General features: G+C 43.8%; 2 protein-coding genes, 2 long non-coding RNA genes and 1 other non-coding gene across 7 annotated transcripts; 3 read left to right on the forward strand and 2 right to left on the reverse strand.

Moving 5' to 3' along the window:
- The first annotated feature begins 37,104 nt into the window (after positions 1–37,104).
- TAX1BP1 (Tax1 binding protein 1) lies at positions 37,105–126,412 on the forward strand. 2 transcript variants are annotated; one of them, XM_006929273.5, is made up of 18 exons: positions 37,105–37,244; positions 44,863–45,031; positions 59,799–59,901; positions 64,769–64,956; positions 68,300–68,458; positions 77,002–77,150; positions 77,243–77,333; positions 81,375–81,560; positions 85,838–86,062; positions 86,596–86,742; positions 88,358–88,472; positions 89,714–89,817; positions 92,650–92,775; positions 96,694–96,765; positions 113,919–114,102; positions 114,711–114,859; positions 124,586–124,668; positions 125,291–126,412. In XM_006929273.5, exons 2-18 carry the CDS (start codon positions 44,870–44,872, stop codon positions 125,490–125,492), a joined length of 2,445 nt encoding a protein of 814 aa, XP_006929335.1. In that variant the 5' UTR covers positions 37,105–37,244; positions 44,863–44,869; the 3' UTR covers positions 125,493–126,412. The 2 variants fall into 2 exon arrangements, with proteins under 2 accessions (XP_006929335.1, XP_006929336.1); XM_006929274.5 differs by having other exon boundaries at positions 113,919–114,072.
- LOC111559659 lies at positions 101,119–101,226 on the reverse strand. Its single transcript, XR_002740784.2, has one exon. It is a non-coding gene; the product is annotated as a small nucleolar RNA U13 (small nucleolar RNA).
- Positions 126,413–126,946: 534 nt separating the features above from the next.
- JAZF1 (JAZF zinc finger 1) lies at positions 126,947–478,561 on the reverse strand. Of its 2 annotated transcripts, none has more exons than XM_011280443.4 (5): positions 478,268–478,561; positions 280,373–280,445; positions 178,729–178,925; positions 137,369–137,538; positions 126,947–129,333 (listed from the first exon to the last, which is right to left on the reverse strand). In XM_011280443.4, exons 1-5 carry the CDS (start codon positions 478,380–478,382, stop codon positions 129,157–129,159), a joined length of 732 nt encoding a protein of 243 aa, XP_011278745.1. In that variant the 5' UTR covers positions 478,383–478,561; the 3' UTR covers positions 126,947–129,156. The 2 variants fall into 2 exon arrangements, with proteins under 2 accessions (XP_011278745.1, XP_019681184.1); XM_019825625.3 differs by lacking the exon at positions 478,268–478,561 and adding an exon at positions 291,785–292,032.
- Positions 294,733–302,482, forward strand: LOC123383917. Its single transcript, XR_006594309.1, has 3 exons — positions 294,733–294,941; positions 296,833–296,936; positions 301,606–302,482. It is a non-coding gene; the product is annotated as an uncharacterized LOC123383917 (long non-coding RNA).
- Positions 478,562–521,093: 42,532 nt separating the features above from the next.
- On the forward strand, positions 521,094–527,220 carry LOC109497791. The gene is made up of 2 exons (XR_002740531.2): positions 521,094–521,645; positions 525,821–527,220. It is a non-coding gene; the product is annotated as an uncharacterized LOC109497791 (long non-coding RNA).
- The last annotated feature ends 49,496 nt before the right edge of the window (positions 527,221–576,716 follow it).

A 576,716-nucleotide genomic window follows, 5' to 3' on the forward strand; every position in this document is an offset into this window, starting at 1 on the left:
AATCTAGTTTCTTTGATGCTATAGAAAAACAGTCTTCGACCAAAGGTATACAATGCCGTTTATTGAACTTTAAGTAAAATCTGAATGGAACAATGGTCTGTGAAACAATGGCTTATCCTTCATGACAAAATTCACCCACCGCAACACAAAGTCAATTTTGATATTTCTTTGTCTTTGATACTTCTGTACATATAAGGCAGAATGCCCGTGGACATAAAAAATGTTTCTCAGAAAAGATGTATTTTTTTTTTAATTTTTTTTTTTTCAACGTTTATTTATTTTTGGGACAGAGAGAGACAGAGCATGAACGGGGGAGGGGCAGAGAGAGAGGGAGACACAGAATCGGAAACAGCCTCCAGGCTCTGAGCCATCAGCCCAGAGCCCGACGCCGGGCTCGAACTCCCGGACCGCGAGATCGTGACCTGGCTGAAGTCGGACGCTTAACCGACTGCGCCACCCAGGCGCCCCTGTATTTTTTTTTTTTATCATTGTGGGTAAAATAGCTCGTGGAATGTAAAATGGAAAAGATGAGAATCATAGCTACCAAGAGCTACAGATAGTGATAGAAATTCAAAAAGAAAAACCAAAATTGATGTCCGTATTTTGTTCACATGACTCATTCTCATATAATCACAAATTATAATAAAAATATCAGTCTTTAAACCTGGAGTTTTGTGGTCACCTTAGGAATGTTAGCAAAAGAAATCTTTGCATCTATTTTCAGCTAGGAAATTTGGCAAAACCTACTGTCTCCCATAAGCATCACAATTATTTGCTTAGTCAGAAGAATAAAATATGGAAAGGATATTGAATGTGTTTGGGAATTGGCTTCAGAGTCAGAGCTCTCTCTCCTGAGGTCATCGCTGAAGTCACGTGGCAAAAGTCACGGTAATCTACCGACTGAGCCACCTAGGTGCCCTGCAGTAGATATTATTGACAGCACGTGAATCTCCCTGTGAGCTTGGAAAATTTGAGTTAACCCCCCAGCAGCGTATGGGGTTATATCACTAAGGAGTAGGCTCAACTGTTGGCCGCAGAGACCCAAGTATAGTGGTTTAAACATATTGTCTATTGGCTCTTTTAAAATACATCCAAACGGTACAAACTCCCATGACGATAAAAATAGAGTTGAAGGGGCGCCTGGGTGGCTCAGTCGGTTGGGCGGTCGACTTCGGCTCAGGTCATGATCTCGCAGTCCGTGAGTTCGAGCCCCACGTCGGGCTCTGTGCTGACAGCTCAGAGCCTGGAGCCTGTTTCGGATTCTGTGTCGCCCTCTCTCTGACCCTCTCCTGTTCATGCTCTGTCTCTCCCTGTCTCAAAAATAAATAAAACGTTAAAAAAAAAAAATAGAGTTGAAGCAAAGATAGCTTTTCCTCTAGGGAGAAAAAGCATAAAATGTGTAGACCCAAACCTGTATTTGGTTCTACCTCTGGTACTTACTAGCTACACTGCTTCAGGCAAGCTGCTCTCTGAGCCCTAATTTTCTCTTGAATAAATGGGAAGAAAAAAATGTGCCCGGCAAAATTATTGTGCCGATTAAATGAGATAATAAGTGGGAGCTTTTTAATAACATATCTGCTGGAAAATGATTTTTTAAAAATATTTACTTATATTAGAGAGAGAGACAGACAGGGTGCAAGTGGGGGAGGGGTAGAGAGAGGGAGGCAGCATCCTAAGCAGGCATCAAGCCCCAAGCTATCAGCACAGAGCCCTACGCGGAGCTTGAACCCACAAGCCATGAGATCATGACTTGAACTGAAGTTGGATGCTTAACCAAGTGAGACACCCAGGTGCCCCTGGAAGATGATTTAAAAGAAGAGTCCACCAGGGGCATCCAGCTGGCTCAGCTGGAGGGGCATGGGACTCTCGATCTCAAGGTCATGAGTTCAAGCTCCACATTGGATGTAGAGGTTACTAAAAAAAGTAAATAAACTTAAAAAAAAATAAAAATAGGGGCGCCTGGGTGGCTCAGTCAGTTCGCTTCTGACTTTGGCTTAGGTCATGATCTCACAGTCTGTGAGTTCGAGCCCCACGTCGGGCTCTGTGCTGACAGCTCAGAGCCTGGAGCCTGTTTCAGATTCTGTGTCTCCCTCTCTCTGCCCCTCCCCTGCTCATGCTCTGTCTCTCTCTGTCTCAAAAATAAATTAAAAAACATTAAAAAAATTAAAAAAATAAAAATAAAAATAAAAAAATAAAAGAGGAGTCCACTGAAAAATAGAAAATAAAATAAGTAAAGTAAGAAAAATAAAAAATAAAAAAATAAAAAAATAAAAAATTTTAAATAATAAAATAAAATAAAATAAAATAAAATAAAATAAAATAAAATAAAATAAAACAAAACAAAATAAAATAGTCCAGGACTGAAGCTGCACTTAGAAGAACTTCTAGGGGCGCCTGGGTGGCGCAGTCGGTTAAGCGTCCGACTTCAGCCAGGTCACGATCTTGCGGTCCGGGAGTTCGAGCCCCGCGTCGGGCTCTGGGCTGATGGCTCAGAGCCTGGAGGCTGTTTCCGATTCTGTGTCTCCCTCTCTCTCTGCCCCTCCCCCGTTCATGCTCTGTCTCTCTCTGTCCCAAAAAATAAATAAACGTTGAAAAAAAAAATTAAAAAAAAAAAAAAAGAAGAGCTTCTAAGGATCAGCACTTCATGTTGAAAGCAAAACTAATTGGTTCTATGATCTCAAAATTATCTGCAATGGGCTGTTGACTAGTCAGCACCAGGTGCTCTTGTTTCTTTCTGGGAGGCCCAGAACTTTTTCTGCCAGAGTGATCAAGTTCTCTGTGACGGTTAATTTTATGTCACCTTGGCTGGGCTATGGTGCTCAGATATGTGATCAAACATTCTAGATGTTTCTGTGAGGGTGTTTGGGATGAGATTAGCATTTAAACTGGTATATTTTGCATGAGAGATTGCCTTCCATTATGTGGGTGGGCCTCATTTAATTAGTTAAAGGCCTGAAGAGAACAAAAGACTAACCTCCTCCAGGCAAGAGGCAATTCTGGCAGCAGAGGGACTTTGGATCTGAACTACAACATCAAGCCTTTCCTGGGCAATCAGTCCAACGATCTTTGGACTTGAATTGCAGATTTTGAACTTGCCAGTCTCCATAATTACTTGAGCCAATTTCTTAAGATAAAGCCCTTTCTCTCTCTGTTGTGTGTGTGTGTGTGTGTGTACTAAACTTTTTCCAGCAGTCTCAAAATTTTGTTTTCTGTGGTGCCTGGGTGACTCAGTCAGTTAAGCATTCGACTTCAGCTCAGGTCATGATCTCATGGTTCACGAGTTCGAGCCCCACATCAGGCTCTGAGCTGAACCCTCAGAGCCTGGAGCCTGCTTTGGATTCTGTGTCTCCCTCTCTCTGCCCCTCTCCCACTTGTACTCTCTCTCTCTCTCTCTCTCAAAAAATAAACTTAAAAAAAAAATGACCCCTCTTGAGATGTGTCATTAAAACATCACTGTATTTGAACATCCAGATGGCCAACTGACACATGAAAAAAAATGCTCAACATCAATCATCATCAGGGAAACACAAATCAAAACCACAATGAGATACCACCTTATACCTGTCAGAATGGCTAACATGAACAACTCAGGCAACAACAGATGTTGGCGAGGATGCGGAGAAAGAGAATCTCTTTTGCACTGCTGGTGGGAATGCAAGCTGGTGCAGCCACTCTGGAAAACGGTATGGAGGTTCCTCAAAAAAATAAAAATAGACCTACCCTACGACCCAGCAATTGCACTACTAGGCATTTACCCACGGGATACAGGTGTGCTGTTTCGAAGGGACCCATGCACCCCCATGTTTATAGCAGCACTATCAACAATAGCCAAAGTATGGAAAGAGCCTAAATGTCCATCGATGGATAAATGGATAAAGAAAATGTGATACACACACACACACACACACACACACACACACAGTGGAGTATTATTCGGCAATCAAAAAGAATAAAATCTTGCTATTTGGATGGAACTGGAGGGTATTATGCTAAATGAAATTAGTCAGAGAAAGACAAAAATCATATGACTTCACTCATATGAGGACTTTAAGAGACAAAACAGATGAACATAAGGGAAGAGAAGCAAAAACAATATAAAAACAGGGAGGAGGACAAAACAGAAGAGACTCTTAAATATGGAGAGCAAACAGGGTTACTGGAGGGGTTGTGGGAGGGGGGATGGGCTAAATGGGTAAGGGGTATTAAGGAATCTACTCCTGAAATCATTGTTGCACTATATGCTAACTAACTTGGATGTAAACTAAAAAAATAAATTAAATGAACATTTTTAAAGAAGAAAAAAAAATCACTGTATTTGATATCACAAGATAATGACCCAATACCAAGAATATCGGTTATAATGAGCCTCTGTTAGGATGGTTAAATGGGGAAAGAATGAACTTTTAGCTGGGTATAACTGTGCCTTGCCTATTACAGCCTTGTTTAGGACAGACAATGCCTTCACACATAAAGTAGGGGTAATATAAGTAAGTATTATATACTATATGTTTTATTCATACTACTTTTCAATATTAAGCTGGTGATTTCCTGGAATGCTTATGAATGTGCATATTAATTGCATTTCTAAAAGTTTTCTGCAGATTTTAAAACACAATTTATTAGCAAATATAGTCCACAGCCACAAATAGTAACTACTTCCAACTGTGAATGTGTCAATTCATCATTCCTTGACACTTTTTCATCACACATTTTAGAATGGCATTCTCAGTGTTTGGTTGGAAAAACTTCATGTTGGTGCTAAAATAAAATTATTGAGCATGAATGTGATTTTCCTATTATAAAATATAAAATTATACATGTAATGATGACTCACTTATACAGGCAAACTAGAGTTTTATGTAGAAGAGAAAGAAGTGATATCTTCATTTATTATTTCTCTACTGTGAAATATGTATTTTGTGACTATATGCAGGCCTTTAGATTATAAAGTAATAATTAATTTCCCACTAACTATAATAGATGTCTTTTGTGCATTTAGGTGTTTTTGATCACTTAAAGCTTACCGCTTTATTTTTTACTTTTGCATTCTAAACAGCTGAAATATTTTTTTTTATTAACTGAAATGGTTTTATGAATTGTCTCGTTAATCTTCATAATACTACCCAGAGCAAAATTGGGAATCAGTCATAGTTTGGGGGGAACACAATGTTAATGTAACATGTATTTATATTTATTAATATAAGTATATATGTTATATGTAAAATACACATCTACTCTGAGTATGCTTAATTCTTCACATTTTTACTTAAACACAGGATAAGTAACAGAGCCAAGTAAATGAATGTCTTTTATTCATTTTTATGCCATTGGTAACTCACATGCAAAACTTAGTGTTTATGAAGCTCTAAAGACCCTGATGATTAAATTTATATAAAACATACACAAAATAGGACTATATTTTCCCTATGTATATAAATGCATAGAAAAATCTGGAAGGATACATGCTTACCTGATAACAATGAACACCTCCGGGGAAGTAGGGCTGGCATCAGGATGGAGGTAATGTTCTAAGAGGATTTTAGCTTTATCTATAGTGTATATATAATTTACGATTTTAATAATTAAAAGATTTTTTTTAATGAAAATTTTTAATGTGATTGATTGCTAGCAGTTTATTTGTCATGCCCATTACCCGAGTCCCTATAATCCTAGTCACTAGATGACCCTGGCCATCTAGTGCATGGATATGTAGACTCTTTTCATCACAAAGGAATAGGCATTGTAGAGATTTGTTCTACACGAGGCTCCTACATACATAGATGTTAGCTGAGAAAGAATAATTAACACATCTCTCTCTCTCTCTCTCTCTCTCTCTCTCTCTCTCAAGGCTCTGTTTGCAGGTTTGTTGAGAATAATCATGGTTTAAATAACAGTTATGTATTCAATGTCTATTCTTTTTTTTTAAATTTTTTTTTTAATGCTTATTTATTGTTGAGAGAGAGAGACAGAGTGCGAGTGGGGGAAGGGCAAAGAGAGAGGGAGACACAGAATCTGAAGCAGGCTCCAAGCTCTGAGCTGCCAGCACAGAGCCTGACGTGGGGCTTGAACCCACAAACAGTGAGATCATGATCTGAGCCAAAGTCGGATGCTTAACCGACTGAGCCACCCGGGGGCCGCTATTCAATGTCTCTTCTGTGCCAGGACCAGGGTAGACACTGGACATCCAAAGAGGCATAAAAGTGATCGTGCCCCTAAGGACAGGTGGAGAGACTGGGGAGACATACATAAAAGAATACAAATACAGTACATATGGTGAAAGAAAAGCCAATGAACGTCTGAGCCCAGTGAATGGGGAACACACGGGATGGGGTAACAAATGGTGCTGAGGACTGAGGTGAAGAAGGAATTGGGAAAGAGTTGTAGTGATAGTTAGATGGATTCTTGAAACATAAGAAGGCGTGTGGTAGGCAAACAAGAAGAAAATTGGCACGACCAGGAAAAGAATTGTTAAACTCCCTAATCAAAGATCACTAGGGGAACCTGCTGATCGTCCAACACTGGGTCTACACATAGTGAGCAAGTCACAGTACCACCATTAGGGCATCTCAAAAGGTAGGAGTTAAGGAAGGTTGCTTACTTAGAAGTTGCCACTTTTCATCAGATGGGTCTTACTTAGGTGGCAGCTGGTAAGTGTGGTCTGGGCAGAATTTGGTGAGAATTTGTAAATGAGGTGAGCTGTTGAAAGAGCCAGTGGTCTCACTGATAGAGTACATGAGCCGAATTCATCGTTGATCTCTGGTCTCACTTAGAAGATGTGAATCAGAAGGAGCTGGGGTTCAGTCGGTTCCATCTTAGAGAGTGTGCGCGGCATGTTTAGCATATACGGGTTAGCACAGTAGAGTTTTGTGATCGCGATGCATTTTTCAAGTCACATTTCGGTGTCATCTTAGGACCTATTCAGGCAAACGTACAGGACGTGAAAGGCCATGGCCTGATTACAAATGTCGCATGAAAGTAATTACTGAGACTGGGTGTCAGCCTCAGGGCCAAACAGTGATAAACGTTTTCTGTTCCTCATTATCTAGCAAGTCCCTGGGTCTTTCCTGGTAGCGGGTCAGCCATGGTTTCGTGTGTGGCAGGAGGGCAAGAACGGGTCTGTGAGCATTCTGATATCAGAGACAGAGAGATGTGTCCGGACAGGTTGCCCAAAGGAGGAAGGCCTGGGATGAGGATCTTAAGCCAATAAAAGAGAGAATAAGGAATAAAGCTTAAGGTGAACAAGTGGGATTCTCGGCGATGTGGTTACATATAACACCAGAGAGGGGCGCCTGGGTGGCGCAGTCGGTTGAGCGTCCGACTTCAGCCAGGTCACGATCTCGCGGTCCGTGAGTTCGAGCCCCGCGTCGGGCTCTGGGCTGATGGCTCGGAGCCTGGAGCCTGCTTCCGATTCTGTGTCTCCCTCTCTCTCTGCCCCTCCCCCGTTCATGCTCTGTCTCTCTCTGTCCCAAAAATAAATAAAAACGTTGAAAAAAAAAACAAAAACAAAAACAAAACAAGACACCAGAGACCAAGAAGACAGTCAAAAATCCACACACCGGATAAGAACTAGATGGTCTTCCAAATCTAAAACTTAATGTACCAAAATCATAAAGAAAGGGGGGAAAAAGCATAAAGGTGGAAAAGGGCAAGGTAGAACAATCGGACATAAGGATAGGGAGGTGGTCATAAAATATACAACATTTTATCAAGGGCGACTTGATACTCACTGATTGCAACATCCCCCGATGGGTGGTCATCTGCCCCCTCTATGAACTACTTGGAAAGAGGCCATATACTTGTGTGTGCGTGTGGACAGTTTTAATCATTATCTGAGCTGAAACTGCATCATCTGTAATTTCTGCTCTTTATTTCTGCCTCGGCCACTGTACAGCATATATCTTGTCTTCCACCCAAGAGGCCTGCACGTTTTTATGGGGCGCCTGGGTGGCGCAGTCGGTTAAGCGTCCGACTTCAGCTCAGGTCACGATCTCGCGGTCCGTGAGTTCGAGCCCCGCGTCGGGCTCTGGGCTGATGGCTCAGAGCCTGGAGCCTGTTTCCGATTCTGTGTCTCCCTCTCTCTCTGCCCCTCCCCCGTTCATGCTCTGTCTCTCTCTGTCCCAAAAATAAATAAACGTTGAAAAAAAAATTAAAAAAAAAAAAACTTAAAAAAAGAAGAAGAAGAAGCTAAGCTTCTCCTATGTGTGGATTGATGAGTTTTATATGATTTATTCCCATAAACCTATAATATGGTTTGTTCACATCGATAGGGCAACCTGTTGGATATATCCAGGTATGAAAAAATGAACTTTACCTACCCATGAGGGTAGGAGGAATGTAAAAAAGAATGGGGAGATGGAAACATAATACACAGGGAGAAGAAGGAAGACAATACGAGGTGGTTTTGAAACCATCCAGCTTTGTCTTCCTGTACTGAATAATGATGATAATAACAAACACTTTTTATTTTTATTATTTATTTATTTTCAATTTTTTTTTAACATTTATTTATTTTGAGACACAGACACAGAGTGTGAGAGGGGGTGGGGCAGAGAGAGAGGGAGACCAAATCTGAGGCAGGCTCCAGGCTCGAGCTGTCAGCACAGAGCCTGATGCGGGGCTCGAACTCACGAACCGCGAGATCATGACCTGAGCTGAGGTCGGCAGCTTAATGGACTGAGCCACCCAGGCTTCCCATGTATTTTTTATTTTTTAAATGTTTATGTATTTGTTTTTGAGAGAGAGAGGGCACAAGCAGGGGAAGGGCAGAGAGAGAGAAGGAGACATCGAATCCGAAACAGGCTCCAGGCTCTGAGCGGTCAACCCAACACAGGGCTTGAACCCACAAACTGTGAAACCATGACCTGAGCCAGAGTCAGATGTTTAACCCACTGAGCCCCCCAGGCATTCCAGCAAACGTTTTTTTAAATTGAATTAGAGCTGACATACCATGTTACAGTTTCAGGTGGCCCATTTAGGTCCACAAGTCTATACAACATGCTACGCTCACCGCAGATGTAGCCATCATCTGTCACCGTACGACACTACTACAATATCATTCACTGTATTCTCTCTGTTGGCAAATACTTTTTGAGTACTTACCACATGCAAGCATTTACATGAGCACTTTGCAACTCTACCCAGTCCGTGCCATATAGATAGACAAAATTGGGTTGGAAGAGGTACAACGTTCTCCCAAAGCCAGTCATGCCTGTCCGACTCAAAAGCTTAGAAAGTGTGACATTTCTTAATCTATGTACGTATCACCCATGGTTCCGCCACGGGTCTTTCACACCCTCCTCCAAGAAGGCATTGGAAATAAAGGTGTGGAGAGAAGGTCTGTGGAAGATAGGATACAGAGTTTCTCTGGACAGGACTCTGAGAGAGGGTGTGGGACAGGGCAGTTGAGAGCTTGGCACAGTTTGGCTCCTGTAGGGTTGGAAATATGTACTCTGTTAGCTTGACTCTAACTATGAACTTTGTGTTTTCCTTGCTTGTGTTTCTTTGTCTTCAGTTTCCTTTGGAAAATTCCAGCCTGCTTTGCTGGGCTGACAGAAAACAACGTGCTTTTTGTTCATGCTTGAGCCAGAGAGTCAGGAACAACAATTTCTCTGTCACGGTTGGAGGAAAGGTTGGAATAGGATGGAAGGTGGTAGGGGGTTAACCATGGACATCAAAGGGAGAGAAGCCCAAAAGGGAGACCCACATGCACAGACACTCCTGGCTCCTTTTCTCCTCCGGTATTGTGCCAAAGGGGAAGGCATCGCAAAGGGGCAAATACCATGTTGCTTAATTTGTGCTGTGCTCCCTCTTGACTGTAGATTCTCTCCGTCAAACAGGCATCCGGTGGAGCGTATGTAGAGGTTCTTTGGGGCACCGTATAGGAGGGGTCTCCACTGTTTCTCTGATTTGGGATAAACCAGCCTGATGCATTTTCAAGCCCATCAACCCCTTCTTCTCTCCGCCATATAACCCTTCTGACCCCCTTGACGCTGCTCTTGCCCCACAGGCAGTTTCTCTTGAGTGGGGTACCCGTGAGATAGCTCCAACCTGCCTATCTTTGTGATTGCACACTTGACCAGAGAAATTCCCACGTCCTTGCCATACCTGTTGAGAATCTGACTAATTAAAACAACAACAAATGCACTTTAATGGACGCATTGTGTTTTACTAGCTAAGCCTACAATAGCGCCCTCTCCGAGGGCATTCTTTAGCATTCTTCAGCCATTCTTTAGCAAAGGGGCAGGCCGCTCTTCGCTCTTCGAATGTCCCTTCTCTCCTCCTTGTCATCACTCTCCAATTCTTTTTCCCCCTGCTCAGACAGGCATAGAGGGTAGGTACGCAATTCCGGGGCATGATCCTGACTTCAGCCGGAAAATGGCTCACTTCTTCCAGGCACTCCCCAAATTTATGAACCTACCAGTGGTCCTCTTAGTGTCCCCTTCACTTGGTCCGGGTGGAGGGTGGGAAAGGAAGAAGCAGGGGGAAAAAGCAAGGTGGAAGGAGGGAACTCATAATCCTAGTATATCTCCTAGAATTTTGGTTTTCGTGTATAAACTGCTGGGTGTTTGGGGTGCTAGCTGGCATAGCAAAAGCTTTGCTTTCAGCAAGTTCCGAGGGCACACATCTGAAGGCTTTCTTCAGAACTGAAGGTAGGAAGTGCAATCGCCGCTTGTCCTCGGTTCTGGCACCTGATGTTCTCACCTTTGGGGCAATCAGAAGCAACGAGAAAAATCTTACTCAGCAATCAGAGGTGACAGGAAGAATCTTCTTCAACATTCCAGTATGCGTTACAGCAACAGTAAAGATGCAGAGATGTGCTTATCTCAGTCGTAGAGCTGATGGACCGTGGAGTAGTAAAAGCAATGACAACTCCAGCCCACAGTAGCTGTTAAACCAGTGGGAGCCATTACCGTTTGACGATCTCTAATTTAAAACCCGTAGGGCCAGCTACGTTCTAGAATTCAGACGTTTGGGGATTTTAAAACGGTAATTGTATAGATTGTGTGGCTATTCCCTCCCGAGGGGTCTGGAGCAAAACCCTCTCATCAAATACATTAATATCTCTGCAACGAAACGTAGAAATCATCACAAGAACTGGGTAAATAAAGACTTTAAATAGCCTGATGTCAGTTCAAGCCACGATGCGCCCTTAAATGAGTTCAGACCAGCACACGGTTTTGGCATCTACCGAGTTTCGAACAAGTTGTCAGCTTCCAGAGTTCCTTAGATTTCAGTTTTAGATAAAGGACTGTGGGTTTGAATTAATCATACCAGGTCATTGTTCCGGGAACTGGAAAGCAACAAGCCAAACCACCGGACTATAGCTTATCCTCGCTGCTGATTCCCAACAATGCTTCATTAATCTGGCCCTTCACAAAATAAACTGTGTTCACTTGACCCATTCATATTTTACTGAGCTAGCCTAAAACAATGCCCTTTCTAAGTGCAGCAGCTGCTCTGCCATTCTGGCGCAAGTATTTGCTGTCTGGTAGACATGCCTCTCGGATGACTGTCATGGTGCAGAGATTCAGCAAAATGGTGCCTTGCTGGTTAACATTCATACAACTCTGAAACATGCCTAATTATTACCAGGGAGTGTCAGGCACAAGGCTGAGTTCGTTGGGAATTTGGCCAACCTTAAAGAGGATAGAGCACACCTCTTAGTTACCAGTCCCTTTAAAGGGTTACGTTCTGGCTACTGCCCGTTGATAATAAATGCCCCGGACCTTGGCCAAGCTCCAGGCAATCAAGGATGCCTTCTGCTTTTGAATGGCCACATTTTTTTTTTCTTTTTAAGTTCTAAAAAAGGTAGAGTAAAAACTATTCATCCACAGAGTCCCCGGACTACTTGAATTTATTGTTACCATGAGATATTTACTACCAATTAATTGACTCATTTAAAATAATACACCGTAGAAAGCTTCATGTGATGCTAAAAATATTTTTAGTATTAACTTATTAGAGCAATAAGAGCGATATTTTTAGCACAATTTAAAAAGTGCCCTAGGGCTTTGGAATTGAAAGAGTATGTTCATAATTTCCACGGGGTTGGCACGAAATATAATTTTCAAGAAATGCATGGGATGATAAACGCTCAATTCAGAATACTAGTTCTCTCTGCAGGGAGGGGAACGCAATCTCTGAGGAACGTATAGGGGCTGACAATTGCACCGATAAAATTCTATTCTTTAAACTGGATTAAGGGTACATGGGTATTTATAATTCTTTACGGTTTTTCAATGTCTAAAATATTTCATGATAAATATTTGTATGATTTGCATGAACTCATCCAGGCTAGGGCAAGAGAAGCACAAAATAGACTTCCTGTGTCAAATATCTCGATACTGATGAACGATTTGCGGTTCAGCCGTCCTTCCAAGGATTTGCTTAGTGTGCCCTACAATGTTTGTTTCATTTTGGTTTTTGTCCTTCAATGTTTCTTGATCACTGAGTGCCCTCCAGGCTCTGAATTCTTTGTAGGGGTTACTTGGGAGACAAAGGGAAGCATCTGTGGAAAAGAATTATGTTTGGAATGTGAAGTGTGACATTTTATCCCGAGGGAGATTGAAAGGACAGTAGAAACTCCTGGTCTGCTCCCAAGCCCGCTGCTATCACATTTCTGCCCCCATCACACTTCTCCCCCCAACAGTCTGCTCTTGCGCCGGCTCCTCCTAGCCTTACCTTTGTGTGCTGCAGAAGTTGGTCATTCGCCATGCTCTCTGCCACTGAAAATGAGGCACCATTATTACAGGGGAGTGGCCTTTCCCAGAATCCCAGGCTTTTTTCCATAAACATTTGTATGCAAAGGAGCCAGAGTCCCATCCGTCAGCTTCACCAGATGTGGGGAATCTGATCATTGGTCTACTTTGTCTGCAGAAAAATCTTCTTGAAAGCAAATGTTAAGCAAACATTATGAAAATGCTTATTTAACACTGTTTATATAAACTTTAGTATATTAAACAGTTTCTCGTATTAACATTTTGCTCGCCTTTTAGATATTATCCCAGTAATTATGTGACATTCTGTTGTGAGGGTAGTGCAGATAAGAAACCTCTTGGATGTCATGTACACACATGTTATGTATGTTTGCAGTGTGATTGTTCTTAGAATCTTGGGGACGTATATTTATTTCTCTAAAGTAAAATTTGCTACATTTGAAATCCTCAAATAAACTTACGATTTCCAAAATTTGTTATTTCATAAAGAGGACAACTAGGTTGTGTTGGTGATGTTTATCCTCTGCCTATGGGCTGGTATTTGGGGGAATGGACAGCTCTAAGGCCTTCTGGCTCAGTAGCTGTCTCTGCTATGAATCCACCCCAAAAGAGGTGTTGGGAATAATAGCAGGACCCGAAACAAGGAAAAAGAGGAAGTCAAAGTCTGGTAAGAGTATCTAGAAATCTCTGTTGTCACATTAAACAGGGTAAAGGAGGGGCACCTGGGTGACTCAGTCAGTTAAGCATCTGACTTCAGCTTAGGTCATGATCTCACGGTTGGAGCATCGCATCAGGCTCTGTACTGATGGCTCATGGAACCTGGAGCCTGCTTTGGATTCTGTCTCCCTCTCTCTCTGCCCCAACCCCCCATCCCAACTTGTGCTCTGTCTGTCTTTCTTTCAAAAAAAATAGACACTAAAAAGAGGTGGCTGGGTGGCTCAGTTAGTAAAGCGTCTGACTTCAGCTCAGGTCACGATCTCACCGCTCATGAGTTCGAGTGCTGCATCCTGCATCGGGCTCTGTGCTGACAGCTCGGAGCCTGGAGCCTACTTTGGATTCTGTGTCTCCCTCTCTCTGCCCCTTCCCCAGCTCACACTCTGTCTCTGTCTCTCTCTCTCTCTCTCAAAAATAAACATTTTAAAAAATAGACATTTAAAAAAATATTAAACAGGTTAAAGGAAAGAGAACTAGGGTCATGGGTCCTACAAGGCTCTGGCTTTGGTGAATAAAACCAGGACCCTGGTTTTCTTGGTTCCATGGGCCAAGGCCTGGTCAGTTTTTGCTAATCTACAAAAGTGGGGAGGAGAAGGACCAATCTGTAGCTGTGGAACCCAGAGTAAATTCACTTCTGTTGGAAAAGCAATCCAAAACTATGTTCTTTGAAGGATAGGGTGGTTACATTATCCCAGGAAAAGGAGACCTTAGTGTTCAATTCTGAAATATCATAATGGTTCATGTTTCTAAGGGTTAAATTAACCAGAGTACATTTGCTTAGAGGCAATGGCTTTGAAAGGAGCTGAAACCTATATAGCACCTTAGCATTTACAACTTTCTCCCATCCTTAAGTGTATGAGAGAACTCTGGGCAGAGAATTAATCTGGGTAGGTAAAGGTACTCAATACAGAAGTTCTGATCTGGCTTTGATGGGGACTGTAAGCTGAATAACATATACGTTCATTTATTTAATTAATATTATTTGAGTTTCCCTCATGTGCCAGGCACTGTGGAAGGCATGGAAACCGTTGCAATAAATGAAACAAAGTCCCTATCCTAATGCAGCTTACATTTTTACAAATGAAAATATGGCATATTGTAGCAAGTGAGAAGTGATAAAAAGAAAAACCAAAGCAGGATAAAGAGCTAGAAAAGTAAATCAGGGGAAGAGGGATCTGTTTTGCCTAAGGTAGTAAGAGAAAACCCCTCTAAGGTGGTGACAGTTGAGCAGAGGCTAGAATAAATCAAGGAAGTATGCTATGTGGCTGTCTGAGGGAATTAACATTCCAGGCAGAGGTAACAGCACATGCGAAGCATATTCTGAAGCAGAAGTATATGGACGTATATTACTTTCTGTCATAGAAAATTTTAAACATATGCAAAAGGAGAGAGAATTGTCCAATGAACTCCAAGTATCCATTACTCTGCTTCCAACCAATTGACCAGACTCCGCCCCCGCCCCCGCCCCCATATTGGGTTATTTGAAAGCAAATTCAAGCCATCATATAAATACTGAGTATGTATTTCCAGCGTAAGAACACTCTTCTTTGACATGCCACAATACCACAATCATACGTAAAAATTTATCAATAATTCATTAATATCGTCTAATATTCTCTAGTATTCAACCATTTCCAGATTGGTTCATATATATATTTTTCTAGTTGGCTTGTTAAAATCAATTAAAAAGAATTTTTTTTTTAATAAATTTTTTTTTCAACGTTTTTATTTATTTTTGGGACAGAGAGAGACAGAGCATGAACGGGGGAGGGGCAGAGAGAGAGGGAGACACAGACTCGGAAACAGGCTCCAGGCTCCGAGCCATCAGCCCAGAGCCTGACGCGGGGCTCGAACTCCCGGACCGCGAGATCGTGACCTGGCTGAAGTCGGACGCTTAACCGATGCGCCACCCAGGCGCCCCTAAAATCAATTTTTAAATAAAGTTATCAGAGGTGTCGGAGAAACAGCAAAGAAGATTGTGTGGCTGGAAAAAACAGAATTCAATACCTCACAAAGGGCGACAAAAGCAGAGTCAGAATCAAAACATCAGTTCAAGTAAGTGAGAGAAGGCGATCAGTGGTCAAGCAGATAAAAGGAGCAGGCTTTTATTTCTATTTAGGAGGAGTGTCGCCCTGTGGGCCTACCTCCAGGACACTAGGGGATGAGATTGCCCCACCCTTGAGGTCCTTAAATTCCTTGCCCTGAGAACCTTTTCAAAGTGGCCAAACAGGAGACAATGCCCTTTCTGTTCAGCACTAAACTTAATTCTCACAATAACCGTGCAAGATAATAACTGTTATTTATAAGAAATGAAACTAGGGGAACCTGGGTGGCTCAGTTGGTTGAGCTTCTGACTTCGGCCGAGGTCATGATCTCGTGGTTTCAGAGTTCGAGCCTCGCATCAGGCTTTCTGCTGTCAGCACAGAGCCCGATTTGGATCCTCTGTCTCCCTCTCTCTCTGCCCCCTCCCCCGCTCACTCTGTCTCTCCCAAAAAAGAAATAAACATTAAAAAAAAAAAAAAGAAAAAGAAAAAGAGGGGCGCCTGGATGGCTCAGTCAGTTGAGCATCCGACTTCGGCTGAGGCCATGATATCGCCGTTTGTGGGTTGGAGCCCCACAACGGGCTCCATGCTGACAGCTCAGAGGCTGGAGCTGGCTTTGGATTCTGTGTCTCCCTCTCTCTCTCTGCCCCTTCCTCACTTGTGTTCTGTCTCTCTCTCTCTCTCTCTCTCTCAAAAATAATTATTTTTTTAAAAGTGAAACTGAGGCTCAGAGAGGTCAAGAGAATGGACTTGAGTGCTGGCCTCTGTGGCCCCAAAGCTGATCTTAACTTTCCGATATTACGTCAAATGTTCATCTGTTTGTCTGTTTCCTCCCTGATGAGAATGTAAGCTCAAAGAGGCAAGGACCTTGTCTGCCACTGATTGTCATTTTCCTGGGCCCAGGAAAGTGTCTGGCACGCAGGTGAGACTAAAAATGTTAATTCAATGGATGATGTATATGTTACATAACCGTGAGTCTCACAGGGGTCAATTCTGCAAATTTCAGTGTCTTCATGGTTCAACATGAAACTTTCCATCCTTCTCTACCTCCTTCAATGCCTTCTGGGCCCACAGCTCTGGGATGGCCTGGAATGTTGTCAGGGTTGCACAAGGCGAAGAGAGCTCAGGATTGCTCCCACGTGAGATACTATTTTTACCTCCTAGGTCTCGATAACATCAAGCATTGATGAGACTGTGGGTTAACAGGAATTCTTGCATTCCACTGGTGGGAGTGTGATAGAATTACTTTGAAAATCGTGGGCACCAACTTGCGAAATAGGGTCTCATTCCTAGAGACCCCTTGAGAGACAGAGAACCAGCAGGGGAGGGGCAGAGAGAGGGGGGACAGATCTGAAGCAGGCTCCTCGCTGACAGCAGGAAGTCCGATGGGGGGCTCAAACCCACGAACCGTGAGATCGTGACCTGAGCCGAAGTCGGACGTTTAACCGACTGAGCCACCCAGGCACCCCGGTATCATTTTTATAAAGCATAAAACAAGGAAAATGAAGCAATACAAAGTTGAAAGGTCTATACATATGTGCCAAATCCTTTTTTTTTTTTTTTAAGTAGGAAATATAAACACAGTTCAAGATTGTGGTTACTTCTAAAGAGGAGGCAGAAGAATGAGGCAGGTAGAGGCAAAAAACTGATAACGTTCTAGTTCTCCTTTTTTTTTTTTTAAATTTTTTTTTCAACGTTTTTTATTTATTTTTGGGACAGAGAGAGACAGAGCATGAACGGGGGAGGGGCAGAGAGGGAGGGAGACACAGAATCGGAAACAGGCTCCAGGCTCTGAGCCATCAGCCCAGAGCCCGACGCGGGGCTCGAACCCACGGACCGCGAGATGGTGACCTGGCTGAAGTCGGACGCCCAACAGACTGTGCCACCCAGGCGCCCCCGTTCTAGTTCTCCTTAATTTTGTGTGGTGTATTCATGCTTTACTATGATGCTTCAAGGCTCAGATATAAATTACGTGGCTTCCATTGTATGTATCAGATGTCAAGTAATTAAATAAACAAGCCAGTTCAGGATGGAGCTGTGTCTTAGGGCTCGTGTCTGTCATCTGCACAGCCGTCTGCTGGATGCTGGCAGGAGTGTACCTCTGGCATCTGGAAGCTGTTGTTTACTGCATCATGGGTGCCAAGAGGTGAGCTGAATCCCTTAAGTGAGAAATGACACTCACTCAAACTTGGAACTCCCAAGTACATATCCAGTAATTACACACCAGAGAGCAGACTTCATTCAAGGAGAGCATTATTTATTTGTATGTAAGCATTCCCTTACTGTTCGACAATGTAGCGATCCTGCCAAGAGATACCAGGGATCGGAATGTACTCTTTTTTTTTTTTGTACGTTGATTCATTTATTTTGGGAGACAGAGAGAGTGCAAGTGGGGGAACAGCAGAGAGGGAGAGAGAGAGAAAATCCCAAGCAGGCTCCGCACAGTCAGCGTGGAGCCCGATGTGGGGCTCGAACTCACACGCCGTAAGATCATGACCTGAGCTGAAGTCGGACTCTTAACTGAATGAGCCACCCAGGCGCCCCTGGAATGGATTCTTTAATAAACATTTTCCTTCATGTCATTGTGCTGCATAAAGCTGGAAAGATCACGCCTTAGATTCATGTAGCCTCTCCCACATAGACAGGGAGGCACACGAATTCTCAACTACACATGAAGTATCATTATAGGAAAGTCACAGATTTCATCACTCTTTCTAGTCATTTTAGGAGTCTTGCAATCTGTAAATGGGGTAACTTCATTAATTCTAATTAAAGGTCAGAAATGAAAATCAAAAACGCGCAGAGAGGCTTTTCCTTAATGAGGAATTTTAACAACATGTGACCTTAGCTGTGTGACAAAGACCATATTTGTATTGCAGTCTAAGGTGTGGGACTATTTTGGAGAGTATTAAAAGTGCTCTGAAAAGGACATTTCTTCATTATTTTTAATAAGTTTTAAGTAGATAGGAGAAATGGGTGAACTGTTTTGTTTTTTTTGTTTTTTAGTTTAAGCAAACTGAATTTAAAGAGTCTGTTAACTGGGGCGCCTGGGCGGCCCAGTCAGTTAAGTGTCCAACTTCGGCTCAGGTCATGATATCATGGTGGTTCATGAGTTCAAGCCCCGTATCGGGCTCTGTGCTGACAGCACAGAGTCTGGAGCCTGCTTCAGATTCTGTCTCTCTCTCTCTCTCTGCCCCTCCCCTGCTTGCTCTCTCTCTCTCTCTCTCTCTCAAAAATAAATAAATGTAAACAAGTAAAACTAAACTAAAAATAAACAAAAAGTAAAATAAACTAAAAAAATTTACAAAGTCTGTAAGTATGCTTACTCTCCTTATAATGAAAAATGAAGATTTATAAGTCACCCTGAAGATATGATCAATGTAAATAAGCTCATAATTTAGACACTTCTATTTCTTTGTTTATGTTTTCACTTGTGTGTCTTTATCACATGGGCAGATAATTGCTAAATCTTGACCTTAATTTTTTCAGATTAGACACAGTGTCCATCACTGATTCAGGCTACAAGGCAGTTTTCTTACAAACTTAATAACAGCTTTTAACAAAACAAATGAAGGAGTTTCGTGTGTGTATTACATATATCACATATGCCTACGCATATAAAAATGAAAAAATACATATTATTTAATTTTTTAAAATGTTTATTGTATTTTTGAGACAGAGACAGACAGAGCATGAACGGGGGAGGAGCAGAGAGAGAGGGAGACACAGAATCCGAAGCAGGCTCCAGGCTCTGAGCTGCCAGCACAGAGCCCAACGGCGGGGCTTGAACCACAAACCGTGAGATCATGACCTGAGCCAGAAGTCAGACGCTCAACCTACTGAGTCACCCAGGCGTCCCCATGAAACTATATTTTAAAAAATACTCTAGAACATTTTTACTGAATGTGAGGCATACACTTTGGGCCTTTCAGTATAGATGAGAATTTGAAGATAGAGGAAAGAGCATGTTAGGTGGAATGTACAGGGGGGAACACATGAAACATATTCCAGAAAGTGTGGGTCCAGTCTGAGTTTGCAAGAAGAAGTGGTAAGGGTTGAGAATGGAAAGTTAGATTGGAATCAGGCAGTGACATCCTTGATTGCTGTGCTGAGATGTTCTATATAGGATTCACAAAGTCCCAGAAGATAAATTATTAGATGTCTGTCACTCAGCCTCATTCAACTCTTCCGTTCCGTGATGTAGACCTGAGCCACCGAAATGACTAACTTATATTCCCCGTGTCTGTCCATTCCTTGAGCTGGTTAAAGGCGAGAACAACAAATTGCGTGTGGTTGGAGCAACACGGAGAGCTTGTATCATTGAGTTCAGGGACCTTGTCTTATTCATTCAGTCTTGCACGAAGGTTGGCATGTGATTAGTGCTTAATAACTGTTCTGATAGTTATCTCGTCGATCACTTGGTAGAAATCATTAAAAGAAAAACCAGAGCCCATATATTTCCCTTTTTTTAATTACATTTTTTAAATTACAAAAGGACACTGAGTAGACATAACCAAATACAATGTATTGTACTGGTTTGAAAAAAAAAAATAGGCGCAGAAGGGCATTTCTGAGACATTTGGGAGATTTGAATACAGTCCAGATATATGAAGATATAATGGACTCATTACTCATTTTCTTAGGTGCCTGAAACTAACTTTCAAATGTTCAGCAAAGAATAGACACACATATACACACACACAGGTAAAGAAAATTCGTGAGACCATCATGAATTGTTGAATCTGGTTGGAGGGTATGCAAACACTTATCTTTACTATTCTTTTAATTTTTCTGTATGTTTGAAATTGTTCCTAAGTAAAAAGTTAGGAAAATTGTTAATTTCAAAAGTATACTCCATCAGTCGGGGTTCTTGGCTCCTAGAAGGAAACTAACTCTGGCTAATTTAGGGAAAGGTTTTTATTTAAAAGACAGCGAGTAGCTCACAGATCCTTTGGGAAGGCTTGAAAGTCGTAGGCCGGCTTGCCCTGTGAAGACCTCCTCATCCTGCCCCTGCCAACCTCACAGCTGGTTCTGCTAACGCTCTGATGCTACAATTACTGCCACTCTTCCTCTGGAAATAGAATGTCGCTGCCACCAAGCTGCTGCCTCTCCTGGGCCCGAATGGATTCTGGAAGTATCTGGCTGGTGTAGCGCGTGCCCTGACCGCAAGGAAGCCGGGGAAAGCATGTAGCTTGCATTTCAGTTTCTAGAGTGGATGCTTGGCCTACTTCATAAGGTGGGGGATTCTCCAGAAAGAGCAGGTGGTTCAGATGTGGATGGGCCAAGGACAATCACAAAAGTCAACTGTTTCTGCAACTGATAAAGAAGTCTAGAGGCCCAGTCGGTTAAGCGTCAGACTTCAGCTCAGGTCATGATCTCAACGGTTCATGGGTTCAAGCCCTGAGTCGGGCTCTGTGCTGACAGCTCAGAGCCTGGAAACTGCTTGGGATTCTGTGTCTCCCCCTCTCTCTGCCCCTCTGCCACTCATGCTCTGTCTCTCTCTCTCTCTCTCTCAAAAATAAATAAACATTAAAAGAATTAAAAAAAAAAAAGAAGTCTATACTATTAAAAGTGAAAGTTATACTACTCAGAGGAAGTCACAACAATTTGATATGCAGGCATATATGTATGTATGTATCTATCTGAAGTATTGATAACATATATAGATTTTTAACATAAACAATAATAATGGTAGTAGCTAACATTTACAGAACAATTGCTGAGCACCAGATACCATTTTAATGTACACATAAATGAATTAACTAATTTAATGCTCATAACGACTCTATCAGATAGATAAAAATAAAACTCAAATTCCAAAGGTTAAGTAAATATTCAAATTATCAATGTTCCCAGAGCTAATACGTGATGAAGCCAGGTTTATGAATCCAAATAGAGCCTATGCTCTTTAAATATGGCCTCTCTAGGGGTGCCTGGGTGGCTCAGTCAGTTGAGCGTCCGACCTCGGCTCAGGTCATGATCTCACGGTTTGTGAGTTCGAGCCCCGCATCGGGCTCTGGGCTGATGGCTCGGAGCCTGGAGCCTGCTTCCGATTCTGTGTCCCTCTCTCTCTGCCCTTTCCCCGTTCATGCTCTGTCTCTCTCTGTCTCAAAAATAAATAAACGTTAAAAAAAATTTTAAAAAACAAAACAAAACAAAAAAAAGAAGTCTAGAGGGGCACCTGGGTGGCCCAGTCGGTTAAGCGTCAGACTTCAGCTCAGGTCATGATCTCAACGGTTCATGGGTTCAAGCCCTGAGTCAGGCTCTGTGCTGACAGCTCAGGGCCTGGAGCCTGCTTGGGATTCTGTGTCTCCCTCTCTCTCTGCTCCTCCCCTGGTCACACTCTGTCTCTCTCTCAAAATAAATAAAGACTTACCTTTACATTTATTTATTTTTGAGAAACAGAGTGAGACAAAGCACTCTGTCTTTGGGGAGGGGCAGAGAGAGGACACACAGAATCTGAAGCAGGCTCCAGGCTCTGAGCAAGCGGTCAGCACAGAGCCTGATGCGGGGCTCGAACCCACAGACTGTGAGATCATGACCTGAACCGAAGTTGGACGCTCAACCGACTGAGCCACCCAGGTGCCCCCCCAAAATTTTTTTAAATATGGCCCCTCTGAAACCTACTGTTGTAGTGTTTTTTTGATTCATATATCAATATATCATTGCTTGTCTACTTCATTCTTTTATTTTTATTTATTTTTAATTTTTTTAATGTTTATTTATTTCTGAGACAGGGACAGAGCATGAGTGGGGGAGGGGTAGAGAGAGAGGAAGACACAGAATCCGAAGCAGGCTCCAGGCTCTGAGCTATCAGCACAGACCCCGAAGCGGGGCTCAAACTCACGAACCGCAAGATCATGACCTGAGCCGAAGTCAGACACTCAACCGACTGAGCCACCCAGGCGCCCCTCTACTTCATTCTTTTAAAGGCTGCATAATGTGGGCATATCAAAATGGATGTAAGTATTCCTTTATTGATCAACATTTAGGTTGTCCTGATTTTTCCCTATTCAAACAACATTTCAGTAAATGTTTTTGTGCACATTATCTTTGCGCTTATGTGTAAGTATTTCCAAGAATCCTAGAAATGCATTGCTGGGTCAAATCGTACAAGCATCTAAAATTCTATAGATACTGTCAAATTGTCTTCCTAAAAATTTTGTACTAATGTACATCCCACCTCTCTAACATGAGTATCTCTTTCTCTTATCAGTCTCTACATTCGTGACTATTTAACGGCAAAAAGTATTTTATTGAGATTTTAATTTCTATTTCCCTGGCCATTAGTAAAGCTCGGTATCTTTTCATGTGTTCATCAGCCATATTTATATTTATCTGGGTTGCCTGTTTATATCTTTTAACTCATTTTCTCCATTGGTTAGTCTTTTCTTGATTTCATATAAAAATCCTTTGACGTGTATGCTACCAACGATCAGACCTTTGTCTAAACTAAGACCCTAGGAACGTAGAGAGCAGTGGAAATGCCCGTGTGTGTGTGTGTGTGTGTGCGTGCACGTGCACGCACACGAGCGTGCATACCTCTCTGTGATTAAAAAAATCAATCTAGGGTATAATCTGAGCAAGGCCTGTAGTCTAGGTAATAGTATCAAGCCAATGTCAATTCCTTTCCTCTAATATTGTGCTATCTAGTAAATTAAATATTCCCATTGGGGAAAGCTGAGTGTTTTAGTCTGCTGTAATAAATTAATGCAAACTGGGTGACTTAAAACAACAGAAATTTTGGGGGTGCCTGGGTGGCTCAGTACGTTCAAGCGTCAGACTTTGGCTCAGGTCATGATCTCACAGTTCATAAGTTCAAGCCTGGCATCAGTTTGGATCCTCTGTTGCCCCCCTCTCTGTCTTCTTCCACTTGTGCACTCAAGCACGCACACGCTCCCTCTATCCCTCTCAAACTCGAAAATGAATAAACATTTAAAAAAAAAAGCCACAGAAATTTATTCTCACATTTCTGGAGGCTAACATGAAATCAAGGTGTTGGTAGGGCTGCTCTCTCTGAAGACTGTAGAGGAGGATGTTTCTTAGCCTCTTCCCAGCTTCCGGGACTTGCCAATAATTCTCTTTCCTGGGCTTGTACAGATATGTTCTAAAGTCTGCCTTTGTTATTCTGTGTCTGTGTTCAAATCTCCCTCTTTTTCTAAGGACACCAATTAGTGGATTAGGGCCCACCCTAATCCAGTATGACTTCATTTTAACCTGATTATACCTAATAAGACCCCATTTTCAAATAAGGTTGCATTCATTGGTACCCCGGATCCTAGGATTTGAACTCATATTTGGTGAGGGGCACAATTCAACCCACAACACTGGGCGAACTACTGGGTCTCTGTACCACTGTTTGCAACTTCCTCTAAGTCTATAATTAATTTAAAATAAAAAGTAAAAAAAAAAAAATATGTCAATCATATCTCAGTAACAAAACAAAACAAAAAAACCAAACAAAGCCCTCTCTGGAAAAACAAAACAAAATTATTAACAATTACAAATAAAACAAATTATTAATAATTACTTTTTTAGAAGATTTTATTTAACACATCAAGACTTCTTGCTTTCCTTGGAATTACTGTGTGTGATTTTCATAATTTATTTGATTATAATTATGTAATTTTGTAATTCATTAAAAATTTTTACAAGATGTTTTATTATTTATTTTTGAGAAAGAGAGACAGAGTGCGAGCAGGGGAGGGGCAGAGAGAGAGGCAGACACAGAATTTGAATTTGAGCTGTCAGTACAGAGCCTGATGTGGGGCTTGAACTCACGAATCATGAGATCATGACCTGAGCCAAAGTCGGACACTCAACTGACTGAGCCACCCAGGCGCCCCTAAACATTTTTTTAATGTTTATTTTTTATTTTTGAGAGAGAGAGAGAGAGCATGCATGTGAGCAGGGGAGGGGGAGAGAGCGAGGGGGACAGAGGTATCCAAAGCGGGCTCTGCACTGTCAGCAGCTAGTCTGAGGCTGGGCTTGAATTCATGAACTGTAAGATCATGACCTCAGCAAAAGTTGAACACTCAATCGACTAAGCTACCCAGGCGCCCCTTAAAATTAAAAAAAAAAAAAAATTAAAACCTGAGAGTAAAAGCACCGTCCTGCCCTTAAAGTGCTTCGAACTTAGAGCTTAGCCTTTTAGAAAGATAACTTCAGTAGTGGTGCACCTGGCCGGCTCAGTCAGTTAAGCGACTTGGCTCTTGATTTCGGCTCAGCTCATGATCTCATGGTCATGAGATCAAGCCCCGCACGGGGCTCCTCGCTGACAGCAGGAGCCTGCTTGGGATTCTCACTCTCCTCTCTCTCTGCCCCTCCCCCATGTACACGCATGGGCTCTCTCTCTTAAAATAATTAAATAAACATTAAAAAAAAAAAAAAAAAAGAAAGATAGCTTCAATAGCCCTGCAATGGGATGGTGAAGGAATGATTGAAGCTAGAAGCTGAAAGACTGAATAAGAGATGCACAAATTTATCAAGATGAGAAGAGCTGGGGCACTGGTGGGGATGCAAGGAGGGGATGAATGTGAGAAACACTCAGAAAGTAACATGCACACGATTTGGTGACTGATTGGATACAGTGGAGGAAGTGAGACAGAGCAGGTGAGGAAAACTCTCAGATTCTTGGCTGGAAAGACTGGGTAACTGGTGATGCCATTCACGGCAGCGATGTGCTAATGAGTCTCCGTTTGCCCCACCAGCGCCCTTCTCCACTCTTTACCCCACTGCTTTGTGGCCCAGGGAGCTGACCTCTGTGGACATGGTCACCTGTGCTCCTTTGACCTTTGGTTTCAGGTTGGGTTTGGCCAATGGGTATCAGTAAGAGATCATGAAGACAGACATAGTGGTCATGGGTGTGGCTACAGCTTCTGTCTGGAAGCCCTTTCTCCACCTGCAGGTAACATCTCCTTCCCCAGCACCTTTAGGCCTGATGGGGGATAATAAGTGCCCAACTCTTGATTTCGGCTCAGGTCATGATCCCAGTGTCGTGGGATTGAGCCCTGCATTGGGGTCTGGGCTGACAGCACAGAACCCACACGGGATTCTCTCTCCTTCTCTCTCTCTGTCCCTCCTCCACTCTCTCTGTCTCTCACTCTAATAAATAAAATAAAATAATGAACATGTAGAGTATGAATATTAGTCTATGGCTCAAGTCTGTCAAAAAAGCTAAAAATTCATTGATCTAGTCCACCATTTCAATTTCTATTTTGGGTTCCTCAAGCCCAGTTTTGTTAGGATTTTGGAATATTACTCAGTACTAAGATGGGGCAGGGATATTTGGAGACCCGGCAAGGTTAGACAGGTTGGGTGGTTTTGTCCACTGACAGGTACCCTTTTACTTTTCCCCAGACCCAGGGAAATCCATTTCCAGAGTTGGGGAAGAGGATGCTGTCTGTTCTCACTCCACGTTTATTCCCCAATCCTTGCCTTCTTTTCAAGCTATTTTCTCTATATCCTAAATCCTCTCCCTGTTTTGGGGTTTGAGATCTTGGAAACAAATGCCAGAAAGATTTTCCTTCTATATCTCTCCCCCGTGGCAACAAACCTATGGGTTTGATAGTGGGCAACATTTGGGAAGGTGGCAAGATATAGAAGGGGGAGACAACAAAAAAAAAAAGAAGAAGGTTAATATTTCAAATATATTTTGTCATATAGATTGCTATTTTTAAAAAAATTTTTAATGTTTATTTTTGAGAGAGACAGAGCATGAGTGGGGAGGGGCAGAGAGAGAGAGAGAGAGAGAGAGAGAGAGGGAGAGAGAGAGGGAGACACAGAATCTGAAGCAGGCTCCAGGCTCTGAGCTGTCAGCACAGGGCCCGACATGGAGCTCGAACTCACAAAGATCGTGACTTGAGCAGAAGTCAGATGCTTAGCGAACTGAGCCACCTAGGTGCCCTAGATCGCTATTTAAAGAACTTAAGTTGGGAAGGGAAGAAGAAAAATAGCATGATAGTTGGATATGGGATTTAAAAAAAAGTTCTTCTGGAATGACAGCAATTGTGATTTTAAAAAGCACAAGAAGGGTCCCTTCTCTACGGAGATTTCCCAATGGCTGTATGGAAATCTACAATGACAGTTTCATTTGTTTAAGCTCACAAGTCTTTTTTTTTTTTTCTTTTTTTAAATGTTTATTTATTTTTGACAGAAAGGGCATGAGCTGGGAGGAGCAGAGTTAGAAGGGGACAGAAGATCTGAAGGGGGCTCTGCACTGACCGCAGCGAGCCTGATGCACGGCTCAAATTCACGGACTGTGAGTTCATGACCTGAGTCACCCGGGCGCCCCATGCTCGAGTCTTATTTTGAGATCCCCATACTTGCATTAAGTCCCTCATAGTCACAGAGATTAATATTGAACTTAAGCTTCTTTTCTTTCCCTGTACAAGACTGCTTGATGCCTGAGGGTTAGGGGTTGTTGAGCCTGGGAAAGAGTTCCTGACGAGGAGGAAGAAGTGTAGAGAAGGAAGGATTCTAGAAGGGGAATTTTATCTACTCTCAGCTTCTTAGAACTTGCTGGATTATATACTAACCAAACTCAAAAGTCAATTTTCACAATTAGCCAATAAAGTGTACTACAAATCACTTTCTAAACATGCTCCGCATAGGTACTTAGTAATAATTTCATTTTTCCCTTTGTCCTCATGGCAGGATCAGCATAGCCGTGGCCTCATCTGGGAATAAAGGCATTTCTTTCATCAAGGAAAACCAATGCTAAATGGCAATAAATCATTGTTCATTGAATTCTACAACCTAAACTATATGTTACAGAAGAAATTCTAGCCCCTATGCATCATAATTAACATCAAATAGTAGTACAAGATTGCAGCACAACAAAGAGCTACATGGCAATAACCCTAGCTGGTCAGAAATAAATTAACTCACTGAGCAATTACTTAAGGGGAAGAAGGAAAAATAATCAAGACAGTTTCTACCTATGAAGCTAAAGTAATGGGCATAGTGGTTATATCAGTCTGGGTCCACTCAATAGAGGGAAACTACACAGTGATTTGAACAGGGAAACTTAAATAGAAAGAATTCTTGGGGGTGCCTGGGTGGCTCAGTCGGTTAAGCGTCCAACTCTGATCTAGGTCACGATCTTGTGGTTTGTGAGTTTGAGCCCGGTGTTGGACTCTGTCCTGACAGCTCAGAGTCTGGATCCTGCTTTGGGTTCTGTGTCTCCCTCTCTCTCTGCCCCTCCCCTGCTCACATTCTGTCTGTCTGTCTCAAAAACATAAACATTAAAAAAAAAAAAAGAATTCTTAACTCTAACAAGGGATTGAATTAACCAGGCGAATAAGGTGTAAAGGGAACTCAAAGGATCATAAGAAAAAATATAAAAGGAACAGACACTATCCCCATGGCTGAGACACATGCCCAAGCAAGAGCACCTCTGGGGCCAAGATCAGGAGATCTCATGGAGAGGGCATGGATATGAGTCATTGAAGGAAGAAGTTTCACAAAGAAGTACCTGTATTACTGAGCTAGTGGAACTTGCTGGAAACTCACTCTCTGGAACTAGCCAGAAATCCACCTTTTGGAACCTGCTGGACAGCCACTATGTAGAACTTGCTGGAAATCTGCCCTCTAGGGTTGTAGAGAAAAATGTTCATGAAGTATTTCAGGACAGGAATGAGGAACCAGAATTCTTGTCTACTGCAATGTCTCTCCAGCACTTTCTACTGACAAAGCTTTGTATTAAGCCAGCTGGCAAAGAAAAAAAAAAAAAATTAAAGGACTTAGGTGCACTTTCACAAAGCAGGGAAAAAGGGTGAATGTAAAATGGACAAGCAACAAACTGGTAATTGACATGGCAATAACCCACAAACTCTTCCCCCCCCACTCCTAATTTTAAGCCCATCAAAAATGTTTTGTTCTATGAGTAGGATGGGTATCAATCAGGGGAATGACCAAATTCTCCAATACAGATAAAATTTAAATTCCTTTTCATGGATCTCTTGAGTTCCTGGCAAATCATGAGATGTGGTCAGAAACCAGGTTAGCACCCGTGGGACGTGAATGGATATTAAGATAGATTTCCCTGTCTAGAGCACATTATGTACATTCTGGTATTAATGTAACCTGTTTTGATGTGATGGGGGCAGCATGCAGGATGAAGGGGGGTAAGAAAGAGTGGGGAATGGTGAGGAGGAATATTGACAATTCTTTTCAAAAGTGAGAAGTTTGGTTGTGAAGGTGAAGGCAAGAGGCAATAGCAGTTGAAGGAAAATAAGGAGGAAATTTGTTTTTTAAGATTTAATTTTATTTCATTTAAGATTTTATTCAAATAATGTCTACACCCAACATGGAGCCTGAACTCACCATCCCAAGACTAAGAGTTGCACGCTCCGTTGACCAAGCCAGCCAGGCTCCCCTGGAATCAGGAAATATTTAAAAAATTAAATAGAAGAGGCCTGCCTGGGTGGCTCAGTTGGTTAAGTGCCAGACTTCGGCTCAGGTCATGACCTCACGGTTCGCGGGTTCGACCCCGCGATGGGCTCTGTGCTGATAGCTAGAGCCTGGAGCCTGCTTCAGATTCTTTGTCTCCTTCTCTCTCTCTGCCCCTTCTTGGCTCACACTCTGTCTCTCTCTCTCTCTCTCTCTCTCAAAAATAAATAAACATTAAAAAAAATTAAATAGAAGAGACAATGGGAAGGACCTCGTGGAGACAGAGGGCTTGAATATAAGAGAGAAAATACAGAGTTCCTGAGAAGGCGGGAGGAGATGAAATCTGAAATAAAAACATATTTCAACCTAAAATTTTGATTCAGCTTTTGTTAAAATTTAAAAGTTCAGGAGATTATATTAATAACATTTTGTTCTTTTACTTTTTTGAAAAAAGGTTTATTTACTTATTTTGAGAGAGAGAGAGAGAGAGAGAGAGAAAGAATCCCAAGCAGGATCCACACTGTCAATGCAGAGCTGGATGCGGGGCTCGAACCCATGAACCCTGAGATCATGACCAAGCTGAAGTCGGGAGCTTACCAACTGAGCCACCCAGGTGCCCCAACATTTTCTTAAAATAACTTTTATTTGTTTTGTTTGGGCGCCTGGCTGGCTCAGTTAGTAGAGCATGTGATTCGATCTCGGGGTCGTGAGTTCCAGCCCCACATTAGGGGTTAGAGATTACCTTTAAAAAAGTACCTTTATTAACTTTCATTACCACTGATATGCAAGCGAGCCCAAAAAATAAAGGTGTGTAATTTAAAACACTGAGAGGAAAGAATCTTCTTGACATAGTATCTTTTTTTTTTTAATTTTTTTTCAACATTTATTTATTTTTGGGACAGAGAGAGACAGAGCATGAACGGGGGAGGGGCAGAGAGAGAGGGAGACACAGAATCGGAAACAGGCTCCAGGCTCTGAGCCGTCAGCCCAGAGCCTGACGCGGGGTTCGAACTCACGGACCGCGAGATCGTGACCTGGCTGAAGTCGGACGCTTAACCGACTGCGCCACCCAGGCGCCCCTTGACATAGTATCTTAAGAATTCAAAGAATTCTCCTCTCAGTAAGGAAGAGAGAATATTTACTTCCAGTGACCTCCAGTTTCGTAAGGATCAGAGAGCACTGTTAGGAACTGGGTGGGGCAAATGTCTCACTCAAGTATAAATCTCTACAGGCTCTGTTTCTTTTCTTTTCTGTTCTTTTCTTTTTAAGGTTTATTTATTTATTTTGAGAGAGAGAGAGAGAGAGAGAGAGAGGAAGAGCTTGTGTGCATGCATGCGCACACTTGACCAAAGGAGGGTTAGAGAGAGGGAGAGAGAGAGAATCCCAAGTGGGCCCCAAGCTCAGCACACAGCTGGATGCGGGGCTCCATCCCATAATGGCGAGATCATGAGTTGAGCTGATTTCAAGAGTCAGATGCTTCACTGACTGAGCCACCCAGGCTCCCCAGGCTGTGTTTATTAATGTCATGAATTACATAGTTTCTCTGTTTATAGTGCAAGAAACTTCCGAAGACACTCATTTTATTCCTTTAACTTGTTAATTTTTAATGTTTTTATGATAAATGCTTTTCTTTTATTAGTTGAAAGACAATTTGTATGTTCTACATCGTATATAATTTTATTTGAAACTTTAATAAAGTTATCTTTAAGTGTTGCTTAGGCTACATAGAAACTCTAAAGACTCTATATTTCTTTTTTTTCTTATTTTTTTAATCTTTATTTATTTTGAGAGGAAGAGAGAGACAGAGTGGGGGTGAGGTGTGACAGACAGTGAGGGAGACACAGAATCCAAAGCAGGCTCCAGGCTCTGAGCTGTCAGCACAGAACCTGACACGGGGCTCAAACCTATGACCGTGAGATCGTGACCTGAGCCGAAGTTGGACTCTTAATTGACTGAGCCACCCAGGTGCCCCAAGACTATATATTTCTAGAAAATAAATTCTAAGTATAATCAGTTACAAAATAATTGTCAAGAAAGTTTGAGAATGAAAATGCTATAAAGGATACAATGCTGTACCTAAAGACTGCTAAGGTGGTTGTAGGTGCCTAGTTTAATTTTTAAAGTTTTTTTTTTTTAATTATGTATGTATGTGTGTGTGTACATATTTGTTGAAGTATAGTTGACATACAATGTTACATTAATTTCAGGGGTACAACATAGTGATTTAGCAAGCTTATAGGGGCGTCTGGGTGGCTCAGTCGGTTAAGCATCTGACTTCAGCTCAGGTCACGATCTCGCGGTCCGTGGGTTCGAGCCCTGTGTCGGGCTCTGGGCTGATGGCTCAGAGCTTGGAGCCTGCTTCCGATTCTGTGTCTCCCTCTCTCTCTGTCCCTCCCCCCATTCATTCTCTATCTCTGTCTCAAAAATAAATAAACGTTAAAAAAAAAAAACAAGCTTATAGATCATACTATGCTCACAAGCATAGCTACTATCTGTTACCATACAATACTATTATATTACCATTGACTGTATTCCCTATGCTATACCTTTCATCCGGGTAACTTATTCATTCCATAACTGTATCTCCCACTTCCTTTCACCCATTTTGTTTATCCTCCCACCCCAAACTCCTCCGGCAACCATCAGTTGGTTCTCTGTATTTATGTATTTCTTTTTGTTCATTTATTCATTTTTGTTGTTGTTTATTTTTTTAGCATTAATTCATTTTTGAGAGAGAGAGAGAGACAGTAGGGGAGGGGCAGAGAGAGGGGGAGACATATGATCCAAAGTGGGCACTGAGCTGATAGCAGCAAGCTCGATGTGGGGCTTGAACTCACGAATCGTGAGATCATGACCTGAGCCAAAGTGGGATGCTCAACTGACTGAGCCACCCAGTGCCCCAAACTGTTGTTTTTTAGATTCCTTCTATAGTGACATCATATATTACTTGTTTTTACTCTGACTTATTTCACCTGGCATAATATCCTCTAGGTCCATGCATGTTGTCGCAAGTGGCAAGATCTCATCCTTTTCGATGGTTGAATAGTATTCCACTGTGTGTATACGTCACATCTTCCTTATCCATTCATGTATCAGTTGATACCTGGGTCCCAAAACATTCAATTTTAAGACCGAAGTTTCTGCTTAGTACTCTCAGACATAACTTTTGTGGTAAAGCCTATGATGATCTATAAACACATTTGTTATGGGAAATTGCACTTCATTTGTAAGATAGAAAATCAAAATATTGGATAGGATATTGAACATATGTTAACAAAATGAGAATCCATGGACTTGGAGTTGGATAAGAAGGGAAGTATTAAAAGGAGAAAGCTGAATGGATTAGAGATCTCGATGAGCTTGAGAAAGAGAGTGGGCATATTTGAATAAGCAAGTTAGAAGAATAAAAGGTTGGGGCGTTGGGGTGGCTCAGTCAGTTAAGCATCTGACTCTTGATTGCAGCTCAGGTCTTGATCTCAGGGTCCTGAGTTCAAGCCCTCAAGGTTGTTGTCAAAGAGCAAGATGCTTAATTTTGAAGGTTAAGGAGTTACAGGTGGGGACAAGGTTCAAGGTATGAGCATGGAAATAGGTATCTGGAGTGGGGTGGAGGTTATTGGAGATGAGGGGGTTCAAGAAATTAAAAGCCCAGGGGCGCCTGGGTGGCTCAGTCGGTTAAGCATCCTACTTTGGCTCAGGTCATGATCTCGCGGTTTGTGAGATCGAGCCCCGCGTCGGGCTCTGCGTTGACCGCTCAGAGCCTGGAGCCTGCCTCGGATTCTGTGTCTCCTTCGCTCTCTGCCCCTCCCCCACTTGTGCTCTGTCTCTCTCTGCCTCTCAAAAAGAAATAAATGTAAAAAAAAAAAATTAAAAAAGAAAGAAGAAATTAAAAGCCCAGACTGTTGGCCTTCTAATTTTGATCTCATCCAAGGAGACACCAAACGGAGAGGAAGACTGCACGAGGTGATATTCTTCACTGAATGAGGAAGAGTGACTTGGAGATCAGCAGATGACAGCAACAAGGACAGAAGAGAGGATAATAGCTCATTGGCATGCACCCCAAAGGAGCAAAGTTTTTTTTATAAACAATTGGGAGAGTAGCAGAGGAGAGGCAATGTGGATAAGGAATAAGTACATCAAGACCATCTCGTAACAGAGTAAGAGAAGATAACCCTATTTACAGTGTTGGAATCATCTCTTTCTCTATCCAGAACCCACCATTATTCAAATCCTATCTTAAAAAGCCCTCTTTTTAAAACAAAGGTTTACAGATGTATTGATTAAAAACATAATGTTTATTTCATTTTGAGAGAGACAGAGACAGAATGCGAGTGGGTTAGGGGCAGGGAGAGGGAGACACAGAATCTGAAGCAGGCTTCAGGCTCTGAGCTGTCAGCACAGAGCTCGACGCGGGGCTTGAACTCACGAGCTGTGAGATCATGACATGAGCCGAAGTTGGATGCTCAACCGACTGAGCCACGCAGGCACCCCAAACAGTTGTATTGATTTTTAAGGAAAGAATCATTTCTAGCAAAGGGAATCTTTAATATAAACTCTGAGGAAAATCACCGTTCCGAAAGATGAAAAGGATTTGTTTTGCCTGGCTTTCAAAACTCGTAATATTTCTATAACATGTCTATTGGAAGTTAGTTTGTGCCCTTTTAATTATTCTTTCCAATAAGCCCTTTGTCTGCCTTCTCAGATCCTGTTCATCTTTCAAGGCCTAGTTCAGTTTAACAGAGTCTTGCTAATTCAAAATTAAGTATTTTGTATCGTGCCTTCTTTCTCCTTGACTTCTCAAGGTCCATTTCTTACCATGCTTTATTCTGTCTTCCCAGAGCACCTGGCATAACCCAGCTCACATTCTATATGACCAAAAAGCATTTATCAAGAAACAGCATAACAAAAAAGAAAGAAAGAAAGAAAAAGAAAAAAGAAAGAAAGAAAGAAAGAAAGAAAGAAAGAAAGAAAGAAAGAAAGAAAAAAGAAAAGAAAAGAAACAGCATGGTACAGGGGAAAATGGATGAACTTTGAGAGTTACAGATTTGAGTGCAAGTCTGGTTTGCCCTTTTCATTATCATGGGCAAGCTATTTAACTTTTCCGGAGCTACATTTCCCTGCATATTGGGGTGATACCGTATAGGATTGCTGTGACGAGTGGAGGCAACCGAAATATCCGGCAGAGTGGCTGGTCAGCACTGTGTACTAAACAGATGGCGATTGTTTTTTGTTAACGATCTTCTCCCTGCCTGACTCCTGTGCCCAAGCTCTTACATTCTGACTTGGTCTTCTTCCTTCCATGCCTTCATCAAAATGCTTTACCAGCGGTCTACCTCCTCCAAGAAAAGTATACCGCTCACGCAAGACTACACTGAGTTCTCTCATCTCTGAGTATCTTTTATACCTGTTTTATTGTCGTATTTTAGACTCACCCACATTTTCATAGATTCCTTTATTTCCTTCCCTTTGTTATCATGAATCCTTCTAACAGAGGAACGGTGTCTTTTAGATATTTGCTCAATCTAAACACGGGACAGATGGTAGGGGATAGATTAGGAGCACCATCTAGAAACTACTTGAAATTATAATTGCTCCAGAAATATTATGAGATCCTAAGGGGTTTACTTTCCAATAATTCTTGGAACAGGTCTACAATCCCTTATTCACTGTTTTGAAGGTAAAATGTTCTCTTCACGTTTTGTGGCAAAACCTGTCTTGACCTGAACTCACCTGAATGCATCACAGCAGAGTGGCAAAGCTTGATCTGAAAAACCTGATCTGAATTGAAGACTGTGTGCTTTATCCTACTTTGTAGTGTGGTAGTCATAATTTTTCCTCAAAAAATGGTAACTTGATTACGATGTGCTGTTGCAGACCTCGTGCAATGTCACGGAACATAAAGCAAGTACATTTTTCGGAAGTCTAAAAAATTTCTGAATTCTGAAACCCACCTGGCCCAAAGGCTTCACGTGTGGATCCATATCCCTTCTGGCCCAGGTACACCGCTGTATCTACAACAGGCTAATTTTTAACAATTCAATTAAATACCGAAAGGATATATATTTAGCTTACTGGGAGAAACGTGGTCTAAAAATTCAAGGGGCCATGATTAACTGGATTAAAGCAAGTTACAGTTCCTAAGCAAATACCTTCATGGGGAAAATAAGGTCTAAAAATTCAAGAAATTATCAAAAATAACAAAATAAAGTAAAAAGAGTTGCATAAAAATGCTTTCCAATGATGGCTTTTCTTAAGCACACTGTTTTTCTGATTTCATTAACTGAAAATTGGTGACAATTAGAAATCTATTACATATAAACAAGTAATGTGGTTAAAAAAGAGTGACACCTCTGAAAAACTGTGCTTATAAAATCTACTACTATCTTTACATTTCTTTAAAAAGATTTCTTTAAAAAAATTTTTTTTAATGTTTATTTATCATTGAGAGGCAGAGCATGAGAGGGGCAGAGAGAGGGGGAGACACAGAATCTGAAGCAGGCTCTAGGATCCAGCTGTCAGCACAGAGCCTGACGTGGAGCTTGAACTCACCAACCGAGAGATCGTGACCTGAGCCGAAGTCAGATGCTTAACTGACTGAGCCACCCAGGCGCCCCCCCAAAATTTTCTTTAGTGTTTATTTTTTAGTGAGGAAGAGAGACAGAGCTTGAGAGGGCGAGGGGCAGAGAGAGACGGAGGCAGGGAATCAGAAGCAGGCTCCAGGCTCCCAGCTGTCAGCACAGAGGCCGACGTGGGCTCGAACCCACCAACCTTGAGATCATGACCTGAGCCTAAGTAGGAAGCTCAACAGACTGAGCCACCCAGGCGCCCCTATTATACTTTCATTTCTTAAGGGATGCAGTTATTTCCACTACTAGAAGACTGCTACTGGTAACACTAGTGATCAGTGATATTATCCCACCAATATCATCATCTGTAAAATAAGGAGGTTGGTACTAAATGACCTATAAAGTTCTTCTGAAATTCTACCATCAAGTATGATATACAACAGAACCAAGTTCAAAGGTTTTTATAGGAAGCAATTGAGCAAACACTGAGAACCTGTATTATTGAAGGTATTGTAATCTTTTTAAAATTTTTAATGTTTATTTTTGAGAGACAGAGTGCGAGTGGAGGAGGGGTAGAGAGAGAGGGAGACACAGAATCCAAAGCAGGCTCCAGGCTCTGAGCTGTTGGCACAGAGCAGGAGGCCGGGCCTTGAGATCATGACCTGAGCCCAAGTCAGACACTCAACTGACTGAGCCACCGAGGTGCCCCTGAAGGTATTGTAATCTTAAGTATGCGGAAGAAAAAAAATGAAAGACTATGACAAGATTCTGTATGTTCTGTATTTAGAGCATTTAATGTGAGGTAATTATCCTTTCTTTATTGGAGATATTGACGATTTTAAAAGGGTTTTATAGCAACAAAGGAATATGATGAAATAGAACAGAAACACTTGCTTCCGTGAGGTTTGGATTCAAACTGAATGCCTGCTATAGGAAGGTAAGAGACATCACAGTCAAAAGTGATTTTAGAAAATATAACTGAACAGAAAACACAGGACAAAATTTACACACACACACACACACACAAAATAACACAGATAATAAAAGCAAAACAACACAGATAATAAAAGCAGGTAACCACTCATAGAAGTGCGGGCAGAAAGAGACCACTGCTGGGACAAAAGGAAATAGAATCCTAGAGCATTGGAAGTGTATCGCGTCTAGAACCGAGGTCTTCCAATGAACAAAATCTCAGTCAAGCAAGCACAGGACTGGACCAGGAGTTGGGCTAGAGCCTTCGAGTTAGGGGTTGCAGTCCGAGCCCTGTGGTCCGCTCCTTCACTTCTCTCGTTTCCCTACTTTGTCATCTATAAAATAAACGGATTCATTTAGACAGGATTTTTAAGAGCCGGGCAAAGCCATGGTAATAGTCCCTGTAACTCTGGACTACCCTTTCAACCTAACTGGTAAGTTACCTAACTTTCCGGTCAAAGTAATAATTAAATGAAAAACGCAAATCCAAACGGACCCTGTTTGACTAGGTCTGCGAGCCATTCCTGTGAGGCCGAAGAAAGAGGAGGAGTAGCCGAGCCGGGGTAAAAGGCCGGTCTGGAGTTTGGATCCGCCCGCAGAGCTGGTGAAAGGTCACGTTTGCAGAGACCTCTTTTCAGCTGAATGGCCCGGCCCACCAAGCGCGGCGGTGGCGGAAGGGGCGGGCCCACAGCCGGAAGTGACGTACCGCCGGCTTTTTGGCACTGAGGGGAGGTGTAGCCGGTCGGGGGAGAGAGGTAGTGGTGGCGGAAGAGGTTCGGCGGCTGATGGCGGCACCGGCTCGGAAGCCTCTCTAACTCTCCCTCTGTCTTGGGGCTCCTCGCAGGGTAAGTGCCTTCCCCGACCGGCTCCAGCGACTTGTGCGGGGCCCCAGCTGGAGCTCTTTGGGGGCTCGCGGTACGCTCCTCAGCTCTTAAGAGTCTAGGGGCCTGGCCAGTCTCGGGAATGATCGCGGTGGTGACGATGCAGCCAAATGACGATGCTTTCCTTCCCCAGGACAAACTTTTCCTTCTGGACTACGGTTGTAACGGGGGTGTGGGCAACTTCGGTTAGCAGTGGGGCTGGGAAAAACGACGGGTGGCCGCCCCACACGGCGGGGAGGCCCCGGGATAGGCCTTCGCGATTTGGGGGGAGCCCTGGGGGACGTGGGCACTGTGGCGGGGGCGAGTGACACGGGGGACCCCCGAAGAAGAACCTGTCTTGCCCGAGGCCCATTCTAGGGTGTGCTCTGAGGGCAGTATGTGTGCTGCCGGCGTAGGCGAGCTTGGGAAAACAGGTCGAGTCCGAGGCTCGGGTTTGCTCGGGTGGGGTGAAACCCAGGTGTTTTGGTTTGTGTCGCCGTTGGAGAAAGAGGCGGAGACTCACTGCGCCGCCTCCGTTTGCGGGCGGGGGGCGGAGTTAGCTGTTGGGGCGGATCGCAGCCTTCACCTGGGCTACAGGTCTGGTAAACGTTTCTTTCGTCTGTTTATGGGTGGCTCCTACGCTTAACGTTCCGAGGGATCTCAAAAAAAAAAAAAAAAAAAGTCTTAAGAGGGCCACACGTCTTCTTTTGCTTAGGCAACTTTTCTTGATTTCACAACTCTCCCTTTCCTCCACCCAACACCCTGCAGGCTCGCAAGTTGTGGTCTGGTCCCGACCGGTCTCCTTGCCTGGGGCAATCTTTGTTTGAATTGGGTGTGGGTGGGGTTTTGTGCGTGCGTGTGTGTGTGTGTGGGTCTGTGTGTGTCTGTGTCTGTGACTGTTGATACATTTAGTTCCCTTTTTAATAATAGGTTTATTTGAAAACACGGTGGCATTTGACTTTCTCTATAATAGGTTTTAAGGCTTCAAACGTTGCTTAGGACAAGGATTTACGACAAGGATTTAGACGGGAAATCTTACTCAAGTCTGCGTTATACTCATTGTAAAAGTTCTACGAACAGCGCGAACTGTGGCACTAATTACGATTTTCGGGCTCCGTTCCAAATCATTTAAAGAGATGAGTTCAGTAACATGTTAATCTAAAAGTGGGACGATTGCCCCTCAAAGTCCCATGCAGGTAGAGAGAAGGGCCTGAGGTCAGGCCTTTGTTTTGTTCTTAAACTTGGTTTCTGGAAGTATTGATTGCGTTAGAAATGACTTATTAAGTCTTTTCAATTTATTTTTTACATTTTTTATTGTTTACAGTTAATGCTGTAGCCATTTTAATGTTAAATATGAAACATTCTAACGATGCTCATGTACTTTGGGGGAATACATATGTGAGGTTTATTGGATTTTAGTTTTTTGGATTTTGGATATTACTAAGTAAAATTTTGGCTCTATACTCTTCTGGCTTTTAAAGTTTATTTTGGCTCAAATCCTTACAGAAAGATAAAAATTCTCTTTATATGGGCCAAGATCATAGCTTTTTATTCTCTCTCTCTCTCTCTCTCTCTCTCTCTCTCTCTCTTTTAAATAAAGTTTATTTTGAGGGGCGCCTGGGTGGCTCAGTCGGTTAGCCATCAGACTTCAGCTCAGGTCATGATCTCACAGTTCGTGGGTTCCAGCCCCTCATTGGCCTTTCTGCTCTCACTGCAGAACCAGCTTCTCCCACCCACCCCCCTCAAAAATAAAAATAAAATCTTTAAGTAAGTTTATTTTGCGAGAACGTGAGCAGGGGGAGGGGCGCAGGAGCGAGAGAACACCACGCAGACCGGTGCTGACAGTGCAGAGCTGTTCGCGGGACTGGAACTCACCAATCGTGAGATCGGGACCTGAGCGACATCAAGAGTTGGACGCTTAACTGACTGAGCCACTCAGGTGCCCCAAGATAGAGGTTTTTAGAAACCACCTTTAAAAACAATCTACGGAGTAAATAAAAGTGGTATGAGTGACACCTGGGCAGAGTGTAGTGGCACTCAGCTGTAAAGAATTCTAGAGATAGGGATGCTGGTTGTAAGAGTGCAAATTCACAGATTGTTGGCTTTGCTTCTGCCTTCCAGAAAGATTTCAGATAACATTTTTCTGCTCTATAAACCAGCTGATAATCTTTGAGCTAAAGTATGAATAATTGGAAACTATTAGAATGTTAAACAGTTTTTCCTTCAGATATTTGTGTATCCTATGGGACTGAAGTTTGGAGATAATTTTAAAAGTCCATATATTTTTAACTGAAGATTTTAAAGACTTTTTTTTTTTTTTTGCTGAGTTTGTCATTCACTATGTTCTATTGCAGGTCATACATGGAGTTTTTATTACTGATCTTTACTTACAAACATACGCAAAAGGAGAACAAACGGTGGAAGGAACGACCATTTTGCTAAACTTGTTTTATCTGCTCCAAAACATTTTTCCCCCTGGAGTTTTAAAAGCAAATAAATCCTGGACATCAGGATATTTCACTTATAATTAGTTTAGTGTCTTTAACTTGATAAGGACTTTGGGAAAAAAAAACCCCACAATTACCACAATCATATCACACAGAACAAAATTCAGAGTATATTTTCTAGTTCGCTTGGCTGAGGCTTACATTTTGGACTAGTCCAGCAAAATAAAATAAGTAGCAGAAGCCACTGGAAAAATACTACCACAAAAGACAGATTTGTTTTGGGCTTGAAAAAGTTCCAGCAGGAATAAATACAACATTGAAGTGCTTCCACCTCTTCCCTACCCGCCCCCCCATTTATTTTAGCTGCTTAACTGAGTGCCCACTGCACGTTATTTGTCTATTCCTTAGATATTGATGAATCCCCAGAATAACACAATTGGATTTTAGACCAAAGACTTAATAGTATAAAGTTTACAGCATAATTCATACAAAGCGACTCTAGAGATGTTGGGGAATATAGTAGGAAACATGGAAGAGGTCACTGCAGGCAGCAAGTGTATGCATTTCAGACTTGGTTTCCCAGCTGAATGTGTTTGGTTCTTTAATTCTTGAGTCGAAAATTTTTGCTTACCTTCATTTGCATCTTAGCGTACCCACGTTTCTGGAGATGTACTTTAGAGAATGGGAAGTAAAATTTGGTCTAGTCCCGCTGCTTCCATTTCCCTTTGTGTGTAGGGGGGGCTATATTTCCTCTCCAGCTGAGGTGCAGTTTGTTCTTTTCCTCAGGATGTTAGTGAAGCTACACTTCCCAAGCATTACCACAAGGTGATGCAGTGACTTTGCACATTAACCTCTCCACTGGGCTTTGTGTCTCTGCGTGTTTGTGTGTGTGTGTGAGTGTGTGAGAGCGGGTGTGCATGGATATTGTATAAATCTGCCTGTGAATCATCTTGATACATTGACATTCTCAGTGAATTTCAGCATTTTTTAAAGCTTGCCCATCTTTTCATTTCTTTATCTGAGTAAGGAGTGAAACAGGACTTCTATGGGAAATTTTTATTTTACTATTTGAAATGGATTAATTCATGTGGTAATTACATTCAGATTACATTTACCCTTGTTAAGTTTTTATGACTAGGAAATATATTGGAATTTAATTTTTAAAGTTTGAAAAACTAGTAATGAGAGTGGAATGACTTGTAAAACATTTCTGTAGTTATAATTGCATTGAAATTTTTAAAAAGGGAGGAAGGGGTGTTGGAGAGAGATTAAGGTTATTAGGATCACAAATTACCTTAAGATTTATAATCATGAATATATTTAAAGTCTGATTTAGGGTTTTCTGTTAAAAACTTGAATTTTGGGGGGAAGGTTTAAAAATGCAATTTTATGTTAATATGTTTATTTAAAACAGTGAAAACAATGCATTTATCTATACTAGTAAAATATCAATTAAAAGTTGTCTTCACACAGATTCCTCTCGAGTAAAGACTGTTGTGTGTACTTTTTAAGTCCTTTTTGATCAATTTATAAGCATATAAACAAACATACATAAATATATAGATCTGTACCTTCTTGCTATTTTTCATCTTTTCAGTGAAGTAAAAGTGTAAGATTGATTATGGATTTTTAAATTTTTTTTTAACGTTTATTTATTTTTGAGACAGAGAGAGACAGAGCATGAACGGGGAGGGTCAGAGAGAGAGGGAGACACAGAATGGGAAGCAGGCTCCAGGCTCTGAGCCATCAGCCCAGAGCCCGATGCGGGGCTCGAACTCACGGACCGTGAGATCGTGACCTGAGCCGAAGTCGGATGCTCAACCGACGGAGCCACCCAGGCGCCCCGATGATTATGGATTTTTAAGACACTATTGTAGTTGAGGTTAAACAAAAGTTTAAACTTCACTGCCTTGTTTTATAACATAATCACAGCTTTGTTAATTCAGTTTACTTTAGGAAACATGTTAAATTTTAAGAAAAATTTCATTCTTAAACTGCTTTTAATTAAAAACATGGCAACTCATTCTAATCTAGCCTTATTTTCTCCTTAATAAATACCCTCCTCAGAGAAACCGAAATATTCATTTTCTTTGTAGAAAAATATTACTGATTCACTTGTCTCAGTTTTGGTAGGTGAGTCTGCTAGAGGTTGGTTTCATTGATTTAGCTATAGCTTCTCTTACTGATATAACCAGTACTGAACAATATTTCAAAACTGGAATTGATGGGTTATTTTTTCCTTCTTTATGAAGCCATTAACTTGAAAAGAGATTATCATCAGTGACTTTATTAGCACCATGACATCCCCCTGAGCCCAAATTAGGTCAGACAATTCAAAGCAGCAAAGTAAATAACACTTCATTTATTTTATGCAGAGTTCCCAATATTTGTAAGTAAGTGCTACCTTTTTTCATTTTACTGAAGGCTTTGGCATACCAGCTGGGGAATACTAGTTAAGTCCTTCTGTGAAATAGGGCTGCTGGTCATAAAGCCTTTTTGTTAGTGCAGAGATCTTACCTAGAAGGATTGCTACTGAATGCGCTCTCCTTACCTTGGAATCCTGGCAGAGCTCACAGCTAGCTAACAGTCAACCAGACTGGTATTCTAGCAGTGGCCTCTAGGTTCACCATTGACATTCTCTTTATGAGATGTCCAGTATATTGTTTCAGTAAAGCAGTACTTGAATAGAAGTTGAGCAGACACAAGAAGAAAAGTGCATATTTTCTGAAGTGTTTATTATTTTGAAACTTCAAAAATTTGCTGGTATTTCAAATAGGTCAGCAAAAGAAACATATTGTAAAAGCATGTTGTCTGAGATCTTCTTAGCAATAAAGACTTTTTTAACCTTTATTTTTGAGAGACAGAGACAGAGCATGAGCATGGGAGGGACAGAGAGCGGGAGACATAGAATCCAAAGCAGGCTCCAGGCTCCGAGCTGTCAGCACAGAGCCCAACATGGGGCTCGAACTCACAAACCATGACTTGAGCTCAAGTCAGATGCTTACCGACTGAGCCACCCAGGCGCCCCAAGACTTTTTTAATAGTTAAAATATGAGTATAGACTAACTGCTGTGTTTGCCCTATAGAGACTTTATTGATTTGTGAAGTAAATGAGATTAATTTGGTTGGCAAAAATCATGCCTCTTTTTTCCCCATCACGGAGATTTCTGTTGTGATGACTAAGAAGCAAGTACCATAGGGATGTTGTCTAGTTTATGTGTACTGTAGAATCAATAATAATTGTACTGAGTCTGTGACACACGTGTAGATGGCTTTTACGAGTAAATTCTCAGTTGTATCCTTTTTCTCAAAAAGTCGAGTACAAAATATGGAAAATATTTGTGTCTTGCAGATTTTTATAGTTCATTTTCACCATCTCTCTTGTGCTTGGTGTTCACTAAGCAGTGAACATTCACTGAATCTGTAATAGATTTTCAACAGCTGTGTATTTCATTGGCACTATACGTTAAACAACAACAACAACAACAACTTAGTTTTTGAGAGAGAGGGCGCAGTTGAGCAAGGGGCAGAGAGAGAATCCTATGAGGAGCTGAGAGAGAGGGAGGAAGGGGTGGGACTGAGAGAAAGTGGGGTTAGTGTTTTACTCAAAGTGGAGTTCGAGCTCACCCAATGTGGAACTTGAACTCCTGAACTGTGAGATCATGATCTGAGCTGAAGCCAGATACTTGATGACTGAGCCACCTGGGTGCCCATAAAAAATAACTTATTTTTAAATCAGTAAATCTATGGAAAGAGCACATGAACACTGGAAGCCAAGGTAGGATTATTAAACCCAGAATGAAAGGGTATAAAATCAGTATAGGCTGAAAGGAACAGATAAGCTGAGTTGTGTCAAGTAGACCAGCTGAGATTTTATGTGATTTGAGATATCTGAACAAGCATGTACCAGAAGTCCTGAGTGAAGACAGGCTAGGTCTGGGCATTTGTGGAAATGAGTGAGAGGTGGTAATGAATACTTAAGATTACTTGGGGAGGGGTGCCTTGGTGGCTTAGTTGGTACAGCATGAGACTCTTGATCTCCCCAGATCCTGCTTTCAGAAAGTCATTGTCATCTTTTCATTTTCTTTAAGTTTTTTATTTATTATTTTTTATTATATTTTATTATATTTTATAATATTTATATTTTATGTTTATGATATTTTATATTTTTATAATTTTATTTTATATAATAATTTTATATTATTATATTTATAATTATAAATTTTATAATTATATTTTTATATTTATTATAATTTTTATAATTATTTTTTATAATTTTTTATAAAATAAAATTTTTTATAATTTTTTATTATTTTTTTATATATTGTTCTTTGAGAGAGCGTGTATGGGTGGGGGCAGAGAGAGAGGGGGACAGAGTATCCAAAGCAGACTGTGCTGACAGCAGGGAGCCTGATGTTGGGCTCCCAGCTCATGAACTGTGAGATCATGACCTGAGCTGAAGTCGGCTGCTTAGCTGACTGAGCCACCAGACACCCCTAAAGATTTTATTTTTAAGTAACTTCTGTAACCATTGTGGGTCTCTAACTCACAACCTTGAGATCAGGAGTCACATGCTCTACGTACCAACTGAGCCAGCCAGATGCCACCCAACCCCCCTTTTTGGAGAGCCCCTAATGATTTTAATATGTAGCTCAGGTTGAGAATGTTGGTCTAAGGGATCACGAACATGGGTCAGGAATGCAGACAGAGAGGTTAACATCAATTAATAGGAGCCTAAGACCTAGAGGACGATGGGTCAGATTGAGGAAGAAAATTACTAAGTTCCAGGGTTCAGCAGAGAAACACTTGTGGTTCATTTGCTTTTGCTTGCAAACGAAACAGTGGGCTAGGCTTTCCAAGAGAGTTGAGAGTTTTTGATTTTGGTTTTAACGTTTTTTTAATTCTTATGTAACTTCCTGAGTCATTTTATAACTTGTTATTTCCTGGTTGTGTTTTTATATTTAAGCACATTTAAAAAAATTTAACCACATTTTTAAAGACGAGTTCTAAGTATATATCTTGTCAATAATTATGGCATGCAAATTTTCATGTAATTTGCATTCAATGTTATGCATTTTCTGAAGGTGTAAGGTTTTTTTTTTGTTTTTTTGTTTTTTAGTTGGTTTCATTCAACTTACATGATTTACTTGTTACAGATTCACAATGACATCCTTTCAAGAAGTCCCCTTGCAGACTTCCAACTTTGCCCATGTCATCTTTCAAAATGTGGCCAAGAGTTATCTTCCTAATGCACACCTGGAATGTCATTACACCTTAACTCCATATATCCATCCACATCCAAAAGATTGGGTTGGTATATTCAAGGTAAGAACTTGCTGTGTATTTCTTCCACTTAGGTATTCTGTTTTCTATTTAAGCAGGTTGATATGTAGCTTATATAAGCCTCGTCTTAACTCTGCATTGAGGGCCTTTCTTACAATTGTAAACTTAAACGTTTTGTAAACATGAAATATTTAACAGTACAGAGTAGTATACAACAAATACTGGGAACTTGAATTTGCCAGACTCACCTCTCTTTGATCAAAAGGTTCAGTGTCACTCCAGGTCTTGTGAAAACTTTGAATCCTTTTTTTTTTTCTTCTGTTTTCTCCATTCCTTACCTGAAAAAAGATCTTTTCCTTTGAGTTGTTATATTATATACTGTCTCTTCCAGTCATTTGTAATTAGTGTTAATTATACAATTCTATAGCCATGTTACTCTACTATTCTACTTAAATATTGCTCATATTGTCTTATGGTTTTATAAGAGTTTTCTGTTTTACATGACTAAATAGTAAACTCTGTAATGGCAGGTATCCTAGTCCTTAAATTTTGCCATTTTTTATAATATTTGTGAATTACATTGAGGTGATCATTATGGTGGTGCTTTACTGTGCTACAGATTTTCTGGCAATTTCAACTGTTTACAATGTAGTAGAGAACTAAAACAAGAGAATCTCTTTGGGGTGCCTGGCTGGCTTAGTTGGAAGAGCATGTGACTCTTGATCTTGGAGTCGAGTTCAAGCCCCACTTTGAATGTAGAGATTACTTAAATAAAATTTTAAGTCATTTGAATATTCAAAATGTCATAAATGTCAACAGTAAAACTTTTCTTCTGGGTTCCTCTAGATTCTCCCTCAGAATAAATTTATTTTAGATCTGATTTTAATGGTTCTGAAATTTTGATTGGTGTGTATAAGTTAAGCAGCAAACTAGAAGAGTTGCTGCTAGAATTAGGGACATTGAGGGTATCTAGAAGTGAAAAATGGCTGTACAGAGTGAGGAGGGCAGAAAAACTATTGAACAAGGGGCACCTGGGTAGCTAGTTGGTTAAGCGACTTTGAGCCCTGCATCGGGCTCTGTGCTGACAGCTTGGAGCCTGGAGCCTGCTAGTGATTCTGTGTCTCCCTTTCTCTCTCTCTACCTGTCTCCTGCTCATACTCTGTCTCTCTCTCTCTCTCTCTCTCTCTCCCCCCCTCTCTCAAAAATATTATTTTGTTGAATTTTAAAGTTTGGCATGCAATGACATTTCCTTTTATTATTTTATTAGTGTGCGCGTAGGGGAGAGGGAGAGAGAGAATCTTTTATTATTTTTTAAATAATTTATTAATTTTTTAAATTTACATCAAGTTAGCATACAGTGCAACAATGATTTCAGGAATAGATTCCTTAATGCCCCTTACCCATTTAGTCCATTCCCCCCCCCCCCCCCCAACCCCTCCAGGAACCTTGTGTTTGTTCTCTATATTTAAGAATCTTTTATGTTTTGTCCCCCTCCCTGTTTTTATATTATTTTTGCTTCCCTTCCCTTATGTTCATCTGTTTTGTATCTTAAAGTCCTCATATGAGTGAAGTCATATATTTGTCTTTCTCTGACTAATTCGCTTAGCATAACATCCTCTAGTTCCATCCATGTAGTTGCATATGGCAAGATTTCATTCTTTTTGATTGCCAAGTAATACTCCATTTGTGTGTAGACACACACACACCCCACCTCTTCTTTATCCATTCATCCATCAATGGGCATTTGGGCTCTTTCCATACTTTGGCTATTGTCGATAGTGCTGCTATAAACATGGGGGTGCAAGTGCCCCTTCAAAACAGCATCCCTGTATCCCTTGGATAAATGCCTAGCAGTGCAGTTGCTGGGTCATAAGGTAGTTCTATTTTTAATGTTTTGAGCAGCCTCCATACTGTTTCCCAGAGTGGCTGTGCCAGCTTGCATTCCCACCAGCAGTGCAAAAGAGATCCTCTTTCTCCATGTCCTCACTAACATCTGTCGTTGCCTGAGTTGTTAATGTTAGCCATTCTGACAGCTGTGAGGGTGGTATCTCATTGTGGTTTTGATTTGTATTTCCCTGATGATGAGTGATGTGGAGCATTTTTTCATGTGATGGTTGGCCATCTGGATGTCTTCTTTGGAGAAGCATCTGTTCATGTCTTTTGCCCATTTCTTCACTGGATTATTTGTTTTTTGGGTGTTGAGCTTGATAAGTTCTTTATAGATTTTGGATACTAACCCTTTATCTGATATGTCATTTGCAAATATCTTCTCCCATTCTGTCACTTGCCTTTTAGTTTTGCCGATTGTTTCCTTTGCTGTGCAGAAGCTTTTTATTTTGATGAGGTCCCAGTAGTTCATTTTTGGTTTTGTTTCCCTTGCCTCCAGAGACGTGTTGAGTAAGAAGTTGCTGCAGCCAAGGTCAAAGAGGTTTTTGCCTGCTTTCTCCTCAAGGATTTTGATGGCTTCCTGTCTTACATTGAGAACTTTCATCCATTTTGAGTTTATTTTTGTGTCTGATGTAAGAAAGGGGTCGAGGTTCATTCTTCTGCATGTCGCTGTCCAGTTTTCCCAGCACCACTTGCTGAAGAGACTGTCTTTATTCCATTGAATATTCTTTCCTGCTTTGTCAAAGATTAGTTGGCTAGAGGGAGAGAGAATCTTAAGCAGGCTCCGCATTTGGTGTGGAGCCCGCAGGGCTTGATCGGTGACCTTGGGATAATGACCTGAGCTGAAATCAAGAGTTGGATGCTCAGCTGACTGAGCGACCCAGTTGCCCCTTCAGTTTCATTTTGAATCCCTCCTTCCTTGATTTTGCCTGATAGAGGAATCATTTACTATTTTTTTGTTTTGTTTAAGTCAAATTCCAAAATGGAGACACATTCATTGTAAGCATTTTATGAAATCAGTACCTGTTTTGATTTTATGTGAGCTAAGAGTATCAAGTTAAACTGAGTGAGAATTGGTGTTTTGTGCAAGAATGGGTCAGGGAAGAATACAGTAGGGAAATAAGATTAAAGGAAGGGAGGGGCGCCTGGGTGGCTCAGTTGGTTGGGCCTCCACCTTGGGCTCTGGTCTTGATCTTGCAGTCCTCTAGTTCAAGCCCCGCCCTGTGTCGAGCTCTGTGCTCACAGCTCAGAGCCTGGAGCCTGCTTCAGATTCTGTGTCCCTGCTCTCTCTCTCTGCCCCTCTCCCACTTGTGCTCTGTCTCACTATGTCTCTCAAAAATAAATGTTAAAAAAATTAAAAAATTTTAATGTTTTATTTATTTTTAAGACAGCATGAGTGGGGATGGGGCAGAGAGAGGGGGAGACACAGAATCCAAAGCAGGCTCCAGGCTCTGAGCTGTCAGCACAGAGCTCAACTCGGGGCTTGAACTCACCAACCGTGAGATCATGACCTGAGCTGAAGTCAGATGTTCAACTGACTGAGCCACCCGGGCGCCCCTAAAAAAATTTTTTTAAAGGAAGGGAGGGGCATTTCTGACAGGAAAGTAGTATAACCAAAGGCATTAAGTTGAGAATGTTATGAGTACAGGTTAGTTTGACTGGAACATACGTTTCATTTAGGGAAGTGGAGAGAGATAAGTGTGGAATTAAGCTTTAGTCTGTTAATGGAGGACCTTCAGTGTTAGTCTAAACTGTTTGTAGGTTTGTTACGGGTAGTAGTATGTCTTTGTATATGTAGGTATTTAGGCTGGTGTATGATAAATTGTATTTCAAGAAGATGAATCTTTCCCTTTTTTTCCTTCAGACTGCTTATTCTGATTTTTAATTTTAAAAATTTTTAGTTAATGGCCTGTTGCCTAAGCCACAAGCTTATGACTTTCCCTTCAAATTTAGTCAAACACCAGTTCCATCCATTTTACTGCCTATTTATTTCTTTATTTGTAATATCACTGCCGTAGACTTATGCCTCCTTATCTCTTTACAGGACTATTGCAATTGGTTACTTGTTTTCTCTGCTTTCATTCTTGCCCCCCCCCCCCATCTATTCGTCAAACTACTCTATAAAAACTATAATATAAAATGAAAATCTGAGCATATCTTCCTTTGGTTTTAAACTCTTAAGTGGTTCTTTATCATCTATGGAATAATGCCAACATTAAATAACTTTACCACTGTGCCCTATAAGGCTTTGATTGAAAACTTTATTTTTTTGTCATTGCCTGCTTTATATTTTTTGCTTTGGTAATGCTAAACTATCTCTTGTGTACTCCAGGGACTATAACTTTTCTTTAAGAAATAAATATATAGGGGCGCCTGGGTGGCGCAGTCGGTTAAGCGGCCGACTTCGGCCAGGTCACGATCTCGCGGTCCGTGGGTTCGAGCCCCGCGTCGGGCTCTGGGCTGATGGCTCAGAGCCTGGAGCCTGTTTCCGATTCTGTGTCTCCCTCTCTCTCTGCCCCTCCCCCGTTCATGCTCTGTCTCTCTCTGTCCCAAAAATAAATGTTGAAAAAAAAATTAAAAAAAAAAAAGAAAGAAATATATAAATGAATACAATTGTGTAGAATGCCCTTGGATTATAGAATTCCCTAGATAATACTTTAAAACTCCATAATAATTTCAGGCATATAGTAAAAATTTCAGAATCTGTGGGAAGACTCAAGAAATCATGTTTAATAAGGTGGAATTGCCATGTTTATTGCATGTTTTAAACACTTTATGCATACTGCAAATTGCCCTCTAGGATGATTTTGATAGATATGATATTGACAGGCAAGCAGGGAGAAAGTGCCCCGATGGTAGCTCTAAGGGAGAAGGAATGAAAGAAAGGTGTGTGCGGTATGTTTTGAGAAAGTGTTAAGGAATTTGATTTGCCTGGGACAGGTAACAGTTTTAGAAGATAAATGGGGGGGGGACATCTGGGTGGCTCAGTTAAATGTCCAACTCTTGATTTTAGCTCAGGTCATGATCTCACAGTTTGAGATTGAATCCTGCTTCGGTCTCTGTACTGACAGCTTGGAGCCTGCTTGGGATTCTTTTTCTTTCCCTCTGCCCCTCTCCCCTGCTTGTGCTTGCGTGCATGCTCTCTCTCAAAATAAATAAACATTAAAAAAAGATGAATGGTTGGTTTGGATTACATTATGGATTTAATATCTGGCTGAGGAATAAAGTAAAAAGAGTAATAAAGTTTAGAGGTGAATTTTTATTTTGGAGGGTTGAGTGAGATTAATTGGAATTAGAAGAAAATGGAGGCAGGGAAAATGTTTAGACTATCCTAATTTCCTAGGTGGGATAATGAAGGCCGACGGTAGAAAAGGGAGTCAGTTGTAGGTAATAATCCCTAAGTAGAATCCATGGGGGGTTGTCAGCAATTAATTGAATGAATTTGGAGTGGAACTCATTCACGGCTTCGGTATATTCAGTAAGGAGGAACAAGGTTATGTGTTAAATAAGAGTTGAGGGGACTTGAGTATGCAGAAGATTTGGTTCTGCTACTGTGGAAGAATGTCATAGGGAATTGGAGATTGCTGAGCATCAGTTTTAGGATTTTATCCAGAAAGGTTTAGCACCCAGAATTAGGAGTGAAGAATTCCAAGGTGGTAATCATTGAGATTGCGATTTGGAGAGGTAAAGGTGGGGGAGAGAATGGGAAGGGAATTCAAGAAGACAAAGGATACTAGGGTGGATTTAGGTGCTTTGTTGATATGATTAACTGATTATGAAGTTGGGTAGGGAAATGAATGAAGCTAGTCAAGGGATGTAGACTGGGTTGGAGATTTTTATTTTTTTCCTTGTAGTTTCCCTCTCCTCTGTATGGACTGTTTTTGATTATAACTAAAATAAACACGTAACATTGGTTTATTTATACTTTGCAAAGATTTTTCATCAGAACATTATAGTTCCCATTTTACAGATAATGGAATGGAGGTCCAGAGAGAAGTGACTTACAGTTATTCATTAAACTTTGGAGCTGAATCTTGAACCTCATGTAAATTGGCATTCAAGAATTGTTCTCTTGGGGCACCTGGGTGGCTCATTTGGTTAAGCAGCTGACTCTTGGTTTCAGCTCAGGTCATGATCTCATAGTTTCATGAGTTCGGCCTTGTATTGGGCTCTGGGCTGACAGTGTGGAGCCTGTTTGGGATTCTCCCTCACCCCCTCCCACTCTCTTAAAATAATAAACTTAAAAAAAAAATGTTCTCTGGTAGTTTGAGAGATCTGGTTATCTAAAATTAGCAACAGAGTTCCTAGTAAGTTCAGTATGCATTTTATGAGTGATAGAGTTGAAGTAAAAATACAGGAAAAGATTTAGAATTATACCTCATGCTGTATTTTTATTGTAAATGCAACATTAATTGCAGTAAAATATATGTCACATTATGAGTTTTATTTTTGTTTTATTTATGTTTGTGTTTATTATTTGTTTTAATTTTTAAATTTATTTTCGAGCATGTGAGTGGGGGAGATGGGGGCAGGGGGGTGGGGAGAGAATCTTAAACAGGCTCCATGCTCAGTGGGGAGCCCAATATGGGGCTCGATCCATGACCCTGGAGTTGTGACCTGAGCCAGAATCAAGAGTTGGATGCTCAACCGACTGAGCTACCCAGGTGCCCCTAGTTGTTATGAATTTGATTTGGTTTTAGTTGTACAAATATATAAGGACAAGGAATTTACACTTAGATTTATGCTTAGTACAAATTAAATTACCTTATAATTAAAATAATTTTTAATAAACTAAAGGTCCATGAGACTTTTGTTTTTTTTTTTTAAGACTTGAGAAGGAGACTTAACAGTTCTCATGTTTCAGATACTTTTCTAGGTGAGGAAATTGGGAGTGCAGTGATCGTTGTTTCCAAAGTCTTTTTAGGCAGACCATGCTTCCCAGTAAGATACTGTTTTCACGCATCACACCGCCAACCAGGTTAAAAAAAAAACCTTAATTTCCTGGCGTGGACAATGAACCTGAGCAGTGAGTTTATGCATGAATATCTTGTTTCAAGCTTTTGTTTGTTTTTCCTTGTTTCTCCTTTCCTTCTCATATTTGCTTTTCATATTCTCTTCTTTTTGCTTTTTCTGCTTTTCTGCCTTGGTCTCCCTTGAACCTTGTCTCATTTTGTTTTTAAAAAGTATTCTCCTAAAAATAAAATAATTGTAAAATAATCATAATGTTAGAAAACTTGGAATAAAGTATTAAAAATTAAGATGATCAGCAGTCTTCTTGCCCAACTATGTTCCTGTCTAATAACAGTGGCTAATACTAGTAACGTTTAAGTATTTCCTTCCAATCTTTTTTTAATTAAAGGAAGACTTTCACTTTTTCTATTGTATATATTTTGAAAGTAGTTTGAATAATATTGCATGCCCTTTTTTATGCCCTGAATTTTTTCACTTAGGATTATAATCACTTCTTTACAAAATTTTTTGAAAGATTTTTAAAGATTTTAATCTATATCCAGCATGGGGTTCAAACCCACAGTCCTGAGTGAAGAGTTGCATACTCCACCAACCACACCAGACAGGCACCCTGATAGTCCCTTTCTTTATCTTTTTCTTCTTGGTTTTTTAATTTTTAAAATGTTTTTATTTATTTTTGGGAGACAGAGTGTAAGCAGGAGAGGGGCAGAGAGAGAGGGAGACACAGAATCTGAAGCAGATTCTAGGTTCCGAGCCGTCAGCACAGAGCCTGATGCGGGGCTCAAACTCACAAATCCTAAGATCATGACCTGAGCTGAACCAACTGAGCCACCCGGGTGCCCCTGTCACTTTCTTAATATAAGTAGCTTTGTAACGTTTTGTCTTATGGAGGGATGTTTATACTGGTTGATACTTCTATTTTACAATCAGCATTACTTTCTCCTCATGTATATTTAGGCATTTTTGGAGTTCTTTTTCTTTTAAAAAGGGAGGATCTTTATTATAAGTGATTTTGGGAAACTGCAGAATATACAAAAGAAAGAAAATGCATGCCCTTATCCATTGTACCCTCACCTTCCCCAGAAATACCTGTTGTTAAGTTTGGTGTATATTTTTCTAGCTTTTAAACATCCATAGGCTCATTTTATACTATTTTGTAGATTATATATTTATCCATATATAACAAATTTATTTTCAGTGCCTTTCTTACTCCCAGCTCTTAAGTCTGTCTTCCTTTACCTCTCCCCTAAAATCAGTCCCTCTGAGTCTGTTTCTCACTTTACAAGTGCTCTTTGTATGCTGTCCCTAATGTTTGTCTTTTGTTCTGTTAAGGTTTCTCCAGAATTTATTAATATCTTAGTTTTACTAGGTAATCTTGATGTCCTTCTGATCTTTACGTTCCGTCTCAGAATTTCCTTTATTGTCCGTGCTTCTCATCCAACATATTTTTCTGAAATGTTAATCCTATTTAAAGGGAAAACATGGGCACCTGGGTGACTCAGTCGGTTAAGTGCCCACTCTTGGTTTCGGCTCAAGTCATGATCTCACGGTTTCTTGAGTTCGAGCCCTGCATCCGGCTTGGTGCTGACAGTGCAGAGCTTGCTTGGGATTCTCTCCCTCTTTCTCTGCCCCTCCCCTGCTTGCTCTGTCTCTCTCTCAAAATAAATAAATCAGTTTAAATAAAGAATAAAGGGAAAACATTTGTGGTTTTTTTTTCCTTCCATGTTATCCTTGTTTCTTTTCCTTTTTATGCTTTTTTGCTGTTGCATTTGTAGAAGAATTATGCCCAGTACTTTGGTAATTCCTCAAACTAAACTATGTGCAATAACGGTTGCTTTGGTTCCTTCCTTAGTATAGATATGCCCTCTTAACTTGATTCAAGTGCAACTCTTAGAAGCAAAGTGTTTTGACAGTCATGGGAACTTTGTTCCTTTGTTCTAAGTTGTTGTTATTGTCATTTCTCATTGTTTTAAAATTGCTGTTATCAATTCTAAATGTATTTTCTTTCCATTTGCCGTTACTAGACTAAAAGGCAAATTCCCTTGCATTTTAAGGGATTGAAATCTGTAGTCTGAGTTGTTAAATCTGAATTCCAATCATGTTTTAACCACGTGACCAGGAAAATAAAAACAAGCTGTGACTTGGACACTGTTGTCTGACTTTTTGAATTAGATATTTACTGTTCTTATGCACTTGTGCATAATTTCCAGAGGTGTACTGTGTTTTTTCCATTATGACCTGCTCTGCTGTATTTTCACATGAGTTTAGGTGCAAGCCATGCCTATCCTAAAGGAGCCTGTACTTTGTATCTTTCCAGATAGAGAGACTTTTACATTTATTTATTTATTATTAAAAAAAATTTGTTTTTAACTTTTACTTATTTTTGAGAGACAGAGAGAGACAGAACAAGTAGGGGCAGAGCAGAGAGAAAGGGAGACACAGCATCCGAAGCAGGCTCCAGGCTCTTAGCTGTCAGCACAGAGCCCGACGCGGGGCTTGAACCCACAAACCACGAGATCACGACCTGAGCTGAGGTCAGTTGCTTAACCGACTGAGCCACCCAGGCGCCCCTACATTTATTTTTTTATGTATGCCTGACATGGCTCTTCCAGAGTGACCTAAGATCCATTGTTCAGTGTTTCTTACTCAAAAGGAGTTTAAAGCACAGTTTTATACTTTATACTCTGGGTTGCATCTTGACCGTCTCCTCAGTGGTCTCAGCAGGGGATACCTGTGATATCTCGTAGCACTGTCAACTACTTCTCTTGAGAAGAGTTGCCCAGACATAGAGGCAGTAAAGGAAAGCAAAATGTTAGATAGACTTTCTAAGTTACCAGTGTAGGCAACCAATAAGGAATAGCCTAAGCTATTGTGATTCACTTGGAGAAAACACAGCAAAGACCAAACCACTCAACATCTCTTTTGTTACACATATTTTTCTTATATGATAATGGATCTCATTTCTTCCATTTTGTTTTTCTTAGCTACAAGCAGAGCTTTCGCTCTTTGCTGTTTCTCTTTTGTCAACTCCACTTCTTTTAAGAATTATGTAGTTACCGACTCAGTGTTGAAAGTGGTGGAATTTCAGAAGGTTTGAAAGTATTACATATCTTGCCAGGAAAGGAGTGAGTAGTGTCCTGGTGGTTAAGAGTTTAAACTTTACGTTCAAATCCTAACTCTGCTATTTCCTAGCCTTTTACTAGTTTCTTAATTTGTAAGATGATAATACTTACTACAAAACAAACATTCAGTAAGTCTCTGTTAACTGCTATTCCCAGTGCCACTTGAATCAGATACCTGTAATTGTGATGTTTGCAGTTTTGTGTGTCAGTCATTCAGAAGTTAAATGGCACCCTCAGTTTTTCCTTCTCTTGACTACCTGGTCCAGGTAGAGCCTGTTCACTTAGGGAGATTCCTTCCTCCCTCCCTCCCTCCCTCCCTCCCTCCCTCCCTCCCTCCCTCCCTTCCATCCATCCATCCATCCATCCATCCATCCATCCATCCATCCAAGATGTTGCTCTAGATAAGTGTTTCTTTCAAGATCAGTAAATGGACAGAGACAAAGAATACAAGCTTTGATTTGTACCAGGTGTATCTGTTGGGGGAAGAACTTCAGATGGGCTCTTTTTTAGGAGATGGTGAAGCATTGGGGGATCTAAAGTGAGGGGAGAGAGCATCATAAAATCAAGATCACTGTCCCTAAGAGGCTCTGTGTCCTTGGGTATTAATGAATGGTAACATTTAATGAATACCAGTGTGCTCAGCTCTGTGCTGATTGCTTTATGGGAATTATTTAATACACAGCCCTTTGAGATTGTTACCATCATCTCCATTTTAAAGAGGAGGGAACAGAATAACTTGTCTGAAGTCATATAGCTAGTAAGTGCTCTTTCTGGCAGTCTGACCTTAACTTCCTGTGGTCTTAGTCACTGTAATATACTGTGCTTGCAAAAGCTACTGTTTATGGAGTGCTTACCGTGGGTCAGGCACTCTGTTGGGTGTTGCTTTTATGTTCATCATCTAATCTCATTCTTCTAACAGTTCTGAGAGAAAAAATAGCAGCCTTTAAGTAAAGTAGATCATCATGGATTACTCAAGCTTCTCATCTATAGAGACGAGTAGCATCTTTCAAATGTTTTCAAATGGTTTTCTTGACTGTGACATACAGAAAGAAAGAAATGTGATTTGACCTAGCAAAGACTTGTATGCAAATACACCGGAAATAAATTTTCAGGAAGTGTAATTTAGCCTTCATGCACTCATACTTCTAATTCTGTATAATTAAAAAATAAATAGGGCTGTGAACCACTAAATTGATACTACCACTTCTTACTGGATTGTGACCTACAGTTTGAAAACATTCCTTGAGAGTCTAAAGATTGCTAATATTCTTCTAGTTTCAGTGTTCTGTAATCTATAATCCTAGGTTTATCAGAATTATAGAACATATGTATAATCTAACCCTGTGGATGAGGCATAATTTCTTCTATTACCTGCAAATAGATATCTAGTATAGGCATAGCTTGGTTGGGTTCCAGGTCACTACAGTGAAGTAAGTCATGATTTTCTTTGGTTTCCCAGCGCATATAAAGTTATGTTTACACTGTATTGTAGTCTGTTAAGTGCGTAATAGCATTATGTCTAAAAAAAAATGATGTATATCTTAACTAAAAAATACTTTATGCTAAAATGTTAACTATCATCTGAGCTTTCAGTGATTTATAATATTTTTGCTGGTTATGCCTTGATGATTCATGGCTGTTGACTGGTCAGGGTGATGGTTGCTGAAGGTTGGGGTGGCTGTGGCAATTTCTTAAAGTAAGACAACAAAAGGGGCACGTGGATGGCTCAGTTGGTGGAGCATGTGACTCTTGATCTTGGGGTTGTGAGTTTGAGCCCCATACTGGGAAGTGGAGTTTGCTTAAAAAAAAAAAAAAAAAAAAACAACACCAAAAAAAAAACAGTGAAGTTGGTCACATGCATTGACTCTTCCTTTCACAGTTTTTGTGTAGCATGCAGCGAATGCTGTTTGGTAGCATTTTACCCACAGTAGGATGTTTTTCCAGAACTGGAGTCAATCCTCTCAAACCCTACTGCTGTTTTATAAACTAAGTTCCTATAATATTCTAAATCCTTTGTTGTCATTTCAACAGTCTGCACCATCTCAAGAACACATTCTTTGCTCCTCCATAAGACGCAAATCCTCATCCACTCAAGTTTTATCATGAGATTGCAGCAATTCAGTCACATCTTCAGGCTTTACATCTAGTTTTCCTGTTTCCGCCACATCTGTAGTTACTGTTTCCACTGAAGTCTTGAACCCTCCAAGTCAGCCGTGAGGGTTGGAATCAGCTTCTTCAAGCTCCTGTTGATGTTTTGAGCTGTTCCCATGAATAACGTTTTAGAATCGTGAATTCTTTCTAGAAGGTTTTCCAGATCCATCAGAGGAATCGCTATGGCAGCTATAGCCTTACAGAATGTATTTCTTGAGTAATAAGACTTGAAAGTTGAAGTTCCTCTTGATCCATGGGCTGTAGAATGGATGTTGTGTTAGCAAGCATGAAAACATTAACCTTGTATATCTTCATCAGAGCTCTTGAGTGAACAGCTGCTTTGTGAATGAGCAGGATTTTGAAAGGAATCTTTTTTTCTGAGCAGTAGGTCTCAATAGTGGGCTTAAAATTATTTAGTAAACCATGTTACGGACAGATGTGCCATCGTACAGGCTTTGCTCCATTTATAAAGCATAAGCAGAGTAGATTTAGCATAATTCTAGAAATTTTGAGACGGTAAATGAGAATTGGCTTCAACTTAAAATTACCAGCTGCATCGGCCCTCAACAAGAAAGTTGGCCTGTCCTTTGAAGCTTTGAAGCCGGGCATTGACTTTTCTCTCTAGCTCTGAAGCCCTAGATGGCTCCTTTCAATATAAAGGCTGTTTCATCTACATTGAAAATCTGTTGTTTAGTGTAGCCACCTTCATTAAATATCTTAGCTATGTCTTCTGGATAACTTATTTTAGCTTCTACATTAACATTTGCTGCTTTGCTTTGTGCTTTATATTATGGAGACATTTCTTTCCTTAAATCTCCTGACCCAACTTTTGCTAGTTTTTTTCTGCACTTTCCTTACTTCTCTCAGCCTTAATGGAATTGAAGATAGGATAGGGCCTTGCTCTAGATTAGGGTTTGGCTTGAGATAGTGCTGTGGTGGTGTTTGATCTTCTATCCAGACCACTAAAACTTTCTCCATATGAGCAATTAGGCTGTTTGGCTTTCTTACCATTCATGTGTTCACTGGAGTAGTACTTTTTTTTTTTTTTTTTTTAACATTCATTTTTGAGAGAGAGAGAGAGACAGAGCATGAGTGGGGGAGGGGCAGAGAGAGAGGGAGACAGAATCCAAAGCAGGCTTCAGGCTCCGAGCTGTCAGCACAGGACCTCACGGGGGCTCAGACTCAAGGAGTGGGAGATGATGACCTGAGCTGAAGTCGGATGTTCAACTGACTGAGCCACCCAGGTGCCCCTGGAGTAGTAGTTTTATGTCCTTCAAGAACTTTCCTTTGCATTCCCTTTTTTTTTTTTTTTTTAATGTTTTATTTTTGAGAGAGAGCAAGCATGAGCAGGGGAGGGGCAGAGAGAGAGGGAGGGAGACAGAGGGTCGAAGTGGGCTCTGTACTGATAGCAGTGAGCCCGATGCAGGGCTTGAACTCACGAACCCTCAGATCACGACTGCGTTGGACTCTCAACGCATTGAGCCACCCAGCCACTTCTCCTTTGCATTCCTAATTGGGCTGTTTGGTGCAAGACACGTAGCTTTTGGCTTGTCTTGGCTTTTGACATACTTCCTTGCTAAGCTGAATCACTTCTTTGATTTTAAGAGTGAGATGTGCAACTTTTCCTTTCACTTGAACATTTAAAGGCCACTGTAGGTTTATTAAATGGCCTGATTTCAGTATCGTGTCTCAGGGAATAGGGAAGTCTGAGGAGAGGGAGAGAGTAATGGGCCAGTTGGTGGAGCAGTCAGAACATACATATTAAGTTCATTATCTTATATGGGTGTGGTTCATGACACTCCAAAATAATAACATTGAAGACCACTGCTTACAGATCACCATAATAAATACAATAGTAATGAAAAAGTTTGAAATATTGTGAGAATTACCAAAAAATGTGATAGTTATGAAGCGGCAAATGCTGTTGGAAAGATGGTGCTGATAGACTTGTTTGATTCAGTTATCCCAAACCTTCACTTTGTAAAAACAACAGCTACAACAAAAAAACCCAAATGTAGTATTTGTGAAGCACAGTAGAATGAATTATGTGTGTACTTGTTTTAAACATCTCTAATACTCAGTATTTAACACTGTACAGTTTGTCTAGAAAATATAGACTGATATATGTAACATAGACATTTTGTAAGTTGATGTTTTAGATATAGGTGGGACATAGGTTTTCTATATGTGTATATTAATGTCTGGGCAATACATGCCTTTTTACAGAATTTACCAATTGGCTGCAGGTAAGACTTGATATGAGAGATTAGTGAAGTTTTAGTTACCACGTTAATGGGGAGAAGGAAATCTAAACACACTGAAATTTGAGATCTAAAATAGTAAGTTTTAAAAACTTAGCGTATAGTGCAGTTATAAAGAGAAATATGAGTTGTTATATTTGATCATGTGCATACTAAGATTTTCCTTGAGAAACTGGGTATCAAATTGTATTTTTAATACATAATAGAAACTGGACTGTTCCATTTATATAGATCTTTATAACACTATGTTATAGCTTAATAAAAATCATAAAAATTTGACAGGCTTGTTAAAATACCCAATAATTTGTAAACACAGCAACCCATGTTTTAATTTTAGGATGCAGTAAAAGACAATATGCTATATCACTCTAGTATTAAACTACTTATAATCTCTGTGTTCTTATTATTTTCCTTTAGGTTGGATGGAGTACTGCTCGTGATTATTACACATTTTTATGGTCTCCTATGCCTGAACATTACATAGAAGGATCAACAGTTAATTGTGTATTAGCATTTCAAGGTAAGAACCGAAAACTGCAGAACTTGATGAAATTAAATGTTTTAATTTAATTTTTATGCCATTAAAAATGTTGTTCTCCATTGTAATGGTCTACTTAGGCATGTCCAACATACCAAAGTTGAATTAATTAGTGTCTTTGTTTAGCAAAAGTCATAAGAATATAAATATAAGTGTAGGATACATATTTTATCTAGGCATTTAAAAGGATTTTTATTTTTGCTTGGGGCACCTGGGTGGCTCAATCGGTTAAGTGTCAGACTTCGGCTCAGGTCTTGATCTTGTAGTTTGTACTGCACATTGGGCTCGCTGCTGTCAGTGCAGAGCCTGCTTCGGATCCTGTGTGCCCCTCTCTCTGCCGCTCCTGCTTGTGCTCTCTCAAATATAAACATTTTTTTTTTAAAGTTTTTTTGCTTATTTTTCATTGAAGAGTGAGTTTCTTTCCAGAGCCCAATGTGGGGCTTGATCTCACAAACTGAGATCATGACCTGAGCCGAAAACAAGAGTTGAATGCTCAATGTTCAGTCATTTTTAATGTGATTAATTTTCTTCAGTTAACTTAATGAATTTGTTACAGTGACTAATGATTTCACTGGTGGTTTACCATGAAGTTAAAAAGCAGTAAATAAAGAGAAAAGTATCCAGTTAGTTAAGAGCATTTTCATGGGAGCTAAGCATAAATGCAGTTGTTTTCCAAGCTTTTAAAAATTCACCAGGTGAGATATTACTTTGAAATTCAGAAATAAAAGCTTCTGCCTGCCTAAAACTCGTTTGTTATATAAAGTCAAGATAGTCATGAAAAACTTAGTCATAGAGTATTAGAGCTAGAAGAGATTTTAAGCACAATCCAAAATGACCTTGCTCATTTTGTGAATGAGTCATGAGAATCTTGAAATGCAAAACTCAAAAACAACTAACACAAATATATAAATGTAATTCTTTGCCCAAATGAACTCTTGTTGTAATTCAACTGATTGCTTTCCTATTTTCTTTTCAATGTTATTAACCTAATGAGAGATTTTTCTAGATAGCTTTAAATTGCAGCTCTGAATAACTACATCTGGTATCTCAAACAACATTTGAACCATTTCTTAGTGGATTACTTTTGTGTGATTTATCAGACCTTGAGTATCTAGTTTGTAGAATTTTTAAGTTTATTTATTTATTTTGAGAGAGACAGACACAGCATGGGTGGTGGAGAGGGAGAGAAAACTTTGAACAGGTCCATGCCTTTTTTTTTTTATGTTTATTTTGAGAGAGAGAGAGAGACCGCATGTGCACGCACATGTGCACAAGTGGGGGAAGGGGCAAAGACAGGGAGAGAGAGAATTCCAAGCAGGCTCCATGTTGTCAGCAGAGAGCCTGATGTGGGGCTTGATCATTCGAACCATGAGATCATGACCTGAGCCAAAACCGAGAGTCGGACGCCTAACCGACTGAGCCATCTAGGTGCCTCTAGTTGATAGAATTTCTAATGTGATGATACTAGAGCCGATTAGTCAGACTATATATATTTTTTCTGTTTAAACTTTTTATGTAAGTCTCTTGGCCATTTGCAAAGTTACTCAGCCATGGCTTAATAAATTTGGTTGTATATACTAGGAGGGTGGGGTTTTTAAAAGCTTTTAAAAATATATTGGTAGAGCTACCCTTATTTTTAAACTATATATTTTGAAATAATTTTGGATGTAAAGTTGCAAAAATAGTACACAGAATTTCTGTATACCCATTGTCCAGCTTCCGTTAATGTTAACATCTTACATAGTACATTTATTTAAAAAATTAGGAATTTAACATTGGTACACTGCTGGTGACTGAAGTATAAACCTTATTTAAATTTTATTGTTTCTAGTAGTGTTCTTTTTTCTGTTCCTGGATCTGATCCAAAATTCCACATTACATTTAATTGTCCTATCTTCTTATCTCCTCCAATCTGTGACAGTTCCTCATTCTGTCCTCTTTCATGACTTTTACAATCTTATTTTTTATTTTATTAAAACTTTTTTTTTTAAGAAAAAAAAATTTTTTTAAACGTTTATTTTTGAGACAGAGAGACAGAGCATGAATGGGGGAGGGTCAGAGAGAGGGAGACACAAAATCTGAAACAGGCTCCAGGCTCTGAGCTGTCAGCACAGAGCCCGATGCGGGGTTTGAACTCACGGACGGCGAGATCACGACCTGAGCCGAAGTCGGACACTTAACCGACTGAGCCACCCAGGTGCCCCACATTTTTTAAGTTTTTTAAAATTTGAGATAGTGTGCACAAGTGGGGGAGGGGAGAGAGAGAATCCCAAGTAAGCTCCGCACTGTCAGTCTAATGTGGAGCTGGAATTCATGAACCGTGAGATCCTGACCTGAGCTAAAATCAGGAGTAGGACACTGAACTGACTGAGCCACTCAGGCACTTCTGTGTGGTGGTGTTTTTTCATGATTAGATTAAGGGTATACATTTTTAGGAAGAATATCGTACAAGTGCTGTTTTATAGTCATTCTTCAGTGCGTTGTATCAGGGAGTACTTGATGTTCCTCTCTCATTCCTGGTGATGTTAATCTTTTTTTTTAATTTAAAAAAAGAATTTTTGGGGCGCCTGGGTGGCGCAGTCGGTTAAGCAGCCGACTTCAGCCAGGTCACGATCTCGCGGTCCATGAGTTCGAGCCCCGCGTCAGGCTCTGGGCTGATGGCTCAGAGCCTGGAGCCTGTTTCCTATTCTGTGTCTCCCTCTCTCTCTGCCCATCCCCCGTTCATGCTCTGTCTCTCTCTGTCCCAAAAATAAATAAACGTTGAAAAAAAAATTAAAAAAAAAAATAAAAATAAAAAAAGAATTTTTTTTTAAAAACGTTTATTCATTTTAGAGAGAGAGAGGGAGACTCAGAATCTGAAGCAGGCTCCAGGCTCTGAGCTGTCAGCGCACAGCCTGATGCAGGGCTCAAACTCACGAGCCTTGAGATCATGAGCTGAAGTTGGATGATTAACTGACTGAGCCACCCAGGTGGCCCTGGTGTTGTTAATCTTGATCACTTGGTATCTGCTGGGTTTCTCTACTGTAAAGTTAGTATTTTTCCTTTTGTAATTAATGAATACTATGGGGGAGTTAGTTTGAGACTAAGGAAATACCTTGTTTTTCCTCAAATTTTCACCCTCTAATTTTAGTATCAGTAAGATCTTGTCTGTAACAATTAAAAAAAAAATTTTTTTTCATGTGTGTTTATGTTTTTGAGAGAGAGAGAGTGAGAGTGAGTGTGTTCAAGCAGGGGAGGGGCAGAGAGAGAATTTTCAAGCAGACTCTGCGCTGTCAGCTGAGACAGCCAGATGCAGGGCTCGAACCCACAAACCGTGAGACCACGACATGAGCTGGAACCAAGAGTCTGGCACTTAACCAACTGAGCCACCCAGGAGTCCCTAGCTTGCAACAATTTTTATTGTTGTGTTTCACTAATGGTGCTTTTCTATGCTCATTCCTTGGACATTTACTAGTTGGAATTACTATGTTGAGTAGTTGTCTCTTTCCCCATAAGCTCATAGGTGTTTATTTTTTTCTATGGAATAAAATCTAATACTATCCTTTTTTGTTGTGCAAATTATTCTAGCTTTCTTTGGCCATTGGGAGCTCCATCAGGTGGGCTCCTGTGTTTTTTGACATTCCCTCCACCCCCTGCCACTTTGAATTCTTTTTTGGGAACTTCTTTCTTGCAAGCACCACAAGTTGTCCCAGGCTTTTCTTGTATTTTCTCTGATCCTCTCTCTTTTTGCTTAGGAAGAAAGTTAAATATTTTTTTTTTTTTTTAACTTTTTTAACGTTTATTTATTTTTGGGACAGAGAGAGACAGAGCATGAACGGGGGAGGGCCAGAGAGAGAGGGAGACACAGAATCGGAAACAGGCTCCAGGCTCTGAGCCATCAGCCCAGAGCCTGACGCGGGGCTCGAACTCACGGACCGCGAGATCGTGACCTGGCTGAAGTCGGACGCTTAACCGACTGCGCCACCCAGGCGCCCCGAAAGTTAAATATTTTTTAAAGAAGGAAATCAAGTGAAGTAGATATAATAATGAGGTTGAAAATTTCAAGTTATGAAAGACTAGATGTAGTGATTACAAATTTCTGGGTAGTTATGAATATTCAAGATAAGGTGAATGTATTGATCTTTGTGTAGTCATTTCACCACCACTGAATGCTTCCTTCTTATAAAGTCATTGTGGGGATGCTAGAATTTTTATATATATTATATATTTGCCCTCAGTATTTCTGAGTTTTTGATAGGATATAAAGCAAGGTAATTGAAAGTACTATGGAGTGTGGTAGGTATGTATGTATGTATTTTAACTGTAAAAAATACTGGGAGCTTTGGAGAAGAAGAGGTGAAGTTTAATTTTGAGCAGGGATAATCCAGCAAATCTTAAAAGGGGGTAACAGTTGAGACGAAGGAAGAAGGAACAAATATCAAACATATTCATCAGATAATGGGCTAGATGGTGTAAATATGTTATAGATTGTAATTCTGAGGTAGATGGCTTCATAGCTGTTTTACAGATAAGAAACTGGGACTCAGGGAGGTTGAGTTACAATGGCTAGTAGTACAGCTGAATAAAGCTGTGTGATTCCAAAGGTTATTTTTTATTCTGCAAAAGTGGACTTCATCTTCCTTTCTTTTATACAATTCATGTACAGCACATTCCTTCCGTTCAGTATCTTTCTTTTCATGGAATGAATGTCAAATTTGAGGGAAGATTTCTTTATATGATATATTCCCACCCGCAACCTAAACAGGGTCAGGAATGAGCAGAGATGGCCAGGTGTGTTAAATGGGGGGAAAAAAACCCATTAATTTCATAATAGGAAAGTTAATCAATTTTTTTATTAATTTTCTTTTAGGATATTACCTTCCAAATGATGATGGAGAATTTTATCAGTTCTGTTATGTTACCCATAAGGGTGAAATTCGTGGAGCAAGTACACCTTTCCAGTTTCGGGCTTCTTCTCCAGTTGAAGAGTTACTTACTATGGAAGATGAAGGAAATTCTGACATGTTGGTGGTGACCACAAAAGCTGGTCTTCTTGAGGTTAGTACCAACAGTGAGCTAGTGATTTATAGATAATTTAAGAACAGGGCTCATGTTGGCATTTAAAGAATTTAAAAGAATAACCTGAAAATCAAATGGTTTTTAACTAAAATAATAAACTTAGAGTGTTGTTTTTGGAATACTTTAAAAATCTTCCTGTCAGCTATTGATTTCACTGTGGAAGGGTGAATCAGGGAATATCCCTGTCTCTTAGTTTAGGTTGAGCATTTTTAGAATGATTTCCGTGTTTATTTTATCAAGTAAGTAGCCTGGATTAACCATAATTTAAAGAGAGAAGGTGAAAGCCTTCTTACATTCTTTTAATTGACTATTTGGGAGTCATCGCATTGGCTCTAATAGAAATTTACTGTGCAGATGGTCTAATGTCTTATGTCTTAAATTTTAGTAATTATTGAAGGAGAAAATGGAACAACATTCTTATTTTAAGATATTTTTCAGTATCTTTAAAATCTAAGAAACTAGAATGTTACATTTGAATTTCTGAAAAACGGCTTATTTAGTTGGTTCGCTATGTATTTTTAGTTAATTTACATTCATGTTTAATCCGGCAGGTCATTGCTTTTTCTTTATAGTCAGGTGGATTTTTAAAGTTTATTTATTTATTTTGAGAGAGAGAGAAAGACCACATGAGGGAGGGGGAAGAAAGAGAATCTGAAGCAGGCTCTGAACTGTCAGCGCAGAGTCTGACATGGGGCTCGAACCCACAAATTGTGAGATCATGAGCTGAACTGAAACCAAGAGTCAGACACTTAACCAACTGAGCCACCCGAGTGCCCCAGATGGATATTTTTTATATGTAAATAATTTATGCCTTTGATTTTATTTTATTGATTTTATATCCTTATCTTCAAAAATTGAGGCTAGAGAAAAAACACAACAGGTCATAGATACAATACTTTCATTAGGTAGTCAAACTGAAGGAACCATTTTTTATTTTGAATTCTTCATATCTTCCCTTTCCCTTCCAGAAATTCCTTTCTTATCTTAAATAAAGAAATGTAACTTTTATAGGGTGACTGAAACATTTTGTGGTGACAGCCGCCTGATGATCAAGGTTTTTAGCCTGGTATTTGCTAGTCAAAGATGCTGAAACAAGCCCAGCTCTTAAAAAGAATGCAGCTAGTGTTTATATTGCAGCTTTTTGAATACTTGTTAGACCACCCTGATTTCAGGACGTCCAGCAGAAAAACAGACATTCAGGCATCGGTGTCTCTCTTATGTTCCTTCTCTAAGTTAATTGGGATGTCGCACAATTTATTCCACTTCTTCCTACTCATAAGGGGTACTTGATAAAGAAAATTGAAATTTCTGTCTCTTAAATGCTGACATAAAATATTTTTATATCTGACCCAATTTTTTTGATAAATATTTTGAATTTCCACATTCATCAAAATCTTTAATGGTTTTATCTAAAACTACACAAAAATAGTACAAATATGAGATATTATTTGTGGCACTGTTGACATTGAAGGGTTATGTCTTGTGTTAATTTAACAGGTGAACCTTGATTGAATTTTCGATTTTTTAAAAAATAGGTCAGTTATCTACCATTATTCCCAAAATATCTATCTATTGGATGTTATAAAATTATTAATTTTCTTATTTATGATAGTGGTAGTTGAAAAGGAGACTGTCTTTAGGAGATGCTTGCTCTGAGTACTTAGGGGTGAAATGTCTGCAATTTCAAATGGTTGTAACAAAAAACAAAAACATAAGCAAGTGATAAAGGGAGATGGAGTTAAACATGGTGAAATATTAATAATCAGTGAATTTAGGTGATGGGTGTCAGTTATAAAATTTTCACTATTTTGTGTGCTTGGAAGATTTCAGATACAAAATTGGAGGCAGGAATTAGACTTGTATACATTTTTGTCTAATTTGAATTCCTTTTTAAAATTTCTATTTAACATTCAGTAAACTCTTCAAAATGTATATGCCAGTTAAGTGTATCACTGGGAAAATTGGTTCTTTCATAACGTTTCTGTTGCACCATGTCAAGATATGTTTTCACTTTTAAGCTGCCAGAAAATTTAGAGCCAAAAATTGGTTTTCAGAATATAAGGTATAAAGGAAGTTTAGTGAATAAATAAACTTTTCTTTTTTGAGGGCATTTGATTGCTGTTATTTTCATTTGGTCTGATGGAAGAGGTAGAAGGGTCATTCTAAAAATTTGCTGCTCTTCCAACTTTCATAAGACCCATTTTAGAGTTTAATCAGTTTGATTCCATGACCCTGGAGAAACAATTTAGTGTACCAGGAGAAAACTTTATTTTAGCTAAATGTATGATGCCTCCTTTGCAAAATTTTCCCTCTGAGTCTTCATTATTCCCATTTGAATCAAAGACTGTTTATTTTAAGAGAAAAGTTAACTATTTTTTTTTTACTATTTTATATTTTAGGTCCTTTAATTAGTAATTTTAGAATATTGGAGGTTTTGCTGAATTGAGTTACTGTTAGTGTGCCCCCCAAAATCAATTATGTAATTTATTGTTACAATCTGCATTTTTGTCCTAAAATTTGCAGTTTTTTAAAGTTTGTTTTAATTTAGCTAAATAGAGCAGCTGTTATTCCTTAGTACCAAAAGTTTTAAGAGTAATGCCATGGGTGATGGTCTTCTATAACACACAAGGGAGTTCTTAGTACATTCAAAGATCTCTCCTAGCTTTACATTTAAGAAGAGTTATGAAATAGATACATGATTTCACTCATGTAGAATTTGAGAAACTCAACAGATGAACATAGAGGAAGGGAAGGAAAAATAAGATAAAAACAGAGGGAGGTAAACCATAAAGAGACACTTAAATGCAGAGAACAAACTGAGGGTTGCTGGTTAGGGGGGTGGGTGGGTTAAATGGGTGATGGGCATTAAGGAGGGCACCTTTTGGGGGATGAGTACTGTGTGTCATATATAAGAGATGAATCACTGGGTTCTACTAAAGCTAAGACTGTACTGTATGTTAACTAACTTGAATTTAAATTAAAAAAAAGTGGTATACATTTTCTTCTTGATAAATACTCAAGAAAAACCCAGAATTAAGTCACTTAGAAAACTTAATATGCCCTATTTTTGGTACTAATTTGAAAATTGATTAGCAGGCAACTTCATAATAAAGTTTATTGATTTTATACCTTTTAATGTTTCCTTTTTTGCCCAAAGAAGGATTAAATTTGATTTATGAGTTTTTATTTACATGTATGATTCATGAAGTAAATCGTATGTAAAAGTTCTTTTTGTGCATTTCTTTACTATTTTTTTGAGATGGAAAACAACTAATCACATTTTAGGATTATAAGAAATCAATATGAGTTTTTTGTTTTATAGTTGAAAATTGAGAAAACCATGAAAGAAAAAGAAGAACTATTAAAGTTAATTGCTGTCCTGGAAAAAGATACAACACAACTTCGAGAACAAGTTGGAAGAATGGAAAGAGAGCTTAACCATGAGAAAGAGAGATGTGACCAGCTGCAAGCAGAGCATAAGGTTAGTTGTGTTTTATGTCACTATTTGGAGTTGATAGTATATTGCTTGAAACTCCACTTTTTCAAGAACTTAAACCAGTTAAAGTGAATAAAAACTACCTGTTTAAAAAAAAACAACAGCATTTAGATACATACTTAGAGGAGAATAGGTCTGTTCCTGTCAGTTTTCTTCCACAGCTTCTTTTATGTTATAAATGTTTAAAATACTTTTAGCTTTTTTTGGTACCAGACTTGATGAGGTGGTTCCTGACAACTGTTTTTTTGTTTTTTTGTTTTGTAAGTTTATTCATTTATTATTTCTGAGAGAGCACACAAGCAGGGAAGGGACAGAGAGAGAGAAGGAGACACAGAATCTGAAGCAGGCTCCGGGATTTGAACTGTCAGCACAGAGTGCCCATGTGGGGCTCAAACTCATGAACTTGAGATCATGACCTGAGCTGCAGTTGGTTACCGACTGAGCGACCCAGGCACCCCACTCTGTTTTCTGTTTTGTTTTTTAATGTTTGTTTATTTTGACAGAGAAAGAGAGCATGTGAGTAGGGAGAGGGGGAGAGAGAATCCCCAGGCTCAGTGTAGAACTTGACGTGGGGTTCAGTCCCACCTGCACGAGGTTGCAACCTGAACTGAGATCAAGAGTTGGATGCTTAACCAACTGAGCCACCCAGGTGCCCCAACTGACAACTGTTTCTATATGATTTATATCTAATTGTAAAATAACTGATCAGTATTGGGGGGGGGGGGGGGACGGTTGGAAATATAATTAGGAGTGATAAATGCTGATTAAGGGGAGAATAGAACAAAATAGTTAAAGTTAGTTTTCCAAAAAGTGGAATTCAATGAAATGTAGTATTAGGCAAAATTTTGAAATCTTTGATGTGAGCAATGCTATAAATTATCCTAAAAAAAAAAACCCACATAATTGGCACAATTTCTTGAGGTAAGAAAAAGAAGTCTAAGTATAAAACAGTGTAGTTTCATTAGAGATGCAAATGGATGTAATTTAGGGTGGCTCAGTTGTGCTCAGCTGAGCATCTGACTCTTGATTTCAGCTCAGGTCACGATCTCAAGGTTCGTGAGTTTGAGCCTCACATCGGGCTCTGTGCTGACAGTGTGGATCCTGCTTGGAATTCTCTCTCTCCCCTCTCTGCTCACTCTTTGTCTTTCTGTCTCTCAAAATAAACATTAAAAAAAAAATGATATAACTTAATAGTTGAAAATAAAAAGCAATCACCTGGTCATTGACCTGTTATTTTCATAAGAAAAGTAATTGGTTAGTTTTTCAAACACAGATTGCGATGATACATATCACAGTCTCACAACTAGTTGGATATTCTTATGTCTTTTGACATGATTGACCCTAAAGATGGGATGTGTTCCATTCTCTTGTCCAACAAGGCCTAGAGCAGTTAATTATTACTTGAACCAACAGTACGATGATTTTCAATAATTTTTATACTCCAGTAGAGTAGTTGTAAATTGCACACCTGAACAGAGATGATACAAAATAGGGCTTAAATTCTGAAAAACTTTCTCTTGACTTGTAGTTGTTTGAAGAGTATTCTTTTGAGTTAGAGGGTGACCTATCAAACAATGTGTACAATTCTAACTCTTCCTTTAGACATCTGTAATGTCTCTTATTACCATTTGCCTTTTTAGTTTAAAATAAGCAGTTATTCCCCCAATTTTACTATTAGTGTCTTGCACTAAAAGCAGGTATACTGAATTAAAATATGATAAGATACCAAATGTGCCTACCTTGATTGTTTGGACATTTCAGCTAAATTATGTATCCAGTTATTTTAACTCCCTGGCTGTTTTGTATAGTTCTTATTCTTTTCTCTCTATTCTTTACATGTTTATTTCGTTTGTGCCTGGGTTTGTCGGTTTTCCAAATTGGAATGCCAATCTTTTTTTCTTTCACTCAATTACAACAAATTAGAAGGGTGGAAGTGAGATAGAAGATGATATTCATGAAAATGGCCCATCACAGCATGTATTTGGCCCATAAGATCAAAAATGCCCTGAAATGTGGCCTTTGAGGTTTCAAATCTGATCAACTTGAAATCCAAGGGAAGAATGGATGATTGGAAGAATAGGAATGGTGGAATGGTAGGCTTTCAATTGTGTGAGATTACTCGTGTGCATCAGGTCGTGCCTCTGGTTCAGTCGAGTATTAGCTGAGAGTTAATGCTGTCCACATGACGAGGGTTAAGCGCTACAGATAAGACTATTATAAGAGAGCTTATTCTGACATACTTAGATTGAGAAAGTGGTAGATTGAGGGCAGGGGATTAATGAAGCAAAATAAAATTTGTAGGAGATTGTGGCTCTTGTATCCAGAAGAGGTCTTTAGAAGTTTTTATGGCAACTCATAAGTCTTGATGATGGACACTAATCTTGGAGGGGACTTCTTCCCTGCTACTATTCTTGTGTTGGTATTGTACTCTGGGAAGATGAAACAGGTAGAAGTGATATATATTTTTTTAATGGTATTCTATACTATGAAAATGGTAATTAAAAAAAGGACCTAGAACGGTGTTTGTTACATAATAGATTCTCACTACATGTAGCTATTATTTTACTAGTTTTCATAGTGATGATCTAGAGAAAGAACCAAAATGTGAATAAAATCTAAATATGAAATCCACGCCATTTTCCTCAGATTCTAGAAATGATACTTATATAATGTTGAAAAAAATTTCTTAGTCATATGTTGGCAATTGCCTGTTTATTTCTGGGGATGAAATAATGGGCTTGCAGGGAAAAATAGTTCCTTTTCTTTTCTAATCACGGGGTTTTTTAATGAATTTTTTTTTTTCCACCTCTGGAATCAGTCTTCCTCTAATCAGGCAGGCCTGCTGGGCAGCTAGAAGTCGCTTACCTTAGTTGGGTGGCTTATAAAATCCATGACATTTCTTGGCACTTGTTTTAAATCTCTTTTGTGGTGTGAATTCTAAAAAACAATTTTGATGCTTGTTAAGAATTGTCTTCTAAATGTTTTCTCTTTGAGGTCCTGGGTGTATGTACTGCTGAATATCTGAAGGGCTATTATGATGTATCATCTACAATTTCACTTAAAATTTTAGAATGGACAGTATGGAACAGAATGATCTGTAGCACCCTTCAGTTTCTTCGTGATAGAAGAAATTGTGTTTTCATTGTTTTATAAAATAAGATTAGCTTATTAGCCATTCAATACCTGACATACTGAGTTAAATGTTTATAAAATAAAAACTTTCATCTTTTACAAATATTGACTTTTTTCATTGTAAAATGCCAATAGAAACACTCCTATTTTGTAAATTAAAAGAATTGGATGTGTTAAGGTTATCAAAAACAGATTGGCTTAAATGTTATGTTTAATTATGTTTTAGATTATTTTGTGTAATTGGCTGCTTAAAGGAATAAATTAGGATTACAAAGTAGATTAAAACTGAAACCAGCTAACATCTATAAATAATTATAAAATACATATTATATTTCACTTGTATTTTAATGTGATCTGTATATGTTCTGTCACTCATGGGTACCCTAGATTTAAAAAGTAATTATTTTCATAATTAAGGATAATTTTTACATTCATTTCTAATTCACCTCTAAGTGTAGATTTTTCTCTCCTATAATAGGCTGATTAATAAAAATAAGTCATTATACTTAATGCAAGCCAGGTGCAGTTCCTAGTGTTTACTTATGTTAACTCATTTAATCCTATAAGGTGGGCATTGTTACGTAGGAATTTTACAAAGATAGCACAGAGGTGTTACTTAACCTGCCTAAGATTGAACAGTTTGTAAAGTGGTAGAGGCAGGCTATGTGTCTCCTTCTAGTACTCTTTTTTTTTTTTTTTTTTCAACGTTTATTTATTTTTGGGACAGAGAGAGACAGAGCATGAACGGGGGAGGGTCAGAGAGAGAGGGAGACACAGAATCGGAAACAGGCTCCAGGCTCTGAGCTGTCAGCACAGAGCCCGACGCGGGGTTCGAACTCGCAGACCGCGAGATCACTACCTGAGCCGGAGTTGGATGCTCAACCGACTGAGCCCTGGGAGTCGCTTTCATTTTGATAATTTGATTTGTTGTGCAGAAGCCTTTTAGTTTGCTGTAGTCCACTTCTTTATTTTTCACTTTTGGTGTCAAATTCAGACAATTCTAAGACCAGTGTCAAGGAGCTTCTTTCTCGGAGTTTCATGGTTTCAGGTCTTAAGTCTTTGAGTTGATTTGTTGTATGTGGTGTAAGGTAGTAGTTCAGTTTCATTCTTTGGCATGTAGCTGTCCACTTTTCCCAACACCATTTAGAGAAGAGATTGTTTTTTCCCCATTGTATATTCTTGGCTCCTTTTCCGTGAATTAATTGACCATATATGCATTGGTTTATTTCTCTTTTCTTTATTCTGTTCCGTTGATCTGTGTGTAAATATGTTACATATCCATGTGTAACAAGCATTATAATGGAATACACAGAAATCATTCAGTTTCATTAAAAGTGTAAGTAAAATTATACTGTCCTATTTTTTTTTCATATTCCCTTATTAATAAATACACATGAAATCTAATTAAAAATTATTTGTCTGTGGATGGGGTGCCTGTTTGGCTCAGTCAGTTGAGTGTCTGACTTCAGCTTAGGTTATGATCTTGCGTTTGTGGGTTTAAGCCCTGCATTGGGCTCTGTGCTGACAGCCCAGAACCTGGGGCCTGCTTCAGATTCTGTGTGTCCCTCTCTCTCTGCCGCTCCCCTGCTCATGCTCTGTCCCTCTTTGTCTCTCAAAAAATAAAATAAAATGTTAAAAAAATTAAAAATTACTTGTCTGTGGAATGTATACGTGTTCAGGAAATAACTTAAACAATAAATTTATTTGTAGGCTAGCTTCCCTTTTAGCTCTGACCAAAAAATTTAATCCTTTGAATCTGGTATTATAAAGGTAGAATATAAGTGTATTTGCTCTTAGCAGATTTTCGACAGAAGTAGTCTTCTTGGAAAAGAAGAATAGTTATTCTTGATGCAGATTTTTTTAAGTGAATTTGTTGTTGCTCCTCAAATAAAGTATAAGTTTTTCTCAAGATAAATTTGTTACCGAAGAGATTATATGAATTTTTAACTTTTAAAGATATTTTAATTCAGAGATCTAAAATAAACTGAAGGGCGCCTAGGTGGCTCAGTCGGTTGGGCATTGACTCTTGATTTTGGCTCAGGTCATGATCCCAGGGTCATGGGATTGAGCCCTCTGTTGGGCTCTGAGCTCAGCATGGAGCCTGCTTAAGATTCTCTCTCTCCTCTGCCCTTCTCCCCTGATAGCACTCTCTCTAAAACAAAAATACAAAATAAACTGAAATAAACATGCTAAAATAACTTATTTCAGATTAGTTTACAAAAACAAATAACCCAACTGTAACCTGAACAGGTTGTATTTATGGGGGCAGTGTTAATGAAAGAGGAATTGCCTAATTATTATTTATTTTGTCTTTTATCCTGTCATTTTAATGCCGTGAAGATGTTATTGAACATTGTTAATTATATCTTTGGTATGTTTCTAGAAACCAGAGAAGATGCACTTATATTCTATGTAGATAACTGTATATAGCTCAGTGTTTTAGTTGATTTCAGGAAGCAGAGTGTTTGAGAAAAGCCAGATTAAGTCAGATGAGTAAGGTTCATTTTAAAATCTAACAATTTCCATAAAAAACATAATCCTTTAAAATGTTTATTTTTGAGAGACATAAACGGGGGAAGGGCAGGAGAGAGAAAGAGAAAAGAGAATCCAAAGCAGGCTGCCTGCTGTCCTTGCAGAGCCTGATGTGGGGCTCAAACTTATGAACCTTGAGATCAACACCTGAGCTGAAGTCAGATGCTTAACCAACTGAGCCACCCAAGGGCCCCAATAACATAATCCATTTGCCAATAATTTGCTGTTTAGAGCATTCAGGTACTAATTTACTAAATTTTACCACTGTATACATTTGAATCCAGAATACTTTTTCGAAATAGTTGTCCATGATAATATTTATTTATTTTGAGGGAGGAAGAAAGGCAGAGAGGGAGCGAGAATCCCAAGCAGGCCCCAAGCTCAGTCTGGAGCCCTATGTTGGACTCGATCCCATGATGGTGAGATCATGACCCGAGCCAAAATTAAGAGTCGGTTGCTCAACCCACTGAGCTACCCAGGCACCCCAGTTGTCCTAATATTATATCTGTTTTTTTTCAGATTGTATTCATTTGAAATCAGAATTTGGTGTTTTTTTAAACATGAGAATAAGTATGTTCTGTTACTTCAGATTTTTTTAGTGTGTGCTTAGCCACCCAAGTGGCTGGCTTACTTATCTATTTATTTTTATCTGGTTCCTATTTGAGAGTTGACTTGAAGGAATTGCTAATAGTGGCTCGTGGTAGCAGGGATTCTTTCATCTCAGAGGAGGGGATGAAGTCGGCTACATGAATTTGAAATGTCCAAATCCCTTAATCTCCTTTTGTCTCCATTGTTGTAATTGTTCTTATCTTGGTACACAGTGTAGCAGACTTAATCTGTTTAAGTTTTACTTTAATATTAGAATTATGTTTTGGGGCATGATTTGCAAATATTGACTGAATATTTATCTTAAATTTCAAGTGCTTTTCAAAGATTGTGTTCTAAATTCTTTTTTAAAAAGTTGGTTTTTGAAAGAAAGCAGGAGTTTTAGTTTGTGTGTACTACTACAGACTTTAATGTCATTTTCATGCTAAGAAGGACCTAGCCATATTGAGATGCTATATGCTTCACTCAGACATGGGAACTAGAGGCCTGAAAAAGAATCTCAAGCATTTTCATGCCATTAGAAAATCGGTATGGATGCTGAGAAGCTATTAGGTGCTTTAATGGGTACTGGAGAAAGATGTTAAGACTCTTCAAGTTACATTAGAATTAATTTGTGACTCACTGTAGAGTTAACTTAGCTCATAGGTAAAGCAGTTAGTTAATATTTTGCATTTAGTTGCTTATGAATCTTCTGATTCTTGGCCCATACATTTTTTAGAATGCTGTTTACCTGATACAGAACTTCATTAGTTACAGATTCAGAAACTAGTTTTTGCTTCTAGGCAATCTAATCTTTGTTTTAGGAAGAAATACCTAGATTAAATCTGTAAGTTATTTACTGTGCAAAAAGAGCATTTGGTAAAACCAGCAATACAAAATTAAAAAAAAGAAAACAAAACACAGCTATTAGAAACCTCTCTGGCTATCTTTATAAATGAGCAAGACAAATAAATGAAAAATGTGTCAGATTTTGCAAGAATCCTTGGATATTGACAGCAGTTTACAGCAGAGGGAATAAATATTATTTGCTTTCTGTGGTCATTGGAATCAGACAAGCATTTAGTTTTTTTGTATGACAGTCTTTAGTTAATGTTGCAGATTCAGTAAACAAACATTTGCTTTGAGCAAAAATAAAACCAAGAGAGTGTATCTGACCATTATTGTGATGAGCTTTTTAATGAAGATGCAACATAGCAATTTTCATATTCTTAAGTAATCTCTACACCCAGTATGGGGCTGGAGCAATTTTTATATTTTAGTGATATATTTAAAGTGGTATTTCCCTTATAAGTAAGAAATTTGGCTGACTTTATGAAAAAGTTGCTTGTAAATACTGTATAACATTTGTTACATTTAAATTGTAAGACTGGTGCTTTCCTTTAGCTTCTGCTGTTGCCTAGATGGGTGGTACTTTTATATGTGGAAAGTTTTAAAAGTATTTTTTAACAAAACCAGTTTGTTTTAATTTATCAGTTCTTTGAGGTATAGTTTTCCATAACAGTACTTTCATATGCACTGATACATTTGATTCTCATGATTTTATAAAGTGAGGGAGAAGAGGCTTTGTTATCTTCATTTTACAGACATAAATTGGGCTTAGCGAGGAGCTTGACCAAGTTCTTATAAGTTAAATGTCTTGATGTGTTAAAATTTTTTTAAACTTTTAAATTATTTGTCCAAAGTGGAATATTCTATTTTAAATAGAAGTAATTTTTTTTTTTTTTTTTTTAACTGCATTTACTACTTTTGTATTTCAGTTTCTTTGAGTATTTGTTCAGGCCTCTGAGCCACAGTGGCAGGATCATTAGGAACCTTGCTTTCGACATGTATCTTAACTTAGTGCTTTGGTATAATTATCAGTGGCACTTAGCGATCTGTGCTGTAATAAGTTGTTAACCTTGGTAGTATCATTTGAAACCTGATTTGTCACTGGAGTAGCATTGAAAAACAGGATGTCAAAAATGAAAGTGACCAGTTTAAAATGTTTTCTCTCATTTTTTGTTGCCTGCCCTCTGGTGGAGAAGTTTGTGAAATCAACAATTGGTTGAGAAGTCTGGAAAGGAAATTAATAATTGTTTCATTTGGTATATATAAAGTTGAATGTATATTTCAGTTTCAGGTTTAGTTTTTAATCTAGTTTATAAACTTTAGAGGGGACAAATGTGGGATTAACAATTTAAGAATACATAGATTTCTTAAAGATTTGCAAATTTGTCATAGAAATTACGTTTCCCAAAATACTCCTTGTTGTTTCTAAGGGTCTTGTTGAAGCATCACAAAGTTTAAGAACGGAAAATGAAGAGTTTAAGAAGAGATACAACGATGCTACGTCCAAAGCTCTCCAGCTTGAGGAAGATATTGTGTCAGTGACACATAAAGCAATTGAAAAAGAAACTGAATTAGACAGGTATTTCTGATGGTTTTAAAAAATAACTTTATGTTCCAAAAATGTTTCAAAGAAGGTTTTTTTGGGTCTGTATTAATGTTACTTTAATTCAGTTTAAAGGATAAACTCAGGAAGACACAGTGTGAAAGAGAACAACTGGAATGTCAATTGAAGACCGAAAAGGATGAGAAGGAACTTTATAAGGTAGTTTATTCTTTCCATTTCTATTCGTTATCTCTTGCTGTGTAACAAGTGATCCCAAAACTTAGTGGTTAGGGATTTGGGAGCAGCTTAGCTACGTGGTTCTGGCTCAGGGTCTCCTGGTCAGTTGCAGGTAGGATGTTGGTAAGGGCTGCAGTCAGCTTAAAGGCTTGATTGGAACCAGAGGATCTGTCAGGGTGGCTCATGCAAATGACTTTTGGCAGGATGTCCTTCAATTTCTTGTTGCGTGGCCTCCTCAGTGGCTGCTTGAATGTTTTCACAACATGGCAGTCCGTTTCCCTTGGAGTGAGCTATCCAAGAGAGAGCAAGGAGGAGGTCCCAGTGCACTTTGTGACCTAGCCAGCGAAGTTGTATGCTGGTGCTTCTACTTTGTCTTATTCATTAAAGACAAGTCACTTGGTACAGTCAACACTTAAGGAGAAGGGAATTGAGTTCCACTTCTTGCAGAGAGGAAGTATCAAAGGATTTGGGGACCTTTTAAGACTACCCCATGGTGTATAGTCCCTAAAAGTTTTCAGGGAATTTGCTGGTATTTTAGTTGCTTAGCAGGTAATACATGATAAGTCAAAGAGATTTAATACTATAACAAGATACTTATTTATTAGAATTTATAAAACCTAATTGTTTTCCCCTTTAAGAACATATAAATCTTAGAACATTAATTTATTTCTGTGATGATCATTATGTTTCAGAGTTTGACTTTTAGAATAATCTTCAGAGAATGTCATTTTAAAAAATAATCTTTCTGGGGTGCCTGAGTGGCTCAGTTAAGTGTCCGACTTCCACTCAGTCATGATCGTGTGGTCTGTGAGTTTGAGCCCCACATCAGGCTCTGTGATGACAGCTTGGAGCCTGAAACCTGTTTTGTATTCTGTGTCTCCCTCTCTCTGCCCCTCCCCCGCTCATGATCTGTCAGTCTCCATCTCAAAAATAAATAAACGTTAAAAAATAATTTAAGAAATCTGACAGATCATTACCTTTTGAAATTGTTCTTCATTTTAAAATGATTCTGAAATAGAATGGTTAGCCTAAATATCAATAATGTTGTGGATATAAATTGAGACATGTTTATCTTAAGTGTTCTTATCTTAGCAGTTTTTTTTTTTTTTTAATGTTTGTTTATTTTTGAGAGAGAGACAGAATGCGACTGGTTTAGGGGTAGAGAGAGAGGGAGACACAGAAGAACAAGCAGACTTCAGGCTCTGAGCTGTCAGCCCAGAGCCCGACGGAGGGCTCGAACTCACGAGCCTCGAGATCATGACCTTAGCTGAAGTCAGACGCTCAACCAACTGAGCCACCCAGGTGCTCAGTAGTTCTTGAAGGCAGTTCCAGATGAGGAATTTCAAGAACTTTTTGAGTTAAGTCAGTATTATTTGGAGAGATTCAGTCTCTTGATTAGATTAGAAAAGGACTCGCTTATGTATTGTATATATTTGATTAGAGAAAAACCTACACCTGTGCGTATATATATTTAGTATTTGAGACCTACAGTTTGCACGTAGAAACTGGAATATGATTTGTATTGCCAGTGGTTTTTTCCTTTTTATTTGTGGTGGTAGTGGTGGTTTGTTGTTGGGTTTTTTTTGTTTGTTTCGTTTTGTTTTTTTAGGAAGATAAAAATAAAAAAAAATATTGAATCCACCATGCAGCTTAGAGCAGAGAGCATGGATGGGGACGTTTTACATGCCATGGATTATACTCATTTTATTTCTTGAATAGCTTATCCCCAGAGCGTGTGTGTGTGCATGTGTGTCACTCTCAAAACAGGAAGAAAAATAGTGATTCACTTGTAGGTGGTTTTATGATTTGACCCTTTATAAGAATATATATCTCAAAGTAATGTTTGATTTTTGAACAAGATTTTGTGAAAAAGGGAAATAATACAGATACCTAGAGAAATTGATGTAGTTGGGTTACTGTTGACGTAGTGTTTTTGCAAACACTCTCCAAAAATGCAGCTTAAACTTTTAAAGTTATAAAGCATTTTTTTAACAAAGTGAAAATCTGGCATCTCATAATTTTTTACTCAATGTTACTGTGAATTTCACTGAGAGGATTTCAGGTTTTTTGCCAGGAAAAGACCTGAGCATTATTCCTCTGTGGATAAAGTGCTTTCCGTGTCGTTTTCTTGTTAGCACAGTGGGAGATAATAAGAGAAATACAATGTCTATGTCTTCAGTCACTTCAATTCAGTAATAAAATGAATTCTGAAGGCAGACTAGTTAGTATTGGGAAGGGTTTGGGAAGATCCTAAGTAAACCAGTGATGGTGGAGAGGTGTAGTGAATGATAATAACAAGGACAAGTTATTGGAAAGAGAAAAGACCTATCCTTAAAATGGTCATTTTTCACACTGCCTTTCTTTTCTTTCTGTTATTAGAATAGGACTTGTGGTGTTTGTAGAGGATTGGTAAGCACATTTTAGGGCAAATCCAAAATTTATTTTTCCTTTACAGCTCTAAATTGTTTCTCCCTTAGGTCTTGTGCTTTTTTTCACTTTCTGTGTCTGTTTTACACCTGAATGACAAGTCCTTTGCTAAAAGACTTCATATCTGGAAGGAAGAGAAAGAATGAGGTGTCTTGGGGATTTATTCTTTTATAGTGTGATAATATCTCCAGTTTTCTGTAAGCATTATCAGTAGGGATCAAAGTGACATTGAACTCTTCATTTGAATACACTCTGCCCCAACCTCCCAGCATTCCAAACAGTATTTCATTTGTGTGTTTCCCCAAAACTGGAAGTAAAACTCTTCCTTAGAGACTTTTGTTTTGTGGTTTTTCTTTTTTTATGGAAAGGAGTCTCCACTTAGTGTGATAAGACATCGTGTTCTACTTTTAACCTCAGAAACATGCTTTCCTTTCCATATTGTTTATAAAAATAACCAGAGAGATTACTTTTGTCTCTCTCCTCAGCCCCCATTAGATCATATGACCCATCCCTGTCCTATCAGAATTTAGAGGAATTGATAAAACACTTGAGCTGGTAATTACGAAAATTAGATAGTGTTTCTAAAGTGATGCTGCAAAGGTCTTGGCTGGTGACACCTTCAGAGAATCTGGAATTCTTTGCTATTTTTATTATTATTATTTTTAACATTTATTTACTTTGAGAGAGAGCAGTGGGGAGGGGCAGAGAGAGACAGAACATCCCAAGCAGGCTCTGTGCTGTCAGCACAGAACCCGATGTGGAGCTTGGTCCCATGAACTGTGAGCGAGATCATGACCTGAGCCAAAACCAAGAGTTGGACACTCAACTGACTGAGCCACCCAGAGACTCCTGGAGTTTTTTTCCATCCTTGTGAGCAGCAATTAGTGTTTCATTAGTCACACATTTAGAGTCAAGTGTGAAAAGTATGTCAATTCATTTCTCTCTGGCACTCTTAACCAAAGCAAGATACTCTTTATAGTGAAAACTAGATATCTATACTCTTTATAATTTCAGTTATGGAATTTGACTTGTGCATCTGTTAATGGGCAAACTGCTGCCAAAGTTCCTGGGAAAATTAATATAGTTGAGTTAATGAATCAAATATATTTTTAGCACACAGGAAGTAAATGACAGTACTTCTCACCAGCCAGAAATTGAATTGCTTAAGATGTTGTTCTTGAATGTACCCCTTTAGTTTTCCAGAATCTCGCCATACCTTTGTATCTGACTATATAACAATAATTTGTTCCCCCAACAGCAACCAAATTGATTTGCATTTTTAAAGAGAACTTAAAAATCTTAAAAGAAAAAAAAAAAGCATTAATCGAAGGAGAAAACTTCAGAGATGAGGTAATATTGTTAGACCTTAGATATAATCTCTATGGAAAATTTACAACAACAAAAAAGCTTAGAAAGGTTATGTTCTGTTCCCACATATTAGCTAGTTATTTGGTACAACTTGGGTCTCCTGACTCCCGGTCTAGTAGGTCTTCCCATCACTTGATTATAATTGGGCTAAACAGTGGTATTTTGAAATTTGAGTAATTTAGGTTATGGAGTTAGGATATTCTTGACATTTTCAAGCACTGTTAACAGGTACATTTGAAGAATACCGAAATAGAAAATACCAAGCTTGTGTCAGAGGTCCAGACTCTAAAGAATTTAGATGGGAATAAAGAAAGCATGATTACTCATTTTAAAGAAGAGATTGGCAGGCTGCAGTTCTGTTTGGCTGAAAAGGAAAATCTGCAAAGGACATTCTTGCTTACAACTTCAAGTAAGGTAAGTATTTTTGTGATACATGTTTGAAGATTGTAAAACCTGTGTCTATTAAATGCATGCAATATTCTTTGTTTTTTATTTTTAATCTTCCCTTTTCCCAACCTTTTCTTTTGAAAAAGTTCAGTTTTACAGAGAAGTTGGAAGAACAACAGAACAACGAAAACATGTATCCTCAAATATTTTGCCATCTTTATCTCCCCATTTGTATGACGTTTTTTTTCTCTGAGTCATTTGAAGTCAGTTGCAGGCATTATGATATCACACCCTAGATATTTTAGCATGTCTTCCCTATCTACAGTTGTGGTTCATTATTCTGTATAACCATAAAACCATGATCATAGCTAAGAAATTTAACGTTGATAATACTCATTCATAATACAGTTTTAGTATAATCAAATTATCCCAAGTATATATTTTTTATAAAGCGTTTAAGTTTATTTAAAACTTGTAACAGAGACACAGAGAGCATGAGTAGGGGAGAGGCAGAGAGAGGAGGACAGGGAGAGAGGAGAGAGAGAATCCCAAGCAGGTTCTGCACTGTCAGCACAGAGCCTGACATAGGGCTAGAACTCAAGAAACCACGAGATCATGATCTGAGCCAAAACTGAGAGTCAGATGCTTAACTGACTGAGCCACCCAGGGGCCGCCACCCCCTCCCCCCCCCCCCCCCGCCACTATATATTTATATATAACCTTTACAATTTCTTGACCTGGTGGTAAAGATCCACACATTCATTTGATTATTGTTGTGTTTTTGCTCTAATCTAGAATAGGGTCCCTATACACCTTTTATGATACTGATATTTTTGAAGAATTCAGGCTTGTCTGAGAAGATGGTTTGTAATCTAGATTTATTTATTGTTTCCTCAAAGCTAGATTTAGGTCATACATTTTTGGCAAGAAAAAGCCTAAAAGATGATGTCTTGTACATTATTTTGCATCAATACCAAATGTCACATAATGTTGATGTAACATTAATCATTTGTTTAAAGTTGTGTCTACCTGAATTCATTATATGGGTGCTTTCCCCTTCTTTGTGATTATTGAGTAATATGTAGGGTACTACTTTGAGATTATGGTAACATCCTGTAATGCCAATAGCTTTTCACCCAGTATTTTTGATCCCTTAATAATCCTCACCGGCATCAGTTATTATTAAATTAATGATTACAAAATGGTCACTTAAAAATTTTTCTTTTACACTTATTAGTAGGTATTCTTTCTTAGTTTTTTTTTTTTAATGTTTATTTTTGAGAGAGAGAGTAAGCAGAGCTGGGGAGGGGCAGAGAGAAAGGGACACGCAGAATCGGAAGCAGGCTCCAAGCCCCATGCTGTCAGCACAGAGCTCGACATGGGCCTCGAACTCAACAGACCATGAGATCATGACCTGAGCTGAAGTCGGATGCCTAACTGACAGAGCCACCCAGGCGCCCCTATTCTTTAAATCTTTTACACTTGATCTTAGCCAAAAGGCCGAGAAGCGATTTATTCTTTAAATCTTTTGATTGAGTCTTGTGTTTGGGATATGTTAAATAGTTGCATCATTCAAAAGTGAAAATAATTACAAAAATATTTACTGTCTCTTCCCTAAAAAAACCTTTTTTTTTTTTTTACATATACACATATGTAAAGATTTCCCATTAGTTTTTAGTTTATCCTTCTCTTTTTGCAAAAATAAGCATGTGCATACATACACACTTTTAAAAATAGGTGCCATGCTATATACATACTTTTTTTGCACCTTTTTTTGTCATTTAAAATATGTAGTTTAATGGTTTTCAGTGTATTCACAGAGTTATACAACTAATACTGCAGTAAATTTAGGAATATTTTTATTACCCCCCAAAGAAACTGTACCCATTAGCAGTTACTCCATATTCTCATTTGCTTCTCCCCTCCTCCCAGTCCTAATTAATCATTGATTTACTTTTTTTTTTTTTTTTGGATATATAAAGAGCTTTATATTTATTTCTCATGAACCATGAGAACATGACCTGAGCCGAAGTTGGCCGCTTAACCGAATGAGCCACCCAGGCACCCCTAAAATTTACATTTTATAAAAAATTAGAATATTTATAACAGTGTTCCAAAACCTCTTAAAAAAATTTTTTTATGGAAAATCTGGACATCTTGTATGAGTACGCATATAGATCTTTCTCATTCACTATAACAGCTGTATAGTATCCCTCGTTTAATAGCTGTGTATGTAATTGTTTTTTAGTTGTGTACAGTCCTTAGCTTTTATAAGCATGCCGCTTATGCAGACATCATCCTTGTACAAATATCTAGGCACGTGTATATATCAAAAAAAAATTAGTTATTTTCAAATTGCTTTTCAAAAAATTAATACCCCAGCATTTGTATTTACTAGTGTTTGTGATGGTAGCACAGACTTCCATCGTGTGAAGGATATATAATAGAATTTATAATAAATTCTCATATTAGATATTCTCAGTTTTAAATAATTTTTTCATTATTTTAATATTGTACTGAATCCCTGTAAAGCTAAATTTAATGTCCATACCTTTTATTAATTTTCTTGGAAACTCATAAAAATAAAATTGCTAGATCAAAACCTGTGTGCTTTTTCAAGGTGTTGATGAATGTTATAAAAATCTGGTGAAAAACTTTACACCAGCTACATGTACATAAGCCTAACCGTTCATGAATTTGCTAATTTCCCTAAAGTCATCTGAATATTGGAGTATTCCTGTTTTTTAATCTTTGTTAATTGAAAGAAATTGATGTTTGTTTTAACTTCATTTGATTGTTGATGAGTGGAGTATTTTTTTTTTTTTTTTTGTATGCATAATGGCCATTTCTGTCTTTTAAAAAAAACTTCACGGTAGGGGTGCCTGGATGGCTTAGTTAGGTGTCTGACTTCAGCTCAGGTCATTGTCTTCATGGTCATGTGTTCGAGCCCTGCATCGGGCCCTGTGCTCCCAGCTCAGAGCCTGGAGCCTGCTTCCCATTCTGTGTCTCCCTCTCTCTCTGCCCCTCTCCTGCTCATGCTCTGTCTCTCAAAAATAAACAATTTTTAAAAATTTCATGGTTATGCCTTTCTCCAGTTTTTTGGGTTTTTTTGTGGTTAGTTTTTTGATTTGAAAAAATGCTGATTAGAAAATAATTTTATATTCCAAACATTTTCTTCTACTAGTTTTATTGTTGCTCTTTTGCTGATGATATTTACATAGTTAGATCTGTTAATGTTGTATCTACAAATATTTTCTTCACCTCAGTGTACGTAATCCTTTATATTTCCTTCTAAGGAGCTAACAGTTTTTTAAAAATGTTTGTTTATTTTGAGAGAGAGAGAGAGAGAGTGCGCGCATGTGAGTGTGGTAGGGGTAGAGTGAGAGGGAGACAGGATCTGAGGTGGGCTCTGTGCTGACAGCAGAGACCCTGATGCAGGGCTCGAACTCACTAACTGTGAGATCATGACCTGAACCGAAGTTGAATGGTTAATGAACTGAGCCACCCATGCGCCCCAGGAGCTAACAATTTAAAAACCAAGAATGGATTGCACTTTTTCTCAGTTCATATTATTTGTAGTACAAAGATAAAAAATAGGAAACTAGATGTGCTGGGCTCATAATATTAAAGGAAATAATTTTACTATGGCAATTTAAACTTTTTCTCTTTTTTTTTTTTTCTTAACAGTAATTTTAACTTTTTAAGATACTTTTAGGTTAGGTAAGAGGGGCTGATTACTTTTTTATCTTCCCATTGTCTCAACTTTGATATTTGTGTATCAAATGTTTTATTTTTAGAACTAAGTTTTAAATCTGCCCTGTGGTTTCATAACGATATGGTATATGAATATTATATCGGATATGTTTTCGGGTAGTTAATAGGAAACTTAACCAAAATTTTTGTAATTACAGAGAAGTTTTTGAAAATTTTTTTATTGGTAATCATAAAAAGTGAGAGTCAGTAAGTAGTTCTAGCTGTTAGAGATTTTGGGGGACAGGAACTTTCATTCAAATTTCTTTTTAACCAGGGATTTAAATATTGGGCATGTTGCTTGACTTATCAACTTAAGTTTACATGTGTTTAATGTGATAGAGATACTGAGTGCATTGGATTATTATCTGGGGATTCTAACACAAAGTCCTATCATAAGTTTTTTTTAATAGACTTCTGTATTTTATTTTAAGTCATGAGTAGAAAACCAGTGTTTAAAACTTTGATCTGTTGAAATATGAGTAAAACTTGTTTCTGCTACTGTTTTTACTTTAATGGTTTCGTTGCTAACGTATTTATCTGCTTTTCTTCAGGAAGATACTTTTCTTTTAAAGGAGCAACTTCGTAAAGCAGAGGAACAGGTTCAGGCGACTCGGCAGGAAATTGTCTTTCTGGCTAAAGAACTTAGTGATGCTGTAAACGTGAGAGATAAAACAATGGCAGATCTGCATACTGCACGCTTGGAAAATGAGAAAGTAAAAAAGCAGTTAGCTGATGCAGTGGCAGAACTTAAACTAAATGCTGTGAAAAAAGACCAGGTAAAGTGGGCTAATTTTGAATTTTCATTTTGATCAAAAGCTCACTAGAACTTACAAAATAGATTGGGTTATGTCAGAATAAGGTCAGATTCCTGATCACAGAAATTTAAATTTCCATTCATTTTGTTTAGTCATTGTAACTTCTTGGGTTGAAATTAATGTAAACTTTAAGAAAAACTTAAGTAGGCAAATGCTTAATGGTTAGTAAGAACTGCTCTGTTATTAAACTTTCTTATGTCAGGTATATATTGCTTTGTTTGGAATTTTTTTATTTATTAGCTTCATAAAGTGGTATTATGGTTATTTAACAGGGTAATACTTATTCCTCAGGAGGGGGGTTGTTCTTCTTTAGTGTTTTAATGAACCTTAGTCCTAAGAATATAAAGCTAGATTTATTAGGAGCTAATGTGGCTCTGTTGCCCAAACTCCAAAACAAATAAAAACTAGAAGCCAGAAAGAAAAAAGTGAAAAGGAAGTTGGGATTTACTATTACATGTGAGATAGGAGATTTTTATCTTTTATTTTTCTCATAGGAAAAGTCTGATACACTAGAACACGAACTGAGAAGAGAAGTTGAAGATTTGAAACTTCGTCTTCAAATGGCAGCAGATCATTATAAAGAAAAATTCAAGGAATGCCAAAGGCTCCAAAAACAAATAAACAAACTTTCAGACCAATCAGTAAGGACAATTGAATTCTTACCGAATAGTTCCTTTATCAGTATTTTTGTTTACAAATCAAATTTATAGTAGTCTAAAGTTTTATTTATTTAACTAATCTCTACACCCCACACGGGGCTCAAACTCAACAACCTCAACGTCAAGAGTTGTGTACTCTTCTGACTGACCCAGCCTGGCACCCCCAAATTTATAATACTCTAAATATCAACCTTTTGGATATAATTTTATCTCTGCATGAAGTGAAGTGATTGGCCTAATGTTTGTAATGATATATGTTGGTTTAAATTTGAAATTTTTATGTGCTGGAAACCCAAGAAAGGAAGCAAGGGGGGCGCCTGGGTGGCGCAGTCGGTTAAGCGTCCGACTTCAGCCAGGTCACGATCTCACGGTCCGTGAGTTCGAGCCCCGCGTCGGGCTCTGGGCTGATGGCTCAGAGCCTGGAGCCTGTTTCCGATTCTGTGTCTCCCTCTCTCTCTGCCCCTCCCCCGTTCATGCTCTGTCTCTCTCTGTCCCAAAAATAAATAAAAACGTTGAAAAAAAAATTAAAAAAAAAAAAAGGAAGCAAGGGCAGCAGCAGGGGAAAACAGGGAGGGAAGGCCCTCTTTTTTGACCGTTTCCCTCTAAGTTCTTGTTAAATGTCTTCACTTAAAAACTCTGTACATATTGAATCCCTCCTGTGACTGATGCCTGTCCTCAGTGGGGTTCACTGTTGGTTATCCTCAGAGTCAAAGATGGTTTCTCGTTGTCATTATTGGGTTCTTCCATCCTACTCATAGCCACTAGATTAGGAAGAGTCAATGTAGCTAATTATTTTGTATTCCATCTGAGAGGGTAAGCAGATTTAATGAAAACAAAGAAATTGTTTCTGTTTTGGTGTGTGATTTATTTATTTGAGAGGGCATGCTGCATGTGCCATTGGTGGGGATGGAGGAGAGAGAGAGACTATCTCAAGCAGGTGCCACGCTTCGTGCAGAGCCTGCTGTGGGGCTCAATCCCATGACCTTGGGATCATGACCCAAGGCTAATTTAAGAGTTGGATGCTTAACTGAGCCATCCAGGTGCCCCTTGGTGTGTGTTTTAATGTGGGTCCTTAAATTGTACTTAAATATAAGGTTTGCTATGTAATGGAATGCTGGAAGTAAAGAAACACATTTCAAACCTGCGGTTGAAAATGATACCAAGTTTTCTCTGCAAACAAAATTTGCTATAAAGACTTTTATTTGTATACTGTATTGATACAGATGATATTTACACAGAAATGCATGTGGTAAGCTAGGAATGCTTTTGTGAAAAAATATACTTTAAGTATGACCCACATGTACGGGTTTTGGTTGAGGCCTGTAAGTATATTATGACTTTGTAGTAGATGACTTATAAGATTTCTGTGATTGGCTTGCTTTGGTAGTAGTTTGATCATTTGGCAAGGAAAACCAAAATAAAGTTTTTGTCTGTTGTAACTTTTAGGTCAGTTAGTAAAGTGATGGGTGTTACCTTTAGTCTTTGCTGGTCTTTAAGAAACAATAGCAGCTTTGTAGACTTCTCAGAATTTCTTTATGTGACAATTACTGAAGGAAGGAAATATAACTCATATAACAGTTTGTTACATTTTGAATAGGCCAATAGCACCAGTGTCTTAAAGAAAATCGGAAATCAGCAAAAAGTGAATGATGCTTCAATAAACACAGACCCAGCTACTACTGCCTCTAATGTAGATGTAAAGCCTTCTACAGGTAAAAATCTTTTAGCCATTTTGTGTAGTGTCCTGCCTTGATGAGTATTGATACTTATTTATACTGCCTTATTCCAAGTGTGAGTCTTAGGGAGCTTCTGAAAATTCTTATGAGAGGATTAAGGCAAAGATAAAGTAAGGGGCTTAATAGTAAGAAAGTCTTACATGTGAAATACATAAAATGAGTGTGAACTAGTATTTATCTTCATGAGAATATTCATAAGTATTAAATGAGCTGGAGTTTGTAAGCTTAAATGGTTATAGCAGTTAGGCTATAGGATAGAAGCCAATAATTGAATTTTTAATTAATATTCCACTAAATCTGTGGAATCTCGAGGCATTTATGGTGATTCAGTTGTATAGTTCTGTTGCAGGGGGTGGGGTGGGGATTAATCTCCTGTTCTATTTATGTTTCTCTCTTTTTTTTTTTTTTCTTTTATTTAATTTTTTTGACCCGGGTACTATGTGGTTAGTATACCTATTGGTGGGCAAGTTAAATTTTTATTAGTTTATTAACTTCTAGAATAGATTAGGAAGATCTGGTGAATGTATGAACATGACAGTTTGAATTAAATCTAGGTTTGCACTTGTCCTAATTTCTTTTTTTTCACTTTATGTTAAAGATTGACAATAATGGAAGTCAGCACTCAAGTATCTAAAAATACATTTCCTAATGTAGTGTTTGGGGTAATTGCTGTTTTAGACTTTTTAAATGTATTGTAAATTTCCCATGCTATTAAATATTTAATCAGGTTCAGCCACTATATAACAGGATCCTGACATCCATTTATTTACACTTTTTGTAGTATGTAGAGTGGTGTTGTGTAAGTTACTTAATACTCACTGAATAGTAATGAAGGACTAGAAAAATAATTTAAAGTGTTTTCTCAGAGTATGGCTTTCTGTTTATCCTGTGTATTCAGTTACATGAAGAGAACAAGCATGCCATTTAAGAACTATTTTTAGCTGATTAAAAAAATCACTTTTCATTACTGAATGTGATCTTGTTTCTGGCCAGACTGACATTTAAAAAAATCTCATGTAGAGTTTATACTGTCTTTATTTAGTGTATGATTAGATGTTTTTAAATAGATATTTCCCTCCTTCATTGTTCCATTTATTGTATCTCACAGTATACTGACCTTAAAGTTATTTTGAACAGGAAGATAATATGGGGGCAAAATAATTTTTAATATTATTTTCTGTCTTGATAATTGATAATATTATTTTCTTGTCTAATAGCTGAGACAGATTCTGACATTGTAACAAAGGGACAAGTCTGTGAAATGACCAAAGAAATTGCTGACAAAACAGAAAAATACAATAAATGTAAACAGCTCTTGCAGGTAAGCTGGCTCTCTTGTGTGAGATTTATCAGATATAATGGCTTAGCTTACCTATATTTATATTTATATTTATATTTATTTATAAATCTTGGGGTTTCTTTTTCGTATCTGTATACTGGTATTGAGTTTCACTTTTGAGATGATGAGAGGGGTTGTTCTGTGTACCTGCACACATAGGCCTGTATGTAAAATTATCCTAACATCATTAGTGTCCTTTCTTGATAATGGGCAAGTGATTAATTGAGGCTGGATAGAACTTGATAAAGGGAAGTGCTCTTTTTATATTCCCTGTATTAATAGCAAAGAATTTTACCACATCTTAAATTGACCAGAATTATAAGGTGGGAAAAGAGAATGTTAACCAAATGAGCTATTGCTTTTATGGTGTTACTTATTGTGACTATTTTAAAACTGTATTCTTCATACATTTCAGTTTTACAACTGTCTTGGTAGCATTCACTCCCAGAGTATTTCAAGGACAGAGGGAAAATGCTTCTCATTTATACCTGATTTGGAGAAGGGAGACAAAGGCGTTTTGTGTTTGTGATTTTTTAATTTTTTGTGAGTGTGTGTATTTTTCTGTGCATGTAGAGAAGAAAGAGATATTTAGAACTATAGAATAATGTTCATACATTAGTTCAATGTTACTGTAGTAATTAAAATATTTTGTTACTGCCTTCTAAATAGTACTTAATCTTTTAAACTTTGAAAGTTTTTGTTCCTTTCTTCTGTAGAAGGATCGATGAGAATAGTTTTACCCTTGAGTTAAAGTAGTTGTTTATGAGGGACTAAACTTTTTTCATCAAGTCTGAAACAATTCAGGATGCCTGTTTTTTCAAATGTTATCATACAGTATTACTGAAAGGATGATAGAATGTTCCTAAGCCAAAAACTTCCTCAAGGTACATATTTTTCCCAAGTTGTGTTGAGGTGCAGTAAACTGCATATATTTGTTGAAATCCAATGAACTGCTTATATTCGTTTAAAAAAAATGTTTTTTAATGTTTATTTTTGAGAGAGACAGAGCTCAAGTGGGGGAGGGGCAGAGAGAGAGAGGGAAACACAGAGTCCCAAGCAGGCTCCAGGCTCTGAGCTGTTAGCACAGAGCCCGATGCGGGCTCAAAGCCACAAACCCTGAGATCATGACCTGAGCTGAAGTTGGACACTTAATCAACTGAGCCACCCAGGCGCCTTGAGCTGTGTAAAATCTGCAGTTTGATCAGTTTTGCCATACATACAGTTGTGAAAATATTATAGTGCCAAGATAACATTTCTATTACTTGCCAAAGTTTTTATGTACCCATTTGGTATACGTGCTGCTGAAATGAGCAGTTCTGTTTGGAACTCATTCCTCCCTCTATTGCCATCCCCAGGAAACTGTTGGCTTGCTTTCTGCCACTGTAGCCTACCTTTTATACAGTTTGTATAAATGCGGTCATATGGTATATACTCTTTTTTTTTTTTCCTGTCCTCTTTCAGCATAATTATTTTGAAATTTATCCATGTTGTTGCTTTTATTGGTAGTTCATTTTCCTTTTTATTGGGAGAGTTCAGATCTTTGCTGTTTTAAACATTGAGTTCATTTTATTACTGAATTGTAAGCTTTATTGTGGGTAGAAGTCTTTTGAAACATGTTTGGGAAATATTTTCTCCCAGTCTGTAACTTGCCTTTTCATTTCCTTAACGGTGTTTTTAGAAAAACTTTTGATTAAGTACAGATTTATCAATTTGCTCTTTAATGTTTTGTGCTTTTTATGTTCTTTTTTTTAAGTTTATTTATTTTGAGAGATAGCAAGCGGGGAAGGGGCAGAAAGAGGCAGACAGAATCTCAAGTAGACTCTGTGCTGTCAGTGCAGGGCCTGATGGGGCTTGAACTCAAGAGCCGTGAGATCATGAGCTGAACAGAAATCAAGAGTCAGATGCTCAACTGACTGAGCCACCCACGCACCCCTCTGCTTTTTATGTTCTAAGAAACACACACCTATAATCCAACTTGTAAAGATTTTTTCTTCCATAAGTTTTATAGTCCTGGGTTTCACTAAATTTAGGCCTGTTAACAATTTTAAGTTTATTTTTGTGTGTGGTGTGAGGTATGGTAATGGATAGCAAGTTGATCTAGGATTAATTGCTAAAATGTTGCTTAGAGCATATTTTTAAACTTTTACCTTGAATATAAGACATTCAAAATGAAATTGCCAATTTATCCTTTTGTCATGGTTTGTAACTCCTTTCTTTTAATATTCTTGGTTGTAGAGAAGAGCATTGTATAAGAAGTCAACCTAGATAATATCTTGGTTAGGAAATCCCAGAGTTTTGTTTGTCTACATCTGGAAGCAGCGTCATTATAATCATACGATTCTTTTTTCTTTTTTCTTACCTCTCTTTGCAAAAGTTGTATATGCTTATTGTGAAATCTTAGGCATTATAGAAATAAAGAGTAAAAATGGTAAAAGGTACCATCATGATCCTGATTCCAAGTGATGAGAGCTATTCATATTTTGTTTATATTTTTCTACACATGATATAGAGTCATATAAGATTGTGCTAACTTTTAAAACAAAAATAAGATTATACTGTATATTTTGTTTTTGCAACTTGCTATTTTAATTAATGTATCTTGTTCCTTGTTAATGTGTAGATCTACTTTGTTCTGTTAAATATATACTATTTCATTGTATGGACTTAAAATGATTTTTCCCATTGTCTACTGACATTATTACACTTTTTCTATTGTTAGTGTTAAAATGAAACAGTACATATCTAAATATGTTCATAAAGGCAATGGCTGTATCTGTGTTTTTAAAAGTCTTTGGTAATTCTAATTTCATTTAGGATGAGAAAACAAAATGCAATAAATATGCCGATGAACTTGCAAAAATGGAACTGAAATGGAAAGAACAAGTGGAGATTGCTGAAAATATAAAACTAGCACTAGCTGAAGTAGAGGACAATTACAAAGTAAGTCAGTATTTGTATAACGTGAGGCAGGTGCACCTGGTACTTTTGCAGATGTGTTAGCTATAATTTTTATCAATCTGATGTGCAGTTTTAACATAGATAATTGGGATAGTATTTTTGTGTATAAGTAAAAATGTACTACATGTTTAGTGGAGTATAGTTAATTAACTATGAACTGAAAAAATAAATACCCATACATATTACCATTGTGGCTTTAATTCTGTTCATTTTGATGGCTAATTAAAATGATATCTTTTAATTTTGCTTCATTTCTAAGATGAAAAGTGATCATTTCATTATCATATTTGTTCATTAATAAGTTTTTTAATGTTTGTTTATTTTTGAGAGAGACACAGAGTGCAAGTGGGGGAAGGGCAGAGAAAGAGGGGGAGACACAGAATCCAAAGCAGGCTTCAGGGTCTGAGCTGTCAGCACAGAGCCCGACGTGGGTTTCTAACCCACAGACTGCAAGATCATGACCTGAGCCGATGCTTAACTGACTGAGTCACCCAGGCACCCCCCTATTTATTCATTTAGAAACAAACATGAGTGTATGTGAAATTATTTTAGGGCCTCAGGGCTCCTGGGTGGCTCAGTTTGTTGAGTGTCTGACTCTTGGTTTCAGCTTAGGTCATGATCTCATTGTATGTGGATTCGAGCCCTGCATTGGGCTCCACGCTGACGGTGTGAGGCCTGTATGGGATTCTCATTCTGTCTCTGTATCCCTCTCAATCTCTCTCAAATATATTGAAAAAAATAATTTTAGGGCCTTGACATTTTTGTGGGGGTATAATAATATGATTAGTAATTTTAAAATTTATATGAGTGTTATTAAATGAATCACCAAAATGTGTTACCTGTGATCCTAAAAAGTACTGCAGAGTGATGTAATCTTTTTTTAATTATGTCATTAGGAGGCCACATGTTTATTATTATTTTTCTTAAGTTTATTTTGAGAGAGAGCGAGCATGTGCACAGAAGAGAGGGCAGAGGGAGAGGAGAGAGAGAATTCCAAACAGGCTCCGAACTGTCAGTGCAGAGCCTGACCTGGGGCTTGATCACATGAACTGAGAGATCACGACCTGAGCGATCACGACCTGAGCCGAAATCAAGAGTCAGATGTTTGACTGAGGAGTCACCCAGGCACCCCAGTGATACAATCTTTTTTTTTTTTTTTTTAATTTTTTTTTAATGTTTTATTTATTTTTGAGACAGAGACAGCATGAACGGGGGAGGGGCAGAGAGAGAGGGAGACACAGAATCAGAAGCAGGCTCCAGGCTCTGAGCCATCAGCCCAGAGCCCGACGCGGGGCTCGAACTCACGGACCGCGAGATCGTGACCTGGCTGAAATCGGACGCTTAACCGACTGAGCCACCCAGGCGCCCCCCCCAGTGATACAATCTTAATTAAAATTGTTTTTGCCAGTGTGATAATAGGCAACAAACAAGCTTAAATAGTAAATTATATTTGTAAGAGTGTTAGAGAAAAAAAATAGCAGGCTGTTTAGCTAATTAATAAGTAGGAAGATATTTTTATTCTAAGGAATAAAGTATAATCTTACATATTTTGGTATCTGTATGTACATGTAATTTGCATATTTTGTGTGACTAAAGATCAGGAAGTTTTGAATGATTTAACTTTGCTATAGTGTAGCTAATTCTACTTACAATTTTTAAATGCTCTTAAAGACACCAAAGATTAGGTTTCTCCCTGGGGGCTGGAGAGGGTGCACATTATATACCAAGGTAATTTTACTGGTGGTCTTTTCTTCGATCTTGATCTGTTGTCAGAATGAAATTTTCAGACTTTTAATCAATGAGATTATTGTTTCTGGAATCGCTGTGGATATTGTTTTCAATGACTGGCAACTTTCCTTATTATAAAGTGTGAATACTGAATTTATGTGAACTTTATCTTTGCATATTGACTAGAAAAAAACTCATTTAGTAAAATTAACGCCTACTATATAGAGCACTGTGTTAGCTTTTATCTGGGTGATCACACAGGTATGGCACAATGCTATCTATGCTTAAGGAGTTTACAGTCTACTAGAGATTGCTAGTGGTATCATGGTGATACTCACAACTCCTTGATATTCGTGACCCAGCTAATCATCTGTCAGATTCATGGGAAGTTAAATAATGTTTTTAGTTCATTAATGATCAAAGTGAGCATCAAAATTAATGTTCTAGATTATGCTGCTGGTAAAGGTGCTTGGCTTTTTGTTTGATGCCCTTTGACTTCTTTTGTACTGTTGAGATAGTACTCACTAAACAGATACTCGTTGGACAAAGCAAAATGGGATGAAGTTCTACGTGAATGATAAGTCTAAGAAGTACCTTAGAGCTGTTTTCAGGGGAATATTTAGGAGTTAAACATGGAGAAAACAGACCCTTGAAAGAGAAAACTGGAGGGGAGGAGAAGCAGGGCTCGGGAAAGAAAGAAGCGGCATTCTAAGCAGATAGAAAAGCATTAATATACAGGTTTGGGGGTGAAAAGTGCAGAGCATAGTCTGGAGATTATGAGCAATCTTGAGTAATAAGACTTCAATGTCTGTAATGGAGTAGATTGGACTTGATAGATTGAAGCCACGTTTTGGGGGGCCTAAAATGGAATTTTAGTGCTATTTGTTGTTAAGAATTTTCTAGGAGTAAAGAAAGGGACCCAACTATAGTGGGTCTTTGTGAAGTAATTTGGTAACACTGAGGGGATTTATAGGTGGAAAGAGTTTTTGAAGGTGAGAAAATCCGATAGAAATATTCTTAGAGAATTACTTGATAAAGGCCACCCCTTTGGGGACCGTCCTTGATCACTTACTCTTGAATAGGACGTGAGTCTGTCAAGGAAATCTTTGAAAGGCATCCTCAGGGAAAAATTATTTGAAGGATAGTTTTGTGTTTGTACCCATAATGCTTATAATGCAAATGGGCGGTGGTTAAATGAATGAATGACTTAGACTGACGATGTTGGGAAGAGGAGTAGGAAGTGTAACATAGCTTCCTAGCTTCAGTCACACTGGGCTCTGAGATTGGTAATATCTGTTAGCAAAAGTTAGAAAAGTAGGTTTGGGACCCTTTGCCCTCAAAATGCAGAAAGACAATAATGAAAACATGTCATCCGTCAATTGAAAAGACAGATTTGAGGGTGCCTACGGTAGTTCAGTCAGTTAAGTGTCTGACTCTTGATTTTGGCTCAGGTCGTGATCTCACAGCCCACATCGGACTCTGTGCTGACAGTGCAGAGTCTGCTTTGGATTCTCTCTCCTTCCCTCTCTGCTTCCCCACCACCACTTGAATGTGACCCTCCTTCTCTCTCCCGCTCTCCTCCCCACCCACCCCCTCCTGCCCCAAAATAAGTCAATAAACTTAAAAAGAGAGGCACCTGGGTCACTCAGTCAGTTAAACATGCAGCTTCGGCTCAGTCATGATCTTGTGGTTCACCATTTTGGGCCCTGTGTTGGGCTCTATGTTGACAGCTCAGATTCTGTGTCTCCCCCTCTGTTTGCCCCTCCCCTGCTTGCTCTCTCTCTCTCTCTGTCTCTCTCTCTCAAAAGTAAATAAACACTTAAAAAAGAAAAGTACTGTATCTATAAAAAAGATTTGGAACTTGGGGAAGAAAGAGGTGCGCCACATTAGTTAATAGTTGTGATTTTTCCCGTGGGGATCATAGTTGAAGGCATAGAAAAAAGGAAGTTTTCAGGGGGAATATAGAGAGAAGAAGCCAAGGAAGAAACTTCGAGAACACTCAAATTTAAACAAATTTTGGGGGGGGATAATATCCAGAGATGTCAAAGAATAAGACCCAAGGAAATACATGGGTTATGGTAATAGTAAGTATTTTGATAGAATGGTATAAACTAGCTCTTGATGTGTAGGGAGAGAGTGGATAATGAAAAAAATGATGATTTCTTTTTTCAGCTTCAGTTGGCAGAGAAAGACAAAGAAATAAATGGACTGACGACACATTTGGAAAAACTCTCCGGGGAGAAGGTATCGAACGGTGTACTTTAACATCTTTCATGAGACAGTGAATGATACTACAGCTTTATGAAGACACACATTTTATAATCACGTGAGGGTGGCTAAAAAAAGTAAAATTAAGGGCACCTGGGTGGCTCAGTGGGTTGAGCGTTCGACTCTTGATTTTGGGTGGGTCATGATGCTAGGGTCATGGGCTCGAGCCCTGCTGAGCTCCTCGCTGAGCATGGAGCATGCTTAGGATCCTCTCTGTCCCTCTGCCCCTCTCCTCTGCTTCTGCGTGCGTGCGCGCTCACGCTCTCTCTTTCTCTGTCAAAAAAAAAAAAATTAAAGTTAGGATAAAGAAAAGACTGAAGCAGATCTTAGTATGCTTAGGTGCAGAATCTTTTTAGTTAAATAATATTTTTAAAATACTTTATGAGGAAAAGGCTGAAGTGTTTAAGTTTAGCTTGCTCTTTGTTACATATATTGTATTTAATAATAGAGAAATTTTAGGATGTTTAAATTTAGAAAGTAAAAAATTCAAAAGTATACATGATACTGTCTTTATCTGGTTTTCTTTTGTGAAGGAAACATTTTAGAAGTTATTTAATGATTTATAGTGTAACTTACCAGTGAAACAGAATGTACATTTATAATGTAAAAAATGCTACAGTGCAGCATTTCACAAAGTATTGTTTGAGGTCTTTTGGGGGGCCCCATCCCCTTTTAGAGGTCTACAAAGTTACAAGCTATTTTCATAATACTAGAGTGTTATTTGCCACCCCCGCCCCCCCCCCCCCCCCCCCCCCCGCCGTGTTACATTTAAACATACTGGTATGACAGCAGTGGTGTTAAAACTGCTGGTGTGTTAGTTTTTGAATCAAGGCAGTTGCACCAAACTCCGTTAGTGTAGTTACCATACATGGGAGGACCCTGCCACCCCACCTTTCCTGTGCCTGTTATCTCTGCCCCGCAGCAGCATCTGGGCAATGCCAGTGGCTGCTGGTTTCTCCTGGGGCCAAAACAGATTTCCCAGCTGCCGGCAGCCCAAAAGTCTGGAGAAAATTTGCTTGCCATTCTTGCTGTTGGGCAGCTCTCCAGTCCAGCGGAAGGGCTACGTGTCATGAGGGAAGCCAGGCTGTGAAGAGCCGGGTTGCTTCTGTGGCACGGGCAGAGCTTTAGAAAGATGGTCCTCGAAGCGCACCTGGTAATTGTTGCATGATGAAAGGTAATTGTTGCATGATGATCCTGCCCTGCTGCCCCCAAAATAAAAATGGACTCGTGTTGGTCCCTCCCCCCAACCACACACACTTGGGCACTAAGGGAGGCCGGTCGGTTGTCCCCCTCCCCTCCTTTTGCCGGGACTTGGCAACCCCAGAGAGGAGCCGCTGTGCCCTGAGTCCCAAGAGGGTCTCTGAGGGCTCCCTGCCTTGCAGCCTCCAGCAGGGGCGCCTTTGTAGTATGAGGGCGCTGGGGCTCGCGTGGGAGGCCATGTGGCGCGGCCATTCCCACGGGAATGGCACTAGCCACAGACTTGGCACCTCTGCTCTGGATCCTGGGTTAAACTTGAAGTTGTGTTTTAGCTGGCGTGTCTTGGCTCGTGGTCCGTGTGAGTCGGCTCTGTCAAGTCGCCATAATAAAGCTTTGTAAGGTGGCAAAAAACATGTTAACCGTTCATCTTAACCATTGCAGTAAAGGTTAAAACCAAAAAGCCTGATGATGAAACAGTAAAATAATAATCTTTTATTTTCAAAACGTTTTTTTAATCTTTGTTTTTGAGAGAGACACACACAGTGTGACCAGAGGAAGGGTAGAGAGAGCAGGAGACACAGAATCCGAAGCAGGCTCCAGGCTCTGAGCTGTCAGCACAGAGCCCGATGCGAGGCTCGAACTCATGAACTGCAAGATCATGACCTGAGCTGAAGTCAGATGCTCAACCGACTCGGCCATCCAGGTGCCCTGAAACAGTAAAATAGTAATCTTAATCGAAGCTTGATCTCAGGGTGCATGTCTTTTTAATATTCTATGTGATGAAATGGGAAGTACCCCCAAAGTGCTTCTGCCTGAAGTATGATGGTTATCTTAAAGTGAAGTACTTGTGCAGTTGTTTGGGTTGTGAGCTGAACTGGCTGCTTTTTTCCTAGCATATCATTTCTGTATTAAAGAATGACTAATAAGGGTACCTGGGTGCCTCAGTTGGTTGTCTGACTCTTGATTTTGGCTCAGGTCATGATCCCAGGGTCATGGGAATGAGCCCTGTATCAGCTTTCATGCTGAGCGTGGAGCCTGCTTAAGATATCCCCACCCTCTCCCTCTCCCCGCGCCCACTCCTCGTCCCTCTCCCCCTCCTCGTCCCTCTCCCCCCTCCTCGTCCCTCTCCCCCCTCCTCGTCCCTCTCCCCCCTCCTCGTCCCTCTCCCCCCTCCTCGTCCCTCTCCCCCCTCCTCGTCCCTCTCCCCCCTCCTCGTCCCTCTCCCCCCTCCTCGTCCCTCTCCCCCCTCCTCGTCCCTCTCCCCCCTCCTCGTCCCTCTCCCCCCTCCTCGTCCCTCTCCCCTGCTTATGCGCTCTCGTGTACTCTAAAATATAAAAAAAAAAAAAAATGACTAGTAGACAAAATATATAGTTATTTTAAAGGTAAGGTATTTGGTAGGTGTTTTCTTGAAAAGTGACCTTTAAGGAAAAAACAAATGATAGTATTTATTGCCAGTGATAAAGTTCAGGCTTTTAAGCAAAAACTAGCACTTTGGGTAACTTGTATCCGCTACCGTGAGCTTGATAATTCCCAGTGCTTACACACTTTTCTGATGAGATGGGCAGTAATATTAAGACTGATTTTTAAAAAGTGTTTAGTTAAATTGGCCAGCATTTGGAAGATCTACATGACTTAGTGAACCAATCAAGTTTCCCAAATGACCAATGATGATACTACAAAATCACCCATGATAAGGAGGCCATTCAGATCTTACAGTTGAGTGGTGTTGCTGTGTGACAGTTGCAGAATTCTGACTTATCTTTTTTTTGTTGTTTTTAAAGTTTATTTATTTATTTAGAGAGAGAGTGTGTGTATGTGTAAGTGGGAGGAGGGGCAGAGGGAGAGAGAGAATCCCAAGCAGGTTCTGTACTGTCCGCACAGAGCCCAGCACGTGGCTTGATCCCATGAACTCTGAGATCATGACCTGAGTTAAAATCAAGAGTTGGATGCATAGCCAACTGAGCCACCCAGGCTCCCTGAATTCTGATTTTTCAAATCCATCATTTTCTGTTTGTCCCTTAGCATTCTATAAGGAAGAAGAAGAACCTTCGGGGTGTCACAGAGCTTCCCTACCCTCTCCAGGCATGGCACTGTCTTAGCACATTGGTGTGTTCACCAATTGGAATTGTTTAAGAATTTTAAATATGGGGTTTGAATATAATAGCATGGTTAATTAAATCATTGGTCAGGTGATTTAACTCAGTCTCCATCTTCCCTCCTATCCCTGATGTAGAGGAGGGCTGTTAGTAAAATTTCCAACTCTCTGTAGTCACGTGCTTGGTCCTTCTGGTGGAACTGAGGGCTTCCCAGGAGTCACCTTGTTAGCATAAATTATATTAGTCTAAAGGGACTTACTATGAATGACAGAAGACATTGTTGCTATTCAGGAAATTCTAAGAGTTTTAGGAGATCTTTGCTAGGAACCAGGGACAAAGGCCAAGTACATTTTTGTATCTGTGTGTGTGTATGAATATATTTTTAATTTATATTTAGGTGTCGGTGTCTATCTTCCTGACAGTCATGAGTATGAACTCTTTAGTCAGTGGATTGGAATTTGTTGCTCTTTGGTTTTGTTTTTAAATATTTGTGAATTTTGAGGTGAGTGTGCAGAGGAAGAGGGAGAGACAACCTCGGACAGGCACCACACTCAGTGTGGAGCCCAGTGTGAGTTGAGATCATGACCTGAGCTGAAATCAAGAGTCGGATGCTTAATGGACTGAGCCACCCTGGCACCCCTAGAACTTTTTTTTTTTTAATGTTTATTTTTGAGAGAGACAGAGTGTGAGTAGGGGAGGGGCAGAGAGAGAGAGAGAGCGAAACATAGAATCTGAAGCAGGCTCCAGGCTCCAAGCTGTCAACACAGAACCCGACGCAGGACTTGAACTCACAAACCACGAGATCATGACCTGAGCCGAAGTCGGAAGCTTAACCGACTGAGCTACCCAGGGGCCCCGGGGACCCCTAGAATTTATTACTGTTCTTAATTTGATGTTTCTACAGTTCTAGATTTGGTCAGTGGAAGCACTTTGAAACTGGTTTCCTGATATTCACCTGTATCAAAAGGGTGTTGTTGATTTTTTGAGTACTTAATATCTTTCCAGCATTGCAAGATATTCTGGCTTATCTTGTACACTTCTTCCTCCTGCCTTGCGGAGGTTGTAACAAGGTTTGAGGGAAGCACATGTCATACAACAATGGGAACAAACACCCAGTCATCACGCTTTTGAACTACAAAAGGATCTCATCGTGTACCCTTCTTAACTCATCTTTGGTTTGTCCGTTGTTGTGTTTGTTCTTTTTTAAAGTTTAATTTATTTGTTTTGAGAGAGACAGAGATAGCATGAGTGGGGAGGGGCAGTAAGAGGGAGAGAGAGAATCCCAAGCAGGCTCCATGCTGCCAGTGCAGAGCCCGACATGGGGCTCAAACCCACGAAACTGTGAGATGATCACCTGAGCTGAAATCAAGAGTTGGACACTTAACTGACCCACCCAGTCACCCCTGGAATTGTCCTTTTTTTTTTTTTTTTTTTTTTTTTTTTGTAATAAGAACAGAGTTTTTGGCTTATTATTAGAGACGGTATTTAGAAACCAAAATATGGGCCCTCGGTGTGTCCATGATTCCTGGTGCTCATTGCCTCTAGATCTTTTCAGTGGACAGAACTAAGAAATGTTATTTTAGATATCATGAATTCTGGTCCAACTCCACACAGTTCTTCTCCTTCCTCATTTCCTATTTGTATGTCCCGTCTACCGTGAGAATTCTGGTGTCCAACAATACCGACACTTGTATGCATTTGCCAAACCCAATAATCCACAAATATTACTATGAGACAGAAACTATTATGTAAGAATAGAATTTGAGGGGCATCTGGTGGCTCAGTTAGTTAAGCATCCAACTCTTTTTTGACTCAGGTCATGATCTCAACAGTTTTGGGAGTTCAAGCCCCACATTGGGCTCTGCACTGACAGTGTGGAGCTTGCTTGGGCCTCTCTCTGCCCTTACCCTGCTCGAGAGTGCTCTCTCTCTCCTCCTCCCGCAAAATAAATAAACCTAGGAAAAAAAAAAAAGAATTTGAGATTGAAGTTGTTTTTCCTGCCTCTTACACTTTAGAGTATTATGTTGAAATAGTTTTTTCTTCTTCCTCCTCTCTCCCCTTCCTCTTTGCTTTTAGTGTGTGGGAACACAAAATAAAAAGTGGGTTATAAAGATTCCTGCAAAGGGACACCTGGGTGACTTAGCGTTGGCTCCTGATTTGGGCTCAGGTCATGATCTCACTGTTTGTGGGAGGGAGCATGGAGCCTGCTTGGGATTCTCTCTACTCTCTGCCCCTCCCCCATTTCCATGTGCTAGTGCTTGCTTTCTCTAAAAAAAAAATAAAGATTGCTACAAGTAAACAATTAAAGATAATTAAAACAATAGCACAAATGAAGAATGAGAAAATGATTTTTTTTTAATTTCCGGTATGAGTTTTGGTCAAGCGTATTGCAAAGTTAAAACAATGATGCTCTAATCATGGGGCACCTGGGTGGCTCAGTCAGTTGAGTGTCTGACTCTTGATTTCTGCTCTGGTCATGATCCTAGGGTTGTGGAATTGAGCCCCGGGTCCAGCTCCTTACTGAGTGTGGAGTCTGCCTGGGGTTCGTTCTCTCTCCCCTCTCCCTCCACCCCCCTCTCCCTTTCTCCCTTCCCCTTTCTCCCCCCTCCCTCCCCTCTCCCCCCTCCCTCCCCTCTCCCCCCTCTCTCCCTTCCTCTCTCCCTTCCTCTCTCTCTCCCTCTCTCTCTCCCTCTCTCTCTCCCTCTCTCTCTCCCTCTCTCTCTCCCTCTCTCTCTCCCTCTCTCTCTCCCTCTCTCTCTCCCTCTCTCTCTCCCTCTCTCTCTCCCTCTCTCTCTCCCTCTCTCTCTCCCTCTCTCTCTCCCTCTCTCTCTCCCTCTCTCTCTCCCTCTCTCTCTCCCTCTCTGTCTCTCTCTCCGTCTCTCTCTCTGTCTCTCTCTCCGTCTCTCTCTCTTCTTCCCTTTTCCCTCCTCTCCCCCCTCCCCCTCCCCCCCTCCCCCTCTCTCCCCCCCTCTCCCCCCTCTCCCCCCTCTCTCCTCCCCCTCTCCCCCCTCCCTCCCCCACCTCTCCTTCTACTCCTCCCCCTGCTCACTCTCTTTCTGTAAGATAAAAAATCAGTGATGCTGTAATCAGAGCTGACAAGAAGTTGGGAAGAGATGTATATATATTACAAATGCTTCAGACAACTTTGAGGTACGGATTTACTTTCAGTATTGTGAATAAGAAACCCAGCTCTAAGTGTGTATTGTGCTTAGAGATATTTGCTAATGCTAGAGAGAAGCAGTCAAGATACTTTGTATATTTTACAAGTATAAAAAGACGTTTTTATATGAAATATTTATATATATGATACATATATAAAATTGTTTAGAATTTATATAATGGTTATATTACCTACCTTACAATTAATATTTCTACATTAAAATGTGTTTGAGGGGCACCTGGGTGGCTCAGTCGGTTAAGCATCCGACTTCAGCTCAGGTCGTGATCTCAACGGTCCGTAAGTTTGAACCCCGCATCGGGCTCTGTGCTGAGAGCTCAGAGCCTGGAGCCTGTTTCAGATTCTGTATCTCCCTCTCTCTGCCCCTTCCCCGCTCATGCCGTCTCTCTCTGTCTCTCAAAAATGAATAAATGTTAAAAAAAATTTAAATAAATAAATAAAATGTGTTTGAAGTTTTATATAGGATATAGTCCTGAATGATTATAACTGCTTATATGTTTTATTGTGATATAAATGGCTGAAATCACATAAAATAGCATTGTAACTGTAATATACTGCGCTAACAAATTTTCCCCAAACTTAATGGCTCAAAGCATTTGTTATTTCACAGCTTCTGTGAGTGAGGAGTTCGGGTGTGACTTAACTGCGTCTTCTGGCTTTAGACGTCTCACAAGCCTGCAGTTAGGTTGTCAGAGGGCTCAGTCATCTCATGGACTAGATTTGTTTCCAGTCCCACTCAGGTGATGTCAGGATTCAGTTCCTTGGTGGTTATTAGTCCAACGGACAGACACACTTCCTCTGCTGCCATCTTCCATGCGGTCACTCCTCTCCTGTACTCTTGACTCAGGTGAAAGGTTACTCAAAACACAGGGTAACCTTTAAAAGTGTAAAGCTGATCACTTCCTTACTAAAGCTCCTTAATGGGCCTGTTGTGCACTTAAGATTAAACCTTAACATGTGATATTTTGTATGGCTGGCCTCCATTTCTCTCTCTGTTCCCATCTTAAGCCACAATGTCCTGTTCCACTATCCTTCATTGCAGAGTCTCTCTCAGTAGTTCTCAAACTTGAGCTTGTGTCAGAATCCCCCGTAGTGCCTGTTAAACCCTAGATTCCTGGGTTCCATTCCCAAAGTTTCTAATTCAGTAGGTTTGTAGTGGGGCTTGAGATTTGTGTTTCTAAGTTCCTGGTGCTGCCGCTCTGGGCACCACACTTTGAGAACTGTTCTAGTCACTCAGTCTGTACAATTCACCAATTGCCTTGTTTCCTCAGGGCCCACATTCATGTCCTTTGTCAGGAATATTCTTGCCTACAATTCCTTATTATTTTGTTAGACTTTTTTTTTTTTTTTTTTTTTTAAGTTTAAACCTAAGAGGGGCCCTTGGGTGGCTCAGTCAGTTAAGCATCCAGCTTCAGCTCCGGTCATGATCTCATGGTTTGGTTTGCGAGTTCAAGCCCTGCATTGGGCTTCGTGCTGAGAGTGTGGATCCTGCTTGGGGTCCTGGCTCTTTCCTCTCTCTCTCTGTTCCTCCCCCACTCACACTTTCTCTCTCAGGATAAATAAGTAAACTTTTTTAAAAAAAAGAGTTTAGGGGTGCCTGGGTGGCTCAGTCGATTAAGCATCCAGTTTTGGCTCAGGTCATGATCTCATGGTTCATGGGTTCGAGCCCTGCATTGAGCTCCACACTGACAGTATGGAGCCTGCTTGGGATTCTCATTCATTCTCTCTCCCTCCCTCCCCCACTTGCACTTTCTCACTCTCTCAAAAATAAATACAAAAAAAAAAAATTTTTTTTAATATATGAGAATAGAGAGAATAATAGAATGAACTGTTGTACTCCTCACCCAACATCAGTAATTGTTATTTTATGGCTGTCTTATCTATGCAACCATAATTACCTTCCTTCTTCCCCAGTGATTTTTTTTCAACTATATTCCAGAATTCATATTACTTCCCTCTAAATATTTAAATATTCTTTTCTTGATTCATCCTTCAAGTCCCAGATTAACTGACTCTTCCTCAGTGAGGACTTCTTTGACCTCCCACTCTGAAGTACATACCTTTATTGAATTCACACCTGGGACCTTTACTTTTATTTCATAGCATTTAACATAATTTGTAATATTTATTTCTGCCTCTGCTTAATTGTAAGATACATGAAGATAGGAACTGTCCATTTTATTCACCATTTGTAGCTCCTAGTACAGTGCCTGATACTTGAAGTTAAGTATTAGTTGAATTAATAAATTAATGGGGCAAACATAATTTATAGCTTTTGCTTATAAAAACATTTGGTGAAAGAAATGTACTGGAATCAGCAATTTTATTGTCAGTAAGTACCCTGCCCTGTCAGGGTGCAATAGAAGTAGGACAGTTTGGGGGCGCCTGGGTGGCTCAGTCGGTTAAGCGGCCAGCTTCGGCTCAGGTCATGATCTCGCGGTCCGTGAGTTTGAGCCCCGCATCGGGCTCTGTGCTGACAGCTCAGAGCCTGGAGCCTGTTTCAGATTCTGTGTCTCCCTCCCTCTGACCCTTCCCTGTTCATGCTCTGTCTCTCCCTGTCTCAAAAATAAATAAAAACGTTAAAAAAAAAAAAAAGAAGTAGGACAGTTTGTTTTCTGCTTCTGGTCTCCCTGAGTTACTCCTGATTTTCTTGCTGGTGACATTATAGTTTTATGTTACTTAAAAAGTCTGTATTTATGAGAATTTCTGTTTCCTATTTTAACAGCTTATTTAATGTTTATCTCCCCAGTGTTACCTCAGAACCATCAGAACCCCTACCCTAGTAGGGTACAAGGTTAGGACTAAGTCCCTTTTGTGTATCACTAAAACCTAGATCCACACATAGTACCTAGAATGAACCAAGTGATTGTTGAGTGGATAAATGAAAAGTACTTACCACCATCTATTTATTTTACATATTTTGTGTATTGTAGTTCTTCTTTGCCCTAGAGTATAAACTCCATATGAGCGGGAATTTTTGTCTGTTTTGGTTATTCCAGAATCCCTAGTGCCTACCACATAGTACTCCCTAAATATTTATTGAACATGTGTGTGAATAAAAGAACTAACAGTATGAAGTAATAGCTCTCTTAAGATTAAAAACCCTACCAATTTAGGGATTCCTGACTGGCTCAATCGCTAGGGCATGTGACTCTTGATCTCAGGGTCGTGAGTTCAAGCCCCACACTGGGTGTGGAGTCTACTATAAACAAATAAACACATCAATCAATCAATCAATGCCTACCAGTTTAACTTCATTTAGGAACTTAATAGCTTAAAATATCCTTTCATGTCATTCAAAAACTAATAAAATTATCATTTTCATATTTTCATACTATTTCAAATATTCTGCATAAACGCCTTAGTAGAAACATAAAGGGGGAGAGTAAAGAAAATAATAAGCAAAAGCAAAATGGCAAATAATGATTTAAAAGAAAGATTGTGGGAAATACAAATAAAAATTTTTTAAATGAAAAACCATTTCAGAAAATTAACATCATATACCTGACTATTTATTTTTTTCTGAATCATTTTGTGTTTCCAGACAGTTTGCTTCCTACCTGACAATGGAAGAGTAGCATATATACTTAAAATTAACGGGAGATAGCTGTAATGAAATGTTATAATAATAGCACGATTAAATAATCATGACCCCACACCACTGGTCCTAGAAAAGTCGTAGACTACCATGTTTCCCTTTTTAGCTATAACTTAGCGGCTCTCTAGGAGTGATAAAAGGAGCTTATGAGAATTATATAATACCTTGAACAACTTGTTCAGAGTTGTAATTCCGAACATTTAATGTCTTTCCTCCTCTACTTTGATTGGGTCGAGGGTGGCATATAAGGGAAATATATTACTCCTCCTGTTTAACAGTTGGGAGTACCAGAGACCTCCTTAATTCGTTGGGTAATTTGTAAAACCAAGGCTACTGTGAGCCATTTTGGGGCCTTGAAGAAGAAAAAAAGATGTAGGCATTCTAGCAGAGGCAAACCAGCTAACCACACTTTTGTGCCTTAGAACTATAAAAGAGGATTCCTAACAAAATCTATTAGTTAAATTGTGGGGGCTTTTATTTTAGGAGGATTCTAAGTCAGCCATTAACAGTTTTGCCGAGGTGACATAGCTGTATCCTGTCATGCATGTCTTTGAAGGTAGAGGAGGTCTTGGAGGAGTTCTGAGTTCTTGGCCATTTTTCTCTTTTTTTGTACTTCTTTATTTTTGAGGGAGAGGGAGAGAGAGGGGGAGAAGGGGAGTGGGAGAGAGGGAGAGAGAGAGAGAATTCCAAACGGGCTCCGCACTGTCAACACAGCCCGACATGGGTCTCAAACTTCCGAACCGTGACAGCATGACCTGAGCTGAAACCGAAAGACACTTAACCAACTGAGCCACCCAGGTGCCCCTTGACCATTTTTGTTCTAAGGGCCTTTTGATATAGTCTGGTGAAGTCTGTTTTCAGAAATAGTTTTAAGTGATTAAAGCAAAATATACAGAATCACAAAGGAATCAAATTCTAAGAAAGTTATCAAAATTTTCAGTTTATGATCTATGTGACAGGTAGTATATGTGCTTATTTTAAAATGTTAAGATTTAGCATGTCTAGTAATTACTAATTTCAAAGTAGTGAAATATAAAGGCTGTTTTGAGATGGCTGCAGTGACTGTAATATGAAGTGAACATATCTTTGATTCTGTAGGTGACAAAGGTATTGGAACCGTTCGCTACTGTGGTTTTTTGGTCTTCATAATCGAAGAAAATGCTAAATTTCAGTTAGAAGTTAGTGAAAAGATACACATTTATTTTCCCCATAAATTGATTTATCTCCTGAATTCTAAACATGGACCCTTTGGGGGGTGTTGTAAATGCAAATTTAAGAATCTTCTCTAAGTCAAGAGTTCAGTCTTCCAATTTACCAAACAGCCTACCTATAACTGTCTTGTTCATGTCCCTGTGTTCTCTTCACCCCACCTCCAGTTTCCCTCATGAGGAATCAAAGCTACTTGTTACTGGACCTTTTCTTACCCTGCATCCTATTTGCAGGGGATTTATTGCATCTCTGATGGTAGAGGAGAGGGGTATTAACTTAAGAGTGAACTCTTTATTGTGTTGGAATCTCTGAAGTTGCTTGACTATACCAATGAATGCATAAATCTCTTGTTGAAACCCTTGACTCCATATAATTTGCTTAAACTTTTGTAGCAGTTGACCCTGTCTAAACCTTTTACTCTTTCCTGTCCTTTTCCTCATTTCTTGAATCCTTTTGGAAATATTTTTTGGGGGTGCCTGGGTGGCTCAGTCGGTTAAGCATCTGACTCTTTATTTCAGCCATGGTCGTGCTTTCATTGTTTGTGAGTTAGAGCCCTGCGTCAGGTTCTGCACTGACAGCTCACAGCCTTGAATCTCAGTCCCTCCCTCCTTCTCCCCCACGTCTCCCCCCTCCACCCCTCTCTCCCCCCTCCCCCTTCCCCCTTCCCCCCTCCCCCTTCCCCTTCCCCCTTCCTCCCTCCCCCTTCCCCCTTCCCCCCTCCCCCTTCCCCCTCCCCCTCCCCTTCCCCCCCTCTCCCCTCCCCCTTCCCCCCTCTCCCCTCCCCCTTCCCCCCTCCCCCCACCCCAGCTCTCTGCTCTCCACAGCTTGGTGTGCTCGCCTTCACACGCACGCATAGGTGCGTTCTCTCTCTCTATCTCAAAAAATAAAAACAAAAAATTTTTTTTTTTAATTTACTCTCACTTTTTCTCTACTCACATTGCACTTTCACAATACTGAATTACGGTGGCAGCGTTTCTGGGGTTTTTTGATTCATGGCAGGAGATGAGGGAACCTTTATTGAGGTCCTGCTGTGTTCTAAACACTCTACTCATTTCTCAGTAGTCCTCCTAGGGCTGGAAAAGATAGATTCTTCAGGGTTATTAGTGCTGGAGAAGTCTGGCTCCAGTCTGCCTTATGATTTGTTTCTAATTTCTGCTCATTTATTTCTAATTTCAAGTATGCCCAGAATAGCTTTGCTAGAATAACCTTAGTAAGGACCATTTTACCATGTTATTACTGTTCAAGAACAGTTAGACCCATTGTAATAAACTGTATGACAAAGATTTGGCACATCTGGCCTTCACTTGACTTTTTAGCTACATATTTCTTGCTCTTAACATGCAACCTGTGCTCTAGCCACATCATTCACTTAACCAATCCTGCAATATGCTTATTATTTCATGTATCTTCTATACTTAAAAAAAAATTTTTTTTTTAACATTTATTTATTATTGAGAGACCGAGCATGAGCTGAGCATGGGAAGAGCAGAGAGGAGTAAACACAGAATCCAAAGCAGGCTCCAGGCTCTGAGCTATGAGCACCGAGCCTGACACGGGGCTTGAACTCATGAACTGCGAGATCATGACCTGAGCCGAAGTCAGACGCTCAGTCGACTGAGCCACCCAGGCACCCCTATGCTCTTTTCACAGGCTTAGGAGAACTTGTAATTGCTGTATCTCTTCTCATCTCTTCTCTGCTGTATCTCCTAAATTGACTTGAATTTTTCATGTTTACCAGTTTTTCTTTCTATGATAGTGACTTTAAGAGTCTTACCTGTTTTCTCATAGATGACATTCAGCAAAACCAGCTGAGTTTTGCTTTACAGATAAACTTTTCCACTCTTATATTCTATGTTAAAATTTCTGGTTGATTTTTTAAATGACTCTATTGATGTACAGTTTAATGAAACCCACCTATTTTAAGTGTAACTTGATGAATTCTGGTAAATATATATATAGTCTTGCAATTACCACTGTATTCAAACTATAGAATGTTTCCTTTACTGTACAGACTTCCTTCATGCTCATTTTTAGTCAGCTCCTTCAGTTCCCCAGTCCCAGACTGTCACTGATCTGTCTTCTGCTACTGTATAGTTTTACCTTTTCTAGCATTTCATGTAAATGCAATCATGCAGAATTTATCCATTCACTAGTTGGACATTAATCCTTTCACCAGCTGATGGACATATGGATTATTTCTAATGTTTTGCTGTGAATAATGGTGCTGTGAACATTCTCCTCTCTCTGTGGGCATGTGTTTTCATTTTTCTTGGGTAGATGCCTACAAATGAATTGCTCTCTTGTATGATGGATTTGTTTTTAAGAAACAGCCAAACTGTGGGGCGCCTGGGTGGCTCAGTCAGTTGAATGTCTGACTTCGGCCCAAGTCATGATCCCGTGCTTCATGGGCTCAGGCCCGTGTCAGGCTCTGTGCTGATAGCTCTGAGCCTGGAGTCTGCTTCGGAGTCTGTGTCTCCCTCTCTCTCTACCCCTCCCCTCTTGCCCTCTGTCTGTCTCCCTGTCTCCCCAGAATAAATAAACATTAAAAAAATTTTTTTTAAGAAACAGCCAAATTGTTTTTCAGAGTGGCTGTACCATTTTGCATTCCCACTGGCAGTGTGTGAGCATTTCAATTGCTCTGTAGGCTCTTAGTACTTGGTATTATCAGATTTTAATTTTAGTCTTTCTGGTGGGTATGTAGTATTAACTCATTATGGTTTAAGTTTTAATTTCCTTGATGATTAGTGGTGATGGGTATCTTTTCATGTGCTTATAGGCTATTCATATATACTTTTTTTTTTTTTTTTTTTTTTTGAGCAAGAGCATGAGCGGGGAAGGGGCAGAGAGAAGAGGGTGGGGGGTGGGGGACAGAGGATCAAAGTGGGCTCTGTGCTGATAGCAAAGAGCCCAATGCAGGACTTGAACTCTCAAACCATGAGATCATGACCTGGGCCAGAGCCAGACGCTTAACCAACTGAGTCACCCAGGCGTCTCTTGATTCTTTTGCAAAGTGTTCAAATCTTTTACCTATTTTTTTTTTTATTGAGTTATTGTTATTGGTTGTATTTAGTTTTAAGAGTTCTTTATGTATTGTATGTACAATTCCTTTGTCATATATTTTGGAAATATTTTCTCCCAATATGTAGCTTTCTTTTTCACTTTTTTTTTTTTTTAATTTTTTTTTTTTCAACGTTTATTTATTTTTGGGACAGAGAGAGACAGAGCATGAACGGGCGAGGGGCAGAGAGAGAGGGAGACACAGAATCGGAAACAGGCTCCAGGCTCTGAGCCATCAGCCCAGAGCCCGACGCGGGGCTCGAACTCACGGACCGCGAGATCGTGACCTGGCTGAAGTCGGACGCTTAACTGACTGCGCCACCCAGGCGCCCCTCTTTTTCACTTTTAAAAATACTATCCTTGAGGGGCTTCTCAGTGGCTCAGTCAGTTAGGTGTCAGACTTTGGCTCAAGTCATGATCTCATGGTCTGTGAGTTGGAGCCCTGCATCAGGATCTCTGCTGTTAGCAGAGCCTACTTCAGATCTGGGGTACCTTGCCCTGCCCCCATCTGCCCCTCCCCCCCGCCCATTAAGCATTTAAGAAAAATATGTATCTTTGAAGAGCTAAATCTTCTAATTTTGAAAATAGTTTAATTTAGCAGTATTCTTCTTAATGGTTCATGCTATTTGTGTCCTAACACATTTTTGCCTCATTCAAGGTTACAAAGAATTTTCTTTTATTTTCTTCTACTAGATTTATAGCATTAGCTCTTATGTTTAGATTTATGATCTATTTAAAGTTAATTGTTTTGTATGGTATGGTATATAATCAGGATTTGTCCATTCCAGTTCTTTTAAGCTTATGCTTAAAAAAGCCCATCCCTGTCCTTCATTGAATTACTTCTGCATCTTTGTTGAAATTGAATGGACTATGAATATGGGTATTTTGGGGGCTCTGTCCTTTATTGATTTATATCAGGGGTCAGCAAACTAACATCTACAAGCCAAATACGGCCCATGGCCTATTTTATAAATAAAATTTTATTAGCATATGGCCATGCCCATTCACTTAGGTATTACCTCTAGCTGCAACAGTAAAGACATATTTGAGTAGTTGTGACAGACTGTTTCTTACAAAGCTGAAAATGTCTATCAGGCCCTTTATGGGAAAAATTTGCCAGCCCCTAATCTGTATGTTTAGTCATATGCCAACATTGTAGTCTCCTGATTTTATAGCTTCTTATATCATAAATCTTGAAATCAGGTATAAGTCTTTGTTTTTTTTTTTTTAATGGGCTATTTTAGCACCTTTGTATTTCAGCCTTTATTTTCGAATCAGCTTGTCAATTTATACAGAAGCCTGCTGGGATTTTGTTGGGATTGTATTGAATGTATAGATCAATTTGGGAGGAGTTAATAGCATAAAAATGCTGTTTTCCAGTCCATGAATGTGGTATATTTCTTTCTGTTGAGGCTTTCTTTAGTATCTCTCAGTAAGTTTGTGGTTTTTAGTGTATAGGCCTTGCACATTTTTTAATTAATTTATATCGGAATATTTTAATATTATCTATTGATGCTACTATAAATGGTATCTTTAAAAACTTCATTTTTCAATTGTGTGTTGCTTATATATAGAAATACAGTTGATTTTATGTATTGACCTTGTATACTGCAATCTTGCTAAACCCACTCATTCTCCTAGTTTTAGTAGATTCCTTAGGATTTTCTACATATGTAATCATATCTCCTATGAATAAAGGTGATTTTACTTCTTCCATTCCAGTCTGCTTTAATCTTAATCTTGCCTTAATCCACTGTTTAGTATCTCTAGTATGATGTGGAGTAGAAGTGGTAAGAGCAGGTGGAATTATTTAGTTTTTCACCATTAAGGTTCACTGTAGGCACTTTGTTGTTGTTCAGTCTGGCTATTTGAAATGTCTTTTTTCATATTAAGGAAGTTCCTCTTTATTTCTGGTTTGCTGAGATTTAAAAAATATATATGTGAGACTGTTGAGTTTTGTAAAATGTTTTTTTTACATCTATTGAAATGATCATACGGGTTTTTTTTTCCATTAGTCTGTGAACATAGTGATTTACATTGACTTTTGGATGTTAAGCAAACTTTGTTTTCTTGTGATAAAACCCACTTGGTCATGTTATTTTTAAATATCATATTTGATTTTTTTTTGTTTTGAGAAAGTTGTGCACGCACACGAGCAGGGGAGGGACAGAGGGGGAGAGAAAGAGAATCTTAATCTCGAGCCTGATGTGGGGCTTGATCTCATGACTATGAGATGATGACCTAAGCTGAAATCAAGAGTCAGATGTTTAATCAACTGAGCCACCCAGGCACCCCATGTTTGATATTTTAATGAAGATTTTTGCATCAGTATTTATGAGGGATGGGGTCTGCAGTTTTCCTTAATGTCATTGTTTGGCTTTGCTATTAGAATAGTGCTGACCTTATAAAGTAAGTTCAGAAGTGTTTTTTGAAAGAAGTTATATGGGTTTGGTATTTTTAAAAAATAAGTTTCTTAAATGTTTGATAGAGTTTACTAGAGAAGCAGCCTGGTTTGTTTTTTGTTTTCTGACTTTTATTGACAGCTCACTTGTAAGAGCTGCCCAGTTTCCTCTTAGCTCAATAAAAAGGAGTATCATCGTGGCACAAATCTGAAAATACATTGGGCTTTTTTATTCTGCCTTCTGATGTTGGAAGGGACAATTATGCGTAGTTGAGAGCCACCTGTATTCTTTGAATATAATAGGGAAATAATTTTATTTTATTTTGACCAAATGTTTAATGCTGCCCCTAAAATATTTCATTGCTTATTCACCTTTGGTTTTGTTAATTTTAGGAACTTAAAATGAGTCTAGAAAATCAAGCAGAAAGGAAAACAGAAGGTCCGAATTCCCAGAGTCCTCGGAAGATCTCACAGCGTCTCAGTACGTGCTCAGAGCAGAATGGTCATGTTGCTGCAGTGCCAAATCTACAGCCAGTTCTGCAATATGGTAATCCTTATGCAACACAGGAAACCAGAGGTTATTGAAATATTTTTGGCTTTGGGTTAACTGAATATGAAGGTTTTTGGTTTGCATCTTCCTGAGATTAGAGAACTATTAGTACAGTTAACTGTAATAGAAATCTTATTTATTTATTTATTTATTTATTTATTTATTTATTTATTTATTTATTTATCTGTTTATTCATTTTAAAGCTATCTCTAGACCGAGATTCTTTTAAAGTTTATTTATTTTTGAGACAGAGCACCAGCAGGGGAGGGACAGAGAGAGAAGGAGACACAGAGTATGAAGCAGGCTCTAGGCTCTGAGCTGTCAGCACAGAGTCCAACGTGGGGCTGGAACTCAGGAACCACAAGATCATGACCTGAGCCACCCAGGCGCCCCAGAAACATTATCTTATAACCAGTAGTTTTAATGTTTAGGGTTCATCTAGGAGTGCTGCAGCGTGAATGAGTAGTCTTTTTGCTTATTACATGTAGTTCTTATTTTAAAAAATCACTTGGGTTAAAAGACATCATTTTTGTGATGCCCTAAAATGGTTCTTATATCCTGTTCATCATAGCTATACACAAAGATTCTCATTTTAGTACCAAGTTTCATTCTACTCTTCCAAAATTTTATTTCAGATGGAGCAGATGGTGCTTTTTACCCCGATGAAATCCAAAGGCCACCTGTAAGAGTACCTTCTTGGGGAGTGGAAGATAATGTTGTCTGCAGCCAGCCTGCTCGAAACCTTAGTCGGCCGGATGGTTTAGAAGACCCTGAGGATAGTAAAGTAAATTGAATTTCCATTTTCTGAGCCGGTCCCTTTTATTTTTTGTTTCCTGTAGAGAGGTTTGTGGAAGAAGGGAGTGTGTGTGCTTGTGTATACATGTGATTGCTTACTTAATTTTTGGAAAAATCTGCTTTTATTTAAATTTGAAAAATCAACCATCAATATGCGTCAGACTTACACTTTAGGATTTATACTCAAGTAAAAGATTAAGTTCAGAGAATGGCCTCAGAATATCATAGCTATCAGTTTAATCTTTAAAAAATGTTTTTGAGATATAATTGACATATAACATTAGTTCAAGTATACAACATTCCATATTTATATATATTGCTAAATGATCACTACAACAAGTCTAGTTAACTTTCATTATCACACATAGTTACAAATTGTTTTCCCTTTTGTGATGAAAACCTTTAAGATGTGCTCTCGGCGGCTTTCAGATGTATGATACATTATTATTAGCTATAATCACAGATAGGTTAATCTTAATTATCACTTACTAAGTAATTTATTCTTTTGAATGTAGATGTACTAGGTTGGAAGAAGCAGTGTTAATGACAATATTATGCTTCAGTATGTGTCCTTTAATTTTAACATTTATGCCCCATTTTAAATTTTAAGATGGACTATATATAGCTAGAAAAAGAGCAATCTTTATATATATATATAAAATATTTAAAATATTTTAAATATATATTATATTATATATATTATATATAATATATAATATATATAATATATAATATATATATTAAATATAAAAATATATATTAAAATATTTAAAATATTTTAATATATATTTAAAATATATATATATATAATTATATCACAATTTTCTTCTTCTGAGAAATAATCCTTTTAGACATCATCAGTTTAATTTTTTAGCAACCCAATACTGATTATTGAATTAGTTTGTGTAGCATGTCATTTTTACTTGTACTTCATTGAAGAGATTTCTTCACTATTTAATAATAAATTCTTTTCCTCATAGCAGCTCTTTTTGGACTTCCTGTGCATTAAGATGAATTTAAAAGAAATGCTTTATTGTGCTCTTTGCAAGTACAGCAGTATCATGACCTGTTTCTCATTTAATCTAGTTTGCTGCATTTAATTGCTATTAACCTTTGCAGAAACTGATCAGTGTTCAGACAGGCATGATTTTAGCCCTAGTGCTCAACACCCATAATGGAGAAAAATGTATTTCTCCCGCCTGCCTTTTGGCCTTCTATGTCCATTACTGGGAATAATTAGGAAAACTGTCAGAACTTTTGTAGCCTATTTAAGGTCTAGAGTATAATCTTACTGCTTTTTCACACCTTTACTTCACATTTTGCATATTTAATCTGATCATTCTTGGCACAGATGTTACATGTGACAAGCCCTTCTCTTCCATAGTCATCTGCTTCAGTTTAATTAGGAGAATGTTCTTTCTGATCTGTGTGCTTTGCCCTCCTGCAAACCCATGAGAAGCAGTGTTAGAGTCTTGTGCTCATTTGCTGACATGCTTAGATTTGGTAATGAGATGGAAGGACTCTTAATAGGCAACACCTTGGGTAATTGTATTTTGCAATCAGAAGATTTTTCACTTCAGACAGAAACTAATTTTTATGTACATTTAGACTTTTCAAAAAATCTTGTCATTACAACAATCACTTGCAAGTAAAGTATTTTAATGAATAATTTTTAGAATATAGAAAGCAGATTTGAGTTGACCTATTCCTTTTCTGTGGTTCCCTGCCCGGGGAGTAATTAACAACCACAGGACCCTGGAGTCAGGGTTGAGGTTGCCTGTTCTCCAGCCTACCTCAGTCATAAACTTGCCATATCTCCTCCTCCCTTCTGTACCAGAAACTGGTCAGCTATAAGATCAAAAGCCTTTTGTGACTCCCTTTTCCCAAATAATTGTAGTAGCAATAGCTATAGCATCATAATTATAATGGTGCTTGGCTGTTTAAATATATCAACTCATTTATTCTTCATAAGCAGTCCTGTGAGGTAGGAACTATTATGATCTTTTCTTTTATAATGGAGGAAACCGAAAGAATAACAGGCTTGCTTCATCACACAGCTGGTTAAGGGTACAGTCAGATGAGGATTTGAACCTCATCAGTTTGGCTATAAGAGCTATGGTCCTAATCACCTATCAAATAGACTAAACCAGAGGTTCATGGCATAACACCATATAGGCGAAAAGAAATACTGAACAATTTCCTAATGAATGTAGTCACCATTTGAAAAAAATAACATTCTGAATTGAAAGAAAAACTCATATATATTTTTTAAGCTTATTTATTTCTTTTGAGAGGGTGGGGGAGAGAGAGAGTCCTTCTATGAGCATGGAGCCTGATGCAGGGCTCTGTCTCACAAGTGTGAGATCATGACCTGAACTAAAATCAGGAGTCAGATGCTTAACCGACTGAACCACCCAGGCTCCCCGAAAAATGCATATTTTTATTTCACTTTTAAATATGCACAGTTATTAATGGGATATGTGTGGTTGTTGACCACTGTACAACTGCTTAAACCTCAGAGTCAGATTGGACAAGCCACCTTCATTTCCTCATTCACATTGATTTTCACAAAGCACATGCTTTGTTTCATCAACTGCCAAAAACCCACCTTCTTCTCAAAGATAAGGTGTCACTGAAAGGAATGTAGCACTATCTAATGTTGAAATCGTGGGCTATCTTGAACTAGTTGTTCATGTAGTATCTGACAATTAACTTAGAAAATTAAAAATCTCCCATAGTACTCTGTGAATTTGATGTGGTGCCTTAGCAATAGAGGAACCATGTAAGCCCTTGCTACTAAGAAATACAGTATGTGGACCAACAGTATTGATATCTCCTGGGAGTTTGGTAGAGATGCAGAATCTCCAGCTTCACTCTGTACCTAGTGAGACTCAGACTGGATTTAACAAAAATCCTTTCATGATCATATGCTCAGTAGAGTTTGAGTTGCATTGGTCTAAACATCCTAAGCCCATCATTCAAGACAGGAATACATTTTCTTCCTTTAACACACATCCTACTTTTCAGTTGTTTTCATGCCTTTGTTCACTAAACTCCTTGGACTGCCTTTATTCCTTTTCCTTCCCTCTCTCTCTGAAAGACTAAAGCCCACACATTCTATTGATGTGTGGTTTGTTTGCAGCTTTTCATAAGATTCCTTCACTGTGAATCCTTGAACTGAAGACAATTTTGTTGGTGAACATATTTTTCCTGATGAGTGATTCTAAACAAGGGTCTGTGACTGAAATTATTAAAACTACATTGTGAAAGAATCAGGGCCTCTTTCCTGTCTGTCATGGTGCATTTGAGTTCTGGGTTGGTATTTGTCTTTTTTGGGTAAATACCTAATGTGTGATTACTGGATCATAGGGTGTTTCTATTTTTAATTTTTTGAGGAACCCCCATATTGTTTTCCACAGTTAGCTGCATCAATTTGTATGCCTACCAACAGTGCATGAGGATTCCTTTTTCTCCACATCCTCACCAACACTAGTTGTTTCTTGTGTTTTTGATTTTAGCCATTCTGACAGGTGTGGAAGTGATAGCTAGTTATGTTTCTGATTTGCATTTCCCTGATGATGAGTGATGCTGAGCATCTTTTCATGTGTCTGTTGGCTACCTGAATGTGTTCTTTGGAGAAATGTTTGTCCGTGTCTTCTCATTTAAAAAAAAAAAAAATTTTTTTTTTTTTAATGTTTTTTTTTTGGGGGGTTGGGGAGAGAGAGTCAGAGGCAGGGCACGAGCAGGGGATGGCAGAGAGAGATGGAGACATAGAATCGGAAGCAGGCTCCAGGTTCCGAGCTGTCAGCACAGAGCCTGACATAGGGCCCGAATTCACAAACCGTGAGATCATGACCCAAGCCAAAGTCGGATGCCCAGCCAACTGAGCCACCCAGGCGCCCCTCTTCTGCTTGTTTTTTACTTGGATTATTTGTTTTTGGGGTTGTATCAGTTCTTTATATATTTTGGATACTACCCTTCTATCAGACATGTCATTTGCAAATCTCTCAGTAGGTTGCCTTTTAGTTTTGTTTTTTTTTTTTTAGAGTGCGAGCAGGGGAGAGAGGCAAAGGGAGAGAGAATCTTTTTTTAAGTCTACTAGAAATTTTTTTATGTTTGTTTATTTTTGTAGAGAGAGAGCAACAGAACATAAGCAGGGGAGGGCAGAGAGAGAGAGGGAGACATAGAATCCAAAGCAGGATCCAGGCTCTGAGCTGTCAGCACAGAGCCCAACGCAGGGCTTGAACTCCCAAACCGTGAGACCATGACCTGAGCCAAAGTTGGACGCTTAACCGACTGAGCCATCCAGGCACCCCTATTGGTAGTTTTTTGATTACCGATTTAGTTTTATAGCTGGTTATCAGTCTGTTCAAAGTTTCTATTTTTTCTCATTTTAGTTTGGGTAGGTTATGTGTTTCTAGGAATTTATCCCTTTCTTCTAGGTTGTCCAATTTGTTGGCATGGAGTTTTTCATAATATTCTCTTAGAATTGCTTGTATTTCTGTGACGTTGGTTGTTTCTCCTCTTTCATTTGTGATTTTGAGGTTTGTTTTTTTTTGAGTCTGGCTAGAGGTTTATCAATTTTGTGGTTTTTAAAAATTTTTTTTTAATGTTTTTATTTATTTTTGAGACAGACAAAGACAGAGAGTGAGTGGGTTAGGGGCAGAGAGGGAGGGAGACACAGAAGCAGAAGCAGGCTCCAGGCTCTGAGCTGACAGCACAGGGCTCGAACTCATGAGCTGTGAGATCATGACCTGAGCCAAAGTCGGACGCTCAACCGACTGAGCCACCCAGGTGCCCCTATTTTATGTTCTTTTGAGAACCAGCTCCTGGTTTCATTGATCTGTTCCATTTTTTTTTTTTTTTTCGTTTCTGTATCATTTATTTCTCTCTAATCTTTATTATTTTCTTCCTTCTGCTGGTTTCAGGTTTTTGTTTTTCTAGCTTATTTAGGTGTAAGGTTAGGTTGAGATTTTTCTTGCTTCTTGAGGCAGACCCGTTATAAACTTCCTTGTTAGGACCACTTTTGCTGCATCCCCAAGATTTTGGACTGCTCTCTGGTCATTTTCATTTGTTCCCATGGAATTTTTAACTTCTTTCATTTCTTGGTTGGCCCCCCTTCATTGTTAGGAGCAGGTTATTTAACCTCTATGTATTCTCTTTCCTGATCTTTTCTTGTGTATTGTAGTCAGAAAGGATGCCTGGTGTGATTTCGATCTTTTTTAATTTGTTGAGACCAATGTTTTGTGATCTAATATGTGGTCTGCTCTGGAGAATGTTCCGTGTGCACTTGAAAAGAGTGTATGTTCTGCTGTTTCAGGATGGAATGTTCTGAATATTTAAATATTTATGTTTATATATGTTAAATCTATCTGGTCCAGTGTGGCATTCAAAGCCACTGTTAATTTTCTGTTTGGATAATCTGTCCATTGAGGTAAGTGAGGTGTTAAGGTCTTCTACTGTTATTCCATTACTGATTAGTTAGTTCCTTTATGTTTGTTATGAACAGTTTTATGTATTTGGGTGCTCCTATATTGGGCGCATTTTTATGTCTTCTCGTTGGATTGTTGTCTCTATGAATTTGACTATTGATCCCTCATATAAGTAGAATCATGTAGAATTTGGTTTTTTTATTACTGGCTTTTTCACTTAGCATAATATCTTCAAGATCTATCCATTTTGTGATGTGTCAGAATTTCCTTTTTGAGGCTAAATAATATTCCATTTTGTTTATCCATTTATCCATTGATAAGACATTTGGGTTGTTGTCACTTTTTGGCTAATGTAAATAATGTTGCCATGACCATAGGTGTACAAATCTGAGTTCCTCCTTCCAGTTCTTGTACATGCATACCCAGAAATGGAATTGCTGTATCAAAGGATAATTTTATTTTTGTAATCATTTTGCATTTGAATTTTGAATTTAGTATGATTAATCTTATTTTATTATGATTGTCCTCTTTTATTGTCCAAGAGATTAACCCCTCTTAATACTATTTCAGACATTCAAGCTGGTTATGTACTTTAATAAGAAAACAAAGAATTATACTGTTTTTATTTTATTCTATGTTTTGAGTTACTTTTTATGTTTTAGTAATCTGTACATCCAACACAGGGCTCGAACTCATGACCCCACAATCAAGAATTGTATGCCAATCGAGCCAGCTAGGTGCCCCAAGAATTTTTTTTATTATTTATTGTTGTTTTTAATGTATGTTTATTTTGAGAGAGAGCATGGGGAAGGGGCAGAGAGAGAATCCCAAGCAGACTCCTTGCTCTGCAGAGCCTGGCATGGGGCTCGATCTCATAATTGTGAGATCATGACCTCAGCTGAAATCAAGAGTTGTGTGCTTAGCCAACTGAGCTACCCAGGTGTCCCCACTAAGAATTTTTTTATAGGCTAGATTTTGAGTTGGGAATCTCATGAGAAGATTTTGAGTTTCATATGGAGCTTCAGTTTACTGTAGCTTGTTTGCTTTGTTTTGTTACAGAGATAATATTGTCATGGTGAGTCTAAAGGCAGATGAACAATGTAAAGTGGTTTAGATGTTTCTGGAGATTAAAATGCTGTGAAAAATGTTAGTTTTTAATTATTTGCAATTTTTCATAAATATCTCAGTTTGGTATTCCCAATAAAATTTGCTTACGAGATTATTTTGGCAGTTTAGCTAACAGACTAGGTGCCGGTATTTTAATGCCTATTCACAAATTGTTTTTGCATTGACAACTTTCAGTACTAAACTGTTGATTATTTTAGCAGCTTGGGGAAGGAATGTTTCTCAAATACGTGATTCTCTGCCTTCCTAAAGAATACCTAATCTAACCTTGATGATTGAAGTTTATTAATTGAAACATCAACATTAAACAGTGTGTTCATGTTCTGTTACCAAAGCTGTGTGATCCACTGCTGAAATGTTACTGGATGTTTTGAGCTGTCTGCTTTTCTTTTTACTGGTAGCCATTTTGTTGTTGTTGACAGTGGGCCTGCCTGAATAGCCTTACTTCCCAAACTAACTTGTTATATTTAATCTAGTATGGTTTTGGAAACTAATTAACCAGGCTTGATGAGTAAAATAGAATAAATGCATTTGTGAGTGAAAATGTCATTTTCCATGTCAGGATCATAAGACTTGGTATGAATTGGCTACTCAGAGAACTTACAACCTATTTTCTGGTTTTGAATTACTGAGTGGGTGATTTTTCTTAGTTCATGAGCTCTTATGTCTCATTATAACATCAGAATTCTACTCTTGAATCCCTTTCCCCTTTTATTAGGTAATAGGTGGTTAGAAGATACAGAATAATAGGGTTATCATTGCCAAATTACATATGGCTTTAGAAAGTATAAAGGTAAGGAAAAAAAGGTATGCGTTGCTTCGTACCCTTCTACCTGATGTTTAACGTGTCAGATTAGGTTGGTCTAAGTCTAGCACTTGAGCAACAGACTGTTGTTAGCTGGTTCATGGGAGCAGTAAATTGGTATAGGCTCTAAGTTATTCCAAAACAGGGAAAAAAGGTTATGAGATTTTTGGTTCCGTTATATTTTTGATCCTTAGAAAGTTGAGTTTTATTATAAGTATCTGTCATCAAGAATTTTGATAGTGGAGCTTCAAGACCTTTCCTTTTTTCTTTTCCATTATTTTCTTAGATAGTATTTGAAAATATGAGGTTTTATGCTTTTTTCCAAGATAATTGGGAAAATTGTGTTCATTATCATTTTATATGTACTTCTTTAAGCAGATTCATTGTTCAAATATTGCTGCTAGAAGCCCTAAATCTGGCAGCTAATGTGGCACAGAATTAAAATTTATTGTCCTAAATACTAGGGTTAGCAGATTCAACTACTGTATCATTTTACTGTACCTACAGATTTAAAAGCTGTCTAGATTTTAGTTACTTGAAGACTTAATATTCTTGAAGTATATTCCCCAGTTTCTCAGTCCCTCATTAGGTTATATCTATTTTGTTTTTGTGCAGTGAGCAGTTTCCTCTTGACTGTGACCACCAGGGGATTGAAAAGCATGTGCAGACTCATTATGATCAGAATGTTTTAAATTTTGACTCCTTTTTATTGTGAGTTAGTAATACAGTTTAGCAGTTAAAGAAAAAATCACCTCAAATAGGCCACTATGGAGACCACAAAGTATCACTTCCATGCACCCTCTACCACACTTTTCTGACCAAGAGCTACTTTGAGTTTGGGTCAAGGTCGATCTTCAGCTTATCAGTAAATGTAACCTCTTTTAATCTTCCTGAAGATTAAAACTTGTTTTTCTGTGTTGGTATCTATTTCCTAGTTTGAAAACTTTATGAATAAAGGAAACAGGGATTATCTTAATGTTACCACACTGAAAAAATATGTACATAGTGTAGTATTCAACAGGGAATCATATGTAAACAAAAATATTTTCTCATGTGATGAATATGAGGAAAAAAAAAAAAAAGATCTCCCTTACCCTTTCTTGGACTGTTTAGGAAGCAATAACCAGAGTAATAGCCAGGTAACCTCTCCTACCTCCCACTTCTGATAAAGGAACTCAGTTTGTCTTTTGTTTCCTTAGAATTTCACACTGTATACACTTTGTTGGTACCTTTTCCCATGACAGACTTGATTGCTTAGCCCATTTGTAGGGGCTCTGGAACAAGCATAACTACCCAGCAATATAAGGACTTTCATCAGTGCCTGGTATACCTGTTTATGTATTGTTCATGACATGAGAGCAGTCAACAGCTGCTCAGAGGAAGAAGGCACATGGGCACTTTATGGCGATGTGGTTGGCTTTTGATGTGACGTGAGTCTATATTTGGCTGTTGATGTAGCTCATGCAGATCTCTAAAAAGTGACCACAGGGATGTGGGCATGGAAATCCAAGCCAGCATTTGCTTTGATTCAAACTCAGATTTATAGGTTTTTAGCAATTTTCCTTGGCAATCTGTCAGACACTTAATACTGAATTTCCTTCTTTCACAACAGAGTGATGAGGCCTGTAGTTTGGTACATTCTTTCTTTATCATAGTTTTCCAGTTTGATTTGCCTGTGTGTGTGCCCCCAAGAACATACACTTGCAAAGTCGTATTTTACTAGTTTTCCTTGATAATTTCTGTGTATCATGTGATGGGATGTAGGTTACAAATTCATTGAATAATAGGAAACAATGCAATCTTAAAATTTTTATGAAAGTGGTGATCTAGTCTAGTGTATGGAACAATAAAAAGTCAAAAAGTTACCTACACGTAATAGGTTTAAACAAGTTTATGGATCCGTACTTTATATACAGGTGTGGTACATTCTTCCACTAAATACTGCTTCTATTTCAAGAAGACTTAGTCCATACTGAATGCTTTTAATGTTTATTTATGGGGGGGGGGGGCGGGCACGGGCGAGGGGCAGAGAGAGAGGGAGACACAGAATCTGAACGGGCTCCAAGCTGTCAGCACAGAGCCTGACGCAGGGCTCGAACCCACAAACTGTGAGATCATGACCTAAGTTGTGAGATCATGACCTAAGCTGAAGTTGGATGCTTAACCGACTGAGCTACCCAGGCGCCCCATGGTGAATGCTTTTAAAATCGACTTTTAAACCTTTATGTGAAAACTAATTGGTAATGGAAGTAAAATTTTAAAAAGTATAATCTTGATTCCTTTGTACTGTGTTTGAATTAAAGAACATTCAGTTTCTCTCTTCTCAAAAGTTGCAAAATTATGTTTTGCCTAGGAAGATGAACATGTGCCGACTGCTCCCGATCCTCCAAGTGAGCACTTACGTGGGCATGGAACAGGCTTCTGCTTTGATTCCAGGTAATTTTTCTTTTCCTTTTGTAGAGCTTGGATTATGTAGATGAGTGGTTCTCAAAGTATGGTCCCTAGAAACTTGTTAGAAATGTATATGATCGGGGCTGTACCTGGACCTTCTCAACCCAAAACTCTTGGTGTGGGTCCCAGGAGTATGTGTTTTAACATGCCTTCCTGGTGATTCGGATGCATGCAATCCTTTAAGAAGCAGTGCTCATGAATACTCGTAGTGGTCAAACTGAATGAATACTGTAGGCACATTATAAGTTCTGTTAATCTTTATAGTTTTACAAAAGGCATTTTCTGTTAAAAATTGAGGAATTTTTACTAAGCTTTCACTAAGCTTCATTTTACATAATGTGATTGCATTTTGGGGCTTTTAATGGAAAAGTTTTTGTCAGTCTAATTGTAAAACTCCATTGAGAGGCTTTAACAGTGGTTTATTACATAATTGTCAATAGCAAGCGTTTAGAAGCAGAGCTTTCTGGAGTAAGTGAAGACTTGCAAGGTAAGTTTAGTGTGAAATAGCGGCTTACATAGATAAATATAACATCTATCCTGAAGAATTGCTGTTCAGAAATTTTACTTTTTGGAAATAGTAATTCTTTCATTTTTCTGTTTCTTCAAGCTTTGATGTTCACAAGAAGTGTCCCCTCTGTGAATTAATGTTCCCTCCCAACTATGATCAGAGCAAATTTGAAGAACATGTTGAAAGTCACTGGAAGGTGTGCCCAATGTGCAGCGAGCAGTTCCCTCCTGACTATGACCAGCAGGGCTTTGAAAGGCACGTGCAGACCCATTTTGATCAGAATGTTTTAAATTTTGACTAGTTACTTTTTATTATGAGTTAGCAATATAGTTTAACAATTTAAAAAATCACCTCCAGTAGACCACTATGGAGACCACAAGGTATCCCTTCCACGTACCCTCTACCACACTTTTCTGAACAAGCGCTGCTTTGGAGTTTTGTGTTACTAGGGTCAATCTTCAGCTTATCAATAAATATAATTGTAACCCCTGTTAATCTTACAGCTTAAGAAAACTTTTTCCGTGTTTGTATCTTTATTTATTCCCCAGTTTGCGGAACTATATGAATAAAGGAAATGGATTGTTTTAATGTTACCACACTGAATATATATGTGGAGTGTGTGACTTAGCATAATATTTACAAGTTTCTGTTGACCTTGTTGATTGAGCATGACTACTAAATATTATGTAATAAAAATAATTTATCATAAGTGTGGCAAAATAATTATTTGAATACAGAAACTTCCATAATTTAACCCATGAAAGGATTTTTTTTAACTTTCTTTAAAAATGGAGCTGCATGTAGAATCAGCTCACATGCTTGCAGTATAGCAAATCCTTTTTGATATTTGAAATGTTTGCTTTAGGAATAGAAGGCATATTTTGCTAATTTTATGACCAAAACATTTTAGAATGATTTGAGTGATTATTTTTAAGCCATCTTGAAGTTGTATTTCTGTCTAATGGGAAAATGGAACAAATACACCAGTGCAGTTGTTTCATAACAGCTGTTTCATAGAAAGGATCAACTAAACAGTGGTGTTTGTGGCATAAAATCACAGAAAGTGTATCCGTAACTTTTCCACATTTTCCTGATGGAGGAGAATTTTGAAAGAAGATTCTCAGTAAGTGATTGAAAATGTGATGTATAAATGCAAATCAATGTGTTCATTGTGTCTCTATGTAGTATTCTCATTAACATTAAAGAGGACACATTTTTGGAGATGTGTAATTTCATTGTCAAATTTATTTACGATAGCTTTTAAGTGTAAACATCATTAACATCTTTTTTTTTTTGGTCTGGGCTGTTAAGTTTCCAAACAGTGTTTCTCTTAAAATATGAATGGTAAGAATTTACTGTGATTTTGCTTCTTTTGTAGTTATCAAAATGTTTAAGCTTAAGCAAGGTAGCTGGGATGTTAGTTAACCTTATAATCCGCGTGGTGGCATTTCGGTGTGCTGTGTGTGAACTGCATTCACATCGTGTTGCTTGTGTTGGTTTCTGAAAGCCGAAGTTGTATTGTTGGAATCCTTGAAAAAGAATTGTGAGTGCAGGGCAAGACGGGCTGTGGCAGACTAGAAGGCAGCAGTAGCCGAGACGCCCCCGGCTCACCTTCCCGGGAGGCGGACGTGCGGGCAAAACACGTTCAGTGGGGGTAGTCTCACGCTGCGTCCGTTCGTTACGGAGCAAGCCAACCTACGAGTATCCTCCCCGTGTTAGGGTGGTAACGGACACTACTGAAAATACAGAGCCCTGTTTGTTTTGGGTCAGAGGCAGTTTATTTTAAATGATTTCATTTACATTTATAAGCAGCTTTTCTTGACAGCAATTTTGATTAAGTTGCCTTCAGTTCTAAAACAAACCTCTGTTGCTTTCAAACTTAATGTGCTCTGTCCCCAACAAAACATATGAAAATATAATTTAAAGCACAGTTTTCACAGACACAGTACGATACATTCACTATACACGGTATAACAAAATATTCCCATCCTTACCTGTTTAGTAATACTGTCACAAGGAATAAGTAAATAGAAATTGAATTTGTTTTATAGTTGAAAGAAATTTAACATGCACAATGACTATTTTATGACTGTTTAGCTGTTGAACTACTGATCCAGCCTACATTTCTTGCACTAGAAGGAGCAAAGCTAAATAATGATTGCTGGCCTAAAAAAATTTTGGTCAATTATAGGTAGATATGAAGTATCCAAGCAGGGCCTTCTTATGCACCAACTAGTTGCTTCTCATTGTCTGGATCACCCTTTTTCAACCTAGAACACTGTATATTCAGGACCAAGACCACTCTTCAGAGATCTGAGGAAATTTTTCGAGGGCAGTGTCTTTAGAAATACTTTAAAATCCCTCATTATGAGGGATCGACAACTGAAGAATATAGAAGCTTACCCATCTGGCCAGTCATCCTTTCAGACTGTGAAGAATTGAGGAGGGACACCTGCTTCCCAGCTGTAAGACTTTCGTCAAATGGGAACACGGAAAGTTATTTTGTAAGCAGTTCGAGTTTGCTTTTCACCAGTTTTGTGGGCAGTTAGCCATCTCAGAGCAATTTTTATTGCATAATGAGGCAGTTGGTAAACTCTTGCATGTTTAAGGAATAGCACTTGGGAGAAAAGAACACTCAAGGCATGATGGTATTGTTGGTGAGAAAAACTTCAGGAATGGTCCAGACGTAGGTCACTCTAATGGGTCATATTAGTCACTCTCTGACCACCTGCCACAAGAAGCACTTAATTGTCAATAAGGCTCAATTTCGTGTTTCGGCAAAATGTTTTATAAAGCTAAACAGACGTTGCCAATGGGAATACAGACCTCTACAATGTGATGGGAAAAGTGCCTTCAAAAAAAAATGTCTAAAAACACAATGAGCGTGAAGAAGAGGCAGTTGGGGGGTGGCGTGGGGGGATCTTAACAAAAATGTTCTCTTTGAAACGTGCTTGTAATTTTCTTATTTGCAACCCATAGGTTTGTTAGGGCAGTGGTTGCAAGAATTGGCAACACATAAAACATTAAATCTGTTGGCAATAGAGAACTACAAAGTGCTTTAAAACTTCACCTAAAGATGAAGATAGAACTAAATTTCACACACACAAAATTTGCACTTAAGTATTTCAAAGTGTTTTCTAACAGATTTCAGGGAAAAGTATTTCACTAGACTGGTATCTTGGTCCACAAATATCAACAGGCATAAACTGAATCCCTTGCACCCAGCAGGCACTCCATGAATGTGTGTGAAATTAATGAGTGAACTGAATAGACTATTTTGTACAAAAATGCCATTTATAACACAAATGATTGGTAAGTCAGATGGCAAGATTTTCAGCTTTTTAAGGGGCAGAAGGATTTGCAAGATAATATAAAACACAGAAAGCACACCTTTTACGTATGTTATTTAAATATGAAAATACTTTTAGCATATTATGTTAAACATTCTTATTTATATTTCCATTACCTAAAGTCTTTCTACTCACAAATACTAACTCCATTATGTAAGGCATGGTAACCAGTTTGATAATGAAGGTATTATTTTGGTTTTGAACATAGTGAGTTGATGTGTTGAAAAACTTCAATCACATTACAATCTTGGGGGAAAAAAAAAATCTCAGTGCCAGCCCCTCCTCCCCCCAGTTGATATCACTGCAATACAACCTAATAATATGCAACATGCCCTCAATCTTATTTTCTGTTGGGGGAAATGTGCTGAAGACCTAGAGCTTTTTCTGTTTAGCACCTTATATCAAAGTAATGAAAATGGGTATGATGATGACATGTGCAAATGTACAAAATCATTAACTCTACAAAGATACATCATTCCAAAATTACAGAAAAGTTTTAAAGCATGCATTTAATTCTTTAAAGGGTTGCTGAATGCTTCCCCTGCAAAAAGGTGGCTGTTTTCAAAATCAGCAACTGCTGGTGAGGGTTTCTTGGCACAGTTGGGGACCAGCATGTTATTGCTGCATCTTCCTGATAATCTCAGCCGACACCGGGGGGTGGAAATTGATTGTGTGGTGCCGCAGGCCCTGAGCTGTCTTGTAACTCTTACCGCAACGACATTTGAATGGTTTGCGGACGCGGATCTGTGTTCTGTGACCATTCTTAGCGTGGTACTTGATGCCATTCACATTCTGTGGAGAAGACAAAACGTCACCGATTAGATGCAACCAAGATGTCAGACTGGGGAAAACCTCGGTGTGGGTCTGGATTACGATGGACGTCTCCTGGATGGCAGGTGTGTACAGGGTAGGCTTTGCCTGAGCTCTAGTGCCAGCAGCCTGATGTGATCGTGGGCCGTGCAGAGTGGGTCATTTACTCTGACAAATTGGACATAGACTATGTATTCGAGACTGTAGAAGGAAGCACAGTGAGTTCCTCTGCCTAGAACTTTACTTCCTTTCTGGATCATTTTTTCCATTTGGAAGAGCATTAACAACAAACAGTCATCTAAACATAGCCTCAGGATGACCAAAAAACTGTCTTTCGAAAGAAGACACAGGGCAGTAGAGTTCAAGATCTATATAAATCCCTGATGCGGAAACTCACCTCAGTGTTTTGCTTCCAGACGGCTGGAATAGCCTACCTTACCTGGAATTTTCGTCCGTTTTCTACTTGGCATTAAGGCAGGGTCTCTGCCACAAATCTTGCCCCAAATCATGCCGTGACACAGTTGTGTGTGTTAAATAAGCACCCGTGGACAGACTGAACATTTATGTGCTGCATTCCAAACATAGGTTATGGAAGTCTCAACAATGTAAGAGTTCCAAAGTTCAAGCTGGCGTGCACATTCTGGATTTCTACTAAGACTCCATGCTTTGAATCACTCCACGGACTTAATTTACTATTGCTCAATCCCAATTAAATGGTGAGAAAACGGGCATTGAGTGATGAAAGATTTAAGTAAAAATAAATGGCCTAAAAAAATTAGATGATTAGGTGAGATTAGAGCATAGGTTCTCAACACCCAGGTCTGCCACTGCCAGATTTGGGAGTAAGGGAGGACACAAGAGCGAGCTTGAAACAAAGACGGGAGAACAGGTCGTCAGAAGAGTGGGCCGTTTCCTAAAGTATTACATGAATCTGATTCCACTGAGCCTAGTCCTAAACCCAACTCGGATTCCAACGTAGCAGTCTTGAACTTTACTCATAAGATGCCCTTCCTGAGCTCCCAGGTACAGGGACGGCCTGCTGTTCCATGGGCATGTAGGACAGTGCCTGGCCCGTAGTAGATGCTCCATAAGCATCTGTGAGTGGCGAATTTGTTAGAGCGTGGTTCACTATTCTGGAATAAGTTGAGTTGCCATTAAAATGGGTTCAGTGATTATTACTATTTACATTCCCCTCTTAGAGATCCATAATACACATTATCCTGCTTGACTTAGTTGAACCCAGGGGTGCCAAACAGCAATCAGTTGGCTGTGTTCCGAGCCTGACTGACGGTTGTCCGTGGAGTCAAAGCACAAGGACAAACACCCTTTGCCCTGGACACCGGGTTCTGGGGCGTCTGCACCTTTGTTTCTGTCCATCCCGCATCAATCCCTCCATGCGGGACAAGGGAACCCCTCCCTGTTCTAGAGGCATGTTGGGGAGAACCTGCTGCTGCAGCAGGGACAGAGGGAGAGCAGTGACAGTGGCAGAATCAGGCCCATTAAGATGATGGGTAGACTGCCCCTGCCGGCCTCCTGCTATTCCAGCCACCCCAGCACAAGCCGACGGATGCGAGTAGAGCCAGCTGCGTATCCCAGCCCGAGCTGGCATCTTTCCACCACCGCATGGGGCACCCAGGTAAGAACCACCTAGCTGGTGCCAGGCAACCCACAGAACCACGAAGGACAACAGTTTTAAGGTACTTAGAAATAAGTTTTTACAAACATTAGAAAAGCACCACTGGCTAAGTAACAATACGGTAGGAAGTTTCCTGGCTCGCAAAGACTAGAAATTTGCATCCGTCCCTCGCTGACATCCCATTTACTAAAAGCTCAACAGATACATTCACTGAGCACCTAGTAGGGTCCTTTTCCGTAGATGGAAGGGTGACTCAAACATTTCATGTCCTCGTTTCCACAGGGAACTTGTAAAATGGATCATCAAAAATCAAGAAAATAGAGGAAACCAAAACTAACTACCTTTGACTAGCAAGCAAAACAGCATGGCGACTCCCAGCAGGAACAGGGCTTAGATACTCTCATCCAGGCCTGAGTTTTTACAACTAATTAGGTGAGAAGTCTCAAACCCGAAATTGCTAAAGCCGCAAGAAGCCAGTCCAACATGACCGGATCCAGAGTTCGGCAGGAGAAGGACAAGGCCAAGGTGGAGGGGATTTCAGCAGGTCTGTGGTCTGTTCCCCGCTTGAATGTAAACATGGTGGTGTGAGTCTGGCCGTGAGACTGTGAGGAAAATACCGCTAACTCCATACATTTGCTTTATTACTTTGGAAAAATGAGTAAGCCACTTGCACATTTGGAAACACGTGGCTCTTCCAGGGTTGGCCAAAGGACCTAAAAAACCTACCTTACCCGTCTCTCTGTCGCCGTGATTTCAAATGTTCACAAGTGTCAGTGGGATGCCCTGTCACACGTTAGTGCAAGCTCTAATGAGATTCAAGATTTGCCCCATCTGTTCATTCACAGATAGCAATGGGAACTTTCACTTTTCTAACACTTGAGGTTAAAAAAGATTCACGGACATTTATATATAATTGCAGAGAGTCTAAAAGAAGTTTGGTCTTTCAGAAATATTAATAACTAAACTAGGTGATGGCAGGCGACTTGAAAATGAAATGCTTAAATCCTCTGGTCTCGGGAAAGAGGAAAGGGAGTTGATCTTTGAATTTTTTTTTTTTTTTTTTACATTTATTTATGTTTGAGAGACAGAGCGTGAGTAAGGGAGAGGCAGAGACAGAATCTGAAACAGGCTCCAGGCTCTGAGCTGTCAGCACAGAGCCCGACGCGGGGCTCGAACCCACAAACCGTGAGATCATGACTTGAGCCGAAGTCGGATGCTTAACCAACTGAGCCACCCAGGTGCTCCGGGAGTTCATCTTTAAAAAGGGAAAGAAGAAAAAGGGGGGGGGGGGGAGGAAGGTCAGTAACATGAAGAGCTTCTCATGCTGAGTATTTGAGGTGTCCTGTCTTATCCAGTACTCCTGTTTTAGATGAAATGGACACTGAGAAGGTGAGTGAAGCAGGTAAATGATAGGCTTGGGATGGGAACCCAGGGATGCCGGATTCCAGAGTAGTCCACATTTCTCCCAGAATTCCACATACCTGAAGTGCTAGGTACTTACTATGTAGTACAACCAGCTGGTGGTCTTTGAAAAATCGTACAAGTTGGGAAGGATTGGGACACTCCATCTGGAGAAAACGGTCAGTCAACTATGGTGGTCTGACACAGGGCTGGCATGTGCCGGAAGGCAGGGAGGAGGCAGCAAGGGGGCACAGGCAGGCAAGGGTGGCATCAGCTCATTTCCATGCCAGGTTCTACCATCAGGAGCTACCTGCCCTGATGAGGGAATAGAACCAGTCAACGCACAACGAACAATCCAGACGCTCTTCTCCAAATTCCAGTCCAGATCCAATCATGACACCTAAAGTCTGGACGCCAAGCTGGGCCACTGTGTCCTCGACAGTAATTTGATTTTTACAGTCCGTACTCAGACCCGAATAAATACAGTATGTGACATGTGCCCTTGATATAAAAACTAACTTTCAGTTCCCCGCAGGCCTTGATGCTCTACATAAAGGAGAGGATGAAATCACTTGGGGATTTGATAAGGAAGAGAAATTAAACGAGCTGGGGTTGGAGGGGGTGGTGATGTTAGAGCGGAAAGTAAAGCCACCTGTAGCAGTGTGGTGACACCAACCAGCCTGAGAGCTGAAATGGAAGTCACTCCCCCACTGGACACCCCATGGCCGCACATACAACGTCCAGGATGAGTCAGGTGGGAGTCACATCTTTAAAGTCCCGTTATTAAAGCAATGTGTGTCGAGGGTAGGTAATTGTACAAATGTAGAAAGTGCAAAGGAACATAAAAAAACAGGTTAATCACTATTGAACATCTGAGCTACCTCCTCCGTCCAGCATTTTCCCCATGAGAGATCTATCATAGGAGATTGGAGTCTCCCACCATTATGTATTTTTTTTTGAAAGAAGGATTTTGAGGGCGTCATTTTATTCCACTGCCCTACTGTTAGAAATTTAGTGTTTCCTAAATTTGTGCTGTCATAGTGTGATGAACATCCTTGTATATCAATTTCTGCATCCCTGACGATGTGCTTGGGATGCATTTCTAGGAGACTATGGAGCTAAGAATATGGACTTTTTTTTTCTTTCTTTCTTTTTGAAGTTCTGATTATTTACTGCCAAGTTGCTTTCTGGAAAGGTTGCCTGTTATACCCCCACCAGGGCTTCTGATGGGACAGTTAGGAGAGGCAAGGAGATTTAGATCCGCGGAGGGAGAGAAGGGCTGATGTGGCCTTCCCGGAAAACCTCGAGCTCACACCTGCCTGGCTGCGTATCTGGACATTAGAGGCCGCCTTCACGCTTTCTTCACGATGCTGAAACCACCAAAGCTCTCCATGTAGCAGAGGGACCCTTCCAGAGAAAGTGCAGGGGACAGCTTGTCCTGTTGCCTATTTCTTAAAAATACCCTTAATTCTAACAACTCTAATATTTAAACTTATCAAAGGCAAAAAAAACCCTCAAAGCACCACAGCCCATCTTTTAAAGCCATTCCCAGTTACAAGCTTGGGGAGTCCTCTCTCTCTTGTCTGCAGTCAGAAGAAGAGTGTGGGTTGCACCAAGGTGGATGGGATCAGTTATTCCAGGCCTGAAACGTGTCTGGGACAAATCCAAAATCACGTTACTGCTCTGGGGTCCTGGTGGTTGGCTGGGGGCGGGGGGGGGTGGGGTGGGGTGGGGAGAGGGGCATTGTCTTCTTCCCCATACATTTTGCCTCTGCTCCTTTATCCTCAGAGTATCTACTTGTCCAAGCCCTGTGACCGATGCTGAAGGGTCTATGAGCTGTGTGGACCCTTGGGGTGAAAAGCTAGTAAGTGCTCTCTCCAGTGGTATGAACAGAGCGAGCGGAAAGGTCAGGGGATCGAACCTCAGTTGGGGAATCAGCGCCGGGAAACTTGGTACGGCCTCCCCCAGAGCAGGTGGCAGTTGAGCCGTGCCTTGACAAGTGAGGGGAATTCAAATGAGAAGTGCTGATGGAGAGAGGAGGGAAAGGGAGCACCCCAGGCAAAGGGATTCATCCGGGAAACAACATGGAGACTCGGCTGTCCTGCCGGGGCCCCTCTCCCTTGCCCAACTCAGCATGAAGTCTAGAAAGTTAGGAACGTCACCTCTCTGTTCTGCAAATGCCGGGAGGTGGCGAGAAGCACTGACCTGGGGTCGGTGCCCAAGCGGCTAACGGGTCAGAGACTCCCTGCCAACAGCGGACGCGTCTGAAGAGAGCCCTGGGAATGAACAACAAGATGGCACCACTTCTGGATTCTGCCTGACGCCACAGCACAGCCGCTCATTAAACCTTCCTCAAGCCAATACCCAGTCCGACCGTCGCGCAGAAAATAAGAGGCAGGAATTACACCAGAGCTCACCACTGCCCTGCGGCCAGTAACTTCCCAGCAGAAAGAGTCAAACCGAAGCTTGAAAGGAGTATGACCACGCTTCCTCAAGCACTCGGTTAGAAGTAGTTACGTGTTTGTTCTTGGCCCACGTAGCATTACTTGGCATTCTGGCCCAGAAAAGGAAACTCACACTTCCCTCATGGAAATCAGGACCGCTAATTGCCACCCGGGGTCATCTGTCAGCTGGAGGTACCGAGTCAGGCAGCCTCCGCAGCCCAAGCTTCACTCAATTTTCTTTTGGCCTTACGTGCAGAAAGAACACTCAAGTCCCCAACCACCCAGATGCAGACAACTACAGGAGGAATTGCTGGAAACCCCAGAGAAAAATTACAGCCAAAGAATAATGGTAGGAAAACAAGTGAGGTGGGGAGGTGGGGGGGGGGTGCTGTGGAGAAGGAATGAAGGGGGCAGGGAAGCCTGGAGAGAGGGGCATCTGGAAAGCAGGCAGGAATCAATGAGCGAATTCTCGGTCTAGCTTTGTCCACTTTGAAATAAATAGAGGGGCGCCTGGGTGGCGCAGTCGGTTAAGCGTCCGACTTCGGCTCAGGTCACGATCTCGCGGTCCATGAGTTCGAGCCCCGCGTCGGGCTCTGGGCTGATGGCTCGGAGCCTGGAGCCTGTTTCCGATTCTGTGTCTCCCTCTCTCTCTGCCCCTCCCCCGTTCATGCTCTGTCTCTCTCTGTCCCAAAAATAAATAAACGTTGAAAAAAAAAATTAAAAAAAAAAAAGAAATAGAGAAGGAAAACTTTCTGCCATGCAAGAGCTACCCTCTGGAAAAATGGGCCTGTCTGACAATCCCTTGGCTTTCTGGCCTCCCGAGGTAACAGCCTCCTTGCCTTTCCTACTCTGCCTTCCATGCCTCTGACGTAGAAAAAGTGTGTCCGGGGGCGCCTGGATGGCTCAGTCGGTTAAGCGCCCGACTTCGGCTCAGGTCATGATCTCGCGGTCCCTGAGTTCGAGCCCCGCGTCGGGCTCTGTGCTGACAGCTCAGAGCCTGGAGCCGGTTTCAGATTCTGTCTCCCTCTCTCTCTCTCTCTGACCCTGCCCCGTTCATGCTCTGTCTCAAAAATAAATAAACGTTAAAAAAAAAAAAGAAAGAAAATGTGCGTCTGTAACTCTGAGTCATGTTCTCACCCCAACAGCTCCCCTGTCCTGATGGGATTCTCACACCTCCACCCTGGCGTTTTCATTTTACACGAAGCATATCTGGACTTTTCCATGATAAAATGCTAACAGTATAAAATAGGTGAAACCTTGGCCACGTAGTCTTGTGATTCATTTGTGTTGCATGCTTCTATATAGTGGCTGGCACAAAAAATACTGAAGCCGTTTTCTTTTTTAGTGTTCAGGGACATATTTAAGAGCAATGTGAGAACTGCTTATGCTGTTGCACATCTTTTAAGCCTTTTTATTAAAACAAAGGTCAACGTGCTGAGCTATGGGTAAATTCGCATATCATCAAATGTACCCAGTATGTTTCTGATTTTTATATTTCTGTCTCACAGCTGGATTTTAAAGAGTTGCTGACACTTGGCAGAAGTGTTGCAATTTTTTTTTAAGTGTTTGTTTATTTAGTTTTGAGGGGGAGAGGGGCAGAGAGAGGGAGACAGAATCCCAAGCAGGCTCCACACGGTCAGCACAGAACCCGATGTGGGGCTCGCGCTCATGACCCGTGAGATCGTGACCTGAGCTGAAGTCAGACACTTAACCGACGGAGCCACCCAGGCGCCCCGAAAAGTAAAAGACTTTTTAATCAAGTATATGTCATCAGCTAAGAATGCATAGATTTTAATATTTATATAATAAATATTCTTCCTTCCTAAAAAAAAAAAAAATTTGTTTTTTAAGGCGCCCTCTGGACTGACACCTGAATGTTGTGGGTGTTCCTCATTGTTTTGTCCCTTTGAGTTTACTTAACAGAAGATCTAGTGCCCCGGGCTGTTCATGACTCCCAGCCAGGCTCTCGGAGACACGGGTTCCACATCATCTATATAGAGAGGGCACTGAGGTGGGCCATTGGTGAGAAAGATTTCAAAGCCCCCTTTTCTGCCTTTCCTGCCAGTGGTGGGGGCTGGTGGGGGGGGGAGGGGGCAAGAGCTCCCTCCCCGAAAGCTAAATACCCTAGCACATCCACTACTTTTAAGACGTCAAGGCCGCCTTCTGTGAGCCACCTGCACAGCCAACCACTGAGGCAGGTGCTTGGCAAACAGGTGACACACTTGATATTCTGACTGACAGGACATGAGTTTCAAGACCACCGGGAACACGATCCTCCTACCAAAAACACCCCCTCTTTCGACCTGCAGCTCCCGCGCAGATGAGCAGAGGGGAAACCCCACCGAACTGCCAGGGACCAGGGGCCCGCGTGTGCCCAGGCACATGTCTCCGGGAGGACCGGGCACTCAGCCGGCACGGGAGAGGGGGGCATCTCTGCCCGGGCTGCACGCTCGCTTCGGAAGGAGGAGCTGCTACCCGACGTGGGGCTTGTTTTTCCACGCAGTCATGCCCGGTGGGGTGGTGGTACCGCGTTTACCTTGTATCTCTTTTTACATCCAGGAACCGGGCAGGCAAAAGGCTTCTCTTCCCCTCCGTTCATGCACATCGAGCTGAGGATGGCTTCGGAGCTTATGGCGCTCTCCGTGGTCCAGGACTCATCGCTGTCCGACTCCTCGTAGTCGACCTCCTCCTCGTCGTACTCGCTGCCTGCAGGGTCAGACAAGCGCAAGAGCCGTCAGCAGCGGTCCTAGGGCTCCCTCCAGTTTGCTCCTGCCACCCGCAGGGCAGGGAGGAACGGGTGACCACAGGGGGGCCATTCCTCCTGCCCTGGGAGAACATACCAGGCACAAAGGGACTGCCCTGGGGGCAGAGAGACCTGCGTTTCCACTAAGAGACCAGATTAAGAGCTGCCCAACGACTCCTGGCGGGCAATTAGCTGAGCAAGAACTTGACCCGGACGTCCTGGCAGGCCAGTCCGTGACTCCAAAGGTGCCGGGAAGGCTGTGAGGCCCAAGCCGAAGACACCCAGCCACGGCAGACACCCCTGCCCGAACACGTACACACCGGCTACGTCTGACGTTCCAATGCACAGAAGTCTGTCCCCAGAAGTTCACGCGTATTAGCCTCGTAAATGCAAACACCTGCGGGAGGGGGTTACACTTGACACTGAATAGCTAGCTACACTTCAGTGGGACTTAATTTCAGATCTTTTCCTTTACAGCTCGAGCTGAGAGGACTACGAGGAAATCTGGACCTAAAAGGGGGTTACCAGAAGCTAGGGAGCGGGGGGCTGGGGGGACCCAGAAACACCTGAAGCTCCAAACCCAACTCATGTCCGAGTACAAGTTGCAGCTCATGGAGGACCAAACACCTCCCTACCACACCTGTCCCCAGGGTCCTGTCTACACCTGTCTTTTCACGGCATTCCCTGCGAGGGCGGGCTCACCCATCCCAGTCAGACTGCTCGGATGGGAGGAGGGGACTCCCTTGTGCTCCTGACGTTAAGAGCTCTGTTCGGAATTGAATCAAAAATGTGCTTCCCAGACTTCTGTTCAGGACGGTGGGGACGGAGAACGACTTCAACAAGCAGCCGTTTTTTGCTCTTTTTTTAATGAGGCCCAAAGCCATTTATGTCGAGCTTTTGCACAATACAACCCCGAAGGACATAATTCTAAAGATCATAAACAGTGTAAAATAATATGTTGACAAGTCTTAATGCATTTACAAGCCCCGTGGAATAAATAGGAATTATAGCACAACATTAATAAGAATTATATGGTAGCAATTACAGTTGTGAAATTCATCCCCCAGGTGTGAGGCTAAATTGCACCAGGGGCCTGCCTGGGTGCTCCGTGGTCCGTCTCTGCCACATCAATTATTTCAACACCAAATATTGGCATTTTTATTGGGTTTCATTTTAATAGGCATTAATAAGATTGTTTGAAGAGCCAATTGGGCCAGGCACAAGGACGCCGGCCTCTGAAGCTAACACTTAAAAGGACCCACGAAGGAAGGAAGGGACTTCAGGTTGATGGCGCGCCTCTTGTGTTTCAGGCACGGTCGATGCATTATCTCATTCAACCCTGGAGACGACTGTGCTTTCGAAACAGGAGGAAACCGAGTCCAGTGAGGTTCAAGAGCTTACGCGCTTTCAATGAGCTATTAAGGGACACTGCTTTTTCCCCCCACCGTGCCTCCCGGCCTCCACTGCCAGCTGCACTCCCTTTCGCTGGTTCTTTATCATCTATCACTCTGGAGTCCAGAGCAGTCTGTTTTGAGGCCTATTTAGAAACTCGGCTGGCACAGAAAAATCAATTTGGCAAAAGGTTTGGCATTCAACTTTCAACTGGGTTGAAATAACTCTGGGTTTCGGTAACCCTGCTGTATTGGGCCGTAGCCCCCAGGAATAAGAGACCCGTTTGGAAATGCTTCTACGCGACAACACAGGGGTATATACTCCGCCGTGTTTCGGAGTCTGTGAGCAACTTCTGAAATCTGTTTTTAAGTAGGGCATTGTTTAGGACATTTTACTCTTAAACAAATGCCACATGCTGGTGTCCTTTAAATTGCTTGTTAGAAAACTATAAATGCTATTTCACAAAGCTCCTCCAGCAGGCCTTCGGAAAGTTCGAATGACTAATTTACCCATCTAATTGGGCTAATTTGTTAACCTGAATACCAAGAACCATGCGACATTTACAACTTGGGGGGGGGGAACCTCAGACCAACTGAGGGCTTAATGAAGCCCAGCAGAAGAGAAAACTTCAAGACTCCACTGGATCAAAGGGAGCCAGCCCCTGAGGGGTGGAGGCTGGGGACACAGTCGCCTGGAAACCACGCGGCATCCTGCAGGTAGGGGGACCACACAGTTCATCATCCGAGCTGGGGCGCCTGTGAGGGGAAACGCCAGCCCCGGATGACAGGCGTGAAGGATCACTGTGCCTGGCTAACTGCCCGCCTCCCCCCCCCGACCTGGCAAGGCACCAGTTCACCACAGGGACCGCTGGGGCGCTCTGCGAAATTAACCGGCTCCCTTGGTAGGGGATCAAGAAGCACCTGTTTACACTGAATTCTCTCCTATAGCAGACATCAGTGCACGTCTTGGCTGGGCATGTCAGCTGAGTGACAAGCTACTGGCATCCGCTTTCTCTTCTGTGAAAGGGACACAAATCTCTTTCCTGCAGTTTAAGGATTAGAATTAACGCCTACTTGGGGCGCCTGGGTGGCGCAGTCGGTTAAGCGTCCGACTTCAGCCAGGTCACGATCTCGCAGTCCGGGGGTTCGAGCCCCGCGTCAGGCTCTGGGCTGATGGCTCGGAGCCTGGAGCCTGTTTCCGATTCTGTGTCTCCCTCTCTCTCTGCCCCTCCCCCGTTCATGCTCTGCTCTCTCTGTCCCAAAAATAAATAAAAACGTTGAAAAAAAAATTAAAAAAAAAAAAAGAATGCCTACAGAACGTCTGCACATAGTAAGTGTTCAAAAACGTGGAAGACAACGTAACATCACTTTTGTGATAACGTTACATGAACACGTTGCATATGATACGTTTAGAAAGGCCTGTTGTGAAATCAAGCAAAAACTAAGATAATTCTGAAAGACATGGGAATCTCCACAAGAAAGACAAGCGCATTGTGTGGACTTCTCAGTGTGGGCAGAGCTAAGCACCTCCCCATCTACAGGGAGGTCTGTGAGCCCAGGTCTGGGGGCTTGTGTGAGCCCTGGTCGGCCACTGACAAGCTGTGTGGCCCCGGGCAAGTGACGTCACCTCTCTGATCTTTTAGACTCCTCACCTGTAAAATGGGTTAATGCTACTAACCAGCCCTTAAGGCTGCGTGAAGCATAGCTGAGTTCCTGTTTTTCAAAACAATATACTGATGGGGCGCCTGGGTGGCTCAGTCAGTCAGTTCAGCGGCCGACTTCGGCTCAGGTCACGATCTCACAGTTTGTGAGTTCAAGCCCCGCATCGGGCTCCGAGCTGACAGCTCAGAGCCATGAGCCTGTTTTGGATTCTGTTTCCCTCGCTCTCTCTGGCCCTCCCCCACCCATGCGCTCGCGTGCTCTCTCTCTCTCAAAAATAAGTAAATGTTAAAAAAGAGTCGTTTTTTTAAAAATTTAAAACAATACACGGAGAACAATGCCTGGCACAGGATAAACATTAAAGGAGTATTTGGTACATTAACAAGTAAAACATTATAAAAACAGGTTCCTCATTTCGCCCACCGTTCCCTTGCTCTTGAGGGTACAGATGTGTGTGTGTGTGTCGGGGAGGGGGGCTCTGTTGCTTATCTTAACTGTACCCGAAATGCCACCCTGTCGTCCAACAGAGCTGTGAGCAGCTGGAAGGCGAGGCCTGGTCCTCAGCTGCTGGCCGTCTTTCACTCTGCAGCCAGGGGACCTGCGGCAGGTGGGGACAGGCGCGCTCTGCTCCCAGGCCACACGCACGCACGTGCCAGCACCCGCCTGGTGCTGACATCTGGAAGACGTGCCGGCAGGGCCCGGGGTGTCCTGCAGAAAACATCTGCAAACTGCCACCGCCCTTCGTCTGCTCTCGAACATCTTTGCGCCCTAGGAAGAGCGAACCCGAAACTAAAGTTACCTCCGGAGTTACGAAAACATTTGGGCCAAGCGCCTCTCTTTTGTGCTGTGTTCATTTCCTCGCGTCTTTGCATGGAGAGAAAATAAGCCCCGGGGCGGTTCATTTGTCATGTGTGCTGCGTCTGCGATTTTCAAAACGAACTTCGTGAGTTCCTGGTAGCTTCCAGACCGTTGCCGGAGTTGCCCCGCCCGTTATGGGAAGTGGGGCGTGGCAAAGCTGGTTCTCCCAGCAGGGGCCGCCCGGCAATTTGGTCCTACATCCGATCAATTAAACCTTGTTGAGTATGAGCATGTGCGAATGTATTGACTGGAAAAGGCATGTGTGCACGAACACGTTACTGTACAAAACATACGCAAATCAAAGGATGAGGATAAAAGAAGAAGTAAATGTATCGTAATAGAGGGGCGCCTGGGCGGCTCAGTCGGTTAGGCGTCCGACTTCGGCTCAGGTCAGGGTCTCACGGTCCGTGGGTTCGATCCCCGCGTCGGGCTCTGTGCTGACAGCTCGGAGCCTGGAGCCTGCTTTGGACTCTGTGTGTGTCCCTCTGTCCCTCCTCCGCTCATGCCGTCTCAATCAATGAGTCAATCAATCAAGTTCTGCTGGGGGACACTGGGTCATGGAATCAGAATCCTGGAACTTACGGGCCACTGCACCCCGCACTCAGCTGGCCCACGGCGGTCTGTGCGGAGGGCTTGCCTTCTCAGCGCTACCTGGCCCAGGATCGTAAGCGGCAAAAGGTTATGGTTATCCCTTTCGTCTTCATCCTCCTTTCTTCTCCCCACTCTCGCTCTCTCCTTTCTACAGGGCAGCCCCAGATCCTCGCGAGGGCCCGTTGAAAGGGGCGAGGTGCTCAGACACAAAACAGGAGAACCCCGGCCACGAACTGGACAGCCCCTCCTCAACTTCATGCTTAGAGGGCCCCAAGGAAGCCTTTCTGACAAAACAGAGCGAAAGCTCACGGACCCTAATTAAGAAGAACAGGTGACAGCTGCCAGCGGGTTTGACGGATCCCAGTCGTGGCGCCCCCGTGCCCTGGGTTGTGCTACCTGGGAAGCAGCGCAGGAGAACCCTCTCGGAGACATTTCCCCTGCATTTTGACACAAACATCGGTTGGCCTGATCAGGTGTCCAAACGTGACGAACCCGTTGTTCCCTGTTAGAAGAGAGTACACCCTCCCAGATCTGCGTCTCAAAAGGGAGCCCAAGAACGAAAGACGGGCTGCTGAGCACTCTGGCGGACGCTAGCCCGGCCACCTCTCTGTTACGATGGTCACTGCCTTTGCAGGTCCTCTGGCTACAACACTCCATGGCGCGGAGGGCCTGTCCTAACACGGCCTGTTCATTTCAGTCCACCGGTGGGCCGCAAGGGAAGACTTTCGGGAGGCATTTATGACACAGTAACAATGCCTGCTTTCTGTTGGCCTCCTTTTGCTTTCAGCCATTTGCTCCCCAAATTCTGGCGCTTCCCCCCCCCCCCCCACCCCATGCCTAAACCTCCCTGTGTTTACTTGGACTTCTTAATGAGAATCGCAGCCAAGAACGAGCAGGTTTTGTTTTACACACGTCGTTCTGGAGCCAGAAGGAGTGGGGAGCTGCTCCTGCCGCTTAGGGTTTGGGTGCCTCCTGTGTGCCTGGTGCTTGTCCCGTAACCAACCTTCTATTGCCCCAATTTAACAGAGGGGAGAGCGGGGGGGGGGGTTCAGGAAGTGACAGATGGTCACCTGGCCAGAAACAGACTGGACGGGTGCGAGGGTACTTGGTCCCAAACCCCGTGCTCCTTTCTTTTCAAATAATTGAACATCCCCTGCGTGACGGATCAAGACGTGACACACAAAACAAGGCCCTGGAGAGACCGGAGAGGAAGGAAAGGGGACGCATCGTCGTGTGGAGTCACAGCCGCTCGTGGGGTGCACACGGGAGTGTGTGGGAAGCGCTGGGCTCGAACACCAAGTGGTTTCAACCCTGCCCTCCCAGGGTGGTCACAGTCGAGTCTTCCAAAGAGGAGCTACATGAGCTGGTTTTTCAGAGTCTCCTTTGTCTTAGATACCATGACTTTTAAAATGCCACCGGTCAATGTGAGAGTTTCTCCAAGAAAATGTCATTTCACCGCGCCCTGCCCACATAAACACTGGCTGCCCGTGGTCTGCCTCGGGCTGACTTTTCTATCGCCACCATCCACGCTGCACAATCCCCACGCGGGGCCTGCGGTGGGCAGGACAGCAGCCAAGAGAGGCCACCCCGAGCGCCCCATTTTGGCATCTCAGTTTGGGGAGGAGCACAACCTAGCAGAGAGGGTTTCGTGATAAGGCCATTACCATTCTGCAGGATTGCCAGAAAGATCCTACCGGTGGTTGGCAAAGGAAGTAAAAACCAGAGCCTGTCTCATGCATCACATGAGAAAGCGAGGTGGTCCAGAGCCTCTGCACGCACACACACACACACACACACACACACACACACACACACACACACAGATTCACCCACCTGGACCCACATCACTGCCCAGGAGCCCTGCTGAGTGCCTCTGGCAAGCTCACTGTCACTCGCCCCAGGAGCCACTTCAAATCTTGTCTACTCCCCTCCAACCTCTGCCCATCTGTCCTTTGCTTACCCCTTTAGCCTGTGCGCATGGCCTGCTCTCCATTGGAGCACCTACAGTGTTCTCATTCCTTGTATTCATAAACATAAAACACTGACACACACAGACAGATGAAAACAAGTCAACCTTTTCCAGAAACCCAGCATACCCCATTTTCCCTATAATGCAGATCATTAATATTCATGCACAAGTGCTAACTGCAGTGACAGCAAATTAAAACTCTCCTGGGGTGTCAAATTCTGGCAAATACATTAGCAAAGAGTCGCCTGCCTTATAGATTTATCATTATAAATTAGCTTTAATTGGTACTGACCCAATTTATAGAAGCTACAGCAACAATCGTCTAAATGAATTGGCAGCATAATGATGACCATGGAAGACACGCTAATGGCTGGGGACTATGTGCCGAGCCTCGAAAGTTCTTGACCTCCTTGCTCCTGGCCTCAGTTTATTCCTGGATGTCATTCTCCCCCAACTGCAACTTAACTATGCAAATGGTCCTGGCTCTCTAAGCCAGAAGCAACCTTTCCCTCATAGGACTCAACACTTTCTAACTTACTTGGAGGTGCCTGGCCATTATCTTTGATAATGTGCCCAGTGCTGTGCTTGCACTTAAGGAGCCAAAGACATGAGCTTGTTGGATGAATTAATGAGGGAATATACTTCTCCGGCTCTAGTAGAAGGGGACCCCATATTACACAGCTCTTGACCTCCTACAGTCTTAAAAAAAGAGGGGCGCCTGGGTGGCGCAGTCGGTTAAGCGTCCGACTTCAGCCAGGTCACGATCTCGCGGTCCGTGAGTTCGAGCCCTGCGTCGGGCTCTGGGCTGATGGCTCGGAGCCTGGATCCTGTTTCCAATTCTGTGTCTCCCTCTCTCTCTGCCCCTCGCCCATTCATGCTCTGTCTCTGTCCCAAAATAAATAAAAAACGTTGAAAAAAAAAATTTAAAAAAAAAAAAGAAAAAAAAAAAAAGAAAAAGTGAGGGGCGCCTGGGTGGCTCAGTTAAACATCCGACGTCGGCTCAGGTCATGATCTCAAGACTCATGAGTTCGAGCCCTGCATCAGGCTCTGTGCTGACAGCTCGGAGCCGGGAACCTGGAGCCTGTTTCAGATTCTGTGTCTCTCTCTCTCTCTCTCTCTGCCCCTCCTCCGCTCACATTCTGTCTCTCTCTCTCTCCTTCAAAAATAAAAAAACATTAAACAAATTGTTTTTTAAAGTGAATATATTATCTTACTTGCCTTTTAAAACCCTCTAATGACTTCCCATATCAAGAAGCAACCCGATGCCTCATCATGACCTTATTCCATGTCATAGCTGCTTGGAACTTTATTATCCGAAGGACTTCTTCTCCCACCCTGGAGGGGTCCCCTTGCCAACTGAGGGCTCCAGCTGGGCATACTTCTCTGGGTCCCCAATCTCCCAGCTCTTCATGCTGGCTGGAGGAGAAAGAAACTGCCCCCCAAAACAAAATACCGTTTCCTCCTTTATTGTCCCCAGCTCCTGGCTATTTTTCAGGACAAATGGGCACCGAGAAATGACATCTCATACATGTGAAACTAACGTAACGTTGTGTGCCAACCATAAGAAAAACTGGCTATGTCTCTTCAGTACAGCCCAGATTTCAGCAATACCCACCCCCTGCCTTTCTGCATCCCATTAGGAATTCCACTCTTTTACCTTTGGGGGAGAGTAAAAGGACTTATTTTCCCTTAGCCTTCAAGTGGTTGCTCAAGAGTCATAGAGATTTAACCTAAAAGTCTTCTGTGACAATTGGCTGCTCTGGAGACCTACCCCCGATGCAGAGTCGGAGTGTTTTAAAAATGTGGACTGTGACCCCAAAGCGGGTCATACAATCAATTTGGTGGGGCATTAAAAAAATAAAGACAGAATGGAATAGAAGGTGTCAGAGTCTAAGAAGTCTTCATAAAACTTGTCTTAGGTGTGCATCTCAATTTAAAATACAGTTCTTAACTATGTGTCACGCTAAAACAAGCTTAAGGCTATTTTTGACCATTAGCATCTCAGTTTATAGTACTTCCAACTACAAGAACCATTTCATCCAGATTAGAAAACCACCAAACAGTTTTTTTTTTTTTCCAACGTTTATTTATTTTTGGGACAGAGAGAGACAGAGCATGAACGGGGGAGGGGCAGAGAGAGAGGGAGACACAGAATCGGAAACAGGCTCCAGGCTCTGAGCCATCAGCCCAGAGCCTGACGTGGGGCTCGAACCCACGGACCGCGAGATCGTGACCTGGCTGAAGTCGGACGCTTAACCGACTGCGCCACCCAGGCGCCCCTCCACCAAACAGTTTTAACCAACATTTAAGCAGGATGTAAAACAGGCTAAAAGAGAAGAGAAAGGTCATTCATTTTTGGCGACCGTCACCAAGGTATTGCGTCAGCTGGCAGGAACCTACAATCTACCTGAGAACGTGGGCTGTTGGCAAGCCAACCTCAGGACCATCTGGAGGGCACAAATAGACGGGGGGCCAACAGGTGAAATAGGAAAGTGACAGGTGTATACAATGGGCACCAAAGTATGAAGACAGTTCGTCACAAAACGAAAAAGATTGTGGTACCCTTTATGACTGCGTCCCACCATGATCTTGGTCAGTGCTCTCAGGGACAATCTCTGTTTTCAGAGTAGGTGCATCCGCTTCTAAAGAATGCCACAAGTCATTCACAGACCTTGTGCTGAACTAAGAAGGGTCACCCACGGTACCCTGGACTCTGCCCGGTCTGTCATCAAGTTGCCGAACAGAATGGGTTCTCAGAGTTTCAAATCAGCCAAGCTAAGTAGGGCAGGTAGCAAGCACAGGCCTGTGAGTGGTGAGTGGGCCTTCTGGAGCCAATGCTTTGGGCCAGACCCAGAGAATCACAACTGCCCTGAACCAGGAAGGAGCTGGAGCCAAACTCAGGAAGGAGAGACCTAAGTGTGTCCAAGGGCAGTGGGGAGATCCGCCTTCCCCGTCACCCTGATCGGCTCACTGGGAAATCACCGTCACAGGGGAAGTTCTCCTTATTCCCTGCAGCATCCCCAGCACCGAGCACAGCGCCTGGCCTCAGGGCGCCTTAGCTCGTCTTTGTAAAATGAACGAAATCCACAGGAGAGACCCCTGCACCGGAAGAACATTTGCTGTGTGCATAATGTGCACATCTTGTACTTCGTGATTATGCTTCTTTAAAACACAACGCCATCTGTGCATGACGTAACGAAGGGACGCGTGATGACGACATCAGGGATGACCTTGGATCTGGGGATCTGCGAGACGCACATCCTCCAGTTAACCCTGATGAGCACGGCTGCAAGACCACACCCAACCCTGTGCAGAGGCTGTGTGGGAAGGCAGGTGGCTCAGGGGCTTGGGAGCAGACTGCCCGCATTAGGATTCTGGCTCTGCCGTCGCTAGCCTTATTTCACCTCTCTCTACCTCCTTTCTGTTATCGGTGAAACTGAAACAACACTAGGGTTGACCTCACACAGCTACCGGGAAGACTGTACGGTTCAGCGTGGATAAGGTGATCAATTTCTGGCACATAGTCGTGTATATATTAGCACTAGCTGGAATTATTATTTCAATCAGTAATTAAAATTGTCTAGACTTGGGCGCCTGGGTGGCTCAGGCGGTGAAGCGTCTGGCTTCGGCTCAGGTCATGATCTCACGGTCTGTGGGTTCAAGCCCCGCGTCGGGCTCGGGGCTGACAGCTTGGAACCCGGAGCCTGCTTTGGATTCTGTGTCTACCTTCTCTTTGCCCCTCCCCCACTCATGCTTGTTCATACTCTCTCTCTCAAAAATAAACAAACTTTAAAAAAGTCTCAGTTTGAAAGAAATGACATAGGCTAGACAAAGCCTAACAAGAAATCACCTGGTTACAGTCATCTGCCTAAAACGCACAAAAATACCTGTACTTTGCATTTCCAATACAACGGATCGAGGTACTGATGTCTAATGCTGTCGGGGGGGGAAAAATAAAACGCTGATTTGGGATAAGACCGCTGCACTGACTTTTGTTAACTGGTTCACCGTACTGGGAGACCGGGGGATGAAAAGGACAAAGGCTCTCTGCCCTCGAGGCGTGCAGTGAGGATGCGGGCACCCCGGTAGTCTGTCCTCACACCTCAGACTCCTCCGCTGGGGAAATGACCTGCTTCTAAAAACATGAAATCTGGGGGTCCCTGGGTGGCGCAGCTGGTTAAGAGTCTGACTCCGGCTCAGGCCGTGCTCTCCTGGTTTGTGCGTTCGAGCCCTGCGTCAGGCTCTCTGCCGGCAGACGCACTGAGCCTGCTTTAGCTACTCTGTCTCCCTCCCCCCCCTTCTCCCTTTCTCTCTCTCAAAAATAAAAAAAAACATTAAAAAAATTATTAAAAACATAAAAACAAGAACTCTGCAAACAGTAGGGGCGGGAGGATCTCTTGAAGTCAGCACAGCCTCTCCGTGCAGTACAGGCACCTGCGACAGCTGACGATCGGTGTGGGGTCTTGCCTTCGAACTCCGAAATAGGTGTGCTGTGTTCACAGAGCGCACACCTACAGACGGCGTGAGTGTTTTTGTGCCGAGCGAGGGCTCGAAGAAGAGGGCTGGGAAGGAGGGGATGACGGATACTGAGGAGAAGCCTGCAATCACTGAGCTGAGAAATAATTAGGGTCCGCCCGCAGGAACCAGTTTCCACTGCACCGGAGTAACGGTCCCTTTCCAGACACAGCCGATGACAGGGAAACGCACCACAGCAGAAAATAAGTTATTCCTCTGGGGAATAATGTCATGGGAGTCACTGAAAGTTCACACAAATCTCCGCGATCTCCCATAAAAGCTCAGTTTCACACTTCGTCCCATGTGGAAACTACAGCCTGTGCCGCGTGAAAAACGAGTTTTATGAGAGTACTTCTGATTTTTAAGAAGGCTATTTGGCTTCGTAACAAGGCAGCTTCCTGAAAGCACCAGTGATGTCGTTTTTTTTTTTACATACTGCCCCTATCAGGCCGGCTTCAGACTCATCAGGGCCGCGTTACAATCCGGCGGAACGTTACGCGTGGGACAAACCTTGACAACAGCGATCGGGAGGGAGAAACTGCAGGGGCAAGAACTTCCCAGCCAAAGAGGTCGTTTTGGACATGTTATAAAAGCGAGTCAGACTTTTTCCACTCCGGACATGATAATAAAGGCTCCGGTGAGAAGCAGACAACGTGGCCTTGTCTGCTCCTAGCTCCGCCCATAGCTCCACCCACTCCCTACGAGCTGATTTACCAGGCTTTTCTTACGCCCGGGGGCGGGGCGCCATGGAGTGACTCCCCCTCCCCCCCATGGCACTTTGCTTTTTATTTCTATTTCTTTGGCAATATCTCACAGGGTCACAAGAGGACACCGTGGAGCCTGACAGCGTGCGTCCCGGCGCTGGCTCCTTCAGTGACTCACTAGGTGACCTTGGGCCATTCACTCAGGTCGTCCTGGGCACAGCACCCAGGGCCGAGGGCTAAATGAGTTAATACACACATAGGTGCTTCAACCGGTACCCGCCATTTAGCAACAACTATCTGCTGTTGGCGTTTTCACGGGCTGAGCAGACAGGTGACTTCACAAACTGAAACGTCCATCAGGCCAATGGACGATGCTCCGCTGCTTTTGAAGATCTTGGGTCACGGACAGACCCCAGGAGCCGCAGAAGTCAACAAAGCTGCCCACTGGCACGCGCATGGCCGTGGCTGGCTCCTGCCCCCTTGCTCAGCTCCCTGGGCTGGCTCCCGTGCTCTCGCCTCTCGCCCTTGGCTTGCTCTGGCCTGCTTGGGTTTGACCTACGCGGGGACGTGCTTCAGCAACCCTGCACCTGGCCACCACACCTCCAGATTCATCCACGCCGAGCGCGGTTCATGGTCAGCCCCATTGGGGTTTCTCTAGCCTTCCACCCTGGACAAGCTTGTGGAATGGGTTGCTCCGGCCTGACTCCCTCGACTCCCCTGACATATGATGTGTGTTGTGTAACAAAGACACGATGCTACTTCCTCAGAGGATGACGACCTTCTTCTCTACGGTGGACACAGCTGATTTGAGAAATGGCTTTGAGCTTTCCCTGTTGCCGAGACATAGAAGCATCAATTCTGGCCACGGGAGGTGGCCCGGTGGTAAGAGCGAGGCCCCGGGACTCGGACTGCCAGAATTCACGTCCTGTGTGCGGGATCTTGGGCGACTTACCTCCTTTCGGGCCCGAGTTACCTCACTGAAAAATGAGAACCGCATGGGGCGCCTGGGGGGCTCAGTCGGTGAAGCGTCCGACTTCGGCTCAGGTCACGATCTCGCGGTCCGTGAGTTCGAGCCCCCGCGTCGGGCTCTGTGCTGACAGCTCGGAGCCTGGAGCCTGCTGCGGATTCCGTGTCTCCCTCTCTCCCTGCCCCTCCCTCATTCACGCCATGTCTGTCTCAGAAATAAATAAATATTTAAAAAAAAAAAAAAAAAGGACTACAGCAGTGTCTATGTGCCCACTGGTAAGAACTGGGCCAGGTCACAGGACAGGCTTCCCACAGGGCCCGGCAGAGAACAGGGTGGATGGTCACACGCACTGGCAGCACGAGGTCTTTCTTCCTTGCCCAGAACAGAGGTGGGTGGACTCTTTTCCCTTCCTCCATCTTTGTCCCCTCTTCCACTACAGGGTCTCTCTGGACACAAGCATCATTAGACTGCAAATCCTGACTCGCAGGCTGCCTCTCCTCAGCGTGTTTACGGCAAGTCACGTCTAACAGAACGACGCCATATAAACGCCACGGGGCGAAAAACAAGAGGCGTCCCCCTGGTTTAGTAACAAGACTAAAGGTTTATGATTAGCTATCTATTGAAGGCTGGGAACAGGAATAGTCCTGGCCCCAATAAACCACATCTATCGGTCCCCAGGCAAGCAGCAACAGACATAAGGAGAGACCTGTCGTCCCGCCCAAACCCTCACACGGAAACGTGACGGGTGATGTATTTACAAGCCGGACTCCGAAATCACCAGGTGCTTCAGTTCTGTTCTGCCTGAACTGCCCGTGGCCAGTCGGATGGGAATCTGTCTGACAACGGATGAAGATGAAGCTGTTATTTCGGAGACTTTAGACATCTGTGTCCTGATGGCACCAACACGGAGGAGCAGACGCCGTGGCATCGGCTTGGCTTCTCCCATTCTTCGCGCCCGGCCTCCCCCGCTTCCGAGATACGTTATCAAACCGAAGCAGGGGCTTCTATTTGGGTCACTTCCTGGTGTGCTAATCCCCCGAGAGCGCTGACGGGCTGCTTTCTGGCCCCTTTTCCAGAATCCTATCCAGGAGAGGGCAGGCCAGGAAGATGCCCCCCCCCCCGCCATCTTTGACATGCGGTAGGAAGTAGGTTTTGCCCATAAAAAGCAAAAACAGAAACACAGTGACAAAAGACCAAGGTCCTTTTGCCCATTTTTTTCTCTTTTAGAGCTGGGAAATGGCATTTCTAGCAAGATCTGACCCTCTGGGCAAGATAAAGGAGAAATGGTGAATTTCTGGGTCTCCTCTTCCGAGAGCCTCCACTAACGGGCCCCACCTCGCTAATCTCATTTAAAAAAGCACCCCTTGGGGCGCCTGGGTGGCGCAGTCGGTTAAGCGTCCGGCTTCAGCCAGGTCACGATCTCGCGGTCCGTGAGTTCGAGACCCGCGTCGGGCTCTGGGCTGATGGCTCGGAGCCTGGAGCCTGTTTCGGATTCTGTGTCTCCCTCTCTCTCTGCCCCTCCCCCGTTCATGCTCTGTCTCTCTCTGTCCCAAAAATAAATAAACGTTGAAAAAAAAAAATTTTTAAATGCCCAAGCTGGACCTTTAGAGAATGTCATCACTGAGTCACCAAACGATAACATTTCAAGCCTGGAAAGGACCGCCGATATTCTGCGCCGACCTCCCCTCCGACAGAGGAGTACCTGCATCGATGCCCGGGGAGGTGACCTGTCCCCGGGCACATACTCAGCGCGAGTCCCGACGGGGGCCAAAGTCTGCCACCCAGGTCTGAGTCTCCTGTCTGGTCAGCGGCTTTCATGGGCCGAGGAAGTGGGAACCCCAGCCCTTGCAAGCCAGGTGATCGAGACCTCCCTCACCTCACAGATCCTGAGCCATAAAAGCTGTTCAAAGCGTATGACCAGAAATGGGCTCGGGACACACACTCCGTCTTCTGATACCACGTCTACCCAAACAGGTCGCCTATCTACTTTTCAGAAGGTGATGCTGAAAGAATTAAGTTCTTTTCAAAACTACCGGCCGTTAACAGTGCTTCTTAGGGTAGCTCTGACGGAGTCCAGGCGCTCCCCAGCCATGATCTGCACACACAGAGGCAGCTTCGTGGCTATACAAGGGATAAGAGGTTTAAACCCTTCTCTTAAACGGTTACTCTAATATCAAGGTAGAAGTTCGGTCCTGAGGGGAAAATGAAGGTGAGAATTCTTCTAAGTTCTCGCATCACTGAGTCACTTCACGGCCCCGTCCTCCTCCTCCACGGTGTTTGATTTGTGGCCAGCGCTAAATCCAAATGGCCCGTTTTTCAAATCAGCCCTGGCCCAGAGACATAAAGGCCGACCTTGAAGAAGCAAACCCAGTCCTGCGTGCCAGAGGGGTTGTGGTATTTGTAATTCGACTATTACAACCCTTAGCCTACCTCCCGTTTTCCAGCGGGGGCCTCCTGCTTCCTCCCGGGCATTGTTTTGCTCCGTAAGGAGAATGCACTTGATCCAAAGACAAACCCAACGACCCTTGGCAAGGCCTGTAAGTTCTACGTCATCCACAGATTTCCTCAGGGGCGAATCTGTGTGTCACAGACCAACAAGGGATGTGTTTTCCAGTTGTCTCAATGAGGATGAATGGACAGATATTCAGCAAACCTCTGGGGAGACGCAAGGAAACCTCTGGAATGGGCATTATCATCGGAGCCCATGCCACCGGCACGGGTGGCATTTGTAAATCTCGGGCTCTTTCAGGGGCACAGTTTTCAAGTTTCGGCCGTCCACGAGACACGCTTTGTAGGCCTGCGGTCTTCTGGAAAGTCAATGCTCAGCAAGCCAAACCCCAAATGTAAATGATGTGACGGTCTCAATCTTTTGGAAGCGGGTTCTACCTGAGCTGACTATCAAACAGTGATCCCGTGACACGCACACACGCAGGTCACGGGATCAAAGACGGGGACAAAAGTCGACTGGTGCTATCACATGCGCCTTGTCCCGCAATCCTCCAGAAAATCCAGTTGAACTACTTCGAAGGGGCGAAGGCAACTTGTTGTGATGTCATCACGCGAGGTGCCGTTGAGGCTTTATAGCTCGAGTGCCCGTAGTCTCTGGCAGTTGTTCTGCATTCTTACATAAATGCGTCCCCCAGCACCCCCAAACTCCACTCTCCACAGAAACGGGCTTTTCTTTTTTTTTTTTTCCAACGTTTATTTATTTTTGGGACAGAGAGAGAGCATGAACGGGCGAGGGGCAGAGAGAGAGGGAGACACAGAATCGGAAACAGGCTCCAGGCTCCGAGCCATCAGCCCAGAGCCCGACGCGGGCCTCGAACTCACGGAGCGCGAGATCGTGACCCGGCTGAAGCCGGACGCTTAACCGACTGCGCCACCCAGGCGCCCCAGAAACGGGCTTTTCAATAACGAACAGCCGGCTCTGTTCCACAGAGCACAGGAAAAACATGATAAACCCAAGTCGCACGGCCTTGGCTGTAAACATATTCTTACCCAAGATTTCTGTATAAACAAAACACGAGCTATTAACCACTTGCAGAACAACCACCAAAAAATGCGCCGGGTTTCCTGCAATTAAGCTGCAATGTTTTACAGTGTCATTTTATTTAGAACTGGAAAAGAGTAAATAAATAAATATATAAAAAGTCCAGCAGACCCCTCCCGCCAAAGGCTTATTCTGCAAATTAACTCTGCAGTAATAAAACGTGTGCCAGCTGGAATCCTTCCCCGGTGCTCTGTGGCACAGACAGCCAAAGCAGGTATACGGCTGAGAAAAAACAAAGTAGGGCATTTTCCACCTTCAGCCAGGGATGTTAATTGAACTTTGGCAAATGTTTAAAGATTTCTCTCTCCATGTACAAGAAAGAATTAAAAACAGTTGAGCTGGGGAAAATGAACATCTGTTACTGCCTTACGCTCACAACCACAATGAAAAACAGTCATAATTAAAGCGATTTTGCTTCCCTGCTCGTTAGATCTGTAATCTTGGGTTAAAAATATAAATGCAGAGGCTCCTAATTGTCTTTGGGGCTTTCTTCTCATGGCTGCTTGTAAAAAAGGTAGTTTACGCTGGGCTGCATTTTTTCCCGTCGGAAGAACAATACCAGGAAACAGATCTGCGTGGAAAGATAGGGGATGACAACAGGCAGCACCTACGCAATCGAGGCTCGTTTTATGAAGCTATGAAACAGTAGTCAAGAAGTGTTTTATATTTGGGAGTTAAATACACTTTACAGCTGTGTAAAAAACCAGAGCCATTTTGGACTGAACATAAACATTCCAATGTCTACGAGGTTTACCTCTTTCTGTTGAGCAAGCCGGGCAGGCTTCTATCAACTTGGAGGGATTTGTGTGTTACACACGACGGCGCCGAAAAGCCTTCCACACCAAGTCATTTCCCCTTCGACACGCAGGCGTTTCATCAAGAAAATCAAATGTGCTTCCATACGTGCGCCATGGCTACTGAAATAACCTCCTAACTGAGACGCCAGCGGCCTCTGGTCTCGCGCCCTCCAACCCGTCCTCCTTCCTCTGCCAGATGAACATTCTCGGAAATCACTGCGATCGCGAAGATCATTCTTCTCTGATTGCGTTTCTTGCCTCTCGTATGAAAAATGTCTCCCCGCTGCCAACTCTATTAAACACGAATTCCCCAGCCTAGCGTTTGAGGCTGTTATATCTGTGTGTACGCTTTGTGAACCCGGTACGGCCACCAAACTGGTGCATCAACGGTGACAGGTCCCCACACCGTCTCCATGCTATCTGGGCACGGTTTGGGGGCTTGGAGTCCACAACACCCACTCCATCATACATATAACCCTTACCTGTCCACATCCTTGAAGGCCTATCCCAAACGCTACTGTTCCCCAGGTAACCACATGGTAACTGAATTGTTCCCAAGTGGAAGTGACTGCCCCTTTCTTTGACGACACTTAATTTTAGGCTCTTAGGTTCCGGGTCTTAGAGGAGCTTGATTCGTACACTTGCCTTCCTCCGCAACTAGATTCTCCTCTCCCAGAGGCTAGTGATTCTTTTATTCACCTTTCATCCCCTCCCTGCGGCATGCGGCACTGGGTCTTTCAGGCAGAGCCATCAGACCCAGTTCTTTGGGTGTCGATCTTCTAGAGAGCTGGTGGAACATTTTTTGGCTCTTGTCTGATGCGCTGCTGCGAAGGTAGATGCAGATACTTTGGTCCACTGTTGTGTGAACTAGAAACAATCATACTCACTTTCACCAACGCAAGGCGTGATTTGGTCACACAGATTGGCCAGGCGTGGATTCTAACTGGAGTGGCAGTCTTCATTAGTCCCTTTTCTTGGTCAGGCCAAGAGGGGAATTCATTGTTAGCCATCGATTAACATTGCTTTGGAAGGATCTCAAAACACAGCGTGAATGAGCTTTTCTCAAGTTCGGCACACCTTGCCTGCTTAAAGGTCTAGGGCCCCTGCCGGAGGAGGCTGGCCCCACCTTGGAATGTGTCCATAAGCTCCAGCCAGTTGTGGCCCCATTCCCACCCCACGGAACCCACTCGGGTAAAGGTGATGGGAAAATCTCCAGGGCGAGAAGACCAGAGGGCGGAAAACTGGCATACTCTTAGCAGAACATGGGGCTTTGTCTGAGGTTTTGGAAAATAAGGCGAGATGGTTTTCTTTCGAAGCGGTATTGGTTCAGCACGCTTCTCCGTTCCCTGGCCGCCCCCCTCAGGAACTAAAACCAGAAGTGCCGAGGGAGCGATGATGTTATTCCTGGCCTCCACAAGAACAGGAAGCGCCATAAATCTCTCAAGAAAGCTGAGGCTCATGGGATTTCCAGAACCAATCCACCGATTTACGAGGATCGGAGCATTCGGACAGACATCCGAGCCTTAGGTCCTTATGAAAAGCATCGGCATGTGGGAACATTCCTGTCACTTAGGAAAAGGCTATTCTTTCAAGGTTCCCCACTTACTAGAATACGCCTGACATCCAGGGAAAAACATCAAAGAAGCATAGGCCAGTCAGCAAACCTTTAATTTGAGAATGACTTCTCTGGGAAAATTGCAACAATAAAAAGGAGAGACGGCGCGGCGCGGCATGACACGGGTTTTGCATCTGGGTGGGAATATCGCTCAAAGAGTCCCCAAGTTATCAAGACTGGCCTTCGCAAATATGAAACGGCAGTGGTTCGCACACAACGTCCGTGGCCTGACGCTGGGCTGGCGGGGCGAGGGTCACCTGGGAACTGCCGAGAGCTCCCGATTCCTGGCTCTGCCCTTCAAATCTGACTAAACCTAGAGTGGATTCCGGGGAATCCGTATTCGTAAGATGCTCGCGGGTCACTGGCAAAAATTTGGGAACTACTGAAATACAGTGTATCGTGATAGAGGTAGTCGATGATTTAAGATCATGCCTTGCTTCTAAAAGAGGGCCCCGGACTGTATATTGCCCCTGCAAACCTGTTCGTGCCCCGCCATACCCAAGAAATGGCGCCATCACCCACTCAGCTGCTCTGGCGAAGAATTCAGGACTCACTCCTGCCTTTCCCTGTCCATCCACTCCTGTAACTCCCATAAGGCTCCACCTCCACGCACTCCAAGCCCCTCCACACCTCCACCCTATGCTCTGGTCCTGTCACTGCCACCTCTCCCGGAAGGCTGCGGTCGATACCCACCACCCTTCAGCCATTCTTAGCCCTGTCCCCCTGAATCAGCAGGATCATCTTTTAAAAAACATAAAGCGAGCCATGACATTCCTGTTTAAAACTCTCCAGCGGCTTCCTACCATACTGTGAAAACAAGGCAAACTCTGGCCAACTGGGCATTCCTCCCCCTCGGTACCCATCTGAACCAGCCAGCTCACCCATCCTCTTTCTTTTTCATCTCAGATGTATTTTTAAGTTTTTAATTATTATTACTTTTTAAATTTACATTGAAGTTAGTTGGCATATAGTGCAATAATGACTTCAGAAGTAGAATCCAGTGATTCGTTCCCTAGATATAACACCCTGTGCCCATCCCAACAAGTGTCCTCCTTAATGCCCCTTGCCCATTGAGCCCAACCCCCCCATCCACAACCCCTCCAGCAACCCTCAGTTTGTTCTCTGTATTTAAGAGTCTCTTATGTTTCAGAGGACCTGGGTGGCTTAGTTGGTTAAGCATCCGAATGCGGCTCAGATCATGACCTCATGGTTCATGGGTTCGAGCCCCGCGTCAGGCTCTGTGCTGACAGCTCTGAGCCTGGAGCCTGTTTCAGATCTGTGTATCCCTCTCTCTCTCTGCCCCTCCCCTGCTCCCACTCTATCTCTCGCCCTCTAAAATAAAGAAACATAAAAAAAATTTTTTTAAATAAAAAAGTCTCTTGGGGCGCCTGGGTGGCTTAGTTGGTTAAGCGTCCGACTTCAGCTCAGGTCATGATCTCATGGTCCGTGGGTTTGAGCCCCGCGTTGGGCTCTGTGCTGACAGCTCAGAGCCTGGAGCCTGCTTCAGATTCTGCGTCTCCCTCTCTCTCTGACCCTCCCCTGTTCATGCTCTGTCTCTCTCTGTCTCAAAAATAAATAAACATTAAAAAAATTTTAACAACAACAAAAAAGTCTTATGTTTTGCCCCCCTCCCTGTTTTGATATTATTTTTCCTTCTCTTCCCTTATGTTCATCTGTTTTGTATCTTAAATTCCACATCTGAGTGAATTCATATGATATTTGTCTTTCTCTAATTTTGCTTAGCATAATACACTCTAGTTCCATCCACGTAGTTGCAAATGGCAAGATTTCATTCTTTTTAATCGCCGAGTAATGCTCCATTGTAAAAAGATACCACATCTTCCTTACCCATTCTTCAGTCAATGGACATTTGGGCTCTTTCCATACTTTGGCTACTGTCGATAGTGTTGCTATAAACATTGGGGTGCATGTGCCCCTTCATAAGAGCACACCTGTATCCTTTGAATAAATACCAAGTAATGCAATTGCCGGGTCGGAAGGTAGTTCTATTTTTTATTTTTTGGAGGAACCTCCATACCGTTTTCCAGAGTGGCTGCCCCAGTTTGCACTCCCACCGGCAGTGCAAAGGGTTCCTCTTTCTCTGCATCTTCGCCAACATAAGATGAACTGCTTCTTAAAATTCAGAGTCAGTGTCGTCGCCACCAAGAAGTTCCCCATGACTCTTCACTTCAAGGCTGGGCTAGGTGTCCCTTCCTTATAGGTACAAGCCAAGTTTGCCTCCATCAAAGGAACTTAGCATCCTGTGTGGGTCTCATCATCTCTCTCTTCCCCACTTGCCTCCGGGCTACTTGAGGATGTGGCTTATGGGTTTTATCTTGGCGCATACGCTTGGCACACGGTAGACGCTCATGTTTTTTTTCTGTGTATTAACAAGAATAATTCTCCCAATGATTCCTGGGAAATAGTTATTCTAGAGGAAGGGCATGTACTGAATATTTCTGAAGGGCACACAGATGCATCACATCTCCTATTTCACATCTCCATGAGTCACAGAGGAGAGGAACCAGAAGGCTGCTTTGGGGAGAGGCACACCTGGGTTAAGATCCAGGTGCCTACGCGTACTAAAATCCACCCTTGGGCAAGTTACTTAACATCTCCGACTTTCAGTTTCCATCCAAATAGAAAATGAGGATGTGAAAAAACATGCTTAGCAAAGGGCACAGCACATTCTAGGTGTCCCCACACAGCGACTAATGTTGTTAGTTTTAGTCCTCCAGGTGGGCATACCACAGGCTAACTTTTTTTTTTTTTAATTTTTTTTTTCAACGTTTATTTATTTTTGGGACAGAGAGAGACAGAGCATGAACGGGGGAGGGGCAGAGAGAGAGGGAGACACAGAATCGGAAACAGGCTCCAGGCTCTGAGCCATCAGCCCAGAGCCCGACGCGGGGCTCGAACTCCCGGACCGCGAGATCGTGACCTGGCCGAAGTCGGACGCTTAACCGACTGTGCCACCCAGGCGCCCCACCACAGGCTAACTTGAATGTCCTTTACCAAGCCGCGGTTGGGGTCAGAGGGTCTTCCTTCAACTTGCTTTCATAACTATTTTGTTCCAGAAGTCAGATCTCCTGATTTGTCTTCCTCCTTAGGTGATCTCTGTTTTAACATCATTTCTGGGGTGCCTGGCTGGCCTCGTCAGTAGAGCATGCAACTCTTGACTTCGGGGTCGTGACTTTGAGCCCCACGTTGGGTGTAGAGTTTACTTACACACACGCACGCGTGCGCGCACACACACACACACACACACACACACACACACACACACACCAAAAAAAGACCCACATCATCATTTCTGAAAAGAAAAGTCTACCGGCAGTAGAATTCAGTCATCTGATTCCACTCTACGCAGAAGAGAATCTGCCAGGGGACACCTTACCCCTTGTGCCCTTCTCCCTCCGGCGTGCACATTCCTGCCGTCCAGTGTCACGAACGCTATTGTCATTACACCCGCCCAGACCTTGCTAAGTACCTAAAGTGGAAGGAACACTGGGTTAGGAGTCTGAACTCTTTTTCTCTCTCTCTGGCTAAGTCTTGCCAGCCCGGTTTCTTAAAATGCCAAGCAGTAAGCGGCTTTTATCTCACTAATGAATCATTAGCTGTGGCAAGCAAGAAAGTAAAAGGCACAGCTCGATCATTCTCAAAAAGAAACCGTAATAATAAAATCCCAGGTAGCGTAACCAGGGTTAAAACGGGAGGGGATGGCAAGGCCGTGTAGATGCCAATCAAGCAGAAATCGCAAGCTGGGTGTCTTTCCTTGGTTGACGGGGGTCAGTGGGAGAGTTTCCATTACTCTTTCGGGAGAGAGGTGCGTGCACTGGTGTGGACGGCTGGTCTCCACAATGGATGCTCTATGTTTGGAAGCCCTGAGAGACTGGAGGCAGTCTTTCCCACTGCTGCTTTGTAGCTTGGAAATCCCAGCTAGTGATGACTTTATGGGTTTGTACGGTCTAGACAAGCGGGTTACTCTTTGGTGAAACTGCTCCTCGGGGAGGTTACCGTAAAAATTCCCATACTACTAATTACCATTCCGAAGGGCAGGCTACCGAGAGGGCGCTGGGCTTTGGCAGAGGCTGAGGTTGGAAAGCCAGTACTCCCAAGCTTTATCACCGACTACGTTTATTTTCTCCCCTGTCAAAACAAGGACAGGAAAGGGGGACGAGAGCCCCAGCGAGACAAATCAACTCTAGGTAACCAGGAAGACAAAAAAAAAAAAAAAAAAAAAACCCAAAGCAAAGCAAAGCAAACCAAAACCCCACAAAACAAAAACAAACGAAGGCTGCCCATAGCTGTGCCTGAGGAAGCAGAGCTTTCTTGGAGAAACAGGGGGATGCTGACCCTCTCTCTGCTTTCTATTTTCTCCGTAAGTTATTTCAGCTTTTCTCTGCATCTGTAGATCTTTGGAAGAGAGTGTGTAAAGACACAGTGTTGTGAACTGCGTATGGGTGTAAAATGCTTCCCGAAATATCAGAGCCGTGGTGCGAAAACCCCGAGGGACTCACAGCTATTTTTTTTTCCCCGAGGACTGAGCCAAGACACCTGTCTAGTAAGCCTCGGACTCTGGGTAACGGACTCTTTGGGAGGAAACACGGGCTCCTGTGATGGGGAATCAAGGCCTGGGCTCCCAGGTGTCACCGCCAAATGCAAACAAGTTCTGGTAGGTCATTTTCTCCGGAAGCCCTTCCAGACCACGCCTGCCCCACACAGGGGCCCTCTCTGCCCTCTGCGCCCCTCCCTGCTCTCTTATGACTTTGCACGGATACAGTTTTCTCACCAGTATCTTATTTGTTGTGACAGTTTCTTCTCTTTCCCACTGAGTTGCTTAGGGTATAGACTGCACCTTTTTCTTTTCTTTTCTTTTTTTTTAAATTATTTTTTCCACGTTTTTATTTTATTTTTGGGACAGAGAGAGACAGAGCATGAACGGGGGAGGGGCAGAGAGAGAGGGAGACACAGAATCGGAAACAGGCTCCAGGCTCCGAGCCATCAGCCCAGAGCCCGACGCGGGGCTCGAACTCACGGGCCGCGAGATCGTGACCTGAGCTGAAGTCGGACACTTAACCGACTGCGCCACCCAGGCGCCCCAAGACTGCACCTTTTTCTATGAGTGTTTCATTCTGATGAACCCAATGATGGTCTTACGTGCTAAGGGCTCAGCTAAGTGCGTGCTAAGTGGATCACTGATAAAACAAAGGAGAAATCTCTGCCCGTCCTCCCCCGCCCCCCAAAGGCAAATAGAGTGGGGCACCTGCGTGGCTCAGTCAGTTGAGCATCTGACTTGGGCTCAGGTCATGATCTCACGGTTCACGAGTTTGAGCCTGGAGTCGGGCTCACTGCGGCCATCACAGAGCCAGCTCCGGATCCTCTGTCTCCCTCCCTCCCTCTCTCTTCTGCCCCTCCCTTGCTCACACACACACACACACACACACACACACACACACACACACACTCTCTCTCTCTCTCTCTCTCTCTCTCTCTCTCTCAAAAATAAACATTAAAAAAAAAAGGTAAATAGAGAAAAAGCATTTTTCTTCCTCTTGGTGGTTAAGCTCTAGTAAAAAACCTTGTGTTTGTTCTGGGGATGGGAGTCTAGGCATGCTCTGAGGTCTGCAGGCCCAGAAGGAATTGCACGGCCACGGTCTGATGAGGTCTTGGGGATGGAGAACTCCAAATCTAACACAACTGGCTATGAAAGCCCACTCAGTATTTTGTAGTGGCTGGAGTGTGATGGAGAGGGAAAGCACCAGAGTGGGAACGGTGGCCTCTGTTTTGGCCCAGTGTGGCTACGTGACCTTGAGTCTGACACTACACTTGCATGAGCCTGCATCACATGGCCATTCAAATTTTCTGACCGTGATTCAGTAAGAAATAACATTTTATGTCACAACGCACAAAACAACACACACGAGCATGAAACTAAGTTTCCCCAGACAATGCTTACAGTTACTGAGTGTGAATTACCCTATTTTCTATTTCTTTTTTTGTTGGTTTTTGCTTTCAATGCTGGCGACAACTTACAATTACGGAACAGCCAAAATGATTGCTACTACATCTGATGCTATTTTATGCCGTGTGGTCTTTCCTCTTTTGCTTTTTCCTCTGTCGTGGGGAGGAGTTTGGAGCAGTAACATACCTCCTAATTTCAGGGGTGTTAAGGAACCACGACTTCCATAATAAGGCACCACCCACCTGCCACTCTCTTCCAAAAACTCTCTCCATGGGGCGAAGGAGGGAACGGGCTGCTCTAGCGTCTCTGACCATCATGTTATTTTACTTTGCTTATTTTTAAAGGTTTATTTTTTGAGGCACCTGGGTGGGTGGCTTTGTCGGTTGGGCGCCCGACTTCGGCTCAGGTCATGATCTCATGGTTTGAGCCCCCCATCGGGCTCTGTGCTGACAGCTCAGAGCCTGGAGCCTGCTTCAGATTCTGCGTGTCTCTCTCTCTCTCTCTCTCTCTCTCTCTCTCTCTCTCTCTCTCTCTCTCAAAAATAAACATTTTTTAAAAAGTTTACTTTTTTAAAGTAATCTCCACCCCTGACGTGGGGCTCGACTTCACAACCCTGAGACCAAGAGTCGCGTGATCCTCTAACAGAGCCAGCCAGGCGGCCCTCCGACCATCATTTCAAAGGGACTAAGTAGTGTAACTGGGCCCCTCCCACCCAAGCCGTAGAATCTCCGTCCTTTCTCGGCAACAAGCATCAAAATGGTTTGAGGCCTCCCCAGTTTTAAAACATTTATTTTTACCAATTCATCTTCGTTAGTCTCCCATTCCTCTGAATATTCCAAACACGTTTGTACTTGAACGAGAAAGACCACGGAAGATGAAGGTGTCACGGCTAATATATTGCTTGCTGTCACTGAATAAGTTGAGGCCATTCCGAGTACTTCAGAGACAAGCACTCTGAGTTGTTTTCTTCCCGATCATATTGCCACTGACCTCGATCCCCTTGGGCCAAGCCAGAGGATAAAGGCAAATCTTTGAGAACCCACTTCGCCCCTGGGTGTTTGCCAGAACTTCACCATCTCTTTCTCGAGAGGTTTCAAGGGACCATACTACACGCTGTTTGACATTCAGCTAGCATCAATCAAGGGCACGGTTCGTGGTCCCAGGTGCAGCCAAGTGAACCGACCCACGTGGCGATCAAGTCCAAGACCTCAGTAACACCATGCTGTGGTCACTGGAGCTGACTTCAAGCCACAGAATTCCAGATGAGCCCAGGGGAAGACGGTTTACTACGAGAGTGTGAAGAATCAGTAGGCAGAGCTGATTCTGTTTCGTAACTTTCTCTGTCAATGAGAAGAACCAACGACAACTATTAATCGGGCACCTGAGTAACTATATGGTTTATTACGTTAATAAATTCAGGCCACTCAGAACACTTTCTAGACATGACCTTGACGCATCACTCTGAAGGAGCCATAAACTGCCATCTTCTGGAAGACGACAAAAGAGGCAAAACGTTCTGAGAAAACACCCGTTCGCTTTTCAGTCCTGTCATCTTTCCAAAATATACAATTATATAATAGAAAATACAGACAAAGTGAAGAGAAATTCTGGGAGGCTGTGAGATGCTATTTTTAAGAGGCACCACTACCGTGAACATGAAGCTCCTTTCAAGTTTATATATAGCATAATTCATTTTCCAGTTTGGCCTCCTTGCTGGATAGAACTAAAGGGACGATGCTCCTCAGTCTGCCACATCGATAGCTTTAGCTCAAGGGCTCCCACGTGGCAAAGGACAAACTTTCTAGGCCTGGCAAACCTTCCTCTTCTGATGATGCCGGGAAACAGTTCTTTGCTGGGAAGCAGAAAAGGGGGGGGGGGGGGGAAGGAATCCTTTTTTGGAATGTGTGTTACTGATTCCTTTTTGGAAACACGGCCCTATGGATTATTTACAAATACGTTAACTGGGTTTATTTAACTTTTAATTTGCTCCATACTCGCCCAAGTGTCACGTATTAATTACCAATGGCGTCCGTATGCTTCCGTAATGCACACTTCCTACGTAGCTATCCCAGAACCTCTGGTTTATTTATTTATTTTTTTTCAACGTTTATTTATTTTGGGGACAGAGAGAGACAGAGCATGAACAGGGGAGGGGCAGAGAGAGAGGGAGACACAGAATCAGAAACAGGCTCCAGGCTCTGAGCCATCAACCCAGAGCCTGACGCGGGGCTCGAACTCACGGACCGCGAGACCGTGACCTGGCTGAAGTCGGACGCTTAACCGACTGCGCCACCCAGGCGCCCCTCTGGTTTATTTTTGAAATGATTTTTAAAATCCCAATTTTTGTATCTGCAGTTACTTCATAATTTTATGGTTTTAGTTTCCCAAAGGGGCTTATTCCTCTCCCAGGGGGGAAAAAACAACAAAAAAACAAAACCCCAAGCCCACAAACCCTTCTGGGCTGAGGTGGCATCGTCCACAGGTCGTGCAAGGAACCCATCTAGCTTGTCACAACCAACTCCAGGCCCCTTGGGCAGTTCACGCACAACGGAGGTGCAACATTTTCGTTTTACGCTTTTAACAGTTAATGATTTGTCAGGTTTTGTTAGTCTCGAGAAAATAATTTCTTTTAGGTGCAACGTAGCATATTCTAAATCACACACGCGTATATTACTGAAGCCAAGTGACTTTACTCGAACAATGTTTTCAAAGACTATTTCTTGGTAATGGCAGTGAAATACTGTTCACGGCACCTGCGTGTTCTAGCAGAATGAACTTGATCGAGTTGAATTTTCGGGAGACTTTTCAACACAATAATGGTCTAGAGCTTTATTTTAGAGAGTAGCCACCCCCGGCGGTGGTGAGGGGGCCTGTTGAAGACACAGGGTCATAACTGTGTCCCCAAACCATCATCCAAAGTTGCGCGACTGACAGCGGTCTTTGTCATTGTTAGTGCACCCGAGGTTAGCCTAAATAACACCACACGGTTCTGCCTGGTGGCCCGAAACTAGCCAACAGCAGCCAGTGGAAAAGCATGTTGCGCTCCTTTCCACCGCTGAGTTTAAGAGTCAATGCAGGGGCGCCTGGGTGGCTCAGTCGGTTGAGCGTCTGACTTCAGCTCAGGTCACGATCTCACGGTTCGTGAGTTCGAGCCCCGCGTCGGGCTCTGTGCTGACGGCTCAGAGCCTGGAGCCTGTTTCCGATTCTGTGTCTCCCTCTCTCTCTGCCCCTCCCCCGTTCATGCTCTGTCTCTGTCTCAAAAGTAAACAAACAGTAAAAAAAAAAAAAAAAATTAAAAAAAAAAAAAGAGTCAATGCGACGGCTTTCCAGTCAAGCTTCGTGACCGAAATTTTAACTACGCAGTTACATAGCCTGTGACGTATCTCACACAGAAAACGCCTTTTTCGCTATTTGCTACGAGGGAAATCTGCTTCACACGTGTTTTTAAAAAGATTATTTGGTATTCCTTGTTATTCTGGTAAGTCTGAAAAAAAAAAATGTATCAATTTAGAAACTAAAAACTGCCCCCAGACCCAGGTTGTAAAGAGACATCTTAGCTAGTAGACAATGGCAGGCACTGTCTAGCTACTTTATCTATTTTAGTCAAAGTTATTCGACAGGAGGAAAAGCGAGTTCTTTCAGAGCGACTTGCTCTCGGGCCTGGCACCATCTGGAACACCTTGGCTGTCCTTTTTTGCCGTTAGGGAAAAAAAAAAGTAATAATAATAATAATAATAATTGGGTACCTGCATAGAGACATAGCACGTCATGGCATTGTTAAATCTCAGTTTCCTACACAGCTGTCCCCCAACCAACTTGACTTTCTCGGGGGTCGTTTTGTTTTGTTTTAAAATTTTTTTTTTCAACGTTTATTTATTTTTGGGACAGAGAGAGACAGAGCATGAACGGGGGAGGGGCAGAGAGAGAGGGAGACACAGAATCGGAAGCAGGTTCCAGGCTCTGAGCCATCAGCCCAGAGCCCGACGCGGGGCTCGAACTCACGGACCGCGAGATCATGACCTGGCTGAAGCCGGACGCTTAACCGACTGCGCCACCCAGGCGCCCCTGTTTTGTTTTTTTTAAGAGTATGAAACACATCTGCGACCTGATAAGATCAAGCCCACTCGTGGCTGCTCTGATGGATATAAATTAACACCAGCCACCAGGCTCCCGAGGAGGAACTAAGTTAACTCTGGTGGCAAGGTGCTAGAAACCTCTCCATCCTCGGCACCGGAGAGGCTCCAGCCGCCTGATGTTTCTCCCTTCCTGTCAAATACCACTCCCTTCTGAGTGCATTTCCAAGACGTGCGCAGAGAGATACTGTACCTCGGTTGTCCTTTTAGCAGGAACACGTTAGTTTAAAGCGTTCCCATTCTCCTGCCGAGTCTGTCTGTAATGCTGTGCCGTTGGATGTGCCTGGGGATCATTTTAGCCTGAAAAACTGGAGCCACATGGAAAAGACATTCAAACAAGTTTGCTGCCGTGATACCCACGAAGATGAAAGGGCCTCTCTGATTTTCATATGCTGTGTTTCAGATGGGAGGGAAAAGCAAACGGTTCTTTGGAAACGCAGGCATTTGGCCGGGCGACAAAATTCATCAGGTGTTAAATCCCCATCACCTTCGCGGTAGAGGCGCACCTCGTGTCTGTTTGTTTATTCGTGTTTCCAGTGGAATCTGCACCGTTTTCCCGGCTTACAATACGTTGCTCTCTTTAGCATTCGTATTTCGGTTCTGGTACTTGCTTCCAAAGGAAAATTACTGAGACGTGTGCACTGATGGGTGTTGGCACACAAGTGAGCTCTGGATCTTGGCTTGAAGAGACTGCATTCTTTCTGGGGGGCTAAGGGGGAGGGGGTGTGGGCAGCAGAGTCGTAATGTGTGCCCTTTAAGACAACTTTATCTTGTGATCTTTCCCGATATTTTTTTGGCCGGCGCAGAGACCCCTGCTGGGACAAAGAAAAAGCAACACTGACAGGGAGCCAAAGCCTCGCCGCGAACGGTTTCTAGCACGAGGTGAAACAGGGCTGTCAAGACTTTTAGGATGTCTTGTGGGAATTCTTAACAGTGGACATATTATTTTTATTGGGTTTGATTAAACAACGCAGTTCATAGCAGAGATGACATTGAGATGTAGAACTAAGCGGGCAGGGTTCGGCAGGGCATTGCTAGAATGGCAGGCCTTAAAAATGGCTTCTTTAGCGAGCGTGAGTTACAGGTACCTTCTGTCGCCGCGAATAGCACATCTGAAGGTAAGCAAGCTGCCATTAAGCCGCTGCCCATGATGGAAACCGGGTCTCTTTAGAGGCAAAGATTGTTTTATTTGACCGAGCTATTGATTTCCTCACGGTGCCTCAGAAAGTTGAGGATAAGGGATTCCACTTACTGTCCATCTTCAACGGAGAGGAAATTCCAGAGATTTTCGTACTCAAAGGACCACATGTATTTACTTCCCTTGTTCTTCAACGGATTGTTTACAGCAGAGGAAACCACTCTTTGCTCGCTCAAGGAGGGGGTGGAAATTGTGGGGTCTTGCCTCCTCACTTCTGCCCAGGCCCCAAGTCCTCTAACGGAGGCAAACACCCGGTGCAATGCACAGATCTCGAGCGTGTAACTGGTAAGTGGGATAAACGTACGCCTCTGTGTAACCAACATCTCAATCAAGACACGGAATAGGTCTTGATTCTAGAAAGTTCCAGAGGTCCAGAAAGTTCTCTTGTGCGTACACCCCTCTCTCCACTCTCCTGGGGTCAAATACTGTTCTGATTTCTGTCACCGCAAACCGGTTTGCTTGTGATTGAATTTCCCGTGTACGTCTTCGTGTCTGCCTCCTCGCAGCCGGTGTCATGGTTTTGAGATTCACCCCCGTTTTTTGGCGAAACATTACTTTGTTCCTTTATATGGCTAAGTGGTATTCTACTGTATGGACAGATCACAATTTGTTCATCCATTTACCTATAAGTGAATTAAAAGTTTGGGGCTACCGTGAATAAAGCCGCTCTGTACATCCTTGTACTTGTCTTTGGTGGACATGTTTCCATTCCCCTTGGGCAAATTCCTAGAGTGGGATTGCCCGGCCAACACCGTTTTGGTTCTGAAGCCCGGAAGAAGCCCTGTGATCTCTGCAGGTCTGGCCCTCCTCAGCCGGTGGAGAGGCAGTGACATCTGACGCTCTCTCCCCTCAGAGCAGCTTCGAGGATGTTCTCTGCCCTTCATGGGAATGAGGGCAGGGAGTTTCCAACATGCTCTTGTCAAAATTCACGTGGTCCTAAAGGCTTTGGGATGACCATTATGTGGCCCTATGACCTAGACATATCTTATCAGTGAAATGTTTAGACCTTCCACATCTTAAAAGGCACTGAAAATGGAAAAGAACCTCAAAGAAGGTGGAGCCGAGGGATGCCCGTTGCCTCTGGCTGCAACGGTGGTTGGGCCTATGCGGGCATATCGGGCATATCGTTCAACAAGAAAGGGCACAGAGCTCAATAATGAATGTGTGCATCTGTTAGAAACATCCAATATTCCATTTTTTTAGTGCTTTGAATTTCCACAATTAAAAGGGTTATTATTACTTCACTTACTAAAATAACAAAACAAGGGGTGCCTGGGGGGCTTAGTTGGTTAAGCATCTGACTTCGGCTCAGGTCATGATCTCATGGTTTGTGGGTTCGAGCCCCACATTGAGCTCTGTGCCGACAGCTCGGAGCCGGGAGCCTGCTTCGGATTCTGCGTCTCCCTCTCTCTCTCTCTGCCCCTCCCCTGCTTGCGCTCTCGCTCTCTCTCTCTCAAAAATAAATATTAAAATAAAAAAAAAAATAAATAAGATATGAAAATCTGTAAACCTGCTAACTCTTTGCTCCTGCCATCCTTGGTCATAAGATGGTTGATCTCAAATGCTCCTGTGTTAATACCATATCGGGTCATTTTTGTCTCCAGATAGGACCCCCGCGCCCCTTCCTTGAGAAAACGCGCCCATGCCCAGAGCAGGTCATTAGCAAATACCACCTGTAATGCACATTCCTGGAACCAGCCTTTTCTGAGGTTAGTGCAGACCAAAAATAAACACACACAGGCAGTCCTGGCCGGGGCCGGCGAAATACCGTCTGCCCGAGAAGGCAGGGTTCAGTTAAGAGCAGAGAGTGTCTTCTTTGTTTTGAACATGCCATGCAGCCACTTCGAGGAGCCCTCACCCACCTGCCAGCGTCCGCCATTCCCACCATAGACAGCCAACAGTTCCTGAACACATTGGGCTTGTTTACCGGGGCAGAGCGTCTTGCTGCCGAGGAGGGCACTTCCAAAGCCGATGTCCTTTCTAAACCGGTGGCTTAAGTAGAGTGTTCACACAAGTGGTTCTCTCCGTCCCTGTCTCTGTGTCATTAATCTTCCCAGTGAGGTGGGCATTGCCTCCAACGTGCAGACCCGGAAATGGAGAAGCGGGAAAGTTTGAGGCCAATTCTGTCTCGAGCAGCAGAACTAAAATCTGAATTTCAGGTCCGCCTGACGGCCTGAGGCTCTCACCCCTTTCTTTACTTCCACGCTCCCTGAGGTTTCAAAAGCGACCCGGAGAACCCCCGATACACTATGATGTGTTTTGTCAACATACCCAAGTCTGATTACGAATTCCCCAAGCTGACATTCCAGAATGATCATGGAGTATAAAACTGTCTGCCCCAAATCGCTTTCCCCGCTGATCTCACCTTATTCCAGCTCCTTCGGACTTTACATTTGACTTACATTATCTACGACATTTTGTGGGTGTGACCACACAGCTCAGAACTGTGCTAAAACGGCACAGAGGGACTGACGCCATGTTTCTCTCTTGTCTTGGTCACTCCTGAGAATTTAGGGCATCTGCGATTAAGTCATGTTCATTATGTGTCCATCCTGGCTTCTGCTAAAAGATGGAAGTTCTAATCCACTAGGGCTATGGCTTATGCTTCTCTGTATCCACAATGCCTGGCACAGCACTTATAAAAAACCAGATACTTAGTAAATTATGTCAAATGAAAAGATGCCCAATCCACGGGGTGCCTGGGTGGCTCAGTTGGTTAGGCGTCTGACTTCGGCTGAGGTCATGACCTCGTGGTTCGTGAGTTTGAGCCCCACTTTGGGCTCTCTGACAGCGTGAAGCCCGCTTCCGATCCTCTGTCCTGCTCTCTCTCTCCCCCACTTGCTTTCTGTCTCAAAACTAAACATTAAAGAAAAAAAAAATAAAAGAAAGAAAAGATGCCCAATCCTAGTGCCATGGAAAACAGTGGCTATGCCATTTGGGAACCACTTGAACTTGGGCAAGTTTTCATTGAAGTGAGGCTCAATTTCTTTTGTCCTTAAATTGGGGTGGATTTGTCCTTATTCCTTTAAGGAATAATTCCTTTATTCCTTATAAGGAATTTGTCCTTAAATTGGGGTGAATTTCTTTTGTCCTTAAATTGGCCCTTAATCATGGTGAATATGAATGCTTTTGTGCACCATAAAATGCTATAAAGATATAACCCATTATTATTATTACAGATCACCATTGATTTGATGGTTTTCTTCCAGTCAAGAAAGAGTTTTGTTTAGGAACGTTTCTTATTGAGCTGTGGAGTTCTAGAAGAATAATGAAATACTTCTTCATTGTTGCCATCCTTACTCTGCCAACACTTTGAAGGGCAAGAGGAGATTCAAAACAAGGGAAGGGAAGCAGAATTAGCGTAAGATTGGGCCATGACCCTCAGGAAGCAGGATAAAGGTTTTACAAGTCAATCAGAAAAGAAGATGAAAGAACAATTAGACCAAAGTAGTATATAAACAAACAAGCAAAGCAGCCATGGGCCAGGAAAGGGTGTGTTAGTGACCCTGAACATAATGCAAGCCAGATAATACAGCAACATCTTGTCATCCTCCAGCAACAAGACAGCACTTGTATATGAAAGGGAAATGTAAATCAAGGCCATTTTCTTTCTTTCTTTTTTTAAAAATTTTTTTAAGGTTCATTTATTTTGGAAGGAGAGAGAGAGAGAGAGAGACAGCGTGTGGGTGGGGGAGGGGCAGAGAGACAGAGGCAGACACAGAATCTGAAGCAGGCCCCGGACTCTGAGCTGTCAGCACAGAGCCTGATGTGAGGCTCGAACGCATGAACCGTGAGATCATGACCCGAGCTGAAGTCAGAGGCTTAACCGACTGAGCCACCCGGGTGCCCCAAGGCCATTTTCTTAATAGGAAGATTTGGGGGAATGTTTCTTAGGCACTGTCTAGATATTCAACTCTTTAGGGCAGAGCCTGTCCATGAGAAAAAGCCCCTCATGTGGCTTCAGGAATCCATAAATAGGCCACGAAGTTCAGTCATGCTGAAATCTTTCGCGTTGCTTTTCTCATTTTCCACTATTAAGCAGAATAGATTTCTTTCATCCTCTTCCTTGGATGGGCAGGGGGAGGTATGTTAGTTTAGACCTCACCTTAGTCATCTCAGAGGTTTTCTGTCTCTCTTAAGCCTACTTCAGTTTATTTTGTCTTCCCAAAACGGCAGGCGTGGGGAGAGTTACCTCGAAGCCATTTATTTTATTTTTTTCACGATTTTATTTATTTATTTTTTTTTTAATTTTTTTTTCAACGTTTATTTATTTTTGGGACACAGAGAGACAGAGCATGAACGAGGGAGGGTCAGAGAGAGAGGGAGACACAGAATCGGAAACAGGCTCCAGGCTCCGAGCCATCAGCCCAGAGCCCGACGCGGGGCTCGAACTCCCGGACCGCGAGATCGTGACCTGGCTGAAGTCGGACGCTTAACCGACTGCGCCACCCAGGCGCCCCGCAAGATTTTATTTTTAAGGAATCTCCACACCCGACATGAGGCTCGAACTTACAACCCAGAGACCAAGAATCCCATGCTCCACTGACTGAACAGCCAGGCGCCCCCACCTCAGCTCCACTGAAGTAGTTTCTAAATGTCAAGCAAAATTTTATTAGTTGTACAAGTCTATGTTGTGATTCCCATCCTTAGAGAAAAATTAGTACTTTCTTAAAAGATCTGCTGTGTATCAGTAACTCCTGGAAGTTTAAAAATCTTATAGTTTGAATAACTTATTGCAAAAGCCACAAAGGAATGTTAAGGATCTACTGTAAGGCCATACAGCAGGAGACACAGGAATATAAAGTGAAATAACACAACATAAAAACTCAAGTTAGGCATTAATACACATAATCTGTGACTTCACAGTCATTTTCGGGAGCCTAAAGAAGAAAACAAAAAAAATGGGTTTAATTTCCACGGGCGCCTTTCACTGGTTTAATATTTGCATTCTGGCTCCCCTTTCCTGAGTGGGCCAAAATATATATACAAATATTTTCCAGGAGAGACTATGCAATGCTATTATAACCAGAAATCCAGCCAACTCTTTCTGTGGCTTCTCCCTCCATTAAGACATAAGCGAGCATCTGTTCAGTCCCATTGGACCCATCTCTGGAGTTCTATCAAGTAGACTACAGTAACCTTTCTCCAGGCAAGGTGGAAATATGTTAACCCAAGCGAGAAAAACACGCGGCTGACAACTAGACAGATCACATTTGAAAAAGTAGTTTCCCTGGGAATGCAGGCTGGTGCAGCTACTGTGGAAGACAGTACGGAGGTTCCTCAAAAAACTAAAAATAGAACTACCCTACGACCCAGTAATTGCACTACTAGGTATTTATCCAAGGGATACAGGTGTGCTGTTTCGAAGGGACACATGCACCCCCATATTTATAGCAGTACTATCAACAATGGCCAAAGTAGGGAAAGAGCCCGAATGTCCATCGATGGATGAATGGATAAAGAAGTGTGATACACACACACTAGAGTATTACTCGGCAATCGAAAAGAATGAAATCTTTCCATTTGCAACTACGTGGATGGAACTGGAGGGTATTATGCTAAGTGAAATGAGTCAGTCAGAGAAAGACAAAAATCATATGACTTCACTCATATGAGGACTTTAAGAGACAAAACAAATGAACATAAGGGAAGGGAAACAAAAATAATATAAAACCAGGGAGGGGGACAAAACATAAGAGACTCTTAAATATGGAGAACAGACAGAGGGTTGCTGGAGGCGTTGTGGGAGGGGGGATGGGCTAAATGGGGAAGGGGCATTGAGGAATCTACTCCCGAAATCATTGTTGCACTATATGCTAACAAATTTGGATGTAAATTTTAAAAAATAAAAAGTAAAACAAGTTAAAAAAAAAAAGTAGTTTCCCAACTTGGGCTATAGGTTAGAATTATCTAGTTTGGGAGAGCTTTTAAAAATGCCCAGTGTCTGAGCTGCACCCACCAACTGATTCAGAGTTTCAGGGATGGAGCCCAGGCAAAAAGTGGTTTAAAAATCCTTGAGGATGGGGCACTCCGCTGGCTCAGTGGGTAGAATAATGTGACCCTTGATCTTGGGGTAGTGAGTTTGAGCCCCATGTGTAGTGTAGAATTTAAGATTAAAATAATAATAATAATAATAATAATAATAATAATAATAAGTAAAAATCTTCCAAGTGATTTTGATTTCAGCCTGATGGAGAATCACTGTTTTAAGAGATTCAGTGGGAGGGGTGCCTGGGTGGCTCAATCGGTCATGATCTCACGGTTCATGAGTTCAAGCCCCATGCCGGGTTCTGTGCTGACAGCTCAGAGCCTGGAGTCTGCTTCAGATTCTGTGTCTCCCTCTCTCTCTGCCCCTTACCTGCTCATGATCTGTCTCTCTCTCTCAAAAATAAATACACATTAAAAAAAAAAAAAACAAACAATTTCAATTTAAAAAAAAAGGAGATTCAGTGGGTAAATATGGGGGTGCTGGGGAGGGGAGAAATTACTTTCTTAACGAATCTATAGACACTGATAACCAATACAATCTGCAAAAGCCAACCCAGGCCTTTTCTACGGGATGATCTCACTCCTTCTCCCAGAAAAGATAATTAAATTAATTTGAAGAAAAGAAAATTCACTAAACTCTTTTGTAGGGGGGAAGGAGCCCTCAGTAATTCTGTCCAGATCTTCCGGTTATATGCACTGAATAGTTGTTTTAGTTATAAAAGTAAAACGGACTCAACTTAGTAAATAGGAAAAAAAAAAAAAAAAAGAAGAAAGAAGAAAATACCACCCATTTTCCTGTCATATTAAGGTAACCACAGTTAAGTTTTTTTTTGGAGTAAAAAAATAAAATTGGGACCATGCACATATGGTTTTGTAATCCAATAATGTGAAAACCTTTCCTTGTCATTACACAGTCCCCCACAACACTGCTGTGAATGACTGCCGAGCAGTCCCATTGTTTGAAACGGCCATTATTTATTGGTGACTGATGTTTGCTTTAGGTTTATTCACGGACACAATTAGGACCATGATCCCTCCGACACGAAGTATGATTAGCCTGATAACTACCGAAAGGATAAACCATTGGTATAACATGTAAACAGGTGGTGGGTGGGGTGGGAGGGTCTTGATAGGTAGCATTTGCCGATTTGATCGGTGTAAATACTCCCACCATGGCCAATTTCAAGATCGTCCTTCTACCAACTGGTTTGCCCCCTGAACATGGAACAATTGGCTCTCTGGAATCAGCTCCAACTCATCCTTCAAGAAAACCCTGGCTAAACTAAACTGGCCAGTTCTCCAGTTGTGACATGTTGTTTGAATGGTACAGTGGAAGTTCTGTGGATGAAGGTGAGCTGTTATTACAGTTATCTTAACACTCTGTTGTATTTTGGTTTTGAAGCTGTCAGGTTGGTAACTGGGGCAGCTAGATGGCTGAAGGTCTAATAAGAGTTCTCTAAAAGGTCTTAATATGGAAAGTGCTGGTACACTGGAAAGACCACCTTTTTTTTGAATAGACAGACATGGGGCTTTGCGAAGTTAACCTTATCATGCGTCTATGTGTTTAATCTGTATATGGGAATGATAATGTTGTCTCAATAGAGGTGGTGTTGGGATTCAAAACCTCATTCATAGGGCTGCCTGAGTGGCTCAGTCGGTTAAGCATCTGACTTCGGCTCAGGTCATGATTTCACTGTTCGTGGGTTTAAGCCCGCATCCGGCTCTGTGCTGATGGCTCCCTCTCTCTCTGCCCCTCCCCCACTCGTGCTCTGTCCCTCTCAGAAATAAACAGTAAAAAAACAACCTCATGCATAAAGTATATAGTAAGCATATAATACAGTCAACACTCTATAAATGTTAGTTGCCTTTCCCCCTTAGTGATCATACTCTAGATGTTCTTCTATGACAGTATGAATTCTGTTGACACTTTATTTGCAGGGAATTTAATTAAGTTGATCTTTAAATTATATATCTTTATGATTTAAACCAGAGATTGGCAAACTATGACCCGTGGGCCAAATCTGTTTTTTTTTAATAAAGAAGGTTTTACAGAAACGTTCGGTTTTAAAGGAACACACCATGTCCATTCATTTATGGAGTTCTCTAGCTCAATGGCAGAACTGAGTAACTGAAACAGAGACCCCGTGGCCTACAAAGCAGGAAATATTTACTATCTGGTCCTTTACAGAAAAGGTTTGCTACACCCGTGATTTAAACCATTCTAACCTTTCCTTAACTGAATACTTTCTTTTTCATAATATGCATCTATATTTAAAGAAAACAAAACAGAGAGAAAATGAAAAAGATGAGGAAAGAAAATTTTCCTAGGATTTAGAAACTGCAAAATAAATATTAGGTCCAAGAGCACCGGAGAAATACTTGAAACTGTAGGATGAAGCTCAGCTCTAATTCAGTCAAGACGGTATAGTTAAAAGAATATTTTATAAGTGAGATTTTTCTACAAGGGGATTATTACTCCTGGACCTGGAATACACCTTGAATGTATATGGAACTTGGAAGAGTGAATTTAGGAGGCAGAAACTTGGAATATTATTTATAACTTGGCCATGAAAGTGAACGAAACCACATTAGTCAGGCAATACAAGCTGATCTCTCTAACTACAGGTAAAATAACATTTCAAACGTTGAAAAATGTACACATTGAAAACTGTACAGGGTAGGGGTTTAAGCAACCATTTCCCCTAATTTTTGATGTTTACACGGAATGTTCTTCAAGCAGCAAATAAGTTACCAGTGATTGTGACAGACTGAACATGACACATCTTTACCACGACATAAATTAATTCTCTCAGTGGGAAATTGTTAAAATAGGCAAGCTGTCAGAAAGATTTCTTTATGTCTGAAGGAAAGGAAATGATTCCATTTCTTCCAAACATTCTTACATGAACAATAATAAACTCTCACTTTTAAACTGCCTATGTTCATGGGGTCCTATGGCACTGGTTACTAATTGGGGCAGTCATGGTTATCTGCTGTTGGCCACGAATCAGTCCACATGAAGTCAGGTATAAAACACTCTCCGGTATAAAACTGCCCCCATAATTCATGTTATAAATGAATAAATATCCATCGAAACACCCAAAAAAGAGGATCGCAGAATTACACTACGCTCTCATAGCATTTCTTAGATTTACACAAAGATCCTGGCAAGTAAATCTTCACAGAATAAAATATGGTGGCTTATCTAAAGAAGGGAAATGGGGTGGCTTATTAAAGAAATGGGCAAGTACCCAACACATAGGAGTGACCCTGATTCTGTTCCTGAAGCAACGAGTTGAAAACTCCAGACCACAGAGATGACCATTTCTTGGATGCCGGGTGTATACGTAGGCTCTCACGTTTAACACACACATACCTATATAATGGGTATTATTAGTGATCTGTAAAGGGAGACGTACAGGTGGGAACTCTGATGGGTCCGCCTCAAATGCCCTAACTTCGAAATGCTTAATCCTGACAGGACACAGGGTATCTGTTAGCCATGAGCCCCCCAAAACTACCCTTACAAAGGAGGTCCCATGACCAGAGTCAACTAAGTTTGGGAAACTTACTAAATCTTTCCTTGGAGAAGAACAATATATATTAAAGCCCCACATTAAAGAAATCAGTCTGGGGGCGCCTGGGTGGCAGTCGGTTAAGCGTCCAGCTTCAGCCAGGTCACGATCTCGCGGTCCGGGAGTTCGAGCCCCGCGTCAGGCTCTGGGCTGATGGCTCGGAGCCTGAAGCCTGTTTCTGATTCTGTGTCTCCCTCTCTCTCTGCCCCTCCCCCGTTCATGTTCTGTCTCTCTCTGTCCCAAAAATAAATAAAAACGTTGAAAAAAAAATTCTAAAAAAAAAAAAAAAAAAAGAAATCAGTCTGCTTTGGCTTAACCCATCAACTTCCCCTATTTTGTTAGGAAATGCCTTTCCTCCCGCTACTATTTCGTGAAAGTCAATATTCTGAAACACACTTTGAGAAATACCACTGTAGTCCCCTCCCTTGCTGGGAGATGGCCGAAAGAGAAATCCACAAACTGTGAGAGAAAATAAACATTTTTACCCACAGTCAAGGGGGCGATGCTACAGAGATGACGGTGTGATTCCAGGTGGCTTCTCTTTGCTCTTAGGATCAACCCATGGTGCCCTGGCTCCTGTCCAAAGCCCCGGCCTCATCCCACACTGGTCAGCGGGCCTATTTCAGTACCTGGGACCTGCCAGGCTCCTCCTCATAGAACTTCTGTAGAAGGTTGTTCCCTGGCTGGACGTTCCACTTGAGTCCTATTTATCTTTCAGGGGAAGCGTTTTCTCCATTTCTGTCTGGGTGCCCTCCTATCACTGAGTTCTATATAGCACTTGTCATGGTTACAATGTTCCATTTATTTAACGCCTGCCTAAGCTCCCACTGTGGAGAAGGAGGAGGGAAATATATCGCAGGGCGATCCCAGGACGCCCTCTGGTCTGCCCCGCCTCCAGGCAGAAGGGCAGTCTGGGAAAGAAGTTAAAGTCAGGGAAGACACACTCAGAAGCCCGGTGGTCACGGGTCCAAATTCCATCCTGCGATTTAGCTTTATTCACTAATGAAGTGGATTTTGATCTCTCCTTGGGCTCCTGTTCTACTTTTCCAGTTGCTTCTACATTTGGGAGGGGAAGACAAGAGTGTGCTTCCTCACCGCCTACAACGCCCACATCTCCCACTAGGGCCCAACTGCCTTCAGGACGCGGACGAGGTCTCCTTTGGCTCGCTAATTATAGCTCGGTGTCTGGCAGGTAGAAGGCACTCTGATTGGTTTTGTTTTTTTTTTACATTTATTATGGAAAATGTTTAAAATAAGCAAGCATAGGGAAAATCGTATAACGAACCCCTGGGTAGTCATCAGCCGATGCCAACAGTAATCAACGTATGGCCATCTTGTCTCATTTACTCTTCCACCCGACCGAAGCCAATCCAAGACACTGTGTCAGCTCATACGTCGCAAATGGTAAAGGCTTGAAAACATATCTACAGAACCATTATCACCTACATACTCCCGGTAATTCATAAATATTTCTTCAGCGATAAACAGACGACTAAATCAACAAACTCCACAGAGACCAGTAAAGGGTCAAAGACGGGGGTGGCTCTGAATCATCATCTGTCCCCGGCCCCCTCCTGCCCCCCAGCACATCAGACCTCAACGCGCACACACACACTCCACACGCTCTTCCCCAGTAACTCCAACCCCGCCCCCAAGATGGCAGGGCCAAGCCACTCACCCGTTGGGGTGCTGCTGCGGAACGAAGAGGAGGGGGTGATGGGCGGGGTCACAGGAGGGGTAAGGCTTCCACTGCTGTGGCGTGGTGGAGTGGACACATTCCCTCGAGACACCGAGCTGGACAAGGTCAGCGAGAGCTTCGGCTGAATCTTCTTCTTCAGGGACTCCTGCTCTCGGCGGGCAGCATCTGTCATGAATCTGAAGCAACAACGGAGGGTGAGCAGCCAGGACCATTTATGGAGCATGAAGAAGGAGGACGGTTACCCGGAGTTGGACAGATGCCCCACCCTGGGAAAGGGGCCCGTTCATAGGTCTCGAATCTCAGAGACTCACGACAGATTCCCTTCTCCTACACGACGGAATGATCTCTAGCTCAGCGTCTTCAGGTTCCTCACAGGGGGGGCCCCATTTCTTCCTGAGGCAAACCCTCCTTGTGGGAAACGTGTACACACAGACTATGTCTGTACTCAGGGCAGTGCCTTTGGTGACAAGACTTCCTCTCTCTTGGAAGGTCCTCTCTTGTCTTTCAACTCATAGAAAGCCCACCCATTCTCACAGTTCCCCAACCTTCCCAGGGGGAAAGAGCTTCCTTCATCTGTAGATTGGTAGAATTTACTGTTCATGGCACTTCACTGCCACCTCCCATCTATGACCCCCTGAAAATGGATTCTTTTTTTCTTTTTTTTTTTGGTCTTACTCCAGTTCCTCATACTGTTATTTGGGGTTTGGAAATTGTCTTGGCAGACGGAAGGTCTTGTCTCCCCAACCGTTAGCTGAAAGGGAAGGACACCCGTCCCCACGGATCGCTGCCAGCACACCACCAAGTCAATCTCAGGCAACAGAGTGAGTAAATCTGCCCAAAGCAGATTCACGAAGAAGGGAAGAGAGCAGTGCGAGGAGGAAGATCACGGCTGAAGACCTGTTTATATTGTGATTTTATTACTCATAAAGGGAAAGGTGACTTTTCCTGATCATTTCACCTTGGAAACGTCAAAGTTATCCCTTCAACCCCTCTCTTACGTTAGTAATATTCAAACTTCGTTCTTTTCTCACGGTATAACATTTCATAAGTTCATGTAATACGAGATTCAAAACAATCTACGAAATGGTATCTGTCGCTTAAAGGGCAAACTATTTTTTGGATTATACATTTTTTTTTTAAGTATAGGCTCCATGCCCAATGTGGGTCTTGAACTCATGACCCTGAGATTAAGAGTTGCATACTCTACTGACTGAGCCAGCCAGGTGCCAGCAAACTTTTTTTTTTTGTATTACCCGCAGGTGGGGCTTTGTCAACTGCATTTTTTAAAATCGTGGCAGAGGGGCGCCTGGGTGGCTCAGTCGGTTAAGTGGCCGACTTCAGCTCACGTCATGATCTCGCAGACCGTGAGTTGGAGCCCCGCGTCGGGCTCTGTGCTGACAGCTCAGAGCCTGGAGCCTGTTTCAGATTCTGTGTCTCCCTCTTTCTGACCCTCCCTCGTTCATGCTCTGTCTCTCTCTGTCTCAAAAATAAACGTTAAAAAATTAAAAAATAAAATAAAATAAAATAGAATAAAATAGAATAAAATAAAATAAAATTATGGCAGAAAGCCTAGTGCATAGAACACATGAAAGCTTTTAGGCAATAAAATAGGCACCTATGCCCACTGCCTTGGCCAAGAGGACCTAACCATGCCTCTCAAGTCCTCCCTGTACCCCACCCCCATCATTACGTTCCATTTTAATACAATTCATCATTAATTAATTCCATCGCACTTAAACACAGTGTTAATTACCCAACACATTTCACATTCTGTCTACAAAATTTCTTAGTATCTGCCTTCATTACACTAGGGAGTTTTGGAAGGCAACAGATAGTCCCCATGCCTGGTTAAAAAGCTTTAAACACTCAATGAAACAATATTACAGTATTGTTACAACATCTTACAATGTCCACTTTTGTACTTGGAACATGCACGGCTCATTTCTTGAACGGCCTCTGCAATACAATAAAGATATATACTAAACCAGATATTTATGACGATCTGAAGGGTAATAAAGCTAAATGCTTTGCCTTGAGCTCTTTGGTTTTGTGCTACAAGATGGCAGTGGTTTAAAAAGAAATGAAGGACAATGCAAAACAGAATTGTTTGTGCCTGGTATCCAGTACTCATTTACTTTCAGATGCCAAAGTTGGCTCTATTGTTCTTAAAACTGCTTCCCCACCCCCCTCAGAAACCTCTAGTCAAAATACGGACTCTCAAAATATGGCAACTACTCAAAACAAGGAGAAAGAACAAGTGCTTTCCTCTATTATTCTAAGTAGAATTACTAAGTGGCACAGCACCAAGCTTCTCGAATGGGGGTTCACAGTATGCCCGGGAGCGGGCACAACCACGGGACGGACATGCTGCTTCCTCTAGAAAGACCAACTGTTCTCCATGTAGGGATTTCAGGTCAGTTTTTTAAATGGTACAAAGAAAAGAGACTTTTTGAAGTAGACTCTATGGAGAGACTCTATGGAGTAGAAGGTAAAATGTACATCTTGCACCTTAGTTAGGAGCATGGGACTTGGAGCCAGGCTGCATGTGTTACTTTCTTTTTTTTTTTTTTTAATTTTTTTTTTAAGGTTTTATTTATTTTTGAGACAGAGAGAGACAGAGCATGAATGGGGGAGGGTCAGAAAGAGGGAGACACAGAATCCGAAACAGGCTCCAGGCTCCGAGCTGTCAGCACAGAGCCCGACGCGGGGCTCGAACTCACGGACCGTGAGATCATGACCTGAGCCGAAGTCGGCCACTTAACCGACTGAGCCACCCAGGCGCCCCTGCATGTGTTACTTTCTATGTGACTTGAGGCGAGGTTGATAAACCTCTCTCAACCTCAGCTTTATTCTCCGTAAAATGGGACTAAGGACCATCGGCAGAGGGTTAAGACACATCTCTTCCTTTTCTGCAGGAGACTCTGATCTTTGGTTAGCTCAGATGGTAGGCCAACTATGCTAGTAGGCAAGCACTCCCCGTGATCACACTGACCCCCGACTGGTAAATCGCTTCTCGACTGGGAGGAGTGAGAAACCATTTACACATTCGTGACAGGAAGCCCCAGCTCGGGCTTCCTGCGTGCGGTGATCTTGTATCTAGACCATTCCGGCGGGGAACTGAGGCGTATGCCCGTGGAGGGTTATGGGACTTTTGGCTCCTCTTCTGCCAGGGCAGCCCCCACCCTTGCCCGCGGGGCATCCTGACTCCCTGCCTCTGTACAGACCGGCTTCCGGTCGTCTGGAGAGTCTGAGCGTCCATCACGGGAGAAAATCACCCACTAGCGGACAGGATAGCGCTGACTTTAGGAGTGCCTGTCATACAGGAAGTGGCTCAAAACACAGAAGCTACTGTGATACGGTTTTAGCTACACATTCGGTCTATCTGACCTAACTCCCAGGTTTCTTGCGGATGCGTTGCACGTTCGTAGGTCTGAGCTTTTTGTGTTTGTGCCTGACGTATGGAACGCGGGCTGTGGCTGGGCTGATGGGGTATCAGCCCAGGGAGTGCACATACGGCGTTAGATGGAAACTCTTGTCAAAAGAGGGAGGGAGAGAGGAAGGGAGGGAGGCGACGGGCTTCTCGGTGTCTTCTCTCACCCCAGTTAAATAGTATCAATAGCTCATGCTTTTTATTGTACAATATTCTCCTACAGCTCAGGCATGAAACAACAACCATAAAAAACCACAACAAGGTGCACACATACCCCCCCCCCCCCACCTTCACCCCCACGTGAGTTTGGTCAGCTATGGACAGCAATCTATTTTCGGCTTATACCTGCTAAGTGCTTTCTGGAAGTGAGAACGAGACATCATGTTAAAAGCATTAAACATGAAACCCATAAAGCACTTCTGCCAACCTTCTTCTCCCTCCCTCCTTGGATTGGTGGTTGTGAACTTGCTTGCAGCTATACTCATAAATCCTGGCAACCCTGCCATATTAAGATACACAGCTGCAGGGTTTATTCCCGGTGACGACACACACGCGCACACGGGTGTACAAACGCCTTGGGAGCACTGGTTACGACTCACCAGTTTCTCACTGGCAATACTGCACTGCTCCTCTCTCTTATCAACCGCGACATCACCTATTTTTTGAGACCTATGAAACCCTAAGGTGTTAAAGCAACGTTCCACCAAGATGGCCGCTTGTCAAAAGATGGGCAGATTCCCAACGGCAAGGAATCACTCAGGGAGACGAGTTCATAAAGAACCTGATACGGCAGAGGAAGGCCGTGAATACAGTCAGGGGCTAAAGACGCATTGGCTTTGACCAGAAAGCCAGACAAATCCACTCCCCACCTTTGAAGGCAGCTGCACTCTGACCAGTGTCCTTGAAGGATCACAGCCCAGACCTTTCTGTGGGCCGTCTTAGAAATGTCCCCCTGTATTCCCATTGCTGACAGGGATTTCCAACTTGGGAAGTCATACCACCCTGTGGTCTGGTGAGTTTTTCTCAATGGGTTTTGACGTGCTGGGTTTTTCACCTTTTCTGAAGCCTTCAGTAATAGCTGCCAACATGGGCGTCTTCGAGCTGGAAGAAACCTAGAAAAGACAGATCGCCTAGTCTAACCCCCTCATTTTTCACATTAACTGGGAACGGAGGTGTCGCGGCCTGTTTAAGGTCACTTTGCTGGCGAGGGGCAGAGAGCTGGCAGCAGAGAAATTCAGCCTCAGCGCTGAATCAAATGCTCCTACTCTGCCAGGCTGCTATGGGCGTATCAAAGAACCCTGAGCTTTCTGGTTTTTGCTTCAGAGCCTCGGTCTTCAAAGTTGCAAGGGCTTATGGAACCAGAGCTTGGGGCTTGGGGAAATGCAGAGGGAATCCCTCTGGGGGGTTCCATGTTGGAAGTGAGGTGGCTGGGAGAACAGAAGGCTTCACCCCTCCATGTCAGCCACGTTCTGCTGTGTGGGGCTCCTTGGCTCCTGGGGGCCCCGGATTTGTAACCTCACCAAGCTGTGATGTGGGGAAGCTGGCCGTGTCCACCTCCTTGAATTCTTTCTGCTTTGCAATGGGAACTGTTCTAATCTTGTAGAAGTTGTGTGCTATTGTGGGCTCATACAGCTCATCAGCTCGTGAGAGCTGATCACTAAACGTTCAGGGATTCTTGTGAGCCAGCTGTGAAACATACCCATTATTACAAATTAAATTATACGAGCTTATAATTAAACAAGTATATTTTTAAAAGGTAATACACAAAGCCTATCAGTTCTTAATTATTTTATTCCGTCTTACTATTATCTATGTCGTTGGGGTCATTTACATTAATATCCTGTCTGCTATAATTTCCTTCTAATGATAATGCTGCTCCCATACACCTCTTCCCAACTCTGTTCAATGACATCATGTTGGTAGCTTGAAACTGTCCACACTGGGAGTATTTACACCATGGAAATTGGCAAATATTACCAATCAGGGATTTTTTCCTCTCTAAGAGTCAGTTATTAAAAATCTGTCAGAGGGGCACCTGGGTGGCTCAGTCAGTTAAGCATCCAACTCTTGATTTCGCCTCAGGTCATGATCTCACGATTTGTAAGTTTGAGCCCCCCATTGGGCTCTGCGCTGACAGTGCGTAGCCTGCTTGGGATTCTCTTTCTCCCCCCTTCTCTCAAAATAAATAAATAAACTTAAAAAAAAAAAACTTATCAGGGGGCGCCTGGGTGGCTCAGTCGGCTGGACATCCGACTTCGGCTCAGGTCATGATCTCATGGTTCGTGAGTTCGAGCCCCGTGTCGGGCTCTGTGCTGACAGCTCGGAGCCTGGAGCCTGCTTCAGATTCTGTGTCTCCCCCTCTCTGCTCCTCCCCTGCTGGTGCTCTGTCTCTCCCTCAAAATAAATAAAGAAAAAATAAACTTATCAGAATACCTTGTAATTATTTATTTTCTTTTTAGTGTAGAAAAGAGCATTTGAACTAGGCTCCTTGCCTACTCACTAATGGAGCCAATCACAGAAGGGATGAGGAATATACATAAGAAAGGCTTCCTTTCCTCTCAAAAATTATAAGAATACATCTCGTTAAAATACACTTATGTAGGGGCGCCTGGGTGGTGCAGTCGGTTAAGCGTCCGACTTCAGCCAGGTCACGATCTCGCGGTCCGGGAGTTTGAGCCCCGCGTCGGGCTCTGGGCTGATGGCTCGGAGCCTGGAGCCTGTTTCCGATTCTGTGTCTCCCTCTCTCTCTGCCCCTCCCCCGTTCATGCTCTGTCTCTCTCTGTCCCAAAAATAAATAAACGTTGAAAAAAAAAATTAAAAAAAAATACACTTATGTAAACATTTTTATGGATTTGTGACATTTTTTTCCAATTGTGGAATATACACACACACAAATGGGTGCACATAATCCACACGCGCAGTTTAAAGAGTAATAATAAAATGATAGTCTACAGGTTCGCCACTCAGCTTCTTACCAGAACTTCTGAAGTTTCCGTACACAAGTAAGGTTGATTTTTGAGGGTATTCTCCTCCAAGTATTGCCTTTCTACACATAGAGAAAACGGGATATTTCTCCAAGAAAAAACACGGTCACCTGAGAGTTCATTCACTGTTGACTAACAGCCTGGAAATCTGTGGTCAGCCAGAGCCGTGTTTTCATTTTGAAACCGAAACTGCCGTAAGATTAATTTTAACTTTCCTACAAATCAGAAATGCCTAAGTTACTTTAATTTAATACGGTCATTTGTAGTAATATTTGTTATTGCTTGGGGAAGTACATATTCCTTAAGTAAATTTTCAAGACTCCATTATAAATCTTTTAAACCCTTTGACCACAATGTTCATTCAGTCTGACATGTTAAATGTGGAAACATGAATATAACACCACAGGGGGAAAAATGTCAAACTGTTAGTCCAGGGAGACCAGTTTCAACCACAAACTCAGGAAATTTACAGATTTCACTGGAACCTGGACAGAAACCCCACTGCCACCCACTCTAGGGCCAAACACCTGAGCCTAAGTGTCCTGCTGGGGAAAAAAACCACATGGCTTTTCCCGGCTCTGGAGAACCCAGGGATGGAAATGACCACTCGAAACTGGAGGCTCTCTCGGAAAAACTTGAAAAGAATCCAAACTACGAGATGCGTGGTGTGGTTTGGCTGTTATTATAAGACTCTGGAGAGGGCTTGTGGTCCAGAGGCCTGAGTCGTGCGTCAGGAGGCTTGTGCTGGGGCGAAGAAGCGGGTGGCCTCCGGAAGTCCCAATGCTCTCCGCTCTGGCCCTGGGTTTGTCTACTTGTTAAAATTGCAGCGTTCTGGTGTTATGGGTATATGTAATATATCACCCCTAAGTTCCTTCCCAGCTCCAACAGTCAATGATTTTAGCAATAGCGCTGTGCAGTGTTTTCCAAACGTTTTTACCACAGCCCGATACGAGACAGATCTCCTATTGGGAGCCCGTACACATACGTATAATTAGGCCTGCAATTGGCAATTTTGAAATATGCAAAGCTCTGAAAACTGGGAAATTTGTTTTTACAAGTTTGGCAGCGAAATTAATTGGGAGACAAACCCTGAATCGAACTGCTTAAAAGCTACTACACTATTGATGGTATTTAGTGTGAATATTCATACGCCTCCCTACGCGAATGTTAATGTATTTATTTGATTTACAAGGGCTGCCTCGGACTTTTCAGGGAGTGTTATGTAATATGCAGTACTTGCTCTGTATTACCTTTCTGAAATTAGAAAAACTACAAAACATATCTGGACACACAAAGAAGTTTTATGTAATCCGTCTGAAACAAAAATGTCATGAAACAACCCTTACTCTGTGTAAGATCCCCTGATATTTTTCTATTCTATTTCATTTTAACAAAATCTCCTGGTCATGACCACAACACTGATTTCTCGACCCACAAACGGGTCACGGCCCCCAACTTTGAAAATATTAGTGTGGCAGTTAAGAGGGTGGTGGGCTTTGGAGGTAGACCATTGAGATTCTAATCTCTGCCCTATGCTCTCCTGCTGTGTGACCCTGGGCAAGTTACCTCTCTGTGCTCCGAGTTCTCTCATCTGTGAATAGTGACATCTAATAACAAGGCCTATTTTACAGCGTTGTGAAGACGAAGTGAGTTCATACACCTGACGCACTTGTGACAGGGCCTGGCACCTTGACCTTGCTACATTTCAGGGTCCTGGCACACAGTGGATATGAACACGATTTGTTCTGGAAATTCTAATTCATAAACCTTTCCTCTCTGCCACTTAGGCCGGCAACTGGTCACTTCTGGGCCGAATTACTGAATAAAAGGATAAGTAGTGCCATCATTAATTCTGCTGCTTCTGAAACCAAAGAGCCACGCTTATGCTTACGGACGGTGCACATGTTTATTACGCTAGTGTTGCAATCACAGGTATATTTGAGAAGGTAGTTACCGTGGCTGGAATACAAACAGAAAGTCCTTCTCCTGAGGGACAACAGGCTTTGGGGGGGGGGGGGGACGGGAGCTATCTGTAAACCCATACGCTTCCTCTTTACTTTTCTGCCTTGATTTCTTAAGAAGAAATGAACTGCAGAAGGCCTTTCCAGCCGGGCAAGCAACAGACCATCCGCAGAGCCGACACAAAGACGTCTCTCTCTCTCTCTTTTTTTTTTTCAAAGTTTATTAATTTATTTTGAGAGAGAGAGAGAGAGTACAAGCAGGGAGGGCCAGAGAGAGAGAGAGAGAGAGAGAGAGAGAGAGAGAGAGAGAGAGAGAGAGGCTCTGCACTGACAGCGTGGAGCCCGGCGTGAGGCTCGAACTCACCAACCATGAGAGCATAACTTGAGCCAAAACCAAGAATCAGACGCTTAACTGAGTCACCAGGTGCCCCAGAAAGACATCTTCCTATGGAGCTCAAGCCTGCCCTCGCCTTGGGAGATCCATAAAGTTGCACTGGTCCACAACCACAGCCTCTGTACAAGGCGCCACATCCAGCTACCTCATTGGAAGTCCCAAGCTTTGTTCGGCTGTTTCAATGGCCCCTTGGGCATGGCCATTTTTCAGTGAAAACAAATTTCTGAAACCCAGAAAGCCTTTGAAGAAAGCTGCTGGGAGCTGGCAGACAGACCACGAGATCCCAAGCACTCCCAAATCTGGCTCCAGACAATGGGATTTCTGACCTGACGAGGACCCAATCCATCTTTCCAGGGGAGAATCCAACTTGTACATTACCAATCCAACTTGTACATGACTTTTCTTTCCTCTGATTACTGACTGCTACATGCGCTCCAGGACAAAGACGGACAGAGAGCCAGTAAGGAAGGCCGTGGGAAATGACCATGGGAATAATGGGTACATTTCAGCCTGCGATCATGTGTGGCCCACATGTCAGAAGATATGGCAGCCGCCCTAGGTCTCCAAGTAACAATGGCTTTCGGAATACACATCTGCTAATAAATTCACGAGGCAGGTCTTCACATTTTCGCAGCAACTTAAAGCCGCAGTGCGGCTGAAGGAGTTCTTGCTCGACACAGCTGGCCAGTGAAACATAACCTGGAAGCAACAAGTGGAGTAATCCCTTGTCCACTTGGCCCCTTTACGAACGGAGGGGTCTTCTCTGGTGATCACTGAGAACTTAACTAAATGTGGTTCCTTTCAGGAGACAGAAGTCGACCGAATTTAGACTCCCAAGTAATGCTAATTTCAGAAAGTTTCTAATAATGTTTCGAATTAGTAAGCGTTTCACTTCTCATCCCAGAGCCACTTGTGAGTTCATCATCTGAAGCCGATGGGGTGGATTTTGAAGCTTCATTAAAATTTCTGCAATGTCACCAGAATTCTGAGCCTCTTTTAACATGCTGCTATTAAAAATGTAGTGCTAAATAATAAAACTAAAAGCAGCACCAGGAAAAAAAACCCATACCATCAGATCAGATCAGGTTAGCACTTAACTTGTGAGGCTTTTCTTGTGTGTGATTTTCATCTGATATTCACATGGGGGTGGGAGTACTTTGTGAAGTACATAGCCAATGAATCAGATTTTGTTCTTGGGGACCAAACCAAGCTGACAGATTTATTGCATTAGGTAAGACTTTTCTCTCTATTTTTCCTTTTACTTTATATCTGACACATATAGGATATAATTCCCGGACTTTGAGGAGCTCTGGTCTAATCTGCACGAGATAAATTAACATTGAAGGCAAGCCAATTTCCTATCAGATCTCGTAGCTCATTTTTCTTGTAAACTTTCACTTTATTTTGGGGGACAGTGAGAGGAAAAGAGAGAGGGGAGTAAGGCAAAAAATAAAAAAGAGGTGATTAAAAAAAAAAATCTACTCCTGTGATACCTGGCTGGCTCAGTGGGAAAAGCATGGGGCTCCTGATCTCGGCATCATGAGTTTGAACCCCCTATTGGGTGTAGACATTACTTACTCAAAAATAAATACGTTAAAAAAATCTATTCTCTTGACATCATATTTTATTTATTTTTATGTATGTATCTATTTAAAACAGTTTTTTTTTAATGTTTACTTATTTCTGAGACAGAGAGAGACAAAGCATGAGTGGGGGAGGGTCAGAGAGAGAGAGGGAGACACAGAATGTGAAGCAAGCTCCGGGCTCTGAGCCGTCAGCACAGAGCCCGACGCGGGGCTCGAACTCACAAACCGTGAGATCATGACCTGAGCCAAAGTCGGTCGCTCAACCGACTGAGCCACCCAGGCGCCCCTGTATGTATGTATTTTTAAAGGCAGCTACAGTTAATTTACTTCTCTATGGCATCTAGCCCGGATATTATAAGCCTTTAAAAAATATTTAATAACTGACACTGGTCTGCCAATTTCTATATTGCCAAGTGGTGTGCCTTATCTAACTACCATCTACCGTCTTCGGCCTCTTGTTGAAAAAAGAAAAGGTCATTTTAACATAAAGTAGAAGGAGGACATAATCTTCAAATAAAATCATCCTTTCTTGAGAATTTTTTTTTAATGTTTATTTAATTCTGAGAGAGACGGAGCACAAGCAGGGGAGGGTCCAGAGAGAGCAGGAGACACAGAATCCGAAGCAGGCTCCAGGCTCTGAGCTGTCAGCACAGAGCCTATGCGGGGCTCGAACTCACGAACACGAGACCATGACCTGAGCTGAAGTCGGATACTTAACTGACGGAGCCACCCAGGTGTCCCTAGAAAGACTGTTTTTTTATTCTGAGATTATGATAACAATAGCACGCAGGAAAAAATGTGCCTAAAATCTTTTGACATGCGGACAACATATATTTTTATCATTATTTTCTAATCATATCATCTGTACACTAGAATGTATTGTTTATATTATTCATAATTCTTCTCTAGATGCAAGTTAATAATAACATCCAATTTTATCTTCTGTCACTGCCATTGCTAAAAATTCCACTTCAAGGAATGTGGACAAAATGAAACTCTTACATCTGGGGGGAATCATATGCAACCTGCTGAGCAAAATGAAAGACGCCAAAGAGAAAAGACCCAAACCCAGTAGTTTCTCCAAGGGCTGGGAGAAAGGCGAGAAGAGCGGGTGTCCTCCTTTGTCAGGGCACACAGAGGGGCCGTGGGGGTGTTGGAGGCTCCCTGCTCCCTGGCCCCGCTCCCCCTTGGCATGTTGAAGACTAGAAACATCCTCATGAACAGCATCATTCAAAGGCTAGCAGCTGTTCTGTGAATAGCACTTAGGAGTTACTTTTTTTTTTTTTTCTTTTTTCGCCAATAATCTCTTCTGGAATCTTAGCACTCAAATGAAATTCATGTACCGAAGGTGAATAACGGGCCTAACGCACAAAATCCCATTCCTGCGTACCATTACTCTGTACCTTCCCGATAAATATTGGGTATTTTCTCACAAGGAAGGAGTAATAAAGTCCATCTATCTTAACGAAAGCTCTGGTTCTTGGTTCCAGCAACCACTATTTTAAGCCACAGGTCAGCATAAATTATCAGTGAAGCAATTAGTTTTGATTTACCTTAGCCTGAATAGAGTAAACCATGGTCTTTTTCATCGCCAAGGCCAAGAATAAAAACCACTTCTGAAAGCGACATCCACAAATCTTTGGTTTGGAGGCCAACTGGAATATCCCTCGCCTGGCAGCATTTCTCTCACCCTTCCATTTCTCTTTTGCGTTCGCGGAGCTGGGAATAACTATGGCTGTTTCTTACACATGGTTTTCATTGCTAATTTCACATCTGTGTCAAAACCAATGAGCAAAACGAAGAAGCTGCATTTTATGAGCTTTGGTGGCACAAAACTACAAATAGCTTTGGAGGGTTTTGTTTTGTTTCTGGTAGTAACTGAAATGAGTTATTTGAGGTTTCCACGTCAACGGCTAATGAGAGGATACATAATTCTCTCCATGAGCAGGGAGAAGTTTCAAACCTAAAGAACAAAACTGGATTTAGGGTCTCTGGAGTCATAGTTCTAGTATCACGAACAGTTGTGAACACGGCCTAGTGGTTGAAAGTCTAGTCTCTGGAGGCAAACTCCTAATCTGATTTACTAGGTATTCGAACTGGAGCAAAGTACTTACCCTCTCTAGTCTGGGGATCGTGATTTATACAACAGAGGTAACCCTAACACATACCCTATGGGGACTACTGTCGAGATCTCATTAGATATATGCATGGAAAACATAATACTCAAGAGGCCACTCAGAGTCTTGGTTTGTCCTTGGGTGTTGGTCCCAAGCGCTGGACTCTCACCCAGAAATTATGAGAAACTGTTTCTAAATGTAACACTCCTTTGACTGGATGATCCCTGCATCAGAGGACATTTTGCAGGGGGGAGCTATGCAGTCCACAGATGGGCTTAGATAGATACGTTAAGTCTGGGATCAAAAGTCTCCATTTCTTCTTTTCTTTCTTAAAATTTTTAAAAAATGTTCGTATTTATTTTTGAGACAGAGAGAAACAGAGCATGCGAGGGGGGAGGGGCAGAGAGAGAGGAGACACAGAATCCGAAGCAGGCTCCAGGCTCTGAGCTGTCAGCACAGCCCCAGACGTGGGGCTCGAACCCACGAACCATGAGATCATGGCCTGAGCCGAAGTCGGACGCTGAACCGAGTGAGCCACCCAGGCGCCCCAAAAGTCTCCGTTTCTAAGGAGAAGTACTTCTCTGATGCTGCCATGACCTTCCGCTTGGGTGAGCTCTTCTAAGCAGGTGACAGTCAACGTTTAGCTGAGAACAAGGGACTCCAGCACCAAAGGATGGTGGACTGAGAAAGGGGAGATATGAGAAGACTCTCAATGTCAGAGGAGATCTCAAATGGGCAGGATTTGTTTATGCCAGGGATGGCACGTACCAGGCCACTGGTGCCATCTATAACCAACTCTGCCCATGAGAGTCACCGCTAATTGATCAGAGCCCTCTTCCTTGTGCTGTTTTTGCATTCCACCTTAGAAACGTCTTCATTGGGGTGCCTGGGTGGCGCAGTCGGTTAAGCGCCCGACTTCAGCCAGGTCACGATCTCGCGGTCCGTGAGTTCGAGCCCCACATCAGGCTCTGGGCTGATGGCTCGGAGCCTGGAGCCTGTTTCCGATTCTGTGTCTCCCTCTCTCTCTGCCCCTCCCCCGTTCATGCTCTCTCTCTGTCCCAAAAATAAATAAACGTTGAAAAAAAAAATTTAAAAAAAATAAAAAAAAAAGAAACGTCTTCATTACCAGGCCTGACGTGGTCACTAGCCACCGATGAAGGAAATGCATAAAATGAAGGTCTGTGCCATATCTGACTTCTACGTTTTCCCCTATATACACTGATATTGATAGGGAAAAATCTGCTGTAAGATGGCCGACAGGACTGATAGGGAAATTCCAGTCCCCGCCCCAAGACTCACCTTCTGGGTTCTTCTTCCTACCCAGCTTGCTGTGCACAAGAAATTACTACTAATGGGGAATGCGGAAGTAACAGACTATAAATTGTTCCTTCTGCTTGGGCTCCGGACTCAGGCCTTTGGAGAGTGATCTCCTCTGAGCCCAGCGTATGAAATAAAATTCCTGCCTTCCAAGATCTCTGAGTGCCGCTTGGTTCTTGCACCGGGTGATCCAGACCAGGTTCCATAACACTATTTCCACTAATCGCCCAGCCTAGGCATATCCTAATTCATTTGGACCACCCTGTCTCCTGTCTCAGGGAATCAGGGAGCAAAGACGGCAAGCGACAGACATATCTAAGAGAGGGGTGCCTGGCTGGCTACATGTGACTCCTGATCTTGGGGTGATAAGTCTGAGTCCCACATTGGGTGTAGAGATTACTTCAATAAATAAAACCTAAAAAAAATTATCTGAGAGAGAAAGCCACGTGCAAGACAAGAGCTGTCTCCAAAGTAAGGCACGCATGTTAAGCATACAGTCGGATAACTGCATATATTCGTGAATATAATCATAAGGCCAACTGCTCACTGAAATTTATTTTTGTATATTTGTGACTCACTTATACACAGAGTAGCAGTCAGTAGAGTAGCATTGTTTAGAAACGGTAGAGTCAGGGGCGCCTGGGTGGCTCAGTCGGTTAAGCGTCCGACTTCAGCTCAGGTCACGATCTCGCGGTCCGTGAGTTCGAGCCCCGCGTCGGACTCTGGGCTGATGGCTCGGAGCCTGGAGCCTGTTTCCGATTCTGTGTCTCCCTCTCTCTCTGCCCCTCCCCCGTTCATGCTCTGTCTCTCTCTGTCTCAAAAATAAATAAAACGTTTAAAAAAAATTAGAAAAAAAAAAGCATTAATCCATTTAGGCAGTGAAATAATTTGGGAGGCAAAGTCACTTCTACACATGGGCTGTCCTTTACAAAGTACTCACCTGTGGGTGTCACAAGCTTACAGACCTCAAGTTTTGTGGGCCTTGGGGACTGATTTTTTTTTTTCAAAGTGATTTTTTTCTTTTTGTGGCAAGAGCTCAGTTAAGCTGCTTCTGTACTAGTATTCGATCTTCCCTGTTTTCCAGGAGGCTGGCATCTGATAAATGTGTTTACGTATTTGGTTCTTCAGAAAAACACTCACATCAGGGGACTGAATTATTTTTAAAAAAATCAAAGACAGGAACTCCCACGTCTTCCTGCTTAATCAAATCCAATCAATGAGTTCGTGGATGCTAAAGATACTCGGTAAACTGTAAGCTGTATGTAAACACTGGGGGAAGAGAAGATGGGTCGACTGACGATAGTGGGAATTTATACTTTTTATTAGAGATCATTTCAAAAGCACTCATTAATACTATCTTGCCTTCTTGTTTAAGCTTTCTCCCGCCTACTCCCTTTTCAGACCAATGATTATTGATCATTCTTCTCTATACCATTCTGTGCTCGCATAATCTCTTGAGAAATACATAGGGACAAAAAAATGGAAGAAGAGAGAGAAGGGGAAAAAAAGGGAAAACAAGAAAATTTTCAACATAGTCCCTGGGAAATACCTACTGAAGATGTAAAAATCGAATGAGATGGTTAGCACAGCACAATTGCAGGGTCTCTCTCTCTCTCTCTCTCTCACCCCCGCACCCCCCCCCCCCCCCCAAGCCATTTTGCTTGCAAAGTTAGAGCGTGGTTATATTATACCCAGTACATACTACTGAATGACATAATGGAAGTTTACTCATTTGGAAGCTCTGAGCCAATGGTTCCCAACTCTTTCAGCTATGGGGACCCCATCATATAGTGTCAGTGTGCCGCTTTGACTATCATAATGGTATTTCTAGTGTCCCTTAAATTGTGTGTGTGTGTGTGGCGGGGGGGGGGGGGGGGGAGAGAATAATACAAAACTACTATTCAGTATTGCTTTGAAATGAATTTGTATTTTACAAGATCCCCTAGGCACCTTTCCTCCGCAAGTTCCACCCCAAATGGGGAATTTACAGGTTATTCTGGGGGAAAAAATTCAGGTGTGTTTGTGCGTGTGTTTAAAATTTTCAAGAATGTCACTGTATTTAACTGCTAATGAAGTGTTTCTTGGAGGGGGGCCCCCAGCCCTTCTGGTGATTTACAATGAACGGCCTTCATTTGCATGCCAAAAGCATGCACTAATCCTTAGCATCGACCGGGACGGTTCCCAGAAATACCTACGCGTGCCCCCACAATCCTGTTTATCCTGCTGGTTTATTTCCCAAACCTTTTCTTACAAAGACTACAGGCCCCATTTCAAGCAGGCCAACCTGATTATCCCAAATCCCTAATTAGTGTAATTAAAGCTTTAATGGATTGCAGCCAGGATATAAACCATGCAAACCCCTTTCTTAAACTTGTTGAGTGTGCAAGGCTGGTCCAAGCCAGAGGGCTTCCTGTTGAGGCCCTGAAGGCCCTGGACGCCCCTGCACCCAACACCCAGGCCATTTCTGATGCCCAGGGAGCCTCTTCACCGGGTTCCCCCAAATAACCAAGCTGCTCCCGCACGGCGTCTACTGAAGAAACGGGCATTTTCATTAAGGAGACACCTCTCCACCCTCCCACTGATACTAGCCTCACGGGGATTTTTCCCCTGTCGCAATGCCCTGGAAAGCAAAGCTAATCAAAATAATTCCAAGCAACCTAGGAGAATCCTGTTAGTTCCTGCAGAGGACTCTTGTATTAACTCTTCTTCACAGAATCACAGAATCGCTCAGAACTTTTCCAATAACCAAGGCCTGCAGCTTAAACCTATACTTTTTTTTTTTTTTAAGGTGTTCCCTACAACGTGTAAACCGACCCATCCTTAAAATGGCTCTGGTGAGTGTTCACATTCTCTAAGCTCCAGATGGATGTTTGCAAATTAATATTAGAGAGGGGAAAGGAGAGAAGGATCTATGATTCAAAATAAAAGCCTTTTCAGTGTATACTATGCTATATGCCTTGTAATAGCATCTAGTTATTGTAGAACCCTCATTACAAACTTATCAGGGGTTATTATCAGTCCTCTTTCTTTCTTTCTTTCTTTCTTTCTTTCTTTCTTTCTTTCTTTCTTTCTCTTTCTCTTTCTCTTTCTCTTTCTCTTTCCCTTCCTTCCTTCCTTCCTTCCTTCCTTCCTTCCTTCCACTCTCACTCTCTCTTTCCTTCTTTCTTTAAGTAACCTCTATGCCCAACGTGGGGCTTGAACTCACAACACCAAGACCAAGAGTCACATGCTCTACTGACTGAGCCGGTCAGGCACCCATATCGGTCCCATTTTACAGATGATAAAGTTGAGCCTCAGAGACATTAGGTTGTTTGCCAAGGACCCACAGCTAATAAAATGCTATAGGAAAGATATAAACAAAAATGCTAACGATATGATGTCCAATCCAACAGCCAACAGTCAAACGGGGCTACTGAACACTTGAAATGTGGTTAGTGAAATTGAGCAACTGTTATTTCCAATTTTATTTGATTTTGACTGATTTAAATTTAAATAGCTACATGTGATTAGCGGCTACCATATTGAGTAGCAGAGAAAGCACATTCTCATCATCAAAGACAGTTTTACTGGGCAGTGTTGCTATAGAGGATAGGGTTCCGAATATGAAATGGTGGCGGGACACCCAAGGGGTGTAAGCAAATAGCTCAGCAACTGACATCAGGCGTCATCCATTTCCTTCCAGAGAAGGAAAGCAGGAGCGCGTGTAAGGGAGAAGAGGGACCAGGGTCGAGAAGAGAGTATGGGGGGAAATGCCCACAATTTTAGAGAGTAGGGGGAAGAGGAGCTCCCAGAGTTACTGAGGGAAAGAATTCTTACACTTTTTTCAGGCTTAATAATTAATTTCCCCTCTTACATTTTTAACATTTTTTTTTTGTTTGTTTTGTTTTTTTAATTTATTTTTGGGACAGAGAGAGACAGAGCATGAACGGGGGAGGGGCAGAGAGAGAGGGAGACACAGACTCGGAAACAGGCTCCAGGCTCTGAGCCATCAGCCCAGAGCCTGATGCGGGGCTCGAACTCACGGACCACGAGATCGTGACCTGGCTGAAGTCGGACGCCCAACCGACTGCGCCACCCAGGCGCCCCTCCTCTTACATTTTTAGATGGGGGACAAATATATTAAGGCTGAAGATCTGCATTTTTTTAATGAAAAGACACATTGGCTTATTCGTTCTATTGTTCTGTGCAAAAATGTCCTCTCTTTGAAAGGCATGGTATTTATACCTTCCAGCTCAGAGCGGGGAACACTATGTGCAGTGAAACATTAGGGCAGGACACTGCCTCACGTGGCTTTGACGCAATGTGCAGGAAGTGGTTCAAATGCAATTGCAAAACGTACACGAACCTCCTTAAATCGGGAGATCCCCAAAACCTGCTGAAATAAGAACTCTGACGCAGGTCCCTGCTGTGAAGGGTACTTTTACGATGATTTTTGCCTCCCTCCCCTCCTTTCAGTTGCCTGGGGGATTCTTCATGAAGTTATCTGATCCTGTATTTCTTACTGCCTAACCAAAGTCACTCAGAGAAAAAGCCTAATCCTCTTCCTTATAGGGCTTGAAAAGACGGCTCAGGAAGCCTTTGCGGTGAGGAATGTTAGTTTGGTGAGATCTGAGACGAGACAAACTGTTTTCCCTTGGAGAGGATGAGAAAAATCTTGGGCCAGTTTACTCCATACTTTTCATCCTACAGAATAGTAGAGACTGGAACTTCAAAAGGGGGTTTCTCACCCACCCCGGGGAATAGAGCTGGGTGACACAGAGTGGGGGCGGGGGGGGGGATAGTGAGAAAGGCATTAGCAAGGTGATAAATGAGCCTGCTCACATTTAGGTTACAGTTAAAACAAAAACCTTGAAATTTCGAGTTCTGAAAAGCCCATTAAAACCTCTCCAACTTTTTGCCTATATAATTTACAACAGGGCTTTGGTGACTACTCACAGTGCAAGTGGCCCTACAATGCACAATGCAGAATCTGGAGAGAGGAATTCTGGGAGTTAAAATGCGTGAAGTGTGCAAACAGAAGGCCAGCTCTGCCTATTAATACGGGGGGGGGGGGGGGGAAGACTGGAGGATGCCAACATTAAACTCCCCTTCTCCCCTCCTCACTCCTGACTGTAGCAGATAGTATTTGCAGTCATGGTGCTGAATTTACATACAGCCGGCTCTTGGCCCATTTGTGCAATTAACCACATTTTCTCTGTGCTGGCATCACTCCCTGGGAGAACATGAGGAATTTGCAGGGAGGCATTATATCTTTCCGGATACCTGGGAGCCATTTAGTGGGTAATTCACTGAATGGAACCCCAGTGCCTTTGAAAGAGTTAACTCACCTCCTGAGGGTCCCCGAGAATGCGCTTCATCATGCCTAATGGGACCAAAGGGAGGTCATTACAGAATAGTTTATGTGATTTTTGTTTTTAAGTAACCAAATTGACTTTCTCTGATCTCTCTTTATGTTACATTTTCCACCACAACATTGCAACGCATTATTAAGGCAAAGAAAAAACCAAAAACGAGAAGGAGGCCCCACTGTTTGGGCAAGTAGGATGGGTGAGAAGAAGGTGTTTTTTCCTAAGGACAGGCAGAGTAGAGACAGCAGGTGGAGACTTCCCTTGTGAAGAGAGCCTGGGGCGGAGGGGGGGGCACTGCGGATGCTTGGGGCGTGGTCAGCGCTCTTAACTGCAGGCAAGATCTGTGTCCAGCTCTACTGCGTGCTAATTATATGCCTGTGATCAAAATTTTAAGTTGCTCTCGGCCTCAGTTTTCTTATCTGTAAAATGGGAGTTTTGCCTACTCATTTATTTCCACCAGTACTGGAAGAATGAAAGATGGCTTTCCAGGATACATGAAGTACAATAAAAAAGAATGAATGGTAAGGGCAGAAGAAATAAGGCAAAACAAGGCCGGGGACATAGCACAGAGGCAGGAATGGGGCTGAAACAAACTGGAGAGTTACGCAGCTACCGCGTGGACTGAATGAATGTTCCTGAAAATCCCCGCAAATGGGAAAGTTCTGGACAAACGCAAGGGGTTGCTCCCCACATTCCCATCCACTGAGCACAGGACTACACGTGCCGGGATCCATTTAACAAGCACCTATGGAGGTAACTGGGCTGAGGGAGACACCGAGGGGAGGGAGCCGGGTCCCTGCTCCCCGAGGCTGTCCCCTCTCTGGTAGGAGGAGTCTGAGGGGAGCACAGATGATCTGAAAGCGGCCTGTGGGGAGAATGTCAGCAACGGGGGGGAGAGCGCTGTGTATGGCTGGGCTGGGGTCCCGCAGGGAGAGTAAGAACTGTGTGTGCACGTCACCCCAACCCCTGTTGTCTCTCCTGTAGGAATTCTGTGTACCTTTTCTTTCCAGACTGCATTTCTGGCTCTCACGTGGTCAGGACTGCCAGAAAGCAGCCCTCACATCCCTTGCTAACACATGGGAAATCCTGCTGGTCAACCGAAGAGAAGAGGGGCGTGTGGCCAACGTTGACCTCGCCATTCTTACCCAGTCCCCCAGACAGACTAGACGATATTAGCTGTATCTGCACACGGGGTTCTTTTAGTGCCTTCTGCGTCTGTCGAACCATGACCCCACCTCATGCTCAACGTTCCTGTAGAAAACAAGCCTCGAAATTTCCCAAGACCTGCACCGGGCTCCTCTGTCTTTTAGAATCTCCCCCTCCGGTGTGCTAATGGAACCCGTTTTATTTGTAGTAGTAACCAGAGCACCGTTTACTTTAAGTGAAGAATTTTAGCTGGTGAAGAAATGAGCCCCAGCTCTTAAGCAAGGATTAGACTTCGCCTCGGTAACCAATAAGACGCCAACCGGCAGCCATTTTTAGCTACAAATTACCGTTAAGAGTTTACTATCAGGATGATCCCTTCAAGCAGGCCCTATTAAAAAAATAATCACCATCTGCTAGACTCCCTTCTTTTTTATTAAACTGGTCATTAATTACTGGTAACAACTAATTTCGCCTAGATTTTATTGAGTAATTATAAAATAAACTGGGGAGGATATCAACCTTCCCGCCTTGCTGAGGGCAGGGATTCTTTATAATGCTACATTTCAAAAGGGGGTTGTAATAAACCACCAAATTCCATTTAATATGGTAATTATAATTCTCAAAATTCATCCTTCCCGTGGTTAACGAGTGCCTTCTTTCAGCTTAGCTCAGCCTGACTTCAGCGTGGGTCATTAAATAGCAAACTAGTTTTCACCCACTGGTAACAATAGATCTTTCATGGGTTACTGCCTAATTAATTGAGGTGCAAAATTCGATCACTACAACTTCTTAAAAATTTCATATTCCGGGTATCATGTAACAATACAACATTATCGTAGAGTAATTAAAACCGGAGTTTCAACGTTTTGATTAGAACAGGTTGACCATCTTGGATAAGGTAAAGTGCAACGTTTCACTCATGTTTTTCAACTACAACATTCAGGTTAAAACATTTGAAACAAGCCATTAATTTAATAACATGCTCATCCAAAACAAATCATAACTCATTTCTTTTTACTGCAAAAGTAATTGAGTAATGAATAATGAAAACCATCCCACTGAAAAGGGCAGTAAATATGTTGACTTTATTATTAATACTCAATTTTGGTTAATAAGGCAGCTATTAAATCTGAAACATGATGGACTTGATTTATTGACTTTTTCAAGATAACAGTGAAATATTATCTAGTAAATTCCGGGGTTCTTGCAAGAGAAGATGTGGTCATGAAACAGACTGGAATTTAACTGAAATTTCAGTTCACATTTAGAACTCTTTGACCTCAAACCTCTTTTCCCCATACTTCACATGCTCCTTCAAAGAGTTTCAAGTGTGTGTGTGTGTGTGTGTGTGTGTGTGTGTGTGTGTGTGTGCGCGCGCTCCTGAGTGAGAGTGAGCGAGCACGAGACTGGTGGGCCAGGGGAGGGACTGAAGAGCCTTCCATACCAATCTGCACCCTCCCGAGCTGGAATTCTCTGGTGAATCAGTACTGCGTTGGTCATTTTGAAAGGAGTTCATAAAACCTACCAAGACGGCATTAGTTACACCTAAAAGGTCTCAACAGCGTGTAGGTGATGACTCAGGGAAAAGGAAAAAGAATTCACTAAATGTAAAGGGGACTAATGGAGTTTTTTCCCCTCACTCCAGTAAATTGAATTATAGTTGATTCTTCACTTATTCACAGTAGGTATGTTCTGTAAAGTTACTGCAAACACTGAGTGAGTGAATACTGGAGCCCCGTGTCACAGCTTTTGATTCTTTGATTCAGGTTTACAAAGACATTTTAGCTAGGAGGAGAATCCACAAATAACGAATCTGCCAATGATGAGGACTGACGGCACCTTATACCGCAGGCTTATACTATTCATTCAACCCTACATCATATATCCTCATCCACTGTAATTCTCTCTCACGTGTAAGACTACTCTGCCTTATGACAGGCCCTTCATTCAACGGTACGAGCCAGAACACACACTTTATCCAGGAAAGCCTGAAAATTTTAATAAAGCCTGAAAAAGCCACAGCTCACAAACTGGCGGTGTATGCAATGCTGACCCAAGATGTAAAAATGAGATTTGATAGGACAATCCAGGCGTCCGGGTCCCTTAAGAAAATGAGTAGCTCTAGGGGCGCCTGGACGGCTCAGTCGGTTAAGTGGCCGACTTTGGCTCAGGTCATGGTCTCGTGGTTGGTGAGTTCGAGCCCCGCGTTGAGCTCTGTGCTCGGCATGGAGCCTGCTTGGGATTCTGTGTCTCCCTCTCTCTGCCCCTCTCTCGCCCATATGCGCTCTTTCTGTCTTTCTCCTTAAAGATAAACACATAAACTCGAAAATAAATAAAATAAGCCAACAGGAATCTAGCTGGCAAGGGACAATAAAAATCAAATTCTTCCATGAGGGAGTTGCTCATGTGCCTAAGCGTGTTGGGGGCAGGTGGTAAGAGCTACGATATTAGATGGTATTTGTGGGATATGTTGGCTGTGAGGAGGCCACTTTAATTACTTGCATAGGGTTTTTCTTGTGTGGTTAAGTTGGACATAGAGGCCTCTTGCTTTGATATATGCCTTCTTTTCAGACACGCTAAGATCCTGTGATGGGTTTTGGAAGGACTTAAATAGTCCTTCTGGGCTCATCTGCCTCTCATGACTCGTACAGATCTCCCTGCAAAGGGGCCACTGTATGAGCTGATGACTGTCCTCGTTCTAGGTTTCACAGTTGAGTTGGCTGACCTATCCTTCAGCCTGTTCTAAGGAGGCCCTGCCTATGCAGTGGTGGCAGCAGTCACCTGTCCACCAAGGCTCCAAAACTGAGACAGTGGGGGGCCCAGCCAACACATTTGAACTTGTTAAATATCCTTTTTTGAACCTCTCCCTAACACCCAGCTGACTGTGTAGAGTGCAAACGGGGAGAACTTTAATATATGAAATGTACATAGCTGAAGAACCCATGAGCTAACAGGGCTACTTGTACTTGGGCAGCCAAAGGGGGTCTTGTTGTAGAACGGACTAGCAGGGGTCGGACGTTGATTCAGGTGTCTCTGGTTCCCAAAGAAGACGATGCCTCCTGAGAATGGTGGCAAAGCAAGGACGACACTGGGGGGGGGGGGGGGTGGAGGGGCGGGGAATACAGCAGAACATGTGTTCCACAGAGATGATGTTTCCTGCTGCAAGGAACCTCATCGATGCACAAAACTGTTGGAACAGGGTGGTTCCAGGGTGGCTAATTAATGCAGTAGCACCCAGGAGTCAGGTTCCGTCCATCTTTTTTTTTTTTTTTTTTTTAACGTTTTTTTATTTTTGAGACAGTGAGAGACAGAGCATGAACAGGGGAGGGTCAGAGAGAAGGAGACACAGAATCTGAAACAGGCTCCAGGCTCTGAGCTGTCAGCACAGAGCCCGACGCGGGGCTCGAACTCACGGACTGTGAGATCATGACCTGAGCCGAAGTCGGCCGCTTAACCGACTGAGCCACCCAGGCGCCCCTCCGTCCATCTTTTTATCATCCCTAGCATGTTCGTTGCTCATCTGGTTGCAAGAAGGGTGCATCCTCACCCCGTATCACATATTTTCATGGAGATGCATTCTTTTTAAAAATAATGAGGACCTTTTCCAGAGCGCCTTCCTTCACCTTCCAATCTAGTGCACATCCCATCATGTTTCATTGGCTAGAGCTGCACCACAACATCAACTGTGTATCTGTCAGTGGCAAGGAAAATAAGTTGCCATCATTAGTGTAGAGCAAAGTTTCTGATTCGGGTCTGAGGAGGAACCAAAGCATTCACACCTCTTACAAGTTTCCAGGTGGGGCTAATCTTGTTGGCTTGAGAACCACGAAGCTTAGACTTTTCAAGATTTTACCACCTGACCAAACTTCGGGCTCTTCGAGCAAATAAGGAGAGGGATAGTTTGGGGGTGGGAACCAACAGCGGGGGAGCTCCACATGCTCTTTATGAATCATATGATGTCTGTTGCAACACTGGTGAGGGTACGTGCAAGCCGGCAGCTTGAAGAAGCCCAGCGGCTTGTAGTCCCAGTTTTCTAGACGGGAGCTAAGACCACACAAGCTTAACATCCACAGAAGGTAAACTAGAGCTTATCAAGTTCGCAGTCATCTTGCTTAAGAGTTTTAATCACTAGATACACCAAGCGCTACTTTCTTTCTAAAGATTACACAGGAAGATGTGGCAGTTACTGATGTCATTCTCGAAGTGTCTCTGGCTCTCTGGTTTCTGGGCACAGGACAGGGCATGGTCATGTGACTGGATGTAGCCAGTGAAATATGCATGGCAACGATGGTTCACACGGAGGAGACTTCTCGCTGGGGTCATTACAGCACACGGGTCAAGGTTTATCAGACTAGGTTACTGAGTAAGATGAACAGAGCATTCCTACTGAGCCACACCGGACATACACAGTGGGCAAAAAATAAACTCTGTTAAGTCCTTGAGTTTTGGAGATTATGTGTTACAACAGTACAATCAAGCCCATCCCGGGGCGCCCGGGTAGCTCAGTCGGTTGAGTGCCCGACTTCGGCTCAGGTCATGATCTCACGGTTCACAGATTTGAGCCCCGCGTCGGGCTCTGTGCTGACAGCTCAAAGCCTGGAGCCTGCTTTGGATTCTGTGTCTCCCTCTCTCTCTCTCTCTGCCCCTCCCCTGCATGTGTTCTCTCTCTCTCTCTCTCTCTCTCAAAAATAAACTTAAAAAAAAAAAAAGCCCATCCTATCTAATAGAAAGTATATAAAATGTTAACGCTGTATTTATTTTTATCCTTTGAGCTCAAACAACCCCCCCCTTTAAAAAACCCTAATTATCCTTGAAGCCCTCGCTCAAGTTACATCTCATATTTCATCATCACTCAGGCCAACATTTATCTCATGTGGACACCAATTCTACAAGAAAATCACAAGGTTCAGCGGCTGGTTATTTTCTTTTTTTTTTTTCAACTTTTTTTTTTTTTAATTTATTTTTGGGACAGAGAGAGACAGAGCATGAATGGGGGAGGGGCAGAGAGAGAGGGAGACACAGAATCGGAAACAGGCTCCAGGCTCTGAGCCATCAGCCCAGAGCCCGACGCGGGGCTCGAACTCACGGACCGCGAGATCGTGACCTGGCTGAAGTCGGACGCTTAACCGACTGCGCCACCCAGGCGCCCTGCGGCTGGTTATTTTCTAGTTGCTCGTGTACAGCAAAGCCACTTCACTGATTAGACTGGAGACGTTTGAAGGCAGGGATCATGTCACAGACATTGTTGTATCCTCTTGAGCAGAGGAGGGAAATTAACAGCTTACAGACAGACTCGAGCTGAAGAGTGGAGCTGTCAATAGTTTAGAGTATTTGAACCATTCCATTCATTATTTCACACAATCAGGCCGTTTTTGAGCATGTCTGGCTTGTACAGTTATGTTGAACATTTGCGAGCAGGGTTGCAAGCAGTCACTTCATTAACTGCTGCAATTTTTACCACCTACGGAAATCTCCATTTCTCTGACTCTATGCATTGACTAATATTGACTATATACTAACTAATTTGACTATATATTGGCCTGTTCACTGTATCTTTCCCAAATGAACTAAGGGGCGGAAGAGAAAACAGCGGTGCCTGTAAAAAGCCTTACCTTTTAAAAAAATTTTTTTTTCAACGTTTTTTATTTATTTTTGGGACAGAGAGAGACAGAGCATGAATGGGGGAGGGGCAGAGAGAGAGGGAGACACACAGAATCGGAAACAGGCTCCAGGCTCCGAGCCATCAGCCCAGAGCCCGACGCGGGGCTCGAACTCACGGACCCGGAGATCGTGACCTGGCTGAAGTCGGACGCTTAACCGACTGCGCCACCCAGGCGCCCCCAGGATGCGATCTTAAATTATACTTTGCAGAATTACAACGTGTGTGCTCTCAGCAGAGAGAAATATTTTGGACCTCTCCAAGTTGTGAGTAGGATCCAAAAAGGGGAAATTGGGGGTGAGAAACCAATATAAAGATCGTAAGTCAATCATGTAAAAACCTGTGATGAGAGTTTAAAAAAAAAAAAAATCTATCATTTAAGTTTTCAAAGGTAAATAGATTCAGTAGGTCTGGGGCAGCACCTAAGAATGTGCATTTCTTCTTTTTTTTGGTCAATGTTTATTTATTTTGAGAGAGAGAAGAGAAAGAGAGAGAGAGAGATTGAACAGGGGAGGGGCTGAGAGAATCCCAAGCAGGCTCTGAGCTAACAGCAGGGAGCCGGATGTGGGACTCAAACTCACAACTGTGAGATCATGACCTGAGCTGAAACCAAGAGTCGGTTCTTAACTGGCTGAGCCACCCAGGTGCCCCAGAATGTGCATTTCTAACACATTCCCAGCTGATGCTGATGCTGTTGGTTTGAGAACCACCGGGCTCAGACTACTCAAGATGCAAACATGTCAATAATGCACCAAAGCAGCATATTTTGTTGTCAAAAACGTAACCCGCCAGTGCTGGATAGGGCAAGCGTGAGGATACATTCTATGATAACAGGGCAACAACATAAAAATAACTAAAATAAGGCCACAATTGCTAGAAGGCCTACAATAGGTTTGGGTGAAGTCTGAGAAGAGAGGAGTGCCTTGAGGTTACAAAAGGCAGGAGCGGGCTCAGTTTTGTGCTATTTGGTTACAGGAGCCACTCACGAAGAATGTGGCTTCCAGAGAGCTGAGAACATTCAGCCCAATTTTACCTCTGCCTTTAAAGAAATCATTAAAACTAGCTGATCCATTCAAGAAACACAAATTGGGAATAGGCTCTCATTCTAAACACCACTAAAGACAATGTGTGTAGAGGAAAAAATCACTCCTTGTTCCCAATAGTTGAGTTTACTGCGGGCTAGTAATTGCTTATGCCTTAGTTAGAATCCTCCTTGATTGCCACCCTTCAAAGCCAACCAAATGGAGGTCTTGAAGGCAGCATAAATAACTTAAGGGAAGTATCTCTGGTATTTGAAGAACCAAAAGCCTGTGGCCCTAAGACTAGACCAGGGCCATGTCATTCTTGTAAATGACATCCAAAAGTAAAGGTGTTAGCGTAATGTTTTGTACACCGAGTCCTTAGCGTTTGCAAAACTTCAGCCTCATTTGGCAACTGCTGCCTCTTGGGAAGCAAAATTACTTCCATCATTAAAACTTCATCAAGTAATAATTTTATTACAGTTGTTAACATAAATAACTGCAGTAAAGGAGTACAGAGTGATCGATTGGTTCTTGATAGCTCAAGGGAGTCATTATTTAGCTCCGATACAGACAATCGGGGCAATATTTATTTGAATCGCAGCCTCCGTATCGACTATCCACTTGGGCGTGTTTTCATTGGTTTTAGGTTTAGCACATTCCATAACTGAGCTCTCTAAGCAGGTCTGCTTCAAAAATAAGGTCTCACATAACAGCTGAGGCTAAATGATGATGTGTCATATGGCATGTTAAATATTTCTCTGATTTCCTCTGCTTCCCTTCCTGACACCGGGGGGGGGGGTGTGGGGGGGGTGTGGGGGGGAAACTGTTCTAATAAAATGTAAAATGAAATTCTGCTAAGATGTGAAAAAAGGAGGGAATGTGTGCATAAATACGAAGCCCCGTCCCTCCCCCCCCCCCCCCCCCCCCCCCCCCCCCGCAGTCAGGAGGAAGTGTCTTCAGCCTGTCTGATCTGCTTCGGTAGCACAGGACAAATTTTTCATTAGATTAATGTCCCCCCCCCCCCCTCACGGTTCTACACTAACAGAATAAGATACAGCCTGCTAAGATAGATTCCCATAATATAATGATTGAAGGGAAAATATATGGTGTAATACAGAGAGGTCTAAATACCTGTAAGTGGAAAAAAGCATAAATGACTGTTTTAATTAATTTCCTAATGTAAAACACAGCTGCAGTAATGTTGGCAAGTCTCACCCGCCTGTTTTAAATTTGTGACATGAAATCGTGCCACTTAATTAAGTCTTAATGCACAAAAATATATTTTATTTACTTTTTATGGAATATCAGCATTTAAAGCTTTCTATTTATGTGTGTAAACGCTTTATAAATTACTTGAAATACTGAAGAGAAGAAAAAAAAAAAAGAAAGAACCAACCTCACTACCACTAATCGGCAGTTACAAGGTACCAGTTTTGGTTTCCATAATGAAATGCCTTTTCGCTGGACGCCTGCTGCTACGTGAACTAGCTCTAGGCTATTAAAGTAATGAGTCCGGACAGAGTCCTCCGATCTCCTGCTTGGTACAAAACTCAAGGAAAAGGCCTTTGCCCACAATTCCTAGTCTGTTTACCAGACTGCAACCAGACTGACTGCAGGGACACTATAAAGCCTCTGGGCTTCCCCTGCCCCCTTCCAGCAAGTCCGCCTTTTTTGCTTTATCCAAGCGTGGGCTATGAAAACATGGTATTAGAGAGCCCTCTGCAGGCCAGAAGTTTTGCAGGCGCTTCCCAGCACAACTTAGACTTGCAAAGAAAAAGGGAATCACAGTCGTCAAAACTGCGTACTTCAGCTCTCAACAGAAAGATGTTTGTCCTAACAGCAGAGGGACATGGGCTCTTCCAAAAGACTCCCTTAACACATATCACTTTTGTCAACTCATGCTGCCTCTCACAGAAAGTTTCTGTAAGCCCCTGGGACCTCTTCCTCAAAACACACTGCAGAATATGAGGGACAATATCAATAATACTGCCACAGTAGTTCTTAAGATTATCCCTGAAGGATATGGGGCTCTGAGGAGTTCATGTAAAAAAAAAAAAAAAAGCAATTTCTAGCACATCTGGGCTTTAGGGGCTAAGGATACAGGGAAGAAGAAACTAGAAGTTAGTTAGTTATGTGGCTAAGCACCATGATTCCCTCAGCCAAGTTTTCCTTCTAGTGAATGAAGTGTATGCCTAGCAAAATCCAGTGAACTTCTCAAGTGTTTTAGGGAACTTAGTGTAAATTTTTACAGGGCATTTTATATTGTGTTTTAAACTTTTTGGATAGAGCAAATGTAAATCATTACTGAAAGAAATCCACACGTAAAGATAAATACGAGAAAGTGTACCGAAGGCAGAACAAAAATTAAAAAAAGCTCTCATTTTCATTTAGACGGTACCTTGCAAACCACATTTTATGTTGGTTATAAAATACTCTGAAAGTCAGCAAAATAACCAACAACTTTTAGTAGGAAATTTTTTTCATAATATTTTCAAGTCAGCAGAAGTACTAACAACTTTTAATAGTGGGTGATTTTTTTTTTTCATAATAGTCAAGAGAGTATTAATTTAAAAGAGGAAGTGTTTGACCACAATATCTCTCTTTATTGAGTCTATTCTGTGCCATGTAACTCCTACAGCTCCTGGGGCACCGAGAGATACAGCCTTCTAATAATTCTCAAAGGGGCTGGGGCTGGCTTCTCAAAGTTCCTCTCTCTGGCAGGACAACAGTATGGTCTGTAGTCATGTGCAAGCCAGGGTAAGTGGAATAAATGGGAAGTCATGTGATGATCGAAAAGAACCTTATATTGTACATGTTAAAACTTCCTCAGTACGTTTACTCAGTTAACAGGATCCTTTTGAAAGACCCGTAGGCAGTCGAGAGGCGGCAGTGGTCTCGGGCAAGGACCGAGGCCGTAATTGTTTGCACTAAATCTCTAGAGGAGTCTCACGGTTTCCCTGGGGACGCTGGTGACAGTCTAACTAGCCAACCGCACATTCTCGGGTGGCTTGGCATATCTGACTGCTACTTTTCCCAAGGACACGCATTCGGTGGTGGAGGTTTTTCTCGTCTCCTCCGCTCTGGGGTGTAGACGAGACCAGCATGTTCCTCGGGTAATGTCAGCAGACGTCTGGGTTCCAGTAAAATGACTCCTCCAAACGAGAACCCCCAAATTAAAATGCTGAGTTTCCAGCTCTGTTGAAGTCAGAAACAAGTGCTCTCAGCGTGAACTGTCAACAGCCAAAGTTAAAATAGGGCAGCTGCTAGTTCCTGAGGAATCGTCTCCACACACCCCATCCCAACCTCGCAGAGTTGAATGCCAGTTACTCTATCAGGCCTGGAATCCGGCTGCTGCCGGGCTCAGCCTCCTCCACCGGGGGCTTATCTCCCACCGGGAGGCTGTGGCCGACTTGACTGAACCGCTCGCTTCTCAGCAGATGTTGCATTGCCAGCAAGGGGAGCGCGACCGGCCCTGGCGCCGCGGACATTTACAGTCATGCCTCCCGCCCCTGCTCCCCACACCCCCCCCCCCCCCCACCGAGCCCCGTCCCACCAAGGCCTGGCCTGTGAGCAGACTTGGCCCACGGGGAGAGGACAGGTGATGAGGATTAAGCCGAGCGTATTTGCATATCCTCAGCAAAGGGAAGGAAATTAACACCACAGTGACATGATTTAGTGGCTGAACTTAAACCCGGAAAAAGCCCTAGACCAATTTCTGAACACCAGGAGACTGGGGGAAAGAGATATAAGATGCAAGACATCTGGCAGGGATGGGCCAGTCCAGGGGTCATGGAAGAAACAGAAATCCATCAGTTCGGGTCCAAAGTGTTGTTCAAAATCCAGCCACAAATTAGGAGCGGGCTTTTATTCCTGGACACGAGAAACGCCTCCTTCACCTCACTCTTGCCAGAGGGTGTGTGTGTGTGGGTGTGTGTGTGCTGTTCCGGGCCATCGCTATCTGTGCAGGTGGCTCTCACAGCCTTGAGGGGTTCCTCAGTCACACGGCCTGTCATTTGCTTGCAGCCAAATTCACAAACAGTCTGACAATTAGGTATTTCGGAAACTGAACATTTTTTTGGACTTTTCACTAACGAAGACACTTCTTAAATCTCTCACAAAAGTCGGGTGAAGGAAAAAAGAATGAATTAGCACCTGTGAAGTATATATTTTCATCTTTCTAAAGTCCTTTTCTTTTCGCAAAGCCAGGAAGAGGGGCGATTTTTTTTTTTTTTTTTAAATAAGTGTTCGGACAACTGTGCCCTCCGATAATGGAAGAAGGCAAGAAGGCAGCTAATATTTCAGTTTGCGGGCATATTAAAGCACCTAGCAAACCAGATGCCATTAAAAGTATCTTCTTATTTTTACGAAGCCAGTAAGGTACTGTGTGCGTTGTCTCGACAAATTCGCGGAAGCGGCTTCCATTTGTTTTTTGCTCAGCTAGTGAGTTCAGCTCTAAGGAAGCACAAACCTAGAAGCGCTTAGGGCACATCACACTACCCACCATGAACACAATACTTTACCAAGGTGATGTGCCTAACTCTACAGCGGTCAGACTATTTTAAGGCAAACGCCGGAACACATATAAAAAGATGGGGCTCTCCTCTTCCACGCAAGCTGTCTTAAGCGGCCGTAGGCATGTATCCCACGATGCCGCCATTTCATTACTCAAAAAATATTTTAGACCTCCTCTTGAAAACAGCTTCGGAAAATGCCTGGAATTTTGTGCAATAGCACCGAGGGCGGTGAACTCTTTATCTCTGTGGAGCCAAAGGCCATTTGTAATCAAGTTTGGAGAATAAAGCCGGCTGGGTCAGCCCCCAAGTCCACTAAAGAGTAAAACGCGCACAGCACAACTCACCCAAAGCAAACAAGGTGTGGCCAGATAGGAGTCTAAACTTCTTCTGCGGATTGCAAGCTGCCTCTGAAGGCCATGTCAAAAGGAGGGCTGCGGGCGCCCGGGTGGCTCAGTCGGTTAAGTGTCAGACTTCGGCTCAGGTCATGATCTCACGGTTCGTGAGTTCGAGCCCCACATCACGCTTTGTACTGACGGTGCGGGGTCTGCCTGGGATTCTCTCTCTCCCTCTGTCGGCCCTCCCCCACTTGCTCTCTCTCCCTTTCTCTCTGAAAATAAAGTTAAAAAAAAAAAAGCTGCGAGCATGTTTCATGTTTTGAGAAATGGGACCTTCACTGAAATACACCTACAAACATGTCCCCGTATGAGCTTTAAAGGACAATACTCATTTGGATGGATCATTCTGGTGCATGTGTGTGGTAGAAAGTAAGCAAAAGGCCCATCACCCGAGTCCTTTAAAATCACTGTAGCCGGGGCACCTGGGTGGCGCAGTCGGTTAAGCGTCCAACTTCAGCCACGTCACAATCTCGCAGTCCGTGAGTTCGAGCCCCGCGTCGGGCTCTGGGCTGATGGCTCAGAGCCTGAAGCCTGCTTCCGATTCTGTGTCTCCCTCTCTCTCTGCCCCTCCCCCGTTCATGCTCTGTCTCTCTCTGTCCCAAAAATAAATAAACGTTGAAAAAAAATTTTTTTAAATCACTGTAGCCTATCCTAGATCTAGGAACCTCTACCGAGGTCAGCTAGCTATAGAGCATCTTTCTTTCGGGTAGACACTTGACTCTTTGTAACTTAATACGTGTGTTCACACATACATACACACATGAGATGTCAGTTTAGTTATGAGGAAAGGTATACGAGAAACTTTGGGAACCTCACCACGACCAGCCTGGACAGTTCCCTGAGGTATATATGGAACTGCATGCTGGGGAGGAAGTGGACCACCGTGCATGTCCCCCAAAAGGAGAGAGAAGTCACCACTAGGGCAGACAGAGTATGGACAGCTGGCCCAGACTCAAGATGGAGAGTAGGGATGCTCTGGAAACAGCCCGTGACTGTTACAAGCACCTCTGTATCTAGCTTCCACGAAGCACCACTTAACTTTGAGGGGAACAAAGGCTACACATCAGGATTATGAAACAGAGGTACGGCTGTAGTCTTGCGTGAGGCTCTCTACCTTGGCATGACCCACGACTGGACCTGAAAGCTAGCCCTAACAGGAAAAGATCTGCCCTTGGAATAGGTGGGATGCATCTTCTGTGGCACCACGGTCAGGAAAGATGGCAGGACAGAACTGCTGAGAACTTGGCTTTCACCTTCCCCTTGGCCTCCTCTTTGGACGGAACAACCACTGGGTTCTTGGAAAATCTGTGTATGTGAAGAAAATCTCAGACTTTCTGTTAATAGAACACGTGGGTGCTCTACCAACTGAATGGAAAAACTGACGTGTAGCCCCCTCTCAGCACCGCAGCGTCACTATTTTGTTATCTTTTGTTCGCGACCTCGTACATTTTAGGCATTCCACAAATATTTGTCAGTAGAGACGAAGATCTTAGGATTCTCACAACAAAGTGATATAGATCGGAAAAGCGTCACAAGACCCAGCTTACAGACAAGGAAACTGAGGCACAGAATGGCTAACAAAAGTTAGCCTGAACAAGAAAGTTCAAGGATCGCTCAGGCTGCTGTTTTTCTCAGTCATTCCATACTGGAGACTGGGGATTCGGCAGAGCCCAGGGTTCGTGGCAGGAGGCGACAAAGAGGTAAGTTTCTCGAAAGAGGGCAGACATCGGCAGCATTCATATCGACGGAACAGCAGCCTTGCCCTCTTCCTGAGGGCATCAGACCACACCCTGTGGGTTGTGGGGGAACAAGAGGTCTCCCGGGGAGATTTTCATTTTGTAATGGACATACGTCTTCCTTTCATCTCCATGGTGTTGCCAGGGTCAAAGAACTGAGTGGAGGGGCGCCTGGGTGGCTCAGTCGGTTAAGCTTCTGATGTGGACTCAGGTCCTGATCTCAGTTTGTGAGTTCGAGCCCCATGTCGGGCTCTATGCTGACAGCGCGGAGCCTGGAGCCAGCTTCGAGTTCTGTGTCTCCCTCTCTCTCTCTGCCCCTCCCCTGCTCACACTCTGTCTCTCTCTCTCTCTCAAAAAATAAACATTAAAAAAAAAAAAAAGAATCGAATGGATTTTTCCACAAACTGATTCGGGGAACCCCCAAGGGCTCCTAGTAGTTGAGGGAGGCAGGACAAAGGGAATGACTAGGAGTGTGACCCTGACATGTGCTGTTCCCCCAATACCTAAAAGAGTAGGGGTCTGTGATGAGTGGCGGGGACTGCACCGGGAGACCAGAGGCTGCTTCCTCTCCTTGGGAGGGTAAGGTTCCCAGAGGCAGCACTTGAAAATTCCCTTGGGGAATCCCTACCCCTGCGCCCTCCCCCGAGCCTCTACTTACAGTATTTACTATGGAAACGAACGATGAAGCGCTCACCGCCACGAGGGTCCTTTTAGAGGCATGTTAAACGGAGCGTGGGCTCCAGAACCACTCTGCTGTGTTTGGAATCCCAGCTTAACCGTCTACTCTGTGTGACCACGGGCAAATCCCTCGACATCTCTGTGCCTAAGTGTCTTCATTTGTGAAATGGGGGCAATGGTACCTTCCTTGTTGGATTATTGTAAGTTGACACAACAGAGGTAAAGTGCTTAGATCAGTGTCTGTCATATACAGACACAATATCCACATACGTATGCGCTCAACAAACGTACTACAGCATTCTAACTATCATACGACCACACCCCTCCTTTTACAAGTATTGAAATTTTACCACCTTTTTTCTTTCTTTCCCCAGCTGTAAGCCTGCCAAGGGCAGGGACCATGGGGTCTACTACATAGTCATCAATCCTGATTTCTTGTTGAAATAAGACCCTCAAAAGAGTATCTGCATTAAAAAAAAAAAAAAAAAAAAAAAAAGAACTATGGAGAAAGGTTACAAAAAGGAGCAATTCATAATGCTTGATTTGGGAACACTATTTGCGTAAGGGATACTCAGCGCCCTCTAAATCATTCCAAAGGCTAATTAGTATTCTACAAGACAGTCAGACCCAATTCTGGAAGAGTTTCTTCCCTGGAATCAGTGTTCAGGGACCCTACAGTGAAAGCTTCTCATGTGGCAGGTTATTGATAAAGTGAAATAATAATTGAATCTACAAGGCCCTTGTGCGACATGCCGTCATATAACTTTGTGTCAACATGTTTTCATGTTATCTGAATAGTTCGTTTGTATTTGTTTAATCATATATTTACTGAAAAGCAACACAGACTTGTACCAAATTGTGCCAAATGGTATGTGATTGCTATACTTAAAGTGTTCAGGTTATTTTGAACAGAGGGATTTATTTTCTTCTTGTAGCTCTTGGAAGTCTGGACCTATCTGGTTTCAGTTAGGCCAGAGTCTCTGGCCAGCATTTTCTGGTACATTTGAAACTGTTGAACAATGAAAAGTAAAAACATGTAATTGCCAGCACAGCTTAAGCCTAATGCAGATATAAACACAGTTAAGAGCACTTTATTTAGGTTCTGCTTTATTATTCTTAACTTTCATAGTAATTTTCAATCACAATGCATTAACAAATTTTTATTAGGTTTCCCAATGGAAAGCCAGTTGCAGGCAAGGCCTTTTATGACTCTCCCTAAAAAACTTTGCAGTTGATTTTAGATTTACCTTCTAACGCAGAAGAAAACAATTGTTAAAATCGTGCCTTTGTTAACTTTTAATTCAGCGTGCTCTAAAGTACACTAATTCGTTCCTTTGCTAATGTCCTCCCCTGCATTGTGCAACTAGCCTCCTCAATCATCTTTGAGTTACAGCCTTTCAAACAGAGCACGGGGCAGTTAGCAACAGGAGGGCAGGGGCAGTGTTGACCTGAAGGTTCTAAATCTGGAACCTTCTGGAAGGGTGGGGGCTGCTCAAGGTCGGATTTAAACTGGCAGCTCAGTTTCCTTGCCACTCAAAGTATTCTAAGCACCTTCTCCCTCTGGACTCTTCTTCAAGACTTACAAATAAAACAGTCTTCTACGAGCCGACTCCTTTATAGGAGCTGCTACGTTCTGTTTTATGATTTACTGAGTGGTTAAAGTATTTCTCTGTGATTTAGGGTAGGGTGGCTCCAGCGGACAGCCAGGCATTGCCTGGTGGCCTGTGGGATGGCCCGCATCTTGTGTGCAGTGGCCAGCAGGGGGACGGGGACGTGCCAGCCACCCTGAAAACTCGGGTGGCCGGCAGGCCCGGGAGGCCTCTAGCAGCCATGTGGAGGAGATCCAGGCCCGTAGCAGGAAGCGAGGGTCATTCTGGAATCTTCAACGAAAACACTCACTACAGGGCGCACTACAGAAGAACCACTTTCACTAACTAGTACGTTAACCACAAAGAAGTCCCTTAGCTTGCCAGTTTCCAACACCAGCTTATTGAGTACACACAAAGGTTTGTAGGTAGGGGAGTACAGCGTTTGAGGGTTTAGGCGTGAGCTGTGTGACCTTGGGCAAAGGATTTAACCTCTTGAATCTTAGTTTCTCAAAATGAGGTTTGTCATACTTGCATACCAGAGGGATGCTGTAAGGACCAAATGTGACCGGGCATATAAAGCTGTTAGCAAAATACACAGTCAACCCAGATATTCAGTAAATGGCAGCATTATTTTTTCCCAGAAAGGATAACAGCGATTTTTTTTTTTGGATAATAGCGATTTTTAAAAATTCATATAGCATATACGGAAAAAATTCTGAAAGACTTACAGCAAAATGTCAACAATGGTTATCTCTGGGTGGTGAGATTATAGGAATTGTTCCTTCTTTGTGTTTTTTTCCTGTAGTTTCTGCATTTTCTATTACTGTTACTACTCTTATACCTATTACCTTTTGAGTGTGAAGTTACTATAATTAAACTGTGCCTTACATGAAAAGAACAAAGAAATGGCTATGAGGAACAAGATGAGAAAATGTTACTGTAATCCTGACCTTTGCCCTCCTGAGTAGCCTCTGGATCATTCCAACTTTATCCTCCAATTTCCCCAGAAAGAACACATCACAAGTGGTCACACTGATGTTAATGAAATAAGGCACATTTGTAGTGACAGAAAAGGGTCAATATGAATCTATATTCATATTGTAATATGTGTGTGTGTATGTGTACATATGTCTGTGTGTGTGTGTGTATATGTGTGTGTGTATATATACATTCACTTTTTGATAACGGTTTTGAGATATATTTAAGGAAAAAGAAAATGTCAAATTTATCTTCATGGCAAAAAAACCATGATTTAATAGTATTCCAGATACTATTTTTTGTAAGAACCCCAAAATATAGATCTTTATCACCAAGAAAATATTCATATGATTTCTATTCTATATTTATTTTAAGGAAAATGTTTATCCCTTACCACTGTAATACAAATATTCTGCCTAATATTCTACCATAAATTGAAAGCAAATTATAAAACAAAAAAAAAGAAAAGAAAATGCTAACTGTCGAGAAAAACACATGCTAAATCTGAACATTCAAAACCAGGGCAATGGTCACACATCCAACGCCAGCATCTCAGAATCTTCAAATATATATGAATAGGAACTTGAAGTTGTCCTATCACTCTGCTCTGAGGAAAGGAAGGTGTTAACAATCACCTCTTTACAGAATGTGAAACCAGACCTGATGACATTAAATGACTTTGGCTACTGACCCTCGGGTAAGTTTGTGGTAAAGGAGAATTTCTCAGGAGAGTACTAGTCTTCTGGAAGGCCATCTGCAATGAGATTAGATGTCGGGCATGGGCTGGCAGACATTTTTTTTTTTTTTTTTGCATTTATTTTGAGAAAGAATGTGCATGCACGAGCGGGAGAGGGGCAGAGGGAGAGGGGGAGAGAGAGGATCCCAAGCAAGCTCCACAATGCCAGCACAGAGCCCGATGTGGGGCTCGAACTTACGAACTGAAGCAGGAGATCATGGCCTGAGCCAAAACCAAGAGTCAGAGGCCCAACCGACTGAGCCACCCAGGAGCCCAGCAAACTTCTTCTATAAAGGGCCAGACGGTAGGTATTTTAGGCTTTGGGGGCCAAATGGTCTCTGTAACTAGGTAACTCCTCTGTGATAGTGTGACAGCAGCCATAGGGAATTTCTAAATGAATGGGTGTGGCTGTATTCCAATAAAACTTGATGTCTAAAAGGCAAGGGAGGGCCACGTTTGGCTTCAAAATGTGCTGGCCCCGGGTGTACGGGAACAAAACAAATTATAAAACCATTTTTTAAAGTTTATTTTGAGAAAGAGAGGGAGAGGGACAGGGGCAGAGGGAGAACAAGAGAACCCCAAGCAGGGTCCATGCTGCCAGCGCGGGGACCGACTTGGGGCTCGAACTCACAAACCGTGAGATCGTGATCTGAGCCCAAACCAAGAGTCGGACGCTTAATCTACTGAGCCACCCAGGCGCCCCATAAAACCATTCTTTAAAGGCTTTTTCCTTAAGAAGAAAAACATCATTATCACAGTATAAGAAAAAACTCTGCTTTGGGGGCGCCTGGGTGGCGCAGTCGGTTAAGCGTCCGACTTCAGCCAGGTCACGATCTCGCGGTCTGTGAGTTCGAGCCCCGCGTCAGGCTCTGGGCTGATGGCTCAGAGCCTGGAGCCTGTTTCCGATTCTGTGTCTCCCTCTCTCTCTGCCCCTCCCCCGTTCATGCTCTGTCTCTCTCTGTCCCAAAAATAAATACACATTGAAAAAAAAATTTTTTTTAAAAAACTCTGCTTTGGGGTGAGACAGGTCTGAGGTAGCCTTGGGCAGTATATGTACCGTTCACACATGAGGGTGAGACTCAGCAGTTTGGGTGGCTTGCCTAGATGTGCTCGGGAAGAATTCTCCCTGAGTCATCACAGGCTGAGTCCTGAGCAGAAACTCCTTTGATGAAATAAAAGCACGGGCTGTTGAGATTTTTTAAAAAGGAGGTAAGGGAGTGATGAGTCTAGGGAAGAGGGGGCAAGGACAGAGGAGAGTTACATGGGTACGGAGAATGAGAAAGGAAAAGAAAAAGAAACCCAAGGGTTTGGAAGGCCATTTGGGGTTGGAGGGGACAAGGCAGTTAGTTACCTAAGGCATTTCCCCCAAGTGTTCTCAAATGCTACCCTGGATCACATGATGCACAGGGTGTGCCGGCCCACGGGTAACTCGAATGCTGTTTGAAGTTCAATGGGCAATCACGGTAGAGAAAACCCCAGTGTTGGCTAGGCCACGTCATAATGTAGTACTTTCTGATGACTACTGCTACGTAGAATCACAGACCCCATCACCTATAATGCAGTTGCAGATGGGAGAGAGGGCACGTGTTGTGCCCTTACTCATCTCTGAAAATCAGCCTGAAACACTAAAGGAAACTTAATTCCCAGGATAAAATCTAGGCTTTTTTTTTTTTTTTTTAGAAAGAGACTTTAAAAATGAAAGTTTTGGTCACACATGGTGTATCCAAATCATCTTAATATGTATCCACTTGCTGCAAACTCCTTGGACGTTTAATACTAACCTACATGACACGTTTTTTACTCTCCTTTATGCTGCTGTTTGCTTTTCCTGTAGGCTTCACGTCCAACATGGGCCTTGAACTCACGACCCTGAGATCGAGAGTAGCACGCTTCACCAACTGAGCCAGCCAGGTGCCTCTATGCTGACGATCTTTTTGATATGTTCGGTATCAACATGAACGGGCTAAGCCAGATGTGTGCAAATCTGCTCTGTAAGACCTGGTAACGACGGCTGTCATTCACTGAGCATGTTACCAGGCAGGCCGGGAGGCACTTCATGAATGTTACCAGGGTGGACACTCTCAACAATCTTATGATACAGATATTATTATTTCCATCTTCCGATGAAGCAAAGTGGGCTGGGGGATGTCAAGACGTCCACAGTGGCCCAGGTCCTATATATAAGTGATCTGGGGTTCAAACTGGGGCCTGACTCCACAATTCAGTAAGCCATACTTCCTCCTCTTCCAAGTGTGAAAAATTCTAAAGTGAGTGAATACCAACCAAAGAAAGAAGCCATAGACCTCCAATTCTGATTCAGTAGAGTTTTTTGTTTGTTAAGTTCATAACACTTTGCCCTTCACACACAAAAACCTTCAAAAAGCTCCCACACCTATTCCGGTGTAAGAATCAATGAACACGGTGGGGGCCTCTGAACTCTCTGGAAAGAAATGCCTTTATTCACTTAGCATTGGGGGAGGATTCAAAAAGTTCCCTGGATGGTCTCTTATTCTTTGCAGCTCAGAGGACTTCTCCGGGGACAGACTTTTTTAAATTTTATTTTTTAATGTTTAGATTTGTATCTTTGTTCGGTCCTTTCCTCTTTTCCCCTCTTGCCTCCCAGGTTGGACTATTCAGACTCTCTCTCCTTTTTCCTTTCCTTAATACTCCTAGAACATAAGGAGTATTTCTATTTACTTCCCTCTCTTCTCTAATTAAAATATTCCTAGACCATAATATTCAACACAATCACCTACTTATCTTCACGTTCCCATTTACTCATTACCATGGAATTGTTTTCTTCATTTGTGTATCACACACGTACAAAATTCCAGCTGCATCATGGCTAGATGAGCTTTTGCGGGCTAACCTGGGGCCCTGGTCACCGTGCCGAATACTTTTTCTACGGAAGGTGTCTTTTTTATTTTTTGGCAGTTGATTTATAAATGGACGTTTGCAATCCAACCCCACTGGTCAGGTAGGGGCTGCCTGTAAACCGGAAGGGCATGAGGTAGAAGGCGCCATTTTTAATTTTTTTTTTTTTCAACGTTTATTTATTTTGGGGACAGGGAGAGACAGAGCATGAACGGGGGAGGGGCAGAGCGAGAGGGAGACACAGAATCCGAAGCAGGCTCCAGGCTCTGAGCCATCAGCCCAGAGCCTGACGCGGGGCTCGAACTCACGGACCGCGAGATCGTGACCTGGCCGAAGTCGGACGCTTAACCGACTGCGCCACCCAGGCGCCCCTAGAAGGCGCTATTTTTGATTGGTTTAGCATTCTGAGGCTACACTACTCAACCACTCCCCGCACAGTCACGCCATGATCAGTCCCAGTATTGGTCCCACGTGCTGACAAAGAGCTCCTCCCCGGCTTTTGTGCCACAGGGCCAGTCAGTGGATTCACAGGCAAAGAAACAAGTCCAAGGCGCCGTGTGGGCCAAGAGAAGTCCACACTTCCATTTTAACTTGGTAGAAAGCAGGAATGCAGAAGCAGAACAGAGACCTAATAATCACCGTTAATAAAATACTGTCTCCATCCTCAAAACTCTACCTTCTTTCTTTCCCATCACACCTGACTGGGCGGGGGCAGCTGTCTCTAAAAGCTTCTGCTACTATTCCAAAGAAGAGCCATAGTTTGAAGAAGACATAAAGCGAAAAACTCCATCACACAAACTCCTGAGTAAAATGCCCAAAGAAAAATCCACACCACCTTTTCTGGTCTGGTCTTGGCCACAGCTTCTGTTCCAGGAGCTGTGAATACGATTCCATGCCACAAACACTGAATGAGTGCCTACTTGGGGCTGGCTCTGGGGTCATCACAGGTTAGAATATTAAAGCAAATTTGGGCCTGTCACCTCAAGGAATTTACCGTGCGACTGGGGAAATGCATACAAAACTCAATATAACTCAAGGCGTACGTAAACATCGCAGGGCGACTAAATGCTCTCTTCCAACCCTTCCACTTTGGAAATTTCACTGTTTGTTTTCAGTAAACATATTCAAATTCAACGATATTCAAATTCAAACATATTCAAATTCAGTAAACATATTCAAATTTACACGTGGCTCAAGACGTTCCTGGTAAAAGTAGGCCAGCGAGGATCAAATACCTTTTTGACGCTCTAAAGGCGGTGGTTGGGGGTTTAAAAAAGACAGCACGCACTCCATAGTGAAATGGACAAGAGATGTAGCATAGGGGGTTGGAGTTCAGACCGAGAAGGCACCAATGACAATCATTAGCTGACTGATACCCACCAGGCAGATATTTTCCCAAAATAATATTCCAAGCACTGAGAAGGTAAGAAGCAACAGAAATATAAGCTCCAGGAAACAAGCAGCGCTGCCTCCATAGCAGGAAACAACACACAGTAAAATCTCTTCTGGACGCCCCTTTGGGCTTCTCTAGTTCACAAAATAACACATGAATATTACATTTTGTGTTAGGAAGAGGTACGAAGAGAAACAGGTAGTCTGGCTACAGACTTCTCTTCCTTAGATTTTAGAAGCTCTGATCTCTGAGTCACATTTACGACAATAGAGTTGTTCTAGCAAGCCACATTTGGCTGAACATTCTTAATGGCCGTGGTGCTTACGGATACACTGTATTTTTTGCACACTTGCGGACAAGATGTTGGCTTCATTTTACAGCCGACATCTTGTCCACATCAGGGGAGCTTTCTCACACAGACACGCATACCATGGGGGCTACCTGCTGAGTTCTGGCAGGCTTGGCAGCCTGCAGAACATAATGGGAAGGCAGTTGGAATGGAAAAAAAAAAAAAAAAAAAAAACCTTCCTGGGAATTTTTTAAGTGGTTTAAAAAAAAAAAAAAAAAAAAAGAGGCATACCGTGTCCGAATGTCCCACACCGTGAGCTGGCCCAGGAAAGATAACCCAGGAAATGAGATGGAAAAACTGTGCACAGGTTCCCTGACAGACGAGGCATTTTTGCAAACCTCTTTAGGAAGCCACGCCCTTGAAAGTTTCGCTTTTTTAATTAGCCACATGGAAGTTGAAAGAGCTGGAAATCATCATTAAGGCCACATGGAGATCTTAACCAGTTGCACGCCCCGGTCCTCAGAGGCCGGTAGGCTCATTTGAGAGTTCAGGCACATGTTCAAAGGAACCAAGCTGGAGAAGAGTCTTCCCTGGGGAATGTTTCCAAGAGTTGCAGCGAGATAAGGAGTACCAGGGAAATGGCATCTGAATGCGGCGTTTTCGTTGTCGACTTTGGTGTAATGCTTTTCCTCTAGTAAATTACGTGGCTTAGCAAAGCAGAATGCACATCATTTTCAAAGTCAGAAAGAGAAGACAAAAGAGGAAATGTAACAGCACCACCTAAAGGGCATTTCACAGCAACAGGAATGAAACAAAGGTTAAAAAGCAGTAAGGCCTTTTCATTTTGCCTCGAGGCAGAGGGTGCAAGATTGCCGGGAGAAATGTGGTTTGACGGACCGGGCACTGTGGGACAGTCTCTGGAGTGGTGATATTCTGGTCCTACATCCTGTCTGAAAAACTGGACAAAAATCAACCCAATCCACAGAACAGATCCTTCTGTAAAGTTCAAACTCGGCTGAATGAACTCAAATCGTTCACAGACCTAAATGTGGGAGCTCAAACTATAAAACCCCTAGAAGAAAACACAGGAGTAAATCCTCCTGACCTTCGGTTAGACAACGGTTCCTAAGACGGGGCACCAAAAGCACGAGGAACAACATTTAAAACAGTTAACTGGACTTCATTAAAACAAAAACTTCTGTGTTGCAAACAACGCCATCAGAAAAGACACTCACAGAATACGAGGGGAAATAGTTGCAAATCACGTATCTGATAAGGGATTTGTATCCAAAATATAAAAACAACTCTTATGGCTCAATGATACAAAGATAACCCGGGCGCTTGGGTGGCTTAGTCTGTCTAGCATTCGACTTCGGCTCAGGTCATGATCTTGTGGTCCCTGAGTTGGAGCCCTCTATCTGGCTCTGTGCTGACAGCTCAGAGCCTGGAACCTGCTTCAGATTTGATGTCTCCCTCTCTCTCTCAAAAATAAATAAACATTAATATATATATAATTTTCATATGCTTATTGGCTATTTGTATATCTTCGGTGGACACATGTCTATTCAAATCCTTGCTCATTGGACTGAGCCCCATTTTTACAGCCCAACTTTTTTTTTTTTTTTTTTTTCAACGTTAATTTATTTTTGGGACAGAGAGAGACAGAGCATGAACGGGGGAGGGGCAGAGAGAGAGGGAGACACAGAATCGGAAAACAGGCTCCAGGCTCCGAGCCATCAGCCCAGAGCCTGAAGCGGGGCTCGAACTCCCGGACCGGGAGATCGTGACCTGGCTGAAGTCGGACGCTTAACCGACTGCGCCACCCAGGCGCCCCTCGGCCCAACTTTTAAAACGAGCAAGGATTTGAATAGACAGGTCTCCAGCGAAGATATACAAACAGCCAGTAAGCATATGAAAATAATGTTCATCATTAGTCATTAGGGAAATGCACAAGTAAACCACAATGAGATTCATTTCACACCCACTAAGATGGTTATAGTCAGACCGACAGGAAATAGTAAGTGTCAGAGAGGATGTAGAGAAATTGGAATCCTCCTACATCGCTGGTGGGAATACAAAAATGGTGGAGCTGTTCTGGAAAATAGCTCAGGAGATCCTCAAAATGGAACTGTGTCTCAACTGATAAACAAAATAGGGTCTATCCATACACGGAAATGTTATTTGGCAATAAAAACAAAGTACTGATGCATGCTGTGACATGAGTAAATCCTGAAAACATTATGCTAAATGAAAGCAGCTGAGACACAAAAGGTCACATACTGTGTTACTCCATTTGTGGACAATATCCAGAACAGACAATTCTAGAAGTAGATCAGTACTAGCCTTGGGCTGGGAAAGTGGGGGGAATGAAGTGAAACTAAAGTGCATGTGGTTCCTTGTAAGGGTGATGACAACAGTTTACAATTAGGTTGTGGCAACGATCACACCACTCTGAACGCACTAAAGCCATTTAAGCGTATACTTTTTTTTTTTTTTTTAATTCTTTTTAGAGAGAGAGTGTGAGAGAGCATGCACAAGCAGGGGAGGAGGGAGTAGGAGAGGCAGAGAGAGAATCTTAAGCAGGCTCCGTGCTCAGCACAGAGCCCAATGGGGGACTTGATCTCCCAATCCTGGGATCAGGACTGAGCCGAAATCGAGTCAGATGCTCAGCCAACCAAGCCACCCAGGCGCCCCGAGTGTATACTTTAAATAGGTGAAAAGCAGGGTACGTGAGCTGTATCTCAATGAAGCTGTTCGAAAAGATTCAAAGAGTTTTCAACTGCTACCCAACAGCAAAACTGAAGGTATTATTTATTTATTAAACAAACAAATAAATAAAATCGTCATGGCCTTTGTGAACCTGCCCTTTCTAAGCCCCGACCACTACTTTCTAGAGGAAACCATTATAACTGGGCAAGGTCACACAGCTGTTCGCAGAAGTGGGATCAGAACCCGGACTGCCCAAGGTCCACGCGGGCCAGGTACTAGGGTGAGGGAAGACGGTCTAGAACACGACTTTGAAGGAGGTATCTCTCTCAGTGCCCTGCTTGCCTGGCCAGGCCTTGGTTCTACCCACACTCTTTCCACATTGCCCCCCTGGGAAGTTCAAAGCAAGACCATCCGTAAACAGGAATACTCGTGTTAACGCTTCCATGGTCATTCCTCATTTGTTTTTCCCTACAAATGTCCACAAAGAAAATAAAAGGTTTTTCTTTCCTCTTACTTTAGGGAAAAGAGAGATGACCCAAAGAATGAGAGGGTAGGCAGGGCTTGGAAGGAAAACCAAGTGAGAGAAAATACATGCTTGCCAAGAGGGCATGTTTTCGCTGGTGACCAGAAGAACAACGTGGCCTATTTTAACTATTTCACTTAGCACGGTCTTCCTTTGGAAGCTCCACCAGTGTTTCGCCAACCCTCTCGCTCATCTGTGTCACCGTGCTTCTTTTCCATTGGTTGAACTTTTTTGTGAGTGCCATCAATAAAGATTTCCATTACGGAAAATAACAGCCTATCAGTGGCCCTAGTCTGTTACGGTAAAAACGCTGAATTATTGCTACTGAGCAATCCTTTATTTTTTATTTGCACATTCATGCATCCTCTCTAAGGTGAGCTCAGCACATACCGTTTGCATGTCGCTTGGTTTGTATCCGATGCACAAAGTCAGGTACAAAGTGTGCTTGAAAGAGTAGGTAGGCTTTCGGCTTTATTTTGCCCATTTGTTTACTTCTACTGTGACTGATAACAGATGATGGCAGTAAAGATTAAAACGCTCTCCCACGTCTATCCTGATTACCTATCCTGCCTGTCGATGGCATAAAATGGCTCATAAGGCCAGCCTTTCTATTTACATGTCCTGATTTATTTGCTGTTGTCAAAGATTCCCCATTTATTACCCCCTCCAGAAGGAACTGCATGCTTTAAACATTCTCATACCACTTCCTGCTTTAATCATAGCCAAATATTTGACATCACGGACATGCTTGGTGACTCCAAGTTTCAGGATCCCATTACACAGCAAGTTAAATAGGGGCCCGGGCTTTAATGTTTTAACGTTTAGTTTTGCTCTATTTGTTTCTCCAGACAAGCAGCTTCCTAATTCCTAAATCCTCCCGTGAGGCTTTGCCAACAACGCGAGGCTGCCTTCGTGTACTTCTATGACTTCTGTGACTCAGTGTCTTGCCAGCTACTTCCTGGGGACGGCTCTTAGCGACCCATGAGACTTGGCCATTAGAAAGAAAGCTCTGGTACTCAAGCCATTTACTCCACAGGGAAGCAGTTAAGCTTAATGGTTAACAAGGACTCCGGAAGAGTAACTCACAGACAAAGTTTGAAATCCCAGGCTAGCACTTACTAGCTCTGTGCACATCACTTACCCTCGCTCTGCCTTGACTTGCCTTTACTGAGAAACAGGAACCAACACAATACTCCACGGGGCTGCTGTAAGGATTAAATGAGGTGCATAGCAGCTACTCAGTAAAGGCAGTGGCTAGTTTTTGTTGTTGAACTTTGCCTTCTGGATGCTTCTATGATGTATTCTTACCCTGGTTTGCTCAGAGGTAACCAAAATATGCTCTCTCTCTTCCCAAAGCACATCTACTACGTGGAAAATAAATTGTTGACGCGAAAACACTCAAAAATCAGTGAATAGATTTACTGCTTACAAATCAAAAAAAAAAATTAAGCAATCCGTGTTCTCTCTTGTTTTTATGGATATATAACAATGGAATCAATATGCTATGAAAAAGCTTTATATCCCGTTAGGAAATCTCATTTACCTGGCTGAATAGGGCTGTCCGTTAACACTGGCTTTTTTATCTCTTTGTTTCTTTGGAATTCGAAAGCAGCACATCTTACCATAAACATCCAAATGTTACAGAATTACCTACAACGTAAAAAGGGAGTTTTCACAGTCCCATCCCAACCACTGTCAGTGGCTGGGGAATGGCGGTGGCATTTTCCAGTGTATTCTCTTTCCCAACTTTTAAAATATATATATACAAAAGATTGGAGCACTTTGCATATTTCTTTTTCTTTTTAAACATAGCAATGTCTGTTGGACATCTTTTTAGGTCATTATATGTGACTCTACCTCATGGTTTTATTTTTTTACTCTTATTTTTTTTTAACGTTTATTTTTGGAGACAGGGAGAGACAGAGCATGAACAGGGGAGCGTCAGAGAGAGGGAGACACAGAATCCGAAGCAGGCTCCAGGCTCTGAGCTCTCGGCCCAGAGCCCGACGCGGGGCTAGAACTCACGGACCGTGAGATCATGACCTGAGCCGAAGTTGGCCGTCTAACCGACTGAGCCACCCAGGCGCCCCCACCTCATGGTTTTAAATAGGATGAATACACTCAGTTTACTGAACCAATCTCAAACTGAAGAGCATTTTGGTTATCTTCAGGGTTTTTTTCTATCACAAACACTTTCCCAGCCAAATTCTTTAAGAATAAAAAAATTTTTAACTTTTTTTATTTAATTTTGAGAGAGAGACAGACAGACAGATAGAGTGTGAGCAGGGGAGGGGCAGAGGGAAACGGAAACAGAATCCGTAGCAGCCTCCAGGCTCTGAGCTGTCAGCACAGAGCCCAGGGCAGGGCTCGAACTCAGGAACCGCGAGATCATGAGCTGAGCCGAAGTCAGCAGCTTAACTGACTGAGCTGTGTAGGCGCCCCCTTCACATAGCCTGACCTCTAGACGTAGGCACTCGGCTTGTCTTGTTCTTCCCTTTTCAACATTAACTTTTCCCTGAAATAAAAACACCCCCCCCCCAACCCCCCACCACCAAAGCATCTGTGTTTGTGGTCAGATCCTCTGGAAACCTGTTGCTGTGTCCTGGCCCTGGCATCTGTCGAGCAGTTCTTTGCCCTGTGGCAATTTCCATGGAGTTCCAGAGCATATTAATCATAGCTTCGCCCCTCAAGGGTGCTACAGCCTCTGGCAAGTTACTGATTATCGCTGTGCCTCAAGCACCTCATCTGTGAAATGGGGATAATGCAGATATAAGGACTGAACAAATTATCCCCGTGCAAAGTGCTTTGATGAGGTGTGGCACCAAGTGGTCAATAAAGAGTAGCTAATGTTGTTAAGAGTTATGTGGTTGCCTTTAAGGATTCTTTTTGAAAGACCTGAAGATTCTCTGATTTCTGCCCCCATGTGGAGAGTGCTTCCTCACGCCGGTTTCCGGAAGGGCATTCTGCCTCTTTCTCCCCCATCACTGTTTAGCCAGAACCCAGACGCTTGGGCCACGTCTCTAAAATACCCCTGCTGTTTAAGGGCCAAGGAGCAGCTGGCTATGCAGTGTGGTTCGAGGAGCACAGAGCAGACCTTTCCGCTCCAAAACACAACAACAAAATGTTACAGTTAGAGATGCATCATTTGGGACCTTGGGAGCTCTTTGGTTATCAGAAATTCACTGCTTCGAGTATCAAGATTCTGGGAAGAAGACTGTTACCAGCTCACAGCTTAGCAAAGAGGAATTGACAGGGAGCTAAGTCAAAACAGGTAGAAATAATGGCTTGAGGTGGGGAAGGACTGAGACCCAGGGTGAGAAATAGTCTCGAAGGGGAAGCGGATGGAAGGAAAGCCTCGCCTTCCAGCCTGTAGGTCAGAGGCCTGCCTCCGCTCCCAGCACTCGCCCAGCAGCAAGCCAGGCTTGTGGGACTCTGGATCTGGAGCGAAGGGGATGAGCGTGGGTGGCCCTATGCCCTGGCCGGCCAGCCGGCGACCCGCGGCCGCGGTCCTATTTCCTCCTTCACATCCCTCTTACGGCAATTTCAGCAGTTGGGCGGGTTTCGGCCAGAAATCACGGTGGCCTTTTAGAAGTGGGATGGTCCTGCGTGTAAGGCCACAGGCTAAAGGTCACTTTGCCGTCAGCAACCCTAACGTGTCGTTTTCTTACATTTGGCACTCAGCGTAGGAGCCCGGTTTTACAGTTATTGGCCTGACTCCCAACTTCATGAGAAAGTCTCCGGGGTTCAGATCTGCTTTCGTCCCCGGCTTCCCATCAACCAGGCTGACGCACGGTCGATTCAGATGCAGAAGCCGGAGTCAGGGGTTCTGCTTTCCTATTTGTCTGTAACTAGCCCGGTCTTTTTTTTTTTAATTTTACCATTTTATTATTTTTTTAATTTACATTCAAGTTGTTGGCACATGGTGCAACAATGATTTCAGGAGTAGACTCCTTAGTGCCCCTTCCCCATTTAGCCCATCCCCCCTCCCACAACCCCTCCAGGAACCCTCTGTCTGTTCTCCATATTTAAGAGTCTCTTCTGTTTTTATATTATTTTTGCTTCCCTTCCCTTATGTTCATCTGTTTTGTCTCTTAAAGTCCTCATATGAGTGAAGTCATATACTTGTCTTTCTCTGACTCATTTCGCTTAGCATAATGCCCTCCAGTTCCATCCACATCGTTGCAAATGGCAAGATTTCATTCTTTTTGATTGCCGACTAATACTCTAGTGTGTGTGTATCACACTTCTTTATCCATTCATCCATCGATGGACATTCGGGCTCTTTCCCTACTTTGGCCATTGTCGATAGTGCTGTTATAAACATTGGGGTGCATGTGCCCCTTCGAAACAGCACACCTGTATCCCTTGGATAAATACCTAGTAGTGCAATTGCTGGGTCGTAGGGTAGTTCTATTTTTAGTTTTTTGAGGCACCTCCATACTGTTTTCCAGAGTGACTGCCCCAGCTTGCATTCCCACCGGCAGTGCCAAAGAGATCCTCTTTCTCCGCATCCTCGCCAACATCTGTCGTTGCCTGAGTTGTTCATGTTAGCCATTCTGACAGGTGTGAGGTGGTATCTCATGGTGGTTTTGATGTGTGTTTCCCTGACGATGAGTGATGTGGAGCATTTTTTCATGTGTCGGTTGGCCATCTGGATGTCTTCCCCGTCATTTTTTTTAAGTTTATTTATTTTGAGAGACAGCGTGTGTGTATGCGTGCACACACACATACACACACACGGAAGGAGGAAGGGGCAGAAAGAGAGGGAGGGAGAGAATCCCAAGCAGGCTCCATGCTATCATCACAGAGCCCGACGCGGGGCTCAATCCCACGAACCACGAGATCATGACCTGAGCTGAAATCAAGAGTCGGACACTTAAGCGACCAAACCACCCAGGCACCCCTAAACCCATCACTTTCCAGCTAAGGTTGAAAGCCTGTTCTCTGGCTGCCATGGCCAACGAGGAAGGCTCTGAGGGCAAAGGCAGGCAGCGGACAGACTGGCGATGTGGATGGGGACCTCCAGGGCGATGGCAGCGAGCTGGCCACCATCTCCTGGGAAGAAAGCCAATTGTTGCCAGCTGTCCTCTGTCCTCCTCATTCCTGCTCACCACCCAACACTGTACCAGACCTGAAGGAACCACCATTGGAAATCAACCCCGGCACCACAAAGTCCTCTTCAGTTTATTTCTGGTAAGTTCCCTGGAAGGGCTGGTGAGAAAGGCAAGACCCTTCTGCTGTGGCCACCAAACACTTCCAACCTCTCACACGGCTCTCTCCTTTTTCTCCCCTTGGGATCAGTCTCCTGCTGACAGCTCGTGACCTCGGGAGATCTACAACTCCCTCCGCTTGGTCCCCTCGTGCCCTCGGGTATCCTTTCTGTGCCCTAGACCCACCTCAGAGTCCTTGCCTCGGTCTAATTCATTGTCTTTCTATAGCTTGCATTTCCAACACACAGCACACGCTCCCCCAGAAGCCCTGTCTCAGAGTTCACCTCCAGTCTTTCTACAGAGAAAGACCACAAGCACAGCTAGGCTTTCACCAAAAGCTCTCTGAAGATGACGGTGATTTGGCTGGAAACCCTCAAGTCCGATAACGGCACCAAGATACCAGCGATGGTCCACGCCAGCCACTGACCCTTGGTCCCTGTAGGGGCAGGCCCCAGTAGAGGCCGCGTGGATCTTGGGACTTCAGCGGGGTTTTTCCACCAATGCAGCAGCCCTTGAAATTAATTTTCTATTAAAATCTAAGCCTCTCAGTCTGATAAACAAACTGCACATTCGCTGTGGATTCTGTATCTGACCTTTTACACTGGTTTTGTCAACAAAATTTACTGTATTCATAAATACTAATGTTCTCATTTGGTTCCCTATCTTTAGTATACTGTAAATTATCAGCAAGTACATAAATGTCTTGGCCTGGTAATATAGTGGCCTGAAATGACTTCCTTTTTCCTTTAAAGATGTTGCATGTTTTAATGGTAGGTGTTTCTAATTAACTTGAAGTGCCATAAACTGCCCACGTACGAACCAGAGACAAGTGAGTTGCATTAAATTAAAAGTGCAAGATCTGACTAATGTTAACAAATTAGGCATGCCTTCAAGACGCACAATTTCTCTGTTTGCAGTTGTCATCTTATTAATGCAGAGGTAGCAAGGCTCCCGGAGCAGCCGTGCCAAATGAACCTTTCGAAATTAATACTTTCGGCAATCGGTTAGGAATAAGATTTCAAGCTTTAAAAAGATTCCCACTCAGGCATCTCAGTGTCTCTTCTTCCTCCATAAATGAGCTCGATTTGGGGATCTGATCTTTTTGCCAATATCAGTCCAAATTAGCACTGTAAATATTGAAATCAAGTGTTACTACTTGGCCTAATTTTCTTTCAGCTTGCAGTTAATCTTTATTCAGCCCTAATGAGTATTTATTGTATGACCCTGACAGCTTGCTACCGCTGTGATAAATTATCTGACTCAAGTCCGATTAAAAATGCAACCCTGAGTGCTAATTATCTCAACAGACCTGCTTAATAATAGCATTTCGTGTCAATTACGGAATCTCAGCATGGGTGTCAATACAACAAATGCACAGGCCTACCTTAGATGCTGACTTCCCATAATGCCCTTTTACTTGCCATATGTAAATCAGGGCGCTTCTGTACCTGCGGTGACCTTTTATTAGCAAACTGTCAAAATGATAAAACTAGCCACAGCAAAACCCCCACCACCATACAATTAGGGGCTACAGCTTAGGACAACAGGAGGTCAATCAGACATAGCTAATTATGATGCGTCTTACTTATGGCCTGTCCAGCAGGAAGAATGAGCCGTTTTTGAAGTTTATGCCAGCTTAAGCATGGCCCACAGGAGGGAAGCGACTGGAAAGCGGCAACTTGGGAGGTGGAGGCACAAAACTGCACACTCCTACGACTCTTCAGGGCATCTGGCATCAGACGGGAGGTCACTTTCAGCTCGGTCGCTTGCTTACCGTCACTTGTTATAAATCGCTTTGACTGAAAAATGGAGCCAACACCATCCACCCCATTGCCTGGGGTCTGGGGTGAGGATTAAGGGGTAACACGTGTAGAAACACTGAGCATGGCCATCGCACAGCAGGTGGTGAACACCCATTCGCTGTCTCTGTGTTCCCGTTCCCGTGATCGAGATAGGATCAGCCACAAGTATCATTTATGAAGTGCTCGCTCCGTGCTCGGCACAAGGTCTCACGTGTATCCTGTCACTCAATCTTCCTCCTTTACGACAGTCAGGATGTAAGAGAATAGCTGAGCTGAAAGTTACCTCTACAGACCATTTACTATAGTCTTAGACACAGATGCCCTCAACTATTCAAGATCAAGGATGAGGCTCTTTGGAAAGATCATCTGGGGCGAGCACTGCACGGCCTGCCTCGGCCACAGCGAAAGGAGCCGCATTTTACTGAAATGGGCATTCGTTCCAGGTCCTGCGTCGTGGGGAGCGCTTTCCTTTGTCGAAGCCACACTGTATCCCTCTCATCATCTTCCCTTTGGAGACCAGGGAATAGGAGAGGCTAAAGGACTTGCGTAACAGCCCGCAACGGGTAGGCTTCAGAGCCCAGGCCCGAGTGAGCCAAAGGCAAGGCTCCCACTGGCCTAAGTAGGTGGGATCTCGCGGTGTATGTTATTTACTGGGACAAATGCTTTCAGTAGAAAGGTTGGGAGAAGTTGACATTGGCCTGAGAATATCGCCCGACCCTGTTATGGGGCATTTTAATCACAAGGAGCAATAAATAATACATGGCTTTCTGCTGTGACCAACCCACAAAGCAGCAGGGCGGGCCCAAGCCCCAACACGTGCCTCTATCTTTTCACGGGGGCTTTTCTGGGGGGTGAGGCAAGAGGGGGCTAGTTCATCACGTGGCCTGAAGCATTTTCAGCCTTAGGTGGTCATTTCGGGGCACAAACCTCCTCTCCCCTGGCTTTTGCGACTCCAGGGAGATTTGCTTTTTCAAGTGGACATCTCACCACTGTTCGATTCTGCCACACGGCCACCTTCTTGCCTCACCTGCCTGCCCTCCCTGAGCCAGCCGGACAAGAACCCAGAGCACCGTAGCGGTTCGGAGCGTAACTTGAGGCAACCTCCTCAAAAATAGTTCCGAATTTTCCCAGACCAGAAGGACACCATCCCAAGAAGGGACCCCTAGGAAAACACAGATGTTTCCATTCTCTACATCTGGGCCATGTGGTCTGCGCGGAAGGGACAGAGCCCTCGTCCTGTGCAGCGAGGGGGCCAAATGGTGTTTCCCCAGTGGCCACACCCAAGATGGCTTGCGAGCTGGATTCGAGGCTGTGGGAAACAACGCGGGGGAGAGGAAGGCAGGGTAGACGCCTCCACCACCAGCAGGAGGCCGCGCGGCCGGCTGGCTAATGAGACCCAGATGAAGGTCTCCTGCGATAGATCCGGGGAGATGCAAGAAAGGAATGCGGTCATTTCCTTCTGAAATAATGTGTTCTCTCTTCCCCCGACACCTTGGGCCTGCTTCATTACTTCCTTCACATGCAATCTCAAATTAGGGAGCCAGGCTTTCCCCTCCGTATGATGCCAAGTTAGTGCCACGAGGGTGTAAATCAAGTGTTTCATAAACACTGTGTGGGCTGATTTTCTTTCCAGTGGTGTTCCAGTCCTCCCTCTGTGGGCGCCTTCATCGCTTCCCCCTCAAGCAGGTGTGCCTGCATTTTGCTTTGATGAGTGCTGCTGTTATTTGGGGCGAGCTACACAGCCTCTTCTCCAGGGTGTTAGCACGGACTCCGTCCACAGAGACACCTGGTGGCCCAGCCTTCCGTATCCTGAGGCCTCTCCGCACCTTACCCTGTCAAGGGAAACTCGGATGTGGGCTGGGAATGACACCTCGCGGGCTGAAGTCTGCGCCCCGATTTTCACACTTCCTCTGATTCCTATGACACGAGGCAACGCTGATGTGGAAATCACTTTGTACCCCATCCCTCCTTGGCGTGTCCTTAAACATTCGTTCAAATTCCACATAAGGTTTTGCAAAAACTATGGAGACATATCCTCTACAGGCAAGTTTAGCATGAAAGTTACTGCCCCGCTGGGCAGGGCGCAATTGATACCATTTAACTCTCTCTCAACACTACGAAGGGAGCTAAATCTTTCCAAACACTTTAGTAATAAGGAATGTAATATATATATGTGTCTGGTGTGCTATTAGAGTCCTACTCATAGCCTCTGTATTCCAAATCGTTCTCTGCGTGAATCCAGCTCGATAGGAAGGGTGGCTCATAGGTGGGGGGAAGAGTGCATTAGGTTTTAATAGGCCTTTGCTTGCCTGCAGACCGATCCCTTAATTTTCTGAGCATCTTACCATTCGCCATTTGGTTTCCGATTTTGAAAAATATGCCTGTCGACATACATCTACTGAAAAAAAAAAAAAATTAAGTAATCTGAAATACAAACTGGGACCTGAGGGGTCGACTATAATTTGTTTTGTATGTGGATGCCAGATTTAAGCAGCTATTATCAAATTTTTCATTTTATAATGTTGACCACATCTTAAAAATTAATTACGCCTGCTATTTATTTCACAGTCCTGGTCTCAGGCCAACATAACAGCTTCTTGAACTCGCCTTAAACATATGGATGCGGGATTTCATTTATTGTTTTTGGTAAAGTCACGTTTTCCCAAAAAAAAAAATCACGCAGGGGTCACATGAGAATCTTGGGTGCTGCCATTTGCCCGAAGCTGTTTCCATTAGCAACAATATTCATAAAAACACATGTCAGCAGTTAGCGCTCCAGCAGTCTGAGTAAAGACAGCCCTAGGGAGCTTCATTTCTATTTTGGGGCCTCACTGTCCTTCCAAGGGCAGAAAAAGCTTTTGGATCATTCCGCTCTGCAGGACACCCCTTGCCTAGCTTCCAGTTCTCGAAACCACACCCTTTTTGGAATCCTATCATCAGCCATGATGGGACTCTTGACACATGTTAGAATTCAAGAAATAATCTTTGACACCGCCCCACTATGCCCTGGCATCTTAAAACTATCACAACATGTACAAGAAAACAGTCCTTCCACCTCGGAGCTTTGGGGAAGTGTTCGAAAATCCACTTTGGTGCTTTCGGGGTACTGAGCTGGTGGAGGTGGGGGGAGCGGGGGGAAGAAGCCTTTGAAAAATCTTCCAAGGCCAGAGTTTAAACTCACCGCTACTTACTGGACACCCTTCTAACCAAAATAAAACAAGAAGGCATTGTTTCAAACAGAATTATATGTGTAGGTATCGGCTTTATAAAAAACGATGACAGGACTAGTGCATAAAATATCCAGTGAGGACCAGTATGGGGAGCCATACCCAGCGCTAACTTTCTGGACTGTGACGAGCCGTCCTGATAATCCGCATGGAGCTTCCGTGTGGCATCTTCCAACCTCTGACCTTGAGGTCGACCAGCAGGGCCCTCCGTACCTCCTCTCTCAGTCCCAGGGTTCGCGGGTCCCTACAAGTCAGACCTTCCCAGCAACCCCCTCCCCCCCCCACCAGGCCTGATTACACCTGTCAGATTTTTATGGTTATTTGATTCCCTCCAGACCAGTAACCAACACACATCAGGGGTCTGGTTCATCGTGGTACCCTTGCCAAGGGATCTCAGGGTCGGCAGCATCAGCACGGCCTGCCCGTCTGGCCGAAATGGACTCTACCCAAGAGTTATATAATTTGTACGTGGCACTGGTCTGGAACTGACTGTTCTTGGAAACAACTAATTTCTCAGAGCTCACAAGTGATCTACGAGTCTGGGATAGTCCTCAGAATGTCCACAACTGTAGCCACTTGCCACAATCTCACTGGTGGAGTGCTTACTCTACTTGGGTAACCAGGAGATAGGACTAAAGTCTGCGGTAAATTTATTTAGTCTGGAAGGGAAATCAAGGGTTCTAGTTCCCACACACACCAAATAGGGATAAATATTTTTGAAGAATTACAGAATTATATAGAATAAAGACTCTCTAATATGCAATTCGGAAGGCACTTTGGGATCGGGCAAGGCCTCACGTTCAGCACAGCCAACAGGGACTGGGGATGAAGCAGCCTCTGTGTTACTGGACATCCTACTGAGAAGAGAGTCAAAGAGTCTCCATGGTCCCCCTAACAACCAACCAAGTCTCCTTGAGAATGTGGAGTACTCCGTGCTCGCAGGGCTGTGAGCGTCTTCCAAAAGACAACTGGGAAGATCAGAATACAAATGCCCGGGTGGCACATCACTCCTCCTAGACCAGAATCTCTAGAGGCTGGAGCCAGGAATTTGTGTCTTTAAGATCTCCTTAGGTGACTTGGGGGGAAGGGCCATAAATGGGAGCGATTTGTTCTAGGCCACCGGGTGGCTTCAGTTTTGCTGCCGTTTAACTTCTATCACATAGATTTATCTGTGAATCCAAAGGCAAAGAAGGGTTTCGTTGACTTGTCTCATGGGTGGTGCCCTTAGTAAACTATCTTGGTCTACTCCTTACTCCAGTAAGCAGGGGCAGATTATGACTACCGACGAGCGTCACTGCCCTAAGAAGCGTGTGTTTAGGCTCTCTCTGGTCCTGAGAGATTTTTTAAAAGGCTTTCTTTCCTCCCCACTCTCCCAGTTCAGTACCTCAAAAGTACCAATTTGGATGGAGTCTAAGGTCTTGTGATAGTTTTAAGATGTGATAGTTTCAAGATAGTGGGAGTTATCAAAGATGAGTTCTTGAATTCCAACATGTATTGAGCCCAATCATAGCTGATGACAGGATTCCCAAAAGGGTGTGGTTTCGAGAGCTAGAAATTAGGCAGGGGGTTTCCTGCAGAGTGAAAGGATCCAAAATCCTTTTCTGCCCCTTAGAAGGGCAGTGAGACCCCAAGGCAGAAATGAAGCTGCCAACAAATGCCACTGTCCTAAGAGGGAAAAAAAGAATTCAAAGCGTTCTGGGTAGCCATGCTATCTCATGCCCACTGCGTTTCATCTGAAATGGTTCTGTATTTTTTGCTTTCAGTAAAACTTGCCTGAAGTCTGGGTCCTTTTAGAGTAGGATCACAAAACAATTTGTTCTCCTCTCTGAGGTGAAAAGAAAAGCCTCATGTCTGTTCCACGTGTCACGTTACCTCATAAAGCAAGTGATATTTGGCATTTTGATTACCTTCAGAGAGTCTACGCTTTGCTTGCGTTCTAGTAGGGCCGATTATTTAATCACTAAGCCTGAAGACGTTCATATCATCCTATGTTTGCAAAAGAGTTTTAAGTGCTTTCAAGTGCTTCCATGATTTAAAAAAAAAAAAAAAGTCTTGTCTTCTTTGTCTTCTGTTGACAAGTCAATTTCTTTTTTTTTTTTTAATTTTTTTTTTCAACGTTTATTTATTTTTGGGACAGAGAGAGACAGAGCATGAACGGGGGAGGGGCAGAGAGAGAGGGAGACACAGAATCGGAAACAGGCTCCAGGCTCTGAGCCATCATTAGCCCAGAGCCCGACGCGGGGCTCGAACTCCCGGACTGCGAGATCGTGGCCTGGCTGAAGTCCGGCGCTTAACCGACTGCGCCACCCAGGCACCCCCGACAAGTCAATTTCATTTGATCATTGGATGTACTTCCGCTAACGGATTTAGAACCATTACGTCATAGCAGCCATCCATAAAGAACAATCTAATAGGAACAATTAGTTTACTAAGAATCCACCACTCTTCTCTTTTTGGCATTTGTGGCTCATAGAAGCTTCTGCTTCTTTCAAATGAATCTGCCTTAATAGGGCATTTATTTCTGGACATTTCACACAACTTAGACAAGTCCACATTTCTTAATTTCTTCTTTTTGATCCATGGTGATCTGCAAACCAACGCCAAAACTACAGAATTCGAAATGTAGCAAGTTTACTATCCCCCCCCCCCTTTCTATTTGGTTATTTACATCCATAGTGACATAAGGTAAGAAACTTCCATCGCCAGCCACTCCTCACTGGGGATCAAAGCCCTGGAACGCTTGATGAAAATTTATCAGGCCTCTGCCCACGGATTCCCACCTGGATGCTGACCGTGCCCGCCGCCAATGCTGCCTCGAGATGACAGTGGTGACTAACACCCGGCCCTGCCTGCCCCCTCCAGGCCGGGCATCCGCTTGCCCTCCGATCTCTCTTTCCTCACTTTACCGAGGGCTTTGGTCAACTTGTAGCAGAAGCTGCCAAGGAGGCCCAAAAGCCTGAGAGGATGCTGGGGGCCAGGGGGCCGGGTACGAGAGGCCGGCGCGCCGATCACCGTGCCCTGCGCCGATCAGCCGGTTGGTCGGTGACAGGCAGCTCACGGATGTGGGGGCACCGGTGGCTGAATGGACCCAGGGAGGCTGGGCAAAGATAGAAACTGCATGAGGTGCTCCAGCTTATCGCCACAAAGGTGGTCAAATAAAAACTACCTGCCAGTACTTGGTAAACTTTGTATGGAAGGCGGTGGTTTTATTTTTTGCCCCTCACACGAGTCTCATCTAATCAAACAAATCTGGTGATAAGTATTACAGACCTGAGGGTCCTACCTAATGAAGTAGTCTTCATTTTCTACCTTAATTTCCCCCACCACATTGCAATGCCTACGGAAAGAGAACCCAAGCAGAAACCTTAGTAATCGTCTCTCATTACGTCGACGGGGGATGACTTGGCCTTTGTACATCCGTGCCCTTTCAAGGGGTTGGAACAATCCCGACGGCCCCGTATTCTGGAGATCAACATCAGGCACGTAGGAATGTTTTTGGCCAAGGTGTGATGAACTGGAGCACAGCTATGGTCTGTACAAACCGATCATCTCCAAGGGCTTGTGGACAGTTCTGCAACTTGCAAGGTGTGGAAGAATCCAGCTCAGCTTTACCCATCGGTTCTCGCGACAGTAACGTTCACCGCACTGGAGTCCCTCCTGAGAGAAAGCTACATCCCATCTGCTTGGTGATTCAAAAAATGGAGACTACAGGATTTAAAGCCGGTGGTGGAGCTTTGGGGCTCTATTTTGGAAGTTTTCTCCCCTAGACCCGCCTCACAATTGTGCCGGTGATCAAGACAACTTGGCAGTTAGATCACTAACTACTATCTGCCCTTAGAAGACACCCGGTTTCTGAACACCTAGAAGGCCAGGACATATGCTAAAATGGGGACCCACAGATTTACAAGCCGGGACTCAGCGGGCCCTGTTGTCAGCTGCATACATATCCCATAAAAGCCGCTCCCTCCACCAGTTACATGCTTCGCCTCACTACCCAGATTGTTAGTGACTCTGCTTTTTGGGGGGAATCCTCCGATTCAACAGTCATTCGGAAAAATTCTGTAGGACAATACAGCTCCTTATCAGGACTCCAGGAGGCCCAGAAGAGTTGGGGGGAAAAGGAAGCCTTTGTGGTAAAAGGCAACTCTCAACAGAAGTACCCTGGTTGATGGTGCCGACCCTTGGGTACCACCTGACTCCCACGACCCTCTCTGTAGTTGGGCCCCCCCCCAACACTGCAGTTTTCTCCTTTTCCTCTTTTGTGGCTGAGGTTCCCACAATGGCAGCTTTCAGGCTGCAGGTGTCATCTCAGAATCCAAACTGCCTGCAGGGAAGAGCTGCCATGCTCAGGGCATGAAGAGCACCTTTGCCACATGGGTCCTGACCCATTCGATGGGCTCTGTGGCCATTTAAATTTTGCCCTCCTGGCCAACGCCAGTCTTCAAGAAGCTCTATCTCACAGCTTTGCCAGCTTCATAGGACGTATATCAGGAGCTTCAAGTTTCACCTTTAGATTTAGGCAAAACTACCCCCCATCGCCTCCTACCTCCAACTTAGAAACTTCCTACGATTTCTAACTACAGGTGTCCCTTCCATTTACTAGACACTCTGCATCAGACCCACTGGGGGTTTCCTTGCTCTTCATGACACCCTTGACGTAACCTCACCCCACACCCCCCACTACACCTGTTAGACACAGGTATCCTTTTGAGTTTCACAGGCATCTGTTAACATTTCTGAGGTTCAAGTTTTTGTAGTGTCATCATGAACACAGTAAATAAAATTACACACACGAAACTGTTTTGTAATCTACAAAGTACCGTAGAAGTGATTACTTGGTCGCCCAGATCTCAGTGTAAGACTTCTCTTTACTTTGCAATGTTGTTGAGTCTATATACTCTGAAGTCATAGTAGGACACCTGGGTACCACCCTAGATGGGGGTTAGTGAATCATTTGAGGGTCTAAATATGCAAAGCTGCTTTAACTTCAAGATGGTCTAGTGTTTTTTGGTTTTTGTGAAAGAGAGAGAGAGAGAGAGAGAGAGAGAGAGAGAGACAGGAAATCCTATGAGGGATGGGGGAAGGGGGCAGAGATGCAGAGAGAGAGAGGGAGAGAAGCAGGGCTCACCAGAAGTGGGGCTCTAATTCATGAACCATCAGATCATGGCCTGAGCCGAAGTCAGGTGCTTATCCGACTGAGCCGCCCAGGCGCCCAAGATGGTCCAGTGTTCTTAGGCATGCTTAGAGCATCTGCTTGGACTCTGTCCCTACCAAGAAGGGCTAGGATTGTCCAGTGACCCTCCTCTAAGTGTGATGAAAATATATCTACGGAAGACAATCCATGAATGGCTAACTATCATGACCATGGGACCGCTGAGTAATTCTTAGATAGGCATACATTGTACTAAAAATAAATCGGCTTTTCATAATGTCAACCTACAGTAATTAAAAACCATAGATCAAACCTTGAGCGGGACTTAGGAAATCATTTTAACTTTGAACAAAACTTAGTTAACAAAACTTGAACTCTGTATTGTCCTACTCAGTAGGACTATGTGCATTGAGCTAGATATTTTATTTAATCCAATACCTAGCCTATGATGTGCCACACAGAACTACACTAAGCAGTTGTCTCAGTACCCATACATTAATGGTTATTCCAAGGCCTGACATAGGACACGATATTACAAATCAGTCCAATAAGTTTCTATTAAAAAGGCACTGATCTCGGTTGGGCGTCCGACTTCGGCTCAGGTCACGATCTCACACTCCGTGAGTTCGAGCCCCGCGTCGGGCTCTGGGCCGATGGCTCAGAGCCTGGAGCCTGCTTCCGGTTCTGTGTCTCCCTCTCTCTCTGCCCCTCCCCCGTTCATGCTCTCTCTCTGTCTCAGGGATAAATAAACGTTAAAAAAAAAATTAAAAAAAAAAAAGGCACTGATGGCTCAAATGATCTGAATTTCAATCATAAAAAAGACATTCCCATTGCACACAAGAGGACTTATCCCTTAATTTTCTGCAAATGCAAAATAAGGCTGTTACATTCTCCTTTTAAAATGGCATTTAAATAAATGGTTGTACGTGTTCCATAATCTTGCCCTTATTTTTATGATTGTAAACCACTTACACTGGGCTTAATTACTTCTATTTATTTACCCATCTTACTCAGGAAGTTTGGCTCAGTGCCTGTCATAGAGTAAAGGCTCAAGAAACAGTTATTATTAGTATGATGTCCATACCCTCTCCTTCAGTATGGTTTTTCATTTGAATCTGGGTTTGATAACTTCTTTAGGAATAATATTGTAACTCACCCTTTGATAGCTTAAAATGGTCTTTACCCTGAATTCCTGGATATGTTAATTCCGCTAAGCTAAAAGAATACCACCACGAGCCTGACAGGCCTCTGACTATTTAACAATGCAATATTTGCCAGGTTCTAAAGGCATCTGCAACCACAGCAGATGCAAATATGAAGTGAAAGCATGCATTTGAGATGTTAAAGCAAAAGCCGCATGCTTACTTTTCTGATTCTCGTCATCTTTCCCAGGCAACCACACTTGGCTTTGTAGCTATGGGAATCTGAAGGTGCCTATTCCTACATAACGAATTAGGTCACTCAGCAAACATCCAAATTCGGATACTCGAGTTTCTCAGTAAATGCTTTTAGAATGAAAAACTGGTTAATGATAAGGCAAGCGGTGTGGGTGCTCCCAGGAGCTGCATTATCAGCAATTCAATTCAACATAACCTCGGATTTGTATTCAGTTCCTGGGGCATAAAAAAAAAAAACAAAAAAAACAGCTCCTGCCTTCAAAGGGCCCGTAATCTAGCAGGCAAGGCAGGTACACAGATAAACACAACCACGTCTACACAGAGGAGTAATTAACTGTAAGGGACAGGAGGAGTCAGGGAAGTCCTTTTGGAGAAGTTGGGTTTTGAGGAAACAGTTGGAGCTTATTAGATAGAAAACAGGATTAGGACATTGATCCTGGCACCCAGTGAAACGGTTCCTATGCCTCACCTGGGTCACCAATCCAAACAGGGGCCCTTTGCCAATGCAGACACAGCCCATGAGCACAAAATTACAGTCTAATCCACCGATTCTCTGTTTACATTCTTTCATGGGTCTCGTAAGTAATACCAACAGCTGAAATACGGATCTGGCTAAAAGAAACCAAATCCCTTTAGGCCTTCCCAAAGTGCCTGAGCTTTAGCTGGGAGTGGACTTGTCTCTCTCGACTATGAATCACCGAGGAAAAGGGACTGAAGCAAACCGTAAGCAGCCACAGGGCTGGGAGACCGAAACAAGCATGTTCCCCTTTCATTAAAATCAGATGTCATCGACTTTAGTCTGTTTTCTTCTCTGCCTGAGAACAGACGCAGAAATGCATTTAAAACATGTTCAAAACATGTTCAGGAAAAAATACATTAAGATAGTTTTATTCTTATGAGAGTACAAACATGGAAGGGATTTGAAGGCACCTGCTATCAATATTCAATATGAAAAGTCTTACCTATTTGATCCCTTAAATGTTACCAAATGGAACCACAGCCTGATCAACAAAGAGCTTCATATATTAAACAAAATCATCTTTACTAGAGAAAAAAGGGGGCAGGGTTTTGTTTTTTTTTTTCCTGCTCTAAAGGCAGTAGCATGGGATATTAGTTACAGTATTAGCACAATCCTGAGCTTACTTTGTTTTAAGAGCATGGAACAGATATTTGATGATGCCTTAGTTCTACTAAACTCACGTTTTTCCAGCTGGCAAACATAATATGAAAAGTTAAGTCACGTAAGGCTATGTGGCCCCGTGTCCGAAAAATACTCTCCACTTTCTCAATTTTTCAAGCCCCTCTAATCCAATGTGCAGGTGGATAAATTTTAAGCTTGAACTACATTTTGAGATGTGGGCCCTGTGTTAACTTCAGCCAAGAAGTAAAAACTGTCCAAACCCAATTCTGGCATTCATCTGGAAGGTAACGTTTGAGATTAAAATTTACGTGCATAAAAAGGATTTACAGACTTAATGCTGAATCTAAAATGGGCTGTTTTAGTTACCAAGGCAAATGACAAATCCAGTCCTTGGACATCGCACTTAGCCGAAGTGCCTGCAGTTTATTACAGGCTCAGCTTTGAGAGGGAGAGGCTGTGGCTGGGGTGTGTGAGCTCAGAACTGACCTAATCAGAACGATCTAGAGCCTCAGAATCGCTAAACAGAGCTCCAGTCCGGTGGCAACACGTATACACTCACATTCTTTTGTTGGGGGAAGGAATAAAAAAAAAAAAAAAAAAGATCAATGTAACTTGAACAAAAGTGGAAAACAAAGACTGAGAATGAGGTGTGAACCCCTTTCAGATCAGACCAAAGATCTGGAAAAAAAAACGTATCTGTCATAAGTTCGGGGCTGAGTCTAAGAGGAGGTAATGATCACTGTTGCTTCAACGGCCCCGGGAAAAGATGGACTCCTTATCCTTGACAACCATAACGCAGCTGGCTCCTCACTGAACATTTGACCAAAGGAGCCACAGCAACAATATTACCACCACCCAAGCATGGCGACAAAGGTAGTAGACCCTGGGGCTGGGTGCTGTGATCTCCGACTCCTGCCCCCTACTGGAGCCCTGCCAGGCCCCTCTCCACAAGTGGGCCTGCTCATCCCTCGGCAGGACCCTTCCGGGCAGGCTGTCCAGGCTCCGGCAACAACGTGTCTTCCGATACTTCTAACTGCAGGCATTCCAGAGGCTTCGGACAGACATCCTTCGGCCCTGCGGCAGGCAGGTAGCCCACCTCGTTATAGCTCTTGGAGGCACACACACCGGTTCATAGGTGCCAAAGTATTTCTTTTCCCTGCTTCCCTTCACTGAAAGTTCTCCACCTACCCTGCCCAGCCTGGCTTGGAGGCGGGTGAGCTCCCCATGATTATACACAATGTTGACCAAGATGGCCCTCGAGAAGCTCAGTGCCTGTGGCTACCTGTAGAGGGATGCTAACCATGGAACAGGACATGGTGGGAGGTGAGTATGACCACTGAGTCTTGGGACACTGAGGTGGTGGCTTTGGCGGGACCTTCCTGTCCACCTGCACTATCAGTCCTGTTCTCCACTCCCTAAAGAAGACGCCCAGCCTCGCACACTGGCGGTTTTTCACTATGATTGGTCAGCCCATATATGGAGGCCAAATTCAGCAACTCAAAGAGAGGTGGCTTAGGGCATCCACCTGTCATAAGTGAAAGTGATTACTGTGTGAAAATCAAAGGCACCAAAGTTGAGGGCCATGTGGAGGATAAGGCAGGCTTGGCTCAATCTCTGAGTAAGATCACTCTCTGAGCACCACACTTAACTTTTCAGGCTCTTGTGGGACTCTCTTAATGGACTTCTCCTAACTTCATGACAATTAAGGAGGCTGGCCAATAAATTCCTGTGGTTTGGCCTACCTATACTTCTCAAAATATATATTAGTCTTTTACATATTCAATGTCGGTTGCCGCCAGATTTGTGAAGTAATAGAAAAAAGTGGTAATAAGTGAAACATCCTTTGTAATTCCTGTGAAAATCAGGCCAACATGCATTCCCTGAATTCAGTGTGTTTTTAGAAAAAGAGGTGTAATTTATATCATTTCATTTATAACGGTGCTAAGTTAAGGCTCTTGGCTGCTTTTGACAGAGATCTTTCCAATCGGACTGCAATGATTTGTTTCCCTGAAACGCTTTCAAGTACGCAAAGACTTTTAATTAGCTTTCTAGAGTGTTTTCCTGACGGACATCACCTCCCCAAAGCCCTATAAGTTTCCTGGCTTCTAAAAAAAAAACAAGAAGTTGACTCATGTTCTTCGAGTTTCAGGCTTTCTGTGGGTCAAGAACAAATTGTATCGTGACACTGGGTGCAAATGCCAGGAGTTCACGTGGACAGGAGTTCCTCTCCACCCGCTCACCCAACCCCCACGCCCACTCAGCGACTTGTCCACACTTTTTACATACTACAACTGATTCCGAGGGTGTCACTAAAAGGCATGTTTCTACACACACACACAAATGTCAGCTAGCAGTGGTAGTAAGATAGAAGGCCACAGGCCACTTGACTTCATGCAGCACTTCCTAAAGGGTTTCTATAGTCAAATACAGGTGGGAACCCCGAGGCTAAACAAAGTTAATCAGATAGCTTAGTGAAAATAAAAATTCTCAGAGGCTTTAATTTGCACCGTGAATCTTTCAAACTTGCACCACGCACACGTATCTCCGACGCACAGCATCCCCGAAACTTAAGTTGGCTATAGAATCCCTCTGAAGAGCGTCTCGTGGGATGTTGTGAGGAATTCACTTTGGGACACGTGGACTTCATTTACCGAAGTCATAGAGCACAGGAGGAAATGAAGAGATGAACTTCTGTTTGGATGGGGGTGGGGGGCTGTCACATAGAGGAAGTAGTGGGATGGCCAGCAAAGTCCTTGAGGAGGGCACAGGAGATCTTAATGATTGAGGATCAGGACCCTTTATTCAGCGCTGAGAGCTTCAATGATGAAGCAGAGTATAAAGTGATACATGGGCTAACACCTATTTAATTTGGATCCACCCTCTACCCTTCCTTCATGTTCCCACAAGAGCAGATGATCAGCTAGTTATATAAAACAAAGGGTCTTCTGACTCAATTACTCTCACTGATTTTACCACGTGCCCAAAGACCCCTATAAAGGTCAAGCTCTTTGGGTTTCCGACTGAGGCATTCAAGAAATATTTTAACACGGGAATGCTATCAGGGAGGGTAATGTATTGGGCTGTGATTAGCCAATGCCCTTGAACCTTATAAGCAGAGGTCTTTATGCCCTAATGGCCCTCTACTTGGAATGGTCAGTTATGGACCTCATTCTCTACCCTCAACCAAGCCTCTCAAAGCTCCTGAGGGGGGACGATGTTTTTCCTCACAAAAATGCTAAAGACTGCTTTCCAGAGGAGGGGGCCTTGTGTGGAAAGGCGCACGTCCAGGCAACACTAGGAAAGTTATGCTAAGGAGAATGGGTGAAAAATGCAGTCATGCCGAACTTCACCCACCCCACCATTTTGCTTAAGGCTAGGCCTGACTGTTGGTGACACCTGCCTCCATGACACAGGGCCAGTGTGGGGACAACATCTGCAAATTGTAGATTCCACCACTTGGGGGCCTGGAGACCAGAGGGGCAGTGAACTCTGTTGGGGTTCTGTTGCTATTTCTGAAGTAGGAGTCCATGTATTCGAGATCCCACAGAGTCAAAGCCGCACAAGAATCATGGCAAATTTTTAATTTTTGATCTGACATACGGATCTCCCTTGGTTCTCTCCTGGGTAAGTGAACAGTATTTCAATCCTCAAAGCACACCGCCTGTGACCTTCAAGGACACCAGCTTACCCTCGATAACACTTGGCCACCTCCATTCGAGAAATTTCTAGCTTTGGTTTTCTAAATAGTAGGCCTCATCTGGCATTGTAGAAGGGGTTTTCAGTGATTTATAACATAAACCGATTTTGTGCTTTTTATTTTCTAGGAGATGGTGACACGAGGGATCACGTTCAAGGTGGGCTCAGAGAGAGTGACATCTTGGGCTGGTTTGCCTTACAAAGATATTCCTGCAGGATTTCGAATTCTGCAGCAGGCGTGAAGTATTATAAATTTCCAGAACTTCAGATATAAAGGCATAAAAAAAAATGAATAAAAATGGACTCAAAAATAAATCCAAATGGGGCACTTCAGGTCATCTGGAGAACTATATTTTCCTCCTTTGCCCCAGCTCCATTGTTGCAACATTCTATCATCTGGAAGATCCTATTTTAAGACACTACCTTAACAAATGCCCCTGCTCTCCACTCAAGACTAGTGCAATATTCCAGTAAGATTAATGAATTCACAGGCTCTTTCTAAGGATTTAATGGCTTCTTAATAGAATAGGGTGCACACACAGCCAGACTACTATGACAAACCATAAAAGGTTCTTAGTAAGAAACCTCAATTAGTTAATTAAAATTTGCTAATTGAAAATTCCAAGAATAGCATGTAAAATACCACAGACCTCTAGGTACAGTAATAAAACACGAATCTAACAAGCCCCCCCCAGACAAGTCCTACAGATCTACGCAGGAGGAGAACTCGGTCAGTGAAATAAGGAATGAGGGGACAGGTCATCCCACCGAAACCTTGCGAGTAGTCGCGTATTTCAGGAATGAGAATTGCAAATTATTATTTACCACAAAGAGAGCAGGTACCAGGAAGGGGGGGGGGGCATCTTTATTAATGTACTCGTACGTTCCTTCCTCCTCCCCCTCCTTTACAGACTCATCTCCCGGCGGTGGCAGGAAGCCATATTTAAGAGATTTGTGGGGTTTTACCCATTTTGTATATTTTAGCATCTTGTCTTGCTCCTAAAGGATGCACTTCATATCCAGGGTGCTTCTACAGGAAAACGCTCAAAATAAACATCACTAAGGTGACTAAGGCATTGTTTCTATTAAAGAGCAGTTCAAATGTGGAAGGGAAGGGACGGCAAGTAGATATACACCATTTTTTTTTCAAATGCCACGCAACCAGCTCCAAGCCCAGGGGAAAGAAGAGTGACAACAGAGCTGTAAGAACCCCCGTCGGCCGGCCAACCCAGCCTGTGTGGTAAGGCACATGGCTGCCGTCCCAACAATCTGCAAGCCAGACTTCCCCGCTCATCTGAAGGGTCCCGGACGCGGTGCAAAATGGCTCCAGGGAAACCTGAGGCCCAGCCCACGTTCTCCAACTCATTCTTGTTACAAACCAGGGGGTCCCGTTCCACGTGACTCGTCTTTACTCATCATAACGCATCAACGAGCAAAGCGAGGTCAAGTGTTTTACCTCTGAATCCAGTCTTGGAATTTGGTTTTGCGGTCTGGCCTGCACCAGACCTGCCCTGCCGTGTCCCAGTCAGGTCTCCTTCCGAAGGACTTTGGGAGCAGAGAATGGAGGTTTATGGGAGATGGGCGGTGGGGTAGGGACAATCGGGGAAAGAGCTGGGATGAGACCTGGTCATAGAAATCAGCACACTACTAATAGGAGTGACGGTGGTTGTTACCAGGAGTAGAGGAGTCATGGGAAGGTTAGCACAGCACTGGTGGTGGCAGAGTCATGACTGTAGCACCAACGTCGAAAACGCCAGCAACCACTTGGGGAAGTGCCCACGGAGTGTGCAAGACTGTTTAGACTGTTTCATTCATTTTTCTTTATTACGCTCCCTTTACTGATGAAAAAGTTGTGGCCCTGAGGTTAGGTAATCTCACCGCCACACAGGGAGTAAACAACAGACATAAGCTTTTATTTTTAAAACTTCTTTTGAGAGAGAGAGAGAGAGAGAGAGAGAGAGCGCGAGCACTCGCAAGCGGAGGGGAGGGGCAGAGAGGGAGAGAGAAAGAGAATCCCAAGCAGGCTCTGTCATGAACCGTGAGGTCATGACCCGAGCCGAAATCGAGAGTCAGGCGCTCACTGGACTGAGCCACCCAGGCGCCCCTAAACATTTTAATTAGAATGTTCCCGATGCCTTCTAGTCTTCCTCGGCATCCTCTGGACAAATCTCAGGAAACACCTCTAAGCCATTCATTTTTCCTTTCCTTTGGCATGGGATGCCACTCTTTTTTCCTCTGGCTAGCCAACTCCTATTTATACCGCAAAGCCTAATCACCTTCCTCCTCCTCCATGAAGCTTCTCTGATTACTTCCATTTCCCCTCAAGTCATCGCACTGACCTTTGAGCTACTAACCCAGCCCAATACCCTGCGACACAGTGTGCATTGTTATTTAAGTTTTCAGGTACGTCCCCTTACTTGGGTGGAGGGGCCACATTTTATATTTGTCTCTCCTAAAGTACCTGGAACTTGTAAGCATGCATTATCTTTATTTCACCGATGATAGTCCCAATCAGTGCAACAGGGTAAGGAGAGCCCAAAGTAGGGCTGGGGCGAAATACCGATGACTTTAGCCAGCATAAAAATGCATTTAAATTCCCCCAATTCTTCTCTTCGGACAAGGTATACATCTGTGAGTAACCTTCTAACAGAAAAAGGTAAGTTTCAGGACACGCTATCTTCCCAGTTCATTAGACCGGTCTCTCGCCAAACAGACTTTCACTGGAAAATTTTATACAGGTGACAAGTCAAGGGTCTCGTTTAAACCAGACGACTGAATGTACCCAAGGATTCCAGGAGTGAGAATTTACTTGTCTGGAAGAAAAGCCTCTTGTTTCTAAGCGCTAGTTTATAGTGTGTGTGTGTGTGTGTGTGTGTGTGTTTAAACGTTTGAAAGACAGAGAGATCGTGTACAAGTGGGGAAGGGAGGAACAGAGTGAGAGGGAGAGAGAGAATCCCAGGCAGGCCTGACGGGGACGGGGACGCAGACGGGGACGGGGGGAGGGGGGGGGTCTAACTTCACAAACTGTGAGATCAGGACCTGAACTGATTATCAAGAGCCATTAACTGGCGGAGCCACCCAGGTGCTCTGTGAGGTGCTTGTTTTCAACTTGCATTTCTTTCTTCCTGTCCCTTCCTGGGACAAGCATGGCACTTGTCCTGCAGAGGACGTTTCTTCTGGTTACTTCCGTTGTGGGCTCACTTTTGGCAAATTAACCTGGCACCAGGAACGTGGAAGAGACACGGCGTAAAAACGTGTCGAGCATCTAACAATTTCGGGTTCTCTTGGCTGGTCTGTTCTCCGATGCACAAGGACGTCGTGCTGCGGTCTGAGGTGGACCCTCAGCCCTGCTTGCGGGTGACATTGGTGGGGTCGGCGCGTGCGCAGTGAGAACTGGAGAAGTCGGGGAGAGCGCGAAGCTGTGGAAGGACAACCTCTGGAGGGACAAAGTTCCCAGGAGGCAGTGCCTGCGCCTCTCCAACTTAAACCGGTCCTGCTGCTTGGGGCCTGGCCACAAAGCCCGCTGCGAGGGGAGCAAACCACAAGGAAGGAAGGAAGAACCACAAGGAAAGGAAGAAACCACAAGGGAGGAGTTACAGGGGAGCCCCCAAAGACGGGCAGAATGGATGGCACACAGAGCTAAGGACGAGAAGTCACACGGAAGCAGGACGGACCACAGATAACGCAAGAAACACTGGGGCTCTAAAAAGGAACGTGTGCGGGGCGCCTGGGTGGCTCCGTTGGTTAAGCCTCCGACTCTTGATTTGGGTTCTGCTCATGGTCTTGAGTTTTGTGAGTTCAAGCCCCACATCCTGCTTGGGGTTCTCCTTCCCTCCCCCTCTCTCTCTCTCTGCCCCTTCCTCATGCTCTCTCCCTCTCTCAAAATACATTAAAAAAAAAAAATTAAAAGGGAACGCGTGTGAGAAGGCAATGGAGCAGCCAATTGGGTAAATAAAGGCTCACTGAAATGGAAACCCGGCAAGTGAAGATGTACTGCTTAAACTTTCTTACTGTGAGAAACTCAGAGGACGAGAAAAGCCGTCAGCCACCTACTGCCTACTGTGTACCAGGCACTGTTCTAAGTGCTTTACGTGTATTACCTCACCCTTTGTACCTTTCACAACATATACCAGTGGGGAAACGGAAGCAGAGGCAGGCCAAGCAACTTGCCCAAGGCTACAGTTTACCAAGGGGAGAGAGGAGATTTATTGGGAGTGGTTTTCTGTTTGTCACCGCACACGTGCCTGGGAACACTGGGGAAGAGCTTAGGGCATTTAGTTTTCAGAAAATATCCTCCCTAAAGAAAGCTGACAGCGAGGGCCACCGATGGCAGGAAAGAGGAGGCTCGCCTGAATTTGTTCTTGGGTCAATTCAAGAATGGAATGCTGGCTTAGATCGGCTCTAGGATACAGACCCGTCCACCAGACATTTCATATCCAACCAGGAAACGTCATCATTAAAAGACTTTCAGGAGAGGGGAACCTGGGTGGCTCGGGCGGTTAAGCGTCTGACTTCGGCTCAGGTCATGATCTCACAGTTTGTGAGTTCAAGCCCCACGTCGGGCTCTGGGCTGACCACTCAGAGCCTGGAGTCTGCTTTGGATTCTGTCTCTCTCTCTCTCTCTCTGCCCCTCCCCTGCTTGTCTTTTTTTCTCTATGTCAAAAATAAACACACACACTAAAAAAAAAGTAATAATTTCAAACCTTGCTTCTTACACATCAATTTTTGGTTGATATGAATTCCTAACAGTCTTTAAAATTCACCGCAAGATGGGTATTTTCACCGAACTTCTTGAGAATTTACCATATGTAAGACTGGTTACACTGAAAAGGAAATGCACGTAGACAAGAAGTAACAAATAACTTCTCTTCAAACTTTTCTGATTGTAGATGTGCTTAACTTTGTTGGCCTTATGTTAGAAAAGAGTCAGGATGATCATTATAACCTTATAACTGTTTGGGAAAATGACGGTGAGGTTCACGGTCTGAAGCGTTGGGAAAGCCAAGCTCACAGTGCCTACCCAGCGCTTATGAAAAGTTTATCTGACTTGCTCTAACGATTGGGTGATTCACTGTCTTCTCCAATCCCCGAGAGTCCAGATTTGCTTTTCTAAAAACAGAAGGCTTTCACGCTAATCCTGGACTCTCCCAGAGACCAGGGGCACCGAAAGGATCAGAAATGGTTCCACGAGTTATATGTGGAATCCCATCCTGAACGCAGAACTAACAAATCCATGGAAGAAAGGCAGAAAGGCTTTGCCAGGCCATAAATTAATTACCTTTAATGGCCAGGCTTAGGGTAAAAGCAAATAGACATACAAGCACTTCCCTATCTGTTGCTTTCATTTTGGTATTTAGCACTAGAGTTAAAATCACTTTTAATCAGCAAGAAAGGCAGTTGTTTTTAAAACGGTAACATGCTGAAGAGAGAATTTCCCCTGATAGCGAAGGGCGTTTGAACTTTGGCCCTGGTTGTAGAGCGATCCTATGTGTGCCTGTCTGGGATAAACTGCAAATCTTTTTTTTGTCTCCTTTAAATCAACAGGCTAAAAGTTCTCCAAAGGTTAACATAAATGATTCCACCCGCCATCGTTTCTTTTAAAACATCACTGTACAGGGTTAACGTTTACCTTTAATTTAATAAAGGAAGCAAACTGAGCACAGCAGGCTTTCACAATCAGGGAATTTAAATTTCAGAGTATATGGCGCTTTGAAGTGGGATTCTTTAGGACTGATTTTCTATAAATCAAGATGAACACAAATAATACGACAAGATTTTCTGGGGAATATATTCTCGTACGTACTACGTACACTTTGGCATAGAGCATTCTGCAAACCCATTTCCTAATTGTGAAGTCAATGAGATTTTAGGAGTCCAAAAATAATCGTCTTCCATGATCACAGCTCAATTAACTCTAAATTCGAAACAGTGTGGCTTTTGGGCTACACTTCCACCTGTTAAGAGGATCAGGGCTAATTTTTGGAAGAGAAAAGAAAACTGACTGTTTCATTTCAAATTCTGTCCCTGTTCTGTAGTTATTCATATTGAATTAAAATGGTGGCACAGGAGTGGTTGTGAATCCTGGGGTCTTGGGCAGTGTGCCATAAATCGCACCGGTCAGAACATACAGGTCAATGTTTGTAAATGACTCCATTTTAAACAAACTAAGGTGGACTCATGCTCAACTGTAGGTGAGCAGTATTTTCTCTTATCCTCACACAACTTCTTATGATGGACAATGATGCAACATACGAACCGGTTACTTGTGGACCTGTAGTATACTGATGGCGATTGTGAATTTCTTTAGCACTTTACTCATACTCTTCCTCCTCCTCACGTTTTGGGATTTAGGAGAAATCGGTCTTCCCTCAGGAATGTGTAATGAACATCAGCATCCAATATGCACATGGTGACACAAATTGGAGACTCACTGGTAAACAGCATCCACTTCTGAGCAAAGGTGCTATGAAAATAATCTCACAGGAAAAAACTAAAAAAAAAAAAAAACTAAAAATAATTTTAAAAAATCAAAGGAAAAAACCACGGGCACATTAAATTGAAGCAAGCAGCAGTGAATCTAGAATAATTAAAGTTTATAAGCAGCCATTGTGACAAAATGGGAGTCCACATCTCCGTGACCTCTATCTTATGGGAGGAATATTATGTGGTCATTTTAAAAAACAGTAATTTCGAAGATGTGGCAATATGGAAAAGCCTCATGACATGACACAGGTAAATATATATCCCAGGTATAACCTGATACAAATATCTATAAAATTAGATTAAGGCTCAAAATTAAAATACACGTAAAATATTGTGCTAAAATGGTACAATATAAATGATCCACTCTCAGTCCACTATCTTTAAAGCAGACTTTAGGATTTCTTTAATTAAAAAAACAAAACAACTTTTTTTGCGGGGCTTCCTGGCTGGCTCAATCAGTAGAGAATGCAAGCAACCCTTTGATCTTGGGTTTGTGAGTTTGAGTCCTACACTGGGTGCAGAGATTACTTAAATAAATAAACTTAAAAAAATATTTTGTGGTCCACACAGTATGAAGGGTTTTGGTTTATCTGTTTAATTCAAAGGAGTCAAGCAGGAGATGACTAAGGGAACTAGGGGAAAAAGGTACCAACCTATTCTGGTTGTGAATCTTTTTTTTTTTTTTTTTTTCGGTGGTTGCGAATCTTCGTGTTGGCTGGTTGGGTCACCTCAGGTGCCAATGGTGATAACTTACGGACCTGTTAGTCCTTAAAATAGTAGCTAAAATGCTCAAGCTAATTTCAAGCAAAATCACAGAGAGACAAAGAGAGAGAGAGAGAGAGAGAGAGAGAGACGCTAGAGACATTCCCAGTATATCTTGTGGTCTGGAATTTATCGTGGTATCTGTGACTGAGTGCACGAGTATGTTTGCATGTGTTTCTTTTTTCTAACATTATCAGCATGAGAACGACTAGAAACGTGCTGTAGATTTTTCAGAAGTCAAGACAGCTGTGACAGCTACAGGGTTTCATTTATAGACACTGACACTGCACATTTCAGTACATATCAGACTCAAAGGTTAAAATATGTACATATTGTTCTTCAGCATGAAATCTACACAAAGATCATATCTAGACAGTACCAAAATGTTGCATTTCTTATTTTCTTCAAGTCATTGTACACCCATAACTTTGTTCCATATATATATTTATACAACACAAATAAGCCAACAAAAAGTCAGGTATCTAATGAAAAATGCAGCCATTCCATATGCGAAATCTAAGAAAACGTAGATCTGAATATGTTCGTTGTTATAGTCAGATTGTCTCACACAGCACAAGTAAATTTTCCTTATGGCTAATATTTAACACACAACCATGCCCATCACTCAAGTCTTCTGACATCTCAAAATTACTATTTGAGATGAGTAAGGGCCATGGATCACGACATCCTTAAATTTCTCCAAATTTGACTACACGATGAAGACTGGCGAATGTCTCCCTGTTGAAAAAATTTATATTTCTATGTGATACATCTTTTTGGGGGTTATTTCAGTATATTCAGTTGAGCGCTGATTAACCCTTCTTGATCTTTAGTCCTGACAAGAAATGAAAGATGCTGTGTTTTATAAATCTTTAGATTTACCAAAATCTAATGTGCTCAAGACTAATGAAAAACGAAAGAGAAAAACAAAGCCAAAAATCATAAATCCTTCCCAACTAGAAGGCATTCCTCCTTTATCCCTAAAAGAAATTCATTCCCGCACATCTTGTTTGAATTTAACTTCTGAAGTTTGTCTCGTCCCATCCCTAGAACAAGTCAGGCAGCAGGGGATAAAGATAGGACTACATGAAATAAAAACACATGACCGATGCGGCCACTGCACACACGAAAACAGGAGGAGACAGAAAAATACTATCGAGTGATGTGTCGCTTGGATACATATATTTCTGTATTTTGTCACGAGTGTTCGATCGGAAAGCTACCGCAAGTATCTGGATTCTCCTTCCCCTGCTATTACAAAACATGGAAATGTAATCAGAAAAAAGCTAATGCTTTAGGAGCGGCACAATGGCATCACTTTTCAGTTCTAGAAGATTTGCTAAAAGAAGCAGTAGTCAACACATTAACACTATACAATACATTCGGCAACTCGACACGGGAAGGTGAGACTCCCGCTAACACAAGGCCAGGTTCTTCCGAGAAGGTGCCTTGCACAGATGCGGGGTTGGAGTTTAACTTGGGGAGAGCGCTGTTTTTCTTTTGTCCCCACCCGCTCTTTCTTAACCCCGGCCTTACATGATTTATAGTATTTTTATTGCAAATGCAGTAATGAAACCTCACTTTGTGCAGATTGAAGCGGGGACGAGGGAATTGCAGTGGTTTGGCGAGGAACGGAGGTGGAGAGTGAGACGCAAAATTCTATTCCTGTCACAAGTGAGAAAAACATAGTTCAAGGCTGACCCTGGACACAGTCATGTACATGGGCGGTGGGGGAGGAGGGACGGCGGGGGGGGGGGGGGCAGGGGGCGGGGCGCTGGAAGGCAAAGGACACCGATGGTGCTAGTGTGTGGAATGCGGCCGTGCCTGTAATGAGATGAAGCTCACACACTGCGTTATGCCTCTTCTGAGCCTCTGTAAACACAGAGACAGAGATGGAAGACAACACAGTCCGCCACAGTCATCACTGGTGGCCCAATGTCTCTGGTGGGAGAGGCAGGTTTACTTCCATGCTTTTTTATTAGTTGAACCTTTTGGATAAACAAAATTCTTCGGAAACTCTCAAGGGATAATCCCGTGTGACCTGCCCGTGGTACCCTGCTTAGAAAGTTCTTTCCAGTTCTTAATTCCTTTAGAGGTCTGGGATTCTGATCTGGTAACTTGCAAAGAAGCAGTGCAAGCGGTAAAGATGAGGCGGTGGCCTAACCTCCCAGCTGCTGAAGTTCAGACCAGAAAAAAAAAAAAAAAAAAAAAAAAAAAAAAAAAAAGGAGAGAGATCGAAAACTGAAGGGACATCCAGGTTGCCTGCAAGATGGTGTGGAACTCATAGGCCTAAGGAACTGGGCCAGTCAGGGTCAATCTCTAAAAGCCAAGGGATCTGAAAAGGTCCAATTACCATTTCCTATTAGAGTCTCTCACCATAGGCTTCTGGAGGAGGGGAGAGACATGGAAGCTGGAGGGAGTGGCCATCGAAAAAGAGATGGGAACAGAGATCAGCCAACACACGTTCTCTTTTTCTGCCCTCTTCCATCCACTTCCCTCCTGGTGTAGGGTCTTTGGGATTTTCACAGACGGATCGCAAACGGGGAAAAGGAAGGAACAGATCTGAGGGCAAGATGATCTTTGATTCCTTGGCAATCACACGAATGTTTATCTAGTCATTCCGTTTCAAACAAGGGATTCTCTAATTTTACATGAATGATTTGATCATTGTTCTGCAGGGACGCAGGCATGCGTTTTGGCTTCTATCTGGATCTCCTATTCACTACCCCTTTGAAAGGAAATCCAGAAGACAGCTCAGAAATTATAGCCCTCCTTCAGGTGATGAAAAGACCTAGCCCTGTTCTAGGTCATGGCCCTGTGTGCATGAAAACCCTGAGACCGATCGCTCCAGTCATTCACAGACACCACGTACTGACATTTTCCTTAATATTCAACTGGCAGAGTTTTAAAAAATGGTCATTCTTCACGCCGGCAAGGAAACAGCAAAACAGTAGTTTCATTCACCACTGGTAAGAATAAAAAGGACTGCCATCCTTTACGGAAATAATGTGATAATCTCTATCAGTGGTGAAGTGTCCACACTCTTGAATCTCCATTCTAGAAACTTGTCAGAGGGAATACCGGCAACCTTTGTAACAGTGAAAAATAGAAAACGGTCCAATGGCTGTTGGGAAATGGTGAAGTAAGTTCCAAGTATTAATGCTGCCAAATGATTATTTAAAAAAATATTCAGAGGCGAAAAATGCTCACAATAATAGTTAAGAAAAGGAGATGACAAGATTCTACGTATGGTAGGACTCTGAAAAAACAGGGCACAAGGAAATAAATAGCACAAGGAAAAAAAAAAAAGAAGAACATAGCCCCAAATGTTAACCATTATTAACTCTGGATGGAAAAATTTAAGTACTTTCACCATTTTTATTTTACTAAATTTCCACACTGACGAGATGTTACTTTCCTTTTTTTTTTTTTAACTATGAAATTTATTGTCAAATTGGTTTCTGTACAACACCCAGTGCTCATCCCAAAAGGTGCCCATCTCAGTGCCCATCACCCACCCTCCCCTCCCCCTCAACCCCCATCCACCCTCAGTTTGTTCTCAGTTTTTAAGAGTCTTTTATGCTTTGGCTCCCTCCCTCTCTCACCTCTTTTTTTTCTTCCCCTCTCCCATGGGTTTCTGTTAAGTTTCTCAGGATCCACATAAGAGTGAAAACATATGGTATCCGTCTTTCTCTGCATGGCTTATTTCACTTAGCATCACACTCTCCAGTTCCATCCACGTTGCTACAAAGGGCCAGATTTCATTCTTTCTCATTGCCACGTAGTATTCCATTGTGTATATAAACCACATCTTCTTTATCCATGCATCAGTTGATGGACATTCAGGCTCTTTCCATAATTTGGCTATAGTTGAAAGTGCTGCTATAAACATTGGGGTACAAGTGCCCCTACGCATCAGTACTCCTGTATCCCTTGGGTAAATTCCTAGCAGTGCTATTGCTGGGTCATAGGGTAGATGTATTTTTAATTTTTTGAGGAACCTCCACCCTGTTTTCCAGAGGGGCTGCGTCAGTTGGCATTCCCACCAAGAGTGCAAGAGGATTCCCGTTTCTCCACATCCTCCCCAGCATCTATAGTCTCCTGATTTGTTCATTTTATTCACTCTGACTGGCATGAGGTGATACCTGAGTGTGGTTTTGATTTGTATTTCCCTGATGAGGAGCAAAGCTGAGCATCTTTTCACGTGCCTGTTGGCCATCTGGATGTCTTCTTTAGAGAAGTGTCTATTCATGGATAAAGAAATTGTGGTTTATATACACAATGGAGTACTATGTGGCAACGAGAAAGAATGAAATCTGGCCCTTTGTAGCAACGTGGATGGAACTGGAGAGTGTGATGCTAAGTGAAATAAGCCATACAGAGAAAGACGGATACCATATGTTTTCACTCTTATGTGGATCCTGAGAAACTTAACAGAAACCCATGGGGGAGGGGAAGGAAAAAAAAAAGAGGTTAGAGTGGGAGAGAGCCAAAGCATAAGAGAGTCTTAAAAACTGAGAACTGAGGGTTGATGGGGGGTGGGAGGGAGGGGAAGGTGGGTGATGGGGATTGAAGAGGGCATCTTTTGGGATGAGCACGGGCTGTTGTATGGAAACCAATTTGACAATAAATTTCATATATTAAAAAAATTTTTTTAAAAAGGATAAAAAATAGAGAAGTGTCTATTCATGTTTTCTGCCCATTTCTTCACTGGATTATTTGTTTTTCGGGTGTGGAGTTTAGAACAAGCAATCCTAAAATTCGTATGGAACCACAAAAGGCCCCGAATAGCCAAAGTAATTTTGAAGAAGAAGACCAAAGCAGGAGGCGTCACAATCCCAGACTTTAGCCTCTACTACAAAGCTGTCATCATCAAGACAGCATGGTATTGGCACAAAAACAGACACATAGACCAATGGAATAGAATAGAAACCCCAGAATTAGACCGACAAAAGTATGGCTAACTGATCTTTGACAAAGCAGGAAAGAATATCCAATGGAAAAAAGACAGTCTCTTTAACAAATGGTGCTGGGAGAACTGCACAGCAACATGCAGAAGACTGAAACTAGACCACTTTCTTACACCATTCACAAAAGCAAGCTCAAAATGGATAAAGGACCTGAATGTGAGGCAGGAAACCATCAAAACCCTAGAGGAGAAAGCAGGAAAAGACCTCTGCGACCTTAGCCGCAGCAATTTCTTACTTGACACATCCCCAAAGGCAAGGGAATTAAAAGCTAAAATGAACTATTGGGACCTCGTGAAGATAAAAAGCTTCTGCACTGCAAAGGAAACAATCAACAAAACTAAAAGGCAGCCAACGGAATGGGAAAAGATATTTGCAAATGACATATCGGACAAAGGGCTAGTATCCAAAATCTATAAAGAGCTCACCAAACTCCACACCTGAGATGTTACTTTTCTAAAGAGAAAAATATGTTAATGAGATAGTGAATCAAATGGATGAAAATTACAAACAGTGGAATGTGCTTTTTGGTTATTACATTTCTCAAGTTGGGAAAGATTCAAAGGAATCCTAGGGGTGCCTGGCTGGTTCAGTCAGTAGAGCATGGGACTCTTGATCCTGGGGTCATGAATTCCAGCCCCATGTTGAGTGTACAGATTACTTAAAAAAAGAAATAAAATCCTAGGGGTGCGTGAGTGGCCCAGCTGGTGAAGCATCGACTCTTGATTTTGACTGGGGTCATGATCTCATGGTTTGTGAGATCGAGACCCACAGTGGGGACTCTTGGAATTCTCTCTCTCCCTCCCACTGCCCCTCCCCTGCTCTCACATGTGTGCACTATTTTGAAAGAGCAAGCATGGACATGCATGTAGGGGAGGGGCAGAGGGAGAGGGAGAACCCAAACAGGATCCATGCTGTCAGCACAGAGCCCCACGTGGGGCTCGAACCCATGAACCTTGAGATCATGACCTAGGCTGAAATCAAGAGTCAGAGGCTTAACCCAATGAGCCACCGAGGCACCCCAATGAGTAAACTTAAAAAAAAAAATCTGAATTCCCACTGTGGGTAAGGAAGGGCAAAATAAACGCCTATACATCCTACACTGAAACATGTTTCTGGATGATACTTTGGTGAAATATGTTAAGAGTTCAGTTGTGCACATCTTTAGACTCTGCAACTCCCTGGGTGGCTCAGTCAGTTAACCGACCGACTTTGGCTCAGGTCATGATCTCACACAGTGGGTTCGAGCCCTGTGTCAGGCTCTGTGCTGACAGCTCAGAGCCTGGAGCCTCCTTTGGATTCTGTGTCTCCCTCTCTCTCTGCTCCTCCCCAGCTCACGTGCTGTCACTCTCTCTCAAAAAATAAACATTAAAAACAATTAAAAAACCCTAAATGTTCATCAAGAAAAAGATGATTAAATTTATAGTAAACCTACATATGCAGGCTAATATGTACCCATTATAAAGATAATATAGCCATATTTATTAATGCATAAATAGTTCCACAATGAAATTTGTTAAAAAGGGGAATTATAAAAATGGAATATAGGGTATGGCCCATTTATGGATTATATATTCTGTTTTTTTCTGTATGAACACATTTTACTATGAAACTATTTATGTTAACAAATATATATATTCTATATAGAGAGAATAAAACACAAAATCTTGGAAGACTATAGGCCAAAATGTTAAGTGTATTTCCTCCTGTGCATGGTGGTAGGAGGACAGGTGATTTTTGTTTCTTTTATAAATTATATATACATCATTTCCAAGTGGGGGCACCTGGGTGGCTCAGTCAGTTGAACGTCTGACTTTGGCTCAGGTCATGATCTTGCGGCTCGTGAGTTCGAGCCCCGCGTTGGGCTCTGTGCCGACAGCTCAGAGCCTGGAGCCTGCTTCAGATTCTTTCTCTCTGCCCTCCCTCAACTCACACTCACTCACACACACACACACACACACACACACACACACACACACACACGCACTCTCTCTCTCAAAATATAAACATCAAAACAATAATAAAGATTTCAAAGTGGTCTAAAGAACACTGAACCAAAAGCTTGTAACCTCACCCCTAGTTTAAGAATTAAAATGATATGGGGCGCCTGGGTGGCGCAGTCGGTTAAGCGTCCGACTTCAGCCAGGTCACGATCTCGCGGTCCGTGAGTTCGAGCCCTGCGTCAGGCTCTGGGCTGATGGCTCGGAGCCTGGAGCCTGTTTCCGATTCTGTGTCTCCCTCTCTCTCTGCCCCTCCCCCGTTCATGCTCTGTCTCTCTCTGTCCCAAAAATAAATAAAAAACGTTGAAAAAAAATTAAAAAAAAAAAAAAGAATTAAAATGATAGTAACACAGGTAAAGCCCTGTCTCCTTCCCATGGTACCTCTGTCCCCAGGGCTAACTACGATCCTAGGTTTTGCATTTCCTCACTCCATGCACTTCTTTCCATTTTCATAACATCTGTACGTATACCTAGGTCCAATGCTTTTGTTCTCAAAAAAATAAAGCTGTTCTCACTTTTTTTTTTAATTTTTTTTTCAACGTTTATTTATTTTTGGGACAGAGAGAGACAGAGCATGAACGGGGCAGGGGCAGAGAGAGAGGGAGACACAGAATCAGAAACAGGCTCCAGGCTCTGAGCCATCAGCCCAGAGCCTGACGCGGGGCTCGAACTCACGGACCGCAAGATCGTGACCTGGCTGAAGTCGGACGCTTAACCGACTGCGCCACCCAGGCGCCCCTATAATTTTTTAAACATGTGGATAAACACTTAGAAAAGCATTGTATCTGTTGATGAAATCGAAGCCTTATTTCTTTGTTTTTTCTCATTATTTTAGCATTTCTATAGAGAAAAAATAAAGAGGTATGATGGATTGAAAATGAATTGCTCAAAATACCACTATTCAACCACCAGAATACTAAACTGAAGTGACTGACAAAGTATTGGTGAGTTTGCAAAAACAACTAGAAGTCTCCTACCTTGCCTACAGGAGAATGGCGTGGTTCAACCACTTTCAAAAACTGGCTGTTTTTAACAGCTAAATACATGCACTACCACGCTTCAGCAATTCTAATAACATACCTAAGAAAACTGAATGCTACACCCACGAAAAGACTGGTTCAAGAATGTTCATGAGCTCTGGGGCGCCTGGGTGGCACAGTCGGTTAAGCGTCTGACTTCAGCCAGGTCACGATCTCTCGGTCCGTGAGTTCGAGCCCCGCATCGGGCTCTGGGCTGATGGCTCGGAGCCTGGAGGCTGTTTCCGATTCTGTGTCTCCCTCTCTCTCTGCCCCTCCCCCGTTCATGCTCTGTCTCTCTCTGTCCCAAAAATAAATAAACATTGAAAAAAAAATTAAAAAAAAAAAAAAAGAATGTTCATGAGCTCTACTTAAAATAGCCAAAGACCATCAAGTGAATAAATAAATTTGGTAAGTCATCCAACGGGATACTATGTAATGAGCAAAAACAAAACTTGTACTGATACATATGGATGAAGCCCCAACATTGTGGAGCCAAAGAAACTGGACAATTAAGTGGAAATTAAACGGAAGATCCCCTGAAATTACTCAATTTTCTTTGCCAGAACAATATTATCTTATACATACTAGAATGAGTCCCTTAATTCATGTTCACATAATAAACTTATTAACAGATTGGAGAGACAGCCACAAAAGCTCTGTTCTTTTGAAGTGAATTAAAAAGAGGCTTATAGCAGGTAGAATTCCAGAGCCAGGACCTAGTCTTTTTGTATTCAACACCTTTTAGGGGTCACCAGGGTGCTGCGTAACCTAGGGAATTAGAAATTGAAGGGCATGCAGTAATTTTTAAACTTTGAATTAAGATTTGATGTTATAAGCAAATATGTGCATGCACCTTTAAAAATCTAGAAAGTCCGACCTTGATATCTTAGCCCTAAAGACATCTATGCTAAAGACCAGAAAAAACATTTTTTTTAAGGGGTAATGAACTAAGAGCATAATGCACATTTATTATTAAAAGCATTCTGGCTTTGAGTTTTCAAAAATATGGCTGCTGTCTAGCCAAGATTAATGTAATATAGAAACCAGCTTTTCATCATACTTGTATGGCCCAGGAGAACTGTCCATCACCGAGTCTGGTCGGTGCTGAACACAACAAAGCGGGCCATAAAGAGCGAATGTTCGCATGGGTGCAATGGAGAACAAGCGTAAGTGACTTTGCAGCGTATCTGCTTCAAATTCATCTGCTCCAGTAATAATGAAAATGAAAAAAATACATCACGTTGGCACCAACGACGGATTCTATTTTTCCTGGAAGCCTACAGGACAGAGGCATCTGTGTAGCTGACACTGTCCCAGAATACCGGAGCACCTTCTCTAGGTATAAGGACCATGACACCACTTCTCCTTCTCTGCTAACCTTAGTTTGGACAGATGGCAAACTTGGGAAGTTATCTGATGTAAAGAGGCACACAAGTTCCGAAGGTGATGCTGTGTTTTCCCACGAAGAACAACTAACTGTTGCTCAACCCTCTCAGCCTGAAATCGAAGACGGAGTCAGCGAAGTCAGGCACAGGCAAGAAAAGATGTCCAGAAAAGACCCTGCTGAGAAGGCAGGGACAACTCCAAAAGCCAGATCTAATTTCTGGCTCCGGCACGCTGAATCCTATCTCCTTACAGGAGAGAGGGAGTTGGCAAGAACTGATTGTATGCTAGCCCCACCATCTGTAAATTACACGGGCCCACGCTATCACCGAAACCTGCAGGGAAATTTCAGTGATCACAGAAGGTGGAAGCCGCTGGGAAGGCTTCTCTGCAAATGCTTCTGCTGGTCGAATATCACGTTTATGGCCTTAGCAATGGTACAGAGTGAATTGATTGTCAAGGAAAATGCACTAACTCGTACCAGGCAAGGGAAAAAAGCCCCCGGGACGGGAATGACATGAGTGCAATGGCCAGTGACTAAATTACCACCTGCTTAGGGTAGAATGAAAAATTCCTCGCTCTTGTTTGGTTTTATCAGCAAATGAAGACAAGGACATAAAATACAAGCTAGCACTTAAATTATCCAAGTCTGGTCACTCCGCAGGATCTGCATATCCGATTAAAGAATTCTACGTGCGTAAATTCTGAGCGGTAGGTTTTTTAAAAAAAAAAAATTTCATCTTTATTTTTGAGAGAGAGACAGAGTCTGAGTGGGGGAGGGGCACAGAGAGAGGGAGACCCAGAATCCCCAGCAGGCTCCAGGCTCCGAGCTGTCAGCACAGAGCCCGACGCGGGGCTCGAACCCACAAGCCGTGAGCTCGTGACCTGAGCTGAAGTCAGATGCCCAACGGACTGAGCCACCCAGGCGCCTCTGAGCTGTAGGTTTTTAAAAGCAACGTTTAAGAGACAACGGAGGTGGAGATTAGTGGGGGACATGGCCCTCATCCTGGACATGCCTGGATTCCATGCAACTTCGAGAGAAATCCTCTCACTTGTCACCTTAGTACCTGGGGCCTTCCAGACGAAGGCCAGGAAAAAGGCTGTAGAACACAAAGATTTGGGAGTTCAAGTCCCAAGTCTGTCATTTACTAGCTGTGTGAACTTGGGCGAGTCACTGAATTTCTCTGATCCTCGACCAAAATGAGGTAAGGGCAATCTCGTATAGTAGAACCCACGAACGGTGGAGAAAATGTGTGATTTCATAAAAACACTAACAAAAACCAGCATACGTAAGTACTGGTGAAGTTCTTTGTGAAACAAAAGGGGTTGCTATGCACATGTTAATTTTTTAATTATTTGTTTTCGCCATGACCTACTCCACAGAGTAGCCTGATGACATCCAAACGGTGATATTCTGATGGAAAGCAGAGTCAGAGTATGAGAAGTTATCAGGACATAAAAGAAAACGCAAAGGCTTTGGAGTTTCATGAATTTGGGCCTGAGCCTACCTCTAAAAGCTCCTTAGTAACTGTGACACCTAACTGAGGTGTTCTTAATCTGGGTTCTGGGAACCCATACAGGTTATTGGTAGGATTCAGGAGATCTGGGAACTTGGATTAAAAAAAATAATAACTGGGGGCGCCTGGGTGGCGCAGTCGGTTAAGCGTCCGACTTCAGCCAGGTCGCGATCTCGCGGTCGTGGGTTCGAGCCCCGCGTCGGGCTCTGGGCTGATGGCTCGGAGCCTGGAGCCTGTTTCCGATTCTGTGTCTCCCCCTCTCTCTGCCCCTCCCCCGTTCATGCTCTGTCTCTCTCTGTCCCAAAAATAAACGTTAAAAAAAAAATTAAAAAAAAAAAATAACCGATATCTTTACTTTCATTAACCTCTGAGACGTGGCATTTCTTTCAATAGCGCATCTAGACAACTAGTCACGGTATTTTCCCAGTACCGATGACTCTGCATCCATAGAATCACAGATATTCTGATATCATGGTATGACTGTAACAGATGTCTCAACACAATTATGCTCATCACTAATTTTAAATTATGGAGGCTATTGAGCCAGAACCTCAGCTTTCTTTTTTCTTTTTTAAACGTTTATTTATTACTGAGAGACAGAGAGACACAGAGCATGAGCAGGGCAGGGGCAGAGAGAGGTGAGACACAGAATCCAAAGCAGGCCCCAGGCCCCGAGCTGTCAGCACAGAGCCTGACGTGGGGCTCGAACCCACAAACCGTGAGATCACGACCTGAGCCGAAGTCGGACGCTCAACCGACTGAGCCACCCAGGTGCCCCCAGAACCTAAGCTTTCTTAATTAAGGCCTTGAGAAAGAAGCACATGTTACCACATCACACATTTGTGATTTTAATATTTTGACAAGTGCATTTCGATATAACTCGTTTACTTTGTAATCCTATGTAGTTTGGCTTATGAGTTGAACAACACTTTGAGAAAGAGTACACAGTTCTCCAAAGGGCTCCAAGGCATTAAAAAGGCTAAGAGCTCTTAGAACTTTCTTTGCAATTTATTAGGTATAAAAGGGAGAGAAGGGCTGTGACACGGGGTCATTGTGAGACTTCAGATGATATAGCAACAGCAAAGTGCACTGCCCAGTGCCCCACACATAGTAGGTGCTCAACTAATAGAAGCTACTCTGTGTTGAAAATGACAAGCCAAGTCGAGTAATTACACACTTCATTCTTAACATGACAATCTCCACAAACTTTAGCATTGGTCTTTTAAGGATTTAAGGCCACGGCTTTCTTATGACTGGACTGTCTTTCATTGGTCAGGCTGGATGATCTTGTACTGCTTGGGACGACACGGCTGTGTGGCTGTCCGAAGTCCACGTTGCTATTGCTGGAAACAACCGACGCACAGAGCAGGGGTGAAAATCTACACTGTGGCCGAGGAGGGAGAGGTCTTTCTGGGGACATGAGGCTGACCTCGTTGCACTACTTTGAGCCAGCGGGCAAGGTCTTGGCCACGGTGGCGGAAATGAGAACAAGTTATTTAGAAACTGGGAACACAGAGCTATTTTAAAGCTTGCCAGCGAAGGGGCCTTCAAAGGCAAGACTGGTCTTTAGGCTCAGCATAATGCATCTCAATGTGAGAAAATTAAGTAATGTTTCAACCTGAGTCCCAAATCAACAGTCTCAGCAATATGAGAGTATCCTGCAAATGGGAGTGTGCTAGAGCTACGAAGAGAAGATTCATGGCCTTCTTAATTAACTCCGAGGTGCTGCACATAAGGGGAAAACGATAAATCAAGTAGATTACTGCCAGCGATCTGAATTTCCAAATGAAATAAGAGAGGTATAGCGCCGTGAGTCATTTTGTAAATGTGTATGGGGGTGGGGGGTGGGGGGGGGAATCTCCAAGGTCATCCCGTAGGTTAAAATTTGCCACTATGCACAACAGTCCCTTGATTTCAAGTATTTGACAGCTATGGTCAGGTATGAAGAGGCAGGAATTAGGAAGATGAGGAAAACACACAATGGGAGGGTAACGCAATATACACGCACACAGAAAACTGTGATGGTTAGTCTCACATTTCTTCAAGACATACTTATCGAACACCCATGTGTAACAGGCACCGTTCCAGAAGCTGAAGATGTAGTGCTGATCAAGACAGACAAACTGCCTGCCCCCACGGAGCTCACAGGCTCCACGGGGGAGACAAGAATTGAACGAAAACAATGGAATGGTTATTTCGGGTGGCGATGAGTATACCACAGAGAACAAGAAAGCGGAATGAGGGCAAAGGTGGATAGGGAACCACTTCAACTGGCCAGGGAAGGCCCGCTGTGCAGGCGACATCTGACCGACACCTGACGGGAGGAGGAAATGAGCTATGTGAAGCTCTGATCAGGGGGAAAGCATCCCAGCAGAGGGGCCAGAGCTGGGGGGAGGAGGAGGGGCTGGGTGCGCCCAAGGAGGAGGGACTGTGGTTCTTGCTGGGGGGCGGACGGGTGGGGATACGAGGGGCAGGGGCCACCCAGTCAGGGAAGCCTTGTTGGAATACAAGTGAAACTCCTGACCACGGCCAAGTATGACAGAAAGCCACTGGCAGGAGGGGAGGGTGATCTGACTTAGATTCTACTCACAAGGAAATACAAGCATAGAAATACTGGCCTGTAAGGGCGCCTGGGTGGCGCAGTCGGTTAAGCGTCCGACTTCAGCTCAGGTCACGATCTCGCAGTCCGTGAGTTCGAGCCCCGTGTCGGGCTCTGGGCTGATGGCTCGGAGCCTGGAGCCTGTTTCCGATTCTGTGTCTCCCTCTCTCTCTGCCCCTCCCCCGTTCATGCTCTGTCTCTCTCTGTCCCCAAAAAAATAAACGTTGAAAAAAAAAATTAAAAAAAAAGAAATACTGGCCTGTAGAATAAACAGGGATTAATCTACCTCGCAGCACTGTTATTGGCGGCGAGAGACACAAACACACAAGCAAATCTGGAAACAACTCGACTGTCCAATGGGTAGTGGGAGAGCCGAAGTGCTAAAAAACCGTATCTTAGAATTGTATGCAGCTATTAAAAAGGAGTTAGACCTACGTGTGACTTTGATGTGGAAAGGTATTAAATGAAAAACAAAATAAAGAAGCATGTGTATTATATACGTTTGTATATTACATATATTTTATAGGTCTGTTTGTTTCAGGCTCCCATTTTTATGAAAGTGCTACAACCAAATCTCTATATACATGTCTGCACCTGAGGAGGAATGCAGACAGAGATACCTACCATGATGTTAACATGGTGACATTGGGTAGGGGTTTAGTGGGGACTTGGAGAAAGAAGAGAGAAGCTACTGATCTAAAGCTTATTTATTTATTTTAAAAGAGAAAGAGAGAGAGACTGACGGACTCCCAAGCAGGCTCAGCACCGTAAGCATGGAGCCCAACACGGGGCTCAATGCCTCAAACCATGAGATCATGACCTGAGCTGAAATCAAGAGTCAGGGGCTTAACCAACTGAGCCACCCAGGCACCTCGAGAAGCTACCGACCTTAAAATGTACACAAATTTGAATTTTATATGATTTAATGGTCACAGCCGAGTGTGTTAACACTATGATTTGGGAGGTAACTTAATCAAAGATGCAAACAATTCATTCTCAGAAGATGGGGAAACTTCATAAAATAGGTAGCATTAAAAGTCGATCTTCAAGAGCAGAGGTGTCATAGCCAGAAGAGAGAGAGAGAACGTAGCAAGCTGAAGGCAAAACATGGAAGGTTTTCGTACATGGTGCTGATGGGCTGATACTTCGAACAGACCTTTAGATGGCACCTGGTAGTCAGGGTTTCAGTGGAGAGAACAGAAGCAGGCAGGGAGTTTAGGGAGTTCTTAGAACAATCTGAAACAGGCCCTAATAAAGACAGTAGCCAGGGAAGCATTCAAGAGGTGATTAGGGTGCAGACATTACAAACTCGGCACCTGGTTATTTGGAAAAGGGAGGAAAAGAGATTGCTAGCAGGTAATTAACTCCAAGCTTCCTAGAGTAATGAATTAATGAATTCATTGAATTCATGAATTAATGAATGTTTAATGAATTAAACATTATAAATCCAAAAAGGAGCATCGGTTTTGGAGACAGAGGTGAAATGATGGACCCAGCACTGGATGAGTAGAGCCCATACTGAACGTTCATGTACCGACCAGTAGTGGGCAGTCAGAAATGCAGATTTCGAGGAAACCTGGGGTGAGGAGGTGGGGAGTCCTCTCCACGGAGGCAGTAGGTAAACTCGTGGAATGGAGTGAATGCAGACGGAAAAGCAAAATACTGAAGACCCAAGTTAGGGAGAAGCCTCCACGTGTGTAAAGAGAAGAATGAGAACACAACAAGTTAACGGGCACAAGAGAGGAAAGGGTTCCAGAAACAAAGCAGCCAACGGGAATGAATACGGGTAGGCCAAATAGGTGAAGTTGTCAAGGAAGATGCCATAGTCATCCATGCAGAGAAAACAGAAACGGACAGGGAATTCTTAAGACTGACAAGCCCTTTGGGTCTATGTGCTGTTACGAAACGAAGCCAGAGGAGAGGCGTTTCAAGGCCACAGGGATGAGAGATGGGTGCGGAGTAAAGGCCGTGGTGCCAGCTTTGAACAAGGGAGAAAGAATGAACAGAACACGGACGAAAGATCCGGATGAATTTGGAGAGGACAAGTGAGAAGTTGAGTGGGGACACAGAAGCAGCCGTTATCTTCTCAGCACGGGAACTGCTGACAAGGGGATCGGGAATGCCTTTAGGAACTTGTGTACAGCGGGTACATTCAAACCGACTGTGACAAGGTTAGCAAGGTTTTAACGTGGGCTGAACACGAACTATGGGATGGCCTTGAGGGCCCAGCCAAGGTCAGGGAGACTATGTCTGTGGCGGGACACAGGTAGGTGTTTTTCGATAGCGACTCCCAGCGGCTAGCCTGAGAGGCACTTGTTGGTTTTATCTGACACTGAGAGATTGGAGACAATGAGTGAGCAAGCTCAATGAGACGAGGGAATTAATCTCAATTGATAAATTCAAAGTTAATGTCCAGCAGCCAGCCTGGATGGGGAGGCAAGGAAGGAAGGTCTCGGACCCTACAGGACTCAAGGTGAATGTGGTTCCAGGGAGAGGCTGAAGGGGCGACAGTGGACACTCTGATCGACACAGAAATGTCACAGTTGGAAATACTGAAAGTATAGCAGCTCTTGCTTAGGACGAAGTTCAGGAAATGGGTTTCTACAAAGGGAGAAGAAGAGAAAATACAAGGCTATTACTAGATGGTTTCAAAGTCACGGAATCTCTAATTGCAGGAAGTTTGAAGATTTTGAAAAAAATGTAATGCAGCTTTGAATTGCACTCAAAGATGCATAAAAAAGATCAGTCATAACAGTACTATATATAGAAGACCCTGAAGACACCATCCCAAAACGACTAGAACGGGCAGATGAGTTCAGTAAGGTCACAGGATACAACTGTTGCATTTCTTTTCTTTGTTTGGAGAGAAAACACAAGCAGAGGAAAGGGGAATGGGGAGAGAAAGAGAGAATCTCAAGCAGGCTCCACACTCAGCATGGAACCCCATGTGGGGCTTGGTGCCACAACCCTAGGATCATGACCCGAGTCAAAATCAAGAGTTGGATGCTCAACCAGCTGAGTCCCCCAGGTGCCTCTAAGAAATCTGTTGCATTTCTATATACTAATAATATAATGAAGTAGCAGAAAGAGAAATAAAACAATCCCACTTCATACTAATAATGAAGTAGCAGAAAGAGAAATAAAACAATCCCACTTACAATTGCACCAAAAATAATAAAATACCTAGGAATAAACTAAACCACGGAGGTAAAATACCTGTACTCTGAAAACACTAAATAAAACATGAATGAAAGAAACTAAAGATGACACAAAGGAATCTATGCTCGTGGATGGGAACATAATATTGTTAAGATGTCTATACTACCCAAAGCAATCTACAGATTCAGTGTAATACCTATCAAAATATCAACAGCATTTTTCACAGAAAACTGGAGGTATCCTATCATAGTTCCAGACTTCAAATTATATTACAAGGCTGTAGTAGTCAAAACAGTATGGTACTGGCACAGAAACAGACACATAGATCAATGGAACAAAATAGAGAGTCCAGAAATAAATCCATGATTATGTGGTTAATTCATCTCAATGGAAGAAAGTACGCAATGGGGTAGGGAGCACCTGGCTGGCTCAGTTGGTAGAGCATGCGACTCTTGATCTCAGGGTAGTGAGTTCAAGCCCCACACTGGGATAAAGCTTGCTTAATTAAACAAACAAAAAACAAAAACAAAGACAAAAAATGCAAGGGGAATAAGTCTCTTCATCAAATGGTGTTGGGAAAACTGGACAGCTATATGCATAAGAATGAAACTGGGGGGCGCCTGGGTGGCGCAGTCGGTTAAGCGTCCGACTTCAGCCAGGTCACGATCTCGCGGTCCGTGAGTTCGAGCCCCGCGTCAGGCTCTGGGCTGATGGCTCAGAGCCTGGAGCCTGTTTCCGATTCTGTGTCTCCCTCTCTCTCTGCCCCTCCTCCGTTCATGCTCTGTCTCTCTCTGTCCCAAAAATAAATAAACGTTGAAAAAAAAAAAATTAAAAAAAAAAAAAAAAGAATGAAACTGGACCATTTTCTTACACCACACACAAAAATTCACTCAAAATGGATTGAAGACCTAAATGTGAATCAGATTTGAAATCATAAAAATCCTTGAAGGGAACACCGGCAATAATTTCTGATCTCAGCTGTAGCAGCATTTTTCTAGATAGGTCTCCCGAGGCAAGGCAAACAAAAGCAAAAATAAACTATTAGGAATACATCAAACTAAAAAGCTTATGCACAGCAAAGGAAATCATCAGCAAAACTAAAAGACAACCTACTGAATGGGAAAAAATATTTGCCGAGGACATATCCGATAAAGGGTTATTATTCAAAATATATAAAGAACTTATAAAACTCAACACCCCAAAAACAAATAATCCAATTAAAAATAAGAAGACACAGGGGCGCCTGGGTGGCGCAGTCGGTTAAGCGTCCGACTTCAGCCAGGTCACGATCTCGCAGTCCGTGAGTTCGAGCCCCGCGTCAGGCTCTGGGCTGATGGCTCAGAGCCTGGAGCCTGTTTCCGATTCTGTGTTTCCCTCTCTCTCTGCCCCTCCCCCGTTCACGCTCTGTCTCTCTCTGCCCCCCCCCCAAAAAAAACAAAAACAAAAAACAACGTTGAAAATAAAAATAAGAAGACACAAACAGACATTTCTCCAAAGACAACAAAGATGGCCAACAGACACATGATAAGACATTCAACATCACTTATCAGGGAAATGCAAATCAAAACTACCATGAGATATCACACCTGTCAGACTGGCTAAAATCAAAAACACGAGAAACAGCAAGTATTGATGAGGATGTAGGAATACTTGTGCACTGTTGGTGGGAATGCAAACTGGTGCAGCCAGGTTCCATACTGTGGAAAACATAATGCAGGTTCCTCAAAAAATTTAAAATAGAATTATCCTATGACCCAGTAATTCCACTACTGGGTATTTACCAAAAAATATGAAACACTAATTTGAAAAGATATATGCATCTCTGTTTATTGCAGCATTTACAATAGCCAAGTGATGGAAACAGCCGAAGTGTGCATCAATAGATGAATGGATACACACACACACACACACACACACACACACACACACACACAGGAATATTACTCAGCCACGAAAAGAATGAAATCTTGTCATTTGCAAGAATGTGGATTGATCTAGAGGGTGTAATGCTAAGTGAAATAAGTCAGAGAAAGACAAATACCATATGATTTCAACATATACGGAATTTAAGAAACAAACAAAAAAAAGAGACAAATCAGAGGCCAGACTTTTAAATACAGAGCTCTGATGTTCACCAAAGGAGAGGAGGTGGGGGGATGGGTTAAATGGCTTATGGGACTTAAGAGTACACTTATCATGATGAGCACAGAGTAATGCATGGAATTGTTGGATCAAGATATTGTACACCTGAACCTAATATTAACACTGTATGTTAACTATACTGAAACAAACAAAAAAAAAGATCAGTCATAAATACTGACGGGTGGACACAAGAAAGACTAAAAGCATGGCCTAATGTGGAGTTGTACATGCATCCTGCTTTAAAACACTGATTGCCCTAAGAACAAAGTGCAGACAACAAAGAAGTTAGTTATGCAAGGAGGCCCAGTGCCTAACAAGCAAATCATATCACCAAGGTCTGCCAAGACTCACCTCTCTCACCATGTGTTTTATGCCAGCAGTACAAGTTAATTCCGCTGCAGCGAGCCAAAATGTCATGTAAGGGCTCTTTCCAGCTTCCCAGTGTCCCTTGAGAGTACATGGTTTTTTGCAGAACACAATGAGCAAGCCAAATCAGGTTAGAGATATTACAAGGAAAATCTGGCAGGCAGCCATCTCGGCTTTGTTTCAACCGATGTTCGTAAAAAAACAGGTTAAGAAAATGGTTGCGCAATGTTTGGTGTTTGAGATCTAACAGCATGCAACATGTTTATGGCGTGCATTAGCCCACAAACTTCAGTATGGGGCTGGGGCGCCCAGAACTTCAGATCTGGTGGACCAAGGAGGGAAATACGAAAGCAGGTCTTATATTGTAATGAATACGGACTGCTCGCAGAAGACCACAAACAGGTGGTTTCATTAAACAAACAAACAAACAAACAAACAAACGAACAAAAACCCTACTGCCTTTATTTATTTTTTTTTTTAATTTTTTTTTCAACGTTTATTTATTTTTGGGACAGAGAGAGACAGAGCATCAACAGGGGAGGGGCAGAGAGAGAGGGAGACACAGAATCGGAAACAGGCTCCAGGCTCCGAGCCATCAGCCCAGAGCCTGACGCGGGGCTCGAACTCACGGACCGCGAGATCGTGACCTGGCTGAAGTTGGACGCTTAACCGACTGCGCCACCCAGGCGCCCCCCTACTGCCTTTAGATTAAAAAAAAAAAAAATCAAGCGCTTCAGTCTTGTTTGTATAAAATAGAAGGCCAGTGCACACTTGGCTAATTACAGCATTTTTTATGAGGGTATGACTATAATCTGGCAAAAATGAGTCCAACTGAAACAGCCAGAATGATGGTTTGGGAGAATTAGGTGAGGTTTTGGAGTGGGAAGAAAAGTGGGAAAGAGGAAGAAAGCTTTCATTAAGCAGTTTATATTCTGGTAGGAGGATTTAAAAGAAGTATCCAGACTGATTTTATTTTTATTCAAAACAACCTTTTAGTGTATTTTTCCTTTGAGTTCTTAAACATATTTATAACGACTGCTTTCAGGTCTTTGTTTCCTAAAACTAACATGTGGGCCAAATCAAATGTTAGGGAGGGTCTGAACTGACTGCTTTTTTTCCGTGTCTAAGATTTTTCTGTCCTTCATGTCTAGTAATTTTTTATTGCATATTAGACATCGTGATATCTGATTCATTCCTATGAAGACTACTGACTTGTGCTCTAGCAGGCAGTTCAATTTCAGGATGATTATGTTGAACTTATATAGGCCTAGATTTATATCTTCTCAGGGCCAATTTGTGCAAAGCCCAAAGTGTTTCCCTAAGAACTTCTAACTTCTCAGGACCCATTTCCAAACAAGATCTTGGAGAGACTTGGTTTTAGGTATTGTTAGAGTGGCTCTAAAGCAGGCCACACTCCAGGACAAGGTCCTTATTTCTAATATCTCAGTTAAAAGAGTAGGATGTTAACCAGTCACTTCCATGCTGACTGGGCTAGAATCTCAGGCACCATCTCACCTCTGGTCTCACGGTTTCATTCTCACCCATGTAGTTGCTGCTCTTTGCTAAGATTCAGTCTTACCCCAAATAACAGCATGTACAGTCCACTCTCAGCTATGGACTCAAGAAAGACCCTCATACAGACTTCTGTGGCCTCGTTCTCATCTCCAGTCCCCCTGTGCTACAGATTTCAGCAGCTTTAGTTGCCCCCAACACTGACGGACCTCTTTTCAGGATAGTGGGAATGTTATGCTGTGTTTATGTTCTAGCATACTCCACCGCATAAGGAAATTGTCCTCAGAATAAGCCAAACGACCAGAGAGCTTGTCTAATGTTTCCTCTCTCTCAGGGATCAGTCTTTACTACCTATTATCCAGAGCCTAAACACCATGATCTCATAAATCTGTCCAGTTGTTTATGGCAGGAGAACTAGTGATAACCACCAGTGTATTTTTATTTATTTATTTATTTATTTTTCAACGTTTATTTATTTTGGGGACAGAGAGAGAGCATGAATGGGGGAGGAGCAGAGAGAGAGGGAGACACAGAATCGGAAACAGGCTCCAGGCTCTGAGCCATCAGCCCAGCCCCTGACGCGGGGCTCGAACTCACGGACCGCGAGATCGTGACCTGGCTGAAGTCGGACGCTTAACCGACTGCGCCACCCAGGCGCCCCATCCACCAGTGTATTTTTGTGCTGCATCCCATAGGAATGCTGGATAAAAGCACAGCATCCATTCTGATCATGTAGCCTTCTCAGTGCACATGGGTAGCAGAGCCTCCTGGTTTCTTACAGAAGGGTCCCCAAAGTTCCTGGACATTTATTCACTCTCTTTCACTTATACACATATTCACATGCATTCATTCACTCATTCCATAAACATCAGGAATCTATTATATGCCAGACACTATTCTGTGGATTGGGGACACAGTTGTGGGAGACAGAAAATGTCCCTGCCCTCATGGAGCTTATTTCCTGGTGGGAGTGGTTCTGGTCTCACTCCAAAGCAGTGCTTCCCCTCTGCAGTTGTTCCTCTAATTACTGACTTGATGGGTGACTTAGCATGAGAATATAAAAAAAATAATTAAAAAACCTATACTTACGTAACACTACATCCCAGGCAGAGATGCATGTGCTTCATATGCACGAATTAATACTCATAAGAAGAAAGTGTCATTAGAGAGGAGGAAACAGAGGCTGAGATGGTCAACCTGCTCACAAAGCTTATGAATAGTAGAGACAGGTCTCTATGTAGCCGGGCTTGTCCCATTTTTTTAAATTTTATTTTTAAGTAATCTCTGCATCCAACATGGGGCTTGAACTTAAAACCCTGAGATCAAGAGTCATATGCTCTACCAACTGAGCCAGCCAGACGCCCCACTCTACCCATACTTTTAGCCACTGCATTGCTCTCTTTCAAAGATGGAAGAGAATTATATTGGAGACAGGGGAAATAAAATGATGGTTTCTAAGTAAGAAAATAAAAATTTTATCTTATTTTTTTAATGTTTATTTTTGAGAGAGAAAGAAAGTGGGGGAGGGGCAGAAAGAGGAGACAGAGAATCCCAAGTAGGCTCTGCACTGTCAGCTCAGAGCCTGATGCGGGGCTTGAACCCACGAACCGTGAGACCATGACCTGAGCTGAAATCGAGTTGGATGCTTAACCAACTGAGCCACCCATGCACCCCAAAGTTTTATTTTAATAGAAGCCAACTAGGTGGTTGGGAAGGCTAGGAGAAGGAAAGGGATCACTATTAAAAGAGGCACAAAAAATTTGATTGAGTTACCACAGAAGGGCACAATTTTATTTTCCTTTGTCCCAGTGGACCATGAGGAAAGAGAAAATAGCATTCTGTATTTTGAATCAGAAAACGAAAAGAAAGCTTTCCTGCATAAAAGCCTTCAGGGTTCCTTGGGGAAGTTGAAGATGTAAGTGAAAGTGATCTAACTGTAGCCACCTCCTGCTGGTATATGCAAAATTAGTCCCATCAGATGCTTCCAGAAAAAGTGCTCTGGGATCAGGTCCCTATGAACAATAGATCATCCCTCTTAGAGACTTAAAATGTATAGCAGCAAAGGAAGGAAAAGATTTGATAAATACAATGGTTTTCTTAGCTGCAGATTTAACTCAAAATTTACCAAACTTAATTGACCACAGAATTCTTTATGAGTAAATGAGGTGTGTGTGTGTGTGTGTGTGTGTGTGTGTGTGTGTTTGTGTGTGTGTGCACGCGCGCGCACGTGAGAGAGAGAGAGAGAGGCAGACAGACAGATGAAACGACACCTCAGAACTGCTGTTCTATGAAACCCATTTTAGAATTTGCTATTTAATAGCAAACACTAAGCTAAATAAAGTTCCACTTTCAGAGGAGGTCAAACCTAACGATTGCTGTGCCCAGCCACGCAGGGAGCCTTACAAAGAGAATTTCGGTAGAGCTGTAGTTTAGGTGCAAGAAAATATCAAACTTTTATTAGGTAGTAAACGACAAGGATTGACTGCAAGAAGGTACCAATTTGCGCCTAGGCAGGATATCCCTTTACAGCATTCGCCAAAGTGATACACGTTATTTTTAAACTTTGGAAACTTCATCTTCAGAAGAACGTTTTGTAGAAAAGATAACGCAACTAACAGCCACGGCCATGTAGGTTACCGCGTCTGTAAGTTAGCTCCGTTACCCATTCGGGGGAGTCACCAGTTACTAATAAGCTATCTTGTCACCTCAAGGGGCTACCTGAACTACATCACAAGAACTGGAAGGAAATCCCCAGGGGCAGCCCAGTGCTCCTCATCAGCCTTTTGCGGAGACTCACCCTGCAGTTCACCCACCACTTGCCTACTGGGGACATGCTGAGTGTTAGATGGTTTCCCCTAAAGTCACGAGCTCCGCCCTTTCTCTCCTCTGGAGATGGGAACATGTTCCTCCCCTGCACAGCTGAGGCCTGCTATGCTAGGGTGTGCCTAGCACCCTCGCTCACTTTCCCAGTAGTGAGGTACCATTTAGGCCTCCCTGGTGGACCTCGCTCCTAGCAGGCTTGGCTCCCGCTGTCTCCTAAGGTTTGATTTTATTAGGCTGCGACCCTCCGGTTATCTACAGCATGGCAATTACTCTGATTCTTAGGTCTGTGTCCCCTCTTCCCGGCTGTCGAACCGTATTTTTCCAGCCTTAGCTTTCCAAATTCCCTCTGATCTTCCAACAAATCAGCCGGTACAGTGATGAGGAACCCAGATTCTGGAGTCTGGCAGTGTAGGTTTGAACACAATACTCCCCTGCATACCACCTGGGGACCTACGACAAGCCACTTAACTTCTGTGTCACCACTTCTGCACCTGCACAGCGGAGCTCATCACGGTACCTACTTCACGTGGTTATTGAGAAGACTCAAATAATGTAAAAAACGCTCAGCATCGAGTTCCAAGCATAAGAAGCGTTACATTCGTTCCTTCTAGTACTATATCTGCATTATTCTCTGATTCAAAATCTGTAGCTTTTCTTCTTGCCCTTTATACTTTCCAGGCATTTGCATGTTATACAGACTAAGTAATTAAATTTCCCATGCATGGACTTCTCGTTGATCCTCACACGACAAAATTAACGGAGCTTCGTGTCCTTAAAGCTCATATCCGGCTCCCCCCGCCCCCAAACTGTTCCCATAACCCTACTAATTCATTCAGTCTCTCTCATTCTTATTAAGCCATTTACATTTTACAGTTTGCTCAGGTGTTATAACAGACCCGCTTTTCAAGGAATTCAAGATTTGTTCGACACGTTATGTTCAAGAGTAAAGATATTTGCAATAGGTGTAGTTACCTACAATTTAAAAAATCTTAAATTCTTTTTTAATGTTTATTTATTTTTGAGACAGAGACAGAGCATGGGTGGGGGAGGAGCAGAGAGAGAGAGGGAGACAAAGAATCCGAAGCAGGCTCCAGGCTCTGAGCTGTCAGCACAGAGCATGACGCTGGGCTCGAACCCGCGAACCGTGAGATCATGACCTGAGCTGAAGTCGGACGCCTAACTGACTGAGCCACCCAGGCGCCCCTAAAAAAAATTTTTTTTTAATAAAATAAGTATAAATAAAGGTTCCAGTTTCCACTCGGCTCTTTTCTTTCTATAATCCAAAAAGCTAGCTCCATTTTTAAGGACCCCAAACTCTGTAGATTTCAGTCTTTAGCAATGTTCTTGCCAAAGAAAGTTTCATCTCAATTTTGAGATGTTCAAACGTACATTAGAGTTGTATAAACAGGTATATGAGCAGAGATTTTTTTTGTCTTCGCTGCTCAGCAAAATTAGACTTTATTTTCCCCTGAGGTTTGAGGGGAAAAAAAAAATCTTTATTTCTTCAACTTTATTTTTTTTTTTTCAATAGTGCTCTTTTCTGCTGTTTTCAGGATATTGCTGTCAAGCTTTCTTTCCAATTACCTAACCCCTGTGGCTCTCTTCTTGACTCTTGTACTGGCTTCATGTGAATTTCAAGGTTTCCCTTCTGTGTCTAAGGGCCCTAAGGCGCCTTTTAGCAGATCTTTCCCTGGGGCCAGACTTGGCTTCCGCCTTGCAGCTATTCATTCATTGCTCAGCCCTCTCATTTACTAGGTGTTTATCTATCACCTACAAATACCCAGAGTGTCTATCAGGTGTTAAGTACCATGTTACAAATGTGGCACTGTGCACAAAGGGATCTCGAGGGAGAAAGGTGGTTAGTAACCTGGGCAACCGTCCATGCACAGTCCTTCTCTTAACCTAGAGATCACCAGCAAACCTATCAATCCCCTTGTACGTCTACTCTGTGTCCTCTAGGGCAGGATATGGTGAATTCGGAGTTAAGAATCTCACGTTCACATCATTGTTTTTCCTATGCCAAGACTGGGATTCAGGCTTATCCTATTGTCCAGTTTATGCTAAACTATCATACTTGACTCAAATTCTCTGGTGGTTTTTGGGTGTGGCCCTTGTCCCTATTGTCTTTTTTTGGAGTCCTAGGTCACACCTGGCAGAGTATTTCTTTGGTGAGTATGATGCCTCTGTAATGAGTAAATCGCTACAGCCTACATGTCTGACAACATGATGAATGACTGAATACAAAAAATTCATACGTTCCAGGGGCGCCGGGGTGGCTCAGTTTGTTAAGCGTCTGACTTTGGCTTACGTCATGATCTCATGGTTCGTGAGTTCGAGCCCCATGTCGGGCTCTGTGCTGACAGCTTGGAGCCTGGAGCGCAATGCTTCAGATTCTGTGTCTCCCCGCCCACCCCCCCCCCCCCCGCCCTCTGCTCCTTCCCCACCCATGCTCTCTCGCTCTCAAAAATTAATAAACATTTTAAAAAAACCTTTTTTTAAATCTCACACATTCTTATTGGATTAAAGTTTGGTATTTATACCTGTATAAATGTAGGTAACTTATTTTATCTAAAACAGTAGCCCCACTAATCCTATTCAATGTCACAGTCCATAAGCCTATAGATCCTACTGCCCAATACTAGTAGGCTACTTAACCTATGTTACGTACACATAATTCTAAAGTACAATTAAAGCCTTTAAGACCCATGTCAATCCTGGGAAACCAGTTTTCTGAGAAATTCAGACAAGCATATACACCTGTATTTGCATCTGGTGTGATTTTGAAGGTATTCTACTTAAAACATTTCAAAAATTATGGGCACTAAGAAACTGTAGATACTTTATCTCACTTCCAGGCAAGTTTGATAAGCAAGAAATCCAAAGGCAATATGCAAATAGATGTTTATGTTAATGAATCCTTTTAAACACCTGCTTTGTAAAAGAAAGTGGAACTGAGTACACGCAACTCTAACTCAAAGCTCTCTGAAGATTTAAGTAAGTTTTCCCCCCAAAACGCGTCGAAGTGAAACAACACCGATCATTCATTCCCCATTTTCTACTCCAGACCCTGAACCTCAGCTCTGGAACCTAGAGACTGAAACCACTCTTCGCCTCATATAAAAAAAAAAAAGGGGGGGGGGCAGTTGATAGAAATGCATGCACTGAATTACGAGCAGAGTATCTCATTCTCATTAAAAACCAGTTTTGCTTTTATGTTGCCTTTTTCTCTTTGGGGATGTGTGTTTTCTTAACACGAGTTGATTTTAGGTTGTCTCCAGAAATCACGGTCTCCTTAATCACTTACATTGGCTGAAAACACCAGGTCCTCCCTCAGACTCGTATCAAGTTCTAAGTGTTCTCTAAAGTCATGCTCACACGGTCAGTTTCAGGAAAAACTCCTGTTACTCCACACAGATGGGGGTCGCTTGTTGAGAATGTTTTTACTACAAAGGAGCTGCTACTAAATAACTTTCGGATATTAAATTATTTCAGTTTGTTATATGCAGATATATTCTGATATTCCAACAATGTTCTGAATTCATAAAGTACCCCTTCACCTGAGGGTTTAAAAGGTTCACTCAAACATAAATCCATTAATCTCCCAAACTGCCCTATGAAGTCAAAAGAGCATAGTCTAAGTCTGCATACAAAATACTTCCAGAATGAGCTTATAAATCAGTCATGTTTTCAGCCATATGCACAGAGAACTACAATCCTACATCTTTGCAACAGAGAAACAAGAAAACGCTGTATAGAGGTTGATGTGAAATAATCTCCAGTAAATATGTGAAGACTGGGAGAAAGCGATTTTTTCTACCGCTAAAAAGATGCATTTAAAAAATAAACGTGGTAGATACGAGGTTGCTATAAATTCTGAAAACGGCTTACCTATTAATGTAACTGAGGGCAACATAGGTTGGCTGCTGTAATTCTTGTTTTTCTAAAACACGTGGATCAGTATCTGTAACAAAAACACATTTACGATTTTTCAGCTTTTGCATTAGAATATACGAGGGTACCTAACGCAAAGTAATCGAGGTTAAACAGAGAGAAAGATTTAACATACCTCGTTTTAAAGAAAACCCAGACAGCAAAGCACAATCATTTGTCCTTTCATTCATAAATAACAAGATATTACATTACTTTTCAAGGGAATTCCAAACATCAACAGTGATAAAATGTCCATCTGTCACACAAACTCTTGCACAATCCCCCTCATAAATATTGGTTTTCACTGCTTACAGTTACAATGTTGGCATGGTTTGGGGAGGGTAATCGGCCTAAGAAAGAAAGTCTCTGTTAATTATGCTCACTTGAATGCTGGAACAAATTAGTTGCCATTGGAAAGCTCCATCAATTTGAAAATCGACTGAGTATTGTTCTTGTTCACTGAACACTTTTCTGGGTTTGGATTCACATTCTGGAGGGTAGCTCTTGTCCTTTTTAATTATATAATGAGTTTATTATAACCTTTTCTAGACTCTCAATCAGGAATGCTCATGCTGGCTCAGAATCCACAAATCCCACATTCATCAGAGGGGCTTTTCCCCCCGAAAGAGAGAATTCAACACCATAGCAACCTTCTTTATTGGTGCTTCTCCAACATGGCACGCACAAAAAGTGCACTTTTCACAACCAGAAGCGTATTCTCCAGCTTCTCACGTCGAACAAAGACTGCGCTCACCGCAGGCAAAGGCGACGTTTGTATGGGGAGACTATAAACGGGGGAAAACTGAACACGGCTTATTTTCCACGAAAAAAAAGGTCCAGGCATTTCACACAGATTTCTTTTTCATTATAACCTCATTTAAAGCCATCTCGTTATTAGAACTCTTCCAGCTGCACTCGGGCAATAACACCTTCTTTGATGTAATGACAGATGTTGTTTCAAGCACCTTTGTACAGGAAGTGTTTATTGCACGTGGTAGATGTAAGATACACGCACTAACCCCAAAGCACATTAACAGGTGACGGGGGTGGGGGTGCAGACGTGGTGGCATAGAGCACGGGTGGCAAAAATGAGAGCGTAACAATCCACTTCCAACGCTTTTTGACTCCCAGGCTCGCACTGGGAAGTGGTGGCAATTTTATTCTTGGTGCCCAAGTGAAGAACTGCACGTTCACTTCATTGTTTTTCCTATGCCAAGAATTTCAGACACATACTACTCTGAACTCCCGCTTCCTGGGTCTTTGCCACTGCAGGTCCTCGAAGCCCAATTCTGAAACAAGAGACAAAGCTTCTCTGAATGGCTCCATCAAGTCGGGTCTCCGGGTTTTGGCAGCACGAGTGAGAACAGATCAGTAACTCGGCATTTCCTCTCCCTCCCACAATGCTTACATATGCAACTGAGGCTGGTTGCAGATCTCTGCGCCCGCCGATACGACCCACGGATCTCTAAATACCGGCAACCACTCTTCAAGGGAAGCTCAGTGTTCAAATACAACCTCTCCTCACACTCATCCGAGTTGGCTGTGACCCCCAGAGCATAGCTGGGTTTCTGAGAAACGCTCTGGGCACCTCACCTGTGTTCACTAGAGAGGAGTCAGTAGAACAATGCTCACCAGGGTGTTTTATCCCCCAGAACAGTCCATTGGAATGCTGGGCAGGCTATGTGTGCAAATGGTGAGTGACAGACCAATCCTGCAAGGTCTCTGCAGGTGCTTAACGAGGTTAAGAAGCAAGAGATTGGAAACTAAAACCACGAAAATCAAGAGGAAGATAGGAAAGAACAAGGCAATGATTGCAAATGTCTGGGTGGAAAATCTCCCAAACGCTCGCAAAACGGTTTGACCTCACGTGGAGCGCCTGATGACAGAGGTGCTGAGATTTTGAGACGCGGGCCAGAACTTGATTCACTAAAACCCATTCCTTCAGAGTCATCTGGTGCCGGATTTCATAAGGTGTATCGTTTTGAAAGAGAAGAGTGCCATTCTAAAATGTGTGTTTTTTTTTTAAAAAAAATTAATGTTTATTTTTGAGAGAGAGAGCGCGAGCGAGAGAGAGCACACACACACACAAGCAGGGGAGGGGCAGAGAGAGAGGGAGACACAGAATCCGAAGCAGGCTCCAAGCTGTCAGCACAGAGCCCGACGCGGGGCTTGAACCCAGAAACCATGAGATCATGACCTGAGCTGAAGTCAGACGCTCACCGACTGAGGCACCCAGGCGCCCTAAAATGTGTGTTGAAAGGGGAAAAGAGTTAGGAGGCCAATGAACCTTTTTGTATCTTCCACTGTTGCCTTCATTCTTGTTAACGGACATTTGGTCTGTTTTCTCCCAAACCATCCTCCGGAGCTTTCCTTTGTTTCCAAGTTATAAAAGTTCTCAACTGTTTTAAACATGGCTCCTCTCTAAGCCACCTTGGCTCTCACTTTTCTTCTCCTAGCGTGGGAGCAAGTGTACACACAAACCTACAGTTATAGCCTTCTTTTCCTTGTCACATGCTGATGCCTCTTTGGAGAAGGCGAAGAAACACCTTATATAAAATCCTTCCGTTCCCTGATGCTCAAATGAATGGTGTTGGCCACTGACAACACAAATTTCACCTTATAATCTTTCACAGAGAACCAAGAATGTTTGCATGCCAGTTGCAAAGCAAGGTTTTGAAATACCGTTTTCTTACGGTGTTTCACTACCTTCCATAACCTATGCTAGGCTTAATGCTCACATACCCTCAAATTACCTAGTGGCGAAATGGACTTCCAGAAGCTTCCTAACGCCACCGTCTTCCATGACAAAAAGGCCATCTGGAAGCAACTCAGGCAGGATTCCCTTTTTCTCGGAGGCAGACTCTGGTTAATTGACAAGAAAGCAGACCTTCCAGACAGACATCTACCAGGCTTAACCACATCTTTTTCAGATTAGATGTTTCCTTGGGCAAGCTTTGGAACATTCATTAAAGCTTCGCGTTCTTAAAAATGAAATGAGGCGCTTGGTGCCCAGAAATCAGGAAGAGGCCTACACGAGTGCTACTGGAGGAACAGGATCAGCTGCTGGTCGCAAATCAACCTCAGCTCCGTCCCTCGCTTCCTGGCTGGCTGGTGCGCCGTGATCGTGACTCACCGTTTTATGGATTTAATTACGCCGTTGAGCCCTTCACATTCAGTAAAAGTAGAATAGCTGCCTTTATTATTTCTCTCTCCCTGGCAGAAACGTAACCGCCTGCTGCTGGAAACTCTCTACAGGAAAGGATTAGAGCAAAAAGAGACGAGGATTGTCACACGGGATGACGACGCGCTCCTCGGGGACACGGACCGTCCATTGTCAGAAGGGGCTGGAGAGAGCAATGCTATCCACTGGATAGGACTGAAGGCAATAAAAAGAATTTCCCTATTCCGTGTGCCACGCCACTGAGAACTTTTTTGCACATAAGCTGCTGCAGGAAGAAATGGGATATGAATGGCAATGGCTGTAGCCCACAGTCGCCCAGATAGTTCGCTGGCTTGTTTGTTTATGGCGCCAATAAAAACCTGAAACTGGAACATCGGCTACCACGGCCCAGAGATATAATCCACCTCGGTAAACGGGCTGTGGGATCGAGGCACTTGATTTTTTCTTTTCCTCCCCCTGCCCCGCCGCCCCCCCCCCCCCCCCCCCCACAGCCGCAGGATGGTCCACAAGCCAGCAACTGGGAGGAAGGCAAGCGTTTTCTATAATGTGGCTGTCTACGGCCACAGACGACAACACTCTACCACTTTTCTGGTGCTAAGCAGTGACAAGAAGAGAAACCCAAATGTTTTCAGCAGGGCAGCGGGGGAGCCAAGAAAAAGCACGGAGGGATTCTGCTTTTCTGCCTCATACCACCCCCTGATGCCCACTGACTGATGGCTAAGAGAAATCGAACGTACGGGTTTATAAATACCCAAGTGATAAAAACCTATCCGCCTCCTTCAGCTTCATGGAACGTGGCATCTTCTAAAATAGACGGCAATGTGCCTCTTCCAGGGTTCCTACCTCGGGCTAGTAGTTTGAACGCTCAGGGGTACGGGAAGGACTACGCACAAAGTGGAAGATTTCTGTAGCTCGTTAGGGTCACAGTGACTCCTGGCTTTACAGATTCAATTCAATGGCCGAAGGGCTCAAGGTCACAGCACTAGCTCCCACTACGTCTCAACGGGCGAGGAAAATGGCAAGGCAGATGACAGAAATAAGGAAAAGGACAGCATTCAGACCCTTCTCAATAGAAAGCGGAATTAGAACACGACGAAGGAAGGGCGCCTGGGGGGCTCAGTCGGTTAAGCGGCCGACTTTGCCTCAGGTCGTGATCTGGCGGGTCCGTGAGTTCGAGCCCCGCGTCGGGCTCTGTGCTGACAGCTCGGAGCCTGGAGCCTGTTTCCGATTCTGTGTCTCCCCCTCTCTCTGACCCTCCCCTGTTCATGCTCTCTCTCTCCCTGTCTCAAAAATAAATAAAACATTAAAAAAAATTAAAAAAAAAAAACACGACAAAGGAAAGGCCGTGGTGGTCAATCAGAACGGCTCATGCTCATCGGCCCCGCTGTCACTGGAGTGGGGGACCAGTGGCAACCGAGTGGATTTGTGGCCTATGTGGGGACTTTTATAGCACTATCTTCAAGCCAAAATAAAGCCATCAAGGTCATTTGTTGGGTTAACGGAGACTTAATTAATAAGCTCACGGGCCTTGGCTATGCCTTAGCTAGCATACTGTTAGGATTTTTATTAGCCTGAATTACTTACAAATTCGAGAAAGTGAGGAACCAGCGGTCCTACCTCTCCCCAAGGCTGACGAGGCCTCAATCAGCAATGAGCCGTTTCCAGGCTGCGAGGGGCACCAGTGAGCCGAAGAGGCAGTATCATGCCCCCCTGAGAGGGCCCCCTTCACATTTGGCGTTCTCCCCAAACCAGGATCTTGTCCAAGAGTCTATAGTAAGAGTGGGAGGCTGAGAGGACGTGGGTGTGGAAGCAGTGAGGGACTAGCAGCGCTTAAGACCCTGGAGACGCATAGGCCCACGCAGTCAGACACAGGATTCAGAAGATCCGGGCTGGGTCCACCACTTTTCTTTGGGCTCCCTCAGTCATAATTAATGGGCGTAGCCTGTGTTCCCTCTTCCCCTAACAGCTGTACTCCTAAAAGGCCACAGAGTGTTAGTTTATTCAGTGTGGCCTTCCCCCACGCCCCTGGCTGCATTCGCCACATCCCTTCTGTGCCCCACTCCCTCGCCAGGACCCACAGAGGCATCATCCGGGTACATCCTGCCCCCCTTCCACACTTCTCAGAGGTGAAAACCTGTCTCCTCTTCTCTTATCTCTCCAGCGCTCAGCTCCGTGGCTGGCAAGTCTGAGAACGCACAATTATTGGGGGGATACACCAGTTTTATGGCCAGAAAGTCGAATTTTTGGTCAAACGTGGCAGACGGATCACGGGCATTTGTTTCCTTCATCACCCAAGGTCCCACTAAAGTAGAACTACAGGAATAGAAAAAAAATCTCCGGAGGGAGGGAAGAAAGAAAGGGGAGAGGTCAGCAGACCAGTGATTTCAGCTAGGATTCTGGAAGGTGGGAAACCCCTGCAGGAGTAGAAAGTGACCCAGAGAGGAGAAACAGCTACACTCTCAAGTGCCTGCCGTGGGAGAGACCCAGGTGCCAGGAGGTGGACCCGCTATGGAAGCCCTGAGTTGGGCCTGGCCTGGAGGCACCTGGAGACTCACAAGGCAAGGAAGGGACAGTTCAGAGCCGAAAATGGGAAGTTTGTTTCAATGGTTAATTGTCCAGAGGCACTGAACCAGGAAATCAAGCACAGCAGAGGTAGAGGGGAACGGGGGGAGGCCAGGGCTGAAAAGGGGATGCAAACAGAAATAGGCCTACCCAGGGGCGCCTGGGTGGCTCAGTCGGTTGAGCGTCCGACTTCGGCTCAGGTCACGATCTCGCGGTCCGTGAGTTCGAGCCCCGCATCGGGCTCTGGGCTGATGGCTCAGAGCCTGGAGCCTGTTTCCCATTCTGTGTCTCCCTCTCTCTCTGCCCCTCCCCCGTTCATGCTCTGTCTCTGTCTCAAAAATAAATAAACGTTAAAAAAATTTTTTTTTTAAAAAAGAAATAGGCCTACCCTGTTGCTCCCAACCACCCCAGCAGCTGGCTGGTGGAGTCCTCTGATTAAGTGGGCTCAGAGAAGAGACCACCAGATGCTGACATCCGGCAATTCCCTGATTAAATGATCCCCCCTGCAGTTAAGCCCATGGTCAGTGAGCCTCATCCATGTCTCCATCCAGAGCCTCTTATCAGCTTTTTATTGCCTCGGTCTTAGATATGAGCCAAGAATAGTCAAGGAATGGCCATTGGACATTTGGGTGAAAGTCATGAAGATGAATGGGAGATACCAAACCAAACAGTAGCGGGGGTGGGGAGATATGGAGACAGGAGCAAGGGCAAGGCTTGGGAGGTCATGTGACCTACCTACTCGCACAGACCCAGTTAATGGCAGGGCAAGGACCAGAAGACCTACACGCTGAGTCCCATTAGGCGGGTATTCTGACCATCAAAAATGCCACTCCTCCTCGGAAGTCAACGCATTGCTACTGTCCAGTTGTAACACTGGACTCCAGGCAGACCATCTTTCTAGCTTTCTCAAAAGCCCAGCACAGTTCTGTTTTAACGTTCGCACCACTTTCCGCACCGATTTTGATGAACCAACAATTTACAAAGACCAACTTTTAATTCACGGCTCGTTTACTTCAGCTGCTGAAATAAATATTGCTTTCTTGTTGGAAATGGTCCTTTCAAAAAAACCAAACACACACACACACACACACACACACACACACACACAAACAACCCTACAATGCACATAACCAGCCTTTGAATGGATCAACTTTTCCTCAGTTTATAGACACGTCATTTGAAACTTTTCCTAAGCCATAATTTCCATTACAGGGCAGTCAGTGGAAATTACAGTGAGATTCTTGCCTTCCTAAATTCAATGTGAAATCCAGATGCAGTTAAGTGTTGCTGTAAACTTTATGAGTGAAATATCTGAAAGTCAGGGCCGCTGTGCAGCACGGTAATACCACCTATTAAAAAAAGCATTCATGTACACGTTTGTAGCTGGAGTTTTCCTCTCCAAGTGAGTGGGTAAACATTATTCATCCAAGAACCACTGAGACAATGCTCTAGAAGGCTGATTCATAAACAAACATGGCATGTTGCAGCCCTCCCAGCTCCTGGCATGGCCAGAGGGTTCAGGTTATTAGAAATAGCCCTGACTGGGATGCTTTCTAACTCTTTATCAACCCATCAAACTCCTAATGTCATTGAAGACTGCTTGAGTCAGAGCTATTTTTCCCTAAGTATGAGACATGTAGGCCTTATATCTATGACACTATCATTCCGTACTCTTTGACGGCGACAGAGGGTTATCTATCTACCCAAGCTTTCACCTTGTTACCTGTGACAAGAGGGCCTGCCGGAGACCATCATGGCTGTCGCATATGCCTGTGAAGTACACAACCTATACTTCTGTACCCAGCAGCCCCGGAGACTAAGGTGCTGGGATTACACAATAAAATTCTCTCAAGCGGGAGTAAGGCCAAAACTGAGCACCGTGCATGTGTGCATGCACACATGAAGATACAGGCCTACTCTCTCCAGAAATGAGCCTGATGTTGGAGCCAAGTAGTATGCTACACAAAAGACCATCAAGGAGCATCTATGTCACTCCTGGACAATGGAAGAGCTTTATATAAGCAGGTATCTGCAAGAGAAGACAGCTGCTGATGGGTAAGGCTAGGTGACAAAAAAAAAAGCAGGGAGAATGAGGCTCTGAAGTCCTGTCTTCGGGGCTGGGAGGGAACTCTGTTTATGGAAAGACCCCTCCATTCCCTTTGTTTAAAATTATTTGCCAAAGGAGACCCTACCCATTCTCCAAGGCGTCGGCCTATATACGACCTCTACCATTGGTTGCACTAGACGTATGTGTAAATCTGCTTAACTTCCCATCAAAACGGATGCTCCCCTTAGGGGACCAGACCTTAGAGGCCACACATCCTAAGCCCACTGCTCTGTAAATAATCACTGTTCGTTATGATGTACGCTGAACACATAAACGCATGCCTTGGACATGCAGAAGACAAAAGACACAAATAGAAGCACCCAGCTCAGACAGTTCGACCAGTAGAGTCAGACGGGAGAGGAACAGAGAGCCACACATAAATGCCTGTGCCAGTATACACAGATAATGTGAAAACTGTACCTACAATATTCAGAGGGCTCCAAAGGGATGCAAAGTTAGAACAGTGCAGATAGGGCTGATGTGGGAAGGGCTCACTTATGAATGGCCTTGGGTTTTGAGGGGAGGGAGTCCTTCATGGGTAAGGTTAGGGGAGCTATAAAATTGGCATGGAGTTTGAAGCAGAAGGCACAGGCAAGAAGTCTATGGGTACTATGGAAAGGCAGCGGGGCTAAATAGCCATATTCATTAGTTATAGGACATTTACGGAGAGATTCTGGAACAGGGGTTCTGTCCACCACAGGGATGTTTGGTAATGTCTCCCCTGGAGACAAGGGGGTCGGGGTGGGGGGTGCTACTGGTATCTAGTGGGTGGAAGCCAAGGATGCTGCTTAAACATCCTACAATGCGCACCACAGGACAACACCCCCCTTTTCTCCCTCCCCCCAACGAAGAATTATCTGGCCTAAAATGTCAATAGTGTCAATGCCGAGAACCACACGGATATTATAAGAAATGGAATGGTTGCCCCTCTGTTCCCTGTGGATGATAATTTCTGTTAATTTCTGTTGTCTGAATCAGGAGGCCAGAAGGCTATTAAGAAGGTGCAAAAGGGGCGCCTGGGTGGCTCCGTCGGTTAAGCGTCCGACTTCAGCTCAGGTCACGATCTCGCGGTCTGTGAGTCCGAGCCCCGCGTCAGGCTCTGGGCTGATGGCTCAGAGCCTGGAGCCTGCTTCCGATTCTGTGTCCCTCTCTCTCCGCCCTTCCCCCGTTCATGCTCTGTCTCTTTCTGTCTCAAAAATAAATAAACGTCGGGGCGCCTGGGTGGCGCAGTCGGTTAAGCGTCCGACTTCAGCCAGGTCACGATCTCGCGGTCCGGGAGTTCGAGCCCCGCGTCAGGCTCTGGGCTGATGGCTCGGAGCCTGGAGCCTGTTTCCGATTCTGTGTCTCCCTCTCTCTCTGCCCCTCCCCCGTTCATGCTCTGTCTCTCTCTGTCCCAAAAATAAATAAACGTTGAAAAAATAAATAAACGTTAAAAAAAAAAATTAAAAAAAAAAAAAGAAGGTGCAAAAGAAGGATACCAGAGATTATTTGAATTTAGAGAAGAGCTCTTTATGGAAACAAAGAAATGGAATTCATTTCAAGAAATACATGCTGAACTCCTGCCCTATGCTAGTTGCTCAAAGGACATCCTAAGTCAGTCGATTCACAACTGAGCCAGAAAAATGACATAATTCACAGTTAATAATAACCCAAGACAGACTGACAATCCTACCAACTGTTGCGGAAACAAAACAGGATTCTCTGAGAATCAGAGAAAGTTCTTGAAAGAAAATTTTACACGAGCTTTGAACTAAATCTCCAGGCAGCAAAGGCACAAAACTGGTGAGTCAAGAGAAAACAGTTGGAGCAGATGAACACGCGCAGGGCCTGGCCAGACATCCAGTGTGGCTGGAACTCTCTGGCAGTTCATACGTGGCCCCCATCCTGGAAGGTCTGAAATGCTCGGAGGGTTCGGCCTTCATTCTGTGGACAACGTGAGAGCAGCTGAAATGTAAACCGATATGGTCTGTGTTTTAGAAGAATAACCGGTGGGGGGTGGGGGGGTGGAGAATGAGGAGAAAGCAGAATACAGAAACATAAGATCTGGTGACAGTAGAAAAAGAAAGACATAACTTTTCTTACGGTATAGATCGGAGTGCCTCATTATCAAAAGCAAGGAAGTAATTCGAAAGTGAAAAGGGTTTGACACACAAAAAAGGGAGGTCTGCTTCTGATGTGTGGGGAGACATTTTGCAGGACCAAGAAGCCTGGCCAGACAGAAACGGAGTGCTAAAGATCCCATCACACGGCCACACATTCCGGCAGGCACTTGAACCAGAGCAGCTCCCTCGAAACCACGATACACAGTAAAGACCCAGCTCTGACTAAACACTCGGTTATCACAGAACTCAGCCAGCTAATCAGTAAGCCTTGACGGAGGACCTACCAGGGATAAAGAAATCCTCTCCAGTTTAAAGAAAAGCCAGAGGCTGTACTGCACCAGAAACCGAGTAACTGGTACCTTTCACAGGAAGTACAGCAGGAGTTGGGGGTGCCGAGTCACAGAGGGCCCAGAGTCCCAGTATTTTACATGATCTGGTACCGGAGTCTCTAAGGCTCGCGGTTGCAGTCACCCCTGCTCTCGCTTCTTGGTGTTGCTCAGGATTCTAACGCGAGCCCACCCAAGTCAAACCGCCTCAGTTCAATACTAGCTGTATAAACCTCTTTCACTTCTTAGTATTCTTCCATCTGTAAAAGCCTGATCAAGATAGTACTTTTGCCCTACGGCGCAAATGGGGGAATTAAATAAGCAGTGTTAGGTGTAACGACTACTCGATTTTTCAGCCCATGAAGTGTTTTGCAATTAAACTCGGCACGGTTGTGGATTAACTCCATTTTACAGTCAGGGGCAGATTGACGCCTCGGAAACCTAAGAACTCATCATTTACACACACTGTGGCAGAAACTGCTGGCTGCCATCCAAGTCATTTTCTGTGGTTCCTCCACAGTGGTCAGGAACACCGCTGCCTGGTGGAGGCCCACATTTCCCAGCATTCCGGGAGCAGCCATGTTGACGGAGTCCTGGCCAATAGGACGTAAGGTGTCTGGGAAGCCTCCTCAAAAGCAGGCACCTTTCTTTGGGGGGTAACTTCCCCCTCCCGCTGGCTGGAAGAATAACTGGAGCCCCTGCTGCACCTACTTTGGATTCGAGAGAATCCTGGGAATGGAAGTCACGCCTGGCGGAGGTACACAGCAGGAGTCTGGCGCCCCGATCCCATGAACCCCACACCACTCCTGGACCGACCACCTCCCGATTTCTTGAAAATGAGAGAAGTCAACTCTTCCACTTAAGCCATTTACGTTGGAACGTTTTTGTGAGCTATGTGCAGCCAACCCAAATCAACCAGAGCACAAAATAACAGGAATGCTAGTTTGTTTCGTTGGACCCGAAGTTCTAATCTGAAACTTTAAATATTTTTTGTTCTGCCCTCCCTCTTTTTTTTTTTTTTTGGATTAAAAAAAAATCTTTAAGAATTTGTCATACTAAATTCACGGAAGGAAAATCAGAGTAAAATCGTACCTGCATCAACGCAGCATCTGTGGCTCTCTAACTGGGATAAAGAACGGGAGAAGGAGGAGGAGGAAACCGTCATGTCAAATTATAGTTTCGTTGGTGGCTTTAGGACTTTCTCCAGAATTGGTTATTAGCGGGCAATAATGAAGCAAATTGCACATGCGTATTACTTCCGAGTTATGAACAATGCAACCAGCAGTAACCTTTGAAGCTGTCAGGATCTTTTCAGGCAAGCAATTAAAGTGAAAAATGAGAGTAGGCACAACTCCCATCACCCAATACCACATGTAATACCACCACCTACAAACACTGACACAAGAGTGGGACTCAGTCTGAATATTTATTAATGCAGATCTGTTCCCATTTGTTCCTCTTCGCCCCTCCCCCCCCCACAACCCATCCCACCCCCACCTGCCGAATTTTTTTTTTCTTTAAAGGGCAGCTCTCACACCATGAATTGCATTCACCTGAAACCTACATCAACCGGGACATCACTCCCGTTTGCACCTGAAGAAATTTCCTTCCCTCTCCCTTGACCAAAACGTAAATTTAGGACAAGCTTGGATTCTACAGGAGAAAAAGTTGATAAGGAAGTGAGTCCCAATTAGGAAATCAAGATGAAAATAGCTGGTATTTACAGAAAGCCAAATATATGGCAAGTATTGGGTGCTGGGCACTGAAGGCCTCTCCCCCGCCCCCTTCCCCGCAAAAAGGGCCCCAGTTCTCAAGACCCGTGAGGATTTCACTTCTCTTGATCAGTAATAAAAATGATCTCGTATAAAAAGTATCTGCTTTTCTGCTAAGTGTAGGAGTCTCTCACTGCTTCTATAGGTTCTATGATTTAAATACGGAGAAGGGCTCTAAAGAAATGACAGGGACGAATACGGCGGTGAGCCAGTTGGAAAAGGTCTAAGCTGAGAAGAAACCCCCATGCTACAGTTGTGAAACCCGATGCCTATGGGTCCTGTAAAAAGTTGGTATCATTTGGTTTCATTTCTTTATCACCAAGTACCTAGAGACCAATGGTTCTCAGCCAGAACTGCATGTTAGTATCACCTGGGTAGCTTAAAAAAATTTGGATGCCCAGGACCCATCTCCAAAGATTCTAATAGGTCACTGGGGTTGAAAATCACTAACATAGACTCTGAGATGGCTTAGAAATCAGGAAAGGGCTAGAGAACTGGTTGGGAAAGTCATTAAAGCAAACAGTTTGCATTTTTCCCCAAACTAAAAAGGCAACTGTGAAACTGGCAATGAATTATTGAAAGTGACTCAAAGGTTTTATAAAGAAGCCCAACGTCCAGTAAAACCTTTTAAATTCAGACTTCCTTGGACTCTGGTCTCCCCTCTTTTACTTTCTATACAGAAAGTGTTAAGCCTTAATAACTATGTTGACAGGTTAATATCTTCAAGTATTTTTAAAACCAAATCACAACCAACCAAATAGCAATAATCCTTGAATCGTGAGTGATTTTCATCTATTCATAAGAGCATTGTGGTAAGACTTCTGACCAGGACCTTTTTTGGAAGGGGGGGGGGGGGGAGGTCATTGATTTTCTTCACAGTGTGGTCCTAAAATTAATAAGACTGCATCACTTGAAGTATTTTGCAGCTCAGATTTTCCCATAATTCTGATTGGCCCGACCAGTGTGGTTTTCCTGCACTGTCATTATTCACCTCAGATCCAAGCCCAGGTCACAACCAAGCATATTAGCTTTGCATTTTGGAAGCCAGTTAAGGCAAGGATTTGCCAAAAGGAATCACCCTCTTTACTTCTCATCCTCCAGGGAAGCTGAATCGGTCCTTAAACAAATAAACAAACACGCACGCACGGAGACAAAGCTGATGATCTGGACCTAGTGACCTGGTCTGATTGGCGGAGCTCTGCCTGGCGGGCTGGCAGTGGGATCCCCCACACCGCAGCCTCTGTGCCCAGACTGCAGCACGCAGGCTCATGGGCCACCAAGGTGATGAAGTTGTCAGGGATTCATTTTTCCCCATTCTATGCAGGCTCGGCCCCTTCATTCTACTTGCTAATGATGGGGGGGGTGTGCTGGGGTGTAACTCCGATCCATCTCGTGATGGTGTGAATCTGGGGCCCTGGCATGGCCCTGGCACCTGGCCGATGGCTCCTGGCTTCCTTGGCTTTTGTGGAGGGACTTTTGGGAAGCAACTGTGGACTTCCTGTTATTTGTTTGTTTGGTTGGTTTTTTAAGATTTACTTGCATTAGACAGGCACCATCGTGTGGTAGCTACGGGCACAGTTTTGCTGCTTACTGTGCCATCTGAGCAAGCTTCACAGCCCAAGTTTAAGTTGTCTGATATGGAAGACAGTGACTCATAGTTTCTACGCATTATGAGGTTATTATAAGGATTATAAGAGATAAGTCATACACAGCACAGAGCACAGTGGCTGGTACATGCTAAGTACTTAATAAATCATAGCTGTTACTATTATTTCGGGCAGTCAGGTCTGAAAGCATTTACTGTGCACATCGTGGACCACATCTGTGAACGACTGTTTTTAAGTAGCGATAACAACTGATAATAAAAGGTATCATAACCGTTAGCACATACCTACTATGAACCAATACGGAATGCGCAGTCCTCGTAAGATCTTTGCAAAGGAAATCTCTCCCCCATCCCTTTCCCAAAGGAAAATTCAAGGCTCAGAAAAGATCCCGGTCCCACAACTAGGTGACGAAGCCTCAGATTCAGGCCTGACTTCCAAGTGCATGCCATTGACCATGACCACCACCTGGTCCTCTCAAATTAAATTGCTAAGCGGCTTTCCCCCTCATCGCCCCCGCCCCATCCCACAGCAAACTGTGCCTGCAGCTCTAGGGAACGAAAAGAAACGAAAAGAAACGAAAAGAAACGAAAAGAAACGAAAAGAAACGAAAAGAAACGAAAAGAAACGAAAAGAAACGAAAAGAAACGAAAAGAAACGAAAAGAAACGAAAAGAAACGAAAAGAAACGAAAAGAAACGAAAAGAAACGAAAAGAAACGAAAAGAAACGAAAAGAAACGAAAAGAAACGAAAAGAAACGAAAAGAAACGAAAAGAAACGAAATGCTCTGCATAAAAGCAGTGGCAAGCTTTGGAAGCAATGAAACACAGGGGCAAATTTTGATGGAAACTGGAACCTGTAGGCGTCAATGCGGTTAGTACACCCGCATCTCCTATTCAGTTCCTCCTCTGGGTGCCTGATCTTAAAGAACACAGTCTTAGAACCAGAAGACACAGATTCTAGTCCTAGTTCGAATTATTTCTAACCCACAGCGTTTAGTTTGCTGTGAAATGGAGAGAATGATAGTGCACCACACCCTCACAGTCTTGGGGTGAGAATCCTGTATTTTAATCTAACTATTACCGCAAACTCCAAGGCCTCTAGCTGCCAACCCAAAGTGGCCCTGGAGTTCTTCTCCAGCAGGAATAACCTAGTGCGGCCACATATTTACTGGTCTCTCTGGCAAATACTGTATGGAGAAGAGAAGGCTTGATCTATATACGTTAAAATAGTGACCATGGTCATTTGTATAAAGAACTTAGATTTCATTTTCCTTTCTTGGCCATCCCTGGAGCTTCGAGAGAGTGTGCATAGGCACCTGTGTTAATTTCTCCTGGAAGAGTCAGGAAATTCTCCAATTGCTTTTCCAAAGAGCCACAGGTCTTTTTCAGAAGAGACTGAGAACTTACTGGCTAGCTTTCAAGCTGAGCGTATTAAAAGCCATTGTGACTAACTAGAAACAGTGTGATCAATTAACTTGCTCTGCAGATAAAAAGGAAGGCCCTTCAGTTTATAAACCAAGACACATTTAAATGATTTTATCGCACATCAAGCCAAATACAAGATTCTGTAATACTTAAGTAAAATAGGCGTTATCAAAGGAACTTGCAAGACATCGGATTCCTCAGAGAGGCTCGGGGGACTTTGGGGATTTGGTAAACATTACTATCAGCTGGGCTCCAGAAAAAAAAAATGGAAGGGAAAGACTCTGATGGATTTTCTCGGCTTATCTGAGATGACGTTTAATACTCTGGATATGGGTTCAATATCATAAAGATATTTAAAAAGGAATGGCTTTAAGTAGGAATGCCAAGATAACATCTAGTATTTTTTTTTTTTTAACTATATGTTAGTTGCTGAAATCTACAGCCACGCTGCCTGTTCCTCGTTCTCTCCTCCCCTTCATCCACCTCTACACTCTAGCCGACAGTCTAGCTCAGGGTTTTCTCAATATCTGCACTGCAACATACAGTAGGACATAGATTTTAAATTATAATCAGTACACCTCCCACACAGAAATATACAAAAGTTTCACAAAACATCACGCAACTTTACTACGCTGCATTTGCACGCAACATGTACTGCACGGATAATACTTCTTTTAAAATGTTGGGACAATCCATTAAATTGCTTTTAGGATCCACTGATGGGCGCCAAATGGTAATTACGAAAATGTTAATCTTGCTAAATTACGAATCAATATCATGCCTTAAGCCCGCCCCTCCACGTGGCTCTTTACTGCTTGTGGGATAAAAGACTTAGTTAAAATATAGAGAGGATCGTTCACAATTTGGCTCCAAACTGCTCTTCCTTAGTTTATGCACCCTACCCTCTAGCAACTCCCAACTCCTGCCCGGTCTCTGTAGGCACCTTGTTCACGCCCCACCCCTGCTGTTCGGGTTACCCTGTTTACCTCTCCAGATCCACTGCCTGCCCTTCTCTGCCCCGTTCTGTGCCCTGAGCTGGTCCCCCCAGACTCTCTGCCCTCTGGTCGGGGTCGCCAGTGGGAAGCCCCAGTAAGAGATTAGAGGGTGAAAGGAGAGAGAAGGAGCCTGCTGGTAAGACTTTGTCACACAGGCCTACTCCTCTACTTCAAACACCTCCTCCCCACTTCTGCTGTCATCCTTAGACTCATCCCCCAAAGCCTACCACAAAGGTACTTTCCCTCCAAAGCATTCTGGGAAACCACCTGGTAGAGTTCGCCTCAGCACACACGTCTAGTCAAAGGATGAATTACACTTTCAAATGTTTACGTTCCCCACAGACTGGTCGTCTTCAGAGCCTGCACCCGGTTTCTCTTTGTGCCCAGCACTTAGCCAGGAGGCTGGCAAGAACCGATGACTGAAAAGATCAACAAATGAACGAAAGGTAACAGGATTAATTATTTAATAGCATCACGCTTGTATATCACAAGGCAGTATTTTCTAACAATGGTGTCTACAGAGTTACTTCACCTAAATTCCCATTCTGGGGTGCGCTAGTCTATTTCTGCTGAATGTAACTGCTGGGAGCTGGCTCATGACCACTGCTTACCGTGCGGTGAACCGGCTATCTCTGGCGGTGACGAACTAGCTCCCACAATCCCCCATCACCTGGCAGGGTGTTTTCTGCTTATTATGCTAATTAGATTTTACTTGAAAGATGTAATTATTGCTGCAACCCAAGGAAATAATTAATGGCCAATTTTAGTGAGCAAAATATTCATTAATCAAGTCAACAGACAAGAGACCTGCAGAGTTTAAGAAAGGTCCTTGAAGAGAAAAAAAAAAAAAAAAAGAATCACCCAGAGATTTCTCCTTTCCATAAATATAGGTTAAATCTATTCAGTTAGAGCCTCCCGAAAGTTTACATTTCAGATTTAGTTCAACGAGTCCTAATGAAGTCTAGGTTTTAACTTTCGGGTTCTAAAATGCATTGCCCAACAGAATAATTTAATCACTTTATTGCATGAAAAGGTGTGATTAAAGAGGAGGTAGCATTCATCTACTTGGTCTCTTTAAAATGTTTATTCATTCGAGGATTTCTAAACACAACAAACGTCAGCCTCTGTTTTCTTATGTGACAGGCAGGCAGGCAAGGATCATAATGAGAACACTATTCAGTTTGTTGGGTGTTTACATCATCTTTGTCCCTTATAAACAATGAGCCTTTTAAACCTGAGGGTTAGAGGACATTTTAAGCTCTTCTAACACCTTGGTAATCACAGCCCAGGGAAATATTTGCAACAAACAACAACACAGTGATCCAGAGATCAGATCAAACCTACACTTACTATTAAAAGATACTTCAATCCCAAGGAGCATTGTCCCTCATAAAAAAGGATACACAAACGCCTTCCAGCCTGTTCCCCACAACCCTTCTCCTCAATGCCCTTTTATAATATTCATGTCCTCAGATTTATGTCGACTGTATATTTACTAGACGTGTCTCCCCATTACATTATCAGGGGCTTAAGAGATGAGATGAGATAGAACCTGGAAAACAGCATACAGTAACTGACAATCAAGTTTATTTTTGAAACCAAAACAACGTTTCCAGGTTTTCCTTTAATTTTAAATGCTAACAACCGTATTCCAGCCTTCACATGCTCATAAAGCTGTTTAACAGTCCAGAAAGAAAAAAATAATAATTTTGTTTTAAATAATGTTCACCGTCCACGTCTTAATCGTCTGGACGCTGAAGCATTTTTCATTCAGAGTAATGATCTCCAGGAGTAAAAATAATATAATTATAACTGAACGACTTGGTCAGCTAAATCACAACCAGAAATGCGCTGGTATGTATTTCATTCGCTGTGTCCAAAAATCTTCATTCTGGACCATCAACAGAGCACTAAATTTTGATCTGTCGTTGAAAACAGGTCGCTTCTATTTCTGGCATACAGCATGGTAACAGGGTATAGCAATTGGTAAAGACAGCTAATATTTCACATTAAATCTCCCCACCTGACCTTCTGAATCAAAAAAGGAGAGACTCATGAATAAGGAATTATTATACAAACATCCCCTCTACTTCTCTAAAAAAAAAAAAAAAAAAAAGTCTCTCAAGCAAAAGCGAGGAAAAAAAGGCCAGAATTCTTGGGAAGAACTGTGTTGTTGATAGGATGGCCGCTGAAGACCAATGAAGGACGTGGGTTCTATCCCTGAGCTGCTTCCTCTTAAAAACACAAGTGTGGGCTCTAGGGGTCCAGGTGGTCTTCAAGCCAAGTCTGAAGAGGCATTTCCACTGAAGGAATGAGGGATGACAGGCCATGCCATCCACCTCGGGCGTGGCCTCGCAGGCCCCCTTGGAGTCCACGGTCATTAAGAACTGAGCCGTATACGGGGGGATGAACACTGTAGAAGGAAGCCTGTCTCCTGAGGCTCTCCTCCACCAACTCGTTTTGAAATCACTCGTGGATCCATAGTGAAACCACGGTTTTGCCTTTCTTTCAGCTTTCCTTTAAAGAAGACTTTCAGAAACGCTTTGCACAGACTTATTACCCCCCAGCTCAGTCCTCGGGGAGAGTGACCCCTCCATTTGCTCCCGCTTCACCCTCTGGTGACCACCACCCTCACACTCACACTCACCATCTTGCGTGAAACCGCCTGACTGGCGTTCTCTCCCACAGGGCCGGCGTTTCTCGCTGGGGGAGTTTTATAATGTAGTCTACACCTGGCTATTGCCCAGAGCTTCCGATTTAATTGATCCGGGATGAAAGACCCACTAAGTGAAGGCACCTGGCTTTTTAAAAGCTCCTCGGGTGATTCTAATATGCAGCCAGGGCTGCGAACCACGCCTGTGGTCCAGCTCCGCAGGGACAGGCACTGTGGCTCGTTCACCCTGGATTCCTCCACCCCAGGCAGGCCAACCATGGCACCCAGCGAAGAGCCTGCTCACTGCACATTAATTAGATAAATAAAAAGGTGGTTGCCCAATGACTGGAAAAGAAAAGTGGGGGTAAAGACAGGAGGGGCATTTAGCACGGGGTTCTCCAGTAACAGAACTTTGCACACTCTAGTCTGCGTCGGATCAAGGGGAGGGCCCTGGGACAACTCAGACTGCTGGGCTCCACTCCCAGGGCTTTTCTGATCCTGGAGCTTTGGGCTGGGGCCTGAGAATCGGCATTTCTAAGGGCTCCCAGGTGGCATAGATGCTGCCGGTCTCAGGATCCCACCTCTAGAACCACTGCACGGAAAACCACCAAAGCAGCCTAGTAACCTCCGGGGACCCACAGGAACACGTGACAACCCGGGTTGCAGGCATCTGATCGTGTGGCCAAGGACAGTGGAGGGACGGCGCAGGTCTGTAAGCCTATCCGATGGCTAGCCACAGGCCAGGGCCCAGGAAACCGCCCCTCTGGACTTCCAATTCAACGGCCAAGCTTTAATTTTCAAGGCGTGAGCGTCTGAATCATCTGTCACGTGCTCACTGCCATTCAGAATCAAGGCGTAGCCAGCAAGAACAATATAAACCCATCAGCATTTAAATAAAAAATTACAGAACACTTTCCTAGAAATAGGCCCAAGATCAAGTTTTCCCAGAGCACCAGTGGCAGGCTTAGGCCAGGAGACAAACCCACGGCTGCTTGTTAAATCAACTCAAGCACTAGATTCTACAGCTGTAAAAATACAGTGGTTTAAAATCCAAAGCTTCTAATAGCCACCCAAATAGATGCTGTACTAGAATTACTTAAAACACTCTCTCTCTCTCTCTCTCTCTCCAACTACTCTCAGTTCAGAAATTTCTTTCTTAAGAGACAAAGGTAAGGAATAAAGAAAATGCCCAGTGCATTAGGTTTTCCCACAACCGCACTGGTTACTGGTTCCCAGAAATGGGAAGGAGGTATTATCGCCAGCCCTTACCACCGCTCTCCAGTCATAGGAGCCACAGAACAGAGACACAAAGGGAACTGTGACCCTAGCCCACCAGGGCTTCTCCCTCCATATCTAGTTATCAGATATGGATCCTAGCTAGTGGTCATGGATCCAGGGGTCAGAAAACCCAATATGTGTGGGTCGTGAAAGGGTTGATCTGTGAGGAGTTCTAGAGCATGAGTAAACAGGAAACTCTGGCTTCTGAACATGACCTCTGTCAAAAGGAAGCATAAAGAGGGAGGGCTCTCCCACGCGATGACTATAAAACATTACATGTATATACGGCCACAGCAACATCGTGGCTCTATGACGTGACGTAGTGACCAACCGTAATGTGGGATGCTGGCACAGAAAAGGGACAAAAATGAATAAAGTATGCACTTCAGTTAGTCATCAATTTGGTTCATCATTGTGACAAAATATACTACACAGCATTGTGAGATATTAGTAATATGGGAATCCTGGGTGTGGGAATATAGAATTCTATACCGTCTGTAATTTGTCTGTAAATCTAAAACTATTCTGGGGCGCCTGGGTGGCTCAGTCGGTTGAGTGTCTGACTCTTGATTTCAGCTCAGGTCCCGATCCCAGGGTTGTGGGATCAAGCCCCGCGTTGGGCTCTGAGCTAAGCATGGAACGTGCTTGGATTCTCTCTTTCTCCCTGCCCCTCCCCTGCTCTTGTGTGCTGTATCTTGGAAAAAAAAAAAAAAATCCACAACTATTCTAAAATAAAAGGTTGCTGTTTAAACAAATTAGGGGCTGCTGTCCTGAGCGAGACATTCGCAAGATACACAGGTGGGTGTCTGCATTATTTTCTATTTGTTTAAAATATTTTTGAAATATTTTAAATATTTCATAATTTAAATATTTTAAATTTAAAATTTAAATATTAAAATTTGATAAATATTAAATAAATTTATAGATTTCATTTATAGAATTTTATATAATATTTTGTAAATATTATATAAAATATTATATAATATTTTGTAAATATTATATAACTTATAAATTTATTTATAAATAATATAAATTTATAAATTTATAAATAAAAATTAAATAAATTTAAATAAAAAATTTAATAAATATTAAAAATTTAAATATTTTAAATATTCCATAATTTAAAATATCTTGCAACTGGCCACCGTACAAATTACATGTGCACACGCTCCCTTCTCCCCCAGAAAAGGACTGCTGTTTGTTTAGACAAACCGCTGTGCGGGAAGCAGGCCTGAAACACACGCTCTCACCGACAGCCGCCTCGGATCCTTTCAGACTGAGTCCCTGCGGACCGCTGGCTCTGTCACCACGGAGGGGACACCACCCGCCACACACCTCAGGATTATCCCTGGAGGAAAACCGTGGAGGACGTGAACTTGGTCCCGGGTGCTGCCCCCGCTCCGGTCTCTGCCTGGCCTCTCCCACCGACCGCCCTTCTTCCAAATTCTGTCATACTCACATTCTCTTGGACCCGATGTCCAGCTAGATGCCTTCAACTATTAGCTGAGGGCTGCCTTAGGATGCTACTTAGGATCCAACAGCAGTGGCGGTTTAGCGAGGGCAGGGGAGAGCCCTGAGCCCACGGGGGTGGACTGAGTGGTGGAATTTCAAGGCATTGTGATGGCAGAGGGCCACCTGTGCCTTCAGACCAAGCTTCTTTGCTTCACACCGGACTGCATCTGGTCAGGGGTAAAACCCATTTCCCTTGCCCCAGGGGCCTCTCTAACTGAGGAATGATTCCATGCCAGGCCAGAACTCCTGATGTTGCAGAAATTAAGTAACCTACTGGTTCTCATCTTTTCCAACCTCCGAAGGAGTTAGAAACAGGTGGTGAACCCGCCAGGATGGGAATGCAGGGGAAAGGGGGCCGAGAGGCCTGGGCAGAGCCGGTACACTGCATTCTAATCCCTGGAATCGCGGACGTTCCCGGCTGCCCACATGTTCCCGAGGCTGGCTATTTTCGCTCGGCTGTTCCAGCGCCAAAACCAAGGAATGTGTGTGTGGCGGCCAGCCTTCCCCCGACACCTCTGCCTTGGGCCTCGCCCAGACCAAATGAGTGAGGATGGGGCGGGGGGGGGGGGGGCGGGGGGAGGGCAAGGAACATCATTTGGGAGTTCAATAAATAAAACTGAAAACTTACCGGTTTGTTCTCTACCCCGCACAAGTCGGCATCTTGTACCTACTGGCTCCTCTTTCCCCTCACCTGTGCCATTATCCCACTCTGAGCTGTTCTCCCTCTACCCCACAGTGGAGTCAGATCCAACCTAGCCCGAAAGGGCCCATTAAAGTCCTAAATGCAGCCAGGGTTTCTCTGCTTTCTTTCACCCCATTCATTCTTTCGCTACAAAATATTTATTGAACACCTACTATGTGCCGGGTCCTGAAAATCCCTTCAGGGTGGAGCCCACATTCTGGGAAGGAAAAACGCCAATGAGGGAATAAGGGAGTACACACAACTACGCGTACGACGTCAGGAAGAAACCTAGAACGGAGGTTGGGAAGCTGGAAGGACAGTTCTGATCTCTTAACTGGCACTTCAAATATACCATTACTTAAGCTGGTTGACGGTTCTGTGTTGCCGCCCCAGCTAGGTACTCCACGTTCGAGAAGGACAGGGGCTATTTGGGGCGTCTGTGAGCCCAGGGCTGGCTACTCTAAATGTGCGGCCAATTCGGCTGAATGAGAGAATTTCTATAAAGGAGCCGATTCCTATTCTCGAACCTTACCACTTCTGGCTGCGAAGGAAAAGTCAGGAGATTAATCGGTCCCGGTGGGGTCACGCGTGGTGAGTCACGGGGGCCGCACGGATGAGGCACACTCCTTCCCCCCTTCCTGGGCGCCTGAGTGCGGCGCTGACGTGTCACCAGTGAATTGGCCAGATGTGATTCCTGCCCTCATGGTGTGTACGTTTTGGTGGAAGACAGCCAAAGATAACCAATAGGGAAGAATGTCAACGTGTGGCCATTTCTTTGAAGGGAGCAGGTTGGGGGATGAGGAGAGCGACAGCAAAGAGGTCGGGAAGGTGGTCTGGAGAAAGGGGACGGATGACAAGGAGCCGGCCAGGCAAAGGGACGGGGAGAGCGAGGCTCCCGGTGGAGGGCACAGCACGGGCAAAGGCCTGGAGGTGGGCGTGTGCTAAGCGTGCTCAAGGAACTGAGCGCAGGGTCAGGGCCCAGAGAGGGGCGGGAGCCAGCTCACACAGGCCCTTGTGGCACACTGAACACAGTGTGGGTTTTACCGTAAGTGCCATGGGAAGCCACAGAAGCAGGAGACAACGTGAGATTTGTATGTTAAGAAAATTACTCTAACAAGATATCCTCAGAATCAGGGTGACCATGTGTTACTGTTTGCTGGGGACAATGTCATTTTATTAATAGCATCCCCTTTCATTGCCCAAAGTGTTTGCAGATCAGAAAAATTTCTATGGCCATCCTCTCCAGAAACCATTATTATAAACAGTATATCTATGTGTAGATCTGTATTTTTTTGTTGAGAGAGAGAGGGCGCAAGTGAGCAAGGGGTGAAGAGAGGGGGGCAGGAATCGATCCCACATGGGGCCGAGAGAAGCAGGGCTCACCCAGGTCTCATGTTTTACCCAAAGCGGGGCTCAGACTCACCAACTGTGATATCATGACCTGAGCCGAAGTCAGATGCTTAACCACTGAGCCACCCAGGCGCCCCGCGATTCAGCACTGCATGAAACCTCATATTCTCTGGGCCAGTCAAGTCCCCCTCAGGCCAAACATTCACAGTAGGAGATACAAAATATTCTATAGTGACAGGCTACGCCTATCCTCCAGCCAGATAATTAGAAAAAGGGCCTACTGTATTCTGTTTTTTTTTTTTTTTTTTTTTTTTTAAAGAAAGGAAGAAAAGAAAATTCTATAAACTTCTCTCCACGATGTCGTCCATGTTTCCCAGCTGCCACCCAGGGAAGACTTTTCCGCGGATCAAATCTAAAATTTTCATGGCTTGGCCGGAGTCTGTCCTCACTCGATATGGACAAACAGGGTCAGTGACGGCTCCCTGTACCGAGATACTGAGAGTCCTGTTCTCGAAGAAGCCTGCCAAAGTCACCTCTGAGGAGCTCCAGGTTACATAACCCCTGTTTCTCTAACCTCTCCTCTCAGGTCTTATTTTTCAAATGTTCAGTCATCCTTGTGGCTCCTCTGTTTACCCTCGCCAAGCTCTTCACACTGACACAGTACTTCTAAAGTTATATTCCAGAAGCGCTCTGCTATTTCCCCTACCAAATCTTTCCAGAAGCTTCAGATCTGCTCTCCTGCACATCTAAGCCATGGACTGGGAAACTGGAGCCGGTCCGGCCATACCATGCCGGCCCTCCTGTCTTGCTCTCACCTGTCCTCCCTGCACCAGACCACCTAAAGAGAGGATTAAGCATAATCTTACCGTGTCTGGTTTACAAAGCCATGCATGGGTGACAACCTCTACCGGCTTGGATTATGTCCCCCTTCTCCTATTCCATTTTAGAACCACAGAATGTCAGGGTAGAGGCCACCTTAGCAACGCTCTTTTCATTTAGCAGATTTATTTAAGGCTGAGCTAATAAAGAGCCCGCGGAAGGGCTGGCGCTCGCCCTGGACCGGAGCTCGCCCTGCACTGGAGCTCACCTTCTGCTTTCCCATCCCTCCACTATTACAAGGAAATGTCACTGCCCTCTGATTGTTTTCTATCGACCTGTGTATACATGCCCTTTCCTGTCTCCTTCCTTGACCTAATTTGCTTCTTGAGAGCAGAAAACAGATTTAATGGGGTCTTTGTATTCTTCACAACATTGTATCTTCCGTGTGGCCGGGGCTTCACATATTTGCTGTCCAGGGCACGCAGGGGATTCTTAAGGCTCCGCCTCGATTTTTTTTTTTTTTTTTTTAAAGATACACCCCGTTGAGCAAGGGTAATGTTATCAGCCTGTCGGTGGGCACAGGCTCTGGGGACAACCAGACCCAGGTCCAAATCCAGGTGGTGCCACCAGTTTACGAGTTACTAGGTAACGGGCTACGGGAAAGAGAAGTCCATCTTTCCTCATTAGAAAAAAAGGGGCGAACAGACCTCCTACCTCGCGGTGAGGATTAAAGAAGCACACCAGGGCCTCAGCATGTGTGTTCTTCCCTGAGCACCAGCTTCCCTTGTTTCGTTTACACAAGCTCCTAACGTTTTTCTCTCTAGGTTAAGCTTTTGCAGAAAGAGAAGGAGGGGAGAAGAGAGAAACCCACCCCCAACGGTACAATTGCTAGAGACACTATTTTTTTTTCCCATCCTGAACTACTTAAACCGCCCCCCCCTCGGATGAGAGACAAAACTGCGCTGTCCCCTACATCCTTCTGCACATTTTTTCAAGCGCTGAGAACCCCAGAGTGGGGGGGGGGGGGAAGGCGGGGGATTCCTGAGCTTATTTGTGACCTAAGTAGGAGTTAGGAAAGTATTTAAATTTAGAGAGAGGGCTAAGAAAAGCCTCCTGATGAGGTGTGAGCCAATGGAAAATTGCACAGGGAAAATTAATAGGAAAGGCAGTATGTGGGCTAATACTGCAGCAGAAAGAAAGGGGTGAGGCAATCCCAGGGCCTTGACTGTGTCTTCCTGTTATGATTTATAAACTGAGGGAAGCCCAGTAGGCATTCTGACACTCAGGACTGATACCATACTGACATCTTGTGGCTGCAAATATCATGACACTTAGGTGGCCCCAAAGCAAAACGGCCCTGCATATTAATATGACTACCATCTGTCCATTTTGCAGCATTTAAAAAACTTCACATGTTGTTTCAAGCACAGGCTCGCTGTTTTCACACCATGGAAACAGAAGTGAGGAAAGGTGGCTGCTCAAGTATCAAGGAACACGTATGCTGGAGACATTGGCATTTGGGCTCCGACTGGGTCAGTGCTGGTATTTCTCATAAATGTCACTGTTTTCAAGCACGTGCAACTCTTGGCTGAGCAGTTCTTCTTATCTGGCACCTGAGATTTCGGGTAGGAGAGTTCCTAAAACTTAGCGGTTGTTTTATTTATTTATTTTCAACGTTTATTTATTTTGGGGACAGAGAGAGACAGAGCGTGAACAGGGGAGGGGCAGAGAGAGAGGGAGACACAGAATCGGAAACAGGCCCCAGGCTCCGAGCCATCAGCCCAGAGCCCGACGCGGGGCTCGAACTCCCGGACCGCGAGATCGTGACCTGGCCGAAGTCGGACGCTTAACCGACTGCGCCACCCAGGCGCCCCATTAGCGGTTGTTTTAAAAGTGAAATGAAAATGGCAGCTGGAGCTTTCAAATACCAACCCCCCTCCCCCCCCCCCCTTCCCCAATGAGATCTAAGAGAGGAAGGAAGGAAACAGAAAAATAACCTGGTTCTTCGGAATTTCAAAATTAAATTTCTCTTTGCAACCATACCCAAGGAGCAACCCGGTCACGGATGCATGCCCAGATCCCTCCGTCCTGCAGAATCCCACGTTGTATTGAGCGTCTAGCTGCCTTCAAAGCACTTGGGGGTTCTCAGAGAGCACACGGCCCAAGAGGAGGCAGATGTGGGTCCCGGTACCAAAAAAAAGCAAAGGAGACGTGGAGAAAGGCCAGCATGGGCCGGGAGAGTTCTGGTGTGGGAGACGCCAGGAAAGGCTTCTGTGCAGTGTCTGTGTTTTCGGATGAGAGCTTGGTGCAAATAAAGACGGGCATAAAGGCATTTACAGCAGAGTGGTTAAAGTCACGGGCCTGGGGATTCAGAAACGAAAGGACTCAATTCCTAGGCCCGTTACTTCCTAACTACACATCTGAGCATGTTACCCAAGCTCTCAAAACCTTATTTTCCGCATCTGAAAAGCAGAGACACTAACTCCTTTCATACTATAGTTCTGAGGAGAGAACGCAGTAACGTGCCAAGTGATGGCTCCGCACACACTAAGGACACACAGATGATAATGATCGTTGTTAGCAGCTGGAGGGAGCAGCAGGTGCAGGGAGATGGCCGCAAAAGCAGGAGTGTGTGCGAGCACGGTGGGCGCATGATGGTCAAGGCCAGGAGTTGGGGGGCGGGGCTAGGCGGGGGAAACGGAGGTTACTGAGCACTGGGCGGAGGCACCTGACCAGCTCGTGCCTTTTCTGTGCTCCCCAGGTGTTGCCTGACTCAACACCACCTAGCTTTTTCATCGCTGTACCCTCTCTCCCCAGAGGTTATTTTGGCTACCTGAGGGCACGGGCCACGTGTCACAACGCGTGCAGCAGAGAGGGCTGTGCACAGCGGATGCCGGTGCCTCACTATGACGGGTCACTTTGGGCAAATGAATCAAGCTCTTCTGGTCTCAGGTTCCCCATCAGTAAAATGTGAGTAAAGAACAGTACCTGCCTCCTTTGGTTGCTGCGAAGATTAAATGAGATAATAAGTGAAGAGACACGAGACAGACTCAATGAAGGACGATCGCTGTCAGAGCCCCACCTGCTCGCTGTCACTTCCTATGAAATCCAGGTGCAAAGACCTGAAGAAATGCCTGGGACAAGGCAGAGAGGATTGCACAATATCTCCACACAAATATGTTGTAAGGGATTTGTTAAGAAAATTAGGTTATCGTCCTATTCTCCACATTATGTAACTTCTCAGTTCTAAAGCACAGCTCCAGAAACACACTGCCGTGGCCCAGCCCTTAACTGCTTTTCCAGACTAAACCTTTGCAAATTTCCACCAAAATAATGAAGTCAGCACCACCTCGTCCCAACCATCCTAACACATGGGTAAATGATGTTACAATAAGATCATCTAGCCCCCAGATCTTTTCCTAACAAGGCTCTAATGATAGAAAGGGCCCCAAAGTACCTTCTTTTTAAAAAAAAAAAACATGTCTTTTCATGCATCATAAAAAGACGGTTTAACCGTAGAAAAAAGGGGAAATGTAGAAGATTACAGAAAATAAAAGTTACCCATAACTATCCAAAGCACAGCTAAGTTTGTGCACTTTGCTATATTCTTTTTTTTTTTTTTTTAACGTTTATTTTCGAGACAGAGAGAGACAGAGCATGAACAGGGGAGGGGCAGAGAGAGAGGGAGACACAGAACCTGAAACAGGCTCCAGGCTCTGAGCCGTCAGCCCAGAGCCCGACGCGGGGCTCGAACTCACGGACCGCGAGATCGTGACCTGAGCCGAAGTCGGACGCTTAACCGACTGAGCCACCCAGGCGCCCCTGCTATATTCTTTAATATGGGGTCAGTTTTATCTTTTCCACATAGTATAACCGAAAGATCTTGTTTAATATTTCACTCTTCATCAAAAAAAAAAAAATTACCGAGCACCCATTTAGTACACAAAGCTGAGCTCGACACTAAGAGGTATCATAAGACACGTGAGATGAAGCCCATGTTCTCCCAAAGCCTGTGCTTTAGCTGAGGATACGTGACAACACACAGGAGAAATAGATAACGGTCTACGCTAATGCTTGCGAAAAGGAGTAGTAGAAACAAAAATGTCTGTAAGGGGCTCAAAAGGGAGATAAGAGGACCATGGTCTTGAGAGGGTTTCATGAAGGAAGAGCTGAGTCCGACCATGAAGCACTACGATTTCACAGATAACTTGGCATTGCTAGTAAGTCTACTAGTTTCTCCTCCTTCTCCCAATATACAGAATGATAGTTTCACTGAAATCATTCCCATTGCCACGCCTTGGCTATCACGGACACAACCGAGCTCCTGCAAAAGCTATTTCTGAAAATGCCATAATTTCAAAGCACTTTTTATTTATTTAAAAAAAAATTGTTTTAATGTTTGTTTATTTTGGAGACAGAGACAGAGTGCAAGTGGGGGAGGGGCAGAGAGAGAAGGAGACACAGAATCTGAAGCAGGCTCCAGGTTCTGAGCCGTTAGCACAGAGCCCGACGCGGGGCTCGAACCCACGAACCGTGAGATCATGACCTGAGCCGAAGTCGGACGCTTAACCGACCGAGCCACCCAGGCGCCCCTCAAAGCACTTTTTAAATTTGGTTTCTATTCATGAGGGAAACTTGGAGCTTCGAGTGGACATCAAGAAGTTACCTGAAGAATGAGAAGTGAATTCCGAAGGTCCGGATTCCTGGTATCTAAATAGTACTCGATGCAGGAGATCACGTGCACCACGTTAGCGAGAATAAAATTTGTTGGGTAGACACAACCCTATTACACGTATGACTTTCAAGTTTGGAACCACTTGATCGACCTAACTTAACCCCTGGGGAGAGAATTTAATGATTAGCCCGCCTTCAACTACTCATTCACTCAGAAAACACTCATAAGAATTTCGGGGTGTCTGTTAATAAGTCCGGAAGGGGGCTAGATGCTGGAGGTAATGGTGAAGGGAACCAGACGGACGGTGTTCCCGCCCTCCTGGAGCAGAGAGGTGAGTAAGAGCGTCTCTCCCTCGCTCAAAAATGAACCCGTAAACATTACAAACAAAACACAAAAACCAAAAGGATATTCAAGCTCTAATCTGAGTGCGTGTCCACACTCCGACTCCTTCTACTGTACCATTTAATGATTCAAAAAGAAAAACGGGTCATTTGAAAATAACACTAGCTCTGGCAAGCTGGGGGATACTGTCTGTTAGAGCAGATTGGTCGAGAGCCCAATCTGGGGTTTAGGATTCTACTTTGAAACCATACCCTCAGCTCCTAGACCATCATTTCTGGTTTGGTGGTATATTTAGTCTTGGATGGCCCTCACACCACCAGATGTTGGACTTGTGTGAAATGGAAAGTTTTCCGGCCAAGTTGCTGAAACCCTCAATTCTAGACCAGCCTTCCACAGCGGCTACAGGTTCATGAGAGGCAGGGTGGGGCGGGGGTTAGCCAAATGCACACGGTGACTCTTCCGAGCTTTGGCACCACACTTCCCACGAGGAAGGCAGGGTGGTTATAGGTCAGTGACTCACAAGTACAGTGATCAGATCCTTTGTTGTCCAGACCACCGGGACACCCTCTCAGAGCGAAAGGGGACACGATTAATAATCACGCCAGGCCAAATGTGTATAGCGGGTCGGGCCAGGACAAAGCAGAACTTACTGTCGCCCTGGTCATGAGGATTTCTTCTACCCTCTAGCTTAAGGTCTAGATGACAGCCAGTCAGGAGGCTTTGTTGGGTCTGGTCCCAAGCTTACAATCTCATCCGGTTGCCAGTAGCAACAAGATACTTCTAAAGAGGAAGCTAAGGAAGAGGGCTCCGAGGGAGGACGAAGTCAGTACAAAAAGCATTCTTCTCTGGAGCCCGGAGCTAGCCTCAACCACCTGCTCTAAGCCTTAGAGGCAGCCTGGTTTTCTGACTCGGTCCCGGACCAGAGCCAGAGAGGGATACGAAAATAAGAGAAGGGGAATGTGGCACCGACACAAAAACCTCTCACCTGCAGGGCACCAAACTGACAGTCTGTGGCACTTGTGGCCCAGCAAGAGTCCTGATTTGGAGCCCCCCTGTGGGCTCCTTCTCTGCTGGAGCCCCGGGTCCCTTCAAGAGACTGCAATGCCTCCAACACATGCACAAGATGCAGGTTGAAAAACGTATCTCATTGTAGGGGAACCGGACCCACAGCGCCAATATCATTAGTGTTATGATGGCCAGCACCACGCAAATGCTTTTTTTTTTTCCAAGCCTAAACAAACACAAGTGGCCTTTACCATTTGTGCGTCTGTCGAAAGAATAATTCTCAAGGCGACGGGCCAGCTTTGAAAGACCCAGTATCCCGCCCTTAACATAGAACGCTATACCTAGTAGTCACTTACCAAATGTTCCCTCAACTGAACAGAACCAAATAAAGTATTTTTTCCCGAATGACCGACATTGGAAAGGGGGACCAGTGGCTCCTTAATGCCGACTGGTCAGAAAGAGATGTCTACAGAGTGGCTGAAGCCACAAGACTTACTATCCACCCTTTACCTCGGTTTTCCACTGCATCGGGTTAGAAACTGATTTGATTTGCTGCCCCAGATGGGTTTCACACCTTCCCCCATATTTGCCAGTGTGTCTTTTTCCATTACCCATGTTTCAAAACAGACTCTTTAATTTATGAGCATTTAGGGCTGGTGAAAGTCTCCAAGCCCCGGGCTCAGCACAGACTCAGGCCCCTAAGTAGTAACAGCTGAGTGGGCTCGTGTGTGTGTGTGTGTGTGTGTGTGTGTGTGTGTGTGTGTGTGTGGTGGGGACTGTCTCCTGTCCCCGGATGGATGGACAGGACTACGGACCCCATCCTCAAGCCAGTCTCCGTGGCCGTTCCACAAAAGGCGCACTTAGAGAGTAGTATTGCTTCCGTGGGAAAGAAGAAAATCCTCTTTCTTTGTGTGGGATGCCAGAAAAAAGTGGTTCCTCAATGCCCGTCCCTGTCCTGTTTCTGACCTCCAGTAAGAGCCATAAGACACGTCAAGGACAGTTCTTTATTTGCAGGTCATACTCTGGTTTGGTTATAAAAATATCCTATCTTTTGTGAAACGGTATGTGACAGCAGATGGTATCATTTTTTTAAAGTCTTTTACTGACACAAGGAAAGTTAGCATGACTATGTGGATAAAGTTTTTTTGATAAAAATTTTACTGGCCCATGAAATGCAAAAGTGTAGGCAACGCTGCCTTTGACTCCATGCCAGGGCTCCTGAAGAACAGGAAAATGGCAGGATGCCTGGCTGGCTCGGTCGGTAGGGCATACAGCTCTTGATCTCGGGGTTGTGAGTTTGAGCCCTACGTTAGGTGGAGAGATTGGTTAAATCAATAAATCTAAAAACGAAAAAAGAACAGAGAACTGGTAATGGAGGTGGAGGGGGTGGGGAGAACATTTTTCCCTCAGAACTTCAATCCAGGGCAACATAAACCATACGCTGTAAAGGGGGAAGGCAGGCAGCAAGGATGTCTTCAAGGACCTACTCTACAACAGGCTCTGTACTTACATTATCTCAGTTAATCCTCGTAACTACTCTGCAAAGCAGATACTGCGTTTTCTTCTTACGGTGAAGGACTTAAGTAGGGGGCATCAATGCAAAAGACTCATCCAAGGTAATGGCCATGTAAGTAGCGGGAGGCTGGGATTCAGTCCCAATGCCCGTTTTCTTTCCCTACAGTATGGGGTGTGAAGCTGAAAGAAAGGGGCGTCAGCCCTTGATTGCACAAGCACAACAGAGCTTGCAAATTAATCTTTGAGTAGTGGGGGGAGGAGCCTATTTCTGAGCATATTGCATTATAAAATCCAGATGATCGCAAAGACATTACAGTGGAATTTTGTCTACCCTCCGTATCTGCCGGTTTATTGGAAAATCTGGTCTCTGGAACTGCAAAGGCCCTGGAAATGACCTTCATCAAAACAGGCCCAAGTTCGATACGAACCAACAACCTAGTATCAGATGCGTCTCTGCAAAGTGACATTATTCAGCCAAATCTAAACTACCCCAATCATCATCATCCCTTTTTTTTCCTAACCTTTGGGTATTTTATTGCTTGTTGCCTTCTCAAAAAAAAAAAAAAAGGCTAGGGTAGGCTCAAATGATTGTTCCTTAGAACTATTATAGTTTAAGTGGAAGGATTTTGAAAAATCCGAGGACCAAAGAGTTCACTCGAGTATTATCTGGGGATCTACTTTAACCGTGTTATTGCTACTTTCCAAAATGGTACAAATCACATTATGGCTGTATTCTTAAGGTCCATACAGTATTTGATATTAGAGTAATAGTATCAGTGCATGTAATTATCACAAATAATGACAGGATTTGCCATCTCAATTGGAAACCGGCTCCTTTGCCTCAACGACTCCACCAAGTGGTGGTGAATAATGCTAGGCAAGCACTCATTCACACAACAAACATGTAGAGTGTCTATTAAATGCCAACCATCGCTCGGGGTGATGGGGAAGCAGAAGCGAACTAAAAATACAGACAAAAACCCATGCCATCATGGACCTTTCATTCCAGTTGGGAAGAGACGGATAACAAACAGTGAAAACTGTACTGCTTGAAAATAAAATGGAAAATTTTCATCTAAAACAAGAGCTTTCACTTCCGACAGTTTTCTGGGTACACAGAAACGCACGAGTTGCTCAATTGAAAAAAAAATTAAGCTTATTTGTTAAATAACCTCTATATCCAACATAGGGCTCAAACTTGTAACTCTGAGATGAAGAGTCAATGTGCCCTTTTGACTGAGCCAGCCAGGTGGCCGTCAAGCTTCTTTTTTTTTTTTTAATTTATTTTTAATGTTTATTTATTTTTGAGACAGAGACAGAGCATGAGCAGGGGAGGGGCAGAGAGGGAGTCACAGAATCTGAAACAGGCTCCAGGCTCTGAGCTGTCATGTCAGCACAGAGCCCGACGCGGGGCTCGAACCCATGAACTCTGAGATCATGACCTGAGCCGAAGTCGGATGCTTAACTGACTGAGCCACCCAGGTGCCCCAAGCTTCTTTATTTTTTTTTTAATTTAATGTTTATTTTCTTTTTGAGAGAGAGAGAGCACGTGAGCATGAGCAGGGGAGGAGGAGAGAGAGAGAGAGAGAGAGAGAGAGAGAGAGAGAGAGAGAGAGAGAGAGAGGGAGACACAAAATCTGAAGCAGGCTCCAGGCTCCGAGCTGTCAGCACAGAGCCCGACTCAGGGCTCGAACTCAAGAACCGTGAGATCATGACTGAGCCAAAGTCGGATGCTTAACCAACTGATCCACCCAGGTGCCCCTTTATTTCTACATATTAAGAGAAAAAATTATTTTGCAAAGCATTTAAAACAATATACCTAACTCAAAGCAAAATCATGCAAACATCATCTGTTAATATCCATGTTCCTGAAATACCCTCCTTGCGTTTTTTCACTTGTAGGGGTTGGAGTAATTCAAGGGACTTTGCTGAATCCTTTTAGAGGATGGCCCCAGGGAGGAAAACCCTTTCCCAGCATAAGACTCTCTTGCTTGCGAGGTTAGTCCTGCCAAGTCAAAGTTACCTCCTATAAAACCAACCATTCATTTTTATGCTGGACTGTTAAATAACATGGCCATGTCTTATTCAGAAAACTTTGGCAGAAACTTATGAAATATTCTAAGAACGAAGGCCAAAGGGTGATGATGAGGCAGTGCGATCGAGACTGAGTGTCTGATTCACGACGCTTTGCTTTGTTGTTAGGAATTGCTAACAGATGAAAAGACAAGTCCTCTAAAAATCCCCTCTTAAATAATCACCTATCACGTACGTGCAACAAAGCACACTGGGCTCATCTGGGAAGTTACTACAAAGGCAGCTGCTGACTTTCAGTACCCTAAGCAGGCGCCTGGTGGATAAAAAGGGCTGCAGAGCATGGAAACACCTAGGCAGAGAGTGGGAGACTACAGTGGGGAAATCTATGAAATTCCATAGAAATAAGTCACTGTATGAGATGAGGACCGTTTTTTAAAAATGTGAGGCAACTGAGACATAGTTAGTTTTCAACCTGTGTTCAGATGTTTTCCCAACATTTTCCAACCTAATTGTAGAAAAGCAAAAAGGAAACAAAGTGATGTCACTTGTTAGTTTCACTTGAAGTAATCAGAACCAAGTTTGCTGCCAAGGCGGCGAACTGTATGTTTACCTAAGCACCGACTGGTGTTCGTTTCGAAGTGGAGGGAAGATCACAAGGGTGAGCTGGAAGACTGATTCTAAGTAAAGCACATATTCCTTGAAAGTCCCACAAAGGCGGTGGGACAGAGCCCTCCCTGGTGGAAGCGGCGACCCCAGGTTATTTCCCGTTGAAAGCACTTTTACTTTCAAGATCGAACAGACAGCAAGACAATCATGCAGCCTGACTGCCTTACAACAGGATGCAAAAGCATGAGATGCAGAGAACACGGACAAGGACGCTGTGGGTTTTGCATCTCTAGATTTAAATCTCAGCAAACCAAGAAGGCAAAGAGCCCTCCGAGCGGTTGGCACAGGGTAGAGAATGTTTTTAAAAGAATTGAAGAGGAGTGTTCAGTTTAAATATACATATATAGAACGCAGCCTCAGCCCCGAGCGTCGTGTGGCCGAAATTTTACAGGCTTGTGGAAGGCAGGCATGGAGTACAAACAAATCAATGTGGACAGGAGTGAGAGATAAACAGTTTTAAATGTCACGTACAGCTAAGATGTTTCTGCAGCTAGGTTCACTGCCAAAAGGAGAGACTTGGAAAATTTCAGTCTGGCTCTCGCAGTTGTGGGGTTTTACCACACCACCCAAGACAGAGCGGTGCCTTCCTCAGAAAAGCAACGATGCCTCGTGCAGGTAGAACTCCAAGGTGAGTGGGTTTGTTACAGACGACGCTGCCTAAGTCAGGGCTGTTAATACGGCCCAGTTTTGGCTTTCCTTCTTTTTTGGAAGGAAGCGAGGAAGGTCTTGTAAATTTCACATTATCTATTTGTCAGTTGGAGACTTCCAGTGCTAAAAAAAAGGCCATGAGTTACTACGAACCTTTCTGCTATTTACAATGCAAAGTACAGGTCGTCAGTCACCATCTTGACTTCAAAATAGTTTTCACTGATCTCTGTGTTGGTTTAAAACTTAAACTTTAAATAATGTCTCCCTCTCTTTTGGTGTAGGGGGAGAAGAGAAGAAAAGTTTTGATTTCTGTTTTGGTCCTGACCAATGGTATTTCGTAAACATTTACTGTGACGATTGTCAAGTCTGACCTAAACTGTTCCCATGATGAGGATATGAACCTTCATCGAGCACTTGGGATTCTCTCTCTCTCTCTCTCTCTCTCTCTCTCTCTCAATCTCTCTCCCTGCCCCTTCCCCATTTGCACGTGTGCGTGCGCACACACACACACACACACACACACACAGTCTCTCTCTCTCAAAATAAATAAACTTAAAAAAACACAGAGAGAGGGAGGATGGATGGTGAGTGGGTGATGGGCAGAACAATAAGAAGGCATTTTGTGGGAAGACACCCCCCTCCAACTACCGCACCCCTCGGCCCCCGACAGCTTCTCAGGATGGGAAGCAGAAAGCAGGGCAAATAGTGACCCCGTGAGACCTCATTGTCGTCACAAGCGCTGACTGCAGAGTCTGCCACTTGTACGTGTATGTGTGTGTAGGCAGGACTTTTTTCCACTTAGAGACTGGGCTTCTTTTCCCCGACAAAGATCCTCCAGGGAGAGGCAGGCATCTCGGCTTTGTCACACGGGGGGACTTGCAGTAGGAGAATGCGAATGCTCTTCCCACACGTGGGAGGCTCCGCTTCTCCAAGAACACTCGGGAGTGCCTCCCATACCCGGAAGTGAAGACCGGAAGTGAAGTCCGGGGCTGGTTCTCTAATCTCTGCAACATACCTACGAGTACGCGCTGGGTACGGCCCATGTGAAAGTTCATCCTGGATTTGTAGAAATAAAACCTGTGAAATACACTATTCACAGCATGGGCCCCTCCGTGTGCTTACACACTCACTCTCCTTCTCCTTCCCCTCTTCTTCAACCTGCACACGGGCACTGAGTTCTCTGTAAGGATCCATAAAGAGTCGCCACATTTTGGATAGAAACCGAAGAAAGAAAACACGTACTCCTGGAGAGAACTAGACGAGAACTAAATACACAGATGGGCCATTTGAAAAATTTAAAAAGAAGGTTACTGGGCATTCTTCGTAAGAACCACAGAAAATAAATACGTCGTATAAGTTTGGGACCCGATGAAAGAGAAAGAAGAAATGAAGCCCGGCTGTGCTCTGCTCAAAGCATTCTCTGCTTTGGTGTGTTTGTAAACAGCACATCTCACTTTGCTAGTGTGGACGACAGCTTGAGAGAGCCTGGCCCACTACCTCATTCACCGATCGGGTTTCCTCTTGTGTTTGTGATAAGTGAAACCCGACCTGCACTTTAACGAGAATCTGTCTGATATGTTTAGAATATGAGGTAAAGCTGCCCTCGAAGCAACAGAACTGCCTCTGCGCTTCATGCATTGCAGGCGAGGTCTCAGAGCCAACACAAGGAGACTGAAGCTTTAAATACTGGAGTTTGGATAATTCTGAGCATAGCGAGACTCCATGACCTGGCTAGTGTCATGAGCAGGTTAGAAGGCGGCGTGATCACCAAGGACCCATTCTTGGATTATCTGCAACCCAAACATACGTTCTTACTACGTCTCTATGCCATGCCTGGCACCTCTCGTCAGCTCCCCACTGGTCTAAGCATCCTAAGACCAGGTGTGGGCTCAGCATTTCTTCCGGTCCTCGACTCATCCACCTTTCTTTTCTTTTTTAAAAAATTTTTAATGTTTATTTATTTTTGAGACAGAGACAGAGCATGAATGGGGGAAGGGCAGAGAGAGAGACAGAGAGAGAGAGAGAGAGAGAGAGAGAGAGACACACACAGAATCCGAAGCAGGCTCCAGGCTCTGAGCGGTCAGCACAGAGCCTGATGCGGGGCTCGAACCCACAAACCGTGAGATCATGACCTGAGCCGAAGTCGGACGATTAACCGACTGAGCCACCCAGACGCCCCTCCATCTTTATTTTCTAAAGATGTCACTGCAACACCTTTCACGCTGAATGTAGCCCAGGACCTACCTAAGTGTGGGTTATGTTACAGTCACTTAAGCACACTAGATGATACGCTTCTAGCTCTCCTTTTCCATCTTTACCCCCACAACATAGGAAAGTGCTTGCCACTTAGCTGATAAAAAGGTGACTAGAAGTGAAAATCAGGAGACTGCTCAGACGTTGACTGCACTTCTGTTATGGGATCAAAAGTTCACAGAAGTGAAAACATTTCCCAAGAGTTGAAGACTCTGGATGTGGAGCCTGCTGTGTGGTGTGGAATATAAACTTGAGACTGGCAAAGTGGCAGGGGACAGTGGGAAGAGGGCTGGTGACGGCAGCAGATGCTGGGGCAGAGGAGGGGCAGCCGGTGGTTCTGATTATTTATGAGACGCCAGGGACCCAGAACTTGGCCTGGGGGACACTGGGCTGCACACAGAAGCCTTGCCAGACACTCGCAAAGTTATCTGGCAGGGGGCAGAAGCCCTCAAAAAGGGAGGATGTTCTCCTAATGAGCAGCGAGGGCTTGGAACACTGAGATTAGGGGAATTACTGTCATGTGACCACAGAACAACCCCCCCCCCCCCCACCCAGCCAACAAAGTCAAGAATACACCAGCTACATGGTTAATGCTGTCCCGAGGGCTTGACAGAATGAATTCTTTCCAATGCCATACTGCAATGATTTACCTCTTTCCTTCCTGATTTTGAAATAGCCCTGATTTCTAAATTTATAATGATGGCACTCTACAGGGACTTCTAATTCGTTTTAAAATCAGCTCGTCCTGACGCATAAGAATACCAATATCTCTCCCACTATAAAAGGATTCTCTTTCACTTGACTGTCTGAAATAAAACATGACAAGATAAATTTCAAATTGGTTTGTGCTCCACGGCTTCAAGGCAAAACACAAACCACACACGCAGACAAAGTTGATACAGATCTTGGTGAAGTGACTGATTCAATGAACTGAGAAACTATAATTCTGTTTGCACTGAAAAGCGTCTAAAGCCAAGTCCACCCCCCAGAGCAATGCTGATGAGTTCTCTGGGTTCAGGGGGGGATTTTGCTCTCTTTAGCCAAGACCTTTACACACGGTGTCCCATTGCCTTTAAAACAAACAGCAGGGGGAGGAATGTTCTGAAGCCCAAAGAAATACTTTCAGTTTCTTGCGTGACCAAATAAGTATATCTCACTGCTTGTCACTGTGAATATTAGTAGGCAGTCTTTGAGGGTGGTCAGTTACCCCTGAAAACTGAATTTGAAGGAAGGTAACTAACATTATATACAGCGATATGTGATTTATGTAATGTAGCATGTAATATTCACGACATCCTTGTACGGAAGATATTCTCATTATACTTAACCCTGCCCCATTCCAAAAAGGATTTACAAAAGACACAAACTTCTTTCCCTTCATTCACAGAGGAAAAGAACAGGGGCCAAACCTTGAAAGTGATCGGCCAATGCTCACACACCCAGGTGTGTGGTCAAGTTGGACCCAGGTCTTCTGAATTCAAATGCCAGGATCTTTCTAGAACAATCCACAAATGACACCATCGCCCCCCTTAAGGGAAACACGGAACTGTATGAAATATCAAAAGAGAAATCATCCTTCCCCTACTCACTCAGAAAGGAATTTGTTACCGAATAAAAGGTAAACATGCGATGGCTTCCTAAGAAGAATGATTTTTTTTTTTTCTTCACTAGCCTGGGTCTTAATGAAATATCATCACGGCGGGTGAGACAGGGAAACTTGCAACAAGAAGCAAAGAACATGAGGGCTGAACAATTACTGTCCTCAAATTGCCATATTATAGACACGTCGACCCAATTTATCTGTTAAGCAGTCGAAAAAGATCAGGGTGGCATTACTCTCAAGCAAAGTAAAAAATTAGAAAAAAATAAAAGAAATTTAAGAGATTAAAAAGGGCATCATCAAAACTAACTTTCTTAGCATTTCCTGAGACATCAAACTCTTAAAAGCGAATGAGCCACTCCATTAAGGCCTAGAGTTCCTCTCCCTAATTGTTGATTTTGTTTCTTGTTTCCTCTTTGGGAAGGAGGGAACAGGAAGAATAAACTGGAAGGTAAAGTATAGACAGAAATTATGACCTGCTGCTTAGAAATTGTTAGCACGTGCTCATTGGAGAGCACACAGAACGACAACAGGTAAGTCAAAAAATATATAACCTGATGCTACGGCTCCTTCTGGGTTTCATCCCCCACCGAAGCATTCAAGTGTGGTCCCGAGAAATTCTCGGTATCAGTTTCTAAAGTAACAGCAGCTGAAACTCTGAGAACCGACCACAGGCATGCGCAAGAGTAAACACATGAAAATAAAGAAAAAAGGGAAAATTAAATGTGGTTGCCACACCAAGCATCTCTAACCAGATGGAGGTGTATTTCCAACAAGTCAGCAAGCAGATCATCTTTTTGTCTAACCATGCAGCTCACAGAGTCAGACTGAATCCCTCCAGCCTCCTTGTAAGTGCACGTATGTGAGATGATCGCTAAGGACCCCTGCAACTCCACTCAGGGAATTTCCACCGTTTCTTTGTCTCTGTGCATTTGTGTGTAAAAACTGGGGGGGGGGGGGGGGGGGGGGAGGAGAATAAAAGTAAAACAAACCTTCCCCAAACCAGTTATGTGATCACGTTGCTCTCTGCCAACAATTACGATTCTATCATGGACTAAAAAGTCTGCTGGGAGAGCAGCCCAGCCCGGAATGAACTCCAGATTGGAGTCCACTTGATAAATATTTATGAGCAGGCCACGGACATGCTAACAAACGGAAACCCATCTAACCTTCTGAAGTGAAACATCTTCTTGTGGGTCATGCTGTTAACAGGGACATTCATAGTATTCAAGAATAGCAGTAACAGAAAGTTCTCCTTCTTACTCACTCCTATCTGGTATCATAGTCCTGGTTCATTTTGGGGGAACAACCAGGATGCAAATATAAGTGGTAAATTAATGCCTCCCCTCCCCCCCTCCCCCCCCCCCCCCCCCCCCCCCCGCAGGCAGCTGTGGACTCAGAAGACACCTCGATAAAGGCTCTGTAGTTTACAGACAGCAGGATCGTTTCTGGAGGGCCTTCTGGCTTCCATGTGGTCGACAAGTTATTCTAGAGCCTGCCCAACAGGGGGAGGAAAACTGCCTCACAATGCAGGCCCGTGGCTCCCATCCTCCTTTATTAGACACCTAGAGATGTCTAACTCTGTTCTGGCACTCTGGGGAGTGGCCTGTTGGGGGTGAGGTTGTGTTCCTGGAGACGGACGGGCAGTAGAGTCAGGAATACAGAGAAGCATCTGGAAAGAATATACATAGCTATATGGAAGACAGAGAACAGCCTAGCAACTCCCACAACAGAACAAACTCTCTCTAGGTACAGCAGGAGCCAACAGGCACAAATAGCTTCCTTTCCACTCGCCTATGTGCACCGTTCAGCGGCCCAAGTGACTCTGGGAAGATTCTAGACCTGTGGGACAAGAGCACACAGCTGAGCAAATCCTCAGTAGGGTATACAGAGAAAATTAGTCTGCTGAGAGATTCACTGGGGGACGTGCAGACCTTGCATACCCTCTGTCTAAAACACAATTATGACTGTAAGACAAAGCAGCCAGACTAGATGGTCTCAGATACAACAAATATTATGCTTTCTTGCAAGGGAACTCTACCATAAGATACAGAAGCTGAGGAATTTCAAGAAAATATCTAAGGGATCCGCTTAGTGAGAAGGAATCCGTGACTTTTATTTTTCAGTTCTCCGGGCAGGACGAAGGAAGCCAATTTTAATTGAACTCGCAAGCGGTCTTCAATGACCGACCCGTGCAGCATCGCAAGGGCTTCAACACGTTTGGACCTCGGCCTCGTTTTAGGATTCGTACAAAATGTTCTGAAAATGACTCAGGAAAAGAAGGGGAGACTGAGATAAAAGTGGAGAAGGAGATCAGAGTCTCATTCCCAAATTCAGTAACTGGTTGTGTGGCTTTGGACAGGTCACTTGCCTTCTCGGAGTCTCAGTTTCTTCATCTGAAAGAAAGGGAAGGAATTTTCCATTTTTTATTTGTCTGTGTCTATTCTTTTTACCTTAATTTCATCAAGAAACCGAGCCCAGGTCACCACACTCGGTCAAAACGAGCCCTCTTTCTAAATTCTTCTACTGAGGGTCATAAGTGTGCAGAGTTAGTTGGGATGGAGAGGTGACCTCCATTCAAGTCTTCTGAATGAACCCTCAAATCTCCAGGACGCCTCCAGCAACACGCAACTTTTTTGCCTGCTGGTTCACTCCATTTGTGGACAGCGAAATTGTCACCAATGTCTTCTGACAATATCCCTCCCCGCAACTTCTGCCCCTTCCTTCCTCTCGTCTCCTCAAGTCACATGCGCGTTGACAGTGCTTGATTAGGAACAGAGAGATTGGGGAATTTTAACTTCCGACGTCACAATGTTACAATCTTAAATGGGGGGAACAAAAAGACTCTTTTCTTCCAGTGGAAAAAGTCCTGAAGCTCAGCTAAGTCTTACAAATTGTATTAAGCAACGGAGGGAAAAAAATCCAGCTAGCAATGATCCACGAGGTCAGCATCACACACAGAGTGGGGAGAACGGGAATTTTCCATGCAGTGGGACCGTCCACATAGATAATTCAAGACCGTAATCATTCCCAACCCCTGAGTTTATGTGTTGTGGATTTTCTTTCCACGGACTTATTCTAATATTGTCAGTGTCCATGTTTCATTTTGCTGGCCCCAAACAGGCTCAACCAAGGAGCTTTGCAGCTGTTCTTTTAAACACCAGATCAACAGACCCAATGTAAGGAAGAACGCTGTCTCCACAATGCCTAGCAGATAACAAGATGTGCTTGAATTAATTAACGTAACTCACAGATAAACACTCATTTTTCAGGGATTTATAGTTCCAACACTAGGAATCTATGCAGATTTGAACTTGTTAAGCAAATGATTCATATAATTTTATTTGCATAACTGGACTCAAAGGAAGGAAAAGAGGAAAAGATAAAAACTGTACTATTGAATTTGTTATTTTCTTTCAAACATTTATAAATAATGTAGATAATCTCTCCTTTTTTAAACAAAACTGTTTAACATCTGCTTTTTATAATATTGTTATTTCTTGTGAAACTCTGTTTGAAATTCTTGTTCCCAAGCATTACTTGCAAATATCAACTAAAATTCCAAAAAAAGAAACATGTGCACACCTCATAAGTCCAGTAAATTCTTGAATAACTGAAAGCCTTAGTCCAACCACACAGAATTCCAGATTACCTGGAGCTTGTCCTGCCACTGGATTTTATTTTAAAAAGTAGGAAGTTAAAGAACTCACCAAACCCCACACCCGAAAAGCAAATAACCCAGTGAAGAAATGGGCAGAAAACATGAATAGACACTTCTCTAAAGAAGACATCCGGATGGCCAACAGGCACGTGAAAAGATGCTCAACGTCGCTCCTCATCAGGGAAATACAAATCAAAACCACACTCAGATACCACCTCACGCCAGTCAGAATGGCCGAAATGAACAAATCAGGAGACTATAGATGCTGGAGAGGATGTGGAGAAACGGGAACCCTCTTGTACTCTTGGTGGGAATGCAAACTGGTGCAGCCCCTCTGGAAAACAGTGTGGAGGTTCCTCAAAACATTAAAAATAGACCTACCCTATGACCCAGCAATAGCACTGCTAGGAATTTACCCAAGGGATACAGGAGTGCTGATGCGTAGGGGCACCTGTACCCCAATGTTTATAGCAGCACTCTCAACAATAGCCAAATTATGGAAAGAGCCTAAATGTCCATCAACTGATGCATGGATAAAGAAATTGTGGTTTACATGCACAATGGAATACTACTTGGCAATGAGAAAGAATGAAATATGGCCCTTTGTAGCAACGTGGACAGAACTGGAGAGTGTTATGCTATGTGAAATAAGTCCTACAAAGAAAGACAGATACCATATGTTTTCAGTCTTATGTGGATCCTGAGAAACTTAACAGAAGACCATGGGGGAGGGGAAGGGGGAAAAAAAAAGACACAGAGAGGGAAGGAGGCAAATCACAAGAGACTCTTAAAAACTGAGAATAAACTGAGGGTGGATGGGGGGGTGGGAGGGTGGATGGGGGGTGGGAGGGAGGAGAGGGTGGGTGATGGGCATTGAGGAGGGCACCTGTTGGGATGAGCACTGGGTGTTTATGGAAACCAATTTGACGATAAATTTCATATTAAAAAAAATAAACATTAAAAAAGTAGGAAGTTACAAAATATATGTTATCTATTAAAACAAAAGACTTGTTGAGCATTCTACAGGTCAGTTTACATCCAGCCTAACCGTCTGCACTTGGAACACTTAAAGTCTGACACAAGAACAGCAAATGTTCATGATGAACATTTACCTCTGCCTCAAGTCCTTTTGTGAAACAAAGTAAAATATAAATCTTCTTTCATATCTAAAACCCTACTGCTTAGCACACTGATTACACTTTCATAGTGAAATGTTTGTGTTAACAAAAGTAATACATGGTGGTCAATTGGGAGGCGGTCTATATATTCAATTTTAAAAGATTCATGACTGTACAGTATAGGGATGTAAGACTGTAGAGTCTTAAGGGTTAAAGAGACCTTAGAGCTGCATCTAACCCTCCTTAGTGTAGAAATCCTCCAAGAACATTCCAATATTAAAAAAATTTTTTTTAACGTTTATTCATTTTTGAGAGACAGAGAAAGACAGAGCGTGAGCAGGGGAGGGGCAGAGAGCAAGGGAGACACAGAATCTGAAGCAGGCTCCAGGCTCTGAGCTGTCAGCACAGAGCCCGACGTGGGGCTCGAACCCACGAACCGTGAGATCATGACCTGAGCTGAAGTTGGACGTTCAGCTGAGGGCGCCACCCAGGCTCCCCGAACATTCCAATATTTTAAAAAATAGTTTGGGATCAGGAACTATATTGGACACACACACACACACACACACAATCATCTCATTACCTCACAATATTCTTATGAGACAGACAAATTAATCTTGCAAACAGGGAGAGAGAGAAAGGCTCAGAAAATGAAGAAGAGAATATGAGGAAGCAGAAAAAAAAATCAGAAAAAAACGTCCCCGGTTTTTGCCAATTTTTTCCTATGGTCTAAGAGCCAAGGATAAACAAGAAAGAAATCAAACAAGATGAAAATGCGCCTCCTTCTCCGTGGCCAACGCACACACCAGCATTCCATAATTAATTTACTGAGAAATATGTAGGAAGCCAAGCCAGCCCCTGGAGCACAAACCACGCACATAAATGTGAGCCTCCTCTCAGGGTGTTACAGCACCACAGCAACAAACATATTTAGGATCTGCTCCCAACTTTGCACATTCAGGAATAATCGCACAACTAAAGAGAGTTACGAGGAATGCTAAAACCCTTTCTCCTAAGAATAACGAGTACGATTGTGTTTTTTATTTTAACTTAAAATTCAATAAGTATACACCTCCCTTTATTCCCCAAGGAGATAAATAACAGGAACGACTAAGTACCGCACAAAATACAGACACGGGATAAAGGTGGCAGTTTTAACTTTGAAATTCACCAATCTTGTCAGTTACAGTCAGACCTAAAACATTAATTTATTCTGAAACATTAATTAACTGGAGCTTTTTTGCATTTAATTTTCTCTGGCATTTTGGAATCTATTCTAAGCCCTGTAGAAATGGCAGGTCTGATGTTATTAAAGTTAGCCTTTCGGAGAGCGCTCGAACTGAAGCCTCGAACACATTAAAAAATGCTGAGAGTCCAGATAATGCAAATCCAAAGTATTATTAAAGGGTATTCTTTACACATCATAGAAAAACCTTAATTTCATGAGAAATGAATTCAACTTTTAGGAAGGTTTCCATTCTGTATACTACCTGTGCCCCTCCAACTCCTCCGAAGAAAAATCTAATGCCAGTTTCCGTCCCTCCCTCCTTCCTTCCTTCAAGTGTCTATTGAGGGCCAAGTACACACCAGGCAGGTACCGTCGTTCTGAGTGGAACAAGCAAGGTTCTGTTTTTGTGCTGCTTACTGTCTAGGTGGGAAAATAACAAACAAGTAATAAACAAGACCGTATATAAGAGTGCTGAGAACAATATAAAAGTAAAAGGGTGACGGGCGCCTGGGTGGTTCATTTAGGTAAAAGTTAGTCTTCGGCTCAGGTCATGATCTCACGAAGCACTACATCAAGTCTTAAAAATCAGAAGTTGGCCACACAAGGGTCTAGGGGACCCTTGGGACGTCTCAGACACAGAGATGACTACCGCCCCTGTGGGAAGGTGAGACTGAGCTGGGCACGCTTGAGGAGTAGGAAGGTCACAGTGGCTGAGCCACCAGGCAGGGGATAGTGTCCCCTACTGAGAGGGAAGCCTGGGGGAAGAACAGGGGTGTGTGTGTGTGTGTGTGTTTGAAGGGGGGTGAGATCATGAGTTTATGAGTGAGAGAGAGAGAGAGAGAGAGAGAGAGAGAGAGAGAGAGAGAGAGAATGTGTAGGGGAGTGGAGATCAAGAGTTCTATTCTGGACATGTAAAGTTTTAAATGCCCACTTAAAAGAATGGTTCTAATAAAACAATCATTTATAGCAATTACATGATCAAGGGAGAATTTGGAATGGATGCCACTCTGTATGGCCACACTGGGTAGAAGACTGTGGTTCTCTAATAAGCTGTGTTCCATTCTGTGAGTCGCTTTAGATACTCATTTTAATTAAGCAATATTTAATTTAATATGTCCCAAATTCAATATAGTAAGTCATAAAAAAAAATATCCATTAAGAAAGTCCTTTCAGGGGCGCCTGGGTGGCTTAGCTGGCTAAGTGTCAGACTTTGGCTCAGGGCACGATCTCCCAGTTCGTGAGTTCAAGGCCCGCATCAGGCTCGCTGCTGTCAGCACAGAGACTGCTTCAGATCCTCTCTCTCTCTCTCTGAGCCTCCCCTGCCTGTGCTCTCGCTCTCTCGCTCTCTCAAAAATAAATAAACATTAAAACCTATCTTTTAATGCCAAAGAGTCCTTTTAGAAACCACAAAGATTATTTCTATTTTACAGCTGCAGTGTGCTCTTACAGACACAAATTCGTTCCCAGAATGCAAATCGACAAATGACCTGGGCTTCAGTTTTGCATTAAAATGTGTGCAGCAGAAGTCGTGTAACAGAAATTAGAGGCAAAAGACTTAGTCGTGCTCCGCATGCCAAGAGCTAGCGTCTGGCTGGTCATGTCAGTGTGACAGCACGTCCGTGTGTGTGTTTGCAAGGATGAGACCTGTTGGCTGACAGTGGAAGGAAGGAGAATTCACCTCCTTTCCAAGTCAGACTGTCCCAAATGATGACACTTCCTGACTTGGGATTCTACGAGTTTGAATGTAGGTGGATTTGGTGTAAACTGTTAGAAAAAAAAAAAAAAAAAAACAGGTGACGCGGACGTGGGAAAAATGAAACTAGACATCTTACTAAAGTAGAAAATTATGAGGCAGCACGGAATTCCATGAGCACATCTACTTCCCAAGCCTCGGCTCTCCAGAGCCAGTACAATCTCACTGCATTGTTCCTCTTTACCGTCCAAGACATTCTTGTGTCTGAGAATCATCAGTCTGAGGGCAAGATCTACATACTTCAGATTATTTGAATTTAGAGGATTATGACTATCACGCACACAGGGGGCCAAAAGTTTTTATTCCGAGTGTCCTTGCCAACAGTTGGGAAAAGGCCGCCTTGCTCTCTATTAACAAATCCTCAGCGGGGAGAACTCCCCCGTAACATAGCTGTCTGTCAAGGGAGACTGCCTAAAAACCCATCAGAAGCATCTCAGAAATGCTATTTCCCATACACCGACCAACGCTGCTGATGGCTGTGTTCTCTGAGAAACTGCTAAGGAGAAATTTTAACAACTATTGGACTTGCAAGGAAGGGCTCCCTTCTCGTGCTCTAGGAGACGAAGCCTCTCCAATCCGGGTTCAAAAAACCCAGACCGTCCTATGACGTGCTGCCTTCAAACGCGCTCAGTAGTCCAAAGGTGACGGGGTCACCTCATGAAAATAAAGTCCCGGTGCGTGAAAGAGACAGTCTTCGCGGGGGAGCAGAGAAGTAGTTACAGCCAAGAGGAAGGATGGGTTGAAGGCACGCAGGATGGGTGTTGAAGAACTAGGAGGAGTTCGTTGGGTTAAGAGGGCTGGGAGATAGAGATGACATTTCAAAGGCGGCATTGAGTGACAAGTGATGGCCGAATAAGGTGCCTCCTTGGATTACAGGGTAGGGAGGGGGGCAGGGGAGAGGACAGGAATGAGCCTAGAGACAACACTGTTGCCAGTGCCATGAAGGAGGGCCCTCGAGGTCCTGCTAGAACGTGACCGTTAACCTTGATGGAAATGGTGACACACGAATTCTGAGTTGGGGGTGTGGACACGATCAAATGTGCATTTTATTTTTAAAAATTTTTTTTTCAACGTTTATTTATTTTTGGGACAGAGAGAGACAGAGCATGAATGGGCGAGGGGCAGAGAGAGAGGGAGACACAGAATCGGAAACAGGCTCCAGGCTCTGAGCCATCATCAGCCCAGAGCCCGACGCGGGGCTCGAACTCACGGACCGCGAGATCGTGACCTGGCTGAAGTCAGACGCTTAACCGACTGCGCCACCCAGGTGCCCCTCAAATGTGCATTTTAGATACAGCACTGGCAGCATCTGGAGCATGGATCGGGGTAAGGCTCGGGGCTTGCAGCGTGCCAAGAACTAGTTAAGATAAACTAACAAATTAACTTATGTAAAACAGAAGTACTGATGCATGCTACCCCATGAATGAACCTTGAAAATATTGTATGTAAAAGAAACCAGTCACAAAAGGCCAGATACGGTAGGATTCCACGCATATATGAGATATCTAGAATAAGCAGTCCGATGGAGACAGAAAGCACATTGGTGGTTTCCAGGGGCTGGAAGAGGGAAGAACAGGGAATGGGGTCTCCTTCTGGAGTGACAAAGCATTCTAGAAAGTCCTAGGGGCGCCTGGGTGGCTCAGTCGGTGAAGCGTCCGACTTCAGCTCAGGTCATGAGCTCAGGGGTTCATGGGTTCAAGCCCCGCGTCGGGCTCTGTGCTGACAGCTCGGAGCCTGGAGCCTGCTTTGGATTCTGTGCCTTCCTCTCTCTCTCTGCCCTTCCCCTGCTCGCTCGCTCACTCTCTCTCTCTCTCTCTCTCTCTCAAAAATAAACTTAAAAACAAAACAAAACAAAAAAGAGTTGGGAAGGAAAAAAAAGTCCCAATAGTTGTACAACATTGTGAAGGCACTAAACACCACTGAATTGTACACTTTATTTTTTACTTTCATTTTGGAAGGTTTTTTTTCATTGAAATTTTAGTTAACATACAGTGCAATATTAGTTTCAGGAGTAGAATTCAGTGATTCATCACTTACATACAACACCTAGTGCTTATCACGACAAGTGCCCTCCTTAATACCCATTACCCTGAATGAAGGGTACCCTTTAAAGTAGTGACAATGGTGACTTTTACTTCAAAAATCATTACATCTTCGTAAATCTAATCATTCAAGACCCACATAAGTGAACCTTCTTAGCCTGGGAGCATGACCATCTGTCCTTCCCTCCTTCCTACCCTGTGACACCCCCTCCGCCTCCTTTTCTTTATTCCCAGCTTGCGAGAGACCTTGGACAAAGTCCAGCAAACCCCGCAGTCCTCACTGTCTTCTGCAAAATGGGATGCGCACGAACCTGATTGTCTTATAAATTTTTCGGCTCTAATGACTGAAGGACAACTTACTGGGATGACGTGGGGCTTATGCACGGGACACCTCCAGCAGAGAGCAGGCACAGGGCGTGAGAGCCCCCCTTCCTCCAAAGTGCCTGCAACTGTTCTAGCCAGTGAGGTGATCTGCTTAAGACTTTTAAGAGTCTGTCCGTGTTCTCTGAAAGTTCTACAAGGCAGGAGTAGTTAGAAAGGAAGCTAATAACCTATTCTTCTAAGGTAAAAAAAAAAAAAAAAAAAAAAAAACAACCCACAAAATGTATTTTTCTTTGGTTTTTAATTAAAATTGACCTTTCTGAATCTATGGCTGGAGGCAGCTATAGTAATGAAAAACGATGTCATTTACTGGTGATACTAACAGTGTGGCATTACAATGAAAAAGGTTACAATCATCATAGAATTCCTAGGTCTCTGCACACCATCTAATTGTTGGGGCGAGGTCGGGGGGGTGGGGGGAGATACAGATTGAGAGCCATTATAATCACACTTGAGCCAAGGACTGACCCAACCTCATCTGAAACCCATTTGGGGATTCTCGGGAATTCAGTCTCGGCTTTGCCTTTAATTCTTCCAACAACCGGAAAAGCCAGGGGGAAAGGGTTCATTCGCCCAAAAGAGATGGAAGTTTGACACTAGGGGTCACCAGCCTCTTAAACTGTGAATGAGAGGAGACCAGCGCCTCTCCCAAGGGGTGGGTGGGAAGGAAGGAAGGAGAAAGGCTGGAAGAAGGAGGAAGGTGAAATTTCGGGAGGCGTTAAAGAAACTGACTTTTCTGGGGCGCCTGGGTGGCGCAGTCGGTTAAGCGTCCGACTTCAGCCAGGTCACGATCTCGCGGTCTGTGAGTTCGAGCCCCGCATCGGGCTCTGGGCTGATGGCTTGGAGCCTGGAGGCTGTTTCCGATTCTGTGTCTCCCTCTCTCTCTGCCCCTCCCCCGTTCATGCTCTGTCTCTCTCTGTCCCAAAAATAAATAAAAAACGTTGAAAAAAAAAAAAAAGAAACTGACTTTTCTTCTTCAAAGAAGGTGGGGGTGGGGATGGAGGAGGCGGGAGTGTGTCTATGGAAATGCCTCTGAATGGCTAAGTGCCTCGGAGCCTTTTCCCTAGAATCCAGAATGTTGTCTTCTGACACTGAGGAAGAAAGAGGCTGCTTCCTTTTTCTTCCTCAGCAAGTCAACCATACTGAATGCCAGATGCAGGGGCGCCTCCCGGAAAGGAACAACCTTCTAAGGGACACGTGAAGAAAAGCTCTGCTGAACTGGGATTAAGCTATTTCTCTAAAACTCCTCCTGTATTTTGGATTACCCCAAACTCGGGGTGCAGGAAGTGATTATATCCAGAACAAGAGATACCCGTAAGTGTAGGGACTACAGTGTAGACTTGAATTGTTAAGCAGAATGAGGGCCAGTGCTGGGGTTCAGGTCGGGAACACTTCATAAGAGGTGCGTGGGGGTTTTTGGTTTGGTTTGGGGTTTTTTTTTTTTACCATGTTATTAAACGCCCTCCCCCTCCCCTCTGGCCTGGTTAATTACTTACCAGCACTGTGACAGGTGTGCTTCTCCAGCTTTTTCAACACACAAGCAAATACGCAGCTCCTCGTGCCACGTTTTGTATCCACTTCTCAGTGAGTGCTTACTGGTGTGCATGGACCATCCACCCCGTTTGCTTTGCACAAAACCCTAAGGAAGTGAGTGCTATAACGAGCCCCATTTTTATAGACAGGCAAACTAATGCTAGAGAAGTTAAGCGACTGCTCAAAGTCACTCAGCCTTAGAAATATCAAGTCTATGCCAGACCTGGGATCTTAACCGTTATGCCGACACACGGCGTCTACCTTATGTCAAATGATACAAAACTAGCTTGGTTTTTTTTTGTTTTTTTTTTTTTTCAACGTTTATTTATTTTTGGGACAGAGAGAGACAGAGCATGAACGGGGGAGGGGCAGAGAGAGAGGGAGACACAGAATCGGAAACAGGCTCCAGGCTCTGAGCCATCAGCCCAGAGCCCGACGCGGGGCTCGAACTCACGGACCGCGAGATCGTGACCTGGCTGAAGTCGGACGCTTAACCGACTGCGCCACCCAGGTGCCCCAAAACTAGCTTGTTTTTAATGGCTGCATGGTATTACATATAAAGAATACTCCAAATTTTATTTAACCTGTTCTCTTACTGAGGGGCATTTAGGCTGCCCCCAGGTTTTCTCTACATAAATTCTGCTCCGGTGAATTTCTGTAGCACATCAGTAGATAGGCTTGCTATGTTAAAAGTAGCTATGCTTTTTTTTTTTTTAACGTTTATTTTTGAGAGACAGAGTACGAGTGGGGGGTGGGGCAGAGAGAGAGGGAGACACAGAATCCAAAGCAGGCTCCAGGCTTTGAGCTGTCAGCACAGAGCCCGACGCGGGGCTCGAACCCATGAACCGTGAGATCATGGCCTGAGCCGAAGTTGGTCGCCCAACTGACTGAGCCACCCGGGCACCCCAAAAGTAGCTATGTTTCAAGTTTGGATAGATACGACCCTCCTAAACAGCCGACATAAACCTAAACTTCCAGTAAGAGTGTAGGAGAAGGCTCTTTTTGCCACACCTTCCCAAGCATCAGACATCACAGGTCATTTTAATTTTGGCGATTGATAGATGAAAATTGAATCCAATAGTCATTTTCCTTGATCGTAAGCGAAGGTATTTTGATGCTTATTAGCCATCTGTATTTCTTACGTGACTGTTCATATCCTCCCCACACTTGTCTGTTCCATTGTCCTTCCTTACTGATTTGTGGGAGCTCTCTATAAATTCTGAACACAACACCATACATGTTTCATACACTTTAATTTCATTTATAGTTTCTTTTGCCGTAATTTCACAAAACTGAATTTGTTAAACGTTTTAAGACTCCAGGGCTCCTTGTCATGCTTCTAAAGACCTTCCCCACAACTATAAAAAATATATTGCTTTATATTTCCTTCTAGAATTTTATAGATTTGAAATGCAGTGTGTGGCATGAACCGGGGATCTAAATATATATTTTCCCAAAGAGATTGCCAGTTGACTTAACACTATGGTTGAGCCTTGAACAACAGGGGTTTGAACTGCAGGATGCACTTATACACAGATTTTTTTTTTAATTTTTTTTTTACCGTTTATTTATTTTTGAGACAGAGAGACACACAGCATGAACGGGGGAGGGGCAAAGAGAGAAGGAGACACAGAATTGGAAGCAGGCTCCAGGCTCTGAGCCATCAGCCCAGAGCCCGAAGCGGGGCTCGAACTCACGGACCGCGAGATCGTGACCTGAGCTGAAGTCAGACACCCAACCGACTGAGCCACCCAGGCGCCCCTACACAGATTTTTTTAAATTTTATTTTTTTTAAAGGTATTTTTTTTTTAATTTTTTTTTTTTAATGTTTATTTATTTTTGAGACAGAGAGAGACAGAGCATGAACAGGGGAGGGGCAGAGAGAGAGGGAGACACAGAATCCGAAACAGGCTCCAGGCTCTGAGCTGTCAGCCCAGAGCCTGACGCGGGGCTCGAACTCACAGACCGTAAGATCATGACCTGAGCCGAAGTCGGATGCTCAACCGACCGAGCCACCCAGGCGCCCCAGATTTTTTTTTTTAATAAATACCCTGGAAAATTCTTTGGGGATTTGCAACAATTTGAAAAAAACTCACAAACAACATGTGTGACACTAATCATCTCCTCATGAGCAGTTCATCTCTCTGGCAAAGTGCATATCACAGTAAAAAACTGATCTCTCATGGTCCTCCCTAAGTTTTAGGGGGAATCAAGAGCTACATGTAGATTTTTTACTGCACGGGAGGTTGGCAACTGTAACTCCCCTGTTGCTCGAGCATCAGCTATAGATATTAAATAGTTCATCCTCTCCTACTGATCTGAAAGTTTTATCTTCATACTAAATTCTCATGCACACATAGACCTATTTATAGGTTCTCCGTAGCATATTATAAAATCTAGTAGGGCAAATGCCCCCCAATTGTTTCTTTTTAAATACATTTCTGGGGGCGCCTGGGTGGCGCAGTCGGTTAAGCGTCCGACTTCAGCCAGGTCACGATCTCACGGTCCGTGAGTTCGAGCCCCGCATCAGGCTCTGGGCTGATGGCTCGGAGCCTGGAGCCTGCTTCCGATTCTGTGTCTCCCTCTCTCTGCCCCTCCCCCATTCATGCTCTGTCTCTCTCTGTCCCAAAAATAAATAAAAAACGTTGAAAAAAAAATTAAAAAAAAAAAAATAAATACATTTCTGCGCCATTTTCGCTTATTCTTTTATATGAACTTTAGAAGCAACTTGTCGAGCTTTAAAAAGAAATTCTAGGGGGACTTTATTGGAATTGCATAGAAGTGTTACATTAATTTGGAAAAAACTTGCTTTATAATACTGAGTTCCTAGCCAGAAGTGGACTGTATCTCCTTTTATTAACACCCCTGCCTACACTTCAGTAAAGTTTTAATTTGTCTCCTACACATTTTTTGTCAACTGTACTTTCTTAGTTTTACAGATTGTGATGCAGTTGTGAGAGGTATCATTTTTTCCCATAATACTGTATATGTGGTGAATGCTATCATATAGGAAAAATATTTATTTTTGTTGACTCATATTCTTTCTTTTTAATTTTTTTAATGTTTATTTATTTTTGAGAGAGAGAGAGACAGAGTGCGAGCAGGGGAGGGTCAGAGAGAGAGGGAGACACAGAATCCGAAGCAGGCTCCAGGCTCTGAGCTGTCAGCACAGAGCCCGACGCGGGGCTACAACTCACAAACCATGAGATCATGACCTGAGCTGAAGTCAGATGCTTAACTGACTGAGCCACCCAGGCGCCCCTTGTTGATTCATATTCTAATGATGAAACAAATCGGCTGAAGATTTCTCTCTTTTAACCGATTGCGTCTGTATTTATCGCACATGGAGATAATTATATAGGTTTTAGCATTTTATCCTATTAACTTACTGAATTACACTGGTTTCCTAATATTGGACTATGCTTACCTTCCTACTCTAAGCTGTATAATATCCTGGTGTATTATTCTGCTAATGATGTGTATTCTGCTGATGAGTGAGGTACCTCCACATTTTCTTGGTCATATTCTCGTCTGGTTTCGTTAACAGAACTTAAACTGATCTGGAGAGTCAACCCGGATGCTTACTGTCTCCCTCTAAGCTTTGGAGGCAAACAAGGTGCCAATACCAAAATCTTTATCTGGTATTTAGGAAGGAGATTGGCTACTTTTCATAAAGGACTCAGATGGTTGGTTAGGACAGAAATGGAAGGAAGGGTGGATAGACGGATGGACAGAAGAGTAAGTTTCTCCTATGGTTATTTTCTATTCATCTATTCTTTCGAGTCACTTCTGATAGTTTAATAATAACTGTGAATTTTCAAATTCACTATTAAAAAGAAAGATGCATAGAAAATGCTTGTGAACCTTTGGTTGTATCTTCCTCCTCTCTCCCATTAAGCTTGCCAGAGCCCGAAGGTGTCTCTATTTTATCAATGTTTTCAAAGAAAAGTGTTTTCAATTTTATCTATCAAACCGGTGAGGCTTTTGTTGCTTTAAACCTGTTTTCTAGAATTTCTGAATTTAGAGTTATTACTTACATTGTTAGACGTTTTGGGTAAATCTGTTCTTTTCCCTCAAATACTGATGTGAATGCTTTATTTTCAATAATTCTAAGTTTCTTACAAATATTTTTGGACTGTAATTTGTACTTTGATAGCCGCTTTGGCCACAGCTTATGGGTTTCTATATGAAGTGTTCTCATTCCCTGTAACTTTTTTTTTTAATTTTTTATTTATTTTACATTTATTTATTTTTGAGAAATAGAGTGAGACAAAGCATGAGTGGGGGAGGGGCAGAGAGAGAAGGAGACACAGAAGCCGAGGCAGGCTCCAGGCTCTGAGCAAGAGGTCAGCACAGAGCCTGATGCGGGGCTCAAACCCACGAACCATGAGATCATGACCTGAGCCGAAGTCGGGCGCTCAACCGACTGAGCCACCCAGGCGCCCCTCATTCCCTGTAACTTCTAAATAGACTTTTGTTCTAATTATGATTTTATTCTTTAACTCAGAGTGTTGTTTTTTTAATTTTTTTTTTCCAACGTTTATTTATTCTTGGGACAGAGAGAGACAGAGCATGAACGGGGGAGGGGCAGAGAGAGAGGGAGACACAGAATCGGAAACAGGCTCCAGGCTCTGAGCCATCAGCCCAGAGCCTGACGCGGGGCTCGAACTCACGGACCGCGAGATCGTGACCTGGCTGAAGTCGGACGCTTAACCGACTGCGCCACCCAGGCGCCCCTTTAACTCAGAGTTTTAAAAATGTTCATACAGAAAAGCGTACATGAATATTCACAGCTTCGTTACTCATAATAACCAAAAGGTGGAAATAACCCAAATGTACATCAATGGATGAATGGATTTAAGAAAGTGTTACAATCACACAAAGGAGGGGCACCTGGGTGGCTCCGGTAGTTAAAAGTGTGCGACTCTTGATTTCGGCTCAGGTCATGATGTCACGGTTCATGACTTCGAACCCTGCAGTCGGGCTCTGTGCTGACCGCGTGGAACCCGCTTGGGTTTCTCTCCCTCTCACCCTCTGCCCCTTCCTTGCTAACGTTTTGTCTCTCTTTCTCAAAATCAACTTTAAAAAGTCTACTATACTCACATAATGGCATGTTACTGAGCCATGAAAAGAAATCAAATTCTGATTCGTGTTACAACATATATGAACCCTGAAAACAAACTACGTGAAAGAAGCCAGATACAAAAGGACACATATTCTACGCTTCCAATTACGTGAACTGTCTACAGTCGGCAAATATTATAGAAGGCGGGACATGGCTTCCAAGGGCTGGGGACAGCAGTGAGTGGGAAGACTAGTGGGTTCAGGACTCGGTTGGAGGTGATAAAAATGTCCTGAAATCACATAGTGTTTATGGTCGCATAATTCTGCGAAAATACTAAAAAAAACCACTGAACTGCACACTTCCAAAGGGTGAATTTTAGGGGGTATGAGTTGTATCCTTTTATGTTTGTTTAGCTTTGAGAGAGAGGGAGAGAGAATGAGTGGGGGAGGGGCAGAGGGAGACAGAGAGACACAGAATGGGAAACAGGCTCTGAGCGGTCAGCACAGAGCCCGACGCGGGGCTGGAACTCACCGACCGTGAGATCATGACCTGAGCTCAAGTCGGACGCTCGACCGACTGAGCCGCCCGGGCGCCCCGGGGAAGAGGAGCATTTTAAAACTTTAAAAAGTTGGTAGACCTGGTTAAGACTGTCCTTATCGCTGACATCTGGTATTACTGGATCTTATTTGAAGAACCGGGACTACGTATGGCACCTAACTTGTAACATGCACAGGTTTTCTCTGGGGCCTGGTCCATAATCGATCTTTGTGACACAGGAGTAGCTGAAAAGAAGACGTGCCCTCCTTGTGCCGGCTATTCAAGTTTGCTAATGGAGTTACCAACATTTTCTATATGCTTTCTTTTGTTATGGGGTCTCTGGACAACTTCTGAGAGAGACACTATGACTGTGTTTTTTCACAAGTACTGTAATATTTTATTTTATTAAGCTTCTATTTAAATTCCTGTCGACATACAATGTCGTATTCGTTTCTGGTGTACAATATGGTGATTCAACACTTCCATACATCACCTGGCGCTCATCACAAATGCCCCCCCCTTAATCCCCACCATCTATTTAACCCACCCCCCACCCACTTCCCCTGTGGTAACCACCCGCGTGTTCTCTTTAATTAAGATTCCTGGGGCGCCTGGGTGGCGCAGTCGGTTAAGCGTCCGAATTCAGCCAGGTCACGATCTCGCGGTCCGTGAGTTCGAGCCCCGCGTCAGGCTCTGGGCTGATGGCTCGGAGCCTGGAGCCTGCTTCCGATTCTGTGTCTCCCTCTCTCTCTGCCCCTCCCCCATTCATGCTCTGTCTCTCTCTGTCCCAAAAATAAATAAAAGTTGAAAAAAAAAATTAAAAAAAAAAGATTCTTACGGTCATGTCTAAAAAAAAAAAGTTTATTTATTTTTGAGAGAGAGAGAGTGAGTGAGGAGGGGAGGGGCGGGGTGGGGGGGACAGGGGATCTGAAGCAGGCTCTTGGCTGACAGCAGACAGCCCAGTGCGGGCCTCGAACTCACAAACCGCGAGATCATGACCTAAGCGGAGGTTGGACACTCAACTGACTGAGCCACCCAGGCGTCCCTTACTGTAATATTTTAAATAAACATAATGCACTTTGGATAAATAATGTCACGAATCTAGTAAAGTTCTACATTTTCTCCGGCAAACTGGCTTCTGAATGCAACTTTTCCCAGCTCCTTTTGTATATTCTCCATCAGTTTCACTTACAAGGACCACATCTCCCACCCTACTGTTAAAAAAAAAAAAAACGTCCAGAGATTCATGTGCAAACTCCCTGCCAAGTTCAGTGCCACAAAAGAGGGTCGTAGGTGGCACAGGCAATCAATAAAGACCACAAATAAGGACAACTAAAATCAACGAGTAACTCAGACTAAAACAAAAATCACAAGGAAAGAAATCACACCTAAAATTGGGCATTTAGAATCCCTACCATGTGATTTAGTGATAGAAACTAAACATTCTGGTGTGGCCTAATGGAAAAGAAAAACTACTGTCATTTTTTTTTTTTTTTTTTTCCTGTTTAGGAGCTGATGCCCTGAATCCTGGAAACTGCAGGTTCATTCCGAGGGCAGGCCTCATGTGATGTTTAAAGGGGGAAAAAAAATTAACCTTGTGCACACCTCCTATATTCAAGATCATTAATGAAAAGCCAGAATGTTTAATTTGCTCTGATGTTTCTGCTTTCTGTCATTTTTGTATAGTTAACAGGATCATAATTTAAGTAAGTCACACATTGTAAATAACCTGGCTATATTATTCGCTCCTCCTTAGTAATTAGACCACCTTTTGTTACAGAGAATCCTATAAACCATTTAACCATGAGTGGTTGTAAACTTCTCGTATTAAAAATTGGGTGCTCCCTCTCCTAAGCTGAATGGCACCAAGGAAGCCACGTACCTTTTTGTTTTGTCTCTACATCACTTTCATTTTACTGGAGTTTCTGGAATCGATTTGATAATTTGATCATTTCAATACAGGCATAAAGAGCTACCATAAAAAACTTTTGGAAGAAAGCGGTCCCTACCGACCCTGTCGCTTTGTATCAGTGCAGAGGAGAGGGGAGTGTTGCACGGATTTGTAATCTACTCTCCAAGCCGTGTCTCCAGCCTTTTTCGAAGATGATAAAACCATTTGGCACAGCAAGAACTATGGAAGTATTTTAACAAAGAAAACAACGAAGAAAAAAAAAAAAACCCCGGTCGTCTCTCCAGTTTCACAAGGAGAGCAAAGCAACCTGCAGCTTTGTGTTATTTGAGATTACTTGAAATGCCGATCGGTCAGGATGTTAAAATCAAGCCTGCAAAAATCATGCTAAGACTCCCAGTCTTAGAATAAAGGACACTCACAAAGAGGAGGAATCCTTTTTACCCAAACGTAGAGGAAGTGTGGAGACTGTTTTGCTTTTATTGTAGCAAAAAATACATACCATTAAGTTTATCATCTGAACCATTTTCAAGCGTACCGTTCAGTTGTGTGAAGCATATTCACATTGTTGTGCAAGAGATTGTACTATTTTGGTTACTTGAAATATTTCAGACACTCATCTGAACGATACGGTATCTGTGCATTTGTGACTGGCTTATTTTGTTCGGTGTAATAAGATTCTGTTGTATGTATAAACCACATCTTCTTTAGCCATTCATCTGTCAACGAACATTTGGGTTGCAGTGTTCAAACACCTCTCCAAAACCCAGCTTTAGGGGCACCTGGGTGGCTCAGTCCGTGAAGTGTCTGACTTTGGCTGAGGTCATGATCTTACATTTCGTGGGTTCGAGCCTCCCATTGCGCTCTGTGCTGACAGCTCAGGGGCCTGGAGCCTGCTTCAAATTCTGTCTCTCTCTCTCTCTCTCTGCCCCTCCCCCACTTGCACTCTGTCTCGCTCTCTCTCTCTCTCAAACATAAAAACAAACAAACAGGGGCGCCTGGGTGGCGCAGTCGGTTAAGCGTCCGACTTCAGCCAGGTCACGATCTCGCGGTCCGTGAGTTCGAGCCCCGCGTCGGGCTCTGGGCTGATGGTTCAGAGCCTGGAGCCTGTTTCCGATTCTGTGTCTCCCTCTCTCTCTGCCCCTCCCCCGTTCATGCTCTGTCTCTCTCTGTCCCAAAAATAAATAAACGTTGAAAAAAAAAATTAAAAAAAAAAAACAAACAAAGAAAAAACCACAACAGCTTTCAATTCTTTTGGGTATACACCCAGGAATGGAATTGATGGATCACGTGGTAATTCTCCTTTCAGGTTTTTGAGGAAACGCCATACTATTTTCCATAATGGCTGCCCCATTTTACATTCCCAACAACAATGCACAAGGGTTCCGATTTTCCACGTCCTCACCAAATGCTTGTTTCTTTCTTTCTCTTTCTTTCTCTTTTCTTTTTCTGATAGTTGCCATGCTCATGCACGTTAGGTGACGTCTCATTGCGGTTCTGATTTCGTTTCTTTCACGATGAGTGATGTTGAGCATATATATATATATATCTCTTCTTTGGGGAACTGGCTATGCAGATCCTTTATCCGACAGGTTGTTTGGTTTTTTGTTGTTCAGTTGTAGAAGTTCCTTATATTCTTGATGTTAGCCCCTTATTAGATATATAATTTGCAAATATGTTCTCTCATCCCACTCTGTTGATTGTTTCCTTTGATGTACAGAAGTTTTTAAGTTTTTTTTTTTTTTAATTTTTTTTTTCAACGTTTGTTTATTTTTGGGACAGAGAGAGACAGAGCATGAACGGGGGAGGGGCAGAGAGAGAGGGAGACACAGAATCGGAAACAGGCTCCAGGCTCTGAGCCATCAGCCCAGAGCCCGACGCGGGGCTCGAACTCCCGGACCGCGAGATCGTGACCTGGCTGAAGTCGGACGCTTAACCGACTGCGCCACCCAGGCGCCCCCAGAAGTTTTTAAGTTTAATGGAGTCCCACTTGTCTATTTTTGCTTTTGTTGTCTGTACCTTTGGCGTCATATCCAAGACATCGTTGCCAAACCCAATGCTAAAGCTTTTCCCTTTGTTTTCTGTTAGGGGTTTTATTTCTTCAATCTACATGAGTTATTTTTAAAGGTAGACCAGAAACTACAAAACATTATGTTGTCTGATATCAGAACACATTGCTGACAGAATCAGTTCACTCTATCTTATCCTCATTATGCTTTCAACTCCAGGTTTCTAAATTAAGGGGACTGATGTGGTTAAGACTATGACAATGACAGTTAGGAAAAATACGCTTTTTCGGGGGTACAGTCAAGAAATAATCAAAGAAGTTTATTCTGCTAGCTAGCAAACCAGAACAGTACATAAAACAGTACTTTCAAGGGGCGCCTGGGTGGCTCAGTCGGTTGAGCGTCAGACTTCAGCTCGGGTCATGATCTCATGGTTCGTGGGTTCGAGCCCCGTGTCGGGCTCTGCACAGAGAGCTCAGAGCCTGGAGTCTGCTTCTGATTCTGTCTCTCCCTCCCTCTCTGCCCCTCCCCTACTCACGCTGTCTCTCTCTGTCTCTCTCAAAACAAACAAACCTAACAATAAAACATTAGAAAAACAAACAAAACAAAAAAAACCAGTACTTTCGTATCTCCTATCAACGGCAAAAGTATCCCAAAGATCCAAAATGGGCCGTAATCCTAAGTGACAGATTTCTACAGGTAAGAGTTTGGAAGGGAACCGCTTTTCTACCTTTCGCTACACTACCAACCGGGTTGTGAGCAAAGGAGAGCAGAGTGGAAAAGGCTGGAGTAGGCTGAGAAGACACCGGCTGGATCTATCCACACCTGGAAAGACTCTCGAGGGCTTTGTGGGACCCTCCCATCCCCATCTTTCCCCCCCATCCCTCCCTCATTTGTGTTTAACCTGTTGAATCAAGCAAAAATAAAAAAGGACAAAGGAAAATCACTGTCTGAGCTCCTCCCAGGATTAAAACTCAATTTCTTCAGTGAAGGGAGGAACCAACATAATTCTTCATCTGTTCTCTGACTTTTCATATATGCCTTCCCAAATCCATTTTCAGATTTTTTTTTTTTTTTTTTTTTAAAGATTTTACTTTTAAGTAATCTCTCCACCCAACGTGGAGCTCGAACTCAAAATCCGGAGATCAAAAGTCACATGTGCTACCGCCGGAGCCAGCCAGGCGCCCCTTCCCAAGTCCATTTTGGAAAGTAAATGTGCCATAAATCAATTCGTATGGGAAAACAAAAGCTGCAAAAAACTGCCCCAGGGTATATATTCCTAAATATACTTAAATATACAAAATACTACTTTGATAATCAATACTATTTATCTAGAACGCCTTCCCTATGTGCCTTGGCATAAAATGGACCACACGATAGTTACAGGAACTGAAGAAATGCAACTTCAAAGAATCTGCCCTTGAAAATTTAACCGAACACCACGGTCCTATATAATAAGTGATACAAAGCTTTTTAGCTAGTAAGATAGCAATGCCGTAATCCACAATGGAACAGAAATGGGCCCCTTCCTGTGTGTAAAGAGAACACTGCACAGTCACTTTGAGAGACAGAATGGTAAACCGTACTGAGGTGCGGGCCCCCTGCCCCCTGGTCACACCGGAGACCCGGGGACCCCTCCCCCTAGTGCACTAGCTGACAGGATCTCTATTTGTGGTTTGTTTGAGTATGTTCTGGCCACACTAAAACTACTTGTAAATATTTCTACTGTTTCCCTTTAGGGAAACCCAAGGCTTGGTATAAAATGTGATTCTCTCATGCTTGGGGCCATTAGGGTAAATGTGCTTCGTGTATCCCACTTAAAAAGTTAACTCAGGAAGAGGTACAGACTCTGGGAGACACAGTCTGCCTTTCTTCCTGCTGTCTGGTTAATGTAGCAACTGGCTGCTCAGGAAGGAAGGGGAGGGAGATGGACGGGAGGGCTGAAAAGACGGCTGGCTGGCGCGAGGTGGGATTTACCCCCAGACCTGCCCACCGTCCTTCCCTGAAACAGGCGACGGGTAGCGAAAGGTGCCCGCGCTGCATTTGGAGTCGCAAGTCCCTGCCATCGGTGCTGACAATGTTCTACATCTCAATCTAGACGGTATTCACACGAGTACGCACGTAATACGTGTTGGTAAAAATCAGTGGGGTCCACTTAGGATTTCTGTATTTTATGTCAATAAGGCTTTGAAAATTACATCTCAAGAGTTCCCGATATAGACTTAATACAGGGGTGGCACCAATTCATTCCCTTTGGGGTTTTTTTTCTTCACTAAGCTTTTTCAATGACCTGCCCTCTCCAAATTTCAGTCTCTCTCCCTTCCAATAACCTTTATGCGGCGCTAACACATCAAGACTTCCTAAAGTCCAGACCTGATCAAATCATACCCCAGGTTAAAGAAAAAAAAAAAAAATCCCTGTTTTGTCTTGATGTCAGTTGCTCACTGTCTATAAACTCCCCAGCCCGGCACCTATGCCCACCTCTCACCCCGGGTCAGCCACGCGCACTGGCTCAACAGACTCCACGACGGTTGTCCCCGAGCCCATCCGCGGCCAATTCTCCACCCCACACTTCAGTGCGTTATTCCTTCTCTGCTTCCATCCCTGTCCAGATTTCCACCTCACGCTGTTAAAATCCTATCCATTTCTTTCCAGATTCCTCCAAATGGATAACAGTAACAGCGACAAATGTTGGTTTACGTTTGTTAGTTAATAATGCTTTAATACTTTTTATCACATAGAATATAAGCTCCACAAAGTCACGACTCGTTTTATCCACTGGTGTATCCCATGGGCTTGGAACAGTGGCTGGCACAGAGTAGGTGCCCAGCAACTGTTGACTGATTTAATAATAATAACTTTCACGAATAAGCACCCGTTTCCCAAACACTGTGCTTTACAAGTATCATTTCTATTCTCGAAAACACCCTCGCAATACGTATGATACAAGCCCCATGATCTAGATGGGGAAACTCCAGTTCAGAGGTGTTAATGAACTTGCCCAAGGCCTCCCAGCTCAGAGCAGTCTGGATTCAATATCCTCGTCCTTCAAATTCTCAGGAAACGAGGTGCTCCCACTGTGGTACACGTCTCCCTGAGATGGCAGTTAGGTAACAGCCTGTCCTCTCCTGCTAGTTCCCATTCTTTATGAGCAGACAGAATATTTACCAGTATTTACAGGATCCTCGGACGCACCCAGCCCAGGACTCCACAATGAAGCTGGGGACTCCATAAATATCTAGTGAGTCACGGAAGGGCAGATGATAAAGGGGGTGGAGAGAGGCTGATTTAGAGAGCCTTCTCAAAAAAAAAAAAATTTTTTTTTTAAAGCTGGAGCACGCAAAATATGTAAAAGAGCGCGAATTAGTACAAGGAGGCAAGTTAATTAGACAAAGGAGGTGGTTCACACCACGTGTACAGGGCAGGAGAGAACAGCTCCGTGCTAGATGGGGTTCCTGGGAATGCAAGCCTTTATCGTATAAAAATGAACTGCAAGCCTCAAAGGGCAACAGGCAGCTTATTTTCTCGTACTATTTTGGAAAAAAAAAACCAAACAAACTATTTAGGCTGGGCTGAAAGTATTATCTGAATGTAGGCATGAAATTTCACAAAAGAAGAAATCATTCCAAACGTTTTACTCCGTAACAACCACGTTCACCATATCACAAGGGCTACACTAGTGGATTAAGCTAAAAACCAACGCAGCTCAAGAAATCCAGCAAGTTCCCCTGCTTTATCCTCAGATGAAGCTCAGGTTACTATCTGGCAGTCACCAGCATGGCCGCAGACTGCCCCTCTGTCTTTCTTGTCCAAACGGGTCCTCGTGTGCATTCTCGCCTCCCGGCTCCTGAAACCCCTTCTCACGTCTGTGACCCCTTGCCTCCATAACTCAGGAACCCACCTAAAAGGACATTTCAGGGCACACCCATCTCTAACTTGGGGGCTACCTATACCACCCTCTATTAATAAATACCTATACAAAATGTTTTGTGCCTTTAAGGGACAAAAGGTTTGAGCGGCTATTTTAGAACATGCTAAAATGTTAACTCAGTAAGTTCATTTCTGGAGCACTTGAAAAATCATACTAATTTGGCCATTTTCCTCCATTTCTCAACAGAACGTAAGATTAAAGCTAGTTCCTAATGAATCGTCACGCTGTGATCCTCATCACTGAGGTTAACTTTAATTTTTTTTTCTTAACGTTTGTTCATTTTTGACTGATGGAGAGAGACAGAGCATGAGTGGGGGAGGATCAGAGAGAGACGGAGGTACAGAATCCGAAGCAGGCTCCAGGCTCTGAGCTGCCAGCACAGAGCCCAATGCAGGACTCGAACCCACGGACAGTGAGATCATGACCGGAGCCGAAGTTCAACACTCAACCGACTGAACCACCCAGGCGCCCTGAGGTTAACTTTACAGTCCAGTGGTTACCGTATACCAGAGAGGGGTTTGCCACGGGTGGGGACAGGTTGAATTTCACTGGTGACCCAGGGCTTGGTAAAAACAAATGAATTGGTAGTACAAGAAGATTTGAGTCACATAAGTGCATCAGAGAAAAATGTTTTCATGATTTTAACCTCTATGTCCTGCCTCTATGAGGTTTTCAGAGATTTTACACTTTACCTTTAGACCTCAGTAGAGGCTGAAGAGAGACCCCGTGAATGAGCGTAAGCAGTAACAATGACAACAGCTAAAATTTACTAATAAGCATTTACTATTGTGCCAAGTATTATCAAAGCATTTGATATGTATTATCTCACTTACTCCTTAACCATCCTAGGCGTAAAAACATCTGGGCCTAGTGTGTTTGCTATGAAAAGATTGGGACTCCTACTTTTAATCATTGCAGCCTATTCAGGTTTTTTGTAGCTTCCAGAGTCAGTTTTAGTAAGTTAGGGATTTGTCTATTTCACTTAAGAGTTCAAATGTACCGACTGAATAAAAGAAGATAAGATAAAATTAAAATAAAATAAAATAAAATAAAATAAAATAAAATAAAATAAAATATAAAATAAAATAAAATATAAAATAAAATAAAATAAAATAAAATAAAATAAAATAAAATAAAATAAAATGAAATAAAAATGTACTGACTGGATTTAAATTTGTTTGGGGCGCCTGGGTGGCTCAGTCGGTGAAGCGTCCGACTTCGGCTCAGATCATGATCTCGCGGTCGTGTGTTGGAGCCCCGCGTCGGGCTCTGTGCTGACAGCTCAGAGCCTGGAGCCTACTTCGCCCTCTCTCTCTCTGCCTCACCCCTGCTTGTGCTCGTCTCTCTCTGCCTCTCAAAAATGAATGTTAAGAAAAAAAAAAAAAAAAGATGAGAGCCTATTTAAAAAATTGTTTAAAATATTCTTTTATTAGATTTAAATCTCTGGCCTCCCTCCCCGTAGGCAGTTTTTCCTTTACTGTGTTTATTTCTAGCTTTTCTCCTTTGGTTTTCCTTGATCAATCTGGGGAGAGGATGGTCAGCTCTATTAATCTCTTCAAAGAACCAACTGTTGGCTTTCTTGACCCTGTCTAGTGTACATTTTTTAACGATTTCCTCTTAATCCAGGCATTTATTTCACTATCTCCTTCCTTGTATTTTCTGTGAGTTTAGCATGTAGTTCTTTTCCTAACTTAGGTTGGATGCTTCAGTCAGGGAAGCAGAACCACTAAGAAGGAATCCATTACAGGAATTAGACCTTACTAGTATGAAAGGTGCTAGGGAAGTGAGGAGGTGGTCGCTCTTTCCAAAGCCCCACAGTAGGAGGACCAGTCCGAGTCTGTAGGCAGGGAACTCAGAGGCCAGGCTCACTCTGCACCCGTGGCGGGTGCAGATGTGGGGAAATACATGGTGGGAAAAATACATGGTGGCGAGGCCTCTGGATCCCCTGTGAATCTACAGTGAAGAATCTGGGGGTGGCCGGCCAAGGGTTAGAAGAGGTGAGTGCACACAGGAAGAGAAGGGGGGACAAGTTAGAACCTGCCATCTTCTCTCCTGCTCTGGCCACTGCTGTGTCTCCACAGAAGTCCCTTGGAGAATAAAGGCCCCTGCTTCTCTCACTCCGTGTCCCAATCTCGTACAAGTTCTTCCTTGGGCCAACTAAGGAACTACATAAGGAAGGAGATTCAGGGAAATGTAGTTCCCAGTTTTACCAACGGGACAACAGACCAAAATAAAACAGATGCTTTCATCTCATTAATTTCCAGCCTTTTTGCAATTCTAAGTAAGCATGTAAGGGAACACGCTTCTAAGTACCATTCGGCTGCATCCCACAAGTTTTGACATGTAATGTTTTCATTATTATTTATTTCTAAATGTTTTATAATTTCTGTACCGGCTGCTTTGTCTTGTGATGTGTTTGGATGCATGCTTCACGGTTTCCAAACATGAGGTTTTCTCCAGTTAGCTTTTGTTACTGAGTTTTTTTGTTGTTGTTGTTGCTATTGTTTTTAGTGTAGAATACAACAATTTTATTGAACAAATGATCACAGTTTAAAATACTTTGAATTTGGGGCGCCTGGGTGGCTCAGTCGGTTGAGCGTCCGACTTCGCTCAGGTCACGATCTCACCGTCCGTGAGTTCGAGCCCCTCATCAGGCTCTGTGCTGACAGCTCAGAGCCTGGAGCCTGCTTCAGATTCTGTGTCTCCCTCTCTCTGGCCCTCCCCCCATTCATCCTCTGTCTCTCTCTGTCTCAAAAATAAATAAATGTTAAAAATAAATAAATAAATAAATAAATAAATAAATAAATAAATAAAATACTTTGAATTTTAAAAAATGAATTTACAATGATAATTTTTCTCCAAAAGAGCAAAAACATTGCTGATTTTAAATCCTCCTTGCTTTCTGAACAATATGCATCTTTGCAAATGCCCTGTTGTAAAATTTTAGTCCGTATCTTGTAAAAAAAAAAAAAAAAAAAAAGAAAATCTATATTAGTGACATGGCCATTTTTGAAGACTTTACCCTGGATAGTTTTCTTTACTTCCTGGTGTTCAACTCTGTTCCTTTTTTCTCTCTTTGATCAGCTATTACAATTGCTTTTATTTTTTTTTAATTTATTTTTTTAAATTCACATCCAAGTTAGTTAGCATATAGTGCAGTAATGATTTCAGGAGCAGAATCCAGTGATTCATCCCCTATATATAACACCCAGTGCTCATCCCAAGTATCTTCTTTTAATGCCCTTTGACCATTCAGCCCATCCCCCCACCCTCAACCCCTATTACTGAGTTCTAATTTGATCGCAGACTATTTGGTTTGTATGATGCCAGTCCTTTAAATTTGTTGCAAGTTGCTTTATGGTTCAATTTTCTGAAAATATTTTATGTATCCTTTAAAAGTATGTATTCTTCAGATGTTGGATACAGGGCTCTTTATATGTCTTTTGCATCATCAAGCTAAATACTGTGTTCATTGTGTTCCTCAATTTTTGCCTCTTGATCTACCGATGAATGAGAGAGAATGTTAAAATCTCTCCCTATGATCAAAGACGGTCTTATTCTTCCTTGTGACTTCAATAATTTTTACTTTCCATATTTTGAAGTCTTAGTATTAAGTGTATAAGCTTAGAATTATTTTATGTTTCTGGTAAATTGTACCGGTTGTGACCTTCTTATCACTAATAATACTTTTGCCTTAAATACTATTATTAATATACCACCTTTCTTTTAATAGGGCTCTGTCTGGCATATAATTTTACATACTTTTAGTATGTATGTAGTTGTGATTCTTGTAAACAGCATATTGCTAGAATTTCTAAAAACCCAGTTCAATAATCTTTATCTATTAGCTAGGATAATTTTTCCATTTACATTTAATATAATTACTATTACATTTGAATTTGCTTCTATCATCTTATTTTGTGCTATTTGTCTTACCTATTCCTGTGTTTTTTAAAATCTTTGGATTGATCAACTATTTTATTTCTTTTCTGCCTCCTCCACTGCTTTAGAAGCTAAACACTTTGCGGGGCGCCTGGGTGACGCAGTCGGTTAAGCGTCCGACTTCAGCCAGGTCACGATCTCACGGTCCGTGGGTTCGAGCCCCCCGTCGGGCTCTGGGCTGATGGCTCAGAGCCTGGAGCCTGTTTCCGATTCTGTGTCTCCCTTTCTCTCTGCCCCTCCCCCGTTCATGCTCTGTCTCTCTCTGTCCCAAAAATAAATAAACGTTGAAAAAAAAATTTAATTTTGCTTGGAATTTGCTGGAAGTCCTGAATCTGTGGACTGATCTTTCATTTCTGGAAAATTCACTCTTCTCCTTAGCCTTTCTTTTGTATTTTCTCTCTTTTTTTTATTCTGAACATTAATTCAATCTTCTTTTCCAGTTTAAAACATTTTTTCTAATGTTTATTCATTTTTTGAGAGAAAGAGAGAGACAGAGCATGAGGAGGGGAGGGTCAGAGAGAGAGGGAGACACAGAATCTGAAGCAGGCTCCAGGCTCTGAGCTGTCAGCACAGAACCTAATGCGGGGCTCGAACTCACAGACTGCGAGATCATGACCTGAGCCGAAGTCGGATGCTTAACTGACTGAGTCACCCAGGCGTCCCATCTTTTCCAGTTTATTAATTCTCTCTTCAATTCTGTCTAATCTGTCATTAAACTGCCTTTTGGGCTTTCAATTTCAGTTATATATATATGTATATATATATATAGAGAGAGAGAGAGAGAGAGAGAGAGAGAGAGAAATTATATTTGCCTCTTTCTCCAATTTTCTTTGTCAATAGTCTTGCTCCTTGGACACACTTTCAATCTCTTCTTCTACTTTTAAACACCGAAAACATACTTATTTTAGATGTCGTGTCTGATAAATTCAATATCTAAAGTCCTTGCAGGTTGATTCTGCTGACTCCATGATGATGTGTTTTCTTGTGTTTTGGGATTTTTTTAATGGGAGCTAATATATTTTAGAAACTCTGTGAGGGTTCTTTATGGTCAAATTAAGGCAAGTTTCTTCGCAAAGAATTTGCCTTTGCTTCTGCTAGGTGCTGGGAGCGACTACCAACCCAGTACCGTTTTAATTATCAGTGTAATATTTTTCTGTCCATCCAGCTAGCATGAATTCTAGCTGAAAATCCATGAACTGTCTTGAGGTTACAAATTTTCTGAATTTTATGTTTGCTCTGCCACATAGTCCTCAGGTTCAAGATAGAAGAGTTTCCTTGGAAGAACCTGGGTTTTTGTTACCCTGGGTCACCATTACCAAGAGAATGGAGCTTTCATGGCTCTAGTTCCATAAAGGGAGGATCTTTCGCTAATTACTTCAGTCAGCTTGGGTAGGTTCAGGGTTTTGCCTTCTGTGGCCCTGGAGGTTATGAAAACCTAAGAGCAAGTTTAAGGTAAATCAGTCTGCTATGCTCAACTTAACTCTCTGGGTTTCCAAATTTCACTTGGTATTTAAACATCTGAGTGTTTCTTCCTGTCTTGTCAGGTCAGCAGTGTACTGAAAAATAATCCGTTCCATCAATCCTGTGAGCAGTATGGTATATAGGGGTTCAGAATGAAAGCTTTGACATCAAACTGCCTAGGTTCAAATTCCTGCACGGTACTTATTAACTAGGTAGTCTTAGGAAGTGTTTTCAATTCTCTGTCTCCATACCCCCACCTGTAAAATGGTAGTAAGTACTTGCCTCATAGGAGGGTTTTTTTTTTTTAATTTTTTAAAATGTTTATTTTTGAGAGAGAGAGAGAGAGAGAGAGAGAGAGAGACAGAGTGTGAGCAGGGGAGGGGCAGAGAGAGAGGCAGTGACACAGAAACTGAAGCAGGCTCCAGGCTCTGAGCGGTCAGCACAGAGCCCGACGCGGGGCTCGAACTCACGGACCGTGAGATCATGACCTGAGCCGAAGTCAGATGCTCAACCGACTGAGCCACCCAGGCGCCCCTCATATGAGGGTTTTTGTGAGGATTAAATGAGTTAATACATATAAAGCACTTAGAACATGCCCGGCCAGGGGCGCCTGGGTGGCTCAGTCGGTGAAGCATCCGACTTCAGCTCAGGTCACGATCTCGCGGTCCGTGAGTTCGAGCCCCGTGTCGGGCTCTGGGCTGACGGCTCAGAGCCTGGAGCCTGTTTCCGATTCTGTGTCTCCCTCTCTCTCTGCCCCTCCCCTGTTCACGCTCTGTCTCTCTCTGTCTCAAAAATAAATAAACGTTAAAAAAAATTAAAAAAAAAAGTTGCTATCATTTTCATTACAAGTTAGATGCTGCTGCCATACTGACACCTTACAGTGCAGAATCTGACTTTCTGCTCTGTAATATTATTCCTTTATACCACCATTTTATAAAATCAATGTCTGTAAAATGTAACTTCACATTCACATTTTTGCCACTGCATTCATTTTTATGAAACTTCTAAGAAAATACACAGTGCACATAGATACATATACAATCATGAGTGACATCACTGAACATTTCTACTTATCCACTCTTGACATTTAAGACAAAGAGAGAGCACGATGAAATTAAAAGGCATACATTTAAAAAACCCAGTGAGTGGGGCGCCTGGGTGGCGCAGTCAGTTAAGCGTCCGACTTCAGCCAGGTCACGATCTCGCGGTCCGTGAGTTCGAGCCCCGCGTCAGGCTCTGGGCTGATGGCTCAGAGCCTGGAGCCTGTTTCTGATTCTGTGTCTCCCTCTCTCTCTGCCCCTCCCCCGTTCATGCTCTGTCTCTCTCTGTCCCAAAAATAAATAAAAACGTTGAAAAAAAAATTAAAAAAAAAAAAAAACCCAGTGAGCAATTTCACGGTGTCTAATGGATGGCGTAAGGGTAAGCAACTATGCAGTATGTTCATATGAGTGTGGACTGGGGCTTGTTCAATAGGATTAGCCCCGGCTCTTCCTAAGTTTTAGGAGATGGAGATACACAAATAAGAGGACTAAGAGTTTTCAGGCCCAGAGTGGCTGTGTTTAGATGGAACAAGCCAACATAGTACAAATTAGGTAAAAAGGCATATACTGTTCAGTCTTTAATCTTCTAATAGTCAGAGAGATGATTCTGTAAGGCAAGTATTTCTCGATTTTAGTATGTGCTCATTTTAAAAATAAAGCGTCCAAATCAATTTGTCATGGACTCAATTTTTAATTGAGTATTCCATTTACACTGCCAGCACTGATGGGTTCTTCAGTTACAAAGCACAGAATGAGTCCTCAAAGGGAAATCAGCTCCTTTTGATTTATCTTTATTCTTAACGACCACAAAACAGACCATCGTTGGCTGAACTGGAATTTGGGCTAAACTGGAATCTGCCAGTTATTAGTTCATCATGGCTCACCTCCAAGTTCACCCTTTAACACCTGCTCTGTGATAATCAGCTACTAGACTCGAAGCATCTCTTCTTTACAGTGAGTTCAATATTAGGCTTTGCCAGTAGAGGGCGCTGCAAGGACACTGCAGTGGCTCTGGCATACGGTTTTTGCATCTTGGTCCCTTAGTGCTGCACATATAAGAGAACATCTGGTGATCCTCTGTGTTCCAGCCAGAAATCCAGAGCACGCAGCCCCTCAGTGACCATGCAGGGCTGTTCTGGGCCCAGCAACCACCTCCCCACGGCCCTGTTACACCTGCACAATGCAGTTCTGGACCCACTGTACCCCAATTCCCTTTGCACTGTTGGCCCGTCAGCCTCAGCTTGTCTATGCCCCGAGTGTTGTTTCCAGCTGGTCCAGCAACTGTGGGACGGCAGTGGCCCAGATAGCAGGCAAACCTCTTGCCATCCCAGTGGGCTGTGTCCATACGCTTTCCGGTGAGGTCTGAACCCCAGTCGTGGGGAGGGGCCCCCTAAGCTTGCCCCTCCTTAGGTACTCTTCTTCAGCCCCAGAGGAGCCTTTCGTGTTCTCTTTACATCCTATGGTTACTCTCCTATCTTAGCTTAGTAATTCCTGATTTTAGATTTTTTAAACGTAATCTCTATGCCCAACGTGGGGCTCAAACTCACGACCCTGAGATCAAGAGTCACATGCTCCACCGACTGGAGCCAGCCAGTCACCCCAATAATTTTTTATTTTACTCATCCCCTATTTGAATGATAGTGTGGTTTCTGTCTCCTGGCTTGACCCAGACTGACACCGTACCTGACTCTACATTTCGGAATTCGTATAGAATTCATATTATTTTGTCATCATATACCACTCCCTCTTTCGATGCAAAAAATGGTCTTTCCATGTACGTCACAGCTAAAATGTTGGCCAACCATACTCCTCACATGTTCTGAAAATTCTTGAATGATGACAGGGAATTTCTTATATCCTACGAAAGAATTCCAAGCTTAGCGCCTTCCCTACCCAAGGATATCAAGTCAAATTAATGATTTCATCCTCTTCAGAAACCCTAGTCTCTCTTCCTCTCACAAAGAAGGGATGGTCTTTTGTTTATCATTCCAAAGTAACAAACAGAAGGTCACACACCATGCCTTATGCTAAAGCATTTTATTTTGACAGGAATTGGCAGATCCTAATCACTCCCTAGGTAACAGCTTGCAACTAATATACTAAGTCATTTAAAAATAACAGGTTATTTGCCCATTTATTTAATGCTCTTTGAGGGTCCATTATCAGTCAGATCCTAGACCAGGTACGATGGCACAAAAAGATGAATGCTCAGTGGACTAGAACCAGAACATGGGTGAAAAGGTGCACCTGGCTGGCTCAGATGGTGACTCTTGATCTCAGGGTTGTAGGTTCGAGCCCCACATCGGGTGTAGGGATTACTTACAAATAAAATACGTAGGGGCACCTGGGTGGCTCAGTCAGTAAGGGACCAACTCTTGATTTCGGGTTAGGTCATAACCTCACAGTTGGGGGGTGTCGAGCCCCGGGTTGGGCCCTGCACTGACAGTGCAGAGCCTGCTTAAGAGTCTCCTCCTCTCTCTGCCCCTCCCCCACACGGTGTCTCTCAAAGAAACTTAAAAAAAAATTTTTTAATCTTAAAAAGTAAGAACATAGGTGAAAAAAAGAACAAAAAATAAGGGAGACTTAGCGAAAAATGAAAAAGTTTCCCCAAAGAATCACCCTTGTAATCACTGTTACACAGTACTAAATACCTCTTAAGTATTACTGAATGCCCAATGCATTTGGGGGCGGGGGGGAAGGATCAAATATCTTCAAGAGTAAAAATTTAAAAGTTTCATACCACATCCATTTGGGATCAGGGTCTTAAATGAAGAAGCTGAATTAAATTAAAAAATAAAACAAAACTACTTTACACAAATAGAAAGAAAAAGAATATTCTGTGTTTCATTTGCAGTATTTCCCCATATTCCTTGGTAAGGAAAACAAGCAGACATCTAGGATTACAAAATTTTTTTAAGACATCCAATTCGCCAGCATGCAAATAACTTGACATTTTCCAACTGTATTTTCAGTAACATTTGAGATTCCCTCAGTAAATAGTTTCCGATCTATATGCCTCTCTTTGACATGTGAGGGAGGCCTCAAGAAATGCCACCGTCTGAAAGTCATCACAATGGAATTTCAAATGTAATGAACCTACATAAAGGGCTTCAACAGGACTGCAAGAAATGTTCTATTCTTTCTCCCCCCAAAATAATTTTAAAAGGTCACACCAGTCTAATAGTGATAAGTAACTGCCAACAATTTTTTTAAAAGAGACAATATCACAAATTATAATTTTTTAAACATAGAAATAACTGAGGCAAGCAAAATTTACATGCATCCAGAAAAACCAAAGATATAGAACTAATAATATCCCTCGATGACCAGACATATCTGGCCATATAGTCTTATTTTCACCTTTTCATTTTTAGTTGGTTACTTTCCCACAGAAATATAAATATATTTCAACCAGCAGCATTGTCTACCTTAACCAGCCAGCAGGAAACCAACATAAAATTTAAAAGAAGGAAAAAAAAATTTTAAGAAGGAAACTATGTAAAAAAACCCCTATTATATAAGCAAATGCTTTTTCAATTCTTATCCCACCACGTGAGCAGAAAGCAACATTTCTGGGAAGTGATTATGAACTAGAAAAGGGATGAAGAGAGATACAGTCCTACTCATCACCCACTTAGTAAAGAACTAGTTTTTTAAAGTGGAAAAAAATAAAGCAACGCATTCCAAAAAGTGGTTGCAAAAGACATTCCGTAAATTTTCAAACGAACCTAATGACAGTTGAGAAAACAAACTGTCAGCAACACTCTAGTTAAACAGAACTTCCCCATACCTCACGCTTGCCAAACAAAATATCATAAATGTGGGATAAAACAGGAAGAGATCTTATCGGCTAATTCGGTTTCCTTTGACAGATTATGAAATCAAAGACCAAACAAAAAAATTTTTTTTTCCCTAAAAACTGCTCTGTTACTGACCTTATGAGCAAGTGGAAGAACTAGGGTGCCACTTGAGAGGCACCAGGAGATGACCATGCCTTGACAATTTCTTGACCAGCCTAACAGGATATCTGAAATGGTCCCATCAGAGATTCGTTCTACTGGGTTATGCATCATATCTAAGAATCTGGAAGTTGAGCGGGCATTTACAGATCATTGGTCTGAAATGAGTCAAGGAGCGTATCTGAATTACGTTTAGGTTAAGTTCTTTTTAGAGAAATGACTGGATCTCCTTGACCTCCATAACCTCAGAGCCTGGCAGACAGTAACAACGCACAAATCGATTGTCGTGTTTGTGAAAATGCCCAAAGAACCAGTCAATGACTTTCTCCCTGAGCACTGATACAGAATCCTCTGGGAGTAAGACTCTGGAGAGGTCAGGTCTCGACTAGTAGGAAGGGCCAGAATGGAACCAAGAAACATCATTTGGAATTCTTTCAAATGTAAGCAGAGTGGGGCGCCTGGGTGGCGCAGTCGGTTAAGCGTCCGACTTCAGCCAGGTCACGATCTCGCGGTCCGTGAGTTCGAGCCCCGCGTCGGGCTCTGGGCTGATGGCTCAGAGCCTGGAGCCTGTTTCCGATTCTGTGTCTCCCTCTCTCTCTGCCCCTCCCCCGTTCATGCTCTGTCTCTCTCTGTCCCAAAAATAAATAAAAATGTTGAAAAAAAAAAAATGTAAGCAGAGTGGAGAAAGCTCCAGGTAGAGGTGTGGACGGATGAGGGAGGCTGGGAAAGTGCCTCAAGAGAGCATTCTGGAAGGCGAGATGAGGGAATGGAAGAAACACGCTCTGTTGATTGCACAATGTTTCCCAGACCCTCCCCCGCCAGTGAGCGGACCATAAATGTCACTACCCTGTCCCAACATACGCGGTTAAGTCAGTGCAAGATGACTTAAAAATGTGGCAACTATGTTAAGAAGATTACCAAAGATGTTTTAATTCTTAAAATCTTGTTAACTAGGTTAGTAAAATCACAACAGTTTACTGTGACAGTTGAAAGTAAAAGAAGAATCACCAGAACATCTCATGACTTTTTTCCCCTAGGAAATTCTGTTAGATAGGTCCTCCTGTGGTAACTCGGGAAATGCAGAGTAAACAAAATGACGTGTTTTATTTTTGTGTTCGCTATACAGCCTGGGGCTATTTTTTCCTGTCTCTTTCTTTCCAAACAATGTACCTTTTAGATCTGACACAAAAGACAGAAAGCAAAAAACAGTCGAGCTCCATCAAGCAAATTTTTACTTGTGACCAAAACACTGGACCAGATGGACCGCACACTTGCCAAGAGCACGGTTAAATGTTCACAGGAGGACCGCTAGCATAAGCATGGAACATGCTAGTTCTTCTATCTCTGTTTTTGTTTTTATTCTGCCAAGAACCAAGGGCTTAGCAATGCCGAGGAAATTACCCCTAGGCAGAGTCAGTCTTTTGCTTAGCACATTACCTAAGTGTTAACACCTTCGATGCAGTGGAATTCTAACACAGTTATAGAAACAAATCTCGGAGGCTACAGAGTTTCACCGGGGGTGATTTCCAAAGTTGCTGGATACTAAAGAACACGGAAAAGGCTCTGACACAGGCTGGGTCCGGGCCGGGAGTAGGAAAGCATCAACAACAACGGGAACCGTCTGACCCTCACACGATACGACGATCGCTCCCCTGAAGGACCGCAAGATCGCTGTGCTCTTCAGTTGTTACCGTCTAAGCACACACACAACACTCTCCGGGGGATGGCTGCTCTTGCTGATTTTGTTCTCGTTGTTTTAAGACTCTAATGGGGAAATCCAGTTTGTGATTCCGTTTTATGACCTGAAGAGATGAATGGCCTTTTTTAAGAAAGGCTTTCCTCCACCAACCCCCGCCCCCTACAGAATCCATCCAAATGATGCCTCCACTCATCCAGAGCCAAGAGAACTGGCGGGTACCTACAGAACCCTGGCAGGCTTCCAGACGGCCTTCCAGACGGATAGTTCTGCCAGTTAACTCCTCTGTGCCCGCCTCACCCTTGAACGTGAGGGCCTCTCACAAGCTGCTGCCAGCCATCCTCAGCTGTGAAACCACCCCGATGGAATCAAAGGAGACGACGCTGGAATCTCCCCTTCGGCGAACGAAGCAGAGCTTATCATTTACTAGGCCCACAGCAGAAAGAGGGAGAAAAGGCCGGGTTCAAACAAAATTGAATGGGGACAGTCCTCACTAAAAATGTTTCCCTGCCACTTCAGTGTTGTCTGGAGGGAAGCTTCCCGGGGATGGTGACCTGGGCGTGAGCAGGACCGAATGCCACTGTGACTGGTTGTTGAACTTGTAGTCTGTCGCTCCCTCAGTTAGCAGATGCGCTGTGCCCGCATCCCCAAAAGAATCCCTTCACTGCTCCTGCCCTTTCTCTGGAGTCACCTCGGCCTCGCCACGATCCTCAACACTGAGACTCCGGCCAGCGTCTCATCAGGGGCTGCCCACACCATGGACCATGCCAGGCATGAGGTGATCTGATTACCGCCCATGGGGAACTCCAGAGGACAGGTGATGGAGAATGGGTCAGACACACCTTCTCTTGTTTTCTGCCTAGCTTAACAAAATTTAAAAAAAAAAAAAAAAAAAAAGCAAAACAGGAAAATTGGGTTTTGGTACTTTGAAAAACCTAATGAATTGGAATCAAGTAGGGAAATCAGTTTCAAGTAGTGAAAAATCTCAGTGTAGAAAAACGCCGCAAGGGGCTTACAGGTGCTCGATCCGATCTGCCAACTTTACAGATGGGATAAGAGACTTTCACCCGCCGGTCCGCTGTGGCCACAGACCCCTGGTCTAGCGGCCCCTCCCCTGTGTCACTCTGCTTCTCCGGAGTTTCTTAGTTTTAAGACAAACTGTCCGCATTACTCTCAAGTGTGCTAGAAACTGGGCTAGGAGGTGAACAATAGGAACTGTTTTTCCATTAAAATGAAAGAAGGCTCTCTAACCAACATGTAACTGATCAGTCAACACCTATAACTTGTCTAATGTACGCAAAATGAACTGGTTCCTTTAAGTTAAACATTGCCCGTGTCATATGAATTATACAATTCACCTACCGAATAAAATCCTTCCTAAATTGCATAAAGGCACGCTTCCCCACAGACCTGGCCGAAGATCCCAGCGTCTGATCGCTACAACGCCACTAATGAGCTTTAACTCTACTATAACCAGGGCCACGTGCAGTTCTCATGAGCGGGGTAAGTACAGAAAATGTAGAGATGAAACCTTCGGGTTTCAAGATACCTATCCCTACCTGCAACATAGAATAGAGAAGTAACGGGCCTAGGAAATGTCACTTTAAAAAAAAAAAAAAGGAGGAGAGAAAACATGAGTCATCAATAAACAATCTGTTGACAATTTTAAAACCATACAAAGCGTTTTAGAGTATTAACAATTGCCCATATTTTCCCTTGGAATTGTAGGGAAGCTGGCTCTGATAGCAAAGACAGATGGCCCAGGCCATTAACTGAGTCATCCCTGTATATGGTTCCAAAATGCTGCCTGATATCATGGCAACCGCACATGAATGAATGTCCCACAAAATGTGACCGAGGCCTGCACTGGGGAAATCCCACGGGATTTACTCCATTTCTAAGATGTTTCCGGGGCTCTGCGAATCAGGTCCTCAGTTCACAGATGCTCACAGCAGGGGGAGCTTCCACACCACCCAACCTGCCTACCGTACAAGGCAGGCGTGGGGGACAGTGTCCCAGCGACTGAACCGACAGCGCACTGGATGGCGGAGCCCGGAACAGAACCGGCTCTCTGGGCTCTGAGGCTCAACGCCTTTCCTCTCCTCTCCCTGCCGAATCTTTCCAGGTTTAGAGAAAGCTGGAATTGCTCACCACTCCGATGTGTTCACAAGGAGACTCACGCTTCATGATTACCCTCTTTTTTTAATCTGGAGACCCGAGTACCGCGCATACATTAGATATTTGTGTCACATGGAGTTTTTCTTGTCTTAACGGCACATGGCGCGTCCCACCTTCCACTTCACCAAAGATGGCCCTGAGGACCAGCGTCTCAGCCTCCCCAGCCCCCTAGCTCTCCGCCCGCCAGCTGGAGTTACAAGACCAAGGAACAGTGTAGCCGACTTGTTGACCAAGGCTGAGCCATGCCCCTAAGGTGAGACGGTCTGTAGGAGAGGCCTGTTTTTCTGTGTCTGGATCACATCTGCAATACCTGAAAGACTTCTCTCCATGCCCGAACTGGAATCACAGAGGAAATAAAACTGTGCCTCCTTGTCTCCCATCAGACGCAGGGCTTATGCAGACTGTAAACTTCACAGTTCCACCCACCTTGCAGATGACCCAACCACCTTTGATGATGCCGCCACCGAGGGAGCCAAAGTCCTGGGCGTCTGGATCACGTCTAAACGCAAACCAATCAGGGGAACCAAAGCTACATGCTCTAACAATTAGTTTCCAATTTAAGTCACTGGGGTCCTTTTCCTGGGCATTGCTTTTGTCTTTCTGTACACGACTCCACAAACAGAGGGAAACGAACTTATTTTCAACCCAGCTGGTTCCCTGATAACCATGTGCGGAGGCCCTTAGTATTTAGATTTGGGCACTGTTTTCTCTGGGCAGCGGCTCGACGCCGGGCTCACAGCACTCACGGGGCTACGAGAGGAGCCGTTTGCTGAAAACCTCATCCACCCCAAATGTTAACAAACTCACACTAGTCCCCAAAGAAGTCCCCGCTGGCCCGGTCTGTCTGGCCTGTGGGTTTCTGCACACCTAATCTGGAGGCCCGCAGGCCTGGAGTGAAGCCAGCACTCAGGCTTCTCACCCACGGACACCCCTGCGTCACCTTCTCTGAATGCGTTTCCTTCCCTGCTCCCTGCAAAGCGTACTTTGAAACAGTCCCCTCAGATGTGGAGAGCTGAGCCCTGGCAGTCATCCCAGGAAGTGAGAGCTTTTCTGTTGCTCTGTCCTTGATTGATCCTCCAACAGCTGTGAACCTTTTTCTTCGTTTATTTTTAAGCGATTAAACCTACAGCTTGGCATCCTTGTGGTCATCTGTCTACGCTGCATCTGGGGGGGCTTGCTCCTGAAGACCGCACGTTATCGCTCCGAAAGAGAAGAGTCTAGAGGCACCGCACACCCCTCAGGAAAATGACCCGACTGTTTTTCGTGCCTGAAAAAGCCAAACGCTTGGAAATGAGAAGTTGAAAACGTCCATGTGGCCACATTTTTCCTCTCCTTTGCTTCCATGTCCACATGGAAAAGAAGAAAAACTGTAGATGTTTGCAAAGGTTTTATGAAATATGAGCTTTGGCTAAGCAAATGTTTTTGAAAATATGTGGACCATCCAAAACGGAACAGATGTTTTTGCAAAATTTTCCACCGTCCCGTCGCGGCAGTCCTCTGCGTGATTCTGCCCCTCGTCCATCCCCCCGGACAGGCTATCAGTGGCAGTGGGTCGGGAGAAGGTGCCCCAAATCACCTGGCCTTTCTTACAGTTTTGGACAAGCCCCTTTTTTCTCCAAGCCCAGTGTTCCTCCTACCTGCCGAAAGGACGCTCTGGCATTTAACAGCGTGGTGGGCCAGAGCGGGGTGTGGAGGGGGAGGAAGATGGCAGATTCTCTCCACGACATTCACCAACAAAGCCTAAAATTTCACAAGTGCAACACTTACTTCTCACTGTGTCCTGAAGCCCTAAGGTCATCCCAACCCCCCCCCCCCCCCCACCATAAAAGCATGAGGTCCTCGAGGGCACAGACCTACGTTTCTATTCATCTCCGTGCATCCAGCATTAGCCTACTGCACGCACAGAGCAGACACTCAATAAATTTGACCGACCAGAATTAAAGCTACGAATACCCTTTGTGAGCACAGGGCCATGACCCGCAGGCACCTTAACTAGAATCGGCGGCCAGGTAAAAAGCGAGATGAACGGAGAATTCCTATGTTGGTAAATGCCTATGCTGGTAAATGTCTGGGATGGAATTGGTTTCCCCACCGTCTGAAGAGCCAGTCTCCCCGTGTGCAGTGATATGTCCTCGATGTCAGCAAGCAATGCAGTGTGACACAACGGGTTCCAAGCTGCCTGCAAAACCGAGAGTTGAGACCACAGGAAAGCCCAGACCCCCAAAGAGACTGGGAGCATGCGTCAAGGGCCGGAAGGGCCTGCAAATGTTTCCAGAAGAGTACAGATCACAGCGTGCTCCATTTCAGCTTTCACAACCAGGACGAAGATACGATAGCTTTGGTCGACATACCTCTGTCAACCACAACAGGGAGGGAGGGTCTACGATTTCACTGCTAAATTCAAATTCTCCCGAAAATCCTGCCTCGACTGTCCTGAAAAGAAAATATCTTTAATCCTCCTCCCAAACCCACTTTTACAATTACACTTTCATTTCTTTTCTTCCAAATAGGACCATTTGGAGAGGTTTTGGGTTTTCAATAAATGTATTAATACACAAATGTTAATACTTTCCATAAATGTATTTTTAACCCAGCTCCCAACCTGCCAAGATTTCTGCCAAACGTTTCACTTACAATTTGCCACCCACGTACAGACCCCCAGATGGACCTTCCATCCAGTGACAGCACTTCCAGCTGATTAAAGGGTTTGGAGGTGATGACAAAAATATGCGCGGTTTACAAAAACAGGCAGCATGGAAGGGCACATCTGTGATCAGAAAAAGCACAAATTTGCAGAGGAAGCTGCTTTCGATTTGCATTCTGACTGCCGCTTTCTGAAGGAGAGGGTGGCTGTTCCAGATGGTCACATGGCACGGCGTCCGGCACTTGGTATGTTCTTAGTAGCTCTTACTCCAAAAATACGGAACAAAACTACCAACAAGAAAAAGGAGCTGATTGTAACTTTTTTTTGTCTCGTCAAGAGACAGAAGATGCTAAAGAAGAAATTAGCGATCCTATAACCTTGGCAGAACAATCCGAAAACACGAGAGCGCACAGGACCTGCATGACACACGTCTTCTGCTCTAAAATCTGCCAAAAAGAAGAATTTCCGAGAAGATGCACGTAGGAAACACATATTGCTTGCACACACTGAGTCCCACTACAGATATGGGGGACACGCTTCAAACACAGTTTGTACCTCAACCCCGCATCTGTTAGACCCGCCCTGGAGAGCTATCCCAGCTCGTTCATTTCAGGGAGAAGGTGTGATAATGTTGTCAACCAGGGTGTAAAACTGACTTAAAACAAACTGCTATAATCAACTGCCCCCAGACCAACTGAACTGTATGCATGGTAGTGTGTAATAAATAATTAATGCAATTAAAGAAATGGCATGAGCCCACTACAGAATTTAATCTGTTCAAGCTGAAGAATAAAGTTCATTGAAAATAATTGTTACCATATTTCCTTATGGCTATGACTCTATGAGGCTCCATGATTAAACAGCATAAAACAACTCCTAAAATCTAGTCTTCGGTATAAACTGTCAGTGCTTCACCTTTGAGATAAATAGCCCCAGACACACAAATTTTTGCATATACTTTTTAAAAAAAAGCCTAGACGTAATTGGAGAAATGAGAAAATAAAGAAAAACAAAACAAAGAACATATAAATCACCCTTCATTCCCTTCCACCCCACAGAAAACCTACGGGTAATGTTTTGGAAGTGAAGATATAAACACTTAACAGCAGCTGTTTCACAAAGTTAAGGTTGGATTACGGGATAAGGGAAGGATGAACTTACCTTTCTTTGTACCATCTAATTTTTTTTTTTTTAATCACACGCATGTATTGCGATTTTAATTTTTTGAAACTACTTTACAGGCAGATGTACATACCTTCCAGACTTTTCTCTGGGGACATACTTTTAAAAAGCTAAAATGGCAATTACACTGCGTGAATGACCGAAAAAAAAATTACATTTAGGAAAAACAGAAAGACAACCTTTCTCCCCTAGTTCCCCATTCATTCCCAACCTCAGGGAAAACTCTAGCTGTGGCCCCACTATGAAGATATAGGACCTTTATAATTAGCATTATCTGTAGGGGGGGGAGGGGAATGTGTGACCCCCTATCTTTCTTTCACCCAAAATACAACCCTACTGTTTTCTAGATTTCACTTCTGGGGGTTAGAGAGGATCGGCTGGGTCCCCTAAGTTTCTAAACGAGCAACCAGTGTCTACAAAAATTACATACACAGAGCTAGTAATGCCAGAGCCTGGCTGGAGACCCAGTGTCGGGACTCCACCCGGTCCAGTGGGGGCTGTTGCTGGCGGGACTCTTCCCTATACACTGTTTCATTTCTAAGAAGGAAGGTGAGTCCTCAGACGGTGCAGTGACTTTCGGCTGCCCCCTGCCCACCCAGCAACACCAGAAGGCCCAAGGTTAGCAAATCAGAGTCATGAACATTCTCCCCACCGGACTCTTTGAGCCTGAATCTTTGCATTTTGCTTTCTTTTCATTTTCAATCGAAGCAGGTTAGTTGGGCTTGGTCTCTTAATGGTTTTGCCTAAAGCGTTCTCCCCTCCACAGCGGACACTTTTACAAGGTGCACTGAAAACCACCAAAGTCTACTCCCTTTTGAGGACCCCTGAATCCTCACACCGCCTCACACTGAATGTGCTATGTCCCTGACTTCCTGTCTGCATCATTCCCCCTGCCTCGCGACCCCAGGAGGGATGACCGCTCTGCTGTGGCCGGGTTTCAAAGTAACTGACCTTCCGCGCGCTTGCGCAGAAGGCCCTGGACGTGCAAATTCCTCTCTGCTGCAAAGGGAGAGAAGGTTCAAGAGCAATCTCATGATTGCATGGTCACAGGGATTGATAAGGAGCAAAACAGAATGAAATAATCACAACTGGAAAGAAACTGCTTATGAAAAAAGAACTCAGATGCCAAATAAACCCAATCACTTATGTTGGGAAAGACGCGCCAAAAGAATAGTTTCCTTCGGTTAAAAAAATCAGAGGTGAATCCCCTCCCACGTAGTCTATCACTTTCTATGCCTTATAAAAGTATAGTTAAGTAACGGTATTATGCAGGAGTCACTGCAAAATTTCAAAGTGCCTCGTGTTTACCCAGGCAGGGCTGTTTTTTCAGGTTCTGGGAGAGGATGTTTAAATTATTTGGCCTAAATACATTACTTTGCCCCAGATAAGTTAACAAGTCCGTGTCATGATGTCAAAAGAAGGGCCATTAAATGTTAGCTCACTGGACGACGCTCACTTGTGGCTAAATTTAGTAATTTTTTTCCCATTTTTTTTTTTGTGGTAAAATACACAAAACATAAAAGTCATCATCTTAACCATTTTTAAGCATACGGTTTAGTGATACGAAATACATTCATAATGTTGTGCAAACATCACCACCATCCACCTCCAGGACTCTTTTCTTCTTGTAAACTGAAACTCTATACCCATTAAACAATAACTCCCTATTCCCCCAGCCCCTGGCAACCATCATCCTAACTTTCCGTCTCGGAGTAATTACTTCTTTCAAAGGAATAATTCCAAAATTGGCAGGGGTTAAAAATGTGTAGGGCTTAAAAAAAAAAAAAAAAAACAGAAATAGAAATACATGTATGTATATACCTACACACACACATGCAAAGAAAGATTTCTATCCTATGGAACACGCTTCGGGTATTTGTGGAATACAAGATTCATGGCTTATTAAGTAATAAATATGTTAGAAGAAATGACTAAGCTACTGTCCAGCAACCAAGAGCTTATACAAGAATATTTAATTACTACAATCTTTACATTATATACAAGAATACTTAGATAATTTACAATCTTTACATTATGCATGCTATTTCTACCTTGCCCACTGTGTGAAATTATTTACTTTTCAGCTGCAGTTGAATTGACGTTATTATACAGGGCGTCGTTTTAGGACAAAGGCTTCCACCCACTGGAGTATCCGCTGCGAATCCCGCGGGCCCAGAATGATTTTTTTTTTTTTTTCAACGTTTTTGGGACAGAGACAGACAGAGCATGAACGGGCGAGGGGCAGAGAGAGAGGGAGACAGATTCGGAAACAGGCTCCAGGCTCTGAGCCATCTGCCCAGAGCCCGACGCGGGGCTCGAACTCCCGGACCGCGAGATCGTGACCTGGCTGAAGTCGGACGCTTAACCGACTGCGCCACCCAGGCGCCCCCAGAATGACTTTTTAATGGCTGGTTCAAATCTCTATAGAAATGTCAACCATTAACAACAATATTACCATACAATAATATCTACCCCTGAATTATGTCCTCATTTTCTAAAAAGAAATTGGCTTTGAAGGGACAATGTGACTCTGGAAATAAAATCTGCTTTTATTTTTTTTAATTTTTTTTTAATTTTTTTTTTTAACGTTTATTTATTTTTGGGACAGAGAGAGACAGAGCATGAACGGGGGAGGGGCAGAGAGAGGGGGAGACACAGAATCGGAAACAGGCTCCAGGCTCCGAGCCATCAGCCCAGAGCCTGACGCGGGGCTCGAACCCACGGACCGTGAGATCGTGACCTGGCTGAAGTCGGACGCTTAACCGACTGCGCCACCCAGGCGCCCCTAAAATCTGCTTTTAAAGAACTAACTCTTCTCAGAAACCAAGCAGGGCTGGCATGGGTCGGCAGGGGGGCGGGGGGGCGGGCAGGGAGTCAGGGGGATGGTTTAGAGCATATAGCCTTTGGAGCCGGGCTGATCTGGGTTCAAATCCCATCACCTCCCTTCAAACTTTTGGTCTGGCAAGTCACAGAATCTCTCCAACTCTGTGTCCTCAGGTGTCAAGTGAGTAGGGATGATTATCTGAAGTGGCAAATGTCAAGCTCTCGTTTGGGAAATAACTTCTCTCGTTACTATAACCCAGCATCTCAGGTGGTAGCAGAAAGAGAGACTTTTCCTTCATAGAAACTTCTGCTCCACAGAAGCTCATTTATTCACTTAAAACAAGCCATTGGGGGCGCCTGGGTGGCGCAGTCGGTTAAGCGTCCGACTTCAGCCAGGTCACGATCTCGCGGTCCGTGAGTTCGAGCCCCGCGTCGGGCTCTGGGCTGATGGCTCAGAGCCTGGAGCCTGTTTCCGATTCTGTGTCTCCCTCTCTCTCTGCCCCTCCCCCGTTCATGCTCTGTCTCTCTCTGTCCCAAAAATAAATAAACGTTGAAAAAAAAATTAAAAAAAAAAAAAACAAGCCATTGGCTGGACAGTGAACTGATCTACCCCAAGAATATACGTTATTGGTTCAATGAATGAGAAAATAATTTAAAAATACACATATTTTTACCCTTATTGATTTGGAATGTGTTCTTCTAGATCTTCTCTATGCACCTATAAATTTACATTACAGTTGATTGGGTTTTTTTCCTCCAAAACAGGATTATGCTGTACATATTGTTCTACAAATGAATGGCTTTACGCAATAATACAGAGAGACCCTATCAACCTCTTTAACGGCTTCCTATAGTGCGTATACTTCATGTGAGCGCTCCCCACATTCAGGGATATCTCGGTGGATCCAATTTTCCTGCCATTAAACAAAAAGTTGAGCTAAGTGGTCTCACGACGTACTTGACTGATTTGAAACTTAATCTGACACGAGCTATCCGGAACGCAGTGACATCACACCATAAATAAGGCCACATAACAGAACGGGAGGAATGAGAGATCGAGAACTTCTGCGGGCCTTCTGGGCGGGTTTTTTTTTTTCTCTCTCTTCGAGTCAAAATGGATGCACCGTGGAGGAATGCATGCCTCCTCCCCAGCTCTCAGTGCAGAGACAAAGGTCACATGCTTAAACGTACATGTTTAGGATTCTAGACTTGGTTTCACTCAAATGGCCTTGATTGGATGGGGTCCCTCCGCAGTATTAAAACTGCTCTAATTGCATTCTTCAAGCCAGCTGAAGGCTGACAGCTTCCGCTCCCGGCTCATTATCAGAGCACTTCAAGAGGCTCCATTATGAGCGGAGCACCTGGTCCAAATTTATTTCAACGGCCCAGGGCAAAATGGGAAGGTGCTTAATGTTCAACCACAATGGTGACATTTTTATGAGATATCCAAGGTTCAGAAACAAATAAATGAAAGGTTTGAAAGGAGCACGAACAGAAACTGTGACAATAAAAATTCAACATTAATATATCAATTTTAAATCATATACCACCCATACACTTGGGGTAAGGCCAAGGGTTCAATGCAGGCTAAACAGAAAGAAAAAGAAGGAAAAAAAAAGGCCAATAGCCAACTCCTCCCACGACAGGCTTCGCTAAGAAGGCCGATCGTAGGTTTAACTTAAGGACTTCAGAATGAGATCGGAATTCTGAATCCTGGTTAGGATAACAATTACATTGTCTCTCTGCACCGACGTGAGAAAGAAAGGAAATTCAGCCAGAAGTGTTAGTTCTAAATATATTGTGTCCGTATCTTTTCTCTGATTTGCTTACACAATTGCTGTGTTTCTCCACTTAAAAAATTCCCTTTTGGAAATGAGTAAGTTAAAGATTCTTTACACAGATGTTTCCATAAGAAAACACTGTGCAAATATGCATTTAGAACTTTTTAATAAATGTATAATAAATGTCTAATAAGAAAGATTTCCCAGGTAGATCATGGCAGGTCCAAAGTAAACACTGCATCCTATTACATAAATCCCTATCTAGAGACTTCTTGTCAAGCGGGATTTTGCTCTCCGCGGCTGAGTATTTGCAGAGGACTTGGTATGCAGACGACAACCAATTTTAAAGCCCCGAAACCCAGCTGCACAGCATTAGTGAGCTCTACCCTCCACTAAGACTCCGTTCAAAGAAATGTTTGAAATAAATATTTGTGTTCTCTCACTAAACACAACAATGACACTCATACTGGAACCTAAGAAAATGATGAATGAAAAATTATAGCACTGGCACTTTACAATGGGAATGCTGACTTAACCGGAACTACACGGATTTACTAAATGTTTAGTCTCTTAAGACAAAAAGAGGAGGATAATTAATCAACTACACTTGGAAATGTTTTTCAGCTATTAGATGCTTTTGGTATTGCAGTTTTCTCCTTCTAAAGCATTTTCCTCATTACACCGACCATACAGATGAGCAAACATTAATTGGCCAGACTCTAAAGGCTTTAATTATTTTACTGATTTAAAAAGGCAATTAGGCAGCACCTATTTTTCACATATTGATTATACCTACACTGGGTTTTAGATCTGAATGCATCAGGCCACTAGAATAACCACACGCTGCTATTTGAGCCTCTTATTTACTTTTTCCAACAAATGAATATATGCACTTGAAATTAATTGCCCGATAGAATCAGGTACCAAAAAAAAAAAAAAAAAAGTGGCAAAATTCCTTTAGGATGAATTCTGTATGTAGGCCGCCCAGCAAAGTGACCACTTGTGTCACTGCCTGCAGGTTCTCCAGTGTTAGAGGTTTTGGAATTTGGGAGTTTAGAAGAATCTTCATCCGGGTGTTCGGTAACAGGGTGTTTTGTTCGGTGCTGATCTAGCCTTCCCCGTGCCTTTACTGTGTTCTGCTGTCTCTTTTGAAACTACTTAAAGGGGTGGAGCTCTGGGAGACCACAGGGAATTTCCAAGCGCACCATGGAAACCAGAGCCGGCATTTGGATCGCGCACATCCGGGTCCCGGTTTCTCCTGCACTTTGACCTTTCTCGTTATCCTCTCCATCTACTATCCGTCTAAGACCCACTTATAACACAGATCAAAACAGCTGAGACTTGCAGTCTCAGGGCTGTTCATGGTGGTACGGGTGAGGCACACATTCCCAGTCTTTCCCATCTTTCTGGGACCGGAGGACCCACAGGGGTCTGGAAAGCCTCTACGCGACGCTGTGTCAGCTGAAAAAATTTGAGAACCGCTGCCACCGAACAGATGGTCTTCTAGCTTTCGTACAGCCTCTCAGCTCTACTTTGGGAGGTCACCGGAATGATGACAATGCCCCATTTTATGGGCACAGTGGTGTGGTGGAAAGAGACCTAGATTCAGGTTAAGAAGACGTGGCTGCTCTAGATGACATTGATTAGCTATACAACCGGATGCTCCAAGCCTTTCTAGCTTTTGTTTCTCCATCTATAAAATGGGAACAATCATGCCTGCTTTATCTATCACAGAGAACTGCCGAGACGATCACACACACACGTATGAGAACGCTTTGTAAAATGGAAACTAGTATACAAATGTCATTATGCGTGCAGAAGCCATTTCCTTCATTCAATCATCTGCACTGCCCTCTTGTGGTGAGAAAGCTGCAGTGCTACTCAAAAAGCAAAATTACTTGGTGAACCCAAGATTCTATTACCGCCAGATTATTTTTATGTAACTAACTCTTGATCGTTGAGTGGAGAAAGGGGCACTTGACATGGAATGTAAAATGGAAAGGATCTACTTGGGTTTATTTGTTTTCACCTTGATGCCATGGCAGAGCCTGAATTTCAGTGACATGGAACGGAGAGAGTTTAAGGAAAGAATCCTCAATTTGTGAACGGTAAATCCAGACCCAGAAAAATTGCTGGAGAGTTCATCTGTGGGTTAGCAAATACTAAAATTACACCAACGACGGCAGTCAGCTCTCAAGCAAATCAATAAATGCTCGTGGAGGGATTGAGTAAGCACTCAAATGTTTCATTAGGAAGTATTGAATGGTTATCACTATGCAGCAGGCCCCGTTTTAAATGCTTTGCTCCTTATAATCTCATCATGGCACCCAGTGTGCTGTTAACAACCTTTATTAACTACAGCATCGGTTTACAAACCACAGTGAGCACCACAGATCAGAGAAATGACCTATTAATGAGCGGACGATATCAAGAAGAAATTGTAGTTGGGAATTGGGGGGAAAGCCAAGAGAAAAACACAGGGAGAAGTTGTTGCAAGGCGCTGGAGGAGGATTTGCATTCCTCTGACCTCCAGGCTGCCGAGAACAGCTGGAGTGTGAAACTCGCTCAGACTCAGCTGAGTGTCCCCACTCCTCCGTAAGCTGAGAACAGAGTGCTCCCCACAAGGAGAATGGCTGTATGATGAGGGAAAATGCATGCAGATAAGTCATCACAACTGGAAGACAGGGCAACCTTGTCTAGCTCCAACTTGAAGGAAGGCTGGGGAAGGAGTTGGGGAGCGGTCTACACCCGCAGAGGATGAGCATGAGGGGAAGAATTCAGGGGAATCAAGGGGTAGCAGAAGCTTGCGAGGTGTGGTCATAACCAGCACCGATAAGGCAAGTAACTGTCATATCCACCGGCTTAGGGAGGTTGGTTTTCGGGACTAAGAAAGGGACCGAGGTTTAGAGAGCGCAGGGCCCATGCTCTGGGGTAAGCTGGGGGGTGGGGCTGGGGCTGGAGCGCTGTCATGGCCTTGGTCAGGAGCCTGACCCCGTCTGGAGAGGGATGCCAGACAACCTGATGCCAAGAGTGACACTCAGGGACTTAGTAAAATGTCAAGGTCAAGGAGCGTGAAGTACTCGCAGAGAAAGATTCGATAGGCGTCTATATTTTTTCTTTCCTTATTCCCAAATAAAAAAAAAAAAGTTTAACGCAGATTGAGCTTTTTCTATTTCTATGTATTTCTATGTGTTTACATATAACATTCTTATAATGACGAAACTCTGCACTCTTATGCTTTCTTAATAAGATTAATACAGTTAAGCTCCTATTAATACATATACCTGGCTGCTAATGGACCTTAATAAATGTTTACTGAATAAACTAATGACTGAAGGTAATATTAAGGGGCTAGACAAGTTGACTTCAAAACTTACCTTCAACCTAAAAATGGTATGTTTTGAGAGAGCAGGTATGTTTATTATTTACAAGCCCCTATGCTATTTTAGAATAGAGTATGTTTGAGAATTATGGGAAAGTATATGGAGCCTTAAAACTTTAGGGACCGCTAAAGCATTCTTTAGGTCTCTGACAAAACAAAGTGAGATTTGGTAGAATTTTTCCAGAAAAAGCACGCCAAAGGATCGCCTCCTTTGAGACAAGGCGCCTGTGGATGCGTGTGGGAGGGCGGCGAGCGTCCCTCACCTTGGCCGCCCTCGTATATTTGACTTCTCTGCACCATTCAGCTGCCCGCCCTACTGGGCATTCCTCATTGAAGTCTTCCCTTCTGGGCTTCCCATATGTCCTCATCCATTGGGGTTGCTCTAACGAAATGCCATACTTGGTGACGTAGGAACAACAGAAATTTACTCCTCACCGTTCTGGAGGCTGGGAAGTCCAACATCAAGGGGCCAACAGATTGGGTGTCTGGTGAGAGCCCGCTTCCTGGTTCATAACCAGCACCTCGCAGGGCAAAAGGGGAGTTTAGGGAGCCCTGTGGGCATCTTTATAAGGGTCCTAATCTACTCATCGCATTTAGAGAACTCCACCCTCACGACCTAATCACCTCGCAAAGGTCCTCCCTGCTAAGACCATCACCTTGGAGGGTAGGATTTGAACATCTGAATTAGGTAGGAGGATGTAAGTATTCAGACTATGACACCATTGTTCTCCCACCTCTGGCCATTCATTTTGTTCTGGCGGTCTCCCCTCTCTGTGGAACTTTCGAGTATTCTTGTCCTAGAGGATCTTCCTGCGTGCGCCTCTCATTCCACACGTTCTTTCCTCCCCTGTGGTTTTAGTTAATCTCTGTACAGTAACGACTCTCAGATATCTTTCTCTAGCGTCAACTGCCTCTCAGATAGGTGGACCTGGTGACTCCCCAGGCTTCAGTAGGTTCAAAATTGGAGGCATCATGTGTTCCCCTGCACCTGGCTGGTGGCTGTGATCCACCCAGCTGCCCCTCGGGGCTCCTCCCTGGGGCCTTACCCCTCACAGCCCCCCCGATCACCGAGGATCACTGGTGTCCATTCCAGATCCCAGTCGCGACAACCATGACTGGGGCTCTGGCTCCAGGGCCCCCAAATCTACTCCATGCTCCACAAGACGGCCAGGGCCAGCTTCCCAGATGATAATCTGATCACCTCATCCTGACTCAAGGCCTTCCTATAGCTCTTAAAGAAAGTGGAAATTCCTTAAATTCGGTTCAAAGGCCCTTCCAGGGCTGACTATCGCTGAGGGCTCCGGCCACTCTCCCAAATTAAGTACTTTTTCTTATCCACTTTGCATTCGCTGCATTTCCAGATAAAAATGCTTTCCCTTATCCATCCCTCTGCCCTCCGACCTGGCAACAAACCCCTCCACCTGGCCAATGCCCACCCCTCCTGCATCTTTTTAGTTGCAGGGAAGTTTTGCCTGAAGCCCTAATTCTACATTCTAGATGCCTCCTTCGGGTCTCTTCACCTCCCTCGGCACAGCCCTATGCCTGGTCTGTAACCTCCTACTGACTTCTTAGCACTCCCACCTCACTTGTTTATAAACTCTTGCAAGGCTCTAAATTCTTTAAGCCTGTTGCCTTCACATCGTGCCCCTGGAGCACAGCACAAGGTTTATTTATCACATGAGAGGTGCACAACCAATGTTTACTGAGGAATTAATGGGTAATTGTTACTATTTTTACTCATGAGTCCTTGGCTCGTGCAAAACGGGAAGGCCATGGGCTTTAGAATCGGACAGGCCTGGGTTCCTGTCCTAGCGCCACAGCTCTCGAGTCGAGTGATCTCAGAAAGCGTAAGGAAGCCCTCTAAGGCCCAGTAGCCAAACCTGGAAGGGCAGAGCAAACCATTCACTCCACAGGGCTGTTGTGAGAATTTAAATGCACCATCACGTAAATCACCAAGGGCAGTGCATTATTTTCTCCCCCCAAAACTCAGTGCTACAAACTTGTTTATCACTGTATCAATGAACACGATTGCTGCCTTCACCTTCAGGCCATCAGGGACCTTTCCGAACTTCTTTATGTGAGCGGTTATTCCAAGAAATGAGGCTTGCCCGTTGGCCCGGCCCATTCACTCAGGGCCTGGCGTTATCACTCAAGTAAATTGCTGAGTCTCGCGCCTGGCAGCCTAAGAATTGTAGGTGTTGCTTCTGCGTCTTGCATGTTACGGTAGCAAATCTAATGTAAGGGCAATAGTTTGCTCCTCCCCAGGATGACTGAACCCTCGAGAGCAGAAAACAATGGAGTATATTCTGATAAGTACATTGGGCGCTACAAGGAGTACTGAAATACACTCCAGTTTTGTAACCACCACACTGCAACCCTCTCTGCTGCCTGCTCAAGGTTCTGGAAAAGCCCCCTTGCTGCTAGGGGCTGCAAGACATTCTTGTCCTTGTAATGGTTTATTAGTGATGCCTTCAAGGGTATATCCTGTTTTCCAAAGGGAGGGAAGGAGGGAGAGAGGGATGGAGAAAGGAAAGGAGGGAAGAAGAGAGGAAGGAAGGAAGGAAGGAAGGAAGGAAGGAAGGAAGGAAGGAAGGAAACCTAAACCTTGCCCATCCTTGTGAATTTTACAGAATCTTGTTTCACTGATTTTATGGCACAACCAAGCCTTTCTATCCCCTCGAAAGACAAAACAAATTAACATATGAAACCCTTTCCGCTCTGGCCAACTAGTGGCTTTGGAACCAATCGCAAAGTTGTGTAAGATGACTTTTTAAATTAAAACTCTTAAGCTATCCAACAAGTCGTGTACATTGTGGCAGCCGAGCGCCCACTTCAAAAGTTTGGATTCTGACCACAGCCTCCCGTCCAACCCCCCTCGAATTCCAACAGAATTAATCCCGGCTTCCTGGCCTACGCTCACAACTTGAAGAGAAGTACCACTCGCTAAAAACCATAAGGGCTCCTTCAGTCCTTCCCTGGTGTGACATGAGAAATCCTGAACTCCTGGGGCGCCTGGGTGGCTCAGTCGTTAAGCGTCTGGCGTTGGCTCCGGTCATGGTCTCACCGTTCCTGAGTTCGAGCCCCGCGGCGGGCTCTGTGCTGACAGCTCGGAGGCCGGAGCCTGCTTCGGGTTCTGTGTCTCCCTCTCTCTCTCTCAGCCCCTCCCTGACTTGTGCACATGCTCGCTCTTTCTCTCAAAAATAAATAAATATTAAAAGAAAAGAAGAAGAAATCCTGAACTCCTGAGGGTGACCCAACTCCCCATGCTCCCCAGGATATCGGGTAAGCGTCACCATGCAATCACCATGTCTCAGGGAGGCAAAAAAGGGCTGGCCTTCGAGCAAGTCCCGGCAACTTCCTCTCAGTTCAAAACAAGAGAAAACGTACGTTCTGATTCAGAAGGGATGTCTGTCGTCTTACCCAAGGGGACCCACTTCATTCTGTACCTTCCAAGGAAGGCTCACACATCACATAGTTCAAGTTTTGTCCTAGAATTCTTACTGATTTTGACCTAAACTAGGACTTCATGTGGCTGACTGGCATAAACTCCGCAAGACATTAATACTGAATAATTTTTAAATGTCTTCTGATACGTATCATAACCATGTTTATAACATTCCCTCCTGGTTTTAAATAGATGGTCCAACACCTAAGTACAGAGTTATTTCCTTAGGAAAGGAGTTGGACAAAATGCGCAGTAAGAAATCGTCTTTCTTATTTAATTAAATGCTTTCTCTTTAAAGAGTATAAAACTTGAGGTTTTTACATGCGGCTTAGGTCTTCATAAGCCTACAGATAGGTAAATGGAACACTTAAAACCTATTCCTTTATATATCTTCGTCCCTCAGGACTAGGACCTCATATTCAAAGTGTCATCCCGAGTGATTTTTTATGACCATGTTATAAACCCCTCCAAAAACAGGGTTTACAATGGAAGTGTTGACATCATGTTAACTATTGCTCTGCAAACAGAGCCCAGTAATCAAGGCATTTTATATTTATGAGGCAGGTAAAAGTCTGCACCCATTAATCACAGAACCATATTGACAGATTCTAAGCTTGAGGTCCAGCAAAATTAATGTGTCCCATTTCTTGCATCATCAAGACCAAGAAGCAAATTGGCGGGCATTTTTGTAATTGTGAAGGCCTTGACATTTTTACAAAAACCAGGGAAGCAGCCTTGCTGAGACATTTCGTTGTAGTTTCACCTGCTGTGGTCAGTTTTCGCACATCTGCCAACCAGCGGAGACGAGTTCTCTTTCCCACAGATAATTCACGAGAATGGTGTGGGTCTGCAAAAACATGGCCTATAATGCAGGGCCACCACAATCATGAATTCTGTGCAGCGATGTGCCTAACCTGCATCGAGGCCACACCAAATTGTGATCAATTGCCAAAGGAATAGTCCACTCCTAAATTATAATTCAACATTCCTATATAAAACAATCTAAAATGTCAGCACTCTGTCTTTATGACATCATGCCATCCCAATAATTCTGTTTTACAAGTAAATTCCTATTATACATTAATAAGGGCTGTTAGTGGCTAAACATCTTGCCTCCCCAGTAATGACTCAGTTGAAGGCAATTAGGGAAGCCAGGTGCAGCTGAGCTGGGTACTCATAAAAGTTTTTAAATTTTACTATTTCCGCTTGATTTGGGGGGAGTGCATTCCAATCTGCCCAAATTAAAGAGGAAGCTAGGGCCACACTTTCAGCTGGTGTGTTCTGACCATTACCGATAACTCCCTTTAATATTTCTCTGCTTCTTAGAAGCCGATGATCTGAGGAGTTCAGGTTCCACCCAGAGCATCAATATTTCACGGCCTGTCACACACACACACACACACACACACACACACACACACACACACAGGCACGCACACAGGCAGTCTCAGAATAACAGAACAGCACCTTCCTTTAAGACTTTCTGGGGCAGCCCGAGGTAGTAAAATTGATGCATGAAAGAAAGAACTTTACTCACTTTGTTAACATGTTTTTGTTGTAATTAGCTTGGGTCAGTGAAGGAGACATCAAATTAAAGTTTTATGTCATAATAGGAGCGATGATTTTCCCATTACAAGAAAATCAATTTCCTTCTACAAACTACAAACACTACATAAAAGAATTAATAAGTGTAAAGACTTAACACATCTGAAGCAAAAGAAAAGGTGACCTCTGCTGATGACAAATATCCTTAGAAGCAGAATTTTAAAGAGGTAACGACTTACCCACAGTACTAGCATGGGGGTGATGTGCTCCGGGAAATGTGCCCACCAGGATGGCATGCAGAAAATATGGATTCCTTCATTTAACCTTTTATGTTTTTCTTCTCTTTACTAATTCACACTAGTCGTTTGGAATTAATTCATTTTTTAAAAAAATATTTGAATGTAATAAACATCAGTTTATAATACCAAATCTCTAATTTACCAACGTTTTGTTTTTTGTCTTGTTTCGCAACAAGTTACATGGCACTTCTATATGTTAATGATCAGATAGACAAGGGTAACTATGTGACCGGCTGTGCTAATCCAAGGACCAACGTGATCCCGAAAAGCTGCATAAATCCTGTTACTGACAATGAGACGGGGTGTCATTTTGATTTCAAGAACACCCTCGCCAGAACCGTCCTAAGAAGCAAACTTGGACGGATGGCTTGGTCCAAAGGCCTCCTTTTAAAAATAAAAAAACCGTGTTCCATCTAATTTCAGAAGGCAAAATGGATATGATCACATCTGCACAAGGACAGTCTTTAAAAGCGATCCCTGATTTTCTCTCTTGGCTTTTTGGGGGTTTTCCTTTTCGTTTGCTTTTATGTTTTTGAAAAATCCATATTTACCAGAACAGGTTTAAAAAAAAAAAGTGGTGCGGCACTATTTCAAAAAATAACAGGGTTCAGCATTGCATTGTTAGTTTGCATTAACAACCAGCTTCCCCATTTTCTGGGGAAAAAGCCACATATACTGAAACCCTGTGCGCACACTTAATCGTCTCTTGCTTTTTTTTTTTTTTTCAATGTTTTATTTATTTTTGGGACAGAGAGAGACAGAGCACGAACAGGGGAGGGGCAGAGAGGGAGGGAGACGCAGAATCGGAAACAGGCTCCAGTCTCTGAGCTGTTAAGCACAGAGCCCGACGCGGGGCTCGAACTCCCGGACCACGAGATCATGACCTGAGCGGCAGTCGGATGCTCAACCGACTGAGCCACCCAGGCACCCCTCTCCTCCCTGAAGTTTTCCCTGGTGGGAATGCAGGAGATAAAGAGATGGCTTTGATAGGAGTCTTGATTTCACTCAAGCAGTTACCCAGGCAAGCCTGCTTCCCAGGGGCTATGGCCCTGCCACCGACTGAATTACATCCAGAGCCCCTCCCTACAGGTTAGATGCCCTAGGATAACAGATAGAGCCTTGAAAACCAGGAAGGGCATCGGGGCACCTGGGTGGCTCTCGTCAGGGGGGCGTCCGACTTCAGCTCAGGTCATGATCTCACAGTTCATGGGTTCAAGCCCCGCATCAGGCTCTGTGCTGACAGCTCAGAGCCTGGAGCCTGCTTCGGAGTCCGTGTCTCCCTCTCTCTGCCCCTCCCCCACTTGTGCCCTGTCTCTCAAAAATAAATAAATGTTAAAAAAAAAATTAAAAAACAAAACAACACCAGGAAGGGTGTCTCCAAACATGCCCATTACCAGAGCTTACGGGACGCATCCGGTGCAGTCTGGCGCGAAAGAGGCTGCCATTTGCTGTGAAAGGGGGGCAATCATGCACGTGGTAGCCAAGCGCAGCTTCAGCGGATTGGTGTTCCCAACGTTTCATCACCTTTTAAAGCCCAGTCGCTTCATTTTTCTACCCATCTCTCTTCCATGTCGCTAAACCTTCTTGCTGTTGTCGTTGTTGCCGACTCTGAGATACTTCTCCGTTAGCAATCAGTTTCCCATCAGGTTCCCTAGGTCTTATAAGGAAATTCAGCCATTCGTTAGTAATTGCTATTGGTGGCTCCCTCCTCGCCAGCAAGGTACAGCGAGGTTGCAGGTAATTAGACCTGGAGGCTCCCTCGTGGAACGTGTTTCTCTGTTCCCTAATTACACGAGGAAACCTCAGTAGGTTCCAGTTTTAATAGGAGTGCTGCCTGCTGCAGAGATCAAAGCTGGAGGTGAGCGTGATGAAGTCTAGCCAGATTGGTTTAAGGACTGTCTCCTCTTCCCTCTACTTCCAAACCCTCCCCTCCCCTCCCCCAAAGGGAAGGGGGCCTGTCTCCGTTTCTGGGGAACGGTCTTCTTTCTGACCCTCCTCTGCGGGAACACTGTTATTTGCACCTGCCACACCACCATTACTGCACGAAATCACTATTTGCATTCTTTTGCCGCATGTGTTTCTTTTGTTAGCAGGGATGGTCGTTTATATGCGTTAATACAATCTCAAACTATCCAGGGGCTTGATTCCCATGTCAATCCCTGTCTCCTAGGTCATTTTCATTTACCATCGCGGATCTAGAAAATTGGTCAATTTATTAGCACTGTATATATTCATCATGTTGCCAACCACCACCACCAAGAATGAAAAAGTTTTCAACAAGAATGAAAATGCTATCCAAAACCCAGATTCCATTTGGATACATTCCAGTGAGCAACAGTGGAGACGAAAATAATACAGAGATGAAAGCAATAATAGTATTGGATATTTAGGGAAGCTTAAAATAAATTTAACCAGCTACGGCCTCTCACACGCACACTAACTAGTTTGTCAAAACTATGCTTCTGTAAAAGAAGAAGAAAAAAAGGAGGGGGAGGAGGAGGAGGGGGAGGAGGAGGAGGAAGAGGAGGAGGAGGAGGAGGGGAAGGGGAGGACAAGAAGAGGAGGAGGAGGGGGAGGTGAGGGAGGAGGAAGAGTAAGAGAAACAAAAAACTCAATGTTGGAATTACACTATTCAGACCAAAAAGCCCATTTTAGATTTGGGTCCCCAAGAATGTAACCACAGGGAGCCCCAAATCCTTCATGGTTCCAACGCCAGTCAGGAGTCAGAGCTCCAGAGTCAGCCTACCAGGGCTTTGACTCCAACATCCATTGTGGATAGTGGGCAAGTAAGCCAACCTCTCAACTGTCAGTCAGTTTAACGACTGAACCTCCTTCATCAGGCTGCAGTGAGGACTCAATAAGGCACTGCCTATATGTGGTGACCTTATTAGCTCAAGGAACCTTCACTGTCCCCATCACCTTCATCGTGATGAACAACGAAGAGCCCTACTTACCAAAGATGTCTATGTCTAGTCAGAATGCGATGTGAATACTGGGGTCTCTCCCAATGTCTTCTGCAGGTACTTTACTTGCCCATACTTTCCCTTCCTGTTCAAAACTTTAAACATTACCAAATCAAGGCGTAAGAATCTACAGTTGACTTTTAACAAAGTCGAAGCCAATTTACTTGTCAAAAGGAAGGTTATTTCAGGGTTGCAATGCATCTGGAACATCTAACATTTTCTATTCTATGTAGATGAAGGGTAATAGCTAACTAATGTGAATCACCCTGTCTGAGCATCACAACACCCTCTGAAACAAGTATTATTACTCCCCTACCACAGAGGGGGGAAAGACTTACTCTTTGACCTACCTACGGTCACCAGGCTAGTCAGTCATGGAACCCAACCAAAGCCAAGTTACCCAACTTTTTTTTTTTTTAATGTTTATTTATTTTTGAGAGACAGAGACAGAGACAGAGCATGAGCGGGAGAGGGGCAGAGAGAGAGGGAGACACATAATCCGAAGCAGGCTCCAGGCTCTGAGCTGTCAGCACAGAGCCTGACACGGGGCTCGAACTCACAGACAGCGAGGTCATGACTTGAGCGGAAGTCGGACACTCAACCGACTGAGCCACCCAGGCGCCCCCAAGTTACCCAACTTTTAACCCTACTTCCTCATCCCGTTTGTCCTCCTCTTTTCCTGTTCAAGTCACTGTTTTTATCTTATTCCATGGATTTTTGTGTGCGTGTTTTAGCTTTTTATTTAAAAAAATAATTCGAACTATTTTTCTATCCGGTGAAATAAACGTCATTACAATTATTACAGACTTTTGAGAATTGTACTTTCTATTCTATCAGCCTAAACTTCAAGTTGTCATTATGTCTTAAATACAAGCCCATGTTTTCATGAATATTTAATGTTGCCCTCTAACAGCCATGTTATTTTTCACGATTATTAAAAACCGCAGTTGTTAAACTAGGTATTCATGAGGCATTTTTCCCTTGCCCCAAATATGCTACCATAACAAGTTTACCACTAACAACATTCTTAAAATAGTTTAGATTTTTTTAAATTTATTTTATTTATTATTAAGTCCACTCTTAGAGACAAGGGAATACAGTTTTAATTTCTTGCGTGCTCTTAAAATCAACTTAATACTAGCCTGAAAAAAAATGAATCCTGAATGAAGATCTCACTGTAAATTTACTACATGTATAATAAGATCAAAGGGAAATCCGTTTAATGTAAAATTTGCTTATTACTTGTGGGTTTTAAAATGCAGAAATACACCACAACATCCACATCTCTGCCTACGTGTGTGTGGCCCAACCAGGGAAATATTCTCTTGTTTTACATTATGAGGGTTCTCGACTCCCAGTTGATGGAACTTATGAAACCCAGCTTTTACCCTAGCATGCCAGGAGGCGAAAACCTTGTAAAATCAATCAGCTTAGCAATAACATTTCATGAAGTTCAAGTGTTGTTACTACTCCAAGAAAAAATTTTTTTTGCTAGAATGGCTTCATTATACAAGTACATAGCAACATGCAACCTCCAGTTAGAAGTTAAGATTTTGGTTATTTCTTTTGTCCTGTCATCGGGGGCATATTTAGAGTATTAAATATGGCCCTATGTGTATATAAGTGAACACTGAGTTACATATATACAAAGGACACCCAGTGGATAGGAGTTAATGTTTAAGTTATCAACTTTAGCTTCAAATTATTATTATTTTTTTAACTCTGGCAACAATATTCTAAATTCTAGTCTCCCGTTTTATGGAAAAGAAAGTGGAGTCTACCAATTATTGCCATAGGAGAAAAAAAAGGAAATAAAAAGGTCTCGTTTTTCAAAAATGATACAGCCCAAGGGTGCCTGGGTACCTCAGGCGGTTAAGCGTCCGACTTCGGCTCAGGTCATGATCTCATGGTCTGTGAGTCTGAGTACCACGTCAGGATCTGCACTGACACTCAGAGCCTGGGGCCTGCTTCAGATTCTGTGACTCTCTCTCTCTCTGACCCTCTCCTGCTCACACTCTGTCTCAAAAATGAATAAATATTTGTTTTTAAAGTATAAAGAATCATATCTCCTGACTTTAGCTTTCAGTTAGTTAAAATATAGAGTTTGAGTGAACTTTGCTGTCATATTACGTGCTCCGAAAGTGTTCTTTAAAAATTATAAGGGGCGGGGCAGTGTTTAAAATACTTCATAGAACTGTTTTTATAAATTTCTATCTGGACACTTCCATTTGTAGGCAAATAATTAATATTTATTCATATCATTTAAAATTTTTTTTTTCAGCGTTTTTATTTTTATTTTTGGGACAGAGAGAGACAGAGCATGAGCGGGGGAGGGGCAGAGAGAGAGGGAGACACAGAATCGGAAACAGGCTCCGAGCCATCAGCCCAGAGCCTGACGCGGGGCTCGAACTCACGGACCGCGAGATCGTGACCTGACTGAAGTCGGACGCTTAACCGACTGTGCCACCCAGGCGCCCCTATTCATATCATTTTAATCCCTTCATTAAAACAGGTCCCTTGAAGGATTTCATTTGAACGTTTATTTTCAGAGAGAGTGAGCACGCGAGCGCACACGAGTGGGGGGGGGGGTAGAGAGAGAGGGAGAGAGAGAGAATCCCCAACAGGGGCTCAAACTCACAAACTGTGAGATCATGACCTGAACTGAAATCAAGAGTTGGATGCTTACCCGACTGAGCCACTCAGGCGCCCCCTTGAAGGATTTCTACAGGATGTTCTAGTTACCGCGTGTATTTGGAGAAGAACACAGACGGGCACGTCTTCTCCAAAAACATTCTTCAATGTGATGTTTCACTATCTGACTTACCACCCCAACCCCCCATTAGTCAGAGTCAGTGATGGCGGCATTGCAAACAAAACCGGACTGATTACGTCACTTCAAACCCAATTCTTTGAAAACCCTGATTCTTCGTCTGTCATCACTTAGATACCTTCTTTCCGATTTGCTAAAAATTTCTCCTGGCATATAACCATTTTGCAAGGATAAGATCCATTCAGGTCTAGCAGGTGGTGTAAGCTCACCGGGTTGTTTTGCTGGTGAGCTGCTAAGCTAAGCAGGACCCAGTGCATGCAGGGAAGTGAAGGAAGTGAAGGAGCTCTGTGACATATTCCCCTTCTCTCTGAGCCCAGAGCACAACCCCAACGACAGGTGCCGCTTCCCTTCTTTTCAGATGTTGTAGCTCTCCCCCTCCCCCACATCCCACCAGGGCAATGTCTACAAATGAGCCAATAACACAGATACCTTTCAGAATGGCCACTGGCCACAGGGTAGGGGGTGGGGAGCCGAATCGGGGGGAAAGCTTAAATTCAGTGCACAGTAAAACTTGCTCCTTCCCCTTCGCTATCCCCATACATTCATTCACGAATATGTACCCAGCACAACTAGCACATCACAAACGTGGAGACACCCGTGAAGCCGACCAAGGTCTGCCCCCTGATGGAAGTGCCATTCTTGTGCAATGGAAGCAGGAGACAGATGATAGCCACGTAAACACATAAGATCACGTCAGACAGCGATAAATGTCCTCGCGTTGCAGAGGTGGGAAAGTGTGTAAGTATCCGAAATACGGTAAGACTAGGAAGTACGACAGTATACAAAAGTCAGTAATGTAATCATTTGAAGGAGAAATCAAAGTTTCATCTGCATCTGTGGTGGCAATCGATGTTCATAGTTTTCTCTTTTCATCAAGAAGGAATCCGGGGCGCCTGGGTGGCGCAGTCGGTTAAGCATCCGACTTCAGCCAGGTCACGATCTCGCGGTCCGTGAGTTTGAGCCCCGCATCAGGCTCTCTGGGCTGATGGCTCGGAGCCTGGAGCCTGTTTCCGATTCTGTGTCTCCCTCTCTCTCTGTGCCTCCCCGTTCATGCTCTGTCTCTCTCTGTCCCAAAAATAAATAAAAAACGTTGAAAAAAAAATTAAAAAAAAAAAAAAAAAAAAAGAAGGAATCCAACAGCGGAGAGCTGTCTGCCTACTCACTATCCATCCCTCCCTTTCTCCATTAACACGGATCCCTAACGTTCACCCAGAATGAAGGCGACACTTGTCGGTCTCAGGGTTCCACAATTGGGAAGTGGCAGGGTGGAAAGTGAAGGACCAGCCTGCCCGAACACCAGCGGTCATGCTCTTTCCAGGCCCGGTCTCTTAGCCTGTTGTCTATGAAGATAGCCCTATGCGGCCTGAAAGGCCTGAAGAGGCTGGGACTGGCCTGGGTTTCCGTTCCAGAAGCATAAACTAACTTGTTTGTGACCCTACACGTGTTAATAAACTCTTTCTCGACTACCATCTGCTAAAAAGCGGCCACCCAACGGTCACGTAGGAAGAACAAGTCATTCGGTACAGAGCTCATGGAAATTTCTAGAAGAAGGAAACAGGAGCAAGCAGATCCAAAGCCTCTCCTTCCACACGGGGACACCAGCTCCACCCCTCACTTTCTTCATGTTTCTGCTCACAGTCTTTTAACAAAGCCCTCCACTCCTATTGCCTTAGGAAGGCAGAAGAGAATGAGTATCTCGAAATGTATCTGAAGTCCCAGCAAGAAAGAAGCCGATGGTAGAAAACCAGGACCCCAAAGAGGCACACAGTCCTTAGACTGTGGTTTCAGGCCAGACCCCCATCCCAAGGTGTCCCCTGCCTTTCTGCTAATCCTCAAGCTGCCTGTCCTTCCAGCAGGGCCTCCGCCACCTTCCAATGTGCACTGAGGGTTCCCTTCTCTGAACCTTGGATCCCCCTTGAGATGCTACCCTAGGCCGCCAAAACAAAATACTGCAGGCTGGGTGGGTGTAAGCAACCCCAATCCATTTTCTCACAGTTCTGGAGGCTTTACATCCCGGATCGACGTGCCAGCCAGTTTGGTTGCTGGGGAGAGTATGAGCTTGTAAGACACCTTTTAAAAGGGAGAGAGGTTTGAGCCGAACGTACACAGAGTCCACGGTAAAGAGAAAGGGGACAAGGCGGGGACTGCGTCCGCTTTTGGGACTGGGGAAAGCCCAAATCAGGGGAATAAGAGAGCCATAGCGTAGGGTTTGCAGAGAGGTTTTACGGTGAGGAAAAAAATTATGTAAAACAGGCAATAGTGTTGTTATAAAGCACAACAGGATATAACAAAAGGCAGTCCTTGGTGTTAGTCTCCGAAGGCCTCGGGCACTTGACTGGAACACAAAACCCAGAAAGGACCTTTACTTTGCTCCCCTGTCATACAAACAGTGGAAACCCTCACAGACATAATAATGCAAAACATCAGTCTCCACTAACTGAGCTGAAGAAAAGCTCTCATCAAATCAAATGTTTTTCAAGCCATTAATGAAATGATTTCTAGAAGGACTATACCTTCCACATAGTCCCACATACTGCACCGGATGATGGAGGTATCAGGAAAGTATTAAATTCGCAAAATTCAAGAAATCACGGCTCAAATCTGCTCTGGACAACTTCTTGTCTTACTGGTGGGCAGTCAACAAAAGCTTTTGAAAACTCTGTCATTATCAATTACTTTGTTTTTAAAAATCTAAACTCACGTCTCTCAAGCAGACTCAGAACATTCTAGCTCTCCAGTGTGGAACCGCCCAGGAACGCCGAGAACTGGGACTAAAACACTGACTTACACTGCCCTCTGCTGGTACACTGACCACATTTCAAGTTCCTTAGTTTACAAAGTTGCCAAAAGGCAGTCCAGTATTTTGAACCAACAGATTCAAGGCTAATTACTAAAAACAGGTTGTGGAAAATATTACTAAGTGGCTTAAATACCATCTGCACCACATCAGGCACACATTCCTAATGAAAAGGGCACATGTGCGGGAAGAGGTGTTGCCAAATCACATCTGCTAACCTAATATAAAGCTTTTTTTTTTTAAACCCAACTCTTTAAAATATGCATTAAATTCACAATAACGCCTTTAAATTGCCCCACTTTCCTACCTACCCCTGTCATGCCAACCAACTTTTCAGAAAACAAAGCGAGTAAAACAAAAATTAAATGTTGGCTTCACCGCTGCGTTTCAGCCTCTGCTTCAATCAGCCCAGCAATAAATAACTGCATGTTACTGCAGTTTACAAAATTCATTTTCTAAGTATAGACTTTTTTTTTTCATTTAGAAGCTGCTAATTTGCCAGAATGTTGCTGAAAAACATGCCATTTGTTTAAACACACACACATCAGCCTCCATTAAAATGATTACAGCATCATTCAAGAGTCTAAAGCATTTATTAGGTGTCTCTAATCCACAGAACATTTTACTAAGCCCTGTAGAAATGAGTTAAGCCAAATCCTTGCCTCAGAGTTTGCTGCCTAAAATAGACGAGCTGACGCAGATGGACACAATGGTACAAATAGCACAGGTACACGAACTTCAGCGAGGGTGCCTACATTTTGTCCTGAGGTACCCAAATGGGAGAGTTCTGGAGCTGGATGTTCATCGTGAGCGGGTGAGAGGACAGCAGTTATTTAAAATTGCACAGAAATGCCTCTGGGAGGAGGTGGGATTCCAGGGACCTCAATGAAAAGGGAAGGAGGCTCGGGGACACGGGGACAAGTCTGAGAGGTCTCCAGCACAGAGAAGTAGGACCAGGACATGAGGGAAGTAAATCTTAGAAATTCCATGACACCCTGTGGCCACATAGCAGCTTTCCTTAACTAAGTCCAGGGTACCATGTGCTTCTGCACAGGCACGATGGACTCTAGGCTCCCAGTCTGCCGTGGCCTCAGAAGCATCCAAAGAGTTCCAGAGGCAGGTGCAAAGGCAACCCCAAGTCACTAGCTTGCCTTAGTGACGTACTTTACAGGCCATCTCTCTCTCTCTCTCTCTCTCTCTTTCTCCCTCTGTTTCTCTCTCTCTCTCTCTATATATATATATAAAATAATATATACACATACACATAAATGTATACATACATATATATGTATGTATGCTTGTGTACACATACATATATGTATATATACATATATATGTACATTTCATATGTGTGTATACGTATACATGTATATACACAGGGTATGTATATATGTGTATATGTATACACATATATGTATATATGTGTATATGTGTATACACATATATGCATGTATATATGCATGTATGCATATATATGCATACATATATATAAGTATATATGAGTACATATGCATATATACATATACACATATATGTATACATACATGTATGTATACATACATGTATGTATATATGTGTGTATATATGTAAGTGTGTGTGTGTACACACACACACACACACACACACACACACATATAAGTAAGCTCTATGTCCAATGTGATGCTTGAACTTACGACCCTGAGATCAAGAGTCCCATGCTCTACCAACTGAGCCAGACAGGTACCCCTACATGCCAACTCTGAGAGCTTAAACCTTCCCTTCATGCAGACAGGCAATGCCTTAATTTCTCCCACAATTCTGTGGTACGTTTATTTATTTTACTTAAGAAATATCTCACCATAGCCCAAGCCTCTTTATAAAATATTAACACACTAAATTCCCATAGCCAATTCCATAATACAGGCACTATTATTAAATTCCCTATTTTACATATGAGGAAACTGAGGCACACAGAAGCTAACGCTTTACCCAAATTCACGCAATTAGTAAGCAGCAGAGCCAGGAATCAAACTCAGGCATTCTATGAGTTTGGGCTCTTAACCACTATGCTGTGTCGTGTAACATAGTGCATGTTTTAATCTCCAAGTGGAAACAAGAATACTGTATAGTCAGGATAGAAGGAGTTTTGCCGAGGCAACAATCCCCAAGTCCACAAGGCTTATCTCTTGCTCACATTACATGACCACTGAGGGCTGTCAGTCACCACACAAGAGGGCCAAGGGGACCCCAGAGACCCTCACACAGGCAATTATATTTCTCTTGCCCAGATGCACCACACATCACTTCCTACTCAAAACTCACTGGCTGGAACCAATCGTACGGACCCAGCCACCTTGATTCAACCGATCATGTGCTACAAGCCCAGCCAAGGGGCTGGGAAGTGTGCTCTTACTATGCGCCCAGAAGGAGATGGAAACGGAAACATTGAGCAAACCATCGTAAAAGACTGCCACAAAACAAGGGACGACTATGACAGTAATGTCACACTTTTGGTAAACAAAGATGACATCACTGGCCCACTGACATATGTCAAGGCATTGTCCTGGATTTGCATGGAGGCAGGCATCCAATCCAGTACTGCGGGTTCATTCACGCCTTCCCTGATCCATTCCAAAAGCAGTTACCAAGTAGCACTACCCAGTCTTGCTGGGAAAGCCCACATACACGCAGTGTGCAAGCACTTGATAATAATGGCAAACAAAGGTACAAGGATACTAACCGAATACAGATAATGCACACGTGGGAAAAGATTAGCAATCAAAAAGTCATATGCAGTTTGAAGGAAGTAAGTCTTTATATGGATTTTATGATGGAAACCCAGAGCCAAAGACAAACATCTGAGCAGGGAGAGAGAGGCTGGCTGGTAGCCTAGAGCAGAGAACATTTTCTAGAGCGAACGCTGTTCAGAAATTGTATCCTATGCTGGGCAAATAAAGAAACCGACGTGAAGCCTGGTCCCATGAACTTGTCCCACCAGCTCCACGTTATAAAACACTGAATTAATATCCGAGTTGGGACGAAACCCCAACCTTCTAGATTTTTCACTGACGACTGATCGGCGAAATGCAATAGCATGCTGCCTGAAAATCAAACTTTTACGACACAGTGGTCAATTCACAAAGTACACTGGGCACTGGAATATGAAATAAAATCATACTGTCACAGGAAAATAAATGTGCTCACTTCTGAAAGTTGAATACGAAATTTGAATTTTTTTTTAATGTTTATTTATTTTTGAGACAGGGAGAGACAAAGCATGAATGGGGGAGGGTCAGAGAGAGAGGGAGACACAGAATTTGAAACAGGCTCCAGGCTCTGAGCTGTCAGCACAGAGCCCGACGTGGGGCTTGAACTCACGGACCGCAAGATCATGACCTGAGCCGAAGTCGGACGCTTAACCGACTGAGCCACCCAGGCGCCCCTGAAATTTGAATTTTTAAAACAAATACCGGAAAAGAACAAACACCGAGAGGTTCAGATTTTGAAAAAAAATTTTTGTATTTGAGCAGAGCTCGGTTTCTAGACTTTTCTTTAGATCCCTGAGCTATCCTATAAATTAAAGAATCTTAGAACTAGCAAAATGTATTGGGGCACCTGGGTGGCTCAGTCAGTTGAGCATCTCACTTCGGCTCAGGTCATGATCTCACAGTTCGTGAGTTCAAGCCCCGCGTCGGGCTCTGTGCTGACAGCTTGGAGCCTGGAGCCTGTTTGGGGTTCTATGCGCCCCCCCCCAACTTCTCTCTGCCCCTCCCCTGCTCATCCTCTGTCTCACTCTTTCAAAAATAAATAATCATTTTAAAAAATTAAAAAAAAAAAGAACTAGAAAAATATAAACCAAAAATCTAGTCCGGGCACATCTTAGAGAAGAATGTGGAACACAGACAGAGGGATGTTGACTTGTTCAAGTCCATGCAGCTCATTCAGAATCAAGAGGGAACTTGCACCCAGCTCCCCGGATTACCAGCTCTGTGCCCTAAACGTTAATAAATGAACGACACGGCTGTCTTCAAAAGTGGTGACAAACCTAGATTTTGCACGTGCACAGGAAGGGTCACTAATCCTATTTCTTCTATTTCAAATCTGAAAACACACATTTCCTATTGTGGCACTTAACCAATCACTTAAAAACCGAGGGTAGGGGCGCCTGGGTGGCGCAGTCGGTTAAGCGTGCGACTTCAGCCAGGTCACGATCCCGCGGTCCGTGAGTTCGAGCCCCGCGTCGGGCTCTGGGCTGATGGCGCAGAGCCTGGAGCCTGTTTCCGATTCTGTGTCTCCCTCTCTCTCTGCCCCTCCCCCGTTCATGCTCTGTCTCTCTCTGTCCCAAAAATAAATAAACGTTGAAAAAAAAAAATTAAAAAAAAAAAAAAACCGAGGGTAAGGCAATGTTTTTCAAATCCTGGATCAATCACGTTAGCAGATCACAATCAGTACTTTTTCTTCCCCCTTGTGAATAAGACGGAATACATATTTACTTAGGCTCTATTTTTATTTGCCAAATACAGGCTAATTTTTCTTGTTACAGCCTTTGCCCAAGATTCATAGGCCACGAACGAGTATGTTTTACTGCCATTTAAGTAAAACACTGGTTTTATGAGCAAACAAGTTAGGAAAGGATTCAGTTAAATCTCACTACCTATGAAAAGTAACCTGGCTGTTGCCCGCTCTGACTTCTCTCCTTAGGGACATTCTCCAGGGACAGAGCGAGCTGGGGGGGAGGGGGAATTCTCCAGGAATGGAGAGAGGGGGAGGGGTCTGATCCACAGAGCTTTGGGATTCTGAGCTTAGAATTCCATCCTGCAGAGACGAGAGCCAGTGGTTAAATGGGATACCACCTGGAATGGGTCTGGGCACAGTGCTTTCGAGTGAAGACCAAGGTCAAGGCAAGTCAGCGAGTTACAACCCACCCTGCAGCTTTTTTTTTTTTTTTTTTTTGGTTTTTGGTCTTTTTAGTCATGACATGTTATCAGCTGTGAAGAGTTGGGGACCTATGCAAACAAGAAATTTCCCTACAGGGGCAAAATTCAGGGGCACACCTACAGACAGTTTTCCTTCCGTATATACTCCTTCTCCAGGTGGATACCAGGTTCCCTGCCTAAAATATTTTCTTTTTACTGTGTGATACTCCACCATTTGGATAGATACCAAAGAGAGGATGGCAGGCAAGTTTCTTATGGAAGTATTTAAGGATCTCCAGGGAAGGGCTGGTAGTTAAAAAAAAAAAACCATATTTAATAAATCTGTATTTTTCTGTTTGTTATGCTTTTTAAAAAAATTTTTTTAATGTTTATTTTTGAGACAGAGAGAGACAGAGCATGAACAGGGGAGGGTCAGAGAGAGAGGGAGGCCTAGAATCCGAAGCAGGCTCCAGGCTCTGAGCTGTCAGCACAGAGCCCGATGCGGGGCTCGAACTCACGGACTGTGAGATCATGACCTGAGCCTGGAAGTCGGAAGCTCAGCTGACTGAGCCGCCCAGGCGCCCCTGTGTGTTATGCTTTTAATAATAGACACCAAAGAAAGGGGCGCTTGGGCAGCTCAGTCGCTTAAGCATCTGACTCTTGATTTGGGCTCAGGTCATGATCTCATGGTCATGAGATCAAGCCCCATGTCAGGCTCTGCACTGACAGAGCAAAGCCTGCTTGGGATTTTCTCTCTCTCTCTCTCTCTCTCTCTCTCTCTCTCTCTCTCTCTCTCAAAATAAATAAATAAACTTAAGAAAAAGAAAGTAAAGTTCAACATCTTATCTGCTGCTGAGAAGCTTGGGGTTTCGAATCAATTCCACCTTAAACCAGCACCACCATGTCATCTTCCTGCTAATATTACCGCCCCCATCCCTCGACGTCTTCCCGGTTGCCTCTCCTTCCCATGCTAGGCAGGTATTAGCAGTCTCTCTCACTCCCCAGAATTTGGCCTCGCTACCCCTCGTCTCATTTTTAGCAGACAACCTTGCCTCCTACCGACGATGAACAGGGGCCACTAGATGGCAACTTCCTCGGCTCTTTGCCTTACACTCGCAATGTTCTGGCGTCTACACCCTGCCCGTCTCCTTCCCTGCCGCCCTTCAGGCGCTCATCCCCTCCCACCTCCTCGGAGGCCTCACTCACCCCATCAGCATCTTTTCCCATCGGCACTTAAACCCGCCTACTTGCTCGTCTTTAAAACATTTTTTAACGTTTATTTGTTTTTGAGAGTCAGAGAGAGACAGAGCATAAGCGGGGGAGGGGCCGAGAGAGAGGGAGACGCAGAATCCGAAGCAGGCTCCGGGCTCTGAGCGGTCAGGACGGAGCCCGACGTGGGGCTCGAACTCAGGAGCTGCGAGATCATGACCTGAGCCGAAGTCAGCCACCCCACCGACGGATCCCCCCAGGCGCCCCATACTTGCGCATCTTTAAATAAGCAGAGGAAAGCCTTCCCAGTCTCTCCTCTTCCCAGCCCCGATTCTGGAGAGCCTGGTGGACACAGATGCCACCCAGTTTTCCCCACACATCCTCCCCACCCCCGCGCTTTCAACCTCAGGTGCCAAGTCCACCGACTGGCTGTAGCGGAAGATACCCAACGACCTCATCTGAGCGGAGTGCAGCACACGGAGAGCCCGTCGACCCTTCTGGAAACCCCATTTTCCCTCAGCTTCTGTGCACGTGCTCTCCTGCTTCACCTCTCGCCTCTGCCATCCTCCTCGGTCTCCCTTGGGCCCTCTTCTCCCGGGTTTCCCACTGTTGGTTTTCCCACTCTCCTGAGTGCGCAGAGTCCCCCCTTGGGGCGAGCTGATCGGCACCTACGCTTCCACGTCCCCGCCGACGCGATGCTGTTGCCAGAATCCACGTTTGGATTCTACCGGAACGTCACTCATCCACGTGATCTCTCATCACATGCAATCACCATATCCCCCATTTCAGTCAAGGCCACCTGGATGCCCAGGCTGGAGAGCAGGCATCACTCTGGTTCGCCCCCAACCCTTCGGGTCAGGACCATCAAGCCCCATCCATTCTTCCTCCCACTGTGTCTTAAATCCAGTCACTTATGCCCGATGGTCAAGAACAGTCGGCCTGGGTTCACACCCTGTCCCTGCCATTTACGATTATGTGACTGGGCTGGTTTCTGGTCCTCAGTTTCCTCACTTGTCCAGTGGGACAAAATAGCTTATAAAGTCACAGCACACACCTCCAAAGATAATTTGGAGGATTAACTGAGTGACTATACGCGAGGCACCGAGAGCGGTGGCCGCACAGTACGTGTGATGTAGGGCCGGTGATATCCTGGAGGTTGCTGTGGTCAGCGTTCATCACCACCCTGACTCAGGCTCTCGTCAACCTGGCACGTAGACACTCAAATCCCCTTCTGACTGGCCTCTCTGCCTCCAGTTTGCCTCCTGCCAACCCAGCCTCCACAGGGTGGCCAAAGCCATCTTTCTGAAATGCGACCCTAACTGCGGCCCTACGCCGCTCACAGCTGTCTCCCTTCCTTTCTCCTTAGCAAGGCTCCCAGGCTCCTGCCCTCCCTCCACTCCCACTCCCCTGCCCGTGACCTTATACTCCAGCCTTAAGAGGTCCTTTAAAGCCTCCGGGGTGCTATACTCACTCCACCATAGGTCAGTGCTCAGCCTGTCCCTGTGCCGGAAGAGTCCGCTCTTCTTCATTTTTCTATACTCAGCGCCTAGCTGCCCGCCTGGCTTGCGACAGGTGCTCAGGAATTACCAACTGACGTGAATAAGTAAATCCTACTAACCATAACCTCTCTAATAGAATGTAAATTCCTTTTGTAATAAAGCCGTACTCAACTCACAGGATCCCTTTTAACGAAAGCATATCCAGATTCTACCTACATTCTAGTTCCTTTGAACTTGGGAATGCTTTGCAATGTGTCCCACTGGGGATAAGGGAATGCGAGGACTCACAATTCAGCATTTGATGGTAACCGATGTTGAAAAATGATGATGATGATGATGGCAACCCCTAACGCTTACTACACATTCACGACGCATGGGGCGCCATGCTAAGCATACCGCACGGTACTACATCTAATCGTCAGGAAACTCTGAGGACAGTACTTCCTACCCCCAGTGCATCTGGAAGGTCCACAAAGGAAAGTCCCTTAATGGTGCCCAGATTGCTCTTCTGAAATTGTTCACCAAACAGAGCTAAATGTTCTTCACTAAATGTGCCCTCTCTCTCTCTCTCTCTCTCTGGACCATGGTAAGCAGCCATGACCTACTCTAACTTTGCCCAATAAGCAACAGGGCAAAGTACGGACCAGAACTGAGGGCCGCCAGCCCCACTTTCCCCTGACTTGGTTCTTGCTGACATGTTGGCCAGTATGACTTTAGAATAATGTGGGGATTATTTGCATTAATGGAACTGAAACCCTCCACTTCTATTCAAAGAGTATAGTATACTTTGTCCAAACGTCCAATATATTCTCTCTTACCCTACAGTCAGCCAACACACCTCCACCTAAAATTTCAATGTTAAAAGGTTTGGGACTTCAAAAAATGAAACAAAACAAAAAACTTACATTCAGACTGGCTGAAAAAAAATTGTATGTAATTTTCTCTGTCGATTCACAACTTCCAGCAAGACTAAAAGGCATTTTTTTTTTTTTACAGTTAATAAATTCCAGTTTAGAAAGGTTACATTTTCTAAGCTTTGGAAACTCACCAAAGCTTAGGAAGAAAGAGGGAGTATTTGTGCACGATGGAACAGCTCTTTAACATATTTGCAAAAGCTACCCCGCGACAAAAACAGAACTGATGAACGAGAAAGGGGTCTTCGCTTTCCTGCAAAGAGTTTGGCTTCTTAGTCTCCAAGATTTTGGTGCTTAGACCTCGACTTGGCCGGCCTCAATATTGGAAGCAGCCAAGAGAAGTTTCTGTGCTCACTAAAGAGGGGAAGAACACTAAACATCCCGTTCTTTTTAATAGTTCTGATGACATATATCCAAATACTTCAAGTCAAATTTTTGAGAGATGTTTGCTTTCTTCTGTTAATTAGTCTGAAATCCGATGTTGGAAGGAAGAGAAACGGACAGTGTGTTCCATATTCCCCATTTACTAAAAGGGAGAAAAGGCAAGTTCTAAAGAGAAGATGAGAGAAATCCATCAGCGTTAGTAAATGAGAGTAATTCTTCTGTTCATAAATCAAGTTCAAAATAAACCATGAGCCAGGACTCCTAAAACAACACATGAGAGCATTTCCATAAACCACCATCGCTGCGTGAACTGTGGGTTTCAGATTAGCATCTTTGGGCTTGCCCCAAACTTCTGTAAACCCTGTAAATCCACATGAAACACGTTCTCTTTCTCAAACTACCAATTGTTCAGGTAGAACTTAGGTACATGTAACTAACAAGGTATATTTCTTACTGAATGAGGAAGTTCCCGGCTTACGGACAGGAATGGGTATGTTCAGAGGCATGGCAGTTAGGTCTCAGCACCCACACGTGAAGGATGACTCCACAAGCTTCCTCTACTTACTGTCCTGTATTTTAGAGACAGCATGTTAGGTCCTAGAAGCAGCATGACGAGTTTCCTAGGAAAGAGCTCAATTTAGCTTCGCTTGCCACAGAGGTGTCTTTATTCTCTGACCTCTCTGGTCACAAACCCAAAGGAGTAGGAGAATGGAAAAGAAAACAGGATCACAAGATCATCACCAACATGCACTGCTTCTCAAATCTCCTGCCAATATTCTGAAGAGCAGAGGTCTGCCTGGAAACGAAGAATCATGAGACTAACTAGACCAAGTTTGTGGGAGGTGATCCTGGCTCCACCACGAAGCGGGTGTGGGGCGTCCGTGGGGAAGCACTGGGATCTGTGTCGGGTTAAAAACCAGAATGAATGGGGTGCAGGTGGTTAAGCGTCCAGCTTCGGCTCATGATCTCGAGGTTCGTGAGTTCGCGCCCCGCGTCGGGCTCTGTGCTGGCAGCTCTGAGCCTGGAGCCTGCTGCGGATTCTGTGTCTCCCTCTCTCTCTGCCCCTCCCTCCCTCTTACTCTGTCTGCCTCTCTCTCAAAGATGAATAAATATTAAACCAAATTTATAAAAAAAAAAAACAGAACGAATGAAGCGAACCCTTAACCAGCACATACCTACTTTCTGGATAAAGATAAAGCTCTTACTTAATCTAACATAGAGCTGGTGTAGTAGTTACTTAGAGATTATGTAATCTGAGCACTTAAAAAGAGAATAACACTGAAGTGATTTGTATGGAATTCTGCATTTTCAGTATTGTTTTGCAGTGCGATGTTTAATGACTTAATGAACTAACCAGTCAATTCCCCCAATTTCACAGGTAAAGACAGGGGTGTTGGAAACATAGGAGTTCCCCTTCTCTTCTCACCATGCCAAATTTTGCAAATAATACCACAACTGTGACTTCAAACACAACTGATCTGCTATGCCTGCCACAGCAGCTTGTCAACATTTTAACTATGCTATATGAAGCACATCTGTATCAGAGACACGGGGTTATATGCCATATTTTATACAGTATTTATTTATATATCTTACATCAAATTTTTTTTAACATTTATTTATTTTTGAGAGACAGAGAGAGGCAGAGCATGAGTTGGGGCGGGGAGGGGGCGGGAGAGACAGACAGACAGACAGACAGAACCTGAAGCAGGTTCCAGGCTCTGAGCTGTTTGTTAGCACAGAGCCCGACACGGGGCTCGAACTCACGAACTGCGAGACCATGACCCGAGCTGAAGTCGGATGCTCAACCGCCTGAGCCCCCCAGGCGCCCGCATATATTACATGTTATATGTTTATTCTGCCATAAGAATATCTAACAAAACTGAGATGCACAAGATGTTTTGAAAAAAAAATCACAGAAGATACTGACATATTTAAAGTTTAAGCCCACTTAAAGTGCGTGCCTGGTATATTTGGCAATCTGCAAAAAACCAAACGCATATCTGACTGATGAGCTGCAATATCACCTTTTTTTTTTTTTTAAGCTTGAAGGGCATTAATAGGCCAGGGATCCTTTAAGATGTAGAACTTTTTGTTTTGAACACAGCAGGCCTCAAGGGATAAAATCCTAATTTTCTACACGTTGTCTTATGAACCACAGATGGATAATTGGCACCTCATCAAATATGTCTCAGTGACTGGGGTGGGCAGTGGTGCCGCTGTGGGTGGGAAGCAGGGGGCCAACACCCTCCCCTCCCGGCAGGTGCCTCCTCCCACCCTCTTGCCTGTGCAGCTCCCCCGAGAAGATCATCGGGAGGCAGGCAGCCAAGGGCACAGCTTAGTATGGGGTCAGTTATGAAAAGGCAGGGAGAGCTAAGAGATGGGACAGTGGGGGGACGCCGGAGGCCTGGGAGCTGTACAGACGGGGCCCAAACCCATCCCAGCTCCAATCCTCGCTGCACCCCATCCACGAGCAAGGCTCTCTCTCTTGGGCTCTCAGCTACAACCACGGAGATAAGGGTATCTTCCTTGTAGGACTGTAGTGAGAAATACATATCACATTGCAAATAAAACGGTTGATAGCAGTGCCTAGCCCGTGGTAGGGCTCGGTGAATATAAATGTTCCCATTATCACCATTTTCCTCCTGCTGGCTTGAATAATTTCCACAGGCGGTCTCTAGATCATCTCTTAACACCATGACTTTGGCAAACTAAGTAACAGATATCCAGGCACGAATTAAAAAAAAAAAAAAAAGATATGAACCAATCGCACAATATGCTTATCATGATGGCTACTCGTGATATATTATTGGTTTCAAAGAGGTCCTTTCAAACAAATGTTCTAAAAAAGGTAACATAGTTAGCACTGAATCAGCCCTTTGAAAAGAATATACACGTCCATACCTCACACCTATGGCTGGAAAAATGAGCACGGTCACAAATTGGACCCTGCGTGGTGCAATGGTTGATTTTAACTTTTTTTCCTTTGGCTTATCTGTGTTTCTAATCTTTCCACAATGAACATACACTGTGTATTTCTATAAAAGATAGGGGAGAACAAAGTGTTCGTAAGAGAATGGGTCAGGGCGCTGAAAGGAGCCCAGAGTTAACAATACGATGCAAGACGCGTGTGATGACCTAAATCAGCACACAAAGGTCAGGTGCGGCCAGAGGCCTCTCCTGGCAAAAGAAAGCAGACTTGACTTTGAGCCCTAGCCCAGCTGTCTCCCCACCGTGGCCCTTGGTGAGTCATTTATTGTGGGCTCTGTTTATGACTGACCGATTGATGGGATCGGATCTGACCCACAGGAACCACAGGAACACTCACAGGGATGATCATCCCTTCTCCTTGTAACACCGTAGCTTGGTGTCCAGCTGGTCCCCTCCTAGCTTTCTTCCCACCTCCCTGGCAGTTCCTTCTCTTGTCTCCTTTACTGGTTCAGCCAGTCTCTTAGCTTCTTATCGTCCCCGTACCTGGGACTCGACCCCTGACCTCTTCTCCCTTCTATGTATTCTCACCTCCAAGGAGATCTCATTCACTCCCTGACTTCAAAGTTGCACCGATACCCCCAACTACTCCTAAATGTCTACCTTTAGTTCCGACCTTCTCCCTGAAATCCAGACTGGAGTAGTAAGAACTGCCCACTGGAGGTGGGCATTTAGAGATCTCGTAGGCATCGCTAACTTGGCGTGGCCCAAACCAACGTCATCTAGGGCCTCCGACCCTAGACCTGTTCCTCCCTCCCGGTCGCCCTCATCACGGTTAACGGCAACCAAATCCTTCTAGTTGCTCAGGTCAAAAACTTTGGAATCACCCTTGACCTCTTTCTTTGCCTCATGCCCTAAACCCACACCTGTCGACCCTACCTCTAAAATACACCCAGAACCCTGCTACCACCCCGGGCCAGAACCATCACCTCTGTTCTGGGTTCTTGCAGTAGCCCCCTAACCAGTCTTCTGCATCCACCCTTGCCCCCTCCAGTCTGTTCCGAACACGGTGGTTGGAGTGATGCTATAAAAGTGTCCATTCATCGTGTCATTCTTCCGCTCAAACCGGCAAATGGCTCTCCGTGTCCTGTGGGGGAAAAATGCCAGAATCCTCGCGCCGGCCTACACATGGACATCCCTACCTCGTCTCCCTTCCCCCTCTTCACTCACGCCGGCCCCACTGGCCTCCCTACCTTCTTATTTCCTTCAGGCCATGACAAGTGTTTTCTCACCGAGCTGATTCCCCAACCGTGCTATCTCAGTAGCTCCCTCTGCCCCCACACGCTCCTGATCCCCCTTCCCTGTCTTGCTTTCCTCCGCTGCCCCACAGAACTTACATTTCACCCACCTCATCTATGCATGGTCGGTCTCCCCACAGCTAGCGCAAAAGTTCCACAAAAGTGGGCATTTTTTCAATTGTTTCGCTCCTAACTGTATCCCCGGCACCTAACCCAGGGCCTGGCACATAGTAGGCACTGAATAAATACTTGTTAAATAAATACATAGGATTAAATGGATTCTGTCCTTACCTCAGTCAGGGTTATATAAGAAACACATAAAATAAGGAATGCGAAAGGAACTACTAAATAAGGTGACACTTCGATGACCTATGTGAGTGCTATTACTGCCATCATTCTTGTATTGAAGACGTGCCCCAATCCTGTCAGAAATGGCCTGCAATTGTTTCCGATTCTGTGTCTCCCTCTCTCTCTGCCCCTCCCCCGTTCATGCTCTGTCTTTCTGTCCCAAAAATAAATAAACGTTGAAAAAAAAAAAATTAAAAAAAAAAAAGGGGCGCCTGGGTGGCGCAGTCGGTTAAGCGTCCGACTTCAGCCAGGTCACGATCTCGCGGTCCGTGAGTTCGAGCCCCGCGTCAGGCTCTGGGCTGATGGCTCGGAGCCTGGAGCCTGTTTCCGATTCTGTGTCTCCCTCTCTCTCTGCCCCTCCCCCGTTCATGCTCTGTCTCTCTCTGTCCCAAAAATAAATAAACGTTGAAAAAAAAATTTTTTTTTAAAAAGAAATGGCCTGCATTAGTCATGCTTGCACTATGGTTCCCCACCTCCTTTTTGCTTATCTATTTCAATGTTTTTTTTTTTTTTTTTTTTTTTTAGGGACAGAGAGAGACAGAGCATGAACAGGGGAGGGGCAGAGAGAGAGGGAGACACAGAATCGGAAACAGACTCCAGGCTCCGAGCCATCAGCCCAGAGCCCGCCGAGGGGCTCGAACTCCCGGACCGCGAGATCGTGACCTGGCTGAAGTCGGACGCTTAACCGACTGCGCCACCCAGGCGCCCCTGCTTATCTATTTCAAGTAGAGCTTAGTAACTGAGAATTCCCACAATACTAAGACTCAGGAAAGGATTAGGTTCAGAGACCCATTCAGTGTCGAACACTGCCAATGATGATCTTAATCACAAATTGGGATTTTTGTCTTCCCTTGAAGAAGACTAAGAGGATAGGGAAAGGGGGATTAAGAGATTAAGTATGATCACTTAAGAGTATGAAGAGTGCCCAGTCTCCCTTCATTGTGTCAGAAATACTGCTGAACCTCCACGCAGCTCAGGGGAACAGGACCCCGTCCTTGACTTTGGTTTGACCCTGATGATACAATCAAGTCTCATCCAGGGTGGGTTTCTATGGAAATTCTCAATGGATGAAAGCTTGGGTTCAGCTTAATGGCCTTCATCTGGTAAGCAAGAGTATACAAAATACTCCATGAACTCTAGGAGATACCGAAAATAGCACGTTTCATTATAACCCACCCATAATTACCCTTGGAGGCACCAAACAGAAATGATACGGAGTTAGAACTCTCTTCTAAACATAAACGTTTCACGGCCAGTAGAAAACTCAGCTTGAAGACAAATTTTCTAACCTATCGTCCATCTTGGCTAGAATGATTGTTTAAAACTCCTCTCCATGGGTTCTGAAAAAACCATAGCCCTTTAGAGGCCAATAATAGTATCTTGTACTTGCAAAACTAACATTCAGGTACTGCAGCTGAACTGCAAAGCATCATAAATCCTGGCGAGGAAGGCAATTAATCTAATTGGGCTGAACGCATAAAGGTTCCCAAGGGGGTAAAACTGCATCCTGGGACACCTGAGCCCAGCAATACGCCTGCTAGGGTTAGGGCAGAGGTGAAGTGAGGCAGTCCCATCATGCTCCACCCCTTTGAGTTTTAAAAGAGGATTTCCATCATCTTCCCTGCGGCCCCTTTTAGAAAGAAGCACCCTGTGGGGTGCCTGGGTGGCTCAGTCGGTTAAGCTTCCGACTTCGGCTCAGGTCACGATCTCACGGTTTGTGGGTTTGAGCCCCGTGTCAGGCTCTGTGCTGACAGCCCAGAGCCTGGAACCTGCTTCTGATTCTGTGTCTCCTCCTCTCTCTGCCCCTCCCGTGCTCACGCTCTGTCTCTCTCTGTCTCTCAGTAATAAACAAACATTAAAAAGAAAAAATTTTAAAAAAGGAAGAAGTGCCTTGTAAAATGATATGCTATTAAAAACCCTACCATCAAAGTTGGAAAAAACGGACCGCTTTAAGACTTAATCAGCATTAGGGGCGCCTGGGTGGCGCAGTCGGTTAAGCGTCCGACTTCAGCCAGGTCACGATCTCGCGGTCCGGGAGTTCGAGCCCCTCGGCGGGCTCTGGGCTGATGGCTCGGAGCCTGGAGCCTGTTTCCGATTCTGTGTCTCCCTCTCTCTCTGCCCCTCCCCCGTTCATGCTCTGTCTCTCTCTGTCCCAAAAATAAATAAACGTTGAAAAAAAAAATTAAAAAAAAAAAAAAAGACTTAATCAGCATTAACTCTAAGACTTTGCTTGTCAGCGACATGTCAAGCCTGACTTGCTCCTCTCCTATCATTACACCGGGACTGCATTACCCCAACAAGGAGGAAAACAGTCAACCAAAGAGAACTAAAGGAGCTTCCACAGAAAAAGGTTTCATCCCTCACTTTATGTAAGTGACTAATTATTGAGGATATAGCCTCTCATCCTCATCAACCCTGGCTTTTGCTTTTTTCGCCTTCGTTAAGCACAAAACAAAAAAAAAAACCAAATTATTTTGCATCTGAGCTCTCTGCCAGGCCCAGCAATGCATTTCCCAAGAAGAACCAGATATAATGGGACACTGTCTCCAGGACCCACGGGCAAGCCCGTCATCCGTTCTGCTGGGACCCAATCAAAGCACACGAGGAGGTTTTCAGCAGATATCAAGAACAATCTTCCCTGTGGAGGGGGTCTTGGAGTTTCCCTCAGGGTTTGAAATTCTTCATTTATTACGGTGAAACTAGAGAAAATGAATCAATGTGCATCAGGCCACAGGACGACAAACACAGAAATGCTCTCATGTTGCTGGCATGACCCGTTTCTCTTCCCAAGAGCAGTGGTTTTTGTTTTGTTTGTTTCCACTTGCTTTTGACTCCACACTGGGTTTGCTCTTTTCCTCACACCCAAGTCAGGAAATCTGGACCTAATGTTCCCCGGTGCATTTATTTCATGTCCCACCTGGTCATTTCCCCGCCACGGTCAAGGGGAATCAGTGAATAAAGACCATCTTGGTACAGCATTATGCCGGAGAATTTGAAACAAGCCGGTGAGGCGAAATCGCTTATGGTTTTCGTGCCAGGCATCCCTCTGAGAGGCTCGATGTAAATACTCCTTTCAGCTCAGAACATCGCACATACCATGATGAAATACCGTACTCTATGTGAGCCGGAGACACAAAGTTATCCCTCGCTTAGGACACACAGGTTCACAGGCTTGTGTTTCCACGGTCCACGCAGGCCCACTGGGCTAGCACAGACGGGGGCTGGAGAAATCTGGGGGTTCTAGAGGGTTTCCGGGTGAGCAAAGCTATTTAAGTTACACCCCAGTTGCTTTGTCTCAGGAAAAGGCGACTACAACTGGATGGCTGCGGCAGAAGCATCTGGACTTCGGCAGTTCCCCGTGACCCGAGCAACAAACATCACCTGAATCAGTCACCTGAATCTCCCCGTCTTCCAGGCGTGCTTTTTCATTTGTCCCTCAAACACCGACCAAACCACAAACCTCCCTCCCAGGAGAGTAAGTTTCCAGCTCCTACCGAGGGAAGTCTCTTGAGGCATTTCTCCTCATGTGCCGAGTTCGGCAACCAGTCTCTCGAAGCGCTTCTGTGTATCTGAAAAGGCACCTGCATACTACGCCAAGGTTAAACCGTAGCGGGGCTGAGCCGCGTCACCTGCGGAGAATGCGAGCAAGAAGAGCGTTCATCTTTGTGTCAGGTGACCCGGGGTGAAAGAAGAGGGCTGTGGTGGCCTGAGGGTGTTCTTGCCACCCGGAGTCACGGTGCTTCTCACTCCAGATCGAGGAGGAACCTCAACTGGGGAGGTGTTTCGTGGCGTATGGCATGAAGCGGCCAGGATTCCAGGGATCCAAAGCTCGACTAGCTTCTCAAGCCCAAAATTACAGGGTAGGAGTCGATTCCTACACCAGGGCAGACCAGCAGAAACAAGATGAGACGGAAGATTAAGTAAAACACGGGCAACCCAAGGAGGAGGAATAGCGGACAACGAATGCCCTCAGGGGTTACAGCATCATGGGAGCAGAAGGCCACTCTTCAGTGGTTCCAAGAAAAGAATACAAGGTCGCCATTCCCAGCCCAGGACACACATCTCTCAGTTTGCTGGCAGACGGTGCATACAAAGCTCCACTCTCCAGACCCAAGCAGAACTGAAACAATATCATAGGGATGATTTATTGAATGAGCAGCGGCCTGCAAATTAAAACGGGGAGACGTACGATCAAAGGCTTTTATGCCACATCTTCTGCAAGCACATCTCACTTCACTGAGCTAGGAAAACACCTCCTCTATAGGGGTTAGACGATGCCCTCCCCGGGGCTGCAGGGCTTCACTTGGGTGGGATGCAAGGACTCCTTTCTTCAGGACACAGGCTTTTTCCGAAGCCAGAAGGATAGTTAACCTGAGACTACATCTCAATTCTGCAACTGGTTCTCTGCACCATCTTAATCGTGCCCGTTCACTAATTCAACCAATATTTACTCAGCACTTACCCTGTGCCAGGCACTGTGTTCTCAGCACTGCTTTTTCCTAGTGGACACAGTCGTACCGGGCCCAGTTCATTTCTTGGTTGGATTAACTTTCCAACCTCTCTTCATGTTTACCTTTCCAGCGATGCCAAACACATTCAGTTTCCAAGGTCACCAGCATCCTACTTTCAAACTAGGAGCCTCCCCCATGATGCTCCTTGTTTACATCTTGGTGGCAAGAGAGCCCACGCCCTTGGTTTCTGAGCTCATCTCTCTCTAGATAATCAAACCAGCTCACGTTCCTTGCCGTCCCTCGTTCCTGCCAGTTCTCTCTGTCCCTCTACCGTTCGCCTACTCAGTATCTCATTGGTCTGATCATCCCATGAGATGCCTTGATCGGGAATGCCTTATCCCTTTCCTTTTTCAGGCAAATCTGGAAATCCTGCCTTTCCTACATGATCCATCTGGTAATAAACTAAACACCTTCTCTAGGTGTATCAATTGCTCTCCATGAAAGAGTGTCTGCAAGGGACACTTTATAAAGCGCTTCCAACTACGTCATGTCAATCGACCCTCAACGACACTGTTGAAACAGCGATTACCTCACTCACTTCACACACAAGGAAACCAAGGTGTGTACAAATTAACCAACGTGTCCTAGAGAATACAGCAAGCAAGCAGCTGACGCGGGACCCAAACCCTGTCGATCGGCTGCTACATCAGAACCTTTTCCATTCATTATTCAGTCTGCCAAACCCTGCTCAGGAAGCAGCCATGTGAAACAGGTAGGATGAACAGTACTTCCCTTGCCCCATCTGCGGATGGCCAAACTGGGCCAGGAAAAAGGAAGAATGGGCGAAGCCAAAAGAGACAGGGATTTGAGGCCTGGGATCTGAAATAGCCTAAGTGAATTTATGAGTAGGATCCAACGAGGTGTCGTCAAGCAAGAGCCTCCGATGAAACTAAATCACAAAGCAGAGCAGGTCCTTCTTAAGGAACACTTGCTCACCACACACCTTGATTAGGAAAAAGGCAAACACCCATTTGGCTCCTGAAGAGTTAGCATTTAAAAAGCACGATCGAGGGGCGCCTGGGTGGCTCAGGCGGTTGGGCGTCCGACTTCAGCTCAGGTCACGATCTCGCGGTCCGTGAGTTCGAGCCCCGTGTCGGGCTCTGTGCTGACAGCTCAGAGCCTGGAGCCTGTTTCAGATTCTGTGTCTCCCTCTCTCTCTGCCCCTCCCCCGTTCATGCTCTGTCTCTCTCTGTCTCAAAAATAAATAAACTTTAAATAAATAAATAAATAAATAAATAAATAAATAAATAAAAGCACGATCGAGAGAAAACCACAATCAACGACAACCAACTACAATTAGAGAGCTTAAGAGAAAACCCAGAGGGCAAGGATTCCAGGATTCTCCAAGAAGGTGCAGTCCCATTACCGAGTCGAGAAAGGGAGGTACTTTTGCCCCGATGTCCTGGAAGAGTACGATGCCCGGTCCCAGAGTTGGCCAGACGGCTACCTGAGCTCATACTCTTCACCCAGGAGCCTGGCCGGGCACGGCCTTTCAGATCCACTCCAAATCGGTCTGTCTCCTGTTGGTTCTTGTGAAGGGGTCAGTAGCAAAGACACTTGGAAATACATTTTTTCAAGAAGTAGAGTAGGGGGAACGCTTGAGCTCTATCTGACAAGATGTACAACCACCCTCACGTTGCCTGCAGCTTCCCGGAGGCCCTCCTGGAAGAGACGACTACACCTGGCGGAGGAAAGGAGGGGACCAATGGTCACTCTCTCGGCCTGTCTCGTGTTTGGTAACGATCCAGGAATCCAAACAGTCACAGATAAAGGAATATCCTCTTACTCCTCTATTTAGCTAAGTACTGCTAATTCAATGAAATTCTGTAATAATTTCTTTCAAATCCACTGCTATAAGCCTGCCTGCACCCTTGCCAACTCCGATTCCAGGCAAAGAAGTTAACACACAGAGAATACTCGTTTGCTTCCATGTGTTCAGCCTCTGACTACTGGAGGTATTTCCCTTCAGTGTTTTGTTTTGTCAGGATTTTGTTTGGGTTTTTTTTTTTCATTTATTCATTCGTTCATTCATTCATTCATTCATTCATTCATTCAGCTTTTTACTGACGGGGAACGTAGACAGGATTATCCTTAGATGGAACACAGGCTTTGCGATTAAATGTTAAACTAGGACTCTATAAAATATCATTCGTCCTTCTATATGACGGCTATAGATGTGTCTTTGACCGAGTCACAGCACTTCTTTGAGGAGGTTCCTTATTAGTATAAGAGGGATAAGAGAATCTACCCCACCCACCTTTTAAAGTGCTTTTCTGAAAGCCAAGTCAAACGATGAATCTGAAAGTGCTTTCTAAATATTTTCAGCCTGGACACCTGTGGATCAGAAAACCTAAGAGCAAAAAAAGTGTATGTACCCTCCAGAGACTTCCAGAGCACAGACTGTATCTGTGCGTGTTATGAGCATGTGCATGTGTGTTATCGGCAAGGGTCCTGGTAGTGGCTTTGTGCCCTCCACTATTATCATTACCAAGTACCACTGTATCTCTGCAAGCATCCAAAGTCAAGGTTGAGGGGCGCCTGGGCGGCTCGGTCAGTTAGGCATCCGACTTCAGCTAACGTCATGATCTTGCAGTTTGTGAGTTCGAGCCGGCCGCGCATTGGGCTCTCCGCTGTCCTTGTAGAGCCCCCTTCGGATCCTCTGTTTCCCCCAAAACTCTCTGCCCCTCCCCTGCTTGTGCTTTCTCTCTCTCTCTCTCAAAAATAAACCAACATTAGGGGCGCCTGGGTGGCTCGGTCAGTTGAGCATCCGACTTCAGCTCAAGTCATGATCTCACAGTTCTTGGGTTCAAGCCCCGCGTCGGGCTCTGTGCTGCTGACAGCTCGGAGCCTGGAGCCTGCTTCGGATTCTGTGTCTCCTCTCTCTCCTCCCCTCCCCCGCTCGCACTTTGTCTCTCTCTCTCTCTCTCAAAAATAAAAAACATGAAAAATTTTCTTAAATAAACAAACATTAAAAACAAATTCAAGGTAGAAACAAGTTGGGTAACACCGCCTATCTGACCCTGAATCATATGGAAATTATGGCGCTAGAACATCTAATTCTCAATCATTCCAATTCCAGAGCCCTTTTTTTCACTTTGCTCTTGTTTCAAAGGCTTGATTGGTGGACAAGATACTTAAAATGTCCCGCACTTATGGTTCTGTGATCATGAGGTATCATCCCTCCACCCAGCTGGTGGCAGAAAAGTGTCTGACCAAGAGGATTTAAAACAAGTACCACTAGGAAAGACCTTTCTGCAAGAAACCTTAGGGGCCTCCAAGTGGACAACTGAAAGGAACCAAAAGCTAGTGACAGAGAAGTCAATGACCCAACAATCGAGGGCGGTTTTATGAGTTTCATCCAATGAAGCAAAACTTGGACCAAAAAGCTCATTATTCAAACCAGATGCTGTTTTTGTAATATTCATTTCAATGATGAACGGTTTCAATTTTATTTTGAATATGTAATAGAAAGCAGGCAGATCATTACAATAAAGGCGCACTTGAAATTTGCAAAGTTGGTCTGAAACAGAACTGAATGTAGAAAACCTGTTTTCAAAAGTTTATTGCCAAGAGCATTTTTTTTTCTTTCGTAATCATGTGACAAAAGAAGTGCAATCGTGGGTTGAAGCAAGACCAGTTATGCACAGCAATGAAATTACCCTTTAATGATAATCAGCCCCAAATCTTGATCACTGCCAGCTCGAATTAATCTGGTCATAAGGCATACAAAGTACTGCGTTCATCTATCTCAAACAAGCACGAAGGATGGGCCCCTCGAGTTGAGCAGCCAGATAAGACAGGGAAGCGGGGAAGGGAGGAGAGAAGGCCAATCACCTCGAGTGGCAAACAAAGAGCAGAATGTTCATAGAAATGTTTACTGGGGCACCTGGGTGGCTCAGTCGGTTAAGTGCCCGACTTCGGTTCCGGTCACGATCTCATGGTGCGTGAGTCTGAGCCCCGCGTCTGGGGCTGTGCTGACAGCTCAGAGCCCGGAGCCTGCTTCGGATTCTGTGTCTCCCCTTCTCTCTGCCCCTCCCCTGCTCATGCTCTCTCTCTCTCTGTTTCTCAGTAATAAACGTTTAAAAAATTGTTTTCTAAGTGCAAGTTACTTTTTAGAAGAAGTCTGACAATGATCTTCCTCTTCAAGATTGTTCTTTGTCCTGTCCGAAGAATGATGTGGAACAGATCTCATCTCCAGGAAACGAGTGAGCATCCGTAGCCCGGTGAATCCAGGGAGAAGGTGAGAGCAGACTGTGGGGAACGGAGCCCAGAAAGAAGACTCTGGCCTTGGGCTGTAATCCCAAAGGCAAAGGGGAACAACTCTCCTGCGTGGGGCTGTTCGGAGGTGACAGAGCTTGCTGTAGTTTCCGGGTTCAATCCAGTACCCAGAGTACAATCCAGTGAGATGCTACCGTAAGAACAATGCAGCCTGACCACCAGCGGCCCGCGTCTGTTGGCTTGCGGAGACCGAGCTGGAACACGTTAGACATGGAGAAGATCAACGCCTAAGATCAACGCCTTCATTTCACAAACAAGCAGACTCAGGCCCAAGGACATAGAGCGAACTCACGTGGGACCAACTAACGGCCAAGTCCGTTCTCCAACCCACGCCTCCTTTGTGGGACTCCCTACGCACCTGCTCAATCCCCGAGATGACGAGGAGGCCCTAAAAGAGCAGTCACTAAGGACCGCTATTGTGGAGCGATCACTGCATTCCGGCACGGTGATGGACAGACACACTCCTCTTCTGCCCGGAGCGTGCTTATCTGGTGATTCAACACCAGACAGGTGCAAAAGAAGATCTATATTCATACTGGAGTTATAAACCCTATTTATCAAAACCCACTCTGGGCCAGACCCCACGTTGAGCACCAGCGTTCATTTGCCTCTTGTAAGGCTCACAACCCAGGAAGTGTCGATAAACTCATTTTACTGAAAAGGCAGCCAAAGCAGGTGACATAATTTGCTGACGCTCACACCGCTAGGTAAGTGACAACCCTGGGATCAGACATGTTCTTCTAGCCCCTTGAAGGCACTGTGCTTTCTACTATCCGACCAGCCCTCAACGTTTGGCACAAGAAAGAACTCCTCATTCAACTGATTTATGAGAGCTGCACAAGAATCATTATGCAAGAAGGAGACAGCTTTGGGGCGCGCAGGTGGCTCAGTCATGGCTCAGTCAGTTAAGTATCCGACTCTTGATTTCAGCTCAGGTCATGATCTCAGTTCCGTGTGTTCAAGCCCCGTATAGGGCTCTGCACTGACCGTGTGGAGCCTGCTTGGAATTCTCTCTCAATCTCTTTCTCTCTCTCTCTCTCTCTCTCTCTCTCTCTCTGCCCTTATCCAGTTCGCACTCTGTCTCTCTCAAAAAAAAAAAAACAAACTTTAAAAACATTACACACACACAAAAATAAAGTAACAGATTCTGAACAATGATAAGGAAACTTTTAAAATTGGGATGTAAGCATGAGCCTTTTACTTAGCTAAGGAGAGAAGTTTCTTGCAAAATTCTACTCTTTCCTTTTAAAAACTCTTTGCTTCACAGATCCCTAGCTATTTATCACTCTTCTCTTCTCTTTCAAGCAAAAGCTCAAGTCCCCACAAGCAGAACAGAAGGACAACAAAAATCTTAACCAGCAGCAATGACTTTGCACAGAAACAGTCACCAAAGTCAAGAGCCCGTGGACAAGACCATGGAGGACTTCATTCTCCCAGCTCACAGCCTTCTTGTGGCTGGCCGGACTCCACACGTGCTTTCACCTTCGGGCAACCACCTGCCACCTTTACCTTCTGGAAACATGGGCACGCGGCCATGCTAGAGATTCCTGCTCTCTGACTGAACACGAACACCTCTCAGCTTCCAGTCTGAACACAACCCTGAAGACCAGCCTCACTATGGGTTTGGTGCTGCTGATGTCTCTGCAACGTGTAATCTTCTGCCTATAGGGAGGCTGGCCTGTTTAATTAAAGCTAGAAGATTCCAAAGAGGCCTATTCTTTTTTTTTTTTTCTTTTTTAGAGAAGGTCTTTTTTTATTTAAAAAAATTTTTTTTAACATTTATTTATTTTTGAGAGAGAGACAAAGCATGAATGGAGCAGTGGGGGGCAGAGAGAGAGAGAAGAAGACACAGAATCCAAAGCAGGCTACAGGCTCTAAGCTGTCAGCACAGAGCCCAAGGGGGGGCTTGAACTCACAAACAGCAAGATCATGACCTGAGCCAAAGTCGACTGAGCCACCCAGGGGGGCCAAATTTTGTTTAATGTTGATTTATTTTTGAGAGAGACACAGTGTAAGTAGGGGAGGGGCAGAGACAGAGAGGGATGCACAGAATCTGAAGCAGGCTCCAGGCTCCTACCTGTCAGCACAGGGCCTGACGCAGGGCTCGAACTCACAAACCGCGAGATCATGACCTGAGCCAAAGCCGGATGCTAACCCACTGAGCCACCCTGGCGCCCCTGAACCTACGCAGACCGGACAAGAAGCCCCAGCCAGGCTGATGGGGCATGGTGTGCTCTCGACAAAACGCAACCCACCTCATTTTCCTAGAGACGGGTTTTTGAAGTTTATTTCCTGGCAGTTTCAGGTTCTGGGAATACAAAGATGAGGAGAGCTCCGTCCTTGAGGAGCTCACAGTCTGGTGAGGGAGACAATACCTTGAAAAGATTAATGGCAGTTACCAGGTGATAAGTGGAGAACACAGAGGACACCAAGTGCTATAAGCAAACGGGACAGAGGGACTAGGGGGACTTCATCAAAGAAGGGCCGCACGAACCAGCTTTTCAAAATGAGTAGGGAATTTTCAGGGCAACGAAATGGAGGTTCAGGAACACTGCAAGCCGAGAGGACAGGGTGTTCAAAGACTCACATTTATGAAGGCGCCTGCAGCCCGAGGAGTGAAGAGAAGCAGTGTTTGTATGGGAGGGGAGGCGGGGAGCTGGTAAAGGAAGCATCTCAGAGACTATTACAAAGGGTCTCTATAGGCATCTTGGAGTCAGTGAGGGTTTTAAGGCATATTCAGTTGTGGTTTTGTTTTTTAAGAAAGTAATTTTGGCAGGAATGCCAGTGTAGACAGGGGTTTACACTAGTGCTGTGCAATATATATATATATATATATATATATATATATATATATATATATATATAATATATATAATACATATAATATATAATATATAATATAATATATTATAATATTATATATTATATATAATATTATAATATATAATATAATATAATATAATATATATTATATATATTATATATTATATATAATATATTATATATTATATGTAATATATAATATATAATATAAATATATACAATATATATTAATAATATATATTTTATATATAATATATATATATATATAAAATGTGAGCCACAGAGCCAAGCCACATATATAATTTTAAATTTTTTAGTAGCCACATCTAAGGTAAGAAAAAAACAAGTGAAACTAATTCAATGACATATTTTAACCACCCAATCCCAAATACTATCATTCGACATGCGGTCACTATATTTTTTTTCATTATTAATGAGATAGTTACGTCCTTTTTATTTTCCTTGTCTTCTAAATCTGGCACACTCGGCCGCACATCTGAACTTGGAGAAGCCACACTTCAAGTGCTCAGAAGCCAGATGTGGCCCGAGGTGACTGCAATGGACAGCACAGCTCTAGATAAACCAAATACAAGACCCACTTAGGAGGCTGCAACCGAGAGGCCAGACAAGGGATGATAAAGGTCTGGGCAGATATTTCAGTCCCTGGACATATGCTAAGCTGTGCCGTTTTGCAAATCTGTAGCTGCCTTTTTGTTTTGAATCGGCCGTAATTCACATGCTTCACAAATAAAAACGGTATAGCCGTGTGTCGAACAAACAGCACGGCTCCCAACCTTTTTCTGTCCACCCACCCCTCCCCACCCCACCCCCACCCCCCATTAAAGGTAAACGTTTCTACTGAGTTTCTTTTATTTATTATCCTTCCAATATTTCTTCATGTAGATACAAGCAGATATGAATGCAGACTCGTATGTTGTCCCTTTTCTTTCTGCACCAAAGGTAGCGTACTACACATTCTGCTCTATACCTTTTCTCATCTAATCACATATCTTGGAGATCTTTCCATATTACTGCATAGAGTTTCCATGTTTTCTTTAAAAACACAATATGTGCTTTAAAATACACAGTATTCAATTGTATGGTTGGGTCACAGTTTATTTCACCAGACTCTACTAATGAATGATACTTGAATTGTTTCCATTCTCCTCTATTACAAACAATGGTCTAATGAAAACCTCCTACATACGTCACTTTATATGTATTCAGATGTACCTTCGGGGAAAAATTACCAGAGCCAAATTGCTGGGTCAAAGGGTAATTGCATTTGTAATCTTGATAGATATTGCCAAACCGGCCTTCATAAGCGTTGTGCTATTTTGTAATCTCACAAGAACTACAGTGACAATTTTTCCACATCTGGTCAACGGTATAGAATCATCACACTTTAGAATTTTTGCCAGTCTGATGAAGTGAAAAGTAATACTCCAGCATGATTTAAATGTGCATTTCTCTTATTATGTTAGAGTTTAAAGATCTTTTCTTTGGTATAAAGACAATCTGGATTTCATGTTCTGTGAACATGTCCTTTGCCCATTTTTCTACTGGTCTGCCAGTCATTTTCTTATTCATTTGTAGGAGCTCTTTATGTAGAGATTAACCCTTTGCCCATTACAAATACTTTTTCCCCTGATTGTCATTTGTCTTTTGAATTTACTTTTTGTGGCTTTTACCAGGTAAAATTTTTGATCCAAATTTACCAGTCTTTTTCATTTATGGTTTCTGAATTTTAAGTCACAGTTAAAAAGGCCTTCTTTGTTATAAAGGAATTTACCCATGTTTTTTTTTTTTTTCCCAGTCCTTTTAAGATTTTAAGCAGATATGAATATATACTCATGTTTTGAAATGTTTGTTACAAATCATTTTTCACTTGTTCCAACGGAGGTAGGCCCGACATTTTAGAACTGCCTCCCTGATTTCTCCCTCCTTTCTTTGTCATAATTCTTCTGAATATCAGTGATCATCATACAAAATGAACTAACCAAGGTAGAGTTTATTTGAATGATATGAGATATAGAACCAACCTTATCTTTCTCCAGACACCTACCCACTTGGCCCAATGCCATACTAAATATTTCATCATTATCCCATTGGAAGCATAATTTTTAAACACTTTGCTATTTGTGTCGACAGCAACCTGGACTTTTATAAACTCATGGTTCTAATTCTTTAGTCTAGACACTACAGAGGTAGACAATTTATGCTCTTCAGTTCAATTATGGGAACTGCCAAGTTTCATGAAACTGCATTCATACAGCACCGTCCTTCCTCCCACATAGTCATCAATATCTTTTCAGCAGATGCTTGACTTGAAGAGATACACAGATGCAAACTGCCATTGAGAAGTTTACCATTTAAAGTTGTGAAGTTATTTTTCACAAATAATTTGTTTAAAAGGCAAGCAGTACACCACAATGAAAGTTTAGCAAAATTCTGTGCCTCTTGATCTTAGGGTTGTGAGTTCAAGCCCCACGTTGGGTGTAAAGCTTAGTAAAAAAATAAAATAAAGGAAAAGAAAAGAAAAGAAAAGAAAAGAAAGCAAAGGAAAGGAAATCATCAGATTTTGGGGGGCACCTGGCTGGCTCAGTCAGTTAGGCAACCAACTTCAGCTCAGGTCATGATCTCACAGTTCGTGGGTTCAAGTCCCGCGTCAGGCTCCGTGCTGACAGCTCAGAGCCTGGAGCCTGCTTCGGATTCTGTGTCTCCTTCTCTCTCTGCCCTTCCCCCTCTTGCACTCTGTCTCTCTCTCAAAGGTAAACATTTAAAAAAAATTAAGTTTGACGCCTACAATGCGCATAGAGCTTACTTTTAAAAAAACCTTAAAAAAAAAAAAAGGTTGGCAAAACTCTTATCAATCACAGAATTCTGGTCAAATTCATCTTATATGACCACCAGTGTGCCATTCAAAAGATTTATGAAAAGGAAAGGAGAGAAGAAACAGGCCGTTCAGAAAATACCTGGTCCACCTCAGGTAGAAAAGTGAAAAGTGATATTTTTTTTCAGTTTTCAAAAAGGTACATACAAATATGGAATGTTCCGTGAACTGGTTTGTCATCTTTACACGGGGCCACATCGTCACCTCTGTAATGTTCCAATTTTAGTTTGTGTGTTGCCCAAACGAACAGAAGAAATAATATTCTTTGACAAGGGCTTAACATTCCCAATTATTTCTAGTCAAACGCTGCCAGTAAACTGGAATTTTTAAGGTAAAAACGAGAAAGGTATAGTATTCTATGGTAAATGCCCTTCTACTCCAACATTGATTCATATCGTGCGTATCAGCACCTTGTAATATCCAATCAGTGCATACTGCACATATTTCCCTATGACTTGAGGTTGTAAGTTTAGTTATTACGGTTCAGTTTCGAAAAGATTTACACACACGCGCGCACACACACACACACAGAGTTATAAGCAGCGTATCCTTCAAAACTAGCAAGGGGATCAGTTCTAACAGGGGATGCTGGATGCTCATGTATTAGATACGAATCAGAAAGCTTTACATGGGATAAGAGTACCAGAAAGATAACACAGCCAAAGGATCCTATACAGGAAATAAAGGAGATGCCGGGGAAGTGGCTCAGGAGAATCCTAGGGAGTAAGAGCTCTCCCAGGCAGGAACGAAGCATAGCTTCTAAGACGTCCATGATGTTTCTAAAACAAACAGCTGGGGTGGAAGCCCAGAGCCCTGCGAACACAGATGCTGAGGCTGCACGCACGCTACTTCTGGGGTGGCCTCCCTGTCTCCCACACCCCCCCCTCCCCTCAAGCTGCTGCCTCCCACATCAGCCTGCAGACGCCCCATCTCTGGCCCTGAGATGAGTCTCGACCTCTAAATTTGCAAATGCCTAATGAAGGCAATTCTAAGTATCAAAAACTTACCACTAATGCCCACGGCCCCTCCCCTCCAACAGACAAAGCCGTATCTTGTTTCCCCATTGTAAAAAATATTTTTTGGATGTTTATTCATTTTTGAGAGAGAGACAGAGCATGAGTGGGGGAGGGGCAGAGAGAGAGGGAGACGCAGAATCCGAAGCAGGCTCCAGGCTCTGAGCTGTCAGCACAGAGCCCGAAGGGCTCGAACTCACCAACCGGGAGATCGTGACCTGAGCCAAAGTCGGACGCTTAACCAACTGAGCCACCCAGGTGCTCCTACTTCTGTGCTCTCTTAACTCATTTCCTTCTTTCCTCACTGCCCCCTTCACAAACGATTCTACAAACAGTTGCCAGATACCTTTCCTAAATGGTACCCAAACTTCCAGTGTTCCCCGTTACTTACACGACAGCCTAAAATCATGTCAGTGATCAGTTCGTTCATTCGACAAAGATTTGCTGAGCCCCTCTGTTGGCCAGGCACTGTTTTAGGCATTTGGGAACATGGTTGAACAACAAAACTCCTACTTAATCTTATTTTTTTTCCAGCCCTTCACTCTACCTGTCTCCTGGATAATCATAAACATTACCTATAAATAAATCTATACTAGAATATTCTAGTATGAGTATATATTCAATGATATCTTAAAAAGCCAGGCGTGAGCAAGACAGATGCAGTCTTTTCTGCATGTCCCACTCTGGCCTCCTCTCAGCTTTCCACTCTGAAAATGCCTTCTCCTTTCCTCACCCTCTAAACCCTGCCCACCCTGAAATGCTCAGTGCAAACCCTCCAACTTCCCTAAAGATTTTCCTGGGCACCTATGCCCCCAGCAGGGGCCATCAGTCCTTCTTGTCACATCCCTTATCTGGTAAAGTACGTCTGGAGTGTGTGTGTGTGTGTGTGTGTGTGTGTGTGTGTGTGTGTGTGTGTTTTCTTTTCATGGTTTCATGAAACTCGCTAATTAGAACAGAGATCTCTGAAGACCAGATACTTGTTCTCTCCTGTGTACTTTCTAGAATTCCATAATCACAGAACATTACTGCCAGAGGAAATATCTGACACCGGTTCATCAAACCCAACTTGCTACTTGAGAAAGCTGAGGCACAGGGAGGCTAAGTGCAGTAACAGGTGCTTTAAAAAAGAAAAGAATAAATATTAATTGCTGGCGGTCAGGCATCCTTTTCTTTGTCCCTGGGGGTGGAGGGAGATGTCTGAATTCCCGGATGTATGAAGTTCTTCCTTCTTGGAATCCATGCACATGCTCCCAAGCTGTCTGACAATTTGCTGAGAGCTACTGCCCGGCTGAGGTCTAACTAACCTGGAAAAACCTGGTGGATTTGCCTGGTGCTACACGGTTACCCTCTTTCTTTCTTTAAAAATTTTTTTTAACGTTTATTTATTTCTGATACAGAGAGAGACACAGAGCATGAGCAGGGGAGGGGCAGAGAGAGAGGGAGACACAGAAACTGAAACAGGCTCCAGGCTCTGAGCTGTCTGCACAGAGCCTGACACGGGGCTCGAACTCACGGACCGCAAGATCGTGACCTGAGCCGAAGTCGGACGCTTAACCGACTGAGCCACCCAGGTGCCCCTCTAAGTTTCTACTGCCCGCAGGTTGCTGGAGATCTCAATGATGCTAAATAATGAAACCTGAAGCCCACAGATTGTCCAGATTCTGCATTGCTCTCCCCTCTCCACCCTCAAGAAATCCAGGGCTTCCTTTGTCCTGCCATATCAGTGTTTTCCCTTCCACGCTGGCCAGAGAGCTGCCCCTGCTGGGAGCCAGAAAGCTTTCTGAAGGAGGCAGCTGCCAAGGACAGGAGCACGCAGGTAGGGGTTAATGGAGACATAATTAAAAGTACCTACAAGTGCAAAATCAGAATAGCCCTGTGAGAAGTATAATTTGGAACAGGCCACTAGAGACCAGATGTCATCTACAAAGCAAGGAGGTGTGGCATGATATACAAATGACAAGGTGTTTTTTTTTTAATTTTTTTAATGTTTATTTTTGAGGCAGAGAGAGCATGAGCAGGGGAGGGGCAGAGAGAGAGAGAGAGAGAGAGAGAGAGAGAGAGAGAGAATCCAAAGCAAGCTCCAGGCTCTAAGCTGTCAGCACAGAGCCCGACACGGGGCTCAAACCCACGAATCGCAAGATCATGACCTGAGCTGAAGTCGGACGCTTAACTGACTGAGCCACCCAGGCGCTCCTAGAAATACCAAGATTTTTAATATGAGCTCCATTTCTATTTCCCTATCTCCATGTGATTTCCTCCCTACTAGTCACAAGAAATTCAAAGAGGCACATGTGGTCTTCTCATCCCACTCCACCTACCTACTAAAATGGCAAAGGGTGCTCAGTAATGTGTCCTAAATCTCCTAAAAGTGAAGGGCCAGTTTATCCTTTGCTTGAGCTGAAAAAAGTCAAATTTAACAAAAGTACAGTCATGCACATGTGGTCAATGTAGATAAGAGTGGCTCACGTTTGTATGTTTCTCTGGGGGGCCAAGAAGAACTGATAATACTTAATTGGCCACAGATTATGAAGCCCACGTTCATCAAATTAGACTGGAGGTAATTGCCCTTCAGATGTTGTTTTAGGCAGCTGTTCCGTTATTCACAAGCAAATCTGTGCCCTCAATTTATAATAATCCCTCGATGTCATGGTCTTTTGGCATAGCTGAATCCCACAACCTCGGAAGCCGTCAACAGTTCTCTCTCAGGCCATCCCAACCTGCAAGAATAGTTTGGTGGGAAGACAATCTTGGTTTTCAAGATGAAAGAATACTCCTTACATTTATGAAAAGCTTTGAAATATACAGACTTCCTACCTAACACCAGCTAGCAAATAGCCTTGCTTGTTTCTATCTAAGCAAATGAACTGTTAAAAGCAGGAAAAAAAAAACATATCATAAGCTTCAAAATTTTCTGATTGTAGCTTCTTTGGGGAAAGAAACAAAGATTTATTCCCGAGTCCAGACCAAATGACATCACCCTGCCAGAGACACAGCGGCTGCCCCAGGGGCGGTCTCTAACGTGCCCCCTCCCTTCTCTACCCCTGCAGCTTTCCCTCCCACTCCTCCCTTGCAGACAGGACATCTTCCATCCAGTTTGGACTGCCCACCGGTGTCTGGAGCAAGCTCTGCCACTCAGCTTATGTGATAATCTGAACCTCGCTTACCCAAACCAGGCCACCATGACCCAGGTCGAACTAACAATAACTCCTGACCCAGACCGTGGACTGGAACTCTTCCCGGTCTTCCCTGCCTTGAGCGGGGACTGATTCAGGCAACCGGGGTGATGCTGGGCCAGCGAGCAGTATTTCAGGAGGCCTCCCAGGTCTTGCAGAGGAGGAGGGGACAGAGCCTGGGGGCCCGACATGTCAGGGCAGCTGGCCTTCTATTAGCCACAGACCTGAGCAGATGAAACGCTAACGTATCCGAGGTCATGTCAACCCTGGCGCACCACCCACCACCCCCTCACGCACTCAATAACACAGCATTCGTGTGTTCATTCCTTCCTTCCTTCTCTATTTAACGAGTCCCTGTATAAATGTAGGCAGATACATCTCAAAATTGCAAATCTAGTAAAATTCTAGTTAGCATGAACCCACTGAAGTAGGAACTTCCATTAACTGGAACGATGGGGTTCCTTCATATAAGTGACATTCAAGCCACACTGAACATACCAAGTTACTGATATTCTCTATCTAAAATTACCTCTCCCTTTTCTCTACCAGAAGAACTCAACTATATTTATACTGAAAAGATACAGATGTCATTTCCCTAGGAAGCCTTTTCCAACTCCTCCAGTCTTCTTAGAGGGCCTTCCAACTACATCTCCCACCACACCTTCCTTTACTCTCTCCTCAAACTACACTGCCCTTTTCTCACCTCCTGCCTTCCATGTTAAGTTCCTTTCTGCCTCAGGGCCTTTGCATATGCAGTCTACTGTGTCAGAATGTTCCTGCTCATATTCCAACTCATGACTGACCCCAGCACCACAGCCCCTACTGCTCCCCACCCCTCATATCTCAGGTGAACCAGGAAAGCCATCCCTGAGCCCCACCATTCACCCTCATGGTCTCACATGCCTTTCCTTCCTCGGTTTATTGGAACTGTACTGTTAGAACTGCGATATTACTTGATTAAAGTCTATTTCCTCAGTAGACTATAAGCTCCATATGAGTAGGGACCATGACTATTTTCATTTAGCATTGTGACCAGTGACTAGCACAGTGGCACACAGTAGGCATAGTAAGTATTAGCTGAATGAACAAGTGACCTTCTCTGTAGTACTTGTGTCCCTGAATTCCAACTGCCCCGTTTGAGTATTAGTCCCAACCTGGCCACTGCCAGCCACCCCAGAATCCTTTTCTACAATGTCTTTAAATGGACATTTATCCAGGGAAATGAACATTTATCCCTATCACCTATACCTTGTATGTCCACATCTAGGAACAATGGGGGCTAAAAACCAGGATCTTCAGACCCCAAGGTTGATGATCCTCGTGTATACTAAGGTCATGAAAAACGGGCCTTAGAATATAGCCGGGAGCACCTGGGTGGCTCAGCTGGTTAAGTGTCCGACTTTGGCTCAAGTCATCATCTCACGGTTCATGAGTTTGAGCCCCACATCGGGCTCTGTGCTGTTAGTGTGGAGACTGCTTAGGATTCTCTCTCTCCCCCTCCCCTGCTTGCGCTCTCTCTCTCCCTCAAAATAAATAAATTAAAAAAAAGTTTTCTTAAAAAGAACATATACAAAAAGAGGGTGCCTGGCTGGCTCAGTCGGTAGAGCAGGCAACTCTTGAACTCAGGGTTGTGAGTTCAAGCCCCATGTTGGGTGTAGAGCTTACACTGGAATATATATATATATATATATATATATATATATATATATATATACACACACACACACACACACACATATATATATAAATTCAGTTTATATATATGTATATATATTCAGTTTATATATATATTGTTTATATATGTATACATATATATTCAGTTTATATATGTATATGTATATATATGTATATATATTCAGCTTATATATATGTATATGTATATATACACGTATATATATGTGTGTGTATATATATGTGTATATATATACACGTATATACGTGTGTGTGTGTATATATATATATATACACATATATACAGACACACACACACACACACACACACACACACACACACAAATATATATTCGGTTGATGTCCTGGCTGTATTGACCACTGAGTAGGACACAAACAGGGCAGGTGGAGACAGCAATGTACCATGTGTAGCTTCTCGGTTAAGGGCTAAGTTGTGTCCCATCTCCCCACAAAGCTGTATGCTGAAGTCCTGGCCCCCCAGTACCTCAGAAGAGTGACTGTATTCAGAGACAGGGCCTTTAAAGAGGTGATTGCGTTAACTGAGGCCCTTAGGGTGGGCTGTAATCCCGTGTGGCTGGAGTCCTTGTCTCAGAAGAGGCAACTGGGACACAGATACGCACAAGGGCAGAGCCGCGTGAAGACCCAGAAGGGAGGCGGCCCGCTGCAGGCCCAGGCGAGAGGCCTCCAAGGAAACCAGCCCTGCGACACCTCGATCTGGTACCTCCAGCCTGCAGGACCGTGAGGAAATAACTGACTGCTGTTGAAGCCACCCAGTCTGTGGCACTTTGTTATGGCGGCCAGAGTACCCAGCCCAGTGCTCCAGCAGAGTTCTTGGCAGAAAGGAAAGGAATGTTTGCCAAGTACGCACTGCCCGCCCCGCCCTTCGCAATCCAAGGTGCAAGGTCCCTGCTGCTGCTGTACCTCCTTCTTTATTTGACAAACGAGGACACTGAGGCAGAGTCACAGAGGCCGCCGAGCCATATTCTGACTCCAGGGCTATCTGCTTCCAAACTCCACATCCTGGTTTGCACTAGACCTTCAGATCCACAAGACCAAAGTGGAGTAGTAAATCGGAAAGCAGGTTCCCATTTGCTTCGTTTAGCCCTTAGAAAACGGGCAAGATCACCATTTCAGCTAAGCTGCAGAGCCAGATGCATCTGTACGCGTCACCCAAATAAAGCGATTCAAATACTGTGAAACAGATGTGAATAGGAACTAATTTGGCTTTTCAACGAGCATTCTGAACAGATCAATACTGCGAAACGCTAAACAGCAAAATGTCATTACAATTTAAATACACCTGCCCAGCTGATTGGTTCAAAGAGGCACTTAACAGTAGCTAAGAATGTATTTTCTCTTCCTAAGAGCGGGAGTCTATTATGTAAAATAACGTCATGAACATTTTAATTTCCCTGCCTCAAGGACGGAACCTGGTGTAGCCCACAAACCAAGGAGAAACTGAAAGAAACAAAATGCAGCTGAATGCTTAATCAGCTGTCTGTCACTTTCTGAATAGTGACTAATATTCTAATTATTAGTCACCATACCGCGAAGGTGCAATTAGAAAACAGGGGCGATGGCTCTAATTTTTTTTTGTTGTTGTTAACCCACAATTTGTGAGGCCTTCAGGAAAATACGGTTTAAGTCCCTATCGTCTTATAAAGGAAAAGATGATTAACAGTTAACATTCAGTTCCCCCCACCCAGCGTCTAAAAAAAAAAAAATCTTTGAAGTTGTATTGACAGATATGACTAACAACTGTAATCACAGAAATCAATTTGGTAAAACGCTAATTTATCTGTCACAATTTACTGAGAAAGAAAAAAAAAAATGCCGCACAAGCAGCCAAATTGTGAAGTTAAACGAAAGCCAAGATAGAACCCAGTTTTTAATGAAATGTAGAGCATTATTAATTGGTCTCCTAGCAACGGCCAGGCTAAAATTACTTAACATGTCTGCTCAATCATATGCAAATATGAGCGTTATCCCTTAAATGTTGATTATAGTTGGTCTTTTCAGATGCAAATCCAATGTGTAAAGTGAATGTAAATGTTGACAATGCTGATACCCAAAAAAAAAATACTGATTAACACCATTCTGGGTGCTCAGGAGAGTTGAGGATCTTCCCTTCGGAAGGGCTGCAGGGCTGGGTTGGGACACCACCTTCCCGCACCTGTACCTCACCGCTGCCCTCACACCAGCAGCGGCATCAGAGAGGACAAAGAAAAACGAAAAGGGGCAGGGCCTTGCTGCCTGGCGCTGCAGTGAGTTCTCATAAAGCTAAATGACGGATGCAGGATGTTTTTGGCCGACAGCTCAATTGCATGATGCAAGGGGCTTGCCCACCCAAGACCAAGCTTGGTCTCAAGTTTGGTTTGCACACAAAGCCAGACCTTGAGGGGACTCCATCAGGGCTCAGGTAGTCAAATTCCCTTCAAAACTGCCAAATGAGACACTCTTCAACTATACTCGGGCCTTGTCCTGCTGTTCCAGAGCTGCTTGGGAACAGCCACGTTCCACTGGCAATACGTAGGGTGCTTTTAGGGGTCGAAAGTGTTTAGCCCAGTCATAGTCCCCATCGGGCTCCAAAGCCACCTTAATAACACATCACTACTACTCCAAGCTAAAGCAATGTGCTTGCCACACTTAACGCTTATTCATGCAACAAATATTTACTGCATAATTACAATTTGTCAGGCGATGATCTACGGGCTGGAGAGGCAGCAGTGAGTAAGAAAAAATCCCTATCTTCACGTGTCTTAGCGGAGGGAAGAGACAAGTAAACCAAGAAACGTGTAAACAATAAAATTTCGGGTGGCGATTACACAAACAAACAAAACAGGAGGAAAAAAAGTAGCCCAAGGGGAAGGGAAAGGGTAGGGTGGGGTGGACCACAGCACAGAAGGCCTCTCGCAGGGTGACTTCTGCATAGATTTAGAAGAAAAGAACCCAGGTCCAGGAGGGGAAAACAAGCCTGCACCCTGGGGCAGAAATGAGCTTGGAACACCCTGAAGGCCAGCGTGTTACTGACACGCTGTTACTGACAAGCGCGTTACTGACAAGCGTGTTACTGACAAGCGCGTTACTGACAAGGAGCAGGAAGAGTGGAGGAGTGTGTGTGTGTGTGTGATGTGAAAAGTACAGCTCTGAGTTCCTAGACCACCTTCCCACAAGACTGCATCCCTAAGCCCCAGCCCTACAGTATTTCACGGATGCCACCTGAGGGCTATACTTCAGGACTAAAAGATAGAGCATAAGCATAGGCAGGAGGAAAGAGGAGGGAGTCTATTCCAACCATATTTCATTTCACTTATTTATTTTCAGAGACAGAAAGAGAGCGCAAGCGGGGGCATGGCAGAGAGAAAGAACCCCAGGTAGGCCCCCCCACTGTCAGCACAGAGCCCCATGCGGGGCTCAAACCCAAGACCCAGGAGACCCTGACCTGAGCCGAAGTCAGATGCTTAACTGACTGAGCCACCACCCGGGTGCCCCTGTTCCCCCGAACTCTAAAGGTACTTTCCTCTCTAGGTCAAGTCTCAGTCCTCTCCAGACCCCTGAGAAATCGAGGCGCCAATTGGAAAGTACAATCTTGAACGGTTCTCCCTTAGAGGAAGTGCGGTGGATTTCTTCTGGCCGAACCCTTAGAGGAAGTGAGGTGGATTTCTTCTGGCCGAAGCCCTCTACGAGCAAGCCTCTGAAGGTTGGGGACTAGGCAAACAGTTTACTCCAGACCCTAAACCAAGACTCCAGGATATGCCAGACAACAGTCAGAAGCTCGGGATGTATATTCCAAAAAGTCCTGATGCTTGCTTAGACGGAGAGTTGACAAAGATCACAGAGACAGTTCCATACTAAGTGCAGGATCCCCAGACCAACCTTATGAGTGTGGGGCCTAGGGCTGGACAGATTCTTCTTCGAACACATCACCCTTTGGCCTGAGTCTGTGAAGGCTTTAAGAGTTAGTATTAAATGCAAATGACCTTAAGGGAAACTTAGATGTAGTCCACCTGGGAGGGGGCGGGGGGGGGGGCTGAGTTTGGGGCACACAGACGCCCAGGTAAACGTGTGGAAGTGGGGGGTGGGGCTTAATCTGTCTGTCTGGCGGAGCACGGACCTGCTTTGGGAATGGTGACGACAGCCTGGCTTGCAGAGGGGCCACATGCTGGTCTGCGCGACACCACACTGCACCAGTCTTGCCTCGATTCATGTCACACCTGAACGAGAAACATCACTAGTACTGTGTTCGGCCCGGAGTCTAAACAGAAAACAACAGCGCTAAGCAGTTTAGTGTCATCAAAGTGGAGCTAAATGTCAAAACGACAGAGACGTGGAGCCGGCCACTCAGACGAAGGACAGCCCTCTATATGCAGCATCATCACCTCACAGCTCAAGGAAGCATAGTAAGGTCTGAGTTACAGATCAAACACATTGTACGGGTGACTGTCGTCCTGGCCACCGAGATGTTCCTTTTAGGCCGCTGGTTCCCGAAGCAGCCTCCGCAGTTGGCCGGGCACTTGCCAGAAATGCAGAGTCACAGGCCTAGCCCCGTACTTACTGAATTAGCAATCTGGCAGTGAGCCCAGAAATCTGTTCTAACAAGCCCTCCAGGTGATTCCATGCCTGCAACATGCGAAAGGCAGTTTCCGAGCCCATTTCAGCAAGAAGGTATGTCTCTGAGTTTTATACTTAGCACCATCTTGCTATAAATTACTTCAACCAACAGGAAACCAAGGATAGCTGCCCTGCACCTTCGGCACGTGGCATGCAGTCAAAATAAACACACTAATTGTGTGAATTCCCGACACAGTGACTTTTTCCAAAGAATGCACCACTCGGAGCACAAGATGCTGATTTACTGATTTCTTAAGATAACCAATTTTTTCCGGCTGAGAGAGGAATGAAAAAAAAAAAAAAGAGGGTTATTATTTAGGAAAGTCAAGTTTGGTGTAGCCTTTGGAGAGAAGCTTTGAGGATCACTGGGTTCTCGGATCGGACGCTTGTCTCCCTTCCCGGACCGCTCCCTCACAGTCAGGTCTCCCCACCCTAACAGGAGCTCCCTGGGGGGACGAGGGTCTCTGATTCACTATGAACACTACAAAAGCCCTTGCTGAATGAGGACTCCCTCTCATCCTTACGTCTTAGAATATTAAACCTTCTAGCGTTCCTGGCAATAAAAGGGATGTCACGCAGCAAACGTTTATCAAAAACATAATGCAGGGGCGCCTGGGTGGCACAGTTGGTTAAGCGTCCGACTTCAGCCAGGTCACCATCTCGCGGTCCGTGAGTTCGAGCCCCGCGTCAGGCTCTGGGCTGATGGCTCAGAGCCTGGAGCCTGTTTCCGATTCTGTGTCTCCCTCTCTCTCTGCCCCTCCCCCGTTCATGCTCTGTCTCTCTCTGTCCCAAAATAAAATAAACGTTGAAAAAAAAAAAAAGACAATCTAGAAGATATTTCAAATATAAGATAAATATACACGAGGAAACCTACAATCAGAAGGGTGCATCTCGAGTTTCATTGTGCAACAGAATCACTTGTGATGCCCGATAAAATCGGAGGCTTCTGGGACCCACTACCAAACACCTTGATTTATATGAGTTGGGGCCCAGGGTTCTGCCTGTTGACTAAGCATGCCCAGATGATTTTGATGCAGGGATCTGTATTTAAATTACTGACATGGTAACGTCTCCAATTTTCAAGGGGTATTAATAAGGGGAATGCGAAAGGGATTTTTTTTTAGGAAAATAAAGCAGTCCTACAACAAAAGGACTACAAGTTCCTTTTCTCTGTGTGTGTGTCCTAATGTCAGAAAACCGTAGTTGAGAAAAAGTTTGTACGAATCTTCCATTAATGTAACCTTTTAATAAGCAACTTTTTTTCCTGATTACAAAAGTTACACATGTTCTTTGTAAAAAAAATAAAATAAAAAAAGCAAAAGGGAGAAAGCAAAAATACCCACAACCCCACCTCTGAGATACCTTGGTACATTATATTCTTCCAGATAACTTGCTGGTTCTTTCTACGCACACACACAGACACACACACACACTTCTTGTGTGTGTGTGTGTGTGTGTGTGTGTGTGTGTGTGTGTGTGTGTCTCTCTCTCTCTCTCTTTTTTAAAAAATAGTGAAATCAGGAGCACCTGGGTGGCTCAGTTGGTTAAGCATCTGACTTCAGCTCAGGTCATGATCTCGTGGTCTGTGAGTTCAAGCCCCGCATCGGGCTCTGTGCTGACAGCTCAGAACCTGGAGCCTGTTTTAGATTCTGTGTCTCCCTCCCTTTCTTCCCCTTCCTCTCTCTCTCCCTCTCTCTCTCTCTCTCTCTCTCTCAAAATAAATAAATATTAAAAAAATTTTTTAAAAAGGGGGGGTTGCGCCTGGGTGGCTCAGTCGGTTGAGCATCAGACTTTGGCTCAGGTCATGATCTCATCATGGTTCACGAGTTCGAGCCCTGTATAGGGCCCTGCACTGACAGCTTAGAGCCTGGAGCCTACTTTAGATTCTGTGCCTCCCTCTCTCTCTGCCCCAACCCTGTTCATACTCTCTCTCTCTCAAAAATAAACATTAAAAAAATTTTTTAAAAAGAATAGGGGTGCCTGGGTGGCTCTGTTGGTTAAGCATGTGACTTCAGCTCAGGTCATGATCTCGTGGTCTGTGAGTTCGAGGCCCGCGTTGGGCTCTGTGCTGACAGCTCAGAACCTGGAGCCTGTTTCAGATTCTGTGTCTCCGTCTCTGTCTGACCCTCCCCCGTTCATAATCTCCCTCTGTCTGAAAAATAAATAAACGTTAAAAAAATAAAAATAAATAAATAAAAAACAGTGAAATCAGAGTTTATGTAGTTATTGTATTATGTTTTTTACATGTAACAACATTGTCAACATCTTTCTACCACTCCTTGATTCTCTTAGATATAAAATGACAGGATCTCTAAATATTTTCTATTGGTTAAGAGTTTTTAAAAAAATCAAGATATTAAAAATCTGTCTATGTGACCAGTACATAAATATCCACAATGAACACATAAATACAAATATTTGTGTCATTTGTACAAGTATGCTAAAAATCTCATGATTGTTTTTATTTAAGTGAGTTAGCATTAATAGAGTTTATTAGTAATTTTTATTAGCTCCTTAGCTCATTTTAATGAATGTGTACACATTGCTTACTTAAAGGCCTCTAGACATATATATGCAATATATTAACACAAGAAGTATTCACTTTAATGAAACTTATTAGACCAAGGTTTTTCTAATGAAATTCAAAGGGAGCCAAAAAGGCTCTACTGGAACAAAACTGAGATCCAAAAAATAAATAAATAAAACATTTTTAACTTGCCCACAGAGTCATAAACTTTAATTCGATTCAACCTGGAAGCGGTCGAAACATAAATGGCATTTCACAGAATACACTCATCATAACGTGAAAGGTAAATTCTTGCGTGTTCCTGGGATAACACACATGAAGTTCTAAGGTAGTATGCCAATGTTACCCAGAGTCTAGTTGGGATCTAGCTCTCTGAAACAGTGCTTGCTCCCCATTTCTTAGCCTACGAACATACCCCTCAATCTCTTGAACACAAGAGATCGGACAGAATGCAGAATCTACGTGTGTTAAGCCAAAGAACAGGGAATAATTTAACCTCTTACCATCTGGCCTGAGAACTGCTTTACAACTGAATGAGATCCAAGGGTCCCTTACTATCTATGATCATGAAAAATCCAAGTGATATGTTCTTCATGGATAACTGTTCCCTGAGAGTGATGGGCATGGTCCCGCCTGAGGTATATCATCACCACTGCTCGGAGAGCTTTCTAGAAACAAAGACTCCTAGACCTCTCATCAGAGATTCTGGCTGAGTTTTTAATATAACCACACATGAAGGTCTGAGATGCCCTGACCTGTCACAGTGGTTTCTAAGCCAATTATTCTTAACATTAAAAAGCGTTCATTAGTTTTCATAAGCCTGGGAACTCTAAGTACAAAATGACTGAGCTGCAGGTTGGTGACTCGTGTGGTCACAAGGATAGAAGGCCCTCAAAACTGTACTCCATCACTGCAACAAAAACCAATCAAGCTAAATGACTACCTGACGGGGCGCCTGGGTGGCTCAGTCAGTTAAGCGTCTGACTCTTGATTTCCGCTTAGGTCATGATCTCATGGTCGTGGGATTGAGCCACCTGTCGGGTTCTATGCTGACAGTGCAGAGTCTGCTTGGAACTCTCTCTCTCTCTCTCTCTCTGCTCCTCCCCTGCTTGTGCTCTCTTTGTCCCTCTCTCAAAAAGTAAATAAACTTTTTTTGTTGTGGTTTTTAATTTCTAAATGACTACCTGAGGGTCCACAATGAACTAACTTTCCCCCTTGGTACCCGAGGTTAGGGAAACAGCAAAAGATTGCCAATCTCCTTCTAAAACATTTTTTTTATTTTACCACAACCTCCTCTCCTTACATAAATAATCTCACAACATACACTGGAAGATTAGAAAATGTTTAAATAGCCTCAAGATCATAATTATCATCTCTTTTCCTATTAACAAGCAAAAGGGGCAGATACTTGGCCCCTACAGCCTGCTCTTTGCACATGCTGATAGAGCTCTGGACACAGCATTCTTTTATTCGTTCAACAAATGACCAAAACAAGCCTTTCTCCGCACCAACCACAGACCTGCAGGGCTTACCCCAGAGCGCTCTCCTGTAATCTGCCTAGCGTTCTACTACCGTTCCTTTAGAGAGTCAAATATTGCCTGATTTTTCTAACCTCTGGCTTGGAAAACTGGGCTGTCGCCTTGCCACGGGCATTCTTTCTCCAGAGTTCTTCCTCTTCTGTGGGAAAAGCAAATGCACAGCTCTCTCAGTTTACTACTGTTCTGCGTGATGCTCGAAATCCAATGGGATTAAAAAAAAAAAAAAAGGGGCGCCTGGGTGGCGCAGTCGGTTAAGCGTCCGACTTCAGCCAGGTCACGATCTCGCGGTCCGTGAGTTCGAGCCCCGCGTCGGGCTCTGGGCTGATGGCTCGGAGCCTGGAGCCTGTTTCCGATTCTGTGTCTCCCTCTCTCTCTGCCCCTCCCCCGTTCATGCTCTGTCTCTCTCTGTCCCAAAAATAAATAAACGTTGAAAAAAAAAATTTAAAAAAAAAGATCAACACACAAGCCTTCCAATTACGTGTATCAAAGTCTCACCTGGAACATACGGGTCAGAGACCGACCACATAAAATACTGATGAAAACAAAACGCTCTTTGATCATACTGGCCCCATGATCAGATGTTTCTTGGCTAAAACATTTCTTAGTGGAAATCCCAAGGAGAGTATCATTATATGTAATCTTCCTACTATAACTGATGAAATGGAATGTACTAAGTGCTCATTTTGAAAACACGTGAGTTATTGGTCACTTGATTACCATTAGAGAATACTAATTGGGGTAAACAGTATGTGGCAGTCTTGGCCTGAAAGACAGTCAGCAACGAATTCATCAGGGAGACAGAGGACCAGCAAGGCTCAGCTGATTTATACCATGGACCGCAACACGAAATCGAGTTGTGTTCCAGAATCAGAACTCATTAACGGTGCATTGGGAGAGCAGAGAGCAGAGACCATTTTGCTTACAAGCTGGAACACTTACAGGAACAAAGATCAGGATACTCCTAGCTTAGGGGAAACCAAGACTGTCCGTAAAGCTTTCAAAGGAGTCGACTGCAAGGATGAGGAAAGATTCTTTTTTTTTTTTTTTTTTAATTTTTTTTTTTCAATGTTTATTTATTTTTTGGGACAGAGAGAGACAGAGCATGAACGGGGGTGGGGCAGAGAGAGAGGAAGACACAGAATCAGAAACAGGCTCCAGGCTCCGAGCCATCAGCCCAGAGCCCGACGCGGGGCTCGAACCCACGGACCGCGAGATCGTGACCTGGCTGAAGTCGGACGCTTAACCGACTGCGCCACCCAGGCGCCCCGAGGAAAGATTCTTAAGGGTGGTAAGCAGAGGATTAACTAGAAGTCATGAAGTGAAATTATCGCAAACGCAATTTGAGCTACACATAAGGAAGCAATTTCCAGCCATAATTTTAATTAGGAGCACAGAATGATCTTCTGTGTAATGATGGCCCTTCATCATTACCATTATTCCGAATTACCCTGCCTCCATATGCATAAACATAGTGTGGAAATGAAACATAGATGGGGAAGAGAGGTCAACCATGATCAATTTTTTTAATCCTCCAACTGCAGGTGCAATTTTCCAAATAAAATACCCGAATACAGTTAGCTCTCCATTTAGATTCAATTTACAAACAGTAAGTCCAGAGAGCCGCTACTCTCTCCCACCCTCAACCCCAGCCCATCTCTGGTCCTTCACACTACACCCAAATACGGAACTTTCTGCTGCTGCTGCACAAGAATCTTCACAGATGTACATGGAACCCTCGAGAGAATCTGCAAGCGGAGGAAAGGGGGAATCCATAAAAAGCAGACCCCACTTTAACCACAGAGGCCAACTCCCAAGCAAGGAAGGCTGGGTCTCCTCTGCCCAAAAAACACCATACTCCAAACCTCTCATAGGGTTCACCCACCTTTAGTTTACCATTTAGTTAGTAAAATGGGAAATTCGTTTGGCTTCGCCCTTTGAGAAATGCAAATGATGTTATAAGCAGGCCAGACCATATCAGTTATTCGCACCACGAGGCAGAGTTGTTCTCCTACGACCAGCTGTAACTGGCCACCTTGAAGAGACGCGAGTTTTGAATGGGAATGGTTAAAAGGGGAAGAAAGGTAAAATTAAGTTTGGTAAATGAAGTCCTATAGGGATATAGCAGGGAAAGGGCGCCACAGTGGGGAAATAAAATTAAAGAACCATAAAAACACCTGCTGCCCAGATAAAGGGATACAGACAAAGAGAGAAGATGGCAATGTACAAGTTGTGTTTCCTTTTTCAAATCCACCAGGAGGACCCAAGAAAGAAATAGAAAAAAAAAAATTTCCCCCTTTTTCCTTACCAGCAGCAACTTGCTTTCAGGACCCAGAATTCAACCTAGCATTGCGCCTTCTGTGTTACAGGCACTGGGTAAACATCACACAAATGTGTGGATGATACTCCCAACGCGACTGAAAATGAAGCAAGCGAACTATGAGTTATCCTGTCGGCAAGCGACAGCTTTCCTAAGCGAAAACCAGGTGAGTTGGCGAGAGGGAGACTAATGTGTTCCTTATCCAGTAACATCATCGATTGCTTCTGAGAGATGCCGACTATCTGAAACACAAACCTGCAGGCGATACGGCACGCACACAGAGACACAGGTGCGAGTGAAAACTGAACAGGCAAGTTCTAGTCCCAGTGCTTGTGCTCCCTCAAACTGGAGAGCCCTTTCTCCTCGCCAGGCTATGTACCTGACAACAGAACTGGGTTGCTACCACAAACATTAACTAAAAGGCCGATGTGAGACAGAGCTTGCATCGTGCGGCACGAAATCTACTGTTTAAGACACAGGGGCTGCTATACACGTTAGGAGTTTTACACTTGTTCTTATGTCAGTCAATTGCCTCTAAGAGCAAACAGCACCCTGCCATGTGCTCATAACTACATGTGCTTTGGCTATTTTCATAAGGGCTGGTTTGGATTTATAGCAAAATAACTTTACTCAGGCCTTTCTGCCAAAATCTTATCTGATAAACGCCCCCCGCACGTGGACATCTGGGGACGGCATTCTGAGGCACTGCTCCCAAAGAACAGGGAGGAGGTGTTTTGGAGGGCAAAAGCGAGCTTCAAAAGAAGCAACCGCTTTTTAAATCTGACCAATGGTGAAGAGCGGGAACTGTAAAATGCCTCTTCAAAACTCAACGGCAGGGGTGAGGCGAGGTGACGTTTACAGCAACACCAGGAACAAAACACTTATAAACAAGCTGGTGGTATTCTGGCTAGGTAGGTGGCACGGGCATAAAACTCTGTTTGTATCTACGTATCTAGGTAGAAGTCGGTTATCAACAGATTCATCTCCAGTCCTCTTCCTGCATGAACGTCTTGTGCTATTGTACTGCCTCTCTTTTTTTAAAAAAAAAAAATTTTTTTTTAACGTTTATTTATTTTTGAGACAGAGAGAGACAGAGCATGAAGGGGGGAGGGGCAGAGAGAGGGAGACATAGAATCGGAAGCAGGCTCCAGGCTCTGAGCCATCAACCCAGAGCCCGACGCGGGGCTCGAACTCACGGACCGCGAGATCGTGACCTGAGCTGAAGTTGGACGCTTAACTGACTGAGCCACCCAGGCGCCCCTGTACTGCCTCTCTTATTTGAAGCAACACCATGCAGTGAAGTTTCTCCAAGCTGCTGAGATTGGCATCTGTACAAATACCTGTTTTCCATTCTCCCAGTTTCACCTCGGGAATAATAGTCACTTTTCCAAAATGGCTGGGGTAGCACTGCCAACCTATAATGCTGCCATGGAATCCAAAAAACTAACACCAACAGTGATCACAACCGTGTCAGGGACCAAGTGTTGCAAGTTCCCTACGGGCAGGTACCGCGCTGGGCTTCCTGCATTTATTACCTCGCCTAACCCTTCCAGCTCCGTGAAGAAGGTGTATATTCTGACTTTACAGGTGAAGAAACTGGGGCACAGCAAATTTAAGTGATTTACTTGGAGGTAATACCACTAACAATACATGGCTGAACTGGGATCCAAACCCAGTTTTCCGAACTCTAAACCCAAGCCCTTATCCACCATTCTACACTTTTTCCTGTTCTTGTGATCTCTCAAATGGGAAGTCGGCCTCCCTTGAGAAGGAAAACCAAAAGAAAAGACATCATCTGGATACAGACGAGGATCTGACCTGTGTTCTCCAGCAAGGAGGAGTCTGGAAACGGTAGTGTGTTTAGAATCAAGACAGAATCAAGACAACACCCTCGGTTGAGAGAGGGTAGGCTGTGCGCCCTGAGCAGGCAGTCGACCTGTGGTATGACTGGGCAGCTGAAATGCACCAGTGCTTATGCCAGCCGTGTCAACCCATGTCAGAATTTGAGGCCTGGGTGGCTCAGTCAGTTAAGCATCCGACTTCGGCTCAGGTCACGATCTCGCGGTTCGCGGGTTCGAGCCCCGCGTCGGGCTCTGTGCTGACAGCTCAGGGCCACGAGGCTGCTTGGGATTCTGTGTCTCCTTCTCTCTCTGCCCCTCCCTCACTTATGCTCTCTGTCTGTCTCTCAAAAATAAAATAAAATGTTAAAATACCGTATGATCAGACCAATGCTGACATAAGCATGAATTGTGCAGGACCAGGGGTCTTCTGGGTGAGGAGGACAGAGGGACTGCCAGGAAGGCCTCACCTGAGGCGTTAAATCATGAGATAAGCCATGAGGGAGCCGACAGAATGAAGCAGGAGAGCGGGAGGGCCACAGGGTAGGACGGGCCGTCCCTGCAAGTCTGCAGGAGAGGAGGCCAGAAGCCAGAAAATAACAATGGCCAATGCCGCAGGCTTACCCTGTGCAAAAGCACTTTGCTGTCCAACAGCCCTATAAGCTAGCATCCTGATGCCACCTTACCAGTGCGGCAGCCGAGGCGCAGAAAAGGGCAGTGACTGGCACTAAGCAGCTCAGCAAAGCAGTGGGGCTGGGACTGAAACTCAGGACGTCCCGTCCCAAAGCCCACAGCGGGACCCTGTGCTGCAGGGCCTCACAGGGAAATGACGCGACGGAAAACCACTCTTCCAGCTATATGAAAAGTAGGGGAGAAGGGGCAGGCCAGAGGCACAAGGCCGATCGACACCAAGATGCAGCACGTTCTGCGCAGCCAAACGCCTCCACCTCACTGGCATCTCCTCTGTCCTGCTGCCAGTTGCCCGCCACAAACCTGTGGCGCTGCAAAAGAAGACGGTGAAATCTACTTGGGGAAACTGATCTGCAGCAAACCGGAAATCCCTTTCCCCACTACTGTGAGGTCCTCGACAGCATTTATCACAAGCATCGGGAATCCTTCTTTGCACGTCTTCTTCTTCCCTTGAACTTGGTAAGCTCTAGATGAATTATGCAGAACTCGTCTTGGGGTGTCCCCAGGATGCAGACGGCAATGCTTTCTGGATGGTGTCCTCCCTCCCCATCTCCGCCATTGCGCTTTCCCAACAGCCATCGCATGAGTGGTATCCACAGTGGAGCCAGGAGCTCAGGATGGCCACCTTGGATCCCTTTTAGACCATCTGGCAAGTGGGAGGGACTTGGTGACAAGCAAGTGAATATTGTGTCGGTACTCTGGAAATGAAGAGAAACGGAGTACCCAGAGGATACGTTTATCGGGACTTAACAACATATTGAGCACTCTTCCAAGAACTTTACATGTATCAACTCACTTAATCGTCATGACAACCCTACAGGGTAGATTCAGTTATCACCCATTCTCTCGATAGGGAGACGGAGGCATAGGCAGGTTACACAGCTTGCCCAAGGCCACACGGTAAATAAGTGGTGGAACCAAGACGCCATTCTAGGTGATCTCACGCAGAGCCCAGAGACTTAACAACTATCCTCTACCGACCACCTCTCAAGAGGAAAACGAAAGAGAGGAGATCCATATTCCAGAACCATACCTAGTTCATATCACAGAGCAAGCAGACGTGGCCTCTCCGTAGGGCTTACGTGTTTACTAACAGGAGAGAGTGAAACACGGAACAGCATCCGTTTTCAGAGTCCCGATGCTGATAAGAAGTCCCAACGGAAACAGAGCCAGAAGCTACTCTCTCTTCTCCAGCTCTGTGAACAGACACAGCCGACTCAGAAAAGCACAGAGAACAAGCTCATAATGGCCTAAATATAAAAGCAGAGCTTCAAATCCAACCTGCTATTAATTAATTTATGTATTGCCACTAGGGAGGAGGCAGTTAGTATTAAGTTAGATTAAATTATGGAGAAGCTTCAGCATTGCTGTGACTATTTCAACAGTAATTATTAAGTTGCTATGCCTTCCCTCCCTAATAAAAACCCCTTTATTCTCATTCTCAGAATGCTTTACCATTCACCTGTCGCCAGCTTCTTTTGACAGGCATGACAAGCTTTCAGATTAGACTAAAGACACTTTTCAAAGGGAACAAGGAAATCTGATGTGTAAATCCTAGTAGGCCTCTGATCCGAACTTGGTCTCCGAAGGGTATTTGTCTCCAGTTCTCTCCAAAGGGTCCTGGGTCTCCCTGCTGTGCCAAAGGTACACTGGCCAAGACCGTCAGGCCCTGAGGGGACTGTGGACGTCGGGAACAGGGACAGGGGCACTGAATTAGCAGTCCAAAGACCTGGGCTCACTCCTTAGGGGCTCTGTGACTCTGCCCTCCATCTGTCTATCTATAAAAGAGAGGCACCTATACTGCCTCCCAGAGTCGGCAGGAGGCTCAAAGACTATACGAGTGTGAATCAATTAATCGATAACTAATTAGTTGGCTAGTTCATTGACTAGTTCATTAGTTAACTGATCAATTAGGTCCCAGCGAACCTAAAGTGGAAGGGCTGAGTTACTAGTCCACGGCCCAGCTCTGAGGACCTCTGGTCCTCGTACTCCTGCTTCACTATCAGAGGCCAATTCCCGACCGCCTAGAGCGACACCTCAACCTGGTTCGTGTTTCTGCCACAAAATGCCGCTTTTGCTTGTCCCTGTCAGCATCTGAGGACATGCAGGGCCATCGGCCTGTCCCTGAAGTGGCCAAACCTTTCAAAGAAAAGACCAAAGGAAGTTCTGAGCAAGGGCTCACTCCTTCCCCAGCACGTGCTAGAGGACCAGAGAATATTTAGGGATCACTCTTCCTGTTGCCCCACACTCAGTTATTCATTCAACCAGTGTCTTTGCTGAGGGCCTACTATGTGACTAGGCCCCGGCCATAAGGATGAAGACAGCACCCTGCCCTCAGGGAGCTCAGTGTGGCCGCGGAGGGGCACAGAGAGCGTGCTGGCCGTGGCGGAGGGAGACAGAGGCCACGGTTCTTCCAGGAAAGGGAAGGAGGTGGGTAGCAAGACCAGGAAAAGTTGAAGGGCTCCCATAAAGACCAAACGAGGTCACTATAAACCCTAGTCGCCCAGGAAACACAGAGAGCAATGTGCTGAGGTGTCAAAATAGACGAACTCTAACAGAGATAAAAATATTATTACACATTTATATTATTTACAGCATTTTTTACACATATTACACATATTACAGCATATTACACAATTTCTATTATTACAGCATTTTTACTGCAGCCTAGGAAACCCAGGCCTGTCTCCCCTCACCCCAAACGCCAGCGAGAGTCTGACGTGTGGCTCTGAGGGGAGGAGAGACCATGCATGCCTTTAAAAAGTTCTACAGGTGATTTCACTACCCAACCCCCAATGGATCCTGTTGGTTCTTCCAATATTTTTGGAAGTACACACAAACAATAACAGTTCTACAACACGCCAAATTAACACAGAGGTGATCTGGCAACACCTATGTGGGGACTGGTGGGAAGAAAAAATCCCTTTGCTTTCTTTATACTACATTATTATAAGAATAATTCTTATATTTTAAGATTATATGATATAAGAGACCCTACAGTGTTATGATTACTACATTACATATTATGATAAAATGCTAGGGAAGATATTAAACAGTGGATTTTTATAAATATTCCGAAATACAGTCTTTTGAAACCGCTGAATTCAAGAGGTTTACAAAGGGAGCCATACAAGTGAGGTTCAAATATAATTTGAACTGTTACAACTTTCTGAATGGTTGTAGGAAATATTAAATGTTTTACCACAGTAAGAACTTTATAGCCACGAATATGCGGTAGCACATGTGAAACCCATTCCCAGCACGTAGTTTTAGGAAGCTCTCAGTTAGGTTATGTTATCCCAGCTTCTAATTTGAGGTGGAACAAAAATTCACAGGCTTAGAAGATGCAGCCACAGCCTGTATCCCGTTCCACTGAAAGCCCAAGCCAAATGTTAAATAGAAAGTTGATCTAGACACAACTCGGAGACACGGGACTTCGAGAAAGTTTAAGTTAACAGACAAGATGAACAAGCAGCTCCCACATAGGCTGACAACCAGAAAAGAAGCTTTAAGAAAAGAATTTTTTAAAGGCTCAGCTTTCTGAGCTGTAGAGGTGGAGTCAAAGAACTTACCCTATGTTCTTTAGGTACACAGGGATGGAATGCCAGAAAATTCCTGTAAGGTGTTGGTAAGAGGCCAACACGACTCAAAGCAGGCCAGTTTCCTAAGTAAAAAGGCTGTATTTAGAGTAATGTCAAGTTAATTCCAACAAGACTCTCTGTTTAACTTTTACGTTGTTATACTATCTGCAGTCCCAAGATCAAACTAGACTTTCTCAACAAAGCATGCCTTAAGCACTGGAGGCTTCATTATAATTAGACACAGACCAGGCTTTGCTGTTCCTTGCTTGGAAAGTCCCTCCCAATACTTGTGTATGTTGCTCACTCATCCATATCCTTCAAGTTCCAGTTCAAGGGCTGTCTACTTCCCTGGCTAAGCCTTCCCTGACTTCCTCAGGTACGGCTTCTTCCTGTTACACCTTGAACACACACACCTTCCTTAGAGCAAATGTCTCACTGAATTGTAAGTTTTGGCCAGCGTGTCTGTCTCCCCCGTTACAGGTAGAGACCACAGCCTTTGGTGATGATATTCCACTGACCACACAGTACTAGGTGTATAATATGCTTAGTTACTTACTGAAGGAACTAATAAACGGATGAACTCTTTCTTCTACCCTCTAACAATCACTAAAGTAGCTCTCTGCATCAAGGAGAAGAAACATGACTTATGTCCAGTCTTGGGAACTGCAGACAGATCCTTTAAGTACAAGGAGAAAAATGATACTGTCCATAAAAGGAAACTACTATGGTATATTCTCATCAATGAAGCCAGAGTGGCCCTTTAAAAACACAAGCCGGGTCTTACTATTTTATTATCTGCCTTTCCTACTAAAATGTACGCTCCAGAAGGGCAGAGTCAATTTCATTCACTGCCGAATCCCCCCGGGACCTAAAAAAAAGTACCTGGAGGAGGTGCTCTGTAAAAGAAAATTATTGAATGAAGGAAGGAATAAATACATGAACAAATAAACCTCTGAAGAAAAACTTGCTGGGTGGGAGGACTAGGAGAAGGGAAAGAACTTGGAACAGATTCTGCACTGCTAAGCATGTTTACAAATTGCTTTATAATCACTAATTAGCTTTTCTAAACCACATCCCCTCGGATGCAGGCAGTCCTCTCCTCCCAATTTGAAGATAAGGGAATCCAAACCCAAGGTCACACGGCAAATCAGCTTCAAGTTCCATGCTTAGCCCCTAGCTGGTAATAAGAACAAGATTAAAGATACTGCTGATTTGTAAAAGGCTGAAATATTAGAGGAAATAAAACAGCTGAAGGCATGGGACCAAGAACGATTTGCACATATTCTCAGCACACTGCATCAAAAGAAAAACAGACTGTTCTGTCTGGAATCGTAAGTTCTCAGTGTGTGTGCACTGCATTATTCAGTCATCAATTTCCACGGCCCTGAGAGGCAGACATTTGCAGGAAACAATGGAAGCTGCAGTTTTGCTCCCGAGTCTCAGGCCCAGGCTGCCAATCAGCAGTGACACCACTCTGTCACCGGGTGTCTGGGGCTCGCTCTCACCAGGGCCTGCACAAGCTCTTTACAGAGGATGGACAGGAAGGAGAGAGGAGAATAAAACACCTACTTCAAAAGGAAAGAAAGAAAGAAAGAAAGAAAGAAAGAAAGAAAGAAAGAAAGAAAGAAAGAAAGAAAGAAAGAAAGAAAGAAAGAAAGAAAGAAAGAAAGAAAGAAAGAAAGAAAGAAAGAAAGAAAGAAAGAGAAAGAGAAAAAAAAGAAAAGCATTAAATCAAACAGTAGGATAACATCAAAAATAAATATATATAATCACAGTTGAATCACAGTATAATCATCTAGCAGCGAATACGCTCATTTATATGACAAATGAGACTCTAAACTATACCCCCACCCCCAATAAAGGAAAATGGACAGATGGATAAAGAGTCCTAATCTATTTCAGGTTGTTTTTTTTTTTAAGTCGAAATCAAATTTACTAAAAAATTACACTTGCTTTCCCAGCGCTATTACTCAATTCCAAGAAGGGAGAGTAAAATATAAATTCTGATAAAACCTACAAATTAATTTTGGTTGGTCTTTTTCAGTTTCCTTTTTATTTAGTGTGGGAAATGAGACCAACCTCCTGTCTTCTTCTTCTTTTTGTTTTTTTTTAAACATTTATTTATTATTGAGAGACAGAGAGAGACAGAGAACGAGCAGGGGAGGGGCAGAGAGAGGGGGAGACACAGTATCTGAAACAGGCTCCAGGCTCCGAGCTCTCTGCCCAGAGCCCGACGCGGGGCTCGAACTCACGAGTGGTGAGATCATGACCTGAGCCGATGTCGGATGCTTAACCGACTGAGCCACCCAGGCGCCCCTAACCTCCTGTCTTCTGATTTAAAAATTATTTTCCATTGTAACACACAAACACACTCAATACTGCAAGAAGGACAGCGGCCATCGTGAGTCTGCACTGCTGGGTGGGGAATGAAGGAACCAAGAGCATTACAAAACAAGAGAGCCCCCATTGTTGATCTTCTTTAAGCCTTGTCCACGTTTCCAGCAAGTAGAAAGACCAAGGAAAAGGTAACGAAAATGTTGATGGCACTGTAAAGTCTTGGAGGCAAGCTTCAAGTGCACAATCTTTGCTTCTCCAGATGCTGAAGGTCTGACACTACGAGGTCACGCTTCCCAAAATACTGAAAGCACACACTGGAACACATGTTGAGAAGGAGACAAGGAAAACCCAAAGCTGAGGATAAATCATATCCTGACCCTGCAGCTTAATCACTCACTTAAAACTCATCCTTCAGTAATGTCAGATGAAGCATTTTAACCATTTTAGCACAGCGGGTTCTTGTAGACACCCAATAAACATACTGAAAACGGTTTGGTAATAATTCATCTTCAGAGGAGCACAAAAAGTGACCTGAAGCTCTCTCCATATTAACCTTTTAAAACAGCTTTATCGAGGGAGAATTTGTACAAAATAGGGGCTCCTGGGTGGCTCAGTCTGTTGAGCGTCTGACTTCGGCTCAGGTCACGATCTCACATTTTGTGGGTTCGAGCCCCGCGTCAGGCTCCGTGCTGACAGCTCAGAGCCTGGAGCCTGCTTCGGATTCTGTGTCTCCCTCTCTCTCTCTCTGCCCCTCCTGGCTCACACTCCCTCTCCCTCTCCCTCTCCCTCTCTCTCAAATAAATAAACATTAAAAAAATGTTTTTTTAAGAATTTGTACAAAATAAAAATCATCCATTTTTAAGTATGCAGTTTGATGATTTGAGGCAAATATATACAGTTCTGTAACGACTACAATAAAGAAAGAGAACATTTGCATGGCCCCCAAAAAGCTCCCTGGTGCCTATTTTGTAGTCAAGCCCGCCCCCTCCCTGCCTCCCAGGACCCAGGCAATCACTGATCTGTCTTTTGCCCCTGGAGTTTTGCCTTTTCTAGAACGTTTTATACATAGAATCACACAGTATAAGCCCGTGTCTGGTCTGGCTTTTTTCATGCAGGCTGATGGTTCTGAGCTGCAGGCATGCTGCAGTGTGGATCATCAGTCTGTTCCTTTTTATTGCTGAGGAGTATTCTGTTTCTTCCTGTCGCTCGTACATTCTTCCTAGAAGCCCCAAGAGAAACCCTGGGCTAACACTCCAAAAGCTATTTCTTCACTTTCCTTGATTTTGTCCTCCAAAGAAGTGTCAAGATGGCTTTGGTCGGTCACTTGACTCCTCTCCAGAGGGCCATGTGGGCCAGTCAACAAGAATTTAAGCAAAGAGCTGGAATTGACTACATAAGCCGAGGAAAAGTAGCCAGAAGATGAGAAGTCAACATTCTGATGAAATCTCTTATCTCTTAAAGATTAGACCAACACTAAGTTAGAGAAGGCCATTCCCCCACTTATCGATTGATCAGTATTTCTCCATTGTACGGAATACTGACTCCCCTGACGGATGGCCACCTGTCCGCCGTGAGGGTACCCAAGTTATCCCCAGGGTACTTGACGCAGGATATTCAGGTGTTTTGCATGAGTGAATTTTCAGATAACTGAAATTTATCTTATTAAGTGCTGTTAAGTACTAATTAAATACTAAAAAGGCACTAATTCCATGCCTTATTAAACAGAGCCTACCGAACATAATTAAACGTTTACTTGATGATGCAAAATCATCATTACATACAGTCTGACTGCTGTGCTGAGCTCTTAAACAGAGATGTTCTCAGGGGTTACCGAGTTCGGCAGACTTGTGTCTTCCTATTTGAAATGACCGCAAGACCATTGTCTTTTTTTTTTTTTTTTAAGTTTATTCATTTATTTATTTAGAGAGAGACATGGAAGGGGCAGAGAGAGGGGAGGAGAGAGAGAGAATCCCAAGCGGGTTCACACTGTCAGCACAGAGCCCGACGTGGGGCTCGAACTCACACACCATGAGACCATGGAGCCAAAACCAAGAGTCAGACACTTAACCAACTTGGGAGCCACCCAGGCACCCTGACAGTTGTCATTTTTAAAAAGAAGTTGCCAGGGCGCCTGGGTGGCTCAGCCGGATAAGCGTCCAACTTTGGCTCAGGTCATGATCTCATGGTTCATGAGTTCAAGCCCCACTTCAGGCTCTATGCAGACAGCTCAGAGCCTGGAGTTTCCTTTGGATTCTGTGTGTGTCTCTCTCTCCGTGCCCTCCACCACTCATGCTCTGTCTCTCTCCCTCCCTCCCTCCCTCTCTCTCTCTCTCTCTCTCTCAAAAACAAATAAACATTAAAAAAAAAAAGAAGTTCCCATCTTCTTCCAATAATATTACTGGGCACTCTTGATACTATGTTCTTGCTGCTAACCTACTCTTATTTTCCCTTAAAAATTAATCATAAAACATTTGCATGATTCAGAGGTTTAGAGTGTAAGTATCCAAATGCCCTGCAACTTAGGAACTGTTCACAATTGATATATGTCTTTCAGATCATTTTTCCTCTACTAGTAATATATATATAATATATATGTATATATACATCATATATATGTATATATATAATATATATATGTATATATGCATCATATATATGATGCATATATCATATATATGTATATATACATCATATATATGTGCATATATCATATATATGTATATATACATCATATATATGTGCATATATCATATATATGTATATATACATCATATATATGTGCATATATCATATATATGTATATATACATCATATATATGTGCATATATAATATATGTATATATACATTATATATATGTATATATATCATATATATATATATATATATATATATATATACACACACACACATATATATATATCATAAAAAGTTTGGCTGCCTTCCAAGGCAGTTGAAAAATAGAGAGGAGAAATCATTCACCATCTACTATCTTAAACAGTCTTCACAATCTGGTGAATTTCCTTCTTTTCTTTCTTCCTGTGGAACTCGTTTTTCCCAACTATTTGGAAGGACCTATGTAACTTGGAATGCCACTTTTATAACCACAGCTTATCAAATGTATTTCTTTAATTTGTAACCACCACTTTTTACAGGCTGCATTGTAGAACAAGTGAGTGTACGAGCTATAGAACCAATCCTATCTCTTTACTCATTTAGGATATTTCCAATTCCCTGCTACCATGCATGGACTTCAGAGAACATTTTATGCATTAAAGTCTAACTTCCTGACTTAAAAAAATTTCTTTTAACATTTTATTTATTTTTGGGGGGGGGGGAGGGAGAGAGAATGAGTGGGGGAGGGGCAGGGAGCGAAGAAGACACAGAATCTGAACCAGGCTCCAGGCTCCGAGCTGTCAGCACAGAGCCCAACGCGGGGCTCGAACTCACGAGCTGTGAGATCGTGACCTGAGCCGAAGTTGGACACTTAACTGACTGAGCCACCCAGGTGCCCCCTAACTTCCGGACTTTTCATCTCAGAAAGCATATCTGAGTATTCTGTGGCTTGCGAGCAACTCCTGTATCACCAGAGTGAAGTCTAAGAAACTGTCTCACTCATTAACTCACCCATTCACCTATTCATTCTTTAAAAAAAAAGAAAAACATACCAAGTTTCCACTTGGTGTTAGAGATCGTTGTTTTTAGTATTCGTTACAAAGAGTGAGACGTGGTCCCCCGCCCTCCCCAAGTTCACAAGCCGGCTGTGGGGACAAACTCACTGCACTCGAACAATCAGAGAGCAACAAAGGAACAAAGCGCAGGTCACGGATTTGCTGCCCAGCTGCACTGTACTGACGATACAGCTTCCGAGTCTGTGGGAGGAAAATTCTAGGCTAACGCGGTCAGAGATGGGCAGGTGAGGGGCCTGAAGGACAGGTGCGCTCGTCCCACCCACTTACACCGGTTTTGTTCTGACATTAACGAAAAGGTGATATCCGAATCTTTTTCTCCCAATCCAAAGTCATGCATAGCAAAAAATGAGAACTCGTCCTCTCCTGGCATTAATCGCCGTCCCTGCCATTTGCGGTGAAGGACTCAAGACCCTTCTTGTGATATCAGGGTGCATTCACACACGAGCTGGGCTGTGTTGCCTCTGAGCAGGCTCCCCTCCCCGGCACAAGCTCTCCTATTTTGGCCACCTGAACCAGACAACCACACTCCCTTTCTTGCTCTGTCAACAAATACATGAAAAATCTTTTTTTTTTTTCCCTTAATGCCTCATCGGACTGGAAATAGTGCCAAAGAGGTATGTCACCAGGGTCATGAAAAACGTCCATGAAGAAGAAAGGGAAAGACTCCTCGCTAACTCATCTACTTCTTTTCTCTGAAGGTCATCTGTGAACGGGCAGGCTCAAAGGTCCCCACTCCACCCAAGTCCCTCGGACATAGGGGGCCCTGTCCTTGTGGTCTACTGCGTGCCCCCCTCGTTGGTGAATTTTTCCATGTAAGAAATAGGGAGAGGAAAAAAAAAAAGAAAATAGGGAGAAGGGGCACTTGGCTGGCTCAGTTGGAGGAGCATGTGACTCTTGATCTCAGGGTCATGAGTTCGAGCCCCACACTGGGTACAGAGATTACTTAAATAAATAAATAAATACTTTTTTAAAAAAAGAAAGAAATAGGGAGAAGAATCGAGTTGCTAATTGGTAAGAGTGGAAATAAAGAAGTAATGGGAAAGCCTGAACCTGCGGGCTTAAATACATTTCCACACAAGCAACACATTTTTCTTCCATTTGAGTCAGCGGGAACGAAAAAAATTCAGGGGCACCTGGCTGGCTCAGTCAGTAGAGTGCACGACTCTTACTCCTGGGGTCATGAGTTCGAGCCATATGTTGGGTGTAAAGATTACCTATAAAAATAAAATAAAATAAAATAAAATAAAATAAAATAAAATAAAATAAAATAAAATCATTTGTTTGTTTAGAGAGAGAGAGAGAGAGAGAGAGAGAGAGAGAGAGAGGAGCATGAGAAGAATAGGAGGGCGGGGGGGGTGTGGAGAGAGACTCTTAAGCAGGCTCCACACTCGGTGCGGAGCCCAATGTAGGGCTCAATCCCATGACCCTGGGATCATGACCTGAGCCAAAATCAAGAGTTGGACCAACCGAGCCACCAGGCGTCCCTAAAATAAGATATTTTTTTAGAGGAAAAGAAAAGAGAAGAGAAGAAAAGAAAAAGTTCACTTATCTTTAAACCTGGAATGTGCCTCAACAAATGTATTTGCTACAGCATCTGATATGGCCATGAGCTAAGTAATAACTACACAATTCAGTCATCCTTTGTAGTCATCTTGTTTTCTTCCCACGGTCAATTATCTTATTTCATTCTCTTCCCCACATGTTCCTCCTCTGATGCAATAAACACACTGTTTGTAAAAGGTGAACGTTGATTGGAAAAGCACCTTCTGGGAGCACCCTCAACAGTAACAGCAGAGCAAAGCGACTGCCCACGTGATCACAAAGGCCATGTGTCAGAGCACTGTGCCTTCTCTGTGCCTTTGCCAGGAGCCCCGCCACGAATATCCCCTGGATCCTTCAGGAAAGGTCTGCAGCTTCCTCAAGGAACATCTGGACTCTTCCGGAAAGCAAGGAATCGAGTAAGCAGAGTGAGCGTCACACCAAGGGGAGACGATCGCCCCACCTGGCCAAGTGGCAGGTCTGCAAACGTTAGAGGGTGACGTTTGCGGGGACCCTGACAGGACTTCCATCCTGTCAAAGGGTGGGTGAGCACCCCAGGAAAAGTGAGCGAGGTGAGCAAAGATAGGCAGGCACAGCTGTGGAGCTGCCAACAGTTTGGCAGAGTTGGCTTGAAAGAGTTGCTCCCAGGCTTGGATTTCACAAAGCCGGACTTTAAGGGCAAGGGACGTGCCAAAGCAGCGCCCAGAGAGAACATGATTTACTATCATCGTCTTCCTTTCATCAAAGAAACAAGACTCTCGCCAAAGAAAAGACTCTCTCGGAATAAAGAACGTGAACGGCACGCTCAACCTGAAGAGAAAGGGGTCACTGCCTTTTTTCCTCATTTTGCTGCAGACCCGTAGAAATGGGTGTCATGAGCTGGCACAGGTCTGCACGTGGGGGTGAGATCACTACAGAGCTCAGGATGGGCTTTTCCTCTCCGATCAGGCAAGGAAGCGGTCTCCAGGTTCAGAGCGGAGAGAGATCTGGGGGGACCCAAGCAGGGTCGGCAAAGGAGGCTCGTATGGCCATAAGGGCACATGCTTCTCTTATCACAGGCCACCAGTGGGCCAGTGCGTGAAGCACGCTCACAAACAATTTTAAACTACAGCACATAGATTCAATACAAGGGGCCGTTACACATTTCACGTACAAAGAAGTAAAACTGTTTAAATTTAAGTAGTAAGGTTAATGGAAAAAAAAAAAAAACCATGATGTGATTTATACAGAAGAATTGAACGGATCGTGAAAACAGAGAAAGACTGAAAGGAAATACTTCCAAATGTTCACAGCAATAGCCCTGGGAGGGGACATTATGAATGCACTTCTTCTAGGTCTTCTAAATTTTCTATCATTCATGTTCATATTTTTCTGTATTTTCTTCACTTTCTACAATATTTTTTTTTAATTTTTTTTTTCTTCAGCGTTTTTTTTTATTTATTTTTGGGACAGAGAGAGACAGAGCATGAACGGGGGAGGGGCAGAGAGAGAGGGAGACACAGAATCGGAAACAGGCTCCAGGCTCTGAGCCATCAGCCCAGAGCCCGACGCGGGGCTCGAACTCACGGACCGCGAGATCGTGACCTGGCTGAAGTCGGACGCTTAACCGACTGCGCCACCCAAGCGCCCCTCTACAATATTTTTTAAGCCAGAGGATAAAATATTTTTACTTGTCTAAGTTTGAGGGTCAAAACTTAATTTTTTAAAAACCCTGCACTTTGAAATTGTTATAAATTTGCCACAGTTCAGTAAAGGTTTGGGAACAATATTCGTTACCAGTAAAAAAAAAAAAAAAAAAAAAAAAAAAACACAAAAAACAAACAAAAAAAACCCCCACAAAATTGTGGCTCATGTTGACATATACTCACTAATTATTTTTCTTTCTATTTTAGAATATCTATCACATTATCATTTTACTCACAGATTTCCCAAAACAAATCAGCGGGTTGACATCTGTATGAAGTTTCATTCTGATGTGAAATGGGAGTTTCAATTTGACTCAATTATTTTATCACAGAGGTGAAATCTAGCCAGATCCGTTGATTAATCGGATGTTCTCTTACGCACAAAAAGGCTACAGGTCAGCTAATGATCAGTGGACTTAAAAGGATACGAATTAGCTTTGATGAACTCATGACAAGGTTGCCAAAACTTTTCTATGTGGGATTTTCCCACGTTTGACCACATCTCTCCAACAATTTTACTAAGATTCACCCAAATACGTAGACGTTCTATACTTTGTATAAGGTCCCCAAATTATGAGCTTCCAAAATGGCTTGCTTGGTTACTCATAAAATCTTGAGTCTAGTCCCTAGAATAAGTTGGTCCTCTGACCCACAGGTAAGCCATCCACCAGTTACCCCACTCCACTACCTACCTATTAGCACATCTTTTTCTCTCCCAAGCTTCACTGCTAATTCTTATAAAATGCTCTATGCGTGTAATACGCTATGCAAGACATTGTATTAGTTCCCTCTACCTCCCACTGACTCAGGGAGAGGGGGAAAAAATCAAAGGCCACCTAAGTAAAATAAATCTTGATAGAGTCTTCCTTTACAACAGAGAAGGATAAAGATAAATTCTACTCAGGAAATATAAGAATGACAAGAGTACATGTGGCGAGTTAATGAAGAACGACAATAGTTGGGGAAGCAGTGACCGGAGAAGGGGTTATCGATACAAGAAAAGGATTTGGAAGGTCAAAGGTGTGAAAAGGGGAGACCGTGAGAAAAATGACACCGAGGAAGCACAGTAAAGATACACAGATAAACAAATACGGGTATACAAAGATGACTGGGATAAAAAGTTTTTCAGAACGAGTATGACGACGTTTTGTAAACCTGCACAAATCCATGTTGCATTTTCACAACTGCAGGAACAGAGCCGTACAGGTAGATCGAAGCAGAATTTTTAACCTTTGTACATCATACAAGTGTTGAGCTATGGCTAATTTCCAACTTCCAGAGGCCAATTTCCAGTTTATGACAATTTTCCCTTTGATTCAGAAGCAAAGACAGCGAAAAATGCTTGGGCAGAGAACAGCCTGGGATTGTCTCCAACTGAAGGACACAGCCTGGGATTGCCAGGCCAGCAGTCCCACCCCCACCCGCCCCAGTGTAACAAAAGAGAAGGAAAACCAACCTACTGAGCCAACCTTAGCTCCCCTTCTCCACTTCCCTCTACCATGTTCACCGACTCCTACACAGCACTAGTCTCTGGAAGCTAAATGCAGCCTGGTTTCCCCACACCCCTTTCCTATGCACACACAGTCGCTGGTGTAGAAACATCCACCCTACTAGACCCTGGTCAAAGGTCACCCTTACGTTTGGCCTTCTTCCAGTGACTACCCCTCACCCATGCCCCGGCCCCTCCCACTCACCTCCACCGTAGCCCTGTGAGCGGTATGGGGCCACCAATAACCCCCAAAGAGATCTCGGTATGTTCATCTTTGAGCACAGTTCCCAACACAGTATTGGCCAGGGAGTGGCCTCTCGGAAAGTGTGTGCTGAAAAAAAATCATTTAATGGAAGCATTGGTCTCTTCTGTAAATGAATTGAGCCTAGACTGAAAGCATCCTTCTTATGCTGTAAAAAAAAAAAAAAAAAAAGAAAGAAAGAAAGAAAGAAAAGAAAAGAAAAGAAAAGAAAAGAAAAGAAAAGAAAAGAAAAAAGAAAGTAACAGTGTTTTCTTAAAAGTTTCTTTTCCTAAATTCTGCATTTAGGTTATGACCTAAAAAAGAAAGAAAAAAAGAAAGAAGTGACTTTAATTTTTCTGTTGGGGAAATTTTCATTGTTAATAATCCAGATTATAGCTTTTTTTTTTTCAATTGTAATAAATGGGGGGGGGGAGGGGAGAAAGATTGGTTAATTACAGATGAAAATACCAGCAAACTCTAGCTAAGGCAAACCTGGCCCACCATAATCTCCATTCTGACCCTCTCTTCACCATTTGCGGCCACACTGAACAAATCTATTCCCTCCTCCTATGTGGAGCTGTGTTCTCTTCACCAAGCTAAGCGTTTTGACGATATGACTCTTCCTCACTCAAGGTTTCCAGAGCCTTCATTTCCTGACCGCCCTTCTCTAGAGACCTATTTCACTAAACGGGACAATTGGAATTGATGTGGTCTAGCAATGACCACGGTGGGGTGACCACTCACCAAAGCCAGGATGTAATACCTCTATTAAGTCGGCTTTTGGAGGCCTGCAACAATGTGGGCTCAGGCTGAGTTTCTGAGGAACTGAAAGCCTAGAACTTTTTTGGCACAGCATAGATCCTCTCTTGCCACCCCCTCCCCCACTTGTCTCCTTCCCATATTCCCCCTGGAACAATCAACATGAAAATCTAAAACAAGTTCCCATCAAAATTTTACTATGAAAAATCCAGGGAGAAGGTTGGGAAATGCTGAGAATTCTGAGCATCCGGTCCTTTCATAATGGGACGAGGGAAGGATATGAATGACAGCCCCTGCCACAGGCTTCTAAGGTTTGGGACATTGTCACCCAGCTTGACTTCCTTCCACCCCTGAGGATATCTAGCTTGTATAAGGGGGAATCTGCAAAGCACAGATGAGTTTTTTGCTACAATCCCACAATCAGAGCTGTCCAACGACAGAATGACCAGAATGGACCTGAAAAGAATTAATGCGCCCCCGATGATCACAGTATTTAAATTTTTTTTAATGTTTGTTTATTTTTGAGACAGAGCACGAATGGGGGAGGGGCAGAGAGAGAGGGAGACACAGAATCCGAAGCAGGTTCCAGGCTCTGAACTGACAGCACAGAGCCCGACGCGGGGCTCGAACTCACGGACCGTGAGATCGTGACCTGAGCCGAAGTCGGACGCTCAACCGACTGAGCCACCCAGGAGCCCCTGATGATCACAATATTTAAGCACAGCAGTGGCCTATTTGTCAGGATTCTTACAGAAGAAATCTTGTATGGGGTTGCTGGACAAGTCTGAGCGCTCTCGTGACCATTCCAGTACTTAAAATTTGATAATTACACAGCCTCTTCAAGATCCCTGTGCAAACTAACCTCATTTCCAACACTCTGGTGCCCTGGAGTGAGTGCAGGACTCAAACGTCCACTCAACAATCAACCAACCACCCAAACCACATTTACTGAGTATCTCCCAGATGCCTGTTATTTCTTATACAGGTGAAAATAGATCGCGTTCACTACCCCTATCCAACTGCATCCTTGCTTGTACCTTATTAGTTTACCACTGAGCAACTTTAGGATGCTGATGATAACATTAAACCATTATTTATGATCTGCCATTCCTACCTGTCATTTATTAGTTATGGTACTCAAGAATTTACCGATTTCCAAACCTCCGTAACACCAATGACTACAAATACGTTCATTTTTCTCACTAAGGTGAACCCTACATACTGAAATAAAAAAAAATGGTGCTCCTGTGATAGAAAAGAATGGCCTATTCTCCCCAAAGAAAATTATATTCGAAATAGACAAAACACACTGGGGAGGGCAAGAGCCAAAACATTCAAAAAAGAAAGAGCTTAGAAGCAGATACAGTAATCTATTTGCAACTGCTGTCTGCCCTCGTTCACGAAAACTAAAAATAAAATTGGCCTGTGGTTTACTAAATTTGGTTGCAAGTGCTTTTCCCACCAAACCACTCTGCAATCACATCAATCACTAATAAAAATGACTGGGAGGGGGACGGGAGAGAGGCTATAGTAAAAATATACTGTGTATTTTCTGGAATGGATGATGAAACAGAATCACTTCTTGTCTCAACTATTTTAGCACCTTCTCGTTTTACTCAATTTCAGACCCATTAAAGGGACCCCGCAGTTGGGCAGCACACCAGGAGAACTCATTTTGAGAGAAGATTAAACCCCGCCCCAGGAATGAACTGTCTTCGGTTACTGTACACATCAGTCAAACCAAGTAATTCATTCTGGGTTTAACTCATCTCGTAGGGCTCTGGAATAATGCATCGCTTTTCGGAGAGAGGTGCAAGTCCATTAATTACCAAAATAAGCTGCCACAGTCTCCGTGCTTCCCCTATAAAGTGTCTTTTAGTTTTGAGGCAAGAGGAGAAACTCAGATGGGAAATGAGCAATTTGGGAACCTCTTACAGCCCTCTGGCCCGCAGTAAGTAACCCTTTCTTCCTCTTTCAGAGTCAATCAGCAAAAGTTCTGAACACAGAAAGCAGGGCCTGGCCACTCGTGGCCATGCGGCAAACAGAAGCCCCACCCAAATTCTGAATTATCGCACGAAGCAATGACCCGGGCAAAGGAGACCAAGAGAAACAACCACGCCCAAGGTGTGACAGTCTAGGATGCAGGTTGTGTGCCCGTGTGCCCGTGTGTGTAACCACAGAAGTACAAACACACGCACCACTTTTAGAGACTGTGCTACATGGCAGTGAAGGATAGGGTCCCCGGAACCCAGCTAGCTGGATTCAAATTCTCACCTGGGTTGAAGACTTGGTCCAAGGTAACTTCACAATGCCTCCGCTTTTGGCCCTGCAAAGTGACCATACGGGTACCTAACTCCTAAGGTGGCCGGGAGGTTACACAGGCTGATACAGGTAATGTCCCAAGTATAGTACCCAGCACGTACAGATAGACCCTGGCCAGACACAGCGTTGATTCAACCCAAACCGTCAATCGCGCTAGCACACTGGCACTTTGTGGCCGCCAAGGGCTGGGCCGCCGCGTGCTTGAATACCAAATCACCTAGATTGTTCAGCCGCAGCCATCACTCCTTAACCGAGTCTTGTCGTGAAAGGTTCTCTTGGCCTTGTTTCCTCTCCCAGGCATCAAGTGTCTGTTTTCCTCAGAATCTGAAAGTCACTGGGTCAAGGCCATCAAGGCCTCTTTTCACACAGGGCAATCACAGACTGAGAACACTCTGTGCGGCGGCGGTACGGTGGTCGCCCGGCCAATTTCACGGGGAGTCACTTCGTGGCTTTGGCAGAGTCTGCCACTGTCTGCTGCAATAAATCTGGAGCCAAAATATGATTTGTCTATTTGGACTTGTGTACAGTTTCTGAGTACAAGAGACTATTGATAAGGAATCTAAGAAAGAGGAAAAACTGCTTGCCGATTCCCCTGAAAGCACAAAATGCTCATTCACGGAAGGGAGGTAGGCAGTTCGCTCACTATAATTCGGGATTAAGGCCGTATCTTTAGTTCCCAGGTGCTCAAACGCCAATTTCTGGGCCCTGCCCCCCATAGTTTCTACGTTAGGAGGTCTGGGGCAAGAGGGCAGACACAGTGTGGGGAATCTGCATTTCTAATACTGTCCCAGTAGATACCGATGCTGCTGCTGTGGGGACCACACCTTGAGAACCGCTGCATCGTCGGTAGGAATAGCTCCCCAGGCGCACGGAAGTTAAGTTCAGATCCTAGGACAGAGCACACTACCAAGCAAAGGAGTTAGTCTCGTCAGGTAACTGTTGAGTGAACGTATGAGTGAAACAGGTCCATGAGTAAGTCCTCTTCCGTCAACACATTCCCCACATTTTGTTCGTATCAATGCTACCCAACACTGTATATAAATCAAGATGGCCATCAGTATCCTTCAACCAACCACAGTGGATTTTAAAAACAGAAAACAGATGGGGCGCCTGGGTGGCTCAGTCGGTTGAGCCTCCGACTTCGGCTCAGGTCACGATCTCACAGTTCGTGGGTTCGAGCCCCGCGTCAGGCTCCGTGCTGACCGCCTGCTCAGAGCCTGGAGCCTGCTTTGGATTCTGTGTCTCCTTCTCTCTCTGCCCCTCCTCCGCTCACGCTTTGTCTCACTCTGTTTCTCAAAAATAAATAAATGTAAAAACAGAAAAAAGACTGTAGCGCGGGCGCGCGCGCACACACACACACACTGTGATGATTTGCTACATGTACCCCAACATCTATACCCTCCTCCTTCCTTTTAACAAGAGAAGCCCCAGAGTTTTCACTGGGCAAATGGTTGCCTGTTTGCAAACTACATTTCTCTACCTCCCTGAAGCCATATGTGCCCAATGATGACAAGTCCCTCTTCCCCTAGGCTGAAGAGTAGGCAAGGCGAGAGGAAGCCAGATTCAACTTTAGAGTCTAGGACAACACTCTGAAGCAGAGGTTGGCAAACTTCTGTAAAGGGCCAGACGCCACATTTTTTGGCTCTGTGGGCCATCTGGTCTCTGTCGCAACCATTCAACCCTGCCATTGTAGCAACCACCACAAACAAGATGAAAATAAATGGGTATGGCTGTGTTCCAATAAAGCTTTATTTATGGACATAAAATTTGAGTTGCATGTAATTTTCACATGTTAAAAAACTTTTTTCCAACCATTTAAAAATGTAAAAACCATTCTTAGTATGTGAGCCACACAAAAACAGAGTACAGGCCAACTTTGGCCCATGGGCCATAATTTGCCAGCCATGCCCTAGAGGATGATGGAGGAACAGTAGAGAAAGAAGTTGTCCTTAAAGGGCCTCATGGGACAGAGGTACTGCCCACCCAAACCACTATCTACTTCTGTTAACAACACAGAAGGAAGCTTCTGTCTTCTTTGAGCAATTGCGTTTCAGGGTGCCATCTAAGAAAGCTTAGCGTGTAACTACAGACCAGGCAGCTACATATATAAAATCACATTTTTGTGGGAGAGAAGTCTGAGATATTAGGACCGTTCAAGATGAACAAAAAGTTAAAGAAATGGAAGAAGAGTCCTTTTCTTAAAATCCCTGATGTAAGCTTCAACTCCATGTTCCTTGATAACCTTCTAAGACAGCAGAACTGACAGGAATAAATATCTATCTTGGTTATTGCAGCAGAGATCGCCTGATGCCTACTCTCTCCTTATTACTTCTGAACAGAACCCTGGACAATGTATCCGGCAGAAGAATTACACTTCTCAGCCTCCCCAAGCTTAGTTGGGAGTGGGGACCCTGGACCTAAGAGAAAGAAGGCCACACCGAACATATGAGTGCATGTACACACACACACACACACACACACACACACACTTCCTAACACTGTCCAGGCCCCTCCCCAAAACCATAGCTCATGAAGGACCAAGAGGAGGTAAACAGGCCTCTCCCTTCCCATTGAGGTCAATAGGCTACCTCCCATTGTTGGCCAATGTACTGGAAGCAAAGCTGGTGCCTGGGGCTTCCCAGAAAGCCCTGTTGTCCTTCGTCTAAGCCTGGAAATCAGGAGCCTTAACTAAGAGCTCTGGAACCATGACGTAAGGAGGAAGAGAAGGGTAGGGATCTCGGCTGGCATGAACATCCTTGGGTCAGTGACGGACAGCAACAAGCTAAATCCAGAATTCTTTTGCCTGAGTTTTTACCTGAGCTACTTTGGGTCAGGTGGTCCCAAATTGGATCCCATTTGCACAACTAAATAAAGATAATACCTGCATCAGTACAATGCACAACTCAGAGAGAAGATTCTCAGCTTAAGGAAGCATCAGTCACGGGATCGAGATGATGTCTTGCAAGGGGAGTCTGGGGAAGCCAGTTTTGCATGAGGGCGCAGTCACCCCTGGTTTACCCTGACCCTATTTACACCTCCCGGCTGGTGCTCTGTGGAGGCAGCCCTGTCACTGACCGCAGCTGAGCATTCATAGGACGAGGCCTCGGACTGGGCCTAGTGACCTCGCACATTCAAAGAGGCGTCAAGGAGGGCGGACTGCTCAGTTGGCTGAGGCGGAGAGGAAGCCTCTGAGCAGATGCTACCTGAATGGTAAGGAGCAAGGCAAAGGTGGTGGGCAGGGGTGGGGGTGGTGAGCCTTGTGCGCCACCGCGAGGTGTTTGGATTTTTCTCTTGCTGGAATGGGGAGGCTGGTGAACAAAAAAGGACGTGACCTGGAAGCAGGGAGACCAGTGAGGAGGCTGCGGCACTCACTGCAGGAGGGTCTCGGTCATCGGGCTCCTCGTCAACCCCAAGGACCAGTTCCGCTCACCGCATGGCACCCTTCCCGGCGTGTATACAGCCTGTTACCCTGGATATTACATGCAGACCGGGGTCACTCCTAACGTCACTCCTAACGCCTAGGCAATTTAAAAAAATTTTTACCCAATTTTTAGCCCTGCTATTCCGCAGTCATAAAAACATAATAAATTAGGGATTGAAAAGTTCTTTTAGGGCAACTGGGTGGCTCGGTCGGTCGAATGTCCGACTTCAGCTCAGGTCATGATCCCGCGGTCCGTGAGTTCAAGCCCCATATCAGTCTCTGTGCTGACAGCTTAGAGCCTGGAACCTGCCTTGGAGTCTGTGTCTGTCTGTCTGTCTGTCTGTCTCTCTGCCCCTCCCCTGCTCATGCTCTGTCTCTCTCTGTCTCTGTCTCTCTCTCTCAAAAATAAATAAATATTTTAAAATTTTAAAGTTTTTTAAGCTTTTAAGACTGTGATCTTTTAAAAGCAGCTAGTTCAAGGGGCACCTGGGTGGCTTGGTCGGTTAAGCGTCAGACTTCGGCTCAGGTCGTGATCTCACAGCTTGTGGGTTCGAGCCCCGCGTCAGGCTCTGTGCTGACAGCCCAGAGCCTGGAGCCTGCTTTGGATTCTGTGTCTCTGTCTCCCTCTCAGCCCCTCTCCCACTCATGCTCTGGTTCTCTCTCTCTCTCTCTCTCTCTCTCTCTCTCTCTCAAAAATAAACATTTAAAAAATCTTCAAAAAGAAAAAGCAGCGACTTTAGTTTTGTATACAATAGCAAAAAGATCTTAACAGAGACGGGCTGATACTGCCCCCCAGGTGGTGAAAACTGGTTCTGGGGCGGGGTCGTGGAATCTATCTCACTCTTTATCAGTAAAGCACAAGGATGCCTACAGTCCAAATATATATAGTACATCTGTAGTATTAAAGTTTCACAGATGGGGGGGGGGCGGAATAGGAACCGATGCCTATGATAGTTCCTGAGGAGGGGGCTTAATGAAAAAAAGGGCTGAGAAACACTGATTTACATAAAAACACCTCATGTGAAACATAATAGGGACGGAATCCCCACTACCATTCTCTCTCCCCTCATCCTGCTTTGCTTCTCCTTCCAGCACTTACCACTACCTAACATGACACGTTTTGTTGCTGCTGCTTATCTGGGTCCCCCCGTCTAGAACGTAGGCTCCGCGAGAGAGGAAAGAGTCGAGTCTTTGTTCACCGCTGCATCCTCAGCCCTTGGAGCAGTGCAGGCACACTGGCTGTGTGAAAAGTAGGCTGCTGGCTTACGTGTCCTCAAAGGCTCCTCCTGCTGTAGAGTTCTGTGATTCTAAGATGCCCTCAATAGCATTGTTAGCCACAAAGCGTCATTTCTGATCCCTCCCGGGAGGCCATTCCTTGCATACCAAAAGCATCTCATGAGAAGGTGGCCTTACTTATGATCCGCACCCCCAAGGACCAGCTGTGTTTTAGGAAGCCTTCGGTGTATTTATCAAAGCAGCTCCACCATCAGAAACTTCGGTGTAACAGAAGCTCATGCTGCATCAGGGGGTGATGAACAAGCCTACGGGATTTCTGAAACAATCAGCAAGATACAGACCTTTCTGACTCACGCCCAGCTTCTAGCCGTCAAGAGGACGTGGTGTGGCTGCTCGGCCTTTTGGCTAAGATCAAGTGGAGAGGGGGAGGTATTGAACTGAAGTCAGTAGGAGTCTTTCTTAGAAAAGTTCCTGGCTTGTCTGTGTACAGCAACAGGCAGGGGACCACAGCATCTTCAGACCTGAGGGAGCCCTCAGAAAGCATACATTTCTGCTGTGGAGTGCCGCTCTGGATCTCCAAGTCCAAGTTTGAACTCTGGTTATTTTTAGTGACTGGCAGAAGGCAAGTTATGTACCCACTTGAAAGCTCATCTCTCTCATCTGCAAACTGGGAATAATACTAGGCACACCCTATGGGTGCATTAACTCGTGGAAAGCACTCAGAACCATAGTAATGCCTAGTACACAGTAGGCATCCGACAAATATTAGCCAGTATCACTATAAGCAGCATTTTGGTCTTCACATTTTTTCAACTTGAAAAATCTTTTCATCTAAGAAAAGTTGACCCTGGGGGTGCCTGGCTGGCTCAGTCAGAAGAGCGTGTGATTCTGATCTTGGGGTCATGAGTTCGAGCCGCCCGTTGGGTGTAGAGATTAAATTTTAACAATTCCTTGAAGTTTTTTTTTTTAACTTAAAAAAAGAAAAGTTGACCCTAAATCCCTGGATGGAGGGGATGCACACTACGATGCAGTTCTATGGAAATCCTAGAGTCCCAAGAAGCACTCCTGGAAAACCAGCGATTAAAGCTCAATACAAGTATTTTACTCTCCAAGAAATGGAGATTCAAGGTTGACGTGACTGGTCAGAGTCCCACTAGAACTCCAGTCTCAACCGCGGACCCCTCTAGTGCCATGTTACCAAGTGCCTCCTTGTTATCAAACAGGTGCAGAATGTGTGTGCTAATGGGACTTCCCCACTGTCCGTGGAATGAGGGGTCACGAGTGATATGCAGAGACCAGAGTGCGGAAAGCAGTACAACTGACCTTCACAGACAATCATGGAAGTTCACCATGGCCCACAGTGCAAAGCAGAAAGTCCCGGATGGAATCCCTAACAGAAGGTAATGCAGCCTCTGGCTTGAATATTTCCAGAGAACCCACTACTTTTCCCGATAGCCTTTGCTAGTGACTAGCTACAACGGCCAGAATTACAAGCAGTATGTAACTATCTTTTTCTCCTGAGGACTCCACCATTCCCAGGGCGGTATGGTGAAGGCCTTGGAGTTAAGTAGGCCTGGCTATGTAATCTTGACGGTTACTTACCCTCCTTAAGGTTCAAGGTCTCGACCTAGAGATAGATAATAATAGAACCCCTCTCTTGGCCTTTCTGAGTCAAATGAGAGAATACATTCAATTGTGTTTAATAGTCCATAGTTGGATTCAACAGTCCTACAGTTGGAGCTAAATCCTATTAATTATTATTAAGATCCTATTAATTATTAATATTTAATTATTACTAATAGGATCCTATTAATTATTATTATAAATCCTATAATTATTATTAATTATAAATCCTTCAGTGTATAAATAAATCCTACAAATCCTATTAATTATTATTAAATCCTATTAATTCTTATTAATAGGATTTATAACAGCCACCCACATTTTCCCCATTCAACTACTAGAGTATATATCAGCTATTCAATAAAAACAAAACTCTCAAAGGCAAACTTACTTGTTGGTCCAGGGCGGGGGTGGGGGTGGGGGGGGAACCTGCTAGCTGTCTACCCAAACTAGGCCCTCCCATACTCCACAGTAAAAAAATTACTATTAGACCTTCCTGGGAGCCTCTGCAGCTACAGGTGGCCACGCAATTAGGTTCTCATCAATGCCACAGGAGTGGAATGACCGGTCACCCTTGAGAGCCTTGGCCACAACACATTGTATGTGCAATCTTTCACACTCTATTCCTTCGCCCCAAGGTGAATACAAAGATTCATCCCCAGGGAAGGACCCTAGGGAACTCAGCCTTTAGGATACAGAAGCGGGAGTAGACTTTGAGAGAGCAGAGAAACAACATGTATTGAACCTGAAGCCCTGAATGACTGCATGCAGCTGAGGAGCCTGCCTATCCGCCCCGGATCCTTCCGTGAAAGAGACACAAACTTCTCGGACCTTTACTCCACGTGATGTGTGTTATGTTGGGCCTGTTTGTCAAAATAGCGGAGTGTGTAATTCTAGTGCGACCGCTCCTTGGGAGAAAGGACTTAGCTGAAAACTTGTAATACTTTTGTGCAAGCTGATGATAAAATCACAGCCACAATCTGAGAGCCAACTCAGGGGTTAGGGCAGGCATTAGAATATTAGAACAAAATGTTCTTTACGTCTGGTAGACTCGTCGTGAAGATCGGCCTGCATATTGTTTTCAACTTCTCTGATGTAACAGAGATGCTCCCGCTTTGCTGAGTGTATAGAAAGTGTCTGATTAAAGGCAACGCGTGGAGCTAACTCAAAACCTTTCAACTCCTATGGCTTCAAAAGTCTTTATTTCCAGGCAAAATGTGAAAGTGAAAAAAAAAAAAAAGAATGACTAATTCTGTTTTTAGGAACAATCTAATCTGGTCCTTGGAGCTGAAGGTTTATAGCAGAGGATAACTTGCCTGGATACAATTCGGTGGGTATCAGTTTACGTTCCTACATCGTAAACTTAGTGCTATTGCGGAATGGGGACACAGAGATGAAACACAGAGCCACGAATCATGCCTTTCGGGGGCTCACAATCTAGTGAGGAGAAACAGAAATGCTGAAATAACAATGCTGGAATGCTGTCTGTAGTACCTGTCGCACCAGATAATAAGGGAGCGTTTACATTATCAGCCACACTTCTCATTTCGCAAGTGAGAAAATTGTACTTTCAAACGTTGCCCAAAGTCACAGAGCGGCTCAGAACCTGGGGGGGGGGGGGGGGCCTGGTACCAGGAACCACTCCCTGAGCCCCCAGGAGGTGTGATGTACAGTGGAGGGAAAGGAGGTTTCCAGCTGGCAGGTCAGCCGTTTTCCATCCCCTGGGACACTGGCTCAGAACTGGGGGGAAGAGAGAGGTCACACGATCCAGCCATAAGGTAGTCCCAAAGCTTCTCTGAAGCCCTCTGTGCTGGGAAAGGGCCTCGTAGGTAGGGTCCCCGACCTTCCCAGCCTTGCCGCACAGCTCAGGAACTTATAAGACGGGCACATGGGGCCACCCAAATTAAAGTCTTTGGATTCTTACGTAATCTCAGAATGGAAAAGATTCCTCCCTAACCAGAGAAGGAGATTCCTCTGTTTTTTTGTGACGAAGGAGAAATCATTTAGAGTCACACGCTCTATCAACTGAGCCAGGCACCCCTATTTTTACTTTAAGACTTAATTTCCCTGTGTGCAATGTTTATCCATGCCTTCTTTTTTAAAAATGTTTATTTTTGAGAGAGAGCGCGTGCTCGCACGGGCACATGCAAGTGGAGGAGGGGCAGAGAGGGAGACAGAGGATCTGAAGCAGGCTCTGCACTGACAGCAGAGAGCCCAACGCACGGCTTGACCCCCACGGACGGTGAGATCATGACCTGGGCCAAAGTCCGATGCCTAATCGACCGAGCCACTCAGGTGCCCCAATGCTTATTCATTAGTCCCAATGTATGGCTCTCACACTCTCTGGAAGGTGTAGGGACAGCAATCTCACGTTTATATAGGATTAGAATCACTGTAGGGCAAATTTCTCTCTGTAAATTTCAAATCCTTCTGGACTTTTTCTATTTTTTTTATTGCATATTCTAAAATGCTTACTTATTTTGAGAGAGAGAGAGAGAGAGAGAGAGAGAGGGAGAGAATGTGCATGCAAATGGGGGAGGGGCAGAGAGCGAGAATCCCAGGCAGGCTCTGCACTACATGAGCGCACAGCCTGATGCAGGGCTCAACCTCAGGAACCCTGAGATCATGACCTGCGCTGAAAACAAGGGTTGGACACTTAACTGACGGAGCCACCCAGGCGCCCATGGACTTTTTCTATTTCCAATAAATGACCTCTGTGGTAATGGATTACTGTTTACTCACATCCCTACCCCTCCCTTGCTCTATCAATTCTGTGCGTGGTCACATGACTTGATTTGGCTAAAGGAACACGATGGACGTAACATGGTAGAGGTCTTGAGTTTTTTATTTTTTTCTGATGGCATAATTTTATTTTTTTTTTAAATATTATTGTCCAATTGGCTAACATACAGTGTGCACACTGTGCTCTTGGATTTGGGGGTAGTTTCCTGGGGTTCATCACTTACATACAACACCCAGTGCTCATCCCATCAAGTGCCCTCCTCCGTGCCCCCATCACCCATTTTCCCCTGTCCCCCACCCTCCCCATCCACCCTCAGTTTGCTCTCTGTATTTAAGAGTCTCTTATGGTTTGCCTCCCTTCCTCTCTGTTTTTAACCAATTTTTTCCCATTCCCTTCCCCCATGGTCTTCTGTTAGTTTCTCAAGACCCCCACTTGCGTGAAAACACATGATATCTGTCCTTCTCTGACTGACTTACTTCACCCAGCCTAATACCTCCCAGTTCTCTTGATAGAGGTCTTTAAATAAGCTTCCACGACTGGTGTGGCACGTGTGCTCCTGTGGTCCGCCATGAGGAGAGCGTGAAACTAGGAGCTGCTGCCCCTTCAGCCTGGTCTCTAAAATGAACACGTCAGGGGCGCCTGGGTGGCGCAGTGGGTTAAGCGACCGACTTCAGCCAGGTCACGATCTCATGGTCCGTGAGTTCGAGCCCCGCGTCGGGCTCTGGGCTGATGGCTCAGAGCCTGGAGCCTGCTTCCGATTCTGTGTCTCCCTCTCTCTCTGCCCCTCCCCGTTCATGCTTTGTCTCTCTCTGTCCCAAAAATAAATAAAAAACGTTGAAAAAAAAAATAAAAAAATAAAATAAATAAAATGAACACGTCAGCTACCCTGTGCCCAACCCGCAGCGGACCAGTCGACTGGCAGCCTGAAGCAGAACCACTCAGCTGAATCCCTCTGCAGACCAGACAGCGTGGGAACAACTGCCTACCGTGAGAGCCACTGAGTTTGGGGATCATTTGTGATGCTGCATTATCGCGCCCGCAGCTGACCAACGGCATCACCATTTTATATCAACTGGCAAGGCTAAATTACAGGTACACATCTACGGACTTCCGGGCAACGCATGCTCTTTGATTTTTCTCTTGGACCGCACAGGCACCCTGTCACCCAAGACACGCCATTTCTCGCCTACTGGAACGAAGATCCTGGCAGGTTAGAGGGTCGTAGATGGGTTCACAGACCCTCAATAAAAACAAAAGCTCATTTTGACTGTGAAACGTTTACGCTAACATCTTCCCATACGATGCAGACGTAGGAAACCAGAAGCTATTTTTCACAGAAGACATACAATTTCGGAATAAAAAGGGTACTGATGGTAAAATAGTATCTTCAGGCTCATGGTCTCTCTAATCTCCCTCAGTAATTCTTCTGTCCTTCTGCCAATATGTTTTTTTTTTTTAATTTTCTTTTCAACGTTTATTTATTTTTGGGACAGAGAGAGACAAAGCATGAACGGGGGAGGGGCAGAGAGAGAGGGAGACACAGAATCGGAAACAGGCTCCAGGCTCCGAGCCGTCAGCCCAGAGCCCGACGCGGGGCTCGAACTCACGGACCGCGAGATCGTGACCTGGCTGAAGTCGGACGCTTAACCCACTGCGCCACCCAGGCGCCCCTATATGTTTTAAGTTACTATTGTCAAGACCACTGTCTCGTCTCTCCTCCCCACAGCCTCCCCACCCCACCCCCTGATTCTGGTAACACTCCTATCACTAAAATCTATGCAAGATTTCACAAAGCTCCTGAAAAACATTTTTTAAAAGAAATCTGTAGGTCCCCACGGTTTAGGAACTGCACCAAACAGGACTTTTTCATGCATCATGATTACTGATAAGCCTGGTTTTCACTCCCACTTCAAGATAAAATAGCACACGCTACATGAATTACATCAGCCAAATGAATTAGTCCAAAATTTTTATTTCAATATAGGTTTGGAAATACGAATGAGACTTTGGGGATTGAACAAAAAATTCCAATGAGATGCGCAAGCAAATGAGATGTGAAGAGATCTAGAGGCCAGTTTCCCAGATCGCTATAAGGCACTTTGCAGGCCACAACGGGGTCTTTGAGTGATTTGAAAGTTACAGAAAGCATAGCGGAAACGATAACCATAATGAAGCTGCACAACATTCCATGTCATTTGGAGCCGGAATTAATTTTTTTTAAAGATGTTTAAATTTTCAGTACAATTTACTCCCTAACGTGGGGCTCGAACTCATGACCCCAAGATCAAGAGTCGCATGCTCCACAGATTGAGCCAGCCAGGCGCCCCGTGACTGGAATTATTTTAATTCCATTTGGTGACGCTGGCTGATACATAGGTCTACAGGTGGATGCCAATGGTTCCAACCCTATTTCCCACCACGGTCTTCCTTTCTCCGTCTCCTCCCACCACATCAGCCTCCTTGCTGCTGCTCAAACATACAGACACTCCTGCTCTGGCCCTTTGTCTTTGCTGGTCCTTCTGCTGCCTGGAACATTCTTCCCCCACAGACCCAAATGGCTCCTTCATGCCCCTACTTCATTCAGGTCCCTTTGGAGACGCCTCCCCCTCGGAGGCCAGCCCAAGCTACCTTATCTCAAACAGGCCTCTCACCCTCTCTCTTCGACTCACTCTATTTTCTCCTCACAGCATTATGACTTTGAAGTTCTTATGTGTTTGTATTTTTTCTTGCTTCTCCCATGAGCGTGGACTGTGTGTAGTTCACTACCATGCCCCAGCTCCTGGAGAGTGCCCGTAGGGTTCACACGCAAGAAATATTTACTAAATACGTAAACTGGGAGTTTTAGAAGTTGCTGCACGAAAAAAAAAAAAAAAGAAAACATTTAATTACTTATTAAATCAGTTTGTTAGACAAAAATCTTTCAATGCATAGAATCCATGGGGATAGAGAAGGAAAATAACTAAAAGGACCCTCAGCAATAGAGTTGGAAACCATATTTTCTTAAGTTTATTTATTTTGAGAGAGAGAGAGAGAGAGAGAGAGAGAGAGAGAGAGAGAGAGACATGCACACGTGCACAGGCAGGGGAAGGGCAGAGAGAGGAGAGAGAGAGAGAATCCCAAACAGGCTCCACACTCTCAGCGTGGAGCCGGAGGTGGGGCTCACGCTTGCGAACTGTGAGATCACAACCAATCTGAAATCAAGAGTCCCATGCCTAACCGACTGAGCCCCCCAGACGTCCCCAAGCCATTTTCTTCTCCAACTACTGAGAAGTTACATAAGCCTGGACCAGCTGCTTAAGTGTATCAGATCCCAGTACACTCTTTAAGGGGGAAAAGCATTGTAAGTCTGTTCTATAGGACTGAAAAATATTTCAATCATCATCAAGTACCACTTAGAAACAAAGAAGTTAAATATTCTCTGCAATCAGTACACAACTCAACTATTGCCCCTCGACCTTCTAAAACAAGGCCTATCTCAGAACTTCCCTGAGAAGCTTCCAGCATTTGAGTATGTGACATTTCAAGGACGGTTCTTAAAGAGGTGCACAGCCACTCGACCAGGAGAGCCCAGCATTTGGTTAGATTCCTATAGTCGTGTTCTTGGATTGCTTCATAAAAGCCCCACAAATCCTTCCGAATGATTCACAATAAACCTTTACAAACAATGCATACAAAATCATGCCCTATTTTTCCACTGCTTAGTTGGTACAACATGAAAAAATTATGTTTTCTGTTTGTATAGCTTAATAAACCTCTCTAGACTCTTAAAATGCCTTTTCTCCTAACTGCAAAATTATATTTATCAAATATGGAAGCATTTTTCTAATCACGTGATCGAACGTCTCAAAAACTGAAATCTGGATAAACAATACTAAATTAAGGCTGGTATATTTTGAAACAGCAAGAATTTGTGTGTGGAATGTTTTAACAGCGCGTGGATTCCTACGACCACTCAGTATGACTTCTACGAACACCAACCAAAACTCGACCGGGGAAATCAAAGTTCTCGAAGTAAAAACGCTTAACAAAAAACAGGAATGTGTAACGTTATTTTGGTTCTTCCTCCATCATATTATGGAAACATAAAGAGGACAGAAGAATCTGAGGAATGTGGCACCAGCAGCAGGCACCATGGATGCGAGAAGATGGTCCGATAATATCGGTGTTAGTATTTACAGGATGCTTCCTTAGCTGCCCTTCGTATGCATGTTTTAATTTAATCCTCATAGCCGCACTCTGAGATAAATACTATCTTTATCGGACAGAAGCTGAGGTCCAGACAAGTTCAATATCCTTGGCCAAGGTCACACAGCCGGTAGGGTTCAGGGCAGTCCTGCCTACCCACTCCCCAGTAAAGCCTCCAGCATGGCTTCCTCCAGAAGGCAATGAAGGGAGCTACCTAGAGAGCTTCCTTCTCTTCAGAATTCACCAGAGTTCCAACAGCTAATACACCAAATAGAAGTGGTACCTCACAAAAGCTTGAGATATGTACTATTATTTCCGTTTTCCTTTTATTTTTTTTTTTTTAATGTACTGATTTTGAGAGGGAGCAAGAGACAGCACATGGGAGGGGCAGAGAGAAAGGGAGAGAGAGAATCCCAAGCAGGTTCCGCGTGCTGTTAGTGCAGAGCCCGGTGCGGGGCTCAAACTCACGGACCTAAGACCATGACCCGAGCCGGAATCAAGAGTTGGTCGCTTAACCGACCGAGCCACCCAGGCACCCCATTTTAGAGATGAAGAACAAGGAGCCACAGAGAGGTTACATACTTGGCTGAGGAAAAGTCAGGATCCCCAGTGAGGTAAGTAGCTTCCAGCAACCACAGGCGGGACCACTGTTCTACTGCTATTCTCTCTCCTCCTCTTGGCCAAGCACTCTCGCCCACTCATGACTTTAACCTCCTGGGCTTCTTCATCTGTGGAATTAGCTAGTTGGACTAGACGACCTCTAAGTTTCCTTCTGGCTTCTCAGGGACCCGGTGCTCAATTCATCCGCTTGAAATCATCCTTTTGTCACGATGAAAACACCCAGGATAGAGTATTTGAGTGATCCTGCTTTTTTCCCCCGGGGGGAGGGAAATGCACCCAAATCATGATCCTAATACACTTTCAGGATTAAGGCTCATTTTTTCAGAATTTGGTATCAAAGAAAACTTGACATCACAAAGTTTTCATTAAAAAAAAAATAGCTAACCATTTCCTGAAAAGAAATGGCCATTAAAAAACAAAACAAAATCATAAGCTACAATTCCATTACACCTGCGGTAGTCTGCACTTGATCTTAGCCAAAAGGCCGAGAAGAGATACACCTGTGGTAGTCCGTATAGCTTCTTTGCTGGAAACAATGGTCTTCAAAGTTTACTGTGCATCTCAGCATTTATACGTATTCCATTAAAACACATGGCCTATCATCAGCATCTTACTAAAGACGGTGATCAGCGGCGGTGGAAGAGTTTTCTTGCACAGTGTTTTAAAACCATCTGTACTGGCTACAAACCAATATAAGATATATTTCGTATAAAAAAATCAGAGTTCTTAGCCTCTAACAAGGACAACAAGGATCTGTCAACAATGGCCCGCACTCCAACATGACAGCACGGGGCTGGAGGTGAGTAGTAGTTCTCTTTGTAAGCAAAGCAAGGGCTCTCTTTAGTTGGCCAGAGTCCCCACCACTCCCAAGTAGGTTGAACTTCGTCACTTTATACACACACTGTGTCCTGAGGGCATGAAGTTTGAGAAGTTGAGGACACAGGTTTTGCAGCTTAGGCATTTCTGCTCTAACTACACATCTGAGATGGTATCCCATATTCAAAACTGCTCGGAGTGCCTGGGTGGCTCAGTCGGTTAAGCATCCGACTTTGGCTCAGGTCATGATCTCACGTTCGTGGGTTCAAGCCCCGCATCGGGCTCTGGGCTGACAGGTCAGAACCTAGAGTCTGGAGCCTGCTTTGGATTCTGGGTCTCCCTCTCTGCCCCTCCCCTGCTCATGCTGTCTCTCTCTCGCTCCAAAATAAATAAACATAACATAAAAAAAAGTTTGCTGTTTTTTTAAAAAAATTTTTTTTAACGTTTATTTATTTTTGGGACAGAGAGAGACAGAGCACGAACGCGGGAGGGTCAGAGAGAGGGAGACACAGAATCTGAAACAGGCTCCAGGCTCTGAGCTGTCAGCACAGAGCCCGACGCGGGGCTCGAACTCACAGACCGCGAGATCGTGACCTGGGCCGAAGTCGGCCTCTTAACCGACTGAGCCACCCAGGCGCACCAAAAAAAGGTTTTTTTTTTTTTTTTTAAACCTGCTCTACGTTCAACGCTTGCCTCCAGTCAAACTCAAAACTGCAGCTATAGAATGGAAACCCCAAAAGGTCACACCTCTTTAAAAGTGTTATTCCTTTTTTTAAAAATCCACAATCTTCGCAATGCTAGTGACTCCATCAGTGGGAACCAACGGGTTCCCAACTTTGACAACAAATTAGAATCTACTTTGACAAGGGCTCAGACCCAGCTCACCCCCGGTCAATCACATCATAAGCTCTGGGGGTGGAGCCAGCTGTCCTTATTTTGTCCGGGTTCACCCATGTGATTCTGAGGACAACTCACGTTGTCACACAGGGACTCATAAATTAAAAACACTGATTGCCACAAGCCACGGATAAGAAGAACTCTTGTTACTTCGCAACATAGGTTACGTCGACATGTAAGATGCCCTTCACTTTTCTGGGTTTCGACAAAGTGTTATTTCTTTCTTCCAACATCTAATGTGAAATGGGCACAGAACTTAGTAGCTCTTAGCCAAATTTCCTGTCTGGTGTTCACACATTTTAAACAACAAATATTTTGGTGTGGGCCCCTGGAAGTGCTGAAGTGAGGCCAACGTACAAAAGGGAGTTTCCAGCTCGGGCAGAACATTGAGACATATTAAAGCACACACTGTCAAACAAAGAGTTGGTGCCAGACTCCAGATGTCTAGTGTTAAAAATATCCTATCAAAAGATCTCCTCGGTAAAGATCTGAAATTGAAACTATCTATAGAGTGCTTGGGGCCGATGAAATGCCCGTGTGATATCTGCTGAGTCCCGAAGAGGTATTTTAGTCCACAGTCCACCAGCCTGTCCATTATCTCAATGAAGTGAGAACAGCAGAGGAAAGGAGGGGCCTGGAAAAAGTTAATCTAGAATTTCTGAGGTGAAGGCTTTCTGTAACACCTACCGAGCTTACAAAGAAACTCCAAAACCCCGTTTCCTTCATTTGATGCTTGATACCTGAAGAAGCATGGGCATGATATGGGCTTATTTATGCTTATTATCATGGGGTTCAGTTTACTTAACAGTAAGCTGTACAAATACGTCTTTACAGATTTCCCTGCTTCTGCCATTACTTAGATAATTACACCAGGTACTGACAATCAGGCAGCTAAATTAGCATTCGAGAGGCTTTCACGGGATGATTTAGGTAAGAAAAAACTGGTGCGTCAATTCCAAGTCCAGATGTGCTGCTGTGCCAGCTGTTCAAGGCCTGGTGATGGAGTAATATGACCTAAAACGTGCTCTCTCGGGAAAGGACACCAGGGAGGTGTCCGGCGGAAAGGGCTCTTAAGCACACCCAGGACGACGAGGGCTTTGGCTCTAAATTCACAGTGTTTACGACCGGGTCCCGTCGTGTGATAACCGGTCCAAACACAACTTTAAATTCACACGCGTGACCATAATGCCAATGCTTTAATTTGGAGACCTGGAGTCAGAAGTTTGTGTGTGCAGTGTTAGGTATTATGCTTCTCGGGAGTTCCCTACCCCAGGTAAATAAGGATCCGTGAGGGAGGGGAAGCCAGTTAGCACCTTCAGACAATACGGTAATTGCAACCACTTTAAAACTGCTGACTTATTATTTCCGTCGTGATTGCGACAATGGGATGCTCGATGGGATGCTCGTGGACCCTTCCAACCACTGTAAACTCCAGGAGTCTGGAAACATTTCTAGTTCTACCAGAAGGCAGGCATCCAAGCATCTCCCCAAACTGCTCTCTTTGGAAATCCAACCTTTCTTCTGTACGTCATCAAGCACTCAGGTATACAAGGGCCTTCTGTTAAAATGTAAGTATCTTTGAACTTTATTTATTTTTGACACAGAGCGAGAGTGCAAGTGAGGGAGGGGCAAAGAGCGAGAGGGAGAGAGACAGGATCCCGAGTAGACTCCGCACCGTCAGTGCAGAGCCCGACACAGGGCTCGACCCCACGAACCGTGAGATCGTGACCTGAGCCGAAATCAAGAGTTGGACACTTAGCCGACTGAGCCATCCGGGCTCCCCTAGAATGTAAAGATCTTGTACAAGGGCACAGCTTAGGCTGTATAGAGCAGGTACTAAGGAATAGGAGGACACCTGAGAGCAAAGCCTACCCCACACTCCCCTGAGCCTTTGACTGGCTATGTGCTTCATGCTATGTTATTTGCTCTATGTCTCCGTCTGTATCTAGTGTCAAACGGGACTCATGTGCCATTCTGAAGCAATACATTAAAAGCAATTAGCCTGTGCCTCACTAGTAGGTGCTTCCTAAACAGTAGATGTTGTTACTATTTGATACAAACAAGAAGACGGTCAGAATTGTCCCCGAAAAGCTAAAAGGTAGATGGACTCAAGATTCAAAATCCAGTTCTGTCCAGCTTCACAAGCCAAGCGACTCCCCAGCCCACCCCACACCCCCCCTCTGCCTCCTTTATATACCAAACTGCCCTAGCAGAGAGGTGAGAGGAAGCAAGGTACACTTTTGTCCTAGCATTGTTGAAGCCCTAGAATGTTCTAGGCAACCAAATATTGTAGGTAAGGCAAGAAATAATTCAACGAAGCTTGCTAATAGTCTCAACGTGGAACAGGCCTAACCAAATTCAGTTCCCAAGTGTGAAAATAAAGACATGGGTTTTTTTTCCAAATCTCCTTAAAAAAAAAGAAAGTCTTCTTCAAATTTCCTTAATATAAACTGCCTTGGACTAACTGGTATTTGCATGGCTCCCATAAACATGTACCTACAAACACGTAAATATATCATTCCTCATATACGAATGCTTCCAAGATGTTTTTCACCGCCCCAGGTTACCCCTGCAACTTATTCTTCTCACAGTCCAAAGCACTTCTCAATTTTTGTTCGCATTTCATTTCTGAAAACACATCTTGAGGAAGAGCCTAGGAAGATGAGCAGGCCCATCCACCAGGAAGGGGCTGTGTTTTGGCGGGAGGCAAAGTTTACAAGTGGTTACCATGGAGTATGGCGGGCAGGCACTACGGGACAAAGGGGGAAGAGCCAACTATAACGATGCACCTATCTGAGGTGGGAGAGGCTTTCTGTTCTGCAGGAAAATATTTCTGTTTTATAATCTTACCAAAATAAACATTCTGGTTCGTATCTCACTAGATAAGGTATTTAACTAATACAGTAGCATATTTAACTCCAAATTGGAAGTACTCCTAGGATGGGGTAATATTTATTTCATAGGCTTACAGTGAGGGTAAATTAAATATTGTATGAAAATTGGGGTGCCTGGGTGGCTCAGTTGGTTAAGCATCCAACTCTTGATTTTGGTTCAGGTCATGATCTCACGGTTCAGAAGTTCAAGCCCCGCGTAGGGTTCTGCACTGACAGTGTGGAGCCTGCTTGGGATTCTCTCTCTCCCTCTCTCTCTCTCTCTCTCTGCCCCTCCCGTGTGCACTCTCTCTCTCTCTCTCTCTCAAAATAAATAAAGAAACATTAAAATAAGTAAATATTGTGCAAAAATTGGTTAATACAGTCTTTGGCACAGGGTAGTGACTCCCTAACTGGGTTCAAGAAATAATTCCATGCTTTGTGAGGCCGGTAGACTTAGACCCTCTTTATGGGGGGGGGAAAAAAGTTACAAATACAAAATTATTACAAAAGTTATCATTTATTTAGATTAAGAAATCACAACACAATGCAAAATTTTTAAAGCTACCATTACCAAAACATCACAAAATCTGGAACAAGAAACCAGTAATGAATTAACCACCTGACATGCTGCTGTATATATTTCTTTTGGGCTTCATGTTCTTCGATTACTTCTCATAGAACAATGATTTATGTTAATATCATTCCCTATGAGGACATTAGTATTTTCTATAAATCACTCTTTCCTCAAGTGTGGGTGATCCATACTTATTTTTAATTATTGGTAATTCAGAAAAGTTACTTTCTGCCTCACGGCTCCTTATTAGTAATGCCATAGAAATTTTCTGGATCGTTGTCAAATTTGTGAACACTTTTATTTCCTTTCATATACGAGCCGTAAGAATTCAGGGCATTTCAAGTTTTCTTGTGCATTGACTGACTCCAAATATTCTGTGTTGATGACACTCATTAGCCAGTTTGTTGTCAATATTCTTTGTTGTCGATACAGACGCACTTGTGTCAAAAAAGCAAGAAACTTAAACACAGAATTTCCATAAAAAACATAGTGCATTTATAAATGTACACGTATACCTCACATTGCATTATATATAATTATATATAATTTTATGATATATAAATATATATAAGTATATGCAAACATACAATATATATATGTATACTATAAATATTATACATATATATTATATTGCATCATGGAGTATATTCCTAACAAAAGGAACTTCCCACCTAACCACCCTTAGATAAGAAACGAACTCCCTGCTTAGAACTTTACACATTTAACAAACACAAGAATTTTCCAGACTAGCTTCTGGCTCCATACATTTCAAACTAATTCCTACTGGTAGACGTCAGAGTACACATTCATACTGCAATACTTCCTCCGGCCGGCCCTGCCCCTTTGGGGGAGGGCCCCAGGCGGGCTGGCACAGTGGGCAGTGTTCCTGGGAAGTGACTCCCATATGCAGGTGGCTAGGAATAACTTCACTAGACACAGAGATGACCATGAATCACAGAAATATGTACCATTACGCCCAAGCTAAGTGTGTCCCCAATTCGACTTCCCCCTAGCTGTATCTCAAAAAGACTCTCCACCCCGATGTCACTGGACCCAAGGAGATAGGTGACAGGAGGGATGTCAGAGTGGAAAAGAAAAACTTTAACCAACCGCTGCTAATCTTACTTGTTCAAATTTTACAAGCTACGATCCCACGATCGCACACTGCTAGGGCTCCTCCAGGATCTTGGAAAGGACCATGTGGATCCTGGTAATGTATTCAGACGTGATAAAACACGTGTTGTCCAAGCGCGGGGCCCTGGGGCTTGACCTTCATTGGCTTCATAATAAATCTGCCTCTGTGGTCCTTACTATTACTCATTGTTTATCTCAGTCCATACATATCTAGTCTCTCCAAATAAATTTCAACTCCTTGGTGACAGGAAGTACTGTCTCAAGTACAAACATATAGTAAATACTCAAAAATGTGTGCGGTAGTCCTCACTATACATAGTGATTTTTTTTTTTCAACGTTTTTTATTTATTTTTGGGACAGAGAGAGACAGAGCATGAACGGGGGAGGGGCAGAGAGAGAGGGAGACACAGAATCGGAAACAGGCTCCAGGCTCCGAGCCATCAGCCCAGAGCCTGACGTGGGGCTCGAACTCACGGACCGCGAGATCGTGACCTGGCTGAAGTCAGACGCTTAACCGACTGCACCACCCAGGCGCCCCACATAGTGATTTTGACGGAGTCAGAAAGAGAGCAAGTATATGTATAATATAAACGTATATATGTATTATGTACATACATATAAATATACACACACACACATATATGTACACACATATGTGGGTGTGGAGATATTCACACACACATATAAATATATTCAGATATGTATTATACACATATATGTATTTTACATGTTATATGTGTCATTTATCTATATAGTATGTCTATACATCAACTCTCTATATAATATCAAAGAGACAGTGAGTCGTTCCATGTTAACGACATGGCGTCCAGATCTTGTCCCTTCAAGAGATCTATCTCAGAAGAAAGTCACCATTATAGCCTGGCAGACAATGAACAGGGCTTCCTTTAGGAGGCCAGTGGGTGAACCAGACAAGGGCCACTCTGGCCATTCGGAGACTATCAATGCTGGACAGAGAGCCTGTAGTCAGTGACCCAAGAAGAGTCACTTTGACTCCTGCCAAAGTGGAGAGAGAGCTACTGGGAAGCCTTCATCCTTAAAGAGAATATCCATTAATGTGGTCCCTGCTTGCAGCTGGCCTTTTTAAAAAAATAAATAATAGGTGAAAATGACCGCAACATTCCAGTGCTTAGTGCAAGGGCAAAATATAATTTTCTTTAAACTGATTTAGCACATTAAATGAAAGGGCTTGTATTTTTTCCAACAAATTTCTGACATTTGCAGTTTCTGATTTTCAGATTCTAAATAAACAACATGTGCCATTCAACACTTGAGCGAGGTCAACGTGGAACAAATCTATTGCCTCATCATGAAACAAAATGTATTATCTGAAATCCAGCAACTTCAGTAGTACACAGGCCCTATCAGCACTGTCAAGGTCTGAGGGCAGGGATAAGGAGGGGGTGGGAGAGAGGCAATATAAAGAATTGTGGGGTATGGTTCTTGTCCTGACAGCAAAAGCTGGAAAAAAGGGAGGATTTTTTATTTATTTTTTTATTTTTTTACATTTTATTTATTTTTGAGAGAGAGAGAGTGAGAGAGCACAAGCCTGGGAGAGGCAGAGAGAGGGGGAAACACAGAATCCGAAGCAGGCTCCAGGCTCTGAGCTGTCAGCACAGATCCCGACGCGGGGCTCGAACTCCCAGACTGCGAGATCATGACCCGAGCCGAAATCAGACGCTCAACCAACTGAGCCACCCAGGGGCCCCTACAAATTAGGGAGGATTTTTAAGGGGTCTGATAACTGTCCTGTCTCTCAGATCTCAGTCTTAAACACAAGACCTTTGGCTTCCAGACAGTTCGAGGAAAGCCCCCCGCATCAAGAGTCACCAGCCTGCTGTAGCCTTGAGGCTTCTTCACTGTCATCAGTGGGAAGCATCGCCATCAGTTTATATCTCCAGTATTGTCACAGTGGGAGAGGTCTCCAAAATAGACGCATTCTAAAGGAAGCTATTTTCCACATATGGAGGCTTTTGTCAACCCAGTCAATCAGTTGCAGGCAGTTTTTCTGTCTGTGCATCTCAGTCACACATCAGAAAACATGGACACTACAACAAGAAAACAATCAGAAGCTTGTGAAACTTAGGAGGCAGAATGTTCACTAGCAACGTCCCATAAAGGGTGATTTGACTATTTAGAGGTGAGAACCGGCTAAATGGAAAAACGATTTCGGAGAATGCTGTGAAGTTTTGGATTTAGGGTTCCTCTACACAGCGTGTGATACGTATGCACATGCATGCACTTGAAACCTTGCCTGGCTCTGTACCTGGGACCTTCTTGTGAACCATGGGAGGGAGTAACAGGGCATCGCACCACCAAGCCACCACCAGGTGTAGGCAAAGAGCGGGGCAGGCAGTGACAAGCCTTTCATTCATTCATTTAGTCATTCAGTCATTCCTCCTCCCCACAGGAAATGTCCTCATGGGAATGTGCCCACAAGCTCCAAGCACAGTGCCTCTTTCTAGTCCTGGCTTTTTCCAAATAAAAACAGGCCACAAGGAAAGGCCATGTTGGAAGCCACTGGCCTTGACACCACTTTCCAGTCCACAGTGGCAAAGGCCTTTGCCAGCATCTGAAGTACCTCTGGCCACGAAGAACAGAAAGTGGCCAGAGCCTTCAACCCCAATCTGGACGATTGGATGTTTTCCCATTTCCCATTTTCAACCTTTCCTGGGAAAGGCCTGACGATTTCACATGGTTGTAGGTAGACACAACCCACCTTCTGTTCACCTCGAATGTAGACTTTCACAGTAGGATTGCAAACATACTCATTTAGTAAATACACAAAATGCAAAGAAATTGGCTGACTGTGCTGTAAATGAGTACTTTACACAGGTTAGTTCACTTAATCTTCATCAGCCACTGCATGGGGTAGGTGCTGTTATTGTCTTCATTAAACAGAGGCAGAAACTGAGGCACAGTGTCACTGAGCCATTTGTCCACGGTCAAATGGCTGACAAGTGTCAGAGGTGTATATTCAAACCCAGGCAAGCAGGTTCACTATGCTACCCCTCAGATGATCCTCCCTTCAAGAGTTCAGAGCTACTTTAGTGGGGATAATAAGGGCTTACTAACATCTTACATACCCATTTATTTAGTATACTGGGGTGCCGTTTTAAGAAGATAATGCAACTACTTACTATTTTGTTGGAACCCAATTCTACACTACGGGTAGTACAGTAACTACCTTATTTTTCTTTCTAAGGACTTTGATCTCTACTAATTAGACGGTTTACAAATCTACCATCTGACATGAAGCAGCACGGATTTTTTTACCTTGGGTTTGGAAATGAGGAAACTAACAAGTAGAAACTCACAAGAAACCTGCTGGCATTCAGGGTCAAGAACCACCAAGTCATAGCTACAGTGAGTCACTAGGTCAACAATATTTCATCTCCTGATGGGGCCTCTACAGAAAAATCTGAGTCAACAACAGCAAAGCTGAGGCTCCTAACATCTGAGGAAAGTTCTAAATGAGCCGCTAGTTGAGTAACAAGAATAACTGAATTGGGTCAGATTTCTCTGTTACAGTTTAAGAGGTGCGGTCTGCCTCGGGGCCTTTACACTGTCTGTTCCCTCCGCCTAGACCTTGATGTTCCCCTCGTGTCCTCATGGCTAACTTCCTCCCTTCTGGCAAGGTTTTGGCTTACCTCTTAGCTTCTCATTCTCAGTGAAGCCTGTCCTGACCAGCCAATTAAAAATGCTAACAATTCCTGGGGCGCCTGAGTGGCGCAGTCGGTTGAGCGTCCGACTTCAGCCAGGTCACGATCTCGCCGTCCGGGAGTTCGAGCCCCGCGTCGGGCTCTGGGCTGATGGCTCAGAGCCTGGAGCCTGTTTCCGATTCTGTGTCTCCCTCTCTCTCTGCCCCTCCCCCGTTCATGCTCTGTCTCTCTCTGTCCCAAAAATAAACGTTGAAAAAAAAAAAAATTTTTTTTTTAAAAAATGCTAACAATTCCTCCTCTCAATCCACCTTAGCCTGCTCGTTCTCTTTTCCATACTGCTAACCACCTTCCAACATCCTACTTAACTTATTCTTCTACTCATTGCTTACTATCTCCCACCACTAGAAAATAAACTCCCCGAAGGATCTTTGCCACCAAAAAATACCAAGAGCCTAGAACTGTGCCTGGTACAAAACAGATGCTAAATATTATGACATAAATAAATTCAAAACGCAGAGGAACGTTTACAAATATACCAAATAATCGAATTTAGTAAGAATGGGGACGTCTAGGTGGCTCAGTTGGTTAAGTGTCCGACTCTTGATTTCGGGTCAGGTCATGATCTCACAGTTTGCGACATCGAGTCCCACATAGGGCTCTGTGCTGCTGGGATTCTGTGTCTCCTCTCTCTATGCCCTTCCGCCCCCCCCCCCCCCCACTTGGCATGCACTCTCTCTCTCTCTCTCTCAAAATAAATAAACATTTTTTTTTTAATCTAGTAAGGATGATTAAATACTTGCCTTTCTGAAACCAAAAGATTTCTCTGCACTGGGATGCATGGACAGAGCAGGCATTTCATGAGTCTGTGACATTGACCCTCAGTGCTAAATTTAGTGCCCTTGGTGTTTCTGAGATTCCTAGCTACCAGTTCAGCTTCACCTATCCAGGATGTGCACGTCAAGAGTGTTCCTACAAACTCAAGTACCTACTCACAGTAAGAAGCAAACAAATCTTGATCAGCTTTTCCTGTCTCCAGGAAACAGAGCTGGGCTATGAATGAATTGAGAGCAAGCTGATAGAGAAACACTTCACAATTGCAGGGCTATGGGATTTCTAGGCAATTTAAGTTGAGGGGAGGGCTTCAGCTGGGATATGGGGGTTGTACACAGAGACAGGTGCTCCAGGACCAACCTAGCGATGAAAGGCAAGGACGGGGGTGCCTGGGTGGCTCAGTCGGTTGAGCGTCCAGCTTCGGCTCAGGTCATGATCTCACAGTTTGTGGGTTCGAGCCCCGCATCGGACTCTGTGCTGACAGCTCAGAGCCTGGAGCCTGCTTCCAGTTCTGTGTCTCCCACTCTCTCTGCTCCTCCCCCACTCATGCTCTCTCTCTCTCTCTCTCCTTCAAAAATAAATAAAAACATTGAAAAAAATTAAAAAAAAAAAAAAAGGCAAGGACAAACTCTGGAACACAGGTGCTGCACTCCTCCAGGAAGAAGAGAGCTAAGACAGAGGACGGTGAAAAATCACACTTCCCGTGGCTCTACATAGCCCCAAATCCCTTCTCCTATGGGTACAGGAAAATGGTTAAAAACAGGAGCTACATGTACATATGTAACAGAACAGAGGCAGCTATTCTAAACTTAATGCACTTAATTAACCTGAATTAAAAAATACAATTTTAATGAAAACTACGGGCCTCGGGCACTGAAGGCCTTGAAAAATCTGTCAAGCGAGAAACACACCACAGTCCCCTAAGTCTTCATTGCATTATTGCTTCAGAATTTTGACTAGTGCTTAGATAGTAATAACTCAGAAAGGTCCCCAAAATGGAACTACTACCTGAACATATTTCTAGTACTCTCATGATCGCTAACTACAAGCTCCGCGCAAAAATGAAGGATAATATTAACACAGATCTTTTAATAGTCCTTTCAAGCATCTTTTTAATGTGGCCACTCAGTAACAAGGCCGTGAAATCAGTAAGTCAATCAGGAAAAATAAACATCTGCCTCCAAAACCTTATAGGCCAAACCGCAAACAATAAATACCACTTAACAATACACACAGAGCTTTCACTAAATGCTTGGTCTGCTATATCTGCACTCAAGACCCTTCATCAAGTGTATTTATGTGACACTGCCTACTAATCAGGTTGTTTTTATTCTTCCTGAGGTCAGTTCTTACTTGCGCACATAGGGCTGTTTCTGAAAGCCCCCTAAGGGGCCTCTCCTCAATAGAGGCACCCAACAGTTGAAGTTCATCTCTTCATTCAGGGAATTTCAAGTGTTTGTTCATTTTAGCATTTACTTTCCATAAAGTTGGCTGGTTTTAAACTAATTCCAAAGTACAGTCATGGGTAGTCTTGCCACACAGTGTGCGTAAGTCATAACTATTGTTATAAATTTAATTCTTCAGTATTTTCATTAAGAGAAAAGAACTAGCCCTTTGGGGAGGGCCCTTAAAAGCTGAGTTTCAGAACACTTTACAGAACCTTTAGCCCTCCGGGAAAATGTTTACCCAATACTAACAACAATTTCTGCAACCTTAAAAAGCTTTTTTGATCCACCAACCATTTAAAACCATCTTCTAATTGATTACAAGCTAAATCCTCAAGAAGGAAAACCGCCTTTAATACATTTTAAACTTATATTTTCTTTTAACCAGCTAGTCCAAGCAGGCAGGCAATGTGGGAAAAAATTTAATTACTCACCTTAATTACAGTTTATCCTGAAATAACTCTTAGCGAAAGTGAATGGGATATGCAATGACAGCCCTAAGTGGGGAAATATTATCTATTTATATATTTATATAATGTATATTTCTTATGTATATTGTTTTCTATGTATTATTAAAGCAAGGGAAGTAAATTAACTGGCAAAATTACTATTGGAACTCTGCATTACTTAAGTCTTACTATTATTTTGAACTGCTCATCATGAAAAATCTGATTTATCCTTAAAGCACCTGCGGTTATGACTATTTAATCATGCTATGAATCAGCAAATTTGTTAAACTCCTGCTTTTAAGACTACCAAAACTTGCCTAATCTCACACCTCCATCGGAGGAAATGGCGTTACCTATCATGTGGATGTTTTAAAACTTTGTAAGTTTCAAAACCTGGACAATTACTCATCAGGATTATCTCTTTAAAGACATTCGGTAGACATTTTCAATGATTATTCCCCATCCCGGAAGCCCCTGCCCCTCTTTTCCTATGCTAAACTAGCATTCAACCCTTATTAAGCACCACTGTGTGCAAAGAGAAAGCACTATACCAAGCAAAAGAGCATAAGGCTCGGCCTCATTTTATTCGTGCATAAATAAACACAGCAGTCGTGATTTATTCTCACAACTTTGTAGGAACGTGAGTTGCATCCACATGGCTGAATCCACAGCATTCATTTGGAAAGGGCTTTCCGGGGTTAATTTACAGGTTCTCCGGATCAGACAGCCCCGATGGGGGATCACGCAGTCCCCTCATCTTCCAGCCCACACGGGACAATTCGTGGGCGCCAGCCACACCTTCTGCAGGTGGCTGGACCGCCGGAGCCAGATGAGCCCGACCCATCTCCCCTCGCAGGGACTCCGGATAGGAGTACGGAAATGCGTGCAAGGACTTGTGCGAATTCAAGGACTTGTTGAAGGGCCCCGGGGTCCTGGGCAGGAAGGGAAGCGGCCTGCCCGCGGGGGGCCCCCTCCCCCGCGGCCACCGACTCCCCCACGCCCCGGGCGCTGCGCAGGCCGCCGCCGCCGCCGCGGATCCCGGGCGTAGCCGGCGCACCTCGGGCCTAGCACCATTTGAAAGGCAAATCTCAGAGCCGGGGCACATTTAAATGCCCTGCCGCGGCCCCGGGGGATTGCTCTCCAGCACACACAGCCGCAGGGGCCTCCGGGGCCGCTCGGCCTGGGGCGTTGGGCGCGGCCCGCCGGCGCCCCCGGGACCTCAGCCCGCAGCGCCCCGGCGTCCGCGCCAGGCCAGGGCAGGGGCGGGTGCCCAGGGCCCCCAGGCCCGCGTCCCCGGCGGGGCCGAGCGAGCCCCGCGGCGCCGGGAGAGAGGGCTTGAGCGGCGTCCTCCGCCCGCGGCCGCCGGCTCCCGCCCCCTCCCGACGCACCACACCTAGCAACCCGCGCTGACAGGACGCAGTGGCGGCGGCGGCGGGAGGAGGAAGCGGAATGGCTGCCGCGGTGGAGCCACCCCCGCCCCCCCGCTCCCACCTCCCAGCGGCTGCAGCCGCCGCCGAGCCCTGACAGCTCGAGCCGGGGCGGAAGCGGCGGGCGGCGTGCAGCGCCCGCCCCCCGCCACCCCCGGCGCCTCGGGCCGCCCGGACCACCGGGCCAACTAACTCCGCGCCCCAGCCCAGCGCCGGCCGCCCGGCCCAGCCGCGCCCTCCGCCCCGCGCCCCCTCCCCCGGCGCCCGGCCCCGCCGCCGCATCTCCCCGCCGCCCGGTCCCTCCTCCCGCAGCCCCCGCCGCGGCGCACCCCCACTCCCACCACTTCACCGCCGGCGCGCACGCCCCTCGGAATCCCCCAGCCCGGCCGCCCGCCGGCCCCCGCACCTCGGGGCGCCCGCCCCCTCCCCCACCCGAGCCCGCTCCCCGCTCCCCCCCCCCCGCCCCAGGCACCTCGCGCCTCCGCATCCCGTCACCCCCACGCCCCGGGCTTGCACACACCCTCCCGCCCCGCCGCCGCCTGCCTCCCTCCTGGCCACCCCTGGCCATTCTGGGGTTCTCGCCTGGGCAGGAGTTTCCGCGCGCCGGGCACCCCCGCCCACCCCCGGGCCATTTACCGATGTGGTTGTCCTCGATGTGCTCGATGAGGTCGGCCAGGGTGGGGAAGTGGAGTCCGCAGCCCCCGAATCGGCAGGTATTGGAGAAGAAGGAGGCGGCGGCGATGCCTGTCATGGTGCTACATCGAGAGCCCCCCTGGTGTCGGCTCTGCGAGCGCCGGGCCGGCGGGCGGAGGGAGGGAGGGAGGGAGGGAGGCAGGGTGGGGTGAGGAGAGGAGGGGCTGGGGGAGGGGGAGAGAGGCGGGGTGAGGGGAGCGGAGAGAACGGGACGGAGGGAGAGGGGGCTAAGGCGATGGAAGGAGAGCGTAGAGAGACCGGGAGGCAGAGGGGAGGCGGTGGCGGCGGCGGCGGCGTCGGGAGCGGCGGGGGGAGGGTGGGGGTGGGGGGTGAGGCCGCTGCAGCTGGGAGGAGGGACCAGGGCGCGCGGCAACAGCTGTGCGGCCCCAACCTCGGTTCCTGGACTGAGGCCTCACCTGCGAGCTCCTGCCACCAACTTTATCTCTCTCGGCCTGCCCTTCACAGTTGGTAATACGTGCAATCTGTTTGGAGCTTCCTTGGTTATGTATATTACATTCGTGATATATACACATCTATTAATTACACACGCATCCCCGCGATGAGAACTCAGGGAGCTACCCAGGCCCCACTCGGGGACATTTGTTTGCACTTGGCCACCTGTCTAGGTGTGACACTGACATTCACAGGGGACCCAGGAAAGGTAATTGTGTGCACCTTACTCCTTAAACCTTTTTTTTTTTTTAAGTCATTTTCTCTGGAGGTTTGTACGAACTAATTGATTTTAATGAAATTTCCCTCTAGGCCAAAAGAAAACCTTAGCTTTATTTAAATTTCAAAATAGATTTCTTGATTGTCAAGTGCGTCGCCCGTGTTTTACATATGTACCACGTTTGTTACACTCCCTGCTCCTTTTGGGAAGACAAAAACTAAAATGATTTCATTTTCCCAAATTACAGCACCCCACTGTCCCAGCTCAGTTCTGGGAATTGACCCATCTGTCACCCTGGAAGCAAGACTCTTCAGCAGAAAGAACAGCACAGTGGTTAAGGCTAGGAGTAAAGTCAGGGTCAAGGGACATATTTACTCTTCATCTGAAAGAGAAAAGACTCCTGCGATCAATCTTGATTACACTGTCCTGTGAGCATTTAAGCCATAATGTTGACCAGTGAAGCACTTAAGTTGAATTTGGTAGCTTCCCTGAAACCTGCATTTTGCTAAGAATTGGTTCCTTTCTCGTCCCTACCCCACCCCACCCCATTGCACTCATATTTTTACCCGCAAAGCCTGTGATTTCCAATGGCACTTTTCCAGGTGCCTAAAGAACATTACACATTAGCGACAGTCTATGACCCAAAAATACATTTTTAAATTAATACAGGTATACTGAATTTAGCACTTTTTCTTTCTTAGGAAAATTTCACTTATCTCTGGTGCAGACACAACACAGAAATAGTATTCCCCTCTCCCTAAACTGTATTCATCTCCAGTGTTATCACTAAGATTGTTAACACTTTTCAATTGAGTTTTTAGAGTAAAGTCACCACAAAAGTTTTACAATCGAACAGTCATAGCAGTTGGGACGATCGGTTCCCTCATCCGTGGCATCTCCTCTTCTCTCCCCTTCCTTCTTGCCCGGCTCACAAGGTGACAGACTTGTGCTGAGATGAGAGTTGGGTTGCATGAGGCTGGGGCAGTCGTGTCATTGAAGTTCAGTCTGGTGCCAAGAATGGTTCGCCGGGCCCATTGGCGGGTGGGGGCAAGGCCTGGGTGGGCCTGATAATGAGCCAGCGACCCGGTTGGCTGGAGACCGGAGCCAGGGCCAGACAAGGGTCTAAAGAGCAGGAGTTAGAATTCTAGATCTTGAATTAGAATTTTGGCAGCTGTGGCTTGCATTCAGCGGCCCAGTCTGGGAAGGCCTCGGGCTGAGAGCAGGCAGAATATCTGGCAGGCACACACCACATCAAGTAACAGGACAGGGAGGGCAACGCGATGCAAAGTTGGCACCCAAACTGCTGCCAGCTTCCCTCTAGAGATAAGTGTTAGGCACCACCACCATGCAGGATCTAGGAATTATCAAGAGCTTCGGAGAAGTAGCGACTCTGTCCTCTGGAGAAAAAACACTCCGTGTGGAATTATTAACTCCGGGCAAGAGAGTTCAGAGGTGGAAAGTGCCTGAAATGTGCAGGTAAAAGACAAGGAAGTAAGAGGCTGCGTTTCACGAGTGCACCAAGTGATAGGCCACGCTTAACAAATAGAGGTGTTTTTTTTTTTTTTTAATGAAATGAGCCAAAATAACGTAAATCAAATTTTTACTTTTTAAGATTTAAATTTTTTTTTACCTTAGGCCATTATTCATATTATTTATAGTCCACTCTATTAATCCTTTTTATATGCACTGAAGCTCTGCTTATGTGACACTCTGCTCATAATTTTGTTTTAAATCGGCACACTCGGGGCGCCTGGGTGGCGCAGTCGGTTGAGCGTCCGACTTCAGCCAGGTCACGATCTCGCGGTCCGTGGGTTCGAGCCCCGCCTCGGGCTCTGGGCTGATGGCTCAGAGCCTGGAGCCTGTTTCCGATTCTGTCTCTCTCTCTGCCCCTTCCCTGTTCATGCTCTGTCTCTCTCTGTCCCAAAAATAAATAAACGTTGAAAAAAAAAAATTTAAATCGGCACACTCTAGGTATTTCTGGCCTTTATATTAGATACGTGATCGTGAGCTATTAGAGCTGGGAAAATACTCAGTCTCTCAGACCCACTGATACTATAGATATGGTATATTGAGGTCAAGGACATGGAGTGAGTTCTTCCCAGGCTCACACAGTTTCCTCTCTGTATTCAAAGTGCATTCAGTAAGGCATCAACAGACAATAAAAGAACAAAGATACAGTGACCACAGGCAAACTTTAAAAAAATTACAGTAGCTTGCTTACATTATGCACTTACATTTAAAAGTGTTTATTTTAGGGGTGCCTGGGTGACTTAGTTAAGCATCCAACTTTGGCTCAGGTCATGATCTCACAGTTCGTGAGTTCGAGCCCGGCATTGGGTTCTCTGCTGTCAGTGCTGAGACTGCTTCAGATCCTCTGTCCCCCTCTCTCTCTGCCCCTTCCTCTCCGGTTTTCTCTATGTCAAAATAAATAAACTTTTTAAATAAAAAAAATAAATAAATAAGTAAAAGTGTTTATTTCAGGGGTGCCTGGCTGGCTTAGTAAAGCATATGACTCTTGGTCTGGGGTGCGGGGGGGGGGGTGGTTACGAGTTCAAGCCCCATGCTGGGCCTAGAGCTTACTTAAAAAAAAATTTTTTTTTTTAACTTGAAAAATAAATGTGTTTGTTTTAAGGGTGTCCCCTCAGATAAAGTCAACACTAGGCTATAAAAATATAGAGAATAAACATTTCAACCTTAGTGATATCCAAGAGAAAGCGATGGCTGATATACCTCTACATTTACAAAAAAATATTTGCCTGATTTGAGTGGCAAAAATATTTCAAAGGAGAGGGAGAGGGAGAGAACTGAGGAGTTGGATGGGATAGTGGCTATGGCCAGAAGACCTCCCTGGGTTTTTAAGTCTTTCTTCTTGCACACCCTTTGCTTTTCCCCAGGGCACTGTGCCCCCCAACGCATAGACCCAAAGTATGAACTTGGTGCCACGTAGCTTGGTATTACAGATGATATGGGATCCGGTAGCAGTCTCCCTCAATCTAGCACGGCCATGGTCCACGGGCTGATACAGCTGCCAGCAAAGTGTCAATCCATTGGTCTAACGGAGCCAAGTGAAGCCACCAGGGAATTGTGCTTCAAATAATTGGCCTCCACATATGCGAATCAGTTAATTTAGGGATATTCTGATCAAAACCGTATACTTCCTGTGCCCTGAGTGGACATCTGTTAGCATGACAAGAGGATGCCTATGAACATTGGGTTGTGTTTTATTTTTTTTTTTCAACGTTTTATTTATTTTTGGGACAGAGAGAGACAGAGCATGAACGGGCGAGGGGCAGAGAGAGAGGGAGACACAGAATCGGAAACAGGCTCCAGGCTCCGAGCCATCAGCCCAGAGCCCGACGCGGGGCTCGAACTCACGGACCGCGAGATCGTGACCTGGCCGAAGTCGGACGCTTAACCGACTGCGCCACCCAGGCACCCCTATTGGGTTGTGTTTTAAATCGAACTCCCCATACTGCCATTGATTTCTAGCTTCCTCGGGTTTTCTGGGTCATTCCCCAGGTCCCTTTTAAGTTGCTTTTCAGGTTCACTGGATGTAAACAAGCTCATAAGTGGATCGAGGCATTCCTTTTACTGCCACCACTACATAGACTAAACAGATCATGAGATCGGGTCTTCTTCAACTCATGCCTGTCTATGATCACTAAAAATGGCAGGGGCGCCTCGGTGGCTCTGTTGGTTAAGCATCCAACTCTCGATTTCGGCTCAGGTCTGATCTCGCCATTCGTTGAGTTCAAGCCCTGCGTTGGGCCCTGTGCTGGAAGTTCAGAGCCTGGAACCTGCTTTGGATTCTGTGTCTTCCTTGCTCTGCCCTTCTGCTCACACTCTGTTTCTCTCTCTCTCTCTCTCTCTCGCACACGCACACAAAAATAAATGAACATTAAAAAAATTTTTAAGGGGCGCCTGGGTGGCGCAGTCGGTTAAGCGTCCGACTTCAGCCAGGTCACGATCTCGCGGTCCATTGAGTTCAAGCCCCGAGTCAGGCTCTGGGCGGATGGCTCGGAGCCTGGAGCCTGTTTCCGATTCTGTGTCTCCCTCTCTCTCTCTGCCCCTCCCCCGTTCATGCTCTGTCTCTCTCTGTCCCAAAAATAAATAAAAACGTGGAAAAAAAATTAAAAAAAAAAATTTTTTTTTTAAAAGATTGGCAGCTCTTGGGGCACTTGGCTGGCCTAGTCAGTGAAGCATGCAACTCTTGATATCAGGGTTGTGAGTTCGAACCCCCACATGGGGTTAGAGATTACTTAAAAATAAAATCTTAAAAAAACAAAAAAGCGTGGCAGCCCTTGAAGAAGACTCAGGCTGTCACTTCTGTCAACAGCAACCTTTGCCTTGACAGGATGTTTTCTTCAGGCTTCACCTTCTTCCGTGGAGGAGGACGTCCATCCCAAATTTTCTTTTTTAACATTTATGCAACAAGTCTTCGAGTTTTTTGTACCGATTTGACTCCAGCTCAGAAACGAGCCAGCTTTATCTGCTCTTTGGTGATTAACTCCCATTTTGCCTAGATCTAAGTGTTGGCCTTAGAATGAGTAATGGGGGGTCTCCAGTTGGGTGCCACCAGCGACCAATCCTCACGGGTGTTACCCCTTAGCTCTTTACCTGGCTGCTTCTGCCTCATTAACTCTATACATGGTTCCGGCATTTCCATTTCCAGCCCCTTGCAGGCTTTCTTCAGAACTAAATCAATGAGACACTCAACCAATGACTGGAGTTCTAATTGAGCATCCCGGGTTCGCGCTCCTACTGCGGTCTGCTACACTGCCTTCCAGACAGTAGCTCCAAATCCAAATCTGATGGGGTTTGGCCACCCAGCCTGAGCTTTAAATATGGCCGTAAGAGCCGCCAGCCGCTCATGATTTCATTCGTTCCTTTAACATAGTTTGATGGAACAGCTATGTGAGGCTTTTGCTGCACGATTCCAGAAGGCATTATTTACATAGGCACCTGCATGGACAGTGACCCCAGGATTTGCACTTCTGTGTAGCCTGATCCACTGTGCAAGATACCAGCCTGTTGTCTCGGCCACCCTTTCCTCCTTTTCTCTTTCCCTCCTTTCCACCTTGGGCTCACTCAGGGGATCACTTTGTTGCCATTGACTATAATCAAGTCACTAAGGCACCACTGCTTGAAAAACACTGCGCAGCCTTTTTGCCCTGACATGTGCCTTTAGGTATTATTGATCCTTACCCAGCCATGCTCGGTGTTAAAGATTTTCTATCCCTTCAAAGACTGCCGGCACCTTTTTTGTCCTAGCTTTTTGAGGTTTCCTCAGCTCCCAGTTTACAATTCTTTTGCTCTAGAACTCAAACAAGTGTCAGAGAAGACTGGGCCAGAGGCTCGAGTTGGGAACACAGCTCCGTGATCTCACGTCCCCTGCTGGAGTCCCTTAGCATTAAGCCTCCCCATCAGAATAAGCTTTCTGCTCAATGCTCTCCATAATCTGATCTCTGCAGAAGCCTTCCAAACTTTCCTCCAGCAGTTCCCTCACATGTACTGGCAGTTCAGTGTGGTCCCAACCAGTTTTCCAAATGCACTCACTGTACAGGCACAGGCCACTTCGCCTTTGCACGTGTTCTGTCCCCCCACCAAACACGCATCAGCAGATCAGCCGGTCACCTCCTGCAAGAAGACTTTCCTACATCCTGCCTCCTCTTTCTTCCTGGCTAAGCTACATGCTTATTATCTGTGCTCCAGCCAAGCTCCCCCTGCATTTGATTTTTTTTTTTTTTCAGCTGTTGGCTTACTGGTCTTTCTTCTGTAGACCGGTGGTTCCCAAACCTTTTTAATCAAGAGCTCCATCAACAACAAAAAAAATGTACACCTTGATCCCATAAATATTTACATTCTTATTTTTAAATTACAGAAAGGCACTCCTATTCAAATATAGTATGTACATTATAAAACAAGTCAGACAGTTTAAGAAGATAACTTTTTGGGGGGCGTCCAGGTGGTTCAGTCGGTTGAGCATCCAACTTTGGTGCAGGTCACGATCTCAGTTCCTGAGTTGGGGGCCACATCGGGCTCTGTGCTGACAGCTCGGAGCCAGGAACCTGCTTCAGATTCTGTGTCTCCCTCTCTCTCTGCCCCTCCCCCGCTTGTGTTCTGTCTCAAAAGTAAATAAATAAACATTTTTTTTTTTAAGAAAAGAAGGTAACTTTTTTTTTTTTTTTAGAGAAAGAGCACACGTTCAGGTGAGGAAGAGTAGCTGAGGGAAAGAGAGAGAGAGAGGGAGAGAATCTTAAGCAGGCTCTACACTCAGCGTGGAGTCGGACGTGGAGTCAATCCCATGACCCGAGGATCATGACCTGAGCTGAAATCAAGAGTCAGACGCTCAATTGACTAAGCCATGTAGGTGCCCCTTTTTAAAAAAACAGAACTGGAAGGTCTAGTATCTTCATCCCACACCCCGGTATATTGTCGGGTCCCCCTCCCAGGATGAATGCATCCTGCTTTGGAGGCCACTAGTCCTACTCTCCTTGAGAAAGGAGACTATCTTTCATCCTGCCCGCACATAGTGTTCGGTACAAGTCGTACGGGGGTGTAACTCAGCATGCGATAAGGCAATGCACGAAGATTTCAGTTTTCAGTGCTGAAGCAATTTCTAACAATTTGCTACCCTTCTTCTCTTATGTAGCATCAGGAAAAGATAGTCTTCCATCATCTCTCAGCTTGGATAGATGACAACTGTTATACCTTGCCACGATCATGGCCTAACCTTCGGCGAGACTTTTTGTTTTAGGTCTAGCACAGTGTCACTGCACTGTACCCCTAACAGGCACTTATGAAGTGCTTGTCTCACTGGTTTTGATGACACTGGTTTCCTAGTCTCTGCTGATGCAGACAAAGCCATTCAACTGGACAGATAAGCGGGGAGGCATTGAGCCATGACGGGAGATCTGACACTTGCTCTCCTTTTATTTGACTGACTAGGACACCTTTCCTTTCACAGATGTTCAAGTTCATGATAACGATTGTTTTAAATAACAATTACCACCATTCATTGAGTGCCTACTGTTGTGTCAGGCATTAGACTAGATACCTTGAACATAGATCAGTTTTTAAACCCTACGTTATGCTCCAATTATGGGTAAGAAAGAACAAGACCCAGGAAACTAAAGCAACTTCCTAAGACCCATAAAACTGATGAGTTCCAGAACTAAAATTTGAACCCAGGTCTTTCTGACTCTAGAGTCTTTGCTATTAACATAATATCTGTACCCGAATCGGGGTGTTATAGATAATTTTCCTTCCCTCCCCTTGAATCCGAAGAAGCTGGCCTCTTGACCACAGGCAGGACCATGCTCACATCCATCACAGACGTTTAAGATTGAGGGGCAAAAGTGGCCCAGTTTGCCAAAGGCACTTAGTAGAGGGCACTGAGGGTCAGGATGGGGTATTGATGGTGGAGAGGCCTTGGTGCCTCCACCAGGTATCGACACTCTTGGCTTGTCTTTTCCCTTGCCTTCTCCTCTGGAATGCCCTTTCATTCCTGTTCCCTGATGTCTTCTTTTAAAATAGAACTTAATAGAGAAGAAAGACTTCGAGAAGATACCCTTGTTTTGCTCTTTGGCTGGTTCCTGACTTACCCTTTATGGTGTACCTTCCCACCGTTGATCTTGAGGTGGAGTGGAGAAGGCAGGCATGACCCACCCCGTGGAAAGGTGACTCTGTTTGCTTTGGTCATCCTCTTTGTCTTCGTCCCCTGTCTGTGTCATGACTCTAACCACGTTGCTTTTCAGCCAATTGTTTGGCATCATCATATTTCCTGTTGCAGTTTTAGTTCCCGGAGCCGCAGAGCCAACAGCCCTGCCGACCGTCATCTCAGAGGCCTCTGCATCTCAGGCCCTTCTTTTCTAGGGCTGGACCCATGCGGAGACCCCTTCTGCCTTTGAGAAAACAGACCCAGATTCCAGGAGTACCTCCAGGAAGGCCGTTTGCCTTGGTTGTGTAACTAAATTTACCTTTCTATAATTTTCATCCCATTATGCTTTTGCTGACATAAAGGATCCTTCTCTACAGCACCTCAAATATTTCTCAGCTTTTTATTTCTCTTGGAAGTCTCAAACTCAGAAGCCTTAAGAGCCAGGCAGGGGAAATGATGAGAGAAGACAGCAGTGTGTGAGTGCACTTGTACGCATCGTGTGAACGGTGGGGACAAGGGGAACCTAGAGAGCACTGTTCTCCTAAAACACTGGCAGGCAAAGTCCCATCTGCAGGCCACATGAGCCACTAGCTGGCAACCTCCGTTTTTCCTTCCATGCCACAGTGCAAAACTTAGATTACTTTTATTGTCCCACTAGCCCAAGAGTATTGACATTATTTCTAAATTTCTCACCACCGTGAGATTAGACGCAATCTAACTCTTGGTGCAGATACTTCAAAAAGGACCCTTTGCACCTTAAACAGGTCTCCAAGCTGATGTCAGAGCTGCCCAGGTAATGGTCATCGTATCAAAGGGAAGAATATTTGCCAAGGGCTTTTCTCCAGGCTAGAATACTTCTCGGTTCTCCGTTGTCCTCTCATGTTTCCCAGTGCAGATGAGAGTCTTAAGAGAATTAATTTTCAACAAGCCGAGTATGTGAGTCGTCCCAATGTACCTAAAATGAGGCCTGTATATATAAAGATAATACTTAGGAGCACCTGGGTGGCTCAGCTGGTTGAGCGTCTGACTCTTGACCTCAGCTCAGATCATGACCTCAGCTCAGATCTTAATCTCAGCGCCCTGAGTTCAAGCCCCATGTTGCCTGCCGCATTGGGTATGAAGCCTACTTTAAATAGACAGATAAGACAAGTTTGTAGTGCCTGACCAGTCTCCAGCTATACTTTAAAAATAAAGAACGGGGTATCTGACTGGCTCAATCAGTAGAGCATGCAACCCTTGATCTCCAGGTTGTGAGTTCGAGCCCTACATTGGACATAGAGTTTACTTAAAAAAATAATAATAGGGGGCGCCTGGGTGGCGCAGTCGGTTAAGCGTCCGGCTTTAGCCAGGTCACGATCTCGCGGTCCGTGAGTTCGAGCCCCGTGTCGGGCTCTGGGCTGACAGCTCAGAGCCTGGAGCCTGTTTCTGATTCTGTGTCTCCCTCTCTCTCTGCCCCTCCCCCGTTCATGCTCTGTCTCTCTCTGTCCCAAAAATAAATAAACGTTGAAAAAAAATTTTTTTTAAATAAAAAAAATAATAATAATAGTACCGACAAATAAAAGTAATTAACAAAATCTTTCGGTGGGTAGGTCTGGTCTTTCCAGTCCATGAATGCCCTCAACTGGGTCTGCAGTTCAAAGGCATTTTGCCTTGAAGCTGTTAGTTGTCTTTAACAATGTGTAATCAAACATTTTAGACTACAGTTAATCTTTGGTGTCAGAGCTAACTCCTGACTCCAATTTCTTTCTCTTCCCTCTTTCTCCCACCAGCCCTACGTATACCCCCTCCCCAGTCCTACACAACACCCATCTTTCTCCACCTGCTTCCCTCACGACCCACACCCCCCAGTCGTTTGGTATGGCGTTTGAGAAAGTTGCACCAGAGAAGAGAATTTAAGAAAGAAACACAGGAAGAAGGAAATTGGGACAGAAAACCAAAAAAAAAGGGCAGAAGCAAACTTCGAGAACAGCTTTCTGTGTTTTGTCTCTCAGGTTCGCTCAAAGTCCTGCAGCAGAGAAATGCTCCCTTCAGGCAACCCCCACTCAGTCTCCCAGCCCTCTGATCTGCAACCAAATTTGCATCTTTCTTGTCTTTCTTACTCGGTTCTCTGGTCCAAAGGACCAATCGGAGGAAATTTTCGGCATCAAAAAGACCTAGATCCCAACGGTAGCTCTGTCACTTACAAGCCAATGACCTTGGCGTTGACAGTTACTTCAATCTGTCTGAGATTTCTTTATAAACTGGATGTAACAGCACAGATCCTACGCAGCTCCTGGAGATGGGATGAGATGCCGCCTGTGAAAACACCCCGGAAACTGTAATATGCTAATCAAAGATGAGGCATTATCATTATTATCTCTGAATCCAGTGCTGCAGATGCTATGGTGCGCGGTCATCTTTTCGCCAAATGTCCTTAGATTTCTTGGAGAAGGGGGTGGGTGTTACAGTCTGGTACAGCAGTGAGGCAGAACTTTATGTTTTAGGAGGGGAGCTGGCATTTAAAATGGCCATATATTGCTACTTCTAAGATATCGTGAGGACGTGAAATCACTTTGGAGCGGACCTACTCTGTTCTGGAATGAGCCACTTGAGTGAATCCTTTTATTTGTATAAGCACAGTAAGAGTAAGCATCCATTATTCGGGGAGAAGCGCAACAGTTGTTTTTGTTTGTTTGACTAGAGCTTGGGGCTTCAACTCTGCAGGCGGATGGGGTCTTGTTGCCAAAGTGAATGGTTCAGGAGGAGGGCAATGTGCCCAGAAGTTTCCATCAGAATTAAGCTCTGGGTTTTTATTCAGCGGTTATCTGGATGGAGGCCAGCTCTCTTCTCATTTGAACAAGGAAGCATGTGGCCCAGGTGATGCTAGCAGAAATCCTCCATCCCATGAGGGGCTCTGCCTGAGGATGAAACCAACATAGAGGAATGCAGAGTTGAGAGATTTTAGAGAAACTGAACTGGAGCTCTGATAGAACTGTGCCTGAAGCCCACGTTAGTCTTAAGAATTACACGAGCCAGTGAGTCACCCTTGTTGTCTAAGCCAGGTTATTTGGGGCTTTATGGTACGAGATGCTGATGGCAAAGTCATCCTAAATGGCACAGAGTTTGAAGGTTTCTGGAGAAAGCGCCAACGCGTTACATAGCGTTCAGTGAGCTTACGGTAAAGAAGTTGCCAAGTCTCCTAATCTTTCCCACTGAGGTTCCCGGTTTTGAGAGTGCCTCTGGTGGGCTGAGGCACGCTGCCTAAAATAGCTGATGGGAGGGACATTGCTGGAGGGGGTGGGTGTCAACCACAAGGCCTGAATTGTTATAAGGGAAGGCAGGCTGGAGTGGCCCTAGCATATGGATACGGATAAAGCTATCACTAGGTTGATGGACATGAATAACTATGGTCCGTGATTATGCCCACGTTCAGTTTTTAGTAGATGCCGCCACACCGTTTTCCAAAGCAGATTTACCAGTTTGCATATTCAGTGTCAATGTTTGCAAGTTCTCAGAGCTTTTTACTTCGATTCTGCCCACAGGCTAATAAACGAGGTATTCTGATTTTACCAGAGCACAGCAGTTTCCAAACAGCAAATATAAAGGTTGCTGCCAGAATGAGACATACTAAAAAAGGTATACACACACACACACACACACACACACACACAGAGCGAGAGAGAGAGAAACACACAAAAGCATAATAATTCAAGTAGCAGAGCAATTTGGGGTGATGATTTAAAGGTAAATACATTTCAATTATCTTAATTAAGTCATAAACAGTGCAAGTGTAACCCAAGTGCCTAAGGAATTGCTGATTCTAACAGTTCTCTGTGAACGGGAGGACCTCCGCCCTCCATCAGAATTTCCCTTCATAATGTATATAGTGGGCTTGGGGAAGGAGTGTGTGATATGTGTGTGTGTGTGTGTGTGTGTGTGTGTGTGTGTGGTGAAGGGAGGGGAAATGGCAAGAATGGTGGTTTTCTACCCAAGTAGCAGCCAGTTAAAAATATTCCATTACTGGGGCGCCTGGGTGGCGCAGTCGGTTAAGCGTCCGACTTCAGCCAGGTCACGATCTCGCGGTCCGTGAGTTCGAGCCCCGCGTCAGGGGCTGGGCTGATGGCTCAGAGCCTGGAGCCTGTTTCCGATTCTGTGTCTCCCTCTCTCTCTGCCCCTCCCCCGTTCATGCTCTGTCTCTCTCTGTCCCAAAATAAATATAAAAAACGTTGAAAAAAAATTAAAAAAAAAATATTCCATTACAGGGACGCCTGGGTGGCTCAGTCGGTTGAATGTCCGACTCCTGATTTCATTCAGGTCAGGATCTCCTGGTTCGTGGGTTTGAGCCCCACATTGGGCCCTGCACTGACAGCTGTGGAGCCTGCTTGGGATTCTCTCTCTCCCCCTCTCTCTGCCCCTCCTCTGCTTGCCCTCGAGCTCTCTTTCTCAAAATAAATAAACATACATCAAAAAAATATTCCGTTCCATTAAATTATTTAGTAAATGCTGATGAAACAGGCACCCAGGTTCCAGAAGATCTCCACTAATACTTGGTAATTTTTTTTGTTAATTGTTGCTTGGAAGAGTGTTTCAGTTATCTGAAAAAGTAACTGCATTAGACTTAGTTAACCAGTGGCACCAGCTTGTAAAACATGAAGGGTTTACTCGAAAACAGTGGAGAGAATTGATATCCATTTAACTGACACAATCGTCTCATTTAAATACGTATTTACTAAAAAGCAAACATTCAGACTGACACAAGTCTGCATGTTCATTCAAGTAGTACCTAATTTAATCCCATATTATCTTTCATGGGCTCCATCCTTGGGGTCGGGAGTGGCAACCCCATGAAATGATTTCTTCGTTCTCAACTCGATGTCTTCCGCCTCCTACTGTGTAGGCTTTCAGATATGCTAGGTGAGTGGTATTATTATCTGTCAGTAGTATCTGCCGGCCTTCAGAAGCTAATGAACAGACCTGAGGAAATTCTGGCTGCTTCTGTGGGCTTTTTTCCTGCTCTATATGGGGTCGTTTCCAGCAACTCACATTTTCATCCGTTCAGAGACATCTTGTGGCAGACATTCCTAGGTACCTATCCAGTGTTTATTCTTGCCTTGCTCCTGAACAGATTTTGTTAAGGGAAACAGTGTGTCCTGATTAAACCCAACATTCCCAGGCTCCCTGGAAGATAGGGGTAGCCCCGTAACTAAGTTCTTGTTATTGAGATATGAGTGAAGTCATCGGGTGGAGCTTCTGGGAAAGCATCTTAAGAACCATACTGACTCAACCACTGGGCACCATTTTCACTTGGCCCTTCTTTATTTCTGCTTTCCAAGAACACAATGTGATAGCTGGAACTCTAGCAGCTATCTTATGAACACGAGGACGGGGGGGGGGGGTCACACTCTAGCATGGTATTCTGGAACTGCCACCTCAGTCTGGACTGCCCACCTCTGCAATTCTCACTTTGTGAGACCAATTAACTCCTGCGTTATGTAAACCACTGCTTCTCTGGTTTCTATTACTCACAGTCAAGTGCGCTTCTGGTATTCTAAATATTCATTCAGCATAATCCTTTATTTGATTTGTTCCACATTTTACAATTGTCTTTGAACAGAAGCCATTCAACAGAGATGGGTACAACTCATTCAGGTTCCCTGGACTGGATATTGAAAGATTAAGCTTTAAAGGCTCCACCACCAAGCTGAATTATCCACTATGAAACCAGGGACTGAGTGGAAGGACAAAGCCTCTACTCCGAGGTAGTACTGGGAGGTCCACAGGGTAGAAGCAAAGGTTGAGGTCTGAGAGCTGTCACAACAGAACTCTCAGCCTGTTGTCATAGCAGCAAGGAAAGAGCCATGGCAATATGGCGGAACAAAGACGAGGCTTCCTCCTGCCTTTACACGGGGTCTTGCAGCCCTCCCTGTTTAATCAGGCCCCCCTGAATCTAAATATCAAGATCTTTGGGCAGGTGTAAATCGTTCTGTGATCAATCCATAGACCCCCCTCGGTTCATCTGCCTTTCCCACCTGGTTAAACTTGGGATGGTTTTTCTAGCTCCCCTCCCCACCCAATACCACCACCGGTAGTGAGAGGCTGTGAGAGGAACAACAGAAAAGATCACCGTGGAGGGTACCATTCCCACTCCATCTATAGACCCCTCACGCCATTTTCTCCGCCCCTCTGCTTCTATTTTGTTTCCCCACACCATCATTTGATTAATAAAAGTAGAAGGTCTGTCAATAAAAAATGTTTGTAGACGCCAAAGCAGGTCAGCTGCAGACTGAAACATTTTTGTAAAGTACAACTTCCAGGGGCGCCTGGGTGGCTCAGTCAATGAAGCGTCTGACTCTTGACTTCAACTCAGGTCATGATGTCACGGTTCATGGGACGGAGCCCTGCGTGGGGCTCAGCCCTAACGACGCAGAGCCTGCTTGGGATTCTCTCTCCCTCTCTTCCCCTCCCCACTCCGCACCCCCCCCCCCCTTCTCGCTCTCTCTCAAAACGAATGCATTTTGTTAAAAGGTAAAACTTCCAGAAGCAGTTTTATAGATGCACCACTCTAAAGCCAACTCAAGATTCAGGCAGGAAGAGAAAAAGAAGAAAGAAATGAGTTCAAACTTAAGCAAGTCTGACCTACTAGCCTGGCAAAGAAATGAACCTACTTCCAAAACAAGAACATTTTCTACATTCTGCCAGTTATTAAGTTAATTACCTGCTCCATGCCCCTTAGCACTACTATCATTTTGGTAATGGTGTGGCTTTAAACTTTTCACTCTTTTGTGGTTTCTGAAGCTGAGCTGGAGCCAGCTTTTCAAACTACTTTTAACTCAAAGAGCCCCTTCGGCGCGTCATAGATGTCAATGCGATTGGCGGCAGGTGTTCCCCCAGGCCACCGTGCTAGGGCAGAGGCAGAGTGCTAATGAGGACAGAGGCTCCTATTCTGAGTCCCAGATCCCACATCTCTCCTCCTTTGGACCCAAACGAGACAGGGAAAGGCTGAGGGCCCTGTAATGGCTTTTCTTCCTGCCGGTTCAACATTGGCCCCTGGCAGCCTCGCCCAAAGGGTCCTGTGGCTTTTGTAGAGTCTCTGCGCGGTCATGGTGCCACTCTGCTTTGGCCCCTGCCCTAGAGCGACATCGGGGTCATCCAGGCCTTTTCTACCCTGGGAGCACAGATGGGGGGGGGGTCCCAGCAACACGGAGCACCTAGGGCTGTCCCTAGACCTGTCGTCTTTCCAGACATGCTTAGGTGGTCCCTTTTCTCTGACTCCCCTGGCCATACAGGATCTGTCACTGGGGCAGATGGACTAGTGACATTTGTCTGAATCCCTTTGGGGGGGGCACCTGAGCTCCATACCTCAGGTCGCAATAGCACAACTACTGGGCATTTGAATCACTTCATCCTTCTAAACTTCAGTTTATTTACCTGGAAGATGGGACTAAATAAGGGTACCTTGGGGTGCCTGGGTGGCTCAGCCGATTAAGCATTTGACTCTTTTTATTTTTTTATTTATTTATTTTTTTAATTTTTTTTTTCAACATTTATTTATTTTTGGGACAGAGAGAGACAGAGCATGAACGGGGGAGGGGCAGAGAGAGAGGGAGACACAGAATCGGAAACAGGCTCCAGGCTCCGAGCCATCAGCCCAGAGCCCGACGCGGGGCTCGAACTCACGGACCGCGAGATCGTGACCTGGCTGAAGTCGGACGCTTAACCGACTGCGCCACCCAGGCGCCCCTTGACTCTTGACTTCGGCTCAGGTCGTGACCTCTCGGTTCGTGGGTTCATGCCCCGCGTCTGGCTCTGCGCTCCCACTCTCTCCGCCCCTCCCCCGCTGGTGCTCTCACATATGAATAAATCGTTTTTTAAGCGGTACCTTTCCATTGCAGCCATTATCACAACAGCTACCTTTTTTTCCATTTCCTACACGAGGTGTATGGCTTAATGGGTAAGCATACAGCCGGCAACACCAAATCGCCTGTGGTAAAGTCCTGCCTCTGCTACTGAATTCGTGAACGACCTTGGCAAGTTGCCCGAGTGCTCTGTACCTCAGTTTCTCCATCTGTAAAATGGGACTAATGACAAACCTGCCTGATGGAGCTCTCCTGGAGATTAAGGGAGCTAATAACATACTGTGGAATTAACATAATGAGTGCCACAAGCTTTGACAAGCACAGTGACAAGCCGTGTTCACCTTCACCACAGAAGAATCATTATTCATTCCTCTTTGCAGATAAATTGAGGTCTAGAAAGATTAAATGACTCAAATGTTAAGCACCTGCTTTTGTATGCTTTTTGAAAAACTATTTTTAGGGGCGCCTGGGCGGCTTAGTTGGTTAAGCGGCTGACTTCGGCTCAGGTCATGATCTCACATTCGTGAGTTCGAGCCCCGTGTCGGGCTCTGTGCTGACAGCTCAGAGCCTGGAGCCTGCTTCATGTTCTATGTCTCCCTCTCTCTCTGCCCCGCCCCAACTCATGCTGTCTCTCTCTGTCTCTCAAAAATAAATAAACATTAGGGGCGCCTGGGTGGCGCAGTTGGTTAAGCGTCCGACTTCAGCCAGGTCACGATCTCACGGTCCGTGGGTTCGAGCCCCGCGTCGGGCTCTGGGCTGATGGCTCAGAGCCTGGAGCCTGTTTCCGATTCTGTGTCTCCCTCTCTCTCTGCCCCTCCCCCGTTCATGCTCTGTCTCTCTCTGTCCCAAAAATAAATTAAAAACGTTGAAAAAATAAATAAATAAATAAATAAACATTAAAAAAATTAAAAAAAATATTTTTAACATTTTTTCATTTTTGAGAAACAGAGTACAAGCAGGGGAGGGGCAGAAAGAGGCAGACACAGAATCCAAAGCAGGCTCCAGGCTCCGATGTGTCGGCACAGAGCCCGATGCGGGGCTTGAACTCACGAGCCATGAGATCCGACCTCAGACGCTTAACCGACTGCGCCACCCAGGCACCCCATACTTTTGCCAGCTTTTGAGGACCTAGGGGTTTCTCTCCTCTTCTTCCTTTGCTTTGAGAAACGCTGGATCCAAAAGGTCAGGGGTCAGCAACACCTCACTTCCCTGATGTCAGGCCTACAAGCCATTTCTTCACATGTCCAACCTAACCTGAAAATCCACCCGCTCACGTTTCCCAGAGCTGACTCCCAATGGCCCCCACAGTGAGGCTCCTTCCTCCCTGGTGGGGGGGGGGGGGGGGTGGCGCCCAGGCTCCTCAGGGAAATGCACTGGGCCAAGGGAGGCACCTCACTAGAGAGAGAGGAGCGCCCTCTCCGCTGAGGGAGGCCTACCGACCAGGCACAACATCTTGCTGCCTTGGGTGCTGACCACACCGCGGTGTGGGAGCGGCAGCGAACTGTGCCCTTTTTCCGCAGTTCACACTCAATAATTAGCTTCAGCTTCACTACCTTAGATTTCCTGGTCGAGGCTCCTGGCTCACAAAACTAAAGGCCCCTTCTGACACTTTCTTCTCAGCACTCTTTGAGAAAGAAGTGTGAGTTCTCCCTTCTGAGTGGTCTAATTCTGGACGTGGAGTTAGTGTCTATTTTTTCCACCACGACCTTGGACTTCTTCTCTCCGCTTCCAGCTGACCTTCAAGTCTGGCTGCTCTGGAGCACGACACATTCGCGGTTCTCACACCCAGCAGCTAATCGCTCAGGGGACTTTATCTACTCTTCCCCGAAGTTCAGAGGCCCACACCTGCAAAATGTCAGGAGAGCTCAGTGCTGTCTCTTCATCTTGTCCCCCAAAGAATTTGGTGGGGGAATGGATTTTCCAGCAAGTGACAGTTCTCGAAACATGTTCCACTTTGGAGACGCCCGCTGTGAAACTGACTAGCCCTTCTCCGGTGGGCCCCTTCCCAGAGGCAATTGCTATTAGTAAGTTTTTGTGTTGCCTTCCAGAAAAACAGGCCTGTGCACACATCCTTTGGAACCAGTGGGTACCATGATATCCACGTTGTCTTGGACCTTGATTTTGTTCATTTAATAGTGAATCTTGGAGCTCTTTCCATATGAGAACATATAGGTGTATTTCCTTCTTTTTTTTTTTAATTTTTTTTTAACGTTTATTTATTTTTGAGACAGAGAGAGACAGAGCATGAGCAGGGGAGGGGCAGAGAGAGAGGGAGACACAGAATCTGAAACAGGCTCCAGGCTCTGAGCTGTCAGCACAGAGCCCGACACGGGGCTCGAACTCCCAGACCGTGAGATCATGACCTGAGCTGAAGTCGGCCACTTAACCGACTGAGCCACCCAGGCGCCCCAGGTGTTTTTACTTCTTTAAGGAATAGCGTTCCACTATATATGAAAGTACCTATGCTTGTTTCCTATTGTTTCTGTAACAAATTACTACAGACTTATTATTTTACAGTTTTGGAGGTCAAAAGTCCAGAATTGGTCTTGCTGGGAGAAAAGCAAGGTGTTGTCAGGACGGCGCTCCTTCTGGAGACATTAGGCAGAATCCACATTGGTGTCTTTTTCAGCTTCGTGAGGCCACCCCGTTTTTTGGCTCGTGGCCCCAGTTAGCCGTCCTGTCACTGATCTGTCATCGCATTTTGTTCTCACTCACTCTGACCCTTTTGCCTCCCTCTTGTGATTACATGAGGCCCACCTGGACAATTCAGCATCTTCTCCCCATCTCAAGATACTTAACTAAGTTACATCTGGAAAGTGCCTTTTGTATTTAAGGTAACATATTCACAGACTCCAGGGATTAGCCTATGAACATATCTGGGGGGGCGGGGGGAGGGGGCAGAGAGACAGAGCGTGAGCGGGGGAGGAGCAGAGAGAGAGAGAGGGAGACACAGAATCCGAAGCAGGCTCCCGGCTCTCAGCTGTCAGCACAGAGCCCGATGCGGGGCTCGAACCCACAAACTGCAAGATCATGACCTGAGCCGAAGCTGGACGCTCAACCGACTGAGCCACCCAGGCGCCCCAACCCTGTGGACTTTTAGATTGTCTTTTGCTATTTTTACAAGCCCTGCTCCAGTGACTATCCTTGTAGATAGGCCTTATAGCGTGTGTCAGAATACAAGCAATTCCTGGAAAACGAATGGCAGTTTCAAACATATGTACATTTAAAATTTTGAGGGGCGCCTGGGTGGCTCAGTCGGTTAAGCGGCCGACTTCAGCTCAGGTCACGATCTCGCGGTCCATGAGTTCGAGCCCCGCATCGGGCTCTGTGCTGACAGCTCAGAGCCTGGAGCCTGTTTCCGATTCTGTGTCTCCCTCTCTCTCTGCCCCTCCCCCATTCATGCTCTGTCTCTCTCTGTCCCAAAAATAAATAAACGTTAAAAAAAAATTTTAAAATAAATAAATAAATAAATAAATAAATAAAATTTTGATAGATCTTTGTCATGGTAATTTTTAAAAACTTCATTTTAACTGGAGATATTCTGAATGCACAATTATCATAAAACCATTTAGGAAGTAATAATCATTTTTCTCTCTTTTGAGTGAATCTATCTATGATTGCTCTCATCTATGATGGCTAAGACTGCATCCTTGACTGTGACAAAGGCTCTGAATCGCAGGCAAGGGGTTTCAGAAATATGGACCTGAATCCATTTACATGGTTAAAATCTAATACTATAAAGCTGTGGCTACTGAAATGTAAAGTTAATGGAAATTAAATATAATTAAATATGCAGGTCCTCAGTCACACTAGCCACACTTCAAGTACCCAGTAGCCACATGTGGCCAGTGGTTATCACATTAGGTAGTGTAGACAGTTCCAGTTGACAGAGTTACTAACAATGATCTTTTGATCCTCTGTCAAATTAGAACCTACCCCTTGCCTAGACTGCATTTAAGTCAATTCTATTAATCCAGTAACATTTATTGAATGCCTACCTTGTACAAGACACCAGAGGATGATTTTTTTTTTTTTTTACAGGTCCCTGTCTCAGGTAGGTCACAAATCAATAGAGGAAGACAGAAGCATTTCCTGAACTTGCCTTGGGAATTCCAACTGACTGTAACAGAAAATGACCCACGCAACAGTGAGTTCCAAGGCCATTGATAGGAGCAGGAAAGAACATGTAGTCTGTGAGGGGTCCTGGAGACAAGAATATAGAGGTTCTTTTCCCATCTTTATTTATTTTTTTTTTCAACGTTTATTTATTTTTGGGACAGAGAGAGACAGAGCATGAATGGGGGAGGGGCAGAGAGAGAGGGAGACACAGAATCTGAAACAGACTCCAGGCTCTGAGCCATCAGCCCAGAGCCCGAGGCAGGGCTCGAACTCACAGACCGCGAGATCGTGACCTGGCTGAAGTCGGACGTTTAACCGACTGCGCCACCCAGGCACCCCATCTTTTCCCATCTTTAAAAATAGCTTGCTCGTTGTCCATTTTTCTAACACTGTTGAAATATTGAAGTGTTCATTGGTATTTTGTCAATAAAAATGAGAAAGCATCTCAAAGGCTCTCTTTTTTTTTTAACGTTTATTTATTTTGGGGACAGAGAGAGACAGAGCATGAACGGGGGAGGGGCAGAGAGAGGGGGAGACACAGAATCGGAAACAGGCTCCAGGCTCCAAGCCATCAGCCCAGAGCCTGACGCGGGGCTCGAACCCACGGATCGCGAGATCGTGACCTGGCTGAAGTCGGACGCCCAACCGACTGCGCCACCCAGGCGCCCCAATCAGAGGCTCTTAATAAGGCATTATAGAGATTACAGCACAGACTCTGGAGTCAGGCTGCGTGGCATTTAAATTCAAACTCTGCTATTTACTAGCTGTGGGACTTCGGTCATCTTCCCTGACCCCTTCTGGCCCTTAGTTCTCATCTGTCAAATAAGTACATGTCTCCCAGGGTTATTGTGAGGTTTAAATGAGTTAATGTCTGTAAGTGCTTAGAACAGGGTCTGGCGCTTATTGAGGACTAAATGCCAGCCATTGATATTATTTAAACACGAATAACTCTAATGCTGAAGTTTCAGCCCCAGGATAGAATTTAAGTGTTCACTCGGTTCTGGATTGACCGTGGAGGAGTTCAGTGGTCTGCAGGAATCCACCTGGGTCTCGCTGGGCAGTGAGACAGACGTGACATACACATGGCTGTTCTGGCTCAGGTCCGGGACCCCACCTGCCCTCCCTGGACCCTGCATGGGACAGCGGCACTAAGGGAATTTGCAACCAGAGAGACTGGCTTTCTTCTCTGACACGGACAGAGGGAATGCCACACTCATGGCAGTTAGCTGTGGCCTGGTCATTCACAAATTTGGCCAAATTCTACCTCTCCGTGTTCCGTGTGCTGATTTATAATTGGGACAAGTCATATGTCCTTTTCTTGATTCTGATACTCTCCCTCTTAAATTCTGAAAGACACCTCATCTCCACTGCCTGAAAATGCAGATCTCTGTGGTGGTCACAATGGTAGCCATTTTGGTGGTGACTTCTTTTGGATTCCTCCAATATTCTTGCTCCGTTCCCTCTTTCCGCCCATCTCTGAAATGTCTAATACCTACCAAGACTGTCCTCACCAGACCATTGAAAGAAATAAAGGCTGGAGAACACTCAGCAGATACAAAGTACTACATAAGCGTGAAATAATAATGCTTTTGAGGGGCACCTGGCTGGCTCAGCAGATGGAGCGTGTGACTCTTGTTCTCGGGGTTATAAGTTCAAGCCCCACGTTAGGAGTACAGACGACTTAAAAATAAAGTCTTAAAAAAATGTTTTGAAGTATAAAAATGTACATTGCGCCGATTTTATTGTAGTATGAGTTACCTGACTCCTTTGTATTGAAAGCCTCCTTCTTAAGTACTAAATTCGTCCTGCAACACTTGGGAATACATATTATCAGAGCCATTTGTTGTCCTAACCACTCAGCACCTGCTTATAAGTGCCTCGGGTTGTTGTTTATCCCTCTACAACTGTCAACTTCGATCTTAAAGCCAAACTGCCGAACTGTAGATTGTTTGCACCAGAGAAAAAGTTATAAAAAAAATGAGCAAGCAAATAAAACACACCATACTGCTGGTAGTTCCCTTAATGCAAATTAGCTAAGAAGCTCTTCAGAAAAGCAGGAAGGATGAAGCAATTAACAGGTGGCTCCACGACACTCTGTATCACTTCTGCTCTGAGGCAGATTTACCCTAAAGCTAATGACCTTTCAGGGCCCTGAAACTTGCATGGGTCCCCCTACCAAGACCCTGGGCCTCCTGCTGTACTGTTTTGTTAAAGCGCCCCCCCGCCCCCCCACTGTTGTATAAGCATCAAGCTCCTAGAAACCTAATATCCTCTGTTGGTGCCCTAGTAATTACTATTTTTTAAAATATTTATTTATTTACTTTGAGAGAAAGAGGTGGGGGGGGAGGAACGGAGACAGGGAGAGAGAGAATCCCAAGCAGGCTCCGGGCCGCCAATGCAGAGCCCGAAGCAGGGCTCAAACTCAGGAACCGTGAGAGCCTGACCTGAGCTGAAACCAAGAGTCGCCGTTGAACCCACTGAGCCACCCAGGCGCCCCTGGACATTCTTCCTTTAATTCAGGGTATCTCAACCTTGGCACTGTTGACATTTGTTGGCCAGATAATTCTTTGTTCGGGCCGGGGGCGGGGGGGGGGGGGGTCTGTCTTGTATATTATAGAATGTTTAGCAACATCTGTGGCTTTTATGTCATAGATGCTAGTATCAATTCTCCCCTTCCTACCCAAGTTGGGACAACCAAAAATGTCTTCAGACATTGCCAGTTGTCCCCTGGGGCAAAATCTCCTCTGTTCAGAACAGCTGCTTAATGGAACATGCCAACAAATTCCTGTAAGATGGAAACTTGCGTTTTCTCTTGAACAACATGGTGGGCATCTTGCTGTCCACTGGCAAGACTTCCTCCGATGCAACACAAGCAGGACTTTTGGCTAGTAGATTCGACATTCAAAAGCCAGCTGTTTATTCACAGATGACATGATCTCATACATAGAAAACTCTAAGGAATTCATACACACAAAAAAAACCTAATAGAGGAGTTCAGCAAAATTGCAGGATATAGGATCGATATCCTCAAAATCAATTGTATTTCTGCATGTTAGCAATGAATAATTGAAAATGAAGTTAAGAGAACAATTCTGTTTATAATAGCATCAAAAAGAACAAAATACTTAGGAATAAATTCAACCAAAAAACCAAGGTGTGGACACGGAAAACTATGAAATTAAACATTGTTCAATGAAATTTTAAAGCGTCTCACTAAGTAAAAAAACCTCTCACTGGAAGGCTTACTATTGTGAAGATGGAAATACTCCCCAAATCGATCTATCGCAATACTACCCACCTCGATCAGCTTAATTCCTATCAAAATCCCAGGTAGCATTCTTTTTGCAGGAACTTGCAAAATGATCCTAAAATTTACATGGAAATGTAAAGAGCCTCGCATAGTCAAAACAGTCTTGAAAAGAAAAAGGAACTTGGAGGGGCCCTTGGGTGGCTCAGTGGGTTAAGCCTCCAACTCTTGATCTTAGCTCAAGTCATGATCTCACAGTTCATGGGTTTGAGCCTGTATCTGGCTCTGTACTAACAGCTTGGGGCCTGCTTAGGATTCTCTCTCTCCCTCTCTCTCTCTGCCCCTCCCCTGCTCATGCTCTCTCTGTCTCTCTCTCTCTCTCAAAATAAACATTAAGAAAAAGAAGAAGAAACTTGGAGAACTGACTCTTCCCAATTTTAAAACTTACTATGCAAATTTACATTAATCAAGCCAGTGTGGTATGGTTACACATAGATGAGTGGAATAGAATTGAGAGCCCATATTTCTTAATAAAACTGGAGGAAAAAAAGAAAAAGAAGAATTGAGAGTCCTAGAAATAAACCCTCACATTTGTGGTCAAGTGATTTGCAACAAGGGTGCCAAGGCAATTCGATGAGGGAAATAATAGTCTTTACAACAAATGGTGTTAGGAAAACTGCCTAATAATAGCTAGATGAAAAGCATAAATGGACTTCAACCTCACGCCATATACAAAAAGCAATACAAAATGGGTTAAGTGCCTAAACATAAGAGCCCAAACTATAAACCTCATGTGAGAAACATACAAGCAAGGCCTTCATGACCTTGAATTATGCAGTGCTTTCTTGGATTTGACTCCAGGAGCACAAGCAACAGCAGAGAAAAAAAGATAAGCTGGACTTAATCAAAATTAAAACTAAAAAAAATCTGTGTACTTTATTATTTTTTTTAAATTTTTTTCCAACGTTTTTATTTATTTTTGAGACAGAGAGAGACAGAGCATGAACGGGGGAGGGGCAGAGAGAGGGAGACACAGAATCGGAAACAGGCTCCAGGCTCTGAGCAGTCAGCCCAGAGCCGGTCGCGGGGCTCGAACTCACGGACCGCGAGATCTTGACCTGAGCCGAAGTCGGCCGCCCAACCGACTGAGCCACCCAGGCGTCCCGAATCTGTGTATTTTAAAGGACATCACCAAGAGAAGGACTAGGACATCCACAAAATGGGAGACAATGTGTATAATTTGTATATCTGATAAGGGATTTGCGTCCAGAGTATATAAAAAAAATTCTTACAACTCAACAATTAATGAATGCTCCAATTTTTTTTTTTTAAGTTTATTTATTTTTTTTTGGGACAGAGAGAGACAGAGCATGAACGGGGGAGGGGCAGAGAGAGAGGGAGACACAGAATCGGAAACAGGCTCCAGGCTCTGAGCCATCAGCCCAGAGCCCGACGCGGGGCTCGAACTCACAGACCGCGAGATTGTGACCTGGCTGAAGTCAGCCGCTTAACCGACTGCACCACCCAGGCGCCCCATGAATGCTCCAATTTTAACAGAAGCAGAATACTGGAAGTTGTATTTCCCCAACGAAATGGCCAATAGGTACTTGAAAAGATGCTCAAAGTCATTAGTTATCAGAAACATGCAAACGAAGGGGCACTGGCTGGTTTAGTCGGTGGAGCCTACAACTTCTTAATCTTGGGATTGACTTCGAGCCCCCTGTTGGGTGGAGAGATTATTTTTAAAAATATAATACCATCTTAAAAAAAAAACAACCAAAAAACAAACCAAGACATGCAGGGGCACCTGGGTGGCTCAGTCAGTTAGGTGCTCGACTTTGGCTCAGGTCATGATCTCATGGTTGGTGACTTCAGGCCTGCTTTGGGCTCTTGAGAGTGTGGAGCCTGCTTGGATCCTCTGTCTTTCTCTGTGTCTGCCCCTCCCCCACGCACAAGCTCACTCTCTCTGTCAAAAATAAATAAACATTAAAAAATTAAAAAAAAAACAGACCTTAAAAAAAAAAAGGAACATGATGGGGCGCCTGGGTGGCGCAGTCGGTTGGGCGTCCGACTTCAGCCGGGTCACGATCTCACGGTCCGTGAGTTCAAGCCCCGCGTCGGGCTCTGGGCTGATGGCTCGGAGCCTGGAGCCTGTTTCGGATTCTGTGTCTCCCTCTCTCTCTGCCCCTCCCCCGTTCATGCTCTGTCTCTCTCTGTCCCCAAAATAAATAAAAAACGTTGAAAAAAAAATTAAAAAAAAAAAAGGAACATGAAAATCAAAATCACAATGAGGTACCACATCACACTCAAAAAGTGTGCAGCCACTTTGGAACAGCTTAACAGTTCCCCAAATGTTAAACATGGAGTTATAGTGACCCTGCCACTCCACTCCTAAGTGTTGAATTGAAATATGAGCATGAACGGTGAGAAGTATGAATGAAAATTGAAAATACATGCCCTACAAAAACTGTACGTGAAGGTTCACGGCAGCATTACTCGTAATGGACAAAAAGTGTAAGGAACCCAAATGTCCATCAACTGATGAATGGGTAAACACAATGTGGTATGTCCATATAATAGAATGTTATTCAGTGATCAAAAGGAGTGAATTATTAATACACGCCACAACAATGATGAACCTTGAACACGTCATGCTAAAAGAAAGAAGTCTCCTCCAAATGGCTGCATATAGTATGACTTCCTTAAATTAAATGTGCATAATAGCTAAATCTATTGTGTTTTTTTTGTTTTATTATTTTTTTTTAATTTTTTTTTCAACGTTTATTTATTTTTGGGACAGAGAGAGACAGAGCATGAACGGGGGAGGGGCAGAGAGAGAGGGAGACACAGAATCGGAAACAGGCTCCAGGCTCTGAGCCATCAGCCCAGAGCCCTACGCGGGGCTCGAACTCACGGACCGTGAGATCGTGACCTGGCTGAAGTCGGACGCCTAACCGACTGCGCCACCCAGGCGCCCCAATAGCTAAATCTATTGACAGAAAGTAGATTAATGGTGGTCCGGGACTGGAGGAAGGAGGCAATGGGAATGCTGATGGTTTACTGTGGGGATAATAAAAATGTTCTGGAAATAGTGGTGATGGTTGCACAACTTGGTGAATGTACTAAAAACTGCATTGTATACTTAAAAAATAAACTAAGGGGCGCCTGGGTGGCGCAGTCGGTTAAGCGTCCGACTTCAGCCAGGTCACGATCTCGCGGTCCGTGAGTTCGAGCCCCGCGTAGGGCTCTGGGCTGATGGCTCGGAGCCTGGAGCCTGTTTCCGATTCTGTGTCTCCCTCTCTCTCTGCCCCTCCCCCGTTCATGCTCTGTCTCTCTCTGTCCCAAAAATGAATAAACGTTGAAAAAAAAAATTTTTTTTAATAAAAAAAATTAAAAAAATAAACTAAAAAAAAGACTGAGAAATTAGGATGTAAAAAAAAAAAAAGGGAGGGGAATCATTTGGAGAGAAACATGATTGCTATAGGAACTTCATCAGAGAGGGCCTTAAGGAGAGCGGAAGGCTGTGGGAGACAATCTAGCACATCTTGGTGGGAGTCAGAGAAGTGCCTTGACATCTTATGACAACAGCTGCATTAAGTCTACCAGAGGGAATAGGGCTGCTGGATGATCGGCCTCCTCCCTCTCTCCCCATGTTGTCTGGCCTCTGAGTTCATCTGCTAACACCTTAATATAGCACAGGAAGGAGTCACTGATACAACCCACAGAGAAAGAGCCAGAAAAATACAAACTTGCTTTTAAAGTCTATACCGGGTGTCAGGAGGGCAGGTACAAAGGGTTACATGCCTCCTTCATTCCCCTAATGAAGACAAGGCTCCCATCCAGGAACTGGAAACAGACTTTTTTTTTTTTTTAATTAATTAATTAATTTTGTGAGAGAGATAGAGAGAGAGAGAGAGTTGGTGCTCAAGAGAGAGCAAGGGAGGGGCAGAGAGAGAAGGAGAGAAAATCCCAAGCTGGCTCCGTGCTGTCAGCACAGAGCCTGACTTTAAATAAGATTATGACCTGAACCAAAACCAAGGGTCAGACACTGACCCAGCTGAGCCACCCAGAATGCTACAGACTGAGCGGCTTTTTTTTTTTTTTTTTTTTAATTTTTATTTAGTTTTGAGAGAGAAAGAAAGAAGGAGTGTGAGTGGGGGAGGGGCAGAGAGAGAGAGAGGGAGACACAGAATTGTCTCCAGGCTCTGAGCTGTCAGCACAGAGCCTGATGCGGGGCTCGAACTCATGAACCATGCGATCATGACCTGAGCAGAAGTCAGACGCTTAACTGACTGAGCCACCCAGGAGCCCCAGACTGGGTGTCTTTGAAACAGAAATTTATTTCTTGCAGAGAAGTCCAAGATCACGGCCCTGGACGATTCAGTGGTTCATAGATGGTGCCTTTTCTCATGTGTCCTCACAGGGCAGATGAAAGAGCTCTCTCAGGCCTCTCTCTCTCTTTTTTTTAATGCTTATTTGTTTTTGAGAGAGCACGAGTCGGGGAGAGGCAGAGAGAGAGAGACAGAGCGCAGGCTTTGCGCTCAAGGCAGCAAGCCCAATGCCGGGCTCACACTCATGAACCGCGAGATTATGACCTTAGCCAAAATCAGATGCTCAATGGACTGAGCCACCCAGATACCCCCTGAGGTCTCTTTCACAATGGCACTGATGCCATAATTGGGGCTCCACCCTCATGACTTAACCTCCCAAAGACCCCCACCTCCAGACACCATTGCCCTGGGGGTTTGATTTCAACAGGAATTTTGAGGGGCACAAAATTTCAGTCTAAAGCACAGATCTTATTCCTGTTTTGTACACGTTGTAGGAATTTAACTGCCTTTGCGGTTTGCCCCCATTAATTACATTATACTCGGGACTGCCCTCTGTGTGGTTGATTTAAAATAGAGACAAGCAGGGGCGCCTGGGTGGCTCAGTCGGTTAAGCGGCCGACTTCGGCTCAGGTCATGATCTCGCGGTCCCTGGGTTCGAGCCCCGCGTCGGGCTCTGTGCTGACCACTCAGAGCCCGGAGCCTGTTTCGGATTCTGTGTCTCCCTCTTTCTCTGACCCTCCCCTGTTCATGCTCTCTCTGTCTCAAAAATAAATAAATGTTAAAATAAATAAATAAATGAATAAAATAGAGAAAAGCAAAAAGCAAAAAAAAAAAAAAAAAAAAAAAAAAGCCACTGGAGACACAATACAGATCTCCACCCAGGGGAACTTACATTCTAGAGATTAAATGACAAGCTGTTTCCTGGGGTTTACATACTCTCATTAACTTTTTGTGATAGCCTTATGAGATCGCAACTATTATCATGAGGAAAATTAAAGCTCAGGGAGGCATCACTACCTGTCTAAGCTCCCGCTGTAAAGGAAGGGCCGCAATTTGAACCCCAGCAACTAACTCTGGGCGCTGAACACTTAACCACAAGTCCCACAACACTTCTCGAACCGTGTGCATAGGTGCTCCAGAGAGGCATAGTAAAGGCCACTACAGAATCACTTTCATTCTTTTTTTTTTTTTTTTAATGTTTATTCATTTATTTTGAGAGAGAAAGAGAGCTGGGGCGGGGCAGAGATAGAGAGAGGGAGGGAGAAGATCCCAAGCAGGCTCCGCGCTGTCAGCCCAGAGCTTGATACGGGGTTTGATCTCACGAACTGTGAGATCATGACCTGAGCTGAAATCAAGGGTTGGATGCTTAACCGGCTGAGCCACCCAGGCACCCCGAATCCTTTTCATACTTGAGGTAAACCAAAGACATATATACTACATGAACTACTGCTATTAAATTGTTTGGAACTAAACTAATAAGTAAAACCATTAGCTATTTCTTTGGATACAGGGACACTGTGAAATATTACTAATATTATTACCATAAGATTAGGCTGAAGGCACTGTGAACTGAGAGAGTTTAGGAATTTCTGCATTCTGATATTTACATGTCTGGTACTCCCTCTAGACTGCAAGTTCTTGAAGGCACCTTAGCGCATAGTAACCACACCAAAAATGTCCGTTGAATGAATGAATGAAGAGGAGACTAGAACTAAAAGACAGGTGTATAAGCGACTTAGAGCCAAGATATAAATAACAGGGGCAACAGAAAGAAGAAATGGCAGAAGGGGATGCGCATTTGGGGAACAGAAATTATGTGGGGAGCATAGTAGCCAAAGGCAGTGTAGTTCAGTAGATAAGCATGAATTCTCTGAAGTCAGGCTACCAGGGTTCGAGTCTCGGCTCCACCCCATACTAGCGCTGCAATCTTGGGCAGGCAGCTTACCTTCCCTGGGTCTCGGTGTTCTCATCAATAAAACGGAGTTAAAATAAAATTGCTGTCACAAGCTAAACGAGGCTGCTTAGGAGAATGTCTGCATGTGGCCATTATTTCTTACAGGGCTGTTTGAGATTTTTTGGCTTCTATTCAGCCAGGTTTATTTTTTCACGAGTTAAAAAAAATTTTTTTCTGAACGTTTATTTTTATTTTTGAGAGACGGCACGCGAGCAGGGGAGGGGCAGAGAAAGAGGGAGACACACGATCTGAGGCAGGCTTCAGGATATGGGCTGTTAGCACCGAGTCCAACGAGGGGCATGAACTCACGAGCCATGAGATCGCGACCTGCGCCAAAGTCAGATGCTTGACTGACTGAGCCACCCAGGCACCCCATATGTTTTCATGAATTTGAAATCATCTTGACGGTAGGAGGAGAGAACAGCCACGCTGGTGGCAGCGAGGGTGGCCCGTTGCCCCAGTTTTTCTGGACTAACATTAGAGATGAGGTGTTTACTGTCCACACTGCGATAGCCCTGAGCAAACTGGGACACCCTAGTTGGTCACCCTGGTGGCAGCTCATCTCAATTTCTGCAGGGAATTCGACTGTAGGCTTATTCCTGGCTCTGGAGGGGTCACTTCGCTGGTAGGCCCAGCAGAGGCAACAGGGAGGGAATCAGGTTGTTTGTGGCAAAGCGACAGGAGGGAGTAAGTGTGCAACTGAAGGCAGGAAGGCATATATGGCTTAGATTTATGTCAGCACTCTCAGAACACAGCAGAGTATCCCTCTACCAGGCACCATGAAGTTCAGACGGTCTAAATCTTTAAGAGTTTTCAGAGAAGGGGAAACAATAGTTTTAATTAAATTTTATAGATAAATATTATTAAAAAAATTCTTTTTAATGTTTATTTCTGAGAGAGTGTGAGTGGGGGAGGTGTAGAGAGGGAGACACAGAATCCGAAGCAGGCTCCAGGCTCTGAGCGGTCAGCACAGAGTCCAATGCGGGGCTCGAACCCACAGACCACGAGATCATGACCCGAGCCGAAGTCGGACGCTCAACCGACTGAGCCACCCAGGCGCCCCTAGATAACTCAAAGATTATTGAACCACGTGAATATATAAACCAAAAAGTATTCCTTTACTCCTATCCCTTAGCCAATTGGTTCCCAACACACGAAGTCACCCTTCCAGAGTTCCTTTAGCCATATATAAAACCTGCAAATAGGCATTCCCATTTCACCTTATTTCTGGCATCAGATGACCTTAAAAGTGGGTGCAGGCATTCTGGTCACTGGAGAAGATATTCTTCAATAAATGGGCAGCTAAGAGCCAATCTCAAAAAGACTTCACTTCAGGATCTACCGACAAGTTGGGTTTTGGGACCGCAGAACTGAGACCAAATGGAGATAAAGGTGACATCTGTATCTCTTCACCCTCTTGTTTTCGTTTAAGCCCTGCAGTTTTTTGCTTATTTGTTGTCCAGATCGACAACCACTTTTCTCTGGGTTGGTTCTGTTCTTTTCAATAGTGTTCTTGGCGTTCATTTCATTTTCATTCCCTTTGTCACATTATGAGCTCAGGATGTTTGACAACCACCCCCTCCGGTGCCTACAAAGTGACATCACTGTCCCCTGTTATCTCAGTTTCTCACTGGTGGTTTCCCTTGTGTTATAACTGATTCTAGATTTAGGCACTTGTTAATTCCGCTCCAAAAGTTGTGTGGCAGAGAAAGAAGATGCTGTAGGCGTAGGCTACATTTACCCAAACGTTTTTCCAACCTCCTTATTCCATCACTCCTCCCCATCTTCTGCTTGCCATTCTTATGTCCTCTCTCTCTCTTTCTCTCTCTCTTTTTTTATGTTTATCTCCTTCTGACATCTCAAACCCTCCATCTGAGTTCACTTACATTCTGACTGCAGTACCTTCTTTAGAATTACTCTGAATGAGAGTCAACTGGTAATAAATGATCTGTATTTGTTACTTTAGAAAGTCTTTATGGAAAGCTATTTTCGCTGGCAAAGAAAGAAAATATATTGGCAGCGATTTTCTTTCAGCACGTGGAAAATATAATTTCTGGGGCACCTGGCTGGCTCAGTCAGTAGAGCCTGCGACTCTTGATCTCAGGGTTGTGAGTTCAAGCCCCATGTTAGGTGTAGAGATTACTTAATAATCTAAAAAGAAAGGAAGAGAAAAGAAAAGAAAAGAAAAGAAAAGAAAAGAAAAGGAAAGGAAAGAAAAAAGAAAAGAGAAAAGAAAAGAAAAAAGAAAAGAAAAGGAAAGGAAAGGAAAGGAAAGAAAAAAGAAAAGAGAAAAGAAAAGAAAAGAAAAGAAAAGGAAAGGAAAGAAAAAAGAAAAGAGAAAAGAAAAGAAAAGAAAAGAAAAGGAAAGAAAAAAGAAAAGAGAAAAGAAAAGAAAAAAGAAAAGAAAAGGAAAGGAAAGGAAAGGAAAGGAAAGAAAAAAGAAAAGAGAAAAGAAAAGAAAAGAAAAGAAAAGAAAAGAAAAGAAAAAAGAAAAGAAAAGAAAAGAAAAGAAAAGAAAAGAAAAGAAAAGAAAAGAAAGAAAAGAAAAGAAAAGAAAAGAAAATAGGGGTGCCTGGCTGGCTCAGTCAGTTAAGCATCCTACTCTTGGTTTCAGCTCAGGTCATGATCTCATAGTTTCATGGTTTCATGGTTTCATGGGTTCAAGCCCCATATAAGGCTCTGTGCTGACAGAGCTCTCTCTACCCCTTCTCCACTCACACTGTCTCTGTCTCTCTCCAAATAAATCAATAAACGTAAAAAATATAATTTCTATTAAATATATATTACACCTTACCACTCTATATTCCATGACTTTTAATCTCTTCCATTTTCCCCAAACTTTTTTCTTTTGCTATGTTCCAGATACTTTCTTCTGTCTAAAGCTGCTGTTAACCTCATCTATTGCGTTTTTAACTTACTAGTTAAAAACTAGTTACTAGTTTTTTATTTCTAGACATTCAATTTAGTTCACTTCTAAATATGCTAGATCACTTTGTATGGTTTCTATATCTGCAGACACTATCAAGCTTGTCTCTAATAATTCCAATACCTCAGTTATTTGTGGGTCTGTTTCTACTTTCTGTTATTTCTGCTGTTCTTGCTCATGATTGCCTAATTTCCTTGTGTATGTGGTTATTTTTCACGTGTGCTTCTTACTGCCTTTGAAAAGTGATATGTGGGGGTTCTTTAAGGCTGAGAACAAAGGTGCTGCTTCTAGAGAGTATTACCTTTGTTATTGCCACATGAATAACTGTGTTGTCCGTCTAGGAACATTCCGCTAAATTTACCACTCAACGTTCTTTTGGACCACCCACGTGATGTGAATATGAAGTAAAAATCTTTGTGAGGGCCACTTGGTGGTTAGAAAAAGAAAATCTTCAGGGGCGCCTGGGTGGCTTAGCCAGCTAAGCATCCGACTCTTGGTTTTGGTTCAGGTCATGATCTCCGTGAGTTTAAGCCCGACATTGGGCCCTGTGCAGACAGTGTCAGCCTGCTTGGGATTTTCTCTCTCTCTCTCTCTCTCTCTCTCTGTCTGCCTCTTCCCCACTCATGCTCCCTTGCTCTCTCTCTCTCCCTCTCTCTCAAAAATAAATAAATAAACTTTAAAAAACCCTGAGGGTGGGGTTTCCCCCCCACTGCTCAGCCCAGTATGAAGGCGACTTCCCCTGCATTCCCCTGGGGTTGGGGTTAGTGTTAGTCTTATTTCTGGTTCCATCTTTCCCCGCGGCCCCTTCTTATTGTGGGGGTTTTCTGTTACAGTCTCCACATGGGGTGGGCTTGGGGCTTTGATTTCTTTTTCACTCCAACAAGTATAAATTCAAAGCTCCTGGGATTGACAAATTATCTCTGGACATAAGAGGCTACTGCAGACTTATCTAATCCTTTGCTTTTGCTTAGATAGATTTCTCATTTGTCAGATCTTCCTTGTCTTAAGGGATATGTATTTTTTAATGTTTTATCTAGCATTTTTAATTGCTTTCAGTGGGAGGGTTGATCTGAGTAACCTAGCTAGCCATGATAAAAAAAAATGGTAGTATAGGGGAACCTGGCTGGCTCAGTCAGTAGAGCATGTGACTCTTGATCTCTTGGTCTCAAATTCAAGCCCCAAAACTGACTTAAAAAAAAAAAAAGCAGTATACACATCTATTTTTTAACCAGCTACATACTTCTCCTATTGTATGCATATGTCAAAGTAATTTAACTACCCTCTTACGATGGACATTTGTTTCTCGTCTTTTGAAATTATAGGTACTACTGCAATGAATGAATTTCTACATCCACTATAGCACTATCTATATAAAATCTCAGATATATACATACATTTGTTTTTCTGTAGGAAAAGTACTCAGAAGTAGATTTCAGAATCAAAAGGTATTATACATTTTGACTTTTTAAAGAAATGTTTGCATTTATTTTTATTTTTTGAGAGAGGGAGAGAGAGAGAGCGAGCAGGGGAGGGACAGAGGGAGAGGCAGGGAAAGAATCATAAGCAGGCTCCAAGCTCAGTGTGGAGCTCTATGTGGAGCTCAGCCACAAAATCATGACCTGAGCTGAAATCAGGAGTTGGACACTTCACAGACTGAGCCACCCAGGCTCTCCACATTTTTACTTTTGAGAGCTATTGTTAAGTTATACTTCAGTGCACCAGCAAATGTGTAAGAGTTTCACCATAACCTTCCTGAGTGTTACAACACTGGGTTTTGGAAAAAGCAATCCTTAAAGCTATGCTCTCAAATGCTATCTTGGCTCGTCTGGAAATTGTGGCCATGAGATTGTGATCGTGGTGGGAACTTGCTTCATTTGGACCAAAACTGCGCTGAAAATCGCCCTAAGGTGTGGGGCTCCTGGGTGGCTCAGTCGGTTGAGCGTCTGACGTCAGCTCAGGCCGTGACCTCACAGTCCGTGAGTTCGAGCCCTGCGTCGGGCTCTGCTGACAGCCTGGAGCCTGCTTCGGATTCTGTGTTGTGTCTCTCTCTGCCTCTCCCCTGCTCATGCTCTGTCTCTCTCTCTCTCAAAAATAAATAAACATTAAACAAAAATTAAAAAAAAAATCACCCTAAGGGGAGTAGTAACGGAGGGCCCAATCGTATCTTCAAGCCCCATAGTATCTCGACTTAAAGAAAACAAACTCTAAGTCCACAGAGCATGGAGATCAAGTTGGAATTTAATGGCAATGCCAATTTCCCAAAGACCTAGTACAAAGAGACTTGAGCCAGATCTGAGCTAGTGGGCAAGGAAATGTGACTTCATCACTGAAGTTGTCAAGATAACCCTGACACTATGGGATGAGCTTTGTCTCTTTTGAAAAATGTGTGGTTTTTGCCTAATCCAGGCAACAAAAGATAATTATTAGGCAATATCTAGTGTTATGGGCTGTAATGTGTCCTCCAAATTCATATGTTGAAGTCCTAACCCTGTTACCTCAGAATGTATTTGGAGATAGGACCTTAAAAGAGCTAACTGAGATTAAAGAAGGCCATTGGGGTGACCCAATCCCTTTTAGTGTCCTTGTAAGAAGAGATTAGGACACAGACACACACAGAAGAAACACCCTGGAAAGAGACAGGGAGGAGAAGATGGCCATCAACAAGCCAAACAGACCCCAGAAGAAAGCAATCCTGCTGATAACCTGGGTGTTGGACTTTTAGCCCCTAGAACTATCGTTAGTCATTCAGTGTGCAGTACTTTGTTATAGCAGCCCTAGCCAATAAATAAATGAGGGATGGCCAAGGAATTGTTTACAACATCTGATTTTAAGTTGCCTAAAGCTTTGAGTTAAAGAAAATATGGGAGTGGAAACTTATTTGATGGCTTACTTGCCCGTCTCTACTCTATTCATTTTATTTTATCAAAAAAAATTTTTTTTAATGTTTACTTATTTTTGAGAGAGACAGAATGTGAGCAGGGGGAGGGGCAGAGAGAGAGGGAGACAGAGAATCGGAAGCAGGCTCCAGGCTCTGAGCTGTCAGCACAGAGCTCGACATGGGGCTTGAACTCGCGAGCTGCAAGATCATGACCTGAGCTGAAGTTGGACGCTCAACCTACTGAGCCACCCATGCACCTCTATTTTATTTTTTAAATAAAGTTAATTTATTTATTTTGAGAGAGAGAGAGCACCGGAGGGGCAGAGAGAGAGGGAGAGAGAGAGAATCCCAAGCAGGCTCCCCACGGTCAAGGCATAGCCTGACACGGGGCTTGACCTCACGAACTGTGAGATCATGACCTGAGCCAAAATCAAGAGTTGGATGCTTAACCGACTGAGCCACCCAAGTGCCCTCTATTCATTTTAATATACTTCTAAGGAATCCATACAGTCATTCACTATTGAGATAATTGAAAAATTTTTTTGAAGCTTTCGGAACTGTGACACTTTCTTTTCTTTGCTTTTTATGAAATCAGTATGATATTAAGTGGCATGGCAGATATATTGTAACTAGTACTTTTTCAATATGGTGGTAGGTTACACAGAGGCAGGGCTTCCTCCTTTCTATGCTCTGTGCTCCCCCATAATGGAGTGTAGTGTCCAGAGTGGCTCTTGTCCCTGCCACAGATAGACATTCAACGTGAATCCCTCGCTACGTGACTGGCGGTGACAGTGGGTAGATTGTACATGCCTCTGTGGATGAAGGCAATCTGAGATTCGAACCCGGTCTCTGAAAGCTCTCTGGGAGACCAGTGCCTAGTCTCGGTAAGCCAAGAGTTTTGAACTCCCCGACGTGCCTCTTTCAGGAAATGGGTAGAATTTGGCCCAAAAGGCGGCGATAGGAGATGTACACTGGGATTGTCAACAGGATACCTGGGTACCGGTAAGTTGAAGAACACCCCTTTTTGGCACAAATTCCAAACTATTTACGCATATTTATTGAGGTAGAAAAATAATGTATTTGCTTATTAAAATTTTCTCTCATTTGTTTTACAGGCTGCTTATGCTAAGAATGAAAATAATGTTTTACATTTCTTTGAGGAGGATTTTCTTTTTTTTTTTTTTAATTTTTTTTTTTTCAACGTTTATTTATTTTTGGGACAGAGAGAGACAGAGCATGAACGGGGGAGGGGCAGAGAGAGAGGGAGACACAGAATCGGAAACAGGCTCCGGGCTCTGAGCCATCAGCCCAGGGCCCGACACGGGGCTCGAACTCACGGACCGCGAGATCGTGACCTGGCTGAAGTCGGACGCTTAACCGACTGCGCCACCCAGGCGCCCCTTGAGGAGGATTTTCAAAAATCTTTATTTGATATTCTTCTGGCCAAAGGAATTTACTTGTGTCAAGCATGGAGAAAAGGCTCAATGCTTGGCATCTGTTTTTCCTTTATATTTTGAATTTAATGGCCTCTTGAGTCACTCTGTTGGCATATTCTTTTGACATGTGCTCTGGATATCCATTCAAATTACTAAAGACCTGGATGAAAATCATTTCTTGGTAAGTCACTCATATTATACACTGACCTAGTGGCCATACCCATGATTCCCCAGAACCCATCATAGTTCTGAGAGCATTTAGTGATTGTGCATATTTAAATGTAGAAAACAAACTTAAATAAGGACAAACTTTGAGAAATTAAGATCCCTAACTTCAGGTACTTCATTAAAGAAGAAAGGGAACAAAGAAGAGGAGGGGTACCTGGCTGGCTCTCTAAATCTCAGGGTTGTGAGTTCAAGCCCCATGCTGGGTATAAAGATTATTTTTAAAAAGGAGAGAGAGGGGCGCCCGGGTGGCTCAGTGGGTTAAGCGTCCAATTCCTGATATCAGCTCAGGTTATGATCTCACGTTTTGTGGGACTGTGCCCCATGTTGGGCACCATGCTGATGGCGTGGAGCCTGATTGGAGTTCTCTCTCTCTCTCTCTCTCTCTCTCTCTGCCCCTCCCTTGCTCGTGCTCTTTCTTTCTCTCTCAAAATAAATAAACATTTAAAAAGAGAGAGAGAGAAAGAGAAAACACACCATAATTGCACCAAATAATTTGAGATTCCTCTCAAACTTCCGCCATTGTTTCACCTTCGTTCATGTAAACCTGAACGAAAAGTCTGTAAGAAATATTTTAGGGGCGCCTGGGTGGCGCAGTCGGTTAAGTGTCCGACTTCAGCCAGGTCACGATCTCGCGGTCTGTGAGTTCGAGCCCCGCGTCGGGCTCTGGGCTGATGGCTCGGAGCCTGGAGCCTGTTTCCGACTCTGTGTTTCCCTCTCTCTCTGCCCCTCCCCCGTTCGTGCTCTGTCTCTCTCTGTCCCAAAAATAAATTTAAAAAAGTTGAAAAAAAAAATATTTTACATTGTAACAATATTAATACTTTTTATTTTTGAAATGATTTCAAAATTCCAGAAAAGCTTCGGGAACAGTTTAAAGAACTCCTTTATACCCATTCATCAGAGAGCCTAATCAGGAATCATCAGTTTTTCTAGTAACATCCGTCACAGCAAAATGGCAATACGGTATCAATATGGTGCCATGTCCTGCCTTTAGTTGTCATACCTCTTCAGTCTCTGTGAGCCCAGAACTATTCCATGATCCTTCCTTGATTTTCATGATTATAACATTTTTTTAAATGTTTATTTTTCTTTTTTTTTTTCCAACGTTTTTTATTTATTTTTGGGACAGAGAGAGACAGAGCATGAACGGGGGAGGGGCAGAGAGAGAGGGAGACACAGAATCGGAAACAGGCTCCAGGCTCCGAGCCATCAGCCCAGAGCCTGACGCGGGGCTCAAACCCACGGACCACGAGATCGTGACCTGGCTGAAGTCAGACGCTTAACCGACTGCGCCACCCAGGCGCCCCTAAATGTTTATTTTTCTTGACAGAGAGAGAGAGAGAGACAGAGTGCAAGCAGGGGAGGGGTAGAGAGGGAGACACAGAATCCTAAGCAGGCTTCAGGCTCTGAGCGGTCAGCACAGAGCCCCAGGCGGGGCTCAAACTCACCATAAGATCATGACCTGAGCCAAGGTCAGAAGCTTAACCGACTGAGCCATCCAGGCGTGCCCATGACTCTAACATTTTTTAAGACGACAGACAAAATATTTTGTTGACTATTCCTCATTTAGGGTTGTCTGATGTTTCCTTATAATTAGATTCTGGTTATGCATGCATTTTTGGCAGAAATATCATGAAAGCAATGTTAACTTCTCCTTGCATCCTATCGGGTGACACATAATTTCAATCTTGTGATGTTATAGTTGATGTTATACTTGAATAAAGTGTCTGCCAGTTTACTTCACCGGAAAGCTATTCTTTGCCCCTTTCTAATTGTCTTTGGTGGAGAGATATTTTGCAATTATGTAAATATTCCATTTGCATCTAACTTTCACCCACAAGTTTTGGCATTCATTGACATTTCTCGTCTGAATTAATTATTACTAAGAGTGTTGCCTTCCTGCTCATGCTCTCTCTCTCTCTCAAAAATAAATAAATATTTTTTTTAAATTAAAAAAAAATAAGAGTTGCCTAAAGGTGATTTTCTATTTTTTTTATTTCTTCTACATTTAATAGTTGGCATTCTGCTATGGAAGAGCCTTTTCTTCTCCCCGTTTATTTATTCATTTGTTTGTTTAAATCTGTATAGACTCAAGGATATTTATTCGATGGATTATAATCGGGTCTTGTAACTATTTTTATTTTTATTTTTTAAAGTTTACTTATTTATGTTGAGAGTGGCAGAGACAGTGCACGTGGGGGAGGGGCAGAGAGAGAGGGAGAGAGAGAGGATCCCAAGCAGGTTCCACACTGCCAGCGCAGAGCCCAATGTGGGGCTCGAACCCATGAACCATGAGTTCATGACCTGAGCAGAAACCAAGAGTCAGATGCTAACTGACTGAGCCACCCAGGCGCCCCAGTATAACTATTGATTTTGATGTTCAAATTGTTCCAGATTCACCTAGTGGTTGGCCCTTCAAACTGGCTTCCAAGTCTTTTTTGACATACTCCTCTTGTTTTTTGAGTACTTCGTTACTTCCTGACATTAAATTATTCTTCATGTTCATCTTGTAATTTTGCTGCCCCAGCCCTGAAATCAGTCATTTTTTCTAAGACCTCTTCTAACTGTTAATAAAAAATGGTCTTTAGAAATCAAGACCTGTTAGGTATGCTTACTGATAGGGGCTACTGATGCCTCCGGGATCTCTCAGTACAGAACTATGATAGAACATAGGTGTATCTATATTCATTTTTCTTTCAGCTATGTATCTTGTAGAGAGAGGCGGGTATATATATACAGGTATATGTACAGGTATATATAGGTGTCTCCATTTCTATGTATATAAACGATGAGTTCACAATAGTACCTCCACTCGAGTTCAAACTCAATACCATAGTGTTCATTATCCTTCTTCTATCTTTTTTTTTTTGAACGTTTTATTTATTTTTGAGACAGAGAGAGACAGAGCATGAACGGGGAAGGGGCAGAGAGAGAGGGAGACACAGAATCTGAAACAGGCTCCAGGCTCTGAGCTGTCAGCACAGAGCCCGACACGGGGCTCGAACTCACGGACCGCGAGATCATGACCTGAGCCGAAGTCCGCTGCCCAACCGACTGAGCCACCCAGGCGCCCCATCTTTTTTTTTTTTTTTTTTTAAGATTTTATTTTTAAGTAATCTCTATGCCTAACATGGGGCTTGAATTCACAACCCCTAGATCTGGAGTCACACATCCCACCAGCTGAGACAGTTGGGCAACCCTCTTCTTCCATCTTATATTTATAATTCCCTTTTCTGGTAGCAAGAAATCTGGCTCCATAATCATCAATAGATCTACCTCTTTGCTCAATTCATCTTTATGAAAATAATCCTCTAACCTGCTGTACCAGCATCTAGTCAACTACTTTCCGGCTGTCCTTCCTTGGACCCACCTAATAGCTTTTTAAATTAACATTAAGGAGGGGAAGGAGGGAAAGAAGGAAGGAGAGAAGGAAGGAAGAAGGAAGGAAGGAAGGTGGAAAGGAAGAAAAGAAAAAAGAAAATACTGGTACACACAGGGATAGTTTTCTCCCAACTGTTAAGAAAAGCCAGCAATATTCAGACTATTCAGATTCATCTTTTTTTTTTGTAAAGGAGATTTATTATCTCCCTAAAGCCATACATATTTTTGAACTCCAAGATAATTAAGCTAACAGCCAGATTATAGTGACTAAAAAATCATTTTTAGATGATTTACTTCCAAATTTACACAGGACTGAAATCTGAATTTTTTTTTAATTTTTTTTCAACGTTTTTTTATTTATTTTTGGGACAGAGAGAGACAGAGCATGAAAGGGGGAGGGGCAGAGAGAGAGGGAGACACAGAATCTGAAACAGGCTCCAGGCTCTGAGCAGTCAGCACAGAGCCCGACGCGGGGCTCGAACTCACGGACCGCGAGATCGTGACCTGGCTGAAGTCGGACGCTTAACCGACTGCACCACCCAGGCGCCCCTGAAATCTGAATTTAGAGAGGGTTCATGTACTTGATGAAGTTTCCGCTCTGAAAAACTTTTTAGCAACTAAGTCAGCAATTCTCAAACCTGGTTGTGCGTCAGAGTCACCTTGGGAGGTTTATAAACATAATTTGCTGACCCTTACTTGTAGAGATGCAGATCAAACCGAGCTGGGGTGGGGTCTGGATAGCGCTAGTTTTAAAAACTCCCTAGGTGAGTCCAACCCAAAGCCAGGATTAGAATCCATATGGTAGTCCACAGCTCCTTCAGCCTCCACACCACCTCCCCAGGAAACCTCCCCAACCCTAGGTCTAGGTTATGTGCTCCTGTATGCCTCTGTATTCTCTTTGTATCCTTGTATTGTATCCTTTATCCTTTTGCACTGTATTTGCCTGGATGCTTAGTATCTAGCTGTAAACTCTATAAAGATAAGGACCTGCCATTTCACTCATTGAGTTCAGCTCCTGGCGTGATGCCTCACACATAGTAGGTGCTGAATTAATGTGTGTTGGAGACATTAATAAATGAGTACATAAAATTGGACTTAGAACTTTCCGCCATATTGTTTTCTGTTCCAGTGTAAAGGCTATAGGTACAGACATCGAATTAAGAAATTGGTTTATTTGTATCCTTTGTGAATGACTGACATTGACCTCTTGTGAAAAGATCCTGGTCTAACTGCACAGTGAACATCTGTAAAACTGGCTAAAAAAACAGCAAGTAAGATATTTGATGTTTAATGTGATTATTTGGTCTTATTTTGAGGGTTAGACATACTCAAGAACTTTTTTTTAGAAGCAGAGATGGCTCATCTATTTGCCTAAGCAGAGTGTGAATCTGGAAGGATCTGACTAAGATAGTAAGTAACAATCATACTGCCTGCAGGGTAAAGCATAAACGTATCTATTGTCCAGGGACCTTCACAGTCTCTCCCCAGCAAGCCTTTCTAACCTCTCCCAGTTGACTATGGGTGGAAAAAGTCGTCAGACATTTTGAATCCAGAAACCTCAGAGTTAAATGGCTGTATCAGAATATTCTGAGAATCTCGGGTTGGCTTCGTAATGTCTCTGGGCCTCAGTTTCCTCACCTGTAAAACCGGGGAGAGAGGATCTCTTATGGCTGATTTGAGAGTTAAGTAAGATACTGCACAAGACCGTGCTTTGTACACTGGAAAAGCTTTGTACATGCAAATGCTGCTTGTTTTTAGCTGCCAAAGAGAGCTACCGATAGATGCCACACTCACCTAGTTTCCCCATCTTGTACATCCCTTAGCCTAGAAGGCTCTTTCTTCTCATTTCTGTCTCTCCAGACATTATGCTCAGCAATTGTTAGTGTCCTTCCCTTCCCTCTTGAGTTGTGATTGCTAACTAAGTCTGGGCAGTGGAACCCAAGCGGTGAGTGGGGAAGGATGCAACGTGGATTGCCGGGTTTTCTGTAGCTCTGTAAGTGGAGAACAACAGGGGAGAAAGGAAAGAGCCATCCCCGCCCCCCCCCCAACATTTGCTCCCTAATTTCAAATGTGCCGTTTACTTTTAATTATTCTCCTAGTACTTCAAAGCATATTTTGTAAAATTAATAAAGTCTGAGTAATCTGAAACCTCTCCCAGTTAGCCTGCCAATACATCTTTGCTGAGAAATGCTGTAAGTGGAATTCTGAGAGAATGATTTGATCTATGGTTCAGGGACAGAAGGATTACTGAGGAATTTTATATGTTCTCAGAGTGCCTTTCTATTTCAGGAGGAAAAGAAGACAAATTCCATTTCACAGAAGCGAGTGCAGCTATCCCAGAGGGTTGCTGATGGAGCAAAGAAGTGAATTTTCACTCTAAACCACGCTGGCTGTGTTCATAAATATTGAAGGGGGAACGAAAACAATTTAGAAAGCAGAAACAATGCTTGCGATCGAATTCTAAGAAACTGATGCAGACATGTGATTGAAAATATTTCAGCTGTGTGAAGGCCTATATTAATTTCTGCATGATAACATTTGTTTCCAGAGTTTCCTGCCGAGATTAGAGACTGATTCCAGCACGTACCAGCATAATGTCATAGAAGATTGACTCTGTGCGATGCTCTGTGACGAAAGGTCTCAAGATTAAACCAGCCTGGTAAGCCATGCACACTCTTGTTTCCTTCTTAGAGATTCACAATGCCTGTCTGCCTATTAAAACTCTGAGCACTTCAACAGTAAAGATCCTGTTTAATTTTGTTTAACTCCGTCATCCCCAAATTTCTTTGACTGTGAAGCCTTTTAAAAAGTAATTATTATTGCACACTCTTACCAACAGCTAAAAACCTCGTGTCCTCCGGGGGTACCCGCCGGGCAATTCTCTATTAACATGCATGGGTTAAATATATTCATTTGCCCAGCTAGTGCCCAGAGTGTCCTTTCTGGAATGGAGTTGTAACAAGAATTACATACATTTTTGCCTAAAGCATAAAGCAATTAGCCATAAAGGATTTGTTGTGCTGGTGGGGTTTTTTTTGTTTGCTTTTTTTTTTTTTTTTTTTTTTTGGTAACAGTTTTATTGAGATACATAATTCACACGCACAACTCGTTCATCTAAAGGGTACAGTTCGGTGCCTCGTGGATATTCCGAGTTGGGCAACCATCACCGTAGTCAGTCTTAGATTATTTTTATTTGCTTCATGTCCTTCATTACTTCATTATTTCATGTCCTTTGGCCGTGGTCCCTCGTCTCCTCCCCCTCACCTCAGCCTTGAGTAATCACAAAGCGACTTCCTATTTCTATAGATTAGTCTATGTATATAAACGGAATCACACAATATGTGGCTTGTACTGGTTTCATCCACATGGCGTGATGTTTTCAAGGTTCATCCGTGTTGGGGCGTGTGTCAGCACTTCGTTACTTTGCTTGTTGCTACCGTAATGGAGATCGGCAGAAGACCAGGAAAGCAAAGTAATTGATGGGTGGGATTGGTGAATTCTCATGCTGAGGATGAGAGTTTCCCCTGAGGCCGCCAGGATGAGCAAGCACCCTGGCTAGGTTAGAAAATGCCCTAGGGCGCCTGGGTGGCTCAGTCGGTTAAGCCTAAACGTCCAATTTCGACTCAGGTCTTGAGTCGCGGTTCCTGGGTTCGAGTCCCGCCTCCGTGCTGACAGGTCAGGGCCTGGAGCCTGCTTCGGATCCTATCTCGCTCTCTCTCTGCCCCTCCTCTGCGCTCTCTCTCTCTCTCAAAAATAAATAAACATTGGGGCACCTGGGTGGCTCAGTCGGTTCAGCGTCCGACTTTGGCTCAGGTCACCATCTCACAGCTCATGAGTTCAAGCCCCGCGTGGGGCTCTGTGCTGACAGCTCGGAGCCTGGAGCCTGCTTCAGATTCTGTGTCTCCCTCTCTCTCTGCCCCAACCCACTCACCCTCTGTCTCTCTCAAGAATAAATAAACATACAAAAAAATTTTTTTTAATAAGTAAATAAATAAACATTAAGAAAAATTTAAAAAAGAGAGAGAGAAAGGAAGGAAGGAAGAAAGAAAGACAATGCCTTGCCAGGGGAAGGAGTGCCATAGTCTTTCCTTCTTTCCCTATCTTCTCATGCTTTTGGCTTCAAGTCTTTTCACACATGTTGGATTTGCCTCCTCTGCAAAATCTGTTTCCTGGAATTTTTAAAGAACAGCGACGCTGTTCTTTGATATGCGGGGGGCTTGAGGCCTGTACCTATTTCTTTTTTTTTTTTTTTTTTTTAATTTTTTTTTCAACGTTTATTTTATTTTTGGGACAGAGAGAGACAGAGCATGAACGGGGGAGGGGCAGAGAGAGAAAGGGAGACACAGAATCGGAAACAGGCTCCAGGCTCCGAGCCATCAGCCCAGAGCCTGACGCGGGGCTCGAACTCACGGACCGCGAGATCGTGACCTGGCTGAAGTCGGACGCTTAACCGACTGCGCCACCCAGGCGCCCCGGCCTGTACCTATTTCTTGAAATGAGTATCCGAAGTCAGAGAAGCTAGTTTCTTTTTTGTTCACTGACTTCGGAGGGAATTTCCACGAGGACTTGCATGGAGCTTCAGCTAATCCTTGAAAAATGTAACAATAGTCAGGAGAGAGAACGCGGCTTCTCTCCTGAGGCAGCTGCTAGAATCACTATAGGGATGTTATATTTTGCCAAGTGTCTCACAGCAATTTTCAGTAATTAGCTCCTGAGAGCTCTGGGGGTGAGAGGAGTTCTTTTCCTTAACCAAGCAGGTAAAGCAGGACCTGGGCTCAGAATTTACAACCCCGACCCCATTGTGCTCTCCCCGAGAAGCAGCAAAAGAGGCGGGTGGGGGCGGGGGCGGAGGGGGGGGAGCGGGAATTTTGATCTTCCCTGAGCAATCGGGATTTAGATAGATTTTATGCAGGTTGCTTCTATTTTCCTATATTGTGACTGTCACTTGCATCCATTGCCTGCCATTTATTCTTTTTTTTTTTTCAACGTTTATTTATTTTTGGGACAGAGAGAGACAGAGCGTGAACGGGCGAGGGGCACAGAGAGAGGGAGACACAGAATCGGAAACAGGCTCCAGGCTCCGAGCCATCAGCCCAGAGCCTGACGCGGGGCTCGAACTCACGGACCGCGAGATCGTGACCTGGCTGAAGTTGGATGCTTAACCGACTGCGCCACCCAGGCGCCCCTGCCTGCCATTTATTCTTGATGTTTGACTATAATGGCCTTTTTTTTTTAGATTGTAGAGCTCAAGGACCCCAAATAACTAGAGGGGAGGGGTTTTGGAGGTGGTCCTGTCACTGGCTTAAGGAGATCCTAAGATAGATCTGACTGGTCACTTCACTATAATGGTCTGTACTTAGGCTTGGTTACATTCAGGGGAGTATTGATTCTGAGGTGCGGGGCCATGGAACTTACATGCTTTATTCATTCATTCAGCCTCTGAATGCTTTAATGTTTACAGTTTCTAGACAATAAAGACAGCAGCTGCCCTCACGGAATTTATAATCCTGCTCACGTTCTAATAAATCATAGTTGTCTCATGTCTCTTGTGGATTCCATGAAACAACCAATGATGTCTCAAATTAGCTCCTTTCTGACCTGAGCTCTTTAAAGAGATCCCAGATGAGCAAAGAAATTGAGGCTCAGCAAGGTTTACTGGGAGACAGACCAGGACTGACTCTCAGACTCTCTGATTCCACATCCCACTCTCTTTCAATAAATCAGTGCTCTCCAAAAGACTGAGAAACTTTGGCGTTGACCACAGTCTGGGGGATGCCCGAAGGAACATTAACAGGTGACAAGAAGAGTGTGCTAAATTCAGCCGTACTGACAAAGGCATTTGTGTGCCTTGAATCTTGTGGTGTGGTGGAAAGCGTGCGGGCTCTCATAAATCCGTGAGGATTACATTCGTTTCAGAGTATTTGAAATTCTAAAAATAGTGGCTGAAAAATTAGAAGTATATTCGCTTTTCGTGTCAAAGGATGGTATAAGCTGCTTGGTCTTAAGTGAGGGGACCTTTCAGCTTTCTGCTGCTTCTTCCTCATTGTGCAAAGTGGCTGTTAGAGGCTCCAGATATCACATCCTAGTTCCAGGCATCGGGATGAAAGAAAGGCTAAAAAGGATGTGGTCCCTTCCCGCTGGGAAGATTGTTTAGCTGTTCTGCATAATATTTTCTCTTTCATCTCATTGGTCAGAACTTAGTCACATGACCAACTGCTGCAAGGGAGAGTGGGAAGTGTGGTCTTTTCGCTGGATGACAGTGTGCCCTGATGTGAATTAAGATTCTGTTACCAAGAAGAGGAGTATGAATATCAGAAGATAACCAGCACTCTTTGTTCTAATATATCCCACCTTCCTGGGGCGCCTGGGTGGCGCAGTCGGTTAAGCGTCCAACTTCAGCCAGGTCACGATCTCGCGGTCCGTGAGTTTGAGCCCCGCGTCGGGCTCTGGGCTGATGGCTCAGAGCCTGGAGCCTGCTTCCGATTCTGTGTCTCCCTCTCTCTCTGGCCCTCCCCCATTCATGCTCTGTCTCTCTCTGTCCCAAAAATAAATAAACGTTGAAAAAAAAATTTAATAATATATCCCACCTTCGTTTTATTATGTGATAGACTCTTAGCTATAGCCTATTAACTGAATTGATTACAGTTTTTCATTCATTCAGCAAATACAAATTGATACCTACTGCATGCCAGGCACTGTGTTAAGTGCTAGGGATACAAAGACCAATAAGACACAGTTTAACCTGGACTTCATTAAAACCCAAAATTTTGTGCATTAAAGGACACCATTCTGAAAGTGATTCCTAAGGAAAAGGAAATTTTTTTTTTCTTGCAGATAATAACCTGCTAAAGGAAGAGTAACAAAACTATACATATCGAACTCTTGCAGCTCACTATTGAAAAGACAAACAACCCAATTAAAAGGTGGGCCAAGGATCTGAGTAGACATTTCTCCAAAGAAGTTATATGAACGATCAAAACACAAAAACTGCTCACCATCGTTAATCCATTAGGGAAATGCAAACCACAACTACAATAAGAAACCACCTGACATTAGAAGTGCTATCCTGAAAAAGACAAGGGTTTGTGAGAAGATGGAGAAACTGGAAACGGCATACACTGCTATTAAGGAATGTAAAATTGTACAGCTGCCTTGGAAAACAGTCTGGCAGGTCCTCAAAGAGTTAAGCATAGAATTTCTCTATGACCCAGCAATTCCCCTCCTAGGAATTGCCCAAGAGAAATGAAAACACATATTCACACAAAAATGTGTACACGGTCACAGCAGCATTCTGTGTAATCGCCCCAACACAAAAACAACCCAAACGTCCATCAACTGCTGAATGGATAAACGACATGTGGTGCATCCTTACAACAGAATATTATTCAGCGATAAAAAGAAATAAAGTGCTGACACGTGCAACAACTTAGATGTACCTTGAAAACATCATGCTAAGTGAAAGAAGCCAGTTACAAAGGACCACCTGCTGCATGATTCCACTTACACGAAACGTCTAGAGTAGTAGGTAAATCTGTAGAGGCAGAAAAGAGACTCATGGTGGCTTAGGTCCCGGGTGGTGTTTACAAAAATTGGGGGTGATGGCTAAGGGATGCAGTGTCTCCTTCACAAGTCTGTGATTGATTGTGGTAACGTATACACAACTCTGTGACTGTAGTAAAAGTGACTGAACTGTACTTACGTGGGTGAATTGTATGGTATGTGTATTACATCTCACTAAAGCTGTTAAAAAAAAATACAATTTGTGTCAGCTCGTGAAGGATCCTGTATGCCAGTGATGAGAGGTTTGGTGTCACTGTGGAGAAGAAACAGAGCCGTGGCACCCCTTCTGGCCCCAAATATCCTCTGCCAGATAAAATCCACTGCTGCTCATCGGGCTAATCGATGAGTCACTGCTCTGGCCAGGACTACATACCCCTCTGTCTATCCTATAAAACAAGTGTCTGTGTTGGTCCCAGGCATCTCAGTCTCTCGGGCCTCTCTGCTCAAACCTCGTCTTTGGTCCCTGTAGCCACACCATCAGCAGAGAAGGTGGTTGGGGTAGGGAGAGGGGTGCCCATGAACATTGCATAATCCGTGCTTCAGATGGTAAGATCGTTCCCTCCACCTTGCTCACCACCTTTCCTAAATATGTTAGACCATCCCATCCCTTTCCCTTGGTTTCTTGCTGGGTATTTTAAATTGATTTAATAAATGATGTGATTTGCACATGTTAATTTGGTGTCTGAGCCTTTCTGGTACAGTACGTTTTGGGTAGCTTACCTGGTAGTGTACTTAGGTAGTGTACTTAGAGTACTTAGTATACTGCATCTTAGAGGCAAGTGTACTTGCCTCTGCTGTGAGTCCCAACTACGGAGTGTGACGCAGCCATTGGCAGCTCGCAGATCTCACAGCCTTTTCAGGGAGTTCAGCCGTCTGGTTCCTTCTTTGGAACACCCATCGGTGTCTAAATAGCTTTCTTCCGCCTCCTCCATCAGTTTGAAAGGTATCTCCTTTGGGAAGCGATCTTTTTCAAACCTATTGATACCAGTATAAACTTTAAGGAACCTGCTTTGATTCTGCTACTCCAGGCTTTCGAAACTCAGAAATTCTTTATCTCACGCTACCAAGTCTGGCTTCAAAAGTTTCTTTTGAAAGTCAATGTATCTTTTCTATCTGCATTCGGCAGCCGTATCTGAGGGTACACACGCCCACACGCACAGACGCACACAGATACACACACACGTACACACACCGTGCACACAGCCTCTCTGCTGTTGGCATGGGAGGAAGGACCGGAATGGAATACTAGGGAGAGAAGCAGCCTAGGTATTTCATAATGCTGCTCTTCCCCATTTGCGAGGGACCTCACATAGCTATCACTGGGGCATTAGTAAAAGAAGTCCAAGAAGTGTTTGACCCCAGGTGTCAGATGATTTCTCCCTCTCTGTGTCTTTGTCCACTTGTCTTCACGCAACAGCAAGATGGCTGCTAGCAGGTCCAAGACAACATTGTCAGTAGAGTACAAAGGTGCTATGACATGTGGTTCTGGAAAGATCTTTCTTACCCCCTGTCTAATCTTAATGTCTCATAACTTTGGTTCTTCAAGGGAATAGAGATAACATTTATTGATTACCTTCCACATGCTGGGCACTGCTTCCCAAGAGTTCCCTTTTTTTTTTTTTTTTAATTTTTTTTTTCAACGTTTATTTATTTTTGCGACAGAGAGAGACAGAGCATGAATTGGGGAGGGGCAGAGAGAGAGGCAGACACAGAATCGGAAACAGGCTCCAGGCTCCGAGCCATCAGCCCAGAGCCCGACGCGGGGCTCGAACTCCCGGACCGCGAGATCGTGACCTGGCTGAAGTCGGACGCTTAACCGACTGCGCCACCCAGGCGCCCCAAGAGTTCCCTTTTAAAAATGGAAATTACCTCTGGCAGGGAAAACCCCCTTAAGCCCTCATTATCTAACCCCTAGAATTAACTTATTAGAAGCATTTCCATCTGGTATAGCCAGCTGTGATCAAGGCCACGCGAGACTGGAGTTGGGCTAGTCATCCCGGGGGTGGGCATGAGGTAAAGAGCCCGGAGAAGGAAGAATAGGGCAAGGGAGGTGGACTGCCAAAGTTTGCCAGCCCTGCCCTCCCCTCCCCGAAATTCACCCCGTGGTAGCCCCGCAGTCATTGAGGTGCTAATTAAAATCCCCGCGGATTCATTAAAGTAGGCCCGAAAGAAAATCTCTGCCTTGCACTGAGGGTAGCTAGTAGTTTGAGTATAAATATGGAAGTTACGGAATTCATTCCTTAAAAAAAATTCTCTCATTTTGCCTTTTTCTATCAGTCCAAATGACCGAGTTTAAACATCCTTTTAATGCTTAGAAATGCAAAATATTGATAATTCGCTTGGAGAAGAAGTATAGGTCATATAAACAGGCTGGCTTGTGTTTTACAATTTATATTTTCAGACTGATCACAAGTGGTCCATCGGCATGCATAAATTAAAATGACCTAGTCATACAATAGAATACTATTCGGTGATGAGTGGCCAATCGGCATGCATCGCTTTGAATGACCTACTCATACAATGGAATACCATTCAGTGAGGAAGAGGAAGGAATGACTGATATATGCAGCTACATGGATGAATTTCAAAAACTTACCCCTTTAGGGGTGCCCGGCTGACTCAGCGGGAAGACCATGCGACTCTTGATCTTGGGGTCATGAGTTTGAGCCCCATGTTGGGTGTAGAGATTACTTAAATAAATAGCACAAACCCTAAAAAATTTACGAGCAAAAGAAGCTAGACACCAAAGACTATATTACTGCACGATTCCATTTTCTATGTTTTCAGGTGTGTGCATTTTACTGTATGTAAATTATACCCCAATGAAAAATATTTCAAAAATATCCCCTGGTCTTCTGGTCGGCTTATCCTTCCTCAGAATTGACTGGCTGCATGTCGGCTGGTGATCTGAAGTAACGGGCAATACAGATATACCTAGTGTAAACCTGTCAGGGTAAATTATACAGCATGCAAACTGCTGTATGCTGAGGTGCTGTACATTTAGGGTTGACCATATGTCAGGTTACTAATCACTTGACTATATAACACTAGTTCTAAAATACAGGCAATACAAGTACACCCCCTTGATACTGTTTTGGATTTTGGATATATCTAGAATGCGCCTTTTTTTTTTTAAGATTTTATTTTTAACCCATCTCTACACCCAACATGGGGGCTCGAACTCACAACCCCAGGATTAAGAGTCTCATTCTCCACCAACTGAGCCGGCCAGAAGCCCCTAGAGTGCTTTTTCATAGGAAAAGTGCTGACCAAATTAATCCCTGCTTCATTGAAACAAAGTCTTCAAATGGCTTACTCTCTTCTGTCCTACTCCCCATGAATTTCTAGCAAAATAAACTAAAAAAATAAAGTAGTTCAGCTCTGGTCCTGTAGAGTACATATACCTATATTTTTTCTTTCTTTTTTTTTTGTAATGTTTATTTTTGAGAGAGAGAGAGAGAGAGAGAGAGGAGAGCATAAGCAGGGGAGGGGCAGAGAGAGACACACAGAATCCAAAGCAGGTTCCAGGCTCTGAGCTGTCAGCACAGAGCCCGACGTGGGCCTCGAACTCACGAACCATGAGACAGGGACCTGAGCCAAAGTCAGACACTGAACCAACTGAGCCACCAGGCGCCCCTCGTTTCTAATGCTTATTTATTTCGAGAGAGAGTGGGTGCCCGCCTGCACGTGCCTGCGCATGTGAAGGGGGAGGGGGAGAGAGAGAGAGAGAGAGAGAGAGAGAGAGAGAGAGAGAGAGAATCTCAAGCAGGCTCCTCGCTGTTGGTGCAGAGCCTGATGTGGGGCTCAATCCCACCAACGTTGAGATCACGACCTGAGCCCAAACCAAGAGCCAAACACCAGCTGACTGAGCCCCCCAGGAGCCCCCCATGTTCTTTTCAACACACAATAGATTAAAGTGTTATGGAGACTTTATCAGGCTTCCCTTCACCCCCAGCTCTTTTATGCAGGTGGTGGTCTATTGTACAGGAGTAACCACCTCTTTGAGTAACTGAGGTCTCCTGGAAAACCGAGCTGCAGTGGTTGGTGGCTTCAAGACAGAAACAGTTCTGAAAGGCTCACGGCACTTTCTCATCCTCATATTTCTCCTATTCTTTTTGAGAACGCGAATCCTTATTATTTTCATTATTCATCTGCTCCTGTTGTTTATTCCTTTCCTGAAGTCATAATCCTCTTTTTGACACATCCCGGTTGGTTGCTATGGAAATGGTTATTTTGCTGCAAACACGGAATCATGACTTTTAGAGTGGAGAATAAGCGGCAGAAGCAAATGAACCCTTGGAAAAGCCTTAGTCCTGTTGAAGCCAAAGCAAGACTGAAAACTGCGAAAACTGTGAAGAGAAGTTGTCCAAAGTTTTTCATGAGGCAATAAATTAACTGGACATTTTCTCAAATAATTATTTGATCCCATTGATGAAGAATTTACGGCTTGGACACATTTACGGGCACTGATACCTGCGGACATTACAGTCCGTCCACAGTTTTGAACCAAACAGTTGGCAGTAGTCAGTGATTTAATATTAGTACTATCATTTAATGCTTTTCTGATCATACCCCCAAAGTATAGTTATAACTCTACTTCAAACTTGGCCATTTAAACATTGGTTTTTTTTAAGTTTACTTATTTATTTTGAGAGAGACACAGAGAGAGCGTGGGGGGAGGGATAGAGAGAGAAGGGGAGAGAGAATTTCAAGCAGGCTCCATGCTCAGAGCTGGGACGCAGGGCTCAAACCCGTGAGCCCTGAGATCGTGACCTGAGCTGAAATCAAGAGTCAGATGCCCAACCGAATGAGCCCCCCTGAAGCCCGCAAACTCAGCCATTTAAATTTCTGTGCTGTCATGTTTGACTTTATATAATTTTGTGTCATGTCTTCTTTTCCTTTTATTCCTTTCCATATTTCTATATCGTCTTAGTATTTTCTATCTATCTATCTATCTATCTATCTATCTATCTATCTATTTTTGTAATCTCTATGCCCAACCTGGGGCTCAAACCCACAACGAGACCAAGAGTTGCATACCCCACCAACTAAGCCAGCTAGGCACCCCAATATTTACAATTTTTTAATTACATTTAAGAAACGACTTATTCTGGGGGCGCCTGGGTGGCTCAGTCGGTTAAGCGGCCGACTTCGGCTCAGGTCACCATCTCGCGGTCGGTGAGTTCGAGCCCCGCGTCGGGCTCTGTGCTGACAGCTCAGAGCCTGGAGCTTGTTTCAGATTCTGTGTCTCCCTCTCTCTGACCCTCCCCCGTTCGTGCTCTGTCTCTCTCGGTCTCAAAAATAAACGTTAAAAAAATTTTTTTTTTAAATAAAAAAAATAAAAAAGAAACGACTTATTCTGGTTTCTTGAATATATATGTATGTCGTATCACATTTTTTCACCATTGTACAGGAAACTGCTATAAATACCTTGATGGCAGGTCTTGAAAGAAATTCTCTACAATCCACTCTGGGAAGTTGAGGCTTAGGGCAAAGAGTGTGACGATTTGATGTAGCACACTGCCCTACATACACATCCTCATGATATGTTTGTTAAAGGGGTGGCTCTCACCACATACGTTTACTTTAGGGTAGGTAATAGGTGTGGCCCTTACATATCAGGGAAATCAGGCCAAGAGAAGGTGCCCAGGAATTTTGGGGAAGAAAGCAAGACTTCTAGAGCCTGAGAAATCCGGGGAAGCTAAGCGACTTGGTTCAGGCTTCGCTTGTGAGGAGGGCACGTTCAGAGGCTGGGGTTCCTCTTTCCCCTTCATTCTTTCCCCCGCCCGAAATGTGCTTCTCACGGAGCTTGCAGAGTCCTGAGAAGACTCCGAGGGAAGGCTGTGTGTTTCTGACTCCGTATAGTTTGTTAACGTTTGTGCACTTTCTCTTCCAAAAAATGACTTCAGGCAGAGTATAGAGAGACACAAAATACAAGAGAATAATGCCAAGATAAAAAAGCTAATCAGGTCAAATACAAAGTATGAACAAGCGGGGCGCCTGGGTGGCGCAGTCGGTTAAGCGTCCGACTTCAGCCAGGTCACGATCTCGCGGTCCGTGAGTTCGAGCCCCGCGTCAGGCTCCGGGCTGATGGCTCGGAGCCTGGAGCCTGTTTCGGATTCTGTGTCTCCCTCTCTCTCTGCCCCTCCCCCGTTCGTGCTCTGTCTCTCTCTGTCCCAAAAATAAATAAACGTTAAAAAAAATTAAAATATCAAAGTATGAACAAGCAAAGTTACTCCCAAAATGTATACCGGAGGTCATTTGGAGTTGGAAAAGATGTTGACCCTAATATCACCCAGAGGTTCTTCAAGGCCGGAGGAAAGGGGAATAAAAACCAGCATAGAATAGGAGCTCCTGGGTGGCTCGGTCGGTTGAGCATCCAACCCTTGGTTTCGGCTGGGGTTATGATCTCATGGCTCAGGAGTTCCAGCCCCACGTGGGGCTCTGAGCTGACAGTGCGGAGCTTGCTCGGGATTCCCTCTCCCTGTCTCTCTGTCCCTCCCCCACTCACGCTTCTTGCTCTCAAAATAAATAAGCTTTAAAAAAGAAAAAAGCCGGCATGTGATAAACCAGTCGCCCAAGAGAAGAGCAGCATTGTCCATCGCTGAACCCATGTCTTAACGGCCCTCAGCCTCCAAGAAGTAGCCAAGTCATACTTTCATTCCAGCGATGTAGCTTTTAAGCTTCCGTGTTGGGACAAGTACCCTCACTGATGTAGGCTGGATTTATAAAGCCTGGCCCCCCAAGCACCTCCTCCTTGATGAGGGCACTGTGATGATGCCCATCAGGTGGGGAATAATACAGGATTCTCGGGGAGAATTTAAGCATAAGTACTAGGGAGTCTGAGAGCAGTTTATCCTACTTGAATCTGATTTTAAGTACTTCTTTTCTGATTATGGAAGTAATATATAATATGGCCTTGAAGAAAACAGAAAAAGTATGAAAAAGAAATAAATGTCAGTATAGATCTACTGCATATAGGATTTTTTAAACCTTTAGGTATATTTCTTTCCATAGCGAGGGTTTTATATGTATGTGTGCCTATATGCACACACATATATTTTTGTGCACGTGTGTGCATATACGTGCGTCTGCACATGTCTGTATCTATAATCAATACACATATGTGGAAACCACAGACAAAGCAAATGGGAAAGAGGTAGGGTGAAAAGGTCCGCTGAGGCCCTGCAAGGTAACTGTTCGGATTCCAAAATCTCTTTGGTCTCATCAGGGGTAGAAAGTGAATCTGGTTAAAGGAAGTGTCACATGTTAGTCCCTCCATTTTCCTAAGACTCACATCCCAGTAACATTTTGCAGTTTTTTGTATATGGGTCCCACACATTTTGTGGTGAGTTTAACGTAATTATATGTGTGCTTTTTAAATTTTTTTTTTTTTACACTTATTTACTTTTGAGAGACAGAGAGAGACAGAGTGCGAGCAGGGGAGGGGCAGAGAGAGAGGGAGACACAGACCGAAGCAGGCTCCAGGCTCCGAGCTGTCAGCACAGAGCCCGATGCGGGGCTCAAACCCACGAACTGTGAGATCATGACCTGAGCTGAGATCATGACAGATCTCACGAACTGTGAGATCAACCCACTGAGCCACCCAGGCGCCCCTCACCTTCATTACCCTTAAATCAATGCCTATATGTGATCCTTGGCGGGATTAAAGAAAAGGTAAGCCAACAGAGAAATAAAGAAAATTTACCTTTTCCATTAACTCTTGTTTTGCTGGTCACATGCTTTTTCCTTTCCCCTTCCTATGGATCAGTCTTATGTCTTACGTCTGCATTATTGGAGGACAGGACCAGCAGGCATGGAGAATAACAAATGTGAGGCTACAAAGCAGCTAAATCTTCCTAAATTATATAATGTTTCTAATTTACCAGGGTCCCTATTTTGACATATGGAACTAACTCGCAATGTTAAATAACACCGAATTTCCTTTAAATTACATAAGACGCATATCTGATGCAAGAAATCGAGGACATTAATAAGCACAAATTAAAAAAAAATCCAAATTACCCAGAATTACTGTAGTGACAGTGTGGAGCCTGCCTGGGATTTCTCTTTCCCTCTCTCTCGTCCCCTCTCTGGCTTGCTGTCTCTCTAAAAGAGTAAATAAATATACATTAAAAAAAAAAGTGTTTGTAGATTATTAGATATACCGTAAAGTACTTTACTAATCTCCCACTCTTGCACATGTAGGCTGTTTCCAATTCCGTGCTATCATACATAGGGATATGATATACATATTTTACATCTTTTTTTTTTTTAATTTTTTTTTTCAACCTTTATTTATTTTTGGGACAGAGAGAGACAGAGCATGAACGGGGGAGGGGCAGAGAGAGAGGGAGACACAGAATCGGAAACAGGCTCCAGGCTCCGAGCCATCAGCCCAGAGCCCGACGCGGGGCTCGAACTCCCGGACCGCGAGATCGTGACCTGGCTGAAGTCGGACGCTTAACCGACTGCGCCACCCAGGCGCCCCAACATATTTTACATCTTTATACACATTTCTGATAAATTTCTTGAAGTGGAATTCCTGAGTCAGAAGGCATGCATAGTTTTAAAACCTTTTACCATCGTACATAGCCCATAATATGTGTATCAACAAAGCCTATACCTTATGATCTCTTGAAACCTTTTCTAAATTTGTTATTCAATAATTTTCTTTTCTAAAGTTTGTTTGTTTGTTTGTTTGTTTGTTTATTTATTTAATCTCTACACCCAACGTGGGGCTTGAACTCACAACCCCAAGAGCAAGAGTTGTAAGCTCTTCCTACTGAGCCAGCCATATACCCCATTGTTCTATAATTTTCTTAATCTAATATGGGAGTATCATGGTTCTTGTAGGATTAGCATAAACCACGTAAGTACATAGATAGATTCCTTATTGACTCTATATCTTTTTATTTTAAATGTTTATTTATTGACTTTTGAGAGAGAGAGAGAGAGAGAGAGAGAGAGAGAGAGAGCGCACACACAAGTCGGGAAGGACATAGAGAGGGAGACACAGAATCCAAAGCAGGCTTCAGGCTCTGAGCCATCAGCCCAGAGCCTGACACGGGGCTCAAACCCAGGAACCGTGAGATCATGACTTGAGCTGAAGTTAGAAGTTTAACCGACTGAGCCACCCAGGTGCCCCAACTCTGTATCTAGTAGCCCTGAAAACTTCACACTTTTGAAAACAAAACAAAGCCCTTTTAGTTTTGTTTTTTTTTTTTTTTTTTTTTAGTTTATTTATTTATTTTGAGAGAGAGAGAGAGAGAGAGAGAGCGTGCTTGGGAAGGGTAGAGAGAGAATCCCAAGCAGGCTGTCAGCACAGAGCCCAAGATGGGGCTCAGTCTCGCAAACTGAGAGATCATGACCTGAGGCAAAATCAAGAGTTGGATGCTTAACTGCCTGAGCCACCCAGGCGCCCCAAGAGCTAGATCTAAATAAATAATATATTTTTCCATACTTAATGATCCATAGGGACAAACTTGTAGAGATTGATTTTGTTTTAGATTTTAAAACTTATAACTGCTATTAATCACCAGTCTTAATATATTATTCTAGCATGCCTTTAGACTCAAGAAGGCTTTTGTCTATAAATCCACCCTACATAGCTATTTTATTTGGAAGAGAGGATAATGCAGATGACAAATGACTCATTGTTCCTGGAGCAAAGTAACATCATTCTGGAACAAAAGGAAAAAGAAAAATAGTAACAAACGTTGCTGTAATACTTTTGAATTTGGATTTATTTGATTCCTCAACACTGTTCTAACTTTCTGTTTTATTCCATTCCTCTAGACACATCTTTAACGATAAAAAAGAATGTTTGAAATCTTACATATGGGCTCGGATATTTAACAACTTAAGACCTGGTGACTGCATTCAATTATACTGCTCTGTAAGAGATTAGAAAATATGAAATCGCCATGACACGGTTCCCATAGGGTTTTCTGCAAAGTTTCACATTCCACATCCATCATAATGTTTATTGATTACCTTCTCTGTGCTACTTGTGGTGCTAGGTGTCAGAGATAATGCAGTGAACCAGACACTGTCCCTGACCTCATAGAGCATAGAGCTCGCAATTAAAAACCATATAGACTCCAACGGAAATAACGGAATTAAGAAGCAAATACCCAGGAGCCAGGGTGGCTCAGTGGGTTGAGCATCCGACCCTTAATTCCGGCTCAGGTCATGATCTCGCAGCTCATGAGACTGAGCCCCACGTCAGGCTCTGTGCTGAAAGCGTGGAGCCTGCTTGGGATTCTCTCTCTCCCTCTCTCTGTGCCCCTCCTCCTCCCCTCAAAATAAAGAAAAATAATAAACATTTTTTAAAAAGGAGAAAATACCCAAATTTCTATGTGATCTCCGCCCCTCCCCCATCTGTGATAACCCCACCCCACCCCACCCCACCCCAGCCTCCGTATCCTTCTCAGATGTTAAACAACCTCTCTGAGATCCTTTCCCTTTTGAACAGTAAAGGGCCTGGTACTGGCCGAACTTTCAAGAAAGCTCAAAAAGGTGATTTGCCAGATTGAATCACAACTGAAATGCATCCATTTTTTATAGCAGAAAACAGAAGAAGCATGAATAACAAACATACTTCCTTTAATTGGTATCAACCGTATTCTTAGTCGCTCTCCAGGTGGTTAACACCTCCCCCTTTTCATACATACACACAGAAATCGTCTGAAAAGCTCAGCTATTAGCAAACAGGACTGTTGTCAGTGACCGTGGCCCCCCGAGAGGTCAGCAGAGGCTTCCAGGGCAAGCTGGTCCCCATTAGACTGTGAGGGCGGCAGTCACCTATCCCTGGGCCCCGCAGCGCAGCAAGGGCCCCATCACCCCCTACATCCAACCTCTCCCACCTTGCTACCTTTTCCTCCCCAAAAGGTTTTCTGCAACCAATCTGATATTAATGTTGCCCAGGAAGCAATAAAATGCGAACTTTAGCAGAAAACAAAGCCTGAAGTTAAAGGGATAGCTCTAAATGAGCAACCTAAGGCGCTGGTGAGCACATAGAACGTTTGAGCAGAACGAAAGGAAACTAGTAACAGACATTTCCGGGGGTGGGTGCAGGCATCAGGCCACAGCAGGGGGAGCCGGGATTGTGGATGACAAAGCACACCTGGGTTCAAATATTTCCCGAGCGTCAGTTTCCTCAAGTACAAAATGGGAATTATGGCATCTGTTTTATGAGAACGACTATTTTATCTCTATGGAGTGGGGATGAGGTATGATAACGTCTGTAAAGGACAGGAGCACTGTAAGTGCTCAGTAAATATTGGCTATCTGTTAAGTCCTTGAAGTCACAGAGCAGAGGTGGTCGTGAATCCTGCACGTAGGCACTCGCTCACTCACTTTCCCCTTCTGTAAAATGGGTTACTCACGACAGAGTTCTCAGGCTGAGTCTGAACTCCAGATATCTGGAATATAAATGGGAGAACTGGGAGGAAGCATGGGAAAAGCAGACGGATTTTTTGTTTAACTTCAGTTTATTTATTTATTTATTTATTTATTTATTTTTTTCAACATTTATCTATTTTTGGGACAGAGAGAGACAGAGCATGAACGGGGGAGGGGCAGAGAGAGAGGGAGACACAGAATCGGAAACAGGAGCCATCAGCCCAGAGCCCGACGCGGGGCTCGAACTCACGGACCGCGAGATCGTGACCTGGCTGAAGTCGGACGCTTAACCGACTGCGCCACCCAGGCGCCCCACTTCAGTTTATTTTTATAGAGTAAAACAGTGGTTCTGAAGCTTTGAATTCGCATTAGAATCACCCAGAAAGCTCCCCCTTTATATGTTAATTTATTCAGCAAGTATTAACTGTAAACACACTGTGAACCACATACATTCTTTCCTCAGGAATTTATCTATCTATCTATCTATCTATCTATTTATTTATTGTTTTCAGAGAGAGAGAATCCTAAGCAGGTTCTATGGAGCCTGAAGCAGGGCTCCATCCCAAGACCCTGGGATCATGACCAGAGCTGAAATCAAGACTCGATGCTCAACCTACCGAGGCACCCAGGTGTCCCAGGAAACCTGTTTTTAAATGCAAAGTCTGGGGCCCATTCCTAAGAAATTCTGATTCAGAAGATCTTGGGCAGGGATCTGTACAGGGAATCTGTAGTTTTGAAAGCACCCTGGCCATTCTGAGTCAGGACAGCTGAGGGCAAACTCTGAGAAAGTTGGCTGGAGAAAGTGTGCCTAGATTTCCACTCTGAGAATACGTTGTTTGGGGACTATCTCTTTAATGGGCCTTTCGGTGATTCAAGGGAAAAGCAAACCTCTTTTAAAAAAAAAAAGTTTGTTTATTTTGAGACAGAAACAGAGAGCTCGGGAGGGGCAGAAAGAGAAGGAGAGAGAGAGAATCTCAAGCAGGCTCTGTGCTGTCAGCACAGAGCCCAACTCAGGGCTCAAACCCACAAACCGTGAGATCGTGACCCGAATCAAAGTCAAGTGTTGGATGCTTAACCGACTGAGCCACGCAGGTGCCCCTCAAACCTCCTTTTCAGAAGTGGAAAGACTTAAGACAAAGCTAAATCGATCAGCAAAGTAAAATAAAAGGCCATTTCATCGTGAGTGAGATGACATCTTGGCAGATTGTTTCTTTCAGGAAACGCTCCTTTGTTCTTAATATAGATTTAGACTACTATAAATTTGGACATAATTTTGCTTCCCAAAGAGTTACTAGTTACGCTGGGAGAGCTGGTGCAGAGGTGGGCAAGAGAAGCAAGACCAAGGAGTCTAGATTTTCTTTGCAGATGGAAAGCCAGCAAAGGGGTGGGACCAGAAGTATCAAAGCCCAGGGCTTTTGGTTTGATACGTGCCTCTCTTTGGTGTTACTTCAGACCAAACTGAAAGAGGACTTCAACTACCTTCCTTTTTTTAAAAGCAGGCTCCACGCCCAACGTGGGGCTCAAACTCACGACCCCAAGATCAAGAGCCACATGCTCCACTGACTGAGCCAGCCAGGCAACCCTTAACTACCTCCATTTTGACCTCAAACTTTCTAATGAAGTTCTTTCTTTCCAGCTTGTCTCTTAACTCAGGCAAAAGACGCCGTGGGCAAAGCCTACCCTGATAGGAACCAAGCCACCCTCTCAAGCAATAAGGACTGTCCTTGAGCCACCAAGACCCTGGGACTGCCTCCAAGACAATGATGGACTTGACCATCACTGCTTACCTGCACTACACACTGGCCTTTGGCCCACATCATCCTTATATAAACAGGGAAGTATTTTGGGCACTTTGGAGACAGGCTTTGAGATGCCAGTCCGCTGCCTTCCTGGTTGGCCTCACTGAAATAAATTCCTTACTTGTTTTACCTCCCCTCGTCTCTCTGCCTTTGGATTTTGTCAGTGGCGAGAGGCCAGACTTGGTCGGTTTGGGCCCCCTGGAGCCAGGTGGTCTTGTACCCCTGTGTCTGGCTACAAATGAGGGGGTTTACACGAAAGGCCAGCGCTCCTTCCCAGCACCTGGCAGGATTTGCTTTGGACCCAGAAAGAGCTGATGGTTTAATCCCTCTTGAGGGCACAGCTGATGGTCTGTCCCCCTTCTCCCCATAGAAGTTCCCTTTTTTATGTTGGAGTGGCTTGGTACAATTTTTTAATAGTCCTCTTGAAGAGCTTATGTGAGCAGTTTGAACTCGAAGATTTTTTTTTTTTAACATTTATGTATTATTCAGAGACAGACAAAGAGCGTGAGCAGGGGAGGGGTAGAGAGAGGGGGAGACACAGAATCTGAAACAGGCTCCAGGCTCTGAGCTGTCAGCACAGAGCCCGATGCGGGGCTCGAACTCACAAACTGCGAGATCATGACCTGAGCCGAAGTCGGTCGCTTAACCGACAGAGCCACCCAGGCGCCCCAGATATTATTTTTTAAAATTCTGCTTTTTCCAGCTAAAAACGTTGGCTTCGCCAGAAGTCTAAGTAGAAATCGCCTGATCAGTTTTGATGAACATGAGAATTGTTTATAGTAGCGATTACTTGTTTGGCATCCATATAGCAATCTGCTTGCACTCGTTAAGCAAACTCAAGCCCCTCACCATCTTATTTTAATTTAAGAAAAAAAAATTTCTATTATAGATGTAATACCTGCTCCTAATGAAAATTTAGAAAGTAACGTTAGGATAAATAAAGACGGTATAAATAAATAACGTTAGGATAAAAAAAATCGTCAATAGTCTCACAAATACATTGTGATGTATTTTCCTTTCAATGTATACATTCTTACATCGTGGCAATTACATGGTCTACATAAAATTGCATATACTGATTTCTTAAAAATCTGTTTTTAAAATATCTGCTGACTCTATGAAGCAGGAAAGAAGTATCGCTTAGAAGTTTACTGACCAGACATACTATGCCTCACCGTAATCTCTGGGTGCATTTCCTTATAATTCTTTTCCATACATTTTTTTTTCTTAAGCATAATTGCAATTATGTTGGGCTAAAGATTTGTTAACGAGGAAATGTCACAGATCCTGTGCTAAAGAGGGTAAACAGATCAGATCTGCTACTTGGTGGCCTCGCAGTCTTTCCCAATTAAACCTCAATGACTCAGGACTCTCAGTGTGACTTTTAAAGGTATAGGAAAATCATTATTCATGTTCCAAGGCAGAAAGGCAGAAAAAAAAAAAATAGGGCCATTATGTTGCACTACGTCGTTCTGCTTGGGTGTGGGGGAAGCATCTTTTAAAAATAATTCTCCTGGTTCAAGTTCTTAACAGAGAGCCCAGTATAGCCATTGTCGGCAACCGCTTGAAGAGAACCCTATTCGTTACCGTTGTCAGTGGCCATGAAACAGGCCAAAGATTTCCTCACAAGGATATGGCTCCGTAAGCCCATTTCTTGGCACAGGGAAGTGGACAGGGGAGCCACAGGAGAGGCTGTGGGGAGAAAGTGTGGTAGGACCCCCCAGCTGGAGCCCTTGAATTCAGGTCCTGACTTGAGTAGATGAGGGATCCTCAGGCCTTTTAGCTACAATTTCCTCTTTCCGGAGTTCTTAACTTTCATCGATAACGTGGTCATCTGAATTTACTTTTTAGAACGTACTGAGGTGGGATACAGGGATTCCTCACGTTCTGAGAGGTCACATACTTGAGAATGAGATATATATATATATATATATATATATATATATATATATATATATAAAATTTCATATATGAGGTAGGAAACAAAGGCAAAAGAAAAAATTAAATTTCCTTACCACTTATGGACCATTGGCAAGTCCTTGAAACAGGCAGAGTGATCTTCCTTGTGGAACCCAGCTCCCTGGATGTTAATACTTTGCTAAGAGCAAAAGGCAACCTTAGCTTAATGTTATCCTGACTTCCAGGATCCTGTAAGCCTACTTTAATGTATAAAAACTCCTTCAGGAAGTTCCTTTATCTCTACCCACCCCCCCAAGATATATGTTGGCAATCATCTTCTAAGCATACATCTAAAGGGTCTCATGATTAAGGTTTTATTAGACAGTGATAAATGACCATTTCTTAACAACAGCTAGCCCCCTCAAGGTCCTGGAAACCTTGCCTCCAAAATTCCTTAGAGGCTGAACGCTATCCCTGACCCTCTCTTGATTCCCCCCTCTCCCCCCACCCCTGCCCTGCCAAACTGGAAAGTATATAATCAGTCACCGGTCACAACCCCAGGGCAGCTCTTTCTATCCACGGGTCTTGTCCCTGTGCTTTAATAAAAACAGCTTTTTGCACCAAAGACGTCTCAAGAATTCTTTCTTGACCATTTGCTCCAAACCCCACCATTTCCACCTCAATATATATATATATATATATATATATATATATATATATATATATCTGAAATTCTGGCATCATGATCCTTTGTGTGTCTGTAGACACATCTTCCTTGTCTTCTAGAATTACTATTATAGGGGTCAAGTTTAACGTAAGCCTGATTTGTATCTTTTTGTAGGTAACCTTTCGTTGTCTCTGCTTGGATTGCTCTTTACTTTTAATTTAATAATTTTTCTAGATTATGTATGAGAGAGATCTATTTTTGTAAACCCCCCAGATATATTTCCCCTTTGTGTCATCCAGTTTGGGTTTTTTTTTCCCCCTTTCTCCTGTAGTCCTTCCACCATTGCTGGACGGTGGGTCCTATTGCCCGGGGAGGGAGCGGCCAGGATTAAAGAAGTTTCTAGAGTACAGGAGGAGATGCTGTTGGCAGAAACAAGTGGGTCTTGACTAATTTGAAAGAACGTAGTAGAAGCTACTCCAGGGCCTGGAGGTGGAGACCGATGCACATACACACGCTGAGAATGCTCTCCCCCAAACACCTGCATGGCTCACTTCCTCACTTCCTTCAGGACTCTGCTCACATGTCACCTCCTCAGAGAGGCCCCCTCCCTCCCTGCAGTCGGATCGATCTGTCCCCACTGTTCCCTCTTGCCCTGCATTCCCGTCCCCCTTACCTTGCTTTGTCTTTCGCCACAGCACCTAGCCAACCCGCCATACTTCTATGCTGTCTCGAAGCCTCTTTTCTAGTTCTGCCTTGTCGGGCTGCACTAGAGACATTTCTTGCGTGTTTGTCACTCTGGATGGACAGAACGCAAGAAAAACTTGAGACTTCCCTGTTCCCTCTCTAGTACTTTCTTGTGGGGGCCACCCCTCCCAAGGTGCCCTGTCACTCTCATCTCTCTTAACCTCTTGCTGAGTTGCTCTCTCGGAGTCTCTAAGGGGACATGAAACCGATATACCGTCCACAACAAGAGCTTACTTTTGCTCACTCCAGTTCCCCTCGTTTCTAGAACAGTCCTTGGCATGGCACATACCAGGCACACAATACAGAACTGTTAAGTAAATATATGAATATATCTCACGGACAAGTTTGAAAGAAGAGAGTCCGTTTGGAAATGGGATACTTTAAGAGAGACAGTTCCCAAAAGCCGTGGTTGTAAAAAAGGAGAGAGTTCCTTTAGTTCTGCTTGGCCTATGACTTGTATTTGTGGGCTGGGTGGTGGTGAAGGTCTGAGTGCATTTCTACCTGGAGGGACGACCTCTAGAAAGGGACAACTTTCCAGAGGCACAGACTGGGAAGACCTACCAGGTTCTGGCAGTCTTTGTTTTCGGCATAAATTTCATTCAGTATGGATTTTTGTCTCCTGCGTCTTCGTGTGAATTTTAGCCGGAAAGCGGACAGAACTGTTTCAGGGTGGATACCCAGATGTGCCATCTCAAACTGGCCACGTAGTTACACTTTCAATTTACGTAACATGCACTTCATAGAAAATGTAAAACTAAACTACAGATAGCTTATTTCATCCCCTAAAGGGCAGGCAAGAGACCGTAGAATAGCTTAAAAGAGTATACTGTTATTGTTTCCAAGTACAAATACTTTTTGCTAATTTGTATTGGCCACATTCACTGTTCTCATTTGCTGTACATTAGTGAGTTTTTACTGTTTTAAAGAAGCCTAAATGATGAAAACATTTGGACACAGGCTGTTCATAGGTTTTATCCATTCATAAAAGGCAAGGAGTAAAGATTAAAAGAAAAGTAACATCAAAACCCACAGAAACAAGTAAAATGTACTTAATTGAATCTTTGGCAGTTTATTGATGCTGAGACTTTCTCCCCCCCCCTTGAAAATATATAAAATTTCCCTTTTATCTTCTCTCAAGCATGCCAGAATAAATTAGTGACTGCATAATTAATATCCAGGTATTTTGTGATATTTTGATAATGGGCTCCCCCTCTTCTAATCTCATTTTATATTTCAGACCACACACTCTCAGTTTGTTGATAATGCATTTGGTTGCAGCCGGAGATATTTCCAGGTCTAAAGCCAGGTTCACATTTTTGCTTTGAAGAGACAGAAATTCCAAACAAATACAGATGGTCAGACCATAAACTTAATTAAAATTTCTGCTTTGCTGGATGTTACATTAAATATGGCCATAATGCCAAGAGAAATACACGAAAAATCCATTTGTATCCACATCCTGCCGCCTCTACGTCGTATAAAATAACAGAATGCTAAGAAGTATGTGTTTGTGTATACGTGTGTGAGAGCATGTGTGTGTTAATCCTGTTCTCTCTTTCGGCTTGGCCGTCATGCTAGTCATGTTTTGACCAATAAAAGATGGGTTTTAATTAAAATCTGGGATTGGCCAGCTGTACATCTGTTAACTTTTCTTCTATAAATTCTCAAGCACTAACTTAGGCACTTTCTGAAGTACTTTGACTTTCTTTTTTTTTTTTTTATGCAAATCCGGAACATTTGCATCTTTCCTACTTATTTATTTAGAGGTATATAGAGATAATTACTCATTTCCAGGAGGGTAATAAGGGTCATTCATAGGAAGGTAAAACAGCTTTCTTATAGAATTTGAAGCAGAGGAAGGGACTTGCCCTGCCATTTGTAGGTGAAGACTCCATCCTGGAGAGGACCGGTAGAATGAATAGTCCAGTATGCCTAGAACACGCCAAGCCCAGTGCAGGCTGGGCACAGAGGGCTGAAGGGACAGCTAGGAATCCGTCTGATAGGCCTGGTTGGCCCTGTAGTAGGACACCAGTCAGTTGCCACCAGGTGTCTTCGGCCAGCTTCCTCCAGAAAGATGAGCCTGAGACCAGGGCCTACGCGCGGGGACTTTATTGGTGAGTGTGATCCCGGACGGGGGCAGGGATGCAAACTGGGGAATAAGGATATATTTCAAACTGGCCACCACGATGGTCAACTGGCTGCTCTATCCCATGGGATCTTCCGCGGAGTCTCATGAAATGCATCTTAGGAACTTCCATTATGGGCTGAATTGTGTCCTCCCCAAATTCATGGGTCGAAGGCCTACCCCCAGCATTTCAGAATGTGGCTGCATTTGAGAGAGGGTCATTAAAGAAGCGATTATGTTACAAGGAGGCTGTTAGGGTGGGCCTTAATCCAGTCTGACCGGCGTCCTTTCAAGAGTTAATTTGGGGGGCGCCTGGGTGGCGCAGTCGGTTAAGCGTCCGACTTCAGCCAGGTCACGATCTCACGGTCCGTGAGTTCGAGCCCCGCATCAGGCTCTGGGCTGATGGCTCGGAGCCTGGAGCCTGCTTCCGATTCTGTGTCTCCCTCTCTCTCTGCCCCTCCCCCGTTCATGCTCTGTCTCTCTCTGTCCCCAAAATAAATAAAAAAACATTGAAAAAAAAAATTAAAAAAAAAAAAAGAGTTAATTTGGACACACAGAGAGCTATCAGGGCTGCGCACACATAGAGGAAAGGCCATGTGAGGTCACAGCGAGAAGGTGGCCGTCCACAAACCAAGGAAGGAGGTCGCCGAAGAAACCAATCCTTCCTACACCTTGATTTTGGCCTTCTGGCCTCTGGAGTCGTGAAACAATAAATTCTGTTGTTCAAGCCACTCAGTCAGCGGTGCTTTGTCATGGCAACCCTAGCGGATGAACATATCCTCTGACAAGGGAGAAGAAAGGGTCAAAGTTTTGACTGTCGGAGGGTCCCGTGCCAGCCCTTCTGGGTTGCATACGCTTGGTTAGGTGCCAAGCGGCTTCCCTTGGAGTCTCAGGCACTGGGGGCAGCAGAGATGACCTTAGGGGAGGTGTGACAGGGGCACAGGTGGGTTTAAGGCCAAGCCTTGGTAGATAGCAGATGTGAGAAGCAGGTTGGAGCCCGTGCGGGACTGGGCCGCAGGGTGTGCAAGGGAAGGATGGGAGGGTGGCCGGAAGGAGAGCTAGAGGAGGCTGAGAGGAGGGAAGGCAGAGCTGAAGTGATGTGTGATACAGGGGGTGTGATACCAATGATGAGGGACAATGAGGACGGGCACCGGGCCCCCTATACCTTCTGACACCTCACATGACATATGTACTTCACATCAACTATCTCGCCTGAAACCAGCACCCCTCCTGGATGTAAGCAACGTTTTTAACCCTATTTTACAGATGAAGAAACTGAGGCAGACAGAGGTGCAGGAACTTGTCATGAGAGCTGCTAGCCACTAGTGGAGCTCAAGGTCAACTGAACCTGGCTCCCAAGCTCACGTTCTCGCTCGTGTCTCTCCGCTTTCTCTTCTTGATGCTCTGATTGCAACTGTTTCAGAAAAGAGAAATTTGAACAGATGTTTTAGTTTGTCTGAATTTCATACAGAAGTTATTTCTTTGAGAACCTATAAGGTATTCTATGCAGAACATGACCACGAGGAGGTCAGGGTGGCCCAGCGGTTACACAGTCAGACTACAGAGCCAAGAGGCACATGTTCACATCCCAGCTCTTCTACCCACCAGCTGGGCGACTTTGGGAAAGTCACTCAACCTCTCTGTGCCTTACTTTAAACGCGTCAGTGATTAAACACAGCACCCACCTCCTGAAGTTGTTGGGAGGATTATTTGATACACATAAAGTGCTTCATGTCCTATGTTTTTTTTATTACTATAATGTTTAAAAATGTTCACCAGATAGGACTTCTTGCAATAACTCTTATCCGTGAAAATTATTGAACATCACATGCGCATCTCTGAATTTTCGCAACACGTCAGTTACTCTGTAACCTAAGGGACAGATTTTTTTTTTTTAACGTTTATTTATTTTTGGGACAGAGAGAGACAGAGTATGAACGGGGGAGGGGCAGAGAGAGAGGGAGACACAGAATCGGAAACAGGCTCCAGGCTCTGAGCCATCAGCCCAGAGCCCGACGCGGGGCTCGAACTCACGGACCGCGAGACCGTGACCTGGCTGAAGTCGGACGCCTAACCGACTGCGCCACCCAGGCGCCCCAAGGGACAGATGTTTAAGAAGTAGTCGAGTGTCAGCTGTGAAACATCACATTGCCAGCATCATAAATGAAGTCACCATTTGGCAAATAATTCCTTGGCAGGGGCGGTTCTCACCAACAGGGAAAATGAACAAATAAAATTAAATAAAATCCCCACCGTGATCTGTCAAGCATTTCAGACACATGGCTCAGCGGCTTTTCCAGCCGCAAAGTTCGTTTTCCGCCCATCTTAGAACTCGGAGGGCTGAGCCACGCAGAGGAGGTGACCTGTTCAGTAAATCCCGTTTTGTTTGTTTGTTTTTGTTTCCTGTGGCTGTCCTTTCTCTGCAGGTGAGGCTGTTTTCCACGGGGAGAAGACAAGCACGTCACTCAAACGCAGACACGGTCTCCGGCTTAGAGGCCGTTCATTCCTTATCTGGTTGCTTTAACTTCATGTGGGGAACCCGGCTGAATGGTTGCGATGGTTGTTCTTATCTCATTTCCTCCCTTTCGAGGGTGGAGAGAGCAAGTTTCCTCATCTGTGAAATGAAGGGGTTGGACCAGATATCCTCCAAGGTCCTTTTGGCTCTGGCACTTTTTTGTGGCTTTGGGTTCGCTTCTTCTTGGGTATTGTGCTTTGTTTTCCAGTGCACTGCATAAGGCCCACGCAGCTCTCCACGTTTATTGCAGTCGGGGCTGCTGGGAAAGCAAAAGGCAAGGTCTTACATTTCAGCAAGGCCTTACAATTTACTTATTTTTTTAAGTTTCTGTATTTGTTTTTGAGAGAGAGCATGCACGGGCAGGGGAGGGGCAGAGAGAGAGAGAGGGGGAGAGAGAATCCCAAGCAGGCCCCGCACTGACAGCGTGGAGTCCATCATGGGGCTTGAACCCATGACCCATGAGATCATGACACGAGAGGAGAAATCAAGAGGCAGACGCTTAACCAACTGACCCACCCAGGTGCCCGGCAAGGCCCTACAATTTATAACATGGCTTCACATACGCGTCCTTTATAAAATCTTTGCAGACATCAGAAAGGACTTTTGGAGGAGATTGAGACCCGGGGGACGTTAAATGACTTGCCCAAGGTCACATAGCTTGTAGGAAGCAGGGCCTTGCAACAAGCCTTTCTGTCAGCTCAACGGTGTCCACAGTCTGCCACAGTGCCTCACAACCCAAGAGGACACGATGACATTATAAGGATTCTCAGTTCCTTTAGAGTGGACTCTGTTTGCTCTGCTTAGCTCGTGTGTATGGCCCTGAACCAGTCATTATGGCCAGGGGAGAGGAAAGCTTCTGATTTGCCCAAGCCTGGTCATAGCATCTTAGAAGTTGGGAAGGAATCAGCTCCCCGGAACCGCTGAAAATGGGAGTTGGCAAATCAAGGGAGCCAGTCAGCAGATGAAGACAGGATACGTGGCACACAGAAAAATAAGAAAATCCCTCTTATCTGCAGAGAAAGCATTTCCCCTGAGAATAGACTTCAAAAATAAGTTCAGAAACGTTTCATTTTCTATTTTGTCTTAACTGAATTTAATTTTTGCCAAAGCAGTTTTCCCTTGAACTGATATTGGCTCACCGAAGACTAACTCTCGGGTGGTTGAGGAAACGTAACAACAAAAGCTCAATCATCTCAAGTACCGGGATTTCTGGAAATCCATATCCAGTTAGTGTGTTTGGATCCCAGCTCAAATGAGACAAACTCATTCTTCTCTGGGACGTGCAGTAAGAATTTGGAGCTCTCCCAATCGGGTCAAACCAACAAACATTTCTGGGACGTCTTACACACAGGGGGCCCAAGGTATAGAGAGGTGATTTGGGCAGCCATGTTTCCTGCTTTTTCAATCTGACCCCATCATCTAGTTTTCTGTTTCCTGCCCTGTGATTTCCAGATTTTATACCTGTGAGACCTTGTGCTTTTGGGGTGTATGTCATTCAAGTCCCCTTTGACTTCAAGGAGGTGCTCAAAGGGTTGTTTTTTAAAAAACTGCTTTTGGATTATATTCTGTTGACCAAAACTTTCCCCTCAGTTGTCATGGTAACTTTCATATTGCAAGAGGCTAGATGTTAGCCTAGAGGTTTGACAAGCAGATGACTTCCAGACAGGAGCTGATTTAGGACTTCTGGGCTGAGACACAGGGCTTTTACTGTCCTAGAAACTAGTTTACATAATTTGTAAATCGTTTGGATTCAAATAAGCTAACCTCTGAATGAAGTATGAACTGTCCCTTCAAGGTACTACTCAACTTGTTCATTTATATTCTTCAAGTTTCAACTAGTAGCTGACTAGTTAGCCCTTGGATACAAGGAAAGGAAAAGCTGTCGTGTGTGTAAGTTGCACGTTTTGCAATATTGAACAATTTTCACAAATGCATGGAGTTTGATACAAATTATTTGTATAGGCAGCTGGACGGATATCAAACACTAGAACTGCAAAATTGCTATTTTTATGAAAATATTTTAAAAGCTTTCATCAAGGGCACCTGGGTGGCTGAGTTGGTTGAGCATCCGACTCGATTTCGCCTCAGGTCATGATCCCAGGGGTGAGGGATCAATCCCCATGGCAGGCTACATGCTGAGCAGGGGGCCTGCTTAAGATTCTTTCTTTCTCTCCCTCTGCCCCTCTCTCCTGCTCACTCTCTCTAAAAATAAATGAATGAATAAACAAATAAATAAATAAGCAATCTTTCATCAAATTAAAAAAATTAAATATACTTTTGAGCTTTAGTTGCTTTTCATGAAAAATTTTGATATTATTGGGTGCCTAGGGATTCAGTCAGTTAAATGTCTGACTCCATTTCTGCTCAGGTCACGATTTCATGGTTTCATGAGTTTGAGTCCTGCATTGGACTCTGCACAGGCAGCACAGAGCCTGCTTGGGATTCTCTCCCTCTCCCTCTCTCTCTGTCCCTCGCCCACTTGTGCTATCTCTGTCTCTCTGAAAATAAACTTAAAAATTTTTTTTGATATTATTAATAATAAATGTCAGTTCCTATAGATCAGTAGATCATTTTGAATACTTAGAAGAAAAATGATATTTTTGGAAATATATAAAAATCTCCTATATTAATATGTAATGATTTATATTTTTTTGGAAAAATATATTCAAATTGTGGATACTTCGAATGCATCACATTTTATATTTCTAATCCTTTAGATTATTACTGCCTATAGGACATAATTGATGTCAGATTATTGATAACAACCTCGTTAAGAGATTTTACTGACATGAAGGCAATATTGTTATCCAAATAAATATATAATAAAATGATATAGGTCTTTATCTTATCACAGTGCATCAGGACAAAACTCACACGCGCACCACAGTAACGAATTTAGTTGTCTTTGATATTTTTTGAGGTTTCCATCATCAAAAAATCCCTGTGTACAAACACAACTTTACACATACGTTACAGACATTGTAAAGATATATTGTCAAGGCATGGGAATAAGATACGGTTTATGGAAGTCGGTAGCTTGATTCACAAATGTGAAAAGTTCAAACACTGGCATGTGGACCTACTGTGTTCTTGCACCCCAGCCCCCATAGATGTAAGCTGGGCCAGCACATACACTCGGGTCTCCCCTGGGCACCAACCCTCAGGTTTAGTCACTTGGGGAAGTTGGTAACCACTGGACCTCTCCCCTGGGAACACACATTTGTCCCTCTATTTAGTCAGTAATCTGTGGGGTGAGACATTGTACAGTGTTTTAGAATCCACTGATAGCTTTCGTCAAATCAGTTATTAATTTAGGGACCAGAAAAAGATGATTTTTCCAATGCTATCTATTCCATTTATTAGATGGAATTCTTCCATAACAAAGAACGTTCCTTCCTTCCTTGATATCCTTTGCCCCTTTTCATTTTAATTAAAAAATTTTTAGAAACATACCATCGAGGCAACCACAAAAATCAACACCCTTCAGATCTCTTGCTGTGGGGGGTGTAACTGACTGACGGCCCAGTTGCTGCCTTTTGGATTCTTTTGTTTGGTTGGTTTTGTTTTTAAGTAAACTCTATCTATACCCAGGGGGGGCTTGAACCTACAACTCTGAGATCATGAATTGACCCAGAGATCACAAATCACACGCTCTACCGAATCAGACGCTCCACTGCTCTACCCACTGAGTCAATGAGGCCCCCCTTTTATTTTTATTACCTTCATCAGTTTTTGTTTGTTTGTTCATTTTAACAGTCTTGAGGTCTCCCCCTTTTTTTTTTTTTTCACACTGATCATGCCACGAATTCATAGGGAATGGATTCCAGTAGCTAAGGCTCCTTTCCAATGCTTCTCAGGGTCCAGCAGGCTAGCGCTTCGGTCGAACCCAAGTACCTTCCTCTTCGGCTTCCTTCTTTCTCTGATCATGTTCCTTCACACACTTCCGGAAACTATCCCGGCTCTCAGAGTGCTTACTATGCTCAATACTTACATTAGTTCTCTTGGCAAGAGTCTTGCCTTTAGATTGTTTGTTTCTAACAATGCCAACATCATGCTGGGTGACACTGGAGACATCCAGTTTTGTCATGGGAAGATTTGTGGGCCGTTCCGTTTTGAGGAGTGTCCATTCCCTTGATGTCTACAACGTCACCTTTCTTGTAGATTCGCGTGCATGTAGCCAAAAGAACAAACTCCCTGTTTTCTGAAAGGCCTAGCGAATATAGCCGGTGCCTGTCCTCTTTCCCTTTGTGTTGGGCATTGTTTATTTTTGAGAGAGAGAGAGAGAGTGAGAGAGAGAGAGAGACAGAGGCAGAGAGACGCTTAATCCACTGAGCCACCCAGGCGCCCCCAAGGTGTTGCCTTTTAAAAGCACCTACAAGGGGTGCCTGGGTGGCGCAGTCGGTTAAGCGTCCGACTTTGGCCAGGTCACGATCTCGCGGTCCGGGAGTTCGAGCCCCGCGTCGGGCTCTGGGCTGATGGCTCGGAGCCTGGAGCCTGTTTCCGATTCTGTGTCTCCCTCTCTCTCTGCCCCTCCCCCGTTCATGCTCTGGCTCTCTCTGTCCCAAAAATAAATAAACGTTGAAAAAAGAAAATTTTAAAGCACCTACAAAGTTCTGCCAAAGTCATGCTTCTCAGGTGACTGGCATGGCAAGGACCCCGGTCCTGTAAGATGGAGACTCCTTGATGGGTGACCTTGGCTCCTCACTGGTCCGGCTAAAACTTTCTTAGAACTGTACTGCAGTCCAAGGCTCCTCCTACCCACCCCTGCTTCCTCCCCCTTCTTTTTCCCTAGTGCCAGACCTGCATCATGGTCCCTTCCAGGCATTTCCCTAATACATTTCTTGAATGTTTAACCCCATCCTGGATTCTTAGAGCTAACACAATCATAAAAACAAGAGTTTATAAAACACACATATACGCCTTATATAATAATAAAAATGTGTGAATCTGCCATCCAGGCTAAGGAATAGAAAATTACCTGTAACCCTCCTTCCTCTCCTTCACTACAAAGCGAACCACTGTCCTAAATTTTGTGTAATCATTCCTTCCCTTTTCTTTATTGTTTAATCAATGATCTACGTATTCCCAAGCAAGTCGTTGTTAATTTTTTTCTATTCTGGAATTCTACATAAAAGGAATTCAACTTCAGGTATTCTCTGACTTTATTACTCAACAGTCCATCAACACAACATTCAGGTGTGTACAACCATAGTTAAAGTCAGGTGACTTTGATATTTGTCTGGTTTCAACTGTATGTTTTATTCCTTTGTAGTAGTAAGTTACATATTCTGGACACTAATCTTTTGCTCATCATATGTGTTGCAAATATCTTACCATTTGGGGCTTGACTTTTCACTTTCTTTGTGATATGTTTGATGAACAGAAGTAATCACAGATACCGATCTTTTCCTATACTGTGTTTTATTTAATAGATTCTTTCCTATTTTAAGACCTTAAAAGATATTCCTCTGCATTAGCTATGAAAAGTTGAATTTTGCCTTTTATAATTTGCCTTTTATATTTTAATCTTTTATGTACTGAAATTGATTTTTAATATGGCATGAAATAGAAATCCAATTTCACTGTTTTTTTTTTTTTTTTTCTTTTTTTGAGAGAGAGAGGGAGAGTGTGAGTGGGGAAGGGGCAGAGAGTGTGAAAGAGAGAAAATCCCAAGCAGGCTCCGCACAGACCATGGGACTCATGAACTCATGAGATCCTGTCCTGAGCTGAAACAAAGAATCTGAGGCTTAACCGACTGAGCCACCCAGGCGCCCCCTAATTTCATTTTTTTAATTGAAATATAATTTAGATCAGTAAAATTCACCTTTTACAGTCCTATGAGTTTTGATAAATGCAATTGTATAACCATCACACTTTCAAGCTATAGAACTATTCCTTCACCCCCAGAAAGTCCCTTTATAAAGCCCATCTGTAATCAACCTCTTCCTCTATCTCAATTCCTGGAAACCACTGATCTATTTTCTGTCCCTATAGTTTTTACCTTTTTCTATTAGGTCTTATAAATGGAATCACACGGTATATAGCATTTTTTTAAGCTTATTTATTTTGAGAAAGAGAGACAGAGGTGAGGGGCAGAGAGAAAGGGAGAGAGAGAATCCCTAGCACGCTCCATGCTGTCAGCTCAGAGCCCAACGTGGGGCTCAATGTCACTAACCATGAGATCATGACCTGAGCCGAAATCAAGAGTTGGAGGCTTAACCAACTGAGCCACGCAGGTGCCCCAGTATGTGGCATTTTGAGTATGGCTTCCTCCACTCTGTAAAATGCATTTGAGACTCATCCGTGTTGTGTGAATCAGTAACTCCTTTCTTTATTGCCGAATAGTATTTCAATGAGTGGTTGTACCATTGTGTGTCTACCCTTCATCCATTACAAGATATTTGGGTTGTTTCCAGTTTTTGCTGATTTCCACCAGCACTATAGGAAGACTGTGTGTTCTGCCTCCTCACCAGCTTACCAGCTGATATTGTCTTTCAAAAAACCATTCTGACGTGTGTTTAGCGTATCTCATAGTGGTTTTGATCTGTGTTTCCCTTAGGACTCAGGATGGTAAGCACCTTTTCATGTGCTTATTTCCCATTTGTGTCTCTTCTGGGAAGGAATGTTTGCGGTTTAACACTTGAGTTGCTTGTATTATTATTGGATTGTAACAGTTCTTTACATATTCTTAAGGTCCTTTATGAGAAGGTGGTTTACAAATATTTTTTCCCAGTGTGTGCCTTACATTTTCATTTTCTTAATCGTATTATTTGAAGAGATGTTTCTAATTTCATAAAGTCTATTGGATTATGTTTTTTTTTTTTTAATTTTTTTTTTCAACGTTTATTTTTATTTTTGGGACAGAGAGAGACAGAGCATGAATGGGGGAGGGGCAGAGAGAGAGGGAGACACAGAATCGGAAACAGGCTCCAGGCTCTGAGCCATCAGCCCAGAGCCTGACGCGGGGCTCGAACTCCCGGACCGCGAGATCGTGACCTGGCTGAAGTCGGACGCTTAACCGACTGTGCCACCCAGGCGCCCCTGGATTATGTTTTTTTTAAAGGATCATGCTTTTTGCACCCTAAGAATTCTTTGCCTAACCTGAAGTTACAAAATTTTCCCCCCTTCTATAAGTTTTAAAGTCTTAGCTTTTACTTTAGGTCTATGATTTATTAAACAGCTTAACTTTTTTATATGCTAAAAGGTTAAACAAGTTGTTATTATTTAAATTTTGTTAATGTTTATTTATTTTTGAGAGAGAGAGAGAGAGAGAGAGAGAGAGAGACAGAGCATGAATAGGGGAGGGGCAGAGAGAGAGGGAGACACAGAACCTGAAGCAGGCACCAGGCTCCGAGCTGTCAGCACAGAGCCTAACACGGGACTCGAACTCACTAACTGCAAGATCATGACCTGAACCAAAGTTGGACGCTTAACAGACTGAGCCACCCAGGCACCCCTCAAACAAATTGTTTTTAATAATAAAATATTACCATTCTGATGTTTCCATCTCATAGAAAATTACATGGTTACATTTCAGCTACTTGATTCAAGCTTCTTCCATGTTGGTATTTTTTTTTTTAATGTTTATTTTTGAAAGAGAGAGAGAGACACACACAGAGTATGAGCAGGGGAGGGGCAGAGAGAGAGAGAGACACAGAATCCGAAGCAGGCATCAGGCTCTGAGCTGTTAGCACAGAGCCCCAGGCAGGTCTTGAACCCATGAACCATGAGCTCATGACCTGAACTGAAGTCGGACGCTTAACGACTAAGTCATCCCAATGTTGGTATTTTCTCCCGCTTGCCATTATGAACTTTTTTCTTTTTTTTTTTTTAAGTAAGGTGTACACCTAACATAGGGCTTTAACACATGACCCTGACACCAAGAGGGGCGCCTGGGTGGCTCAGTTGGTGGAGCATCCAACTCCTGATTTCAGCTTAGGTCAAGATCCCGGAGTCGTGGGCTCAAGCCCTACATTGGGCTACACAACGAGTGTGGAGCCTGCTTAAGATCCTCTCTCTCCCTCTGCCTCTGCCCCTCTCCCCCACTCCTCATACTCTCTCTCTCTCTCTCAAAAAAAAAAAAAAAAAAGGAGTCACATGCTTTACCAACTGAGCCCATCAGGCACCCCTTAACTTTATTTTTTAAACAGAATATATGAAGTCCAAATCAAACAATCTACCCTTAAGCCAGTTTCCTTGGGGCATGCAAACTATCAGGGTATTTCTAAGTGCAGAGAAAATCTCGATTCTAAACATAAAAACACTTGATGTCATTAAGTTGAAAATACGAACCTCAAAACTACCTAATAAGACAGACTTTCTTTACTTTTAATTTTTTTTTAATTTTTCAAAATATTTATTTCTTTTTTAAATTAAAAAATTTTTTTTTTAACTTTTTAAATTTATTTTTTTTTATTATTATTTTTAAAAAAAATTTTTTTTTTCAATGTTTATTTATTTTTGGGACAGAGAGAGACAGAGCATGAACGGGGGAGAGGCAGAGAGAGAGGGAGACACAGAATCGGAAACAGGCTCCAGGCTCTGAGCCATCAGCCCAGAGCCTGACGCGGGGCTCGAGCTCACGGACCGTGAGATCGTGACCTGGCTGAAGTCGGACGCTTAACCGACTGCGCCACCCAGGCGCCCCTAAATTTATTTTTGAGACAGGGAGAGACACAGCATGAACAGGGGAGGGTCAGAGAGAGGGAGACACAGAATCTGAAACAGGCTCCAGGCTCTGAGCTGTCAGCACAGAGCCCGACGCGGGGCTCGAACTCACGGACCTCGAGTTCATGACCTGAGCCGAAGTCGGCCACTTAACCGACTGAGCCACCCAGGCGCCCAAAATATTTATTTTTTGAGAGAGAGGGAGAGACAGAGCGTGAGCAGAGGAGGATGAGAGAGAGGGAGACACAGAATCCGAAGCAGACTCCAGGCTCGGAGCTGTCAGCACAGAGCCTGACGCTGGGTTCGGACTCACGGACTGTGAGATCATGACCTGAGCCGAAGTCGGACGCTTAACCGACTGAGCCACGCTGGCACCCCTACTTTTTAAATTTCAGTGGAAATATTGTTTTAGCTACTTCCTCTTCCTTAAACTTGCTGTTCACTCAATAAGTGCATTAAAAAAAAATAAACCCTCAAGAGAGGTATTTCGTGATCAGATTCATTTTGATATAGGCTCAGAAAGAAAGTTCCATCTTCAGCAATGTCCGCCTGCTGGTTTGCCCATGGCGAGGCCAACAGACATCGCAGCGGACTGCCCACAAGCCTTCTCTTTTCCTACCACCCCTCATCTTTTGAAGACGATTCTGTTTGCACGTGCACACACGTGTGTCTACGTATGTGTGCCTGAAGAGACCTGATGGAAATGAGATCGCGGTCTCTTTCTCTTTAGCCATGTGGGGAGCCAGCCCTATGATGAGTGACCGTGGTTGAAGAGGCTGCTATCTAAAAGGGCTCTTGCTGCTTAGGACATCGCCTCTTGGTCTCCTGGTTGGCCTGGAGTCTTTGTCTGCAAACAGCAGCTCCGCAGAGCACTGCTAAAGCTGTACCTCTGCTGAGCCTTTCCTGGGAAGTTTCTTCAAGGTATAGTGTGATTTACAGTCTGAAATGATAACCCTTGCAGGAGGCGAGCAGCACTCAACGTGCTTTTTGCCGAATCCCACAAATAAACATTCCCGTGGCAAAGTGATCTTTTCTACCTTTGCGTATTAGATTTAATAAGGGGTTAATGTCAAAGTCACACACAGAACAGAGAGAAGGATGCTACTGAATGCTCAGCATGGTATCTACAAAAGTTGTCTGCTGAATGCAGCACATTTCCTTTTCAGGGTTGATAAAAAGCCCAAATGGGCAGGATGCTGATATGAAGGGGAAACCAACATACTCACATTTTGGGTTTGGACCTGACTCTCTTCAAACTAGGTCTTCTTGGGGCACCTGGGTGGCTCAGTCGGTGAAGCGTCCGACATTGGCTCAGGTCACGACCTCACGGTTCGTGGGTTCGAGCCCCGCGGCGGGCTCCGTGCTGACAGCGCAGAGCCTGGAGCCTGCTTCGGATTCTGTGTGTGTGTCTCTCTCTCTGCCTCCCTTCCCCACTTGCGTTCTGTTTCTGTCCGTCTCACTCTCAAAAATAAACCTTAAAAAAATAAAAAGAAATAAACTAGGTCTTCTTTTTTAAGTCACAGGGATCATACATGGGGTACTGTCGACATCTCGCACTTCTACCTGTGTGAGCCTACCTGGTGACCAGAAAGTCGTGAAAAGAAAAGACTCACTTTGAAATTCTACCAATACCGTTGCCAGGGAAAGAATGGCTAGGATTTTCATGTCTTTGAAAAACGAAATCGAAGAAGAATCTTTGTGTTCAGCTGTGCAATCTAGTTATTACATCAAAGCTAACTGCCATCCTAAGAAAACCAGATGGGATTAAGAAAGCTTCTCCCTTCTCAATTTGGTTGGTTAGTATGTCCCTGGATGTTTCGAGGTGAACAGCTTTATTAGTCCCTGATTTCTGTGTGTAATAAATTACAGTCTCCCCAGTCCTATAGGTAGAAGCCTGCCTCATTTGTAGCAGAGTGAACTTGAGGCCACACCCCAGGTTGGTCCTGATAACTGACTGGCATAAGTGAATGGACGCCTTTAAAATAACAAGGTTAGGGGCGCCTGGGTGGCTCAGTCAGTTGAGCGTCCAACTTCCGCTCAGGTCATGATCTCACGGTTCGTGAGTTCAAGCCCCGCGTCGGGCTCTGTGCTGACAGCTCAGAGCCTGGAGGCTGCTTGGGATTCTGTGTCTCCCCTCTCTCTGTCCCTCCCACACTCTCACTCTGTCTCTTTCTCAAAAAAAATAAACATTAAAAAAATTAAAAATAAAATAAAATAAAATAAAATAAAATAAAATAAAATAATAAGGTTACAGGGACACCTGTCTGACTCAGGCAGTGGAACATGCAACCCTTCTTGATCTTGGGGTTTTAAATTCAAGCCCCATGTTGGGTGTACAGATTACTTAAAAATAAAGTATTTTTAAAAATAGGATAAGATACAATAAGATAAAATAAAATAAAATAAAATAAAATAAAATAAAATAAAATAAAATAAAATAACAAGGTTACAGAAAAGTTCCAGAAGGACCAACGGCTATCAGGAGAGTGTATCTTTTTTTTTTTTTTTTTTTGGTAACTTCTACCTCCAACTTGAAGCTTGAACTCATGACCCCGAGACTGAGAGTCACATACTCTACCCACTGAGCCAGCCAGGCACCCCTGTTTCTGTTTTTTGAGTGCTTAAAATTTCAGCTGTTAATGACTAACATTTTCTAGAAATTGTTGCAATACATAATTTTGGTAGCTATTACATTAACTGAATTGGACAAATATATATATATATATATATATATATATATATATATATATACACACACACACACACTCAAGACACAAAATACAATATTTTGCATAAATTTATTTATGGATGCCAACTTTTTTTTAGAGTTGAAGATTCTAAAGGAAAAAGTTTAACGGATACCAGTTGTCTTGCATTGACTAGAAAGTCCTGTAGGTAAATTTTTAAGTTATTAAATATATATATTGCAATAGGACAAATGTGGATTCTTTTAACTAACCCACCTTTTAAAATAATCTTTAATTTAAAAATTACACTATTAAACTTTTAGAGATTTTTAAGGGACATAATTCAAAAGAAGGAAAAGCAATATGTACTTAGATTTTCACAGTTGGTTTATTTACAATAGGAAAAAAGAAAAAGAAAAGAAATGTCTCATGAAACGTAAATAGTTAACTGTTTAAAACCCGATAGATGGGGCGCCTGGGTGGCACAGTCGGTTGAGCGTCCGACTTCAGTCAGGTCACGATCTCGCGGTCCGTGAGTTCGAGCCCCGCGTCGGGCTCTGGGCTGATGGCTCAGAGCCTGGAGCCTGTTTCCGATTCTGTGTCTCCCTCTCTCTCTGCCCCTCCCCCATTCATGCTCTGTCTCTCTCTGTCCCAAAAATAAATAAACGTTGAAAAAAAAAATTTAAAAATAAATAAATAAATAAATAAATAAATAAATAAAACCCGATAGATTATTATGTAGTTGCTAAAATGCCATTTGTTATTTCTACTTATAGGTATATAAAATACATGTGATTCAATATTAATTGAAAAGGCAAAAGGGTGTGTATCATATGACTGAAACTGAGATACATACACAGGAAAAGAGAATGGAATGTTTTTAAAAATTGTAGAAGATTTATTCGGTGTCTGGGTGGCTCAGGCAATTAAGCATCCGACATTGACTCAGGTCATGATCTCATGGTTTGTGGGATCGAGCCCCACTTCTGGTTCTGTCTTAACAGCTCAGAGCCTGGAGCCTGCTTTGGATTCTGTCTCCCTCCCTCTCTCTGCTCCTCCTCCACTCATGTTCTGTCTCTCTCTCTTTCTCCAAAATAAATAAACATTAAGAAAAATTGTAGGAGATTTGTGAAATATCTAATTACTTTTTGGCAACATTTGAGCAATGAGCATTTTTAAATCACTAAGCCACGAAAAGTATTTCAAATTTACAAAATCTTAAACTCTTCTTCAATATTCTTCATATGTTTCTGGAAAACCAAAACCAGAATATATTTCATAAGGAATAAGGGGATCAATTGTATCACTAAATATACCGTTTAGTTCAACTTTTTCTTCCTTTGGCGGGGAGGGGATCTCAAATCTTTCTTGATAAAGTAGTACTTTGATGTACCTTCTGGCACAAATTCCTAACCTTGCCTCAGATAACACCCTGAGTAGCTCCATTTTAGCCACGCCCACCTGCTACTTCTCAAGTGTGACAACCTTCTTTCTGTCTCACACTTAACTGTTTCTTTTGCCTGGAATGTTCTTACCCTTCCTGATTCCTTTACAACCCTTAGGTCTCGGTTCAAATGTTATCATTTGAGAAAGGCTTTTGTTAACCTACCCTAACTAAGGTTGTACCATGAAATCCCGTTTTCCTCTCTGGATTTCTTCCGCAGGCTTTCCGACATTTGTTTGTGATTTTGGAGGTGGAATTGCGGGTGATTTTTTGGCTAGGACAGTGATATGCTCAGGTTGTATTCCAGGTGGGACAAGGGCAAGAGCAGGAATGGTCCTAGAAAGTCAAGTTACTTGATGGTAACCAACGTGTGGGAAGAAATCTGTGTCTTTCATTTCCAATAGGAAGATGCCAAAGATCTCACAATGGATCTGGGAAAGGACACAGGATAGGGCATCTGCCAAAGGAAATGGGCTGAGACAAGTAACCCCAGGGCCTCTTTCCTTTCTAATCCCAATCAATGGTCTGCATTATTATCATCCGGCTTCCAAAATGGCTGACCACCTTTGTTATGTATGTGTCAAGAAGTCCTGGATGGAATGGCGGTGGCTGTGATTTTGCAAAAACAAAACAGAACAAAACAAAAACAAACAGCACCAAAAAAAAAAAACAAAAAACCAAAACGCCCCCCCCCCACTCCAGTCATGTAAAAAAGAGTCATAATTCTAAGTAGGTTTATTCTCGGTTCATCTTTCTTTTCTGCACTGAACAAAATTCTAATGCATTCTCTTGGTTGCAGAGAGACTGTTGCTCTGGGAATTGCCTGAGCACCCACCTGTTCTCCCAGCCTTTCCTCGCCTTCTTAGTCACTCAAAACCTGACCTCTTTTACAGAGAAGCAGAGACAAACCTTCCCAGGTTTCAGGGGCTACCGGATACCCAGCTTTGACCCTAGAATGAGGCAGGGCCTCAGACATTCCACAGAGTAGGGAGAGTCCCTGACAGAGCTTTTCAAACTTTCTGAATCCATAACTCTCTTACTCTGTTTTTGGTTAATTACAAGATGCTAATAAAGAAATCAGTATTTGTTGTTTTTTTTTTTTAATTTTTTTTTCCAACATTTATTTATTTTTTGGGACAGAGAGAGACAGAGCATGAACGGGGCAGGGGCAGAGAGAGAGGGAGACACAGAATCGGAAACAGGCTCCAGGCTCTGAGCCATCAGCCCAGAGCCCGACGCGGGGCTCGAACTCACGGACCGCGAGATCGTGACCTGGCTGAAGTCGGACGCTTAACCGACTGCGCCACCCAGGCGCCCCAAGAAATCGGTATTTGTAAGAGCCAGTAAACTGGCTAGCCAGAAAGTCTGGGGAAAAAAAGCCGTAATTAAACATCGAGAATAGAAGTTGTGGGGTTTATAGTAAAATCTGTCTACTTACTATGTTCCTTATCTAGGCCAACATATGACAAATGCAGTGGACATTGAATCGACTGGTGCAATGTGCTTGTTGGTGTAGTTCTTTGCTATACTCGGGCATAAACGCACTGCTATGGGATGACGATAGTATCATTTGGAGATGGAAGAAAGAAATTGCCTCAGAAATAGGCTCATTGAATCTTGAAACCAATAGATCCAAAAACTCAAGTAACAGCTCTTCCGAATGTCCCAAGGAATTGAGGTAAGTTTTGGCAGACCTGAGTGTCACGATCCTACATTTGATAGGATTCTGATATTTGCCTGTTACAGATTCACTGACTTGACAGAATTAGAATTCTTTAGTATCCAGGGGCCCCTGGCTGGCTCGGTTGTTAGACTACGCAACTCTTGATCTTGGGGTCGTGAGTTCGAGCCCCATGTTGGGGCTTGACAAATTGGGTAAAACTGAAAAAAAATTCTTCAATATTCAAATTTGGGGGGTTAAAAAAACTGGGTGGTTTCGTTGGTTTTTTTTTTTTGCGTAGAAATCTTCTTTTTAAAAATTTTATTTATTTATTTTGAGAGAGAGAGAGCACGAGGAGGTGAGGGGCAGAGAGAGAGAGAGAGAGGAAGAGAGAGAGAGAGGGGAGTGAGAATCCCAAGCACGCTCTGTGCTCTCAGTGCAGAGCTGGGAGCTTGATCTCAGGAACCATGAGATCATAACCTGAGTGGAAATCAAGAGATGGAAACTTAACCTACTGAGCCACTCAGGAGCCCTGCCTAGAAATCTCCCTTCATTAGATTTTTTTTTTTTAAGGTTTTGGCCCCAAGATAGTCTAGCAGCTGGGAACAGGCCCATGTAACCTGAGTTCAACTTTTATTTATTTTTGGGACAGAGAGAGAGAGAGCATGAACGGGGGAGGGGCAGAGAGAGAGGGAGACACAGAATCGGAAGCAGGCTCCAGGCTCTGAGCCATCAGCCCAGAGCCCGACGCGGGGCTCGAACTCACGGACCGCGAGATCGTGACCTGCCTGAAGTCAGACGCTTAACCGACTGCACCACCCAGGCGCCCCCCCCACGTAACCTGAGTTCAAATGTCGACGGTCACATACTCAGTTTGTTTTACCTCAGCCTAAATGAGCTCATCAGCGTAAACCACTAAGAACAACACCTGGCTCATAGTCAAGTCTTTCAACCGTGTCTACTCTTGGTATTTTAAACCTAGTAGATCAAAGCATTAGGTTAGGCAAAGGTGGTAAAACACTTTGCTGAATTGGATGAAGATTCTTACATTTCTTAATATGGATGCATCGCCTAGGTAGGTCCAAAATTTAAATAAGCAAATCTTGTTTGTAATAAGCTGTGTTGATCAGTGTTTCTAGTGTTTCACAAAATAAACTCTAAAACAGTAGTTCTTTTTTAAAAAAATTTTTTAGAAGTGCTTATTTTTCAGAGAGAGAGAGAGAGAGAGCGCGCGCACAAGTGGGGGTGGGGGCAGAGAGACAGGGAGACACAGAATCTGAAGCAGGCTCCAGGCTCTGAGCTGTCAGCATGGAGCCTGACACGGGGCTTGAACTCACGGACCGTGAGATCATGACCTGAGCCAAAGTCGGACGCTTAACCGACTGAGCCACCCAGGCGCCCCTAAAGTAGTGGTTCTCACACTGACGCTTGCATGAATCATCTGGAGGGCTTATTAAAATGCAGGTTGCAGGACCTCTCTGCAGTTTATAATTCACCAGCTCTGGGGTGCGGCCTTAGTGTTTTCCCTCTAACAAGCTCTCAGGGGGTGCTGGTGCTGCTGGTCTCTGGACCGCACTTTGAAAACCACTTCTCTAATGGCTGGTGCAGTTCATGGTAATTACATGGAGGAAAAGTCCTCCCCTCCTCCTTCCTTTTTCTGCAAGGAACACCGCCGTCCTGTGGTTTCCTGGGAACTACAGTGTTCTTTACAAACAACTTGATCTCTTTAATCGAATTAAAGTCTCCATTTACTCCTTTTCTTCATCTCTGCAAGTACTTCCCAGACAGTTCTCTAGTCTAAGGCATCGGTGTTTTGCTTTTGTTTTTTTAAAATTTGGTTAGGAACATTAACTTTGCATGAGAACATTAGCTTAAAATTTGGTGAGGAACATTAACATTTAACTTTCTGCTTCCAGATGGTGGTTACACCAGTTACCAGTATGATCTTGGGCAAGTTTCCTAATCTATCTTTGGGTCCCTCATCTGCAAGGAGGGCATCGCCTCTCCTTGCACAAGGGGGTGGGGAGAGTTGAATGAAATCCTAAAAGCAAGTCCTCAGTGTAGTGCCTGGCCCAGAGCAATGGCCCAGTAAACGTGAACTATTAGTGATCAATAAGCAAAACAGGAAGCCAAGATCTTGTTCTAAAGAGCAAAGAGTAATTGAAAAGCAACAGACAAGAAAATAATGTCATTTTTAAAGAACACGCATGGGAGTGGGAAGGATTTGAATTTTGATCAGATTAAGGACGCTGAGTTACTAGTTACTTCACTTGAGCACCTAATAATATCACGCATGAGTTAAGGCCAATTTGCTGGAGTATTTTGACTTGTTTCAACTTGAGAGACTAGAAACGTCTTGCTGGGAGTTACCGTCATGTTGCTGGAGGAGTTTCACAGTCTTTCTCTTCTAGATCAGTGCTCTTTATATATAATCTCTGGGTACAGGAACCACTAATTCGTCTTACAGCTTTTCATACTGTGAATGCAATGCTTTCCCTTTAACTTAGTTCGTTCGCTTGGAGCACACATTGTCCAAACATTTCAGAAAATCAGAACTTAACATAATTTGGCAGCAGCTACAGCAGGATAACTCAACTTTTGCAAACATTTGGGATTCTTTGGAGGAAATTTCTAGACTCACTTGTGCCTGACTTTATTAAGTTTATTCTTTTCATACATTCATATTCATCTTTCTGGAAGCACCAGCCCTTGTAAGGTCTTGTCTACACAAGTGGATCTTTGCGGTGGATCCGTTACAATTCTAAATAAGTCTCTGAAAACTTCCTCTTAGCACAGAACGAAAGAGGCCATTATTGTGGATATTTGTCTTTTTTTGCAAAACAACTTCTGAATTTATTTTGTATAGGAGGCACCGCAGAAGGAAAGGAAGTTCGAGGAGAATCTTTGGTGGACAAGATTGGGTTTTTTTTTATGTAAGAACCTGTCTTTGAGAGGGAGGCAATCTGAAACATGCATCTTCAATCAAATAAAGAAAACAATAACTTTTGGCTCTGCTGTAACATGTGAGCTCAAGGGTTTTCCTTCTCCTTTTCAGCTGACGCATTTTAAATGTGCCCACAGTTCCCAATTTATAAACATCTATAAATGACTCACCAAACAGATAACTTTGTTCTGTCTCCTCACACTTTCATCACCAGAGCCCATTCATGGGAAGTTTTCAGGGGAAACGTCTAAAAAAGAAACAAGCAAAAAAAAATACATCTAATTGGAACGTTTAGAACAAGGGTCTCTTCTGACTTCAGCCTGCATCAGAAGTAACTGCAGGGCTTGTCAAAACACAAATGTCTATCATGGGTGAACGGATAAACACATTTGGTAGACACACACACACACACACACACACACACACACACACTAGAATATAATTCAGACTTGAAGAGGAAGGAAATTATGTTCTACGCCATGACATGGATGAACCCTGGGACATTATGCGAAGTGAAATAATCCGGTTACAAAAGGACAAATATTGCATGATCCCACTTATGTGAGGTAGGGAGAGTAGCCAAAGTCATAGAGACAGAGAACGGTGGCTGCCAGGGGCTGGGGGAGAGGAGGAACGGGGGGCTTATTTCATGAGAACTGGGTAAGAGTTTCGGTTTGGGGTGATGAAAAAGTTCCGGAGATGGGCTGCACAATATACCGTGGATGTGAGTCCTACTGCAAGACCGCATGCTTAAAAATGGTTGGGATGGTAAATACTGTGCGTATTTATCACATTTAAAAATTAAAAAAATAAAAAGAGAACGGGGTTAGAGAAATTGGAGACAGCAATGTGAAAGTGTCAAGGAGTTTTTCTACGATGGAAAGGTGAAAATGGGGCACAGCTGGAGGGAGAAGTGAGGTCAAGTGTCTTGCTCACACAGTGTGATCCTAGTTGTCTGTTCCTATTTATGAAGAAGAATTATGTTCATCGACATAAGAAAGCTTATATAGACTTCCTGTTTTTCAGTGGGAAGCTTGCAAGAGAGTAGGGTGTGCAGGCCAGCAGGACTGAGTTGAGGAATGTCCAAGGTGAGAAATAATAAATTTCTATTTTTTATTTATAAAAAATAAATAAATTTTATTTATTTATAAATAAATAATATTTATTTGCAAAATGATTTATTTGCAAAATGCAAAAATGCATTTGTTAGAAAGGGACTGGGGTGCCTGGATGGCTCAGTCGGTTGAGTGTCCGACTCTTGATTTTGTCTCAGGTCATGATCTCGGGGTTTGTGAGTTTGATCGGGCTCTGCACTGACAGTGTGGAGCCTGCTTGGGATTCTCGCTCTCGCTCTCTCTCTCCCTCTGCCCTTCCCCTGATCTCATTCACACACTCTCTCTTTCAAAATAAATAAATAAACTTAGGGAGGGGAGGGGAGGGGAGGGGAGGGGAGGGGAGGGGAGGGGAGAGGAGAGGAGAGAAAAAAGAATCACAGGTCAGTCTGAGCCCAATATGGATGCTCTTAAAAAAAAAAAGACTAATAGTATTATCTACACCCAAGTTTATGGTGAATATTAAAAACCATGTGAAAAGTACTTGGCATAACATGTGGCATGTGATGTTGAACAAGCCTTAGATACAGTTATGGCTTATTAGTTGTTCTTTCAAAAAGGCAAAACTTAAATTTTTTGTCTCTTTTACATTTGCGAATTACTTAGTATTTTAGAAAAACTCAAGTTTTCTACCTGTGGTTTCCTTTACTGCTGACACAGGACCATGCATTTCTGGTCACCAAATGTGTGGGAGGTCCCCCGCTGCCCCGCAGCAGGCAATTCTCTACGACACCCACCAGACATCCTGGACTTCAACTTAGATCTGACACTATCTGGGGAGAATGCTGGGTCCCACAGGTTAAGAGCTCGATCCTACAAGGCTGCCCCGCCCCCTTCCTCAAACGCCAATCACAAGCCCACTGTGTTATCACCTGTGTTTCTGACCAGCTGTGGATGAGAGGTCCCCAGGACCCTTTCCTTGGGTTCCATTAATTTGCTAGGGCAGCTCACAGAGCTCAGACATTGTACTTACTAGATCACCAGTTTATTATAAATGGATATAACTCAGGAACAGCCAGATGTAAGAATTGGGGAGGGCAAGGTGAGCTTCCTTGCCTCTCTGGGTCCACCGCTCTCCCATATCGCCACACGTTCACCGACCAGGAAGCTCTCCAAACCTAGGCTCTTGACGTTTTTATGGAGGCTTCGTTACACAGGCAAGCTTGATTGAATCATTGGCAATTGGTGATTGATTCCACCTCTAGCCTCTTTCCCCCTTACCCGAGGTCTGTGGGTAGGACTGAAATTTCTAACCCTCTAAACATGTGGTTGGTTCTGCTGGTAAGCAGCCCCCATCTTCTTCTTTTTTTTTTAATTTAATTTTTTAAAATTTACATCCAAATTAGTTAGCATATAGTGCAAAAATGATTTCAGGAGTAGATTCCTTAAGCCCCTTACCCATTTAGCCCATCCCCCCTCCCACAACCCCTCCAGTAACCATTTGTTCTCCATATTTATGAGTCTCTTCTGTTTTGTCCCCCTCCCTGTTTTCATATTATTTTTGTTTCCCTTCCCTTAAGTTCATCTGTTTTGTCTCTTAAAGTCCTCATATGAGTGAAGTCATATGATATTTGTCTTTCTCTGACAGACTCATTTCACTTAGCAAAATACCCTCCAGTTCCATCCACATAGTTGCAAATGGCAAGATTTCATTCTTTTTGATTGCCGAGTAATACTCCAGTGTGTGTGTGTGTGTGTGTGTGTGTGTGTGTGTGTGTGTGTGTGTGTGTACTGCATCGTCTTTATCCATTCATTCATCGATGGGCATTTGGGCTCTTTCCATACTTTGGCTATTGTTGATAGTGCTGCTATAAACATTGGGGTGCATGTGTCCCTTCGAAACAGCACCCCTGTATCCCTTGGATAAATACCTAGTAGTGCAATTGCTGGGTCGTAGGGTAGTTCTATTTTCAGTTTTTTGAGGAGCCTCCATACTGTTTTCCAGAGTGGTTGCACCAGCTTGCATTCCCAAGCCCCCACCTTCTGGTGAGATCCAAAAGTCACCTAATTAACAAAGACACCTTTACTGCTCTCATCTCTTAGGAAATTCCCAGGGTTTTAGGGGCTCTGTGCCAGCAACGGGGACCAAGACCAAGTATGTATATTCTTATTATAAACCACAATATCATATTTAGGATATTTTATTAGAATAACATATATGGTTAAACAAATTTAGTTGTGGTTCTTTTGTCTATATTCCTTGGACTTTTCCATTTGGTTCCTGGATTTTTTTTTTAACAGGGGGAGTTGGAAATCTCCCCCCTTAAATTTGACATTGTTGTTTTTGCTACATATGAAAAAATTTTTTGTGTATGTAAAGCAACGGTTGCTTGTGAGCTAGAACACATCTCACTGTTTGGGAAGGAAACTGTAAAATTTCCAGAGAACCTTTACCTTGGACCATAAGGAAAAAAAAAACCCAAACAATTTGCCTTGGCCTTTTTGAAAGATCCTAGTTATCTAGGCTCCAAGAAAAAGGCACAATCAATTTTGTGAATTACCATTTCATGTGAACAAAACCAAGTCTTTATGGTATTCTTAATGTGGTTTCTGAGAGGGATTTAGATAATTGGGGCAATTTACAAAAGAGTATGTTCTCCCTGGGGCCAACCCTGCTTTTTCTGTGGTTCTGCAGGTCCTCTGCCCCCTTGTGGCCTTCTGCAGGTTTTGTGTTTGTTTGTTTTTTTTTTTAATTTTTTTACAGTGTGTCACATTTCCGGGCTTCGAGAGTAGCGACTGCCTGGTTCCCTGAACACCAGATGCAATTGCTAATCACATTTGCTCAGACGGGGGAGGAGGCCCCTCATCTCAGCCTACAGGTCTTAATTTCAGAAATTTGCTTTCGGAGCGCAGAGAGAGGGAGAGGATTGCTTTCCAAATTGAAGGGAATTATGTTACAGGCATTTGATTGTATGAGGAGGCAGAATCCCAGAACAGGAAGGAAATCTTCAGAAGTTTTTTAATTCGATGTGGACTCTAGAAGACATTCAGGACAGATGGGCAGGAGGCTAATCTCCGTGTTATATCGTTCTGTCTCCTTGAGACAGTGAAATCATTGTTTTAGAAACATTATTTATTAGAATATATGTTTATTGTTAACATTTTGGAAAATGCTGAAGAATCAAATGAAGAAAATAAAAATCACCTATAACCCTCTCACCCAGACATGGTCACTTTTCAGTCTGATTGAACCTCTCCTAGTATTTTTTTGAGAGAAATTATGTATACACTTTTGCATTGTATATGTAACAAAATAAAGGTTTTCAGATGGGACAGAGTAGGAGTTGTATGGCCTGGGGGTCAAATCCAGTCCACAGTCTCTTTCTATATGGTCTGATTAAGAATGGTTTTACATTTTTTGGAGTGCCTGGGTGGTTCAGTCGGTTAAACAACTGACTTTGTCTCAGGTCATGATCTCACAGTTCGTGAGTTCGAGCCCTGTGTTGGGCTCTGTGCTGACAGCTCAGAGCCTAGAGCCTGCTTTGGATTCTGTGTCTCCCTCTCTCTCTGCCCCTCCCCTGCTCTCTCTCTCTCTCTCTCTCTCTCTCTCTCTCTCTCTCTCTCTCAAAGATAAATAAACAATACCAAAAAAAAAAAAGAATGGTTTTACATTTTTAAATGGTTGAAAGAATCAAAAGAATCACATTTTGTGACATGTGAAAATTATATGCAATTCAAATTTCCGTGTTCATAATAAGGTTTTATTGGAACATAGCTGCATATATCCACTTTATGTATTGTTGATGGTTGGTTTTGCACCACAGTGGTAGAACTGAGTAGTTATAGCAGGGTCTATAGCTCTGTAAATTCTAAAATATTTACCATCCAGTCCTTTACAGAAACACTTTGGCAATCCCTGTTACAAAGTAAGCATTCCAATACCTTTAAATATTTTTCAAAAATCAAACAACAAAATTATTGTTCATATAATTTGGTGGGGATGGTGCTACTTTCTTTTCCCTCATCCTCCTGCTCTTAAAAATATTTTCTCAGGGTGCTTGACTGGTTCAGTTGATGGAGCACGCAATTCTTGACCTTGGGGTTTTGAGTGCAAGCCCACACTGGGTGTAGAGATTGCTTAAATAAATAAAGTGAAAAAAAAATACACATATAGTTTTTTCACAGTGATCTTTTAAAAAATATTTATAATAGGGGCGCCTGGGTGGCGCAGTCGGTTAAGCGTCCGACTTCAGCCAGGTCACGATCTCGCGGTCCGTGAGTTCGAGCCCCGCGTCAGGCTCTGGGCTGATCGCTCGGAGCCTGGAGCCTGTTTCCGATTCTGTGTCTCCCTCTCTCTCTGCCCCTCCCCCGTTCATGCTCTGTCTCTCTCTGTCCCAAAAATAAATAAACGTTGAAAAAAACATTTTTTAAATATTTATAATAAAAAATTTAAATATACACAAAAGTAGAGTACAATGCTGCCATATGCCTATCACCTGGATTCAGTAATTATCAAGATTTTGCCGTATAGCCTTATTTTTTCCCTTTATTCTTTGCTGAACTATTTTATTTTATTTTTGAGAGACCATATGCGTGTGTGGGTAAGTGCGAGGAAGAGCAGAGAGAGGAGTGAGACTCTTAAGCAGGATCTAAGCCCAGCATGGAGCCTGATACGGGCTTGATCTCACAACCATGAGATCACGACCTGGGCCGAACTCAAGAGTTAGACGCTTGACCGCCTGAGCCACCCAGACACCCCTGAACTATTTTAGAGAAAATTATTGAGATCATGTCATTTCATCCCAAAAAACTTGGGCAGTGTTTTTTAGCTATAAGAATAGTACCTGCTCATGATGAATACTAAAGTAAATTAAAACCATATAGATTTATGTAAATACATGAAGTAAAAAGTGGAAATTTCTTTTTTACCTCTCTGCATGCCTTTCCCTGCCAGTTTAGTGGGCATCCTTTCATCCATTTATTTATTGAAGCAGTGTTTTTATTTATTTAAGCAATTTATTTACCCAGTGTTGGGCTTGAATTCACGACCTCGAGATCAAGAGTCACATGGTCTCCCAACTGAGCCAGTCAGGCGCCCCTCATCCATTTTTTTTTTTTTTGTAGATAGAAATAAAATTTTTTATTATCTGGATTATCCACAAAAGTAATTTTGGAATAAAGAAATGAGAGAAGAGGGGCGCCCGGGTGGCTCAGTCAGTTAAGCCTCCAACTTCAGCTTGGGTCATGATCTCTCACGGTTCTTGTGTTTGAGCCCCACGTCGGGCTCTGTGCTGACAGCTCGGAGCCTGAAGCCTGCTTCGGATTCTGTGTCTCCCTCTCTCTCTCTCTCTGCCCCTCCCCCGCTCGCACTCTGTCTCTCAAAAAAGTAAATAAACATTAAATTTTTTTTTTAAATAAAGAAATGAGAGAAGAAACCCAAATGAAAACATATATGGAAGCACTGCAAACTGATATCTTGACCAGCCAACAGTGAGGAGTGGGACCCTTTTAAGTTATTGGTTGGGGTGGGATAAGTTTACTCCTTCCCCTGTCATCCGTCACCAAGAAGCCCACATCATAAACCAAGAACGTGAAGGTCGTATGATGGGGATGCCTTACTGCCCTTTGCCACCACCCCATCTAATTTTTCAGGTAACAGGTAAATGCACGTAGTCAATTTTAGGGGCCTTCCGTGAGGCTCCCCGAAAGGAAGTTGCTTATTACTTTAATCTGCCTTATTATTTTTTTAACTGATTACTTTGAAAACAAAGCTGAAATTTAGAGAAAACATCCACGAACTGTGCAATGAACTACCGTATACCCTTAACCCAGACTCACCAGTTATCGCCATGATTGTTTTCTCTCTGTCTGTATTTATGCTTATTATTATAAGTGCTAAGCAATTTGAGAAAAACCTGTAGGTATCACAGCTCTTTATTCCAAAATCTTTCAGTATGTAAGTGCACTTTTTTGGAAACTTCACTTGAGAGTGTGGAACGAAGCCTCGTGCAAAACCCTTTAGAGTTTGCTCAACACAATGTCCTTCCATTGAGAATTCACTGGAATAGGTTGTTTGTGGAGTTACCCGATCACTGTTGAACTATAAATTGACAATTATACATCCTCTTTGGTTTTTTCATTTTTTGGAAGAAACAAAAGACAAAAACCATTTACACTGGGATTTTTGAGTGTTAGGATTTAGAGTAGATTTTTCCATTGTGTTCTTTCCTCCATGAAATGGACATACTTTTTTTTTTTTTAAGAAAATGTTTACTTTTGAGACAGTCAGAACACAAGCAGAGGAAGGGCAGAGAGAGAGAGGGGGACAGAGGATCCGAAGAAGCTCTGCCCAACAGCAGTGAGCCTGATGCGGGACTCGAACTCATGAACCACAAGATCGTGACCTGAGCCAAAGTCGGATGCTGAGCCAACTGAGCCATCCAAGCGCCCCAAAATGGACACACAGTTTTTTAAAAAATAATAACTTTACCGAGATATTCACATAGCATAAAATTCACCTCTGTAAACTCTACAGTTGAGTGGTTTTTAGTTGATTCACACAGTTGTGCAGTTATCACCACTACCTGATTACATACATTTCATCATCTCAAAAAGAACTTGAACCCATTAGCACCTTTCCACACGCCCCTCTCTAGCCTCTGGCAACAACTAAATCTACTTTCAGTTTCTATAGATTTGTCGATGCTGGACATTTCGTAAAAATGGAATCATACACTACGTGGCTTTTTGGGTCTAGTTTCTTGCACTTAACAGGTTTGCAAGGTTCATCTTGGTAACATCTGCTACCATGTATGAATCTTGTTCATTTCTATGGTTACATTTTGTGTGTCAGCTTCTCAGTTGATGGATAGGTAGGTTGTTTTCATTTCTCAGATATCATGAGCAATGCTGCTATGAACATTTGTGTGCAAGTTTTGTGTGGAAATAAATTTCAGTTCTCTTGGGTATCTACCTAGGAGTGGAATGGGTCATATGGTAGGTAACTCTATGTTTAACCTTTTGAGGAACATTTTTGAGGCGTTACCAAACTGGTTTTTCAAGTCGCTGTGCCATTTTACAAGCCCACTAGCGTTATGTGAGGGTTTCCATTTTTTCACATCCTTGCCAAGTGTGCTTGTCATTATCCATCTTTTTATTACAATCCTAGTGCACATTCTCATTGTATCTCATTGTAGTTTTCATTTGCACTTTTCTTTTTTTTTTTTTTTTAAATAGGCTTCATACCCAGGGAGGAGCCCAATACAGAGCTTGAACTTACGACCTTGAGATCAAGACCTGAGCTGAGATCGAGTTGGATGCTTAACTGACTGAGCCACCCAGGTGCCCCTGATTTGCACTTTTCTAATAATTAATGACAGTGAGCAGCTTCTCATGTGCTTGTTGGACATTTCTATATCTTTCTTGGAGAAATATCCAGTTAAATTCTTTGCCCATTTTTTAGTTGGGTTACTTGTCTTCTTATTGCATTGTAAGAATTCTTTATATATTCTGGATACAAGTCCCTCATCAGATACATGATTTGAAATATTTTCTCCCTTCCTGTAGGTTATCTTTCCATATTCTTGAAGCTCTTTTCACTGTCCTCTGAAGCACAACTATTTTTAATTTTAATGAAGTCCAAGTAATTTTTTCTTTTGTTACTTCTGGTTTGGGATCATCTCTAAGAACCATTGCCTAATCTAAGATAAGGATTTATGTCTATGTTTTCTTCTGGGAAAGTTTTATAGTTTTAACTCTTACCTTTAGATCTATGATCTACATTGAGTTAATTTTTGTATTAACTATGTGATAGGGGCATACGTTATTTTTTTAAAGTTTATTTGTTTAAGTAATTTTCTACGCCTGATATGGGACTCGAATTCACCACTCCAAGATCAAGAGTCATTTGCTCCTGAGTGGGCCAGCCAGGTGCCCTGGGCATATGTTATTTTTAATAATAAAAATTATAGGGGCACCTGGGTGGCTCAGTCAGTTAGGCGGCGACTTCGGCTCAGGTCATGATCTCGCGGTCTGTGAGTTCGAGCGCCGCGTCGGGCTCTGTGCTGACAGCTCAGAGCCTGGAGCCTGTTTCGGATTCTGTATCTCCCTCTCTCTGACCCTCCCCCGTTCATGCTCTGTCTCTCTCTGTCTCAAAAATAAACATTAAAAAAAATAATAATAAAAATTATAAAGTATTTTTTTCTTTATTTTTTAAAAAGCATTAATTTTTTTAATGTTTATTTATTTATTTTGAGAGAGAGAGAGAGAACACGAGTGGGGTAGGGGCAGAGAGAGAGGGAGAGAGAATTCCAAGCAGGCTCCATGCTGACACGGTGCAGAACCAACTCAGGGCTTGAAGCCATGAACAGTGAGATCATGACCTGAAATGAAATCAAGAGTCAGACGCTTGACCAACTGAGCCACCCAGGTACCCCTTTTGAAAATTATATTAAAAATAAGTTTGGACTCACAATGAACAAACAGCTTTCAAACTCCTAAAACTTGTTGCTTCAAAATTTGTAGCACATAGCTAGACATTTAAACCTTTATTAGACTGAATATTAGATATTCACTAATTATATAATTATTAATTATAATTATAATATAATTATAATTCACTTATTAGATCTTTATTAGACTGAGTTAGAAAAAGAAACATGAAAATAAAGTGAGCTTTTTCATGCATTCACTCATTCATTTTAGAGGGGGAGAGAGAGCATGCAAGCAGGGGAGAGGGGCAGAGGGAAAGAATCTTAATCAGGCTCTACGCTCAGCACAGAGCCCAATGTGGGGCTTGATCTCATGACCATGAGATCATGACCTGAGTTAAAATCAAGAGTCAGATACTTAACCCACTGAGTCACCCAGGCATCCTGAGCTTTTAAAGATCTGTGATGAGGCTGTCAGATGGGTGCTGCCTATGACATTTTGCCTGGCAAAGCATTCCATATCCCCATTATTCCATTAACTCTGTTTTATTGTTATGTTTTCGTTTTTGGGTTTTTTGTTTTTTTTTTTTTTTTGTTTTTTTTTTTTTTTTTTGTCTCACATAGAAATCTCATTGAATGATAAGAAAGCCAAAAATAGCCATAAAGTTCTAGGTTGTACATTTTAAACAAAGAGGCAACTCAAAAATCACAGAAGTTTGAAATGTCCAACTAAAAGCATATTCAAAATGAACCATCAACCCCCAAATAATGTTTATACACATTATGTGAAGAGATGAACGGATTTTAAAGTTCCTAGGTCCCATTTGCAGGTCACAAAATATTTAAGGGTTTCTCCTAGATGTATTTTCCCAGCTACTTATTTATATATTAAATTTTAAGTTCTTGAATACAGGCACCGTGCCTTCATGGCCTTTACCTCCCCCAGGCTCCTGGGCGGTTGTGTGCGCGAGTAGGGATTGTGTCGAGACTCTCAAGACTGCCTGCAATTGAGCCGTGTCCAGTCTGCCCAACTGTGCCCGGGAGGTCCTGACCCACACAACAAATTGCAGGCAGCAAATCTTAACATTTATCTGTTGAGTTGAAGTGAAATCGCCTAAGTTCTCCCTAAAATCAGCAGCCGTTCTTGGTGAGTAGGCTGCCTCCTCGGCAGGTGGTAAAAAGTGACCCGGATGATTGTTTGCATTGAACGCCTCTGTTACATCTTTCAGGGTTTATTAAGACGGACTCTGGTCTTTGTTCTACTAAAACCCATGACTGAGTTAAGCAAAGGAAGAGGCTGCGTGGGCAGCAGCGCGCTCCCTGCAGAATGCCAGGCGGCTGACTTCACACACACCGCATGCGTCCTAAGGCACATTTTCTATCCGGGCGCTGTGATATCTGACACTTGTGTCCTGGTCATCCACCTTGTGTGCCTTCCTTTTCATCACAGAGTTGAACGTGGCTTCCAAGTAAACAATGCTGGGTTTCGAGTGACCCAGCAGCTGCTAGCTTTGGTGAGAGCGTTCTCCTCCCCCCCCCCCCTTCTCGCTTCCTTTTGCTCTCCCATCCCTTTCTCCTCTACCCCCCACCTCCTCCTGCCTAGTCTACCCAATTACCACACCAGAAACAACTTCTGTCTCTCTCCTTTCCCAAAGAGACACTTCCTTTATTCCACTGCTTAAACAAATAAAACAAAGTTTCCCTTTTCCCTGAACCACCTGCTCAAAATACAAGCGGGAGACCAATTATAACCAGGGAGACAAATCCCCTTTGAACAGCTGATCCAGGGCATGGATTTGGAGGCTTATCTTCGGTCTGAATCACAGGGTCATGCCAGGGTCACCCCTAGAGCAAATCGTCCCCTTGGCTTCCACTGAGCTTACCCTGAAATGTGCAAACTGGGTCTCTTTTCCCATGGATTATGGAGCTCTTTGGTGAAGGCTGCTCATTTGATGTACTAATCACCATCTTGACATGACACAGGGGAAGAGTTTAAAAGTTTGCCTTTGTATGGCAGGGCTTCCAGCGTAGTTTCTAATTATGTCCTTACAATTGCAGATACAGGCCTGTGACTGCAAACCGGAAGAATAACCTCCAGAGAACAGGGCAGAGAGTCGCAGACTTTCACGTCC

This window comes from Felis catus, chromosome A2 (assembly GCF_018350175.1).
Source record: "Felis catus isolate Fca126 chromosome A2, F.catus_Fca126_mat1.0, whole genome shotgun sequence".
In the NCBI taxonomy this organism is placed as follows: Eukaryota; Metazoa; Chordata; class Mammalia; order Carnivora; family Felidae; genus Felis; species Felis catus.

Coding starts and splice junctions, on each gene's coding strand:
- TAX1BP1 (XM_006929273.5), top strand. CDS start 44,870: ATGACATCCTTTCAAGAAGTCCCCTTGCAGACTTCCAACTTTGCCCAT. Junction 45,032..59,798: donor ATTGGGTTGGTATATTCAAG/GTAAGAACTTGC, acceptor ATTTTCCTTTAG/GTTGGATGGAGTACTGCTCG. Junction 114,103..114,710: donor TGCAACACAGGAAACCAGAG/GTTATTGAAATA, acceptor ATTTTATTTCAG/ATGGAGCAGATGGTGCTTTT.
- JAZF1 (XM_011280443.4), bottom strand. CDS start 478,382: ATGACAGGCATCGCCGCCGCCTCCTTCTTCTCCAATACCTGCCGATTC. Junction 280,446..478,267: donor CATCGAGGACAACCACATCG/GTAAATGGCCCG, acceptor TTTTTGTTACAG/ATACTGATCCACGTGTTTTA. Junction 129,334..137,368: donor GATGTAAAAAGAGATACAAG/GTAAACGCGGTA, acceptor TCTTCTCCACAG/AATGTGAATGGCATCAAGTA.